This window comes from Plectropomus leopardus, chromosome 8, assembly GCF_026936395.1.
Source record: "Plectropomus leopardus strain MGB_pleo_1.0 chromosome 8, ASM2693639v1, whole genome shotgun sequence".
NCBI classification, from domain to species: Eukaryota; Metazoa; Chordata; class Actinopteri; order Perciformes; family Serranidae; genus Plectropomus; species Plectropomus leopardus.
In genome coordinates, this window is record NC_142183.1 from 5,614,232 (window position 1) to 6,190,947 (window position 576,716).

General features: G+C 39.3%; 10 protein-coding genes and 2 long non-coding RNA genes across 20 annotated transcripts; 6 read left to right on the plus strand and 6 right to left on the minus strand.

The window, feature by feature from the left end:
* The first annotated feature begins 4,236 nt into the window (after positions 1-4,236).
* ankrd50 (ankyrin repeat domain 50) lies at positions 4,237-61,797 on the plus strand. Of its 2 annotated transcripts, XM_042492882.2 has the most exons (5): positions 4,237-4,488; positions 7,769-8,880; positions 31,055-31,287; positions 56,262-59,806; positions 60,048-61,797. In XM_042492882.2, exons 2-4 carry the CDS (start codon positions 8,375-8,377, stop codon positions 59,801-59,803), a joined length of 4,281 nt encoding a protein of 1,426 aa, XP_042348816.2. In that variant the 5' UTR covers positions 4,237-4,488; positions 7,769-8,374; the 3' UTR covers positions 59,804-59,806; positions 60,048-61,797. The 2 variants fall into 2 exon arrangements, with proteins under 2 accessions (XP_042348816.2, XP_042348815.2); XM_042492881.2 differs by having other exon boundaries at positions 56,262-61,797.
* LOC121947767 (uncharacterized) lies at positions 52,187-251,250 on the minus strand. 2 transcript variants are annotated; one of them, XR_006106110.2, is made up of 7 exons: positions 251,007-251,250; positions 250,051-250,255; positions 95,452-95,574; positions 88,776-88,867; positions 62,424-62,573; positions 52,933-53,001; positions 52,187-52,820 (listed from the first exon to the last, which is right to left on the minus strand). It is a non-coding gene; the product is annotated as an uncharacterized LOC121947767 (long non-coding RNA). The 2 variants fall into 2 exon arrangements; XR_015777179.1 differs by lacking the exons at positions 52,187-52,820; positions 52,933-53,001; positions 62,424-62,573; positions 88,776-88,867; positions 95,452-95,574 and adding an exon at positions 179,993-180,935.
* A 19,240-nt stretch (positions 251,251-270,490) lies between these two features.
* Positions 270,491-274,533, minus strand: spry1 (sprouty homolog 1, antagonist of FGF signaling (Drosophila)). The gene is made up of 2 exons (XM_042493747.2): positions 273,866-274,533; positions 270,491-272,545 (listed from the first exon to the last, which is right to left on the minus strand). The coding sequence occupies exon 2, from the start codon at positions 272,488-272,490 to the stop codon at positions 271,402-271,404; it is 1,089 nt and encodes a 362-aa protein (XP_042349681.1). The 5' UTR covers positions 272,491-272,545; positions 273,866-274,533; the 3' UTR covers positions 270,491-271,401.
* Positions 274,534-279,405: 4,872 nt separating this feature from the next.
* afg2a (AAA ATPase AFG2A) lies at positions 279,406-420,632 on the minus strand. Of its 2 annotated transcripts, none has more exons than XM_042492953.2 (18): positions 420,495-420,632; positions 419,450-419,648; positions 417,226-417,347; positions 416,928-417,085; positions 415,329-415,387; positions 414,436-415,095; positions 414,227-414,356; positions 413,570-413,626; positions 412,978-413,101; positions 410,847-410,948; positions 409,618-409,771; positions 396,184-396,338; positions 386,231-386,440; positions 381,367-381,420; positions 381,035-381,114; positions 375,568-375,694; positions 304,281-304,445; positions 279,406-279,826 (listed from the first exon to the last, which is right to left on the minus strand). In XM_042492953.2, exons 2-18 carry the CDS (start codon positions 419,616-419,618, stop codon positions 279,647-279,649), a joined length of 2,706 nt encoding a protein of 901 aa, XP_042348887.2. In that variant the 5' UTR covers positions 419,619-419,648; positions 420,495-420,632; the 3' UTR covers positions 279,406-279,646. The 2 variants fall into 2 exon arrangements, with proteins under 2 accessions (XP_042348887.2, XP_087936901.1); XM_088080775.1 differs by lacking the exon at positions 420,495-420,632 and adding an exon at positions 420,078-420,230.
* On the plus strand, positions 420,367-432,404 carry nudt6 (nudix (nucleoside diphosphate linked moiety X)-type motif 6). The gene is made up of 5 exons (XM_042492962.2): positions 420,367-420,771; positions 422,342-422,545; positions 426,277-426,332; positions 431,117-431,171; positions 431,923-432,404. The coding sequence occupies exons 1-5, from the start codon at positions 420,519-420,521 to the stop codon at positions 432,303-432,305; spliced, it is 951 nt and encodes a 316-aa protein (XP_042348896.2). The 5' UTR covers positions 420,367-420,518; the 3' UTR covers positions 432,306-432,404.
* On the minus strand, positions 430,111-448,107 carry fgf2 (fibroblast growth factor 2). Its single transcript, XM_042492960.2, has 3 exons — positions 447,930-448,107; positions 441,747-441,850; positions 430,111-435,574 (listed from the first exon to the last, which is right to left on the minus strand). The coding sequence occupies exons 1-3, from the start codon at positions 448,105-448,107 to the stop codon at positions 435,389-435,391; spliced, it is 468 nt and encodes a 155-aa protein (XP_042348894.1). The 3' UTR covers positions 430,111-435,388.
* Positions 448,108-453,724: 5,617 nt separating this feature from the next.
* Positions 453,725-456,622, minus strand: bbs12 (Bardet-Biedl syndrome 12). Its single transcript, XM_042492955.2, has one exon. It carries the CDS (start codon positions 456,620-456,622, stop codon positions 454,703-454,705), a length of 1,920 nt encoding a protein of 639 aa, XP_042348889.2. The 3' UTR covers positions 453,725-454,702.
* Positions 456,623-458,190: 1,568 nt separating this feature from the next.
* cetn4 (centrin 4) lies at positions 458,191-462,228 on the plus strand. 3 transcript variants are annotated; one of them, XM_088080780.1, is made up of 5 exons: positions 458,191-458,313; positions 458,594-458,641; positions 460,200-460,328; positions 460,655-460,792; positions 461,959-462,228. In XM_088080780.1, exons 1-5 carry the CDS (start codon positions 458,311-458,313, stop codon positions 462,046-462,048), a joined length of 408 nt encoding a protein of 135 aa, XP_087936906.1. In that variant the 5' UTR covers positions 458,191-458,310; the 3' UTR covers positions 462,049-462,228. The 3 variants fall into 3 exon arrangements, with proteins under 3 accessions (XP_087936906.1, XP_042348893.1, XP_087936905.1); XM_042492959.2 differs by having other exon boundaries at positions 458,195-458,313; positions 458,594-458,749; XM_088080779.1 differs by lacking the exon at positions 461,959-462,228 and adding an exon at positions 461,084-461,938 and having other exon boundaries at positions 458,195-458,313; positions 458,594-458,749.
* A 3,879-nt stretch (positions 462,229-466,107) lies between these two features.
* adad1 (adenosine deaminase domain containing 1 (testis-specific)) lies at positions 466,108-514,984 on the minus strand. 4 transcript variants are annotated; one of them, XM_088080778.1, is made up of 14 exons: positions 514,622-514,820; positions 513,428-513,616; positions 512,713-512,853; positions 511,661-511,831; positions 510,221-510,292; positions 509,529-509,654; positions 507,919-508,042; positions 505,929-506,099; positions 505,576-505,651; positions 505,253-505,409; positions 503,127-503,361; positions 501,811-501,943; positions 468,745-468,775; positions 466,108-466,446 (listed from the first exon to the last, which is right to left on the minus strand). In XM_088080778.1, the coding sequence occupies exons 1-13, from the start codon at positions 514,692-514,694 to the stop codon at positions 468,761-468,763; spliced, it is 1,683 nt and encodes a 560-aa protein (XP_087936904.1). In that variant the 5' UTR covers positions 514,695-514,820; the 3' UTR covers positions 466,108-466,446; positions 468,745-468,760. The 4 variants fall into 4 exon arrangements, with proteins under 4 accessions (XP_087936904.1, XP_087936903.1, XP_087936902.1 ...); XM_088080777.1 differs by lacking the exon at positions 466,108-466,446 and adding an exon at positions 466,996-468,634; XM_088080776.1 differs by lacking the exons at positions 466,108-466,446; positions 468,745-468,775 and adding an exon at positions 500,905-501,507 and having other exon boundaries at positions 514,622-514,821.
* On the plus strand, positions 474,365-480,020 carry LOC148188835 (uncharacterized). Its single transcript, XM_088080774.1, has 6 exons — positions 474,365-474,576; positions 474,662-474,703; positions 476,868-476,972; positions 477,074-477,106; positions 477,228-477,308; positions 477,972-480,020. Exons 1-6 carry the CDS (start codon positions 474,436-474,438, stop codon positions 477,996-477,998), a joined length of 429 nt encoding a protein of 142 aa, XP_087936900.1. The 5' UTR covers positions 474,365-474,435; the 3' UTR covers positions 477,999-480,020.
* Positions 491,065-492,998, plus strand: LOC148188836 (uncharacterized). The gene is made up of 3 exons (XR_015777180.1): positions 491,065-491,425; positions 492,043-492,174; positions 492,699-492,998. It is a non-coding gene; the product is annotated as an uncharacterized LOC148188836 (long non-coding RNA).
* LOC148188837 (uncharacterized) lies at positions 496,193-497,732 on the plus strand. Its single transcript, XM_088080781.1, has 4 exons — positions 496,193-496,344; positions 496,439-496,477; positions 496,859-497,005; positions 497,122-497,732. The coding sequence occupies exons 1-4, from the start codon at positions 496,228-496,230 to the stop codon at positions 497,236-497,238; spliced, it is 420 nt and encodes a 139-aa protein (XP_087936907.1). The 5' UTR covers positions 496,193-496,227; the 3' UTR covers positions 497,239-497,732.
* Positions 514,985-576,716: the final 61,732 nt, after the last annotated feature.

A 576,716-nucleotide genomic window follows, 5' to 3' on the forward strand; every position in this document is an offset into this window, starting at 1 on the left:
TAACTGGGAGTGCAGAGAAGGCTTAAAGTAATCACAAAAGTGCACCAGTGCTGCAGTTACAAGTTCTGCATCAGATTATTGGTTTTGTCCTTTGTCAGGTGTTGTGTCACGGTCCCGTCCACATTGATTATATTAACCTGAACCAAACCGTTGACCTAAACCCAATCAATCATCTCTGTGCAGCCTAAACTTTATTGATAACCTGAATTAAAGCCCAGCTACAAACACTGAGGGGAGCAATATCGCAAACACGATTTGAAGCGGGAACTGGCTCCGACACAACAGTGGGTTATCTCCGTGAGAGCGCAGACAGACTGTCAGTTATCAGAACCGACTGCAGCTACACCTCAAAGAAAAAGTCCCCGAAGTCCGACCGCGGGGAGCGATAAATAAGTTGTAAGATCAGCAGCCTCCAGTTCAATCAAAACACATCCTCATGTGAATCCCTGCCAGAGGGAAGAAAAAGAAATCTCACATTTCTGCTACAACTTGCCCACTTGTACTATTCAATTTTCCAAAGGGGCTTATGTAACAAATTTAATTTTGTTCTGCAGCCGAGGCGAAACACCCAGTAAACTGCAGGTCAAAGTTTTCACATCTCACTGAGTTTCACTTGAGTTCACAAAACAACAAAGCAGTTTTGTTTGAGTGCGGGCTGTGATGAAACACAACCGGAAAAAATGGACGTGGCATGACACGGATGGACTTCTCTTTGGATTTTATATCTTATTTTAGAATAAATCAGCATCAATCAGTCCAGTCACCAAAGAAAATGTGAGATTGTACATTTCTGCAAATCACAGATACGTTTTAATGTTTAATTTGTGTCACATCAACGTTTCTAGAGTGATACAGCTCTGAAACGTCAGTGAGCAGTGGTCCCCAGCTGAAGACCCTGCAGCTCAACCTGTTCCTTGGTATGCGGTCAGGTTTAGGCCTGGCTCAGGGAAGCGGACGCCCCTGCCATGCACAAGTCCTCCTTTGGCACCGTTGGAGGTGCGCCAGGCTTAAGGCCAAGCGGATATACCATCACCCTGTATGTAATAATCCAATTTCATGTATATGAGCTGACAAACAACATGTTTTAGTCGAGTGTTTTTAGTGAGATATCAGCATTTCCAGCGTTACTGTGGCTGTGGATGAATGGATGGACAAGGCCGGCATTTATTCGGGTGATTGGGTTTACTCAGTGATAAAATATGAATAAAAATCCAGATCATCAACCTTCTTATTCAGGCTGCAAAACGGAGGAAGGCGTCTTCAAATTACTGTCGAAAATAAAACCTAATTCCAAAACACACACCTGCCTGCTGCTCACCAACAATGGCAACATCTGGTGCATCAGCTGTGAGCTGTGCGAAGAACAACGAGGGAATGTTTTTATTTCCGATTAATCCTTCATTAATTATCTTCCAGCAGATCCATAAACATACATAACAAAGTATGAATAATAAAATTGTAATGGAGCCAGAATACTCAACTTACTTCACCTGGGGGCCACTTTTGCAAAATGACAGGAGGCCAGGGGCCAGTCTCAGCAGCAGGGGATTGTAGGACGTTTCTAACATTTCAGGACATTTCTCAAATTAAAGGACATCTCTAGGATTTTAGGACATTTCTCAGATTTAAGGAAATGTCTCAGATTTAAGGACATTTCTAGGATTTTGGGAAATGTCTCAGATTTAAGGAAATTTCTAAGATTTTAGGAAATTTCTAGGATTTAAGGACATTTCAAGGATTTTATGAAATGTCTCAGATTTAAGGAACATTTCTAAGATTTTAGGACATTTCTCAGATTTAGGGACATTTCTAGGATTTCAGGACATTAGTGGCTTAGCTAGGACCTCTGTCTGATGGTGCGGGGGATTCTCCAAAAGAAATTCTTCTTAGAAACAAGCTATATTTTGATGCTGTTTTATGCACTCTGGCACCTTGTGTGTACTAAAAGTACAAAAACAATTCCCAGTGTAATTCACTTTATCTTAATTGTGAATTAGAAAATGGTTGTTGGGGGCCACCCGGCAACCTATGGGGGGCAAGATTTTGGCCGTAATTTAAGTTTCATTGCAAAAGTGGATAAAAGCTGCGTCTATATGCAGCCCATACCACCTGTGGCATTGCTTAAATGTTAACTTTCCATAACCCTCCTACATTTCTGTAAGGTTCAACATATCATTGATTAAGAGCAAACTCTTGCTCGCCTGTCCTGCGTTGTTTCAATCTCCGCTCCTGTCTGAACCCATTCGTCAACAGCCAGGGGCCGAATGTTACAAATACACAGAATCTCCTCCCAAAAAACGAAAAGCCTTGGGCAGAGTGGAAACAGGGAGCCAACAACTTTTACATCATGTTTGTAGAGACGAAACTATTGCATTTCATGTCAACTTCAAAAGACATATTGGACTGTATCATCAAAGAAACATCGACAACATTCAACCCAGGACTGTTTTTATGTTCTCACAGTTGGAGAAGCATTTGAAAAAAGTTTTTAAAATGTAATCTTATCATTTGCATCGACTGTGTTAATGCCACCATGACACATGAGCACATTTTAAAAAATCAGGGTTTGGATTTTGTCCTTCCTTTGTCCTCCAGGTCTCTGGCTTTCTTGAAAGTCTGCAGCAGTTGTTTTGATTCTGCTTTCTCTGCTTTCAATAAATTATTTTTATGGCTGGATTTTATATGTTCTTTGAGACTGAGGAGGGACAGGACGGAGAGAAAAAAAGCAGTGTTTGGACTGTTATGAGACTCATAACACATTTCAGTCAGGTCAATCAATTTACTTCATTTCACCAGGACAATCTGCTCGGTATCAGTACTGCTCTTCAGGAGGCCGTGACTTCAATAAACAAACAAACAAACAAACAATAAAAAGTACTAAAACACGTCAGTCAGTGCAGTGTTTCTAAAAGAAGTGTGTATCCTTCGTTTGTCTTTGAAAAAGGAAAATAATTTTCATCTATTGTACACCTCGTGTTAAAAAAAAGCTGGCTCAACAGAAGTAAAAGATTTTAAGCTGCATTTGTTTTACTGAAGCAGCGACCTCGAGGGTTAAAAAATGAAGCCAACACAAAAGTGCCTAAACTGCAGTTCCTCTAATGTCCACAAGAGCTTGACTCAAAAATGTTTACAGCCTGGTACAAAAATGTTTTTGGTCTCTTTAGCTAAATTAAACATTCATGACAACTGTGCGGGGGGTTAATTTAACTCACCTGTTTACATTTCATAAAGGCTTAAATTTACTCATATTTAGGGATGGGGCCACATCTTTTTTTGGAAAATAAAAAATATTTTGAAAATGAAAAACAAAAATATTTTGAAAATGAAAAACAAAAATATTTTGAAAATGAAAAACAAAAATATTTTGAAAATCTCAAGGCAAAATCAAACAGAACTAAATTAAAGATTTCATATAACAATGTACCCAGTGTTGGGTAGTAATTAACTACATTTAATTAAAGTAGTGTTTATATTACCTCTTGCAGTTGCATATTGGTAGTTCAACTGCATTCACATTTCTATAGTGATTAAAGTTGTTCAGTTATTATTATGATAATGCTAATACTAATACTAATGTTACTGCTGCTACTACTACTACTAATGATGATAATAATAATAATAACTATTATTATTATTAATTTCTCACATATTGCAAGAAATTAGTAAACTTAAATTTATTTCTTTAAATCTAAGGAAGAATGTCGAGAAAAGCAAAACGTTAGGGGAAAAACTGTATAATTATTATTAATCTATTCTTAGCATCTGTCTTTGTAATTTTGTTTAGTTAAAAAATGATCTTCAGGCAATTTTCTTACTTTTTGCAAATTTGGGGTCCTTTCCTCTTCCCCAAATCCTGTTTGGCTTATTAACTTTTTTCCACACTTTTTTGTTTTTATATGATGTTGTAATTTGTGTAAATGTGTAATTTTCTTGTAGCCTACTTTTTTTTTTTTTTTTTTGTACTAATTTTTTTAACTAATTTCTGGCAAATTTTTGGGTAATTTCCTTTTTCGTTGAATACAGCGGTAAATAGCATATACTACTCATAGCAAGGAAGAAATCTATGGTTGTAATTTTGGTTCTTCTTCTTTTTCTTTTTTAAAGTTTTTATTAAGCCAAATATTAAATCTCTCGATTACGTCTAACTAATGGCGACAGGAGGCAAAAACTCCAACTCCCAGCAGACCTTGCGCGGCTCATTAGCGTGTGCTCTGCATGCAGGGGAGAGAAATGTAGAGTGTTTGGAGGCGGAGAGTCAGTCGGCTCGCTGTGGAGCTGTGTCGGGCAGCAGGAGGAGCCGCCGACAGAAAACACGGATTCAAAGAAAAGACCCGAATGCAGAAATTTGGCTTTTTGAATTTTACCGGAAGAAACGACCGAGCGGTTTTCACCTGAAGCGTTTTGATTTGGACAGAAAGGGTGTTGACTACGGAAGCAGCAACCCCCCTCCCCAAAAAAAAAACCCACCGGGAGGGAATCGGCAAAGAGGTGAGAGCAAAACCGTTTGAGAGATTTGAAACTGTAGCGAAAACAGTGAAACGCTCCACGATGGGATTAAATGAAGTTTAAACAGTTTTAGGAAGCTGCGGCGACACAACAGGCTACATGTATGTTTGGAGGTTTCTCCTGAAAGCACAGTCCAGTCGGCTTTTCTTTTCTAAAAAACAGAGAGGAGCCCCCATAGGTGTAAATCGTATCCCAAGCTGAAATGGGTGAGGTTTGTCTGCTCATACAAAAGACTTGTGCTGCCTTTTTGAATTCATTTCGTGATTTTTTTGGCTGAAAACACAAGTGGCGGTTGATTTATTTCATATGCGTGTGTTCATCTTTGTGCTGGAGGCAGGGAGCGCCTTAGAAAAACAGAAAGGTGGGATGGCAGCTCCTGTTAAACCTTGTTATTTGGCAGCGTTACAAAGTAACCAGCAAGACTGTGACTGTGTGTGTGTGTGTGTGTGTGTGTGTGTGTGTGTGTGTGTTTTCTTGGCTGTAGAGGCTGGGTAATATTTGCATTTGCTCCAGTACAGAGATGAGGGGCTGAATGAGAGGGTGGTTAACCCCCCCAAAAACCTCCAGAAATCGAGAGAGAAGGTTAAATTTTATGCATTTTTCCTTCTAAAAATCCATCTTTATGTCACACATTATCACATATTCTGCAATGAAGATTCCTGCCACCTTTAAAAGCCATTAACCCCCTTTTTTGAGGTGGCGTTACCTTCCGCTTCCACCCATGCAAACGACCCCTGTAAGTGCAGGAAAAAGGGGGTCCTCTGCTCTCCTCTCTTTGGACTTTCCCCCTCCTCTACAGTCCAGGACGGATGTGGACTGTTTGGGATTTAAAGCCACATAGGAAGGAAGGGGGGGATCAGTGGATAGACTAGAGAAACTGGACGAACCCCTGCCAAGAATTTAGTTGCAGGGCAGGCAGGCAGTGATGTGGGTTGTGGAGGATGAAAGCACCGAAACTTGCACCTTTTTGTAGCTGCAGGAATAGAGTTAACCCTTTTTGTGCAGCCTGGAAAATAAATATAACAATGTGCATCGTGTAATACATAAGGGCAAACTGTTACAGCGTCTATGGGAAATGTTGTACTGCAAGAATAGTTAGCCATTTATTTGTAAGTTGGAAAACATCTATTACAAAAATGTGTATCGTCATACATATTGACAAACTGTTGCAGCTTATATGGGATATGTTTTGTTGCAAGAATAGAGTTATAGAGTATCTATAGGTCCACTAAAATGTCAAATGTTCGGTCTTAAAGTAATTAAATAGTCATGAACTTAGGTTTTGAGGTCATAATTTGCTTCATTTATCCATCTGGTCATAATTTTTTTGTCAAAATGAGTTTTACATGTTGGTTAATCCTTTTTTGTATACTGGAAAATATCTATACTAATAATATGCATCATTGGCAAGCTGTTGCAGCTTATATGGGATATGTTTTACTGCATGAAACGAGTTTTTCAGGGTGTCTGCAGGTCCTGATAAAGTATTACAATGTTAAATATTAGCTCCTGAAAGTCACCAAATAGTCTAAGAATTTAGGATTTGAGGTCTTTTTTTTTTTTTTATCAGAATGAGTCTTACATTTGGTTAAAAATGATCTTGAAAAAGTCTTTAAAGGCATTGAATTTCAATGTCTGATAACTGTAGACATGCTGTTAACCCTTTTTTTGTAGATTAGAAGATATCTGAAACAATTATGTGCATCACAATACATATTGGCAAACTGTTGCAGACTTTATGTGATAATTTATGCTGCAACAATAGAGATAACCAGGTTGTCTGCAGGTCCTTAAAAGTCTTAAAATATCAAATATTAAGTCATTAAATAGTCTTTATTTTTATATATAGATAATACATAAATTAACATAAAAAAGAGACACTGCACGTACACAAGAAATACAATATGGAAAATATCTTAAACAATAATGTGCAACATAACCGGCACCTTCTGGATTAAAAAACGAGTTTATGGAAGCACATCTGACGTGAGTCTTATGCTCACACCAAAACACAGAGACAACAGAAGCGTTGAACAATTACGTAATTAACTGAGTGAATTTGACTCCAGAAAACAGCTGAGTGTTCGGCGTTTTTATGATCGCGGATCAATCAGCTGATCTGTTAGCTCGGTTAGAGAGAGACAAACAGAGCAAACATCCAAATATTCAGAGGTGGAAAGTGATTTCTTTAGACTTCTACAGATTACTTTGTGTTAGTTTCGGGTTTAGTCAGACTTTGAATTATTTAGAAGCAGCTTGCTGAGCTCTTATTATTGTCACCAGGGGCAGATGTAGTGATTTGGGGGCCTGGGGCCACAAGTATGTTCCCCTTTTTCACCCTTTCTTTAACTTGATAAAATAAACAAATACAATAATATAAAAACAATAATGAATCAAAATCAGAAATAAAATCTGTTTAAATATATGGTGGAAAAAGCAAATAGTCAGATTCAGATTCAGACAACTTGATTTATCTTTATTTATTTATAATTTCATGTACTAATGATTAAATTGAAGAATTACAGTAAAATCAAAATACTAACATGCATCAAATAAAAACGTCTGTATAAAATGAAATTGGGTTTTGTCAAGTTTTTAGTGAAGCAGTTTGAGCACAAAAAATGTCAGCTGTGCAGTTACAACACCTGTTAAAGAGTTAATAAATAATAATGCATCATATGTTTATTACACTCCAACACCACAATGAAATAACGTCAGTAAACTACAAGGGCAAATAACAAACCGCAGGCAAAATAACCGTTCATTAATAGTAATCGAGGCAAATGTTCAGTTAATCGTGATATTGATTTTAGGCATAATCGCCCAGCGCTAATCTGTAAAGAAACATATAGAATGTATTAAAAAAATATGCATAAAAAAATAATTGAATAAAATGGTTGATTACAAAAAAATGCATCAGTGCATTGCAGTTATGAAGATGCATCGATGATCGTTTTATCATCACATCGTAGCCCTCTGAATCGTAAACTAATCGTGAGGTTGTAGGTTGTCTTTCTTTGTAGGTTGGAAAACAGCTCTAACAGTGATGCGCATCATAATTCATCATGGCAAAGAGTTGCAGCTTATGTGGGATATGTTTTTAAAGCCAATAACTGCACTGATTTACCACGTCCTCCCCTTCAAGACTGTAAATTATGTCAACAAACTCCTCTTCAGTCTCCTTTCGTGCATCAGCGTAAAGCATAAAGTTGCATTTGAATTGTGTCCTAATCTCGCCTTTATTTCTGTCTCTGTTTTCCAGGGAAAGAGCCAGGCCTCGTATGTTATTGGAGAAACTGACTCCGTGCTGGCAGCCTCCTCCATGTTAATGTAATGGAAACGCGTTTTGGTCACCCCCGGTAGCATCTGAAATGCATCAGCGGAAATATATCAGCAACTCCCATGGCTAATTGTATCAAGCGGCGGTGGCTCGAGTTTGCCAGTGGATGCACTCTAGAGCCGGGTGCCTTGCCATGCCCAGCGCCATGCTAAAGCAACACACTCATAATAACAAGGAGCACTCGGTTCATCCAGTGGGGAAGCTGTGGAAAAAGTTGGTGGAAAATCTATGGTTTGAGCCTCAATTTTGATTTCCTTTTTTATTTTTTTATTTTGACCTAGATATTCTGTAACGCACCGAAGCTCGGCTGCTTTTCCTGCCATCTGCAGCAGCTCTCTGCTTTCACTCACTCACTCTGGCTTTTTCTCAACATCAAGGACGGTGAGACCTGCTTTTTTTCTGAGAGGCACAATTTCAGCCGGAGAAATGGATGTTCAAATTTACAGCCGACCTTTGTTGGAGTTGAGAATGTGAGGGGCAGAATGACGGGACCCCTATGAAGAGAAGGAACAGCAGCAGTAGATCAAAATGGCCCAAACCAGTTTGCTGCAGGGGAAACGCTTTTACTGCCGGGAGTGGGTCTTCCATAAGATCCAGCATTGCCTCCAGGAGAAAACCAACAACCTCAGCGGAGTGACCAGCACTCCCAGCAAGCAGCCCCCGCTGACGCCCGGCGGGGGTGCGTCCAACCCCGGCACCCTGACAGCAGGATCCACAAAGTCAGGTAGCTCCTGGGGGGTGTTGCTGGTGGGGGGTCCAGGAAGCGGGAAAACGGCTTTATGCACTGAGCTGTTGTGGCCCACATCGGCTCAGGGAACACACCGCGGCCTGCAGCAGCAGAGCCTGGCCTTCCACTTCTGCCGGGCGGACGACTCGGACACGCTGTGCGTCGGCGGGTTCATCCGAGGTCTGGTGGCTCAGATCTGCCGCAGCGGGCTGGTGCCGGGATACGAGGAGAAGGTGCGCGACCCAACTGTGCAGAGCACTTTGCAGCCTGGAGAGTGTGAGAGGAACCCCACAGAGGCATTTAAGAGGTAAGAACCAACAAAAGAGCACACACACACACACACACACACACACACACACACAAATACATACTGTCTTTATGCTACTTACTGTCAATCACAGCCACATGATTTAAAAGATAAGCACAACTTCAGGCGATATATTGGTCTTATGCTGGTATTAGGGCTGGGTGATATGGCTTTAAAATAATATCACTATATTTTTAGGCTACATCGCGATACATTATATATAGCTTGATATTTTGAAATCTCCAATAAACTACTGTAAACTACTAAAATACAGAATTATTAAATGAACTACTGTTACAAATAAAGTATCTACTGCCCTAAAATAAAGTTACATAAACTACTGTTTTAATAAAGTTTCATAAAACACTGTTTTCATGTTGAATAAAGTATAAAGTTAAATAAAATACTGTTAGATGGTAGATTTAAGCATTTCTTAAATTCATGTTATCTAACAAAAAGTTTCGCCTTAATCCACATTTGATGGCGTTGAGACTTTCAGACTCTTTGAACTTGTATTATTTTTTTCACATACTTCACATACTTTGATATTGTTGAAACACAAAATTGTTGCACTGACCATTTGTGTTATGTTTAAGCCATATTGGTGTTTATTGTTGTTTGCTTTATGTGTATGGCATATTGGCCTTTGTGTGTTATGGCTGGTTTGCCACACTGCACAGAGAGGGGCGGCAAAATTGCAACACAAGTGTGACATTTTGATGACGTTATGTGTGCGACCCACTGTGGGAGATTTTAAAAGGAGCTAAAATCAGTTTGCAGCTAAGTTAAGTTAGCTGCTAACAGAATGGAAAAACGTTAAGGTCATGGAGTTCCTTACATAGCAGGAGACGACATCAGCCGCATACAACAGAGATGGTAAATGATTGTCATTGCCATGTTATGCCATTGTTATTGTTTATAAAGCTCTGGTTACACACATTCGTCACACTAGAGGCTGACACCATTGTGTTAAATGTTGCATCATTTGCAAATGTTTTGCTTCTGTGATGCCGGCATGCTGTCTAAAATCACACACTGGAGCAGCATGATGCAATCATTGTTTGCATCTTGATTGTTAAGTCGTTTGAGTTTTGCAGGAAACAAACATTTTGCAGATGGCCAATTTCCACAATTCATTCTAAAAAACAAACAAAAAAACCCTCTAAAAAACTGGTTAATTTCTAATAAACAACAAATTGTTGCAGCCCTGCCTGAAATCACCTGCACTGTAGTTCAATAAAAATGAAAATGCACATATTATCTGCTCTTTTTGAAACATGCATGTTGTAGGGGGTTATAAGCACAGGGTTCCCACAGTCCTGGAAAACCTAGAAAAGTCATTGAATTTCACAGTCACATTTTTCCAGGCCTGGAAAAGTCATTTAATTGTTAAAACATATTGAACTTTTTTGCAAAGCCATGGAGTCTTGTTCTGTAGTGAAACGTTTAGTTTTTCATGGATAAGCTTTGGAGACATGTAACATTACTGCAAATTTATTTTCTGTAGCTGTCAGTGTAACGTTGATGTGCGTTTTCTTCATTTTCTCCCTGCGTTACATCTTTCTCATCATATATGCCAGAGAGCTGGAATTATACTAAAATAGAATCTGATACAAGCGCCATTTGGGGAAACAAAACAATATATGTATCATGGATCCTTGGAAAATCATGGAAAAGTTTTGAATTTCATCTTTAAAAATGTGTGGGAACCCTGTAGGTAATTAAATTTGACCGCCTCTCTGGTGGTCCCAGGTAGTGTTTGAAATCTAGGAATCTGCTTTGTGTAGAAATGTAAAATGCAGCCCCTCCCCCTCCACTCCTCTCCACCTCCTGACCCTGATGCACCCCTCCCCCCTCGTTTTTTTTGACTGCTCACACTCACCGCATAGCTCCGCCTCTGCAGCCTCTCCACTTTATTTGATGTCATGGTTTTGTTGGTTTTCCCCCCTGGTGTGGCATGCTGGGTGGGACTGTCCCCGCTTGGCTTCTGATTCAAGAAAGGTCAGATATTTTTAAGTTGCAGCCGAAGCTCAGGTGGCAGGAGACTCATGAGGAAGGAGCTTTGAACTGCGACTGACTGACTCACTGACTGACTGACCCCAGTGACTGCAGAAAGACAGAGTGCACATGCGAAGTACAGTAGGCCTGTGGACTTCCAGCGCCCTGCCCGGGCATGTAACGCGATCAAGATGGACTGTTATTGTAGGCTTCGAAAGGAGCTGCACGTGTGTGTATGTGGGCTCCGTGCACGACTCGTCTGCACAGTATAGGTCAGGCGGTCTATGTAACACAGGCTGGAATGCAGCATTGAACACACACATACACACTTCTTGTCTGGCCATCTGGTGACGCTTATTGCACCATCTCAACATCACACACACACACGGGGGAAAAGTAGGTCAAACGTTCAGCAAGGTAAATAATTTTTCTAATCGCTCACCAGAGTCAACAGCTCAACCCACGCTTTTTTACCCCAGTACGGAGATACTTCATGTCTCTGCTTAGGGGCCACTTTTACAGAATGGCATGAGGCCAGGGGCCGTTCGCAGCAGCCCCAAACATGTTTCCAAGATTTTTGGACTTTTCCAGGATTTCAAGATGTTTCAGGATTTTCTGAGGTTTCTAGGGATTTAGGATGTTTTTTAGGATTTAAGGATATTTCTGGGTCTTATGGTTGTTTTAGGACATATTTAGGATTTTTGGGCAAATGTTTGGGATTTAGAACATTTTAAGATTTCTAGGACATTTTAGGATGTTTCTAGGATTTAATGACGTTTCTTGGATTGCAGGACTTTTCTTGGATTTGCAGATGTTTCTTAGATTTCAGGACATTTCAAAGAATTTTGGACATTTTTAGGATTTTCGGATGATTCTTCGATTTTAGGACATTTCAAGTATTCATGGAAATTTCTAAGATTTTTGGATATTTTGAGGATTATAGGAAGTTTCTAGGATTTTCAGACATTTCTTGGATTTTAGGACATTTCTAACATCTTTGGACATTTGTAGGATTTTAGGATGTTTCTTGGATTAAGGACGTTTCAAGGACTTTAGGACGTTTCTTAGATTTTAGGATGTTTCTAGGATTTTCAGACATTTCAGGATAATTCTACAATCTTTTGACATTTGTAGTATTTTAAGACGTTTCAAGGATTGTAGGGCATTAGGAGCTCAGCTAGGACCTCTGTGGGGGGTGAGGGGGATCTTCCACTGACACTTTTTGGATAAACAAGCTCTATTTTGATGCTGTTTTATGCACTCTGGCACCTTACGTATACAAAAATACAGAAACAGTCCCCAGTGTGAATCACTTTATTTTTTATAGTGAGTAAGAAAATGATTTGGGGGCCCTGTCAGGGGCCAGTTTTGGCCAGCGGGCTGTAAGTTGAGTATTACTGCCCTAGGAAGTGAGGGCTCCTCTTGTCATCTGCTTGTAATCACGCTGCGTCTACCAATGACTCCAGTTTGACCCTCTCAGATAAAAAGCAGGTTATCGTGGGGACACAAACGGAGACTGAACCCAGCTGCGTCCGACTTCTCACTTCAGCTCTGCTCTGTGTCACGCTGTATGTCGCGGACACTTTTTTTACAGTCACGTTTGCTCATCTTTCCTTCATGAAGCCAAGTATTCTGCTTTCAGCCTCAGGCTCTAAATCTGCGCGCTACAAAGACACCATGCTTATCGCCGCAGCCTGTTTTGTTTGCGGGCCAAATAAGCACTTCGCTGAATGCCTTATCACCATCTCAGGTGTAAAAGCGTTCCAGGCAGCGTTGTACACAAATAATCTGAGCGGCTCGCCTGCTGTTCGAGATCCTATCTGGTTTCAGGAAGCCAAGATTGTCGGCTGAATCTGGCAGTGACGTTTAAAAAAAAAAATAAAAACAAGAACCAGAAATGGAGGAGTGTAAAACTTTATTATTATTCCAACATTATGACCAGTAATTTACGTCAGGGATAAAAGCTCGCAGGCCTCGCTTTGATTGCACAGATTTAGGCCTGTACTTTACATTTATGAAGGTTCTCGTTTAACGCAGAGTTTTTGGGGAGTTTTTGACCTCCTTTCAGCCGTGATTTAAATGTTAGTTTGTGAGTGAATGCAAGAGGCCCTGTCAAATTCTTCAGCCCGGTCAGAGACAAACAAGTCTGTTTATTGTTAGTAATCACCAGTCTTGTGTTAAAACATTGAAACTGGTTCAAACAAGGGTTTACGTCCAAACTCGGCGCAACTCGATCACTGCCTTTCCCATCTGTACATCTGCAGCCACAGCCAACCACAATTTGAATTTCAGAATAAAGTTTTGTCATTTCCTTTCAATAAACCCCCTTCATGTCTGAAATATACTGACACACTTTTCACACAATAAAAATGACTGGTTCCAGCTTTTCAGATGTGACTTTATTTTGGATTTCTTAGTCATCTGAAAATTGTTGGAATTTGGGATTGCTGTTTTGATAAAACAACATTTGAAGATTTCAGCATGACTTATAGGAACCTGTAACAGACGTTTTTAGGAAGGGATCATGCATTTGGTCGTATGTGCGAGTTTGTGTATCTGTATGTTTAATATGCTGCTGGTTACTTAAATTTCCCTCGGGATCAATAAAGTACCTATCTATCTATCTATCTATCTATCTATCTATCTATCTGTCTGTCTGTCTGCAGCTTCTGGCAAACTACAAGACCAATCAGCCTAAAATTTAGTGTCCACACTTATGACTGTTTGCTCATTTATCTGTTGTGGTCGCAGTGATTCACAATTGTTGAAAAACCTGTTTTATTGACTGTTTTATATCGTCATTGACTCCTCACTTCTCTGAACTGTCTGCCAGGGGCAGAAAGTTTACCGGAAACTGGTTCAAAAGTAAAACATCTGCTCAAAAATTGACATCTATATACAAGTTTGGTCTCATTTTGAACCAGAGCATCTGCAGCTTCACTCTGCAGCTGAAACGTTGTGGTCCACTTAAGGTCCAGTTTTGCGACACAGTTGTATTACATCCTCGGCATAGCATCAAACCACACTGTGAGCATTTTGGAATCAGCATATTTTGCCTTTTTTTGGTAGAATTGTAGATTTTGTTGATTTGGCCATTTTTCCTTGCAGTTTGTGCTTCTGGCACATGTAAGCAAGGCACCTGCATAGTTAATGGTTTCTTTTTGTCTCTTTTAGTTGTGTTGATTGTTGTTATTTCCTGCTTTGTTGTGCTGTAGCCTGCAGACACAGTTAATACCTTTTTTAAAAAATTCCAGCTATGAACGACGTGGATCCAAGATTTCCGGCTGTGTTTTAGTTATTAAAAATGCATTCATCCTCATAATTATATCTGTACAATGCTTGTTAACAGGAGAACTCAATCGGTTCTGTGCAACGTGCTGCAATAGATTAGGCACATTTTTATTATTAGAGTCCGGGATACTTTTGAAACGTACAACACCGTGTCTGCTGTAATTATCCAGAACGGCAGCGATCAGCCGCGGCGTCTGCTGGTTCACCTGGTGGAGATCTGCGCTCTGCTGAGGGCACATTTATAGTTGTTACTACTTGTGACTATTTGTTGATTCTTTAATAAATTTCTAGAAAAAAAATAATTAACTCTTAAAAATGGACCTCCTGCAGCTTGTTTGCATGACTGTATAAAAAGAGCTTCTTTAATCATGTCATGACCTTACGTTACCTTACCTGACGTGCTGTGCAGATTTAGTATTTTGAGTATTTCCTCTAATGGCTGCTGTTTATATAATCCTGTATATATCGATCTAAAATAAAAAACTGTGATAGCTAAAACATTCGCTGTTTTTTCTGTTAGCAGAAAGCTAAGACTTCAGCCTTCTGTTTCTTCACATCGTAGGCTCGTAATGACATCATTGCGCTGCGTTACCTGTTGTGCAAAAACACGCCAGAGAAACGAATGATAAAATCATCACAACGCGTTAGCACTCTGATCATTACAATGAGCGTATCTCAAAAATGAAATAATGTAGGTTGGTCAAATAACTTATGACGTGTTAAGAATATTAAAGAATAAAGAATAGAAAATGGAATATAAAGAATGTTTTGTGTATATTTCTACATTTAAAAATCTTTTGAATCAATATGTAAGGGTTTTTATTTTATTAAAATCTGATGAAAAATTTCAGAATTTTTAATTAATTTTTTAATGAAAGAAGTTACATAATGTGCAAAGGGCAACTAAAAATGACTCAAGAATAATTGAAAATTAGAAAAAAAAAGCAAAAAAAGATATTTTTTTCTGGAACATAATTTTAAATATATAATTTTAAAAATTTCTAATAGTTTTTGGAAATTTTCCTGTTAAAAAAATCCTATATTCTCTCTCTCTCTCTCTGTTGTCCTAATTTTTTGGGTTAATTTCTTGCTGCCTCCTTCTCCTAACTTGTAATTTGTGGGCACTCTTTACCAAGTTGGTCTTTGCTTTTATCCTCGTGTTTTCAAATGAAATGAAACCGATTTGCTCAGATTTAAGCGGTTTAGATGCTTGTGAAAGGCGCCTCAGTGCAGCACAAGAAAACTGATGTCTATCCAGGTTGCAAAGGGTTAATATGATTTATTGACTGACATAATGTTTTTGCTTAGGTTGTGCAGATTTTTGGGATAGAAAACAGTAAGTGAAAATACCAATGTAGGCACTGGCGGACCTTTTCAGTCGCACAGTTCAAAGGGTTGATTATCGTAAGTTTCACCCTTAATAGAAGCTTTCTGGAAAAAAATCCTCACTACTGACTGTTATTGTTTTCAGCTGCATCACACAGCTTAACTAGAGTGCTTTTTTTATTTCGTGCATTACTAAAAGTAATGTGATGCATTAGCGGGGCAGCTGCCTGTCAGCAAAGGTCATGATGAGCCAGAGTCTCCAGATAAAAGGCAGTTTCACCTTTCACTTTGCCTTTTTTTCTGCTTCAGGTCTTCCAGTACAAACGATATCTCGTCCAGACATGAACTTGATACCTGTGACTGCACTGCGCTGATTTATCTGAAGAGTTTGACACTTTGGGCTGCAGCGTATCATCAAGGACTTTATTTCTAGACAAAGCCAAAGCACATTTCTTTGTATCTTTAGTCTCTTGTTTTAAGCTTTATCAAAGGCCACCGCTGTGTTTTGACTCTAGTTTGGATGAATTTAAACAACCAGTCAGCCTCCTGCGTCCAACATGTCTCACTATTTCTCCCTCCTGGACAAAAGAGCAGGCTTCAAATAGGTGGATTTAACCCAGCCATGTGGGTCACACTAAAGGCAACAGGTTTTTTTTTTTTTTTTTTTTCTGATGGGACAAAGCTGGCTTTTAGTTTAGGTGTGACCTTACGCGGATCTGTCGTCGGGCTGTTCTCCCCTGAACACAGAGTTAGGTTTGAACTGCGGCTGGACAAGTTTTTTATTTCTTTGTAAAGGGCACAGGCTTCAGAATTGATGAATGACTGAGGCTTAAATTTGTGAACAGGATTTTAGGTTTCTTGGCTGTGTTTTATTCCCTCAGCGTGTCCGAGGAGGAAATTGATGCAGCAGTTCAGATTTTTTTCATGTAAGACGATATAAAAATGTTGATTTTCTGGCAGCTACATCAAACATTTCTCTGTACAACTTTGCCTGTTGCTTTGTTCCAGATAACTGTTGATATTTCAGATAAATAGTGATGTTAAAGGGACAGTTCAGATGTTTTGAAGGGGTGTTGTTTGGGGTGTTTATCCATAGACAGTAAATTACAAACAGTGGATGTCAGTCAGCTTGTCCCAGTTTGGAGAAGCAGGCTGAAGTCCGACATTAGCGTGGACGGATCAGCACCAAACATACTTTAGCCACCTAAAAAATCTATCTCAGTTTAAGTGTTTGCTATATTAAGAATATTTCCACTGCTTTGCCTTAACCCTTTGAAACCAAATTGGTTTGATTTCCTCACAAAAAATGGAAGCATGGCAACGAACAACAAGACATGAGCAAAAAAATAAGTTAAAAAGTCACAAGAAAAAAAAAACAACAACAAAAATAAAACATAAAAAATCAGTGACAATGATAAAATAGGTGGTGGGGAAAATATATGTAATTATTTGGATTTTTAACATTTATAATCTATAATCACTATACTATTATTATTACTATCATTTTAAATATATTTTTCTGGACTTTTTCCCGAGGAAAAGTACGTTTGTTGGTGCTATTCTGTGACTCAGACGTTTGAAAGAGTTCCTTTGAATTCACCAGCTGAATTTAACAGCAGTAGTAGACCAGCAGCTCTGGGTGTTCACTGAGCTAAAATTAATTTTTGTCAATGGAGTCTGGTGGCTTTGACCAAAGACTTTAACGGCTTTCCCCGTCTGAACGGGCTTTCTGACAGAAAGGTAAAGCGGTGAAAATACACTCAATATAGCATACACTTAAATAGATATTGATTTTTTGGGTGGTGGAGGTGGCTGAAATAGATTTTGTTGCTGACCCCCATCCACAGCATTTCTTAGCTTTTGTATCAATACTCCAGCTACACGACCCCACATCAGAAAATCCCAACAGTCCTTTAAAATAAAACAGGGGTGTGATTGGGTCTAGTCTGGTCGCCTCCAGTTAGTGTGAATATTCTTAGGTGGAATTACGGGTTTACAGCAAACTTTATTTTAGTACATTTTGAGAAGTTAATTCCAGTTATTGAATCGTGGAAATGTCGAAAATTGTGAGTTGCAACGCCAGAGATATAAATAAATATGTAGCTGTCTGCAGTGACATCTTGACCTCTTGTGATCCAACAGTTACCTAAATGAGAGAAACCCTTAAATGATGTGTGATTAGTGGGAAACAGTAAAGTGTCTGTTGGCTCTCTTTGTCTGATTTTTAACACAGTTCAAATTGGGGCACATTTAAGCTTCAGGCAAAACCAACTCAGACATTTTTATAGAGTTTTCGAGGGAGCTTTGTGGGTTATTTTTCCTTTGTGTTGACTTTTTGACTGTTGCACATGGGCGGCCCTGCTTATTGGGGTTAAGGGACGCTAAATGAAAGCGGCCTTGTGCCTTTCATGTGGTGCACGGCTGTGGAAAACTCGCTGCAGATTAGGGCCACGTTTTAGGAACAAAAAAAGAAAAAAAAAGCTCCCAGTGTGACGCATCAACTCCAGTTGAGCAGATGAGGAGAAACGGCAGTACTGGTGCGGCTGCAACGATGACTCAGCAATCTGAGGGCAGCCTCTGTCTCCACACCACCGGCGGATGGTGTGTGTGTTTATGTGAGGGTTTGTTTGTGTGTGTGGATGTGCCTACACGCCTGTGTGGGCATACATAACTCATTCATATTATTGTTATCCCACTCAATAAATAAATATGTGATGGTGCCTGAACTCCTGTAATAGCTCACAGAGAGTTGATGCGAGTTTAGAGCCAGTCATAAAGGCAAAGGACGGCTGTAAACATTTGGTCTGCGAAATATAAGACAATGGTAAAAAAAAAAAAAAAAGTAATCTTTGTTAAATATGTAACAGTTAACCCCTTGAGATCAGGGTTGTTTTCTTTAAAAAAAAAAACATGGGTTGAGGCAATGAGGAAGAAAAGAAGACATGACTCAAAAAATAGGAGGAGCAAGAAATAAGTAAAAAGCACAAGAAAATTACCTGAAAATTTGTTAACAATAACAAAACAAAGAAACAAACAAAAAAATACCAATAAAGGCAAATAAAACTATGAAAAAAACATTTTAAAGTTACCATATTTTAAATGTATAATTATAATAATTTAAAATATTTTTTCCCTAGTAAAACTGTAACTTTTTTTAATGAATTTTCTAAATCTACTTATTTCTTGCTATTTGTAAAACATTCGTACTAAGTTGGTCATTTTCTTTTTTTCCCATCTTTCTGAAAGAAATCGCACCAATTTGCCTTGAGCTCAAAGGTTAAAATACTTGTGAAAAGTGTCTGAAAGCAGCTCATAAAAGTGACGTCGCTCCAGGTTTCAAAGGGTTAAAGCTCAAGTTTTAAAAAGCATCCTCTGGTATCATTTATGAAGAGTGAAACACTAAAAGCTCAGCAGATCTGCTTCATAAGGCCTGTGTGTGCGTGTTTTGATCACATTTGATTGACAGTGGTTTTGGCATCAAAAGCAAACAACCCCACAACTGTCATCACATTTTCATTCAAACACGGCTAAACTCTGATTTATGGAAATAAACCTTTTCTAGCCGAGTCCTCCCACTTCAAAGCAGTGAAGAAAAAACAGAAGAAATATCAGAACGGTTCTAAGTTTGGCAAAATTTATGTTTTGTGAATTTTGGATCCCGTCGCTCGTAGTAAGAAGCTGATTGAGGAATTTTATTTTCAGGGCTTAAAGGAACTTCAGAGATTAGATCTGCACTGATCCATTGACTTTTGACTGGAATTGGCTGATTTTCAGCCTGATGTTTCAGAGTTTACATGCATGCGCCTCACGATGTTTCAAGTCACCAACAGCAGTACCTAACCTAATCACCAATCACTCAATTAAATGCACAGTTGCAGGATAACAATTAAAATGTATTAATCTAATGAAACCTTTAAAGTTGTCAACATAATTTTGATAAATAATGTTGACATAATAATGTTAATAATAACATCAAGTTAATATTATGGGGAAATTTAAATTCAAATGTTCGTGTCAGTTGGTTTAAAACTAAATTGAAGTGATAGTAAAGGTAATGAACATGGCTTGATAATTTAACCCCTTCACCACCAGACCACTTTAAATGCCTGGACAAATTCAGTTAAGACAGTTAAGACTGTTTTAGGGACCTGCAGGCCAAACAACTGTGACACAGAGGACATTTCATACTTTATTACTTAAAAACTTGTGTTTCATTATCAGTCATAAAGTAAACGCAACTTAAAAATGCCTTTGATGATAGAAGAGAAGCTAATTCCCCTATAGTGCACACGTTGCACTTGATTTCTTTAAGTTGTTATTACTCAAAAAGATCATTGCAAACCATAGTATTAATGTTAATTTTTTTGTTGAGCCAAATAATTTGTTTTTGAGTGCAGATAGCAGCTGATTATTGTTACAGCAGCTGCACCCGTTCTCAAAAGTTGTAATTCAATCATAAACTTGATGCACATAGTTTGAAAGCTAATGTAGCCCTTTTTTACACGGAGATCGTGTAATAAAGTGCCTCAGGGATGACGTTTTTTATGTAGGCCAGCTCTGAAGTTGGTGTCAGCTTGGTTCCCTCTTCAAAAAGCATATGGGATTTTTCCATTTGGATTTTGGATCATTGCAGAAAATAAGCTCTGTGGCAAACGTTTCAGCAAGATAATCATATCATAATCATAAATGAGCTCCACTTTGAGGATTTTTTAAACCTAAACGTAACCGCCAAAAGTAAAAATATAACTTTAGGCTATAAACAAACTACGCTACAGTTGCATGACTCAGCGTCGCCGCCACAATGAAGCTGTGAAGCCGTATTCAGTGTGAAGACCTTCTGTAGTCTCATTTAGCCACTTCAGCCTTTTTTAAGTCACATTTAATCTTTAAATCTCGTCGGCTTTGTTATTATTAATTCCATGGCAGCGAATTGTTTGTAACACTAGTGATTGAGAGGGAAAAAAAATGTTACCTGAGCTTAAAGGTAGCTGTCAATCCAGATTGACCTGATCCCGCCCCCACCATCATGAGAAATAGTTTGAGCAGCTAAAAGAGCTTTTTTTTTTCACTCAGATCTTTGCTGATGCCTAATGAGACAAGTGTCTTTGATATTATTTATGCACTTTCAAGCCATGTTTCCAGTGGTTTTAAAGAAAAGTTTAAAAAATGTTTGTGTATGCTCTCAAAGGCTCGAAAAAGAAAGACTTGAGAACTTATGAATGACTGAGGCTTAAATTTGTCAACAGGATTTATTTTTAGAAAGAATATCTGAATCAGCAGATCCGACTTTTAAAACATTGGAAATCGAAATTTGCCAAGAAAACTGTAATCGATGCAGCTATGTAAAATAGTGTTTTGATGATGGACTAGTTGTTTCAGCACTCTGTTATTAGCCAGAGAGCTCACACTGCCGCCTTCTGTCACCAGAAATCTGTTCAGCTGTGGTACACCCGTCTACCAAATCCTGTCTTGGCTGGAGCTGGACACCTTGCAGGTTTACCTGTCCGCGTGAAGTCCACGTGAACTGTGTGTATTCGTGTGTCGAGGGTTTTTGCACACAATGACGGTTGTGTGAGGAGAGAGGAGAGCGGCAGCAGAGTCGGCGGGGAGAGGAGGGAGGGGGTTGAAGAGGATGAAATTTCAGATTCCTTTGACAGTATTGGATGGCTGGCCAGGAATGCACACCTCGTCTGGGCTGGGAAGAGCTCGGGGGTTTGGAATAGTTATCCCAGGTATGTGTGCTGGCCGGAGGAGAGGTGTGCACTGTGTTTACATTTCGGCAAATCATTAATAGGCTGCATCTGAGGGATAGGAAGCTTGCCGTTGATTGAGGAGCCTGGAGTTGAATGTTTTTGGTCAGAATTTGGTCTGTTTGAAGGTTCGGATTTTTGACAGTAGCCTGGGGGTCTGCAGGGGGGTCCGGGGACATCCTCCTGTTTGATGGACAAGCTTTATTGTAATGCTTTTTATGTACTCTGGCACCTTATATACCCTGAAAAACCTTTTTTTTTTTAAACTACAGATCCCTGTTTTGTTTATATTTTTAAATCATTATCAGGGACTGGCGAGTGGCTGGTCCAGAAAGGGGAGGCATTTCAAATAATTCTTGAGTTTTTTTATTTATAACTTAGAAGAGGGCCATGCAACAGTTCTGTATTTATTTTTATTGAAGAAACATGCCAAAAATAAATAAAAATTTATTTTTTTTCTGTTTTAAAAAAAAAAGCTTATTTGTTTTGTTTTTTTTTCTTTAAACATTTCTGGTTTTGTTTTTTTTTTTTCTTTAAAAATGTTTGGTGATTTTATGAAGAAAAAAAGGCGATTCTTTTACTCCAAGTTTTGGGAGATTTTTTTTTTTCTTTTTAAAATTTGGGGAATTTTTACTTTTTAAAAAGAAAGCATGTCCTCCAGACCCCCCCGGCTTGTCAAAATTAAAATGACCAAAATAACAACATTTATCAAAGCCAGAAACTGTTCAAGCAGAAAATACTGCTGCCGTTTTAAATTTGTAAGTTTGGGGAGGCTAGAAAAAACCCCAAAACAGCCAGCCAACACCCTCCTCCTCTGACCCCTCAGGCCAAACAAAATGACTTAAAATGGCAGGTCAGAAAAGAATCATACTTTCAACAGCATCAGTGTGGTGTGACGCAGTCGAAGGGTGGGCGATGTGTTCGATTTTAGGATGGGCTCCCAGATGCAGCCCTCGCCCTCAAAAAACAATGTGATCACTGTGTGTGACCGGTCCCATGACAGCGTGTTTATAATCCAAAACATCATAAGACTTCATCTCAAGATTCAGCCAAAGTTCAAATTTGAGGAACTCTGGTCCATTTTTGGGCTTGTTTGTCAAAAGGAGGCTGTTGTTTTTGGTTTGAGTTGCCCTGATTTGGCTCTCACATGCACCTCGGCCCCCCCCCCGAGCAAGCAGTCTCCAAGACTTTCTCAGACGGCTGGAGGCATTCGTCTCGGGATCCAGCACAGAATTGATTGTGCAAATCCATTAAGCCGAGATCAGATTCTCGCATCGTCCGGCGTGTTTAAAGAACGGCAGGAACAAGCACTTTTTAAATACTTACAGGACCATTCAGAGCTGATTGTGAGGAGTTTTTCGCTGATGTGTTATGTCAGTGTATGAGGTAATGTGCCGCTGAGAGATCGTGGAAAACACCTCACTGATAGAGGCGTGGCCTGAAGTGGAGCATGGCCCAGAGTTTTACCTTTGAGAGAGTGAAACTGGGAAGCTTTAGAAATGACTATTATGATGTCATCATTTGTATGTCAGTGTTGGGTGTATTTTATTTTTGTATCTTTTTTGTCCTTGGTTTTATAATTTATTTATAATATGCATTAACATGCTTTTTAGTTTTCTTTGTAGTATCTTCAATATGCACATTTTTTGCCTTTTTTATTGTGTGCTTTGGAGTTGCATATCTTGATTTTTTTTTCTTTCATGTTGTCTGTCTGTAACTTGTTGCTGCCGGTCTCGACAAGGACACTTTTGATAAAGAGATTTTTTAATCTGAACATTTTTCAAGGTAAAAAAAGGGTTTGATGAGAATAAAATTAAATCTTTTTTTTTTATACCATCCTAACATTTCACTGTATGGTGATTATGCTACATTCCACACAAACTAACTGTTTTAGCTTAAATACTCTGGTATACCATCATACTGTGATAGCGCTCAAGCCAGGTGCCAATATGACACTTTTTTTTAAACAAAATAAAACGTTTTTTTATTTGTTTTTTAGGTTTCCTTTACACCAACAGCCATACAAGAACTTGCTAGATAAATAAAACTGCCTGAAATGAACAAAGGAAATATGCTTTTTTTTTAAATTGGAACAAATCCATGAATCTAAGATAGTGCCAAAATTTCAGTCTGTGATGTGATACTTCTGACGTTTTTCTGTTTGGGATTCCATAAATTTAAAAAAATAAAATTTTCATAGTAATCCATTCAGTAGTTGTTCGGATATTCAAGCCTGGACCAAACTGGTGGACTGAGAGACAGACTGACTGACAGACCGGGAGACTGACATCATCAGCTCGTGGGGCTAAAAACAGAGGAGATAAAATATTCAGTGAGGAATTCATCAGAATTGGAGCTTCACAAATTGCACAAATTGCAAACTGCAGCTGGCTCTCAAAACTCATCCCTCTGCGTGTGGCAGAAAACGTGCTGAGACATGAGATGTGGTCAGAGTAGCTTCATGTCAGCGAACACGTTGGTTAATTGTGCCCTTAATCATAGAAATAAGCGCGCTTTGAAACTGTCTTCTGTCTAAAACGTGCTGAGCTGTTAATAAGTAAAGAAGACTCAACTTGCTTTGTTTGGACGCCACTTTTGCAAAATGACACGAGGCCAGGGGCCAGTCGAAGCAGCCCAATACATGTTTCTACGATATTAGGACGTTTCTTGGATTTGGGGATGTTTCTCACATTTAAGGACAATTCTAGGATTTTAGGACATTTCTCAGGTTTGAGGACATTTCTCAGGTTTGAGGACAGTTCTCGGATTTCAGGACATTTTAAGAATTTTAGGCCGTTTCTCAGATTTTGGGATGTTTCTTAGATAATATGATGTTTCTAAGATTTTAGGACATTTCTTGGATTGAAAAAAAACATTTCTAAGATTTAAGGACTTTTGTAGGGTTTTAAAATGTTTATAGGATTTTAGGACTTTTGTAGGATTTTAGGACATTAGGACTTAGTTAGGACCTCTGTCAGGGGGTGCAGCAGATCCTCCACTGTCACCTTTTTTGATGAAGCAGCTCTATTTTGAAGCTGTTTTATACACGCTTGCATCTAATGTATAATGAAAGTACAAAAAAGTGAATTACTTTATTTTTATGATAAATCAAAAATGGCTGGGGGGGCCACTGTGCACCATCCCAGGGGCCAGATTTGGCCCGTGGGCCGTAAGTTGAGTATCGCTGCTTTAAAACGTTGCCCACTTCTTCACTCAGTCATGATGAACAAATGAATATAATGACCATTTCTGTAATTTTTTGAAAAATAAGTCATTTACTGCTGCGAGGCTGACATCCTCAGAGGGGTTATCCGTCTAATGAAAGGCTCTCAGCTCAAATGAATGTAAATACGTCTGTCTGCAGCTTACATAACCGCCGTGCAACCGCTCTGCAACAAACCCTGATTTATTAAAAAAAGCTTTGAAAAACAAGCTTTATTCAATTTGTAGCCATCTTGCAAAAACTGTAATGAAGCTTTAGATTTGGAGTTTATGTCCAATCAGATGAAACTGGAGTGAGATGATAACAGATTGAGGAGGAAACGAGAGCATATGGCCGATGTAACGGAGAGAATACAGTTTAAGTGTCTGAGCCGGGCTGTTCAGAACATTTGCTCTCAGCACCGCTCGCATCGCTCCCATTGTCCTCATCAGTGTGATTACTCTGAACAAGATGATTGCAGTAACGTTATGCATAATGTAAGAACTGCATGTGGAAGTACGAGGGGAGAATCTGCAAGATAGTCGTCTCTCTCTTTGGATGAGCCGGAGCATGAGTCAGCTGTTGTCGTTCTACTCTGAGGCGCTAAGCTCTCTGACTTTGCAAAGACGCTGAGCAGGCTTCCTCTAAATTGACTCGATACTAAATGAAGAGTTGGGGGTTCTTCTAATGAAACGGCGCCTCTGGTTTTCTATCACGGTGGAAAGCTTTGTGAGCATCAGTCTGCGTGGTGGTGACAGCTCGACACGCCAGTCGGCTCTTTTGCCATTAAGGGACAGTTCAGATTTTCTGAAAAGGGGCTGTGTGAGGTAATTATCCATGGACGGTGCATTACGTACAGTAGATTTTGGTTGACATGACCCCTATTTGGAGAAGCAGGCGTGAGTTCCATCATGTAAGCTGTTAATGTGCTGCTGTGGAGAGGGGCAGCAACAAAAAATATTTTTATCATATAAAAATGAAAAATTAAATCTGGATTGGCATATGTTTCCTTTTGCTGCGTTCCAGCGCCTTTTACAAACCTTTGAAACCTGAACAAATTTGTAAGATTTCTTTGTAAAAAATGGGAAAAGGCAATGAAAATTAGAAAAAATTAGAAAAGTCAAAAAACTTGATTTGTCAAGGTCTAATTATAATTCAAATTATTCTACAGAGAATGAATACATTTATTGTTCAATTTAATTTTCAACAACCTTTCTTCCAGGTAATTTTCTTTTCTTTTCTTTTCTTTTTTTTTTTTGCTTAGTTGTTTAATTTTCTTGGCTTAATTTTGGGTAATTACTATAGTTACTTAGTTAATTATAGTTAGAGGTTTCAAAGAGTGTACGTTATTAAGAATATTTTCAAAGCTGTACCTGTTTCGTCACATAGCCTGCTCCAAAAAGGAAGCTCTCATCAAAGCCGCCACGCTCCTTTGACCAAAACAACAATATTTTGACTCGATGAACATGTTAGCCGCTCCTCAACTACTGACTCTAGCTAGTTTGTGTGTGTTATTGTTTACGGATGCACTGATTTGGAAATTCTGGGGCAATAACAATGGATGTCTGATAACCGATACCATTGTTTCCATATTGTTGTTTATTTTGTTGTTATTATATATTCTCCTTTAAGAGCCATTGAAACAAAGACATCATCAATATGATATAATATAATATCAATAAATCTAGTAAAGTAGGTGAACTGTTAAAGTCATTCAGCCCTTCATTACATTACCTCAAATGAGCACAAATTCACGAAACAACGTGTGATTTAACCTGTCACATAAAAACATACTTACTAAGACTGATGCAGATTTTTTTGGCTTTGTTGTCCACAGCATTACATTGCTCAGCTTTCGTGTTGGCACTATTGCCACTTTGCCAAACTGTGGGCGTGCTGACTTACATCTACTGTATGTAATACCTGACTATGGCCAAATACCGCATACAATTCTACTTCAAAATGTTTGAACCACCCCTGTAATAAAGCCGTGTCAGGGCCAGCCATGAGCTGCATATTTCACCTCCTGTTTTCTTGTCTTCTGCTGTATCCTGGTCAGTGTTTATGTGTGCGAGTGTGGCGGTGTTTGGGTATGTGGCATGGATTTCAGGCTCTGTGCCCGCTCCTATAAAATGAGCAGTGTAAATTTGCAAGGCGCTGGCTCGGTGCCCGGTGCTGCCCTGTCGGCCCCAGACATCTTCACTAAACGTCACACTGAAAGCTTCACTTTGCACATTGCGGTGGGAGCAACGGCCGCTGCAGTTGCGAAGGCAACACGACAGATGGTGAGTGCATTAGATGCATTTCACATCCCCCTTCTTCCCCTTTTTCTCTCGTCTTAAGTAGCAATTGGCGTCGGCTTCGGCATATGTTGAAGACCTGAGCAAGAACCAGTTGGTGCAAATGTCCGCGGTGTGTGGCTGAGTCACTTTTAATTTTCTGGCTCAGGTATGCTGCAGGTTTGTCTGGCAAACTAAATCAGCTTTTCCTGAGCTCATTTTCTCTCCAACTCCAGCATCCCATGGAGTTTTCTTTGTCTGCACTCTGTGTCTTTTGACTCCTTGACAGCCCGAAAGAAGCTGAATTGTAAGAGAAGAATGCGTCTTTGTTTTGCCCACTTGCTGTCACTGTGGATTTGATTGTCTCAGGAGGCAACATGGCCTCGGACACGGCCATTCACACGCACTCACACACAGTCACCCCTGTGGATGGACATTCCTTTTGGCGAAGCTCCCAGATGGCACTGCAGGTTCTCTGTGGGCTGCAGCCATCAGAAAGAGTGATTGACTGTGTTTCTGAAAAGCTGAGCAACATGACGACAGAGTGTGAAGGTTGGAGACACTTTGCACTGATTTCTCTCCCGCTGAGGGTTCAAACTGCTCGAGAAAAAAAGTTTGAATACAAGCTGAAGTTTGTAGAAGCTTTGCAAAACAGATCCAGTGTCCACTCGAAGGGAAGCTACATTTTGAGGGATTTCATCTGGTGCTGAAAGGACCAGTTGAATAAAAGAGGAGCTGTTTTAATTTAATTCCAGCTTCTAAATTGTGAGATTTTGTTACTTTTCTCAGTACAAAAAGGATATTTTCAGTGCTTTCGCAGAACAAAACAAACTAATTAAAAGACTTTGCCTGGGCTACAGGGTTGTAATTAAAATTTATCAACAATATGTTCATTATTGTAGACCGTTTTATACACTAAAATAATCAGTTAATATAACAAATAATTAACAGCTTAATTAATAAGAATAATCTTTTGGTTGCAGATTTAATTTCCACCCAATGGCAGACATTTCGGAAAATGTGTTCCAAATAGTTGCTGTGTTTTTTTTTTATATAGTAGATATTATATCTTATTCTAAACTTTATTTCTGTGCACAAACTTCCATAAAAATAAAAAAATATCTTGTGCGTGTTTGTATCCTTATACAGTATTAGAAGTGCTGATGGAAAGATTGTATTTTTTTTGTAAATGCATATTGGTTACACATATTGGTTATTGGTCTCAATAACCAATAAATATTGCTTTCAGCCCTGAAAAACCAATACCAGACGACCCCTGGTCCATGAATATTAAACAATATGTGGCAGCAGATGTTTTAATCTAACAGGCCGCCACAAACAAATGATGGGAAAACCCTGCTGACACTGCTGCAATGAGGTAAAAAATATATCGCATCTAATACACGGCAATAAAAGTTATCAGAGTTCAAATCAGGAAATTTAGTCCAGCAAGACAACTGAGTCTGTACTCACACTTTTCTGTAGTAATCAAAGGGAAGCCACTTTAAAAATGGCCTCCTCTGTGTGTCCCAGTACTTTGGACTGAAAGCACACAGACCTTCACCCCAGCCGGTCCTGCTCCCGGTGCTGGAGGATAATGAGCTGTGGGTAAAGCGGTAGATGCTTGCAGCGAATGGCTTTGGAGCCACAGGCTTAGTGACAGGCTGTTGAGCATCCAGAGGAAGTCTCATTAAAACAGTATTTTAGTGTTTTATGACGAAGCTTTACAACCAATGTCAGTTCCATTAAAGAGGAGTGGTAGTTGAAGAGTCCCATCATCTGGAAGGTGACCGATTTTTATCAGCACAACAGCTTCCCGTGAAAAAGCCTCAGATGCCCCGAAGCCGCTCTTGAATCAAGTTTTTTTTTTTTAATGTCGATTAATTGATTTGCTCAGCCTCTTTTTAAATGTTTAATTAACCCAGACCCAAATTAAAATGTCACTAATATGAAATCTTTAGATCTTTTATCACGGACAGTTGAACTGGAAGTAATTTTATGAGTCTTGGGAAATGACATTTTCCTGACATTTCCCTCTTACGGCTGGCTTTAAACTGTTGGTGGAAGTCACAGTGGAACTTTCTTTCCAGCGTGGAACAAAAAATGCATCAGTTGGCTCTCAGTGAGTGTTTATGTGTGAAGTTGCACATTAGCGCTGGAGCAAGAAGATTCCACATCTAGTTTGCAGTTTGGCGTTGCTAAAAGGCTAATGTAGCATTTAAACTGGGATATTTTTTGTGCTTAGCTGAGTATCGATGTGATGCTTGATGCAGAATGTTTTACATCATGTTCACTTTATCGCTGGAGGCCACAGGGCGGCTTTTAATGGGTCTACATATTCAAACATCAATATTTATTTTGCACAGAGGCTTTTTGAGGCTTGATGTGGACAAAATCTTGCATGTTAAGTTGCCATGAACACATTTCTCTCTATGATATAGTGTCATGACTGAACGTTTAGCTCGCTCACTCACAAAAAAAAAAACGCCCGCTGAATTATAAATGACTGTGTCTGCTCTGAATGTTTCTGTGAGCTCAAATCATCCGCAGTGGGCCCGTTAATGGATGCAATTTGGGATAGATGGAGACATATTTAAACGCCTACACTACCAATTGAGACTGATGAGCTGAGAAAGGTACGCATCAAGAAAATCACTTTTTTGCTCGGCAGGACTGTGTGTGTCGTTTTAGCGGCGGTGTTGCACCTCAGAGAGCAAAATATGATCCATAGGGAAAAATTGTGATGCAGGAGTATTGATTCTGCATCGAGACTTGACCTTAAAACCAAATTAAAAGAGCTCACAGTCTCAGATGTTAAATGAACATCACATAATTTTAAAGTTTTAGTAAGTTTACCGTGACAAGAGCCAACGGCGGGATTAAAAGGAGTTTGTATCTGTTGTTGGGGTTAAAATGAGGAGAAATGCAGATATAAATTTAAAAATGTATAACTCATTTTTGGTTTTTAAAAGGTGGGTTTACAACATTACTTTTGGGGGTTACAAGTCTGATTTTTTATTTTTTTGTTCTTGAGACTAGGGCTGGGCGATATAGCTTTAAAAAATTATGATATTTTTAGGCTATATTGTGATACATGATATACAGTGATATTTTGAAATCTCCTATAAACTGCGGTACACTACCAAAATAAAAAAATTATAAAATGAACCACAGTTACAGATAAAGTAGCTACTGCCATAATGTAAATTTACTGAAATGAATGATCTACTTACTAAATGATCTACTGTTAGAATAAATTTACATAAAATAATGTTAATCTTACGTAAAGTATAAAGTTAAATTAAGTACTGTGATAGTATAGTTAAATTTAAATATTGTCATAATTGAAGAAATCAAAGTGGGACCCACGGTGCTTTTATTCTGAAGGATTCGGCTGGTCTCGGGCCGGAAGTGTTGATGTTTTTGTTGTGGACTCGAAGCTTCCTGTCAACAGTTGGATGTTAGCATTAGCAGCTGAAAACACACTAACAGCTCAACAGTTCATATATTGCAAAGATTTCCACGTCGCATTGGTGATCTGTGGTCGCGAAATGTCACTAAATCGTCGTGTTTGGAGTTCTGCAGATAAAAAAAACCACATCTCACCTGCTCACACTACAGCCACTAACACTCATTTAGTGAGACTGTCCTTTTCCCTGGTGCTGTGCGTCGTGTAGACGCCCCCTCGGCCAAGTGAACAGACGCAACCCCTTATCTTATGACTTAAAGTAAAGAAATGATAAAGCGTAATATGAAATGATGGGCACATTTTTTATCATCAGATGATATATTTCATCATATTGCACAGCTCTACTTGAAAGTGTAGTTTAAACTGATAATAGCAGGATAGACATAAATAAGTTTTTGCATCTGCTGGGCTTTTTCAGTCACTACTTAATACATATAGTGTTGATTTTTGTTTATACAGTTTGTACTTATTGTATTAATAGTGACAACTGAATTAAAAACACTGCAACAAATGCAACAAATAATTAGAACCATAAAACATCACATAAGAGCTCCTCAAACAAACACACATTTTATTAGGGACCCACTCAAGTGACCACCTGTGGGTCCCGGGACTCACTACACTGAAAACACATCAACTTCACTGCTGTGTTTTAACGGCGAGCAGTAAACTGCAGCCATTTGTACTCAGAAAAAAAACGTGTTTACTGTCCATATGGGAATCATCTTCACCGGTGTGATTATATTCTGCCTTCAGACAGAAATGTTTTCCAAAAACTGAAATCTTGTTATCTTTTTAGTCAAACACAACAATGAATGAATAATAAAAACTCTTTCTTTCTCTTCTTCTCTCCGCTCAGATGTGTCCTGCTGCCTCTCCTGAGCGTTAAGCCTCCTCAGCAGTCTCTCTTCCTGCTGGTGGACTCCATCGACGAGGGCTGTCAGCTGGGCGAGGGGGAGCAGAGGTCCTCCCTCGGCTCCCCCAGGACCATCGCGGAGCTCCTGGCCAGTCATCATGAGTTCCTGCCTCCTTGGCTGCTCCTCATCTGCTCCGCGCGCAGACAGAATAAGGCCATCACGAAACTCTTCACAGGTAAACAGTCCGGCTTTTCTCCGTCTCTAATCACACTGTTGGTCAGTTAAGGTCATTATTCAGTAAGTGATCTCCCAATAATTGATTCAAGGTGTCATGTGGCGTCAATATATCACTGTCAGAATAATTGCGGTGCCATTAATCACGACTCAATTGAGCTGATGTGAAGAGACTGTTTGATAGATGAGACAATATTTGCACCTGTCAGTACCGCTCCACGCTTGTTTCCGCTCAACGGCAGCTGTTTCTTCTGTGTAAATGTGATACATTTCACTTTAAAATGCGGCTGCAAACAAAGCCGGCGGCGTTGTTCCTTTTCTGTCCCGGCTGTTTGAAAAGCACGGATGCAAAAGGCTTTCTAACATCACGACATGCCTAAAGAGATTAGGGTCAGCGTTGCAGACCTCTGTTGGAGCCGCAGCGCTTCCTTGATGTCCTGTGACACTGTACCGAACCAGCTGCTATTATCTCTTTGTCAGGCCAGCAGCCTCTTCTGTGGTGATGAGCTGGCATAACATTAATCAAGAACCTGAGTGTGTGGGAGGAAGTCTCCTCCGCAGACTCTCACTGCTCTGTGTACCCTCTCTACCTTTCCAAAACCACTGAGTGTGGGAGCTTCTCGTGCCCTCGGCTTGCTTCTTAAACCATTACGTAATAATCCCAGCAGTCGTTTCTGCGCTGCTCCTCACTCAGGAGATGCATGAAGTCATGTTCAAGGCTGATCGAGCTATATGTTTATTTTCCTTCTTTTACTGCCTTAATGGTGTTGTAGACTGTCTCAATAGTGATATTTTATTGAATTCTGGACTGTAATTTGACATTTTTAATGTATAAATTGGGGGCTGTGAGAATGTAGCATAGAGACAGAGGGAGGTTTGACTTGTCTCCTCCTGTATACATTTGCGCTGGTTATAGCTCAGGCTGGGTTGTTTTCGGTTTGTACGTCGGTCTGTACGTCTGAACACCTTGAGGTAATTTCTTCAAATTTGGCACAAATGTCCATTTAGGCTTAAGTACTTGGTAGATTTTGGCAGCCATATGTCAAAGTTTGAGGTCATTGTGTGTCTCAATGTCATGAATGCGATATCTTAAGAACCCCTTGAGAGAATTTTTCTTTCAATTTTGGCACAAACACAAGGCTGAGGGAGCTCTTATTGCCTTAATGGTGTCATAGTGTCTCAATTTTACTAGTACATTACAATTCTGTACCTTTATTTGTCATTTGCATAAGTTTTCAGTGTTTATTAGATTTTGACATATTTGATAAAGGTTGAGGTTATTGTGACCTCGTCTGTCTCACTCTCATGAATGTGAAATCTCAAGAATGCTTTGAGGGATTTATTTGTATTTTTTCATATTTGGCACAAATGTCCAAGTGGACTGAAGGATGAAGTGATGGACTTTGTCAGTCATAAGTCAAAGGACGAGGTCAACGTGACCGCGTCTGTCTCATTCTTGTGAATGAGATATCTCAAGAACATCTTGAAGGAAGAGGGAGCTACATATTGATTTTCTGTCTTTTATTGCCTGAGTGTTGTCATAGAGTGTCCCAAATTTAATATTATATCACAATTCTGGACTGTTTTGACATGTGCACCTTTGTCAGTGTTATTTAATGTATACATTGAGGGACTGTGAGAATTAAGAATCAACACAGAAAGAGATTTTGAGTCTCCATTTGGACTCAAAGATGTTCTGGTTAGATTTTGATGGTCAGAGGTGAAGGTCATTGTGACCTCGTCTGTCTCATTTTACATGAAGATGATACCTCAAGAACACCTTGAGGGTTTTTTTTTAATCTGACAAACATCCACTTGGATTCAACAAAAAACTCATTAGATTTTTGTGCTCAAAGGTCACTGTGACCTCACAAAACATATTTTTGGCCGTTACACAGGAATATTTGCACTAATTATGAGAAAATTTCACACAGAGGATATCATGATGAAGTGTTGACATTTCATATCCAAAATGTCAAAGGTCAACATCACAATGTTCTGCAAAAACATCTTTCCGGCCATTATTGGACGTCATATCTCAGGAACAGAAGTGGAGACATTCGGTCAGATTCTGAATTGGTGACATTAATCACGAAACCGTGCTGACTGTAGAGATCGTCTGTGTGCAAGTGCAACTTGACAGGTTTGCGGAGACATAAAACCATGAAGCGGTAATTGTAGTTTCTTCGTGTGTCACAGTGTGGGAATGATGCAGAATTTGTGTTGTGCAGAGCAGCACAACGCGCAGCCAATCAGGACCCTGTATGACACAGGTGTGATCTTGTTTTGATTTGTCTCTGTCAGAAAAGTCGTGATGATATAAAGATGAAATGTTAACAAATCATCCTAACACGTTGATGGACTTGGTGACGGGTAAACCCTGCTGATACTTCGCACATCCAGCGAGTCTGACCGGCATTTAGCCGTCAGTGGGCGAGGATTCAGCCTCTGGCATATGTTCAGATGAACGCTGTGGTGTTTCGCAGGTACGCTGGAAGTCAGATGCTGCGTAGGCTTGTTTGAGACTAGCTGGCTTTCAAATGTTTCTTTGTTTAATGGAAAACAATACAGATAATGTACTAGTGCATACTCAAAATATGACCGCTTTCAATGCAGCAAAGTAGCAGTTTACTGTTAAAACATGTCACGTGTGTTGTTAACTCTCTGAAGGTTGTCTGTGAGGTCTTTCATAAACCATATGCAGAATATTCATCATTACAGCTTACAGTTTTCTATCAGTGTAAGCTAAATGTGCTTTAGACTGCTGGTTGGACAAAAAAAGAATTTAAGAGTGGATTCCTGAAAATTATTTTTACTTTTTTATTGACAAAATAATTGACGCCAAGGCGCTAGTCTTCCTGCGGCCCAAGACAACATAATTTCACATCACAACAAAACACATGTTATAAAAATGGTAATCAATTAAATAAAAAGGAAAAAAAATAGAAAGAAATTATAATAATGGTAATATAGAAATACAGCTACACCGAAAATAGTAATAGTAAACAATACATAGTTACCAACCAACATGCTACAGCTACACATAGACGACCATACATCTTCCCAGAAACACCCTCGGTCCAGACTACCAGACCTACTTTATTACGTGAATTCTGCTGTCACAATAAAAGTCCCGCTGAGCCCCGTTTGAACTTTAAAACTTTGCATAAAAAAAAAAAACAATTGTTGGATGCTTGTATTTAGAAGCCAAATCGGATTTGACTGACATCATTTGAAGTCGGTTACAGCTGTAGCTGTTATATATTGGCATATTGGATATCTGCAAAAAATCCTAAAATGTGCTTTCCGATCTCCAAGAGAGTGAGTGCAGACGTAAGAAAGGTCACGTCAGTCTCTTCAAACTGCTTCTGTCGAGTTGAGTTAAGAGCCACATAGATATAAGATCAGAGCTTTTCGGACTTAAGTTCGTCTTTAAAGTGGGTATTATTTGTGTATTGATTGGGTGTAATAACGTGATGCGTTACAGTGTTACATTATCGGAGCACCTGTCTCTCATTAGAGGGATTGCTGTGTGTTTACACCGCAACTCAACAATGTAGTTTTAAAGTAGGTTGCAAATGATCGGGTGCATTGTTTGGGATTAAGTGAAATCTTAAGTGTAGGCGTCAGACTGGTGGAAGTGTAGCTTAGATCCGAATAGTGTCGACGGTGGCAGCGGTAGAGGGGTGGTGGTGGGGTTTAGGACACCAGAACTGTTTTTGAGTCCTTTGTGGGTGTCACGCATCTAATTCAACAAACCAACTGTGATGCAAGCTGCCCACTTGATAATTGCAGAGACATGCCCGCCCACGCTTTCCTCTCACATCAAAGCCTCCGTGTAGGTGCCCGTGGTAGATTAGATTCTGGATCGGTATCAGAGTGTAGTATAAAGCATTCTCACAGCATTTCCCAAAACTTTGAGCCCACAGACAACACAGATGGAGGAGAAGTTTTATATTTGATTTCCTTTCAGCAGCAATTTGCATTAAATCGTATTTTCTGCTTCACCCTGTGCGTGTGTGGGTGTGTGTGTGCTGTCTGCTGCCCGAACCGCAGATTTAAATCGTCAGATTTTATTTGCAGTTGCACATAAAGTTGACGTTGGAGTCACCAGGGGAATATATGGCCGTATATGCCACAGATGTAAATGCTAATGGGAAATTTTTTATCTGTAACTTGCTGCAGAGTGTCTCAGGGAGTTCTGTGATTGCCTCGTCTCCTCTTATGTTGCTGGCTGATGAGCTGTCTGTTCTTTTTGTTTTTGATATGGTTTGAAGGGAATTTCATCTTGGAACAATCTGATAAACAGCAGCTATCTTCTTTCTTTTTCCTTCTTTCTTTTTTGGACTGGCTCTCATCTCGTTCCCTTTTTACTGCCTCTTTGATGATGGCCAAGCTTTTGTAGAGCTCTTATTCCAAACGCTTTCTTTTTTTTTAAAGAGATTGTTTTTGAACAGAAGAACAAACTCACACATCAGATGTGATGCTCCCGACTGAAAGGAGTGAAGGACGTATGTGATGTCGCCGTGTTTATGTCCGGGTTTATACACATTTTTGCCAATACATTTCCATGACTTCTCCATGACTTTGAGGCAAATTTTAAAATCCATACATTCTCTGAAAAGGCCACCGATACTTCTTATTGGTTCTTTTTTATTACTAGAAAAATAGTATAAAAATATATAAAATTATTTTGAACAGGATTAGAACTAAATCTTGAAATATAACTTAGGGACTGTTTGTTATTCATGACAGGAGAGGGGTGGTGCAAAAAGGGGGAGGCATGTCAAATCATTCTTTAAGCTCGGGGGAGGGACTTTTTTTCTTTTTTGGCTTACAGGAGGCCTACATAAAATGCCTACATTTTGTATTATTTTACTAACGATTATTTTTTTTTTTTTAGGAAGCTAAAGTATGTATATAGTATATAAATAATATTTTTTTTGATGATATTCAAAGAAAAAAGACTTAATGATGATTTTTATTGAAATATACCCTCCAAACCTGGAGGTTATTTAAAAAAATGTTTGGCAATTTTTTAAGTAAAAAATTTTGGTGTTATTCTTCTTAGAACGTTTTAGGTGATTCTTTAAAAAAAGAAATGTCCCTTTTATTTGTTATGGCTATTTTCAAAGAAAAAAATGCATTTAATTTTTTTTCATGGAAAAATTACACCACTTATCACAGCTAGAAACTTTAAAAACAGAAATTATCATAGGATTTTAAATTTCTGGCAGTCAATGAACACATCATGTTTTGTTATTATACAAGTTTGTCACAGTTTTCCAGTACTTTTCCAGGCCTTGAAATTGCTATTAAATTCAGCGCAGCGACTTTTCAGATTCATCATGACCGTACAAACCCTTTTGTGTGAACATGCTGTTCTAGATTTAATGCTTTTATTGGATCCTGTTGAGTTTGTGCATCAAGACGCTCCTACAGGTCGACTCGAGCTTTGTCCTTTGTCCTTGGCAGATGCTTTTAGCTGCGTTTTTGTTTTGTCTACATTCAGTCTTCCGCTTTTAGTTCAACACTGGAAATTCTTCTGCTAGACTTGAGTTTTTTTCCCCTCACACATAGACGGATGTAGACATGCACATTTACCCATTAACCGTGTCCTCCATTAGCTTGTGCGCTTTATTATGAATACAGTAGTGCTCCTTATTCATGCAGCACTGAACCTAAAATAGACCAAAGGACTTCGGAGTATGAAATTGAGGCCAAGTGTCCCCTAAAAATACCCTCCATATTGTTTACAAGTCAGAGATGGCAGTGACCTGCCAAAAGACTCCACTTTCATGCTCAGTGCAAAGCCAACTCCGTTTTTATGTGAGCGGCCTATTTTGTCTGGGGTGGAGGTTGTGTGGGTTTCCCAGTATACTCTGGTCTGCGGCGATGAGAACTTTGTGGCTGTGTGAATATAGTGTCGATAAAGCTTGAGGAATGACCTTTAACCAGAAGGTCGCTGTGCAGAAACATTGCAGGACCAGAGGTCTGCACCAGTGCTTTTAAAGGGATAGTTTGGATTTTTTAAAGTGGGGTTGTATGGGTTTCTTAGTCATTGTATTACATGCTGTACCTCCTTTTTATTTAAATCACATGTCCCTTTTTTTAAAAAAAAAAAAAAAAAATCATTCGAAGTCCTCTCTCTAAATTCAGACATTTTTTGCAGGTCCTTGAATGAGTGTTTTTTATTCCTGCTGCTTCGATCAGCTTCTTAGTTTGTGGTATCGTGTGACTTAGTGTAACCCATTTAAATGCCAAAGTCAAACAGTAACATAAGCAAAATAACTGTTAAAGGCAATTTTAGACCCGCAGCTCCTGTTTTCAATTATGTTACATTCTGCTTTTTTCATTTACAGCCATCAAACATTATAATATGCTTCCAACTGAGCTAAAAACAGGCACAGACCATCAGACTTTCTCCCGTGGTGTCAAAAAATGGATATTGAGTAACCATGAGCCAGGTTTTATGAATGTGTTGGTATGTTGATGTGTTTGTATCTGTTTGCATTGTCTATTGTAATGCAGTGTTTTTTATTAAATGTTTTTTACTGTGAGGTATTTGTCTTGTTTGTACCTGCAGATGTAAACTAGCTAATAGCTAAATCTCTCATGAATCCTCTCTTTTCTTTTTGAGATTAATGTTTTGTTATGCATGGTCTTTGTTTAAATAAAGACATGTAAATTACTTTTTTCTCAAAGGAGTCTAAGAGTGATATAACGGCTTCAGTTTCCTGTTGGAAATCTCTGTCTGACATTAAGGTAAAGCAGAGTAATTATTCCAAATGTAACATTTGCTGAAACTGATATTGAATTTGATTTCATTAGCAGGACATTGTTTAGCTTATATGTCAGGCTTCTACTTGGGGTGTGCCAACTGATATGTGCTGTATAACACAGTGACCACTTCAGAAGATCCTAATACTCCCTTTAAACTGATATGGAGTTAATATATTAAGGGGATGTAGTGCACAGCAAGTACCACCAGAGGTCAGCCTGTGCTGTTGGAAAAGGAAGCTGAGCTAAGAAAAATAGTAACTTCATGTGGTGGGGATAACGTTACAGGAGTAGTCACATGCTGGCCGATGGCAGAGAGAGGAAAAACAGCATATTTTCACATGCAACTCAGTGAATTAAGGCTTCAGTTTGATCATACCATAAGTCGTTATTGTTGGAGAAGTGGCTAACAAAGATGATTTTGGTGAGATTTATTTTGTTCAAAGAAACTGTCTTTTAAGATGGCAAGTCAGGGAAGATTGTCTTGGTTTGGTGAGAGCAACTTGATCTCATATAAGGAAGGAAAGTAATGAAAATAGTTGTAGTAATATATTCATTCTTGACATTTTGAGTTTATTAGACTAAAAAAAAAAGCTAAGAGAGCTTATGGAAGACAGCAAACTCGCTGCTCTGTGAAATGTCAGGATGGAAAAACAGATATTATTTTATTTTTATTTTACCCTTATTTAACCAGAAAAATATCTTGTAATAAAAAAATATCTATTTTTTTTAAGAGTGTCCTGGCCAAGACAGGCAGCAACTAGGTCTGGACTTCAAAATAATATTGCAGTATTTTTTTCAATATATCCAGATACACAGTTGAAAACACACTAGGAATAAGTACCTCATACAACCCCACATCAAAAAAAAAAAAAAAAAAAAAATCAGAACCATCCTTTTAATAGTTCTGTAAGAATTTGGGATCCTTTTGAAGAGAGAATCTGAAGCGTTTCAGCTGATTTGTGTGTAATTCGCTCGAGTCGGACACAAACTATCTGCATCAGTTGAAAGAGATGCCTTTTTCCCCAGGAGCAAAGCTCTGAATTCTTCTCTCCTTGCTCAACTGTTATTCCTTGTGTCTCAGAGTGGAATGTGCTCTGGGAAGTTTTCAACACCTCTGAGACCGAGCAGGAAGAAGGAGGCATTCTGACTTTCTGCAGCAGAAAGCCTCGCTCGCATCCGCTCGGCTACAGCCCCACAAACAAAGACCGTTCTGTTTGTGAGGAGGAGTACAAGAATTTTACAGAGTACGCTGCTGGCTGACTCACATTATGTGATCACACAGTTTTGATTACGCCTCAGTCTTTGTGTAGTGCCTTTTGAAATGGACTTAAGATTCAGTCTTGAGATGGAAACAAAAACGACGTCGTGCTTTAAACCGAAGTCGCTGTTTCTTTATGTCCTGAGTGACAGCAGACCTATGGAGAAAAGCTTTTCCTGTGCATACTCCCTCTGTGCGCTGTGCTACTGTAAGGCCATGATAGGGGTAGCGGAGTGGAAACACTTAGGCAGCGATTTTGGTTTGGAGCTCGGGTAGAATCTGTGCCAATTTAACAAGGCCTCCGGCAGAAGGGAGAGCGAGGGAAAGGGGAAAGAGAGGGCGGGGTGGAGGTGGGAGACGGGGGGGGGTTGGGCATTTAAATAGAAACAGCCTCTCAGACATGTATTTTTTTTCAACAGTTCTCATCATTTTCTTACTGCAAAAGGTGATGATATCTCAAAATTAGACTGCAGACTCAGAAATGCTTTTTAAATTCAACCCTAAAAAGGCCCCTTTTCAATATATATTAGAAAGACGACATTTTATTTGGGGTTTTTGAGGACGTTTTTTTTTTTGGCATTGTTTTTCACAAACTTTGCTCATGGTCTCATTAAAATAATTACAGACTAATTTTAATCATAATCCCCTCATGGCATTTGATCCAGCCTAGTGTGTGATCTTTTTATCGTGTGGAGGCATCACTGAACTGTAATGGCTACCATCTGCCCAATATTGTTGATGGTGCACGCTTGTCAAAGTCACTATTTCTCAAGTTGTTAAGTGTGTGTGGGCGCTGTCCTGAGGGAAGTGAGGACTACATGGGGAACATAAGAGTTTGTCTAAAAAGCGCTGCGAGTTTTAGCATAAATTAAAAAAAAAAAATGACTTTAATTGATGCGTTGACTGTAGCCCATCACTGCTTAGTCAGTCCTCAACCTCAACTTTTATATTTTGATATTTCTTGTTAGCAAAAGTAAACCTCTCTCTTCATTGTGCTTCAGTATGTCCATTTACATTTCTGTTTATATTTTAGTCCCAGATGCAGAAATAAACTGCTTTCCCATATTGTCAATGTGAAATCCCACGAATAAGTCATGTAAGGTCACAGCCATCACTCAGACAGAAGTGCTAGAAATATTTTTAGAAATAGGTTAAAGGGATAGTTTGGATTCTTTTAAATTGGGATTGTAAGAGGTACTTATTGATTTGGGTGGGCAATATATATAATATATTTTAGGTATCGCGGTTTGTTGCGATGTATAACATAACTATATTGCAAGCATCAAGTATAAGTTGTCATGTTGTTATTTTAAGCAACCAGAATTTTGGTTCTTTCGCTTTCTTCTCAGGCTCTCTGCCTCTTACAAACACACACAAAAAGCAGAGCTTTTGCAGAGCTCCAGACCCTGACTATTTAGTCACATTTTGCAACCATACAGCAACACTGCAATTTGCAAAAACTATTAATATATGAACTGCTGTTAGTTTGTTTCCAGTGAATTAATCAAGTTTAACAGCCCTGCAGTAACAGCCTGATGTAATGAGCAGTAGTGGTGTTAGTGTGAGCCGGTGAAGAATGTGTTTGCATTTGCAGAGCTCTGAGCGTGATTTTCGAGGTTGATAATTGATCTGGTGATCTGTTCACAGCTGATCAGATCACATCAATGGATGAGAGCAGCTGTTTGCAGATGTATGTCAGTGAAAGCAAAGTTTTAGAGCCAGCAGAATGAACGGTTTGTTTGACTTTCAGTGCGCCTAAAGTTTCGTTGTGCCGTTTCTACCCTGAGTGCGCTATAAATTACCAAACATATATGTAGTCCAATAACACTCCTAATAAACAGCCCAGTTCCAAAAATGAATTTGTGGCAATGGATAATTTAGTTGTGGCAGCCCGCCACAAATAAATGATTGTGTGGAAAACCCTGCTTTTAAATGCCGAAGTCACTGAGTACCATAAACAAAATACCTGATTGAGGCAGCTGTAGACAGGAAGCTCCTGTTTTTAGAGATCTAGAATTACTGTTTTTCTTAATGGAGTCTGGCCTTGAAGAGAGCAACATAATGACTTCAGTTCCCTGTCGGAAATCGCTGTCACTTAAAGTTATACTTACCATTTAGGGTTGGTTTTTTTTGTCTGTTTTTAAGTGGCTACAATACGTTTTCTTGCTGCTCCATCCACAGCAGTACAGTGTTTAGCCTCTGTGGCGGCCCTCCTGCTTGCTTCTCTAAACACCACTTCTAAAGATCTGAACCATCCCTTTAAATAAAGGGATGGGGTTTTGGGATTGCAGCTTTTGATTGAATCTAAATTCCGTATTAAATCGGCCTATCAAATCAGAATCCTTTGGACTCCTTTGTGAACTGATTAGCTTATAATTAAGTTGCAAAAGTTACAAATAACTTTTATATTTAAGAACTAAACCTCAAAAGACATTGAAAGAACTGAAATTCTGGCAGAGGATGTCGTTCTCCATCTCTCTCCTCTTATTTCCTGTCCCTGCTTTTCTGTTGGATATCAAATAAAGGCATACAATGCCTCTAAAAAATAATTATATATATGTACATAGAAAACCTAAAGAGGAGTTAAAAGACTTGATCAGACTCTTTATCTCTTATCCAACCTGGCCATTTGACAAACTATCTGAGCGCCGTCCTATAGAGGTAAAAGGCATGTGTTAAGATCTGAGATAATCAGCCCGAGCCGAATATTGCCACTCAAATCTCTCCTCCTGCGTGGAAGCATGTCGTGACTAATCCGCGAGTATGTGAGGAGGTAGATGACAATGATACAGCCCAGTTTAAAGGAAACACAAAGCAAAACCCTGAGCAAGCTGTACTTAGGATTCTGACTGAAAAGCCAACATGAGCGAGGGATGAGGAAGGATGGAGAAGGCATGGATCTGACAACTGCAGTGCCAGGAGTTATAATAATATAGTATCAGTGTGTGGAGCCGTGAAAGATAATAGCTCCCCTTAAACAGCCACATTCCTGCTTTGCAGTGTTATAGCAGCTTCAATTAGAATGATTTCCGCTATCATAAAATACGTTATTGTTTTTCATTCTTTTTCAATTTGATGCAAAGGCTCCTCCAGTTGGTCACAGGGCACTTGGCATGCGTTTGGGGGGAGGGGGGTATACCAGCAAGAAACCTGGAAAAAGGCCACAGATATACACACACAGAAACACACATAAAAGCCCCTCTTAGTTATGAATCACAGCTGTAATTAAGACGGTTTATTCCTGGCTCCGTCTGAGGAATGTTGCAGGAGCGTGTGGCCGCTCTAAGAAGACACTCATCCTGTGAGGCATTTTGATGCGGCCTTTACTCATTTCCTTCCTAAGATGACACATAAGTGTTTTTTTAACCCAAAAGTAATCAGCAGGTCTCATTCCATACACTAGAACCATAAAGTGTCCTTCAGCCTAATCCCATTGGAGAACACTTTTGAGTTACAGTTAAGATCTTTTATGAAGTTCCCATCTGGAACCCTTTCAGAGGTTTCTATGTTGAACCCAACATAAACGGTTATACACAGCGCTAGAGAACCCCTCTATGGTGAAACGGTTTCACCCAAAACCCTCTCTTACCTCCTCTGTGCCGACATTGTATGAGTTTCATTGTGGTCTAATTTTGAACCATTTGGAGCATTTTAGCCAAAAATAAACTGATTACGCAGACTTTTTACTTCCGTCTTTACTCCCGTCAGCAAATTGGTCATGTGAACGCAGCCTTCTTTATGACGTGGGTTTTTACGCAAATTCAGTGTTTTTTATAGGTATATACACGAACAGCGCTTGAGAACAGCCTGCTACTGGAGGTCCTTTACCATTCAACAGTCCAGTAGCACCAAAGACAAAAAGGCCATGAAATGTAAAAGTAAAGTTAACTGATTAAGGGGATACACATATACATTTGTAAATACCATTGAAACATTTATTAACCTTTGAATATTTGAGGCTGAGGATATTTTAATACCTGTGCATTCAACAAGAACCCTTCCAAAAAGGGTTCTCAGTTAAACCCTTAATATTCCACAGAACCCTTGAATAACCCTTTCTTATGAAACATCATTTCAGCTCTTCAGAGAGAACCCTTCAGGGACCCTTATTTCTAAGAGAGTATATAGATAAGTCAATACAAATTCCAGGTCTATTGTACAATCAAAGCTACACTTTCAGGAAATTCTGAGACTGTGGGGTGGGTCTGTGTTTTTGTTTCCTGTATTTGCGACTCTTTTTGAGGGAGGGTAGCCCACCCTGCCACTTGAACCACATCTTCCACCTCCACTCTGCCCGCCGTGAATGGAGCTTTCTTTACGCAGCCCAAGAGACAGAGCTGATTTACCACCAATGATCACAAATGAAAAGAGCAGCCCTGTTTAAAGCATGCGCCCTCCTCCTCCACCTCTCTGAGCGGCCCCTTTGTCCCGAGGCCCGCGGGTGAATCCGACACAGGGCACGGTCCTTCCTCCGCAAAAAGGTCAACAAAACTCTTAACATCTCCCTGGATGTGTATACTTTCTTTTTGGTCAAATGTGAGACCTCGCCAGAGGGACCACGAGATCATCTGGCCGACTGACAACACAAACACAGTCGTAAAGCAGCGAGGACGGTTTATTTCTTCTGGCCTGAGGAATGCTCCCCGAAGAGAGACGAAGATGGCTCTGCTTTCTGACTCCCCAGTAAATGACATTTTGCAGCATCATGTAAACGGTTGAATGTTTAGTTGTAAGAACGCAGATGACTTTAACTTAACTATGAAATAAAACTGAAAGTTTTACGAGAGAAAGATGCCAAGAACAGTTTTTTGATCAGGAAGGGGAAAGAGCTCTGAGGCATTCTTTGAGCCACGAAATTAAAAATCTTTATTTACTGCTTTAAAACCAATTCCAGCATGTTTTGGCCAAAGAGACTAAATTCAGGGTTCATACACATTTTTCCGAATACATTTCCATGACCTTGAGGCAAATTTTCAAGACCGTACATTCTCTGTATCTACCATCGATACTCCTCGTTTGTTCTTTTTTATTACTATGCAATAGCTCTTTAAAATATATATAATTAAAAAAAACCCTGAATATTTATGTATAATATAGGGACTGTTTGTTATTTATGAGTGGGGAGGGGTGCTGCAAAAATGGAGGAGGTTGTCAAATTATTTCTTAAGCACTGGTGAGGGACTTAAATTTTTTTAAATTTCCAAAATCCTCAGGCCTGCCGGTCTGGAAGGCATAAAGCAGCTTGTCTGTGTTAATCAATTTCAGGAAAGGGGAGAGAAAGAGAAAGTTTCTTTAAACAAAAAAAAGATTAAAAATACACCTTTTTACTTAAAAAACATCTGATGATTTTTAGGGGGAAAAAAATCATTTTTTTAAATTACAAAAAAAAATTAAATTCTGGACATTATGATTTTATTTTTTTTATTTTTTTTGTCTTTCCAAAGCATTTTTTCTTTTGAAAATTTGGGCATTTGACACCATACATCACAGTCAGAAACTGACAGAAATAATTGTTGGATATTTGTGATGGTCCTTGAACACATTATGTGTTATCATACAGTCATTCCATGGCTTTTCCAAAACTTTCAGGGTATATTTAGTTTTCTAAAACTTTTCCAGACCTGGAAATAGCTATTTGCAATTCTATGAGTTTTCTAATATTTTTATGAGCACATGAACCCTGTAAGCTGCTCCACACTAAACCAGAAAGAGCAATTCTGCTACAAAGCATAATAAAAAGTCCTCTCTGTCTTCTCTTTTTAGTATTGATTGTCTCCGTGCCTCGATGCCTGAGTAACGAGAGCAAGGACAACATATTTAATTAGCTTAACTCCCCCTTTCTTGAAATTGGCTTACACAGACAAGCTGATTTATGTCCATATTCGTGTACGAGTTGTCGTCTGTGAGGCTGCATGTCGAGCCTCACTTTGGATGAGCTGAAGACCATAATCCTCGCTGAATACTGTAATTTACCACCGTGCAGCCTGACAGCCGGGCAAATTACAGGTCTACCGTGTCTGTATCTGTAACACCTTGGGTGCTCCACTGCGGTAACGCGACTCTGAGCATGGCGGACGAACTGGCTGGCCTCTCTCCTCCTGAGGTGATGCCCTTTGGTATGTGGCATGCCCCTGCCACATTTTTATAGGCTTTTTTTAAAAATTCTTTTTTGGCTGTAGTACAGAGCACCACCTGCCATTTTTTTGCTTTAATTGAAGGGTATTTTAATTATGTCTTAATTTAACTGTAGCTGGCATGAATGCAGTGGAATTCCTGTCTGGTTCTGCTGAAGCAGTAAAGGCTTTAAAGGGTTTTTTTATACCCCACTACCTTTTGACCTGCATGCCAAGGATGACTTTACCTGATTTCACAGCATGTTGCCACACCTCTCCTCGTGCTGAAACTCTTGTCTGGACATTTCAGAGAAATCCTTCTAAAATGGTTCCAGACCTTCCTGGCTCTGTACGTTGGTAGCAGATAATGGCTTGTTTGACTGACATGCTTGACTTAGTAGTTCCTTGTGCAGGTGAATGGAAACATGTGCTGGTTGGGCTAAATAAGGTCGCCGGGAGGTCAGCCAGTGTAATGATGAACAAAAACACGGGCAGGGTCTGAGGAAATGTGATCCTGTGAGGGGCAGGAAACTCCCAGCACTGAGAGCAGACTGCATACGTACTGACCCAAGAGATGTATCTTCAGAAACAAATTGTTTTTTTACTTTACAAGCAGGCATTTTTTAGGTAACAGGTTTTTTTTTTAAAAAAAATAAAAAAATCATGGTATTTAGGATCATGGTACATATTTCTCTCTCTGTCTCTCTCTCTCTCTCTCTCTCTCTCCATACATATATATATATATATATATATATATATAGTGCTGCAAGGATGATGTCTTTTGTCAGCCGACACATATCTTACACCTTTTATGTTTTTCTAAATGCAATCGTCAGGAGTATAATGATAGGTTATAAAGAAAATACAGTGTGTTGGGACTGGTTAAGGAGTCGGTTCTGGATGTTAGCTCATGATAACTGGAAAGATGAACTGACGGGAAGTTGAGTGGATCAGTCTAACCTATGTAACGGCAGCAACAGAAAGCTTGCAGATTTTTCTAATGTTAACTTTGAATTAATGGTTTCATAGACTAAATAAAGCTTGGTTGTTCAATAAAAGAATTTGTTTTCTATTGTTGGCCAATTTACAATCCGATTCTTACTTTATTATGCGAGTACTCTAAAATAATTTAATGCAAGTATTTGAATATGGAAGTTACTTAATATGCCCATTCCTAGTCCGTGCTATTTATGAACCGATGGTCCTGTCTGATCTGTGTATTACCGGCTTAACAATCTGTTATTTCAGTTCTCTTTTGGAATTTCTTCACATAGATGAAATTTCCAGTCATCTGTGCAGCTGCAAGAAGCTCCATGATATACAGTTACAACTCTCTTAGAGAGGCATCCATTATGGGATACAGTGAGTGAAGGCACACACATGTGACCAGGTGCGCAGCATGATGACTCAAGTCTCTTGTCACAACTTAATGAGCTCCTGTCACTCAAACTCATATAGACAGAGACTTTTTTTGTTTGGTAGTTTAAAAAAACCCACACAATTTCAGGTGTGTCTTGCATGGACGATCATGGTATTGATGTTTTATTTTATGTGCAGGCGGTTTGATGGATTTATCAGAGTGCAGCGCTAAAGGTGAGCCGTGCTGTAAGAGACTTTCCTGCAGAGGAAGAGAGAGAGAGATTAAATTCATGATGAAGACATCATCTCGTATGCACAAAATCAGCACAGTTGGCATTGAGAAGACCAATGTTCTCATACCTCAGATCAGTCATTAAAAAAATGCTTCCCATCCCGGTGTGACTAGGGAAAAGAGGTTAAAAAAAAACTTAACAATATTATGACCCCCATGCATTTCTAAAGTTCATTCATGCCAACTGCACGAATGAATAAATTATCTGGAAAACTTATCATCCTGTCATTCAATGCTTGTGCACTGTGCTGTACAAAAATGATGCAGAATTTGTGGTGGTGGGTTGATTTCTGGTTTTGACTGTCTAGCGTAGAAGCTTTAACTGCTTTGCAAACCAGCTGAAGTGACATTTGTCTTTATGACAAGTTCTGAAAAATTTAGTCCACATCAGCAACCTGTGCTGACAGCATCCCAACACTAAATCCAGCTTGTATTGCTTTAGTAATAAGCAATATGGCAACCTGATTAACATATAATCTGGAGCAACTTAATGTCTGATGAGCTGTTAGCCAAGCACAGGCAACGTGATGATTTTAGATTTCTGTAGAGGTCAGAGGGGGAAGAGCAGCGCATGTTGTGTTTGTTTACTGTGAAGTTCATGTGTTTTTTGGGGTGACAAGCAGAGTTGGGTTTATTTCCAGTCACATGTACAAAGTTTAAGCAGTTTGATGTCACAGTGGCTGAATTGGCATTTGTCATTAAGATATGATCTGGCTAAATTAAAAAGTAGCCTTCACTAGTAACCCGTGGCAACAGTGTTAAGGCGCTAAATCCAGCTTGTTTGTTTTCTAGAAAGTATGTTTTTTGGGGGGGTGACGAGAGTGCAGCTAGTCTCAAAGAAACATTTGGGATTTTTGCGTGATGCCCTGTTTCTTTTTTTCCTGTCGCTTGCTTTGAAAGTGCTGCAATGGACAAGGAACAGCTGATTGGTGAGGTTATAATGAGGGAGTGTCTGTACATTACCTGAAGGGATGCACAATAATATTGGCACATTGGCATCGGTCAACATGCTGATTTCTGCCAACATGACAAACCGATACATTGATCTGTTTTTGTTTTATAATTGACAAAGAGAGCATGTACAAAACATCAACCTTAAGTTGAAGTATTTTTCTTATTTTGCACAATGAATGAATATTAAATGCATTAGAAAGCATTATATTTCATGTCTCCGTCTGCTGGTGGGTTATCACAATAAGAGTATTCATAATATGATGTTAATTATGCTACGGAAGAAAAATGATAAAATTACTAAAATTAAGTGGGAAAAAAAGAGGATATATCGATATCAGCATTGGTTTTCGAGTTGTTATATACTAAAATATCGGGTATTGGCAAAAAATCCAATATTAAATTATTAAAATTAAGGTGGCAGCTGACTTGAGAGAGATCCTAAAAATGTTTAAATAAGGTTTCAAATCCCGCAGTGATGCAGAGTGAAAGAAAACAGAAAAAAACTCTTCTTCTGAGCTATCATAACTCTCCGCTCTCCCTCCCTCTCATTCAGTAGGTGACAAATATTGCACGAGCATGCAGCTCATTCTGTTAATGTCCTGTCACGTCTGAAATGAGTAACACCAGCGTAAAAGTCACCTACATCTGAATGACAAAATGCTGTCACTTTAACAGATAGATGCTGCGTTGTATTCAATATTTGAAAAAGGCTTTAATGTGTCACATGTATTCCTGTCTGCCCCACCCTGCAGCCCGTCAGCTCTGTTCAGTCGCACCACAACAGGTTTAACTGGAAACCTTTTTCACATCCTGTTTGAAATCCAGCGAGAGGCGTGTTTGGGCAGGAGTGTTTTTCATGTGCTCTGCCTCCAGCCTCACATAAATTAATTGTTAAAGTGTAATCATTTCAGTGTCTCGCCTGGTGGTCGTTTAGTAACGGCAGGAAATACACACTGCACATAAAATGTAGCTGCTAATCTCAAATGATTTTCTCCTGCATCGGTTATCTTTGCACAGTTGAATCAGTGCCCCATTAGAGTCAAAGCTTTGTCTTTTCTCACTTGTGAATAAGCCACATTTATCCAAGATAAAATAGAAAGTGTTATCTGCATTCGTCTGTAGGAGTAGAAATTAGAGAGTAATCAAACGAGGAGCCGTATTTTTCAAAGATTAACTAGCAGCACTCTTTTCAAAGGCCTGTTGTTTGCGGACCGTTGGAGCCGACTCTCATCCACATACTTGTGTTTAGGAGGTTGGCGCGCTCATGTTTTTTGGAGCCGGGAACACTGCAGCTGTCGAACAGACGTTTGTCGAGCGCGGGTTTACTTGAGAGCCTGAGAGGGCAGCGAGGGCTTGGGTTTCTGTTTTCTTTATGGATCAGATGACCTGAGATGGTGTCTCGCAAAGAACGTGCCGAATCAGAGCCGCTGCCACTCCGAAAATCCCGGCTGATGAGCTCGGACCTCTAATTTCTGAACACGCATGCACACACGCTGCCTCGTTTGTCATCTGAAAAATTAATCTAGAAGGCAAACAGTCCCTCTTTTGTACGCGGGGCTCTGTCTCCTGTGGCTGGTTTCCAGTTCTGTAACGAGCAGCAGCTGGCTCAGAGGCCTGTACTCGGGAGCTGCATCCCTCACCCCGATGAATGTGTCATTTGTTGCTTGTTTAGCAGTCGCTTTTGTTCAGACCATCCTCTCTCTCTCGCTCTCACACACACACATAAATAGCCCGAACGCACACAATACTCAGCTACAGTTTGCCACTTATAATGGTGCAAAACCGAGACCCTCATGACTGGGTTTGGAAAGAAAGAAAATGGTTCTTGGACGGCGTTTGAACGTTTGTAGCCAATGCAAGTTCTTGCATTCTTGTGTAGTTCTTAATAGTAGTTCCTGTTACACCACAGTCATCAAATGCAGGTTGGACATCTTTCCCTCTGTGGTTGTTTTAGTGCTTTATCTGCAGGAGTGGGGCAGTAATAATGCCATGACTTCACAGTTGACATCCAAGCCGTATGAAGTGATGTCTGCTGATGACTAAAGTGGAAATTATAGGTCATCTTCCACCATGTGTGCAACTGAAAGAAGAGGTCTTTGTGTGTCTGTGCTGACAGGAGGCCCCTTCTTGTTCTGGTCTTTATTTCTTGCCTGTAGAGTCGGGCTGCAGCTAATGATTATTTTCACTGTGAATTGATGAGGAGACTTTTTTTTAATTAATTCGTTTGTTTGGTTTAAAAATGTCAGAAAATGTCGGTTTTCAAAATAGTCCGTAATAAATTCACGTCTTGTCTTGTCCATAACCCAAAGATATTCAGTTTACTGAATATCATTGTGATGGTGATTAATAATTGACAACTAATCAATTAATGGAGAAATTGTTGAAGCTCGACTATAGAATATGCATGAGCAAGTTAGTTTGGCCTATGACCCATTCACGAACATGGAGGGGCGGGCTTTATGACCTATACTGCAGACAGACACTAGGGGGCGATCCAGACCGAACAGATACACTAACTGTCATGTTGTCCATCTTTATATACAGTCCATGGTTGGGACGGCAGCCGGTATTAGTGGTAATTGCCAAATTAGCGGCACCGCTAGCTAACTAGCTCCCATTAAACTGAAGAGTAGTAACCCATTTCCCTAAATGTGTTACGAGTCAGAAATATTTCTGCGGTTAACCGGTCAATAGTTGAGATTCCTACTGACTGTACATTGTGGCCATTATTGGGTATTGCAACGTGTGTGTCTCTAGCCCATAAATATTAGTATCTTTGTGCATCTCTCTTCTGCTTTTTTTGGGGGGGGGGTGACTTTATTGTTACTCTCAAAGTAGCATTGTCAGTCGGAAAATGTTATTATTGCCAAACCCCAGTGTAGAAATTCATTATTTTATTTTATTTCATTTATCAAAACAAGTGCTTTTTTCATAGCGGCTGCAGTGAAACGTCTGTCTGCTGCTCCCTCCTCCAGCGCTCCCAGTCACTGTATCTTTATAATTGGTGTGTCAGCGACCGTGGAATGTTAGAGAAACTGTTTATCATAAACTACAGCACAGAAGCCTTTTTTTCTTTTGTTCCCCAGAGAAAATATTCATGATAGAGCAACATCTCCAGATTTGGGCTGTAATGCACACGCTATGTTTTCCTTAGTCCCTCTGCGAATGGAACAAATCAACATCCAGACAAAATACTAAATGTCACACTTTATTGAAGTTACTGGCTGGGTTTAAAGTAGTTTCTTTTCTTTTATGTAGTTGTTTTTTCCCTGTTTGCAGCCTCTTCCACACTCTTAGCCAGTGGGTTTCCTGTCCCAACTGGAACAAACCCAGAATGCCCAAAGAAGGATTTGGTCCAGAAGGAGTAGGAGGACCAGTCAGTGACGGAGTCACACACAGGCGACCTGGGAACCCTTAAAAACCATTTGCACGATTCTTTTTAAACAGATCTATAATATAAATCATAGAAGCTAGAGCATTTATTCTTTTGCAGCAGAAACTTCCGGCATCTGTCTTTCCTGTGATCATGTTCAGGGCTGGGGCGACGCATTGGCGTAATCGATTAATACGTCAATTTATGTAATATACGTCGATGCGTCGCAAGGAGGATGTAAAGCCCGTTTCACACAGCGCGAGTCGGGACCGCGTGAGCAGTTCCAAGCGTTTCGTTTTCAATTTCGGCGCTCATGTTATCAAACTAGGGCATGCACACTGCTCACTGAGCATGTTTTAAAAACCAAATAATGTCCATAGTTCAAACGACTCGACAAACAAACTTTGTATGATGCAATTTTAGTGCTTTTATCAGTCGTTATTGTTTCTTGACCCACATACCCTATTAGCTTCGATTGTAAAGATTTTAGGGACATAAACAAGGTTTCCATGGCCATGAACTTTTTCGAACATGCAATTTGAAATACTGTTTTCCAGGCCTGGAAATGCTTTGGCATTAACAGAAAGTTTTGGATATGCATTGTTGGGGCCAAATTGTGTCCATAAAACCCCCAAAACATGTTGAATGTCACACAAAATACATTGTATTTAAAACCTACTGCTAAGCTGTGTGACTGATGATTGGATCGGTGGTTTTTTATCCCCTAAAAAGGGGATATTCAGGAGGAAAGTAGTCTGGTCTCTTTGCACATGCACCTAGTTGGCGCCAGAAACGTGCAAGTAATGATTGCAAGTGGTCACAGTTTGCTTTTCCTGGGAAGTGCGTGATTACAGGCATATTTACTTTTATCTCTGTAATTGTGGTCGTCAAAATGGGGTAAAATGTTATAGAAAACTTCTGGTAAAGTTTTGAAAATTCATTGGTAAAAATGTGTTGAAGCGCCTGTGTGAAGCATTCGAAGATCCTCCGTGAAATAACATCACAACTAACAAACTACCAATGTAGGAACTGGTGGACCATTTTTATTGCAGAGTTCAAAGGGTTAAACGTAAATTGTAAATGCAAATTTGATGCCTGTGTCGACTGAGGCACTTGTGATCGAGCTTGAAAAGCAGGGGAAGAAAGCGAGTTTGGCCTTTAAGCTAAACAAAAGAGCATCAAGAACCTGACATGAAACAAAAGGCTTTGGACAATAAGAGTGAGAAATCCTTTTGATGGTTGCATGATAGGCTGAAATTTGATCTTTAGTGCTTCAAGTTTGAGCCAGAGGAGTTCGCTGAGAAAACAGGAATGCACATTAGGAACATGTGGTGCCTTCAAGTGTTTTCTGTATCTTTTGATGCAAACCTGAAATAATCCAGCACCAGCTCTTCCCGTGGCCCTGTCAAAATGAAGAATCAGTCAGCTTTTTGGAGCAAAGGTTTTGAATATACACAACGCTGTTAATGGTTTTCAGTTCTGAAAGGTAGAAGAGCTTGAGTGTTTTTACTTACCTTTAGCTACTAAACATGCTCACTGTTGATCTGTCTGGGATAGCGGATCGTGGAGCCGCTGAAAGGGGGCTGAAGGGAGAGTGGAAAATGTGCACAGTCATTGAAAACAAAGACGGACTGAAAGTGGGTTAGGGCCATTGAGTTTTAGTAATGAGTGGGCAATTATATGGTATAATGCAGGAGAATGATACTTTATAGCTTTATTAATTTAAAATGTTTGCACAGCTGTCCCCTTGTCCTGCATTTAACTACCTTTATAGATGTGAATATTCCTGAGAGGAAGAATATTTTTTTAATAGGGAGATTTTGTTTTTACATTTATCTTAGGTTTTTCACAGTTTAGATTCTAAGGGAACACAAATTTAAAAGTCACAACTCTTTTTTTGGCACAAATTATCCTTATAAAATACTTTAGGATTTAACTAAGGGACAGTTCACGTGTAGTGCTGTTTATCATTCAAGATTGTTTTAATGCGAGTTGTCGAGTGTTGGAGATATCAGCTGTAGAGATGTCTTTCTTCTCTCCATTATAATGAAACTACATGGCCACAGCAAGTCAAACCAAAAAAAATCTACTCTGATAAAAAGGAAAAATATGCAGGGTTTTTTTGTTGTTTTTTTTTTAACTTTGGGATGAACAGTCATTTTAAGTCCAACCTAATTGTGTGTTTTATTAGAATTAAAATCAGTTCTTTCCTGATTTTTATTTTCTGCCATGTATCGCAGGATGTATTTACACAGCCAGTGTCTGAGGTGTGAACTTTTATCACCGTGTGAAATATAACGGACGCCTTAAGGACGAAGTAAAAGAAGATTATTGTGAGGCACAGTTAGTGGAGGCGTGCTTATCTTAAACAAACTCAGAAGCAGATGATAAAGAAAACCCATCGCTGCTTGTGTTCACCAGGGTCTGTTGTCCGAAGTGTCAGTACCTGTTTGGGAACTCTCGTTAAGCTCATCAGCTCTGTTATCTGGCTTCCAGGTGCAGTTAGCACCGGGCCTGTGTGGAGTAAGATTTCACAACCTTTCCTGCCCACACAATAGCACTCAGATGAACAGAGCGCTGCCTCGGGCTTGCTGACAGAGTCTGATTCATATTATGTACAGGGAAAAGTTGTGTTATATAATCAAAGCAATCACAGTTAACTGTTAAAGATAAAAGTGCTGGATTTTATAGTTTCTTTTCACAAAATCTCTTAGAGTGGTTTCCTGTCAGTGCATGAAATGTTCAGTCAGTAATAAGATGCAGTAATAAGGTTTAATTACCTCACTTTGAAAAGGTTAATGAGTCTGTGTTCTGCCTGGCACCCAAGTGCAGCTTTGTTAGGGAGAAAAATGCAACTGCTTTTCCCATAGTAGGAGGCCTGTTAGTCTTTAGTATGTCAGTAACACACAGAGAGCCTCTGGTGACATTTTATTCCTGTCCCAGTAACCCCGAGAACCATGGGAACTGTAAATATAAGTATGCAAAATGCTCTCGTTGCCCTCTGGCTACACAAACCACGACCAGATTGTTTTAACATGGAGGGAAGTTCACTTTATACCCATTAGCCAAGGCCATTACAGAGCCATTTTTCCACGTCTCAGAGAGGAATTCCCATTAAAGATCATTCATTAAGACCCACTGTGATAATTTCTTTTTCTCTTTTTGTCAAGATTTCTGAAGGTCCGTGCTGGGAGCATGTAGTAAGATAATAAGTGAGGCACTGGAGAGATATTTTCCAGCACTGATGTGCTACAGGCATGGAAATGATGTCTCTCTTGCTCTTCTCGATTTTACTTAAACAACCTAATTCCCCTGCCACAGATTTGCTCCTGCTGATTAAGCACTAACAACGTATACAGTCAGTGGATCCGTTGAATGACCAATCAACCAAGTGTTGAAAGTAATTATATCATTTCTCATGGTATCTTTTTTAAGGACATAGTTACCATTTCATATGCTATTTCTTCAAGGCTTTTTTCCTATGACTCGTGCTTTTCCTCTTGCACACGTATAGATGCTGTGATACATGGATAGGCAACAGCACAGGTATATATAATATAATTATTATTTCAGTCATGTTTTTACTGAAATCATTGCTGTTTTTATCCTCACACAGGCCCACTCTAAATTATTAATGCTGAAATCGCTTCTGCTTCAGACACGATGTGGTTCACTAATTGCCAAGATTTTGTTTTTCTTAGTTCTTTATGGGCTACACTGATCCCGAACTCCTGCTGATCATGTGTGCTTCCAGCGGCCAGAGGGGTTATGCACTCAATTCCTTTGAAAGGTTTTCCCTTCAACAACATGGCTTTACTTTTAATTATCCTATGCCTTAGGAAATTAAAGGTTGCCTTAACCTAATTATCCAAAGGTTCAAGATCAGCGGATAAATACAGGGTGTGATCTCAAGGTCAGACAGAAGTTAATGACTCAAGGGGTACTACTTGAGGTAGCACTACTCATCATCAGCTGTGATTTCTACAACCATTGCTACTACATCTTTTCATATTTTTACGGCTCTGTGCCAGCGACAGCTTTGGACAAAGACATTATGTTTTCAGGCTGTCCGTCCCTCTGTCTGTCCATCTCATTCTGGTGAATGTCATATCTCAAGAAAGACTTGAAGGGATTTCCCAACTCTGACACAGCTGATTAAATTTTAGCGGTATATAGTCAAGATCACTGTCCCCACTCGTCCGTCTCATCCTGGTGATATTTTATGAAGGTCTTGAGGGAATTTCTTCAAATTTGGCACAAAAGTCTTCTTGGACTCAAGGACAAACTGATTAAGAATTTAGTGGTCAGAGGTCACGGTGACCTCACAAATATGTTTTGGCCATAACTTAAGAATTCAAGCAAAAATGAATAGAATGATGAAGTGACGACATTTTATATCCAAAGGGTCAAATCATAATGTTCATCATAATGTTCTCCACAAACATTTTCTGGCCATTATTCAATGCCATAATATATTTGGACTGATATTGAATTGGCAACACTAATTTTGGGTGTCCATGTTGAAACTGTGCTGATTGTATAGATCTTCTGTGCTGCTGGGTTGTGATGTGAGCGAAGCATAAAGCTTTTAGAATTTGTAGCTTCTTTACAGCAGCATCTATATTTGAAGCATTGTCAACTGTCCTGGCTTCATATGAGTCCGGACAAATATGGACATAAACTAAAACTGTAACTTGACTGGTTCATGGAGGCATACAACCATGAGGCAGTAATTCCAGTTTATACTCTAAACAAGTTATTTTTGAGTCTTTAGATGTCCTCTACATTACTATTATCAACGTGTAATCAGACTCCACTAATGTCCATTTTTTTTCTCTTACAGGATTCCGCAAAATCAGCCTTGATGATCTGCGCAAAGCCTACATCGTCAAGGATGTGCAGCAGTACATCCTCCACAGGCTTGACCAGGAGGAAGCCCTGAGGCAACACCTGACCAAGGAGACTGCCGAGATGCTCAACCAACTCCACATCAAAAGCAGCGGCTGCTTCCTCTACTTGGAGCGAGTGTTAGATGGCGTGGTGGAGAACTTTATCATGCTTCGCGAGATCCGTGACATCCCCGGCACACTCAATGGCCTCTACCTTTGGCTATGCCAGAGACTATTTGTGAGAAAACAGTTTGCCAAAGTCCAGCCCATCCTTAATGTAATCCTGGCAACGTGCAGGCCACTGACGGTCAAGGAACTGTACCATGCAGTCTGGACCAAAAACATGACTCTGACAATGGAAGAGTTTCAGAAAAAGATGGACATTCTCTCCAAGTTGTTGGTCGACGGCCTTGGGAATACTAAAATCCTTTTTCACTACAGTTTTGCAGAGTGGCTACTAGATGTCAAACATTGCACCCAGAAGTACTTGTGCAATGCAGCAGAGGGACACAGGATGTTGGCGATGAGTTATACTTGCCGGGCAAAGCATCTTAAGCCACTCGAAGTGCAGGAATTTGCATTACACCTGGTCAACTCCAATCTGCAGATTGAGCCATTTAATCTGGCTCTTTGGATGGTTTGGAATGGAACTCCTGCTAAAGACTCTCTGACCACCTCCATACCAAAAGAACAGGAGGTCCTACAACTTCTGGTCAAAGCTGGAGCTCATGTAAGCAACGAGGATGACCATGCATCATGTATTGTACAACAGGCCCTGGAAAGAGAGGACTCAATACGGACTTTACTTGACAACGGGGCATCTGTGAACCAGTGTGACTCCAGTGGAAGAACTCTGCTGGCCAACGCTGCATACAGTGGAAACCTTGATGTGGTTAACTTGCTCATATCTAGAGGGGCGAACATGGAGCTGGAAGACAACCATGGACAAACGGCACTTACTCTTGCTGCGAGGCAGGGCCATACCAAAGTGGTCAACTGCTTAATTGGCTGTGAGGCCAACATAAACCACACAGATCATGATGGATGGACAGCCCTGCGCTCAGCAGCCTGGGGTGGACATTCAGAGGTTGTATCTGCTTTGCTTTATGCTGGTGCCAAAGTGGACTGTGCCGATGCTGATGGCAGAACTGCGTTAAGAGCTGCTGCTTGGGGAGGTCATGAAGACATAGTGTTGAATCTTCTTCAGCATGGGGCTGAGGTCAACAAGGCAGACAATGAAGGGCGAACAGCTCTCATTGCTGCAGCATACATGGGACACAGAGAGATCGTTGAGCACCTCTTGGACCATGGGGCCGAAGTTAACCATGAAGATGTGGATGGAAGGACTGCCCTCTCAGTCGCTGCTCTCTGCGTTCCTGCGAGTAAAGGCCATGCTTCTGTCGTGAGCCTTCTGATTGAAAGGGGGGCAGAGGTTGACCACTGTGATAAAGACTGCATGACTCCTCTCCTCGTGGCTGGCTATGAAGGACATGTCGATGTAGTTGATCTGCTCTTGGAAGGTGGGGCTGATGTGGATCACACAGACAACAATGGTCGCACGCCTCTTCTTGCTGCTGCATCAATGGGCCATGCCTCTGTTGTCAACACATTACTCTTCTGGGGTGCTGCCGTTGATAGCATCGACAGTGAGGGAAGGACTGTGCTGAGCATCGCATCTGCTCAGGGTAACGTGGAGGTGGTCAGAACTCTGCTGGACAGAGGTCTGGACGAGAATCACAGGGATGACGCAGGCTGGACCCCGCTACACATGGCTTCATTTGAGGGCCACCGCCAAGTGTGTGATGCCCTCATTGAGCAAGGTGCTCGTTGCACAGAGGTTGATAATGATGGTAGAATACCGCTGATATTAGCTGCACAAGAGGGACATTACGACTGTGTGCAAATTCTTCTGGAAAACAAGTCATGCATTGATGAGAGGGGATATGATGGGAGGAATGCTCTCAGGGTGGCTGCACTGGAAGGCCACAGGGACATTGTTGAACTGCTGCTGAGCCACGGTGCTGATATAGATTACAAAGACGCAGACGGACGCCCAACTCTCTACATATTGGCACTTGAAAATCAGCTGGCCATGACAGAGTATTTCCTTGAAAATGGAGCAAACGTGGAAGCTTGTGACACTGAGGGTAGAACGGCCCTCCACGTGTCCTGCTGGCAAGGGCATGTCGAAATGGTGAGGCTGCTGATTAACTATCATGCTGATGTGAACGCCTGTGACAATGAGAAGCGATCTGCCCTCCAGTCTGCTGCATGGCAAGGACACACAAAAGTTGTGCAATTTTTGATAGAGAATAGCACACATGTGGATCATACATGCAACCAGGGAGCTACAGCACTAGGCATAGCTGCACAAGAGGGCCACATCGATGTTGTGCAAATACTTCTCGAAAACGGTGCTGACCCCAACCACGCCGATCAGTTTGGACGCACAGCAATGAGAGTGGCAGCAAAAGGTGGCCATTCAATGATAATAAAACTTTTGGAAAAGTATGGAGGTACAACTCTAAATGGCTGCAATCCCTCCCCAGTCCACACCATGGAAGAAAAAACACCATTGTCTGTGACTGGTAAAATGCAGTCTCTCACCATTAAATCAAGCAGCTCTGGCAGCACCGGGGCAGGAGATATGCAGTCATCAGGACGTGGTCTACCCAACGGACCTGTCCATGCTTTCAGTTCCCCGTCAGAATCTCCTGATTCCACAGTAGATAGACAGAAGTCCTCTCTCTCCAATAATTCTCTCAAGAGCTCAAAGAACTCATCCTTGAGAACCACATCATCCACGGCCACAGCACAGACAGTGCCGATCGACAGTTTTCACGGACTGACGTTCACAGAACAAATCCAACAACATTCACTGCCTCGCAGCCGGAGCAGACAGTCTATTGTGTCCCCTTCTTCGACCACTAAGTCCATTAGTCAGCAGCCGTCATCTCCATCCAATGACTTTGACTGGTCTCAGTTAAAATCTGGTCTCAAGTCAACAAAGGGAAGTAAGAACGGAAACGGGACTTCAAACAGTAAAGGAGCACTGGGAGACAAGAAAAAGGTCAAGAACAGCGGATCAACCCAAGGTCAGGTTCTGGAGTACGAGATGACGCAGTTCGACAAGAGGATTGCTCTGAACAAATCGGTCGCTAACATTTCAGTGAAGGATCCACATTGCAAGATCATGATTGGTGGTTCAATGCGGCAGGAAAGGGGGCAAAGCCAAGATCAGTTCTTTATCCAGCAGCAGAGCTGCTCTGAGAAGAAGAGGAATGGCATCATGACCAACCCCAACTATCATCTACAGGGTAATCAGGTTTTCCTGAGTAGGGTATCAGTTCCTCGGACTGTACAGAACAGAGGCCACCAGGATGTTCTAGAGAACTACCCCATAGGGGAAACCGAGCTAAGCCTTAAACAAGCCCTGAAACTGCAGATTGAAGGATCAGACCCTGGTTTTAACTACAAAAAGGAGACTCCATTATAGCTGGTAAGAGATGCTTTTCACAATAGTTCTCCAGTATGTGCTCTTGACTTTGGCTTGTCTCTTCATTTACAGTGGCTAACAATGAGGCTGATAACTGACTGTTAGTTGATACTGGATTGCACTCAACAAAACCATCATTATTTGGATTCTATCAAACTTGCATGAAGAATGCCTCAATCTGGTAAGCAGACCTTCTTTCCTCCTAAACAAAACAGTAACCCAAATCATTCCTGTACTATTTCAGATGTCTTGAATGCCATTCGTCATGCAGACATTGGAGGGAATGTGCCAAAGCAACTGTTTTCATCTGCATAAAAAAATACTAGATTTCTTTTTGCCATTAGTGGGAGACCTCAATATAAAACCTAGGGATGATTGTTGATTGCTGCCTAAGGCTTATGTGAACTGATACATCAATGTGCCTACATCTGTTACAGCCTTCTTCACGTATTCATGCAAACTATCATTTTAATTTAATGTAATGCTATTTAATAAGCAGTGTATGCACTTTTAAAAGAGTAAAATGACAGACATGCATTTGTTCTATTCACTTTGTATCCCATCCATGTTTTATCAAAGTAATTGTTTGAGAGAAACATACCAATGCTTTTTTATTATTATTTTATATTATGTTTGTTCTATTTTTTTCCACAATGACAGCAATGTACCGCTTAGTACATTGTCACAAGACCAGAGGACATAACAGTAACTGATGCCATGGTATGAATTCAAGCGCATTGATAGTCTGCCTTTCTAGAGACCCCAGATAATCTGTGTTAACCTTGATCAGTGTGCTAAACCTATGTTGTGTGTAATATGTTAATAGCTATGGCAGTTTACTTCACGAGTATATACAAGCATATTTATTTTTGGAAAAAAGCCACTTTTGCTGCATTTTGTGTTGCATTACGCTCTACCATGGTGCTGTGTTCAGAAGTTGCCTGCAGTTATTTTGGACTCCCGATTTTGTTGGTTTTGTGCGCTTGTGTGTTATTACTAAGAAAGAGGGAGGTGAAAATGTTTAAAAAAAATGTTCATTTTGTCCCTATGGGATTTCTCAATTGCTTGTGTGTTTATTATTTTTTGTGTGCAAAACTATTTAAATAACCCATTGTGTACCGTCAGCAACAGTTTGGTGCTAAATGCAGCGATTTCAAGTGAAAGCAGTGATTTAAAAAAAAATGCATCTGTCCGCAGAGTTACATGTATAACCTACCGCAATGCAAGAAACAAAATCCAAGCTTTGTTTCATTCTTGTCATGTGGTTAATTTCCAGTAATTCCTGCTGGATTTTTCAGGGGCATGGCTCAAAAGGGTTCAGCCATTAAGACAACTCATAGCTGTGAATGATATTGTTTGAAATGCAGAGTTGGTAAAGCCAAAGTAGAAATAACATACTGTAACTCTGTCCCACCTCCTCCCTGTGAGAAGCTTAATATCAGTTCAACAAAACTTAACCCCCTGCGGGAGATGGAGGGGAGGAGGTGCTCGACTGTGACACTGAAGGAACTGAAACATCTGTTTCTCATGAACTGTGCAGAGCTGCGTTAGCGTTTACAGGCTGTGTCATATTTTTGCAGGCTTTTCATATTGTCAACAGTGAGCTATTTTTTGCCAAGAACTAGGATCAGGGTGAGTAGAAACCTATCGCATGCACAAACACTTATAAGCCCTAGTGAAAGCTCTCAGCTCTTCAGTACTACAGTAGCTCAAACGTATGCCATGAAGGGTCAATAGAAGGATTCAAGGCAGGATCGGGTCTAGAAACAGTGTTGGAAAACATACTGTATAGTCTTATTAAGCAGTTATCTCGTTTGTCTTGACTGTGTTTTGTCTGTCATCTTTGATTTGACTGTCAGTGATTGGATTGTAAATAGCTTAACATGTACATTCAACTTTCATTTAAAAAGAATTCCTGTATTATATGAAGTGGAATTTTCTGATGTATATTAAAGTGCTTAATAAACATATTTGCTTTACTGCTGAAAAAGAAATATTTTGCTAAGTGTTCAATTTTGTTAATTCATCCTATTTGTTCTCCCTTTTCGTTCTAAAATAGATAGATTCATTCAAAAGTAAATGAAACTTGCCTCGTACTTCCATGTATTTTTTAATGTTGGCATAGATACAGCCAGTAAAGGGCGCTGACAACAACAAAAGAGGCGACGCTGCAGAGTTCGCAATAATATACGGAGCCTTTGTGGGGGCAGTGTAGCGCAGGCCAAGCGAGTTACAAATGCAGGAAAGTTGTTTTTTTTTAAATTACACAACTTTTAACTCTGCTCTGTAGTGCTATCCAGTGGTGACAGTCAAAACAATGCAAATGTATGGATCTATTTTCTATGTAAAGGGAGTATAAATGAGCCCTGAGGCTTGTGTCAGCACTGATGCTCTATTAACTTTTAAGTTTTCATTTTTTTGAGGATGGATTATCCATTAGCAAAAATCAAATTTAGAGCAGATTTATAACCAAAATAATTGACTAGGAATTAGTCACTGCAGGGACTAATTCTTAAGTTACTTTGAATTCTTTAAATCCCAAGGCCCTTTTTGTATCCACTGAAGTGTTTTCCTCCTGTATCTGCGCTGCAAAACCACAGGCTATGCTTTTAATACTCACCTCACTGTTGGTCTTTTGGTGGTGGAGGGTCAAACCAGGACACTGCAGGCATCACAACACATGGATCACGGCGAAATGGAACAGACAAGCGCGCCAAGTGCTATCACCCCCTCCTTCCTGCAAGTTCACTCAGTTCAGCTCAAACAGGAACTGCAAGAGAGATCAAGAGATGGTGGATGTGTTTAATGTAAATACAAGTTTCCTGAAATCTTGAAAACTACAATTAGTTAGTACTGTAATGCAATGCTTATTTACTGTTTATTGAGTTTTATATACGTCATTTAAGGGGAGACAGTACAGGTGGAGAGTGTAAAAGGTTACCACTTTGAGACTTCCCCAGTTTATTATTTACATCGAGACATTTGTTTTTGCCTTGCATGCTTTCTGAAAATTCATTTAAGTATGCAATAATGCATTATCTAATGCACTTCCTGCATACTTTTCCTGTGCAGAAATTTGAACAAAAACACATCTAATGTGTATTTTGGAAGTTACCTTTTAACATGTCTGAGAGAAAACATGTTAAAGAAGCAAAATTGCCTGAAATCTAAAAAATTTATCCGTGCATGAAAAAACTGTTTTGTTTTTTTTTTTTGGCCTGTATTGTCTCCCCTTTAATTCAAAATAAATTATTAGTCTGTAAGAAACTGACCTCAGCTCTGTATCAAATACATTTAACTGAATGAGCAGCATTTTGGGCAAAACTGTTACAAAAATGTCCCGCAGAGCAGCTAAAGTGATATTTAGGGATTTAGACTTGCAGCAAAGCCTTTTCCTTCATGTTTTTAAGGGTGGATGTTAATGAGGAAACCATCTGGTGCTGATGTCATGTAGTATGTACTGTCCAAGCTTGGAGGATCTCCTCGTGAACCATCTGCCAATGGCCACATCTGGTTCTTCTCCACCCATGCCCTTGTTTTGGATACAGTGCTAACAAGCTCCCACGCAATATACACAACATGGCGACAGTTGTGGCCGACCTGTTCCAGACAACTTTAAACCCAGCTGCCTTCATCTGCTCGTGTGCGTGCAGGTTTCCATTCCAGAAAAACACTCTAACTGAAGATTTCTCTGATTAGCAGTTTTAGCTGTGGCTAGCAGGAACATCTGAGTGAAAACAGCTGCTTTGTCGTTTCGCTGTACTGAAAATGGACACATACATGGGGTAAGTTTTGAATGAAAATAGAAACGTTGTTGATTGTTGTGTCCTTGTAAGGATTACTTCCCAGCTCTCCTCTAGAAAAATGACCTTCTTGTGAGGCTTTGTGCCTCCCGTGTTGCTTCGACGTCTCTGTAATCACATACTGTGTTTCTGTGACACTCATCGCTGAGAAACGTATTATTAATACAATGATATGACGTATGGTGCTAAAACATTTTTGTTATTTTGAGTGACGTAATACGCAATAACGTTTTTGTCATATTTTGAAGGACTGTTGTTTTATGGGTTTTGGGTCCATTTTTTTGAATGTTTTTTCAATGCTGTATGCTATAACATACCTTTATACACTAAACTCAGTGATTTTCAGCTGTTTTTTGGACATGTCAAATTTTGACATTTTCGCCATAGTATAGCCTTGGTGTTTTGGTCATTTTTTCACCATGCAGTTTTATGGGTTTTTTGGCCGTTTTTGCATGTTTTTTCAACACTGTATACTACAACATGCTCCTATAAACAATCCTAAGTGGTTTTAAACAGTTTTTTGGACATATCAATTTTTGACATTTTCGCCATAGTATAGCCTTGGTGTTTTTTTCGTCATTTTTTCACCATGCAGTTTTATGGGTTTTTTGGCTGTTATTGGATATTTTTTCAACACTGTATACTATAACATGCTTCTATGAACAATCCTAAGTGGTTTTAAGCACTTTTTTGGACATGTCAATTTTTGACATTTTCGCCATAGTATAGCCTTGGTGTTTTTTCACATTTTTCACCATGCAGTTTTATGGGTTTTTTGGCTGTTATTGGATATTTTTTCAACACTGTATACTATAAAATGCTTCCATAAACAATCCTAAGTGGTTTTAAGCACTTTTTTGGACATGTCAATTTTTGACATTTTCGCCATAGTATAGCCTTGGTGTTTTTTTCGTCATTTTTTCACCATGCAGTTTTATGGGTTTTTTGGCTGTTATTGGATATTTTTTCAACACTGTATACTATAACATGCTTCTATGAACAATCCTAAGTGGTTTTAAGCACTTTTTTGGACATGTCAATTTTTGACATTTTCGCCATAGTATAGCCTTGGTGTTTTTTTCGTCATTTTTTCACCATGCAGTTTTATGGGTTTTTTGGCTGTTATTGGATATTTTTTCAACACTGTATACTATAACATGCTCCTATAAACAATCCTAAGTGGTTTTAAGCACTTTTTTGGACATGTCAATTTTTGACATTTTCGCCATAGTATAGCCTTGGTGTTTTTTTCGTCATTTTTTCACCATGCAGTTTTATGGGTTTTTTGGCTGTTATTGGATATTTTTTCAACACTGTATAATATAACATGCTCCTATAAACAATCCTAAGTGGTTTTAAGCAGTTTTTTGGACATGTCAATTTTTGACATTTTCGCCATAGTATAGCATTGGTGTTTTTTTTCATCATTTTTTCACCATGCAGTTTTATGGGTTTTTTGGCTGTTATTGGATATTTTTTCAACACTGTATACTATAACATGCTCCTATAAACAATCCTAAGTGGTTTTAAGCACTTTTTTGGACATGTCAATTTTTGACATTTTCGCCATAGTATAGCCTTGGTGTTTTTTTTGTCATTTTTTCACCATGCAGTTTTATGGGTTTTTTTGGCTGTTATTGGATATTTTTTCAACACTGTATACTATAAAATGCTTCTATAAACAATCCTAAGTGGTTTTAAGCACTTTTTTGGACATGTCAATTTTTGACATTTTCGCCATAGTATAGCCTTGGTGTTTTTTAGTCATTTTTTCACCATGCAGTTTTATGGGTTTTTTGGCTGTTATTGGATATTTTTTCAACACTGTATACTATAAAATGCTTCCATAAACAATCCTAAGTGGTTTTAAGCACTTTTTTGGACATGTCAATTTTTGACATTTTCGCCATAGTATAGCCTTGGTGTTTTTTTCGTCATTTTTTCACCATGCAGTTTTATGGGTTTTTGGCTGTTATTGGATATTTTTTCAACACTGTATACTATAACATGCTTCTATAAACAATCCTAAGTGGTTTTAAGCACTTTTTGGACATGTCAATTTTTGACATTTTCGCCATAGTATAGCCTTGGTGTTTTTTTCGTCATTTTTTCACCATGCAGTTTTATGGGTTTTTTGGCTGTTATTGGATATTTTTTCAACACTGTATACTATAACATGCTTCTATAAACAATCCTAAGTGGTTTTAAGCACTTTTTTGGACATGTCAATTTTTGACATTTTCGCCATAGTATAGCCTTGGTGTTTTTTAGTCATTTTTTCACCATGCAGTTTTATGGGTTTTTTGGCTGTTATTGGATATTTTTTCAACACTGTATACTATAACATGCTTCTATGAACAATCCTAAGTGGTTTTAAGCACTTTTTTGGACATGTCAATTTTTGACATTTTCGCCATAGTATAGCCTTGGTGTTTTTTTCACATTTTTTCACCATGCAGTTTTATGGGTTTTTGGCTGTTATTGGATATTTTTTCAACACTGTATACTATAACATGCTTCTATAAACAATCCTACGTGGTTTTAAGCACTTTTTGGACATGTCAATTTTTGACATTTTCGCCATAGTATAGCCTTGGTGTTTTTTCGTCATTTTTCACCATGCAGTTTTATGGGTTTTTTGGCTGTTATTGGATATTTTTTCAACACTGTATACTATAACATGCTCCTATAAACAATCCTACGTGGTTTTAAGCACTTTTTTGGACATGTCAATTTTTGACATTTTCGCCATAGTATAGCCTTGGTGTTTTTTTAGTCATTTTTTCACCATGCAGTTTTATGGGTTTTTTGGCCGTTTTTGCATGTTTTTTCAACACTGTATACTACAACATGCTCCTATAAACAATCCTAAGTGGTTTTAAGCAGTTTTTTGGACATGTCCATTTTTGACATTTTCGCCATAGTATTGCCTTTGTGTTTTTTTTGTCATTTTTTCACCATGCAGTTTTAGTGGTTTTTTTGGCTGTTATTGGATATTTTTTCAACACTGTATACTATAACATGCTTCTATAAACAATCCTAAGTGGTTTTAAGCACTTTTTGGACATGTCAATTTTTGACATTTTCGCCATAGTATAGCCTTTGGTGTTTTTTTTCGTCATTTTTCACCATGCAGTTTTATGGGTTTTTGGCTGTTATTGGATATTTTTTCAACACTGTATACTATAACATGCTTCTATAAACAATCCTAAGTGGTTTTAAGCACTTTTTGGACATGTCAATTTTTGACATTTTCGCCATAGTATAGCCTTGGTGTTTTTTTAGTCATTTTTTCACCATGCAGTTTTATGGGTTTTTTGGCCGTTTTTGCATGTTTTTTCAACACTGTATACTACAACATGCTCCTATAAACAATCCTAAGTGGTTTTAAGCACTTTTTTGGACATGTCAATTTTTGACATTTTCGCCATAGTATAGCCTTGGTGTTTTTTTAGTCATTTTTTCACCATGCAGTTTTAGGGGGTTTTTTGGCTGTTATTGGATATTTTTTCAACACTGTATACTATAACATGCTTCTATAAACAATCCTAAGTGGTTTTAAGCACTTTTTGGACATGTCAATTTTTGACATTTTCGCCATAGTATAGCCTTGGTGTTTTTTCGTCATTTTTTCACCATGCAGTTTTATGGGTTTTTGGCTGTTATTGGATATTTTTTCAACACTGTATAATATAACATGCTTCTATAAACAATCCTAAGTGGTTTTAAGCAGTTTTTGGACATGTCAATTTTTGACATTTTCGCCATAGTATAGCCTTGGTGTTTTTTCAGTCATTTTTCACCATGCAGTTTTATGGGTTTTTGGCTGTTATTGGATATTTTTCAACACTGTATACTATGACCTGCTTCTTGAAACGATCCTCCGTGGTTTTAAGCACTTTTTTGGACATGTCAATTTTTGACATTTTCGCCATAGTATAGCCTTGGTGTTTTTTTCGTCATTTTTTCACCATGCAGTTTTATGGGTTTTTTGGCTGTTATTGGATATTTTTTCAACACTGTATACTATAACATGCTTCTATAAACAATCCTAAGTGGTTTTAAGCACTTTTTTGGACATGTCAATTTTTGACATTTTCGCCATAGTATAGCCTTGGTGTTTTTTAGTCATTTTTTCACCATGCAGTTTTATGGGATTTTTGGCGGTTATTGGATATTTTTTCAACACTGTATACTATAACATGCTTCTATAAACAATCCTAAGTGGTTTTAAGCACTTTTTGGACATGTCAATTTTTGACATTTTCGCCATAGTATAGCCTTGGTGTTTTTAGTCATTTTTCACCATGCAGTTTTATGGGTTTTTTGGCTGTTATTGGATATTTTTCAACACTGTATACTATAACATGCTTCTATGAACAATCCTAAGTGGTTTTAAGCACTTTTTGGACATGTCAATTTTGACATTTTCGCCATAGTATAGCCTTGGTGTTTTTTCGTCATTTTTTCACCATGCAGTTTTATGGGTTTTTGGCTGTTATTGGATATTTTTTCAACACTGTATACTATAACATGCTTCTATAAACAATCCTAAGTGGTTTTAAGCACTTTTTGGACATGTCAATTTTTGACATTTTCGCCATAGTATAGCCTTTGGTGTTTTTTAGTCATTTTTTCACCATGCAGTTTTATGGGTTTTTTGGCTGTTATTGGATATTTTTTCAACACTGTATACTATAACATGCTTCTATGAACAATCCTAAGTGGTTTTAAGCACTTTTTTGGACATGTCAATTTTTGACATTTTCGCCATAGTATAGCCTTGGTGTTTTTTTCGTCATTTTTTCACCATGCAGTTTTATGGGTTTTTGGCTGTTATTGGATATTTTTCAACACTGTATACTATAACATGCTCCTATAAACAATCCTACGTGGTTTTAAGCACTTTTTGGACATGTCAATTTTGACATTTTCGCCATAGTATAGCCTTGGTGTTTTTTTCGTCATTTTTTCACCATGCAGTTTTATGGGTTTTTTGGCTGTTATTGGATATTTTTTCAACACTGTATCCTATAAAATGCTTCTATAAACAATCCTACGTGGTTTTAAGCACTTTTTTGGACATGTCAATTTTTGACATTTTCGCCATAGTATAGCCTTGGTGTTTTTAGTCATTTTTTCACCATGCAGTTTTATGGGTTTTTGGCTGTTATTGCATGTTTTTCAACACTGTATACTATAAAATGCTTTCATAAACAATCCTAAGTGGTTTTAAGCACTTTTTTGGACATGTCAATTTTTGACATTTTCGCCATAGTATAGCCTTGGTGTTTTTTAGTCATTTTTTCACCATGCAGTTTTATGGGTTTTTTGGCTGTTATTGGATATTTTTTCAACACTGTATACTATAACATGCTTCTATAAACAATCCTAAGTGGTTTTAAGCACTTTTTTGGACATGTCAATTTTTGACATTTTCGCCATAGTATAGCCTTGGTGTTTTTTCATCATTTTTTCACCATGCAGTTTTATGGGTTTTTGGCTGTTATTGGATATTTTTTCAACACTGTATAATATAACATGCTCCTATAAACAATCCTAAGTGGTTTTAAGCACTTTTTTGGACATGTCAATTTTTGACATTTTCGCCATAGTATAGCCTTGGTGTTTTTTTCGTCATTTTTTCACCATGCAGTTTTATGGGTTTTTTGGCTGTTATTGGATATTTTTTCAACACTGTATACTATAACATGCTCCTATAAACAATCCTAAGTGGTTTTAAGCAGTTTTTTGGACATGTCAATTTTTGACATTTTCACATAGTATAGCCTTGGTGTTTTTTAGTCATTTTTTCACCATGCAGTTTTATGGGTTTTTGGCTGTTATTGGATATTTTTTCAACACTGTATACTATAAAATGCTTTCATAAACAATCCTAAGTGGTTTTAAGCACTTTTTTGGACATGTCAGTTTTTGACATTTTCGCCATAGTATAGCCTTGGTGTTTTTTTCGTCATTTTTTCACCATGCAGTTTTATGGGTTTTTTGGCTGTTATTGGATATTTTTTCAACACTGTATACTATAACATGCTTCTATAAACAATCCTAAGTGGTTTTAAGCACTTTTTTGGACATGTCAATTTTTGACATTTTCGCCATAGTATAGCCTTGGTGTTTTTTAGTCATTTTTTCACCATGCAGTTTTATGGGTTTTTTGGCTGTTATTGGATATTTTTTCAACACTGTATACTATAACATGCTTCTATAAACAATCCTAAGTGGTTTTAAGCACTTTTTTGGACATGTCAATTTTTGACATTTTCGCCATAGTATAGCCTTGGTGTTTTTTAGTCATTTTTTCACCATGCAGTTTTATGGGTTTTTTGGCTGTTATTGGATATTTTTTCAACACTGTATACTATAACATGCTCCTATAAACAATCCTACGTGGTTTTAAACACTGTTTTGGACATGTCAATTTTTGACATTTTCGCCATAGTATAGCCTTGGTGTTTTTTCGTCATTTTTCACCATGCAGTTTTATGGGTTTTTTGGCTGTTATTGGATATTTTTCAACACTGTATACTATAAACATGCTTCTATAAACAATCCTAAGTGGTTTTAAGCACTGTTTTGGACATGTCAATTTTTGACATTTTCGTCATAGTATAGCCTTGGTGTTTTTTTCGTCATTTTTTCACCATGCAGTTTTATGGGTTTTTTGGCCGTTTTTGCATGTTTTTTCAACACTGTATACTACAACATGCTCCTATAAACAATCCTAAGTGGTTTTAAGCAGTTTTTTGGACATGTCAATTTTTGACATTTTCGCCATAGTATAGCCTTGGTGTTTTTTTAGTCATTTTTTCACCATGCAGTTTTAGGGGTTTTTTTGGCTGTTATTGGATATTTTTTCAACACTGCATACTATAACATGCTTCTATAAACAATCCTAAGTGGTTTTAAGCACTTTTTTGGACATGTCAATTTTGACATTTTCGCCATAGTATAGCCTTGGTGTTTTTTTCGTCATTTTTTCACCATGCAGTTTTATGGGTTTTTTGGCTGTTATTGGATATTTTTTCAACACTGTATACTATAACATGCTCCTATAAACAATCCTACGTGGTTTTAAGCAGTTTTTGGACATGTCAATTTTTGACATTTTCGCCATAGTATAGCCTTGGTGTTTTTTAGTCATTTTTTCACCATGCAGTTTTATGGGTTTTTGGCTGTTATTGGATATTTTTTCAACACTGTATACTATAACATGCTTCTATGAACAATCCTAAGTGGTTTTAAGCACTTTTTTGGACATGTCAATTTTTGACATTTTCGCCATAGTATAGCCTTGGTGTTTTTTTCGTCATTTTTTCACCATGCAGTTTTATGGGTTTTTTGGCTGTTATTGGATATTTTTTCAACACTGTATACTATAAAATGCTTCTATAAACAATCCTAAGTGGTTTTAAGCACTTTTTTGGACATGTCAATTTTTGACATTTTCGCCATAGTATAGCCTTGGTGTTTTTTTCGTCATTTTTTCACCATGCAGTTTTATGGGTTTTTTGGCTGTTATTGGATATTTTTTCAACACTGTATACTATAACATGCTTCTATGAACAATCCTAAGTGGTTTTAAGCAGTTTTTGGACATGTCAATTTTTGACATTTTCGCCATAGTATAGCCTTGGTGTTTTTTTCGTCATTTTTCACCATGCAGTTTTATGGGTTTTTTTAGGCTGTTATTGGATATTTTTTCAACACTGTATACTATAACATGCTTCTATAAACAATCCTAAGTGGTTTTAAGCACTTTTTTGGACATGTCAATTTTTGACATTTTCGCCATAGTATAGCCTTGGTGTTTTTTAGTCATTTTTTCACCATGCAGTTTTATGGGTTTTTTGGCTGTTATTGGATATTTTTTCAACACTGTATACTATAACATGCTTCTATGAACAATCCTAAGTGGTTTTAAGCACTTTTTTGGACATGTCAATTTTGACATTTTCGCCATAGTATAGCCTTGGTGTTTTTTTAGTCATTTTTTCACCATGCAGTTTTAGGGGTTTTTTGGCCGTTTTTGCATGTTTTTTCAACACTGTATACTATAACATGCTTCTATAAACAATCCTAAGTGGTTTTAAGCACTTTTTTGGACATGTCAATTTTTGACATTTTCGCCATAGTATAGCCTTTGGTGTTTTTTTCGTCATTTTTCACCATGCAGTTTTATGGGTTTTTGGCTGTTATTGGATATTTTTCAACACTGTATACTATAACATGCTCCTATAAACAATCCTAAGTGGTTTTAAGCAGTTTTTTGACATGTCAATTTTGACATTTTCGCCATAGTATAGCCTTGGTGTTTTTTTCGTCATTTTTTCACCATGCAGTTTTATGGGTTTTTTGGCTGTTATTGGATATTTTTTCAACACTGTATACTATAACATGCTCCTATAAACAATCCTACGTGGTTTTAAGCACTTTTTTGGACATGTCAATTTTTGACATTTTCGCCATAGTATAGCCTTGGTGTTTTTTTTGTCATTTTTTCACCATGCAGTTTTATGGGTTTTTTGGCTGTTATTGGATATTTTTTCAACACTGTATACTATAAAATGCTTCTATAAACAATCCTAAGTGGTTTTAAGCACTTTTTTGGACATGTCAATTTTTGACATTTTCGCCATAGTATAGCCTTGGTGTTTTTTCGTCATTTTTTCACCATGCAGTTTTATGGGTTTTTTGGCTGTTATTGGATATTTTTTCAACACTGTATACTATAAAATGCTTCCATAAACAATCCTAAGTGGTTTTAAGCACTTTTTTGGACATGTCAATTTTTGACATTTTCGCCATAGTATAGCCTTTGGTGTTTTTTTCACATTTTTCACCATGCAGTTTTATGGGTTTTTTGCCTGTTATTGGATATTTTTTCAACACTGTGTACTATAACATGCTTCTATATACAATCCTAAGTGGTTTTAAGCACTTTTTGGACATGTCAATTTTTGACATTTTCGCCATAGTATAGCCTTGGTGTTTTTTTTTCATTTTTTCACCATGCAGTTTTATGGGTTTTTTGGCTGTTATTGGATATTTTTTCAACACTGTATACTATAAAATGCTTCTATAAACAATCCTAAGTGGTTTTAAGCAGTTTTTTGGACATGTCAATTTTTGACATTTTCGCCATAGTATAGCCTTGGTGTTTTTTTTCATCATTTTTCACCATGCAGTTTTATGGGTTTTTTGGCTGTTATTGGATATTTTTTCAACACTGTATACTATAACATGCTTCTATAAACAATCCTAAGTGGTTTTAAGCACTTTTTTGGACATGTCAATTTTTGACATTTTCGCCATAGTATAGCCTTGGTGTTTTTTTCGTCATTTTTTCACCATGCAGTTTTATGGGTTTTTTGGCTGTTATTGGATATTTTTTCAACACTGTATACTATAACATGCTCCTATAAACAATCCTACGTGGTTTTAAGCACTTTTTTGGACATGTCAATTTTTGACATTTTCGCCATAGTATAGCCTTGGTGTTTTTGTCGTCATTTTTTCACCTTGCAGTTTTATGGGTTTTTTGGCTGTTATTGGATATTTTTCAACACTGTATACTATAACATGCTCCTATAAACAATCCTAAGTGGTTTTAAGCACTTTTTTGGACATGTCAATTTTTGACATTTTCGCCATAGTATAGCCTTGGTGTTTTTTTAGTCATTTTTCACCATGCAGTTTTATGGGTTTTTGGCTGTTATTGGATATTTTTTCAACACTGTATACTATAACATGCTCCTATAAACAATCCTAAGTGGTTTTAAGCACTTTTTTGACATGTCAATTTTTGACATTTTCGCCATAGTATAGCCTTGGTGTTTTTTTTCGTCATTTTTTCACCATGCAGTTTTATGGGTTTTTGGCTGTTATTGGATATTTTTTCAACACTGTATACTATAACATGCTCCTATAAACAATCCTAAGTGGTTTTAAGCACTTTTTTGGACATGTCAATTTTTGACATTTTCGCCATAGTATAGCCTTGGTGTTTTTTTCGTCATTTTTTCACCATGCAGTTTTATGGGTTTTTTGGCTGTTATTGGATATTTTTTCAACACTGTATACTATAACATGCTTCTATAAACAATCCTAAGTGGTTTTAAGCACTTTTTGGACATGTCAATTTTGACATTTTCGCCATAGTATAGCCTTGGTGTTTTTTTTTCATTTTTTCACCATGCAGTTTTATGGGTTTTTGGCTGTTATTGGATATTTTTTCAACACTGTATACTATAACATGCTTCTATAAACAATCCTAAGTGGTTTTAAGCACTTTTTGGACATGTCAATTTTGACATTTTCGCCATAGTATAGCCTTGGTGTTTTTTTTAGTCATTTTTTCACCATGCAGTTTTATGGGTTTTTGGCTGTTATTGATATTTTTTCAACACTGTATACTATAACATGCTTCTATAAACAATCCTAAGTGGTTTTAAGCACTTTTTGGACATGTCAATTTTTGACATTTTCGCCATAGTATAGCCTTGGTGTTTTTTAGTCATTTTTCACCATGCAGTTTTATGGGTTTTTTTGGCTGTTATTGGATATTTTTCAACACTGTATCCTATAAAATGCTTCTATAAACAATCCTACGTGGTTTTAAGCACTTTTTTGGACATGTCAATTTTTGACATTTTCGTCATAGTATAGCCTTGGTGTTTTTTTAGTCATTTTTTCACCATGCAGTTTTATGGGTTTTTTGGCTGTTATTGGATATTTTTTCAACACTGTATACTATAAAATGCTTTCATAAACAATCCTAAGTGGTTTTAAGCACTTTTTTGGACATGTCAATTTTTGACATTTTCGCCATAGTATAGCCTTGGTGTTTTTTAGTCATTTTTTCACCATGCAGTTTTATGGGTTTTTTGGCTGTTATTGGATATTTTTTCAACACTGTATAATATAACATGCTCCTATAAACAATCCTAAGTGGTTTTAAGCAGTTTTTTGGACATGTCAATTTTTGACATTTTCGCCATAGTATAGCCTTGGTGTTTTTTTCGTCATTTTTCACCATGCAGTTTTATGGGTTTTTGGCTGTTATTGGATATTTTTCAACACTGTATACTATAACATGCTTCTATAAACAATCCTAAGTGGTTTTAAGCACTTTTTGGACATGTCAATTTATGACATTTTCGCCATAGTATAGCCTTGGTGTTTTTTCGTCATTTTTCACCATGCAGTTTTATGGGTTTTTGGCTGTTATTGGATATTTTTTCCACACTGTTTACTATAACATGCTTCTATAAACAATCCTAAGTGGTTTTAAGCACTTTTTTGGACATGTCAATTTTTGACATTTTCGCCATAGTATAGCCTTTGGTGTTTTTTTTCACATTTTTTCACCATGCAGTTTTATGGGTTTTTGGCTGTTATTGGATATTTTTTCAACACTGTATACTATAACATGCTTCTATAAACAATCCTAAGTGGTTTTAAGCACTTTTTTGGACATGTCAATTTTTGACATTTTCGCCATAGTATAGCCTTGGTGTTTTTTTCGTCATTTTTTCACCATGCAGTTTTATGGGTTTTTTGGCTGTTATTGGATATTTTTTCAACACTGTATACTATAACATGCTTCTATAAACAATCCTAAGTGGTTTTAAGCACTTTTTTGGACATGTCAATTTTTGACATTTTCGTCATAGTATAGCCTTGGTGTTTTTTAGTCATTTTTCACCATGCAGTTTTATGGGTTTTTGGCTGTTATTGGATATTTTTTCAACACTGTATACTATAACATGCTTCTATAAACAATCCTACGTGGTTTTAAGCACTTTTTTGGACATGTCAATTTTTGACATTTTCGCCATAGTATAGCCTTGGTGTTTTTTTTGTCATTTTTTCACCATGCAGTTTTATGGGTTTTTTGGCTGTTATTGGATATTTTTTCAACACTGTATACTATAACATGCTTCTATAAACAATCCTAAGTGGTTTTAAGCACTTTTTTGACATGTCAATTTTGACATTTTCGCCATAGTATAGCCTTGGTGTTTTTTCGTCATTTTTCACCATGCATTTTTTTGGTTTTTTGGCTGTTATTGGATATTTTTTCAACACTGTATACTATAACATGCTTCTATAAACAATCCTAAGTGGTTTTAAGCACTTTTTTGGACATGTCAATTTTTGACATTTTCGCCATAGTATAGCCTTGGTGTTTTTTTCGTCATTTTTTCACCATGCAGTTTTATGGGTTTTTTGGCTGTTATTGGATATTTTTTCAACACTGTATACTATAACATGCTCCTATAAACAATCCTACGTGGTTTTAAGCACTTTTTGGACATGTCAATTTTGACATTTTCGCCATAGTATAGCCTTGGTGTTTTTTCGTCATTTTTTCACCATGCAGTTTTATGGGTTTTTTGGCTGTTATTGGATATTTTTCAACACTGTATACTATAACATGCTTCTATAAACAATCCTAAGTGGTTTTAAGCACTTTTTGGACATGTCAATTTTTGACATTTTCGCCATAGTATAGCCTTGGTGTTTTTTTTTCATTTTTCACCATGCAGTTTTATGGGTTTTTTGGCTGTTATTGGATATTTTTTCAACACTGTATACTATAACATGCTTCTATAAACAATCCTAAGTGGTTTTAAGCACTTTTTTGGACATGTCAATTTTTGACATTTTCGCCATAGTATAGCCTTGGTGTTTTTTAGTCCATTTTTCACCATGCAGTTTTATGGGTTTTTTGGCTGTTATTGGATATTTTTTCAACACTGTATACTATAACATGCTTCTATAAACAATCCTAAGTGGTTTTAAGCACTTTTTTGGACATGTCAATTTTTGACATTTTCGCCATAGTATAGCCTTGGTGTTTTTTTCGTCATTTTTTCACCATGCAGTTTTATGGGTTTTTTGGCTGTTATTGGATATTTTTTAAAACTGTATTCTATTACATGCTTCTATAAACAATCCTAAGTGGTTTTAAGCACTTTTTGGACATGTCAATTTTTGACATTTTCGCCATAGTATAGCCTTGGTGTTTTTTTAGTCATTTTTCACCATGCAGTTTTATGGGTTTTTGGCTGTTATTGGATATTTTTCAACACTGTATACTATAACATGCTTCTATAAACAATCCTAAGTGGTTTTAAGCACTTTTTTGGACATGTCAATTTTTGACATTTTCGCCATAGTATAGCCTTGGTGTTTTTTAGTCATTTTTTCACCATGCAGTTTTATGGGTTTTTTGGCTGTTATTGGATATTTTTTCAACACTGTATACTATAACATGCTTCTATAAACAATCCTAAGTGGTTTTAAGCACTTTTTTGGACATGTCAATTTTTGACATTTTCGCCATAATATAGCCTTGGTGTTTTTTCGTCATTTTTTCACCATGCAGTTTTATGGGTGTTTTGGCTGTTATTGGATATTTTTTCAACACTGTATACTATAACATGCTTCTATAAACAATCCTAAGTGGTTTTAAGCACTTTTTTGGACATGTCAATTTTTGACATTTTCGCCATAGTATAGCCTTGGTGTTTTTTTCGTCATTTTTTCACCATGCAGTTTTATGGGTTTTTTGGCTGTTATTGGATATTTTTTCAACACTGTATACTATAACATGCTCCTATAAACAATCCTACGTGGTTTTAAGCACTTTTTTGGACATGTCAATTTTTGACATTTTCGCCATAGTATAGCCTTGGTGTTTTTTTCGTCATTTTTCACCATGCAGTTTTATGGGTTTTTTGGCTGTTATTGGATATTTTTTCAACACTGTATACTATAACATGCTTCTATAAACAATCCTAAGTGTTTTTAAGCACTTTTTGGACATGTCAATTTTTGACATTTTCGCCATAGTATAGCCTTGGTGTTTTTTAGTCATTTTTTCACCATGCAGTTTTATGGGTTTTTTGGCTGTTATTGGATATTTTTTCAACACTGTATACTATAACATGCTCCTATAAACAATCCTAAGTGGTTTTAAGCACTTTTTTGGACATGTCAATTTTTGACATTTTCGCCATAGTATAGCCTTGGTGTTTTTTCATCATTTTTTCACCATGCAGTTTTATGGGTTTTTTGGCTGTTATTGGATATTTTTTCAACACTGTATACTATAACATGCTCCTATAAACAATCCTAAGTGGTTTTAAGCACTTTTTTGGACATGTCAATTTTTGACATTTTCGCCATAGTATAGCCTTGGTGTTTTTTTCGTCATTTTTTCACCATGCAGTTTTATGGGTTTTTTGGCTGTTATTGGATATTTTTTCAACACTGTATACTATAACATGCTTCTATAAACAATCCTAAGTGGTTTTAAGCACTTTTTTGGACATGTCAATTTTTGACATTTTCGCCATAGTATAGCCTTTGGTGTTTTTTTTTTAGTCATTTTTCACCATGCAGTTTTATGGGTTTTTGGCTGTTATTGGATATTTTTTCAACACTGTATACTATAACATGCTCCTATAAACAATCCTAAGTGGTTTTAAGCACTTTTTTGGACATGTCAGTTTTTGACATTTTCGCCATAATATAGCCTTGGTGTTTTTTCGTCATTTTTTCACCATGCAGTTTTATGGGTTTTTTGGCTGTTATTGGATATTTTTTCAACACTGTATACTATAACATGCTTCTATAAACAATCCTAAGTGGTTTTAAGCACTTTTTGACATGTCAATTTTTGACATTTTCGCCATAGTATAGCCTTGGTGTTTTTTTTCATCATTTTTCACCATGCAGTTTTATGGGTTTTTGGCTGTTATTGGATATTTTTCAACACTGTATACTATAACATGCTTCTATAAACAATCCTAAGTGGTTTTAAGCACTTTTTTGGACATGTCAATTTTTGACATTTTCGCCATAGTATAGCCTTGGTGTTTTTTTCGTCATTTTTTCACCATGCAGTTTTATGGGTTTTTTGGCTGTTATTGGATATTTTTTCAACACTGTATACTATAACATGCTCCTATAAACAATCCTAAGTGGTTTTAAGCACTTTTTTGGACATGTCAATTTTTGACATTTTCGCCATAGTATAGCCTTGGTGTTTTTTTTCACATTTTTTCACCATGCAGTTTTATGGGTTTTTGGCTGTTATTGGATATTTTTTCAACACTGTATACTATAACATGCTTCTATAAACAATCCTAAGTGGTTTTAAGCACTTTTTGGACATGTCAATTTTGACATTTTCGCCATAGTATAGCCTTGGTGTTTTTTTCGTCATTTTTCACCATGCAGTTTTATGGGTTTTTTGGCTGTTATTGGATATTTTTCAACACTGTATACTATAACATGCTCCTATAAACAATCCTAAGTGGTTTTAAGCACTTTTTGGACATGTCAATTTTTGACATTTTCGCCATAGTATAGCCTTGGTGTTTTTTTCATCATTTTTTCACCATGCAGTTTTATGGGTTTTTTGGCTGTTATTGGATATTTTTTCAACACTGTATACTATAACATGCTTCTATAAACAATCCTAAGTGGTTTTAAGCACTTTTTTGGACATGTCAATTTTTGACATTTTCGCCATAGTATAGCCTTGGTTTTTTGGTCATTTTTTCACCATGCAGTTTTATGGGGTTTTTTTGGCCGTTTTTGCATGTTTTTTCAACACTGTATACTATAACATGCTCCTATAAACAATCCTAAGTGGTTTTAAGCACTTTTTTGGACATGTCGATTTTTGACATTTTCGCCATAGTATAGCCTTGGTGTTTTTTCGTCATTTTTCACCATGCAGTTTTATGGGTTTTTGGCTGTTATTGGATATTTTTCAACACTGTATACGATAACATGCTTCTATAAACAATCCTAAGTGGTTTTAAGCACTTTTTTGGACATGTCAATTTTTGACATTTTCGCCATAGTATAGCCTTGGTGTTTTGGTCATTTTTTCACCATGCAGTTTTATGGGGTTTTTTGGCTGTTATTGGATGTTTTTCAACACTGTATACTATAACATGCTCCTATAAACAATCCTACGTGGTTTTAAGCACTTTTTTGGACATGTCAATTTTTGACATTTTCGCCATAGTATAGCCTTGGTGTTTTTTTCGTCATTTTTTCACCATGCAGTTTTATGGGTTTTTTGGCTGTTATTGGATATTTTTTCAACACTGTATACTATAACATGCTTCTATAAACAATCCTAAGTGGTTTTAAGCCCTTTTTTGGACATGTCAATTTTTGACATTTTCGCCATAGTATAGCCTTGGTGTTTTTTCGTCATTTTTCACCATGCAGTTTTATGGGTTTTTGGCTGTTATTGGATATTTTTTCAACACTGTATACTATAACATGCTCCTATAAACAATCCTAAGTGGTTTTAAGCACTTTTTTGGACATGTCAATTTTGACATTTTCGCCATAGTATAGCCTTGGTGTTTTTTCGTCATTTTTTCACCATGCAGTTTTATGGGTTTTTTGGCTGTTATTGGATATTTTTTCAACACTGTATACTATAACATGCTTCTATAAACAATCCTAAGTGGTTTTAAGCACTTTTTTGGACATGTCAATTTTTGACATTTTCGCCATAGTATAGCCTTGGTGTTTTGGTCATTTTTTCACCATGCAGTTTTATGGGTTTTTTGGCTGTTATTGGATATTTTTTCAACACTGTATACGATAACATGCTTCTATAAACAATCCTAAGTGGTTTTAAGCACTTTTTGGACATGTCAATTTTTGACATTTTCGCCATAGTATAGCCTTGGTGTTTTTTTCGTCATTTTTTCACCATGCAGTTTTATGGGTTTTTTGGCCGTTTTTGCATGTTTTTTCAACACTGTATACTATAACATGCTCCTATAAACAATCCTACGTGGTTTTAAGCACTTTTTTGGACATGTCAATTTTTGACATTTTCGTCATAGTATAGCCTTGGTGTTTTTTTCGTCATTTTTCACCATGCAGTTTTATGGGTTTTTTGGCTGTTATTGGATATTTTTTCAACACTGTATACTATAACATGCTTCTATAAACAATCCTAAGTGGTTTTAAGCACTTTTTTGGACATGTCAATTTTTGACATTTTCGCCATAGTATAGCCTTGGTGTTTTTTTCGTCATTTTTTCACCATGCAGTTTTATGGGTTTTTTGGCTGTTATTGGATATTTTTTCAACACTGTATACTATAACATGCTTCTATAAACAATCCTAAGTGGTTTTAAGCACTTTTTTGGACATGTCAATTTTTGACATTTTCGCCATAGTATAGCCTTGGTGTTTTTTTCGTCATTTTTTCACCATGCAGTTTTATGGGTTTTTTGGCTGTTATTGGATATTTTTTCAACACTGTATACTATAACATGCTCCTATAAACAATCCTAAGTGGTTTTAAGCACTTTTTGGACATGTCAATTTTGACATTTTCGCCATAGTATAGCCTTGGTGTTTTTTTCGTCATTTTTTCACCATGCAGTTTATGGGTTTTTTGGCTGTTATTGGATATTTTTTCAACACTGTATACTATAACATGCTCCTATAAACAATCCTACGTGGTTTTAAACACTGTTTTGGACATGTCAATTTTTGACATTTTCGTCATAGTATAGCCTTGGTGTTTTTTTAGTCATTTTTTCACCATGCAGTTTTATGGGTTTTTTGGCTGTTATTGGATATTTTTTCAACACTGTATACTATAACATGCTCCTATAAACAATCCTACGTGGTTTTAAGCACTTTTTTGGACATATCAATTTTTGACATTTTCGCCATAGTATAGCCTTGGTGTTTTTTTCGTCATTTTTTCACCATGCAGTTTTAGGGGTTTTTTTGGCTGTTATTGGATATTTTTTCAACACTGTATACTATAACATGCTTCTATAAACAATCCTAAGTGGTTTTAAGCACTTTTTTGGACATGTCAATTTTTGACATTTTCGCCATAGTATAGCCTTGGTGTTTTGGTCATTTTTTCACCATGCAGTTTTATGGGGTTTTTTTGGCCGTTTTTGCATGTTTTTTCAACACTGTATACTATAACATGCTCCTATAAACAATCCTACGTGGTTTTAAGCACTTTTTTGGACATGTCAATTTTTGACATTTTCGCCATAGTATAGCCTTGGTGTTTTTTTCGTCATTTTTTCACCATGCAGTTTTATGGGTTTTTTGGCTGTTATTGGATATTTTTTCAACACTGTATACTATAACATGCTCCTATAAACAATCCTACGTGGTTTTAAGCACTTTTTTGGACATGTCAATTTTTGACATTTTCGCCATAGTATAGCCTTGGTGTTTTTTAGTCATTTTTTCACCATGCAGTTTTATGGGTTTTTGGCTGTTATTGGATATTTTTTCAACACTGTATAATATAACATGCTCCTATAAACAATCCTAAGTGGTTTTAAGCAGTTTTTTGGACATGTCAATTTTTGACATTTTCGCCATAGTATAGCCTTGGTGTTTTTTTCGTCATTTTTCACCATGCAGTTTTATGGGTTTTTTGGCTGTTATTGGATATTTTTTCAACACTGTATACGATAACATGCTTCTATAAACAATCCTAAGTGGTTTTAAGCCCTTTTTTTGACATTTCAATTTTTGACATTTTCGCCATAGTATAGCCTTGGTGTTTTTTTCGTCATTTTTTCACCATGCAGTTTTATGGGTTTTTTGGCTGTTATTGGATATTTTTTCAACACTGTATACTATAACATGCTCCTATAAACAATCCTAAGTGGTTTTAAGCACTTTTTTGGACATGTCAATTTTTGACATTTTCGCCATAGTATAGCCTTGGTGTTTTGGTCATTTTTTCACCATGCAGTTTTATGGGGGTTTTTTGGCCGTTATTGGATATTTTTTCAACACTGTATACTATAAACATGCTTCTATAAACAATCCTAAGTGGTTTTAAGCAGTTTTTTGACATGTCAATTTTTGACATTTTCGCCATAGTATAGCCTTGGTGTTTTTTCGTCATTTTTCACCATGCAGTTTTATGGGTTTTTGGCTGTTATTGGATATTTTTCAACACTGTATACTATAACATGCTCCTATAAACAATCCTAAGTGGTTTTAAGCACTTTTTTGGACATGTCAATTTTTGACATTTTCGCCATAGTATAGCCTTGGTGTTTTTTTCGTCATTTTTTCACCATGCAGTTTTATGGGTTTTTTGGCTGTTATTGGATATTTTTTCAACACTGTATACTATAACATGCTTCTATAAACAATCCTAAGTGGTTTTAAGCACTTTTTTGGACATGTCAATTTTTGACATTTTCGCCATAGTATAGCCTTGGTGTTTTGGTCATTTTTTCACCATGCAATTTTATGTTTTTTTTGGCCGTTTTTGCATGTTTTTTCAACACTGTATACTATAAAATGCTTCTATAAACAATCCTAAGTGGTTTTAAGCAGTTTTTTGGACATGTCAATTTTTGACATTTTCGCCATAGTATAGCCTTGGTGTTTTTTCGTCTTTTTTTACCATGCAGTTTTATGGGTTTTTTGGCTGTTTTTGGATATTTTTCAACACTGTATACTATAACATGCTTCTATAAACAATCCTAAGTGGTTTTAAGCACTTTTTGGACATGTCAATTTTTGACATTTTCGCCATAGTATAGCCTTGGTGTTTTTTCGTCATTTTTCACCATGCAGTTTTATGGGTTTTTGGCTGTTATTGGATATTTTTTCAACACTGTATACTATAACATGCTTCTATAAACAATCCTAAGTGGTTTTAAGCACTTTTTTGGACATGTCAATTTTTGACATTTTCGCCATAGTATAGCCTTGGTGTTTTGGTCATTTTTTCACCATGCAGTTTTATGGGTTTTTTGGCCGTTTTTGCATGTTTTTTCAACACTGTATACTATAACATGCTCCTATAAACAATCCTAAGTGGTTTTAAGCACTTTTTTGGACATGTCAATTTTTGACATTTTCGCCATAGTATAGCCTTGGTGTTTTTTTCGTCATTTTTTCACCATGCAGTTTTATGGGTTTTTTGGCTGTTATTGGATATTTTTTCAACACTGTATACTATAACATGCTCCTATAAACAATCCTAAGTGGTTTTAAGCACTTTTTTGGACATGTCAATTTTTGACATTTTCGCCATAGTATAGCCTTGGTGTTTTGGTCATTTTTTCACCATGCAGTTTTATGGGGTTTTTTTGGCCGTTTTTGCATGTTTTTTCAACACTGTATACTACAACATGCTCCTATAAACAATCCTAAGTGGTTTTAAGCACTTTTTTGGACATGTCAATTTTTGACATTTTCGCCATAGTATAGCCTTGGTGTTTTTTTCGTCATTTTTTCACCATGCAGTTTTAGGGGGTTTTTTGGCTGTTATTGGATATTTTTTCAACACTGTATACTATAACATGCTTCTATAAACAATCCTAAGTGGTTTTAAGCACTTTTTTGGACATGTCAATTTTTGACATTTTCGCCATAGTATAGCCTTGGTGTTTTTTTCGTCATTTTTTCACCATGCAGTTTTATGGGTTTTTTGGCCATTTTTGCATGTTTTTTCAACACTGTATACTACAACATGCTCCTATAAACAATCCTACGTGGTTTTAAGCACTTTTTTGGACATGTCAATTTTTGACATTTTCGCCATAGTATAGCCTTGGTGTTTTTTTCGTCATTTTTTCACCATGCAGTTTTATGGGTTTTTTGGCTGTTATTGGATATTTTTTCAACACTGTATACTATAACATGCTCCTATAAACAATCCTACGTGGTTTTAAGCACTTTTTTGGACATGTCAATTTTTGACATTTTCGCCATAGTATAGCCTTGGTGTTTTTTTCGTCATTTTTTCACCATGCAGTTTTATGGGTTTTTTGGCTGTTATTGGATATTTTTTCAACACTGTATACTATAACATGCTCCTATAAACAATCCTACGTGGTTTTAAGCACTTTTTTGGACATGTCAATTTTTGACATTTTCGCCATAGTATAGCCTTGGTGTTTTTTTCGTCATTTTTTCACCATGCAGTTTTATGGGTTTTTTGGCTGTTATTGGATATTTTTTCAACACTGTATACTATAACATGCTCCTATAAACAATCCTACGTGGTTTTAAGCACTTTTTTGGACATGTCAATTTTTGACATTTTCGCCATAGTATAGCCTTGGTGTTTTTTTCGTCATTTTTTCACCATGCAGTTTTATGGGTTTTTTGGCCATTTTTGCATGTTTTTTCAATACTCTATACTATAACACACTTCAATAAACAATCCTAAGTGGTCTTAAGCACTTTTTTGGACATGTCAATTTTTGACATAAAATGACCAAAACACCAAGGCTATACTATGGCGAAAATGTGAAAAATTGACATATCCAAAAAACAGCTCAAAACCACTGAGGATAGTTTATAGAGGCGTTTTATAGTATACATTGTAAAAAAAAACAACAAAAACGGAAAAAAAACCCCCACAAAATTTCATGATGAAAAAATTTCCAAAAAAGCAAGAGTATACAATGTCGAAAATTTCAAACTTTGACATATCCAAAAAACAGCTTAAAACCACTTAGGATTGTTTATAGAAGCATATTTTAGTATACAGTGTTGAAAAAACATCCCCAAAAGGCCCCAAAACTCATAAAATAGCATCTTGGAAAAATGACCAAAAAAGCAAGGCTATAGGATAGTGAAAATGTAAAAAATTGTCAAGTCTAAAAAACAGATGAAACCCACTAAGTGTAGCAATTAAAGGCATGTTATAAAATACAGTGTTAAAAAAACATCCTCAAAAGGCCCCAAAACCCATAAAATAGCATGTTGTAAAAATGAGCCAAAAAGCAAGGCTATAGTATGGCGAAAATGCCGAAATTTGACATGTTCAAAAAAAGGGTTCAGTGCTATGTCTCCTCCTTTTCAGCATCTACCTTCTTCCCCTCGACAGCATCATCCGTCTTCACTGTCTTTATTTCCACTGCTATGCTGATGACATCCAGCTCTCTCCACCAACTCTATCACCACAGACGCCCACTCCAAACTCACCAACTGGCCTCACTGAAATAACACATAATGACATGTCGAAAAAATGTCTGAAAATTACATATTATGGGTTGTAGAAACATATCATAAAAATGCCAAAAACGTCATAATTGAGTATGTCAAAATATGACATGTCCAAAAAAATGCTGAAAACCACTGACAACCACATAAAATAGCATGCTGAGACACATTACGGCATAGAATTTGGCAAGAATGGCTTGCAGAGACACTTCATAGTATACAGCATTGAATAAAAGGCACATAAACACCATGGTATAGCATGTCGAAAAATGTCAACCTTGACATGTGAAAAAAAGGGCTGAAAACATCAAAGTATAGTTTCCGAAAAACCTCAAATTTTGACATGTCAAAAAAAGTCTGAAAATGACATATTCTAACTTTTCAAGACACATCATAATATAAAAAAAATGGCCAAAAACGACACAGTATAGTATGTTGAAAAATGTCAAATTTTGACATGTTGAAAAAATGATTGAAAATGACATGGAAAAGTATCTCAAAAAACATCAAATTTTGACATGTCGAAAAAATGTCTGAAAATGACATATTATGGGTTGTAGAAACATATTATGTTATCGCATGTCAAAAAAAGGCCACAAACTTCATAATTTAACATGTCAAAAAAAATTACGAAAACGCCATAGCATATGCTGAAAAATGTCAAATTTTGACATGGCGAAAAAAATGGCTGAAAATCACATATTATAGGTTATAGAGACAGGTCATAATATAGCATGCTAAAAAAACAACAACAACAACAACAACATAGTATACTATGTTGAAAACCTTTAAATTTTGATAATTTGAAAAAATGTCCGAAAACGACATGTTATAGCTTGGAGAGACACGTCACACTTTGTAATATAGCTTGTCGAAAAATGTCTGAAAACAACATGTCGCTTAATGTCAAACTTTGACATGTTGAGCAAATGTCTTAAAATGACATATTACAGCTTGAAGAAACACGTCATACTATACCATGTCAAAAAAAGACCAAAAACCTCATAATGTAGCCTGCCAAAAAAGTGGCTAAAAACCACATATTATAGCTTTTAGAGACATGTCATAGTATACAATGTCGAAAAAAAAGGCCAAAAAATGTCCAAATATATCATGTCGAAAAAATGTCTGAAAATGAAACATACTATGTTCTATACTATTCTGTGACATTTTTGTCACGTTTTTGGTCATTTTTGACAGCACACTATACTATGAAGTCTTGGGGTCCTTCTAGGCGATATACTATATTGTGACATTGTCACATTTTGGGTAATTTTTGATGACATCCTATACAATGACATTTTTGTCATATTTTCAGCCAAATACTATCCTTCGATGTTTTTGTCATATTTTGAGCAACATACTTTACTATGTACTTTTTGTCATATTTTCTTACACACAATACTTTCATATTTCTTTTGGACTACATACTTTACCATGCTATTTTTAGATATTTTGAGTTCTATTATGTTGTTATGATCTTCTGAACGACATAATTTACTGTGATGTTTTTATAATATGTTGAGCAACTTGCCATATGATGCAATGACATTTTTATGATTTTTTTGGAAGACATAATATACTATGACTTTTTCTGTTTTTTTGACATATTTTCAGAGACATGCTATAGAATGACTTCTTGTGATATTTTCAGTTACATAGTATACTTTAACTGTAATAATTTAATGGCTTAGTACACTTTTTACATTCAAAGCATCATACTATATTGTTTTTTCTGATTTTTTTTAATCAAATATGATATTGATAATTTTTTTGCAACAATCTTCATGACATACTATGCAATGAGATTTTTTTCCCATTTCTGACAAAATACTTTACAATGATTTAATTTTTTTTTTTTGCCAATTCTATTGTATAACTTTTTTGTGATATATTTGACAACATACTGTACTATACAATTTTTGTCACATTGACATACTATACTATTACTTTATTGTCGTATTCAAAATGTCAAAGAATACCATGAATTTTTTTGTGTTTTTTTAATTACTTTTTTTCATGACTTTTCTTTTTTTGTGATGACATACTATAACTTTTTGGTCATATTTATGACAACCTACTTTTCTATGACTTTGTCATGTTTGTAATGATATATTCCACCATAACCATTTAATGATATCTTTAACCACATACTATACTGTAATTATTTTTTTGTCATTTAGAACATCATACCATACTATGACTCTGTTGTTACATTTTTTTAACAATATACTGTAAAAATGTTGAAAATATAATTAGAAGTCATAGCATTGTATCAAATCAAACGTAGTATAGTGTGACATTAAAGATATCATCAATCAAAAGTTATAACACCCATTATGGCAAAACAACTGTCATAACCAGTATAATATATCCTAAAATGTAATAAAAATTGGTCACAGTGTATAAAAAGGATCTCATTCATAAAATAGCGGAAACAACACATCTGCAATTGCAGAAGGTAAGTCGACCGTCAACTGCAAAATGACACCTTTTTAACCTTTTTTCAGTTCAATTTTTTTTTTAACAATTCTGGTACACAAGCAATGGCAGTCAATCTAATTAGAAATATGATGCAGAGCTCTGCATGGTAGTAGACTAGTGTCATTATGAAAATGGATGGACAGATTTAAATACCCCTTTGTAGAAATCCTCCATGAGTCTGCCACTTGGCTGCCTCCTCACCAAATCACTGCTGGCATTGATCCGCCGAGGTTGAGTATTTATGCGTGCACGGATGCCAGTTTCCCAGAACAGCAATTAACTTTTGGAGAATAAAATTAGTCTGACAAGATGTACTCTTAAACAGTTTCACTCAGGCACTTACTTTGTACTGTGGGAGTTGTATTGCAATAGGTCAGTTTTGCAACATATATTCTCACATTTTATCCACAGTCAATAGATATGTCATAAAAGCACATATGTCAAAAACCTTCCAGATCTGTTCATTTAAGTCAGCTGTTCCTGATTCTCACAAGGTGCCACTTGTTGCGATGCAACCACAGTGTAGTATGTTGAATGAGAGCTATTGAAAGTGACAGTATGAAATGGAAAGCAAATGATTAAAACACAATGCATGCATTTCATGTTATTGCCATTGGTTTGCTGGCCGCACATTCACATACATAAACATTTACCTTGAGGACAGGATGTGATAAGAACGCAGGGCATGGAGAGTTCTTTCCAAATAACTCTAATGATGTCTTGAAATGGGTACGTGTGCCTTGTTCTACAGTAGGCAGAAGAAAAAAAATACAATATTGGTCTTTAATACTTAAATAATAATTCTGGTTAATAAAGTAAAGAAACTGGAGTATAATGGCATGTTTATATAATCACATACTATGACTTTTTATAACAATTTTGTGCAATAGTATATTAGGACTTTTTTCTAGCATGCTATACTATGACAGTTACATGTGATAGTTATGGACTTGTTTGGACTTCTCCCTGTTTGCCCCTGCAGAGAAATCAAGGGAGATATAGGCACAGGTGAGATTGAGGACAGTGAACCATAACTGATTTATACATACAACCCATATTCTACCCATAGCTGGTTGGAAAATTGTATATCGTATATATAAATAAGTATCGTATTGTATCATATGGTATCTTATAGTATCTGTGTCATATCTGCATCATATCTGTATGGTATGGTATTGTATCGTATCTTATAGTTTTGCATTGCATCGTATCGTATCATAGCCTTATAACCTCCCTAAACAGGGAGATGTAGGCACTGGTGAGATGGAGGGAAGTTTATATTGTTATACAAAGTATCATATCGTATCGTATCGTATCGTATCGTATCGTATCGTATCATATTGTATCGCATGGTATCATAGCCTTACAACCTCTCCAGGCTTTATTACTATTATTATTTTTTTGTATCAGCTTGCTTTCAGCCCCTTCCTCCTAAACAATCAATGATGACCTTGGCATCTGCAATAGTTCATAGAGCCACATTTACATTTATAGTGACAAAATGCGGAACTTCAGCCTGTAGTTAGCGCAACAGCCCAAAAGCCAGTGAAACTCTACAGAGTTTCTCTGGAAGGGGGACAAACGGGGATATCTAGACACTTGTGAGATAGGGAGACCACAGGTGATATACATACTACCCATATAGTTATGATATGAAGCTGGTTGAAAATCTGCAAAGTATCATGTCATTTCATATCGTATCGTATAGTGTTGATCGTATTGTATCGTATCACATTCCATTGTATTGCATCATAGCCTTATAACTACTCAGGGCTTTCTTCTTTTTTGCATCAGCCTGCTTTCAACCTCTTCCTTTTCAACAATCAACAAAGCCCTTGGCATAAGCCATAGTCTTCAAACCACGGTTACATTCATAACCTTTGCTCCGGTTCCAACAACCTCCAAAATCCAAAGTTTAAAAGCCAGATACCTCTGAACCCCCTGAAGTAGTTACTGATGCATTTGTATTGATCAGAAATCCCATCATCTCCCTGCAGATAAATTATGATCACTTTGTGCTGAGGGGTAATATAAATCGTAGTTATAGCTCCTATAACTATAACATTTTAGACTCCCACAATGCCAACAAGCAGTAATCACAAAGTTGGTTTCAGGTTGTTGTGATAGCCAGACTGCTGAGTTTTATACTCTTAACTGGCAACGGTTCAAACACAGAGCGTTTGAGTTGAACAAGGCTATTCTCTTCTGGATTTGTGTCTGTGTAGTGGAGCAGGTGGGTATTCATGAGCCCTTCAGGAACCAAGCATTTAAAATACGGCTTAACTGACCTGCTGGTGCTCATCTGTTTTCATTAACAGCTCTTAGATCCATCAAAAGGAAGAAATACACTTTTATGAAAGCACATTTCTGACAAAAGGGAGTTTTTAAAAGAAACTTCCCTCTCCTGTCTGTTGCAGTTCAGCTTCAACTCAAAAGTTTATTCAAAATTTGCTTTAAAAACAGACAGCTATGAAAGCAGTCTCCACTTGACAACAATGCAGGAGAATGAGAGATTAAACATACTGTACTCCTCTTTGTTGCCTGTTTACATAATCCCCACAGTCTCTCATCAAGGAGCGTGGATGAAAAGCTTTCATCGACTCTCTGTGGATAACCCGTTTTCTTCTTTGAAGCTCGACACAGTGCTGCAACATGCACACAGGTGTTCCACTTTCACTAAACACTGAACAGGATAAGTAAAACACCTGACGGTAAAATCAAAATGTCTGAGAGACCAAACACTGAAAAAACTGGTCTTTTGAGCGTGGGTGACTTGGCTAAAGTGCACCGTCATACTCTGCATCATTAATCATTACGGCTGGAGCCAAGGACAATAAATGGACCAGAGCTCTGCACAATGAAACGGCTGTAGCTCCACAGACAGAGATATTCTGGTGTCAAACAAAGACAGCTGCCTGTAAACCAGAGATCTCCATGCTTTCTCTCCATCACAGTCACTTTCAGATGCAGATGTTGTATCTCCAAAATATTTGCTTTCGAGAAATGCAGGAAAACAGCTTGAAGACAATCCAGTTTTGAAGCCACTCAGTGTTTTTCTAAAGGTTTTATAATCCCAAGAATTTTCCCAACCCATGGAGCATATAATCCTCTCATTCACCCCGACTAGAGTTACGAGGTTGGCTGTGAGAAGCAGCTGGGAATTGCAAGCTTTAAATATATACCAGGAATCAAGCTCTCTTTTTAAGGAGTGTCCTGTTTACTATGTAGTACAAAAGAGTACTCATCATAAAATACAATGCAGCATCAAAATAAACAGAAACACTGCACACTAAATATTGTACAAAAGGGATACAAAACTTTCTTTTCTTGGGGGCCACTTTTGCAAAATGACAGGAGGGCAGGGGCCAGTCGCAGCAGCTCCATCCATGTTTCTAAGGTTTTAGGACCTTTGCCTGATCTTTGGACAGTTCTAGGATTTAAGGACATTTCTAGTATTTTAGGACTCTTTGTAGGTTCTTAGAAATGTTTTTTGATTCCAGAACGTTTCTAGGATTTTAAGATGCTTTTTAGGATTTCAGAACATTTTTAGGATCTAAGTATGTTGCTAGGATTTTAGAATGTTTTTTTTTTTAGTATTTTATAAGATCTGTAGGATCTTAAAACATTTTTAGGACTGAAGGACCTTTCTAGGATCTTAGAAAATTTAGTAAAATTTTAGAACCTTTCTTGAATTTTAGGATGTTTCTAGGATTTCAGGACGTTTTGGATGTTTCTAGGATTTCAGGACGTTTTGGATGTTTCTAGGATTTCAGGACATTTGTAGGATTTTAGGACATTAGGGGCTTAGCTGGGACCTCTGTCGGTGGGTGTGGGGGATCCTCCATTGGCATTTTTTTATGAACAAGCTCTAATTTCATGCTGTTTTATTTGCACTCTGGCACCTTATGCATAGTACAAAAACAATTCAAGTTTGAATAACTTTATTTTTACTGTGAATTACAAAATGGTTGAGGGGTCTCTTGGTACCCTATTGGGACCCAGTTTGGCCAGCGGGCTGTAGAGTTGAGTATCACTGGTCTATCAGAATTTCTGAACAGGTAAACAGGTAAAAAAGCCAGTTTCTGTGAAGCATTGCAACAATTTGCAGAGTCCTAGAGTGTCAAACACTCAGACAGATCACTAAACACAGCACTACAATGTTAATTTTTATCTAAGCGGGAATGATCATCGACACCCTGCGGACCCCCCTACAGCTCCCTCCTTCCTCCCTCGCTGAGTGTTACGAGTGCAGCCCTAACAGAACAATGCGAAGCAGATTCACTTGAAACACAGCGTTTGTTCATCAAGCTGAGAAAAGTGAGCACCACCTGGGTGTTTTATTGGTACTGAGCTGCGAAATCGGCTCATTATGCAGAGCTATTATCGCCGGGAGTTGAGGAAATTTCACAGTGTTGGCAAAGGTTTGCTCTGGCTCTCAGTCCCTCTCCACTGCTACCTGGCTCCGTCTCTCGTCTTGGCTTTGTCTCCTTTATTTTTCTTCTTTCACATACTTGCTCTCAGCCTATTTGCGTTTCTTCCTGTCACTTTCTTTTCGCTCTTTGTTTTTCACTCTATATCTGTTTTTTTCCCTCATCCTCCATGTCGTTTTTTTCCTGTCTCTGGTATTCCCCCCTTTTCCCTTTCCCATACCCCTGTCCTCTGTGATTGTTCATTTTTTCCCATCTCCAGCTTTTCCTGTCCCCATTTATTTTCTTGGCTTTGTTGTCGTCCTCCCTTTGACCCCCTTTTTTCATATTTTGCTCATCTTCCTGTCTTTCTCTTTGTCTCTTTTCCTGTTGCTCTGCTTCTCTCTTTTTCATGCCGCTCACTCATGTGCTGTTTACTGTTATTGTGGAATTTCTCTCTCTGGCTTTTCATTTTTCTCTCTCTTGTCTCTTTCAGACTTTTCCTTTTACTCTTATTTGTCATGTCCGCCTTCTCTGTCGCCCTTTTTTCTCTTTGTCTGTTCTCGCCCTCCCCTCGCTCCCCCTGCTTCTTCCCTCTGTCAGCAGCGCGCAGCCCTCACCACGGCTGTTAGTTCATCTCAGGACAAAACCCCGCTCTGCCGCCACTGCTGCACACACACCGTTTGTCGAATCTAAGTCTTGGGTGTAACGGGGCCCGGGGACAGATGGAGAACTGTGGAGACGAAACAAAGACGTTCTCCGAGTTCCACTGACGCACAGAGCAAGGGGAGAAATATGAAAATGACACGGCAGGCTAAAACTGGGATGCCACATGATATCACAAATGCATGCTGTTCAACATTGTTTTGCACATGAAAAAAAAAAAAAAACTGGCACAGGCTCTGCCCTCTTGGCTTCAATTTTGGGATCTCTTCTCTCCGTGTTTCCTCTGCCAGTATTTAAATTTGTTTTGTCAAGAGTGCTTAACAGATTTGACCTGGTTTGACTTTTGCAGCAGATGTTAATCAGCAGTCTCAAGACCTGACAGGATATTAGCTGTCAAAAAGTATACACCACAACAGAGTTTGGAAATGGAGGGATCAGTTTCTAGGTGGCAGCTTTGGGATAAATATATCAATTTTGTTTATCTGACACTATAATGGTGCAGTAAGATGAAAGCATATCAAACTGTGAGCGAAAATCTGCGGCTCTGGGTTGCCAGAAAGACTGTTGTTCTTTGGCTCCGAATGTTGAAGTTGAACTCAACCAGTGAGATTAGCCACGCTAGCAGAGTTTCTCCGGGGATGGTAATGCTGGCCGATCCATCATCTTTCCAACCATTTCGTGTGAAATTTCTCAACACATATTGAATATATGTACATGAAAGATGATACAGATATTATGGCACCCAGAGGATGATTCCCAGTGTTCCCTGTAGGATGACATGAGAACCGATATTTTGATATTAAGCTAAGGCCAAAATTCTTTAAATGTGACGCGCTAATTTTCTGAAACACAAAACGTTCTGGCGATGCGATTCTTCCAGACGTGACGGGGCAGCATATATGCCTACAATGTGTTCTAGTGCGCTATTAAACGCCAAAGAAAGTAGTAAAACACAGACCAGCATGGCAGAACAACAAAACATGGAAGACAGCAATGAGCGCAGCTGCAGTGACAGCTCCACCTCGACTCACAGAAACGACAAGCACGTTTTCCTGAGGTCAGAATATTTTAATTCTCAGCTGAATATTTACAGTCTGCCACAAACGCAAACCGTGGGACAAGGTGCTAAGCATCTATTCTACACATCACATTTATTTTTTATTTTTTTTTCCTGGTTGCTGAGAGTCTAAAGATGTGGGGGAAAACACTGCACAAAGCAGCAACATCCGAGGCTGTAAAATATGCAGAAATGCTAAAAACTACAGTTCCTGTAATGGCCACTTGAAGCAGGCTCCAAACCACACCCATATCTTCAATATGTAGTGGGAGCATACATTAAGCTGCCATGGAAAGCAATACAGTACGATTCAATTTTATGTGACACGGTATAACACGATACATTGTATTTTCTGTATTTTCTATTGTGCATTGTAGTTTCTGCAACCAGCTGCAGACAACTTGCTTTCTGTCTACATCAGCACAGGCATGCTCACTGTTTATGAATAGTCAAGTAAAATGCATTTTCAGGCATGTAAATATGGACGGAGATTATTTCTGAAATAATGCTAAAATGCTTCTATGCAGAGATTGTAAGTTATTGGATGTGGCTTTAGTCTTGTGTTTACCACAGAGACACATTTGCATAACCGAAGCTCCGAGTTGCTACACAGTTGCTACAGTATTAGTAATGGCTGCTGGCTGGGGTGCCTCTTCTTGCTGCAGACATTCACTCTCCCCCATTCAAATCACCAGCTGAGCTTTTATGTGTGACACTAGACCCTGAAAGTGGCTGCTATTCAGCACAACCAGTGCATGACTTTTTAAATCTGGACTCCCCGAAATGTGAATTAGGCCTGACCTGGCAACCCTGCACCTCCCATCACATCTCCCGGTCACCCTCTCGCCCTCTGCTCATTAAGCACTAACCCTATTCCAGGTCAATACCTATGGCACACACACACACACACACACACACACACACACACACACACACACACACACACACACACACACACACACACACACACACACACACACACACACACACACACATTCTCATACAGACTTTCTTTATCCCCTTCTTTCTCTCCCTCAGAGGCACACACACTCATTCTGTCTCTCTGCAGGTCTCTCTTTGTCTTGCTTGCTTTACCCCTGTCTCTCCCACTCACTCACTCACACACACACACACACACACACACACACACAATGACACACATATTGCTGATCAGGGCGGCCGAGCAGGCAGGAGTCTGACCTCATTAGGAGCCATGGCAGGCAGCCAGAGGAGGGTCTGTCGATGAATGTCCAAGAAGAAGTGTTGAGGGAGCCGGACGAGCTGATCTGCGGAGCGACAGGAGGAGGACTGAGCCTTCTTTTCCTGTTGGATGATGATTTCATAAATAGCACTTAATACATGCGGGTGAACTGTGTGGATTAATTGATTAATTTAATCAACTAAAGGCATTTAATTTCCTTTTAGTCATGCCAGTGGTCTGGCTCTGCAATGTTAGTCCATCAGTCAGTCGTCTACTTAGGTCAAGACATGAATATCTCAACAAATATAGGATGGATTGTGATTAACCCTTTGAAAACTGAGAAAAATGGTTTGATTTCCTTTGAAAACACAAAAGGTGCTGTAAGTTAAAATTAAGCGTTAGAAGAAAATTACCTGAAATGTATCCAAAAAAAGGAAAACAAAAAAGGCAAAAAAACAACAAAATAAAAGAAGAAAAAACCCAACACAGACAATCATATATATATATATATATATATATAAATATATAGATAAACAATAATTACAATATTGGTATTATAAAAAGCTGTTTTCTGGACATTTTCCATATTTTTTTCCCCATATCATTAACTTACATTTTTTTTCTCTCTCTCTTTCTCCCGCTGTCTTTTAAAACTAATTTTCACGTTATATTCCTCTAAATTAAGTTTTTTTTTTTTTTACAAAAAAAAGAGTATAGACCTGCTGTGTCATGCACCATATAAAAAATGTCTTTACTTGACATTTTAGTGTTAAGTGCAAGGTTATTTTACTGTACATATATAATAAATAGGTGGATATGTATTTGGTTTAAAAAAAGTCTCTGTTTTTGTTTAGCCCTAAACCTTTGTAGAATATGCTGCATTTTAAAAGCAGCACAATCCAAAGCATTATTTGTTCTTTTAGCTTTCATCCATCATACCACTCTCTCCATGGCTTTCAGCAGGCTTTTGCATTAGTGGCCTGTGAAAAATCTCTTGTTTCCTCCTTTCTCTCCCACATTTGCCATTTACAATTTGCAAGTCACTGGATGGAACCAGAGCACAGTCAATCATACGCAGGCGAATTCCTACTTTGTCTTCTGGATTTATGGCAAAAGTTAACCTCAACTGCGCAGCTGCTCTATATTCACCAGATATTTTACAGGTAGTCTTCTATATAAATGGAACAGTTATGGAGTCTGGAGGGCCGACATGCTGCCAGACCTAGCAAATGATAGATTGCTTCCACGTTACAAGGATGTATAGGCTTTCCACTGCCGTCAGAATATGTCCAGCTGAATGCATTACCAAACCGTATGCTGGAATCGCTCAAATCCTAACCAAGGACCACAGACAGATTAACATATAAATGAAACTACAGGCAAGATCCTGCCCTTCATTTCCTATCTGTTTATGCCAATGATGTGCAGTCAGAGAGGTTTGGAGGAGGAGACTGCGAGGTGTCTCGTGGAATGCATGTCAAACCTTGGTATCCCTAAAACTGAAGGATGCTCCAAATGAACAGCCTGAGAATGTTTCTGAATGCAGAAGTAGCCACTCATGAAGCTTTTTAAACTGCAAATCAGTTACAGAAATGAATGTGCTTCTTACTTTTTTTCCCAAGTTGAGAGTATATTTAATTGCTATTACCGTTACTAAAAATACCTCTGAGCTTATCGTGAGAGAAAAACAAACCTGTAATTAATACGCTGCATAGCTTTATCAAATAGCTTGAGGATTCATTCCTCAATAAACTTTGCAAACTGAAGTTGTCGGCGGTGTTCATTTTATTAAACTGAGTTTTGGCATTCAAGATATTATGCGAGTGAGGGAGATGAATGCACACTGTCTCCAAAAAAGTCTCCTGTGTATAAAGTATAAAGTAATTTAATCAGCTGTTAAATATTAAAATCTATATCTCTTCTTTATGGGAAAAACTGTCTACTCTCCGAATGGATTTTTTTGGGCAAAGAGAAATGACTTCACTTTAGCTGTGCATATTACTTAATATAACACTTATTTTAACTAGTATTACTACCTCATGGTCGTATGCCTCTGCGCACCAGTCAAGTTGCACTTTTTAGTTTACACAGTTTACATCCATGTCTGTGAAAACATGGATGCTTACAACACACATCTTTTCCCCCAATCAACACAGATTCGATATATTTTTTGCATATTAAATGTTGTCACTTGTCATCATCATTTTATACTATTAGACATTTGTGTAACATTTTGTCATAATTAATATATGAATTCTTGAGTTATGGCCAAAAACATGTTTTCTGGGGTCTCATTGACCTTAACTTTAGATTTTTGACCAACCATTTCTAATCAGTTTATTCTTAAGTCCAAGTGGATGTTTGTGTCAAATTTGAGGAAACTTCCTTCAAGGCCTTCTTAAGACACTGAGTTCACAACAATGTGACAACAACAGTGACCTTTGACATTTGACCACCAAATTCGAAGTAGTTCACCTTTAAGTTTAAGTGGATTTTTGTGCCAAAATTGAAAAAAAAATCCCATATGGTGTTCTTGAAATAATGCAAAAAAATGTGATGGGCAGGGCCACAGTGACCTTTGACCACCAAATTCCAATCAGTGACTCAAACTGTCCGTTTATGCCAAATTTAAAGAAATTCCCTCAAGGTGTTCTTGAGAAAACACATCAACAAGAATGACAAAGATACAAGGACAAAGCAATCTTGACCTTTGACCATGAAAATCTGATCACTTCTTCAGTGACACAACGTGGACATTTGTGCCAAATTTGAAAGAAAAAAAAACTCCCCTCAAGCTGTTCTTGAGATATTGTGATCACAGGAATGAGACAGATGCAAGGGAACAGCAGTCTTGACCTTTAAACACTGAAATCTAATCTAAAATGATCATTGACTCAAAGTTGACGTTTATGACAGATTTGAAAAAAAATTCCTCAAGGCATTCTTGAGATTTCACGTTCACAACAATGGGACAGACCGATGCATGGACAACCCGAAAACATGTCTGGCCTCGGCCATCACCAGCACAGAGGCATAAAAACAGGCTTTATGGCTTCATACTCTGGTTGAGATGGACACCTTTAAAAGTGCAAATTAACTCTAATTAGTTTGCCTCAACAGCAGTTTCTAAACACACAAACTTATATCCGTCAACCAAAGCTGACTCCTTAACTGGTGCTCTGTAAAGCCTCTTTAAACCCTGTGTTTGTTGTAGCCTTCAAACATGCAGTGCAGTAAACAATCAGCATATCCAACAAAATCGCTGTATAATTGCATGTTGCGCTAAAAGAGCTGCTGCTATTTTCATCAGTGTACTTATGTAGGTAAACAATGTTTATTTAAAACAACAGTTGTGTTATGTGTTTAGTGAAATAGGGGGTATTTGAATGACTGTAACTTAATTCAAGGGCACATTATTTGCCAACTATTAGAAACATAAATACACATCTGTCTGTCTTGGTTGCTGTGCTGCAGACACAGGCCAGTATGTTACGTTAAAACACAATAAGCACAATAAAGAAAATTGAAGTGCACTCGACTATGCCGAAAATTGCAGATATGAAGGCTGTAAATGGGTTAAAGTGTTAGAGGTTTGCAAAAGAGATGTTGCATTGGAGCTGCAGTTTAAGCACCTAAAGCACCTGGAAGTGTCAGCTGATGCAGAAGCACTAAAAGAACTGATCAATAAATCAATTTCGCTTTCTCTTGCTTGCTGAGAAGACTGCGTATGTGCACATGTGGGAAGCTTGTGTTGCGGTTGGTGAGTTCTTGTGCTTGAGTTCATTGGAGATATACTCCCCTACATAGGAGATAACATCCCATACACAGGAGATAAATTTTATATTTAAATTCGCCTTGCCTCTCAGGGCTTCAGTAGATCTTGCAGGGTCACTATTTCCAAGACTACATCTATATTCCTTTTGAGATTATTTCCCATCCTGCTCCTGTTGGAAAATATTACGGTAAACTCCCTTTATAAAGTATGGCACTTCAACAATTTTCTTACGTGTTTGCAAAAACACATAACTCTAGAAACACAAGATAAAAGGCATCATATGTAGATGTGTTCTTGACATATTAGCATCAGTACAACCCATAAAGATAAAATGTGTTTTAAAACAACTTTAGTCACAGAGAAAAAGACTTGGATGAAGTGTGAGTGAACTGATTTGTCTTCCTCTTGCTCTCTGAGTAGACTGTCACACAGGCACACATCAGCCTGCTGTCATTCTGATGACATCAAAAACCGTTGCTTGGTTTTTTCCCCAAAAGTCATCAGTTCTAAAACTTTTTTCAAAAATATTTTACAAGTCTCTGTATAAGTCATGATATCAACTAAAAGGCAATACTTTAAATAGTGTGAAAATTGTTGAAATAACTGATAGTGAGACTGGTATGATACATTGACGGGCAGCGTCACTTTATAACTCAGACAGATGGAACCATTGGGGGCAGTATGATATGCTGCCGGTCAGCTGGACGACACCTGTTCCAGCTTTGAGACACGCCTGCAGTGGCACCTTTATAGGTTGTATGACATGCCGCTGGACAGCGTTAGATTGAAACGCTGCCAGTGATGACATAATGGTTTGCGTAAAAAAAAAGATCCACAAAAACAACTGAAAATGCTGTAGTATGCATGCCAGGCCAGTAGTTGTAAGCCAGGCTTTGTAATGACACACCATAGAAGAACAGAATCCACCTGGAGATAATAGGAGATAATGTCTCTGATGTATAAGATAAACTTCAAAACTTTAAACTTTAAGCTTAGGTTTTGGCCAACATTGCACACAAAAACATTTTGCACCTCACCTCTCAGGGGCTTCAGTAGCTCTGTTATAGTCAACACAGGAGTAAACCAAACAGCATCTAGGCAGGACTACAACCACGTAGGTCAAAGGACCGGTTGGAAACGGCATGAAATAACTCAGGACATGACCAGAGAAGACGAAAAGTCCCATGGCCCCCTCAGAGAATAGGATCTCTGGTTTCAGACTACACTAGCTTGTAGATTAAAGGCCAGTGACCATAATAAAATTAATTTCTGTCTTCTCCAAAAATCAGGTGTAATTTTACCAAAAGGCTACAAGACCATCTCTAGTCATCAGTAATCTTCCATGCTGATAGTTACTGACTTTTCAGCTCATGATCAAAGGCATTGAGCAGAGACTGAAAGCCCATTTTGCCAATTTCGCAACATGTTTCAACACCATGCAAAACCCAGCAAAAAGCATGGTGACTAAGCTGAACTGAATGAGTCATTACAGAAAGGTAAAGGGCTGCAGAAGGCCCTCAGAGAGCAGACCACCCACTCATGTCCCCCATTAAGACGGCCGGCTCTTCTTGCACATCAACGCCCCTGCAGCAATTTACTGCTCAGCCTGCATGGAGGGCGAATGAATGGTGAAAGACGAGGAATTCTTAATGAGACATGGGTCAATGAAATGTCAAAACTAGACAATGAATACAGGAAAAATGCCCTACATTTCAGTTTCAGTTCCAGTTTTTACACCTTTATTGGGAACAATGTTCTAGAAATGTCCTGGTGTCCTAGAAAAAAAAAAAAAAAAAATCCTACAACGTTATGAAAATCAAAAAATGTTATCAAAATGGGAACACATCCTAAAATCCTAGAAATGTCCTAAAATCCTAGTAATGTTATAAAATCCTAGAAACGCACTAAAATGCGAAATATGTCCTAAAACGAAAAAACATGTCCTAAAATCTGAGAAATGTCTTAAAGTATTATAATTGTCCTTAAATCCTAGAAATGTCCTAAAATCATAAAATTGCTCTATTATCCTATTCATGCCCTTAAATCCTAGAAAAGTCCTAAAACCCTATGGATGTCCTAAAATTCTAAATGTCCTTACAGCCGAGAAAGGTCATAAAATCCGAGACAAGTCTTATAATTCTAGGAAAGTCATAAAATCCTGGAAACATCCTAAATTCCTAGAAATGTCCAAAAATCCTAGAAACATGTATTGGGCTGCTGCAACAGGCAGCTGTCCTCCTGTTGTAAAAGTGTCCCTGTGAGTCTCCCTGACCTACATATTCTCTGTTGTGTTCAGCTGTTGATCGAAACTGAAATAATTTGTGGCTCTTAAGTAATGTGTTTAATAATGTTTGTTTAATGTGTTTAGTAATGTATTTTTAAGGACATTTTGATTAAGATTAAATCTGTTTTTCTGTAAAAAATGTCCACTCAATTTGAGATTTTTTTCACAACTTGCAGATAGAAGAAGCCACTCACTTGCTCACTCACTTTTATCCATGTCTGTAGTGTCTGTTAGGAGTCACTGTGCTGTGCACAGAAAACCCACTGGACCACAGTCACTCACTAACCTCATTTATTCAACTCAATGACCTGTGCAGGAGCTTCATGTCTGTCGCTCAATGTGTCCTTGTTTGATTCATTGCACCTTTGCCATTGTGCTTCCTGGCATGAGGGAACTTGGCAGTGGCGGGTACATGAGAATGTAGGTCACACAGTACGATGAGATGAGTAGGTTTTGCTGCATCCTTTCAAACAACAATGACATCCAACTGGCCTTGTACTACCACAGGAAGTCATTTAAGGACACAGCTGTCTATTAACAATGCTGCGGCTGCATCCTCTTCCTGTTGTGTGATAACACTGAATACAGTGAAAGGTGTATTTGACAGTTTCCAGGAGTTAGGTTTCTCTGTGAAGAAAGGCTGGACTTTTACTGGTCTGTGGGCAGAGGTGAAAGAAATACTCAGATCTTACAGGTCCAGTGTGTAGGATTTAGGGGTATAAATTGGCAGAAATGGAATATAATATTTATAATGTTGATTTTTTATTAGTACAATCACCTGAAAATAAGAATCATTGTGTTTTTGTGTGTTTTTTTTACATGGGAATGAGCCCTTTAACTACATGGAGCAGAGGTTTTTGTGTCAGCCACTGTAGCAGAAGCCTATCTGCAATAAGCTGAAACTACTTTAAACTTTAGACTTGTTAGTATTGTCAGACAACACAAAACACAACAGCACAATACCCATGTAGGCAACAACACATTTAATCAGTGTTTCTAGCAGTTTAAATCACCAGATCCGTTCGTTTTAGAGAGGAAGAGGAAGAGACCTCTGTAGATAATTCTACTTCAGGTAAAAACCCCTCGACTGGATCTCAAGTTACCATGGATAACAGGGCGAGCACACTTTAGCGTGTGTTGGACATGCCAAACAGAGTCGGAAATACATGATTTGTGACGTGAAACTGCTATATTTGGTATTTTTTTATTGGTTTAAAACACCAGGTCTGTCTTTGTTTGTTTGTTTGTTTGGGCTTTTTTGTTAAAGAGAGGATAACTCAGCTTCCGGTGAAAACCTCCTGAATGTCTGGATCAGAAAAAGGGTAGTACACATTAAGTTTTTTAGAGAAATTAAGAGAGCACACATTAGCAGGTGCAAGCAGGCCATCTGAAATGTACCAAACAGAGCAGAGAAACAAAGAAACACTGATTTGTTACATGAAACTGCTCTATTCAGTGTTTTTACCACTTTGAGGATGAAGAGACCTCTGCTAATAATTGTGTCTCATGGTGAAAAACCTCCTGAGCGATGAACACTGAAGGACTTCTGACTGGAGGAAGCTTCAGCTGGTAACAGTCTGCAATCCTCACTACTAGATGTCACAAAATCCCCCTTAACCGTACATATTTGACCTTTAGGTACAGTGTTCATTGAGTGAATGTACTTAGCTGCTTTCCATCACTAAGACTTAAATAAAAACAAAGAGGACTTCACTAACCACATTCTGCCTCCAGCAGTAAACTGACGTTTCAAGTTGTGTTGCTATGAGCAGCTCCTTCTGGCACAGATCCAAAACACTGTTACATCCACCATCTCAGAGGGAGTCTGAGACAAATACAAGGAAATACAAGCAAATATAGACAAGCATCTTTGACCCTCTATGTCTGAGCCTCTCTGTGTCAAACTACAGCACATGCTCATAATCCATTTCAACAGTGCATTTGGTCCACCTCGTCTGTGTTTACTACATCTCTGTCTGCTTTCAAACCACAGACAGCTTTGACTTGGGACTTGACTTGCCTCAGAAGGTTAAAAATAGCTGTGTCACTTACCAACAATCCACTCTGCTGCTGTATGTCATGTGTCACAGCTGTATTATGCCTCTAATCCCGAGTTAAACCACAATCTGCCTCCAGCAGTTACTTCCAGTTTCATGTTCTGTTGCTACTTGCAACCCCAACAGTGTAAGATGCACCATCTCGTCAGAATAAGACTGAGAAAATAGACGCCAACATCTCTTATCCAGGCTCTTGTAGCATTAGGTACCTTGTGTACATAATAATGGATAACATATTTTGTTCGTACATAATTTTTGTGCAGAACTGAAATGTTAAATAAGCCCCTTTTAAGACCAATTCATGAAGCTGTTAGTAGCTAATGCAACACTGTCGGTCACTTCATGCTGTTTTTATTTTGTGGTAGTGTTTTACTTTGCGTGTTTTATTTCTCAAGGGGATGGTGTGTCACCAACAGACAAGAGACTGTGCAAGACCAACAAACAACACAGACGTTTCTTTAGCACCACCATTTTTAGCATACATGGGCTTTTTTTTTTTTTAGAAACCTGTAACTGTGTTTTCACCGCTGATACTGTCACAAAAAGCGTCAGCATTTCTTGCTGGTATACGGTCACAAAAAGCAGTTGATTTTTCCACAGAGACATTGCTATACCACTGATAGTGCCACCAACTCACAATTCACTTTTACTGTGACATTGCAGTTTTTCCGCCTAAAGTACTGCCTCAAAAAGTGGTTATGTCTTACCAAGACATCGCTGCTTTTCCACCAGGGAAAGTGCCACAAAAGTGGCTGTTTTTGACTGAGACACTGTTGTGTTTCCACTGGTGATAGTGTCATAAAAAGTACTTGTTTTTTGCCAAGACAATACTGCATTTCTTGCAGGAATATTGCTACAAAAAGTTGTCTTTTTTTTAACAAAACATTGCCGCATTTCCACCAAAGATTGTGTCATGAAAGACACTTGTTGTGCTGTGTTTTACGACGAAGATTGTGCCAGGAGACCAGTTGCAATTTTTCCAAGACATCACTGCATTTCTAGTGGGGACTGCGGCACCCAAACTGGGAAGTTTAAGTCAAAAAATGACATTTGTTGTGGTTTTTATGCTTAAATTTGTTGAAACATGAAGTTTCATTGTATGATCCACATAATAATGTCTAAATGTAACATATTCAGGGTTTGAAGAAATGTCCAATATCAACATTTATTCTGTCGATTGAGTTGTGTATACGGTAATAAACTAATAATATATATGTTTTTCTAATAAGAATTTTTTCTTTGTTGCTTAATCTACCATTACAGACGAGCACCACCTGTGAGTTAGTATCCAGCTATTTGTTAGCCTGTTGTACTTTTAGTTTGTGTTAAACTGATTTTAACCACTATTACTGAGCTTACTGTTGTTTATTCAATACTGTTGTCATCCTGCTAATGCTCAGGTCAACTCCTGCCTTAAACCATTATTGGAAATGCATTTAAGTTGCTGTATAGCTGTGCAGCTACACACATAATGAAGACAAAAGAGGCATCTTTAAAAACACAGAATGTTAAAATGTATTGTCATTAAACCCATGGATATAATGTCCCAAATTAATATTATGTTACATATACCTGTGGGTGATATTTTCTTGCGGTGAAGTGATCTTTAATGACTTCACAACGTTTGTCACGAAGCAATCACAATTTGTATGCAAGCATCATACTTTTAATACGTTTTTATTTCACGGCTGAGGAATTGAAGTGAGAGGAGCGGATGCACTCAGCGATGGCCTTTAATCTCCAGAATACTAATAAACAAAAAAGAGAGCAATCTGAAGCCTGCAATCAGTCTGCAATCAGACGGGACAACTACGAAGTCTGCAACAAAATCCAAAAAGCTTCACTCAGAAAATCAGAGGATCACTTTGCTCACCACACGACCAGCTGCTACAGCGTCACACAACAGACGGTTCAATGTGGAGCCAGAGTTAGAACTGAGACTAATATATCGATTAATGCTGTAATTGATTCATCAGGTAGGAAATCTGCAGCTGAGTGACAAATCTTTTGACAACCACACCTGGCCCTTTCATCTGAGAGCACTATGGAGCCCAGCAGGCATCTGGGGTAACTTGTATGCACAATTAGATTTTTGTACCCCTGCTAGTTAATTAATAAGTTCACTTTAATTAACAATGCCTGCACACAATTCAGCAGAAACAAATATTTTCATGTGAAATTAACTTACGGACGGCAAAGATAACAACACAATGTTTAACCGCCAAAAATAACATTTCCAAACTCAAATTCAAAAAGTAATTAAATTATAAAACATGTAAAATATATACATAAAAAAATAAAAAAACAAGCTTTTTTTTAGATTGCCCATGACAACTTTAACTTTGCATTTTGCATTGTGTTACTTTGCACAGCATGTATACACTTTAAGGGTTAGACTGAAGTAACATAACTGAAGTAACATGAGTAACATAGCAACGTGATGCCTGCATGTAAGTTACATTAAGACAATGTTGACTTTTGGTTTTACATGAGTCCCGGACAGCTGTCTCCTGGGTAAAAGTCCTGTGTTTGTTTGTAATATAAACCCATCCATGGAAATCCTTGACACTGAGAGCAACTGACATAGTCCTAATAGCAAGAAAGTCTGCATAGGATGGGCGGGCAGGAAGGAGAGTTGGTTTATAAGCCAAACAGTTGAAAGCCTGGTGCATCTATTAAAGATGCTAACAGATGCCTTCAGCATCGGTTTCACATGCTGAGGGGTGTGACAAACAAGCCCCGAGGAACAGCACCAGGATTTTAAATGAATTTTACACAGTGGCCAAACTGTGGAATTACAACTTCTGTGTCCGTCATGTGATGCCAAGAAGCCCAAAAATGCCTTTTCACGTAGACTTAAATTGACAGAGCAGCGCCTGCAAGTCAGCTAATACATCTTTTGTGTGTGACAAACCGTTGGAAATGACAATTTAACTGTCAGAATTTGATCAACTCTGTACGATTATCATTTGGAAAGTCTACATGAGCCATGAAATTCAATCATTTCATTCCTGAATATTGGCCACTCAGCCAGCAGAGGTCTTTAGTGCACTTGCATTATGGGCCATATCCAGTTACTTTTGTACTCAGGAAGTCAAGATCTTTTTGCTGTATGCACCAACATTCACAAGGAATGAATTGGGCCCCACCACCGATGCTGCATCCACTTCTCTTTACACATTCATGGTGACAAAGCATCAGTCTTTGACCCCCTGGAAATGAGAATGGACTAACACTTAACACTCATAAATATGATCGATTACAAGGTAGAAATAACTTACTGAGTTGACTTAGGCAGGTTTAAAGTGGAAAAATTGTGACAAGCAAGGTTGAGATCAACGAAAAGTCAATATAAGTCAACGTTAGGGAAATATCAACCTTTAACAGTATTTTTGCTCCGCTTCCTAATATATAAAAACAGGTACATTGGTGACCTTGCCTCAATTTTTTTGAACAATCACAACAAAGAATTTGTATTAATTATTTTTCCTTGATGTAATTTTTAATAATTGTAACACACCTGTTTGTTTTGACTACGTTGGTTATGAATGACTTGAAGGTTTAAAATTGAGTCCTGCAGCACAGAAACAGCCTCTTTGGACTCCTGGGGGTTTAATAATTTCCGAGCCAATCAATAACCTCTCAGCAGCTGTCCAAACGCGTTGCACAGGTTTCCTTAGTTACCATCCCCCACTACTTCTGCGCACACATACACACACACACACAGACAGAGCTGAGTTGACAGGCTTTGGACAGATGACACACGACAGACACAAGGAATCACTACATCAGAGTGAATGAAGGATAATTCATCCCGTGTTCAGTGTTCAGTGCAGATCTGAAACTGTTTCTATTGTTGACTCGCTAAATGCTGTCTTAAAGGACAGTTTCAACATATTTCCTATATTCCCACTTTAAAACTGAACTCAAATACCCTGACATCTGACTGCACACAGCACCCGTGTTTTTCAGTTGATACCTAACAGCTGAACAGTGGTGCAGTGGACGGGATACGCAGGTGCGCAGCATATGCACACCTCTCTTCCTGACTATTTGCAGTATACCCACCAATCAGCTAAAAAGCACTGGAATATACAAAAAAGTATACAAATTTCCTCCCAGTGGTGCAATGTAACAAAATAATAAAATTTTAACAGTATTCAAATATTTTTAGGGAGCATGTGGCCTACAACTTTCACTTTTACTCCACTAAATAACCTAAATAAAATGCATATTTTTATTCTAATACACTTCCCTAAGCATATTTGTTACTGACTACAAAATAGAGAAGGAAGGGAAGAAAGACGGAGGGGACGGGCACACAAATGAAGGAATGGGAGGGAAGGCGAAATTGGATTTTGTTCTTAACCCTGAGCAAATTACTTGATTTCTTTCAAAGATATGGCAAGATGCCAATGAAAAACAAAAGAAGAAATGACCCAAAAATGAGCAAGGAATTAATAAAAAGTACAAGAAAATTCCTTGAAAATTAGTTGTTTTTTTAAAAAGGCAAAACAAAAGAAATTAACAAACATACAAGGAAATGACCTGAAATGTCCATTTAAAAAAATGCTAAAACATAATTTCCAATATAATTATAATTTTTTTTTTTTAAAAAAAGCTTCTAAATTATTTGTGTTTTTGTAACTTTTTTTTAAAAGACTGACATCCTCAGTAATGAATACATTTGGGCTGAGTGCCGAAGCCTGGATATGTAAGTTTTGGGATATGAGAAATAAATATCAGAAATAAAAACAGAATTAAATCCCCCTCTACTTTAGAGGAATGACATCGAATTTCTGTCTTTGTGGATCAGAGTCAAATCACTTTGAGAAATTAAATGTCTATATATAAGCAGCACTGTTTAACTATTGAGCTCCAAATTATATCAGGAACTTGGAGTAAAACACACTCACGCATCAGGTTAGTGCAGCGTCGTTCGGGCTGATTAAGATACTGTACATCGATTGCAATGCAGTGACAGCAGTAATACTTCAACCCTGACCACTGTTAATGGGGAAGTGTATTTGTTGTCCAGTGCAGTCCACCGGTGCTTGATGGGAGACATTTTGTCCACTGGCCTTGCAAATTGAATTTCCCCCAGGACAATAGCTGGTATTGCATCTTACATCTGATGAGCTGAAGGAGGAACTGATGTGTGTGCTCTGCTGATCATTGATTTCTATTTTGCTGAGTCTTTCCTGAGAAGAGCAGGGCTTTTTGTGTTTTTTGCTGGGAGACTGTCGCCGGTGAAACAATCTATAACTTAACACTGAAATATCAATACTATATGTCATTATGTCAAATCATAGGTGAATCACTTCCAGAGCCACCTTTAGAGCCTTTTTATTGGTCTTAATAGCTTTTATTGCTTTTAACTGCTTTATCTGAAGCCTATTTTTATATTGTTGCAAAGATGTACTGTTTTTTAAAATAAATGTCTGTTTTAGGGATGTCAGTTTTGATTAATTTTGCTTTTGACAGCCCGACACCCATTAATCAGCAACTAACTGGTCACGGAAAAAATTGTATGTAATTACCCACGTATCCCTAACAGCAGGAAAAATGTGGGCTCTCATTAGCAAAAAGAAGCAACAATTGGGTAATTCTTTAGTGATACATCAACTGCAAAAGGAACTTTAATGAAGTGATTTGCCAAAAATAAAAAAAAGAAACAAGCAAGGCAGGACTAAGAATGGTAACACAAAAATCAAAAGAAACAAAACTCCCACCACTGTGAACAATCAGCTTCACAAAGGCAAGACAAAACAATAACATGACAGTCAACAGTTAAATAAATTATTGAATAAAAGTAGCCTCACCAGTTGATTCACATGATTTATTGGTCTCAGTGTGCCTATGTGTCAAATAGGAATGTCAGTTTTGGTAAATTTTGTTTTCGATAGTCCTGCACCCAACCAAAATGCCAAATGACATGAATCACAAGAGGTCTTTTCTATCTCCTCTTCTTTTTTTTTTTTTTTTACTTTGTCTCGAAACATCCATCTAGCTTCACAACAGCCAACATGACCTGATAAAGTGGCCCTTTCCAAAAAAACACTGAAGCACCACCATGTCTCTGTTTGTACAGTAAATCGCTCTGAGGTGAAAAATGTCAGCTAATCACCTGGATGTAAATAAAATGAAACTGTTCCACATGGCTCTTTCTCAGTCTCGTTTCCTCTCAGAGTGTGACTGAGGTTACTGATCACAGGTCAGCTGAGACGGCGCCCAAACTGCAATCCATCCAGAGAGGAAAGCGCGGCTGCAGAGCCAGACTGACAGTTTCATTTGTGCAATATTGATTGTGTTGTCATAAACATGATAGTGTACTTAATATTTACTCTCCTGCAAATATTTGCTGAAGTCGAGCTCGGCTGCGTGAAAGCAGTCCAACAATATGCAAAAGACAGAATGCTAACGTTGACAGAAAATGATTGCTTTGGCTGTGACTGAGCTTCTGGGCGTGCCTCGTTCATTAATCTCCCTCTTTCCCTCTCTGTCTGTCTGATCGTCAGAGCTGGTTAAAGACGGGGGTGGGGACGGCGGCGCAGGATGGGGGTGGGGTTCACAGGTGCAGCCAAACGGGTCTGCGCCATGGTTAATGGCGTCGTCTGATCAATTATGTCCCAGCTGAGGCACAATGTCTATACATATTTCATGACAGGCAGCGGATGCGAGACCAGCTCTCTAAACCTCTCACCTTCCACCCATACACACACGCCCTCTCCCCCAAATCTACCAGCACTCAGCCCCCCCGAGGGCCAGATGAAAGGGAGGCTTGACTTGTTAGTCAGCTCCGGACAGGAAGGTGGGGTGCCACAGCGGGGGAGCGTGGCCAGCTTCACCCCGAGCTGTGGGAAGCTCCTGGTTCCTATTTGTCTTTGTCTGCCGGCACATGCCCTGTCTGCAGTGGGCGTCCATACGTTACAGGCACAAGGCAGAGGTTACATTCGCCAGATACTACTTTTAAAGGCAGGTGATATGATAGAACAGCAATAAAGATTATTCATTCATTCATTCATTTTCTGTAACCGCTTGTCCTCGTAAGGCTCGCGGGGGGGCTGGAGCCAATCCCAGCTGTCATCGGTACACCCTGGACAGGTCGCCAGGCTATCACAGGGCCAACACATATAGACAGACACATATACACGCTCACAGTCACACCTACGGGCAATTTAGAGTCACCAATCAACCTGAGCTGCATGTCTCTGGACTGTGGGAGGAAGCCTGAGACCCACGCAGACACGGGGAGAACATGCAAACTCTGCACAGAAGGGCCCCCGCCCACGGACCAAACCCCGTTCCAACCAGGTTTTGAACCAGGGACCCTCTTGCTGTGAGGCAACAGTGCTAACCACGACACCACCATGCCATCCGCAACAAAGATTATTAAACATTTATTTTGGAAATTTTCTCTATATATAGTTTTTATCATCCATCCATACAACACGTTCTCATCCCAAGTCATCACATATTGCCGCTTTGCCAGTGGACGTCTGTATCTTCATATTATTCTCTGGGCATCTTTCTGTGTCTGCTGTTGACGTTCTGGGATGCAGCTACTGTGACATCCACACAAGCATGGAGGGATGACTCTTCACGTGGTTACTTTTAGGCAACAATTTCACACAGCAACCAACACTGGGATGTCAGCAAACACACATGCTGCCATGGATGGCTAAGATTTAGTAACAGAGACACATGTGGGAAACAAACAGCAGTCTCCTGGGTGAAAGTCAGGAGTCTGATTGATCCAGCCACCTCCCCTTTAACCCATGTTAGTATGACACAATCTTTCTCGCTCTTTATACCATGGCAGTTGCTTGGATCGTCAAATAATGTCGATGACCAATTCACTTCATACCCCCATTTAATCTAAAACATTTTTCAGTCTTCAATGATACAGCTGATAACTACTCCCATACACTCTGGCTCTGCCCACCAGTACAACACTTCTGTGTAGAAATAACTACTAAACTATTTTTGTAATTTAGTCGCAGCATCCCCTCTATCTTCATCACTTGAGCATACCAGGAACATCAAAACTCAAATCAAAACACCCGTACTTTTAACTCTAACTCTTGTAAACTATTCCACTAAACTGGAAAAACAACTCACAAAAACATCTCACGGTGGTCAAAGCCTTTACCAAAACAGAAAAAAACAAAACTAAATTCCAAAAGACAAAACAAAACAAAACCAATCTGAACAAAATAATGAAAAATATTACAAACATTTTAAATGCCCTGAACCTTTGTTCTTTCTACAGACAGCCTTTATCTTAGTTTCTTTGATTACTGCAAAACAAGTACCATAAGTGACTCAAAAACTTAAAGCCTAAACTAACTCCACACAGCTGCTTCCCTACAAAATCATCACTTTTTATTTTCTGCAAACACATCGACAATAAATCCCTCTATTTTAATTTTTTAATATTCCGTCATTTACCTGAAACCAATCCAACCTCACAAAAGAAAACAACTCCCCACACATGCGATTTCAGGCATGTAATGGAGGCATTGGTAATAATCGGGGTCATAGTAGATAATTACGGCAGGTCATGAAAAAATGGGATGGGGGAGGGAGGGGCACATACATATTTAGTGGAGGCTCTGGTTGCCCTCTCTTGGGAATTTTTCAGTGTAAAACATTTCATTTCTGGCTTTCTGATAATTTTTATGCACCAATTTATGGTGGAAATGTCTGTTTATGCAAAGACAAATCTAATTAAAAATGGAAAAATATGATATAATGGAACATAATGCAGGAAGGCTCTCAGGCATTCTGAATTTATTTAAAATACTTATTCTCCCGCAGATCAACTTTTCCATTTCATATTATCGCTGCTGAGTGGCATGACATGATTTACCACTCAGTCCTTTGTCTTTTGTTTGGGAAGTGAAGTCTCTAAATGTGCATGTGGCACCTATTTACGCCATTTAAGACATTGTATATCTGAATTTATTTATAAATCTGTCGACTTAATATCAGTAGGCTAAGGGTTTTTTTGTTGTTGTTGTTTTGCTTTTTTGTTTTCTTTTTAAAAATATTTTTAAATCTATTTTTAAAGCTTTTGTTTAACTTTTTACAAGCCTTTATCTTTCTTTTTTTTTTTTTTTTAATGTTTTTTAATGCTTATATTACCTTTTATTGTGTGTTTTCTTATTCTGCAAATAAATCTTTGTCAAATTGCCTTCATTTGTTGGTGAGTATTTCCTAGTGCAAGCTATTTTCAGAATATTTTTAACTATATTAGCGATGGAGACAAAATCAATCATTTAAAAAAGTGGTCGGGACATACCCTCAGCATCACCAGTCAAAATGACACCTGCGACCATCATTTTTAAATTCATCCAACCACCCAACCATTCATTTTTATATCCATCAATTGATGTGTTTTTCCATCCAGCCACCCATGCATCATTTTTATATCCACCCATCCCTCCATTCATCTATTTTTCTGTTATTTAATCACCCATTCATCCATCCATGTATCCATTTTTTAATGTGTTTATCCTACCTTTTTTTAGATATCAGATTCTTCATGTATTCTAATCCATCTCACGTTTAAAGGGGAATGTGGTGGTGATACCATTTTCCCTTTTTCTTGCTCTTGTTCCTGATTACTCCTATGATTACACAACTGAACCCTTTCATGTAATCAAACTGCATCACTGTGGATGGAAGCCATTTTGGTTGAAGGGTGCAAGGGCCCTGCAATTATGGCGGTGGGGGCTGGGAGAGAGAAGTGGGTGCTGGAGGCTGTTGGCCAGTAGCCGGTTGGTAATGCTTTGTAGTCTTTTTCCACAAAATAACCCACTGCTGATGCTCTCGAGAAAAAGACAGACACTGCAGAAAAAGTCCCATGTAAAATAAACCATTTTAGGTTGCTCCGATTTAAAAATCCAAAATGAATTTAGACTGTTTCCCACGCAGATTTGACTGTTCCCAGAAATTTCTTGACATTCCCAAGATGACAGCAGTAATCTACACCATTCCTAAAGCTTCGTTTTACTAATGGAAATTTGTGAAACAGTTTGGGTTGCATTATCAAACCTGAAGGCCAGATGTGTTTTTCCGATTTAGCAGTACCACACAGAAAAATGAAATAAAATCCCATATGGCAGTGGTAGACAAAAGCAGCACCCACTGGAGTTGTCATAATCATAGGAAAAGACCGGTGCTGATGTTATTTGAAGAGACTTGAAGCATGCATTCGCAGCGCTGCTCTTTATCTTGTAGCAGATTTTAAATTGGTGCGCTCACAAAAGACTCTCTCGCCTTAATATGTTCGGCTGGGAGTGTGTCCTGATCAAACAGATCAAAGTCTCTCCTCACTCTGTTAGGAGGCTGTGTTTGAGCCCTCCCTAAACCCTCTTTCTGTTCTCGATAAGAAAGTTTGATGCAAGAATTCATTAGTTCTTAAACTTGAAATGTCATGCTTTGAGGGGTAGAGAGGACGGAGTGATGACTGGTTTCGTTTTCAGCTACATTAAAACCCTTTAATGGCTTCTGTATCCTGGGAGATACAGTCATTTGACAGGCTGTGATGGACGGGCATTAAGTGGTTGCCTTTTATATCATGAGAGGTGGGTCAACCAAGGTCATGCGACTTCATGCCAACGTTCAAAAATATACTCATCACTGGTATCAAAATTCAAAATGCAGTCCTACGCAAACAAAGTCGATGGCCGTGGCCTATTTGTCATTTTATTTCATGTTTATTATGTATTTTTTTTTAATATCGTTTTTCTAAGGATGGTTTTGTATGTTCTTGTTGAAAAATAATGATTTGCATTATCACAACTTTGATAATAGGCATTCAGTGTCTGTATGATACATTGCATAGATAAGGATTTAACATTTATATATTTTTTAAACTAAATTTCCATAAATAGATAAATGGATATTCAAAATTATTAGTTACAGAATAATAATTATGTTTTTAGGAGTTTTTTTTCCAATTAATTTCCTCTAATTTTTTACTATTTTCTAGCTAATTTTCTTGTATTTTATTTTATTAATTATTATTTTTGTTGGGTGATTTCTTTGCTCACTTTCTCATTGAATTCTTACCACGTTTTCGAAAGAAGCCAAGCCGGTTTGCCCAGGTTTCAAAGGGTTAACAAGCAGATTCACTTCTCCTTCTCTAATGTATATATTTAATGAATTTTCTCAGTTTGTAAGAAAAACAAACTGTTATATTTCTGCCAAATTAGATGCTTCACAGGGGGCAGAACGACTTTGTACTAGTAAAATTAATTTATACTCTCATTCAGTGCTTTTGGGTATGTAAACATCTTATATCATTTTTTTTATGAATGATTTCAATCAAGTTAAAGAAAGTTGCTTTAACAGCTCTGCAGAGCAGAAAAGAACTGCAGAGTTTAAAGATGTGTCCGTGTTTGTCATCACAACAACTTTTACCTTTCACATAGTCATTTGATCCATTGCTAATATGACAATATGGATTAGTGCAGCTTTATCCAGGCTTTACATGAGCCAAAGAAATGTCAGATTAAAAACCTTCTAGAGATTTTCAGATGCACAAACAACCTATTTTGCCTTTAAGATGTGAGGACTTTTTGGTTTCTGGCTGCAGAGGTGGTCAAAAAAGCCTATTTCACCCCTTGTTAATTTGCATGATAATTAACTTTTTTAATTAGCATTTTGAAAAGCTATTAATTTCATACGCCGTGATGCACATTTAAGACAGCAGACAGAGTGTTTTGGGTCCAGTCATGAAGCATCCCTCTATGTTCAAACAACAGATCCGTCGCGGCCTGTTTACAGGGTGTTTCCTGGCAGTTAAGAGGGAGAGAGCAACATGTCCGAGGAATTTCAACAGAGAGATCGACATTATCAGCTACGCTTTAAAAAAAAAGCTTCCCTATTTTGTTGTAACTTCTCCAAAATGGCGTCATGTCCCTTGTAACCTTTAATAACTGCCCCTCGGTTAGTGAGAGCTCTGATCGCTGCTCTGGGATCGATTCGCCCCTTTGCATGGACTCAGTGTGTCTGACGCTTCGTTGTCGATATTGTGCTGCAAAACAACTGATTACTACGGCATTAGTCACTGCAAAACACTGACCACAACATTCCATATCGGAAATGTCAGACATTTTTCAAATAGCTTTCTTTTGAGCCGTCGATATGAAATTGAACAGCAGAATAAATTACACAGTGCTCCCTTCAAAACTTGTAAATGGCAGTAACTGTGCAGATTTAACACACTATTAACCAGGTGAAAACCAGAAGGTGAGCGCTACGCCTGAGTGATGATGCCGTCCCGAATTCAGTAGTAATCATCGTATGAGCATAATTCAATGCGGCAACGATGACCCAAGCACTGGAATACACAAATTCACTAACACGCTCAGCCGGACCATCTATGATGAAAAACAACAGAAAAGCTCAGATAACAACACACACTCACGGGAGCTGTGACTTCAATTTCTGCTGAGGACACCATATAAATCTTTACATAGCAAATAGCTGATGCTGCTATAATAACTTTATTTATATATCACCTTTCAAAACAGAGTTTATAGAAACATAGACGGTGTTACAACAACAGTCCTACTGAACACAAGCGAGATGAAACCAGAGGAGAGTTAAAACCAGATGACAAATAGTGCAAGATGCAGGACGTATAATGTCAATATGAGATAATACAAATAGACTAAAAACAACAACAGAAGCAATAACAGCAATAAAACTGCAATTAAAAGGACACCAAAATAAATAAAACAAAAACTGAAAAGGTAAAATAAATCAAAGGAAATAAAAAGAAGACATCACATAAAAGAAAATCTATAAAAATGGGTTTTAAGAGGTGATTTAAAAGAAGTCACTGATTCTGCCAGCCTCATCTCCTCAAGCAGGACGTTTCAAAGCCGAGGGGCCCCGATGGCAAAAGAACGGTCACCTTTAGATTTAAACCTCGATTTGGGACCCACCTGAGGAGCTAAGGCTGAAAACTGGCTGATATGGGGTCAACATTTGTTTTGTAGCTTGGGGCCAGACCCAAACGAGCTTTAAAAGTGATCAGTAAAATCTTAAAATCAATTCTAAAACAAATAGGGAGCCACAAATGTTGCAAACAGAACCTTTAACATGTAGTTAAAAATGACAAATCACATGTAAATGCCATCCACACCCTGAGATTTACTTTGCAATCCAACACTTCATCTAAAACATTCCACACCCACATGTCAGATGTGACGCCTGTGTCATATTTCGAATGCCGCGACTAACAGAGAGCATTACTCCTCAGTGATGTCCGTCTGTGCTCAGCCCAAAGCTCACCGAGGTCAGAAGTTCAGTCTGTCAGATACAAACCATTTCACAAAGATACTTCACAGACATTTCTGGTTTGATCTTTGTTTATGCCACAAAAGAAAGGCTTTCTGCAGAGCTGTTTCTTTCATGGTGGAGGATTGCAAAATTCCTCTTTATACAGTTTTTGTCTTATGAAAGAAAGAGCTACATTTGCAGCTTAACAGGGCTAAGACAGAGCAAATAAATAAAGGAAAAAAAGTCCGGTTGTGTAAAGTAATGAGATGAAAGAAGGACATGTGACATTTGGCGCTCTGTGCTTTTCAGCTTGAGTGGCTCCGGGTGTCTCTGTGCATTATTTTCCTCCCGGGGAATTAAACCTAACGACATATCCAATCTAAAGATAACTGCTGAGCGAGAACGTATGTGGACATATGTACAGCTGTTGACATACCACTCGTGTCTGTGTGTGTGAGAACGAAGAGTGATATGCGTGGGGGTGCGGCTGTGTGCTGGCAAGGCTGAGAAAATGCTTCATGGGAAAAGACGGTGTTTATCTTGATTTGGACAAAAAATAAACGTGCCAACAGCTGTCACACTGGGCATTCTCCACGGACGGGCTAGCACAGATGTAGTGTACAGCAGAGTGTGTGTGTGTTTGTGTGTGTGTGCATACATTTCAAAACTAACTTCTGTCACAGCGGTTTGCAGTTAGGCTTCAACAGAGCCCAATGATAAATCCACCAAATTGCATTTGACTAATCAAATTACTGAGAAGGTAAATGAAGAAACATTCAGTGACAGTGCATGGAGACCTGTTAACTCGCAGAGAACAAAAAGCAATTTAGATCGGTTGCAGCAAATCCTGTTAGCATTGATTCACGGGGAGAAGAAACCCATAAGACAATTCTTTAAATCTCTCCATCTTCACCCCATTAGCATCGCTCTCACATCTCTCAGAATCTAACTCCTTAACCGTATGAACTCACCAGGTATATCTGAAAAACAAATCTCATCGTATTATTATCAGGAGCTGAAGAGTCACACGCTGCCACTGAGATGACAGAGTTTTAAATCAGGGTGCCAGCGGGAGGAGCAGAGCACGATGTAAAAAGGGAAATATTATCACCATACCTTATGAGGCGAAAGCTCCATTAGCAGTCGTAACAATCCTGTGTGTGAAAGGAAAGAGGGTTTAACCCTTTGAAACCTAGATCATCGTCAGTTTTCTTGTGCCTCTCCCAAGCATTTTAATCTCTGAAACATTGAGCAAATTTAAGTGATTTCTTTCAAAGACATAGGAAATAAGGTAATAAGCAACTTTTCAAACTGAAAAAAAAAAATAATAATAATTATTAAAAGTGGCAAGAAAATGACCTTAAAAATCAGCTAAAAATCATTGGAAATGTTCAAATAACAAGGGAAATATACCAAAAAAACTAAATGTATAATTTTTATAATTATAAGAAATTATAATTTTATTTTAGGACCTTTTCAGGTCATTTCCTTTTTTATTGTTTGGCTAATTTTTTAATTTTCTGTAATTTTTTTATTTTTATTTATTTTTTTTTTTACAAATTTCTTGCAAATTTTTTGGTCATTTTTTGAGTTGCTCATTGCTTGCTTTCCATGTTTCTGAAACAAATCAAGCCAATTTCAGGTTTCAAGGGGTTAAAAATAAAAACGTGTATGTGCATGGACAAAGAAGTTGCAAAGAATTGAGCAACTTCACAAGAAATATTGCAGAAATTCCCCCCAAATTAGTACATATTTATGTTTCTTTTTTTTTTTTAAGGCTAGGGAAAAATGTACAGAGGGATATGATTTTTGTTAACATAATTACATATTCTAAAATATGTTACAGACCTAGTGTAATTTGTTATTTTTCGTCATTTATTTTTTAGTTGCTCATTGCCTTCTTCCCATGTTTTTGAAAGAAATCAAGCCAATTTGTTCCAAGGTTTTAAAGGACTAATAACAGACTGTTCATGTCACAGTATTATTCTTGACATCTGCAAACTGTAAGAAGCCGTCCGAATCTTATACCACAGCAAAGTTTATAAAAAAAACAAACAAAACTGGTTACTGTTAACAGGCATCTTTTTTTGACATTGTAAAAAGCTTGGAGGACTAAGAGAAAACAAAAGGATGTTAAAACTCTTTTTAACATCTGCAGTTTAACTGAAGTATACAGTCTTCCTCAAGAATTAATTTAGGGAAATACGCTCTGAGGCTTGGTGGCCACAAAGTTATTGTCAAAAAACCCAAAAACCTTATTTAGCCAGAGCAAAACATGCACTGGCTAAATTAGAAGGCTTTTATTTTTTATTGTTTTGTTTCCTGAAGAATTTTGTTTCTAAATGAAAGATTGGACTGGGAGTTTCCAAACACTTAAAAATAATCAGGTTAAATCTGTAAGGGGACCAGGAGTGATTCCTCACCCATTTAAACTTCAATTTATCCTCCACAAACCTACCAGTGATTTTAGGAAAAGAAAATTCCTCTTTGTATCAGCTGCGTTCTGATCTATAAAATGTTACAGGTAATGAGTTGATAATGACGAGGTTTTAGGAAGGTTGCAGGGTCTCCTGGGTGGCAGAATATAGTGTTTCCATTAAGCCTGCTCTCTTGCCCTCTTCTCTTTGTTTCCTCACTCTCCGTCTCTCCAGGGAGCCACTCCATAAGTTCCCAAGTGGCTTATTTACTTGTAAGGCAGTGCCATGTCCCCCTCAGCAGCCCTCCAGCCAGAGCTGACAGTGGATTGGCTTGTGGCGTTGCATTCAAGAGCTCTTATCGTGCTAAAGTGGAGCTGCTCTCTAAGACCTAAGATTCACTGCCGGTGAGGCAGCGTCAGAAGTGGAGGTGAGAGGAGGGGAGAGACTGAAAAATTAAATTGTCTGAAGTGAGATGAAGACAGTGGAGAAGGTGAAATGGTAAAAAAAAATGAAACAGGGAAATGGATGGAGAGAGACAAAAGAGAGCGAGGCGCCTGTTTACTAGAGGTGAAAATAATGTGTTTGTGCATGCTAGAGATGACCTTTGCTTTTTAAAGAGTATACCTGACATGAAATACAGTAAGTCTTTCTATTAAATCCAGTGCTCCATTGACTCGTCGAGCTTCAGCCAACAGCACTCTCATCTCAAGTCGTCACATTTTGTCGCTTTGCAGTGGACTTCTGCATCTACATATTACGCTCTAAGTATCCTTCTGGGAAGATAACACCAGACTCCCGCATCAAAGTCCAGGGTTAATTGGACCCATCCACCGCCCCTCTGGTGCCCTTGCACTCAGTATATCACATCGTTACCTTTTCAACTTGATGCAGAATCAGTATTCACAGAATGAGTGGCGCCACAAGCTAAGTAGCTCCCACCAGACCCAGGTGGTGCGCAATGAACTGAGTCAGATTTAGAAAAATTAACCTGTTGACTGATATTTGTAACCGGTCAAAAATATTCTCTGCAGTTACCCAATTAATGGTTGACCACTGACATTCCTAATCTGAAATTTTTTGGAACCTGTCTTTACCAACGGAGATGTAGTTTGCAAAATACATACGTACATAAGTATACATACATAAGTATTTGACCTTTAGAAAACTGAGAAAATTGGTTCAGTTACTTTAGAAAACATGGGGAAAATAGAAATGAAAAACTTTGCAAGAAATGTATCACAAATTTCAGGAAATTAGTAAGAGGTGACAAGAAAATTATGTAAAATATTTTTTTTAGAAGAGGGGAGGATTATTAGAAAATTATATATAAAAAAGCACATAACATTGATATTATGTTACAACAATGATATACAATAAATACATATTTATTTTGTCAGCACTTTTTTAGGTAATTTCTGTGGGGTTTTTTTGCTTATTTTTTAGGTAGTTTTCTTTTAACATTTTTCTAATTACTTTGCACTTTTTAGGGTGATGGTTTGTTAAGTTCTCTCCATGTTTTCAAGAGAATTCAAATCAATTTGCCCAGGTTTGAAAGGGTTAAATGAATTTGCTAATTTTAAAGTTTCTTGGTGTTTTCCATTGAAAAATCAGAAAAAAAACCCCAAATCAAAGAGCCTTGAATATGTTTGTCTATTTGTCTTTACACTGTCTGTCTTTTGTGAGACGCATTTTGTATTTTCTGCAGCCTCCCTCCAGAAGATGATTTACAGGCTGCCGTCAGAGACGTGTCATAGAGGGAGATTAGAGTCCTCTCCGGCCCCACCATCAATACTGTGAATGGGGACCGAAGTGCCCTGCCTGCAGATAAATAGGGGGACACCAGCCTGGAATTGATTGCCAAAGTGCCACATCTGTCATAAAGCTAACCAGAAGGTGATTGTACAGGACGCTGGGGGAGGATGAGATTTTGTTTTGTCTCGGCCGAGAGTCAAAACATCCATGCAGATCTTAATCCGGAGATCGATTCATGCATCCTTTCGGTGCCCACATGCTGGTTTAAGCGGCGCCCTGCTTCTCATTCAGTCAGTTGCATATATTCACACCCCGGAGCTTTGCAGTACAATTAGTTTGTCTTCTGGTGGCTACTGAGCAGCTGCACTACAGCAGGTGGTGGCTAAGTGCTTCTCTAAAGCACACTCACAGGGTCTTTTTTTTCCAGCGAAGTGATGACTATTTTCTCTCACTATCCTGATTTTTCCCACCACCTCTGGATCCAAATTTGTAACTTTATTTAACAATACAAAGTAAGCAGTTCACTATTTCAGAAATTAACTGAAAATGTAAAAATAGGTTTCTTTGCAGATTGGTGATGAATTGTCTGCAGTACCATAAGGCACCATTTGCAAAGATATTCATAAATTATCACCAATATGTTACAGATCAGTTTAGATTATCATTAAGAAGAATTTTGGGGTTGCCAGGTTGTGAGAAATCTATGGCTGCAGTTAATTACCCTCCAGCTTCACAATTGCTTTTTCTTGGGTTGAATGAGATTAGTTAAAAGGCTGCAAAGAGAAATTGTTGATGAGATATATAAACATGCTGCTGTTACCGCCCTGAAGCCCTGTATATCGCTCTGCTGTAAGCAGGTGGCATGTATTAACTGAATGAATGGTTCTTTACATTCTCAGGTGACGATGTCCAGCAGCACAACAGGATGTTACGCCAAAGCAAAAGTGACAGGCTGCATTATTATACCAGCCTTTCAAAACCAACTATTAGTCGGCCTCTATGAGAAAGCAAGAAACTTTTAACCCTTCATAAATAATGATTCAAGGTTTGTTTGTTTTCTTGGTTTTTTTTACAAGATGGCAACCCAAAAATGGTTCTACAAAATGCTATAAAGCATTAGTCACTGATATAATAAGAATGAATATAAACCATTAGCTGTATAAGCCCTTTGTAAAGGCTGACTTTTAAGAAAGTAGCACCCTGTGTATGACTTTCTGGCAGGCTCTTGCCTCTTTGCTTCTATGTAAGAATACAAGAATCTATCAACAAGACAGCAAATCTGTCAGCCACTGCTACCTGTACGTTTTTGCATCTGTATGGCCTTATGTATCCTAACAATCCAATCTTTAAAAATCACATAATTTTCTACAAAATGACTGTAACAACACCATTTCTGTTGTTTTGACTGATCGATTAGACTTCCAACTTAATGGCCGACTGTTCAACCAAGTAACTTCACAAAATTAACTCCAGCCGCTGACAGCGTGATTCATGCCTTTCATACTAGTTAAGTACTATACCTGCGAGGAAATATCGACTAAAAAGTAAAAACGTAACAACCGGACAACCCACTCTGAATTCTGAAACAAACGACATGAGTAAAGAACGCCAATATAGGTGACGGATGGTGCCATTGTGCTGCTTTCCCTGGGCTCTACAATGGCACTTTATTGTAAAGATTTTCTAACAGTGTAAGCTCAGACAGGAGCACAGCAAGCATCAATAAAACTAAAGTCAGTGTGAGCGAGAAACAATAACACCCCTAAGACGCTGATCGTATAGAGAGGAGCTTACGATAACCGAACAGGTAAGAGTTTGATGTCTTGCTCCTTGACTCTGGATATTTGGGATTTAAACTGCTAAACTTTTCACCCTGTTTTCAAGCAGTACTTTAGGTTTATTTCCCAGGAGTCACTGGATTGACATTCATATCAGACATCCACCATGTAGTCAGTGATGTCAGCAGCCCTCAAATGGCAGCCAGTATGCCGGATGAAAAACAAAAGTGCACTTTGTGCTTTTCAATATCTTTTTATATTTCACCACTTTAAAAAATGCCTTTGTGAAGACGAAATACTGTGAGTGCTACATTTAGGGACCTCCACAAAAAGAAAATGTAGGCTTGTTGACTGACTTATGCTGTTAGCGTCATTTAAGACAAAGGTTTTCAGTATTTTGTGTTTTCCAGTCGATTTGCTTCGTCATTGATGACAGATAATTAAGAACGTTTGTTTGTGTGGGTAATTGCTGTACCACGAGCACTTTGTGACAAATTATAAAGGACAAACCATAAATGGACTGTGGATTCAGGTAAAAAACTGAATATTGATTTTACAGAACAAAAAAAAAATACAACTTTCTCTCTTGTGACACGGAGAAAAAGGTGAGAAGCCAAATTTAAGTCTTTCACGGGGTTCAAACTGGACATGGAAGTGATGCGGAGCAGCGAAATTTTCAGTGGAGCGTTGCCCACTTTTTTTGGTGTCCTTCTTGTTCCTGGCTCATTTATACTCCCCTTATGTACCAAAATAGCTCATACTTCCAAGTGTGCTTTATGTTGGCGTTAATACAGATATTAGATGGTGAAAGAGGGCAAAGTCAAAAGTTTAAACAATGAAAAAAAGGAGACAGTGGAGGAGTCATAATAATGCACCTGTAAACAGAGGCAGTGTCGTAGACGGCAGAAGTCTATGCGGCCATTATATACATGTGAATGGAGAATTATTTTCACTAATTCCACCGTATATTACTATATATTATTATTTCTTACTGGTTTTTTCCGTTTTGCCACTATTAAAATTTCTTCGTTGTCTCCTACAGTCATATCTCTCTTGAACTATGGTGAACTGAATCTTCTTCACGTTCTACCACACAGCTTAATTCAAAGGAGTGAGGTTAAGCGAACAGGATTATTTGAGAACCTATCTTGGTCATCACACATCACCCCCCAGGTTAAAAAAGCACAGAAAACGCTCTTCTTCCTACAGAAACTTAAGAAGGCTAAATTACAGAGCAAGCTCCTGGTTAACTTCTACAGAGCAGCAATAGAAAGCATGCTGACTGGAAACATCACAAACTGGCATGGTTCGTGTGCGGCCCAGGACAGGAAGGCTCTACAGCGGGTGATTAAAACTACCCAGAACATCACTGGTTCCCATCTACAGAGCATCAATAAAATCGGAAAAGTGAGATATTTGCACAGAGCCCACAGGATAGTAAAAGACAGATGTTTCCCCTCTGAGGAGCTGCAATAGTGTCCAGACTTTTTTGGGAGTTTTCTCACAATCTTGCAACAGAAAGTACAAACAGAATCAATAGAAACCCTACAACTTAACAGTGTTCACTCCCATTGCTCTGTCTCTTGTGTTGCATTTTTACAGTTTAGAGATCAATACTGCTGAATCCCCAGAGACAGATCTTTATGTTTCTCTATTCCAGAGTTTACACCAGTCCACTCACTGAAGGTTTAAAAGCAAGATTTCTCCTTAATAGAACGTTCTGACTTTAACAAGCACACCTCTCACACAGAAGTTCAGAAGTCACATTAACCTCCATCAGTTACCACGTTTTGGATTTGCAGTCCACTGAGGCATTCAGTTTTTTTTCATGCTCTCAGTGTTTTTGACTGCAAAACAGAACCAGCCCAAAAAAAGTCAGGGCTACAACACAAACTGAAAAAACCCAACAACAACAGGAAACTACCATGTAAGGCATCAACCTGACTAACAACAAAAAACCTGATTTTGCCAAATAGGGCATATTTATGGATCCACATGCCACATTGTGATCCTGGACCAACATCGCAGCCAACAAATCACAGCTGTGTTCATGGTCCTGACATTCCATGTTCTCATGTTAGCAGATCATCTAGGTGTTAGAAATAAAAAGAAAACACAGCAAAGTTTTCTGTTAATTTGATATTCATGCAACATTGTGGACTATAGCAAAAAAAAACAAACAAGGCTAGCTTGTTCTACCTTTATGCTTTGTGATTCTGCTGATTACTCCTCACAATAATGATTTAACCTAAAGTAAGCTCCAAATATGTTTTACAGCAGGTGTTGGGGGGTACACAGCAGGTGATCTCAGTTATTGCCACCAGGAGCTTTAGCAGCAGTTCCCATCAATAAATGAAAGATTACGGTGCATTTTCTGGTTTACAGATTATCCTTAATGCATCTTAGCAACAAATAATTCCTTGGCAATTGTAAATAAATTCCCAATTCCCAAGAAATTAGTAAATTTAGTTTGTTTTTTTTAAAGCTTGGGAAAAAATTCCAAAGGACTAATCTCAATAATGATCATAATTATAAATTTTAATGTATTTTACAGAATCATTTTAACTAACTTTATTTTTTTTTCATTTTTTTCTTTGTTGATAATTTTGATGCACTTTTCTTGTACTTACTAATTTCTCGCTTACTTTTGGGACATTTCTGCTTGAGCTGCTCAATATCTTCTCCCCCCGTTTTTGAAAGAACACAAACCATTTTGCTGCTCCTGTTTTAAAGGGTTAACTGTACTACAAGATCGTTTGTTGCTAGCTGGCCGCCACTGTGTCAAACGGTTGAGGTCACATTACATTACCCACCAGGAGCAGTTAATGGTCTGGTGCAATGCAGTGAGTACTGGTAGTTGTAGGTTTGAACAAAAGCCAAAGCCACAGCCCTATTTCACAGTTTTTTTTTCCAGTCATATAGCACCAATTTCAAAAATATTTGCGTCTTTCTACTGCAGAGATGGACAATTTTATGCGAAGACCCTCTTTATATCAGTGAGATACTTAGATACAAAGAGAAACACCACAGCGCTTATTGTTGAAAAACATAGAGAAAATGCCTTATTTCAAAATGAAAGCAGAAGAGAAGAGAAAAATTCCAGCATCAGAAAACTTGGAAAGGTCAACCTCTACACTTCATCCCCATTTACAATGCAATCATCGACCATTAGAGATTCTCATGTTACCGCTGCGGCAAGAGACAGAACAGCATTAGGTACAGTGCAGAGGAATGCTTGTGCAACATATTTGGCTCAGCCAGAGAGCAGCAATGAAGTCATGATCACAGTTCAAGGTTGTGCTGAAACACCACAGCTGGATTGTATTTCATATTTCTTGCAAAGACATCGGGGATGTGATGTCTGATGTCATTCGAGAGGAGAAAGGGAGGTGGGGGAGAATGTGAGAGACGAGTGAGCCGAGCCATGAGTGTGTAGTAGCTGATGTACCCACATGGGGAGTGCAAAGACTGGATAATAGCACGATGGGATGTGAAAAAAACTTCCTGACATGGGAAAAAGGGAGAGCAGTGCAAGAGTGCATATGGAAAATAGATTAGTGTTATACGAGAAGCTTCCTCTTCAACTTTCATCATTAACTTCAGATTCATCCTTTTGAACTTGAAGAAGTTAGACAAAGTCGAACAGGAACCACAGGCGTAGATTTATTCAATGATCCACATTAACATTTGACTTTTAACGTTTAATAAAGTTCCCGCTAAAGTCTTGGGGAGTTCCATTTTTAAATTTAAATGAAGGTTTAAGAGATTCCTCATTTTTGTGGCTGAGAAAATTCAACCCAACCTTTGATCTTTTGAAGCTCTTTTAAGTCCAAATCAATAATGTTTAAACTACACAACGCCAACGCTCAAAGCATGGTGGTTTTCAGCTGTTCTTGAAAAGATTGATGATTTTAAATGATGGATTTTAACTTGAGGATATGATATTCCCAAACAAACTAACATGTAGCTGTATATTTGGTGTTTTTATTTTTCCAAACCAAAGTTAAAGGTTTACACTCAGAAATGTCTTTCGAAACACATTGTACATGCTGAAGATATTTCTTGAAAATGAGAAAAGTCCAAGCTATACAGTACTGCACTGTGGAGTTTGTTAAATTGTTTTTTTGTTTTTTTTTTACTATTTCTATGTCCAGGACAGTCCATGAATCATGGCTTGGTGATGCACTGAGGCGATATTTATCCTAACTCCTCCACCACCATATAAAAGCTAAAGTGTGAGTGGCAGGTTTGCTATGTTCAGCAAGCTATACTGCTCTTGCGATGCTTTTAAGATCCTGACGTCAAAAGCCACCTTTTGCATCCACATGATACAGTGCTGGATGATATCAGCTGAGGACTTGGCTGGACAGAACCATTCGCGGCGTTATTATCCTCCACCAGGCCATTGGACGGTACCTGCCATAGCAACATGATACACAGAAGGTGGCGTCAATTGTGAATGACAGACAGAATCTGTTGCATCTACATGAGTCACCGCTGGACGGCGTCAGATTTTAACGCTGCCCTAACAATGTAATGTAAGGAGCATGACAGTCTCCCTATAGGGCTGGTGGGTGGGAGGATGAATCCAAAAAACCCCGGATTTTCGTGCAGGAGTCTGGTGTTTGCTTCCTGTCTGAATGTGATGTTTTTCTACACCTTACCATGTACCTCTTTTGACCAATGCTAACCACCCATGCCAGAATGTGTGTGACTTTATGTCCCGGTGTTGGTTGCCATGTGCTTGTGTTTCCTTAACACAACAATGTGCAGCGTAATCCCACCATGTGCTTGTGTTGACATCTTGGTAGTGGCATTCCAGAACGTAAATAGCAGATGCAGAAGGATACCTAGAGTTAAGTAATATGTAGACGCTCGAGTCTACAGTAAAGCACCAATGCATGATGATTTGGAGCAGGAACGAGTGTGCTTCAGCTGCTAACAAGAGGGTGTTGCTGCACAGTATGTCTTTTTATCTTCAGATGATTTTGTGTTAATGAGTTAGCTGCTAAGGAGAGTCTGTTGCTTCACAGTGGCTTGCTCTTTGTGTTAGCTGTTTCAGCAGACATGCCCACACCCTTTCAGCGCAGGTAACTTTGCTTACGTTTTCACAACTTTTAAACCTAACTCTGTATACTTAATGACCTTTCTAATTATTCAATTTTGGCTGGATGGTTAGAGAAGCATTTTCTGTGGTGTGATGAACTCACAGGCCTAAAGTAAGGCCTCGTAGGCCTATTACTTTTTGCTCTACCTTCACTTTAATGTAACCGATGGGTTAAGAGGTATCTCCTCTTTGGGCTGAGAAAATGACCCGACCTTTCATTGCTTCAAGCCCTTTCAAGTCCAAATCGATAAAGGTTAACACAAAGCTCAAAACATGGTTGTTTTTTCAGTTGTTCTTAAAAAGCTGACATTTTAAAGATAGGATTTTTACCCAAGGATGTGTTGTTCCCATAGAAACTAACACGTAGCTGTAATTTCTTTTTTCTTTTTTTTGCAAACTTGAGTCAAAGGTTTACACTGACAGCTTATTGTGTTTGATGACCGCTTGAAGCCATTAAAAACCACATCAGGGCATCATAATTTTTTCTGAAAAGCACTCATTTTGATTCTTTTTTCACCTGGCATGTTGTGTCTTTGCCCGGCTGCTTTAATCACTCTTAGTCAGTTCTCACCCTTCCAAGGCTTCTCCATGTCCTTGTGATGTGATGAAAAGCCTACGGGGGGCGGGGGACCAGACAAAGTCGAGTGAGCCATGCTTTGATCAAACCGAGGCTTGATACACTCATAAAATGGCCGATGATTCCTCGTTTGGACCAGCGTTTAGCCGATGGCAGTTCCAGATGTTCACTGGGTGTCCCACAGAGCGACAGAGGGAGTTAACACCAGCAGCGTGACCCCGGGGGAACCCGTAAATCCAGGCGAGCAGTGATTACATGTATCGTAGACTGTGAAACAGCCTTGTAAGTTGTTGCCCTCCTGACACAAAGTTCCACTCATTTGGAAAATATCAAAGCGAGGCAGGAGTGGAGCTGGATGATCGGGTTGTTGCACGTGCTGACTGATTGCAACACTATATCGTGTGGAAAGATCGCTCTATCACATCTGTGTGCAGCGGCCAGGAGCCTCTCCCCTCCCCGACTGTCTGACCTGACAAGGAAAGACTAACACGCGTTGCCAGGCCTTTTCAAGCCGCTCAGCAGAGCACGGACGCTGCAATGATAATAAATCAGAGTAGAATTAAATGTGATGACATGCTGAGACATCTCCAGCAGCAAAAGGTTTCACTGTGTGCATGCTGCTCAGGTAGGCAGTGTGGCCAGTTTGTTGAAATTTTTTTGAGCACTATCATGGATGGATTACTGAACTACAGGGCACAGGACCCAGGGGCCCCCCTGGCCTTCACCTGCAAAATGTCACTCAAATTGACATGTACTGGCCAGAAATGCACGGAAGAAGACCACACAAGACGTGACACAACTACAAAAATAGTCAAAATCATCAGCTAGAGATTTAAAATCATCAGAAAAGACACTAAATTAACTCAAAAAGGCATAAAAGGTACTCAATAAGACACAACATTACCCCAAAAAGACAAAATTACCCCAATTAGACACAGGAATCCTCAGGAAGAGCTGCTCGATGTAGCCATGGAGACGTATAAGATACCTTTCTTAGCCTGCAGCCACCGTGACATGGATCCCCGAATAGCGGCCAAAAATGGACATTAGGAGGAAAGTAAAGTAGAAAGACAAGTAAAGAGAGTGCCTGGTTCTGGTCAGCCGTGTTCTCACCTGACACCATCCACTGGTGTCCCATGCGCATGGGAAAGGTGTCTTTTGGCATCGAGCACTTACTCCAAAAGCACTGACAGAGCGGAGTATTTGACAAGTTCATAATTAGAACGGGCTGCTCCTACATAGGTGATAACTTCCCAAATGTAGGAGACAATATTTCCTACATAGGAGATAAATTTAGGTTTTGGCCAACATTAGATGAAGCTTTTTTTTCTATTTGCCTCTCAGGGCTTTTGTGGCTTGGTCATAATCAACATGTGAGTACACCAAACAGCATCTGGACAGTTTTACTGTAAAAATTTGTGGTTAGTTAACGGAGAATGTGAAACCTTTTGTTATTGCATTTGGCTGAACTTTGAATGCTCTTTGTATCGTTCACTAAATACTTCATTGTGCACGTCTTTCTCACTCTCAGCCTAATGAAGCCTAAAAGTTTATCTCCTAGGTGGGAGATATTATCTTATAACTTGGATATAATGACATAAAATCATGGACAACTGCCTGCAACTATTTTTTGTCACATTACCTTACCTTCAGTACTTTTTTATTAACAGTGTAGTAAGGACTCTTTATTCAAAGGTAAAACAAACATCGTCACAGTTCTAATCTGTAAAAATGAGGCGATGTTTACATTTGGAAATGTTTTGTCTCCGTATAAAAGAGCCAATAACAAGAAGCGAGTGTTGTGAAGGAGGTCCCATTAGCCCCGCTGTCATCGCCGAACCTTCTCATTCATCACCATGACATTTGTGTCAAACTCATCTGAGTGGCAGTTGCTCATTATCCCAGCATGCAACATGCCATTTAGAGATAAGAGACAATTATACGGCGCATACAACGGGTTATTGAGGATCTCTCTGTGACCCTGACGGAGCCATTTTTGTCTAATCTGTATCCCTTCTGAGCAGCTATTAATACCTCACCACCTGCCAGATGACATGTTTACATTAATTAAAGGAGCTATTAACACCAGGAATGAACCGCATCACGTGAGGAAGACTCAACTTCAGCGTCGTCCTAATCTTGTCTACTTGGCGCGACAGGCCCAGATGGCGAGGCCTGTTAAAGATAGCACAGCTTTTTCGCTATTTATCTCGCCCTTGCCGAGCCCGGGGAGCACTGCCGTCTCGCTCACAACATCACAGCACAGCTTCACTTCACACCTTTTGTGAAACAAGCCACCCTTGGTGCCTTTGGCTTCGGCAACTGTTCATTACAGAGGAGCGAGACTGCGTGGCGAGAGAGCTCGCAACCTGTTTGACACATTTCTCTGTGGGTGTAATTGCATTTCCTGTTTCCCCCGTTGTTTCATTTCGGAAAAATGCCAAGCTCTCCCAATTAAACCCAGGTCGCCGCTATTTTGCAGCACATTTTCCCTCTGTCCGTCTCTCTTTTTAGCCTCCCCCCTCCCTCCCTCCACCTCGCCCAGTTGGCTCAAGTTGACCAGTAATGCGTGGACAAGAGGGATCCAGACAAATTCCGTCACAGCTCACAGCCTCATGCATCCAAAAGCCTCTCTGCGCTCAAGATGTTTTCCAAGACACTGTTGTCAGTTAGTAAAATATTTGTCTCCTGGGTGCATAAAACCTGCAAATCTTGACCTACAAAAGGAAAAGTGCCTTTTTGTTATTTTTCTCAGCCCTTTTCCCAGATTAGTGTGATTGCAGCACCTTGCAGGAACCCACATCAGAGGAATCCCAGTGTATAAAGATGCGCAATTAATTGTTATTCTGTCGGCTCTTTGATAACAATATGTTCCTTCAGGCTCTGGGAACTGAGTGAATGCACACTACATTAAGTTTTAATGAGTTGATTAAGATTTAATACATGAATGCATTACAAAAACTTCCTGTAAAAGTATTCATACAAGTTATACCATATGGAAAGATACAGATTACAGTACTGCAGTTCATAGATGCATCTACAAGCAAAGGCAATGACAAAATTGACACTATTACTAATAATTAAGTCTGCTGCGTATATAGCAAGACCATGGCAACTATTCACCAGCAACACCCCCTGTAATCTAATGTGCGTCACAGGTCAATGACAGTTATTCACACTGTTTAAAGCTTACCGCTGCACCAAATGATGAGTTTGGCAGCAGATAAGATCACTTACTTCTTCTTGCTCAAAATGCATTTGCATCATATTACACAGACCTTGATTACAAGCAGCCAAGTGGCAAAAAAGCATTCAAATTACCCCCCTAGTTGTAATTCCAAGTCGGAGACATTATATCAGAAATTCTGAAAGCACCGATACCTTGCATTTGGGGAAATACATATCGACAAACCAGTGGCAAAAAATGGTGAATTTTAAGTTGATTTATCTAATTATTAGACTGTTTGTATTTTGTTTAACTTTTAAATGCTCAGTTACAGACATGCAACATGATGAAAAAAGTTTGAATGTCATCTATCTGGTTGGTTTACAAGATCGTAGTGGGATTTATCATCTCAGAGGGACACATAAATGCTCCCAACTCTGAATACCAAGAGGTTTCCCCATTGTTCCCATCTGACCGACATGGCATGAACACATGTTCAACCTCACCAAATTTTGGGGGGTCTTCTGTATATATATATATTGTATGTATGTATGTATGTATGTATGTATGTATGGGGGGGGGGGGATAACGACTGAATTTTGATTTTAGATTTAACTATCATTTAATACATCCATGATCCAGACTGAAGGTCAACTAAGGTCACTGGTTACTTATCGTGACAACAGTAGAATTTTTTTGCAACCCATCACTGTTTTTCAAGCAGGATTGTGCCCAAAACAACATTTTTAAGCCAAAACATGATCTTTTCCTTTATTTTTCTTATATATTCAAGAAGTTCATTATCCCAAGTGCCATCAATATTCGTAACTCAGCAAAGTGACTGATTAGTTTTAAACAACAGACAGAAAGTGATATGAACTGATTTAATATGTTAAGTGTTCCTAAAGACCTGTTTATGTGTTTGTTTTACTAACCACTTTTCTTGTTTTTATTGTCTTGTCTTCTGTGTTTGGTGGGCCGAAGACACATTTCCACCCTGGTGGACATAAAGACATATTCTATTTTATTCTTGTCTAATCATAACCTAATATGTTTTATGCCTAAACCTAAACACACGTCAACAACAGCTTTGTTAAAAGGTGAAGTTTCACCATGACAGATACAGTTAGGTCCAAATGTAATGTATCAGTGACACGTGACTGGGTGCATTTATCCAAAAGATTTCATATCGTTCACAAAACAGCTGAGATGGTTGTTTTGGGGGTAAAAAAAAAGTTGCCGGCCTATCATTGTAGACAGAGCCAACATCACCTGCATGCCCAGTGAGATAATTACAGTATGAATATCCTGAAAAGCTTGCTTGACAAATTTGGCTCTCAGCTAACAGTTTGCTGCCAGACCTGTGATTTTTTTTACAGCGTTGTGTGCCATGAGGGGGGGGGTGGGAAGAGGTTATTCTGCGAGGATCCGCTGTGCACACAGGCATGCTGGACCAAGCTGCTTCTAATTAGCGAGCACAAAGACACCCGCCACCCGAACACGTCCAGTCCAAGGGAAGCTTGGCATGCACAGATCTCGCCGAAAAGCATTCCATCGCTAACAGTGTGGCGCTCTGGAAAAGACCCCAGACTGGAAAACACCGGGCGGAGGAGGACAAGGATGAGACTGCAGTGCTGGTGTGTTTGTGTCTGTCAGGTGTGTCTGTATGCGTGTATGAGGACAGAGGGTGTAATGTGCAGGATGTTTAAGTGTTCCCTCGGGCCGCAGCGTGGTCCTACAGCTGCTGTACCTTAAAACAAAGCACTCTAAAGATGGCCACCCCGTAACTGGCAGGAACTGGATGTAAGACGGAATAAATGAATAATTTAACTCCGTGGGGGGAGGAGGGCTGTCGCATGGCTGCCATCACTGATTGACAAGTTAATAACTTTTGTCAGCACAAAGGGAAACATAAAGAAAGAATAATGCATTCAGCTAAGAAAAATGCCTTTGTTTCTTTGAATTAACAAGATCTTTATCTCAGAGCTATGAGAAAAGTTTTCATGGGGGAAAAAAGCCCAGCCTCTCTGAATTAACAAGATTATAATGTTTTTTATTCAGAAAAATGTAAATTTACAAGGTTTATTATCTCCTTAATTCAAAAAAAAAAAAAAAAAAGACAGCAGATTTCTTCTTCCATCCAAACTTTTCTCATCATTATGAAAATTTTGTGATAATAATTTGATTCATTCAGAAAAACAAGAGCAGAACCTTTTTGCCATGAAAACTTTTCTCATAATTTGGAGATAATTATCTCATAATTCAGAAAAATAAAAGTATATTTATTCAATAAAAAATACCATTATTCTGAGATTATATGCTGGTTAATTCAGGAAAAAAAGCAGATTTTTAGAGTAGATAAAGTAGAAAATATTTTTTATGTGAACACTTCTCTGAATGCTAGATATAAATCTCATTCATTCAGAAAAATGGAGCATGAACCCTGCTCATAATTATTAGATGATTATCATATTATTTCAGGAAATCAGTGCCAAAACTTTTCTCCTAATTCTGAGATAATAATCTAATTAATTTAGAAAAACAAAGCAGAATGATTTAAATTGAAACATCTCAAAATTCTGAGATGATAATCTTGTTAACTAAAAAAGACTGTTTTCCTCAGGGGAATTCTTTGGTGTTATTTTTTTTTTTTTATTTTGAAGAGTGAGTTAAATAAGATCCAAATGAAAATTGAATTCTGAAAATAGCTTTGCAACACAAAAACACTTGTCTTTTACCAATTTCCTGCATCTGTCTCTTATCCCTGTTTCCATAGCTGCATTGAACACATTCCAGTTTTGTGATTGCACTTTGTATTTCTTCTTTTTAAAGCACTCTCTAAACTTGTTTTGAAAAGTGCTTTATGAATAAAAGCCTATTATTGTGTATTTAAGTTACTTAGAGCAGGGCTCAGGGCCATCCAAAGGGTCTTGAGATAAGTCCTCCTCCTGGTAACAATATCACTCTGCGAGGTCGGCTTGTACCACTCCGCTGAGAGCCCATGTGACAGACACCGAACTACAAAAGAAGAAAAAAAAATCTCATCTTCATTCGAAGTGAACTGCCACAATGTCATGCCCTTGAGAGACAGAAATGATTACTCCATGTGGCCCCCGCATCATCGGCAGGCATTTGCTGACAATAGCAGGAACAAAGACCTTGCAGACGGCAGGAGTGGTCTTTGACTCTCCTGTTTCCATTACCGCATGGCACCGCTCCAATCCCACAACGCAGCGCAGGGCCGTCCACAAAGGCAGGGCTCTGTTTACAGTGCAGGCATATGCAGCACAGCAGGATGTGTGCAGTAGTTGTGGGAGACAATTATGGGCGATAGTTTGTGTGTGATTACATCTTTATGTTTTGTAAAAGCGCAGAAAAGTGTAGGAGGGTATCATGTTGCTCCGTTAGGCGCAATCATATGAGGAGAAGGACCTTCCACACAACAAAGAGCAGGGGCCCGCAATGGCTGACGCTGAGTAGCTACACTGGATTATGGGTAATATGTGGCATAAGATGTGGTAGGTGACATTTCAGAGTTGCAGTTATGCCAATATGGCTTCACAGTACTGTCTGTACATTTTTCACTGAGGCAATGCAGCATGGTTTTAAGGAAAAATAACTTTTCTGTCATCCTGGCAAAAATTCAGCAATGTTGTGTTGAAAAAAACAACAAAAAACATATGTGGGACTATCACAGCAAAACGCAGCAATGTTTTATATAAAAATTATAAAATGGCACTTTCCCCATAGGAAATGCAGCAATGTCTTGGTGAGAAACAACTGCTTTTCATTCCACCATTGTGGCAAAAACTGCAGCAATGTCTCTGTAAAAACTAGAAATATCATCATGCCAGTGCATGCCTCCACGCACCAGTCAAGTTGACCTTACAGTTTACATACATTACATAGGTGCTTAACACATAGAAGATCTACACAGTCAGCACAGTTTCAAGGACACTGGATGTTAGTGTCATCAACTCAATATCTGACCAAATGTCTCCACTTCTGTTACTTAGATATGACATTAAGTAATGGCCAATGGAATTTCAGCTCCTGAGTCATGGCCAAAACATGTTTTATGAGGTTACCGTGACCTTGACCTTTGACCTTAGATCACCAGATTCTAATCAGTTCATTCTGAAGTCCAAGTGGATGTTTGTTCCAAATTTGAGGAATCTCCCTCAAGACCATCTTCAGATATCTTGTTCACGAGAATTAGATGAATGCAAGGCCACGATGGCCTTGACCTTTAAACACCAAATTCTAATTATTTCTATTCAAACGTTTTGGCCAACTGAATAGTTTTCCTCAAGGTGATCTTGAAATATCGCTTCCATAAGAATGAGACAAATCAAAATCAGTTTTCCCTTTAGTCCACTCAAACATTTGTGCCAAATTTGAAAAGAAAAAAAAAATCCCTCAAGGTGTTCTGGAGATATCACTTTCACAGTAATGAGATAGACAAGGTCACAGTGACCTTCACCTTTGACCTTTGACCATTAAAATCTATTCAGATCATCCTTGAGTCCAAGTAGACGTTTGTGCCGAATTTGAAGAAATTCCCTCAAGGCGTTTCTCAAATATCACATTCACAAAGAATGAGGTGGATGTATGGACAGACAGACGGACGGACAGCCCAAAAACATAATGCCCCTGACCTCGTCCATTGCCGGCACAGAGCAACCCTAACCCTAACCACAGAGCAACCCTAACCCTAACCCTAACCCTAACCCTAACCCCCAAGGCGTTTCTCAAATATCACATTCACAAAGAATGAGGTGGATTTATGGACAGACAGACGGAGGGACAGCCCAAAAACATAATGCCCCTGACCTCGTCCATTGCCGGCACAGAGCCATAAAAACAACTATTTTATGTTTCACAATCCCAGCAAGATGCAGCACTATTTTGGTAAAAAAATTAACTGCATTTCATGGCACTTTTCCACAGGGAATTGCAACACAGTCTCATGACCAAACAATGACTTCACAGTATGGATGAGATCCAATATTTTCTAAATACTGATAGAAGACAGAAACAGCAAATGAATTGCTCTGACGGGGTGGCCTGGGTTGAGAAACTACACTTCGTCTCCAAAGTTTGAAAGACACTGAACTTCTCTTGGCTCACTGTTAATGTGTTGAAAATTTAAGACACCTCACTTGGAAAAATCCCCACTTTTCACTTTTTTTTTTCGATTTAAACCCCAGGCAGTCTGCCTGACTACATTTTCTCTCTTTTAATTGACTGTGCGAGACACCCTTTATCCTGAGCGCTCGGGTCCGGTTCAGGAAATATTCATTGTATTACAAAGTGATATAAAACATTCATAAACAATCCCCGGCTGAACTCGGTGTCTTCGCCAGGGAAGGCTGCTGAGCGGTAGTTCATAATGCATACTGATGGACTGGGGTTCTTTGTCTTTGAACTCTTCCAGCAAATCCGACTGAGCATACTAATATAACTCATTAACATATTTGGTTACAGGGAGCGCATAAAGCATTGCAGGACAGAGTTAGCCGTTAGTACTCTGTAAGTCTGGAAGATTTAGTGTTTCAAAGTGTTTTTATAACAGTATAAGAGCAGGTATTACCTTCCGGTTAGAAATAGAGAGCCATCAGTTTTTGTCACCTCATGACTGCAGGTTAAACCAGAGCAACTGATCGCCATGAGATCATTAACTCAGTGTTAACATCACTTATGAAAACAGCCTCTTAGCCACTTTTCTTCAGCGTCTGGAATCCTAAAGGGGCTGTGAGGGATATTTAGGCGTTTTGTGTGTTCTTGCTAACTTCTCATGCCCTCTCTGTCAACACAGAACACTCTGTGGTGTCGGGCTCAGCAACTTCAACCCAATCACAGGAATAGATGTCAGCATTTTACGTTTCTGTAAACCACACATACTGTATGTAACATTTGTGAGTATGTTTCTTTTCATTTCAACAACCATTTGGTAACTGTGTGATTAGGTTAAGGCTTTAACTGCTTTCTTATGGTTTGAAAAAGTCATGTTTTGGTTTAAAATACCTACTTTTGGTGGAAAAATTCTGGCTGGAAACTGTTTTTCATAGCAGCTGTTGTTCGTAACATTATCCCAGCAACATTATCCCTGCAAAAAACAACAACTGTTTTTCATTGCACTATCCTGGTAAAAATGCAGCAATGTCTTGATGAACAAATAACCTTTTTTTTTTTTTAATCTCTATCCCAGCAACAATCACAGCAATGTTTTGGTGAACAAACAATCACTTTTTGTAGCACTACTCCAGCAGGAAACACAGCAATGTCTTGGTAAAAGAAGCAACCTCATTTTGTGGCAGTACCCTAGAAGGAAATGCAGGGGGAGATGGAGCCTATCCCATCTGACATTTGGGTGAGAGGCAGGGTTCACCCTGAACAAGTCATCAGGCTATCAGAGTGTTGGTGCATTGAGAAAGACAACCATTCATGCATACATTCTCACCTACAGCCAGTTTAGAGTTACCAGTTTACCTGCGTGACTTTGGACTGTGCGAGGAAGCTGGAGAACCTGGAGAAAACCCACACTGACACGAGGAGAACATGCAAACTCCGCATAGAAGGCTACCACACACAATGCAGCAATGTCTCAGAAAAAAAAAACAATCGCTTTTTGTGGCACTAACCTGGCAGGAAATGAAGCAATGCTTTTTTTTTTAAAAAACAGCAACTTTAATTGGCCCTATCCTCCAGTGGAAACACAGTGACCAGTCGCTGAAAGAACAGCCTCATTTAGTGGCTAAATATCTGCTGGAAACACAGCGATGCCTCATTAAAGAAAATGATATTGTTGTTTGCTGGTCTTGAACAGTGCAGTCTGCAGTGGTCTGTGGCTTAGCAGGTGTCTTGCTGCCGTCCACCATCCCATCCACCAAAGTCAGCTCGTATACTATGTCATTTTGGAAACACTGATATGAAACATAGACATGGTTTGCAGAGATGTGCAACGCCAGCATATTTGTCTGGATACTGTGCTGAAACACTAAAAACAAACACTGGCAACCTGGGTGAGAGTTTGTAAAAGGATGTTTTAAAATAGCTTTGCAGTTGAAAGTGGACCCCTTTTATCTCAGTTCAACAAGAACTGTTTAGAGTCTTTGTTTGCCAAAGGCATGCAAGAAAAATAGTTTTCTTCACAAATTCAATGTAACACAGGCTAAGTTATTGATATACAAACAGTCATTTACAGAGTAAAGTATTCTTTTAAATTAGCATCTTTTACTTATTCCACCTGAGACTCAATGCAAGACAATAAAAATGTGTAGTGGAACCTAAATTCTTGTGTCTGAAAGGTGTCTGATGTTGCAGCAGTAAACAAGGCTGTGCAGACGCTGCAGCAGAACAAGCCTGAGCAGAGTGTGATAAAGCACGCGGAGCAGAAGTTGCAGCACTCTGTTAAACACAGACTGCAGCACCTTGTGTATCCCCAGAGAAGCAGAGGACAGGCCCTCTGCTCCTTTCTGAAGACCCAGCTAACTCGGGCAGACAGCGACACTACAGCAGCCAGAGGGCCCTCACTTCAGCGGCTGACACAAGCTGGAGAGCAGCCATAATGCCTCGGGGGGGAAAATCCTCCCCCACCGAGGGAGAGCGGCCTCAGCGAGGACGGCGGGAACATTAGCAAGTGTCAAGATGAGGAGCTGATCCAAGCACAGCGGCAAATGGAGTGAGAGGAAAGCGATTCGGGCCGACATGCAATGATGTGCCCGGCAAAGTGTCACTTTCTGTGCAACTGATATAAAGACTGGTGTCAAAGTCGCTCATGTCACTCTCTCTGGTCCAGGACTGTAACATGCGGTGGAAATTAAAGAACTTCACGTCTTACACAACCAGTGAGTTTGCGAATTTGTGTTGTAAACCTTTAAAAATGATTTATTGTAAACTACTAGGGCTGCAACAAAGGGTGTCAGTTTAGGTTAATTCAACTTAAAATATCCCAACACACAAACATGCACACACACACACACACACACACACACACACAAAATTAAGCATAATACCAACATGTTGTCATCCCAAGTCATCACATATTTCAGCTTTGCAGTGGACATCTGCGTCTCCATATTATGCTCTCTGTTGCTGACATTCTGGGAGGCCACTACCAATGCCGGCATGTCAACAAAGGCACATGGTGGGATTATGCTGCATTAAATTAGGCAACAAAAGCACATGGCAACTAACCACAGCATGTCAATAAACGCACATGGTAATTAATGCCGGGACGAAAACAAAAGCACATGGCAAGCACCACTGGGACATCAATAAAAGCACATGCTGGCACGGATAGTTAAGTTTTTATGCTAAAGAGGCACATGATTAGGTGTAGAAAATAAATGTCACATTCAGATGAGAAGCAAACACTGGACTCCTGCATAACAGTCCACGGTTTGTTGGGTTGATCCACTGCCCCTCACACTCCTTCTATTACATTGTTACTGGCAGCGTGTCTACCTGACGCCAGTGTATCGTGCAGACATGGCAAGTTCTGTCCACCGCGTTCTCAACTGACACCGCCCATCCATATGTCACGCAGGTGTCGTCTGGCTGTCCTATGGCGTATGATAACACGATTCTGTCTGGCCACGTTCTCAGCTGACATCTTCCAGTGGTGTATCATGCGGATGCAAAAGGTGGCTTTTTATGTCTGGATCTTACGCCAAAATCATTGCAAAAGCTGCAGTATTTGATCAGTTTGGAATAAGAACAGGCTGAACATGCTGATATTTAAAGGGTGATGACACTTTAAAATATGAATAGACATTCAAAGTTTATTCAAAAACCTCATGTCCTAGATGCTTTCAATGTCAAAAATGTAAAACATTCCATACAACGCAAATATTAGACGTGTTAAGCAAGCTGGATGTATCTAACGCCAACTGTACACATACTGAACCACTGGGAGTGCTCTGATATACTGCTGAGCACCAGTCGAACCATCACTGCTGGACAAGTTTATATTTATAACGATGTGTTCCTCCTCCTGCTCAGAAACACACCAGGAGAGACTGCACAGTCAAGGCTTTGTCTCCCGTTGGATGTGCATTACGGTAATTAAAAAAACTCGAGGACTGAGCTCACCAGACGGATCGTTTCCTGAGTCAGGAAGCGGCCTTCAGTCTTAACAATGGGATTCTCTGGGATATTGAAAGAAATCTATTCCTTGTCTGATAAATGATCTTAAATAAAAGTGTGTTTCATGGGAAATATCTGTGATTCAGCAGTTAGAAGAAGAATAGAAATACCTGCAATTAGGTTTTTGCCCACTTTGCCTTCAGCAGTGACATTAGGAGAGAGCAACAGACTGATCAGTTTCACTTAGCGTTTAAAATATTAGTGACTTGTAATTATGCACTCAGCATGCAGTTAGTGAAAACTGCAGTTAATACCCAAGCCTTTTCATTATACAGTAGAACTATAAAGAAGTAAATAATCATAATGAGGACATTTTTATAGACAATTATTTATATAATGGAATCCTTTTCAGTACAGATGGCAGAAAATTAAAGTCTAATAAAACGGTTTTTGGCTGAGTTTTAGCAAATAAATGTGAACTGTGAAATTCAGATCACATATTTTGGAACAAATGATGTGAAGATAATGTTTCTCTAAAGATTGAATTTTCACCACATGAAAACATCAGTAAATGGTGGGTATTTTGGTGAGGTTCAGTTCAGGCAACAAGCAGCCGTTTGGTTTAATTCAGCATCAAAGGACTGATCTTAAAGTTGGTCAGAAGTATGTGGACATGACAACATTACGCACATATATGACTGTCGAACATGTCATTTCAAAACCATGGACATTAATGTGGAGTAGACATGTTTTTTTTTGTTTTATATTTGCATAATAAACTGGACCTCTGCACCTCCTCTTGGCTCTGTTCTCAGGCTTTAAAAAAATTTAGCCTATGACAGGAGACTTTGCCCAATCACAGGTCATTTAGGAGAGAGGACGTTCCTATTGGCTTTTTTGTAAATGCAGAAATGTGTGCTCCCCCCTAAGTATAAAACCAACAACAATGTAACGACAAGCATTAGCTAGAGTCACAAATCACAGTGTTACCGCTACACACCACCTTGCCAGGCTGCAGCCTCCGGGGCTCAGAGTTAAAACCGAGTGCCAAAAACTGCAGTTCCTCTCATTGCCACTTAAGGCTAAAACAGAGTCAATCCCAATAGACAGCCATGTTGAAATGCCCAAATTTACAGCAGAAATAAATAATGCCAAACATAGCTTTTAGCTCTGCAATCAGATGTTGCTTAACAAATTCATCATTTGGAGTTATTTCACTTTCTGTATTTATACTAGTTTTTTCAGTTTTTATCTGCAGACGTGTACATTTTACTTTTTTTAAACTGAAGAACCAGATATTACAGCACAGTAGCTCATTTTTTTGTACTGATAATTTAACTGGGAGAATTTCATATTCAGTAAAAAGTGCACAACGTTTGCCTCTGGACCCCTGTGCACCTCAAATAATCCCCTCTACTTTGCTACTGTATTATCTTTGCCGGTAGGAAAAAGTGCTTCTCTCACTTGGCATGCTCAGAGCATATATTGTATGATTTGTATTTTAAGACATTGTGCTCATTTCAGTACCTTTCATTAGACTGGGCAAGCTCAAACTCCTCATATTGCTGAGTTGTGATCAGCTCACATCAAACACTCATACCGCAGCGAGCTTTATTCAATATTCCACTGCCCTTGAAAATTCTATTATAGAAATCCATTTGGTAGACTGAAATGACTTATTCCCCGAAGCCTTTGAACCACTGCAGAGCTGGTCAGACCAGCAGACGCGCCGCACTTTCCCACTCAGACATAATGACAGGCGCATGGCGCAAAGTGACAGGTCGACACCTCGCCTCCCCGTAGAGAGGTCACAAGGAAGGTGGTGACACCTCTTGTCTCTTCAGGCGTCATTGGATGCTGGTTGTGGACAGACATATAATCGATATGGCTTGACAAACGATGGAGGTGTCGGGGCTGCCTCAAAGACGCGTCGGCTTGACGATAAAAGTAATTTCTTAAGAAAGGGAGATGGCTTGTTTCATTAAGCTTCGACACTACCCATTAAGTACAGAAATATGGCTTGTAATTTCACACATTGGATCTGTTACAACTGTTTCGTGGGCTTCGTTAAAGAGACTGCGGATTTAAAAGTCCCGGAGCTGGGCGGCTCAAATTGCTGCTGTTAAATTTACAGGGTCATAGTCTCATCTGAGCTGTTTTTTTTTCCCAGCAAAACCACTTCAAGGAAATTACAAAGAAGATAGTGACCATCACTCAGAGTGCCCACAAATATTTCAGTAACTTCTATTTACTCAACCTTTAACTCAAAAGGAAGATTAGAAACATCACATATAATTATTTTAGTACATTTAAAATGTAACAAGGCTATTCACCTATATAATGTCGTTACCGGTAGCGTTTTAACCTGGCGTATCACATGCACACGACACCACTGTCCAGTCACATTTTTAAATGATGCATCTGCGTATCAGACTGATGCATCAGGTAGCATCCAGCAGAGCGTAACAACAAAGCGACCAGTTCTGTCCGGCTGCGTTCTCAACTGATGACATCCAGCAGTGCATCATGTGTGCATGAAAGGTGCCTCTTGGCATTGGGATCATACATCAAAAGCACTATCAAAGCAGCTGTACTTAACGAGTTTGAGATGACATCGGGCTGCAGACACAGATGCCAAAAGCCAATTTTAGCCGCTGGGTGGCATCAGTTTGTAATGCAGCCTCACAGAACCTGTCCTGGCAGTACGATATGTCCTGGCGTTGGTTATCATGTCGTTTTGTTGCCTTAACATACCCGTGCCTTTGTAGCCTCGTCCTAACCATGTACTTTGTTAATATCTCCCTGTTGGCAGCCATGTGCTTTGTAGCGTAATATAACCATGTGCTTTCGTTGACACCTCGGTGTGGTAGCGGCATCTGGGAACATCAACAGCAGACGCAGAAGGATACCGAGAGCATAACATGGAGACGCAGAAGTCCAGTGACAAAGCAGCAATAAGTGACGATTTGGGGTGAGAACATGTTTGTTATGCAGTTGTCTTTGCAGTACAGGACGTCTGATGAGTTGAGCATATGTAAAATTTCGCTGTTCTGAATTTGTTTCCAAAAAGCCTTTTCTTTTTCCTATAATCACAAATTCTTCCCTCACTTGCAATTCAAGTCCAAAATTGCCCACTGGAATCAGTCCATCATTATGCATCATTATCAACCACCACACATGGACAGCGCTTCACTAAAGCAGACCACATACTGCTTTAAAAAGTCAGCAGCCAACAAGTGGTCTCTGGTGGAGGAAACTGCTTCTCAGAGTCAATTTACTACTTGAAAACCAGATAAAAGGAGCAGCCTCGAAGTGGAAGTGGCATTAAATGACCAGCCGGGTGACATATCAATCACACGATAAAACGACCTATATACAGTACATTAAGCTACAGTGATGGTTGGGGTTTCTAGAGAACATTTTATACAGAAAATGCAATCCAACGTGCATTAAAAATAAAATGAAGTCAGTCATAAAATAAAGAACCAAGCAGGTGAAAAACAATAAATGATGAAAACAGAGCAGGAAAAACAAAAACAAAGCTCAATAGTAGATTCTTTCCCCGCCTGTCAGGGTGAGCTCAGCAAATACTTTCCATCCTTAAAAACAGTTATGGCAAGAATACACTGTATGATTAGAAACAGATACCCAGATCTACTGCTGCCCTTGATTAATTTCAGCGTGTCAGGCCGTATATTAATCTGCAGCCTTCGTGGCTCTTTACAGGCCAGCATCTGTACAGCTGCACGGGGAGAGAAGCCCAGATTCTTCTCCCTTCCTCCAGTGCGGTGCTCTAAATCAGAGATACTCGACTTGCTTTGCTCAGGGGCCACTTTTGCAAAATCACAGGAGGCCAGGGGCCATACCTATTTCTTGGATTTTGGGACGTTTCTAGTATTTAGGATATTTCTAAGATCTTAGGACATTTCTTAGATTTAAGGACATTTCTAGGATTAAGGACATTAGGGGCTTAGCTAGGACCTCTGTCGGGGGGGTAGGGGTTTTCCAATGGCACTTTTTTTTTGATTAACAAGCTCTATTTTGATGTTGTTTTATGCACTCTGGCCCCTTATTTATTCTAAAAACACAAAAGCAATTCCCAGTGTGATTGTTTTAGATTTTTATTGGGAATTAGAAAATGGTTGGGGGGCCACCAGATTTGACTTACGGGCTGTAAGTTGAGCATCAGTGCTCTAAATAACTGATCCTCTATAACGACAGACACATCACATTAGCAACAGTTTAACATTAAAGACCTACATTGCTGTGTATGTGTGAGTCTCTGAGTGAACTATCAGCCATGACTCATTGTTTCCTCTGCCATTTTCTCTCCGACTAACATCTCAGTGACATTCGGAAGTTGGTATCAAAATTGCTTCCTGCGAGCAAATTGGTACCATCAAAGAGCAATGGTCTGTTTACGCAGGGACCATATTGTATGGGATGATCTGAATGACATCTCATATTACTGTGTAAATACAGAGCTGGAGTTTCAGGTTTACATACTGAGAACGAGCTCCCTTGATCCCTGAACAGCTGTCGTGCACAACAGTGAAATATACATCGAAATCAGAGACAGGATAGACATTTGAAGTAGTTTTGCTGATATTGGCTTAACACTTCAGTGTCTAAATCATCAATGTATCATATGTTTTTATCTAATTTGTTTTATATTAACTGATAAAGGGTGTTGATATCCTCACTCCTAATATTAATTTGGTATTGACTTTTGACCTCCCTTTATTATTTTGACTTGTACTCCTTCACCTCAGCCTGGACCCTGGACAGCAGGAAACCCATTATTTGTCCACGCTGTTTGATTATTCTGGAGGTTTACTCTTCATTTCTAAGTCTTTTCTCTGTTGTCATTCTCCTCAGTAAGTGCAGGACCTCATGCAGGCTTCATACACATTTTCACCAATACATTTCAATGACTTCTCCATAACTTTGACGCAAATTTTCAAGACCATACATTCTCTGAAAAAAACATCGAAACTCTGTGCCATTTTTTAAATTGCAAATTTTTGAAAAAAAAAAAAAATTACAATTTTTACTTCTAAATTTTTGGTGATTTTTTTTAAGAATTAAATTTGATGATTTTTTTTTCAATACTTTTTAAATTTTTAAAGGAAAATGTTGGTGGGTTTATTTCTCTTTCAATATTTTTTAGCAATATCTTTTCTTTTTTGGGGGGGCAATTTTAAGGAAAAAATGAATTTTTTTTTGTAAAAAGAAAGAAAGAAAGAAACCTTTTTTTTCTGTAAAAAACTACCAAAAATGACAACATTCATCATAGCCAGAAACAGTAAAAATGCACATCATGTTATTATACATGTTTGTGAAACAAAATTCCATGACATTTTCAAAAACTCTGAGTCAATTTAGTTTTCCAAAACTTTTCCAAGCTTAGAAAACTCAGTATGCAAATTCCAATATTTTGTCGGGTTTTTCATGACTGAATGAACCCTGCTCATGTTAAAGCCTTTGCACCAGTACTGCAAAATGACATCAGCAGAGCTGTGAAACATTTGCATTAGACGAACCAAAGTAAACTATGGTTGAACAAGATGATTAACAAAACTGAGTGGCAGAGAAGCTTTTTGCAGAATCAATATGATCACTGCCAACAGGTCCCTGCACAAAGCAGCCATGACCTTGTATTAATGAATTTCAGCCAGCCTGTGATTATCATCTTTTTAAGAAGCCATATTCAAAAGCTGATTGTAATGAGGCACTAAGTAAAGATTTAGAGGAGCCCGCTCTTACTCAGGCTCGCAGAACACTTAATTCTTTGACTGTGCGAGCAGCAGCACTGTGAGTCAGCCTTATTTCCCTCCTCTGCCTGTGTAATGGAATCAAACTGGGGTGAGATAATGCCTGAGTTGGCAGTCAGGCACTGCGCCCACATCCTCCAGTACAGGAAGTGGGCTGCACTCGGAGCAGTGCGCTCCTGCCATCTGCTGGTTGGACGTGAACGTGCAGCTCAGCGGGCAGACACACGGCAGAGTGACAGCTCTGACCACTTGGCTCTACGCAAATGTTAGAAAAGGTCAGGACATCCTCTTGGCTCAGCAAGCAGATTTGCTGTTGTTGCTCTCCGAGGCATTTCTCTCTCGCACAAACACACACTGAAATCCACCTGCTCTGTTCAACAGCAGCTCGGTGCTGCCAAAGGTTAAGTGGCGCACTCAAGGGGACGTTGGCAGTATTTCTTGTTTACCGTGACTGATTCTGCAGCAGTTTAGGGGATTTAAACAGACTCAATATTCCAGTGTTACAGCGTCCTACAGCAGCTACACTAAATATGTTTAATTATGTAGAAAGACCTTTTCTTTAGGATTGATTTACTGCGTTTTCTGTCAGTGTATTTCATTATTTAACCCTCTAACACCTGCTTCCACATCAGTTCTCTTGTGCTGCATTCACATGCCTTTCAGTCGCATTTAAACCTCTGAAACCTGAAAACGTTGGTTAGATTTCTTCCAAACCTGCAGAAACATCATGAGCAAGTTGCCAAGAAATATCCCACACACTGCAAAAAAAATTAATATAAGGTGCCGAGGAAATTATCTCAAAATGATCTGGGTTGGATTAATAGATAGATACATTTAATATATATATATATATATATATATATATATATATGGAAAATGTCCAGAAAACTATATTTATATTTCTCGTAATTATATATTTTAAGTATTTATTTATTTAAGTATCTTGCAGTATTTTTTTTTAAATTTCATTTTATTTTTATTTTATTTGTTTTTTAAACACTTTATTTTCTTTTTATTTATTTTTCTATTTTTTTTATATATATATATTTTTGCTTAATTCTAGGTGATTTTCTTTTAATTTTTTTTTTTTTCGCATTTTTGGGCCTTTCTTGTCTCCTTCTTCCCATTTGCTCAGGTTTTAAAGGGTCAAACTAATTTCTTGATAAGTTAGTACTGGCCATTCAGCAAAAAAGAACTAGAGACAGTGACGTTTATGGTTGGCGGGCACCTTAACCTCTGGGATAACCTCCTCCTATAGCCGAAAAATCTGTAGTTCATATCTGAAATTGACACAGAGATATAATCCTTTGAAATTCTGACTTTGTTCGTGAAGTCTGATAACAGTAATTTCCCAGAGGCTTCAGACTGAGCTCTTCATCGACTTTCTGCGGTTCCTTTTATTCAGCCACACAGGTGAGACCGGAGTCTTTCCTTTTCCAGGAAAAATGTGTGAATGAGGGGAAAAACACTCCGTATGGATTTTCAGTTAATCACAGTGGATATGTACTCCACCTAACTGGTGGTGTTTGGACTGAGGCTGAGCCATAACATCCTGGATTTAAAACTATAAACTGACAAATATTGATGCATTTTTAAATCCAGACAATTTATTGTAAAATGCTCATTTATGGCAATTAGAGAATGTCCTTTAAGCCTAAAAAATTATTTGTATCACAGTCGAAAAAAATGTATTTCTTGCTCTGATCCCACCAGCACATGTGTTTGGTGGAGATGATCTGTTGGAATCAGTGCTTTAACCCTTTAAAACCTTCAGGAACATGGAAAGAAGGCAGCAATTTAAGAAGAAATGAACCAAAAAATAAGCAAGAAATTAGTGAAATAAATAAATAAAAATAAATTACTTTAAAATAGTAAAAATAAATAAATAAATAAAAAGAATGCCAAAGCTAAATAAACATGAAAGTGACCTAGAAAAAGTGCTGAAAATGATTAGAATTTTGTACTATAATTTTAAATATTAACAACTATACATATAGTTTTCTGGGACATTTCCCCTCGCTTTTTAAATTTTTTACAGGAAGGCAGAGCAGTTTGCTTTGGGTCTAAAAGTTTAAATCCTTGAGAGGCACAGGAACAAGGAACAAGAAAAATGATGTTGATCCAGGTTTCAAAGGGATAAAGCTTCCACTAAAAAGGGACAAAACCTGTCCAACAGTGCCCTCTGGCTCCTTCTTACAAAATCTTTCAGATCCCTGCAGTCATGTTTTCTTCACATTTTTCATTTCTTTTTTTTTAAACTTTGGCCAACATGCTGCAAATTAGTTTGAAGCATTGTATTTAAGGATTAATCTGAGAATTAAAGTGGAATAGAAAGTGATTCAAATTTAAAACGCAGCCTGTTAAGACTTTGATTACAAACAAACCTTTTGCAGTAACAAAAAAAACATCAGTAACTCAGATTTAATTGTTGGTCTGTCAGTCACTTCGGGAGAGCAGACACCATTCACGTGTTTTAAATGTTAGTTTTGGGGTAAAAGGGCCCCACTAGAATTTGTGGGCCCCATGATGACAACAACTCAACAGCTCAGACACAACATATAATCCCTGCCATGTTCCTCTGAAATCATTCAACGTCCCCTCAGGTGTGTTTAGATTGTGCTTTAAGGCACAGTTTGTGTTAGCACTTAAATATTTCAAATTTTTTAATGATGTTGTTTCCTACAGCTACATGTTATATTTAAATGCAGGATATTTTTTCACTGTCGTGTTGCTACTGTAGTTGAGTCAAAGATACAACCCTGACCTTTAAAAACAGTAAAACTTTTCACTACATTCATTTTAAGAAAGTATTCGTACCACAACATAAAGCTGCTGCAAGAGTTATAATAAGAAGGCAGGATCATCTATAAGCCTGACAACATTCAGCTGCTGCACTCATCAGAATAAAATAAGATCCTGGAGGGAATCAGAGGATGACAGAAAACCAATTAGTAACAGATACTGAGATCTGTCAGTAAATGTCCAAAATGTCCCGCTCTAACCTGAGATGAACAATGAATCCCTCTGAATGTATATGAAGCAGATACTGTTAAATCCTGTCAACAGAAGCTTTGCCTGTCTCTCCCGCCTCTCGGTGTTACTTTAATAGATAAAAGTCAGTATCTGCTGCTGTCTGTATCTTCTTAACTTTAAAAAAAAACAATTAAAATAACTGAACTAAATATTAACATACTGTTGTTTCTGTAAAATCATGTAGAGCTGATTTATTGGTACAACTTGTATATATATATATATACATATATATATATGTGTGTGTGTGTGTGTATGTATGTATATGTATGGTTGTTGGTCGGTCGGTTCGTTAGTTAGTTAGTTAGCTAAGATAAGAGCACAAAAATAAAATAGAAGCATGAAAAAAAAAACACACTTGTGGATTGTGGTAAATGTGGTCTTAATGATAAGAAACATGAGCATAATTTCTTGTGGATACTGGATGGATTTACTTCTTGAGGCATCCAGTTAAAAAAATCATGAGGAGAAATCAGTTCTGGTTGAACTGCATGCAGTCTGTCATAATGGGTTGCTTTGCATTGAAGCAGTGGTGCCTCCAATGGGTGGCCCAGGGGGCCACGGCCACCCTGACAAGACCACCAACCTCCAGAAACAACTAACTTTTCCATGACAACACACCAATAGCCACTTCTACACCGAGATAGCTCAAAAGTTAGGCAAAATAGTCCCCCCTCTATACCGCCCCTGCAGCTTCACACAGAGCCAAACGATGGCAGCATCATTCTGCTCCAGTGTGTGATTATAAACTGCATCTCAGATCAAAAAGGAACGACGGGCGTGACTTTTAACATACAAGCCTCTAGCGTGACAAATAATACATACATCAGCAGCGCTTTCTGAACAATAACAAAGGCATAACACTTCAACGTTTGAATGAAGTACAAAATACATCATTTGTGACAACAAATCTTAGAGTCGAATTGAATGGAAATACTTTAACTAGCAAAGGGAGTCTTCATGTTTTAGCTCTACTGTTCTCAGTGCAAAGCAACCTTTTTTAAGAGTTTTACTAAACTGAGTGTCTAAAATAAAACTTGATTTTAGCAAATGCTTAAAAACTGACAGAATTTTTTTGAGCAAGGATGAAAGAATCTTTTATCCCCATTATATAAAACAAAGCTTCAAGGACTCAGATACGGACAAAAATGATTTAACTGGAAGATCTTTTGCCCTGCAATAAAATTAAATCACACCATTCAGCACATCACCGACTGCAAAGAAGCTTAGATGAATCTCTCTCTCAGTCCATCTCTCCCTCTCTCTCTTTCTGTCCAAACAGCGGAGAGGTCACACATGGGAGTCTGGTCGCATTCTGCAGCTGAGACAGTTATTTCCTCCTGTCATTCTCCGGGGAGCAGCGGGCTCTAAAGCCCTGTGGGAGTGCTCTGCGGCGCTGGGGGCATGTCAGCGGGGTTTGAGGCTGGCTCCAGCAGCCCCCCAGGGGAACCGCTTGATTAATTGAGCTGGCAGATTTATGACGGGGCTGGCAGCTCCTTCGGCATGTGTGTGTGTGTGTGTGTGTGTGTGTGTACTTAGGAGTGTGCCTCCTTCTCTTCATCTAAGTCTGTGTGTGTCCCTGCATGTTTGTTTGTCTGTGCATCTGTGTCAAGGTGTGCAGATATGTCTGTTCACGCTGTGCATATTTTTTTGTGTCTTTGTCTACGTGTGCATGTAAGTGTGTGTGGTTGTATTTCTGCCTCCAAATCTCTGAATTATACATGAGTGTGTGTTTCTATTTCTGCATTTGTCTCTGTCCATTTATGTCAGTTTCTGTGTGCGTCTGTGTATGTGTACGTGTTTGGAAAGAGGCTCTCTCTCTTTCTCTGCCTTTCCATAATTGCAGCTTCCAGGCCTCGGAGCGGCATGGGGTAACCTGGATGTCAGGGCCGGCCAGACCCTCAGCATTCCCACAGGGGTGAGTCTGGGGTCTGCTGTCCAGTCAAAACTCAGCAGAGCTGCGCGCAGGATTGATGTGCAGTAAGTTGGATAGTCTGCAGCCAAAACATCATCAGGACCTCTCTTTGACTTCACATTCTTCACCCGGCAGACAGTAGGCGGGTTCTTTTCAAACCAGCTTGGATTAAAAACCTCACAGAGCAGGATACACTCATCTGTGTGATTGGCATTATATTTAGAGAATAACTTCTGGTTTATCTGTGTGTGTTCTCAATGTATAATGTTTACCTGGGTTATCGAGTGTCATCTTGTTAATGACATTGTGAGATTTTTATGGCCTTTTCCCTTTTAAAAACTACTTTAATACAGAACAAAAACATATTGCAGTGCTGCTCTCAGCTTTTATTGTAAAAAGTATCTGAGAGGAGCTGAAAATATTGATATTTTAAAACATAAACTATAAATATGTCTGTGAAGTCTAGCTTTTATGTCGCGTTTTTTTAATATATTTTATGATTTTAGATTATTACATTTTTTACACGTTTACATGTTTTTATAAAAACTTATACATACACAAATAAAGTATTGATTGATACTTACACAAAGTTTTAATTTAATCATTTAAAGCACCAGAAACTAAAGAAAAAAAGTGACCACAGAGTTAAACCCCACGACAACACATCACCTCCCTTACTTATCAAAAACCCTACGAGTAAGACATCATCTAAAAGACGGTTTATTACTTATTGTGTGCACATTTCTGCAAACCTGATCAGTTTGATGCGTGATCTGAGGATTCTTATCAGCTTTCTCCAGTTTCAGACGCTGTTCAATAATAACACTACATTTAAATCACGGTGGCATTTTATTGAGTGAACAAACCTCCAGTTGCTGAACAAGTCAGACCAATTTTGGACGAATGTTGGCACATTCTGCTGTATTCTGGCCCTGGAGGGCCAAATATGAGTCGACTCTGGGCCAAATGTGGCTGCCAGATTTGGGAAGCTGTTGTGGAATCGCACTCGGCCTTCAGTTAGTAGCACTCTGGCCAGTTTGGGTCAGAGTTGGCTGCTGGAATCAGCCCAAGTACATGGTGCATGACTTATCCGGATGCAAAACTCATCACTCGCACAGTTTGTGATGAGAAGCCAGCGGTGCCAAACTTAGGCCACACTAAGGCAAAAAAACAAAAAGCCAATATTTATTTTAGCTGGCACAAATTTGTGATAGATCTGAAAACTTAAGTACTGGGTATCGTTTCAAAAACTTATGACACCAGTCACTTTAAAGTGATACCGACAGCGAGTACTTCTTTTGATGTGAATAGACTAGAATATGGTACAGCCATACTTTTGGATTTTTTAGTCACCATACCAAAGACTGTATGGGTTAACACATAAGCTGCTGCTGTGGGAGCGGAGGACAGGGAGTCCGCCTGGCTGCACACACGCAGTGACAGGGCTAACTGTTGTTATCACACAGCTAACATTACCTAATGGTTATTGACGGCCAGCCACCCTGCTTATGTTTGCTGGGACCTTTTAACGGATCGTCAGTGGATGTCAGCTGCTGCTGTTAGCTCGTGCTAATCACGCAGACACGGAGCTGACCTTTTACCTGAGGGACAGCGGCCCCAGAGTCGGCAGCAATAAAGTTTGTTGATCTGGCGGGGAGTCTGGCATCAAACCCCCAGAGCACAATGGATCAAATCCAAGTATCACTTGACTGGAGACATTTTGATACTACTTGGTATTGAGTTGCCTTTTAGTGATAAACCACTCCAACTGCCACACACACTTTACACCAACTGGCATGAACACAAACATACACTTGACCTCCATGCCTAATTTATTAATTAATCAATTAATTCTCATTCCCAGCTTGTCAAATACTAAGGCTAAACCTAGGTTACTGTTGTGAAACAGACACAAGTTGGGTTTCCATTAACCCTCAAATTGCGCAAATTGTGAATATACAAATCACATTATGTGTTAAAGTAGAGATGTCTTCTTTATTCTTTTATCTTTATTCTACAAGTATAACAACCTCAAGTCAAAGCTTCAGCTGAACAGGAAAAAGGAGGTTGGGGCACCGCGGTATGGGGTTAGGAGGTGACTGAGCACACACACACACACACACACACACACACACACACACACACACACACACACACACACACACACACACCGAGAGCCCCTGGAGAAATTCCTCAGATTTTTGTTGGGATTTTTGAGAGTGATAACTACTACTAGAGAGCATAGCTGAACAGTGCGGTGCGCTGAAGAATGCTAAACTCTGCAGCTCAAATGCTAACAGAATTACAGCACCTGAGATTTGAGACTTTTTTTTGGCAGAGTCTTATGATTCATAAAAAAACATAAGTTGTCTCAGCTATGTCTGCTATGATGAAAACAGGAAGCGGGTGGCTCTATTCCAACACACCACATGGCCTTTTTGGGAAAATATTCTCCATTAAATTCATCAGTCAAACATGAGTAGCAGCTATTTTATGATCATTTTTAAGAAGACTCATAACTTTAATACTCTGCAGTGTCCTGAACGCCAGATAGCATCATGTAAGAGTAAGTGAATGAGTTTAAAAATTAAATCCCCTACATGGAAATTTACTCCATCTCACCGGTAAAATAATGTGAGCCTTTAACACCACACTCTGTACAAATTCCACATCATAAATTTTAACTGCAGTATGTAAAACATTTCATTTCCTGTCCTGCGTCTCTGGAATCAGAGCTTCGAGGCAACACTCCCCAAACCTCCTCTAATCCGTCTGAGCAAATTGAAATTATCTTTCACTTGAGGTTAGCAGGAGGGATATTTCAAATCTTGTACCGATTACTGCAGCGGTCTATCCTGAGTTCAGTTGATTCAGTAGTCAGATGAGTAAAACCTTCACTGGACTTTATCTTTTTCAATCTTTGCATGGCCAGCATGTGTAAAAAAACATTTGTTGAGAACATTTTTTTCCATGAACTTGAGAAGAAAAATAAATATAGAGTAGCCTTGGAAATTGATAGCTGTGAATTTTGTTTATCAATGAATGAAAACTAAACAATACAGTTAAAAAATGATGGTCTGTTTGAGCTTAATTATCCTCAGTCTCACTGAGAGTTAGACAAGAAGTGGCAACAAAAAATCTGAGACAAAACATGCACATAGCACGCCGAAATCCATAAAAGTTAAACGGATGTAACATTATCGAGAGCTGTGGATGTGATGTTACTTGCTTTCTAATTCAAATTACGTTCACAGGCAACAGTTTTCAAATGGATTACATCTGCGTAATGCACAGCAGTGATAAGGAGATGGAGGAGGCTGCAGGACTTTGACTCTGAGGGCCAGCCTTTACATCCTGACAGTACGTGTCCACAGGGTTAATTTTGGACGTTGTGGGCCGCTCTGCTCCGCAGCCCCAGACGCTTGATGCCACTCACAGACACCTCTCTCACCAGTGGGCTGCCTGCGTCTGGATTTCAAACCTAACATGTCAGTTCCTTTGCAAAACCTTTCTGTAATATAAACTTTAATATTTAATATAATATAAACTTTCTGTAATATTACAAAAACAGTTAGTCGAGAGTTGAAATGTATCTCTGAAAACATATGATACAAAAAATAAGCCATGCAACTGCTGAATCTGTTATTTTAGATCGCTAAAGGTTTTTGGGGAGCTTCCAGAGGCTGGTGAGTCTCGCCCTTGAAATTGAATAAAAAAGATGAACTCAGCTTCATGTAAATAATCAACAGATAGCAGGTCTCTCGAAGTGCAACGTAGTACTACCAGAATGAATTACGTCTGCTTGCATTGATGTTTCATGTGTTCAGTTCATGTTTTGATTTGAATTGACTGAACTGCGTCCAGAGTCCGGAGGGGTTAAGCCAACAAAAGCACTAGTTGCTGCACGTAGAGAAGTTTTATTACAGACACTTACTCACAATTTATTTTTGGCATAAAGACCTCCATTGAATTCAAATGTTACAATAAGGAGGTATTTCATTAGTCTGGGTTAAATACAGTGTCACTGCCCCATGATGGTCTAAATAAACAGTTTCAAAGGATTTCCCAAACTAAAGAAAATAATACTCCAGGGGAAATAGTGAATCTTACATTTTTGTCATCAGTTATGATCATGTTCAATTTGAACCTTTTAAAATGAGTGTTAAATTAGTCCCAAAATAAGAGCATTCACAGACTTCACTGAACTTCTCTTTGCTGTGGATGCAAACTCAGCGGCCTCCAGCAGAGGTCAGTATGGTGAAGGTAAAAGCAAACGCAGGGAAACCTCACATGTGCTCATTGATACACGTGATCAACATTTGTATCACACAGAAAGTCAACAATCCTCCAAGTTTGTAGAAAATAATGGCACTTTTTGGAAGAATAAGTTACTAAGCAGTTCAATTTAATTAACCTGAACCAGTTAATAAGGTTAGTTATAAGTATATTTGGTTTGTGAATGGATTAAGTAAAACAACACATGAAATAAACTTTTTGATCGTTTAAGAATCAGTTTTGAATGCAAACACACACTTAATATAAGTGTGCTTTTGGATAAATTTTGAAACATAAAGATTTACAGCACCTCTCGTTTATCATAATGAAATAAATTTGCATCATCAGCTTCTGAGTTAAGTTTGACCTCCTCTTGGCAAAGTTTCACCGTTCTGTCCAACACATGAGAGAAATCTGGGAGTGTAATGCAGAAAAGGCCTCCGTACCTCAGAGCATTGTTCTTTTCAACCTTGACATCAAAGCGCAGAGCTCCGACAGGAGATGCGTTTTCCTTCCTTCAGCTGTGTTATCGTTTATGATCGATATCAAACAGACACGCCACATAAATCAAACACAAGCAGGCCCGAATCTCTTTCAAGTACCAACAATCTCCACCGTTTTAAAACAATACACAAACTGTGGCTGTCTGTCTGTTTGCCAAGAGCAAGGAAGTCAGGAAGTATTGGCCAAACATACCCAGTTCTGTAAATAGATAGGACTTAATGCCCGACACACACACACACACACACACATACACACACACACATAATACAGACACAAAACACAACCAGCTGCACACACACACATGCATACACACAGATGGAGTCACTTGCGTCCACATGCACCGACAGGCAGCTTATTTCCCCCCCAGAGAGATTCACACAAACACAAATGAGCTCGTTCCTGCACGCAAATGTGCGGCGAAACGCTCACATTCACACACAATCTGGGAAAAAAATGAAGCAAACAAACAAGCTGACACTTTATCCCAGCAATTAACATCATTACTGTAAGTCGGCTCACACAGGAAGAATGTCTAAAGTGCCCTCTCATGGTGTTTTCATCAAACTACAGGCAGGAGTGAAGAAGCTCACAGTGGAGCAGGTTTGAGTTTGTGCACTTCAGCAAAATTTTCAGCCATTTTTGTTTTCAGCTTCAACATTTGAACTACACAGTTTAAATTTCTTGAAACAGCCGACACACAAGTTAACCCCTCTGACAGACATCTATACTTTGTTTTTCCATACTCAACGTACCTATTCCCTGTAAATTTACACTTTCTAAGTATTACACTTTAGCTTCCATCTGTTCTAGGAATGTATTTCAGCTCTTAACTTTTTAAAGTAGTGCAGTTAAGCTTCCAATTTGAACTTTGGGGGGCAATGTGTTTTCTGATAAAAGTTTATTGTTTGTGGGACCCCTCCACCACCTCCCCTGCCCGCTCTATAGGCACCCGTGTGCTCATTATAGAGCCAGCGTAACAAGTTCTGTCCGATCGCGTTCTTATCTGACGCCATCCAGTGGTGTTTCATGTGTTTGCAAAAGGCGCCTTTTTGTGTTGTGCGCTTATGCCAAAAGCACTGACAAAGCCGCACTTCTTCACGAGTTTAGAACGAGAACGGGCTGGAGTATCAAAGTATTGACACCAAAGGATCGCCCATCCCTATATACCACAGCACTCTTGGTGGATGGAGTTTCATCAGTTACCATGGAGATGCAGTTTAAAGCTCCAGAAAAACCTAAAAGGTTTATCTTTTTTTTTACTATTGCTGAGATGTTCAATTCAAACAAGTCATCATATTTCATGAGATGTAATGAGCAAATGAGCTGGAAAATAAATGTAATTAACTGCATCGTATGATATTGTTCTTCAAAAGAGGGGTTCTCAAACTTTATATTCAAAGGTATGAATCTAATTTCAATTCAAGGCCAAAGGTCCAGAACAATTGGTGATAGCGTGATAAGTTTTTGCCACTCGGAGACATGCTCTCTCTCGTGTCACAGATCTCACCAATAACTTTTTTGTTGATTGACAGAAAGATTTAACTGTCAAGGTTATGTTGTCCTCATGTCTGTATTCTGTGGATAATGCTGTTTGAAATTTCTGTCATAGTGGCGTTTAACATTTTTCTTCACAGCTCCAACTGTCTCTGCAAATCAAGCACACGGGCATCGTGCTGGTTTGTGGTAAAATGAACGCATATTTCTCTGTCCACTCATCTCTGAAAACTGTTCTCTCGGTCAATTTTTATTTTCTTTGCACATTTGGATACTGACATCCTCAGCGCATTGGCGATGTAATGTACACTGACAGGAGACGTCTCGCTTTCTCGTAATTGTAGGACAGAACGTGAACACTGTTTGCCGTTAGCTGACTTGCTAATTCTGAACGTACCCCTGTTAGCCGACCCTTGAACTCTGACACACGATGACTTAAACGTCAGACACTCAACGGCTGTCAACGTTGCAATGACAACAATGTCAAAGTCTTAATTTCGGGTTAGGATTGCTGCAACAATCTCAAAATGGACAATGTTCTACAAAACTTACAATTTTATGACAAGTACAAAGAATATTTTTTTCAAAGTAGGAAACGTACACTTCATTACGTTGTATTACTGTATTCCTAATAGGCCTACGGGTGTGAGCTGGGTCCAGATTGACTTGCCGTCCGGTCTGGATACAAATCGAGTCAAGATTACGTGAACGTCTGCCCTAAAATGTAGCGGACTAGAGGCATAAAGTAGAAACAGAAATACTCAACATAGTGCAAGTACTTCTACTTGAGTAAATATTCTTCATTTTCTTCCTCCGCCGCTTTTAATTCACTTCAACTTATTTCAAGGCTTTCACTCCAAATGGACGTACTGCAGGTATTAAAGTGACTCTCTCATCCTCTCTGTGTTACGGGATGCGAGGCCACACACTGTGTCCTCCTCTGTACTTCCAGCGTCGTGTGTTCTTTCCTCGTATTGTAAACTCCCACTCGAGCGGCCTGCTGACGGATCGCTCCCAGGGCTGTTCCCAGCCAAAAGGAAATGGCATTTCCCTAGGACATCTCACCGGATCTTTTCAAGGACATGGCGGTGGCGAGGATTGTTTTGTTACATGGAGTTCTCTCAGATAACCGAAAATTGTCTGTTTTGTTTATCTCCACTTCCCAGCACTGTTTGGTCACAACGCTCCTCCACACACCGCCTGGAGCAACCGCCGTCCCCTACCGCCGCGGACTGTTTGTTTTTTGAAGCGCTATCTTTTGTTGGTGGTGGATTTTGTTTTTCATACAGCGCTCAGGAGGGAAATTTGCTCGGTGTGTATCTGCAAAAGTGTTTTTGAGAGAGTCGGCTCTTATCTGTGGCTCTCCTGAGGGCAGGAAGTGACCGGCGGGGAGAAAAAAGCTACTGCTAATGTAATCTAATAGACATCCCAAAAAGGTGCAGGAGGTTGTGAATTCTTCAGAAGAGATGCAATCAGGAGGAAGTGCAGGTTAACCCCGGAAAGCGGCGGGAACAAAATTAGCAACAGGTCAAATCCTGCTTCTTACAGGAAATGAAATAAAAATAAAAATAAAAATCTCTCTTTTAGTCTTACGTCTTTTAGTCTCTTTTTAGTCTCTTCAAACAGCAGAGCGGAAAGTTTGCATACGTTAAAATAATTTTGTTTGTTTTATTTGAATGTTTGGTCGTTCTGTAATTGTGTAGCTTTGTGTTGTGGTGCCTTAACCCTTTGAAACCTGAGGAAATTGGTTTAAATTAATTCAAAAAACATGAGGAAAAGGCAACGAGAAACTTAACAATACATGGCCCAAAACAAAAGCAGGAAATTATTAAAAAGTTGGTATTAATTTTGGCATGACTGCGTATTTTTGTTTAATCTTGGAATTTCCAGCGCAGCTCCTACAATAAGTCTAGAATACGCTAGGTAGACAAAATTGTTAAATTCAGACTGTTAAGTGCAAAAAATGTGTCATAGAAACCCATTCAAACTGCAATTTCTGACCCCACAGCCATCAAAACATAAGAGACAAGCACTGCATTTTTTCTGGGTGTCATTCTGGGCTTTTGCCTTGGAACTAGGGATTTATAATATTTACCACCTGATGTCATTTTTTTAATTCTCATGTAGTATATTGAAAGTAGTTCATGTCTTTGTGTTTTTTTAATCTAAAAACATAATGGCATCATGACAAAAACCTGTCATTTAAAGGGTTAAAATTCTGCTAATTATTATATATTTGGTATTTATGATTAGCACTGATTTTGGTTAAAAAAATCAATGTAAGAAAATCATATTAATGTTTAATATTTTTTATAGTCTAATTTTGAAAAGATACGACGATACGAGGGTGCTTAGTACTAAAGCAGGCCCTAAGGGTTAATATATATATATCCCAATATCCCTCATATTAGTAGCATCTCATGCTTACGGCTTCAGCTTGTTAAAAACTCTAAAGTATGACAGACCTTCTGCGCATGGTAATGGTTGCTGGGTTGGATGCTGTTGGATTGGTTCAAACAAAATGGATCTGGGGAATTACGTGTTGACCGTTAATGTTGGATAATTTAGGAAATTAAGGGAAATTTATCGATTCATGGCACATTTTTTAAAAAACAATAATTGAACTTGGTGGGAAGTAAGTCGTTGGTGTTAAAATTGGGTTACAAGTCTTTTTTTATGTTGTCGAGTCAAATCTAAAGTTTCAAGTCGTGTGACTTAAATCTAAACCTGCAAATGGGAAACTGTTTTTCTTATGTCGTTTTTGTACAGACGAACAAGATAGAAATGCTGATTTGTTGAATGCTGCCAGACAAGCTGCGTCTGAATATTTACAATCTTTATGCAAAGCTAAGCTAACCAGCTGCTGTCACCAGCTGCATATTTACTGCACAGACATAAGAGAGATATCTCACTCTCGGCAAAGGAAGCAAGTAAGCCTATTTCCCAAAATGTCAAACATTTCCTTGAAGACAGTCCCAGTCTAAAACAACCACAGCCGTAAAAGCTCTGGTGGAATTTTTTCAGCTGCACCAAAACCGTTCCATGTACCGCTGGCTGCTTCTGCTAAACAGAGGTGTGTTTGTGCCACCTGAAAAGCCGTCCTTTGGTTGCCTTTGATTGATAGTGACAGCTCTAAGCTAGTGTCAATCCCCACCAGTCTGCTGCTAACCCCACCATCAACCCCTCAACAACACCACCACCGCATCAGCATCCTGCTCTGATTACACCACGGCTCCCCTTCATTTTTTACTTATGAACCGCTCTAGTTTTTCCTCTCAGCCACTTTTTTATTCCGTTTCTCTCTCGTCTGTCATTCTGGATCACCCTCGGCCCCTTGCAGACCCCCATTTGGTTGTGTACATGTTTGTATTCAAAACTGGCAGGAAATGTCTTCGTCTGAAGCTGGAAGTGATTTGTCGAGGGCCCCGTTCACATCCAGAGGGCTGCGGGAGCAAGTTCCCCTGCTGCTATGTTGCTTTTCAAACAATGAAATCAGTTCAAATTAAAGGGATAGTTCAGATTTTTTTTAAGTGGGTTTGAATGGAGTATTCATAGACAGTATATTACATACAGTAGATGTCAATTGGTACACTCCCAGTTTGGAGAAGCAGGCTGAAGTCCAGCATGGAAGCATACATAAAACCTATTGTAGCCTAAAAAAATATTGGTAAAAAGCTAGGAAAGAAATAAAAAAAACAAAAAACACACACACTAATAACAACAAAAAAGAACTATGCTTATAATTCTATATTTAAAATTATTTTACATAATAATAATAATAATAATAACAATAATAATAATAATTATTATTATTATTATTATTATTATTATTATTATTATTATTGTTATTATTATTATTATTATCATCATCATTATTATTATTATTGATCACATTATTGCTAATTTCAACTTTTTTCTTTTTTTCCCCATGCTTTTGAAAGAAATCAAGCCAATTTGCACAGGTTTCAAAGGTTCAACACCTTCCTTGTGGAATGGACTGTCTTGAAAAAGAGGTCAAGCAGTTATATTACTCTAATTTAGGTAACACTGAAACTGATTTTAGGTGGCTAAAATATGTTTTGTTGCCGACCCCCATCCACAGAAGTACATTGCTTAGCTTTGATGTCAGACTCCAGCCTTCTTCTCCAATCTGGGCGCTTCCTGACCTCCATCTTCTGTATGTAATACACTGACTCTAGATAAGTAACCCATGCAACCTCACTTAAAAAATTCTGAACTGTCCCTTTAACTGAAAGGAAATCACACAAAACAACAGTTTCAGTATGTGTTCATTTTTTTGCTTATGCATGTTTGCACATGTAACTATTTCCATGCAGAACATTTCAGGATCTATCATTTAACACTCTTTATATTCAAGTGGCAGAAGGCTAAATAACACATTTCGCATCTTCAGTTAAACATCAGAAATGTACCAAGGGTTAAAAATATTCATTTCTACAACTATACTCCATTTTTATTTTTTGTAAAACGCAACTCACCACAGAGACAAGTGTTTGTTTGAAAGGCAGTATAAGGGCATGGCACTGGCGCAGAGAAAAAAAAAACTTGTTTGCCTAACCACAATTTCTATTCAACCACAATGGCAATTACGCCAATTTGTTACATGACTAGAAGCAGCAACGCAGGGGATTTCCTCCCGCTCTGCGCACAAATAATTACACTATGAGTCACTACAATACAGTATATTTAAACAACACAGAGCAGACTGAGTATTTAGAGCTGCTGGTGTGCAGTTTGTGTGCTTTGTTGTTAAATAGTTTTTTTGTTCTGGCCTCTTTTATTGGCTTCACAATAACTACAGAGCTGATAAAACTTTTGATTAACCTGCTGTACACCAAATTACAGACAAAGTTTGTGACTAGGTAGTGTACATAGTCAAGTACTCAGATACCAAAGAGCCACATATTTTCCATTAAGAGCACCCTAAAAGGAACGACAAAGGAAGTGAATATTGGACTTACAATCACCAAGTGGCCAAAAACACAACTCTCATTAAAACTTATGTTGCTAGATGTGTAAATAGGCCTCATGCATGCCTTATCAACATTATTAGGTGGTTATATGTCCATGTTGTGTTCACAGCTTCTTCTGCTGCCCCCTAGTGGCTCAAAAAATTCTGATATTCTTATGTTTGGCTAATGCCGCACTGCTCTTTGAAGCCCTGTGAAAACTGTGTTATGAATAAATTATTTAAACACAATCACAAAATGACTGCATTTCCATTGACTGATGTTAGGTGCCTTTTCTCATGATAACATTCTAAGAAGCATGGCGATGGATGTTCAAAACAGTAGCAGGTTTATTTCTATTGCAGCCACCAAACTAGCCGTCATTATGTCCAGTCAAAGATGACGTAAGCGTGTTATGGAGCGATAATGGAGAGGCAAGCCCTTTATATGTGGGAGCGGCCACATATGAGGGATTTCCGGGAGGTGATAGTCCACAATTTCACAGAGAAATGTTGGATTCAAAACTTCTACATGATCCGCTCAACTTTTGAAGAGTTATGCGATGCCATAACAGCTCACGTAGCACCTGCTGCATCATGCCTTATCGTGCTGACAAGCACATACGTGGCTATAGCATCATGTGACTTATAAAAGCGAAAGTGTTTCCATGAAAAACCACTTCATGAGAACATTAAAAACTTTTTTCCGATATATGGACGTGTTTCCATTGGCCATAATTCACATTCGCAATTTCAATGTTCATAAATTGAGGGTTAATGGAAACCTACTAGTGTCTCTTATTAGGATGTAACTGAAGCTTTGTTTATCCTAACCTTTATCACAATTAACTGCTACCACCAAGACACCAATAACAACCTAAGCTCTGGGTCTCAAAGATAAAGGGAAAAGCCACACATTCTTTGTGTACCAAAAAAGACAAGACTATCGGTCAACATTGTTCCTGAACTGTCTGATATGTGTTCCCCTGTTCGATCTCTGGGGATCAGTAAAGTACTCACTCTGTGTATCTAGTCTCTCTTTACTGTAGAAAGTTACTTCAAGGTGGTAAAAAGCCTCAAGGCCCAGACACACCAAACTGACATCAAAGAACTAGCGGCAACAAAAGCTGCCTCAAGTCACCATTTCCTGTCCAAAAAGTTGCACATAAACACACCAAACCAACAGCTAACCTGTAGGTATGTTCTGCATCTGCGTGAGAGGAAATATCCCTCTACCCCAGCAGCAGGTGGTCGTCTGTAATAGTCACTCAAAAAGAGGAATCAGACTACCATCTTCACCGGCGGGCTCAACAGTTGCCAATTCAACATGCTGAATTCTTTATTATAGAGAGAAACGTTAGCTTGGATCTTTTCTGTCAAACGATAATTGGTTTCATCATCTGTCCTTTTTCTGAATCTCTTTGACATTATCACAGAAGGAAGTCAACCTTTTTTTCTTGTGTATAGTAATCTTTAGTAATTACAGTTTTTTCTTGACACAATAATATTTAAAGTACTTCTACATTATACATATTACACTAAGAGGTGTGTAGGCTAAACTCTTGTAATTATAAATGTGTAATTAAAATGAACACCAGCAGTGAAAGACGATGTGACTCTGGCCTTGAGACACTGTAGCACCTCGATGTATCTCATCAGAGATTTTCTCAGTTGTCGTGCAAATATGCTAAAGCTGTTATGTTTTGAAAAATTGTTTTGGCAGCTTCCTGCTAACGTATTTGGCCATCGGAAAAGAGCATCTGGGAAATTACAAACCCGTATGAGATCACCGTGCTCTCGCTACATATCTCTGTCTGACATCCAGCAGTCAACATATGGCTTTTGTAAGCACATTTAAAGAACACTTTGCCAAAGTAAAATTGAATTGTGCAGACATTCCCATGTGTAGCAATACATGCTTATTGAGTTTGTTTAATTTAACCTTTGTTTGAACAGGAATGTTGACCACTGACACTTTCTTACAGACTTGGAGCTGTTGCAAAAAAACAGAGGGATGCTTTCAAAAAGAACATCACGTATGTGGGAGCTACTTAAAAAAGCCACTGTTTCTACAAAGGGTCACAGCGCAACATTAGATTAGTTAGTTTAGTCAATTAGCTTGTAAATGTAACAGGTGGGATGATGATGAACTGAGTAAATAATTTGCATTCAGAAAAACGCGAAACACTTTACAAACTCTTGAAAATACTGCGTTATAAAGGAACACATGCTTTTGTGTAAAACACTGACAAAAGTCATGAAATGAAACACATTTCTTTGATTGACGATGTCCTTTAAAACCAGCCCCTCTGAGTCGAGCAGCAGTTCAACTGAATGCCAGGACTTCCTCAGCTTCCTAAACCCGCCAGCAGCGTATCATGCGGACATTACAGGTTCAATCTCGCTATGCTTTCAACTGACACCGACTGTCCAAGTATCATATTGCCACATCAGAAACCATCTTGCAGCATTTAACACTGCAAACGGTTCTGTCCAGCTACGTACATAAGCAAAAGGTGGCTTTTGGTGTTGGGATCTTGCGCCAAAAGCACTGCAAAAGCGGTGGTATTTGAGGACTTCAGAATGAGATGCTGGCACTTCAGACATTGCCATCTTTGTTTTTTTGGAGCCAGAAGTAACCATATTTGGAAAAAAAGGAGGAGATGTGGAGGAGCAAGGGTTGGATCTGGTTCACAGACTGACACCTTGCAGACAGCCTCTCGCTCAGGTGGCGAACTGTGGGCCTTGATAAAAGGTAAATTGGTAATTTAGCCATAGAGCCCAAGAACATTTTTTTGTACCAGGCTGTAAACATGCTCATTTCTGCTGTAAAGTTGGGCATTTTGACATGAGGGACTATGGGGATTGACTCTGTTTTGGAGTCAGCCTCAAGTGGCCATTTGATAAACTGCAGTTATTTGCACTGGCTTCATTTTTCAGCCCTCAAGGTTGCTGCTTAATGCCAACATATGGATGAGAGCTGCTATCAAATATGCAGTCAAATGATGCTGCGCTTGCAGTTAACTTGGCCCTCATACATGCAAAAACTTAGCCACGTTTGCACCTGAGGTCACCATTTTGTTTAATTCCAAGAGCAAGAACTAATAAGGACTTTGCTATCACAAGGCAGGTGTGAGGTCCGTGTACATCTTTGAATGTAGCGGCTGGCTAATCAAGTAGATCTTCATTGTCCGCTGGTCAGCAGAACGAGACTTTGTGCAGCCAAAAGCCTCTTGGCCGTGCGTATCGTGGCCCAAAGGATGAAGGATCCTGGGAGTTCCGCTGTGATCGGGAATCATTGTCGCGGTTCAAAGCGGGTGCCGAAGCCAAACCTTAAACAAGGACTTAAAAGGACAGCAGGGGGTGAGTCTGTTGGGCGGCTGTCATGGTCATTATCCCGATGGCTCTGTAACCCCCCCCACAAAAAAAAAGACACACATGACCCAACCCTCCAAACACATGCACATCTGCAGCGAGCCCACCCAGTCCACTCAGCTTTGTGAAGCCGAATTTGGAAATCTCCCCAACACACACAAACGTGTGTATCATGCCAACTTTGTAGCACAGGGGGATCTATTTGTGGAGGGAGAAATGAAAAAAGTGGCGAGGGATGGCGAGAGCGAGGTGGTGGATTAAAAGGTGAGAGAGAAAAGCGGAGAAGCTCTTTAATTCAAGAAATCCTTGATCCCCTCCCTCCCTCTGCCGAGAGTGATACTTCATGAAACACACAGACAATGGCTCAGTGGAAGAAGTCACCCTTAATTCTCCTTTTGATCACCCAGAAGCCTTTGTGTCCCTCGGCTCTTTACACATTCTTTCCTTTTTGTGCCAATGCTCTAAGTTGGGAATGATTAGTGTCTGTGGATAAATCCCCTTATTTCATTCTGCCTCTTCAGGGACGCTGTTTCTCGGGCAGTCAGCTTACCATAATGCTGCCTCGCAATAAATCCAAGTTACTTTTGATGGTGCATGCCTGCAGCTTCTCCCTTTCATCAATCACTGATCATTTGTCAGAGTGCTTAATCTAATTACTTAACCTTGACGAGATTTTGAGAAACAACGTTTTCAAAATGAGCCATTTATTTTTAGGAGAAAGGGGGGTTATTTGTCGTGTAATTGGCTATATGTCATTGCTAAGTTGATTTTTTTTTTGGAACCATTTTAGTCATGACCAAGAAAACAGAAAACAAATCATTAATGAAGTATTCCACTAATATAAAGATGGTCCTCAAACAAAACTAGGCTGTCTCTGCAGGAGAAAGACGCAATTACCAAAATCCTCCCATACAGGGATTTCTAGGCACTGGTTTGATGGAGACAAATTTACCACAGTTCATCTACACATATTACACACATTATTTTAATAAAATGAGGGAAAAAGAAAATAATCTTACTGAATGCAACACTGGGTGTGTTTCCATTAACCATCAAATCACGCAAAAATGAAACAGTGAATATAAAATACATCTAATGGCAGCATGTCAATTTTGTCAACATTTTCATGCTTGCATGAGGTGGTATTTCAGGTGATTCTAAAAAGTAATATTTTGCAAAAATGCAATGTAAATACTTTTTTTTTTTGGCTTTTCTAGGTCACTCCCACATATAAGGTGCTTGGCTTTACATTATCGCTCCATAACACGCCTATGTCGCCTTCAATTGGAAATAATGACGGCTAGTGCGGTGGCTGCAATAGAAATAAACTTGCTAATGTTTTGAACATCCATCACCATGCTTCTTGGGATGTTATCAGCTGAGGAGAAGTCAAATAACATCACAAGAGAAGTTTCATAACATCACTCAATGGAAATGCAGTCATCTCGCAATTGTGTTTTATTTCAAAAATATCACTTAAGTTTTGCACAAATCTGTAATGGAAAAACTGTGAAAATGAAGCTATATGAATAGTGCTTGTGTCTGTCTGGTACTTGCAGCTCCTGTCTTTAGCCTTTGTTAATTCACTGAATTAGAGATTTTTTATTTGCAAAACATATAGAAACTGTCACCCACGTTTATATGTTCACATCACTCTTGGATGGCTGCACCGTATGACTTATCCAGCCCTCAGCTTTTTCACTATGCTACAATAAGATTCCTGAAAGGATCTAACAGGAGAGTGCATCTCCCTAGATAAATCTATGTTCAGAGAAAATTGTAAAAGCAGAGCAACTGCATACAAAATAAATGGAAAGATGAAATAAGCCTGAGGTGATGTGAAATGAAATGGGTTGAAAATTCCCAGGTATCCCTATGAAGAGGGCTCGTGAATCTATTTCATAAAAGCAGAGAGACAAGAGAAAAGAGGAGACTGGAAGGAAACAACAGAAAGAACTGGAGTTTTCGTGGGTTCAGTCAGAGGTTAAGGTGAACACAAACACACAGATGTGCTCCCACAGACAGAATGGGTTCAACTGCTGACAGTGATCTCATCCCTGTTTGTCATATTTTGACTCTTGGGCAAGCAGTGTTTTTAGTTGTTTTTTGAAGCAGAGGGGACTCCTGAGACTAAGAACGGGGTGTGCGGTTAGGTTTATGCAAAAATGACTTGTTTAGGGTTAGGAAAGCATTGTGGTTGACTCGGGTGTCTAACAAGTATCTAACAAGTCATGCGGCAAATTAAGTCAACATTGACTTTTAGAGTCACAATTCACGATTCAAAATAACAAGAAGAAATAACAGGCTCCAAATTTAATCAAGACAATAAAATAAATAAAATTAAACAAAATAATTACATGAAAAGTCAGCCATGATAAAGATAAAAAAAATATTCACTGTATCTAAATGTTGACCAACTAATTTAAAATATTAGGTTTAATTATGACTTTGGCTTAGTATCTATGATTGACTATGATTATTTATTTATTTATTTATTTATTTTTTAATTCATTCATTCTTGGCATAAATGGGCTTCCATATCTTTCCAAACAGGACTTGTTGAATAAGAAAAGCTAGCTATATTTCTGCCTTAAAATCTCTTAAAAAACATCACCTTGGACTTTTTTGTCATAAGGGATGTTTAAAATTGCTTTCTGCTGCATTCATAAAACTACCCTCTACTCAGTTTAAGTTTATGCTAATGCATGTTTATTGTTCTTTATGACATCTTTTGCACAGTCCTTCTTTCTGAGGTTTCTACCATTTTTGTTTGGTTGTTTGTTTGTTTTTGTTTCTTTTTTTCCAGTTAAAGGGTTTTTTGGGGGGATTTTTTCCTCAGTCAATATGAGGGTCTGAAGACAGAGGGATATCGTCTGCTCTGACGCCAAATTGTAATTTGCAATAATGGGCTTTATAAATAAAATTGAACTGAATCGAATACATTTATTTGGTTTTGTGTTTTCTGGTAAAAGCTGTTTATGAAAGTCATTATTTTTTCCTCTAAAAATTTCCACTTTAAGTTAAGTCAAAATCTTGCAGGTATTATTCTTGTCTGCCCCAAAAGATGATTAACATCCACCGTATCCACACCCTGCAGGTGATGTGGGCGGAAGCAGGTGAGGTGAGCGAAAGGATATCACGCTGCAGATCTCTGAACGCACAAGAAACCGAGCAGCAAATCAGCACATTGTTCACTATCGCTGTGTTGACCCCCATGTGCTAAAGATAGACCATCGGAGAGTGCAGAAAAGGTGTGTGTTTGTTTATGCACATGCATACCAACATACGCGTGCACCTGCGCCCTGCTCTGACTGTGTGCGGTGGATTTCGAGGAGGAACGCCGTCTCCTCCAGACCACTTTAACCACTTCCTCCTTTATCTGCGACGGCTCCTCTGTGAGGTCGAGATAACAGCGTGGCTCTGACGCTTTGATGCTTTTCCCTTTCTGACAGCACCAAACACGAAGGGGGGGAAACCCACATGTTGTGCCCCGAGGCCTTCCGTCTCCAAACTTATCTTCAGCTGTGTGATGTGGGACCATCACTGAGATCAGATCATTAATTAACATCCTTTTGTTCACGGCTGCAGAATTTACACGCTGTGTTTCTCTGCAGAGAGACGCCTCCATAGTGTCGTTAAGAATTTATGCACCAGGGAAACACAGACGCACAAATACCAACCGCGTGATATCACGGCACACATTTGGGTTTTATCAGAAGCTGTAAGTGAAGTGAATACCCTTCACTTTGTTAGGATCTCATCACTTGGCTCTTGCATAATGCACATTGAAAGTTCATGGGACACATATACATGCCGGAGCATGTCCAGGCCTGTGGGGTGTTAACTCTGAGTGCTATCGAGTTCGTGTCCAAAATGCCACCTACAGGAAAACTCTCGGAGAGGTGCTCGCTACACGGCCCCCAGTTTAAAAGATGAAGTAATCCTTTCCTATAATTAAAGGATGAGAAAACATCAAAGCAAAGGTGTCGCAGTCAAGAAAAGGATATCCATTAACTGAAAAACTCAACATTCCCGATCACAAAAAGAGCTGAAAAAAGAATAATGTCAAGTATCAAATGATATGAATGACAAAATGATCATCCTTTTCCATGAATGGTGGACTTCAGGCTCTGTTTTTCTCAGAATTGATATGTGATGATATTTTGGAAACTAACTATTAAACTGTGCACAGTGTAGATCCCTGAGGCTGGCAGTCATTCTGTTTCCTCTGTCTCTTTTAGCCAGGATGATGTTTGATATTCACTACAAAACAAACATGGAGATTGTGCCACCAAAAGCAGGTGTTTATTAGCGAGATGTTGACGGCATTACAAGGGGCAATTATGCCACCAAAAGTGGGTAATTTTTTTAGCATGACAGGGGCATTTCCAGCACCAACTGTGCCAACAAAAATGGGGCAAATTTTAGCAAAAAAGTATTTTCCAGAGAAAATGACAGCTTGTCCAGCCTTGATTGTGCCACCAGAAGTGGCCAATTTTTAATAAGATACTGGCAGCATTTGTAGCTGTGATTGTGTGATCAAAAGTAACTGTTTTTTTCGCGTGACATCAGGTGCATTTCCAGCAGCGAATGTGCCACTATAACGGGAGTTTTCTCGCAAGACATTAGTGGCATTTTCTGCATCAACTATGCCACTAAAGGTGGGTGTTTTTGGCAATACATCGGTGGCATTTCTAGTGACAATAGTGACACTAAAGCGTGTTCTTAAACAACACATTGTTGGCATTTTCAACCATAATTGTGACATCAAAAGTAAGTTTGTCAATTCGTTTTTCAGTGTGACATTAGCAGCATTTCCAGTGGCAATTGTGCCAACAAAAGTGGGCATTTTTAGCAAGATATGAATGGTATCTTGGTATAGTAATACATTGGTGGCCTTTCCAGCGGCGATTGTGCCACCAAAAACTGGTGTTGTAAGCCAAAACAGGGTCTTTTCCTATCCAAAACCAAGTGATTTATGTATCTTAACATTGATCTCATGTTAACCACAGGGTTTTTGAAATCTACAGTTTCAACATACAGGCTGCATTATAACACACAAATGGCATTTATGAAGGTTTGCTGTAAAATGACAACATATATTCCGGTGATTGGGTTGTTAGGGGGAGTCTGAGGAAGCAAACTATTTCTTTTACAAAACATCTCTGCTGCATAAAGTCATTAAAAGTTACAGTCAATTAATTCTATCATTAAACATTTCCTTTCTTTAAAACATTGGCTACTGTAAGTTACACTTTTGCTGCAGTTCTTCATAAACTTGTCAGTCAAATCCTAAGTGGATACAGTAGGACAGTACATGGACAGAAAGACAGACAGAAGCAGTGCGATGTAAAATAAACATTTCCAGAGTGAGAGAGAGAAAGACGGACAGTCAGGAGACAGACGGGGTGCGAGCAGCTGGGAGGCTGGGTGGGACAGCTGTGTTCTTCTGGAATGTTCTGTTATTTCCAGATCAGGAGTTCTCTTTTGACCTAAACCAAACTCTGTACTCTCATGGAGAGCTGCCTGCAGGCCCTTCTACCTCCACAGCAGGCCTTTGTGTGTGCCTGCCGTCCCTTGACCCCTTTATAGTCTTGCAATATTGGTTTAGGAACAAAAGCGGCTGGTTAATTCACTAGAGCACCTTTCCCAATAAACTGGCTGAGCGCTCTTGCTGTGTGTGGTGGGCTGCGCCGCATGGAACCGTTTTCATTGTGTCACCACCGCTGAAGATAAATGAGAAGTTCCCAGATGGAGACTGCAAGTGAATATAGGAAATATTACGCTCAGAGGGAAGCTGTAAGGACTTCACCAACTGGAAGTGTCTTACAAATAGTGTTTACATTGGAATTATAGCTCAACTGGAATATTGTTCAATTTGATTTGAGGCGCAAATGAAAAGCGATGTGTCTACACGGAGAAAGCTACACGTGGAAACACAGAAAACAGTTCAAACTGGTACTCCAAGTCTTTTGTTTTTTTTGCTTCTTTTTTTTGTTTTAGAAATTATTTAATTACACAGTGCATTTGGAGTTAAATCTCTTTTTCTCTTGCTGCATTAGTGAACAATGAAATTCTGCATTTCAGCCATCTTTTTATGAGGAGTAAAACATCAACATGACTTGTCCTCAGCTGTCGTAGCTCTTTTGCTGCCATTTCTCATTAATCAGGTTTATGATGTTTTGATTTACCCACAACATACAACTTTATTTATATGGCACATCTCATGCCAGGAGGCAACCCAAAGTGCTTTACAGATTCGTCAAGTCAAAGTTCACTGTAGCCAAATCACAAAGCAAGCCCCAAAAGGCTGACCAGATAGAAATTACGATTCAATTTGTTCTATAAAATCTAATATTACAAACCATAATAAGCTTTAGTCGACTTTACAACATACAACATCCCTCTGTCCCTGGACCGTCATAGGGGATAAGTAAAAAACTCCCCCCAAAAAACCCTTTAAAGGGGGGAAAATGGTAGAAACCTCAGAGAGAAGATCCCTCCTCCAGGATGCAGAAACGTCAAAATAAGGAATCACAAAAAGAAGTTGACTTGACAGGAAGGGTTTTTTTTAAAAACATTTTTTTGGTGTTCATTTCCCCCATAATCCATCTCTGGCCAAGCACAGATAAGAACGCACTAGCCAGACAAGCGCAGGGTAAAGCAGTGAAAATTTTCTAGATATACTCAAACTCAAACAGATATTGATTTTTCTTATGTTTTGTCCTAACATATGTTCTGTTGGTGACCCCCGTCCACAGCACCTTATTGCTTTACTGTCTTGGCATTACTCCTGTCTGCTTCTCCAAACTGGAGGCACATCAACTGAAATCTATTTCATGTAATACAGTGACTATGGATCAGTCCCTCATACAACCCCACTTTAAAATATCCGAATTAACCCTTTATGCAAGTTAGCAAATTACAGATGGTTATATTTGTCATTTAAAGTAGCATAGGCAGCTATCAGGAACGGCTACAATTTTGAAGCCTGCTTACATTACCTTGCTAATAATAGAGAGGAAAGAGATGAATAAGAAACTTGTCGGCTTTGCAGCCCAAAAATCTGATTATTTTTGCCAAACATGAACAGTCAAACCGGGTTTCGGAGGACAGCCCTCTTGAGAACATCATGCAGTAGTCAGTATATCCAAAAGAGTACCATAATAAACAATTCAGACATGGCTAATGAAATGTGACAGAAGCTTTCCAGCTGTGCACTTAAAATAAATTACAATAAAACTATAACAATGAAAATATCACTATTTACCAATCACTGCTGATAACAGCAGAAGTGATACTGTGTGTGTGTGTGTGTGTGTGTGTGTGTGTATCACTCGGTCACTGAGGTCATTGGCAGTGTGACAGTTTTGGGACACTGACGACAGGCCGGTGAAAGCTCTTCCTCTGTGTCTCTCTCGACTGTCAACAGCAGTTAGTTACTGGAGATGTTGACCTGCTCTTTTCTCTCTCCATCATAAACAAACTGTGCGGATGCTGCAGGATAATCACAGTTTTTCTGCACTTCACTGTCCGAGCGATATGAGTGAGTAAGTTGCTTTGAATCGTAGATGTGACAAACATCTGTCTCTTACTGCGCTGTGCAGATATTAGGCAGCATTTTTTTGGGCACGCACCCCACAGCTCAGCATTATCGTGCTGTATAAAGGGCTTGATAATTCTTACATAATGCTTCACAAAAATAAATTTAAAATAATTTAAAATCTGTGTTTTTCAGTCGTTTTTATTACAGCGGGGCCTCTACGGCTGACGTGAATTGTCCTATTTAGAACCAGTGCTTGATTTGTCCTTTCTGGGCCACCATAGAAACATGACAATCTATGCTGCATTGTCTTGTGACTTTATATCATGTGCTATTTTTTTCCTTTAATTTTTTTCTTTTTCCTGTACAAATTTATATTATTATGTTATTGTGTTGTGTTTCTGTTCTGACCTGCCGAGAGACTCCAGAGGCAAATTAGCTACAAACTATAATCTGGTGCAGTGCATTATATGGTACAATTTATGTTTTAAAATAAAAAATAAAAAATTAAATCTCCATAAATGAGGGCCTGCTCCCTATCCAGCTGATTCACATCAATTCTTAAAGTTCCATTTATATTGTATATATTAGCTAAAATTGTTTAATTAGGCCTGTACATACCTAATTTAAAACTATATTTTTCTGTTTTGGGTTTTTTTTCTGATTTTATTTTTTATTTTCCTTTTTTATTTAATGTTTAATTTCCTGTGCATTGAGAGCAAAGCTGACTGAAGTCAAATTCCTTGTTTGTGTAAGCATACTTGGCCAATAAAGCTGATTCTGACTCTGATTCTGATTTAAGTCAACAAATATTGCAGTCAGTGAACTAACTGCACACACTTAATGCCTGCATACGTGCATATTGTGCACATTCAGTTTGAATGTGTGCCGGGGACACAGGAATCTCCACAGGTATCTCTCTGCAGGTCTCCACTTCCTCTGCTAAACTTGTTACATCGCTTCGAGGTAACACATGTCATCGATGGGAGCCAGTTTGACGGGCCCTGACACTCGCAGTGCTTTGAGGATCAAGATGACAGTTTCCCAACGAGAGCTTTTTACTGGCGTGGGGAATGAAAACATGAAAAAGAAAGAAAAAAAGAGCTGCCGGCTGTCAGAGGCTGTAAATGGTGATTTTGTTTCACTTCCCCGAGTTTTTTTTTCTCTCCTCTCGAATCAAAGCCTAATTGAACCCCGTCCAAAACCAGCATGTTTGGCCCTGCCACGAGGAAAGACAGCCATGTTATTTATTTCTTAGCTAGAGGTTGTACTTAGGGAGGTGTTGATAGTGCTTCACATGCCACATTGTGGCTTCTCTGCAGCGACTGGCTCCGCTGTTGTGTGCTGCCATCAGCCTCTGTTGCGGGCAGGGTTAATTAATGCAGTTGGAATGTAACGAGTGTTGCTCGTCAGCCAAGCGCATGCCCGCTGGCATTTTATCAGCTTGTCACATTAATGAAATACGGTGCATGTCGAGATTGCTCAATTTCCATTTCAACTTTTAAACTTTGTCTGGCTCCAGCTAATGATGTAAGAGTTAAATCGAGCATTAAAGTCATTGAGAGGCTGCAGCGAAAACCACCAACACGCTGCGATACGGTTTTGAATTTTCCTGAACGCATGCACTTATAAGGTTAAGAGCAGCTATTGCTTGCGAGGCAGGGATTAACACAACATTTGTCTCATAAAATGTTGTGATCTGTTGTGAAAGAAGCGCTTTATTTTCTCTGTGGACACTCACTTGTTGTCATGCTTTGGAAACTGTGATGAAGTCATAGTTTATGAGTGATTAAATGACAGGTTTGAGAAAAAAACATAAATCAGGCTCTCATAAAAACTTACAATACAAAACTTTGCAATTGATCATTAAAACCTCCTGTTTAGTTTCATGACATTCACAATAAAGTAGAAGTAAACAGTAGTCTGTAGTCGGTTAAGCTAAGGTTATGGATGTTACACAATTTTTTTTGGAGCAAAAACAGTGTTTCCAGTAACTCAGGAGCCCCATAATAAAGCCTTATGGACCAATCACAGAAGAAAAGTCTGTTCTTATTCACCATTTCAATAGTTTCAAAGAACTGTGCAGCCCAGTCATCATCAGAAAGTGATGGCATTGTGCGTTTCTGCAAACCACAGATATGTGACATTTGTTTGAAGTCATTATGTAGCTGATACAAACTTGACATTTTTGCAACACTGTGGTTAACCCGTGATTAGGTCTAGGCGCAAAAACTAGCCTATTTGATTATGGTGATGAAAATGTATTGGTTTATAACAGTCATATTAATTTGATGGCTAAAAAAAAAACTTTCATTCTTGCAATAAGGTTAAAAAAATTAGACCAATAAATCATTAAGATGTGACAGCTTGGCTTGACATGAAAATATTGCATGTAATGTCTGAACGGATGTTCGAAAGAAATGGAACTGAAGTTCAAAAACACCAGAAGGTTGTCCATCTGCAGGATGGTGACAACCTGTTATTATGTCATTTCCCTGCTTAAGTACATCGAAACACTGCACGAGTAAATAGGTTTGTTTTCTCAGTCACGCTGCCGTTTTATCCCACTTATTTTGTCCACTTAAACGTCAAAACATCACAAAAAATCCCCACCCAATGTCCTGATATTGATACTAGTGAAAACATGTGCCTGCTAATAGTCTGGTGAGATATCACTTTGGGGGTTGTTTTTGAGAACTGAGTCAAATAGTCCCGCTGACTCCACCCTGGTTGGCTCAGGAACCAAAAACTGAAACCAGGTTTCTCTGCTTCAATAGGCATGTAAAATCTCTCAGTTCCTAAAAAGTTTCCTGGGTTCCTAGAAAATTTCTGAAATTGGGAAAAGGCCAAAACTGTCCTACTGTCAGAGCTTCTGAATAATTAATATTTTCCTTTTTTGTAGCCATCAGGGCCTCTTGGCTTTGGAGTGACCCGCCTGGGGAAAGAGAGCTTGCAGAATCAGTGACTTCTGTTAAATCAACTCTTAAAATCCATTTCCATAGAAATGCCTTAATGTGATGTTATATATATATTACTTTAATTAATTTATTTGAATTTGTCTTTTGTTTGTATTTTTTGTTTTGATCCTGCTTAATTTTATTATTCTGTGTTTACTGCTTTTATTTTTTTAACTGTATTTACCTTTTTTAAATTGTTTCTATCTATTTGTCATTATCACCTGCCATCCTTCGAATATGTTTTTGTCTCAGATCTCTTCTTTAATTTTGCTTTAATTTTTGTCTGGCCTTAGTTCTGCATTATTATTATTATTATAATTATTATTGTTTGGTTTTTATAGTTATATTGCCACTTTAAAGGTGCTATATTAATAAAAGCTTTATTATTATTATTATCATTAATAATAATAATAATAATAACAATAATACTTTTTAATTATTTTCTATTATTATTTCAAATGCACAAAACTCAACTGACTTAGGAAGACATTGCATGTACATGCAAGTGCATTTATTTGCTTCCCAAGCAACAAAACTGCTGCGGTACAAGTGATAACTATAATAATAACGATTATACTCGAGCAGCATTTTTCACAGCAGATTACAAAGTGTAACTGCGCACAATCTGCTCCTTTCTTCTCTGATCTCGATGTTTGATCCAAACTAAAGCCTTTAGTTATCTGCCTGCCCCCCCTCTCTCTTTCTCTCTCTGCTCTCAACATGTACAAGTCACGTCATGCCACTCATCCCCTTATTACTCCTAAATAAAGAAGACTATCGCGGATTGCCTCCGTGGAGCTGCTCGGTGCTCTGTTTCTTCCTCGGGGCTCTGCAGTTGTCAGAAGCATTTCCTACTGTGCACAGACAAACTCATTTTATGGAGCAAACACACGAGAAATGCACTCCTCTCCATAACAACAACAAAGATTCTCCCCGACATGTCTCATCAGATTCATCCGCTCCCATCGCCATGGAAATACAGAGCTGAATACACCCTTAAGCACACACAAAACACTAAAAGAATTAAAGGACAGGCGCACGAATGTGTACTGTATGCTTGCACTTTCTCGTGATGATTAACCTTCATAATGGGGTCATCAGATACACAGACTTATTTACACTGTATTATTAATGACTTACTGCCAAGTAGCTTGGACACAATGCACACACACAAGCAACAGAAGCCACACCCACGTCTATTAATCAGAATCTGCATTAATGGCCAAGTATGTGAACACATTTGAGGAATCTGATGCAATACTGTCCAGACACACAACCGAAGCACAGCACAGAACAGAGGTAGTATTTTGTACCTGCAATATCTAGAATTATCTAAAAAAAAAACAAAAAAGAATTGTTGGGATTGTCCGTTCCTGCTAACCACAGGTCATCATTTCCAAAGTGACATAATTCTGATTATATGTGAGCTGTAGGCCACTGTTCGAAATCGTGCCACCGGAACAGAGGTTTTTTTTTAGCAGGACATAAGTGGTATTTCCAGCAGTGATTGCGTCAACAAAAGCAGTATTTTTTGGTGGTATTTTCAGTCGCCAAACCTTGCTGTGGAGAGTAAGATATCGGTGGCAATCCAGCTGTGATTGTGCCACCAAAACCAGCTGTTTTTTGGTGGGACATCCCTGCATTTCAAGCTGCAGCTGTGCCAACTAAAGTGGGTGTTTTTTAGCGAGACATCTGCAGCATTTCTAATGTTGGCTGTTCCACCAAAATTAAGTGTTTTATAGTGAAACATTGGCACATTTATAGCGCCAACTACAGCATCTAAAGAAGTGCTTTTTAGTTTAATATCATTAGCATTTCCAACAGCAATTGTGCCACCAAACCTCTGTTTTTATGCCAAAACATGAGCTTTTCTTAACCATACCCAAGTGATTTTTTTGCCTAAACATAACCAGATGTTAATCACAACATTGTAGACATTAAAGTTTTAACATTTACGCTACATAAAAATGTACAAATGTTGCATGTCTATGGTTTCCACATGCCAACATTTATGCTGATGATTGGGTTTAAGAAACTGCACAAAAAAATGAAATAGGTGTCGTTGTTTTTTTCATTTGACTTAATTCCTTCATTGCTTTGACATCTGTCTGATAATATTTGATGGTAACTACCCTTTTTATATTTTTTTTTCCTGTTTTAGGGAGACTCTAATCATGCTAGGTCCCTAGTGACAAGCACAGCTCAGAAAAATGTTCTGGTAACAAGCGAGGTTAAAAATTAGCTGGAAGTCTTTATCACAAGATGTTTTGGAAAGCCAACGGTGTTAAAATGACGACTGGGTCTGAGCCAGCTGTAGAAAGTCACAAGCTGAAACAATGAAAACATGACAGCCTCTTTCTGACTCAGCAGGGGACAAATATAATTCATCACAGTGAATTGTTTGGATGCCACTGAGGAACACCTGAATGAAAAGACACCCGTGGAAAAATATTTCTGTGTAAACTACTACACACTGCCAACAATGGTTGCTATGTAAACCACGTTCAGTATGTTTCCAAAGCGTGAGGCTGTTTTCAGTCAACCGTCAGTCCAACTTTGAACAGCAAAGAAAAAAAAAATGTTGATGTACAGATATACAGTTGAATATATGAAAAACTGGTTGTGCTTCAGCTTTTATTTTAATTCTTATGCACTCTGCTCTTTGCATTTCTTTTTCCAAGAGGAAAATGTTTGCAAAATATTTTTTTTCAACTGTCAGATGCATGAAGTTGTCCAGCGACTTGATGGTTGAGAGACTCTAATTTGGAGCAGACATCTAATTTGAGTGTTTTATAACATACCAGAAGTGACTGAACCAATGCAGGATGATACTGAACACGCCAAGAGCAATACTCTTATAAAAATATGGGACACCAAGCTACACTTTAATTGTCATGTTCACACATCTTAAAAATTGGCACCAAATTTCACAACGAAAATGAGAGTACATTCACTGACCTTCACATAGAGGCTTCACTAGAGCATCTTTGGAAGTAGGACTTCATGTAAGGGCATCTAGATAATTATTGTGGAGAGTAAGTGCTAGTAGATATACTTTAAACAACTCCCAGCTGAAAAATCCCACATATTTTCTTTTAACTATAGACTCTTAGTGTAAACCCAATCCTGGCAATACTCGAAGATGAGAGCAACTGGAACAGTATAAAGAGCGACTAAGCATGGCAGGTTTGGGCGTGAACTGGTCAAACACAATCGGACTTTCATCCAGGAGATATTAACTTTTATAACATGAGCTGCCAACTTAACATCATAAATGCATAAGCACAGCGAGCAAAAGTCAATGTCCAGCCAATGGTAAGAAACTTTTTTATTTAGCACATATTAAATATCATTTTTTTAATTACAATTTTTTAAAATAATTTTTTTAATGATAATATCCCCCCTCACATCGCCCACTGCTTTTAATAGGCAGAGATTTTCATGAATAAAATACATAACTCTGACACCATGGCTCACTTCATCTGTTTTGTTTGCTCTTAATTGTCATGAATAAACAGGAAACAGCTATCAATCTCTTGTTTTAACACTCTCAGCATCCCAGTACAAACCATCCTCTTTATAGCTTCCATGTTGTTCCCATTTTACGACCTCAAAGCACATGAACACAACAAATTCGGAAGAATGACTTCCCAACCCTAAACTACAACCGCCCAACATCACATGAACACAGCACAAAGAATGGTAGAAACTTCTGCAACAATGCCATTACAGTCATTCCTCGGCTGCAATGGCGGTGCAGAGACACCGACAGCGCAGATGTGGAAAACACAGAAATACTGACCAATCAAAGCAGATTGGGCTTTTTGGGAGGGGGGCTTAAAGACAAAAGCTCTAAAACGGAGCATTTCACAGCAAGCATAAATACAGGTATATTCCAGGAAACACTAGGTGAAAAAAAACGTGTTTTTTTTTAACATTAATACATAATCTAATAGTTCTAGTACTAATATACCCCAAATAAACATGCATAATATGGGGCCTTTACTTGGTTTTTTTCTTTTAACCCTTGGCCTATGTAAATTTGCTCCTATCTTAATGTATTTTCAGAATAAATATATCATTTTCTCTCTCCCCTAAAAGCTGAAGTTTAGTTTTTATTCTTCAGCAGTGATTTATTCTCTTTGCCAGAGTTTTGTCAATCACAACCGGTGCCACAAGTGCACTCGCAGCTCCCATGATGCCTCTGGCTTTTCTCTGGCTCCCGTCAACAGCTGAGAGTCAATGGCTGGGCGAAGGCTGGGAGGTTGAGGGCTGAGGACACAATGGGGCTCTGACAGGCTCCTTTTCTGATGGCCTCATGTGCCTTGTCGGTTGTGATAAGTTGCTTGAATAAAGAAAAACAGAGGCACAGCTGAGCATGCTAATAGAGTAATTGTGGCGGGATTTCAGACGGGGGCCGGAAGCCCGCCAGCTCTTTCGGAAAAGTCTTTGCACCCCCACCCCCACCCCCCCAGCCTCACAGCGTACCCACCTCTTCATCCCCTCTTGCCATCCAACCTCCCCCTCCACCAAAGAGCCTTCCCTTTAGCTTCGCCAAGGACTTGCACTGTTATTTTAACCAGTTGATTTCCCAACACAACGACAACACACCCCCTCCAGCTCCTCGTTGCTTAATAACCCCACACCAATATGAAGAAAAAAAGCTTTTGTATTAACAAGTCCAAAAGTGCAGACAAAACACGTCTGTGAACACAGCGCAGCTTTCACACATTAAGAAATCTGTCCTCGGTCCGGAGGCATTTGATAGTTTCATTTCGGCATGGATCCCAGAGGGGCCCGAGTGCAGCTGCGTCCATTCTGCTCGTCTATTTTGGAGAGAGAAAGGCAGGCAGGCCGGCCTGTCACGGCAGCCATATGAAGTCTGTTGCTCAAAAACAAGCAGGGGTCTAAAGGTTACGTCTCCAGAACAATGACCGTAACCACTTTCTGTTAACCTCCGCATTTCACCTCGAGTCCAACATGAAGACAACGCGGTTTAATCTCGCATTTTATCCAGAATATGTCACACTGTCTCTGTGCACATATATTTAAACTTGTACAATATGTACAGTCACTGTCTGTATGCTGCTGTCTCATATCACAGGTTGTAATACTTTCTAGACATACGTTTCTTTTCTATGTGTGCAAATATCAGATAAATGTCAGTGCAGGTTAAAGAATATCCCAAATTTAAATAGTCATACCACTCATACCTTAAATCCATACTTACATGGTGATTACAAACCAATAGGACTATACAATGATAATGAAGATGCCTGCTGTGAATGTATTTTTATACTGTATGTAGTACATGTTGAAACATTTTCTGAATAAAACGTTTTCCTGGAAACAAATCCACTCACAAACAAGTTGATACTGTGCAGATTTTTTCTTTTGTTTGTTGGCAAGACAACTTCTAATGAGGTTTCAAATTCATTAGAGACAATAAAAATCAATTCTTCATTCTGTAGTTATGATGAAAACTTTCTGGGTCACAGGGTGTCACATGATACAAGTCCAACTGTGTCTGTGCCAGAACAAAACAAACAAAAAGAAAATGCTGTAAAACCCAGTCACTGTAACTGGGGGTTGGATGTAGGAACACCAAAGCAATATAACATTATCGAGGACAACACCAAAGCCAAATTGCATAAATTTCCTTTTTAAAACGTATGTCTTCTCAGCTAGAATTAGAGGTCTTTACAGGTTTACTCAACATGCTCTCACCCCACGTCGTCACGTCACCATTTTTCAGTGGATTTCTGCGTCTACATATTACAGTCGAGGTATCCCTCTGCACATGCTGAGATTACGCTGCATGTGGTTATGTTTCGGCAACAACAGCACTTGACAGCCAACCCTGGAACTCCAACAAAAGCACACGCTGGCACGGCTGGTTAGGATTAAACTACAAATGCATGTGTAAGGTTTAGAAAAAAAACATCACATTCAAATGGGAAGTAAACACCAGACTCCTGCATGAAAGTCCAGTTTGTTGGATTCATCCACCGTCCCTCTAACCTGCCCTACAGGGATCTTCATGCTCTGTATATTATGTCATTACTGTTAGCGTTTCAACCTGACAACATCTAGCTGTGAATCATACAGCCGCGACAGGGTCCTTCCGACTGCGTTCTCAACTGACATCAACCGTTTGCATATCATGCTGCCAAAACAGGCGCCATCCGGCCATCCAATGGCAATAATAACACCGCGAATGCTTTTGTCGGGCCTAGTTCTCCGCTGAAGCTGTCCAGCAGCATATCATGCAGATGCAAAAGGTGACTTATGCCAAAAGCACTGCAAAACTGACGGTTTTTGATGACTTCTGAATGAGAACATGGTAGAAGACATCTCGCAAGAAAAAAATAACTTGTCAAGTTATTTGCTCCAGCTACAAACCACAAGCAAATAAGAGTTCAGAAACAAACATCCACTGTAGGTTTGACTTTCTGCTCCACCCTGCACTCATTGAGCTGAGCTGTATTTTCATGTTTGTCTTTACACTTGATAACGCCAATAGTGTCATCAAGAGTTAGCAGGGTATTTTAGGAAATACTTGCTTTTCAGTTTACCTTGAGGGCCCAGACAGTTGGCAGACCTGATTGAAGGGTTTGATTAATAAAGGGCAAAAGTTTATAATGTGTTGCAGTGATGTATATCTATATACTGGTGTTGGGGTTGTCAATAAGAGCCCATAGCTCGTTTTTTTTTTTTGTTTTTTTTTTTTGCCCCAGGGAAATTTCTATTTGCCAGAATACAAAGATAAATGGATAGACAAGACAAATATGATTTAGTGTCAACTACCTCTAAGGTAATACAGGTGGAAGAACAGAACAAACTTTACACTGCACTACTGCTAGTTCAGGAATACACAACTTGCTTTGCTTGGGGGCCACTTTGCAAAATGACAGAAGGTCAGGGGCCAGTCGCAGCAGCCCATACATTTTGTACGATTTTAGGACATTTCGAGAAATGTCAGATGTTTCTTGAATTTTAGGGCATTTCTAGAATTTGATAACATTTCTATGATTATAGATTGTTTCTAGGATTATAGGAAGTTTCTCAGATTTTAGAAAGTTTCTAGGATTTTAGGATGTCTCTAGGATTTTAGGACATTAGGGACTAGGATGCCTTTCCGTGGGTGTGGGGGATCCTCTACTTTTTTTTTAAAATATGAAAACGCTCTATTTTGATGCTGTTTTATGCACTCTGGCACTTTATGTATACTAAATGTACATAACAATTCCCAGTGTGAATCACTTTTTTTTATTGTGAATTAGAAAATGGTTGGGGGGCACGTGGCACCCTACTGAGGACCAGATTTGGCCCGTGGGCCACAAGCTGAGTATCACTGTATCTAGTTCCTTGTTGTTGTTGTTGTTGTTGTTGTTGGATGTGAAGTTCTGCATAAATGCAGGAACTTTGTTGGGTTTGCTGTTTTCAGCATGTTTCCCCGTGTTGTGAGAGTAACCCGAGCCTGACATTTCTTTACGTCTGCAAACAAATATCTCTTAAATTCAGATGGTGGGGGGAGATGGGAAGTCACGTGTGCAGCCTCGGTCCCAAACTGTTGACACAATCTGCGCTCTGTGCCACCTAATTCCCGGATGCCGGATCATCCTGTCCTCCAAATCTCCCCAAATCCCACGGACAGTGGTCCCTGAGAGGCCCTGTTTACCCTGGGCCCGCCGGCCATGGCAGCCTCAGACCCCCTCCCCGTTTTCTCCCGCACGACACAGTCACGCACTCATCAGTTAATGCTGAACATCTGGAGGGATTAGCAATGTCAGGCCAATCAGAGTTGAGCTGACAGATCCCAATGAAATGCCATTCTGCAGCTGCGCTCGGCATTCAAGTGCTTTTGGATTCCCATTTCTCCTCTTCTCTTTCCTGTCCTTCCTCTTTCCACTCCTCTCCTTACCTCCTCATCTACTTTTCCCCCAAAGCTCTTCTCCACTATCCGTCTTCTGTTCTGTCCTGATGATCAAATCAACTAGCATGTAGTGGAAAATGAAGTTTAAAGTTTAAAATTAGAGTTGCACACCCTCCCCTAAGCCAAATTAGAAAACACAAATCCCCTCCAGTGCTTAAATATTATTTTATTATTATTATTTAATTATTATTTCACCAATTTTTCTTTAAAAAATTAACCAATTAGTTACCAGGTAATGTGTGCTGGGCCACCAAAAGCAAAATTAACTGAAACTGTGATCTCAAATTTATACATAATCTGCAATTGCTACATTTTGCCTGGCTGAACGAGATGGAGGTTTCAGAGATTATTAGATGGAAGAACAAGTGAAAAAAAGGAGACACAGAAAAAGAAAGAAGTGAAGTGGGGTCGAGGCACCACCTGCTCCAAATGTTTGCAGCTATAAATCATCTGTGCTCTAGTTGCACCATGCATGCTGCTACAAAGATGGATTAAACTCTCAGTCAAAGGTGCAAAAACAACTTGTGGTTGGAACCTTAGCAAAGTGTGCAAGATCTACAAATACTTAGATGTTTTGATTGTTATTGAGCTAACAATTTCACCAACTTGCCAAGAAATAACTCACATATAATAATAGTCCTCCCTTAAGGTTTTATTAAGAGATAGGTCTGTTAATTTCCAAAATGCAAAAGTTCTTGGGATCGGTCCATAAAATATAATTTTATTACAAGAGGAGTTCAGTTACCTTCTCTAATAAAAGTTATCTAATTTATTCTAAATCAATGCTGAGAGTCGTTTTACTTTGTATATGTCTCCTGCTTGTTATTACATTACCTAATGCAGCACAAGGAGCTCTTTAAGGGCCTGTTCAGGTCTGTCCATTACATCTGCAATTGGAAAAGCCACTTTCAATAGCACATTATATAAGCTCAAATGTTAAGGCAAATGCTGAGGTGGATAAACAATTATATTTTTCCAGATGAGACCCCTCTGACGTCCATCTACCCCCACTGGTGATGAAATCGCATGAGATCAAGTTGCTGGAATGCACCGGCGGTCTCGGTTCTACTGGGACTAATCGCCGGGGCTTGCTGAGCCTCGCATGGACACACGGGGCTCGCATCTGATCCCAAACAGCTGCTTAGCAGACACGGCCTGCAACTGAGAATGCCCAAGCCCTCGCTCCAGAGCGGGCAGGCACATTTGAAAAGCATTGCTCTGACCCCTCAGAGGGTCGTGACCTACAGTTAATGTATTTGGGCGTATTTGGTTGGGAAAAGCACCTGTCTGCTCGCTGAGTGTTTTCGGGGTGAGTTATTTTCAGCAAACAGGCATTCGTTTGTGTTTACAGTAGTCCTATGCTGAAACTTGGGATAAATGTTAAAGGAAAATATTTATATTCTCTGATTTTTACACACCTTTAACACCTTTAAAAGATGCATGTGCGCTGTTCTTTAGAAAAGTTTGGCAAGTTTGAGGTTACATTTGTTGGCATGTTGTAACTGTTTTTCCAGCAAATTATTATTCATTAATAACATGGGTGTTTTGTAGCAGCCTGTTGCTGTGTTTCCAGATACTTTTAGGCACCAAATGCCTTTTTTGGTAGCAACCCATCACTGCTTTTCCAGCTGCTTTTAGGCACCAAACGTAAGTCTTATGTAATGACCTGTCACTGCTTTCAGAGCCAATTTTTAGGTGTGTTTTGTTACGACATGCCACTGTTTTTTAAGCACCAAATGTGGCTGTTCTGCAGAGACTTGTCACTGCCATTGCTGTTTTTCCAGCGGGATTGAGCCACAGAAAGTGGTCATTTTTTACTGAGCTTTCACTGTTTCTCCAGCGAGGATGTTGCTTCCAAAACCGGGTATTTTAAGTCAGAACATGAATCTTTTCCTATTCATAACCACATTGTTTTTGTGCCTAATAAGCTACATAATTATGCCAACATTTTTTTTCTGGTGATTGCGTTGTGCATTTGCGTCATGCACCATAACCATACAGCATGAATTTTCTTTCTTTCTAATCTACAGACCTGATGTAGCAGCACTTAGTAGATCATATGAAGACACAGTTAATGGAGTTATGTTTCAGTTCTGATCTCAGCCGGTTACTTCAGAGGTTGTGAAACTGTATACGTTGAAGTGATAATGCTGTCGTGTGAGTGTTGATTTCCTGTTGTTGTCATCTGGCAGCCATTTCACATGAAGATAATTAGAGAAATTAGCCACCATGTGGAATGTTTTCTCTTGACAGAGTGAGAGGGAAGCCTTCCAGGAGTGCTCTCAGTTCCTGATTCATAGTCCCTGACCGGGCCCTCAACACACACACACACACACACACACACAAACTCTTTAAACTTTTTACAGCCACTATCTTCCCCTCTTTGCGTCTCTTTTTTCTCTTCCAGATCACACACCATGTACGCACACGCACGCTAACAAACACACACAAACCAGATCTCCGTCCGAACTGAACCAGATGTTTTGCATTAAAAAGCAGCAGAGCTCTCTTCTGAAAGCCTCCACTGAGGAGTACAGTCAGTCTCATTACTCTTCTCTATTTACTCACTATCTCGCTCGCTTTTGTGCTTCTGTATTGAACTGAAATTCACTTGCCTCACTTTATGCAACACACACAAAATCAACAAATTTAATATTTTTTTTCTTTTAAGGATTTTCTTTGCAGCTTTTCGGTGCACTGCGCAGCCCTGTCCTCCTAGTCTCAGCCCATGACACCTGCCACCAGCACTGTCTTCTTCAAATTACACTTATATACACTTATACATCTCATATATAACTAATCTGAAACAGAAGCTGAAGTCAAAATAATGTCTGAAATGGATATTTATTGTCTGTTTAGCAAAGTATTTGCTGTTGTTTCGATGTTTCAAGCAACAGATAAAAAAAAACTCTCCGCCATAGTCCACTTCTGTTTGGAAGAAACATACGTCAGCACATCCCCTTACGAGAGGACAGAGCATGCGCAGAAAAAACGCAGCCAGAGCTGAATCAACATCATCGTTTACAAAAACTTTCTTTTGATCGGTTTACCGAACGTTCACTCAACATCGGCTAATGTTTCCTATAAGTTGTAATAACGTTTGAAAGATAATATTTTAATCTAATGTTAAAAGAACGTTTTAAGGATGTTAATCATTTCAAAGAATGTTCCTATAAGGTTAAATACTAACTAAGACGTAACGTTTAAACTGCAACTGAGGATGTTTCGTTGATGTTGAGGTGACAGATCATAGATTTTTATAACAATGTTCTCACAATGTTATATAAGAACAAAGGAAGAACGTTTTCAAAGCTACAACCAGAACATGTCATTGAGGACTGAGATTTTTTTAAATTATTATTGAAAATGCAATTAATGTGATATGTTAACAAAAAAAATAACATTTTTTTATGTTTATAGACAATGTTACACAAACTTTAGTAAGTATATTCTGGTAATTAAAAAAAAAAAACTAAAACATTGTACCATTGTCAGAACGTTTTCAGAGCCAAAAATTGCTAGCTGGGCATGAAAAGTGTAAACTACCCCTGTGCAATCGATTTAAATTTGAACCAGTTTGGGCCATTTTAAGATGATTGAGGTGTTTATATGAATCATGTTTAATCTCTTCGGGTTTTTAATCCTATTCTAATCAGATTAGTAAACTCTTCGTAAACGTGTCCACTGTTCACTCTGCATATTAGAACTTGAAGTCTTGTAACATTTGAGCTCCCCCTCCCTCAGAGTTGGTGCTGTCAGTCCTGAGCTCTGGGTGGTAAATCTGATACAGGAAGTGTTTTTAAATTAGTGCCATCTCTTCTCAACCCCCCCTGCACCTCCTCCCTCCTGCTGCTCTCCCCACAACCCCTTACTCCCACTTCCTGACGATGACAGCCAGGTTCCTCTCCTGACATTCCAGCTACTCACCACCACCAACCACTTCCCATATCCCATCTCATCTCACTCCTCCCAGCATACCTTTCATTTCTGTATTTTGACAGAGCTTTATTTCAAATGCTAATAGGACTCCTCCTCGCACGAATCCTGCGGCTGATGTTTGGGGGAGGGCTGGAGGAGCGAGCACCGCGGGGATCCGAGGTGAAGCGCAGTGGAGGGATCCACATTTCTTTTTTCTTTTACTTTGAGTTTGGAAGTTAAAAGGATAACAGTTAAACGGTATGGCTTTTGATGAGAGCAAAATTTTGGAAAATAATCTATTAACGAAGAATATGGCTCAGTCTGACGGCAGTGATTGTCCAAAAAGCATTCCAGATTAAACACTGAAACCTAAAACGGTTAGTGGTGCGCAACCTGTTAGGAATATTTTAAGCAGTCAGACTTTGTACTTAAGGCTTTATAGTCAATGCAAAGGGTTAACAGGAGTCGTAGGTTTTGATTTACAGATAAGCGTTCACCGTTTGTTAATATCATAACACGACTGGGGTTCCATCAAAGTAACTTATGATGTCATTTTGCCATTTTGATCACCACCACCGACCAAGTCAGCACATCGTAAGCAAGCTACTGTGAGCTTAAAAACTTTTGGGGACACCAAGGTGGACTCTCAGCAGGACGAGCAGCGCTGCAACCAAATACTGGCCCACAACAACAAGGTCAGGCAAAACCAAGAATTTTTTTTTAAATAGACATAAACGGCGCAAATGGCATTTATCTAGTGTTACGTACAAGTTTAACTAGTCTCATACATTTCGACTGTAATCAGGGAATTGAGTCCCCCTTAATTATAGTCCAAACTGAAAGTCTTGTCTTCTCTTTTTATGAAATTTCGTAATTAGTTAGTAAGTTAAATCTTGAACATGCCAAATAAAATAGGAGAAAAAAATAAAATATAAGCAAGAAAAACAACACCAGAATTCTGTGAAAAAAGAGTGTTTGGACTCAGAGGTGGAGGTTAATGGGAATCAGGACATGGTTATGGTTAGAAATAGAAGGAGAGCGCTTTATGAGGCTTTCAGCCTCTGAATGGAATGACAACGTCACTTTTGCTCTAAAGACAAATTGCAGTGGAAATATATGGCCCATAAAGTCTGTCAGACCTCGGTGCATGTGTGGCAAAGCATGAAAACGTGTCATAAAAGGGAACCTGAAAGAAAAAAAGAGCTGAAAATTTGGTTGATGTCCGGTTGTGCGCGCCACGTGTCAGAGAGGAGATGGAGGGGGGGTTAACAGGTATCACAGTAACAGTGGCAGCAACAGCTCATAGCAAGTAAAACTTAGTCAAAACCCCTAAAACCATTTCTTCTTATATTAATTTAGCCTCTGCTTCATCTTCTTGTGATGTTTTATGACCCGTGGCCACAGACTGAAACTTCTAACAAGGCTAATTTTTTTCAGCATAATGTGTCTGCTACCAAGAAAAATAAGCCCTTCACGAAAAATGTAATTTCGTGGACACACTTGGTAATGCTCTGTAGCCTTTTAATAACATTGAAGCCATGGCCATAGGAGGGACGTTCCCATGCAATATTGCAGGTGTTCTCTTTCCCTTAGTCACTGCAGAGTGCAAATGTGAAGCCAACCATGCTGTGACCTCCCCACAGTGTCCCATTAAAACACTGCTGTCCTGCAGGTGTAACTGTGGCTCCATGCTGGATTCTAATCGTCCATAAAATCTGATTTGGTTTTCTGAATTTGGAATTTATTGTGACAAATTGTGCTAAATATTTGGATTATCATTATGCATGTAAAGTATAATCAAACCACTTATTATTAGGTATTTTAATCGACTCTCTAATTGCTTTAAAACCGGCGCCTATCTGAGTTCACATGTGTCGTCAGGATGCAGACATACTTCACATTCTCTTTGTTTATGTTGCGTCTTAAGGAAGTGACCTGGAACAATTGGCTTACAATCAACAAGACTTAACACAGATACTTGGAGGTGCTTTGCAAAGAGGCCCCTGGGGAGAAAATGCTTTAAGGCATTATTTCTGTCCAGACGCTGAGACCCTATTTAAGACGACACACAAATCACTGAAATTTGATTTAGTGGCATCTAGTGACGAGGATTGCAGATTGCAACCCGAAACTTCTCTCATGCGCCAAGCATGAACTCAGAGATCTCTTTCTCGCCAAAACAAAGAGATGATGATTTAAACCGGTAAAAACAATGAATTAAGCTATTTGATGTTATCACTTTAACACCTTGATCAACATCCGTTTTCCTCACTAGCATTTACGCCTCTAAAACTTGGTTTGGTTTGATTTCTTTCAAAACCACGCAAAAAACCATAATTACCAATTTGGCAGAAAATGTTACGCATACTGCAAATAGTTAAAAGTCACAAGGGAATTATCTGAAAACTAACTAGGGGGATTGTTAGATATAAAAAAAACTGGAAAAAAACAGATTTATAATTCTGTTAATAATATATTTAAAATTGTGATACAGGAGAAAAAAAACTTTTTTTTGGACTTTCTCAAGGCTGTTTTCCTTTTTTCATTTGTAGTCTTACTCTGCAAATCAGTGTTTCTCTGATGCCGTCACAGAGAGGCCGCTAACCCAGCACCCGCTAATGTGTGCTCATCTTTTTTCTGACAGCTTTACAAAAGTTCAGATTTTACCGGGAGCCGATTTATCTGTAGAGGTCTCTTCCTCTACAAAACAGATAGACCAGGTAATCAAAACCAGGAAAAAACACTGAATAAAGCAGCTTAACATTAAAAATCAATGTTTTTCAGCACGTCTAAGATGGCCAGCGAACTACTGTTGCCGACACAAAGCCTTCTCTAGAGCCTGTGATTGGTTTGTCCATTCTGGGCTACCGTAGAAACATGGCCCCACTCCCTATGTGGATATAAACGTCTCATTCTAACAAACAAAAACAAAAACACAATAATTCTTATTTCCAGGTAATAATACGCCGAGGACAACATGATTATGATATTCCATGCCTGTAAATGTATCCCCCTTAATCACACACACTGGACCTTTAAGGAAAGTGCACACATTTTGACCAAAGTGTAATTGTTTATATAATCAAGAAAAGATAAAAATACTACAGTGGCTGTAAAATTATAAAATAAATGTGTAAAATACTGCAGGTGCTGCATCCCATCACATTTAGCTGATACTTTTTTTGTCATTCAAACCAGTATACAGAGATTGCAGCGACTCGTCTGAACTTTTAACTTTGGGTATTTTTTGTGGGTGAGGGGGGTTATGAAAGGGACGTGAATGCAAAGCTTGAAAATTGTATCGGATGGATGCTGGTGTTGGGTTTCCCATCACCCGAGACAGCTCGTGTAAGCCTCTCCCTTTCCAGTTCAGGGGTCAGAGTTCATGTAACAGGCCCGGGGCCTCTGAAATGAGCTGGCTGGAGAGAGGTGAGGGGGACGGCCTCGGCATAAAGTGCATGAAAAGGTCACAGAGGAAGTAGATTGCCAAAACTACTCTCTTGCTTTCTAGAGAGAGGGTTTGTGCACATTTTTTACCAATACATTTCTTTGATGTTTGCATGAATATGAGGCAAATTTTAAAGACCATACATTCTCTGAAAAGACCATTGGTACTCATTAAAATACAATAGATTTTTTAAATATATGTTAGTCAAAAAAATAAATACATAAATATCAGAACATTAAAGAAATAGAATATTTAAATATGACTTAGGGACTGTTCATTATTTATGAAAAGGGAGAGGGTGCTGCAAATACAGCATGTCAAATAGTTTTTTAAGCACTGGGGAGGGACTTCTGTTTTTTATTTTGGCTTTAGGTAGGGCTGGGTGCGCGGACATGTCCCACAGCCCGCTCCAGTGCGCGGACATGTCCCACAGCCCGCTCCAGTGCGCGGACATGTCCCACAGCCCGCTCCATCCAATTTGGATTTCCAAATTTCCAACAGTCCTTGTACACATCAGATGTTGTTATAAAGGTTTGTGAAACAAAACTCCATGACCTTTTCAGAGTTTCTTAAGTTTTCCCAAATTTCCCCCAGCATGGAAATTGCTATTTGCAAATTCCATGACTTTTTCAGGGTTTTCATGACTGTACGAATCCTGTAGAGAGGTTAATGTGGATGGTTAGTTAAAAACTTCAAACTATTTCAGGATCTTGTGACATTGGCATAAATTAAGTTCTAAATTTACTGTTCAAACATCAGTCTGGATTCTCTACATTTTGGTCTAAATTGTTTTATAATCATACTTCACAGATATGACTATGCACTTTCTGGAGTAGTATGATGTTAGATAATATTCAGGAGAGACGGAGTACTGACAAAGCAGAAACTAGGAAGCAACTGCTCTCCTGGTTCAAAACCGTTTGGATGACTTAAGGCCAACGTCACAGGGGTATGTAACCTCTGATGAAGGGGTTAACAAGGCATTATGGTCATTACTGGTGGGGAGAAAGCAGCAGCCCCCCTTCCTGAAAACTTCCTTTAAATTATAGAGGTGATGCATATCAATTTTCAGGGCTGCGCTAAGTACCACCTGAAGGCTAATCTGTAGTGCTGGGAGACTGAATGTGGGCTTATAGGGTTCTGGGCGTGTTCGCTCTGAGATTAGAGGAGACACTTTCTGTTTGTGATCATGTGACAAGAACAGGGGTCAAAAGTTTTCACTAAAGACAATGGAAGATTTGTTTGTTACACAGAAAATATTGTATGTAGGTAAAATCAGCTTTTCCTAGCAAAGAATCTGACAGGCTAAGGGAGGAATAAGGAAAATAAATAAACCAAAAGTGTTCAAAAGCTTTAATTTTGCAACTATGCATCACATGAAAGCAAAGGGCACTGAATAATTTTGAAATTCAACAACCAAAAGTCATTTTGAACATAACTCGTGATGCTTCATCTCCAAGCGACAAACCTCCAGGGCTGAAAAATGAAGCCAATGCAGACATGCCTTTACAAAGTTCGGACCAAGCAAGGTCTGACCAAGCAGCAAGCACCCAGGTCAAAAAATGAGCTGAAGGTACCCAAAAACTGCAGTTCCTCTAATGGCCACTTGAGGCTGGCTCCAGAAACAGTGTTAAGCTGCCAAACTTTGCAACAGAAATAAACATGTTTACAGACTGGTACAAAAACTGTTTTGGTCCCGATTGCTAACTCCCCCATTCAACTGTATACGCTTTGAGTGACAGGTGAGTGCCGTCCATTGCCAACTTGCTACCACATGGGTGGAGTCATAGCTGTAACTGTTTCAGTGTTTTTTCAGTTCATGAAAGTCAATTGCTATGTTCTGGTTGGCTAAAAAAGTCTTATTCAGCATTTGGTTGCGCTAAATGATCCTTTAAGAACTTGGAGTTCAGTTTTTCCAATAACTACTTTTTGTTTTTATGGTTTTAAGTCTGTTTTTTGCTAGCAAAAATTCTAACTTTTCATCACTTCTTGCAACATTTTTACAAGTTGGCAACAATCAAAATGCCAAAATGCTTCAAAACGGCAGCCTACAATTCAATAAGTGATGTCACAATGGTTACATCCCTTTATTATGACAGTTGATAGCCTTTACTAGTTTCATCTAACTTTTGTTTAGAGCAGTGGTTACTTTTTTATCTGCTTTTAAAGCTTGTGACTGCATTATAAAAACAATATATTCTTTCAACATTAGAATGAAGATGTTTGAATTGTAGCAAGTTCTGCAAAATCAAAGAGTGAGTTTCCCTGCGTAAGATTTTTTTTAAAGACCTGAAGAGGCAAAATTTCACAATATCTCACAAGCTAAAAGGAAAATATTTCAGTAAAGTGTTAACGAATGAATGTTTAGATATTTTAGAGTAAATGTCATGTTTCTAAACAAAAATCAGTTCTAGTGCACGCTAAAATAAGATCTAGACTTTAAAAATAGTATGAAAATTGTGTTTTTGCTTTTCTTTCCTTGTCTTTTTGTTGAATTTTTTTTTTTTTTTTTTGCATAATTTGTATCACTGTTGTACAAAGATGTTTCCAGATGCTTTTATAAATCAGATTTACAGGCTTGCAAGATTGTGATTCTACTTACACGCTTTATCCCTATCCCTAAAAATCTATGGTTTGTTCCAGTTTATGGTGTTTGATGTTTCCAAACTGTCCCAAACATCCACAGCAGCTGGCAGGGAGTCACTCTCCTCTCCGTCTTACACTGTACAAATGTTCATCTTAACTTGTTCTTTGATCTTTTATTTACTCCTAAAATCTTTTTTTCTTCTTAATCTTATTAAAGCCTTTCAAGAAGCCGCATTTGGGATGAATTACTTTCATTTGTTTTAAATGAGTCAGATCTTTCCACTTATCTCAGAATAATGACGTCAACAGTTTTTGCTGCAGTCCTGCCAGTTTAATGGAGGGGCCTTCCTGTCAAGCAGATTACAACAGTATGTATTAGGATTCAAACAGTCATTTTAATCAACATATATCTAATATTCCACACTTTGAATATTCTTAACCAATTGAAACCTACAGTGTTACAGATTTCTTAATATTTCAAGCTCTTTTTCTTTTTTAGTCTTGATTTTTTTACTCTCTTTTTTCTTTTTTTAGACTAATTTTCAAGTAATTTTCTTGTACTTTTCAATTATTTCTTGTTATTTTTGTGGTAATTTCCTTTCGTTACACTTTTCCAATGTTTTTTAAAATAAAACAAGCCAAATTGCTCAGGTCTCAAAGGTTTAAGATGTCAACTCAAGAAACAGTCCTCTAATTAAACCTTGAGAAAGTATAAGTTTTACGCTAAAGTTGCCTGAATGTCTCCCAAATTTCATCCCAAACACCTCTCACGCACTCAGTGAGTGCGCTGCTCTTCCTCTGTCCACACTCTCCATCCATCCCCTCTCATTCACAACACCCCCGGCTCCTATCAACAAACCCCCCTGAGCAATGGGGAATGGGTCATATAAAGGAAACTGGGAGTCTTTTTATATCCGTTTACTGTTAGTGTTAGCAGCAATTTATGACTCCACTGGCTCCAGTGACGTGGGATTCGGGGCAAAGGGAGAGCAGGCCGTCTCCTCCAAAGCTATTCAGCGTCTCGTAACCTTGAAGCCTTTTCCTTTTTCTGCCATTAAACTGCGCCTGGGAGTCACCCCCCCGTGTGGGCCCTGGCGGTAATGAGGCTCCCTCTCCTCCACTTCAAATGATCCAGGGTGTCAGAGAGTGCGCTTTTTGGGGAAAAAAAAGTTCTAACACACTTCCTGGCTGCCTCATTTAACTGATGGTGAAGCTCTGTGATGACTGTATCGGTAATTACGCCACTTGAAAGTGAATTGTTTATACTGTATTGCAGCGCAAATTAACTGTCTGATAGTCCGTCAAATTAGCCACCCGCCACATGAGAGGATTCACAAAATACACACAATTTGGTGAAGACAGTATTTGTTTGGGTGTTTTGTTTTTTTTAAGTAGTTGGTGTGGATAAAATATTCGACAGTATACGTCATGCACATCATGATAGCAAAATACATTCCAGTCCTTTTTCTGGAAAATCGGCTGTGAAACAGCTTAAAATAACACACCAGATGGGAATTCGCACTGAGCTGATATTGACAAACTCAAAATTGTATTTAGGAATGTCATTTTTATTAATTTTGCTTTTAATAGACCAACACTCATGAATACGCAAAAGAGGGGAAAAAGACACAAGATGACAAAACGCAGCTCTGGCAGGCTGCCGCGCAGTCAAAATCAACTTTACTGTCAATTCTGCCATATGTAAAGGACAAGACTGAAATACTATTTCTACTAGACCCCCAGCATAAACATGCAAGTACACAAACAAAAGAGCAGAAAAAGTAAAAAGTAGGTAAGTACTAAACAAATAAAAGCAATAAAATTCAATAAAAGGAATAAAGTTGAATGAAAGCAATAAAACTGAATAAAAGTAATAAAACTAAATAAAAGTAATAAAATTCAAAAGTGGTAATAAAGTTGAATGAAAGTAATAAAATTCAATAAAAGTAATAAAGTTGAATGAAAGTAATAAAATTAAATAAAAGTTTTTTAAAAAATAGATTATGTTCTTGTCCATTTCCCTACCATGACTTATCCTATAAAGACAAAGCACCATAAAAAAATTAAAAATAAAAACAAGTCTACAATATAACTGCACTGCACTTCTGTTTGAATCTAAGGCTAACTGCATGGTCCTTTATGGGCTAATAATCAACAAACAGCCTCCACACCTCAGCGTCTCTTACACATTCAGACATGAATTAATGACGTTTTCACACGTTCAGGATGATAATTCACTTTTCTGGTGTGTCAACTTTCATACGTGCTGTCCTACATGTGCATCAATCACTTATGTCCGACATGTCCTGTCAACAGCCCCAAGACAAAATTAAGATGTTGCTTTAAATCAAAGTCATGTGGATGTATGGGTGAGGTATCACCGAAATTTTATCAATGTTACTTCAGCTTTTGTATTTTGTTTGTAACCCGTCTGACAAAATCTGAAAAACAACACAACTGCCACTAAAATTGTTGGAATTGTACATTTCTTCAAACCACAAATCAGATTTTTTACGTTAGCAGATATGGTTCTTTATGATTTAACCAAGCTGGTTAACGTGGTTTGGTTTAGGCACAAAAACACTTGGTTAGGGCTAAGTTAAGATCATGTTTTGGCTTAAAATACCCACTAGTCAAAGGGAGCCCCTGAGAGACGGGGCATCTTCACTAAATATATCATCAATAGAGTATCCACTATTTCCATAATGCAAACACACCTCAAGATATTGCGATTTTCCACATTTACTGCTCACCCTTTGGTATCAATAAATATATAGAGGACAGCAGTTTTAGTGAAAAGGCACATATAGGAACCAAAACTAGAAACTAAAATTATTGTTTAGCCTCCAGCACAAAACAGAGGAAACACTCCAGTCTGACACTGTGTACTTTGGAGAACTTGTAAATCCAAAATCTGTCCCAGAAAGTGGGGTTAAATTATAGAAACAGACAGCTTGAGTGCACTCTTAATACATAAGCAAGCAATAAAATACAACATCCACCTCCAGGTTTGTCAGACTCTTGATCACTGTGGCACAAACTTTTCCGTAATGCATCTTTTAAATGCTCCCTAATTCAGCTGTTGTCTAATTCGGGCCTCGTCGCTCTGACTGGAGAGTGTGAAGTGTGTTTCTGTTCAGCAAACAAATGAACCAAAGTGCAATTAGCTTTTTTTAAAGTACTTTTAGCAAAGACAGAAAGTTCAGCCGTTAAATTTATTGAGTTCAGCATCCTCGCTGGGTCACGTTTGCTTTTACTTCATCCTGGCTGAACTCGCGGTCTTCAACCTGAGTTCACAGCACAAACACTACGAGTGCTGAGTTCCTGTGTGCTGACTCGCCCGGCTGCTCACCTTAAAACTGTACTGTCCCGAGCTAATGTTTAACCAGCGTGTGGCAATTTTGCACTGACAAAGAGGCCAGATAGGGAGTTGTTCATTAAAAGCACCAAATTGATTATTTCCTTCCTGTTGTTTGCCCGCCATACAGGGCTTTCAGGTTTACTTCCGAACCTTGGCTCACACAATGACCATATCTAGCGAGGGAGCTGATTGTGTAACCGCTGCCCTCCGGTTATCGCTGTAGCATGGCCAAAGTTAATAGCCGCTTCCCCTTTTTTCTTTCTTTCTTTCCCCTGGAATCGGTACAAGCTGCAGGGCGTTTGTCAGAAAGCACTAGAAGCAGCGGCGTGTTTGTGAAACGAGATATCGATTCAAAGGTGTACCTCTGAGAAAGCCACGGCAGAAGTAACTCTGAATGACTTGTTTGGACACGATTGTAAGCTGAGCGTGCTAGGTGCTAAAACTAATTCAACATTTGGACGGAGGAGACGGAGAAAATGTGGGAATTCTGTGGTGAAGACTGAACAAACTGAACAAAATTTTTGCTGACTTTTTTTTAATTTACCCGTCTTTTATATTTCCCATGAAGGAGGCCTTTGTAGTAGTGGGGACAGGTGCATTGTGCAGCTCTCCATACACTGCTGCTGAGAGTATCAAAGCAAACATACACACCTTTTGTGCCGCTCATTTAGCTGCGTTAATCATACACGGAGCACACTCACAAGTAACTGTTCACCTGTCTTGCTGCTCTGCTGATTTGTGTGTGTTAAATGTGTGTGTGTGTGTGTGTGTGTGTGTGTGTGTGTGTGTGTGTGTGTGTGTGTGTGATATGCCCTTCCTCTGTCTGAATAATGCAGATTAAAGGCTAGTGTGTCATATCTGGCAGGTCCTCAGAGTGCTGTGCAGGTTAAAGTGCTGAAGCATTCAGAGGAGGTGAAATCACCCGTGGCTGGTGCTTCGTAGTGTTTCGTATGCCAAAGGGTGATTAATACCCGTCACATTCTAGGGTTTCAGGGGTAGCCTTGTGCAAGTGTGTGTGTGCATACGTGTTTGTGTTAGAGAGGAATTTCATGCTGCAGAAACTATACAATGTTAAAATGCATGTGCAGAAACTAACAATATCTATTTGTAAGGACAATATCTATAACTATTATGTAACGTTCTCCTTTCATAATACAGTACATAATACAGTTAATCAAAATTCTGTAGCACAGTCTGACTAAAACCAGGAGAGCACATATTAAGCCTGTTTTAAAAACTTTACCCTGGCTGCCTGTTAGTTTTTGCATTTTAAATTTATTTCATTAGTTCATAACGTTCTGCATGGCCTTGCACCAGACTGCATCTAAGAAATGCTTTTGGTTTATGAATCAGGAGGACACTTTTCTTTGCTGTCTTTATTTTTACACTTTTTAGCTTCTTTTTAGATCCTCTGAATCCTTTCCATTAGCACAGAGTAGAACTAAAACATTTAAACATTTAGTAATTCTGCTTTTACACTCCAAAACGCTGGAACAGCCTGCTGGAAGATCTGACAGGAGCTGGAAATATTGATACTTTACTTTTATACTTTTAGTCTGGCTTTTATGTAGTGTCTTACTATCACAATTTTATGGTTTATACGTATTTTATTTACTAAGATCCATTTTTGCTTATCTCCTGTGTTTGTTTTTGTTTCTTCAATCAAACTGCATAGTGCTTTGAACTGCATTCGATTTGTTTAAAAGGTGCTATATAAATAAAATTTGATAGACTGGTTGATTGAATACAAAAAAAGAAAGACGAAAAGTAAAAGGTGGACATTGGAAGGTAAAGGTGTGTTACTAACAATAGTTTTATCAATAGCCCTGAAGGAGTCTAGACTGTACACAAAGTAAATTGTGTACAAAGACATGGATACAAACTGATGCAGGCTATGTGCAAGGCAGCGTTAATTAAAATTAATATTTTTTTTTACGTATTCTCATAGAACCGGTTGTACGATATACTACGAAAATGCATATTTGTATGATATTATAAAAGTTGTTGTTTGTTGGCCTATTTCAAAAGAGGTCCTGACTGGAAATTTTGAAGCTTATGTGCACAAAAATCAAAGAAATGTTTTCTTCCTGATGTAGAGTTTGAGAATGTTTAGATATTTTCTATTTATTTAACTGACTAATACTAAGTTGCTGCCTTGTGCAATGTGCCAGGTCACTTCAAACTGGCACAGCAAGTTATGACTTTATGAAGCAGTAACACTAACCACATTCACATTGTATTTTTTTTGGCAAACATTCTGTTTCATATCTGCGATCTGGCCCAGTTACACACGCGGAGCTGTCAGAGGGGCGAGTGTTTGTGTTACTCACACAACCAAAGTGTTCTGTGGCATTTAGTTCATGACTCATCTGATTCAGTTGACCGTGGGATGAGAGAAAAAAATCTGTTAAAAAAAGAAAATATTGAAACGCACATTTTCAACACTTATTTCCAAGAGTGCTGGTGAGTAACACTGGTGCCAAGCAATGCTGAGTCAACTTCCTTGGAAACATACGCGAAATGAGCTTGTGTAAAAGCACAGCATTGTTTACATGACTCGGTTCTTTTACTCATGAGAAATCCTGACCTCAAGTTACATTTAATGCAAATATTTTGTGAGCGACTCAGGCCGGAAATGTGCTGAGTTGTTTTATTTGATCATCAAAAATACTGAAATCGTTTCCATGAATCATAATTTTTTATTTCAGAATAAGATTGCTTTAGATCAATGACAGTCAACTTATAGCCTGTGGGACAAATCTGTCCCCAAATAGGAGTTGCCCCCAACTATTTTCTAACTCACAATAAAAATAAAGTGATTCACAAAGGTCCTGAAATCCAAGAAACATCCTAAAATCCTGAAAACGTCCTAAAATCCTGGAAACATCCTGAAATCCAAGAAATGTCCTAAAATCCTACAAATGTTCTGAAATACAAGAAACATCCTAAAATTCTAGAAAGGTAATAAATGAAGCTGCTAGCCTAATGATAACTAATAAGTTGAGTATTCCTGTTTAAGATTATTTGATTTTGACCATTAAAATGACTCATACAGTTGATTACTAATAAAACTTGTAACATGGTAACTGTAGTTTATCTCTTTGCTCATGTTGAAAGTGCTCACTGCCTGTGATGTAAACATAAAGAGAATTTATATGAACATGTGCACCATCTGCAGCATGCACAAGATTATCAGGGCTGCTGTCGTGCAGTGAGATTTTGTTTTTGTGCCACATCATGACTGATTTCGAGCGTCATGCATTAGCAGCAAATGAGCGCCTCATTGATATGTGTCACATGTGTCTCAGAGAAATTGTGTCAGCACATCTTGAGTGCAAATGCAAGACTGCTTGTAAATCTCGTGCCTTTAGAGACTAATATTAACAAATTTATCTCTGGGGAAAGCGTTTCATGGCTCTGTGTGATGTAAACCACACCAAAAGCTGTCATTAATGCGATTTTTCGCGGCAGATACAGAGCCGAGGACTTGAAAGCGGCTCATTATTCAATATTTACACATGGCGCTTTGTAGTGCACTCCACAGAAGCTTTCCATTTAAACTTGAAATTCATCAGAAAGTTCCCCCGCGTCTCTCATCTTGTGGGAACTGCTGTAATAATGAATCTCGCACCGTCTGTAATGGCTCAGTGATTGGTAGTTTCTTTTGAAACTCCGGGCGGGATGGAAGCATTCTTGGTCATTAACACATTTCAAGGTCCACATACCAAATCTACAAACATGTTTTCACTCTGGTTGATGTTGGAAATTATGCCGAATTTGGGCAATGTATTGCAGATTAGGACCTCCAGCAGCTTTGACAATGTGGAATTACTCATTACAGTAACTCAGTATGTGGCTTTTTTGGTCACACTAGTGGTGTAGCTCAGTGTCAGGCTGTGGGTCTATCAGTTCAACACTTCTGCCTGAAATATCTTCACAACTATTTGATGGACTGCCAATGAAGTCTACTGACTTTGCAGACTTTTCCTCAAATGCCAGATATGGTTGACATTTTTGGGGTAAAATCTTTTGACAGCTTTTGGATGGTTTGAGATGAACTAAACATCTTCATGTTCCCCTCAGGATTTATTGTATCATTGGTCGTCCTTTTACTTTTTACATAATGCATTGTTGCTCAAAGTGCGGTCTGTGTGCCAATGGCAGTACGAAGAAAACATTTCTGTGGACCCCAAACATGACATGAAATGCATGCTTAGTATGTCAATCATCCGCAATCAATTTCAATACTTTCACTTTCAAAAGCTTACAGTTAATGCACTGCAAGGCGACTGCACTGAGCTGCATGAGAAAGCAGTGAGCATGTTAAACACACCAAACTTGCACTTAAGTATTAGTGGCACCAAAGCAAACTGTAGCATTGGGCAGAGGTAGTTAATGAGCCAAATCAATGTGTGTTACATAACTGTGAGCCAGCAGGACGCGATGAGTGTGATGTTTGGACGACGTGTTATTTGTGCAGCCCACCACTGAGAGATTTAAAAAGCAGCTAGCGGCAGTTAGCTGCTAACTCGGAGAAGATGTGCAGCAACTGAAAATGTCCTCAAATTCAGAAAACATGAGTTCCAGGAGCTCCTTACCATCCGAGCAGAGCACGAGATCAGCCAACATGTAGCAGAGATGAAAAATGATTGCTATTGCCACGTAATGCCATTGTTATCGTTTAGAAGCGCTGCCTGACACGTCGACTATATGTCACACTAGAGGACAACAGTGTTATGTTACACGCCTTTTTTACCTTCAGAACACCAGCATGCTATCTAAAATCACACATGGGGGTGACATTATGTTTGTTTCTGAAAAAGTATTTCAGGATCTCTCTTAAACAACGGTTTCAGTTTAGTTAGGCTAATAATTTCGCCTCATTGCAGACTCGCCTCTTTATGTTTGAACACGAGAGGAAAGGTCAAAGGCCACGCTCAAGCTACCATGTACAGAAGATTAAATTCATTTACCGAACACCCCGACACTGACAACACCTAATAGTTGTTTTCCTGCCCATAAAACCGCTTTCAGCCCAGTCTGTCGCAAATGTTAAAAAATAATGAGCGCTTTCAATCCCATAAATGCACTCAAGATATTTTGCATGCTGAGTGCACGTCCTGTGAAAAAGAATATTATGTCTGGTGCTAAATTTTCATTAGCACAATAGTAACTGGCAGCACAGCACCAATATAATAACACAGTAAGGGGGCAACATAAACCTGTCACACCAGCTAGAATGGATGGGCCCTGGTCAGAGGGGGCTAAACGGGACCTAAATCAATTTGAGTGAGGAGGCTGGAGGAGTGGAGGAGGGCTCGCGAGGGGGGTGTACTTGTGAGTACCCTCGGACTTGAGCAGGGAGGGGAGGAAGGAGTGTTTGTGTCTGTCTGTTGAGGTTCCCTATGTGAGGGTGTCAGTGAGGCCCGGGGAAGGCTCCAGGCTCCCTCCCGCCCCCCAACGGATCCTCTTCTGGCTCCAGTCGGGCTCTGGCTCTGATTAATAGCCACCGGAGGTGTCCAACGACGGCTGATAAGGGACCCCTACCCGCCCCCCTCCCTCCTCTGGAACAGAAGGGCTCGTAACAAGCTAGCTCTCTCCCTTTCCCCTCCTCGGGCACTCAGGGAAGCCAATTAAGCACGTCTTAAAACTCAGGAGTGGTGACAACTGGTCTGGGCCTCTGGCTGAGGGCCACGATGTGACAGTGGTGTTCACTCAGAGGACACTGCAGCACATTTAACCTTGAATCTAAAGCCTCGGGTCAAAGGTCGAGACTGCTTATGTGTCTCTCTCAGGGACACAGCGCTGCATTTCTAAGCTAATTAGTTAATCAATTTGTTTACCGGGAGGACCTCGTTAATGCAGCCAAAGCAGAATCATTTCCCAAACAATTCAACAACCGCAACTGCGCCCCCCACCCCCACCCCCCTTTCCTCGCCTCGCTGAGATTTTGTTCCCAGGCTCATCGAGAGAGCAGAGACAAGAAAAAAGGAATTGCTGAAAAGAAGAGGGGGGGGTTCCTCTGTTCCAGACAAGAACACAAGCTTATCCCAGCAGCCCGTTTCTCTATTTTTTAACTTGATGGCCAACGTTACAGGTGATCAAAGGACCGAACCCTAGGAAGGGGCTTAGGGCACAGCAGTGCGGCCAAAGGGATTGCTTCCCGGTGATTTGTAAGCAGGAAAAGACTTTTGACATGAAAGACAGCTTAAACAGCAGAGGAATAACAATAAACCAGCTGTAAAATGCTTCTTGTTGCAGCTGAATTGATGCAGAGGGTGGCTCCCAAAACTATTTTTCTCTTGCTTTTTTTGTGGGTGTCTGGCATTTCCTACCGAGCCATTTCTACAGTCACATGCACACAACAAAAGGCTACATCTGAGGGGTGGGGTGCCTGGGGTCTTAGGGGTAAAGAGATGCTTTGTGCCGGGGATATTGTGAAATCAGACGACTCCCATTTCTTTTCACTCGAGCTATGTTCGAAATTTGGTCGTATTCTTTGCTGTGACAAAAGTGCGGTTTTCCCATTGAAGGATTAGTCCCGAAATGCAATTTTAATGGATCAGTTGATTAGAAGTGAAAAAAAAGAGATGCCTTACATGTAACAGATGTTGTCCATGTGGGCCGGGTCTTTTATCAAGCATGGAAATATCAAGGACCGGAGTTATTTCATGTAACTTAAAACGACAGGAACATATGGAGGCACAATGAAACAAAGTAAAGCAAATCTTTTCCTGTTATGCTGCATTTTGTGCAGTTTAGTGCATGCAGGCAACAAATTAATCAGTATTGTTGTATCACCACTGCATCTGTTTAGGTTTATCTATATGGATTTCTGCACTAATGTCACAAAGTCCAGAGCTAGAAGGGCACTCAGAGACTACAGATATCCAACAAGGCCAACAGTCTTCTATGACACATATATATATATATATATATATATATATATATATATATATATATATATATATATATATATATATATATATATATATATATATATATATATATATATATATATATTAGACAGAGGGTGAAAACAAATACATTCAGGCATACGGTATGAAGAAAATGTGTTTTCTGTACATTGAAGCATGTAAACATGCTCTAGTGAAAACCCAAAATCCAAGTATGAACCTGAAAATGAGCACAAAAGTACTTAGTTTCTCACCAAATATCCACATTTTGTTTAGCTGTGGCCCATCACCAATTCTGTTCAATATATCCTCAGAAAGTATAAAGATAGTTAAAAGCACTAAATGAGTCCTCCAAAAATACTTAAATTACATGATTTCTCCCTTTATTTTCACTACCCAGTTACTCTTTTGTTTTTTTCTTGTTGCCGTTGCCAAAACAAAAACATAAAATGCATCACTTTCTATACACTTACTGATTATTTCCAGTAAATTTTAACCCGTCTGTCCGATTATAGTGCAGAAAATCTGTTTATTAGCTGAAGCAAAGGAAGAAAATGTTGCATACTATCAGTCTAGAGAAAATAAAGTAATCAGATGGATCTGATACGAGGTGGACAGAGCTGGAAAGATTTCACTTTGACAGCCGTTGAAAATACCCTGTTAGCGCTGGGAAACCTCACGGCCCGGCTGCGGTGACTTATGTGACATGTTAGTGTATTTCATGACAGAGATTTAGGCTGATGCCGAAGCCACTGGCCATGTTCAAAAGCACTGTCAGGACAGGGAGGAGGTCAAGAAAAAAAGAGAAAACGAGTAAGGATAAACTTCCTGTGGGAGGAATGTGGCTGCTACCCATCACAGCTGGAATCTGCGGGGTCACATACCAGGGGAATGGTAAATATTTAACATTTAATTTCCTTGCTGTAAGGTAGAGCGGACACAGAGCACAGCCAGCGACTCCATATTATAGAGGGCCTGAAACACGTAGGTGAGGACTCGTGGGGGAAAAGAGGTATAAATTGAAGAGAGGTTGTTAAAATATTTAGGCAAAATTCCCAGCCTCTCTAGACTATAAGCCTACAGTGTCAATATTGATGGTATTTTTAATAACGCATAGCGAGAAAAGGCTGCGGAAAGCATGCATTTTTTTTTAATGTGGTGTAAACGCATAAAAACTCAGTTTTTCTTGTAACTTCTTGTAAATTCCTAATTTTACTCATTTGGGTCATTTCTTTGAAGTTGACAACAAAATGAACTGAAAATTAGTTTTTAAAAATGAGAGAAAAAATATGAGAACATAATTTTTAATTTTTTTTTTTTTGCTTTTTTTCAAGCCATTTCCTTGTTTTTTTTTTGTTGTGCATTTTGTTTGGGTTTTTTTGTTAATTTATCTTTTCTTTTTTATGTGCTTTTTTGTGCACTAATTTTGGCTAAATTTTGTTATTCGTTACCTTGTATATTTTTTTGTCTACGATCAAACCAATTTGCTCAGGTTTCAAAGGGTTAAATTGGATTTATTGCTTCACTTTGTGATGGATCTTACTGTAAAAGGGATTTTTTAAATGACAGAGCAAAGAGCAAAACAAACTGTGCCCTTGTCCCCTGTTTCCTCTTGAATTCTAAGATGGCCGCCGCGCATATGTTCTCCCTTGCTTTACTACCTGGCCTTGCCTTACTTTATGAAGAGCCTATTGTGCTCTAACCTAGTTTCCTAACAGATGATTCATAGTCTGTCAGGGCTGGATCTGAAGTGTACACAGCACAGGGAGACGGTCAAATGACAGACTTGTCCGTGTCTTCGTTCAGACAAAAGGAAAACTAAGAACCATGCCCCGAAGGCACAGCAGAGCGAGAGCGACTTGACAAGTTTTTTTTGTTTTTTTTTCTTTTTCTGTCATCTGGCAGGGATCCCTTTAATATCAAGTACAGCAGTGATGGGATATCGATATCAGCGAGGCTGGCTTCAAAGCTTGTGTTTGGCTTTGTGCATATTTACATTAACCCGTTCTGTTGAGGAATGTCTGTGTTTAGTCTGCGGAGGAATACACAGGTGGATGGGATCGTCTTGGCTTCATGTAAAATGTTTAATGGTTAGATTCCAATTATAGTTAGCATTGAAGTGCGAATGGGAATTTCCCAAATAATGTGAAAAAAAGAATTTGTCTTTTATAAAAATGAATATGTTTTGAAATATCTATATCAGATTGCTAATAGCTATCGGTTATTCCAACCACCCCTGAAACCCCTTTCAGATATGAAATATGTGACATTTCTGGAATGATACTCTGTGCTTTGATCACTTCTGGTAGACTTTCACTGGCAAAATGAAACTGCACTACAGTTACAATGTGAAAATACAGGTGTCACTGGACAAATAAGCAAAACTAGACTGAGGCTATGTTCACACTGCAGGAAAATCAGAATTGTTGGCAAAATCAGACCTGCAGTCTTTTATTTGCAAGTGATCGGATCATTTTTTGTGTGTCCAAACATCACCAGCGATCAAGTTGTCGTGCTGTGCATCACTGTGTTGTCCTTTGCCCCTTTTAGGCCCAATATACAACGTGCAATTTTGGGCTGCTCAGTTGAGAGATAACAACCGTGACAAAAACGTGGCAATATATTTGGTCGTGGCTCTAAAGCGACGGTCGTACGTGAGAGAGGTTCAAGGATGGCTATTGTCACAATTGTGCGTATCAAAGACAATCTGGGATAAAATTCTGACAGTGTCAGAAATTTGGGATGACCACACTGTGTGACTGCTGTTATGACCTACTAACCAATCAACAGTAATGCAGCATGAAATGACACACTGATCAGCACAACTCTGCTAGTGCATGCTAAATACTAATAGTCTTTTTGTGCAGTAAAGCTGACCTTTGACCTTTGTATATGAAATGCAATTACTTGATCATTTTTAGCCTATATAATGTTTATGTGAAATTTTGTCTGAATTAGAGTATAAATTCTTGAATTATGGCCAAAAAGGTGTGGTCAAAGGTCATATTGACCTTTGACCACCAAAATCTCGTCAGGTCAATGTTGAGCTCAAGTGGATGTTCGTGCCAAATTTGAAGAAATCCCCTCAAGGCGCTCTTGAGACGATGTGTTAATAAGAATGGGTCGGGCGCAAGGTGGACATTTGTGCCAAATTTGAGGGCATTTTCTGAAAATGTTCTTGAGATATCATGTTCTCGAATATAGGACAGAAGTAAGGTCACAGTGACCTTTAACCAACCAATTTTCAGCAGTTCATCCTTAAGTACAAGGGGATGTTTGTACCAAATTTGAGGAAATTCCCTTACGGCGTTCAAGAAATATTGCATTCACAAAAATGAGACGGACACAAGGTCAAAGTGACCCTTGACCAACACAATCATTTCATCCTTGAGTCCAAGAGGGTGTTTGTGCCAAATATGAGGAAACTACACTCCCTTCTTAAAATATTGTATTCACAAGAATGGGATGGACGGACAGATGCAAGTAAGGACCACCAAAATACATAATGCCTCGAGCCATCGCTGGAGCCGAGGCATAAAAACAAGTGACTGCCAAAATTACTTTTCTTCAAGAAGATAACATATATTTGTACCAAATTTGAAGGCAATCATTAAACACTTAACAGGACATTTCATGCAAAATCACAAATGTCAGCCTCTCGTTGGTGCCTGAGGGAAAGTCAGAGAATAACTAAAATCATGAGGCTTCATCCTCTGGGGAACAAAAATGCCGTCAAAATCTTTTCAATGAGAATAGGTGGATCAAAAGAATTCAACCTTGTTGTCGAGGTCTTCTTGGTAAAAGATGGTTTTGACCTCAAAGGAAGTGACTTGGAAACATGAGCATGATATGAATCAGTTCCTGTCATATTCTGCTGTTCTACTGCAGATCCTGGGAATGTTCTTTTCATCTGACAAATACAGCAACAAGAGGATGTTCTGCCCATGTGACAAATCCAGTGACGTGCAAAAAAAGAGCTCTGATATGTAGAGTAAATGCTTTTGGACCGAGTGTACCGCCAGTGAGGAAATTGAACAGTCATGAAAGTGAGAGGAAGGAGGAATGACTGTGTCTGGACTCTCTCACAGATATCCCTCCAGACTGTTTAGTTGACTCACTGGATGACGCAGGCTCCGGCATAGTTTCGCTTTACTTCCTGGAAGTGCAGCGCTGGGGTTGCCTTGAAATTACTAAGACGGCCATCATCGGACTCCCAGTCATGGAAACGGTGAAAACACACGCTGACTCCTCAGTCCTCTGCATCGTGCACCAGGAACGTGAAACATCTGGACCTTATTTTCAAATAAGGCTTATTTAGAAAATGTGGTGGGTTACTTTGGCACCGTGACTTTCTATAAATATTTAGCTGTTATGAGCGTTCAGAAAAAGATGTTTTAAGAGGGAAGGGTTTTTGAACATGCCAGCGTTGCAGGTGCTTTGAAACAGGATCCAAATTTTAAAACTAACCAATGACAGACCATAAGAGGTCACTGAATATAGCTAAAACGACTCAAATAGCTGCAGAAAATTTATAGAATGCACTCTAAAAACCATCTTAAAGCCTCTGGGAACCCAAAACTCTCTTAATATGTAATTTAAGGTCTTGCATGCATAATAAAAAGCATCAAAAATGATCAGACATTAGCTTAAAACCAAATCTGAAATACTGCCATTTTTGTTTTTTCAGTTTCCTGAAGCTGGGTTGATTTTGGCGTGGTTAACTCCGATCCATATCACGTAATATAGATGAAGCCAATCAAAAATTCAGAGTCAGGTGTCAGTTTAACATGCCAAATTGAAATCCCTCAACGGTCCTTTCAGTAGGGTGTGTGCGGAAACCCTCACTCTGAGTGCCGGAGCGCATTTTGGCACAAACTGGACCATTGGTAAATTGGGAGCGTTATTGGAATGTACCATTCGGTTATCCAGAGTACAGCACTCTGGGAGTGTCAGAACGCACCTTGGGCACTCTGTCTGAGGAGAACGAGCAGCAAAGCGCCCAATGGCGTGAATGTGAACTTAACTGTTTGTTATTTCATGGAGAAAAAAAATAACGCTCCTCATTTTAGTGAAGAGCGTCAGATTGGATTTATGAACGGAGCCAGAGTCTGAGGGCTGGAACAGATAGAGCTGTACCACACTGACTCTGCTTTGCTCCATGGCTGTCGTCTTGAGACAAGAGACAGTTGACAAAGGTGGGATCCAAAGAGGTGTCAATCAAAATTAGATCTGCCATGCCCACACAGTCTGGAGAAATGCTGATATCCTCACAATTTTGTTTTTAACTCGGTTTTCAAATAGTTGGGAAAATTTATTTCCACTCAGATTTTGTAGATATTTAATGAGACACTCAACGTTGATAAAATAGGTGCATCTGTACTATTTTAAGCCAAATTTCCAGAGGCTTTAAACAAATATTATACATTAAATGCTCTTGAGATGTTTGGAAATTGTACTAGATTTCATTTCTTGTCTTTACTTTAACAGTAGATGTTTGCATGTGAGCTCACCCTCACAGAATATCTGTAAAATTGCTTGAGTGATTTTTGTTATAGTGTTGCCCTTCCACTTAGCACATAATGAGATGCAGCTTTCTTTGCATCTCGTCTGTTTGACTCCTCGTGCCAAACAGTGTCAACAAGTTTGTCAAAAGCACTGAGAAGTCGACTGAATGCTGCATGAGGGCCTGTTATCCACGGCAGGACTCCAAGGATGGCGGTGAAATATCTCAACAACTATCAGATTACTTGCCATGAAATTGCGTACAGACATTCACGGTTCACAGGCGATGACACCTACTTTCTTAGTGATCCCCTAAATTTTCCTATAGCGCCACCATGAAGTTGACATATGTGGTTTGTGGTCTCCACAGCTATGAGATGGTTTATCATGACATTCGGTACAAACATGTGCATCTCAGGGTAAACTGGTGCAACTTTGTGGAGCCGTTGATTTTTAATGACGCGATCAACTAGTCAAAGTTTAATTTGCCTAGTACTTTAGTTTATGAGCAAATATCTTAAAAACTAATGACATCTGCCTTTAGCTGTACTCAGCTCAGTGCTAATTAGCAAATGTTAGCATGCAAACATACAAACAGTAATATGGTAAACATGGTAAACATAGCACCCTTAAAACCAATACGTTCCAACTCCAAACTCTTTTGGCACGCCTTTGGCCTGAATTTGGCAGCTCGGTCAGTTGCCCTGCACTTCAAACTATGACACTCCAGGTTCCTCTCCAGCATCAGTTTGTGTGTCAGTGTCAGTCTCTGCTCATTATATGCTAGAGTATCTTTCAAAGTAAACTACCATCTTCACAGCAAAAACATTGGTTTTGACACCACAACTGCTGTACTTTAGGTTTAGGTAGGGCCTTGGTTAGATTTAGAAAAAAAGATCACTGTTAAAATAGCTATGCTTGTTACAATGACTTAAAAAATATATCATTTGACAACTATGTCGCATAACATACACAGGTAACTATGGTATGTGGTTCAACAAACTCAAGTTGACTTCACACAGGACACGGACACCAGTCTCCTGGGTGAAAGTACTGGGTGTGTCTCATCCACTACCACTTTCACCTCCTCCTAGACTTTCTGAATTGGTTTGAATGGATCAAATCCTAATAGTGAAAGGAGTCATTTTGCAGGGGATTGTGAAGCTTAAAAAAAGGAAAAAATAAACATGCTTTTGAGCCCAATGACATCATGAGATTGACTTAGGAGCTGTAATTTTCATTGTCCGGCTACTATGAAAATTGGCTTCAAAACCTGACACACTTCCTGGGGGCCCGACAGTAAGCTTCATAACACTCATGCCATTAAAATGTTTTTTGTTTTTTTTAAAGTATTTTTCTATTGAATCCCATTCATCGAAAATATAATGCTTCCGTCATCGCCTGTTGATGTCCCCAATATGTGAATCAGCGCATGACATCATCTGGCAACTTTTGGAGCTAGTGCTAGCTACTTTCATTGGAATAAGTTGGCAGCACTGACAGCAGTAATCATGCGGTGGGAGAGCTTGGTTGTAGCTTTCACTGTAGAGTGACAAATCGAAAAACCTGCAAAGTATGGAAATGTTTTTGGTCTGCACAAACTAAGTAGTAAGAAATCAAAACAAGAACTGGGATGAGATGCTTCTGACGGACATGAAACCTAACTCTCCTTTGCGATAAATAAAGAAGACTGGAGTTGAACGGAGATTTGTCTCCCACACTTGTGCAATTGTACATCGGAGGCATCCTGTTTATGTGGCCGTGGTTGCTCCGGGGGGATTGGCTCAGGCCACATCACGGTGCTGCAGCCCAACAGCTGGGAATGGCCTCTCAGTCTGACAAGACATGCCGTTCCTATGACAAATACCCGTAGAGCAACAGTAACATGTGTCTCCCACCCGAGTCAACCCCCCCACCATCCCATCACATCCCAACCCCCCCACACAAAGCTGCACAGTGTACTTAATGAATAGCACACTTGGGGCTGCAGGGGTTTTTGCCGGAACAGTGAGGGGGAAAAAAACAGCCCCCTGTGACCTCTGAGGGCCATCTGAGATAATAAATCCATGACCCTGAGTTCCGGAGTGCTTTGGGCAAGGTCAGGGTGGCAAATTTCCCACTTCCACAATATCAGATGTTAACGGTAATTCCTTTTAGCCAATGTGTAATGGCGCAGGAATGTCTTCTCCCCAGCCTCATCTAGGGCTGGTGGAATCTGTTGAAAATGTGTGACAGCTGTGAAAGTTGGCCAGCCCCGGCCTGCGAATGTATAAGATTTGGACACGATTCAGAACCGAAGGGTGAGGTGCAGTGAGGGATGGGGGTGAGGGCGGGTTGGGGACTTGTGTTGTTGTGGTGAAGTTCGCTCGCTTGCTCCTCGTCTCTCAGTGGTCTGCTCCTCCTCTCTCTCTGCTGCCCTCTGCTCTGGAGTAACCCTGCTCTCAAAGTTTTCTCCTCTTCTTTTTCTTTTTCTTTTTTTTTTGACAAATTAGACAGAGGAGTGGCTAAGCAGAACTTTCCCATCCAGAGTGGAGGGGTTATTGAATGAAAGCAATCAGTTTGGGAGTATTTCGTGAACTAGAATTAGTGGATCTTCATATTAGTATGTCCTCAATAGTTTTTAGAACTCCTTAAATTATCTATTTTTACTTATATGCCTTACCTGTCATACTATTAGATTTTTTTGTTGATGACGAAAAGGCAAATTGATGCGTAAAAATTCACCAGAACGCAGGAATTTAAGTGTCTGCTCCCCAATATTTCCCCAGGAAAGCCTGAATTACAATGACGTGGATTCAAATGTAGCAGATCTGTCGGATGAACATTTGTTTTGAGCGCTGTAGTGCGTCATAGTGTAAAAAAAACACTTTCAAGATTAGTAACCAGGAACAGCTCTGAGCTGAGACGCAATTTTTGCCCAGTGGCCACACTCTGTAGTGCAGTTTAAAGTAACGCACACTGAGCCAAAATACATTTTATCCATAATCAATAATAAAAAAAACAGCTGTGACTGAAAAACACAGAATTATAATTTTTTTCTGAGTGAGAAAAACACCCCAAAATGACTCTATTTGACCCATAAGGTCCAATAATATTTGTAAAGTCTAGAGGATCTGAATAAGTTAATTATTTCATCTGACTGATGTGTGCTGGGAGTCAAGAGGAAGTCAGCTCAGCCAGAGTAAGTCTCTAGGGCGCAAAAACACGGAAACCTGCAGAAGCTTTTTTGGCGTGTAAAGTCATGGTTATGGTGTTGAAGTGGGCAGCGTTACTGAATGGAATTTCTCCAGAATCATCACTCTGAAGTAAAGGCTTAATTTGAAACCTATGTTAAAATGACTATAATAATAGGCCTGGAATATATGTTTGTGGGCTTGTGTGTCCTAAAATGAGATCTGTTCTCCCATAAACTGACTGCATTAAGAGGCCCTAGACAACACGTCAGACGTCACCTTACATAGCAGAAATTAAAATGCTTTTCCAGTTGTTGCAATATCTCAAGCTCCTCAGCAGACAGCTGTTGCCATCTGCACGTTAGGAAAGAGGAAAAGCTTGTGCAGAGGAAAGAGGGGGAGGAGATGTTTTGCTGGATCTTCGCAGATTCCACGGCGATTAGGAGCACCTTCTCTTCTCTTCACGTTATGCCTTTGAAAGCTAGGTAGAGGATTACTAATTGGATTAAATGGAGCCAGTGACATATATTGCACTTCTCACCAGTACAGAGCGTGTAATCTGGCCATTTACAGACCTTTTTTTTTTTACCCTGAGGATGTCTGGAAAGAACTTCAGAGTCGACAGCAATAAATTCAACGTCTAACACTGATCTTCCCACAGATCACCTATTGGTCAAACAATGGCGTGATTTTTTTTATATTTCTTTCTTTGTGAAGTTTAAGGTGGCTTCGTCTTTTTTCGTGTGTGGCTACCTCTCACAGTTCTCATAGTTAATACAAACTCTTTTTCTGGGTCCTATAAAAAGCTCTGAATGGCAGGTAGGCAGGAGGTGCTGTACATCAGAGGTGTAAGTCAGTGCCTCAATTGGACCAAAAAAGGTGCCAGAACTCTAATTCAGCAGTTGCATAAGATAATCAAGATAATAAATATTTATATTACTGTGCATATCTTGACAATATATTCCACTTAAAATGAATTTTTGTATCCATTTCATTCAACTACAAAGGCCTACGTTACATACAGAATAAACAACAAATCTAATTATGTATGTATGCTACATTAAAACCAATTGTGTACTCTCAAAGATTTAACTTCTCTGCAATTTCAGCATCCGAGCTCCTCATCTTTCACGGTGAGCCAATCATCTGCCTTAAAGAAGCAACCAACTTGGTGAATGAACTTGCACTTACGTGTTCAGAGCCTTTCTATGGTCTTCCAACCATTCAAAGTGCTTTTACACTAAACATTTTTTAAAAATCACATTGCCACCAGCGGCACAGCCATTGTGAGCAATTTGGGGTTTCCATATCTTGCCCAGGTGGCAAGACATGTGGACTAGATGACCAATCTTTCAATTAGCAGACAACCTGTTCTACCTCCTGAGCCACAGCTGCCCCTCCATCCTTTGTCCAGGTGCACTGTGACCATAGTGTGAAGTGTCACTGCCCCATTCTCAGAGTCATTTGACCTGCTCTAGCTACAAAAGGTGCAGTTACGACAGCAGCAGCACCATTCATAACGGAATACTTGCCAGCTGCTTAAGTTTCTTCCTGGTCCTCTTTTGCTTTTTCTTTTGGTGTTTTTTGTCCATTTTTTTTCTCATTGTCAAATTAGCTACGTGTTTCCACAGGGAGGCCATTTCATATCTAATCCAGACTCACAAACCAGCCCATTTCAGGCACTGGTGTTAGTTAATATCTAATCATAAAAAATGAAAATATAGATCAGTTCCATTGAATACATTTAAAGGAGCAGTGATTTGGGCAGATTTCGGGGCATGTAGCAGTGAGGATTTCATATTGCAACCAGTAGAAACTTCTCCCGGTTAGAATTCCTTCAGTGTTCATTTTTCAGGAGTTTTTTTTACCGGGAGCTGAATTATCCGCAGAGGTCTCTTCCTCTTCAAAACAAATCGACCAGGTGATTTAAACCAGCCAAAAACACACAAAATAAAGCAGTTGCATGTTAAAAAGTGTTTTATCAATGCTGCTCTGCACGGTGGGGCTGCTAACTATTGTGGCAACAAATGGCCGTATTTGGAGCCAGAGTTTGGGTTGTCCATTCAAGGCTACCGTAGAAACGTGGCAGTGAGCATAGGGATTGCTGCAGACGAGGACCAGTCCAACCAAAACTGGTCATTGTCAAGACACTTTGAATGAAACCATCCACACAGTAGCCACTAAACAAATGAGTACACACAATCAGTTGCAATTGAGCTTTTTTTCTCCCTTTACATACATAAGAATATTAGAAACACCTCTGAATGCAGGTTTTTCAAAACTGATCAAGCTTTATGGCAGAAGTATACCTAAAAAGTGGCTACTAAGTGCATTTAGCTTTTTTTATTCTATATATATTCACTCAGAATATTTTGTCCTAATTACTTGACAAGTCAAAGATAAATTTCTATCACCTTTTGGTCAATAAAGTATTTTTTTCTTTTTCTGATCCTTGAAATGCTGCAGAATATAACGAACACTGGCCGAGACACAGTAAGCAGTCAAAGGTTTGTGGTGCAGGAACAAAGATTTGTATAACAGCTAGTTTTGTTCCTTCTCGTCCTCCGCATGTAAATGGAAGAAGCCAACCGCAACAATTGTCAATGGAGCTGTGAGACGTGGCAGTGGCGCGGCACTCTGCCCACCCTGCCCCGCTGTCGTAATCAGCCCAAGAGGCAGGATGGGGGGGCCGTGGCAGCAGATAGTATTTCTCCTTGGCCAAAAGGCGCTGCCCAGACAGAGAGCTCTTTGTTGCCCCCCTCTAAGAACGGCTTTCACTTTGCAATTGTGGAGGTAATTCCAGAGCTGTGCCCCATGAGTCTGCCCCCCCCCCGCCAAAATCGTGACCTGCAATCGGAAAGACCTTTCAGCCATGGTCGCCTGGTCGTCAGCTCTCAGTGAGCGTGGAGGGCACTGATAGCATTACATTACTGAACACACTGAATGAAATCTCAATGCAAGGGGACCTGGGTGGAAAAACTTGTTAAATTCAAGTTCAGATGCCAGATTTAAAACCAGACACCTGTTTGATTACTCAAGTGGAGATTAGCTTAAAAAAACAACAAAACTGACTCACAAATCAAATGTGTGCAGTCTGAGCAAATTATCACAAACATGTCCAGGCCGCGCGGCAGAAAGACGGGAACATCAAAATGTCAATTCTCTAGCACTGAAATAATCAACACATCGCTATTTCCTGTGATATGGGTACAACAAGCCCTCAGGTGATCAGTCGGGTTTCATATAAAGCTGCACTTAAATAAAAATAAGAAGGAATGTCTCGACCTCACAGCCACATGTGCTGTTTACACAAATGCTGATTTATGCTTACTCAGCTCGAACCACACACCCGTATCACTCTGCGCACAAAATGCACTTTTTAAAATCAAGCTTTAAAAAATATTATACCTTATTATATTATTTTCTGCTTTCATTTAGTCAATTTTTTAACCACTCAATCCTAATCATAAATATGAAATATTAATGTTTAGAATTGAATCCCTGTAAATGCCAGGGTTTTGTCATGATGCCACTATGTTTTTAGATGAAAAAAAAAATATTTTCAATATGCTACACATTAAGTAGGTCAATATTTTTTTGATGATCACAGCCTAGATTAGGTCAATCATAAACAGCAACACTGATTTTTATACATTTTTATACATTTTGTGCTGTGTCAAATACTCACACTCATAGTGCTCTGCACACAAAATACGCTGTTCAAAATGAGCCTATAAAAAATACTATACATGAATATGATTTTCTACTTTCATTGAGTTTATTTTTTTAAGCAACACCAGTCCTAATCATAAATATCACATATTCATTCTTTTTTTAGAATTTTAACCCTTTAAATGCCAGGGTTTTATCATGATGCCACTGCCAATTAATTATTTTAAATATACAACATGCAGAGCAGATTGTTTTTATTATCACAGCCTATATATGTCAATGATTAGCGGCAACATTGACACTGTGATTGGCCAAAATCTCCTAACACAGACTAGATTTTCTAAAGCCTGAAAACAGTGCACTTTTACACTAAAAATTAACATGCCCCAACTTTAACATTATCTTTTCAAACAATGCCTAAGGTTATAAATTAATACTCACACTGTAAGAATATCTTTTCAAAAGAACATGAGTCAAAAATTGTTGCATAGCATTACTGAGTATTTAAAACTGAGACAGACAACAGATTTATAGAACCACACTGTGCAAAACCGTTAAAAATGTAGATACACTTGAGGGTGCGATAAGAAGCTTATCGAGCAACATTTTCCTCTTAATAGAGAGTGGAGGTGTAAAACCGCATAGGACAATGGGAATCAAAGCACAGAAGAGGGGAGATGAGACAAGCTACTGGACTGGGAAGAAAGGTGACCCGCCAAAACTCCCACTGTTACCCCCTCCCCACCTGCCACTCCCTTGCACTTCACCTCAGTGTGTCCCTCTCCTTCCTATTGAGGATGCATTCCTGGCACACCACACCCAAGATCATTGTAATGAAAATTCCTGTGCCTTTGCCAAAAGGATCCAGTTGCTGCTAATCCTTTTGCGGAGCATCACCTGATCCCGAGGCCGGCGGAGGTTAGGACTGCGGCCTTGCCAATGGTTGGAGGTAGTTGAAACATGGACACAGTGTGTGTATGTGGGTGTTTAGTGACAGCCAGTAGTGGCTCAAAACCCATCTGTTGAGCAAATATTTCATGATACTCTCATCCCCTTGATTCCACCTCTGCTTCCTCTAATACGCTCTTCAAGCTCCCATTACCTCCGCTGGAATTTCTGCCGTACGCGATCATGGTAGCATCACAGGAATATTTGGTTACTGTTGGCAAGGTGTGGTAGCTATGAGCCTCACACTGTGTCCCATCAGACTGTTTGTAATGTTAGAGCAGGATTACTCGACTTGCTCTGCTCGGGGGCCACTTTTGCAAAATGACAGGAGGCCAGGGGCCAGTCGCAGCAGCCCCATACATGTTTCTAGGTTATTTTAGGATGTTTCTAGGAATGTAGGACATTTCTTGGACTTTGGGTCCTTTATAGAATTTTAGTTGGTTTCTGTGGTTTTGGGATATTTCTAGGATTTGAGGATGCTTCTAGTTATTTGAGACATTTCTCAGATTTTTGGACATTTCAAGGATTTTAGAACATTTCTTGTACTTTGGACATTTCTTGGATTTTAGACTGTTTTTTGGGGTTTTGGGAAATTTCTTGGATTTTAGGACAATTCTAGGATTTTAGGATATATCTGGGCTTTTAGGATTTTTCTAGGACTTGAGGATGTTTCTAGAACTTTCTGGCATTTCTTGGATTTTAGGACATTTCTAGAATTAAGGACATTTATACAACATTTATAGAATTTTAGGGAATTTCTAGACTTTTAGGTCATTTCAAGGGTTTGAGGCCATTTCTTGGATTATATTATTATGTATACCAAATGTACAAAAACAATTCCCTGTGTGAATCACTTTATTTTTATTGTGAATTAGAAAAATGGCTGGGGGGCAATCCAGCTCCCTCCTGGGGGCCAGATTTCACCCATGGGCCGTAAGTTTAGTATCACTGTTTCAGATTTTATTCCACTGTCAGTATCATAGTTAGCCTCTCTGAATAAAAGCATCAGCTGGATTCATAAAATATAAAATCTCAGAATGTCAACAACTCTTCAGACACACACTTGAGACTTGAGAAACACATCTCGTTGTTTTCCAGAAAGACTAATGAGTCAAATGGCCAAAACTAAAACAAACACACCACAAAATACAGCTTAATCATTTCCTCTGGCGAAGCCTGCATTGTCTTGGAGCATTATCATCAAACCACTAGAGAAAGATATGTTCCATATGATTTCAGCTCCAACCCACTAAGAGAGAAGAAAAACTTGTGTATTTTTGTATCTGCAACACTAAGCTGCTCCGATTACAGGAGTCTTTTTGAGCGGTAACTTGGAACCTGATCTGACTGTGCAGACCCAACACTGAACGACTGATACGGGGATCAGTGTGGGAGTGAAAAGAAAAGGCAAAGATGACACTGCTGTTTTTTTCCCCTGTTTCTTCATATATCTGCTCTTTTGCTGCAAATATGCTTCGCTTTCATCCCTGGGAACTTCCCACAGCCGTGACAGGTTTACTTCTGACCATTAGAACAATCAGGGGGTTTAATGCCTTGCTCACAGGCATGTGAGTGTTAGTGGTTAAGAGAATGGAGAGTCTTACTCATCCAGTGCTTCTATTTTCCGATTGATAATGGAGGCTGGAACAGACAACATAAATATGCTGAAGGAACCTTTGTCTCCGAGTTAGCTCCTAGGTTAAGTTTTGGAGATTTGATCATTTGCTGGTGTGCAAGATGATAATAGCACCATGCTCATCACATTTGACCTTTAAGTCCGTGATATAGGTCTACTACAAGAAAAATGTGGAGGTTTAGGCAGATACATTTGCAGAAATGTTATATAATGACTATGTTTGTTTTTTGTTTGGTTTGGGTTTTTTTGGGGGGGGTGCGGTGTACAATAATTTGGAAATCAGATTTTATTACCTTAGAACCCGGCCAACATTTGTATTTGGGGCCTATGTGGGTCGTAAAGTTGTAGTTTTTCCATATTGGCGCCATGCTTATTGGCCACACAGGTGGGTTTATTTAAGTGGGCCTCAGATATGGTATCCAATTTGCATCCATACCCACTTCGTACCATCCAGCCCTACCATTACCCATGTGGCACAGCTGGATAAACCCACCAATGATAACTGGCATAGGGAGCAAGTCCTCATCTATTGAGTCCGCCATGTTGCAACCAAGCACCCAGGAAGTGTGCCAGGGTTTGAAGCAAGTGGCCAAAAGTGGAATTACACCATTGCCATGAGGCTCAGAAAGACTTCAAATGGGAAAGAGACATCTGTTAATCAGTGGATACATTATTTGTGAGTGTCAAATTCTGTGAAATGATTCATTTCACTATCAAGATTTAATCAATTTATTTCAATAACATTTGTCTAGTCTAAAAGAGCCGCAGGATTAAAATATTCTATCCCCATTCACGCTAGTGGGATGCTAAACCGGAAGTAAGGCTGTCCATGAAGTTACCTGCTTGGGCACAGCACGCATGCTTTATGGGTCCAGTAATGCGGGCTCCACACTCCAGATATCCCTCTGCGCCTGCTGTTGACGTGCTGCCACCGCAATGTCAACACAAGCCCATGGTGAGATTACACTACAAGTGGTTATACTTAAGCAACAAAAGCAGATGGCAACCAAAGCCAGGATGTCAATAAAAGCACTTGCTGGCACGGATGGTTAGGATTCGGCAAAAGGTGTACATGTTAAGGTGTAGAAAAAAATGTCACATTCTGACGGCAAGTGAACACCGGACTCCTTCATAAAAGTCCTGAGTTTGTTTGATCAATACTGGCCCTACTGCCTGCCCTACAGGGGTCTTTGTGATCTGAATAGTAACAGCAGTGTTTCAATGGCGGCATTTGACAACTTTGGAATAAGAACAGCCTGAGATTTAAGGCTTGGCACAAAGTTGAAGTTTCAGCCGGTTGCAATCTGCAATCCTCACCGCTAGATTACACTAAATCCTAAAAACTGCCAGCTAACAGTAAGGCAGACTCACTCTGCAGAGGTGAGTTTAGTGGCAGTGGGAATACATACACATATTTAGCAGATTTACCTGTGTTTAAAAAACCTGCATGCACACTCTAATTTTGGTGGTAAAGGGGTATGATAAACATCAGCTTCGACAGTGACGAAAGATCAGAAACAAGATGCTGCAGCCTACAGTGGTCATAGAACGAGATAAGAGACTGAGACACGAACTCGTCCATCCACAGTAGCCTCAACAGACCAGAATGCACTGCAGCCACAACACCGGTTGCGGTTAAGCTGTGAGTAACTTTTATAACCCACAGCTGGATACAACAAGCTCAGGCCTGTTCTCTGGGAGATGTCAGAGCCTTGTAGAAACTGTAGGAGTAGATTCGATCAGTATATACAGTATAAGGTAAGAGTCGGGGGGCAGACTGTAACTGCTACAGATATTAGTTAAATAAACACACAACCTTTAAGTTTCTTTTACTCAAGGTCTCTTTCCCAGTTTGTCCTAACACACATTTTTCTCATCTCCTCTCTTCCTCTTGTCTGAGAGGGCTCACTTAATGATACTTTCATCGTAGTATGGCAGTGAATGTTCTTGCCTGGAAATACAGCATATCTGATTTCTGCTTACAGATCCTGATGAGCCAAAACGCGTGTTCCAAATCTTGATTTAAAACAAGCGCGCTGCTAAAAGCATGGAGGAAATCACTAATGAAAACTTGGCAGAGGCTAACCACCTATATATCACCCTCGCATGAATGTTACATGAGCTTTTAATTTACAGCATTAAAACATGCTACGGCTGCATTACTATTTACCTTTCCATATCCGATAGCCCCGGCCGGTTGCCATGGGGTTTCAGTCATATCCAATCCCGGCCCCTTTGGCACACACTCTTATCTCTGTTTAAATATCCGGTTACTTCCCCCTCTGGTCCAGGCACACAGAGACATGTCATTAAGAGCAGTATCTCTCCCCAGTCCAGGCTTCCTTCCTGTGCGCGTGGTGACGGATTGATTTTCTCCGGTAGGGATCCACTGCAAGAAATATTCATCTAAACAGGTTATTTAATCTGGTGTCGACTTTTAAAATTGCATTTTTTTTCGCCTTGGAGGAAGAAAAACAGCTAACAGGAAAAAGAGATGATTTCACTTTTCTACGATGGTTTCCAGAAAGGCCTTTGGCCAAGTGACATCACCTTGAAATAAGTGAATTGATTGACCTTATTATCACTTTTTCCAAAAATTTAGTATTTCTTTAATAAGTTGAAAAAGAAATGAGATTATGTCACGCAACTAAACTTCTTCATTTAATGAAATGATTTAGAAGTTGAATTAAGTCGTCTCTTGCTTCTAAATCAAATGACAACCATGAAATTGCAAAACTAATTTAAAGTTGAATTCAGTATTTTACTGTACTGTTGTCTTTTTGCTTAATTATGTTATCACAACCATCTGGAGTGCAATGAACCACTAATAAAGGGCACATTTGCTTTCCATAATCTGCTTTTAAGAATAGTTGATCAGATTTGTTGGGTTGCAGCTATCTGGTTACTGACACCAAAGCTATCAAAATGCATTATAAATGACAGATTTTTAATCGTATTTTTATATAATTTCAATGAAATAAAATTAGGAAACAACTTAACAAACCCAACATTGGATGCTGATCTGCAGATGTTTTAAAAGCGTCAGAGGAGATAATAAAGAACTTTAACTGGTTGTTTTTTTATTTGGTTTTTTTTTGGGTTGTTTTGGTGAGAGGTCTCTCAAGCACTCGGATGTAAATAATTGCTCATCACTATCACAGACCAGGTGAGATAGTGGCAGCACAAAATGTGTGACTCTGCAGAGACAACGTCAATCAGTGTCAGTTTGGATCCTTTTTGTGTGATGGACACAAGAATTCCCTGGTTCATAAACATCAAGCAGTGGGTGGTGGTTAATGTTACGCACAAATGTGTAGTATAAAGAACAGGAAAGTCTGCACTGGGAGGAGGTCAGCGTGGTAGATGCATCAAACAAACACCAGATTTCAAACCAGGAGACCGTTGTTTGTGTCCCATGCGAAACCAAAGTCAGTTCAGTGTTAACTGACTTTTTTTTTTTTTTTTTTAAATGTTTATGTATTCACATCTTACCTTTTTGATACCTAAACTCAACCGTGCTCAAAGTGTCTGTGGTCATTTCATGCATTCAGTGGTGTAATTTAACAAAGTAATAATACTTTGTTACAGTACTTCAGCTTTCACTTTTACTCTACTACATTTCCTAAATTAAAGTTATACTATTACTCTTCTGCATTTAAACTAAGCATTTTAGTAACTTACTACTAAAAAGGAAAGAAACAGAGGAAGGAACGGACAGATGTATTAAGAAATGGGAAGGAAAACTGGACTTTTTTTTAAGGTGGTGTATATTACGAAAAAATGAACCTGGCTGCTTGTTATTTTATTAACAGCATTTACTTTACTTTGAATACTTAAGTATTTGTAATTGTGAGCAGTATTTGATATTGTTTAATTACTTTTACTACTTCAGTACAATAAATATCAGAATTTTACTCAAGTAATATTCAAATAGGTGACTTCTACCAAAGTCATTTACTGGCAAGATATCTGTAGTTTTACTGAAGTATGTCTTTCAGGTACTTCATCCAGCTCTGTGCATGTTTCTGAGATTACGACAGTTTATGAAGGACTCGTCTCCTGCTAAACTAAACCAAACAGAACCACTAAGACCCTGGACTTACTGAAGACAGAAGCACCATGTTAACTTTGCACCAAGAGTGTCGATGTAGCAACAGCTGATGATGCAATCATCATCACAGTGTCCACCAATCCTTATGCTTAACTATACGATCTGAATCAGAGAAATGATTCGTGATTTCGACAGTACTCAGTTGCATTTTAGTCAGTAAAGTGAGTAAAGCTAAATAAAGCGGCTTGTTTAAATGGACATTTTTTACAGTGGAGTCTTGGGTCTGTGGCTTGGCGTCTGCTCTCCGGAGCAGCCCTTGGTACCCACAGGGGTCAAATCTCCCTCCTCTGTTTCTGGAAGAACAGAGGCTGTTAAGAGAGGCCTACACTCCAGTATCTTTACAAATCAATGGAAGCACTTCCTCTCTCCTTGTCCTCCGCATTCACCGAGGACGTATCGATTACAGCAATATACGTAACACATTCCCCTGTTTCTTCGCTGCTTGTAAATACGCAGCCTGATGAGAGATTTCTGGGCTGGTGTTAAGAGGCGAGGTCGTGTCTGTGGGGGTCATTTTAACAGAGTTCATTTTTCATGCTTTACCAAAAGCCCTGGTCATGGTTGTGGAGCAATCTAAGCTCTATAAATGCACAAGGGTTGCCCTTAAAGCCATCCACTGTACAGCTGTGGGGAGTGAACACCCCAAAAGGACATATTTGTCTTGAGGTATAAAATTTTCTTTCAGCACCCCTGCTCTCCCACAGGTTTCGTCATGATCGTGTTACACGTCCCGGCCATAAGAGCTCAGGGAGGGGGCAACTTTTTGCACGTCTTTATCGTAAAAATGTTTGTCCATTGTACATGTGCCCTGGAGTTGAACTCTTTGGGAGAGTAAACAGAGGGGGGGGACGGCTACGCAGGCCTTTCCTTCTCTTTCAGCTGCACTAATGATGTTGTGTCGGACCACAGCTGTTTCTTCGTGGCAGGTGTGCAAGTGGGAGCCACAGCAGACTGCACTCGGCCCCGGATCGGAGGAATGCCAAAAACAAGACGGAAGGAGAGGAGACGGGGCGCATAGCGAGGCGGAGGAACGAATATCCACACAAGATACAGCTCCCCGAGCTCCCAGAAAGCTGGATACAATATTCAATTGAGAATTTCCCCTCAACACCTGGCCACCGGCATGAGGAGGATATTGATGTGGGTCCCGCGCCAGAGCCCCACAGCTTGACTCATTTGAAATCCTCTGGCGATTTCATGCGGTATTTAGCCGAAATGCTTGGACAAGAACTCGTCTGGAGTTCTTTCCTGAGACGGGGGACATAGCCAGTATGTCTTGAATATGCACTCTGCTGGTCCGGGCCATGAGGATAGAAACGGCCCCGGGATCATTTCCTGTTTGGAATTGGGATCAGGAGCAGAGAGGGGAAAATATGCACAGAATATTTGCAGGGTGGATTGGAGGAGATCACTGCGGAGATTACTACAAGGCTATTGTAAGGCTGTACTGTACAAAAGACGGGGAATGTGAGTTTTTCTTTCTGGTTAAGCTGCCACAAAAAGCTCAGATGTGTCATCAAGAACTAAAAATAAGATATTATGTAATTGTAGAAATTCAGTCTGTTAGAGATCCCAGTAATTTGCCTGTAATGCAGATACACTCTAAAAAATGATTGGGCTCATCAAAATAAATTAACGCAAAAGTTTGCATCAGCTATCTTTGAGCTACGAGTGCACTACATTTAATTAGTGGAATTAACTTGTCTTCACAAGGTATTTTTAAATAGTGCTTGCTTAATGATTGATGGAAAAACATACGTTTTTGAGTAACTATATGAATGTTAATGGAAGGGGACTTGAAATCCTGAACGGAAGGTGAAGAAAAGTTAAATTATTAAGGCAATTTCATTACATTACTACAATTTGCATTTTGTTTTAAATCAATTAGCACAGACATTTTTGTTAAAATTGCGCACAAAATTAAGTTGACGTTATGTTGTCAACATTATTATGTCAACACAACTAATCAAAAACAGACTTGCAACCTAAAAGGTTTATCTAAATCAGTAAATTTGAATTTTTATCCTGCAACCACACATTTAATTAAGTAGATACGTCCCCTGTATACGTTTTTAGAGTATACTTTGATCACCAACTTGTGATGGAGTAAAGGGGACCTGTTATGCTTTTTTCCATTTTTTGTCTCATATATATATATATATATATATATATATATATATATATATATTAAATGCTACTATGATGCTACTCTGGGTACAGTATGAAGTCAAAGATGAAGATTTTTTTTTATTTTATCTGGTCATCTGCTTCAGGTAAACTGCTGCAAGTGCAGGTTACATTAAGAAGCCTGAAGATGAAGCTACATGCTGATGTTCAGATCACAACAACTTCAGATCAGATTCATGTTGAAACATGGTTGTCTGGTTGTGTTTACAAACTTCTATTGGTGATTTTTCAGGGTAGGAAGTGCTTCTATTCTTCGTCACAGTCATTCCTCGACTGCTTTAAGAGACCTGCTGGACACAACTTTGGAGTCAGGACCCCCTTCGTGCTGACGCAAAATTACTCAGCAAAGCGCACAAAGCCAAAATGGCTCCACTGTCACATATAAAATTACCCGAATGAGAGAGCGGGCGCACTAGATACTTAGCATTGGCCTGACGCTGCTGAGTGCAGCTAACATCTGCCGGCAGAACGGATAACCTCCAGTTTGGTGCTCTGCTGCTCTCCAAATGGATCAAATCTGATGGTGAAACGTAAAAGTATGCACTGATTCACAGTTGCCTCTTTCCCAATGTAAGTCAATGGGAAAATGTCTTTTTGGGCCAAATGGCATCACGTGATGGACCCGAAAGTTGTAATTCCATTGTTTGGCCACTACGAAAATTGGCTTCAAAGCCTGGCGCACTTCCTGGGAGCCTCGCAGAGATGCTAAGAAGACCCAGAAATGCTAACCAGTCAGAGCAGACTGGGCTTTTTTGGGGATGGGGGCTTGAAGAAACAGGTGCGGACATCAAGTGTCTCAGACGGAGGTTGAACAGAGTCGTTCCAGCGCAGTAAAATGAAGTCTTCTTTGAACATCAACACATGTAAACATGTTCTAGCAGAAACCTTAAAGTATAACTGTAAACCTAAAAATGAGCATAAAATGTTCCCTTTAAGAATTTCACACTAATAACTCGACTTTTCCTCTCTGAAATGTGAGCTAATGGAAAGTAAGTAAATGAGAAGTTTACAAACAATAATAAAATAATTCAGGACAAAAAAAACTTGGCTGATCTGTGCAGCGTTGTTGGTCTGATTCTGACTCTTGAAATTTGTTACCCCTCCTTACTAATTACTACTCATTTTTCAATCTGATACTCCCCCTCTATGTTATCTAATAAAGCAGTAAAGGCTTACACAACTAATTTTTGGATATTACTTTCAGGTAGGAAGTGAGACCAGAGTGAGACGTCTGTTCTCCCTCGACTAGCGCCTCTAGCTAATATTAAAGCCGAGGCCATACGTGGTAAATATTAGCTTTTCTCTCCCATGTTGACAGTGTGTGCTTTTCCACACACACACGGAACAAAGGTCTGCCATATTGTACACCCACCTGGGAACTCAGATGGGACAGAGTGGAGGTAGGTGTTCATTGCTTAACACTGGTGGCTTTTCATTGTGTGACTTATGATTATGCAGTTGAAAGGCCCCTTCAGACCGGATGTGTGATGTTGATAATGGGAACAGGAGGCTCATTCTGCTGCTGCTGCTGCTGTGGATACAACAGCCAGATAAATGCAAGGTCCATTTTTTAAAATTTTCTCTCCATGTTTGATAGTCAGAGTTCAGCGGTGTGGTGATTTTGCACTGCATAAACAGGGTATCACCACTGTAATGTGTTTTTAATTATTTATAGTATTTTTTTTATTATTTATTCATTTTTATTTTATTTTATTGTATTTGTTATTCGTCCTAATTATACTTTTGTGGTATATTTCTCTGGGTTTTTTTTTTAGTACTCAATTACATTTGTTTTTGCTTTTTGTCTCTTGCCTCTGACTCGTGAGCCGCCAAAATGTGTAAATTTCCAAAATTATCCAAAATGTTGGATTAATAAAGTCTTCTTTTTACTGCATCCTTTTGTCCAAAATCCATCCTGGGACACAGCTCAGTTTGTCCTAAGCACAGTTTTTATTGTACCTTTGGACACCGTAAGTCTCAAAGTCTGTTTTTTGCCTGCACAAAATTGGTGTGACACAACAGAAAAACATCAGACATATCGGCCCATACTAATGTTTGGACGATAAATAGGTGCATCCGTAAATTACTTCCTGTTGGGAATCAAACTACAGGTGTTGTTCCTGTTTGCTCCTTTTCCACTATTTGTCAGAGGTAAGACAGCGATGTTGCCATGAAACTAGATCTCAGCATTTAATTTGGACACTAACAGCTCATTGCTCCAATTGCAGCATTTCAAGCACCTTATTTGCAGTTTTCTGTGGCTGTTTTGTTAGAAACACATTTGCACTTTTCCAGTGGCTTTTGTGCCACCAAACTTGGGTTTTCTGGTGATCCATTGCAGTATTTCTAGCCACCAAACATGGCTGTTTTTTGCAATAGTTGCAGCTTTACCAGCAGCTTTTTTGCAACTCAATGTGGCTCATTTTTAGCAACCTCTCGGTGCTTATCCAGCAGGTTTTATGCCATCAAACTTAACTCAGCATGCTTTTTTTTCTGGTAACTCGTCTGTGGCTTTAAGGCACTAGTTGAGGGCAAACAAAGGTCTGACTTTGATCTCATTTCCTACCTGAAAGCAACTGATCATATCCAACATGAATGATGACAAAACTAACATAGAAAACATAAATTCTCCTTTAAAGTAAAAAAGTTGGACTATACCTGCTCACACATCAGTAAATTTAGAGTCTGGCCAACATTAGCTACTCACATCCATCTCTTGCCACACGTGCACATGCGATGCACAAACACATAAAACAGCATTCCCTGCCTGCTCAGGTGTTTTACTTACCTACCTGAAACACTTTGGCTTTCAAAACAAGGGGAGCTCAGTGAGAACACTTTTTTTTCAGCTGAAAACTCAAATCTCAAAGAGAGAGAGACACTTTCCTTAAACAAAGATTTTTTTTAAATGAAGCAAAACGCACCCAGAATATGCAGGGCGAGCATTCATCGCTCAGGTGTTAGCAAACAAACTCTCCCAGCATGCTTCTTGGCTCGGAGCGCGCGGAAGGTCACAAGTCAGTTCCTAAAAAGAGCCAAATACCAGCAGCGGAGGCCCTATCACACTGGCAGTGCCTCCCCCTTTTCTCCACCTCCCCTCAACCACCTTCCCTTCCTCCCCCCCACTTCCTCCACACCTCCTTCTCTTCCCTCTTTGGCCTGCCAGTGTGGTTTGCCTTGGCTGACTGATAATAAGAGACACAAAAATCCTCTTATCCCCCCCCTCTCCTTTTCTCTCCGCTGAAATGAGTCACTTCCTTGCCAGGGCCTCGGTTGCTGGACCGCCGCCAGGAGATACCCTGCTATTTATTGCCCGTTTCCACCCCAGAAGAGGGGAGTCTGGGAAGGCGTTTTCAGAGGAGTCTACACACACACACTCATTGAAACTCTCAGTGCGCATCCACTCATACAAATCCACACACACACGGAGAGAAAAGCCAAGCATGCTCAGGCACACACACACACTTCCTGGCCTGGTCTTAAGCATCCGACAGGACCCAGAACACGTTCTCCTTGGATTCCACGATTGATGTTTGCGTTCCTCCCCCGAGCTGCTAGCCTGCCTGCCTTTAAGGTCTCCGTTTTCCGTGACGTCTCACCGGGAGCCGGGGAGATTTATGTCCCTTTCCCAGCATTTTTCAGAAGGAAACGGCCTCGCTTTTTTCTGACCACACATGCAACGCACAAACACAAGCTTGTGAGGAGGCACACAAACAGGCTCTCATGATAAAAACAGATACGGCTGGAGCTGCAGCACGGCTGAAAGCATGCATAATTTTTTACACAGATGTTTGGGACACAAAGGCCATCTTTCATGACTATATCAGACATGCATAAAGTCAATGACAACCGTTTGCAGCTGTGCAGAAGCTCAAATTTAGATTTTCGGACTGAAATAATTTTGCAAAGAATCTCTGCATATAGGTGAAACATGCTAACCTGGGGTCAATTCATCTATTCATGCAGAGCTTTACAGCGCACTCATGCACTCACACACACATGCACTTAAACCTCATAGTCACACACACAAAGTCTCACACACAGGATCCTTGTGAATCCAAAACATTCCTTTCAGCTCAAGTTCAGGCACATCCCCTAATAGAGGGGTTTGCACTTTTATTCATGGGCCCTTCTTTGGAATATGGCTGCTTTATAACTATCAGCCTAGTACTTGTTGGGCCTTTTTTTTCACTACACTACATTGTCCTTCCAGCATTGCTTTGGAACACGGAGGATTGTGATTTAAATGGCTTTTGAGTACTCCTAATCCACCGGAGGCACATAAGTCACACAAAGGTAGCTCCGAAAGGCCGGGCGAATTCCACCAAGCAAAGAGGAAGTCTTAAATCCCAAGCTTCGCTTAAATACCACGGAGGTGACTTATTAATGGAATCATTTTGACTTGTGTGTATAGATGGCCCTTGATCGAGTGTGATGGGCTCAGGTGGCTGGAAATAACACTAATACTGCGTGACAAAGGACGTGGACAAATAGAAAGTCTGTGGTTCTCTTTGCTATTGTCCAGGGTGAAAGAGGAGGAAAGGTGTTTCCACTCACTTTGGAAGGACAAAGACAGACAGACAGCGTGTGTGCACACATCCAGGTCTGATGTAAAGATACGCAAGGAAATATTAATCAAACGGTGTGTGTCCCTTTAGAGAGACTGATTATTGAAATGTTATAATTTCAAATAAAATAAATCCAACTTCTACATATATTTTTAACTTCGTTTTGAAATCACCTTTGTCTTTATTAGTCAGCTGCTTCATTATTTTTATTCTAAAGGCTTAGGTTGTTGTCAAATTTAGCACAAATAACAGTTTAGTTACCAGAAGAAAATGTTGGCATTGCACATTTCTGCAAAGTATGGTAACGTTACATATGTAAGTTTCATAACCATCATAACCTTTTTTTAAGTAATATAGTGTATGTGGCATACTTATTCATGAAGAGGTGGAGGGGACGATGCTTTTGTGCTGCCAAACTTGTTTTTGTGACCTGGCTTTTGTGCAATTCAATGTGGCTGTTTTTTGCAACCCACATGTGCTTTTCTAGTGGCTTTGTGCCACTGAACTTTGGTGTTGTTTTAGCCAACCATCGCTGTTTTTCCAGCGTCTTTTATGCCACCAAACAGGGGAATTTTTAGCGACCCATGGCTGCTTCTCCACCAGCTTTTGTGACACCTTACGTTGGCATTGTTTAGCCAACTATCGCTGGTTTCCACCTCATTTATGCCATCAAGAATTGGCATTTTTCTAGCAACCCATTGTTACTTTTCCAGCTGCTTTTGTGGCACTCAACATGGGCATTTTTTAGTGAGCTATCACTGCATTTTTAGTGTCTTTTGTGGCACAGAATGTGGGTATTTTTTAGCCAAAATGATCTTTTCCTAACCATAACCACGTGGCGTTTGTGCATACACAAAACCACATGTTAACCACAGCGTTGCCAAGTCAATGTATCTACTGCATTGTAATGTGCAAATGTAATGTATCCATAGATTGCAGAGACACATAATGCAAACACATTTCTGCTTATTACGTTGAACATAAACATCTATATAGCCATAACATGCAGGAAAACTTATCTCCGAGCACAGCTACACTAAAACAGCTTCAAAAACTTTGTTCATCTGATCGAATGTGGCTCACTCTTTTTGTATAACAGCATTGAGTTGCTGTCTAAAATCCAAAAATGACTCCCAAATGAAAGCCAAAATGAAAAAAATATATAAATGCATTCATTGTTAAAGCTTCATAATTTTGCAACGCTCATGCAGGTCAGGAGGAAACAAAGCATAACACGTTTTGTTTTAATAAAAGTAAAGAGGAGATTTCTGATGAAATGCAGCACAGACCTTGCATGGGGATTGAGTAAATGAGCGACTGGCCACGCTTTTTTTTAGAAAATGTGATCTTGCTTCCAACCACTTGTCAGCGAGCTCTTTTGAGCTGCACTGCACAGGCCTGTTTCATTTTTATACGGCTTGTGTCAGCCTCCTCAGGTGCCGGATGGGTGGGGTTTGCCACAAACAGCAGGACAATGCACCAACTGTCAGGGAGTTTTCACAATACAACGAAAGCATTTCAAATTTGATGACTAATTTGCATGACTGACAGTTTAGCCAAAAATATCGTAGATACTTATAGTATAGACCACACCCAAGAAATGGTCGGGTGCTGCACTGTAAACAAGCATCTAAATTTAGCTCCATTCCGAATCACTGCTCCTCTCCTCTCTGCCCTGCTGGAGGCGAAACATCTCAACAGAGGTAAAACTTTGGTGCGTATCTTTACAGGAAAAAAGCTCTTGCAGCTTCCAAATCCATCATCAGAAGGGAGGTGCTGCTATGCTTCACTCAGTTTTACATGATTCAATAGAGAAGTTTGTACCTGCTCGGTGGCTGCAGGCTGCTTCACTGATCAGAGAGATCACTCTGCATCTGGAAAGCCAGGATTTGTTTACCAGCCGCGCTGCTGAGGTGGCTCTTCCCGCACTGGGGAAACAGCCACATTGCTAAAACGGTTTGGTGGCTAAAAGTCACAGTGAAAAGTCAGTTAAAAACACAGCAACTACTTTCTAAATAAAAAAACAGTTTTCTTGTTTATTGATCTCAAATAATGGTCTGCAGTGATCTGCAACTTGGCAGGTGTCTCACATATGCGACACCATCCCCTCCACATCCTGATGATAAAATCAGAGCATATGAAAACATATAATGAACGTATTCTAGGATTGACTAAACACCAACATTTTCTTGGGCTGTGCTAGTTCATATATAAAATCTGTTTATCACGTCATCATGCATCCATTTGCTCTGCACAACAAAGAGCAGAAATTCGGGGATGAAAGGTAAAACACCGCAGATTATGGACTGGTGGGAAAAAAATGAGAGAGTCAGAGGAGGAGGAGTGTTGAGGAAGAGAAGGGCAGCAGGGATGGTGGAGGTGGAGGTTGGGGTTAACCCTTTGAAACCTGAATTGACATCAGTTTTCTCATGCTGCATTCAGACACCTGTCACAAGCTGTTTGACCCAAATAGGTTTGGTTTTTATGAAAAACATGGAGGGAAAAAGGCAATGACCAACTTGGCAAGAAATGCCCCAAAAATTGCAAGAAATTAGTAAAAGGTGACAAGGAAAATACTTAAAATTTAGTTTTTAAAAAAAGAAGTGAGGATTGTTAATAAATTACCCCATAAATAGGGAAAATGTCCAGAAAACTATATTTATAAAAGTTATAAAATATGTAAATAAATACAATCATTCCCCTGCACTTTCTAGGTCATTTGCTTTTGGCTTTTGTTTTGGTTAGGGTTTTTTCAGGTAATTTACTTGTTACTTTTACTAATTTTGGCTAATGTTTAAGCCACGTCTTGTTAAGTTAGTCATTGCCTTTGAGAAATCTAACCAATTTGCTCAGGTTTCAAAGGGTTAAAGAGAAAGAACATGACATTTATTTTGCGCTTTCTCTCAGTTATGAAAGTCATCAAAGCCAATTTCCTTTAGTGGTGAGATAAGATCAGTCAAATGAAGGCTTCTCTGGGGGGTGGAGGGGGTTAATATGTTAGCTGGACTGAGAGGAACACTAACGGCAGCGTGTTTTTTTTTCTTTACCTTGTCCTGAGGCCCGGGGTGATCCGCGGCTGAAAGGAGCACAGAGCAGCTCCATGGAAACTGAGGGGGCGTCAGTGTAACTGAGGCGACTGAGGACTAGTTTAGTAATGCATCACTGAATTACATGATGGTCAACTGCATCTGTGCCTCCACTCAAAGCCAAAAAAGTCATGTTTAGATGCTGCTTGCACGCGTCTTGGTACAATATTTCCCCGACTACTTCCTACTGAGTTCTTTAATTAGCTGAATACATCCTGCAGCTGTCACTTGTTGTAATGTGCAACATCACGGGGTGCAGTACCTTCAGAGGGAGTCCGTCCCCCTGCAGGGACCTCAGAGACGGAACGGAAAGCATAAACACTCCCTGAGCCTCTGTGATGTTTTTCAAGTGCTTAACAGCTCAATCTCTCTTAAAATAATTACACCTGAAAGGCAGAGATCCATCACAACTGCCCCGGTCTGGAAATTGCCCTCAGATGGGCACACACACACACACACACATACAGAGAGAGAGGGGCAACATTTGTAAGCTATTATGACTTGCCTTTCGTTTTCTTCTCCTTCCTGCTCTGCTCTTTTTCTTTATAAACTTTTGCTCTGTGGATGATGATGATGACGCAGAAAGCAGCTGATAGATGTAAGAATTAATATTGTGAGCGTTGGGAGTATGTTTGCATTTATTTTGCACTTATTTGCACTTTTCACTGTGTCAATGCAAAAATGGAATGTGTGCACCAGTGTTAGTTTTGTTGATGACAACTTTGGCAAGAATTATTCATCAACGACCTTTCTTTATTTTTCCATCACCAAAATGAGACAATGTCGAGCTTAAAATAGATCTTGGTAATAAAAACTATGACGGAATCGATGTTTCATTTTCCTTGACAAGACGAGACGAGACAAAAATGTCAGTGGCGGACTGTCACACATTCAAAATGAGAGGAGAGGCGAACAGAGCAGCCAACAACAGCCGGGCCTGCAATTATTTTCTAATGAAGTTTGAGCAACAGTATGAGATTGGAGCGCCAATTGGCTGTAAAGTCCAGTAAATAGTCGGCACCAGGATTTTTCGCAAGCCTGCAAAATAATGGAGCCGCTGTTACGATGAGTCATGAGCTGTAGTTCAAATAAGCAGCAGTGTGTGCCTAAATCTAAAATCACTGCCAAAATGAACACTGATGTGCACAGCCTGGTCGCCAGAAGCGATTTTTTTCTTATCTTGGAGGAAAATGGACGAACTTTCGACACGTGTGGGTGAAGTAGATGGCCTCTTGTATTGTATTGGTGAGACTTACTTACATTTCCAGAAGAAAAAATGGAGAATGAGTATGGTAAGTATGGAAACCTTTATTGGATTATCAAGGTCATCAAGGTGCAAAGTCCCTTTTCTGCCTGTCTCTGAGCAGAGGTTAGTTGGAGGGAAGTTTACCACAGTTTATCTAAACATACTACCATCATAGGTTTGATACAAAGTTGGTTGAAAATCAGCAAAATATCCATTTAAGTCTGCACTTTATATTCTGTATCGATGTTCGATAAATTCAGATACTGTGGTTCCGTGTTTACTGCAGTAAACAAGAGGTCTGAATACATGACTGCTGATTCATACATCTAACTGGTGTCTTCACCATAGCAACAGCTGCTGTGCTCAGTGGTTACAGTGTATTTTAGGAGACAGTCAGCACAAAACTGATAGAAAACACTGACATCTCAAAAATTAAGTTGGAATATCTGGAACCATTTTTTAACAATGTAAAGCTTTAGTATCATTAAATTATAAAGACTAACAAACGTTAAAAGAAGTCCTTTAAATGCTAACTGACAGCTTATTTCTGGAGTATTTTAATACTGTCCTTTAATTCCACAAGGTTTTCATTGGACTCTACCAGCGTTAGATTAATAGTTTGCAAAAAATAAAGCCGTCTATTGTGCTCAGCCCCTTTCGTGGCAACTGCTCTAGTAAAAGTGAACCATTCAAGTACACATTCAAGCATGTTACAGTCGGGGCTGCTGTTGTTGTGAAGGCCTGCGATTCAGAGCTAGTTAATGTTTACCCAGAAAATATGTAATTGCAGACTTCCCCCTAATAAACTGTTCCAGAATGCAGACCACAATCCTCCTCCTGTAACATTATTATTATCTACAGGCCTCTGGGACTGACTCCCTCTTTCTCCCTCTCTGCAGCACGCATGCACGCATGCACACACACACACACACACGTATGCACACACACACACACACGCACACACATACACAGGCCTTTAAATATAGAGATGATACAACCAAACTTAAAACATGTTTAACCAAAGTTCGAGAGCCCGTCCAGCTTGATGCAGAAATGAAAAATCTTTCGACCAACTGCTGCTCACAAAACTTCCACTTCACTTCCAGATTCAGACATTTCATTTTTTAAGCTCCACAACTCTGATATGAAGGCAAAAAAAAAAAAATAGACTCTGGCAAAACACTGAGTAAAGTGTTGTACAATAAAAGGCTGCCAAGTAAGAAATAAATTCAATCTAATGAGTAAAAGATACAGAACATAATATGGTTTCTGAACTCTGAATAAAGAAGATTACAGCAGCAGAGCGTGTCCTGTTGCAGGAGTGCAAACTGCTGCCAAAAGATATTTCCTTGCATTGCTTCCTTTACACAAAAAGAAGCAATATAAAATACATTTCCTCATGTTTTTATTGCTTTAGGGATCATGCTGCATCATCAATCATGCTGATAAGGAAAGAAGAAGTCCAAAACCCAATCGTTGCCACAAAAAGGGGCCAATATATAAGGAAATAACACTGAAATAAAAAGAAATCTTTGCCTGTACCTTCACCATATGTAATTAAATCTTAATCATTGGAATCAGTTGATATCAATGCATGTTTTGTCGGGATGTTTTTGTGTTCTTTGAGCATGTTTCCTCAACTACAATAATCCATCTCACCCTTTGATCATAAACTTTCCCTTACAGAAATAGTTCAACATTTGGGGTAATAAACTCATTTGATTTCCTTGAATGAAGATGAAAGATTGAGACCATCCTGTCAGTGCAAGCATGAAACTGGAGTTGGTACTTTTGAATTTTGGACGTTTCCTTCAGTGTTTAGGCTAATCACCTCCAATGTCTAGCTCTTAACTTAAAGGGACAGTTCACCCCAAAATCAAAAATAGATATTTTCCCTCTTACCTGCAGCACTATTTATCATTCTAGATTGTTTTGGTGTGAGTCGCAGTGTTGGAAATATCTGTCACAGATGTCTCCCTTCTCTCCAACATAATGGAACTAAGGGCGGAGCAGTGACCCCCTACTATATATATGGTATAAAGTTTAGTTGCACTTAAAGGTATCTTTCAGAAAAAGTAATAATATTATACACTTTGTCTCACAAGAATGTCCATACACTGAGAAAAGCAATATAGCTGACTTAAGGTTTTTTTAGTTAGTTTTATTTATGTTATTGTGTAACTCTCCATGTTGTGTTCCATTTCATTTAATCTTGGTTTCTCAATTTATTTTAAGTATACTTTTATCACCGTTGGAGTATTTTAAATTTAATTTTAATTGTATTATTATCATTACTGTTATTGTTATTGTTATTAGTAGTAGTATTATTTCATTTAGTTTTGTTTCTTGACTTTGGATATCTGAAACAAAACTAACTGGACTAAGACGTCAGATTTGATAGGCTTTGGGGTAGATAACGGGTGATCTAGAGTGTGCTGAGAGAGTATGTGGGTTTTTGGGTTTTGGATTAAGGTAATGTTAATGTGTTTATGTATATTAGGTATGTATTTTCATGTGCGGACCCTATGAAGAATAGCTACCCTCGCAGCAACTAATGGGGATCCAATTTTACAAATAAATACATAAATAGTTTCATACAAACATGAGCCAAACCACAACAAGTAAGTAAGGTCGCCAAAGTCAACTGGCAAGCATCTCGTGCGCAGAGGGATAAATTAGGCCTCTCAAGCTTTTAAACGTCAAAATCACCAGGTTGAAGTGTGTTGTAAACGCTGGAGAAGGTTCATAACTTTTGTGCTGCCTGGATAAAATCCCATTGTGTAATGGGGGAAAATACAATAATAAGCATTCTTTTCTTCATTCCTGTAAAAACACACTTTGCAGATAAATGGCTTTTCCATGACAGCAGTGATATTTCTTAAACACAGGCTTATGGTTTCACCCGGCAGCTCCGGAAGAATGTTAATATTCAGGTCAGATAAAAAAGTAACTCCCCGTTTCCGGCCACGGCTGTAATTTTTACGCCGCAGAGTAACGCTGGATGTCCCGAGTGGGGCTGAGGTTGGCTGACGTCGCTTACATTCATGATTACCGTCTGTAACATGTCTTTAAAAGACCATTTGGGATGGAATTATTTTATGCTGGATTATTTTTACATTCTGCTTGGGCTTTTTGTCATGTTGGAGCGCTAACTGTAGCTGGCTCCTTCATTTTCCTCTTTTCACAAAGACGTATTGGTTTCTGCTCTGCTTTCACTGTAATAAGAGTGGGCATCTGCCTCCGAGTCTGCCCACTTTAATATAAAGAGACAAATTGCATTACCTCAGAACTGAGAACCGTGTAAACAGCCAAGATGGCCACCATGTCATTACTGGGACTTTCCTTTGTAAAGGTAATGCACTGAATGCAACTTGTAGTGCAATCCTAAGATGTTAAAGTCTTTGGAACAAGGAAAGTATGAATGCTACTTCCCCTTTCAGAGATCAAATCAATAAATCACTTAATTTTCTCTTCCCACACAAACATTTGTTTCTATTTTAATGTTAAGAATATGTGAAATCACACATGATGTTAATCAACAACACATCCAGCAACTATGAATGTAAAACAGTCCACAGACTTCTGGCTTAAAGAAATAATCTGACTTTTATCTAAAAATAAAAGCCAGTTTTATTGCCAAGTGTTACTGATTCCATGATTGTCGCGTTAATGAAGGCTTTCACATTTCCTGGGGTCACATGAGTACACACAAAAACCATAACTCCACCATCTTTACACAAAGAAACTGGTATCTTCTTAAAATCCTGCAGCTGCAAGAGAAAGTGACTTTATGTTCCTGGTTTCTGGTAAAAAGAAGAATAAAACACTGCTGCTGCTACTCAGTTATACACACAGAAACAGAAACTTCACCACTTAAAGAAATCCAAAGACTGTACTTCCCATACAGATTATCTGGCTTTTTGAAAACGATGAGCAACCGTAGGTGGGTTTCCATTAACCCTCAAATTACTCAAACTGAAATTGCGAATGTAAATACGCCAAATGGAAACGCCTCAGTTTCTAAAAAAAACCTCTCTTTTCTTGCAAAAAGGTTTTAAAGCTTGCATGAGGTGATATTTCAGGTGATCTGAAAAAGCAATATTTCACGAAACTGCCGTGGAAACATTTTTTTAGCTTTTCTAGCTCACATGATGCTGTGGCTATGTGCTTGTCGGTAGGAACTGGCTCCCTCATGATGCAGCAGGAGCTACAAGAGCTGTTACTGCATCACATAACCCTTCAAAAGTTGAGCAGATCATGTGAAAGTTTTGATTCCACAATTCCTCTGTGAAATCGTGGACTATCACCTCCCAAAAATCCCTTACTCATGGCTGCTCCCACGAAGACAGAAGCCTTCATTCGCATGCTCTAGCTATTATGGTTTTTATTTTAGATCGATTGATCGATATTCTGGAGTATGCAAACAACAAACTCTCTTAAGGATCTTTTTCAAAGGTTAAACAAGATGATCTAAACAACCTCATTACGAAGGTTAAACCAGCGCAGGTGAAAACAATATCATTAATCCAACTCGAATAACAGCCAAAACTGCGGATATAAAACTCAAGTCGAAATAGACTGAAATCATCCTTCATATCCACAAGGAAATGACACAATTGAGCGACCGCACAGGCCTCTGCACCCTTCTGTCTGAAGCAGTGGAGCGGAGCAGGTGAGGATAATAATAAATCACAACAAGTCCAACCAAATGGCTCCTGATGCCAAAGTCAAATTCAGTCATTGAAGCAGGGAGAAGGGAGGAGGGGTCTATGAAGAGGAGTGTTTTTCTTCTTCCCTCCCTGTGGGAAAAAAAGGGGGCTCAGGACATGCTGGCATCCCACGGCACACTGAAAGGGGGCGGATGGTGGTGGAGGTGGTGGGGTTCGTTTTCTTTCTGTTTTCCCCCCCGTCCTCTAACTCCACACTGCCTCGCTGCCCTCAGCTCCGCCCCTTCCGTGAGCTGGGAGGTGGTCGAGGAGTGTGTGTGTGCGTGTGTGTGTGTTTGTGTGTGTGTGGAAAGTGTCGAGGGGGGGGGCTCTTATTGAAGCCGAACGGAGTGGAACCTCTCGCATTGTCTCCCCTCCTGCACCCCACCCCCTTACTGCCTCACCCCCCGTCTCCCTCCTCCTTTCTCCAGGGACAAAGAATGCCCTGAATGCCTGGCGTCTCCTGCAGTGTCAAATAACTAAAGGATAGGTGGAATGGTGGCAAGGGCCCAGGAAGAAGAGGAGGAGGAGGAGGAGGAAGAAAAACACAAATCTGAGGAACTTATCGCTAACTTGATTATTTGTATGCTTGTCTTTCTGTATATTTATCCACCTGTCCTTACGATGTCAACATGTCCCCATACTAAAACATCATTGCCTTCCAAAATTACCATTCTTTTTATTTAAAAAAACAAAAAAAAAACAACTATCACCTAGTAGTAGAGTAGTTTAGGTATCTAAAATACTTAGTAAAGTTAAGGGTAATGATTACAGGGTTCATACACATTTTTACTAATTAATTTCCATGACTCCATGAAACAACCATTTATACTCCTTACTGGGTCTTCTTCATTACTAAAACATATCTTTAATATTAGTCTTAAAATAATAATGAATTCAGAACAGGATTCAAACTGAATATTTAAATGTAGCTTAGGGACTGTTCGTTATTTATGAGAGGGATGGGAGTGGTGCAAAAAGGGAGAAGTGTGTCAAATATTTTTTTATGCACTTGGGAGGGAGAAGTCATGGTTTTTGTGTTTTTTTTGTTTTGGCTTTGAGGCGGGGCATACAACTTTAAATGGCTTTATTTTGTATTTATTTATTGCATTAAATTTGGGCCTTTTTTTCTTTAAAAAATGTTGGGGATTTTGAAAGACGATTGGTATTTAGGTTTTTTTTTCTTCATAAATGTTTGGCAGTTTCTTTACTTTTTTGTCATTATTTATTTATTCATGTATTTATTATTTGGAGGGTACATTTTCTTTAAAAATAACCAATAATAATACCATTCATCACAGATACAAACTGTAAAAACAGAAATTATTGTTGGATTTTTAAATTTGTAATAGTTTTTGAACACATTATGTGTTATTAGACAGGTTTGTAAAAAATAAAATAAAATTTTTAAAAAATCCATGACTTTTATAAAGCTTTCAAGATATCAGAAATTGATATTTGCAAATTCCATGACTTGCCCAGGTTTTTCATGACCATACAAACCCTGTGATTAAAAGCGACCATTGTGACAGTTACTAGACACAAAAAGCGATGTCAAACGATGTCAAAGTCAGACACCTTTTATCAGGTGTCTGACGTTGACATCCAGGAGGTTTGGCAACGCTACAACAACACCTCTGTGAGGAAACAGACATTATTTGTGCAAATGCAAAGAACGATTGTAGTCAAAGCCATTGGAGGTACATTTTCAGCTTCTGTTTCAGAGTAGGTACTCTCTCAGCTCAAGATGAACCTTTAGTGACGTAAGTGTACGTTGACTGGCAAAAAACATGATCCTCTGCAGCACTGGCAACTGTTTTTTTAAAAAGCAGTTAGCTGTGTAAACAAGGGACAACACAAAACACAAACAGCTCCTATCGTAAAAAAAATGGAAGTAAACAGACAAATGGACTGACAGGGATGTCCAGCATTTCCTACCAACCGCCAGCCAGCATACTTCACGTCAGCTCAGTGCAAATACAAACAGAAAAGCAGCCCTTGAAGGTCTGTATTTCTCTAAGGAGCTCGCCAGTGAGCAGTTCCTCTCAGGGACTTTCTAAATGAAAAACTCCTCACAGACTTGGATTTATGAACCAAATTTTTATGGCAAACCATTCAATAGTTATTAAAACATTTTACTCAAAACCAATAATGACAGCCCTCAAGCTGGCTCTAGAAAAAAAGTTCTCCAAAGTCATTAGGACTCATCATCAGGAAACCATGAATGTCTGTACAAAATTTCCTACTCGTAGATGTTGAGATATTTCCAGCTCGTTCCCGTTCAAATAGCCCTACTTTGACAGTGCTTTCGATGTGAAATCCCGATGCCAAAAGCTGCCTCTCACGTCTGCATAAAACACCACTGGATGCCATCAGCTAAGAACCAAGTCTGACAGAACCATTCGCGGTGTTAGTATACGCCGTCAGCAGCGGCAGCAGGATATGCCTTTAGGGCAGGTGGGTCCAACGACCCCGAACTTTCATGCGGGAGTCCAGTGCTTCCTGTCTGAATGTAATGTTTTTTTCCACACCGTACCATGTGCTTCTTTCCTTTAATCTTCACCATCCATGCCAGCATGTGCGTTTGTTGACATCCTGCTGTTGGTTACCATTTGCTTATGCAGCCTAAACATAACCACGTGCAGCGTAATCCCACCATGTGCTTGTGCTGACATCACAGTAGCGGCATCCCAGAACATAAATAGCAGACACATAAGGATATCTAGAACATAATATGTAGACGCAGACGTCTACTGCAAAGCGGCAACATGTGACGGCTCGGGATGAGAACGCGCTGGATATTTCACAGGATAAATGAAAGTCAGATAATTGCCAAAGTCAGCAGGCTAAAGGCTTTACCATCAGGGCATGAATAATATCTGTAGAAAACTTAAAAGCAATCCATCTAATAGTTGTTGACACAGCCAACAGATGCACATACGTTCCTGTTTATCCAGTGCTAGGTGTCTGCTCACACATTTGTTTTTCATGCATTTTGGGCGACATGTGGACAGTCCATGTGAACCCGAACATCAGCGGAGACCAAATATACATCAGTGTTTATGTCATGCACTATTTCTGCCATCCATCCCCCTGACTGAACACTTCATTATGGCATTAAAACTTCACTTTACTTTGCGACTGACTCAGTAGTCTGAAGCTGTTTGAACAACCTCTGCTGGTTCATTAAAGCGGTCAGTCATTTTGGTTTTTAGGAAGTTCGTACATATACACATTAAAGATTGGTGTTGTTTGTGCTTAATAACGATCACATAATTAAACATTTCTCTCTCTCCCACATTTTAGATTTGAATTAGACGCACTGCAGAAATCCTTTTCAACTTTGATTGATTATGGGAGCGGACAGTTCCATTTCTTAATTTCATACAGCTAAATGAAATCCAATAACTCATGGGACGCTCGTTTGTTTCGTGCACTCGAACAGCTCCGAATTGTTTACTGGCGAAGCTTAAACGCGTATTTCACTCATCACTGCAAACATTTGCCAAAGTAGTCTTATGAAACTACAAGCGTGGTTTTAAAATTACGTCCCGAGAGGTTCACATCTACAATCACACACAAACTGCAGCTCTCTATTTCCCATGTACACACACCCACTCAGACACACTGCAGCCCTATCATACAGTGGATGTAATGGGTGACTGCGCTAATTGCTGCAGCGCTCCAAAGCAACAAGAACAGGGCGGCCTCACAACCACATGAAATCATGTTGTTCCACAAGCATCGTGTACGAAAAAGACCATCCATCAAGCTGTCATACTAAACTCATGCTCTTCCAAAGGTAGGAAGTGAAACTCTCAAACACACACTGTGACTCCATCCTCACAACACACCATCCATTAAAGGCCACAGTTCAACAAGACACAAAGTCAGGCTTGAATCACATCATTTGGTTTGTTTTAATCCGGTCGGTGCACAGGACGGGCGGTTCTTATTGCATCAGGATAACTTGAATTGTTCCAAATACGCTGTCAGCAGCAGGAAAGAACAATGATTTGATGTTCAGACGTTGCTGGTACTCTTTGTGCTTGCCAATATGGAAATACTCTCCGCTCTCTCTACATCTGGTGCCGAACATAAATCAAAACAAAAGGCAAAGACTTATTTGGACGCAACATCTGACCCAGCGCTGACTCAAATTCTTTTTTTCGTACGTGTAATCACATATATCAGAGGCTATCCGTGACATGTTCGCTGTTCTGACTGTATCTGTATAATAACTCGGAAAATATCAAATCAAAATACTACATGAGAAGCAAACCATATCTGTATGAAAAAAATGCATCTGTAAGAAATGAAGAAAACAACACCAAAGTAAGTGTGTTAAAGCGTTTTTTTGGTTACACTCACAATAATAATAATAATAATAACCACAATAATATAATAACTAGCAATAAGTAATACTCTAACAATGGATAAGTGTAATACCACTTCAAAAAATCCAAACTATCCCTTTAAGTGTTCTAATTAAAACTTTCTTTAATAAAAGACAAGTCTCTTTAATGGGATCCTCATTTGATTTTATGTGGTGTTTTATGCTCATGCTCAAGAACAATACACATTTCTCCAAAAACAATTTGGGATTTAAAAAAAAGTTGAGACTTTTATTGAACTTCCTAAAGAAGTTTTTTTTTTCTTTATAAAGACTCCAGCTTTAACCACATTAACTGATTTTTTTCTGCACATTTAAAATTCCAGATTCAAAATTTTCATTTGTCCCTAGGAATATTTGTCTGAGAAAAGTGCATTTAAATACATGCAACATCACCCCTCATTTCACATGCTCCTTATATACTGAGTTTGGAAGAGTCAATGATAGACGGATGGAGGAGTTTTTGTTCCTACTTAGGTATCTCCTCCTGTATTTAAAAATAGGAGCTAATAGGTAGCATGTTCCTAATCAGAGCTACTCTTGTCCTGACTACAGGACCTGGAAGTGCATTGGCACAGTCGTGTGTTCATAATGTCCAGTTTTATTCATGTTTTGAAATAAAGATGAATCAAATTTAATTTATCGTGCAAAACTTACTGAGAAAAAGAGGCGGAGTATCAAATAGATACTTTTGATCTTGAGACATTTCGGTCTGCTACAATGCAGAGATCTGAAATATATCCATGCAATCAATAATTATCTAGTGTGGTGCATGTATAAAAGTATTCAGATTCTAATACAATAACCAAAATTAGCTATAAAACCAGTCAGTTTGTGGTTTTATCTTCTGAGAATCACTACAGCTTTTCCGTGCAGCAAAAAAGAATAAAGATATATTCAAAACAAATAAGCAAGACAAATCAAGTTGTTTTTTTTTTTATATTTTAGGAAGTGCCATCAATGTCTTTTTCCTCAACAGACACCTATTTGGAGAAAAAACTAATTGCCATACGTTTTGAATGATGGTCACTTCATTTGAGATCTTTCAGAGCTTTAAACCAGTTCTGGACCACCAGGTGGCGTCATGCAGATCCCCCCCTGCTTTTGGTGCCATTTGGCAGAACACCATCCTGCAGTGGCTTACCAGCAGAGATAGGATGAAAGTTTGGCTTAGTGCTGATCGCTGGCAAGATATGTAACTGCTTTGCAAATGGTCCATTCTGCAGAGGAAAACTACAGTAACTATGCCACAGCGTGAAGCAGTAACTTTTTTCTTTTTAAGTCAACCAAATTTCTTTCATCTGTTGATCAAAACCACGGTGGGCTGGTGATATGAGAAGGCTGAAAAAACTTGGTTTGGTTTCAGAGGGGATTTTGTGGATAAAGTTGGACTTCTGTGCAAAGTCATGCTCTAACCAAGGAGGTGAAATTGCTGAGTGGGTAGACAAACTGCAGATATCAGAGTTCACAACCCACACAAAATGACATGTCTTTTAAAGAATGAACTTGTGTAAAATAATCAGATTGCTGAAACTAATAACATATGATATGGATTTTTTTTCATAAAAAACTGCCAAAAAAGCTGCAGTGAGAGACACGGTGACAGACGTATGGATGCAGTAGACACATGGTGTTTGTATTGAGAAATAATCAGGCTTTTTTCTGCTCTCACTGACATGAGATATGATCTGCAGGATGGAGAGGAAAAGCAGAGGGACGGCTTGAGAGCCAGAAATTAAATGCTTGTGTGTGTGCATACAAGGAGACAGAGTCCCACAGTTTTACGAGATTTTGTCCCCTCAGACTGGACTCTTAAAAAAAAAAAGACTGAAAATCAGGGAATATTACTTCAGGTCCTGTGCTTCACTGCCGCCCTATCAAATACACAAAGTAGTTAAATCAAATGACTGGAAAGTGCACTTTGAACTCAGCCCCTGGCAGAGCTCCCATTCAAGCAGAAATGTAAAAGTTCCTGTCCTCCGTGGGGCCCCCTGTTCGGGGTGTCCCCATAAAAAGACTTATAGCTGGTTACAGCAGCTTGGAAAGGAGCCCATAGATGGCCCAACAAGCCTCAACCAGCATTATTTCCTACTGGCCTCTTTGTTTGGTGAAGCCTTTTTCTGGCAGGGTTCCTATTGCAGCGCTCGACTTCCCATTGAGAAAACAAGCAGCCCCCCCCACACCGCCCCACAACCACCATCGAGCATGGCACTCGCAATTCAGCTCTGTAGCTGCAAACCCCAGGCTTCTGGCCTCCTTGTTTTCTTTCGTGAATTAGTTTATTTATCCACATTGTTTTATTTTTTTATTATTAATATTTCACTGCTGGAAAGATAGCCTTTTAATAGGATGTCTGTGCAGTGGAAAGATGCAAACACTTACTCGTGGTGCTACATGACCAGAGAAAAATGACAAAGAGGATGCGTTTGCTCAAGAGAGAGAAAAACTACAACTACCAGAATGCACTGTGCTGCAACAGACCAATAACCGCATCGCTAGTGGGTGACATAATGCATGCTTGTCTGTATGAAACAATAGCAGCTGACTGGCAAGAAACAATCTCTCATTACAGCTTAACAGTAAATGGTTAATAAACCTGCACTTGTACAGCACTTTTCCAGTCATTCAACCACTCAAAGAGTTTTCACACTACGAGTCACATTCACACACACATCCACACACGGGTGACCGAGGACACTGTGCCAGGTGCCGCCTGCTAGTCAGTTTTTAAACATGCACTCACACACTGATGGAACAGCCGTCAGTTTGTGCCAAAGGACACTCAGACATGTTGATTGGAGGAGGTGCTTAAGCACTATATGTCAACTTAAGCACATGAGGTCACAATAGCAGCATCCCTAAACGTCAACAACAGACAGAAGGATACCTAGAGCATAATATGTAGATGCAGAAGTCCACTACAAAGCGGGAATGAGAACGTGTTGGTATATTCTTTGTGTCTGTGGTGGTGGCACGGGAGACGGGCAAATTCGGAAGTACCGCCTGTAGCAACACTCAAGGAGAGCCAGTGGATGTGGCGCAGTTTCGCTGTGGGAGGTCGGGATATCCAGGCACTGGTTAGATGGCAGGAAGTTTACCACAGTTCAGTATCACTTTAAAACCATCACATGAAACCTCACTGCATATTTATCATTGCTTATTTTACTACAGGGCTCACCCCCCCTCCAGGAGTCGTCGGTGTAAATGAAGTAGCACCTCCTGCTTATTGTTTTCACCGCTTTTTATGAATGAGCCATGCAATCAAAGTTCACTATTGTTTTATTATGGGGGTAATTTATCAGTGTTCCAAGAGTTAATGGTTTCCTTGCCTCGTCTCAGCAGCTTGTAAAGAACCGGAGCTCTTAATGAAGTTTGAGCACAACTGATAATATAAAGTTACACTCTATTAACATACAAATTACCATTAAAAGGTTCTGTAAACAATTATATTCAATCAGCTTTATTCATCCCTCAAGAACGTTTCAGAGCAGAAAACGGCTCTTGGACGTCGGGGCCGAGTCATTTAGAGTAAATGAGCCACGGGGTTAAAGCAGGTTGGCATGGCTTGGCATGTCAGTCACAGTCCACAAGCAGAGCACAGTAGCACCTTTCCATGTTGCCCGGCTGACTGTCAGCAGCTACATTAAGCCATTACACAAGTGTGGAAACCGCCCCCGTGGCTGGCCCACACCGGCACACATCCGCTCGGGGATACATACCATAATTATCCCCCCACTTCATACTCATCTCCCTTGGCAACTGCAATCATACAGCCCAAATAGCTCAGGCTAATTCATTACTTTGGTGGAGGGAAGTTGGCTGCCTGTAATGACACCAATTGCCCTGACCTAAACGCTGTAATAGGACCTCTCAGTACACTGGCGAGGAAATGGCTGCAATTGAGGCTCTTCCACTTCCTAGCAACCGAGGCTAGGGCCTACAATTTGAAGGGGGAAATGCTTTGCATTACCTGTGCCCTGCAGCTTGAAATGCAGCTAATGAAGGCGAAATTGTATGAATTAAGCAGCCTTCAGGAGAAGGGAGGGGGCAACAAACAGAAAAGTGGAAGCATGTGTGTCAAATGGGTTTTCTCGTTAATTCGGTGGCTGTCTAACGGCTAGATTAGAGGCCGACCGGAATTAGCCTGGCCGTGCAATCAGGAAAGACCAGAGGGGAAACAAACACAGGCCGTCTGTTTGGGTCACGACTGGACACAGCGAAGAGGAGGAGGAGGAGGAGGAAGAGAAGGAGGAGGGCTCTCACTACAGTTCCAAAGAGTAGAGTCCAATATTTAACAGCAAACTGCAAGGGTTAGTGTTTCGCAAGGCTGACCTGGGTCAAGTAATATTAGCAAATACTTTTTATGATGTGTTATATACTGCTCAGGTGCCAGATGGAGAGGGCGCACCGGGCTGGACAATAAAAGGAGTGAAAGAAAGTTCAGACAAGCACAGAAAAGGGAATGCTTCTAAATTTGGAGAGATAAAACTGCTCCCATCGGACACTGAAAAGGCTCAAACAACATGTTTCACTCATTCTTGAGAACTGGGACAAAGCGTGTCCTGCCAAAACAAAAACAAAAAAATTATAACTTCTCAACACACTAATTTCATTTCCGGAGTGAAATATTATTCTGAAAGGATTTATGTGAATGAAATAAATTGGAATTATAAAATATTTTGATGTGCTTTCTTTCTTTTTTACTTTTAAACCTACACTGAGCCTGAAAACAACCTCATCTCAGACACAAATTCACAACTTTGAAAAAATGTATCAAAAGCCTACAAAATCTAAACTAACAGTACATACTGATGACATCGGTGTAAAAGTATTCTTCTATAAGCATCTTTGTTTTAAAATATATTTTTTGCGAGAATGCTGGCCTTTTAAAGATGTGTCCGAGATTTTTGTCAACTCCATCAGATTTCTACAAAATCATTTAATCAGGCATTATAGGAACTAGCTTTATACCAACGACTCCTGACTCAATTTCCAATTCCCAAAAAGTCAGAATTACCTCTTAAGTCATGAAAGCCTTCTATTTTAAGAGTAATTTATTATATAATATAGCTATGGTGTGTCTAAACCATAACATGCCAATTCTGTAGTCCTCCTTAATCAAAACCAAGTAAGAAGTATAATTTAAATGTGAGTATTTTTATTTGTATTACTGACTGTGAAAAAAGCAATGGCTCCTCACTACGACTGCACTGGAATTATTAAATATTTAACTTTTTGTCAAGTCAGATCTTACCCACTGAAATCCATCATGTATGCTATTTAATGACAGGGGGGGGACTTGTTGGTGTTCTTTTAAATATATTTTTCCAGTCTAATAGAAGAGTAAAAAAAAAGTATGGTTTAATCCCAGTTTTCAAAAATTAGTGATTTGCAAATGTAAGGTCAACTGTAAGAAGAGTGAAATGTGTCTTTAGTGAAATATCAGCATGTTTCAAAGGTTTTCAAAAAACATATTTTTCAGGTTTATAATCCACAAACAATGTTTTCAGCAGTTTTGTTTGCATCTGCTTTCTAATACTGAGAATCACAATCAGAAATACTTAAAAAAATAGAACAAGTACTATAAAATAAAATAGCTAAAAGTAAGAATAAGTAAGAAAATGAGCAGGAGCCCCTACAAAAGGCTGCATGCACGTTATCGCATGTGCACAATATAAAATGATTTTTGTTCAAGTGAACAGACCCTCTAAACCTCAAATCCAATCAGAGTCCCTAACTTCAGATTTTTCAACACAGTGGGAGAGGTTTAATAATACTATTGCACACTACATTCACTTTTACCAGCTTCAACAGCACCAACTACTTTTAAATAAGCAGATAAAACCGAACCAGCTTCTTACACAAAACATGAACTGTCTGAAGAAACAGCCACAGTCAGAGAACTCAGCGCTCCCAACACTGACATGCTATCCTCGCTCAACATGACCTCCACAAACACCACAAAACACAGGTGGCCACATTTACCGCTGGATCCCATCTCTACGCTCCTATTGGTTGGCTCTCTATAAAAGCCTGTTCTCACAGCTCGTCTGTTGGAAGGCCTACCTGTGGGATGAGGTATGGATCCGGGCGTCCGATTGGTCGGGAGGTAATGTTATCTGGCTGATCATCAGTCGGGAAGGACGAGGCCAAGAGCTCGACGGGACCAGAAGAGCATTCCAAAGGTGGACTGGTGAGCAGATGGAGACCAGTAGAGTTCATCTTTCTCCCTGTAGTCCAGGTGGAGGTCCAGGTGAACCGTCTCACCCTCCTGCGAAGGACAGAAAGAATGGACAAACAATGGATTTTCTTATTCCTGTTGTGAAGTTATTGTTTCTTCATTTTGTTAGTTTTTAGTGTAATTATTATTAGTATTACATAGTTTGAAGCCTGCTAATGCATCGTTGCAGTGAGTAAATATGAAGCCAAGCGTAGCAATAATCCACTTTATAAATCATTATAGACGAAGACGTGATTCACCAAGTACTGATACGCGACCTTAGCCTGTTTATTTAAAGTGTCATTTTAACATTGCTTGATTTTTCTTCATTGTGCCAAGCTAACAGTGAAAGGCTCCACCACATCTCCTACATAGGACACACAGACTTTGTGGTTTTGCATCTTTGCCGTTGTTTTGTGTCTCTTTGTAGACGTTATGTGTCTTTTACAGGTAAATTTGTGTCTTTTTTGATTGTTTTATGTCTCATTCCAGTTTCTTTGTGGTCACTTTGAGTGTCTTTCTGATTAGCAGGTGATAAGCATGCAGCATGGGGGGGGGCACACATACATACAAACATGTACACATACACACACACACACACACACACACACACACACACACACACATATATATGCTTTTTGCTGTTATATGAATGTGCTGAAGCACCTTTAAAGTGCTTAAAATGGCAGTGTAGATTCATGCACTCTGTCCCACAAAAGCACAAACTCAGTAGCAAGTACTTCAAAAACAAACTAAAACAAAACCATCACACATCTCTCATGAAGTGATTAAAATGACTTACATTCAGTTCCACAGGTGAAATCACTCCCCAAACTGACTCTCAGATGTTGAAAGTTGTAAAAGTCTGGAATCAATTTTTTGTCCATTTTTAAATCATCAGCAGGTGCAACTTGTGATTCATGAAACTAAAAACACATTACTGGGGAAAACAAACCCCAAAATCAGTCTGAGGAGCTTGTTGAGGTCAAATGTGGCCTAGAAATGTTTGGTGGCACTTCAGTTTCCAGGGAGCTGCATGGTCACAAACTCATTTCCTGAATGTGATGCGTTTCCTGATGAAACAGGATGTTGGGAGGTGGGACAAAACACAAGGAAGAATCCATGTGAGCCAATGAAATATCACTTTGGGAAAAAAAGAGGCTGATTGATTTGTCAGAGGATTCAAAGGGACGGGACCAAAACAAATTTGATGCTTTATTGGTTGTTTAGGCCTACAAACTGACAGGAGGACATTTAATTGTAATGACCACAGAGCTGTATTTATCCTTCCCCCCGTCTGGTCATGTTTGCATAGAACTACTTCACATTTCATAGTAAGCTTGATGTTGCAAGATATTTTGTTTAATATCAATAAAATGATTTTTAAAAAAGTGTCATAAATATATCTGCAAAACATTTTCAGTATTTGCTTTTCCCCACTTCAGTATCTCACCCTGGCAGCTACAAGTAGATAGAATAATTAATTAATTAATTAATTAAGTAATTTTTTTATATTTCATCTTACTTTATTTTATTTATTTGGTTATATTCAGGCAACTCAAAGCACTTGGTTAAGGTTGGAAATCATTAATGGTTAATACATATTGTCAGGATATCCAGGGTGTGTAAGGCAAAGCATTAAAAGGGATGAACTACACCTAAAAATGGGCACAAGTTACAGTAAAAACTCCTCCAAACTAAAAAGCCAATTAAGATTTGCACCTATAGTGTGGTTAAAGACAGCAAACTTAAAATATTAAAAATCAACTTGTCATTTAGAGCATTAATGTAGAAGCTACTTATTTGCTATGTAAAGATATAGTAACAGTGTCTGTGTGTGTTATAATGCATTTGTGTTTTGTTGTCGCTGTCACTCACATCAGCCACACACTTAATTATATTACATATAATATACACATATACAGTACATATACAGCATAACTTTATGCATGAATGCAATACAAACAGAGTAGTTATATAAACATGTACTCCCTGTACAGTTGTTGTGAATGTTTGAATTAGCTATAGAGAATAAAATTGTTTATTTTATTTATTTATTTTTGTACCAGGCCGTAAACATGTTTATTTCGGCTGTAAAGTTGGACACTTTTACATGGCAGTTTATGGGGGAATGCCTCAAGTGGCCATTTGCAGAACTGCAGTTTTTGGCACTTCTATGTTGGCTTTTTTTTTAACCATAATTTGACCATTGTGACACCTACAATAAGCACTTACTTTACTTTAAACGTCTCATTTTAATTAATTTCCTGGATTCCTAGACCTGTGTTAAAAGTGAAGGGTTTTTTGGTTACATTCACTGCCCCTCCTGTCCAACCTGAAGGGACCTTCATGCTCCTTATATCACGTCATTGCCAGCAGGGTTTCAACCTGACGCAGTCTAGCGTCGTATCATGCGGACGCGACAGGTTCCATCTGACCGTGTTCTCACCTAACGCCAACCATCATGCTGCCACAGCAGGTGCTGTCCAACTGTACGGCGGTGTATCATGCAGATGCAAAAGGCTTTTGGGGACGGGTTCTTGCTCCAAAAGCACTGCAAAAGCAGCAATATGTGACATCTTTGGAATGAGAACGGGCTGTCATGTTGAGATACATGTGCAGGCAATCCTGGCTCAGATAAGAGGCAGACACTCTGAATATCCCATGTCCTGTAAATAAATGTTTCAGTAGCCTGCATAACACCAGTTTGGACAGAAGACAAAAGGAAGGATTAATCTGATATTTCAGTCACGAATGCAGTTTGTATGTGTTGTATATTGTATTTTTAGAAAAGCATATTTTGTCTTTTGTTCATTTTTAACATTTTTTTCTTATAAGACTTACACACAATTCTCATAAGTTTGAAAAAACATACTTTAACAAATAACAGCTCCATAAAGATACATATTGTAAATACATATGGCCCTGAAAAGTTAGAAACAATTTCAATACTCCTCTCAGGGCTTACCAAGATTATTATGATTAAACTTAAGTTTGTATTGCACTATTTAAAAAAAAAAAAAAAAGGTGGGGGTGGGTGGACTGTTCCTCCTTTGTATTTTCCATCTGTGAGTGTTTTGTGCCACTCTGAGAAGTGGGTCAGAGCAGCCGAGGAGCCCACCACCAGTCACTTTTGGCTGCTTCAAGTCACGTCACATAAACAATGGCACTTCATGGGGAGAGGCTCGTCTTCCTTCCTGCCTGGCTTCCTGTCGATCGTTCTGCCTGACTTGGCAAACTCAATGTGTCTTACCCCCCTCCTCCTCCTTCACCCCTCCACCCCCTGTCACCCATTCCCCCTACCAGCAGACTTCCCTCCCTCCTGGATCAGACAGCCAAGTTAGTCAAAACTGAGGAAAGGAAGGAAAAAGTGGGATGACAAAGAAGAAATGATAAATGACAGCGAGGCTACAATAGGCTCCTGTGGAAGTGGAACATACCAAGTCAACAAGCAGGATCCATTGACATGTAGATAGAGGTGGTGGCAGGGTGTGAAGGTATTGAATGTACTGTTTGGCACCTACAGTGCACTAAACTTTTAACCCCGCCCACGACCTCCAGCTCCTTTCTCATGCAGACCCTTCTGACCAGATTGATGATAGTGGTGCACTTCCTCTGCAGGGAGCACGACCTTTGCTTGAATAATAGCTGACCGTTGATTAGCCTGTCTCATTAACATTCAAGGCTAGTTTTGTTTCCTCTTTCACTGTGCTTCCAGTCTGGGAAATGATGGATTGCAGAATTATTGAAAGGGAGTGGGAAATCATCCCCTTTTAAAGGGAGAAGGTGCAGGGGATTTATGTTAAATGATCTGTCTCTAAAGGGAATCACATTTTAATTTGTAATTTACTTTGTCTATTCTCTATATATTTTCCTTCACTTTATTTTTGCGTGATTTCATTGTTGGTCTTGGTGTTTTTGAGTCTTTTTTTGAAGCCGAAATAGAGACAGGGAAAAGCTTCACTCTTAAACATGTCGACATATTAGTCAGTCCATGCAATGGAAATAAAATTATCTGAAAATTATCAAGATATGAGGTGATTTTTTACATTAATTCTAGCTATTTTCATTTTTTTTAAAATAAAAGGATAGGATATCCAAAAAGGACGCAAAATGACCTAAAAGAGACACAAAACAATCAAAAGGACACAAAATTAAGTTAAAAAAACACAAAACAGCCAAAACAAGACACAAGATGAACTCACAGAGACATAAAACAACCAAAAATAGATACAAAATTACCCCCAAAAAACACAAAACAACCAAAAAAGACACAAGATGTTCTCAAAAGGACACAAAACAGGCAAAAATAGACAGAAATTGACCCCAAAGAGACACAAAACAGGCAAAAATAGATACAAAATGACCTCACCAAAATACAAAACAGGCAAAAAGATACAAAATGACTTCAAGGAGGGAAAAATATGTCCTCTTATCCATAATGGCATAAAAATGTGACTCCAGGCACTCAACTGGATGGTTAAATTTAAAATGTGTTCAAGAACATTATAAAAATGCACAAGCACATATTGGCACACTCAGCTTCCTCAGGAAGTCATCCTGTCAGACAAAACACACATTCACAGATGTGAAAGCCAAACTCAACAATAAAGTTCTATCCTCGACCTCTGCAAGTTTGTTATTCACTTTTAGGGTCTGTAAACTCTTAGAGTGTTTATGGGGTGTACTTCCTCAGGATGCAAGATACCCTTATCTGCTTTATAGACCTATTTAGGTCAATGCTAGATCAACTTGTCTGGTACAGTCGGAAAAGAGCAGCAACCTTTAGCATGATGAGTTACAATTTCACCTAATCAGGGGGATTTACAGCCGTCTCCTGACAACTTTGTTATCCACGACGTGGATCGTAGATAGCAGACGGAAAGTCACAAAGTCCAAAGAATACCTAAGAGCAGCATGACTGACATCATCGGCCTGCACGTCTGCATGCACAAAAGGAGGCTATGAAGGATCTGCAGGGGAAGACAGGTGGTAATTTGTGTCTCTGATTAGTGTTCTCAGAGTCTTCGTCTGTAGTTGAAGTTCATTCATGAAAAGCACTTTGATAAGCATGTTATCTGTCTCTGTCAACGTCCAGCGGCGTATCACGCAGACAGGACAGGTTCTGCCTGGCCATGTGCAACGAATAACATCACTACGAGAGGTTCTTTCTGGCCACACTTTAAGCTGACGCTGTCAAGGGGCATATCATGCAGAAGCAAAAGGTGGCTTTTGGCATCGGTATTACGCCAAAATCACTGCAAAAGCAGTGGTACTTGACAATTCTGGAATGATAACAGGCTTGTTATCTCCATCCTCTTGTCCAAATATGGCCACTTTTGTGAGACTACTTTTTGTTTTGATGGTTTGAAGCCTGTTTTTCTCTGGCAAAAATTAGCTTAAGCATTATTAGAGTTTACTGTAAACTGTAATGCAAACCAAGCTAGAAGCTAATGCACCGACTATACTCACTTTGTGATCCAAAAAATCCAAGATGGTGATTGCCAAAATAGCAAAAAAACAAGGCTTCAGAACCACAAAGAAAATTTGGTGAGGTCATGGTGGCTCCATCCAACATTTTTATTCAGATTTTCTTCCAGAGTCATGATTTGATTGACGTCTATTGCTGCATGTCTAAAATAATTTCCTATTGGAATAAAGCTGTATACTTTGATCAATCATCTTTCTTCAGATTCAACCTGCTTTCTATGATTTAAAGAAAATCCTCTAGAAGTGCATAAAGAAAGCTTCATCCCTCAATCAACATCATCATGCAACAGATACTGCAAAGTGCAAAAGTCAGATTCCTGGAACCTTGGCAACAGATGCAACAAAAAACTTCCTTGACCTTAAAATAATCACATGAAAAAAACAGAGTGCGGGGGAAAGACGTGGAAAGAAACATGAGGGCAGAGACATATAAGGTTTTTTTTTTTTTAACTGCAGGCGTCCAGCCCGCCTTGAACGAAAGCTCTTTTAAAGTTGCACCTGTATAGCATGGTGGGGGTACGTCTGGAGGCTTGATGTGGGCGCAGTGTGTGCTCTAACCCCTCAGGAAAGGAAAGAATTAGAGGAGGCCTTTGTTGTCTGCACTAGCTACACCTCATATATATTTTAAAGGCACAAATACAAGAGGGCAGCCTAACTCGGCCCCCCGTCCTTGGAAAAAAAATGGACCTTGGCGGAACATCTCTGATATTCCTGTAAAGGCAAATTGAGCGTTTGATTGTGGCCAAACTTGAACACGGCTATGAGCATGTGCCGCCGCACCGTTGTAAAGACGAGGCACTTCCAGACAGCTGGTTTCACTTTTTCATGCACTCTCTCTTCCTCTCTCGCTTTTCCTTTTGTTCGACCGAAGTGTTCCTCTTTTGATTCATCCTGAGTAATGGTGTGAGATTCGCAGGGCAGCTGAAGTTTCCTTTCAACTTCTCACACGGCCTCCACAGCTGGCCGTCTCCTGAGCAGCACCCTGGAACAGATGCAGACAAAAAGCTATAGGCCTCTGCGTGACAGCTATTTTTTCCATCTGCTCTGCAGCGCTGTCGGGCCTGTTGGAGCTGAAACTACGGACGGGAATCAACGTTTTTGTAAATTCTGGTATCAACAGCAGTTTAAGCAAATTAGTGGCAATCTAGACTGAATTTCATATCATCACTGCCTCCTTTTGTGGCATAATGGTCTGTTATCGCCACCCAGCAAGAACCAAATGCTGCTAGAGTGTCTTGCAAATAAACTCATCAGTTGCCGCACTGACTGAAAGTACAATAAAACTCAGTTGTCTATGGCTTTGGCCTCAAAGTTTGTCCCTGCAGACCACCATATCACTGGTGTCAGAAAAACCACAGTCATGACCTGACTGACCTGACCATGATCTTGCGCTGCACCAGCACTTAAGAAAAGCCTGACTGAACCCATCATGATTCTGCACTGAGGGCAAAAATATACTCTGGATTATTTGTATTTCTTTCAACCAATCACAGTCATCTTGGGTGACTCTAAGCCTAGAATGCCAAAACAGTGCCCTCGTGAAACAGTATTGAATGGGAATTTGTTTTGGTGAAAAGGCAATCATTGGCAATAAAATGGCTAAATTCCCAAAAAGAAAATGCCACATAAAACATTTGCTAAAAGCATTTTAGCATGTAGGGTGCCACTATCCAAGACAAGTTTCACTTAGCGAAAGAGATTTTGAAGACATGTGTTACTGTCAGACAGGTGGCCAATAACAGACAGGTTTTATAGTTCTTCTTCTCTACAGCTAGCACAAGAATCCAATTCTCTGCTACCTGGACACTTGACAGAACAGACTCAGTATATATATTGAAAAAATATGGTGAAAAATACAAAGTGAATCATTAAATATACAAATAAACATATCTATGGCACCACCAATATTTCCAAAATGGACATAAGAGCTTAAATTTAGCACAAATTCTGAATCATATCCAACATCCAAAATCTTTTCAGATGGAGGCCCCTGAAGCAGATTATTGGGGGTCGGAGACCTAATGTGGATCAGTTTAGGGGTCCTACACAAGACAAAGGTTGAGAACCACTGTCCTATAGCACCCTGATGAAGGCAAGATAGCCAAATATGTTTTGGGGGGGGAAGTTTGCCACAGTTCAAAAGTCTTGGCATCCTTTTAGTCCTAAGTGTGGGCGAGGTCCTAAAGAAATGTGCAATACTCTGAATTAAAAGTTAAATATCAAAAGCTTAAATTCTTTTTTGCCGCTAACTTTTACTTTTCTGTCAGGAAAGCCAAGTGAAACATTTTGATCTGCTGCTAATTTCTCCTCTAAAACCTGGAAAGATTAGACCGGCCTGCACAGTAGTCTACAACAACAATTTTGGGTTGCAAGGAAAATTACTTTGGAAATTTGGGTCCACTGAGAGAGTTTGAAAACCACTGAGGCGTTGTATCTGTTCCACAGGATGCTGTGCAGGATTGCGTATCTGCATTCTACGACTCTGGAAGTATAATGGTGAACATCCAGCCTCACTTCTCTTCACTGGAACAGCTTTGTGTGGCAAATAGCGGCCTTCAGACCTAGCAACTTAACACATGCACACACAACACTCTGGCTGAGCAGCGATGTGGAAAAGAATTTCTTCCAGTGCTACTCCAGCATTTCTGTATACTCCCTCAGAGCCTGCACACGTCGCTACGAGGTGCCAATCATGCCATAGTTGACCATGACCGAGCCGTACCAGGAGCTCTGAGTGACAGGTCCGTTTCTATGAAGGGGTGTGGTCTCAGAGAGTCAAGCTGGGCTGTATTATAGGGGGTCGTACTTAATAAGATCTACAGCGGGGAAAGTGCCTGCCCTTAAGGTCCAATTTCCCCTTTGGCATAATACTGCTATTGAAAGAGATGGAGATAGAATCGTACCTCTCGCAGAGTCTGAAATTGAAGTGTTAAAGACCAAGCAGAGAGGGAAGAGAAATTAATGAAATCTGGGTTTTTTGAAAAAGCACAGAAGCAAACGTGTGAAATGCCACCAGGGAGACGACAGTCCTGGTTGCCAGTTTGGAAACTATTTGTCCTCTGTCACATTTTTTTTTTCATCTGTGTTACTTTCACTTTCAAAGCACCCCTCAAAACTGTACAAGGACACCTCCAGTTTCAAAGACCTGGAAGAGCAAACACATAAAAAAAGGATGAAAAGGGGGAGATTCAATGAGCCATCCCTGTAATTCCTTGACACATTTCTAGAACCCTGTGCTTGAGCGTAAGCCTAAAATCAACAACAGATAAGCCTTTTCTGTGTCCTTTCTCTTTGATCTAGAGTCCCCCCCCCCCCTTCCAGCATGGGGAGGTGGGATAAAGGCAGGGGGGTGGTACTCCTAAGCTTCCTGTTCAGGACCCCCCTGCTTTGGATTTGTGGCTCTAGACCCTGAAGGAAGGGGAGGGAGTGCAGGGCTCTGCTATGCAGATGCCTTCGAATTTTCCACTGATTCGTTCCCTGTAAAAAGCTAGTTAAGGTGATTATTAAAAAACATTTTAAAAGATGCAGAAGTGCTGTCATCTGCTCTAAACTGCATTCATTTATTTTAAGGTCCAGATAAAACTTGCTTTTGTATGATCATCCTCAAGCAGGTTTTTTTTTTTATTACAAGTCTCGTACATGCAGGTAAAACATATAGGCATACAGGCTTTGCCAAAGGTGGTACCAAGTTATTGTTTTGCAAGTCCCAATCAAGTCTCAAGACTTTGCACTCAAGTCCCATATCATGTCCATAGTCAAGACTGCGAAGTCCAAAGTCAAGTCCCAAGTCTTTAACATTGAGTTTCTAGCTAAAAACAAGTTGTACTCTTCATCAAATGTTATTCTAATATTACATTTACAAAAACCATGAATGTTTTTAAAAAAAATGCATTTATTTGTTGTTGGAAAGCATTAGTTCACAAACTATGTTAATCTTAGTCTGAAATACTGTTCTTTGTGTCACATCAAATGTAAAACCAAGTAAGACGCTATTGCGTCTCTGCCTGTAAATTTTTACCTGCAATGTTTACTGCAGTTCCTTTTTTTCCCTCTTTTTTGACAACAACATAGTTTTTGCATGTGAATGAAATTATTTTTGGTATAATTTTTTCCAACATCTCAAGTTTCCAGTCATTGCACTCAAGTCCCAAGTCAAGACAGCCAAATTCCAAGTCAGGTTTCAAGTCCTAAACTTTGAGTTTGGAGCCCTAGACAAGTCATTATGCACTCATCAACATAACGCCAATATTACATTTTGAATGTATTTAAAACTTTGAATTTATTTGTTGTTGAAAAGTTACTTATATGTTAACCTAACCTTAGGTGAGCATTAGCCTGCCAGCTATGTTAATATTAGCATCACTGTACTACTCTTTGTGTTTTTTCAAATGTCACACAAAGTTTAAAGTTGTTGCGTCTCTATCTGTAATTTTTGACGTGTGTACTGCAATTCATACTACATTTGTACATGAACAAAATTGTATAGTTTTTTTTTCATATGGCACTCAGTAATGTAACGTTAGTTCTTCAAGGTTCTTCAGTGGATGCTGTTGTACTGGTTCATACAAAGTGGGGAATCAAGTGTCAACTTGCTGGGAAAAGTCATTTTAAAGTAATTCAGGAAGTGAGGGGAAAGAAACTGATTGGTGGCACATTTTTTAAATAATAAATAATCTCTGATCTTGGGGGAAGGTATCATGAATGTTTTAAGTCAAATAAAGCTCAAGTCCAAGTAAAGTCACATGTCATTGGTGTTAACGTCCAAGATGGGTTGCAAGTATGTTTTGACTTTGTTAAGTCGCGTCTAAAGTCATCAGATTTGTTACTTGGGTCTGACTCTGTCCACGCCTCTGATTACAGCTAAGTCAGACACTTGTAGCCATGAACTAGCTTATCTTACAGCTAACAGCTAAAACATTACCTCCAACAACTTGCATGAAAGAAGGACACATAAAAAAAGGTGATATAAATTTGATAAATTCAACTACAAAGCATGAGATGCTACAAAATAAATGAAATTTAAAAAAACACACATTTCATAAAATTATTTATTTTGAGGTAAGAATGTGGTTTTCATCATTACCACAGTGAATAAGAACTAAACTGAGCATGTGCAGAGTGAATCAGGTGATTTGTAACTTGTTCCTGATTGGAGAAAAGTGTTACAACAATCCCATGTTACAACCACTCACGGTCCCTCTTACAAACTGGATTTCCAGTGTGACTGATAAGGATGTTGTATTTGAAATATGTGTTGAATAAAATTTTGGGGGACGCTGTCATCTTTTATATTTTCTATGACATCCTGAAAGGAAGTCACAATTCTATGAAACTTATGATTTTTACTAAGAAATCATACAAATCTATGTAATCCTTAAGATGGTAAACATGTTATATATTATTTTCTTCTTGAAGAAATGTGCTCAAATGGCTCAAATGTAAAACGCAAATACTGCTTTACAAAAGGTAGAAAAGCAGAAGCAGAAGAGGGAGCGACATGAGGTCAGCTCCTTTATGGAGGTAATCAGAGTTGTCTTCCTGTCTATTCTACCCCTATTCACACAGCCTGGCCTTCATTCCCAAAGTGAAACTGGACACCGAGGGTTTTGTTATGGGTTTACAGCTCCAGAGGACAAGGAGACAAACAAGACGGTGCAGAAAAAAGGTTGCTTTTCCCCCCGGAGTTGCAGCTCTGTTGTAAAACTGACACTAAAGTTAGAAAAACAGTTTACATAAAAAACTAAGACATGACTCTGTGTTGTTTCTTTGATCGAGATAGTGGTTTGATTGCTGAGTCTTGTGTTAAAACTAATTAAACTAGTTTGTGAGGTTTGAGATTGACAAGCCCAACCACAATGGAAAAAGAGCCAAAGTTGTGGGTAGATGTCATGTCTCCAGTTGGGAAACTACTGAATTTGTAGCCGGGGGGATTGTAATGTTTGAAACGGTCTGCTCATTTTTACAACATGTCAGTTAAATATCACCAAAATGATATGAAGCAGAAGAAAGAATTTAATACGTTATTCTGATTGATGCCTTAATTATAAATATTATGAATGAGAGCAGCAGAAAGGCATAAAAGGCATGGTATATCACATAGAAATGTTTTTGAATTGACCTATTTTTAAGACTAAAACACCCATTTAAAACTCCCAGTTTGATCCCTATTGTTGCTATTTATAGTGAGACAGTATCCACCAATTCACAGACATCTCTTTCCCAACGTAAGTCAATAGGAAAAGTATTTTTTGGCCCCATTGCATCACATGATGAACTCATGTACATCCTCTGTTAGGCCACAATGAAAATCGGTTTCAAAGCTGGACGCACTTTCAGAGGGCCTGGGACTCGTGCACTAACATGCGTGCATGCATGGCTACCACAACCAGTTTTGTTGTTTATTGCTCTCAAAGATTGGTTTGCAGCCTAGGTGACATGCCATCCGCCATCCCCTCCACCTCCCGATGATGACGTCAGCTCATGTGTCTGAAAAACGTTGATATGTTGAACTTGAGAAATGTTAAAATGATATGTATGAAACCTGCAAATGTAATTTATTCATGGTTTGCAGGAATATACAATGGCAAAATTCATTTTTAGGTAACATGGCACCCTTTCTGAAAATATTTTAGGAGAGTTGAGAGTGCAAAAAAGTGAATTTAAGCACTCTGGTTACATAAGAGGTGACCTCATGCACTTCAAAATAAAGTCAGCACCAAAACTCTCATAATCTGATCATATACTTGCCGGTTTAATTCATGTTTTTCCTAAAATGAGTACCCTAATGTTGGCCCCCAAACTGATTCCAAACCAGGTTGAAAACCAAACATACAAAAAGGGAAAAAGTTGGAATGTGCACCTCTCTCAGATCAGACCTGGATATTTGAGGGGAACGTGGGTCTTTAACGGGATCAAAATGAGCCTGATCTTAAACTCCACAAAGTCCAAATATCTCAGCAAGCCCACCTGTCGGCCGACCACACAGCAAACTCAAAGGTCCTGATAGTGTTGGAGACTAAAGCCTATCTATCTGTGGAGGCTCTGGGGGGGTCACCAGAAAAGGAAGGAGGAGGAGGGTTCAGGGGGTCGAAGGGCGAGCAAACCAGCAACTGGCAGGTTAACCATCATACTGGGGATGGGACGGAGGCTTTGGGGGGATGGAGGGAGGGAGGGTTGCAACTTCCACTCGGTGACTGGCTGACTGATGGAAAAAAAAAGAAAGTCCCTCATGACCCCCACCCAGTTGCCCCCCAGCCGAGAAGAGCCGGACGGGACTAAAGCCCCCCATTGTTGTCCCCTCACACAGGATCACCAAGGCCCCGGCAGCGAGAGAGGGACGGGGGTTGGAAAAAGGATGGGGCTGATGTGGGAGGGGGTGAATATGGTGTGTGTGTGTGTGTGTGCGTGGGGGGGGGGGTTCAGCCCGCCAGCTCAAACACAATCGTGTGATAGGACTTGGCCCTATCTAATCAAGGGCAGGAGGTCACTTCCGAACAACTGGGCAATAAAAGATTATTTCTGGCCACATAACAGAGGAGCCGTTGGAGAGGGGGAGGGGGAAGAAAGAGACGAGAGAACGAGGGAGAGGAGTGGGAGGGGGGGAGGGAGACAGCAGAGGGGGGAAGGGTGGCTGTCTGTGAGGAGAGGAAGTGAATTGAAAAAAGCCAGCAGACGGGAACCATCTGTCTGGATGCAAAGTCTAATCTCAAAAAAAAAAAGAGGGAATGAAGGGGGAGGATAAAGAAAGAGTAAGCTTCCTCCTCTTCGCAAACACAAATCTATTTATCAACTGATCAATCTATCATTCTTCTATCTATCTAATGTGCATATGTGATGCTTTTGTCGTCCTTGGTTGAGATATCAAAGGGGAAAACAGAACAAAAGTGGTTGTAGGGGGGCTGGAATGCAGCAGCAAACACACAAAACTGCCCCCCGAGGCCGTTACAAGAGGAACAAGGACGTGATCTTGTCAGAGTTAGGGCTCTGTGAGAAAAACTTAAAGCAGCTCTTAAGTATAGCTGGGCAATATTAAAATAGTATCGCAATAGTTATAGGCTATATTGCGATACATGATATATACCTCAATATTTTGGAATCTCCCAAAATACAAAATTAAATTAAACTACAGTTACAATAATGTTCAATAAAGTAGCTATTGCAAAATAATGACATTAAATGAAGTACTGATATAATAAAGTCTAATGAAGTTATGTTGTAATGAAGTATTGTTAGGATTTATTAAATGAAATTGCAACCCACAGTGCTTTTATTTTGATGGACTCGCCTTGCATTGGGACAGATTGTTGATGTTTTTATTGTGGAAACTGTTACCGCGGCGCCTTTAAGCATGAGGATTTATTCACTGTGAGCGGCAAACAAACTATCAGCGGTCCAATTCATATATTACAATGATTTGCAAGTCACGCTGGTGCTCCAGCCCGTTCTCATCCTGAAGAGGTCAAATACCACCACTTTTACAGTGATTTTGGCAAAGGATCCTGGTGCAAAAAGCCACCTTTTGCAGCTATATGATACACCACCGGATACACCACATTGGCTGACAATGCAGCCAGACAGAACTGTGTTATGATACAACACGTGACAGCCAGACGTACCGACCACAGCAGCATGACACGCAGACTGGTGGCATCAGTTGATAACATGGCCAGACAAAACCTGTCATGTCTGCATGATACACCACTGGATGACGTTAGGTTAAAATGCTGCTTGTAATGATGTAATATAAGGAGCACGAAGGCCCCTGTAGGGTGGGCGGGAGGGGTGGTAGATGGGTCCAACAAACCCTGGACTTTCAACCTGGGGATCGGTGTTTGTCATCCTGGTGTTGGTTGCGGCATCCTGGAACATCTAATATGTAAACCTTAAAGCCCACTGACAAAGCAGCAATAAGTGATAATTTGGGATCTGAACATGTATTTGTGTGCATGTGTGTGCGTGTGTGTGTGTGTGTGTGTCTTTGAGAGGCAGAGAGAGGGAGAACCAAAACACTGAAGCGAGTCTCATGCCTGTAGCTTAAAAAAACGACAATTTATCCTTTATGTTCGCAGTATTGTCATTCTACATATCTCACTTGGAACAAGCTGAAATACATCGAGTGTGTTCGATATATTGCCCACTAGACAAAATATTTAAATTTGAGGAGGTGATTTTTATGTAAGTCAGGTTCTGGTTTTGTGTTGTCATGGTGAAAAATCCCCTACTATAAACTGTGGTATCTCTTCGGAGCATATTTGGGGATCAAATCTAACGCCTCTTAACAACTGGTTTCCAGAAACAGTCTCCAGTAAGAGCAACACTGAGACAAACACCCCGCTGATTTAATTAGCAAGCAGAATACAAATCTTCTATGGGGCCTGGGAGAGCCGGCCAAGGCCTTTTGCGCTAACTTTGCAGGAAGGAAGTGACACTTTGAATACTGATGAGTCAATCGTGCTGATGAAATAGGAGCCATTGATCAAGAGCAAATCTCATTTAAATAACGCACAGCCATTAATTACAAAAGGAGCTGGCTGAATGATTGCCAAGGATCGTGTGTTGTATTGATCCTCCTTCTCATCATCATCATCCCCTTCAACTGGCCTTTGTCCATAAAACGGCAGACAAAGACAAGAGACAGGAAGGGGCTCAGGAGAAGAATGTAGTATCAGATAGCTGGTAACACTGCATAGAGACAGCAGCAGGTTAGGAGGAGGGGGTGTGAAAGTTTTACACTACAGTTCCTGTGGGTGGGCGCGTGTACCCAGGAGCAAATGCTTAAGAGGCTCAAACCCCAATGAAACACCTCCATCTTGAATGGCCCTCGACACCTGATAAAACACTGAGTCGTCCCTGCAGGCCCTTTATGGCTCCTGAGGAGGAAAGAGGCCGCCAAATGACTGTCTGACAAACAGGAAGCGGCCAGCAGCATCTAAATGTAGTTTCACTCCAACAGACATTTAACCAAAGTACATAAAGTCCCAGTTTCCTCAGTGCATTGGGTTGGTGAGTTGATCCGACTCTCAAATTAAGACTGTCAGTATTTGACAACCTGGGAATGAGAACTATCTCCAGAATTGCATCCTGAACCAACGCATTCTCATCCCAAATATCACTGCTTGATCAGTGCCATTCATGTCTACATACATGCATATACATAGAATTTCTGCAGCAAATAAACTGCTGCCGTCAAGTTAATTTGTAAGGAATTATCCCTTCTTTCAAGACTTCCCTCCGTGACATTTTCTAGATCTTCTTTCTGCACATCAGTCCTGCAGAAGTCAATCAGGGACCGCAGTTACAATCACATGCTCTTCCACTGATGGCTACTTGGAAATCTCTCAGGGCAGCAGAATCTGTTGGCCTTTTCTGCCACTGAGCCAAAAGCAGTCTTTATAATATCATCTCTGTTGGGTGAAAATATTACATCTCCAAGTTGGGGGATTTTCACGTTTTAAGTTAAATTGAAGGATTACATGTTCCTCTGTGGGTTGAGAAAATTCTCCAAACCAAACCCTTTCGAAACCTGTTATATAAACTCTGAAACGCATGGTGGTCGAGGCAAACACAGGGCTGCTTTTCTTATTTACTCAGCTGTTTACATTTTGGATATACAAGGTTTTTAGTATACTGTATTTTTCTGGTATTTTGGACATTATCAGGAGCTGTGCTCAAATGTTTTGTAGGTTTTGGGTTTTTTGTGTCATTTTAATCCTGCAGAGGCCAAGTGTGGATGTTGGCGCGCTTTCTAAACACATCCACTCTCACATGTCGCTCCAGCGCGCCGAGATCATCCAAAACCAAATATCTGAAGAGATAACTTCCATAAACTTTGGTCATCACGCTGAAGTCCAAAAAAGCCGCCTTTCCTCTCCAAAATCCACCACCCCCACGTTTCCCCTGATTGCTAATTTCTATTTATATGCCATGAGGGGAAATAATGAAAACCAGATGAGGAGGCGGAGGAAAGCTGAAGCAGGCCTTTTGGTGATGAATGCTGTGGAGGAGGATGACTGTTTATAGAGTATCCTGCTCCATCGCGGCCGGGCCGGCAGCGGTGCCCTGGCTAAGAAAAGGACTGCCCCGGTAGGATGTGTGGGTTGGAGGTTCCACCATGACTCACTTGGTAGTCATGCGTGTTTGCACTTGTATGGCCCCGAAAAACCCAAAGCTGCAGCGAGGGACCCGCCAAGCCTGACAACTCTAAATAGCATTACGTGGGTGTGTGGAGCAGCTAAATTTACACTGAAACAAGTGCAAAGAGAAAGAGGAGGAGGAGGGAGGTTATGACCATTTATACCATTTAATTACTTAATACTGACTCAGATTTCATGGAGTAGTCCCATGATGAGTAACATGTGACGCAGTTATAGTGCAGTTCACGTGGCATTGTGGCCAAAAAGTTACAATTCACAGGCTTTAACCCTTTGAAACCTTTCTTTAAAAATAAAAAAAATATATGGGAAGAGGGCGAAGAAGAAGTAGAAGATAGGATGCCAAAAATCATCAAGAAATTAGTAAAACATAAACAAGGAAATAATCTAAAAATCAGTTAAAAAAGTAAAATAAACAGATAAATAATATTAATAATAATGAAATCCATTAAAAATTCTAATGATTCTGTAACATAACTTTAAATATGTAATTATGAAAATTAGAAATATACTTTTCACTAGCTTCTTTTCTTTTTCCCTTGACTTTTTTCTCTAGAAAGTTTTCCCTAGCTTTTTTAAAAAATAATTTTTCTAAATCCACTAATTTCTTATAATTTGTAGAACATTTCTTATCAAGTTGCTTATTGACTTTTTTAAAATATATTATTGAAAGCAATCGCACCAATTTGCTCACAGTGCAAAGGTTTACATACTTATGACAGAAGCCCAAGTAAAGTGATGTCGCACTTGGTTTCAAAGGGTTAAAATGTTATTTTAGACACCTCCGCCGATTAGACCAGAGATTTAAGAGACATGTTTAAGGACTTAGCAGAGCCAAGTTCTGGAAATGGTGGGAGTCGGATCTGTTTCCTTATTTGGCTTAGGCTGGAAAATATCAAGTAAACACTGTCTTCCTGTTCAGCACCTCCTAAATACAGTTTAGATCTCTTCCAACCCCCTCCTCATCTGTACTATAGTGAAACCTGAAAAAAGGCCTCCTATTGTTTGCAATCGTCCAGAAGCCAGGAGCAAATGGGGCTCGGATTGCAGCTCTGAAAGGTAACAGGAAATTGACAAATCGCTAATCCACTCTTAACTATTCAGGGCAACAAAAGGTACATTCCACCAAATAGGGAAAGAAAAGCACATTAAGTACAGAAGGCCCATTTGGAGGGACGGTTCATTTAATGCAAACTGCTGCCAAACTGGAATAAGACGCCATGCTGGTCAGTCTTAGTGAATGCCTGGTCAGCTAAGGCAATAGGATACTTCCTGTGTGCCTATGTTTACTGTTAGCTTCTTATCTGTGAACTACTTAAAGGTCCCATATTGTACAAAACTATATGTCTTATTTTGGTTCAGGTGCTACAAATGTACTGTGAAAGGCTGAAAATGTTAAGCCGCAGAAAAAGGCACAATCCAAATTCAGAAACTGTGCCTTTAAATGAGCCGTGAGGACTTCCTTGAAGTTGTTATGTCAAACTATACCATATAAAGGTAGAAACTGCCACTACAGAGCAGCTATATTAATTCCTTGGCTGCAATGATGGTGTAGAGACTCACAGAGCGCAGACGACCTGGAAATGCTGACTAATCACAGTGGACTGGGCTCTTTTGGGAGTGTGGGTCAGAGACAGGCGCTAAAACGGAGTGTTTCAGACAGACAGTGAATACAAGTATATTCAAGCAGGCTGTATCAGAGAATTTAAGTGGTTTTTTTTTAACATTAAAGCATGTAAACATACTCTAGTATAAACTCCAAATACAAGTATGAACCTGAAAATGAGTGAAATACGAGACCTTTAAAGCTTAGATAATATAAAAAAATTTGATTTCTATGTCATTTGAAATTATAGAACAAGTATAAGTGCTATGTAAATAAAGTGAAAGTATCAAAACGCTCAATCCATACAGAAAAGTGCCTTTAAATGAGCCACCAGGGCTTTTGAGAAGTTGCGATGCCAAAACTACAGTATATAAAGATATAAACTGCTGCTACAGTGCCATTATGGTCATTTAACAACTGCAACAAAGTTGCAAAGAGAAGACTTGGAAATGCTGACATATCATATCAGACTGGGATATTCAGGAAGGGGGTTTTAAAGAGACAGATGCTAAAACGGAGTGTTTCAGACAGCAGGTGACTATAGGTACATTCAAGCAGACAGTAGGGGGAAAACAAAGTGTTTTTAGAAAAACAAAGCATGTAAACATGTTTTAGAAGAAGCCCCAAAACAAGTATGAACCAGAAATTGAGCAGAATATGGGACCTTTAAAGCACTCACAAATAGTATTTTTAGTAGTCATTCCCAGGTTGCAATGATGTTGAAACGATGCCAAGAGTGCAAATGTGGAAGGCTCGGAAATGCTTAACAATCAGGGCAGACTGTGCTTGTTAGAGGACTGGAGTTTAAAGAGACAGGCGCTAAAACAGAGCGTTTTAGACAGAGTGAACGTGTATGTTAAAACAGACACCAGGAGAAAAATGCAGTGTTTTTTTGAACATTAAAGCATGCAGACATGTTCTAGTAAAGACCCAAAACACAAGGATTAACTTAAAAATGAGCATAATATGGGGCCTTTAAACCGAACCTTTAACTCCTCAAAGCTGCTGCAGGTTTTACTTTGACATTCAAGCCTATATAAAAGCAAGAGGTTTCTTCTCCTCACAACTCTGAATCCAAAGATCCCGGGCCTGTTGCACACAGCACCTGAGGGCACCACCGTCACATGTAGCTGATTACAGACACGGTGGTGTTGTTTTCTTGCCAGCGCTGCAGTTTTCCAAACCTAAGCCACAGTATATTTTTTTCCTTTGTCCCGTAGAAATTCCTGGTCACAGTTTGTGTTTCCCCAACTGTTGGCATTTCTGGCTGACCAACCAACTTTCAAAGTGATGATCTCATCCCCTGGGGGCCCGGAGGTGGAAGGGGAGCAGGGGGTGGGGGGTCAGCGGACTTCCCAAGTGATAAATTCACTGACAAAAAGAGGCGGCCAAATGGGGGAGTGTGGGTTGGGGCGGGGGCTGGATTTGCCCCTGTCGTTGCCTTTAGTGCAGGAACCACGCCATAAAAGCCCAGCATTGATAGCCCCGGTTTATTATCTTTGAACAGGTGGCCCGGCTACTCGTAATGGTCGCTCTCATTTCTCAAGGCACACACTGTCGGGCTCCACAATATGGAGACCATTTGGGAGTTTGGGAACATCCCGATCTAGCCGCATTAAAGCCCAGGGAGTAAACTACAGTGCATAGTTTTGTGGTGACTTGTTGGCTGCTGAGCGGAGTTGGGGGGGGATTTGAGAAGGAGAGTTACTTCCTGTGAGCATAACTCATGGAAACGTGGAGGCTCTGTTGATGCTAGCAGCTTCAGGGCTAATCGTGTCAATGACCTGTATTGTTTAGCTTTCAAGGTTACCGAGGAGAATCGCAGCGAAGAAGCCCTCCAAGAATGTAAACAGTCACATTTTGAGCTACAAGCTGTCTCTACTCACTGCTGATTTTTTTTTTTTTTTTTTACCAGGAATTCCACACCCAGCGTGAACACACATGCACACACACAGAAAACACTGATTTGCTGTTCACCAATCAACTCAAACTCTTCAAAATCTTTCAAGCCGCTTTCTCAATCAAGACACCAGACAGCGCTGTTTTTCATTAATTAATATATTTTCTGCATTAAAGTTAACATAGTTTTCTTTTGTGCCACCCTTTAATTTTTCAGTAAGTATTTGATATTTTGTTATATTCAGACATGAGTAAATTTAAGACTGTCTCTTGCAATAAATATCATAAAATAATAGAGCTTCACATAATAAATATTTTTTACAACAAAAAAAATGTTTTAACAGACATTTTTTTCTTTTTTAAAAAATAGCCAGAATTCCTCTTATGGATTTTGAGCATACAATTTACACAAACAAAACAAAAAAAAAAGAAAAAAATGGGAGAATGCCACAGAATGTGTATGAAGAGTTCAGGCGGGTGGAAGGAGAGAAACATATCCAAGTGGAGAAAAAAAATACTATGAGATGGATGTGCTTTCGTTAATGCAACATGAGCATAGGAACCACGGTTTAAGTGTGGCAGCAACCAATAAATTCAAACATACCTGCTTGCTATGAATACCAGGTAACAGCTACATAATTGCCCTATAGTAGATCGTCCTTCACAGATTTGGTGAGAGGCAGCTCCCGCTGGGCGCACACACACCCAGAGGAAACTGCCTACCTAAAAACGGAAGAAAAACTTTTTTTTCATATATATAAAAAAATAGTGTTAATGAGGAGCTGAGGATAGACATAGAAACAGTTAAGGCAAACACTGGTCTGTAAAAACATGGTCCTGATCCAGAGAAAATAAAAATAATTGAGTGGTTTTCGTTACTCCTTTGCTTAGCTCCTTAGGTTTCCGCAGCGAGGAAGGGAGGCTGGTGGGAGGTGCTTAAAATGTTTGATAAACATTAATTTGTGACTATCATCATTATCATTGTCATCATAAGATCCACATCAAGAGTCTCCCGCCACGCACACGCAAATCACAAACACACACAGGGGCGATCAGGAGGGTTTCTCCTGGCTCTGTGGGGCCCAGCTCTCCAGTTTGCAATAGACAGTGTTGGAGTTCTTGCAGCGACAGCCGGGCCTGTTAACCCGGTCGTAGCAGCCCTGGCACGCCTTCAGACACCCCTTGACAGGTGGGTAGCATAGCAGACAGGGGAAGAGTACCGACATTAATCCCATGCACAGGAAACGAGAGCAGCAGTGGGAGCGTGACAGCGAGCAGGGGTGGTCTGCGCACGAGTCCCCCTCATCGTCATTGGAGCAGTGGTAGAAGATGCCCTTAACCAGGCACATGCACGTGCCGTGCTCCAGCGCGCTCTCGGCCGAGCACAGGCACTGGCCATTGCACGCCAGACATGAAGGCAGGCTCCTGGGAGCTGTACAGTCACTGCACTTGCACTTCCCGCAGCGCTCACAGATGAACTGGTGCCCAGCAGCAGCCACCACCCCATTGCCAGAGCCAGAAAAGTCTGATTTCCCTTTGCCCTGGGGCTTGAGTGGAGCCTCTAGTGGAGGCTGGTGGAAGTGAGGTCCCTGCTGGGGCTGTAAAAGGGCCTTGGGCTTGGGCTGAGTCCGAACAGGCCGCTCCGCTCTGTGGTGGTGCTGTAAGCTCATGCCGGGCCTGGTGGGGGGCGAGCGTGCCAAGAGTCCCTGTTCAGAGGAGGCGCTGCTGTTACTCCCTGAACTGGCGGCACTTCCTGTGCTAGTGGAGCGGCTGAGCCCGGGCGCCCGGGACCCACCGTACTGCTGTCCCCCTGCCACAACCACCATGCCGCCCCCGACGTGATGGTGGTGACCTGATGGCCGGTGCTCATAATTGTTGTTCACATTGACGAGGATGACCTCGTGAGTCCTCTCCTGCTTGTCCTGGGGCCTAGGGGCCATGCGGGGCGCAGGGGGCCTCCGTACCACCGAGGGCCCCTCGGTATACTCGTTGTTGGAGCGGATGGCCTTGATTTGGTCCAGGGAGAGAATGGCAGCATGCTGGAGCTCCCGCTCGTAATCCGACCTCTGCCGGCTCTCTAGGGAAGGCTGCTGGATCACCACTAATGAACCGCCGGGGCCATGTTGACTTTGGAGCTCCATCTGGGGGGATCACCACTTCCGACAGTCACCGTGGACTTGGCATGCATCGGAAAACCTGCCAGAGGGGGGAAGAGAGGCCGGGGAGAGACAAAGGAGAGGCAGGGAGGGAGGGGACATCATCAGATGGAGCCAAAACATGGCATAACTGGCAAACACACTGTCCTCATGGAGGAGGGTTAAAACTTATTCAGTATTATGCAGCACAGTTACATTAATCACTGCCTACTATGAAATAAACAAAATGTGAGTATTTGAGGGAGTATTTAAAGTGAACCCTGAATGTTTTCATCCTGTCAACATGACAATATGTCACTTTTGATCCCCTTAAGTGAGGCAACCCGGGAGGGGTGGAAAAAGTTGACTATTAACAAGACTTTTTGTACCTTCCTCCCCAATACGCACACATCTAAACTTCAGTAGGCCCTACAAATACTTCCCCTCCTCATTTACATTTGTATGACTAGTTAACATTTAAATGCACCGCGGCGACGAAATGAGGACGCGATCCAAGGGAACTAAATGAGCTGCCTCACTTAGTATTCTATTACTACACCAAAAAGGATTTCAGGGAAATGGGGACAAAAGTAGAGCAAAAAAAGAAAAAAAAAGGTCAGACCAAGTTCCGACAAAATACAGACTTTGGTTGGAAAACGTAGAGCGCTTGAAAGTTGCAGAAAGACACGATTTTTTTGACGCAGATAATTTGTCAAAAGTGCGTATTTGTGTCATAAACAACATCAGGAATTTGTTTTAGAGCTTTAGTGGATGTTATGAAGCAACGCCGACGTGCACGAGGCCAAAACTTCCTCACTTTGCTCCGCGAAACACACACCAAACTTCACTCTGCAGGCAAACACATTTATTTATTTATTTTTTTTTTTAACATTTTGCGCTTTGCAAATCATTGATTTTTTAAAAAAATAATCTTTGCGTCAAAGGGCGCACTATAGACAGGATTATCCGCACAGACCGAGCGCGTTCAAAGACGTGCGCGGTAATAAAAGCAGGATCCTATAAAACACACACACACACACACACACAAATCAAGAGACATTAGAGGACGCATCCAAACAGACGGGGAAAAACTTATGAATGAAAACAACCGCCGTGGGGGGAAGGGTGTTTGTTACAGCAGAGCCATGGAAGGACACAGGCATGGAAATCCATCAACTTTAACAACTAATCGCGATTAATTTAACTCGCAGCGGGTGTTTTTTTCTGTGCCAAATGTATAGAAAGCGCAGGGTAAGTGTTTGGATTCGTGCACCAGCGGACAGAAACATTTTATATCGTTCCAGCGTCGCAGATCGGGTCGCTCCGTGCGCTACTATCGCGTCATAAATACCGTAAAAACAAGTGTAAAGGAGAGACGTACCTATATGCAACCATCCATAACGTCGAATCCATCAACCAAGTACCAAAACTCCATCCAGAAGGAAGGGGCAATGTCCAAATTAAGAGGTCTGATGCATAACATTCACAGCCTGTTAATCCAAGTGCGAGTGTATCCCTATATTTTGCGTTATTCCCTTTTTCTTGAAGTCCAGCGCGGGTTATGCATGCATACGTCCCACAGTCAAAAAGTAAATCCACGGTGGAGCTCTGATGGAGGGAGGGAGGGAACCCGGAGGACTGCTGCGCACTTGGGGAGGCCGATCTTTAGGGCAACGCAGAAGAAGAAGTCCCGCAGGAGTTGTTGTAGAAATAACAATAATACAACAAAATTAATGCGTAACGAAGAAAAAAACGGAGAAATCAAGCAGCATATATCCAAGACTTTCTCCTCTTCGCGTGCAGAGTTTGAGATGCGTGACTTGTTGTTGCGGTTGGAAGTCTGCGCTCGCGAAAAAGCGTCGTCGGGCTCGCGGACAGCAGCCGTGCGCTCTCTCCAGCTCTGCGGGCCTGTTCAGCACTGAATGAATGGGAGCGCAGGGCTCAGTGTTTGCTCGACAAGCCAACTCCCATTGGCCATTCACTCCACTGAAAAAGGATACATCGCATCCGCTCCTGATTCATTGGGCAGATGTGGAAGGCCGGGCGATAGAGATGTGTGCACTAGTTAAGGTGGAACGGGGGGTTTTATTTTGCGTTGGCTCCATGAGGGGGCTCAGGGGAAGAAAAAAAACTGATAGTTTCCGTTCTTGTGGGTTATGAATAATGATGTGAATAAGGTTAATGTGAGTAATAGTGATGCAATAAAGGCGGCAGTTATTTATATTCTTGCTGATTTGTCATTTTTTTGTACTCACGCCTTTCATACAAAGAATAAAAAGTCCCTTTTGAATCATTTACATGTATTTGAATCACTTTTTGATCAGCTTCTAAATGGTGGTCCCTTAAAATATAAGCTTTTATAAGTATTAAAAGCACAAAACTACCACTATTATACTAATATTATAAACGCATGTTGTAATAAATAATAAAATATAAGCTTTTATAAGCAGTAAAAGCACAACACTACCACTATTACACTGATAATATAAAGGTACGTTGTAATAGATAATAAAATATTAGCTTTTATAAGTATCAAAAACACTTAACTACCACTGTTACACAAGCAACATTAGGGCATTTTGATGTCAAACAAATTATAAGTTTAAGATATAACCACAGATCTATATTTCATGGTGGGTTCACGTACCCCTTAATATTTAGAGCATGTACATTTGTCCCCTCCCATTAAAACATAGAAGTAGCAGAGGACTTTTATTTTGATAAAATTAAATATATTTCCACCATGAACTGGTGCATAAAAGTTCACCACAATGTGGAAAATTTAGCGTTTGAAGTTCCTGTGACCCTCACTCCCCTCAAAACCTATGCCCTGGGATATAACCAAATAAAATGATAATATATTTCATGAACTTATAAACTTACAGAAAATATTCTAACTGAGGCACTGGGATTAGTAAAAAAAACGTACAAATTTGCACATGCCATCATCGTCCATTGTTTGTTATTTATTTCTTGTATATCTTGTTCATTAGCCAGGGGTGCAAATCTAGAAAGTATAGACAGTTAGGGCACTGGGGCCCGCAGAGAGTGCAACAGTATGTGGGACAGATAATGGGCCCTTGTGTGTTATGAAGATTACCACCTATAGAAATACGCCTGTATTAAAATATAATGATAACAATCTAATATCAAACTCACAATTGCACCATTTGTTATTAATAACTTTGAAGTCAAACCCAATGCTATCATTATTTTTTTTTTAAATAGTCAATAGCAATCTATAACAAAATATGTCAGAAAATACATGCTTTTTATACATAAACTAAAATAATTCCTTATTTTCTTTGGTATTTTTATGTGTTCAGTGATAATCTCTAGCTACATGGGAGCTAGTTTGGGTGCAGAAATAGTAGCTAGTGTGCCTAGGGGCCCATCACGACGGTGTGCACAGGGAACCATTGTAACTATCTTACGCCACTGCTTGTTAATATGTGTTGAGTCACCATTAGCTTTTGCTCTTGTTAGCAATAACTACAATAAATATGATGGGGGTCCTTGCCCAGGGCACTGAATATGTTCAGTCCGGCACTGTAAGTTTAATTAAAATGGTTTATAATACATTAGTTCTAAGGACTTTCAAGGGTTCTTGGCAAGTTTAGGCATTTTAAGTTAAAGTTAATAACCTCTGTAGTATTTAGCGCTGCATAATTGCCACCCATAAATATGGACGTGTTGTTAAAATGTTAAACAGTTAATCGAAGTTAACCTGGACTCCATTAAAAGACCCCCGCTGGTGCAGGAACCACAGCATCTGCACAGACAACTGTGGGGTTTTTATAGACAATTCAAGGAGGAAACATCAACAGGATGTCTTCTCAGCTCGCCTGAATGTTCCCATTACGCATTTACGCATGTCATGAGAGGAAATAAAGTGTGTCACGATGAGCCCTCAGCTTGCATAACTCCCTGATATGGACATTTTCCCATCATTTCAAGACCTTCATGGGTCGTTTTTTGGTTCGGGGGGAGGTGGACACGGTGGTGGTCGGGGGTTTAGTCCGGGACCACCTTAAGAGAAAAGCAGCCCTGCAGCCAGGGGAAAGACTCCCCCCTCACTGCTGCCTCCCCCCTCCTCTCTGTTCCTGACTGTCTGGTTTGATTGGTGTCGCGGATGCGCTACATCCGGATCCATGAGAAAAGGAAGTTCAATACAAAGTCAATTTATCCTATTCAAATGGAAAAATCAATAGATGAATGACCTCCTGTGCCATTTCGGGTCAGCAAATGCTTAAAAAAGAACAGGGGGAAAGCCCTACAAGAGTTAACGGACTGTTAAAGCGACTGTGTGGCGCAGAAACGACTCACATGTGTTTTTTTTTCTTTAGGCTGGATGTTAAAATTCAGCTCCTCGGTGATAAAGCAAATCCTGGTAGACCGACAGATGGCCGCCTGGATCCCTGCTCTTAGTGGTCGGAAGTGCGGACGGAAATCTCACGATTACAGCAATTAGCTGATTTTCCATGGATGGATGTGATGAATATACCAGCCGTGGCTGTTTTTCTCCCCGTGGATATACAGCAGCGGTTCTACAAACTAGGGGTTTAGGAGCCATCAGGGGTCCTTGAAGGGGGTCCAAGAGGTCCCCAGATAAAGTTTAATCCCACTATTTAATACCATATATGTTAGTGCGAGAGGAACATATGTAATATACTGAGTAAAGGGATCATGATCTCCAGGATTAACCACTTATAAAATGTTTTTTCCAAACTAGGAATTTTTGCAATCTTGCCAAACATGGGCCTTCAGGCTTTTATTTCTGTTCTGTGCAAATTTGCAAAATCCAGAAGTTGGATTTTTCCCCCGAAAGAGCCAAAAATAATTCATCTTACATTACAAACAACAAAGCAGGGGCAGAACAGGGGGGTGGTTTCAGGGGGTCCAGCCCCAAATGTTTTTTTTATGCAAAAACTCTGGCAGGGTTTTTAGAAAATACCTTCCACTTAGGCCACGTTTAGACTATAAGGGCCCTACTAAAAAGCAACAAGTCTTTTTTTTTTTTTTGCCTGAAAAAAATCTGTGTTCATATATAATTTTTAGAATGATCCTTGTGTACACAGATCTGCAATAAGAACCAAAAACGCTGTAGTCTTTATGCCAGGCCAGTACTTGGCGGTGTAACCTTGTAATGACACACCATAGAAGAACACCACGGGCATGCGCAAAGCGCGGCCGTAGCATTACCGTTCTCACAGGATCCGTACATTGCCAGTTAACACAGCGGCAGAAGTGAAAAAATTACAATCTTCAAAAGTTTGCATTTTCAGACCCCCAAAACACTGTTGCCATGTGAACGAAAGGCCAAACCGCAACAAAGATTCAATGTTTCATGCATGAATCGTTGCCATGTAAATGGCCCCTTAGTGTTATTCAGGTAATAATGTTATGCTGTTTATCCTACTATCATGGATACTTAACAGGCCTACTGGGTACAGGCCCAGGGAACCAAAACACACCTAAAATCAATGTGCGCCATCTAAAAGGAGATCTGAAATGACCACAAAGAGACAACTGAGACCACAAAGAGATGCAAAGGTGCTGCAAAGAGAAGCAACTTAATGATAAAGAGGGGCAGAACGACCACAAAGAAATAAAACACAACTACAATGAGACACAAAGCAACTATGAACAGATGCAAAAATAACAAAAGGAGGCACAAAATTACCACAGAAACATCAGCCCCCCCAAAAGATATATGTAATGACTACAGAGGTGCAAAAAATAAAGGTAAAAAGCACCATTAAGTCTTTGTATCTTGCTTGTAGAGTCTCTGTGGAGGAGGCCTTTAGGATATCTCTGCCAAAGGGCCATTTTTTCACAATCCACTTGTGCCTACTTTGCTATTCCCCATCATTCCCTTTCAGAGTGATGTATTACAATTAAGCCCCTTTTCCACTGCACAAAAAAACAACCCAAAAAATAACACATTTAGAATTTGTTTTTCATGGGAAAGGTTACAATCGGCATTCACTCACGGGGCAAATTACTGCAGTTATCACAGGCATTTATCAGTTCAAGCTCTGATCAGCTTTAATCAGCAGTCCTGGAAATTCGCCAGCCAGGCTGAATAACTATTTTTAGTCGCTTTGCGGTGCAATGTAATGAGAGGCTGACACAAAATACCACCCGTCTCCGTCCAAGCAGTACAGAGTTCATAATCTAGTTTCTGCATTCTACCAGTGCTGTTCCTTCTGTGACGTTAAAAGCGTCACACCAATAAATAAATTAAAATACAGCAAGGCGTACAAGTCTGCTGCAGAGCCGTGTACACAGCCGTGGTCCACTGGCAATGGGAAAGCAGTCTATTGCCTATTTATAATAGGTTTTCCTGCATTTAAAAACCTGCATACTTGCACTTATTGTGGTAGAGGAAGCATATTACATACTAAATAGGATACAGGCTTTACAGGATGATTTTTTTCCTTGGCAACTATCATGTATTTCCCATCTAATGTACAGATTTTTAGTACTTTTATTTTCTCAAATGGCTTGAAAAATAGTGCATATAGCTGCTGTATATGGGGAATAAAATCTCTCTGGGGAGCATGCTCCTCAACCCCCCACGCTTTGGGCTGAGCCCCGAATGTTTACAAAGGCTGGCTCCGCTCTTGCTGCTAAGTGGGACTGAAAACATGTAGAAAGGACAGATTCTCTTTGGACATACGATAAGAAAAGCAGCATTAAAAACAGACAAATGCATAAGAAGTCTAAAAATGCAGTCAAAACCTGCTCCCAGTTAAATATCGCACTGAAAAAGAAAGCATTTGACATCATGTTAGGCGAGAAGGACATGGCTTTGTCTAGAATTTGTGTATATTGCAGACTTTTCTAAGCCCTTTGATTCTGCTTTCTCCTATACATTTTTTTTTTGTTTTTAAAAGACGAGGCAACCAAGGAAATGGATACATAAATAATGCATTTAATACATTATCAATATTTTATATGAGCAATCATAGCACTTCAGCTCATTTTTTAAAAAAACAACAAACAAAAAATGATAAAACAATATTGTCGTGCTGAGCCACCAACATACAGGCGGACTGTTGTTTTGGAACCTACAGAAAAAAAAGAAACTACAAATTAGAAATATTTCTTTTATTAGAATTACAAGGGGAAAAGTTCCTTAGTTGTGACGGCAGCGCGGTCAGAAGAAGCACAGGCCGCTGTGTCGCTGCTGATAGTTGATATACGACTGGATGAGAGAGTCGGGGATCCGGGGCTTCACAGTGTTCAGGGCGCTTTCAAAGTGTCTGGCCTCGATGTGCAGAGCTTTGATGTCCTCTTGTAGGGCCAGGAGGGCAGCCTCTCTGCATACTGCTGTTATCTGGGACAGGAAACAGACACAGATATTCAGCTGTCAGCCAGAGCGCTCCACGAGCACACCGAGAGGCCGATCGGCTTTGGCTGCAGACTGTTGAAGGTGGACATGTTACGGTGGTGGAGAAGAACTTTATCTTTCTCAGAGAGATGCCTTCATCTCATAAACATCAAAAACAGTTCAGTGCTGAGCGACAAACACAAGCAGGACAAATCAAACTCTGTACAATCTCTGCATCTAAACATCTGTGATCGTCAGACCTGGGAGACAAAAATCTATAATGAACATCCTGCAGTGGGAACGAGTCCAAATTTGATCCTGTCTGCAAAGTTCAATCTTTTTAAACTGAGGTAGTTTCTGTATTCCACATAAGTGACATATTATGAGTGAAAGAGACGACTCATATTCAATTCCTTGTGCCCAGGAGACAATGGGCCCCTGGGCACAGATATGCTAGGGGCCCCAACACCCCCAAAACACACTCAGCCATTGTGGTGGTTTTGCATCTGTTTGTAGTCTTTCGTGTCTCGCTGTGGTTGTTTGTGTTTTGTTGTCATCCTTTGGGTCTCTTTGTGGTTATTTTTTTGTGTTACTGAAGTCATTTGTGTCTCCTTGTGGTTGTTTTGTGTCTTTTTGTAGTCGTTTGGGTCTCTGTGATAATTTTGTATCTTATTTAGGTAAATTTGCATATTTTTTGGTCTTTTTGTGTTTCCTTGTAGTTGTTTTGTGTCTTTTGTGGTTGTTTTGTACATTTTTGTTGTAATTTTGCGTCTGTAATTTCTTTGAATCTCTTTTTGGTAGTTTTTGGAGTTGTCATTTAGTGTCTAATTGAGGTAATCATGCGTCTTCTGTGGTCATTTTGGTTGCTTTGTAGTCATTTAATGTCTTCTATGGTTGTCATGTGTCCTTTTATTCGTTTGGGTCTCTGTCATAATTTAATGTATTGTTAAGATCATTTTGTGTCTTCTCTGGTTGTTTTGTGTCACTTTGTGGTTGTTTGGGGCTCTTTGTTATTTTTTTGTGTCTCTGCAGTTTTCTTTTTACATCTCTTTGTGGTCTTTTTGAAGTCATTTTGAGTCTCTTCCTGGTCAGTACATTGTATTTGAGTGACATTTTGTAGGCGAAGGCCAGGCAAGAGAATTTCAAAATTGTTTGAAGGAGGAATAAGAGCTAAAACAGCTGCATGCTGTAGAAAAGACATCATCATTAGTGGAATTTTACAGTATTTTGGCGCATCAGAGCGTGTGTGTCTTCAATATGAGCATCATCATAAAACCCTAAAACAGTTAAGTTTACAGGTTGGAAGGAGCTGACAGTCGAAGAAACAAACTGAACTCTCATCAAAAATATTCTAATAATCTTGTTAGTCATCTGATTTAGCCAAAAAGACACATAATGTTGGAACATGACAGAAATCACAAACTAGCAAGGAACTCTAAATAACAGCTGAGGACTTAATCAGCTCAGCTGCAATATTTGAGGAAGTCTTAGGTTTTTACTGAGTGCCCTCTCCTCTTTTACCATTTTCTTTTAAAACTGTAAATTAATCTGCATGTAACAATATAAACTGTAAGTAATTAAACTGCAGTTTCCTGGTTCTGCCCTTTAAGATTTAATGCAATTAAAAGGATTATTTCTGCATCCAGAGCAACTCTTTCAAAGTAAACTACTCGTCCTGCAGTCTCTTTACTACAGCACTGATGGAATTATGCAATGGCTGACATGGAGGAGTGCTGCAGGCAGTGCGGTTGACCTTTGGGAGAGATTCTGCACACAGCAGAGGAGTGACTCACTCCGAGTCGGTGGCGATGGCTGATGAAGGCCAGGCACCTTTCCCAGCAGTGCCACCCTCCTCCCTTTCTAGAAGCACAGCTTTGTTCTCAGCCGGGTGCAGCTTACACAACTCCCTCCAACAAGAGCCGCGCAGGAAACTATTCGCCTGTACAACCACTGATAACGTCTGGCGGGAGGTTAGTGGGACAAGCAGTCATGTGACACAGAAGCAGAGCTGTGGAATATTGAACAGTGAGAGCAGGCATGTAGAGAAATGTGGGTCCACTGAAATTGTTCACTGGAGCGAAGCACTGCTGGTCACTGCTCTTCACTCTGCAGCCGCACTCTGCAACATGCTGATACTGAATATTAACATTTACAGTGAGCAGTAGAGCAGTTCACAACTTTGATGCATGTTGCACTGTCCCCTTACATTGGATGTGAGGTCCTGCATCACGTGCATCCATAAATAAATACTGTGAGACTTAGTCATTAGTACCTGCCAAAAAAAGGGTCAACAGACGGAGATACTATGTATTATCTATTTTTTTCCAGCTCTCTAATTGTAGCTATTTATGAAAAACAAACAAACAAACAAACAAGCAAAAAACCCCAAACAAAAACAAGCCAATGAAAACAAACAAAAAACAAACAGACAATATCCTTAGCTTTGAACTAAAATAGACAAAAGACTGCTTTCCATTGCCAGTATACAATTTCTGTTGTTTGTTTTCTAAAATTGTTGTGATACATTCGATGCCACAAATGTGCTTGAAAAAAGGATGAGTAAACAGTAGAAAGCAGCATGGATGTCAGTGAAAAACCTGGTCTTCACAAATTTGGGATGATGATAAAGCACTGCTTGAAAGGAGACAGATGGACATTTTGGCTGAAATGATATAGAGTTGCTTAAATCGCCAATGCCTGCGCTGGGTAAAAATGAGCGAGTCCAACTGGATGTCAAGTCTCCATCACCTCCAAATGGAGCTGAAGCCGATGTGACTAATGCAAAGTCATTTGTCCTGGAAATGAATGCTGATTGTAACCTTTCCCACCACAGAGAAAAGCCAGAGGTTACTGGATGTTAGCAGATTTTTCCATCAGGTGGAAAAGAGGCAGTGGTTGTTTACCCAATGCAGCTAGCTAAAGGGCAAAAAAATCCATAAATATTAGCAAGAAAGCATAGCCAGGCTGTCTGCTAATCCTGAACAATGAACTCACCCCTCTTTAAGAGACAGCATGAATAAACATGAAAAGGTTTCAAGATTAATCTGTGTTTGGATTGATTACGTTCAGCGATAAGTAGGTTGTAGTTATGCTGTGAGAGTGTTAGCCCCTTGTAACAGTGGCGACTACAAAACTATACAAAAGTGCAAAGGACCTGCAACCCAACTTTTCGAAACCACCGGCCTATAGTAGCAGTATTCAAATATTCTTCACCAACAACAATAAAATGCAGAAGTTAAGAATTTAAATCAACTCATTTGAATGAATATTTCAACACAATGTAACATCATCTGAAACTCATCCACAGACAGGAAAAAACACGGCAGAGGCTGTCAACTGTTGAAGCACACGACGGTCATGGCGTTTTTCAAGACGAGGGAGCAAAATGAGCGGAGATAGCTGCTCGAATGTGCTCTGGTGCAGCTAGCATGCACAGCTCAGGACAGGTGCTTTGCAGATGTCAGGATGTGAGGCCTACACCCCCCCGACTTCTTCTCCTTCTTCTTCTGTTTCAAGCCAATGAGCAACATGATTTAGGTCGGGTAAACACACAGGGCCGGGTTAATTTTGTATGAGGGTTTCCCATCATTCAAGTCATTTAGGCCTGTCAGTAATAATGATGCAAAACAATGAGGCCATGCATCCCGCTTCCCTGTTTACAAACGGAGCGAGGGGCGAGCGAGCAAGGCGAGGAGTTAGTGGGAGAGAGAGTGAGAGAGATGCCACATGTTGAACAATGTGATTTAGTGTTGTTTCCAAGCAACATCCCATAAACAGGAACAGACAAACGCTGCAGCACAATCAAACAGTAATTTCTTATTTACGTTAAAACTCGACTTACAGGATATGTTAGCCTCCTTGTGCCTCAATCTCATGATTCAACGGTTAATAATTATTTGGTTGTTTACTTCCACAACACCCCTTGGGTTTATTAAAAAAAAGGAGGGGGGGGCAGAAAAATGTCCGGAGCTGCTCTGAAGTACACACACACACACACACACACACACACACACACACACACACACACACACACACACACACACACACACACACACACACACACACAGGCCCCCACATTCATGCGCGCCGGGTTTATGAGCTGGTCTGTGAAGGCGATCAACAAGCCAGTGTTTCCTGCTGTGTGTTTGCCCGTACAGGCCTTGAAAAAAAATAAAGCCACAAAGGCAAACAGGGCGAGCGAAAGAGCCAGTTTGTTTGTAAACGTGAAGGCATTCCGAGACCGGAGCCAAGAGTCCAGCACCGACCCCCCTCCAGCACCTTGATACCCCATAACTCCCCCCAAAAAACAACCCGCCACCCCCTAAAGATGGGCCCCCCGCGCTCCTGAGAGGGAAAAAGAGGAGGAAGGAGAAAACTGCAAATGCACAGAAATGGGATGTGAGTGTGTGTGTGTGTGTGTGTGTGTGTGTGTTTGGGGGGGGGGGGTCGGTGGCCAAGAGTGCTGACTTGTGGCAGGCCAAATAAATTATAGATCTCCCTCCTTTTTGAAAATTTTATTGCAATGCAGACTATATTTTTCATTCCCGTCATAAATTATGTCAACAATCACTTAAATATATGGAGAGGGGTGAAGCTGATGCATTGCAGTGGCTGCTCTCTGGTGATGTGGGCGAGTTCCTGGAGGTGGCACGCAGCCAGTCGTAAAGGCAAAGCAAACGAGAAAAAAAAAAGAAGCAGTAATCATCAAGAGCCTTTCAGTTTGGAGACGGGCGAAAAACTTGCTGACTCAAGCTGACCCGAAAGTCGGCCTGATAGTGAGTCAAAGAGAGAGGGTTTTGATGACGAAGCAGAAGCCGTTTAAAGTCACAGTTTAAGCTCTTTCAGTGCGAGCGGCTCAGGTTAAACAGTAATGCCTCTGACTGGCTCCTAAATATTCAATGACTCGTCTATTCAATCTATTTATTCAGCAGATGTTTGCTGTTGACACAGAGATTTTCTGTGACACTCAGATCCTCTGGAGATCTCCACAGATCCATTAGCCATAATAAGGTAAGTTGGTAAAGCGGGGTTTACTGTTGTGCGTCGCATCGATGCCGAATCGATGCCGTATCATGTAGACTCTGAATAGATGCAAATGCTACACTGTAGCACGTCCCTAAGGATGCAGCCACGTCACTGCGATGTAGACCTTCTGTTTATTCGTGTAAGCTGAAAAAACATCTTCCTCAGTTGAAACAAAGCTTTTATTTCACAGATAAGAAACAATAAATTGTGTCCCTACACACAAGCTAAAATTAATGTTAGTTTGCCTTCTAATTTATCTATTCTGTCTTGATGGTGTTTAATTCTATTATTATTAGTACTATTATTTCTGCCTTCACTGCTAATATTCTTTTAATTGTATTTACTCTCATTGGTATGGGCTGTTATTGTTATTTTTGTTCTGTAATTGTTTCTCTCTTGTTTAATTCTACTTTAAATTTTGTCTGGCTTTAGTTCGGCTTTGTTGGGCTCTTATCGTTGCCTTGTTTGTCAGAGAATTTTATAAACTCTGTTTTTATAGGTGCTTAATAAATAAAGTTATTATTGTTATGACATTTTAAGTCTTGTTTGGCTTAATATGAGTAAAGAAAAACTCTGCTAGCCACTCGGTTAATTTGTGCAATGTAAAATGCCATAGGCTTATGCTAATAATGTTAGCATGTTGTATTGTTGGAAAAACTTTGTTGGATCTTTTTCAAATCCTGACCATGGTTTTTGTGCTTAAAACGTGACCACACTTTTACTGTTGCAGAACTATTGTGACCAGCCCAGTCTGCAGAGGAAAATGCTGGCATGGTATGCTTTCATCACGGGGACGGCATGAGACTTAGGTGAGACGCCTGCCAACCTGCAGACCACTGTTTAAAACCAACAAACAACAACAACAGTTTTCATTTGGCGTTCGTGGCATCGAACTTGAATATTTTGTTACAAACACATTGCAGTGCTTCCCTGTGGCGCTTGTGGCACCATATCTGGGTGTTTTTAACCAACCCGACCCTGCTTTTCTAGTGGTCTTTGTTCCACTAAACATGGGTATTTAAAGCACAGCTTCTCCTAACTGTAACCAAGTCGTCGTTGTGCCAAACGTAATCACACCTTCACCACAGCATAATCGAGAAATGGAAATTTTTCAACTTGTCTGCTGCAAAATCATAGACCAATGTAACCGTAGTTTGCAAAACATTTAATGCAAACACTGTTTGATGCTGGTGACTAGGTCGCAGTTTTAATCATATAGCTTAAAATCACATGGTGTCAGAGAGTTCTACAATTTGTGCAACATCCCAAATTTGAATGACAAAGGAACACACATTTAATATGTTATGTTCAAACATTCAATATTACGTAAATATAAAGTATAATTTAAGATATTAAAGTGTAATATTTATTTCACCACCTCTCGTCCTGACCAGAAGCACAAAGCTATAATCTCCTTCCTGCACCACGGTCGCCACCAGCAGAAAGGTCCGGAATCCTTGTGTCAGTCATTCCTCCTTAATAAAATGTCAGCATGGCCTTTTTAACCGCAGGGCTTTTAAATGGGTCGCTGGAAAAGTGATAGATACTCTATTGGAGCGCCCACCACATCCTTGTTTCCACATATTCCTCTAATGACAACTTTCCCCTGGTGGTTCTCAAAACCCCTCTGAAAACCAAGCCTCACATGCACGAACGTACAAACACTCACAACACTTTAACACTAAAATGCATGCAAGGACATGTAAAAATATTTTTTTCCATTACTCTTCAGAACTGCTGTCAGACTACCATAATGACAAACATGTTTTCTGGAGGCTGGCGGTCACATTTACGTCCACTGTCTGTTGGTCATTTCGTACAGACAGGAAAAGTCATTTAGATCCCTTTGATCTTCAAGTGGACTAAAGGTTCATCTCTCCAAAATAAAAAGGGAGCGAGACAGACCCATGTAGAAGTCATTAAGAAACTGAATTCAATATGGTACTTCAAAAAGGTTAAAAAACACTATTTCAGGTGAGCTGAAATTCATTTCAAATGTCACCCTCAGGGGGCAAAGTTTGGAAAAGTTTTAAGTAGTAGGAGAAGAAGGTCGCAGTCTGGAGCAGATAAAGGGTTAGTGGAGCTCCTGACACCAGTAGGCGGGTTTTCATTAACCCTAAAATTGCATAAAAAAATTTGAAATATATAAAATACACATAATGGAAACATGTCAATGCAGGAGCAGGAGCTACAAGAGCTGTTATTGCATCTCATAACTCTTCAAAAGTTGAACTGATCATCCAGAAGTTTTGAATCCACAATTCCTCTGTGAAATCTTGGACTATCAGCTCCCAGAAATCTCGTATATGAGGCCGATCCCACGTATATAGGGCTTGCCTTTCCATTATCACTTGCATAATAAATGTTTCTTTGGCTTTAATTTTCTGCTCTGGAAGTTGTCGCTTGGTGTAGACCTGGATCCTGGTTCAACTCAAACGTTCAATACAATGGAGAGAAATATGGAACTATTTAACTTGCAAAGCCATAACTATTGATAAATTTAAAGACATTTGAAGCTACAGAATTAATGAGTTATTATTTATAACTGTGAGCTTTATTTCTGATGAAAAAGTGAGGAACCAATGGGTAATCATTAGTGAATTATTAACTGCAGACTTGATGTTTCACTTTCTAAATTAAGCTATGACGTCTACTGTTAGTAAATAATTAATAAAGGGTAATGGGTTTAGCTTTCTGGTGAGCCATCAGCTGCAGATGTCATTTAAAAAGATTTCGCACAATGAAGTTATTATTGTAAAATGGCTTATTTTTGCTTCATTAGACGGTGGTACCAGGTTTTGAATTAGTACTGTGACAGGAGAAGTTGGATGATTTTGGTCAGTGAAGCCGTTTTTATGGGGCTGTGACATTAGGACACGTGCAGGCCTCCTCTGGCTCAGCGCTGCAGGCCCTCGCTCGCCTCCTGTGCTCCCAGCCATTAGGGTGCCACAACACCAAACCCTGGATACAACAGCGGCCTTTATGCTCTATTGGTCACCGCGTAGCACTTCCCCTTTGCAGCCACAACTACACCCTATATCACGCTACTGGAACGCACACCATGTTGGATGTACATTCTGCATGTAGAGTGATTTACTACAGCACGTCCGGCGCTATATGTGAGGTCCTGTTGTCCTTGTAAGCGAAGACAACACGAAATTTTAATGACCCCGGAGAGGAAATTAGTGCCGTTGTAGCAGCAAATGGTAACAAGATACGGCAAAGAATAACAGAATATAAATAAGAACATAGCAAAATGGGGGTTACATAAACACACCTGACACTTTTTAGCACTCGTACATGGCAAGCAGAAATATACGAGTGGGATAAAAAGCTAGGAGTATCAACATTTAGATGGGAGTTACAGTAATGACCTGAAGCCCTTCTGAGGTTATGAAAAAATATATGAGAATATACCAAAAAAGAATTATACATGTGCAGCTGGAAAAAGGGAGGGAAAAAAAGGGAAAAACTTGCAAGTTTGTGTTAGCGACATGGGAGGTTGATTACAAAAAATATAGATCTCTAAGATCTATATTGTACTATATTGATGCGACAATCACACTGTACGTGTACACACGTGCACACTGATGGGAAAACCCAGATGCATGCAGTGACACTCTAAAAATGCATCCATGCATCCAACACGTCCGCAGCAAAATAACTATGTAAATCTAGATTTTTCCTCGCAGTATTTCCCCAGAGGAGGTGAGAAGTGGCGCGTGCCATGAGACAACCTGTTCAGCACGACGAAAATAAATCCCTCTCGAGAGGTGGAGGGGCTGAAAAAAAAATGCTTGCGACTGCTGGCAGTGCATACCAACGTTCTCAGGTCAAATCTGTCTGGTGTACTTTTTGCTTCCTACTTCAACAAAGGCGCTCAGTGAGTGTATCAGACGGCCTTAATGAAGGGCTTGTTAGCTGGGCTACCAGCAGCAGATCCACTAGACCCGGAGTGTGTGTTTACTATCAATCCGCCCTTGTGTCTACAGCAGGCTACATCCAGCGCTCCCCTCCTCCCCCCTGCCTCACCCCCTCCCTCACACACAAACGGCCACATTTACAGGAGCACCCCTCCCCTCCAACACCCCGTCCCCGCCTTCCACAAAACCTCTCCTCCATCACTCCACAAGTCCTGCACACATACCCACTGCACACACTGCACTTGCTCACATACAGTTCATGATGCACTGAACACGCGTTTGCACGTGTGTGCACACGCATGTATGTAACACACTCACAGGCGCACACAGATAAGGTGCACTTATGCAGGCTGTGAACCCCAAAAAACACATGATACACAGCAGTCACACATTCATGCACAGGTGAAAATGCATGTGCCCAACACTGCACACATATGTGCAGTAATATGCATCAACATACATGCAAACATGTACAGTCTTTCATGAGGGAGTCACAGCTGGAAGCAACGGCTTATTCTCTTATTTTTTATTATTTACTTATAAGTAATAAGGGGACACAACTTGTGTAGCCAGCTCGTCCAATCTATATAACATTTTACTGTATGGAGGTTGATAAGTGGTATTCATTTATAATTTCTGATGGATATAACATCAAAAAGTGTTAAATGTCCATCATAATGTCCCAGATTGTTTTAAACCCACAGTGACATCTTAAATGGCTTCTTTTGCCCGACTAACAGTCCAAAACTTAAAGATATAAATAAATGCAGTTTTTTTGTGTTAAATGTCTGTTAACCTATTGTTTCAGCTCCACAATGTAGAAGAAAAAATATTTTCAAATAATTAATAACATATTTTATATATATTATACTTTGCATATGTAGAGATTACATAGCATAAATAAATGACATTCACCAATGGTGAGCAAATGCCGAACCCAAAGTAAAGCACAACAACGAAAACACCACTTAACACTCCAGAACTTAAACTGAATGGAGGTGTATGACACAAAATCCCAAACATCAATAATTAGATATCTGACATCCAGTGCCAGAGATAATATTGGCTCTAAGATCTGCTCTTATGCAATTACCAAAATAATAACCCCCTCCCCAAAAACTGTCCCAACCACACCACAGTATCACCACCGTCCCCACAACCGCTTCACTGGAAAAAAAAAAAAAAAAAGAAGCAGAAAAAAAGAAGGCACGCTGCATCCAATTTTCAGAGAGGAAATGAAATAATATATAAATCAAACGACGTCGGGGGTGCAGAGCCCAAACTCTTAACCAGAAATAAAATGTTCCATCCTCCAAAGAAGCAAAGAGGAAGTGTCTGCAGTGACATGCCTCTGCCATGAGAAACAAGGCCTGACCACAGCTCCATGTGAAACCCATTTAAGATTACAAGGCGAGAGAGAGAGAGAGAGAGAAAGAGGGTTAAAGAGAGGGAGGTGAGGTTAAGCATGGAGGGAGGGGAGTCACGTGGGGGAGAAAGGGGGAGAACGGAAACATGGCACATGATCATAAATAGCAGAGTGGAGTGTGTGTGTGTGTGGATGAACGTGCACATGCTTGTGCTCTCAGCAGAGGAATTTGGATTCCATAGAAACTGTGATGATGAAAGTGCGGGCTTTTCCTCGCCATATGTTACAGCTGAGACAATAAAGACGACGGAGAGATATTATACACAAGTATTCCAGCAGACAGAAACCTTTGTATGCTCGAAAAAAAAGCGTGCAGGCCTGAGATATTAGAGCTATAACATTAAAGGGATAGTTCAGATTTTTTGAAGTGGGGTTGTATGGGGAACTTGTCTATAGTCAGTGTACTCCATTGATGCTCAACTTGCAGCCTGTGGGCTAAATCTGGCCCCTGATAGGGTGCCGGGTGGCCCCCCAGCCCGTTTCTAATTCACAATAAAATATAAAATTATTCACTCTGGGAATTGTTTGTGCACTTTTGGTATAAATAAGATGCCAGAGTGCATGAAACAGCATCAAAATAGAGCTTGTTTATCAAAAAAGTGCCTGAACCCCCTGACAGACAACCTAACTAACTCTCTGATGTCCTGAAACCATAGAAAGATTTAAAAATGCTAGGAACGTCCTAAAATTCTGGAAACAATCTAAAATCAGAGAAATGTCTTAAAATGCTAGAAACATCCTAAAATCTGAGAAATGTCCTTAAATCTTATACATGTCCTAAAATCTGAACTATTCCTTTAAATAAAACCTAAAGTGAACAAGCCTCACAGTAAAATGTTTTTCTGAATGTGTGTCATCTTCATATGATGCATGTTTTCTTTCCACATAGGAAAGTTTGTCATGAAAGCGGAGGACACTGCAGTCAGTTTCAGATGGAAACCTCCAACAAAAGCCACCAAATAACCTCCATGTCGGGTGGCTGAGTGTTATCATCTCAGGCCCCTACCCACCTTCTGTTTTGGAAAGACCCATGTGGGATAGCACCTGTGTTGGGGCTACACAGTGTTAAGGTTGTGTGTGTGTGTGTGTGTGTGTGTGTGTGTGTGTGTATGGGGTGGGGGTATAGCTGGGCCTCGCCTTTAAGGGCATATTTGTCCTCGCCCCTTAATCAGACGAATGAAAGCTCCACATTCTCCCTGGACTCGGGAAGGCAGGGATGGCATATTTACCAAACACACCCACACTGAAGTGACCTGGAGACTCGGCTCTGTGTGTGTGTGTGTGTGTGTCTCTGTGTGTGTGTGTTTAATGTCAAGGTAGGTAAAACCCCACCTGCATGATGTGCTCCACTAAAATTTTCTTTTTCCTGTTTGCTCCATCTTTCATACACACAGAGATACAGAGTACCTGCATACACACATGTATGAATGGTCACATGTTTTGGTGACACTTTGGTTTAGTGTCACAACTAGACTTGTTTTTTGGGTTTTTTGCATTCTTTCCCAATACTTTTCCACTTCCATTCTTTCTCAACCACGTCTTTTTCCCGCTCATCTGCTCAACGCCACGCCATGGATCAGCTCATGAAATGTTACTTTGAACTGGGCATTAAGTATGCTGATATATAACCAACCAGTCTAATGTGTGTAGAGGTCTGTGTGATTATACTGTCGCAGCCCGGTGTCGTTTCCAGACGATTTAGTGAAGGTAAACACAGTAAACGGCTGTGCATAACTGCACTCTGGTGCGGCACTTCTCAGAGGCTGCAGATTTATCAACAAATCAATCCTGCCGCCTTCAGAAGAAAGGGAGGAAGAAAAGTCTTGCAACAGAATGCTAAACATTGTGAGGTAACACAAAACATCTTTCGAAGGAACCATGAGTGTATTACTGAACAGGCAGACTAGGCCCCTGCCCAGGGGCCAAAGGGCTCAGGGGGCCCCTTTTAAGTATTTCTTGTCAAGGCATTAGTCATAATGTCAATAACAGAGGCCTAAAAGAAGAAAAAGCCTAAACATTTATTTTCAAGATGTCACAAGAAACCATCATAATCCATTTTTAGAGAATATTTCTATTCCCTCAGTTTATCTGCAGGACTTGTCATTCCCTGAGTACTCTATGGTTTGCATGATATCATGAGTTAATGCAAAAGTCACATAATCTCACTTTAAATACCAATCCTAACTTTTGAGTTGCCATTTCAAAAGTGACACATCACATTTTTTTTAATAGAAAATGACCTCATTTGTAGTTAACAAGTTAACGGTTATTATCTCTGTGTATTTCCCTCTACTATAGGCTCCACTGCCCTTTTCTGGATTTATTAGCTACTTCCCGGTTGTCTTATACCTTTATATCTCTCTCCCTCCACATTTTGGCATCCACCTTCCCTCTCACTTCCTCTATCCTCTCCTACCTTTCTACTCTTCCTTTCTTGCTCCATTTGTCTACTTTTTGGCTTCTGCTGGCCACATTCTGTCTTCCTGCCCGGCCAAAGGAAACAGAACCACTAGTACGCTCGAGAGCTCATATTACCCAGGAAAAATTCAATTTGTGCTCACCATGTACTCGCACATAAACCACAGTGAAGGCTTTATATATAAAATGTAAAATTAGGGCCGATTGGAGCCATTTCCCTCTCAGCGATTGCTGGCCTTTGGAGAGCCACAGCAGCAGCAGCTTGCTGGCTGAAGCGTCAAGGTTTTCTTTTTTAACCTTTATTTAACCTGCAGCGTTGCCTAAGAACAACATATTCACAATGACAAGAGGCAAAAGGCTTGTTGGAGAGGAAGTGAGGCGAGGTGTTTCACAGTCACACACAGTTACGGAGGTGTGAAAGGCTTTTTCCTCGCAGCCTTTGTCGAGCTGTTGACTGTGTTTTCCGTGCCGACTGTTTTTTTGAGTGGCAGCGTGACCGCTTTGGTGGTCAGCCGCATTAACAGTAACACACACACATGCACACACACTAGACTAGAGGTTAAACCATATTTTGGAAAACTGCTGCCAACTCCAGACCTCGTCCGACACGCATTCCACCAAAGCTGACATGTTTATTTGCTGATGATTACAGATCGCTTTGTTTTTTTGTTACACAGTCTGGATTGATGGCGTTTATCAGCGCCACACGTTGTGTAATTTCACTGTTATTCAAACAGCAACACACTTTGTTGATGCATTTTTTTGCGCTTGTGTCCTTGGTGATAAAAATCTTTGCAACAACAAATACCAGGTCATAAATCAGACAAACGACACACAGAGCCAGAGGAGGAACAGCCACAACCACAACAGGTGTTAAGAGGAAACCATTTGTCTTCCTGTGAGGGTGGTTTTAACGCTGTGTGTGTCGTCGCTGTGTGTGTGTGTCATTATACAGGCCTTATTTGTGATCAGGCTTTTAATCGTTGCAAACAAGCTCCTGCAAATCCGGCGCGACTGCTCAGGCGTCTATTTTAAAACGTGGTGTTTCACAACAACCATCACACTGAAGTACTTTTGTGTCCTTTAACTTCATCAAGTCACAGCTTAAAGAAACATTTCACATAAAGAAGGCCCTCACATAAAGCTATGTATATATGTGTGTATATATTTTTGAAATTGGTGCAACATGACCAGAGAAAATAGAAAAAGGTCGTTTTTGCTCAAGAGGTTAAAAACCTACAACTACCAGAATGCACTGTGCCAGATCAGACCAATACAGGCCCCCGCTGTGGGTGACTAAAAACCTTGCTAAAGCTAAAATATCTTAAATCTGCTTTGTTTCAGTGTTTGATCTCTTGTTTTTTGGCCTCTGATTTCACTGCGCAGGAAGCAGCATGGCACCCACTTCCTGTTCACAAACTATCGCTATTACAACCAAACAGGCCGTTAACCCCTTTGAAACCAGAGCAATTCTTTGAAAAACACAGAAAGAAGGCAGTGAGCAACTTCAGAATATATTACCCCTAAATTAGCAGGAAATAAAAAAGACCTAAATAATGAAAAGTTTTTAAAAAGTAAAGTAAAAATAAATAAATAAAAAAAATTAAAAATAAAACTAATAATAATGACATGAACTAAAAAAGTGCTCAAAAATATAATAAATATAATAAAATATAATAAATATAATAATCACACTCCAAACCCTCATTACCACTGCACAAAAAACCACTATCACCCGCTAACATCTGGCTTTTTAATGCAATGAGAATGCATACAATCAGCAATCACACCTGGGTCAAATGACTCTGCAGCAGATGTGGGTTTTTATCACCTCGGGCTCCGATTGGCATTGATGGGAACACAACACCTGGATGAATGCGGTAATTTCAGCTCCTGCAAGATGCAATGATGCGTCATCACTAATTACCATCCATTTCCTCCTAATCAGTGCCCAAACACCAATCCAAATACATCTGTACCGAGTTTAAAAGAAAAACTCAATAAGTAAGATATATATAAAGAGAAGAAGCCACTGAAAGTTTTCAAAGACCTCTGTTCCCTCTGCCGTCTACTGTTTACCTGTTCTCCTGCCTGTCCGTGACGTCACACGGACACACCAACAAAACAACCCACACACACATAAATGCTGACAGAAAGTCAGGCTTGTGCGGTGTGTTCAGTGGCAGTGGGAATGGAGTCAACTATATTTAGCGTGTATAATCGAGTTTGAAAAACCCGCATGCATGTGCTAGTTTTGGTGGAAAAAGGGGTACAGGTTTGAGCGAGACAGAGGAGCGGGTCTGTGTCTTGATCAAGCTCTATACTCTTTGTGTCCACGGTGGCAGGCTACACGAAAATGCGAAAGTACCGTCTGTAGTTTGAGCAACAGCTCGAGAGCCAGCAAAACAAAGCCAAACTATGTAAAATTACTTCAAAATTATGGCACTGTTTTGCCAGGGTGGAGGACGATCTAGTCACTGGTTGGATGGGGAAGTTTAAGCCAGTTTATCTACACATACTACCGACATTATTTTTGATATAAAGCTGGTTAAAAATCAGCAAAGTATCATTTTATTGCATTGACTTGGCTGACAGGGAGCTGCAGAAGAGCTCAGTAATCTAGCAACAGGGAATATCAAGCATCACAGGCGGCACATTGACGTCAAGCCAGACTTGATCTGCCTGATTTGTACGTCCTGCATTGGAACAGACTTGCTCCTGCCGGTGTGAAAAAGAAAAAAAAAGTTAAGAAAACAATTGCGCCAGTGAGTTTGAATGGCTGTCAGCCAAGTGTCTCAGACACCTGGGCTCGGACCAAACAGCTCTCCCCCTGTTGGAGGGAAAAGACCCACCGCTATGGAGGTCGCAGTCGGTCAAAGTCATCTGTGACTGAACACAAAGATATTCTGATACGGCTGAATGCTGCAGCTTGAGGTTTTATTAAAACGCCTCAACAACCAACTCCCCCCTCCTCCTCCACTTCAAGGGAGATGGATGTTACGACACTGTAGGATCTCGGGGGAGCTCGGGCAGCAGGGGTTGGCACTGCCTGTCAGTCGGACGTCACCCCGACGTGCTCGGCATCTAAACAGCAGCTTCCAGCTCTGTTCTTACTGGGTTCATGTGGGGAAATCCTGATTTCTTTTGTCAACAACTTGTCAGCATCTGCTAAGTGCTCATTGCTGTGGTGTTTTTGCACTTCACCTCCTGGAGGTCAGCTGTCAATCACACGGCGCAGGGAGGTCTGTGGCACACTCTGTTAATGAAGTCTCTGGAAGTTGTGCACTCAGTGACTCAGCTCCTTTTCCTGTTTATGCCAAACAAACTGCATTGAAGAAAACACATCAATCCTCTGTGTGTGAGGATTTTTCCAGAGAACGACGACCTAACATCTTTGCGTGCAGAAAGCACCAAAACAATATTAGTTTTCGATGAAAATGTTTAATAGTTGAGTGTTGTTTACTGATATAATAATTGTGACACATATGCATCCCTACAGGGAAGTCGCAGAAGCTGTGGCTGAGCTTTTTTTTCATGCAATTTCAAAAAATATGCAGATTTAAGAGCTGCTGATCTATAACAACTGGTGCTGCTGCGTCAGTCTCATCCAGGCTTACTGCCATTATAGTGGCAAGTCTTCTGTCACCATTGCTCTGGCACAGGAAGAAGATGTCTCTATTTCCCGAGGTATTGATCAACAAAAACGTCTCTGATTGTATTAAATCGGCATGCACTATTTGATTTATGCAAGTCTTTTAATTAGGGCTGAGTACTAAACTTTCGCTTAAACTGCCAATGCGTGGATCCTGTGAGAACAGTGACATTCTCTTTGCGCAAGAGCACGTTGTTCCTCAACGGTGTGTTATTACAAAGGTTCACAGCCAACTACTGGCCTGGCATGCATACTAGTGTTTTTGGTTGTTTTTGTGGATCCGTGTACATGAGGGTCATTTTCACAGCATTATCATATTAACACAGATTTCTTTAAAAACACAAAGGATAGATTTCTCTGTTTTTTGTAGTTCTGTTTTTATAGTGAATTTTTAACCTGACGAAGGTCTGACGACTGAAACGTGGTTCAGTGAATAAAGTTTTCTTGCAAATAATTGGACAGTGTGCAGGTTTTGTCTCTTTTTCGCCTTCTATAGATGCCTTCCTCCTATGCACCTGTTCACAAGTTCTTTAAAGGTGTGCATGAGCCTCCACATTCAAGTTTATGGTGAAATTTTAAAAAGCAGTGTATTGAAACCTGAGAGGGTTTCAGCTTTCCAGTAAAGCTACAAACAAGGCTTGGAACTGACTCAGTGCATGTGACAGGCTGCCATAAATCCTCCCAGTCTTTTCCTGTCAGGGCTTGATCATAAATCGAAAAAAAGAGAGGAAGAAGTAGAGTAGCATCACACCTTCCTCCAGGAGCAAGTTAAGCCCTTCTTCTCCTTCGTCTTCTTCTTCGAGACAACACTGCGATTACAGTATCAAATGTTGCTTCTGTTTAGGAAAGTGATGTTAGAGGTGAGGGAGGAGAGCCGGCAGCAATTTTCTGGGCTGTGTGTGAGTTAAAGGTGCGTGCTGGGAAACCAGATGTCACTGCGGGCAGGTAGGAAGACAGGTGATTTTAACAAGCTTCTAGCTCCGAGCTGACAACAACTGTGTCCTCCTGCGTGACCCCCCCACCCCCACCTCCTCTCGACCCTGCCTCCTTTTCCTTTCAAACAAGTCTGAAATCCCAGGAATGTAATTAAAGGCAAAGTTTCGGGTAGTCAGACTGCCAAGACGGAAGACTGAAAGGTGCTCAATGGGCCCAGTCGTGCATCACCTCTACGACACAATGTGTGCGCCATCCGCAAATGCAGTAATCAACCCCCTCATTGAGTTTTCATAGAGCGAGATATTAAACTTTACTGTGGCAGAGTGGCGGGTCTGCGGCCAAAAGGAAGCACTTGGCTTCAATCTTAATACTGTTTGAAGGCTGTCCAACCAAACAAGCTGAAATTTTCCCCCTGCCATGTTCACTGCCACCAATACAGCCTCGCAATGAGGTTAACACAAGAAGACTAGCCAAAAAGCCATGGTTACAACAAGTACTGATAGAAGAAAACAAAGAAAGCTTTAAAGTTTGGGTTAACATTAGCAGACAGTTCGACAGATACCGTGGCGCCTTTAACACATGTTCTCCAGTTCATTTATTATTAATATTTACAAGTCGCACTGGTGCTCCGTGCTTACAAAATGTGACTAAATAGCCACAATCGGAGCTCTGCAAACACAAACACACGCCTCACCTGCTCATACTAATGCCACTACCACTCGTTAAGGTAGACTGTTACTGCAGCGCCGGTAAAGGTCATAGTTAATTTTATAAATGATCAATGGTGCATGCAAAATTTGAAGAGAGAAAGTGAGGCTGCAGCAGAGAAGATCTCAATTAAATCACTGATAAAGCTCAAAGATGACACCGACTGCAGCTGACAGAAGATTTGTCACACGATCGCAAAGCCTCCATACGACCAGTCGACAGATGGAGAGAGATGAGAACGCAAAGCAAGCAAGTGAGAACAAGATCGAGAGACATGGAGTGACAGCCAGGGTGGATGATATGAAAACTGACACTGGACTCTTTAGTGGCCTCCAGCTTCAATAAGCATCCTGCTGTTGATTTACGACCTCCCCCTCTTCATCCAGCTCGCTCCCTGGCAGCGCTGTTCGTCGGCTGCGGCTCAGCTGCCTACTGCATTAGCGGTTAGCACGCCAAGTCAAATATAATGGCTCAGTGCTCTGTCACACTGAGATGGAGAGGTCCAGCTACTCTCAGTGTCCATACCGAGGCAATACCACACATTCCTCCCAGTTACATAAGATTCAAACTCTGACGGAGGATGTTTGGTGCAGTCATGAAACTGACTGAGAAAATGTACAAAAGAACGGTATATGTTTCTACTAATATATCGATGTCTATCACATAATATCTGCTGCCTATAGGCTTCATCTGTTATTTGGCTGAGAGAGCAGTATCTATAGGATGGAAAGATGAGAACAAATCAAGTATAAAGCAAATGGATTTATCAACGTGTGTTGATTTGGAAAAACTAACATCTATCACAAATGGAAAGCTGACAGTTTTTGAAAATACATGGGTGAGTTTTTTGGACTTTATGAAACAAAATGTTGATAAAGACCAATAAAACCAAAGACAGGAGTGGGCTCAGGGCAGTCGGAGTGCTGTAGCCCATGTCATCTTTAATATATATGAACACTGTAACTACTGTAACAAAATCTGTTTTTCACCTCTGATTTCATTTTTTTTAAATTGTTGCTGTTTTGTTGTGTTTGTCTTTGTTTTGTTTGGCTTTTGGTTTGCCTTTTCATTTTATGGTAATCCATTTTTGCTGCTCAGACTATTTTAATTACATATAGTATCTGTTATGATTGAAAACCCCAATAAAGACATTAAAACATTAAAAAGAGTTTGAAATGGAAAGCTGTGTTGTCTCCTACAGCTAGAAAATTGTTTTTTGATCCTTCAGCTGAGCTAAGCTACTGATTGAAAATCTAATGGTCAAAAGTCAAAAACACAATGAGGTCAGCAAGTTGGGGGAAAGATGACTAAAAACCTGGGTGAAACCTTGATTTTAAAAATGCAGTTTAACTTTTCACTTTTTTAGTCAGAGGAACTCCTAATCAGCAGCTGATCTGTCTGATTTCCTTTTAATCTCTATTATCGTAAACATTTTCTAAGTGGTCAACATTTACTGTATCTATCGCAGTCTCATTTACTGTAAAGCGACTGGTGTCTTCCTGCAGCAGGAAACACAAACACTTTTGGATTTGTGTGTGTGTGTGTGTGTGTGTGTGTGGGGGGGTGAGGCGTAGGTAAAAAAGCAATCTGCTGCCTTTAAAAATGCAGTTTTTTTAATGTAAAAACTGTTACCAAAAGGTAAATGATGAGACTTTAAACGGTATCTCTCGGTAGTGTCTTTAAGCATAAAAGTGATGTAAAACGTGTAAGAGTGTATAAGACCAGCCAGTCAAGATGTGACCAGTCAACAGTCACGGTTGGTGTGTTTGGACATTTTACTTGTTTATTTACTTGGTGATTTGCTGTATTTGTCCCTTGCTGCTCTTTTCTTGTAAACACGGCATTATCTTCAGCACTGAGTCCGTTATCTGTATCCTGTTTTCCCTCAAACTTCCCCTCAGTGATCACGGGAGTTTAAAGTTTCCTCTCATCTAATCTGATCTATAGTGTCGGTATGTAAAATACAATCCGTGCACAGGTGAGACACGGCTTCTTTTCCACCCGTGAACTCTTATCGGCTTCACTGTGGCATTTCTTTGAATTTTTGTGGGGTTTCGAGAACTCGGTGGCAAGTGACTGCAAACCTCCATTCCACAGATGAGACGGTACTCCAGAAACCCCGATGTCAAACACAACACCTGATAGCGGGGGATTGGTTTCTCACTGCATACCTGCTCCAGGTGTATGCCTGCTTTAGGCTGCGTTTTTTGGGTGGGGGCTGCAGAGTCAGGAATCAGGGAGAGAGCGTGTACTCTCAGGATATGAGGAGGCCCTATAGATAACCTCCGACTGCCCTCGAGAGGATCATGATGTCAAGAGAAGAGACGGAAACACCTCAACACCTCGCTGTCCTGATCAGACTTGATTATACAAGTGATAAACTGTTTTCTGAGCTCGCTGAAAGAAAGGTGTGTGTGTGTGTATGTGTTAAGTGCAAGTGTTAAAGGGTAAGTTTGTCATTTTTCAACCATGGCTCTATTTTCCAATCTTTTTATTACTAAGAGACTAATGGGGGAGTAGAAAACAAATAGATGTGCACTCCAAACAGAACTCAATGAAAACACTCGAGGCATGTGCACACTGTCAACTTATGTCCTCTATAAGTGCTTGTTTCTGACAATGGATAAAATCCGATTATTACTTCAAATGTCGGACAACATTATAGAAAGAGACAGGCCTTTTCGTTAAAGAGTAATATCCATTTTGTTTGACCAGAAACAGTCCCAAATTTGTCATCACAAAACCCACTAGACTCCATTTGAATAATAAACAGTAAACTTATTATTTAGGTGTAATTCTTTGTTACAGTACTTAATTATCTTTTGGGGCTCATCCACCACTGCAAAAAACACACTTTATTTTATTTTACTTTACTTTATTTTTAACAGTAACAAAATAAATCCACAAAAAGTCGGTTAGATGTGAAAATATGCTGGCTCTAATCATACTGAAATTACTTTTTATTTGACTGGAGTCTGGTGGGTTTGGCGATGCCGATTTCGGGGCTGTTTCTGGTTAAACAAAAAGGATCTTACTCTTTAACCAAAAAGGTCTGTTTTTGTAGGGATCACTTTCATAACACTGTCAGACACTTCGAATGATAATCTGAACATGTCAGTGACAAAAACAAATAGTTTTAGTGGACATAAACTGATGGCATCAACATGCCCATAGTGGTTACAATGCAGCATTTTTTTGCCAGCTGCAGCACTGTGGATCAAAATTTGACCAGTTTCAAAAATGGCTTTTCCTATTAGTCATTTAGACACAAAAACATGGAAATTGGATTGGAAAATATCCTTTAAAAGCACTTGAAAACCTGACATCATATACTGAGTGATTCTGCATGAGGGTAAATATTTGTGATTAAATGTCAAAAAAATCTATGTTAATTTAGAAAAAAAAATACAGAAAGATTCTATTTGTGACTCATTTTGAAGTTTAATTTATGCATGTAAGGTTCAGGTAGAATTAACATGGGTCTGTTGTGGAACAGGTAAAATCAAGAAGCAAAAAATCACAGAAATAAGCAACATGGTTCTAACTTTAGTGGATAATGTGTTCATGTTGGAGGCCCTCATTGCTAATAAAGAAAAGCTGATTAAAAAAATGGTTTCAAGATCCAAACACTTGCCTCCTGCACAACCTCAGGCAGCGAAATGAAAGACTCATCACAGGCTCTTGTGTGTACGACAGCACTCACAAACATGCCACATAGAAAACATGACAAGGACACAATGAAATCTGTGTTTTCAAAGCCTGCCAAGGCACGCTAGCGTTTGAATCGTTTAAAGACGGTTGTTTTCTGAGCCTGTCAGAAGACCAGCATGACATTTCTATCATGTCCATGACCCTTGAAGTTTAAATATAAAGCTGGGATTTACATTCTGGGGAAAAGATATACTGTACATCTTATGGGAATGTTTTTTTTTTTTTTAAATGGTGTATGAAGGATGAGTCATGCTGAAGGCCAAAGACAAACATGATTTCTCTGACAAAGACCAAGACAGAGATAGAGAGAACCAGAGCCACTACAGGAAACTCCCAAAAGCTGAATATTCTGAAGTAAATAACACACACAAGCTAAAACTTAAAAAAACTTAAATTTGGCCAAAAACTGCACCCTTTTCTCACAGTGTGTTAGTTATTTGTGTCCTGGAGGTCGGTAGCAGTTTCTCTGCGTGAGACAATGTGAATCACGCGGCAGACAAATGCAGAGAGACAAATCTGTCACACAAAGGAGTGTTTGTACGATTACTCCCAGTCTGCTGTGAGATCACGCGGGCGCTCTGTAAAACAGTACAGACACGACACAGACATCATGGAAAAGCACAGTCACATCTTGCCGCCGTGCAGTTTCTCATTCAGGGGTCAGAAGTAGTCAGAAGGTAATGATGTGGGCTTGTGAATGCACGGTCGCCAGTTTGGGCCGAGCTCCATTTGCATTGAAATGACTAAACTTGAAATATAGTGGGGGTGTAATGATCCTTTAATCTTGGTCGATGTATTGACTCAATGATATCTGCAATGCTATCATTTATGCAAAGTGAAAACATCCATCTTTAGCATCACGGCACGTCTGTTACCAGCCAACAGCACCAGGCAGATAACGGCAAGCAGCCAATAAAAAGACAACAATTATATTTGCTCTCTTCCCCTTAATAAATCAGAAGTGTGGAAATATTTTGGATTTCACAGTAAAGACGAGTAACAAAGCTCATGCCATACGCAAATAATGCCGTCACCGGATAAAATACTCAGACAACACAATAAAACCTGCCGGGCATCTCACAATGTCAGACTGAAAAAACATAAATGCAGCTAAAATTCAACCCTGCCTTAAAGGGACAGTTTATCCCAAAATCAAAAATACATATTTTTCCTCTTACCTGTGGTGCTATTTATCAGTTCAGATTGTTTTGGTGTGAGTTGATGAGTGTTGGAGATATCGACCGTAGAGATGTCTGCCTTCTCTCAAATACAATGCAACTAAATGGCACTCGCCTTATGGTGCTCAAAGCCCCCAAAAAATACATTTGAAAAATTTAACAGCACTGTCTCTTTCCAGAAATCATGACCTGGTTACTCAAGATAATCTATAGACCTAATTGTGATAGGTTTCATGTCTGAACTATTTCCCTTCTACCAAACTATTATTACGAATTAAGAAAAGTTCATTGCTCACAAATGTGAAAATTCGCCTTCAGTTTCACCATAAAATACATAACAGACATGCCCTAAAAACATAAAATAAAAAACAACAATATATTCCACGTTAAAAGTATAAAAAAATGTTTCAGTGATACACATTCAAGCAAATATATTTAACAATAAATTAATATTCATTCACGCAACTGCACCCACCAACCGGCTAAAATAATTATTTTTTCAGCTTCTACCATAACTGATTGTTTTAAATGATGATATGATATCATCTCATATTGACCCCACACCCCTGAATTAGATCAAATCAAAATAGTGTCATGGCAGACTTTGTGAAATCGCCAGATATCGTACCATGGTCCAAATAATCTGTGTAATATCATAGATAAGATATGAAGATATGAAGCCTTTTTTCATCTTGAGCTGACAAGAAATAAGTGGATTACATGGTTGTCAAACTAACATCTTAAAATCTGGTGGGACAAAACTATGGCTTTAAGTATTTCAACAATCAGACCACATCTTCAAACATAAAAAAAACCCAAAAAACTCAACAGTGCGATCCTTACGACTAATTTCCCTGATGCGTAAATGTCGACTAAGCTAAAAGTAGGAAAAAGATAAAAAACAGTCAAAACTGAGCTAAATTTAATATGTATGTTTAAACAGTCCAAAAAATATTATGTAAACTATAGGAGCCATCTGAAATTTTTAATCACATTTTTCAATAACCAAATCATATTTTAAGTACCGCTGAAATGTGAGACACTTTGCACATTATCCTCCATAACAGGAAAACAACTCAGTAAATAAAAGTTTCTACCATTTATTTGAAATGATATTATTTAGAAAAAGTACCTGAATATTACAACATTTTTTTGGGTGATCGTGACTGCATAAAATAACAATTTTATAAAGTCTAACTGACTGAATTTTTGGTGCTGACTATTGTGGATAGCAATTTCATTAAGTAGTCAACTACTTGTGCACTTCCCTAAACAACACTGCAAATATCTTTTTTATCACAGCACAGATTAGAGTCCAAATTGGGGCAGAAGTATAAAAAAAAGTGACACTAATTTAAATATTATTTATGTTTATTGTAGCGGCCTGATTTTTTTGCGAGTTTAAAAAATCTTTTGCTCATCCCAATGATGGATCTTTTCCCGTTGCATTCATTATAAATCAATCAAAGGAAAAGTAACTCACCTCAGCTCCAGAATATTTGCTGGTTCGAGTCACCAGGTCTTCAACAGACACATTTTGGGCTACGGGCATTTTGAGGAATTGGAGAGAAAATATCTCCCGTCGGGTTGGAGCGTCTGGAAGAGGCACATAGACGATTCGGTCAAGGCGACCTGGACGCATCAGAGCCTGTGGGAAGGAAAGAAAGACCGTGAGCCTCTGGTTTACCATCATATTTTACAAACTGTCACACAAGCCAAACAATTTAAAGCTTTAATATCAGCGCTGAGCATCAGTGGAATCGTCTTTGGCCTGCTGTGGGCTGATTTCAACTGAAATATAAACTGCAGGGTTCATACACATTTTTACCAATAAATTTCCATTTTAAAGACCCTACATTCTTTGAAATGACCATTAATCTTATTGGTTCTTTTTTCATTAATATAAAACAGCTTTTTAAAATATAGATTTTAAAAATGAATTCAGAATAGGATTAAATCTGAATATCTGACAATAATTTAGGGACTGTTCGTTATTTATGAGACAGCAGCGGGTGGTACAAAAAGGGGGAGTCAATTTTTTTTTAAGCACTGGGGGGGAGGGGAGGGACTTATGTTTTATTTTGGCTTTAAGGAAGGGGTGTACAACTTTAAATAACTGCATTTTGTATTTATTTCACTGTGACTCTTAAGAAAACATTTTTTCTTTAAAAAGAATGTTAATATATATGTATAAATAAATAAACAAAAATAAAGAAATTAGAAAATAATTACAAGCATGGCTGTTCTGGGCCTCCTAGTTAAAAAATGATCAAATACATGTAATTAAAATGAACAGTAATTCTCTTCTCCTCTCAGCTATATTCAAGTACTTTTTTAAAGACCGATTTGAAAAATGTCCTACTTTTAAGGTATTCCAGTGCTTAAATTTCTGATTGTCAAATTCAAGTACTTTAGGCACCTCAAGCACCTTGTACAACCCCTGAAAAATGTTTGGCTTTTTTTTTTCTTGATTTTTAAAGGAAACATGTCTTCAGTGTTTTCTTTAAAAATCACCCAAAAAATTACACCATTTTTCACAGCCAGAAAAAACCCCCAGAAATTATCAGTGGATTTTCACATTTCCAACAGTCCTTGAACACCTCATGTGTTATTATACAGGTTTGTAAAACAAAATTTCAGAATTTTTCCAAAACTTTTCAGGGCCTAGAAATTGCTTTTGCTATGACTTTTCCAGTTTTTTTATGTCAGTACGAACCCTGAAATTATTTCAGCTCATCTTTTGTACATGATCATCTGGAGTCACAGAAATACAGTCAGGACACTATGGCTCTGACCTTTGACCTCCTTTCTACTACTTGTTATGATGTAGATCTATTAACTGAAGCTTCCTCCGCTCCTGCACTGATAGTGCGCCTCTTCAGACAGCCCCATTCACCAAATGCCTAAAATTCAAACTGTGAAATGTAAGTTCTCCACTTCTAGCAGTCAACGTGGAGACAAAGTTGACGTTATCTGATAAACCCTCCACTTCCTACAGATCACATCTCCGTGACCCCAAAACAGTCCTTGAGTACCCAAAGCCGCCGCTGTCTCGCTTGTCAGACGTCATTAAGTGGCAGGCGCCTCTCAAACACAGACAGGCAGACGGACGGACAAATATGCCGTGTCTCCATTCGCTCTCGTCAGCCAGGCAGTGACAAGCTGTGGTACGGTGTGGTATTGTTTGGTTTGGGTTGTGTATCCATTTGACCAGCGAGCTAACCAAAGAACAGCGGGATTTGATAATAGCAAAATGCATTTGACTCACCGTGAATTAGCATTTAATTTCAGCGCTGGAATGGAGAATCAACAGAAAAACAAACATCAACTGGAACTGACAGTTTCATTGTTGTTCTTCCCCCAAGACTCAGTGAGGCCGGGTTGTAAAGACAGTGGAGCCGCTGGCGTCCAGCCAGACAGGCCACAGCGGGGCTAAACCCCGGCCAGCGGAGACGAGGCAGGAGACACACGCAGACGCAAGCCATGCAGGAGGTCACGTCAGGAGTGATCAGTGAAGGTTGGAGGGACCGGACCAGCAGCCTTTGAACTCTTGTTTACATAGACATCACACTGCTATTCCTGCTTCTCTGCATGTACCATGCATCTCCCCGGCCTGACAGCCGCGTTTCTTTTATACGCACAGACTATGAACATTTATAGTTTTTCAGTGTACAAAGCAGGACAATCTGCATAGGTCAAAACGGAATAATAGGTACAAAAAATAGGTTTCAGTAAAGGGTGGTATCAACCCAAATATCCAAATAATACTGAAATAACAATATAGACAACTTTTTTTGTAATTGATCATTAGTAATTTTTCAAGCAAGAATGTCTTTTGCTAATTTAAGCTTCTCTAAAGATTGCTACTTTCCTCTGTTTTATTCTTTGAATCTCATCTGAAACTTTGAATCTCAACTTAAAGCCAACATGGACAGGAAGTTCTTGAAGTGCATCGACAAAACGGAAATCTGAACATTCACAGAGGAGCTTGAGGTGTGATTGTTTTGTCACCTGCTGCTTCCACGGTTGAAAATCAACCTCCGACGATAAAGAAAAACATTGTGAGTTTCAGCCCAACACCCAAGGTACCATGACAGAAACCAGTAAATGGTCTTTAACATGTTACATTTTAAGTCCATCTGCCTGCAAAGTGTGGCAGATGCAATTTTAAGACTCTTGTTTTATGGTTTTCTTTATTTCCCCTCTGGATAACTAATTCCTGTCTACTGGGGCGATGGACAGTTTTCCTGCCTTTTATCTGTTGCTTTTTTGTGTTCCTGTGTATGCGTATGGAACATGAGAGGATGGAAACTGGAGACAAACATTAGTAGCTACCCTTAGGTAACCACAACAGAGCCACGTCTGACAAAGGAGCAATGGATCATGAGAGGAAATGTTCTTGTTTTTCAGGTCTCTGGATTCTTCCACTCGTTTGAGGAGAGGGTCTGGCCGTGGGTGATGAACTACGGGCATAAAACGGATAGAGAGGAATAACGTCACTGTGATTCAAAGCGGGGAAAGGATGGCTGTTGGGGAGACCTGCTGGGAGATGGATGGATTGCAGGTTTGAGCGCTGCGGCATTAAATTAAAGTCATAAGAGTCGGGAACTTGATAAGATGCGTCTGGCAAAACAACTATAAAACAACACATGTGAGAGTCAGTTTGATGTTGAGCTTCTTGCCTAAGGTTAGAGGAGGGATACTCGACTTGCTTTGCTATGGACATGAATTTTAGGGCGTTTCTGGTATTTTAGGACATTTCTAGGATTTTAGTCCATTTGTCAGAATTTAGTACATTTTAAGATTTTTGCATGTTTTTAGGACATTTTTAATTTTTTCTCAGATTTTATTATTATTTAGATTACATTTCTAGAATTTTAGGATGTTTATTAGATTTTACAACATTTCTAGGACTGTAAGATCATTTCCACAACATTTCTAGGATTTTAGGATGTTTCTAGGAATTTAGGACATTTATTGGACTACAGGACATTTATAGGATTTTAGGACATTAGGGGCTTAGTTCGGACCTCTTTCCCGGGATGCAGGGGATCCTCAAACAAGCTCTATTTTGATGCTCTTTTATGCACTCTGGCATCTTATGTATACTAAAAGTACAAACACTATTCCGAGTGTGAATCACTTTATTTGTATTTGGATTTAGAAAACCCGGCACACTATCTGGGACCAGATTTGTCCCGCAGGCCATAGGTTGAATTTCAACGGGTTAGAGGGTATTGTAGGTTCATGTGTGTGCAGGAGATGAGACGGGTGCACTGGGGATTGCAGTCTGTGGTTGTTTGTCACAGCAGGTCGAGCCAGTCGCGGCAGTGCTTATTGCACTATGCAGAGGACGTGCCAGGGACACTTCCTGAGTTGCTCTCCCTGGAAGAATCTGTCGGCTGCATGCCAACGCAAACCTGCTGACCCCCGGCTAAATAACTCACACAGACAGACACTCCCATGCACACAAACACAAACAAATGCACAAGCATGCACGAGCATGCCCGTTAATGCACGATTCCGGTCAACGCTCTTTTGTCTTTTTAATTTCTGATCCATTTATCTGGTGCAAAGACGCCGCCTGCTACTTTATCAGCCGTTAATTCTCTCCACACGCATAATGGATAAGTGCCCGTGGCTTCCAGGCGCTCGGGCTCCAAGGGTTCCAAGGCGCTCCCAAAAAGCAGAGCCGACCCTCAGCTTTGAGACTGCTAAACTCATCTGACTGCCCTGGAGGGAAAGAAAGGTTTTTTTTTCTTTCCTCTCAGCAAGAGCAGGGGGCCCATCCATCACTTAACAAGATACACTTCCTGTTCTCAAGGATCCGGGGGTGGGGGTATGGGAGGAGGAGGAGGAGGGTAGGAGAGTGAAGAGGAGGAGGAGGCGGTAAGGGGGGGACCCCGAGAGACAAATACTTGGCTTGGCATGTCGGGCAAGCGTTGACGGGCTCTTTTCGTAACGGCATCATTCCACCTGAAGTCTTGGCTCGACTGGCAGAGGGCAAGAGGGGAAGGAGGGAGGGAAGGAGAAAGGAGAGGAGAGGACAGAAACAGCCAGACCAAGGGACCCAGACAATCCACTTGAAAGGACTATAGAACCAAAACTCTGCAAACAAACAGAGATAAGTGGCGTGGGAGACAGAAAACCACCAACATCGATTAATTTTTCTTACATGAGTCTGCATGATGGATCGCATCCACCTTGTTGCACCACTGACATGATAGGCATCATTACACATGAGCCATTAGTAATTAGAAATGCCCCTAGGTAAGAAATACCAACTCGCTTTAAGTCAACATTGACGCATTTATACAACACTAAATCGGGGCGAGTGTGCGCTACCTTACCGAGCAAAATCAGGCAATCAATTGGTACGAAAAGTTGTAAAAAACAAATAGGGCCTTTGCTAGATAAGTCAAGCTGATCAAAACACATAAACAGAAAAAAACAGAGAGAGAGAAAAGAGAGGAAAAAAACCCTAATCCGCTCTCTCTGCAGTAAGTTTCACTGCCGATAACAACAGTAATCATTCCAGGCATTGCAATCCTCCTCAAGAAGTGATTACCCCCTAATGACAGACGACTTCCTATCTGCGAAGGCCGGTACCTCTCCCTAACCAGTGAGGAATGCTGGGAATCTTCTCCTTGGAGCGTTGTTACCGAGCACATTCTTGGCCAGCGTCAATCTGACCTGCTCTGAGCTATGTCTACAAACTGTTTACAAACGGACGCCCCCGCAATTCAGGTGTCTTATTCTTAGACAGTAGACACGGCTGAATCAAGATCAGATCCGCCTCATTGCTCACACTCAGATCAAAATGAAAGGAAACACTGGGTCCATGATACTGAACATGATGACTAAGTTCTTCCCTGCACATCTGGTGAAGTCTGTTTTTTCTTTAAAAAACTTTTTTTCTTTTGTTGTTGGTGCTTTTCTTTCCAGCGTGCAGGAGGATAGAGCAGGCTGTCTGGCTGAATAAGTGGCTTGCCTGGGGAGACATGAGTTGACTTTGTTCCCTGCCTGAAGGCATTTGCTGTATGTGGTTTCCTAACCTGTCAGTCCGCAATCCTCAGAGGCCTCGGTGAGTCATACTGACTCGGAGATGGGCCACCCTGGATTTATGCAGAACACACACCAAACAAAAAATGCAGAGAGCGCGATGGGAACCAAACGCTCAAAGAAAGGTCAGGGAGGTCGACTTCTGGAGTTCAGATTTAGGAGATTAACTGAGGGTGCTGACTAAATTCTGGCAAATATTGGCTATAATCAGGTTGAAAATAATATTTAAGGTAGTACTCTGTCTACTTCATCAGCAGTCTACTTTGCTGTTAAATCAGCAATTTCAAATTTGGCAGCCAATGGAGGAAAAAAGTATATCTTGATGGATTCCAATTTTTTTTAAGGGCAAGCTTGATTTCAAAAACATAATTCATTGCCAGACTTGATCCACACACTTAAATCTACTAAATGGAAGGTATACTTTTACAACATACTCATCCATCAGCCAAAAAAGCCATTGGAATATGTGGAAGAGTATACCCACTTCCACTTCGGTCGCCTACCCGTCTACCTAGTAGTACATTCTCCTCATCAACTTCCGCTACACCTGAATCCAGTACAAGGTTTGTTTTTGTGTGTGGTTTGGGAGGGAGTTTGTTTTCATAGATCCTTCTGAACCTTACGTCAATTGAGCAACAAGCATGTGTGGCAAGACTGTATGGTATCTGTGGCACTTGAGATGTGCTATTTTTGCATCTACCGTAACATTAAAGATACCTAACATGACGTAAGTTGATGTACTTTTGACCTGCTACCTCACAAAAAGCCATACCTGGGTGTGTGGCCTGTAATAATGCCTCAGAACCTTGAAATGCACCTTTTTAGAGATCACAAACAATGACAAATTTAATCAGACAAGTATTATGTACCTTGATGTCAACTTCACACCATCACAGGTGGATTATGACACACAGGGCCCCCTGGCACAGATATAAAAAAGGTTTCATTACCTCCTCTAAACAAGAAACACAGACTTTGTGGTGGTTATGCACCTTGTTTTTGCTGCTTTGTCTCTCTCTGTAGTCATTTTGTGTTTCTTTGTAGGCATTATGCATCTTCTTCATGGTTTTATGTCTCTTCATTGCTGTTTTGTGATTCTCTGTAGTCATTTTTTTTATATTTTGTGTGTCTTTGTAGTTGTTTTGTGTCTCATTGAGGTAATTTTGTGACTTTCTGAAGTCACTTGGTGTATGTTTTCAGGTGATTTGCATCTTTTTGTGATTATTCTGAGTCTCTCTCTGTTTAGTACATGTCTCTTAGAGTGACATTTTGCAGGTGAAGGTGAAGGGATCCCATGACATCTTGGGTCCCTGGGCCTGTGCCTGGTAGGCCGGTTCAGTAATGAATCCATGCACACTATCAAAATCAGGCACGAATGACCCAAAGTTATTGCAATGGTAAGTACAATATGAGTGTTTTTGATTTTGCTGATAAATACTGCTCTTCAGCTTCTGGTAAATGAAGCTTTTGGCTTTTGGTGTGACCTCCAAGAGCTTTTTGGAGGCAAACCCTTTAACCACATTTTGAGGTGAACCAAATTGGATTTTGGTTTTTTCAGTTCCTTCAAATTCCACATACATTGACTGCAAGCTGAAGCGTATTAATACACATCTTTCTAAAAAGATGACATAACCTTGGACGAGGCCACGCTGTGTTCAGAGGGACACTCGACCTGCTTTATGTCAGTCCTGATTTTGATGTGGGAGAGGATCAGAGGAGGAACAGAGTGGGAAGAAAGAGAGAGTAAATCAGAGAGCGAGGGGAGGGGATGGCAGAGCAGAGAGAGAGAGAGAGAAAGAGAGAGGGATGAGAATGACAAGGGGAGAGAGTGAGCGAGAGAGCAACAGAAAGAGAGAGAAGCAGAGTTGGCAACCAGTCAAAAACATGAGAGGCTTTCACTCTGGATTTTGCCCTTGAGTCAAACTTGCATCCGGCAGGCGAGGCCACCGTGTCCAAGAACCAAATAACTCTGCCGCTGTTAACCCCATGCTGTCCCCCCTGCTCTGCACAGCCAGGAGGAAGTCAAGATTTGTAGTTTTAAAATGAGGTATAAACCATCTAAACAGGTGATATTTGTTTGTAGAAAAGTAACACTTTGGCACTATAGAGCAGGGGAACACAGAAAGGACTGCAACATAATCAGTATTTTGCTACAAAATGCAGTGCACAAGACTTGCACAGTGCAGGTTTCTTCTGAAACAATCACGTCGTTATAGAGGAACATCCTCAAACTGATTTCAATCTATTTTTTAACTTTTAATTCAAACTTTTACTTTAAAACACATTTAACTGAAGGGCTTTACTGCCTCATGAATACATACATTTTCAGAAAGCTGGAAAATTCCATAGGATCTTTCTGGTTTATATCAACTTGATTTTTTTTAAACTGATGATTACATTTTATCACCAAAGTAAGTTCTGAAAACAGTACGATTGCACAACAACAAAGCCCGACAAGGCAAAGCCAAGAGGCAAGGCGCTTGCCAAGCTGCAGACCACTGTTCAAGACAAACACACAATAACTGTGGTTGTTTTTAGTGGCCCTTTGCAGTGTTTTCACCTGTGTTTTTGGCACTAAATCTGGGTGTTTTTTCACACGACCTGGGTGATTTTAGTGGCACATCTAAGTGTTTCCCAGTTGCATTTGTGGCACCTTGCAACATTTTTTCAGCATTTTTTGTGGTACCTAACCTGGGTGTTTTTAATGCAGCATATTGCATTTTTCCAGCAGCGTTCATGGCACAGAATCTGGATGTTTTAGTTGCACATCACAGCATTGCTCAGCAGGATTTGTGGCAACCAAACTTGGGTGTTTGTAGCAGCACACCAAGGTGTTTTTTTCAAGAGTTTTGTGGCACTGAACCCAAGTGTTTTTTTTCCAGACACATCGTGGCATTTCCCAATGGCATTTGTGGCACCAGACCAGTTTTAAAATGAATAAATAAATATATAAATAAATAAAATTCCAGCAGTTTTTGTGCCAGAGAACATAGATGTTTGAAGTCAAAACATGATCTTTTTTTAATCATAACCAAGAGCTTTTGTGCCTCAACCTAACCGCACATTCACTTCAGCTTTGCTGTGAAACGTAAAGTTTTAATGTGTACCCTACAAAATAATGTGCAAATGTAAAATATCCGTAACATTTCCTTAGTTTGCAGATTCGTACAGTGGAAACCTTTTTTCTGGTGATTGGGTTGGGGTAGTGATCTCACATGGCTCAAACAAGTGAGTAAACTGTGTAAAATGGTGTTAGATGTTTTAAAAAGAGGTTGAGTATAAACATGTTCATTCATTTTATTTTCCATATAAATTCAGCTGATCTGGGGGCTTCAAAACTCTTTTGACTGCTATTTTCAGTAATGTCGCAACGATACTGATAGGAATGATGAAGAAAATAAGATCTCAGCCGTAATGAATCTTTCTTAAACACATATCCAGTTTGGTGTTTGCTTTCGTCCTACAGTGTCGTGAATTAACACATTTTCATTTTTAGTATGTGTGGCCCCAGCAGGTGTCAGACTCTAATCCTGGCAGGAACACAGAAGTGTGTGTGCATGTGTGTGTGTACATGTGTGTGTTTGTGTGTCAGAGGGTGGGTGTTTTGCTGAGCATAGGGTCATTACAGAATTAGATGTCACACCTCTTTTACCTTTTACGGTGTGTGTGTGTGTGTGTGTGTGTGTGTGTGTGTGCGCGTGTGTGAGGGTCACAATCATATGGAGACCAGGTGAAGAGGCTGAGATGAGGGGAGGGAGGGGGAGAAGAAGTAGCAGCAGCTGTGTTGCTCTCCTTTTGGGCCTGGGGTGGTGGAGGGGCACTCACACCCCTACAGCTGCCCTGGGGGCAGCAATAAAGTCCCTGAATCTGTCAAAACAACCCCGACTGGCTGGCCCTCACACCTCCACAAAAATAAAAATGGCCACTGCCAAAAAAGCAGCCTTATTTTGATAGGAGTGAGGTGGGCACAGTGTGTGTATGTGTGGGGAGGGGTCACCCACCAAAAAAAAAAAAAAAAAAAAAAAAAAAAGGTGAAGAAAAGCAGAGGAAATTAGACGGAGGCCATGTTGAAATGTCAACTCATTGGAGCCCAAAATAAAAAAGCAGTAAAGCGGCTGCCATAAAATACATGTATGTTTGCTTTACAAAGAGGCGTTTCCTGTGAGCTGTCCGCAGTTCGCAGTTTAATTCTACGGGGCCTTGCGTTCGGTGTAAACTCGCCACGTCTGGTTTCTATAATCTGCCCCAGAGTCTGTGGGCAACCTCCAAACGCCCCGGTCGAGACAAATGGGAAGAAACGACCAGTGACCGTTGTTATTTCTTCAACGGTTATTGTGATTCTTTTTTTCATTTTGTTCAACACATCAGTCTGAGCTTTCAGTGCCACCGTCACCCTCATCACCGTCTCTTCCCCCTGTGACAATACCTTTAATCTCGTGTACGTGTTTGTATGCACAAGTGTTTATGTAGAAGGGTGTGAGATGGGGATGAGGGAGTGTAAAAGGGTCTCTGAAATTCCATACAGCACAGGCCGATGAAAATAAGCAAACGTGTTTGTGTCTAAGAAATATGACTTCACAGCTGGTGTCTTTGGTGACACCCAACCCAATCACCAGAATAAATGTTGGCACTGTACGCTTCTGTAAAACCCAGATACGTAGCGTTTGTACGTTATTATGTAGCGGATACATTAAAACGTAATGTTTCAATACCACTGTGTTTAATGTGTGTTTAGGTTTTGGCACTCATACACTCATTTGGTTGTGCAATCCCAGCAGGAAACACAGTGATGTCTCATTAAAAAACTTTTTGTGGTACAACCATGACAGAGAACGCAACGATGTCTCTGAAAAAACAACCACTTTTGGGGTGCCTAGTAAATTATATGGTCACCCCATATACAAGGCTGCGTGCTCGCCACAGGGGTCGCAGGTACTATTCCAACCTGCAGCTGCATGTCATTCCTCGTCTTTTCCCCTTTCATGCTGAAAAACTGTCCATCTAAACTGCAAAAAACAAAAAAACAACCACATAGTGTGGCACAATCATGGCAAGAAATGCAACAATGTCTTGGTAAAAAACACAGCCTTTTTTTTTTGTAGTGCTATCCCAGCTGAAAATGCAGCCATGCGTCTTGGAAAAAAACAAAAAACAAACTATTTTTCATTACACTATCCAGGGAGGAAACACAGCAAGGTCTCGGTAGAAAAAAGCTACTTTTCATGGCACGATCTCAGTTGGAAATGCAGTAACGTTTGGGTAAAAAAACACAACCACTTTTCATGGCACAGCTGTGGCAGGAAACACAGTCATGTCTTGGTAAAGAAAACCATTAAGCTTAAGGCATCAACAGTGATGTCTTGGTAAAAAAAACACCCTGCTTTTTGTGTCACCATCCTCAGTGGAAAACCAGTATGGAGTAACTAAAAAAATAACCAAGTTTAGTGGTTAAAAAGCAAACGGAAACACAGTAATGACTCCCGAAAAGCAACCGGTTTTGCTTGCCAATCCTCACTTTTGAGAGGTTATTTTTGTTGGTTGACTGATCGATTAATTGTTGCAGGTCTGGTTAAAATTCCAGTTAATTCTGTTAAACATAAAATTCTATCTTGGTTTTCGCTTTGAGATTGAGCTGAAAATATGACAGAGAGGGAAGGAAGATCAATAAATCTGAGGCACTACCACTAACTGGGGTGTATATACAGAGAAATACTGAAGTCCAACGGCAAAATACTACTTTAAATTTGCTCAAGCATACTGTGAAATCAAGATTGGCATTTTACACACACCTCCCATCCCCTCCCTACACACACCCACACACACAGAGCCCCCACCTCCCCCCAGAGACAGACTGCAGGTGCCAGGCCCACCTCGGGGTCCCTGCCGGGCTCTAGTTAGGCCTGGTGCCATTCAGGCGGCTCCTAACACGCAACCCTGAGTGCTTTGTGTTTCTCTGACAGCCCTTGTCGTCCTCTTCATGTAGTGGTGGAAAAAAAAGAAAGAAAAGAGGAGGACTTCAGGGATTATTGCTTTGAAGGATTTGACAGCTGAGATTCACCTTGCACCTATGGCAATTTTAAAGGAGTATACCCAAGTTTGTGCACTTTTTGGACCATTTTACCAAGGCTTATACCGCTACTTTATTTAGTTTTTTTTTGTTATTATTTTAAAGACAATTATGTGTATGAATTAGGGTTATTTACAAAAATACAAAAAGAGCTTTTTTTCCTTCAATGAAAGCTTACAGCCAAATATCGCATATTCTTTAAAAGCTCTGCATAGCCTAACAACTGATCGATTAAATTTCACATGTTCTATTAAATTCTTAACGATGGATTAATCCATTGTCGATTAATTGTTATCATCCCTAAAGTATAGTCATTATAAGTATATATTTAATGGCCAGTAGCAAGCGAACGGCACAAAGTCAGTTACTCAATGGAACTGGTTTTCTCGTCGCGAGTGGTGGCGGTAGCTGCAGGGGGTTTTAATATTGTTAACGTTACATCATTCAGCTCTTCGCTGAAAGGAGCTGCACTATCATTAGCTTACTGCGTCTGGCCTGCATTTAATAATTTTGACATGACCATTAAAGCTCTGTTGTGTCATCAGGGAATAGGGGAGTGTCATGTTTTGCCCTCTTGGGTAATGCAGTATATTAAGGAACATGGAGAGGGTAGAAAAGAACACGGCAACCTCTGTGAAGGGCAGATGGGCAAGAAAAAGTCACGGGAGACCAACGAGTAAAATGCAGAAGTACCCGAACTGGGTACCAGTGAGTACCAGCCCACTATGAGCACTGGTGTGGCGAAAGAAAATAGTCTAAACTCTTCAGCGTCTTTCAGTATTTGTTTTCTTTTTGCATTTCATGTCAGGCATCTTTGAGTACATAGAAAAGCGCTAAGTCCTATCTATCATTATTATAATAATAATAATTATTATTAAATAATGAGTTCAAGTACAGATTTCTCGATTACAGAGGGCCACTCCCGCCTTGGCACTGCAACTTGAAATTAAATTTGGATTATTTTCACTTTATTTCAATATATTCATCATGTAACATTCACAATGCAAACTGTATGTGTCTTTTTTCTTTTTACCCAGAACCAAACCCAAAAAAAACATTAGGACAAAATCCCATGCCTGAATCGCCTTTTTTGTGGGTCACTCGCAACTACCCGACTCAGTGAAGGACTCGGCAGCAGAGTACCACTGCAGGACTATCGAACCAAAAAACAAAATCAGTACCAGAATTTCCAGCCTCACCATCATCTCCAGTATCACCTGTACGGTTCTCATCACTTCCATCATTTCTATGGCAACCATCATTACAAGACCCTCCTAAATGCCACCAATAACTCTTGCTGTCCGTACACACAAAGTCTTCATATTTAGGAATGTCTGCAACACACACACACATACACACACTAACAAAAACAACACACACAGGCTTGAATGCGCACATATGCTGCCACTCACAGATACTTACCAAAGAGACAAACATAAACAGGCACGTTGCTGAGTGACAGAGCCGACTCGACCGGATCAGTTTCCACTTCCGTGAAATCTAAACATTAGCTTGTTTACCCTCATCCTGAGCCGAGACTGAGCCGGGAGTGTGCGTCTCTACATGTAGGTGTGTGTGTGTGTCCAGACAGAAAAATAGAGGACACTTTAATAGAGACAATACACTGAGCTGGAGGAGGACAAAAAGCGGAAAAGACAGGACAGATGCTGTCTGTCTCACCTGCCTAATTCTTCCATCATGACGTCAGCATTGACACCTTTCACACAGCTGTCTGCAGAGATCAAACTGTAGAGCGAGATCTTTAGAAATAAACTGAGCACGGGACGATATGAAAAACATCAGATCACGATAATCATTGCCAAAAAAACTGTGATTCTCAAACGTGCTTAAAAATATGCTTAACTAGTAATTTCAAGTTAAAAAAAGGAGAACAGAGGATTGACAAATTGGTTTGTTCGCTGTCACTGACGCTGCTCGCGATTGGTAGGATGGGTGCTTGGGTGGGAACTCAATCCCGGCGAAGACCAGACTCTGGCTCCAAATGCTTTCACCAGAACAAGATCGCACCGTTGGAATCCAGGTTATTTTGGCTTCAGTTTTGTACAGTGGGGATAAGTGGAGATGTGCTGTCCATTACTTAATACAATCTATGATTAATGCAGCTAGCTGTCTGTCTGCCAGCAAAGCGAAACCGAAAATAAAATAAAATAGACATTTACATCACGAAACATTTCATAACCCCAAAAAGAACAGCGCTTTGTAACACAATGCTAAAACTCACTGAGTCAATGGGGCATGTGTCGGGCTTTCGGAAGAAAAGTTGACCAAAATGGACATCTCTAAAATAAACTAAGAAATAAACTGTGGTTTACACCTGTACAGGGAGACATTTGCAAAAATCAAATTAAAATTCACCAACTGACTCACTGACAGCTGAAAACATTCAATTTTTACACTGCCCACTACACTCTGTATTGACTGCAAACTTATTTTTAAACTTCAAGTTATTTGAAATAATCTTGTCTTTGCACGTCTTGGGCGCACTTTACTATTTTAATGTAATTTTTTTTTTAAAAAGCTGCTTTGCCTGGACTTTCACTTTGTGAAACAAACAAACAAACAAACAAATAAATAAAACAAATAATAAATGAATAAATAAAAAATGCGAGATGATTCCAGTTTAAATAGAAATTAATTCTGGTATATTCCTGCTAAGTTAAGCAATTGTACTGTAAACTGTAAACTGTAAAAAATTGCGGTTAACCTGTATCTGCTATTACATCTTACTGCACTGCGCAAACAATAAGAGCCACACGCTAAATGTAATCTACAACATTAGATCAATTAGCCACCAACTGCAGGAGATAACAAGACAGAGAAAGAGAGAGGGCGGGAGGAAGAAGGGGGAAAAATCCCCCACCCAGCATGTGAAAACCTGTGTCAGATTTCGCCACAGACAAGGTCACCCTCTCTTGGTCTCGCCTCAATGCCCCGGCTTGGTAACCGGATCCGGTGCAGGACGGCGACAAACCTGTTTTTGTCACAGCGGAGGTGCTCGCTTGGTTTACATGCCCATTGTGTTTACGACACCTCTACGTTTTTATTTTTTCCCTCGTTGTCTTTCACCGACAGCCTTTAATTTACCTGTGAAGGGATTGTGTGTAACTCTGCACAGCTGCACACACACACACGAGCATGCAAACACCCCCCAAAAAAATAAAAAAAGGTTTGTCCCAATTCCAGAGCCAAAGCATCATCATTGGTGTTATGCTGCACAGCCAAGTTAACACTTGGTATGTTTGTAATTGTGCTGCCTATGAAACTGCACAGTAATCCCTTCCAGCTGCCTCCCTCACTCACCCCTCCACCCTCCTCTTCCTCCTCTGCCTCTCTCCCCTTTCAGAGAAACTGTAGCTGCAGCTCTGAGTATGTTTTCCATGGGCCCTGGTGGATTCATCCTGTTGACAGCGCCAAGCCTTTTATGCATCGAAAACACAGTATTCCCTTTCAGGTGGAGAGACGATGGAAGGGAGAAGGGGAGCTGGGTTGTGGGTGGCGGTGGTGGGGGGGAGCCAAGGACGGTCCCCGCAACAGACTTCAAACTTCAAAATCTTGGTCCTCATCTCTTCACAAAAAGAGAGTGAGAGACAGACAGTGAGAAGGGAGGGGATGAGGGATCAAGAGAAGTAGAAGGGGAGGTGGAGGGAAGGAAGAAAAAAAACAACAACGGCACAAAGGAGTGCGTAATTAAGACAGGAAATGGGAGAAGAGAGGAGGGCTCTGGGGGCTTTCAGAAAGAGGCTGGCCGGGGTCGCTTTTCCAGAGAGCGGAGGAGTGGGGCCGATACCCGAGCCGTCTGAATGGAAATCAGATAATCTGTTAACACAAGGCATGGCCCAGATCCTGCCTGCAGACTGACATGGATAGGCCAGTTCCTGTTCCAATCCGCTGCGGTGGCACAAAGTGTTGCCAAGGCAACCAGCTGTTCCAGCCAAACTTTGCCTCTCTCTCCGAGCCGGCGGCAAAAACGACAGGTGGGGCTGTGAGGCGGGTAGAAGCAGCGCTGAGGCGCTTGTGAAAACACAAAGCTAGCTCAATGCTGGGACGACACAGGGGCAGGAACTTAACACCGGCCGCCATGCAAACAAAATGCTGCTGAACTCTGGCGGCGGCCAGTAAGGTGGTCTCTTCAAAAAAAAAAAAAAAAAAAAACCTTTCTTGGAAAGGTGAAGCAGAGACTGACAACATAAGATAACATAAGCTGTATATTGGTTTTTATTTGTAATTTTTTCTTTCCAGGTATTTTTTTTCTATCATGACACAAATTTAAGAAATAAAACTTAGTATAGGATGCAAATAATTACATAATGCATTTTCAGAGCTGAGATTGGCGCAAAATATAACACATACATATGTTGTATATTTGATATACAAATGATCATTTTATGGGTGTATTTGTTTAACCCTTTAAAACCTAGATCAACATCAGTTCACTCAGTTAAAATCAGTAAATATATTTTGGCCTTTTCAGTCCTTTTTTTTGTTTTGGGCTTTTTTTTCACACATTTTTAGGTAATTTTTTGTAACTTTTTAACTTTTTTTAGTTGTTAATTTTCAGCCCATGTCTTCTTAAGTTGCTCGTTGCCTTCTCCCCATGTTTTTGGAAGAAATCGAACCAATTTCTCAGGGTTAGGTCTGAAAACCCGGAAATGAGTTCGCATTTCAGCTCTTTCGGTTTTCTCGTCTCCAAGTCAATAGGTTTTTTAAATAAATTTTTGGAGGCTTGAAATATATTATGTGGTTAGCACAAGTTTATGAGCCTTTAACATTTTGTTCTACAACATAAAATATGTCAGTAAATATCACAAACTTTGATGATTTTATCCGTCTTAAAAAAGGCGGTTGCTAACAAATGGTTAAATAAGACGACAGAGTGTCATCACTCTGAACCGCGTTAAACACGGCTTTAGCCATAAAGCCTCTTTATGGTGGTGACGTTAAGTCATGCGACTGTAGTGCAGTTTGTTTATGGCCTAACGTTAGCGTTTTACTTTTGGCGATTGCATTTAGGTTTTAAAAATCCCAAAAGTGGTGACCATTTGTGGATTTTATCTTGCTGGAAAAAACTTGTAACTATCATAAACATTCATTTGCCACAGAGCTTATTTTCTGCTGTTATCCAAAATCCTATGAAAAAAATCCCATCAGCTTTTTGGAAAAGAGCGATGCTACCTTCTGCATTTAAAATGTTTAGAGCTCCATAAATAAAAATAAAAATTCAATTTAGCCCCACTGTACTGGGGTAGTATTCACATTTGTTTTGTAATTTGGCTGAACTGACTCTAAGTAGTAATTCAGAATTGGTGCCAATGTTGAGCTTATTAAGTGGATCTGGCCATAATGTGACTGAACCACATAAATACAATATGTACATTATAAAGATGTATTGTTTCTGCCTCTAGTTGCACTTATTTAGTCACAGCATGCTGCCAACTTAGTTTTAGTGCTGCAGCAGTACTTGGCCGCATATTATCTTACATAAAATTAATTTCAGTGAGTAATGGTGTAGCATAAAGATTTGAAATGTGGAAAAAAAAAAAGCACTGGCATCAGGTTGGTCATTGATACTCAACTTACAGCCCATGGGCCAAATCCGGCCCCCAATAGCCCAAACATTTTTTTAACTCAAAATAAAAATAAAGTGATTCACACTGGGAACTGTTTTTGTACTTATAGTATACATAAGGTGCCAGAGTGCATAACACAGCATCAAAAAGACCTTGTTTATCAAAAAAAGTGCCTGTGAAGGGTCCCCCATATCCCCCGACAGAGGTCCTAACTCAGCCCCTAATGTCCTAAAGTCCTAGAAATGTCCTGAAATCCTAAAATCTTAAAAAATTACTACAATCCTAGAAATGTTTTAAAATCCTAAAGACGACCCAAAATTCTAGACAAGTCTTAAAATCCAAGAAATGTCCTAAAATCCTGAAAATGGGTTAAAACTCTAGAAACATTCTAAAATGTCCTAAAATCTGAGAAACGTCCTAAAATCACGAAAATGTCCTAAAATCCTAGTAATGTGCTGAAATCCTAGAAATGAGAAAAAGTCCTAGAAATGTCCTAAAATTCTGTAAATGTCCTAAAATCCTAGAAATGTACTGAAATCTTAAAATCCTAAAAACCTTACTAAAATCCTAGAAATGTCTTAAAATCCTCAAAGTGTCTTAAAATCTTAAAAAGTCCTAAAATCTGAGAAATATCCTAAAATTCTATAAATGTCCTAAAATCCTATAAATGGGCTAAAATCCTAGAAACATGTAGGTGGCTGTTGTAACTGGCTCCTGGCCTGCTGTCATTTTACAAAAGTGGCCCCTGAGCAAATCAATATGAGTATTCCTGATGGTACTCAGTATCTGTAAATGTAAGTTTATTGGATTCGGTGTCTTGACAGAAAAAGTTGGATCGGTGCATTTCTATCTTTGACCAGTCCAACCGATGGAAAACAAGTTAGCTTCCTGCATCGCAACATGATAAACTGCTGCTCTGATCAATGCAGGCGGCTACTGCTGCTAACCGGCTGCATTATCACATCTGGCCAAGCGATCACGCTTTTAGCACGTCTTCTATGATCTAAGTCAAACACGTTCTACATTTACACAGCCTGGAACACTAAATACAGCTCCCTCGGCCAAATTCAACAGTTTCCCTTTTCCATGCTTCCCCAAATAGTAGATTTTACAACTTTATGCTCATTTACATTTTTGTGTGCTTTGTCAGAGTATCATTTGCCGCTGCTCGAAAAAGGGGCCAAAACCGACTGATCTACCTGACAGTGTTGGTCCCGATGAGGTGTTGGGATCAAACTTTCCCCACAGTGCCATAAAAGCGTTATTTACAATGGCCCGAACAACTTTATAGATTCCCCCGGAGGTGAACAGGAGGCCACGGCTCTAAATCAAGCCTGGTTAAAGGTTGCTATTTCACCCTTTTTCAATTTAGGCCGCGTTCATATTTTAAAAGTGGCGACTTAACAACAAGAAGGAACAAATCTCCGGCAATAAAATCCCACCACTTGACCCACGTCGTTTTCCCAGCCTGCTCTTTGATTATCAAATATCTGAGCAGGAGGAGATGAGGGGAAAAAAACAAAAAAAAAAAAACACCTCCTACAGGACCTCCACCTCTGCTCCCACTTCAAGAGCAAGGCGGTGCGACATGCAGCGGCGTACCGCAGCTCAAACTTCCCCTTCCTCTTGAGGGGAAGCCATTTTATTGTGTTCCACTGAGATAATTGCCAATCCTTTAAATGAAAGGGTTTTCTCAGTGCTCTGGTAATTACTAGATACGCAGCAAGGGTCTGGTGAAGGAGGGGGGAGGTAGAGAGAGAAAAAAAGAGAAGAAAACATGACAGGCAGGTATTAAAATTCAATGGGTGGGGCAGGAAGGAAGTCGAGAGAGGGATGTGTTGAAACAGAGAGAATGAGGGAGGGCTGCAGGGAGGGAGGGAGGCACGCTGAGCTGCTGTAACCTCCGTTTGGGGTTGAGGAAGGACATGTTTATGGTCTAAGGGTTGGGCTTTTTTTTTTTTGATCCGGTACAGCAATCCTGTGCCAAGTGCCAAAGACACATCTGCTCCTGGGCAACCCTTTGCCGTGGTAAGGTGATTTATGTGGTGATCGCTGACCTCTTTTCCTAAATCACTGGTCTTTTTTTAGGAACTTCCCATCAGATTTGGAGCAGCTGAGCCGAGCTGAATAATTCTTTCAGACAGCGAAAATTACATACTGCGCTTCCTCCTTAGTGCGTTGAGGAATGTCTCTCAGTGATGATGGAGAGATTGAAAACCAAAGCAAACCGTACGTGCGCATGCAGCTACACACCTCAAAGGTCTCTGGATACACTGGCACAGTTTCACAGTAAAGCACTGTGAATCACCTCAGGTAAACACACACACAGGCCAAAGGAATAATTGTGGGTTTCTGCTGTTTGGATTACACACTTATTAACTATTGCTGTTTCACCGTTTGTTGAAAATGCCAAACTTTAGCGTCTAAAATGACACAAGTTTGCAACAAAGATTCAAAAACTTGCTGCAGTAAAAAAAAAAAAAAGGACTGGGCATCTAAAAGGTGCTGAACGGGTGCATCCATTAGCATGGTTTTTCCTGTCAAGGCCTGTTTTTCAGTGTGACGTACTGCATGTTCTGCAAATGCATGACATGCGCCTTTCCCTCCAGAACAAATCAGCTGCATTTTCAACAAACACTTTCATGCTTTGAACTGGTACATAACCCATATGGACATGTATCTGAACCACAGACTGCATGTAGCTGTCGTGACGACGATTGGTTTGTGGACTGCTGTTTTAAAGCCTTCAGTTTGGCATTTCAGCCATCGCGTTCTATAGCTCAACCTCTGAAACGGGGATCAGCATCGCTTTTCTTGTGCTGCGTTCAGACACCTCTGACAAGCATTCGAACCTTTAAAAAAACATAAGCAAGTTGGTTTGATATCTTTCAATAACACTGGACAAAAGGCTGTCAGCTAACTGGCATCAAATGTTCCACAAACTGCAAAAAAATTGTGAAAGGTGAGAAGAAAATGCCCTGAAAATTAGAATTGTAGGAAAATTATCAGATAACTACGGAAAAACACCAAGAAAATATTTTTTATATTCATGATAATTATCAGAAATTGTTACCATGGTCAACATACAACAACAAGACTTAAGACAAGTACAGTACAACATACAACAATTAATACAGCACCAGGCGTAGTCACTGAGGGAGCACAATGACCTTTTTACGATACTCTAATGTTTTTCATGATTTTTGACGCATACTATACCAACACTTTTTCATGATTTTTGACAACATACCAGAGTCCAGCACACCAGTAATAGTAAAATGCCAAAACGTCTTCCTCCCAAAATGAAAGAAAAAGGAAAATGTGAAATAAATTAAAATAAAGAAATAAACAAAAGTATAAATAAATACTATTAAGGAAGTGCAATTATGCAATGTGCAAAACTGGCCATGCCCCCCCATGGCAACGCACCATATTGCTACAGCATTGCTACCATAACAGTGACAGTAAAATCAGCACCGACTGCCAGTCAGAAACAGTACATCAGTGTCCAAGTTACTTCACTACAGTGCAGTTGTCCTCCAGTGTTGACAGGTAAGTCTCTTAATGTGGACCTATCGAATGATCTTTTTACATGCCATCAGGTATCATTTACACACTTTCCCCTGTGGTCCCTGACCCGGGAGAATGGCCCTTCAGATGCCCAGAGAGGCCCCGAGCTTGTCAAAGGATTGCCTGTTGAGGGCCCGCTGGCCTGGTGGAAAAAGGTGTGCTCTTAGCTTGTTACGTGACACGGAGGGGAGACAGGCCAGAGGAAGGTGAGGGGAGGAGCGTGGGGTGGAGGGTCAAGGCGCGCAACAATGGCCCCTCTCAAGTCGGGAGGGCCCATCAGTTAGTGTGTTTTCCTGCAATTTGAGAAAGTGGAATCTGGTCAAATTGGTGTCCTCTTGAGCTCCGATCGCATGAGTTATGTGACTGAGGGAGAGGGGGTCTATAAGGGGGCCGGTGCTGCCTTAATTGATACTTTCAGCTCTTCCGAAAGAGGAGTGAAACCCTCAGTAGTGCTGAACAGCAGCATTCCAGGTCAGACTGGCTGTCTCCATGGCGACGGCCAGGGGGAGAGGGCGAGCTTCGGCGTTTGTGGATGAGATTGGATGCTGGAAATGGATACGGAGTGACAGGTCAGCGCCACGGGCCACATAACACGCTGCAGCCACAAGGCTTAGGCATCCTTCACTCGGGCAAAGAGATTCGATAGGGGGGTTTATCCTGAGGGTCAGGGGCCGTCACAGCATCACAGCCGTGGATACACTACATATACTGAAAGCCAACACGGAGGACAGTTATGGTTAATCAATGCTGCAGAGTTTGCAGTTGGCTGAGACAACCAATAGCCCAACTCAATTAAAGACTTCTTAAAATAATTTGTGAAAAACAAAGTCTCCTAAATCAGTGATATTTCAGTATTTGGTATTGTTACAGATGGGGTGAAACATGAGTGGATCCAGGATTAATTAGAGCTAGGTGATATGTTTTTAAAATAATACACATAATATTAAAAACACAATACTTTTAGGCCATATTGTGATACACAATGTATATCTCAATATTTTAAAATCTACTGTCAACTTTTAAAATACAAAATTATTAAATTAAATAAATGAATACAGTTAAAAATAAAGTAGCTACTACCATGTAAATTATAATTACGTAAACTACTGTTATAATACAGTTTAATAAAATACTGTTATAATGTTTAATAAAGTATGAAATTAAATAAAGTATTGGTATAATTAAATGAATCAAAGCAGAACCCATGCTGCTTTTATTTTGAAGGACCCATCCACTGCAAGCTGGAAACAAACTAACAGCTCTCCAGTTCATATATTGCAAAGATTTCCAAGTCGCATTGGTGCTCTGTGGTCACCAAAACGTGACCAAGTAGACGCGATCCGAGCTCTGCAACTAGAAAAACACACCCATCAGCCACTCACATTACCGCCACTACCACTCATTAAGCGAGACTGTTACCACAGCGCCATTTAACGTGGTGATTTACTCTCTATAAGCTGGAAACAAACCAACGGCGCTCCATTTCATATATATTAATAGTACTTTCAAGTCATAGTGGTGCTGTGTCTGACTATTCATACCCAAACCACGTCCAAATGACAGATGTAGCGAGCTTCTCCTTATTTTGAAAAGGCCGGTTGGTGTAAGTGTCTTGTGCTGAATCCCGACATTCAATATCGTTTTCCAGCTCTTCCATGTTTGTTTTGCTGCACTGTGTTGTGTAGACGGCCCCTCGGCCACAGGGACGGATGCAAAGCTTTATCAGATTATGTAAATAAAATAAATGATATAGCATAATATGAAACCATGGAATTTTTTTCAACTACCCACCACAGTTTTTGCAGCAGCTATTTAGGCACAAAATAAGGTTGTATTTTAGCAACCTGCTGCTGTTTTCCAGCGACCTGTTTCTTTCTTTCCAGCAGCTTTTAGGTAACTTTATGAATGTTATTTTAGCAACCCATGACGGTTTTTCCAGCAACATTTTAAGCACTAAACATGGGTGTTTTTTAGCTACCTGTTGCTGTCTCTCCAGCAGTTTTTTAGGCTCCGGCGTGAATGCTTTTTAGCAACCCGTAGCTGTCTTTACAGAAACTCTTTTGTCATCAAATATGTTTTAGTGACCTGCCATTTTTTTCCCACCAGGGTTTGTTTTGGTTTTTACCAAGATAGTGCTGGGTTTCCTGCCATTTTAGCACCACGAAAAGCAGTATTTTAAGCCAAAACTTAATCTTTTCCTAACCGTAACCAAGTGGTTTTTGTGGCTAAACCTCACCTGATGTTTGCAACAGCATTGTTGAAATGTTAAATTTTGATGTATCTGCTACATAATGTAACATATCAGTGGTTTGCAGAAACATTTTTCTCTAGGGATTGAGATGGTATTTTATGTGATCAAAATGTTTGTTGTGTGTGTTTAGACAGTTGAGAGGCTTCTTTTGTATATATTCCTAAAAGTAAGTCACAATACATGGTACCAAAACCCAGCTACAGTATCATGACTAGAATTTTTAAAAGAAGTTATGAACAAAGCCTTTGTACTGAGTAATACGGCCAATATTTCATGTCCTATAGACTGCAGTGGAACAAGATAACACTTGTTGTATCTGTGCAGCTGAGGAACAGTCTAGTGCCAGAGAGCGCTCAGGATATTACAACATGATGTAGAGATGCTTTGTACGCTCATGTGGGCTGGGCAGCCTGAGCACATGATGCCGACATAAAAATCAATTAATCAAACCGAGCTGACCCTTTGACAGGAGGTATGTAGAGACTTCAGAGTAATAATTGCATTATACGCACTCCTATCTATTCAGTCAACTCAGCAACGCCCTGTTTGCAGAGACATATATCCTTCCTTTTACAAGGGGATATTATTTTACAGTCTCCTGACCTTGGGTACGCTGAGTGAAACACAACACCGCCCACCAGTCTATTTCTGTATTTGTCTTACAGTAAGCTGCCAGTAATTGAATCATGCTCTCCAGGACTACTAGACATGAATGGTGCTGCGGACGCATTCAGACTTAGTCACAGTGGTTAAGAACAAGGCATAATCTTGCGGCTACTGTGTTTTGGTCGTGTGACTCCAATTATGTTTGTTTTTCCTTTGCTTTGTTTTTATTACTTGAACTGCGAGGCTTTACATGCAGAGTTAGATGCTCCTGTGCTAAAATGAGGTGATCTGTGTTAAAACTTTGAGATACTTTTGCACCTCATTCATAAATAAGCTCTGTGAATTTAGCTCTTTATGCTCATAATCCAAAAAGATCTTGAATGGCAACAGCAGTGAGTTGCACCTTTAAGAATGCCACAGCAATAATACGGAGAAAGTTCATGTAAGCAAGCGTTTTTGGCACCGAGGTTAATTTTTCATGACTCACATCTTCAGTACGCAGTGTCTTTTGACAGATTACACCGGAGAGGTGTGATGTAAACAGTGGAAGTGGAGACATAAACAAAAAGTAGGCTATCAAATGCCAAGAGCAAAAGTTTTCAGTTCATTTGCGCATTGAGCTGGCGCAAAAGGAGCCGGAGAATAAAGACAAGCTTCGACTTCTGTCACGTCTGCTCTGTAAGAAATCCACAACCTAACCGCACCTCTGGTTGTGTAACAGCTCCGGATCTAGGTGATTCCCTTTGGCAAGAAAACAACAACCCTCAGTTTCTAAAGATAGATAAACTGGTCTTTTCGCATGCTGTCAACTGCTTAATCTCAAAACTAACAAACCACAAACTGAAAGTCACTGGCTTCCCAACAACAAGCCTGTGCTTCTTCACCTAAGGTCAGGTTTGGAGCTGCTAATTCATCTAAGTGTGTATAAATAACTTAATGAACGGACGTGGGCAGGAAAAATGAAAGTGTTCATTCAGTAGGAACAATAATAGCTTACTGGAAATGAAATTAGACTTTATCATTACTTGAGGAAGTTATTTTATTAGTTTTTCTGCTTGCCCAAACAAACACTTCCCTGAAATTTGTTGGGGAAAAGTAACTAGTTTTAAAGGTCCAGTGTGAAGGATTTAGGGGGAAATATTATTATATTTAGGCAGGTCAGAAAGGGAATATAAATAATAAGTATGTTTTCTTTCTTAATAATCACCTGAAAATCATAATCATGGTGCTTTTGTTGCTTTAGGATGAGCCCTTTATATCTACATAGGGAGTGGGCCCAACTGGCTCCTGATAAGGTCATTTGTGTTTCAGAAAAACACTTATTTTTAAGGCAAACTGCCTTATTCAGTGTCTTTACTGGTTCAAATCAACTGGTCTATTTGCGTTGGAGAAGAAGTGACCTCTGCAGATAATTTGTCTCCTGGCAAAATCTTCCTGAGTGTCTGAATCTTCCCAAATGGCACCAGACCTCAGTATGACGGGAAACGGGAAAGATGTTGGACTCTAACATCAGATAAATGATACATTTTGGTTGATATGGAAATTGGGTGGATGGTATTTTTAATCTCTAATAATGTTAGAATTTTATGTGTGGATGGTAAGTTTGTGATATTTCGCAGATGGTTTTTGGTCTCCATACCTCACGACTTTATTTTATTTTAATAAAACTAATAATATGGTACTTGATGCACGATGTTCATTTTCAGTCCAGAGTCCCACATTTTGCAGTATATTAATTCTGTGTAATAAATTCTCAATAATGTAATAAGGTTTTACATTATGGTATTACATTGTCAGTAATAAAATATTTAGAATTTTTTTTTTACATTATTGGGGAAAAAATTACAATATCAGCTAGGACATTTTATTACATTATTGGTCAAGTCATTACATTTGGGGTTTTATTATGTTTTCGATAAAGTTAGGTGCACATTTAATTATATCTTTAGGCATTTTCAGTGAATTATTACATTATTGGATGCTTCAAACCTCTTGATTAATGAACACTTGAGGGAATTCTAACTGGGATATCACGCTTAGCACATGATAAAAGTTTCAACTGGTTGCCAAATGCACCGCTAGATGCCAGTAAATCCTACACACTGCTCCTTTAACTTCTGTTGTGGAAAATCAGGTTGCGCAATCAAGGTGGATATCAAAATGTGGTCAGCAAATGGCAGAACCCTCCCCAGTCAAGAGAGCTTCAGGCGCCGTTCTGGAGGCCCATGAGAACCCCCAATTTGGACATTACAGTCCCCCTATTACTGCAACTACCCAGCATTACTGCTGCAAGATTACACAAACAAGTCCTCCTAAGGCTGGTGAGAACAGAGCTGCATCAATCACAAAAAAAAAGAGTAAAACTTCTTTGCTGGCTGCCATCTGCTTGCAATTTTGTGTAAAATCCATTCTAAGAGCAAAAGTCTTCTGAGATAAGCATCTTTTGGGGGCAAAACTTTCTCAGATGAGGGTCTAATTTGCGTCCATTATCTATATTTATGTCCTCTGCAGTGTAGTTAAGAAGTTTGTGAGAAGCCTGTTTGGTAATAGCACTTACAGTAATACATAAGTTGACTTGGGGGGTCCTCAGGATGTGAAGGGGGCTGGAGAGCGGCGCTATCACGTAGTCGGCGTGCGTTCAGGTTTAGCAGGCTGTTGCAGTCTCGTTTGTGATTAGGGCTTTGATAAGGCATTGTTGATGGGCTGTGGAAAAGCGTTTTATCACTGGAGCATAATAGCGTGCATAAAAGCCGTGAACCTGCGCTGAATAAATATGAGGCAGCACACACCCACAGAAAGACAAATGTGCGTGCACGCGTCGCACATGCACAGCTTGTGCTCGCAGCACCTTTGCAGCAGATTATCTCTGTGAAAGAATGGCGGGATCTAGGGGCTTTTTTTTCTACCCCTCCCTGCCTCTTTTGCTCTGCATGTGTGTGTCTCCATGCCTCCTCGCACACACTCTTTCACTCTCTCTCCACCTTTCTCTTGGTGTATTCCTTCCTCTCTGTTTCGCCCTCCATGCCTGAGTGCAAGGTGAGGATCACAAAAGGAACACCTGGCAAACACGGATGTGGTCCTCCTCGTCTCATTGTCACCCCCTCCCCGCCCCTCCACCCCATCCCCCCGTTCCTCCCTCTGTTGACTCCCTTTTCAGAGAGGTGCTCGCAAGAATGGCAAACAAGGCTTTCAGCGGTAGGAGGAAGGAGGAAGAGGAGGAGGTGCACCCCTCACACCTCTACCTCTCACTCCCCTCATCCCTCCCCTCCCTCCTCAGCTCGCCTTTCACACGCCAGGAAGTGCTATTCAGACCAGGAGCTGCATGTACATGTCCCTCTCAACCAATAACACCTAACTTTTTTCTCTCTCCGAGCACACATATACAGGTGTGTGTGTCTAATAATAAGACAATAGAGAGGCAGTAAGAAAAAAAAGTTTGTTTTGTAGTTTATCATGTTCCGACTGTCCCGATAAAACTTCAAAATCCACGTGACTCATGAAAAACTCTCCTAAAATTCAACTTTTTTTTTATGATAACACACTTCACGTCTTCTAGGTTCACAGTTTGCTTTACACAAGCAGAGGCAGGAACACTTTCCATTGAGATATATTCGCTTTAAAAACAACACAACATATTGAATTATGAGGCTTTCTATCGCTTCTATCTTTGTTCCAGCCGCTGACAGTTTAACGGCTTCACAAACACAGAAACCTTCACCTTGAATTCACTGTGTACAGCCACCAGACTGGCTGAGCGTCTATATATCTCATTATGACGGTCGTATATCTGTTACAAAAAAACACACACAAGGCTCCTGAGAATTAACTTCACACTTTACATACTTAAAGGGACAGTTTGGAATTTTTAAATTGGGTTGCTGCGTTTAAAAAGGTTAGTTTGGATTCACCAAAGTCACACCAAAACATTTTAAGGACCAAGTGCATTTTCTTTTTGATTTATTATTTATTATATTATATTTATTATACTTTTTTCTTTTTTTTTCTATTTTCCATTCTTATTTGATTTATTTCATTTCATTATCAGAAAAAATCTGAAGTTTGTAATGCTCAACTGCTTCACATAAAACAACAAAAAAATACAAATCTCCATCAATTTATTATGTAAATGTCTTTAAATTTGTCAAAACAAAAGTTTTTCGCTACTTTTATGTTTTTATTGATGGTGACAAATGCACATGTTGTAAATATTGAGGGAGACATGTCCCCTGGCTCCCTCCCTCAATCTACATCTATGTTAATCCCTTAAAAAATGCATAATCTAAGTTTTTGATTGCTGTATTAATTATCAAAAAATAAGAATTAATGAAAGTTAAATGCTTTTAAATGTCTTGTCATTATATATATATATATATATATATATATATACAAAAGAACAAGGTTTATTAAAATAATCGGTACTTAATCAATAAGTTCATCAGAAGAAAGTTAATTAGCAAAAGTTTGATAATCGATCAATCATTTCATATTACTGTGTAAACTCATAATTTAGGAGATTTGTTCATTTGGTCCGACAACAAGCAATTTCCATGACGTCAACATGATCTGAGAGATAGTAATTCATTTATTCATTTCTCAATTTTTAGACATTTTATAGTCAGAATAATAATAGAGTCATCAATAAAGAATGTCTGATAATCATTGGTCAGGTCCACTACACTTACTGTACAAGGTCTTTTCAAATACCTTAGAAAGTTTTTGAGTCAAATTGTCTGTTTTGGGTCTCCACATTTTCAACAAAAACGATGACGAGCTACAGAAACAAACAAACTGAGCTTCCTGTCAGTCCCCTTTCATGGAAACCTGACAGAGCCAAAGTCAGCGAGGACGGCCCCTCGTCTCCTGTCCGGCCACTTTTTAAAAAATCATAATAATAATAAAAAAGAAGAGAGCCTGTGAAGAAACACTCAGCAGTGAAGGGCCCTTGTTCCTGAACTTTCAAAGAGAAAGAAATCAGGGCCTGAACATCAGCGGCACAGTGAGCAGCGCTCGACACGATGAAGCGCCTTTCACACCTTGATGCAGGTACTGCTATGTTCCAGGTTTGATAAAAGGCCTTTTCTTTCCTCAGAGTCTTTGTTAAGGTCAGGATGTTGTTAGTCCAGCTCCTCTCCACACAAACAGATATTAAAGCTATCACTGTGAGGCATCAGCAGCAGCCAACCTGCATGTGCACATGGGCCATGCAGGTGTGTGAGTGTGTCAGGTAAGAGGAGTGGTGTGTGTTTTATGATGGATTGTGTGTGAGTGTGGGTGAGAGGTTTAACTGTGGATTTTCTGTCTCACACTCAGAATGGAGACTTTAGGCGGGTTTCCGTTAACCCTCAAATTGCATAAACTGAAATTGTGAATATAAAATACGGCTTTTTTTTTCGCTGACATGAGGTGGTACATCAGGTGATTGGAAAAAGCCATAACTCCTTTAACTTCAATTCATCAAGAATTTTTCTATTTTTTGGCTCCTCATCGACCGGAAGCATTCGAGAAACATAATATTTTCACTGTGAAGTCAACGTAACATGTTATGTATTCCAGCATATTCTTAAGTTGTCACAAATCGCTGCTTTGTCAGTGGACATCCACGTCTATATATCACACTACGTATCCTCCTGCATTTACTGATAACGTTCCAGGACACTGCAGCCAACGCCACACGGAAACAAAAACACGCGGTTTAGAAAAAAAACAAACAAAAGGAAAACACCATGGTTTGGCTCTACTTTCATACGAAAAATCACCCACTACGCCTTCTGTCCTCCCACAGAGACCTTCCAACTCCTTATGTTACATCGTTCCCAGCAGCATTTCATCCTGACGCCGTCCAGCGGCGCTTCATCCAGCTGTGACAGTCATCGTCCTGCAGCATAATGAACTGACACCGCCCACCTGCATATCATACTGCCATGCCAGGTGCCGCCTGTCCAACCGGCGTTGTACCATGACATCACAAAAAGTTTCGTCTGGCCACATTACAGAAAACTGATGCTGCTCTGTAGCTATTAATGGCGTTGGGAAAGGTGTTTTTTGGCGTCGGTGTCTGACGCCAAAATCTCTGACAAAGCTTTGGTCATTTGGGATGTACAGTACGCCTTAAAAACAATTTTATTTCACATTGAATATTTAGAGAGCTTTATGAGGCTCACCCTGCCTCTGCGACATCAGCCTCCGAAGGCCACAATTTTGGAAATAATACAGAAAAATACAGAAAATAATGTAGAAATACACCAGAAATCTTCCTTTAATCTTTAAGCCAATTCTTTTCTTTCCAACAGAGACTTTTAAAAGTCAACAGCAACTAAATGGCATTTTAACTGCTAATATCTGATTCCACTGTAAAATTAATGTCATTAATTTGCAGCGCAACACAATAAAGCCGAGAGCCACCCAGACGTCCGCCCTGCCATCCAACTTCCTGTTTATACAGGAAGTAAAGCACTGCTTGGAAAATAGGTAAATAGCGGGGGAAACAAAGAGGCGGAGACTTGGCCCAAGGATGGGTTGTGTGTGTTTATGTGTGTGTGTTCATATGAGCGCATGCTTGCTTCAGGAAGAGTGTGACAGCTTTACTGCGCTGTCAAGTATTTATAACCTACAACCTTTTTAGAGCCCCTAACCCAGGACCAAGCCTGCCTCTCTCTCCGTCTGAGGCCCTCGCCACGGCGGGCCGGGCCCCCACTGCACTCCAGGCCCCGTAAATCTCTCGGTGAGGGGACTACAATGTGTGTGTATGAGGTTCCAACTCCTGCTATGACAACAGACGAGCCATCACAGTCTTAAGAGCGGCTATTTGCCTGTCAAACTTAATCTTGGCTCGCAGTTCGACTGGAGGTGGCTTTTACTGTCTGTCAAGAAATAGAGAAAGAGAGAAAAAAAAGGAGCGGATATTTCAGGGGTGGAAAGCGGTGCATACCATAAATAGCTCGACTTTCACAGCTAGGAATCCCATTTTCAGTGGGAGGCTTTTTTTTTGGTCTGTGTGCGGAAATGACTATTTATGTACCAAACACTGTGATGTGTAATTTGGGAGATCTTGTTTCAAGCCTCGCGTTCTCGCAATTTAGATCATATAATTCTTACTGTCTTATATCCTGTGGGTTGTTTAGTTTCACCGACACCCTCAAACACACCATCTCCCGCTTTTTAACCCTCCCTCCTTCTGTCCCCGAAGGCCACAAGGTGCCATAAGTGCCTCAGATATCTTCATCCAACAAATCAGCGGCGCTCATGAAAGCATTTCCGCTCTGTCGCGTCAGCATAGCGAACATATTTCACGCGATACTCAGTCACCTTTAAAGTGCCTGTTCAGTTTTAATATCTCCATTTACACAGACTTTGCACTTTCTAAGGCTCCTTTCAGGGTTCATACACATTTTTACTAATAAATTTCCATGATGTTTCCAAGACCATCTCTTTAATGACCATCAATCCTCCTTATGGGTTCTTTCTCATTACTATATTATAGCTTTCTAAAATATATATCATTTAAAAAATACTGAAAGCAGGGCAGAATTAGAAATTAATATTTAAATATAACTAAGGGACAGCTTGTTATTCATACAATACATTTATTCTTTTTTCATTTTTAAATTTTTTTTTTCTTTTTATTGTTGGCCAGTTTTTAACAAAAGATTTCTGTGAGCTTTTTTTTTCCTTTAAGGCACATTTTCTTTAAAAATCACTACAAATCACACCATTTATTACAGCCACAAGATGTAAAGAGAGAATTTATAGTTGGATTTAAAATTATTTTTTTTTAGTAATTGTGGGGATTTTTAAAGAAAACATGCCTTCCAAACAAAATCACCAAAAATTACACTATTTATCACAGCCAGAAACCTTTCCAGGCTGGGACATTTCTCTTTGCAAATTCCATGACTTTTCCATGTTTTTCATAACCGTATGATCCCTGTCCCTTGCTCATGAAAGAAGCTGTATTTCTGCAACAGAGTAAGAGTATTTCATTAAAATGACTGCTGGTTAAGACATCTTCTCCCGTATCTATTTACCAGATTTGAAGTTGACTTTTTGTTTCGTCCAAACACAGGTCCCAGAGCAAAATAACATTACTTTTTTTGTCATTCTACAGCAAAAAAAGTCCTCAGTCAAAGGTGTGCGCTGTGCAAAGAGGAGCATGCAAACTGCTTTTCCAGCTATCTTCCGCATCTCAGTGCTTCTCTGTGGGACTGCTCGCAGTAATTCATCCACACTGACAGCCATATGGTATACTGCTCTGCTCCACAAACACTCTTAAAAGCCACCAACCAGGGAAGAAAAGGAGAAAAAAAAGAAAACATATCCTAACAGGGCCTCTTTCCTGCTATCTCAATAAGAATGCAAACATTTTCAGACACAACGACAAACATCAGTATTAAATCCCTGATTGAAATGAGCCCTCACAAACGCCCCCCTTAAAAAAAAACTGAAAGTAGTCCATGCATCTATAATTTGACCATACGTGTATAATTTGTACCTATCGGGTAACATTTGTTTATCTAACCATCGGTTCCAACTGTGTTTGGGCATATAGGGATGGTAATTGCACCATTGGTTAAGTGACTGTTTCAGGGAAATGGAGCGGCATGTGTGGAGGTGGAATGCAGAGTACATATTTGCCAGTTGAAATAACTGTAATATGGCCAAAGGAGGGGGGCAGCTCAGTCAATCAAATTACTGAGTTTAGTCAGAGAGGAGAGACAGGAGAAGTACTGCTTTAATTCAATTTGGATGGCATGCCCACTCAGTAGATTCTACAGCAAAAAAAATTATACTGTATGATCCTGGACGGATTGAGTTGAGATGACCCCATTTTACAGAGGAACTATCAAATGTACAGAGCTTCAGCCTTTACTGAAATCTTCCAACCAGTGAGGGACTTGCCAACAATCCATCCGCACTAAGGCTGATTTTGTTCCCCCGAATGAAAATTTCTTTAGCGTGAACTGCAAAAAACTCTTATCAAGGTATTATTCTCTAAAAACCCTTGTTTATTTAACACAGCACGGTCTGAATACTTCATCCTATTCTCACTAGAAATCAGCTTATTTGAAGAATTTTCTATAAGTAAATGCAGAGAATGCAAAGATTTTAGTTATAGTTTTTGAATTAGTTTTTGAATTACTTCTAATATTACTTTCTGCTTTGGCTACAAGATCACATCAGATTATGACAAATTTCTTTCTACAGTCTGCTCCAGGCACGCTACTGCAAGTGTTTAAATTATGTAGCCTACACTGCTACATATAGCTACATGCTAACATCAGGGAAACACCAAAACACTGTTGAATGTTAACAAGAAAAAGTGCTGCTTTACATAGTTATTCCCCAGCTGCAAGTACACTGCTACATGTAGCTACATGCTAATGTCAAGGAGACATATAAACTCGTAAAATGTTGTTAATTTCTTCCTGATTTCCGATTATATTGCTGCTGGAACATTGTGTTTGACAGCTTTTGTGCATGTCTTTTAATGGGATACAATGTGTTTTTTTTTACCGTTGAAGCATGTACACATGTTCTAGTTGAAACCTCAAATACAAGTGTAAACCTGAAAATTAGCATAATAGGTCCTGTTTAACTCATATCTTGTTTTCTGATACTTAAATTTACAAAAACGTTTTAAACGAGTTGATTTTCTGGAAAACAGCAGGAGTTTTTTTTCACATGCTAAGCAGACTCAGCGTTTTTACCTCGGGTCATGGGAGTGTCATATGTCAAACTAAGTGCTTCCTGAGGTTAGCCATGTGCACACACCAAGTCAGCGTCACCTGTAAATCACACTTTACTAAATGCCGAAAAGCATTCCTTTGCAATTCAAGGGGGGAGGAGGGAATTTAAACCTGAGGACATTATATTACTGTACATTTAAGTCTCTTACCCTGCAGCGTACTCTACTCTGAAACTATACAATCACAAACATCAGAAACAACCAGGAGATTTGGTCCCACAGAAATGAGACAAAAGCACAAACTACTTTTTTGCATCTCCATGGTGATCACATATGACACAGAGGTGCGAGAGAGCAAATGTTTGAAAAAAATGTTTAAACCAAAAACTCAGCAAACCCCTTGCAAAAACTACTACAACAAAACCTGACAGGAAAACAACTATAAAAAAATGTGGTTTGAGTTCATCATAAACATGCCTAATTAAGAGCGCTATTTGTGGATCAAGATTTCCTGTCCCGAGGCTACGATGTCGGCAGTCTGCATTAGTCAATCTGCGGATACTTTGAACCACAAATACGCGCACCATGTCACTTGAGGCAAACCCAACCAATAATGGCGTAATCAAAACGGAAAGGCAAATTCCAGCGTGGTAATCCACTTTGACAAAAAAAGTGTTATTTTCAGCTATTTTTCATGTCATACTCCAGCAGATCAAAATTTTGGCAGCAACATGTGGTGACACAATACAAGAAGTGCTTCCTGTCACCCAAAAGGAACTTTAAAATGCAGAACATGTCAGATGTTTTTGATTAGTGTCTCTCATATTTTGAGTTCTTACACTTACAGAACTGAAAGTACTGTAAGGTCTTAACATAGTTTTTTAATTTTTTTATTTACCATAAATGGCCTGGCAATGACACCCTGGAGTCTTAACATTAAAGGAATAGTTTGGATATTTTGAAGTGGGGTTGTTTAAGGTATTTATGCATAATCAGTGCTTTACATGCAGTAGATTTCACTCGGCACGCTCCCAGTTTTGAGAAGCAGGCAGGAGTCCGACACAGAAGCTAAGCAAAGCACCGCTGTGGATGGGGGCCGCAACATATTTTAGCTGCCTAGAAAAATGATTATCAGTATAAGTGAACGCTAAATTGAGGATATTTTCGCTGTCAGACAGGCATTTATGAAGAACTGAAGCCATTATATCGCTATCTTCAAAGCCAAACTCCATTGAGTAAAAAAGTGATAACGTGGTAACGTTGCAGCTAGTCTACCGCTGCCTCGATCAGTTATTTTTGTTATGTTATTCTGTGACTTTGGTCTTTTAAAGGGCTGTTCGGATTCACAAGGTGACACACAAGTGACGAAACACAAATGACCAGCAGCTCCAGTGATCAGCAAGTCAAGATTACCTTTTCACTTATTGGAGATGAGAAACTGAAGTGTTTATCAGCCTCCCAGTCAAATTGGGCTGTTTGACGGAGATGTTAAGTGCTTAAAATACTCTAAATATAGCTTACAGTTCAACTGTTATAGATTATTTTGGGTAGGATTTGTAGGAGGGGCTAAAAATCATTTCATTGTTGACCCCTCCACAGCAGTACATTGCCTTGCTTTCATGTCAAACTCCAGCCTGCCTCTCCAAACTGGAGGCGTAACGTAATACACTGACTATGGATAACTATCCCTTTAATGCTAACATGGATTACTAGTCTATAAATATTTGCATAAAATATAATAAAAAATATTGCTGCAAGAATAAAAAAAAGGAAAAAACAAACACTATCAAATGCATTTTGATACAACTTACAAAAGGTTTTGTTATCGCTGTAGTTATAAAAATGTTTGCTTTAAATAAACCCAAACAACGGGATGTAAATAAATGCAACTGCTCAGTGCACAAGTTTGCCTTAGTAATCTAAAGGAAAAAGACTTAAAAAGTTAAATATTCTTATTTTATGTCATTTTGTAAAAGTCTGAACAAATGCCATGGCTGTCCAATTAATGCAAAATAGAAATTAATATGATTTTTTTAAACTGAATGAGTTAAAAAAGCAGATCATATTAATTTTCTTGAATCAAATAAGAAGTCAAATAGTACAGTGACACTCATGGAAAATTTGACTTATATAATATTGGCAAAAATTAATAGACACTGACATGTTTTAGCTGAAGAGCAGCTTCTTTGTTTTCTGATTTTTGTCACAACCTTTTGTACATTGTCTAAGATTTTTTTAAGTTGTGCGCACTGCTTTTTTCAACTTGTATCAAATTAAGCACACAGTTTTCAATTCGTCCTGACCGACTTGTTTGTTAAAACAAATCAGAGTGACTTTGACAGAGACGAGCGTTGTGTGCATCATCATTTTCAATGTGCCTGGGAATTTCAATCAGTTGTTTATTTATTGAGTCTTCTTTCTGTGACCTCTAACCACCTCTCCCCCCATCACAGATCCCCAACTCCTCTCCATCTCCATCTCCATCCCCATCTTTTTGCCGACAGAGTGGTGGCATAGACACGGCGGGCGGGAGTTGCCCAGCCCCTCCTCCCCATCTCCTCCATGGTGTTTATCCACTAATTGGGCCACTTCCTGAGACAGAGGCCAAACAGGGAAGGGAGGAATGCATGGCAAAAGGCCACTCAGACAAGCTAGCGTCAGGGTTAGAGGGGGGGTGCTGATGGGAAAGGGGAGGGGGTGGGAGGGATGTGCGGAGATATGAGGGGGCAAAAGACAGAGAATGAAACAGTGAGATGTTTTCTTTATCTTTTTTGGGGGGTGAGAGGGTAAGCCACTGGTCATGACATAACATTTCATATTCCACATGAGCACATCCCGGCGCGGCGGATCAGAAGCTCATGCAGCCTACGACGTGTGCCAGCGGCGTTCGCTATGTAATGCACGCAAGCCTTGACCGCCACCCCTGCACTCCCTCGATAAAACGCCGTTTTTTAATGGGGAGAAATTGCGTCTAAGTCACTGGGCTGACAAATGGGAGGGTTCGTGCTCGTTTTTATCCCAGCTGACCATCTATGCGCTCCGATTCGTTTGATGTGCTGGCCCTTTGAAGTTGGCCTACAGGGTCTATTGGTGTTTTCCTGGGGTTAGAAGTTGAGCCCCCTCAGCATTTAGGACTTTTCAGGCGAGTTAAGGGATGCCAGATGAGTAACCTACAGTCCCATGACACCACTGCGCTGGCTTGCGTACTATGTGACAGAGTGTCTGTGAAAACCACCAGAGTGTTCTTCATTTTCCAAATAATAAAAGAACAAAACACATAAAAGTATAACTGGGGGAGCCTTTGGGTTGGTTGTGAAGTACAAATTCATCTAAACAAGCAAGAATATTACAAATAATGAGATTTTGAAGGAAAAAAAAATGCTCCAAGCTCAAGACCTACACTTTAGTCTTTTAACTGAACTTTATCCATTGACTTTTTAGTTAGACATTTTTGTCTGTTTCACATTTTTGCTACTTCCAATATAATTTTATTACTTTAAACAAATTAGTTTATTATTTATTTATTATTTTACTTTGTGCTGTTATCCTGTCATATCCAATTGAGTACTTCACGTATCTTTTATCATACTATTATCATTATCTAGGTATTTATTTGTTTATTATTACCTTTCTGTTTATAGGTTTTTTTCCTGTCTCTGGTGTTTCCCTAACTTATGGTAGCATTTCTTCAGTTCCTGGTTTTATAGGTACTCCTATTTTTTAGTGCCTTACTTAATCACAAAGTCTTTTTATTTTATTCATTTTTTATTTGTGTGTGTGTGTGTGTGTGTGTGTGTGTGTGTGTGTTGGGGTAAGGTGGGGATTCTGGTTTTACTATATGAGGCACTTTGTGTTGCAGTTTGTTTTTACGAAAAGTGCTATACAAATAAAGTCTGATTGATTGATTGATAATACAATCTTGATTAATACATCTCCTAACATTAACTCAAGTGCAGTGAGAACCCTGGTGCTGTATTCACAAAGCTTCCTTGTACAAAGAGTGGCTACTAATTCTAAAAAGATCTAAAAACATCTTAGAATTATGGCGTTTTCCAAAAATTTCCCCTTAAAGTTATGATGAGAACCTTGTAAAGATTTAAGTTATTCCCAGATCAACTTAAGCCTTTAGAGAGCTCTTAAGGTGAAAAACAGTTAGGAGAAGAGAGGAGAACTTCTGAGAGGTCTCTGAGTTTCTGAAGCAGAGGGGAAAATGGCAGAAATACAAAGAGCACGGAGAAATATTCTGCGAACACTGGATGACAGGGAGTAAATTAAACGCTACAGATTAGATGATGTAAGGATAATGTTTGTGGTCGATCTTGTTAGAGATGCGTTCACATCTCCTACCCAACACAAAAACAATATAATGCCAGGAAAATGATCACAACGGTAATATATTTGGCAAACGGAAAAACGTTACAGTGCAGCAGAAAAAAAGTACAAGTGCGAGTACAAACGCACAAAGAAGTGCTTTCACTGTCTCACACTGTGATACAGTTCATTTCACTTCCACTGAGTGTCCACACCTTGCAGACTCACACAGGCACCTGTCTGTGACAACCTATCACATCTGTTAATGAATGTGTCATACCAAGCAACAGGGCCAACCAAATGTCCTCACTAAGACAGTTTTTGTTTAAGACTAAGTTTTTGTTCTTTCCTTGATCAGAGTTACTCTAAGACCTTATCTAAATCACTCCTACATTAAAACTCAATCTAGAAATTTTAAGGCTACGTAAAGAGCTCTCTGAAAATATTCAATGCTGCAATAAAAATGAAGTGGAAAATCGTATTCGTTTTTATTTATTAGATAAAAATAAAAGGCAAAATGTCTGCCAACATATTGCAAAAAGTTTAAATTTGCAATATTATTATATTTTGACCTAATTATCATGATAATATTGTAACAAAGGGTCTGATTCCCATCCCCTGGAATACTGTAACAATTTTATTACACATAAGAAAATTCCATTACTTTTCCAGGCCTGGAAAAATAAGACTGGGAATTTCCATGATTTTTCCATGAACATAGGAAACCTGGAAATCCGAAGTTGCTCCACAGACAATGAATTTGCTAAAGATGGTATAGATGTATAGTTGAATTTTTTGTTTCTTTTCTTTTTCCCCCAACTTTTCTGTCTTTATTTCTCTTGTCTGTTACCTTTTAAAGGACTACAGGTGTAAATTAGCAGTCCTGCTTTCTCCAGCATATTTACATTTGTATTTTATACTGATGTTCATTAATATGCTGTGTCTCATTTAAATAAACATTAAACAAATACATACATAAATAAATAAAATGACACTGAGAACAGCCAGGGGAATGTTCAGTGTATTCAGACACATGTTCTGTTTCAGAACTGAGAATATGCAACAGAGTAAAGCTCATTTGGGTGTGAAAAACAAAATTAATATATAGGTCCACAAAAGCAGTCTCCCATTCGTTTTCTGTGGAGCAGCTCCGGACTTTATATTCTATGACTCCTCAAGTTTGAGACTTACTTCTCTGATTGAGAGAAGCTCATGCTCACAAATATTGATTAAACTTTTCAATGCCATGGAAATAAAAAAAAAAAAAAACATGAACTGATATCATTTCTGTAGGGTGAGGGAACATTTTACTCAAAATGTTTATTGTAATATAAAACATGATTTTTTCGTAGCTTGGCGGAGACAAGCGTAGAACAGAACTGGCAAGTACTGCCGCTTGTTGGCCAGTTTTCTTGGCAATTTTGTGTTTCTGACTCTGCATGTGGGAATCTGCTGCCTTGATTCTGATTGTGAGGTTGAAACACTTTTTGCATAAAGTACACCAAGACTCACATGCATTGCATTGCACCAGTTTCAAAATTTTGGTTAAATAGCCAATTCTTGTTTTATTCCCACTTTCCAGTGTTGTTCAGGGTACAGTGACAGCTAGCTAGCAGATGGTGGATCCTCTGGCCTGAGCATCACAGCCAAACAAAGTGTTGAGTGTTGTTGGTTTTGCTTTCTTGATCTTATCAATTGCACATGCACTTTAACACATGCATAACTGCACCTGAACTACTTGAAACTGCACTTACTTGATAACTGTAATTTTATTCTGTTTTCCTGTAAAAATGTATGACTATATGTGTTTTTTAGGTCTTGATATGTATTTTAGCATACAGCTATTCTTTTTATTTGTAGGTGCTCAAAGAGATGCTTCAGTGTTTCTAGTTTTGAAAATCTATTAGAGTCACCAGAGTTGAGAAAAAGCTGTGCTGATAGCACATAAGCTGGATAAAAAAGGCCACATGGTAGACTTAAATGCAGCTGGACTGGTGAGAATGACTCTGAATAAACAGATGAAGCCAATCAAGGAAGAGGAGGGGGGGTTTGGTCGAGACAGACACAAACCCTTTCCTGTTGTCCTAAATAGCAACAACCAAGGGAGCGCTATCTCCACCAAACTTCCTGCCCTATCAGCTCCTGGGGACTCTGAGAACGGGGACAGCCGGGCCGGTCAGAGAGCGAACACTGTGTCGCAGCACAGGAGGTCACAGACAAAACTCTGAAAAGTGATGGAAGGATGCTACTTAGGGACTTTTTTGGCATACTATCTGTATAAATCCCAAGGAAAAAATGTTTGATTCTTGGAAAAGTGGCCCTTTTTTTTTAAACAAACAATGCAATACAAGACAGATCAACAGGGTTTTAAATTTTTGGCGATATTTTTTCCTTTCTAAATTTTTGGGTTTGGGAGGCATATTTTCTTCAATCTTTCATGACTTTTTCAAAACTTTCAGGGTATACTTAGTTTCCTAAAAGTTCTCCAGGCCTGGGAATAGCTATTTTCAAATCCCATAAATTTTCCAGGTTTATCACGACCGTACGAACCCTAGATAAAGGCTTATTTACTAATCAGTGACTGCACAAAAACATATTGTGAGCTGCAGTATATTTTGGTCAAAGAAGAGCAGAGTAGGAGTTTGTGTTTCACTTAAACTCGAGGAGCGATCACATGCAGTCAATTTCTCACAGTACAAAACATGTCATGGCAGATATTTCAGCTCCTCACTTCCTCGCATGCTATTTTTAAGGACTGATTCCTCGACAGATTTCAAAGACACATTCCTTTAAAATGATATAATGTTCTTCTAAGAAAAATGGAAAGCAAGTCCAACACTGGAGAAATAAGTTCAAGTGGTGAAAAAATGGGCACATTGAGAAAAAAGTAACGGGAATAAGAATTTAGAATTTAATTTTTCAGTTGTTTTAATCTGTTTACGTTATTTAAATAAAGGGGTTGCATGTTTGGAAAGGAGGTGGTAAATACTGAGACAAAGAGGAGCTATTATGAGCCAAAATGTGGGAGGTTTGTGACGTTGGGCTGCTGTCCCCGGTCTAATGGCAGATGTGATCCTACAGTCTGCAGGTGGCGTGCAACAGCCCCGGTCCTCGCCAATGGCACTCCAAAACAGGATGTCTGAAACTCCCCAGGCTTGGGACTTCCTCTCCCGGAGCGCCACGGCCCAGAGTTCAGCCAGCTCCCAGCCCGGAGGAACGCATTACAGATCTGGCACGTGAAACAGTCTGTTGCTCACAACTGAACACCAGCCCCCCTCCCTCTCTCTGGCCCAATCCCCTCTTTAACAATTTTAAACTACAGAAATAGTCCCCCTGGTGCTTTTCCAGAGGAAAAGAGCTCTCTTTCTACTTGCTCGGTTTTGCGTCAGCGAGGGCATTGAGAGTGCACCCTCCGCGCTGTTAATGAAACTGGGCCTGGGCAGCCAACATGCCAAATTAAATCCAATGTGCCTTTCCAAAATAGAAAAAAAAATGCAACCTTGACATGAACCGCAAACGACTGCAAAGTTCACAAAGAGGATGTGCGTATTCTTTATGGCAGGACAGAATACACAGAGCTCCCCAAACACAAAGCCGCTGACGATTTATCTGCATGACAAAGTGTTCTGTGGCACAAAAAAGATACACCGAAGCAAAGAGTTTTACGATCTCACCATGCGGTCAAAACTTCCTGTTTGTTAAAAGATAACCCGTAGCTTGCAATATCGCTGGGCTTGTAAACTGAAATATTTGGCATAGGTTTGAAAGACATAAATACCCCTGCCTGTTCCTACACACACACAGTTCTGCTAGCACTTCTTCTTCTCTGAAGCTGTTTAAGGCCTTGCAGCTGTGGAGGCTGTGTTCACAAGCATGAGCTGCGTTAATACCATTAGCAAAGATAGATGAAAGATAAATGTGCCTTTGAAGGAGGGGATGAAGCAGGGAGGAGGGGATTCACAAATAAAAGTGGCCACATTAGAGAGAACCGGCAGTCTGCTGGGGGCTAAAGGCCAGGCTGGGAGGGTTCGCAGTATCCTCTGGCCCTTTACGGGCAGGCACAGCTTCGCCAATTATCCCCCTCCGTACCACCCACCCACCCATTTGGATCACAGTGACTTCATTAAGATGGCACGCTGTTTTGCCAATGTGGTTCCAATCGGGCCCAAACTGTACATAAACCCCGCAGGAAATGCAGCTGGGTGACAGACTGTCCAAAAATAAAGAGAGCGAGAGGCAGAGGGTGTGTATGTGGGGGAAAATAAAACACATGTGAGGCGACGCAGAAGGGGTGGGGGCATGATTAACGATGCCGACACTTTGAAGACAGGAAGACACCTGGCGACCATCTTGTCTCCGTGGGCCCTGGACAGACGGTAATGCTTTAGTGTGTAGGAATTAGGCCCTACGCATCTCCCAGCTTTAGCACGGAACCGCTGGCCAGATGGGGACTAAGCCAGGGGGATTGCAGAAGACTCAAGGAATGAGACACGACCGCCGGCTCGACCAACTGCGGCGGAGTCTCCGTTGACTTGGCAGCATGCTTAGAGGATGATGGATAGTAACGCCAGTCTGAGAGCTAGTTCACTTCCCTTATTGACTATGATTGTGTTAAATCCCTCCCATACGGCCGCGCTTGGGAAGACTAATGAAGTGACTGGGCTATGTGTATTTTCCAGAGAGGATACTGTACACTTCCTGCCTTTGCCGATCCACAAACAGCCATTGTTGCACGGCGCTTTGCAAACAAACAACAGGCACCTAAAAAGTCTGCACGACCTTAAATATGCTGGTGCATGACACACTGAAAGCAACACGCACTGTAAAATCTGACAAGCTGATCTTACTGAAAATAATCTTGGACACCAATTGCCTTGAGAAAGCAAAGTAAATATAGCTATTATTCTTAATTTATGTTTACTTTGTATCTAATTTAGTTTAGTTAAAATCTGTCTTTAATGACTTACTTCTGTGAAGTTGTTGCAACTTAAAAATGACAAGTGAAATTCCCTTGTTCTCTCTAAGTGTGAGCAACTTCATTATATCAAGTCAGTGTGACTTAACTTGATCATGACAAAGAAGATTTTGCCAATGATGAAGTTAGGTCTGTTTTATTAACATTTTTAGGAAAATACAAATATGATTGACTTGTATGCAACCAGCAGAATACATATGCTGCTGAAACTTAGAGAGATTGATTTAACTAAACTTGTCATTTTTAATTTGCAACAACTTCACAAAATTAAGCACATAACTAAATATTAAGTTAACTCAGATATAAAGTAAATATAAATTAAGACTAATGATTTATTCACGTTTACTTTATATCTTGTTGATAGTTCAAGGTATGATATGTATGATGTGATTTTCAAGGTAATCGGTTTCCAGGATGTTTTGAAGTAAAATAAACTTCTGATTTTACAGTGTTTTGTCGTGATAAACATCCTTGTGTAACAGCCTCAGCATTTCAGGAAAACATAATAGGATGTTTAAGTATCAAAAACGGAACAAATCCACATCTGTGCCTTCCCTTGAGCTTTTGAGTTCAAACTTTACAGGATACATGCAATGATTTCCTCCCATTTTTTCCCATGAAACAGAAAAAAAGACCCTGAAAACTGTATTTGTCAAATCCCCCCCACCAATAAACACATTGTAAAATCTCAGCTTCCCAAGCCAAAGATGGCAATAACAAAGTCTTGACAGGAAAAGTGGCGACACAGAGCTAGATGTGAAGCTGAAGGTGGCCCCAGGGCTTCAGCAAACACTGGATCGGGCTTTAGGTTGGAGCTATTAGACCAAACGGGCGGTTGGGATTGTTCCAGTGGCAGCAGCATCGAGTGTCTCTTCCTAAGGTCGTCTTTGTAAGTAATTGGTCGGTAGTTAGCCACAGTTAAGCATCTCCACAGCGGACCCCGAGGGCTGAACTGCTAGCAACATTGTCATTAACAGGGTCCCTTTGAAGACGCCTAAGACTGAATCTGACCATTCGTTACGCTTTTTATGCTGTTTCTGGAGAAGCCCAGTACTGCTGCCGGTGACAAATATCTAACAATGAATACGCTGGCATGTCTGATGGATGCCTGGGGTGTTGGACTTTGATGTGCAGCGGTTCTGGACACAATCATGTTTTGTTTCTTTGGTGGGATGGAGAAACATTTATCTCATATATGTTGGAGCACCCCTTCAACAGAAAGTACCAATACTGTGATTAGATGATTTGACCTGCTCTAAAATCTTTAGTCACACGTAGATTCAGACTGAAGAGATTCTGAGCTTTCTGTTGATATCAGTATGTTTTTGTACTCCAAATATTGAGCAAAATCCATCTCTTTATGCAATGGCACTTAGCCACATGTTTCAGAAAAACGCATCAAAGTTTGTAACAAGGTGGCCACAAAGATACTATGACAGATTCCATTGGTCTTCCAAACTGGGACAGCATGCTGTCCTCCAGGTTGGTCCCAGGGACTAAAAAAAATACACAGAAAACCTTGGAAACACTTTTTTATGTGGCCAACAAGGTAACAAAATCAAGCATACCCAACACCACAGTGCAGGAAGAGAAACATGTATGGGGCTGCTGCCACTGGCCCCTGACATTTTGCAAAAGTGGCCCCCAAGCAAAGCAAGTTGAGTATCTCTACTTAACAAGCTTCCAAAAATTGTATTAATCATCTGAATTTGGCAATAAGAGCTTCATATTCTCAAAGCCAAGTCTTTGCTTATTCAAAATCAAATAAAACCTAAAAATGACCAAAAATTAAGATGTTGACATGAATCCATATTTATCTAGAAAAGAGCATATTTTGATAGAGCATGCCATATATGATCTAATCAGCATGCATTCATAACGTTCGTATTAATCCATACAAACAGCAGCTCCACATAATGGTAAAAGAATAGACATGAGACAAAGAGACAGATTTCTGGGGAAAAAAGGCCTGGAAAATATAAAGAATTTCAGCTGCAGATGGTGTAAATAGTGATATACCTGCATTAAATGTCAAGCATAAATAGTTAAAGGTGTAGATTTGGGTATGTGATTGGAGTAGGATTTGCTTTTAGGTTTGTTTGAGTCAATCTGCCCATGGTAGCCCGTTGCCAAATCCGTGACAAAGAATCTGTTCTCATTTACCTTGTACAAACAGGATTTTTGTACAGGGTTCCTGACAAATTAAATTGCAAAGAAAAAAAAAGTTCAACATCCTGAAGTTGAATTATGCTGCAATAAAATGTCCACACTCACACTTACAAAAACAGCAAGCATTGGAAAGTGACTGCCTCATGTCCTTAAGAGAGAACAAGTAGTCCGTGTACATGTGTCATGACCCGGTCTCTATAAATATACACATGGTGGGCCAATACCCACAAAACATGCCACAAGAAAGAATGGTCCTTTGCAGCGGGTGCAGCGGGGAAGGCAACAGCCCTGCAGCTCCGCTTCGAGCAGGTCTCAAATCAGCGCTTGGGGAGAGCAAAACATATGTTAGCTATGTTATGGTTAGAATTAGCATCCCTGGTTTTCAACGGATGTGGGTTTGATCCCTTTGGCCTCCAGGCTCAATCAAGTCAATCTAAAATTAGTGGGCTGCCTCTTTTTATTCCGGAAGACCGATAATTCCCTCTTGATTGTGGAGAGGGAGAAATATTGGGAAAAGCAAACATGGTAAGGAACGTGGAGAATGGGCGAGTCCAGGGTATGGACGCAACGCAGTTATGGTGTCACCGAAAACAGTGACAGGTGCACTGACCAGCAGTTGCCAATAAACACATTCATACTAAAAATACACAGAGGGCAGGAGTGGGAAGGCTTTGTGTCAGCTTTTAAAGCTGTAAGTGTTTATCGCTATGGGCGTATGTTTTGTAATGTCCGAGAACTGAAGGCTAAAACTAGATTATATGACTAAGTCACTTTGTACTTCAAAGTATCTATAACTCAAAGTTGAGCTAATAAAAACATTTGGGGAGGGATGGCTTTTTGTACCCAGAGCAAATTCTAATTGAAGAACCTGGTAGGATTGGAGTAGAGATGGTCTGATTTATGCAAACTGGCTGAACCGCCTTTATGTCATGTTCTGGAAATTTAGTAATAAACAATGTGACAGCGTGACTAATATATTATTTTGTAAACTTACTAATGGAGCCACTTGTGTCCAACTGGTTGTGTTTTAATTTACTGTTGAGCCAAGGCTGCTGGTGTTGGCAATGTGACAGAAATCAAATTTCAGCAGAGGGGGGATGGGAGAAAGTGGTGTATGCTGAGTTTGTTTACTTTTTGGGGTGATAAGAGGAGCAAATTTGTTCTCTTAAAAAGACTAACTTTTTGGATTAAAAGAGTTGATGAGATGATTGAGAGTAATTGAAAGAGTTGTCCTTACTGATTGCAGGTGCTGTTTTGAGAAAAACTTTTACTGGACGTGGTGTTTCTATTTATATCTGATACTTGCTTTGAAAGCGCTGCAGTGGGTGAGAAACAACTAATTCATGAGGTTGAAATAAGGAATTATCTATATGAAATCTTCTTATCTCATTACAAAAAGCTAAACACAACGTCAGCTGGCTGGAGGGAGATCACTGGGAAGCTGATAGTTTCTGTTATGGTAAATGACCATAACTAAAAATAAACTAGGCTAACGTTACTTGCTCTTGGCTATTTTCTATTTAATTTCCAATAATATCACAACATAAAACATATTTTCTGATTTCCAAGTAAAGGAAATGTAGGAACATAGCAAGTAGGTTACGCACCAATCTTTTAAGTGCTTACGTCTTTGGTCTGATCTTGAGCGCATTGCTGATAGCTTCGTGGTTCATTTACATTAAGTGACAGAGGTGCATATTTAATAGATTCAGTGTGGACACAGAGAACCGATGTTACATGATGCTAAGTAATAGTCAGCCAGTAGTGACTGCTGATACCTAGTAAAATTTGGTCAACCAGTCTGGTCCCTGATGTTTGGCTTAATATGAAAACGGTTTGAAACTTTTTCGCATCTGCCCAACTCTAGACCGGAGGCGTCCTCATCCAAACACATACGAGAGTATGCAGAGCAAAGCTGGTGCAGTTATTATGAGGCTGGGTGCTGCAGGGTGGACACTGCCAAAAATTGATCTTGAAGTGGGCAACTCATCAATGGACTACTGTGACTATGACCAAGGGAAAAGGACACAGTCACCTCTGTGTGTGGAGCTTTCAACAGCGTTCCTGCCACGAACAATGTGGCAGAGCCCGAACTGTCCTGAAAGGCAAATAAGGCCTTCTGCCCACTAATTACAGAGGGGCTCAGGCACCGTTATCCCTGACTGTTTCAACATGCAAATCACATCCGACTTGGAGACAGTTGGCTCGCTTGGACGCAAATGTAATACGAGGCCTGTTTGCTCGCTTTAGATCTGTTTGTCCGTCGCTTTTCTGACATTTGCACTCAACAATTATCGTAAACAAACCAAACAAATAAATTCAAACCATGAACTTGCACTGAATTGAATATACTATATTTAAAACACTAAAATTGTATGATTTTTTTCTTTGTTTGACTTCTATCTCCAGGCCAAAATCAACCCAAAATTGAAATGCACATTCTTTTACACAAGCTGCAAACACAACATTGTTGTACATGTCTATATTTTAACATGTAGTTGGGACCTGCTTAAAATTAAATTGGAAGCAGTCAGCGTGTAACATTTTGGTTGTGCTGAACAATCACATTATGAAGAGCCAGACTTAGATCTGAATACCATGCAGACAAGGCTACTGTACAGAGGAAACAAAAAGGAAAAACACTGCAGCCTTGGCTGCTGATGTCACTAGATTCTCAAGTGTTTTTGTCCCTCAAAAAAAAGGAAAACTGACACAAGAAATATGTTGTGCTCTGCTATCCTGTTTTGTACATTTCCTGAAATCCAAGGTGTAGGGTACAGGAAAAATCCAGTTCGAGAGGGAAGGTCAGCCTTCAGCGTTTGAGGTCTGGAAAAACCATTAGGTGGAATGGAAGGGAAGAGACAAGGTCTAAGTTATTTCCTTTCTTTTTTCTTTTCTCTCCATCATTTGAGAAAAGGGATGGGGCGTGGGGGACTTTATCCTCCTTGGAGTGTCGCAGCGGTCACTGCTTGGAAGGAAGCAATGACAGGAGGACGCACTTGTGTACTGCGACATAATGGGGCAACTGCTCATGCATCTGGTGCCACAGGGTCACAGGGTCATGCAAAAAAGTATCTGACTGTGCTGGTGACTGTGTACAGGGTTCATACGCACTTCTACCAATATATTTCCATGACTTTTCCACAACTTTGAGACACATTTTCAAGGCCATACATTCTCTGAAACGACCATTCATACTACTATCGTTTTTTTTTTTGTTCAAATACAACAGCTTTTTTAAAATAAATATCATTTTAAAAAATAATGAATTCAGAACAGACATGAACATTTAAACATAACATAGGGAGTGTTTATTATTCATGAGAAGGAAGGGGGCTACGCAAAAAGAGGGAAGCATGTCAAATTATTTTTCAAGCAAAATATTGATAATTTATTTTTTCTTTACGATTTTGAAAATATTTTGGCTATTGTTTATTTCTTTAAAAAGTCTTGGTGATTTATTTTTTCTTTGAAATTTTTTGGAAGGTGGTATGCTTTCCAAACCAGAGGGAGTGTGGGTTTGAAAGGCATGTTTTCTTCTAAAAATGACCAAAAATCACACCATTTATCACAGCCAGGATCTATAAAAAGAAAACATTTAATTAGATTTTTAAATTTTAAGTTTTTTTTGGCCTAGGGCATATGACTTTAAATGGCCCTACGGACCCTGTGCGTATTTTCTTTCTGTGTATTACAAAAATTACATTTTTCAAACACATTCAATTAATTCCCAAAATAGATCTTATGGTGCTTGTGTAGCTATGATGAGGGTTCATGTACACTGGTTACACAACAGCCTGAGGAGAAAAGTTGCCAAGAGGTGTTAGGTAATCACCTGTGAAACAATGAGCAAGAAATAGAATCAGGAAGTTGAGCTTTATATAAATCAAGAAGCACCCCCTCCCCCGCTTTTTGTCTTTTTTTTTTTTTTTCTCAAAGTCTAGGCTGATAAGATTTCATGTCACACTGACTTTATTTTTTGTTCTCCATGTTGTAAAGAATGTCCACAGAGTTGCTTTAATCACACAGCAACATTGCCAGGGAAATATCTGAATACTTTTGTGATTCTTTGGCTCACTTTGTTACCTATTTCTGGGAGTGCTGCCCGTCCGCTTTGACCACGAAAAAACAGAACATGCCTTGTGTATCCTCATTTTACAATAAGAGCACAAAGACAAGTGCTCTGGGTCACTCTGCCAAATGAACACCATTACTCTGGAAGCGTTTCGCGAACACAGGCCCCGGTCTTTTGTGAGCCCAGTGTTCACCCTGTGGCTTTCCTCAGGTGCTCAACGTTTCCCTGCAGCTTTCCAAAGCAAGCGTATTGGTTAACCACCCAAACCACTCGAGCATAATGCAATCTCCGATTCACAACACACAAAATGTATTGGCAGCAATCCACTGAACCTAATCCAGGAAGGAGAAACATTTCTGCAAACAGACTCTTGCTGAAAACGTCTAATGAATGGTTTCTCGTCTTTTCTGAATGATGTGGAGTCTCTGAGATTTTTTTTTTCCAAATTTCCCCCAGTTTGTGCTTTTTTGTTTTCCTCATTCCAAAATACCAACAAGAGAGAGCAGTAGACAGACAGTGCTGCCTCTGTGCACAAGGACTTTCCAAACACAGAAGGCAGCTGTCCTGGAATGTGCACTGGCGTACAAGCGAGCTCTGAAATTATGGCCCTGGCCATTGCTAAAGAAAATAAAATTGATGCAATCTGTAGAGCATGCAGCTTTTAATTAGTGGCTTCCGTCTCCTAATTGGTTTCTCTCTGTTTCCCTCCGCCTTAATTCGGGATTGGACCAATTGGCCGTGCTGCATTTAGTGTGCTTTGTTTGTCTTGAGAGAAACCGTACACCGTAATCAAGGCACAAAATTAACGTTTTCAAGGGCAGCACAGGAAAATCTGTGCAGAGAACACTCAACCTCATTCTTTTTTTAGTTTTCCACGTTTCTTTTAAGGGAGTCAATCTGCACAAGTTGCTGAGTCCAACCAGAAGAGAAGCCTCGTGTCGTGCTTTGAACATAAGTTGTTCAGAGAATGCAGGAATGAGGAAATAATATGGGTTCAAGCTGTACGCAGTGTACTTACACTCTTGGTATTTAGCATATCATTTTTCAAAGAAGGTGACAGTAGGACAAGTTTACATTCCTTGCTTAACAACAATACTGGTGACCAGTGTAGTGAGGTCAAAGGTCAGACACAGTTATACAGTGATCATGCAGTGGCAACATTCAGGGTTGAAAAATGAAGCGCTTTACTTATATATATATATATATATATATATATATAAATAAGTAAAGCGCACAAATATTCAAATCTAGAGTTTGGTTGACTTCTCATACATTTGTTTATTATTATTTGCAAAACAAAGTATACTTTAATCAGAGAGTTTATCCAGAGTTTGATTAACTTTCTTTTCTTTACTGGAGATGTCGTTTCCTTTCTTTGTGTTTTTGTTTTACTGAAATTTATTTTAGCTAATTCATTATGGTGCAGTGGTGGTTTTCTTTTTGCTGCTGTGACACACTACTTGCAATATGGCCACCTCACACATGTACAGTGAAAATCCCCTCAGTTGAAGACAGTACCCACTGATTGACAGACGTGTCTTTTGCCATGTAAGTCTTATGAAAAAGTCTTAGGCCGCAGAACATCATGTGACTGTGTAATCTGTCTCCAAAAATCCAAGATGGCAACAGCCTAAACACCACACTTGAGGCTTCAAAACCGGAGTCCAAAAGCCAATGGGTCATGGTAGCTATGTCTATTATTTTTTACAGTCCATGAGAAAAATGCATGGAATACTGCTTCTTAAAAAGAAAAGCAGAAACAACTCATTACTTCAGTACTTCCTCCTGATACTTTAATGTTGTCCTTAGACAACTTTGTACATGTGCAGAACATGTATTTAACTCCACTGAGAGAATTATAATTCCCCACTCATGTTGAAACTGAGTTTTTTTTTGCAATAGGCCCTCTCCATAATGGCTTGTGGAAAGTGCATTATCTGAACGCAAATGTTTACCCATGACCTAACAACTGAGTCATGTTTATTGCACGCAACAAAAGCTAACAGTGAGTGAAAACACACAGGAGATCACAAAGCTAAAGCTTACTGTGGTATGTTTATAGCCGGGTATGTGGTCTTTTAGTGGTTTTGTGTCAGAGCGCAGATGAGTAAACACTCCCTGCGTTGCTTTCCATTCAAGGTGTGCGAGGACGGCATGGGACACAGGTAAGCCCCTGATGGACATCTTTCAGTTGTTATCCATGTTGACTTGGTTTTGAGTCAGGAAAAGCTGTTACAGAACAGCTGGAAAGCAGCGAAAATTGTTGAAGCAGACAAGAGGGGATGCACTGGTGGTGGCAAAACATGCTTGGTTTGATAACACCAATGAAATATTTTCCCAAACAACTACTGCTGGACTTTGTTGAAGAGATAAGTGTGGGAAAGGAAAGGAAAAAAAAGACAGAATCAGAAAACGAGGACAGGAGGAAAAGGAGATAAAAGCAGGGAAAAGAGAGCAGCAGGCGACTGGCTGGCTGCTGACGGCTCACAGGACGGGCGTTAAGGAGCAATCATTTGAGGTCAGGGACAGGTCTGGTTGCCCGGCACTACTGGATTCTCACTCACACACACTCCCTGTGTCATCCTCTCTCGTGTTTACTGTTTCCACCAGCCAACAAACGCATTTCCTTGTTACCGGGGCAACTTGAAGAAATTTACTCCTGCATCGAAATCACATTTTCCACACAGCGGTGAAGAGGCCAGGCCTGAGCCACAAGTAGTGTTAAAAACTTACCATACATAACATTAAATTACTAAAATTACATAAAGCAGAACTTTACAGAACAACTCCATGCACTGGAATATTTTTACTTTTCATGTTAAGAGTTCTGTGACTTTATTCTGTACCCTTTATTACCAGTCAATTCAAGTTATTTTATCTATAAAGCCCATTATCATCATCATTATTATTATTATTAATAATTTTATTGATTGATTTATTCGCCTTCTTGTTTTAATCTGAGATGTATTTGGAGAGCACTGTGCTGTTGAGTTATAAAATCAATAAAATCTATTTATAAAGCCGATTATCACAATTTACCTCAGAGGGCTAAAGAGCACACGACATCATTCTGTCCTTGGACACACACAGCGGATACAATCCTCACCTCAAATCCCCTTTAACAGAAAAAAATGGTATCAACTAGGGATGAAAAAAATTAATCTACAATCAGTTAATTTGTTGTTGAGAATTCAATCGAACATGTAAAATTGAATCAATAGGCTATGCAATGCTTTCAAAGAATATGAAACATGTTGCTGTGAGAGATTGAGTAAAAAACGCATTTGGTATTCTTTGAAATAAGTACAATAAAGTTTATTTATATCTTTACTTAGGGACCGGTTGCCTATAATTAAGATAAAAGTCTTATAAGTTTTGCTAAAAAAACTGTTTTGACAAGATTCAGAGCCCATTTATTTGTCCAAAAACAGCACCTAAAATCAGTGTCAGTGAGTTGCAGTGTTGGCTGAGGAAATCTGTGTGTTTCATTGTGTGATTGTGTGCATGTTTCTCTCTCTGGAGCTGGAATAAATGCAAAATGCAAAAAACACGTGACTCCATTTCTGGAAAGCAAAACAATATGGCAAGCATGTAGCTGGGCTCTATTAAGCACTCGAGGCGGGGGGGGCAACATAATCCCAAGCAACATTTAGCGGTGAAACAAGACACAGATCGCCCATGGATACAAGCAGTGCCTAAATTATGAGGGGCTGAAAATATGGAAGGCGGAGAAGATTTTTTGAAGGGGCAACCAGATGAGCAATAAAGATGATGGTGATATGGAAGAGAGTGAAAAATATGAGTCCAGGGTGCCCAGTAGCTATGCTGGTAGAGCAGGTGCTTAATGTACAGAGGATACGTCCTCACCGTAGCGGCTGCAGGTTCATTACAGCCTTGGCCCTTTGTTCCCCCTTTCACACTTAAGCTGACCTATCAAATAAAGGCACCCCCCCCCCAAAAAAAATCTTAAAAACAAAAAACAAAACAAGGAGACTAAGAAAGAGATAGAGTCAAGAGTTCCTACATTCTGCTTTTCTGATTTCTGTCTGCGACCAGTAACGCACGAACGTCCCTCGCTCGCTCTGTCTGTTTACAATTACCGTGCCGCGAATGAATCTTCCACGAATGACCGCTCAACTGGCAGCCCTGACTAGTCAGGAACAAGGGAGCTATTAGTGGAGGAACTGAGGAAGGAAGGAAGCGGGGAAAGCCAAAGGGAAGGCAGTCCAGCTCTGAGGCCCAGGGAGGGAGAGGAGGGAGAGAGGGGGGAGGTTTAGAGGAGGGAGGGAGGCAGCGTGGAGGGATCAGCGGAGTTACACAGCAAAGAGGGAAGGGTGATAGAAGAGGAGGGCTCAGCCACATCTCCCTGAGGCGACCTGCTAGACAGAAGCCGAGGAGGAAGAGGAGGAGGAGGAAGAGACCGTAGCATCCCAACCCGCCCATCTGCCCCCCCCCCGCCGCCAGCAAGAAGAGGAGATGAAAGAGATTAGTTCTGGGGTCTGGCCCGGAGGACAGTGGACCAGGCAGCCTCTGAAATTCTTTCATTTCTCAGGCAACAGGATTTAGGATGGGACCTCCCCGTGGCCCTTTGACACAAGAAATACATGAGAGCATTTTGTGGGTGTGACACCCTCTCAACCTCCTCCAACCCCCATCCGACCCGAGTCAAGGTTTTTTCGGGCATGAGAGCGCTTCTGGGGACTTCCTGACAGCCATAAATTACTCTGACTTCAGAGATGACATGCAGGGGGTGAAAAAAAAGAAAAAGTGCCCTTTTGCTGCAACACACAGAGGTGCAATCCCGAACCTACGAAACAGCCGCCTTTCACACGGTCATTCATCAAGCGGAGCCTGTGAAAGAGGAAATGAAGTGACACTGCCCCGTCATCCTCTTTCCGATGCATCTGCCAAGTCCTTGCAGCAGAGCCTCTAAGACCTCAGACGTGTCTGTCGCTCTTTATTGCTGCGTCTCTACCTGACCTCTGTCTTTTTAGTCCAGACATTAACATTATCACAGAGAGATTATTGTTCAGTTATTTGAGAACAGAAACTAATTTCAATAGACTGCAAATAGCACAGAACAAAGCAGCTTGGGTCGTTCTTCGCTACCCATAAAGAAGGACAGTAAATTTAATCAATGATTGCTTGACTTGATTAAGTGTGAAACGGAGGTCGCATTATTCATTAGTGAGTTTTATTAGAACTATCATCACAATTAAAACTCCACAAATACTTTATAGTCAACTGCCTTTTTTTATAGGGGTTGACAGACTATCAGCCTGGACGATTATTGTGGCAGATATTTGGCATTTTGGAAATGATCTGTATCGGTATTTTATTTTAGTAATTGTCGATAAAATTAATTAATCAAACAGCACAGAGAAAGTTTTACTTTGTAAAACCTCAGGGACCTATTTTTATGTATTCATTCTTTATTTAAACACCTGACTTTATAAAAATAAAAGCTGCAGGGAACTTGCTGTATATAATGTTGAATGTTTAAGTTCTGATAAAACATTTGGTAAAGACATTTAAACAAAATTTTGTGTTTGAGTTTGTCATATTCCAAATTCTAAATATTGACAGAAAGATTCTAATTTTTTTTGTAAATGCATATCGCTTCCAAATATTGGTTATGGGTTTCATTAACTACTAATAATTGGTATCTGTATCGACCCTGAAAAACCAGTATTGGTCGAACCCGAATAAAGAGGACAGTTGAAAATTATACGTTTTCACAAAAAGTTAGGATTGTATTTATTCACACAAGGAATACTGTAAAACACTATATATGACATATACTTTTGATGCTCTTGAAGATATGAAATGGATTTTGAGCTATCTATTCAAATTTTGTCTTGTGTTTAGTTTCCAGATAATTTATTTTGTCAACCACTATTTATGTAATATATATAATATATATGTATTGTATTTATATAATTTATGTAATGGAGATCCCAGGGAGAGTGGTTCCTGTTTAATACAGAAGCTAATGGGGATCTTAATAAACAAACAAACAAGCAAACCACAGAAGTCTGCTGTTACTTCAGAATTTTGGCCTTTAAAATCATCAACTAAATCATTTTCTGTTTTCAAAGGCCGGCGCACTCATCTTTTAATGCTGTGTTTTGGAAGGACGGAAGCAAAGACGACGGGGTAGTAAAAGACACAAGCCAGAGGGATTTAAGAGGATTGAATCCTGTGCCAGCAAGTGTTAGCATGCATCTCCAGATTCCAGTTTATAGGCCTAAATCAAAGTAAAGAAGCGCCTGACTGACATTATTTAGTCAGATCTGGTCACTGGTGCTGCCCTCATAAAATGAAGTAGTCCCAGTTTCCCAAAACAACATTGGCTTAACATCTTTGCAGTCATCAGGTAGCCAGTTAGCAGAGGGCGAGACATCAGTTATACTGGATGCATCATGGCTTGATCCACATTGATGTATAGAATGAAAATATTGTGAACATCGCCTATAAATTCTCACATCATGTTTTTTTGTAATGCCACAAGCACAAACATCATATATCACACACACTCTCCAGGTGCTTCAGAATAAAAGCACCAGTGGTTCGGCTTTGATTTTTTTTTTAATAATAATACTTCATAACTTTATTTTAACAATACTGATTATTATTACTGATATTTAACAATACTGACATATAATATAATATCTGACTTTTAAAACACTTTATTTAACTTTATCATAACAGTATTTTATTTGACTTTATGATAACTTCATTTAACATTATTATAACAGTACTTTATTTTACTTAATTATAATAATACTCAATTTAACAATAAGTTCACTGTAAAATAATAATACCTAATTCAACTTTATTTTAATAGTTTTTAACAGTGATTTAATTAGTAGTTTAGTGGTATACATTAGTTTAGAGGACATACAGTATTGCATCATTATTCATATTTGGGACGACTAAGGTGCAAAGCCTCAAAGTTAAGATCATATACTTTTTACTGTTTTATTACACTGTTAATTGAATATCTTTGGGTTTTGGAATTCTGGTCGAACAAAAAAAAAAGCAATTTAAAGATACGTCTTTGGATTATTATCATTATGACTATTTTTATTACACTGTTATAATATATACTATTATACTATTATACCATTATAGAATGAATTGCAAAATAAACTTTAAAAAAATCTGAAAATTGGTCAATAATCATCAGCTGCAGGCCTTATACTAATGTTAATTATTCTTCTTCAACACAAAGAAGCAGCTGAATGCCTCACAGAAATCTACTTAACCACATGCTTAACCAGCACTGATGTATACATTCAGCTCGGCGGAAACACAACTCCTACTCTGACAGCCAAATGGTCCTCCTCACAGAAGGGCCTGGTGGGATTGATTTCATTTCAGCTACAATGGGTAACTTAAATCTCGATGAAGACGGCTGAAGCCGGCAGAGGATATACATTGGGATACCGTTACTCCCCCGGCCTGTCCAGTGCGCCTCTGAAATTACTGCGGCAAATAATAGCTCATTTGTTTAGCCTCTCTCCAAACATGGCACTGGACGAAAAGAAAGAAAAAAGAGCACAAACCTGCTTTTTGTCAACAAAAGAGAAAAAAAAAGGAGACACACAGTAGATCCCTCTACGACATTACCGTACCCCCTCCTCCTCCAACTCCCATTTCAAATCCCCCCAAAACTCCCAAACTTACACCTTATCCACTTGTAAGCAGCTCTTAATGTGGTGTTGGGATCCCCGGAGCAGAGAGCCGGGCTCTGGGAGCTTCAGCAGGGGATATTTGGAACATACAAAGGGGGTATTATTTGTTGCACCCCCTCCAGTTGGCCCCCTACCAGCTTCTATTCTGTATGTGGGTCTGACTGTATCCTTATGGTGGCGAATGATGACTCCTTCCTTTCTCTAGTCTGGTTTTTACACAGAGGGAGGCCAAGCAGGATGTCCAGTGTCCCCCTCAGGTGGGACATACAGTATTGCTTCAAAAGATTAAATCATTTTGATGTCAGCATATTCTAAACCAACATTAAAGCATTTTATTCCAACATTATTTCCATAAACTTCCCTGCACCGTCTCTGTTCTGTATTTTGTGCATGTGTTTAGGTGGGGGCATGTTGTTTCAGGTACCGGTGAGACTTGAAATACAATCCAGGGAGGCCAGTTTGAGTAATAGATCCATGAGTTTGAAGGCTTATCAGATGCCAAAACACTGCACAGAGGTTTGTAATAAACGGAGACAGGATTTTACAACTCTGGAAAGTTTTTACAGCAGCAATTATTTCTTTTTTTTTTCTTCTGTGTACATATTACTGTTTTGACAGCGTAATGGATAGCTAAGCATGAATCTAACAATCACTGCAAACTAACACACAAGGTAACTGATCTATCAGAAGCAAGAATTTTTATTGGCACATACCAGCCCGTTCTCACTCCAAACTCGTCAAATATGTCTGCTCTGTCAGTGCTTTCGGCGTGCGAACTTATGCCAAAAGCCACCTTTCGGCATACAACCAGAACTTTGCTGGATGGCGTCAGATGAGAACGCACTCGGACAGAACCGGTGGCATCGTTATTATGCACTAGCAGACGGCCAGATGCACCGGGCGCATACACATGCAAGGCGGTGTCACATGCGCATGAAACACTGAAAGACAGTGTCAGTTAATAACGCTCCCAGTAACCACGTGATATAAGGAGCACAAGTGCACCTCTAAGGCGGGCGGGTGGGAAAGTGGATGGGTTTTGCCTGAACCTCACCATCCATGACTTTGTCGCCTAATCCTAACTATCACGACAGTCCGCGCTGTTGAGTAAACATAAGGACCATGCTGCGTCATCCCACCATGTGCATTTGTTGAGGTCAACGTAACGGCCCTCTGGAACGTAAACAGCTGACACAAAAGGATACCTAAAACATCATAAGTAGACGCAGAAGGTCACTGACAGAGCGGCACCACGTGATGAGTTGGGATGAGAACGTGTTGCACATACCGTTGTTTTGCTAAATTTCTCTGCTAGTGTGGGTGTAATGCTTTTACTTTTTTTAAATTTTCATTATTTCTTTGGCCCTTGTTTTTAGTGGATATAGGATAGGATATAGGAGAGGGGCGAGACACTATGCATGCTCTACCAGGTAAACTACTGGGGTGCCCCAAAATTCATAGATTTCTGTGTATGTCATACAAGAGAGCCAATTAATACAAAGAGAGTGGTCAATGTTGTCCTATTGACATTTAAGGTGTGTTGATTTGTTCACAACATCAACTCATGCATTCAGTAATGTGCACGAAAACAGTCCATTAGCTGTCAGCAGTTACCTCTGAGCAGCAAAGTGAATACAGGTGGTTAACTGTATGAAATATGCATCACTCCTCTGATGGTTTTCTTAATTTGTGATGCATTTGCAAAGACACATTACAAATTCAGCCTGTAAAACTTGGCCAGCTTGTGTTGCATCCACAATGCCTGCAGGAAATTAAAGCTTGCTTAGCTACATTTTTGCAATTCAGGCTATAAAATCAGCTCGACTTCCACTTGCACTGCAACTTTTCCTCAGAATGGATATTATGAATGCGGCTTCATTTGCTCAGCATGAGTAAATACATTTAATTATTCACAACACAAACTACATGTGTTCATTTGACTGAACTGCTAAACCCTTAGGGACTGTTTTGTGGCTTTTACACAGCAGCTACCGTTCATAATGTGTGAGAAACGTCTGTGCACTTATTGTGCCCATTAGGGGTGATAAAATCTGCCACCATGGCGAATTCAATTTTAGTTTTCAATGGTTATGCTCATTGATTAATAACACGAAGCACGTTTCCATTTCAGAATTGCGCAAAACATAGGTGATATTTTGAAATATCGATTAAACACAATTGCAAGATGACTGCGTTTCCACTGAGTGATGTTGTGCGACTTCTCCTTTTGCGATAACATTCCAGTAACCATGGCGATGGATGTTTAAAACATCAGCAGCTTTATTTCTATTGCAGCCACCACACTAGCCGTCATTATTTTGCAGGCGTGTTATGCGAGCAATAATGGAAAGGTGAGCCCCTTATTTGTGGGAGCAGCCACGTATGAGGGATTACTGAGAGGTGATAGTCGATTTCACAGAGAAATTTTGGATTCAAACCTTCGGGATGATCTGCTCAACTTCTGAAGATTTATGCAATGCAGTAACACCTCTTGTAGCACCCTGCATCATGCCCGAAGGAGCCAAACACCACAAAAAGTGTTTTTTTTTGACATGGCTTTTTCGAATCACCCAAAAATACCACCTCATGTGAGCGTAATAACATTTTTTCAAAACTGACGTTTCCATTAGGTGTGTTTTATATTCGCAGTTTCCATTTGTGCAGTTTAAGGGTTAATGGAAACCTGCCTACTGACCACAATCATTTAATCTGACTATTCCATCATGTAAATGGTAAAGCAGGTATACAGAGTAAAGAAGAATCTTTGTCATTTTACAAAAAGACTCAGAAACAGGACAAAGGAAATTAAGATTAATAAAGACAGACACAGTGAGACGTAAAAAGAGGAAAACACACTGACTCTGCAGCAGCGGTGCAGGAGGGGGGTTAGGAGTAGCATTTGTGAGAATAAACGAGATTTCCTGAACTGAGAGCATTCCAAGGGCGCCGGTGGTCTCGGCTTGCCAAGAGGCAAGACGACACATGCTGGAGATGTCTGCCAGGTAGCAGAGCACAAAGAGCCCTCATTTCCTCCCTATCCCTCCCTCCCCGCCACCCTCACACACACACTCACACACACACTAACACACACACACTCACACTAACACACACACCTCCCTCCACCATCCTCATGTCTTTCTCTCTCTAGCTCACCAAAACAGAGGAGTAGCTGACAGAAATGCAGAGTGTCTTTCGATTTAGAAACGGCAAGTCTTACACCTCTTCAACATGGGGAGCATTTTGTTAAGAAACACAAAAAAAGGGGATATAAAACACGCATCACCAGCTAAAACACTTCTTTCTGTATCTTAAAATGGTCTTTTACGTTACTGAGTTCATCGTTTTGTGGCTATAACCAGAGCTGATCTGGTCTTGCGTCTGGTCGGATTGGAAGCTTTTTGTGGTGGTATTCTTGGATGCACACATGTGTAAGCTGATACTAATACAGCCCTTGAAGTTTGATACTTGCCTGGGGATCCTGCTGCTCCCCTTGTGCTCACAAACACACACACACGCACACACAAAGCTTCCCAGAGCTCATCCATCCCTAGGTGGTATCCCATTACTTGCTTGCAAAGATACACTCACACACACGCACACTTTTTGTTTTCTTTTGCCACTGTAGCTTCACTAAGCCACAAGCCAAAACTCTCACTCTGCCTTCTCATTACGGCATTTTAGAAAACACAACCAGCGGCAGGAAATACTTTAAATACTCTCAAAACAGGACGGTGAGAGAACAGTGTTTAAGCAAAGAGAATAATACCCAAACTGCAGCTGGTGGTTGATATTGAGAAGTTTGGATGAAAACAGCTAAAAAAAGAACACAGAGTTTAAGCAGAGAGACTCTAATAGCTACAGCGTGGATAATATCAACAGCGCGGCTCAGCTTCAGCGGGACACCCTGTACTGTGGCAGCGGGGCCCTATTCAGAACTGTGCAGTCAGGAAAAAACAGTGAATAAGCTCTAATCCTTTAAGACAGCACCAATAGAGATTCCATCATGCTTGGCTCGTCACGAGAAGAGAGCAAAGCTTGGGAGATGATAACGTCAGTCCGACACAAAATAAAATATGGCCTGTTTTGACTGGCTGGCTTATAGCCGCTCTTTTAGCTAAGGGTTGTTTCCTGTTGAGAGGAGGCATGGCTCAGGTGGAGGTTTGTGCCAAAAGAAAAGCAGAACAAAAGGTATTCACAGGGAGAAACTGTGAGGATCCTCCGGTGCCCTCGTGTGAGGCCAGATAACAAAGACTGAAATGTTTTCAGTGTTCACGGGAGGGTTTCTTCACTTAAGTCTTAATGTAAAGTCTTTACGGAGGAAGGAATTAAGAGGTATTCATATGAGAAAACACACACAAACAAAAGCACAACGCTCATTAGATACACATATCTCTGAGGTTACTTTATTTTCACAGTCAGATTATCACTGTGCTCGGCTTTGAATTTTGCACTGTTGCTCAAATTAAGAAAAAAAAAGTAATCTGAAGGCGGCAATTTGAGTTGTGGAAGGTTATTTTAGGGATTTGTCATATATTTTTTTATTTAACGAACAAAGGATAACTCTATACTAGTGATCAAAAGTAAGGATGCGCGATATTGGATTTTTTCTGCTGATATCCGATATGCTGATATATAACTCATTTGGCTGATAACCGTTACCGATATTGATTTACTTTTTTCCCTACCTACTTTAAGTGATCATCAGGTCTCTTTTGTGGTGGAATTAACATTGCTCATACTCTTATCGTGATGGCCCGCCAGCAGATGGAGACATAAAATGCAATGATTTTCATTTTATATAATGAATATTCATTGTGCAAAAAAAAGAATCTAAGAATATCAGTTTGTCAGAAGAAATCAGCATGTTGGCCACTTCAGATATTTCATTTTAAAGCTAATCATGCATCCTTACTTTATGAGTGTAATTGAGAGGACAATATGATGAGATCCATGTTTTCAAGAGGGAATAGTGCCACAAAAAGCTTATTTTTCTCCCCTGAGATGTTGCTGCTTTTCATGCTGTGAATGAGCCCCCAAAGCTGGGTATTTTAAGCCAAAACATGATCTGCTCTTAACCAACTAAGTGTTCTTTGTAGCTAAACATAAGCACATGTTAACCACAGTGTTGATGAAACGTCAACATATGTGCAAATGTAATGTCTCCATTTGCAGAAATGTATGATGCAAACATCGCCTGACTCTACCTTGGATCATGAGTTACAACCCCAGTTTACACATCACACACAATGATGACTCCCATTCAGTGATGTCATCAATTAACCATAAATCGGTTAACCGCAGAGGTTGTTTGTGACCGGTTACGCACGTAGGTTATTACTTACTGCACTGTGCACTAACCAGGTTATAACGGCTTCTCAACCAAACAGCGTCGCTATGGAAACATTGTACTGTATCCTCCCAGGTTGCCAACACCAGAGGGTGGCCACCATGTTTCCGCACTACAAGTGCATTGCCAGTTGTAATTGCGAATGAGCGGCGCCGCTAGCTAGCTCCAAACCAACCCACTGAGCACTTTGTCTCTGCATGTTAACCAGCTAGCTGTCTGTCTGTTAGAAAAGTCAAATAAAATAAAATAAAAATGCATGACATTTACATCACAAAACATTAAAATTTCATCACTGTTAAATACATGGCGCTTTAAAATGCAGCACTAAAGCTCACTGAGTCAATATGAAGCAGGCTAAAAGGAAAAACCTCTTCTTTGCATTTTTGTTTTAAAAATTAACTGGCTAGTTACAAGTTTATGAGCTAGTTAAAGCAAAATTAAGTAAAACTGACTTCCCTTCAATCACAACACAACGTCACAGAGTTAATGTAATTTTCCTTTATATGATTTATAACTTATTTGCCAATATTGCATGAGTCAATGAGGAGGGAAACCCCACCATTCTGGTTCAGCAGGCAGGTGATAAAAGCGTAAATCGTTTGCAAAACACAACTGATTAAGATCTGGGACACCAGCATGCCAGCATACATGAAGGGGAAAGCCACACACACAGACACACACACTGATGTGAGCTCTAAATGCATGAGAGAGAGGGGAGAAAATCAAAGCTTCACTTAGCTAATGCCTGAATATTTACCAAGTGGCCCACTAATTACAGTCTGGCGGAATTTGACTGTGATTACAATTAGCAGCGTCCAGACTGGCTAGAAAAACACTGGCAGATGTTCAGGCTGCTCATACTGGCCTGATGTCGGGTATTTACTTTGTGCGACTCCTGCTAAAACCCAGTGGGCCACAGAGAGAGTTGATAAATTTATGCAACGTTATCAACGCGGACCTGCTTGTCAGGAGGACGACACAGAGCCAGATGCACTGCAGTCATGTGCGTGACTTTGTAAATGACAGTGGGAGGGGTCCAGTTAACAGATATAAATTTTGTGGGTCTTTTAAAATTAAAATTGAAAAAGGACCACTAACTCTGTGAAAGCAAGCATGACTTACGATTATAAAAAGTGACCATGAAATAGTCACATGTTGCACAATTACAATGCTAGCGTGTGTTACTGGAAGCATGTGGACTGGACACAAGACCACAAGACCGTGAAGGCTCATAAAATATCTCACAAGGCCTCATGTTTCAGTGCCGTGCATCATGCTGCAGAGCTACATTTCAGGGAATGACCAAAAAAAGGATAAAACGAACAAATAGCTGCTAAAATACATAGATGCAAGATAAAAAATGTGGAAAAGCTACTGCCAAGCATGAGAATCCAGTGCTGCAGAATATTAAATACTACAGCAATGTTCCTTAAGAGTTCCTTAGGACATAAGTAGGCATCCAGGCTGTTTTATGTGGTAAAAATCACTTCAGTCAAGTTTAATTCTGTTGTCAGCCACAAATGCCAGGGTTTTTACCAATAAATTTTCATGACTTTCGTGAATTTTCCATGACTTTGAGGCAAACATTTAAGGCCACCCATTCTTTGAAAAGACCATCAACACTCTTCATCGGTTCTTTTTCATTACAATACCTATTTTAAAATATATACATTTTTTTTAAAAAAAAAAGTAAGGGTAGGAGACTGCTTGTTATTTATGAGAGGGGAGGGGTGGTGCATAAAAGGAGAGGCATGTCAAATATCTTTTTATCTTTAGTTTTCTTTAAAAAGAAATTCTCAATTTATGAAGAAAAAACCAAATTCCATGACTTTCAGGGTGTATTTAGTTATCCATTTTAGTTGTATTAAAACTTTCCCAGGCCTAGAAATTGCTATTTGCATATTCCATGCCTTTTCCAGGTGTTTCATGACCTTGCAAAAACTCTGAGAAACAGCTGGTTACATCTGACATTTAGTCATTTCTTTTATCTTAATTCCTATAATGTTTGACCTCAGTGGGGATTGAACCCCTAACTGCAGAGTGTCCTCACGGTATCCACTTCGAACTGTTGTTTTCTAAGCATTTGCATTTTTCATGCAAGCTTTTAATTTGTAGGAAATGTCAGCATTGATCACAATTGTCAAGACAACTGACCCATGTCAAGTTTGGCACCATCTCCTGTTCAGAAGCCTCACTACAGTGTAAGGGGCTGGTTTTCAGAGGGAGGAGCATGCCAACATGAAGAGGGGAGAGAGCCTGATACAGAACATGAGTGGATAGAAAAGACAAGATATTATTTGGAGGTGAACAAGCTACAATGTTGAAGGATGAGATAACAAAAATTAAAAAAAAAACAACTGTAATATGTTTTCTATGAAAAATTTGCTTTTCCTTAAAAAACTTTAGCAACATGACAAGAAATGGCCCAAAAAAATAGCAAGAAATTAGAAAAAAGTTACAAGAAAATTACCCAAAAAATAAGCATAAATAAATAAAAAGCGTCAAAGTGCCAATTATTTTTTTTTCCTTCTTTTGTAACAGAATTTCAAATACATAATTAAGTGAATTTAAACTATTTCTTAATGGATAATAACTGATTATATTTAATAATGCCCCAAAATATATTTAAGATACCATTTTTTTGCAGTTTGTAGGACATTGCCTGCTAAGTTGCTTTTTATGTTTTCCCATGTTTTTGAAAGAAATCAAGCCATTTCTTTCAAGATCTCAGCGATATAAAAAAATATGAAAGGCATTTGAACACAGCACAAGAAAACTGATGCTGATCCACGTGTTAAAAGGTTAAACCATGATTAGACGCATTTTAGTCCAGCGAATAAACGGCTTGATTTTGTTGTGTCACTCATCATTTGCAGTCATAAATAATCGTTACTTAAACTGTCACTTGTTTTACACCCATTTTTGAAACTTCAACATCATATAATTACCGTTCGAATGTGTTTTATTTGGCGAACGGCGTTAACAGGAAGGAAGGAAGGCGCTGCAACCGTTCATTTGTTGTCATTGTTCCAACATGGTAACACACCTGGGGAGCTGTTAGGTGACTCAAACAGCATCCTGGCACACACTCACAGCATGGTGAGTGAAATGTGCTGGTTGATGACAACAGGGAAAAGGAAATTCATATGAAGTTGTTCATACCAGTCGAGACATGAATTGTCAGTATAATTATAGCTTGCTAATATCTATATTTATGAAATATATACTGTGAGCACTATATTAATAGCTGAGAAGGATGTGATCTTATTGTGCATCCCAACTGAATGAATTTACCTGGTGGATGAGAAAGAGCCACAGTTAAAACAGCTGCTGCCACAAACAAATTTTCTGTTTCTGGAGCTGGATCATTTTTTTCGAGCGCTGTTCTACGGTTTGGTTAGTTCATTCTGCTGGGTCTAAAAGTTTGCTTTCCCTTGTAGCAGCTGCCCCTCTCATCCATCGATCTGCTCCGATTAGCTCTGAACAGATCGGCGGATCAATTATCTACCATGAGAGTCAAATTCATGGAGATTTCTGCCTGTGCTGTGTTTATGGACCAACAAAAACCTCAAAATTTAGAGAGGGAACTCAGAATGATGCAAAGGTACAATGATAATCAGTAGATTAACCCTTTAAAACCTCAGCGAAACTGCAGGATTTCTTAAAAAACATAGGAAGAAGATAATTAGTTACTTATGAGAAAATTACTCAAAAAATTTCCAGGGAATTTATTCAAAAAAGATTCAAGAAAATGACCTAAAAATTATCACAAAAAAACAAAAAAAGCTGTACTTTGGCACATGACAAGGCTAGCCTACTGATGTTAATTGTCCCTATTGAGTATCAGGACAGACATACTGGCCTTTCAACTCTGACTCTATTGCCTCTGTTTTGGTTTCGCCCCTTGATCTGATAAGAGCCCAGTTGGGAACTTCTGGTCCCAAACAAAGACCCATCTGCTAGTAATCTCCTTCACTGTAAGCCTCCTGCCTCCTGATAGCGCGAATGAAACCCGGCGCACATTAGAGTAAACAAATAGGTCATTCAGTGAAACAACAAACCAACACTTTCTTTCCTGTAGAATAAAAACCAACAAACAACAAAAAAGGTCAAAATCTGGTTTTAGACAAACTACAAATAGTAAAAGGAACATCTAACTTGAGTGTGTGTGTTTGTATGAGTGTGTTTGTGCGTACAATCAACAAGATGGACAGCTGCTCGACAAACAGAGTGACAGGAGCTTCTTCCTACTCAACAGGCTGGATAAATATTCCTGCTGGTGCTAATCAATCACCACAGCCTAGTCGCGGCGGGTCAGAGGTAGTCTTGGATGATTGGCGCAATACAAAGGAAAGAGGAAGTGTACAAAGTTTTTTTAAGGTGCAGGGGGGCAGCAGGAGGTGTGAGGGGGGTTGTTTGGTAACATGTCATCATGTAGACGCTACATGTAGAGAAACAGAGTAACTGGATCACATTTACCACGACACCTTCTGCTGTAATATTACTTTATGCAATTAGATTTGTGATACTCAACTTGTTTTGCATTGGGGTCCACTTTTGCAAAATGACAGGAGGCCAGGGGCCAAATTTATATAATAAATCAATTGCCTGCTTTCAACCTTTGGACATTTTCTGTCCTTACTTATCTTTGCCAAGAGGCAAATCTAGTCAAGCAGTCCTGCACAGCTCAGGTGTATGCAGGTCTAGTTGATTAGATTGATTCGTCACTGCCTCTTCAAGGTGGGAGTGTCATGGTTATGCTGCCTCGCTGCTCTCTATAAAAGCTACAATATAGCAATATGGGAAGAAGAGTTGTCTCATCTTTAAGCTGCCATCAGAGATGGTTATAGTGCAGAAACAGTGTCTGCATAAACGTGACAGCTGGCAGACAAATTCAATTTTGATGTTCTCTACACACTCTGGCACCTTCAGCGTCAATAAAATTCCCAGTTACCCCGTTTCAACCAACATGGAACCAGTTCTGATCTGGTTCCCACACCTAGTTTTAAAGAGTATTTTGACAAAAAAAAATGGGCTCAGATCCCAAAGTGTTTGTATCCAGCTGGAACCAAAAACTAGGTTTTCTTTCTTTTTTCTTCTACAGTTTGTGAAGAGAGGATAAATCCTCAGGGAAAGAAAGGAGCATGAAGAGGTCTCGTTAATTGTCGGTTCATGCTTGTTTTTTGGGTAAAAATAAATATCTGTACTAACAAAACATTGATATACACATGGTCATTTTGCCAGTGAAGTATTCTTTTAAAACTCAAGTTACAAGTCATTCAAAGTTTTTCATAATCATCTGACATCAGACTTTGTTTTAATACTTTGAAAAACTTGTTTGGCTCGTCATCAGTGATGTAAGAGTCAGTGCCGTTCACAATTAATCAGTAATCCATGTTTTTGCCACCAATGTTTACTTCTTTTGTCCAACCCCCTCTGCTGATGACACACACATCCTTCATTACGATGGATCCACACAAAACTAGCAGCAACACTAGCTGGTTCTCTGGAAAGCACCACGTTTCTAAGATCCCTTATGGAAACATTCAAGAACCAGAGATAATGTGATGGAAACGGGCTACGAGTGGTAAAGTTATTTTAATACTGAGAATCAGGAAATTGGCAGCCTGCCACTCGTCACCTTATAATGAGCCAGAGTTGACCTGGAAGATGAGTAAGATGAGTGTCATTGCTGAAGATTTAAAAGAGGGCAATATGTGTGAGCAAAAGAACAGATTACTCTGGTTAGTCTGCAGTTGTGAACAATGTGCATCACATTTATCACTGTTGTGATACAAAGCGAGAGGAACTTGTGGGACTTTGTGTGCTTATGTGAAGAATATCCATTTGTTATCTTTTGTTATCCTTTTGTTAGGATGTGATTCAGCTGCATTAGTCACATAATGTCTGTATGTTGTTGCATACCTGGCCATGTTTGTCACTGAGGTAATATAAAGGCCGGAGGAGGTTGGAGGACTTTGTGAAAAAGGACAGGAAGTTTTAGTAATAAACTTAAGCTTTAGGTATTAATAAAACCTCAAGCCACTTTAGTTTATATTTAAAAAGTGCTGCAGACTGTGAATCAGGTGAGGTAATAGTTTCCCAACTCAAAACAACCTTGTTTAACCCTTTAAAACCAGAATAAATTGGCTTGAGTCGTTTCAAAAACACGGGAAGAAGTTACAATTGACAAGTTACAAGCAAGTTTCCTGAAATTTAGCAAATAAATAAATAATAATAATAACAATAACAACAGCTATCATTATTATTATTACTATTGATACTATTATTATTATTATTATTATTAGTAGTAGTAGTAGTATTATAGTTTTCTGGGCATTGTGACCTATTTTTCATTATCATTGACTTCTTATATTTTTTCTCACAATTTCTCTTTTTTTAGAAATTAATTTTCAGGTCATTTTCTTGTCATCTTTTCTTACTTTTCATAGCAATTTGTGGGACGATTCTTGCCAAATTGTGCATTGCCTTTTGAAAAGAGGTCAGATAAATCTGCTCAGGTTTCAAATGTTTAAATGCATGTGAAAGGCGTCTGAACACATCATAAGAAAGCTGATGTCGTTCCAGGTTTCCAAGGGTTAACTTAGTAAAAATCCTCTCTGTCCTGCAGCAGTGGTTAAAAGATGGACATCAGGTTTGCTCCTTTCAAACTAAATGCCACTTTCTCCCCCTCGCCTCCTCTCACCATCCCTCCCACTCTGTCCATCAAACAGCTGAGGCCCCCAGGAGCCTCTTCTGCTACACTAAGAGTCGACAATGACTTCATTGACACCCCGGCGTCCCATTAATCTTCATTTGTCCCATCATATCCTGCCATTGGTATGGAAATACCCGCCCATCTCCGGTGTGAGCTGACAGTCGGTGGTGGCAAAGGGGGGCGGTACAGGCGGGTAGGGTGCTCAAACCGTAGGGGGGTGAACGTGGGGTGCCTATCTGTCCATTTGGCAGCTTCCGTTCCCAATGTATGTCATACATTCCTCATTCAAATGACTTGAACCTTGCTAAACAACCAAACACACACACAGACACACACAACAGTAGGGGGTCGAGCAGGAGGAGGTAATCTGATTTCTCAGCTGCCCGGGAGACCACTTCCTGAGAGGGAGGCTTGTGGAAGGACGCCTGGGGTTTCCCATCTGTCCACCCAGGGGCTTGACCCCCCTTCTTACTGTTAAGAAAGTTTCTCTCTCTCTCTCTTTTCCTCTTTGTGCATCTTTTTCTTTCTCAGTTATGCAAACACACTCTCGGGCTGTTTCTCAGCCGCCACGCCGCTAATAGAGTTTGAAATGAGATGGCAACCAGTTGCAGAGGTGGAGGAAGTTGCTGTCATTCCCCCACCACAGCAATGGATCAGTTCTCCACAAGTGGGCCAGGAATGAGGTGGGGGGGGGCGGAGTGTTTAGGGAGGCAGGGTTACCCAAAATTTGTATTTGGAGGATCTCTCCAAGTGCTGATACATTTGCAGGGAGCACATTTCTTGTGTGATTATTGAGAACATAGAAAAATGGTGAAATAGGTCAAAAGTGAAATTTTGCAATAAAAAATTGTTGATCAACAGCTAAAAATATGTGATTATTCTATCTCCAAAGTGGGTAAGGTCTGCAAATGTACGGTCAGTTTATTTAGATGAATTTAACACGATTTCAGTTGGTTTGGCACGTTTAAAGTGGCCAGCTGGCCATGAAAAGCAACCGTCTCATCGCTTTCAATGTTAAAAAAAGTGGCTAATGTTAGGAATTATTATGAAAAGTCAATTGTAAAGTATTAAACATTTAATTGATATGTGACCATTAAACTAATAGCTGATGAGGCCTTAAAGATGTCACTTTGGGGCAAAATAATCTTTAGCTGCAGCCCTACCTAAAAACTTTGACTTTAAATCTTTTCGGCTTACTGCTGAATGCTTTCTCAAAAACTGTAGTGTTACAGAAATCATCCCAAACACCTGCTAGTTAGTGACAGTCATCTCATAAAAACACAAGCTCATCTCATAGTAGCTTGTGTCTCTCAAATTTCGATGATAGAGGGTTTGAGTAAAATGTTTTTATGACCAACAAAATTATCACCAAGAGAATTCCAAGAATTGCTCTTTAGGTAAAACAACATAAAAATGCAAAAGCAGTCATTCCATTACTTTACGTGCTGCTATTATTATTGTTTAGCATCAGAGATGCAAAAGTATATTTGAAGGAAGTTGAGGAGGCGACCAAAAGACAAAAACTGGAAGAAAGACAGAGACAGCCTGAGCAGGAGCTTAAGAAGCGGCGCGACATTCTCCTTTCCTGTGTCCTTTTTGACAAGGCACAGACTCCGTCTTTGATCAGCACTCAGGAAATTTCATTAGGACGGAGATGGGTGGATAAGAGACCAAAGAAAGCTTTTGTGAATGGGAAGAGGAAGAGAAGGAGATAAAAGGGTTGAAAAATAGAAAATGGAGGGAGGGGGGCAAATTGTCATGGAGGAAAAGAAGAAAGAAAGACGAAAAATGTTTTACTCGCACCTGTTGTGCGTTTTAAACTGACTATCAGAAGCAAAATTTCTACTTTACTGTGGCTGATCATTTGATTCAGGCTTATCAAAGCTTAAACTTCGCTGCAACCTAAAAAACTGGATATGAAATGTCCAGTGAATGAAATGAATGATGAAATGTCCGCTCGCAACGACGTCCTGATGCCAAACTGGTGTTCACCATCTTAGCTTGGCATAACAGTCATGAGTTTTAAAGGTATTTGCGTGTCTTGAACGTCTGTTCCAAATTTCATGGCAATCCCACCCGGTCGTCAGAGTAGATGTTGGCATTGTATTCCCATAAAAACACCCACAGAAAACAAGATTTCTCTTCATTAACATCTTTCATCCCCAAACTGAATGTATGAGTGTACCACAAGAAATGTCCAGATAAATAATTAAAAGGCACTAAAACAGTACTAAGGACCTGAACTCAACTAACTAACTACCATCTTTGTTCAATATTTTTTTGTATGTACAATTTAGTGTTTTCCCTGCAGTTGTAGTCCAGAGTCCCGGTCGGGAATGAGGTCAAGATTGAGACCATGAAAAATAAGTTGAGACCCATCTCGAGGCCAAGGCCAGTCTCTGGTACTACAACACTGAAAAGCACTCTAGCATCCAGCACAACCGCAGTAAAACAACACCCTGACAGCATCCAAAGAGTCGAGGAAGGAAGACCAGAGCAGGCGACCTTTAACCTTATCAATCATGCACAACAGAAGAAGGGAGGGAAAGGAGGAGACAACAGAGACAAACACACAACATCTCCTCAACCTTATCAATCAGGGACCAGAGAGGAGGAAGAAGAGATGAAGACGGAGAGCCGGCGTCTGTTTACCTTATCGATCATGTCGGGCCGGTTGGTGGCGGCCAGCACGGTGACGTCTCGGAGCTGCTCGATGCCGTCCATCTCTGTCAGGAGCTGAGCCAGGACCCGGTCGCCTACACCACCAGAGCCCGAGGAGCTGAAGGGGTGCATGAGAACAGAAGACAGATGAGTGGACAGGGATCGAAAGAGAGGGAAACAAGGACGAGACTGATGCGTGGACGGACGACTGAATAGCAGGATGGATGATGGAGAGGGAAAGGAACTTATGTAAATTGGTCAGAAGGTGGAAAAAGGGAAGTTATTGATGGTGTAAAGTGATGAATTACAGATGGATGATGGATGAATTGGTGGGATGATGGAGAGCATGCTGTAGAGAAATAAAGGGAACAAGGGTGGAAAGAGGAAATGTACAGAAATGGGACAAATGGAGGGAAAGCCGGAGGGTAGAAATCAATTTGTGATTGATGAATGAGTGCATGGATGATAAAATTATGTAGCAACACGCAACGCGCCGCCCTCGGGAGTCCAATGCCTCAAACTTTACCCATTTGTCATTAATATTTGCTGTATTACGTAATGATGAAAATTACCCAGTTCCTGACTACTTGCAGAGAACTTCTGAATAGTTTCACTGACACTCTGATGGCAGGTTCTTTCATTAGCACAATTCTTCTTCAGGAAAGAAAAGGCTTTGGCAGCAGAAGTGAGCTTTCCTGCCAATGACGTCCTACTGAACTGCAACTGAAACACGTCATCCCTCACAAATAAAGCAGCCCTCCTTTAGACAAAGTTCACAAATATGTCACCTTGTTTGGACTTGTAAATGTTGGGCCTCTGTTCTGCCAATTTAACAAAGTCTGGAAATGCTGGAGTTTATCCCACCCAGGTGTCCGTACTCTAAGCTCAGCATGAGGATGTTGTTGGTGCAACAGTATGATGTTTGACAGTGTTTGCAGACATGAAAAGAAAAAAAAATCAGAAAAGAGGCCAGAAGCAGATCTACTCTCTTTATCTTATTGGGTACATTTACATGCACAAAATACTCCAGTTTTTCGTGCTTATTCCATAAACAACAACATTCCCAATAAGCTGTTTACATGGCCAATGAAAATTAATATTCCACTAATATAACCGTTTACATGCAGTTGTGCATGCTCCGATTAACATGCCCCCCAAAAAATTTTCCACCAGTGGTAGATTTGTTCGACTGTGCAAACAAATCTACCTTTAACCACCTTCTTGAAAAAGGTTGGCAAATGACTTAAATTTAAATTAAATTTGAAGTACTGTCACAATTAAAAAAAATAGTAGAATATTAGTTCGCATGTAAATGTAATCACCAAAAATTGCGCCGCTTGCTAGCGTTTGCATCAGAGGAAAGATGGCGGAGTTTTTATATTTTTTATTCCTATTTTAATGTTGCACCGAGCTGCTGCAACAAGTTAATTTCTTTGTTGTGTAGATCAGTAAAGGTTATCTTATTATATTTACGATACAAAAAAAACCCCACCCCAAGTATTACTTCAATTGATCAGGAAGATCCACATTTCCAATAAAAACACTTACGGAACTTATACGTCGGTTACCGCTGATACCGGATGCAGTCGTCTCAAAAACGTTGCGCCCAACCTACAGTTCCCCCACGCATAAAAGCGCTTGCTCTTTTAGCACCGCTGTTGTTGTTTTGCATCCATTATGGATCGAGCAGCCCCCTCCATGTTGCGAACCATGTGCAGACAACTCACATGCTCTGAATTTTGCATAGAGCTCCTTCAAAAAAAAATAATAATAAATTCACTGTTTTTTAAAAAAAGCTAAATATTTTCCTAAATTGGCTGGGCACTGTGGTTTTGATTGGAACTATTTTCAGATTAATATTCATTTAATGCTCTTGTGAGTATTTGGGGCAGCAGGACGGTGTACTCTGCATTAATAACAGTGTGTGTGTTCACGGTAATGAGAGAACATGTCACTTAGTGCAACAGTGTGGCTCATTGATGTGTTATTTTAAAGCAGCGGAGTTCAGAGGAATAACATTTATCAGGCGTTCAGGAGATTTGTTGACAGTAAATAAAATATTTGATAGAATATCACCAGCTTTTATCCTTCAAGAAACTCATCAGTGTGTTAGTCACTGCGTTACAAGGTGGTTATTTTCCATAACGCCGCGCAGACAGCCACCCCTCTCAGCTCAAACACACACAGCCTCTGTTGACAGGGCCAGCGGAAGTGCCAGACGTCATTAGCAGAGACAAGGCCGCAGAGGAGCACAAAGGAGCTCTGTCACTGAGATATGAAGAGGGAGAGAGGGAGAGAGGGAGAGAGGGGAGAGGGGAGAGGGAGAAAGGAAGGAGGGAGGAGGATTAGGGAAAGGAGGGCAGAGAGATGAATTGGAGAGAGAAGAGATATTAGAGAGAATATGAGTTGAAAAGTATGAGAGAAAGAATAAAAGTGGCGAGAGAAAGTGAGCAGCAGAGGGAGAGAAAGAAGGACAGAAGATGTCAGAAAAGGAGAGAAGGTGAAAGATGAGGGTGACAGAAAAGAAAAGAAAGGACAAAGACAATAAAGAAGGGAAGGGAAAGAAAAAGAGAGAAAACGCTTCAGACTTTCACAGAAACATCTGACTTTAGGAATGTCAGTTCCTGTTTATTTTGCTGTCAACAAGCAACTATTAACCTGTTCATTTTTAAGAAAAAAAAAGAGCAAAGTATTAACACATTCTTATCCCAGCTCGTCAAATATCGTAGCTTGGTCAGTGCAGTTCACGTCTACATATGACGCCATCCGTATCCATCTGCATCTGTTGCTGGCGATCCAGGACGGCGTGTTAATTTACCCCATTTAATGCATTGTGTGTTTTCAAAATATACTTCCGTTTTCATGGGATATGTAAAGTTTCCGCTCGTCAGACACATAGTCTCTTTAAGAATAAACCTACAGCATAAGTAAAAAAAAAACAAAAACTACCCTGAATCTCAAAATATTTGTATTAAACAGCCAAATCTGATTTGAGTGACATAATTCTGTGTCGGGCACAGCCCTATTCAACAATATTAAAGCATTTTTACAGCGCAAAATTGAGTCTCTGTTTTCACAGCAACGTTGGGTCTGGATGACGTGAGTGGCAGTAATCACTGAATGAGCAGCTTTGCTTGTTAGTTAGCAGCTACCACACCTAAGAGGTGTGCAGTGAAATAAACTGAAGAGTAGCTGCTTTAACCTCTGCACTCATGTGTCCAAAATATTCGCTTAACACATTAATAGTTAACTTTTGACACCCCGATTTGACTCTTTTATTTACTGTTCTTCGCAAATCCAACTATCAGTCATTTTTCATACTTCTAATTTCTTTTCTAGTTTTTTTGTGTCAGTTAATTTTTAATTTAGTCAATCATGAACTTTTTTCATCTGTCAGTCTCTAACATTCACCGTCTGTTTTTGTCTCCCCTACTTTGCCTCTCTTCCTGTCTTCTTCCTGTCTTCTTCATATCATTCCACTAGTTTGGACTCGTGGCAGGTAGGCTGACAGATTTACAGGTGCTTCTCATCTCCTGCCTCGAGAGAAACAAAAAAAACACACACTATACATCGGAGGCTGTCTGGTTGTGTCAACAGTTTTGAATTCTTGCTGGCGTGTGTGAGCCACTTCATTGATTAAACATGGCAGGAAGTGAAGACCAATAAATAACCTTTATAGATCAGTGCTAAGTGCTTTTTTTTAAGTGCGAGCGGCCACGAGGCGCCGGTCCAGCCGCACGTCCACCGCAGCCAGCTGACACACTCTCACGCTGCACTGCGTTATTGGCGAAAGCCGGTTGCAGCTGGGTGGAGGATCAGAGCGCAGTCACAGAAGTGAACATCAAGATAAGGGGAAGTCAGAACAGACAGAACACGTCAGGCCCACTGGCAAAAGAAAAAACAGAAACACCGACTGATGAGGACAAGTTGCAATAGAGTCGTATCCTGTACACTGGAAATGAGTCAAGACTGAACTGAACATCAAAGTATAAAAACTGCGTTACAGGTTTCCTCAGAAAATACATTCTCTAAAGCGCTGTCTTCCAAAAAGCCCTGTGTGTTAGTTTGGAAAGTAAAGTTTGGATCATTTGAAGTGGGGTTGTATGAGGCACTCAGTGTATTACATGCGGTCGAGCCTAAATCCATCGCTTATTTTCATTTTATTTGAGCACTGTTTGCCCATCAGAACATTTCAAGAGGTAGTTGTTGAAATCTTTGACAAACATCAACAGATGCAACTGGTGCAATAATTTCTTATCACAATAACATTCGCTGTTTATCTGATGGAGACAGCACAGATAGAAGTTTTGCGGTATCGATCAATCACACTAGTCATTAAATAAAAGTGAACACTGCTACATTAACAAGCAACTAGCAGTGCAACCCGTGCTCCACCCTGCACCAGCCTGCAATGATGTTAGAGACAAGCGAGTTCAGCTAATTCTCTTTGACTTTGACACGGGAGTCCGTGTTTTTATGAGTTTTTTCTACGCCTAATTTCCCTAGTTTGTTTGTTTTTTATTTTTTTATAATATCTAATAATATCTATCCTCCCGGCTAATTTTTAGGGCATTTTCCTGTCACCTTTTTATTACAGAATTTCTTTTTCTCAGGTATTTAAGGTCATTTCCTTTTTTTAAAATTTCTTTTTTTTTAGGTAATTTTCTTTTTGATCTGATTTCTTTTTGAAAGAAAAGGTTTCAAAGGGTTACCCATGATATTTCTACATTTCATGATTGGAGGCATTTAAACGAAAACAGAATATGTTATGTCTCCGATGCTGTACAGCTTTTAAAGCATCTGACCGAGAGCTCACATGAGGAAATTACAGAGACGGCCTGTTGGCCTCTCTGTGCTCTCTCCTACAACATTTAGTTTCATCGACTGGTTTACCAGGAAGCACGCTGCATATTTAGCCTTCCCCATCTGCCGCGGACGGGCACAATGAAGTGTTTGTGCGCCTCCGGTCTGTGTCCTCTGTCCGCCCCCCGTCCTCTTTCCTTTAAGCCACAGATGTTCCCAGTGCCATCCCACTAAAGCGCCTCCGGACAAGACTGTGTTCTGTGTTCGCCGGTAGCGAAAAGCCGCAAAAGTCTAAGAGGACACCATGGGAACCGAGTGGTTGGCTTTGATAGTGCAGTCATACAGACTTTTTGGGATGTTTGCGCCGTTCATTCATAAGTGAATCTTTGTGAGACAAGCAGGGACAGAGGCGAGGGATGGTAAATGAAAGCAGGCCGCGGTGATGACTGTGCATTTGTCATCGCTGGACAATGAATGACCACAGAGCTGAAAATAGCAAACAGTGGATGGTAGCCGTGGTCAGCTTTCAGAGAGGAAGTGAACATTCATCAAGTGTGCAGGAACTGTGTTTTTTGCCATTAATTTTGCAGTCTTTTGGCATCTTTTCTTCTAATCCTGGACCTCTTTATACGGTGTTAAAAGTAACGCACTGTACCTTCCTCTTTCGCTGGCGAGAGCGTCAATCTCATCAAAGAAGACGATGGAGGGAGCGACGGCCCTCGCCTTCCGAAACACCTGCGAGTTAGCAACAATAGAGGAGAAGAAAACAGGACAAATCTTAAACAGGACAAATGAATCATTCTGAGCGCAAACATACACAGGAAATACTGCACTTGTTAATGTCATAAATTGCACCTCAGGTCATCCGTTCAATACATCAGAAACTAAAAATAGTCTGAAAAGAATGTCAGCTTGCATAACTTCAACATAACAATAGTCATAACAAACCACTGTAATGTGATCAGGTTAAAAGTCAAAAGTACTCACCTCTCTCACAGCTCTTTCAGACTCTCCAACATACTTGCTCAGTAATTCCGGACCCTAAAAAGGTAAAGTTTAAAAATTAGTTAAGATTTGGTTTATATTTTGCAGCCCAATAAGAAAAAAAGAAAATGCTGACCATGGACATGTTATATTTGTATGTTTCATTCATATCATATCAATGTTTCTAAACTGACGTTGTATATGAGCTGAGGTTGAGGGGACGGTAGGATGTGTGACACCTTGAATCCGATTGTTCATTTGCACAGTTAGGTTTGGTCCACCAAACCCAAAAGTTTTGTTTTTTAGTAACACATCATGGCATTTTTAGCTGTGTTTTAGCCACTAAACGTGGTTGTTTTGGGCTTCGAATTGCAACGTTTTTTTTTTTTTTCTGCAGTGTTTGGGTCACCGAACTTGAGTGTGCCATTTCCAGTGGCGTGTGAACAGATAACCCTGGGTATTTTTTTTTGCAACCCATCGCACTGCTTCCGTCAGCCTTTGAAATACTGAGCCTGGATGTTTAGTTGCAACAAATTGCAGCACATCCAGCTGAATTTCAAGCTGCATTTTCAGTGACATTTCCCACAGCATTTGAGCCTCAAAACCTTTTTTTAACAACATACTGCAGCATTTCTAGCTGCATTTGAGCCACCATCCCAGTTGTTTTTGGCGACATATCACTGAGATTCCTGAATTGTTTGAGCTAAATAACCTGGTTGTTTTTTAAGTGACATATTGCAGCATTTGCGGCACAGATTGTGTGGGTATTTTAAGCAAAAGTTAAAGTTTCAAGTTTCAACAAGTCCACTTCACAATAAGGTAGATGTGTGACTTATTCTAGGTTTACAGAAACATACCATGTCTGAATTTATTCTGGTGTTCGGGTTGAAAATTTAATGTACTGAAAACTAGAAATGTTCTAGTATTGCACTACATAAATTATAATAAGCTAGAGTGCTGTATTGTTTCATTTCATGATGTAAAGACAAAAGGAAGCTAAGCTAATAAATCCATAGCGACAATTGACTGAGTTAAACATCTCTGAAATTAAGGAGTGGTAAATAACTGCCCATCATCTTCACTCATGATCATGGTTATATTTTGTGACGTATCCCCTGGTGGCACCATGTTTATCGATGGTTAAAAAACTGAGCTAACATTCTGAAAGTGCAGAGAAGCAGCTGCTGCTCTGTGGCGTCTTTCGGAGATTAAAAAGAGGAACACAGTGAAACAGTGATAACGCAGCGTGAGAATGTCATGAAGGACAGCAGGGTGTGTGTGGTGTATTTCCACAGAGCTGTTTCTACGTTCACTGTGCACTGGTTTATGTTCAGCTGGCAAATAAAGACAATCCCACAGTGTGAACTCTACAGCGCCATGTTTGATAGTACATAGCACTACTTGATCTGCTACTACCATTAGTTCCATTTTTACACATTAAATCAAATCTGATCTTTGGCATGTTCTCACAGGAAATCAAAACAAAGCACAACATTTAATTTAGATCAACAGTGTGCAACATAGACAGCTAAATTTGTTAGAACATGCAACCTTCTGTTGAATATTACTGCCACTCCGTCAATATTACTGGTTATTTGATTGCTGCAGCTCATTCTGTGAATTAAAACCACTGCTACTAGGATAACATCTACTCTGAAATATGACAGCACAATTTTTTTCCTCCATTTCGGTCTTTTGTATAAACTATAAGGATGCTTTCTCCAGGAATTTCATTGCTGTGGGAGCCCTGATTGATTAGCCTCATGTGTTTAGTTACCTGTCAACATAAATGGAAAAATTTGTCAGTGGCAATAGTGAATTCAGGTGTAATGAAACAAAACAGTAATTAGAGATGACGGAGTCTGCATAATAACTCGTTTGTCTATCCTACCAAACGATGGCTCTAAAGCATGATTTTGTTATTTTCTAACAAAGAGAAAAGAAAAGATAAAAAAGATGAAGTGATTTACCAAATTGTTACGCCATTTCAGTGTTAGCGAAACCTCTCTGCAGCATCACCGTGACGCTTACGCTGCATGCCGTTTTCATACAATAACTGCATATTTCAGATTTAGCTGGGCAAGTGTGAACACTACAAATTCTGCAAGAAAACCTGTTTCTATGACTCCACGTAAAACTAGTTGCACTACAACTAATTTTACTGTTATTACCACTACTAACTGAGCCTCCTCCTCCTCTGCTTCAGTCCATTTCTCCCTCTTCTCTCCTTCACTCTGTAGCAGATAAACATCCACTCAGCCCTCAGAAGAACTTCCTCCCCAGCGATCTACCCTTTCAACACCTCTAGGCTGACGGAGGAGACGACACTTAACTCCCAGCCCTTTTGTCTCCTGCAGTAAGTGTGGAGGTTGACTCATTAATCCCAGGTTCCTCTCTCTGAGGCAGAGCCAAGGGCTGGACATGGTGAGTTTAAAACCATTGACAGTGCAGAGATCCGAGCTGTGTGTGTGCGTGTGTGTGTGTGTGTGTGTGTGTGTGTGTGTGTGTGTGTCTTGGATGTGAGCGTGTTTGAGTGGCTGCACTGAGAGGAAACTGAAATTGACAAGATGATAATAGGGCTTTTTCACACAGAGGAAACAGGCTGAGCCTTAAAGTATCCACATTTAAATCTGGATATCGTATCTATGTCAAAGAAACCGCCGCACTGGAAAAACCTGATACTGTTATTGCAGATGCTGGAGAGCAGCTTTTAGCGGGAGGGACAGGATGTTTTTTAACCTTTTAGTGAAGCCAATACTGCTGCCCAAAGATTATAGTACACCTCTTTTTTTTTAATCACCTTTGGATCAAAAACAAAACATAATTCAAAAAATGATCATGTCTCCAACCACAGAGTAAAAGTGAAAATATTCTAAACTTAAGCTACTGTGTATTTGTGTTGTAAGGGCCTATTTGTACAGAGGCGTAGACCTGCTAGGCCAGAAAAAAACAAAACTGATCAGTATCAGGTAATACACATGAACGTTTCTTGTTATGACATGATGTTTTTCACTTTTTTTACAGGATATTTTCATGTAGTTTTCCTGTTAAAACAGGAAAAGTTTCTTGCTATAATAATATATCTATTTATCTTGTTATAACATGGATTGCTTCACGTTATTGTGTGTTACAGGATCACATTATAACATGCAATGTTTCATGATATGACGAGATAAATAAGTATAATGTCATGACAAGAAAGTCTTCTTGTTATAACAAAAAAGTTTCTTGTTATAAAAACAGTGTCTTTCTTTTTATAACATGACAACATCTTGTTATAACGAGAAATATTACGTAATAACAATAAACTCTTCCTGGTATAATAAGAAAAGTTTCTTGTTATATAATGAAAACATATTTTGTCATCTTGTCATAACAAAAATATTATAACAAGAACCTTTAGTATAACTTTTATAAACCTTTAAGAACATTTTCTTAACACAATATAAAAACATGTTACAACATAAACATCTTGTTATAACATGAAAAATATTTTGTTATCACAAGAAACGTTTTTGTTATGAGAAAAGTTTCTTGTTAGGATCAGAAGAAACTTTTCTGGTTATGATGAGATTTTTTTTTTCTTGCTGTAACATGACATTTTTTCATAAAATAAAAATATCTTGTAGAGACATGAAGATCTTGTTCTTGTTCATTACTTGTTTTTATTTATTCATTTATTTATTTTCTGTTTTTTTTGTTGTTCCTGGCCTGACGGTTTCATGATTGAAAATGAGATTCAAGTTAAATTTGTTTATGCGATTGATGACCTCTGACATGCAAATGTTAATGCATTTACCAACAAAAACCTCCTCTGTTTATTCTTCACAATATTAAAATCGTATTGTCACTTTGATCTGGATAAGAGTAATGTTCAGAGTACGAACGATGAAACAGAATTATATTTGTTGCGCTTCAGGAAAACACGAACTCTTTGTCCCTGTTTATACCACACTATCATAATTGAAAAAAATCCAAACAAACGAAAACAAGCCTTAAAATCCCACCGGCACTCAGACGGCTCAATGACCCCGGCTGACAGATTCGTGTCGAAGCTTTCCGTCTCGCATGGCAACAGCTTTGGAAATGTTTACTGATCAAAAATTCAACAAGCTGATCAATCAATCTCTGTCAACCGGCCTGAATGGGCAGAAGTGCGGGGGGCAGAGGGGGTGGCGGAGAGGATGGGGTGATGAATGAGAGGGGACAAACACGGGGTCAAAGGTCAGACAGGGAAGCTTTCTGCACAGGAAGTTGGGCAGTCAGACCGCCTCAGGGTCATCAGGGAAACATCTCCATGACTGCTTTGGCACTTTCGATGCTCTGTGTGTATGAGTTAATTTTTAATCTGTGCTAATCCCTTTGACTCTGGTCGGCCACTCATCACATAACCCACATAACTTTATTCTAAAGTATGGAGAGATACTAAATAATATCTCGCCGGGCGCGAGATGAGAAGCAGGGCAATAACAGATCAGATATTCAGATCATCAAGTTAATATCATCTCCTCTGAAAACTTGCTCACAGAAAGTTGGCTATCACTACACTGCCTTTATAACTGAGCTGAAGTCCTTTTTCTTTTCTTTTTTTGTCAGTCAGATTTTGGATTTGCACTATTCTTTTTTTCAATATTTCATATTCAGTTGTTTGGCAGATCAACCACCCAACACCTGTAATACATTATTTGTTCATATTTATGTAAAAAAATTGGGAAACACAAAAACCTTTTGCCCAACACCTCCTCAGTTTGAACCCATCATGCACTGCACCACAGTCAGCCAGCAATTATTTTTTAATATTGGCTAGACAAAGAAAATAAAACATATTGAAAAAAGTATAATTATTACCGTAATAATGAAAACTCACTTTAATAGCCAGGAAGTTGAGCCCACTTTCATTGGCCAGAGCCTTGGCTATCATGGTCTTGGAGCAGCCTGGAGGCCCGTACAGGAGGACTCCTTTAGGCGGCTGGATCCCCATGCGGGTGAAGGCCTCGGGGTGCCTCAGGGGCCACTCCACGGCCTGCTTCAGTTTCAGCTTCACCTCCTCCATCCCTCCTACATCTGACCAGCGTATCTGGAAGAAGGAGAAGAGGTAAAATCAGGGCTTAGAACAAGAGTAGAAATGCTGCCATACTCATATTATACATGTAGATGAAGTGCCCAATAAAGCCCCTTGCATCTATATTTTTACTAAATGCACAAACAAATCAATACCCTGTATCACTGCATATCATGTCACATCAAGGTTCCATAAATGCAACATATGAGTTTGGCATCCAGTGATTAAGGACTTAAACAAAATCTGTTTGACGTCCAATTTATTACCAGTATCTTTATTTAAAGCTACTACATTACTTTTTTTTTTTTTTTACTTTTAAAAATAGCATTTTTGTTTGTTGACCATGAATAATATAAAAAGGTAAAAAATAATGTGGATGACAGAGAAGTAATAAAAGAATACTCGGAAGATGAAGGAATAGAAGACAATGAAGACAACAACAACAATATAGAAAGATAAGAAGACAAAGACAACAAAGTAGCACAATAAGCATATGATGAAGCAGGAGTAGCAGAAGAAAAAGATGTGTCAGTAGAAAATAGAAAGAAAATAAAAAAAGATTTGTAATAGCAAAGAAGAACTAGTGGAAGAACAACTAGTCTTAAAAAAGAGGTATAATGATGGATAAAGGAGAAGAAGATTAATGCAAGAGGAAAAAACACTGGAAGAAGAAAAAGAACAAGAAGAGGCAGTAAGTGGAAGAAGTAGAAGAAAATGGAAAAGTAGTAGAAGTAGTAGAGGAAGATGAAGTAGAAGAAGTACAAGATGGATAGGAAGAGGTAGTAAAGATGAAGATGACATTGAAGTATAACTTCCAGTAGAATAAGAGGAAGAAGTCAAACAAGTAAAAAGAATAAGGTAAAGCATTACTACAAAAAGAAGAGAGAAGAAGAGGATTATAAGTGGAGAAGGTAATAGCAGACATAAAAGAAGTCCAAGTGAAAATAGAAGTGGTAGAAGTCCAACACCTAGAGAAAAGGAGGACGAAAAAGCAGAGGATGTAGAGGGAGAACTGGTAGTATTAGAAGATGTAAAACAAGAAGAAGAAAAAGAAAAAGATGAGGTTGTACAAGTAGCACAAGAAGTAGTAGTACAAAAAGGAGAGGTAGAAGAAGAAGATGTAGTAGAATTAGATGATGGCGAAGTAGTAGTAGCAGATGTAGATGAAAAAGAAGTAGTAGAAGAAGTACTAAGAAAAAAGAGTATTATTACAGGACGTAGAACAGACAAGACAGAGGTAGACAAAGTAGTAGAAGTCCTAGTTGAAGAAGAGGTAGAAGATGAAGAGGAAAGAGTAGAAGGAGTTGAACAAGAAGTAAAAGAAGAACAAGAAGAACAACAATCTAATCAAAACGCAATTGCATCTCAGTGGTATTAATCACACAAAGGCATGTAATCAAACCAAATGGATCGTATGTATTGAGCTGGAAGTGGACAACAATGAGAGGCCAAGAACTAATAAATGATCAACACTGGTCTAATATACGGCTCGAGCTCACTCTGGGTCTTCTGAAGGATCATACAGTTCTAATCTGTGGCAGCTCAAACACAAACACCTCGCCAACAATAAATGCAACGGACCAAACAAACTCTGATTGCGCGCTGATGTCACTGATGTTCTCATGTAACCCACACGGAGGACCTTTTTAACTTTCTGACCGCCCAAGAAAATTGCAGAGAGTTCTTCCAGGCGGATGACGGGGTCAGAGGGGGAAGTGAAATATAAAAGCATATTTGGAAGGCGATGGAGGAACGGAGGGCTCGGGTTGAGTCAGGGAGACTCTGGACGGAGTGAACAACAACAGACGGAGTCGGCCAGCAGCTGTCTGTCTGACAGATGGAAGGAGGGAAGAAGGGAGGGAGAGTCCGGCAGTGAACAACCGGAGGAGATAAAGCAGATAAGAAGAAAAGCCGACGTCCAAAAAACCCTCTCAGACCTCTTTCTCGTCCTTCCTGTTTCTTTCTTCATTACAATCCATTATTCCCTCACTGTTCAACTCTACCCCACCTCCTCTACAATCTCCGTCTTTTTTCTCTCCATCTTCTAATCCACCTTTATGTCCTCTCTTTCTCTCCATGTTTCTTATCTGCTCTCTTTTTCTTCCCTCAGCTCCCTGTGCTTCCCATGCACAGACAAAAACAGGTTACAAGGAGAAATCATGTTGCGCAGGAAGTCGTACACTGTGTTCACGTGAACTATAAAAGCCTGGTCGTCAGTAATCAGATTTCTCCCCTATCGCCAACCTTATTTTGATCAATGACTTATTCTTTAAAGGGGCACTAATCTAATATCACACACTAAAGAAGAGATACTCAACTTGCTTTGTTTGGAGACCACTTTTGCAAAATGATGTTTTTAGGATATTAGGACATTTCTAAGATTTTAGGATGTTCTTAGGATTTAAGGAAATTTCTAGGATTTAGGGACATTTCTAGGATTTCGGGATATTTCTCAGATTTTAGGACGCTTCTATGATTTTAGGAGGTTTCTAGGTTATTAGGACATTTCTAAGATTTTAGGATGTTCCTAAGATTTTAGGGCATTTCTATGATTTTATGACATTTCTAGGATTTTAGGACGTTTCTGAGATTTTTGTATATTTCCAGGATATTCTGACATTTCCAGAATATTCTGACATTTCCGGGATTTAAGGAAATTTTCTAGGATTTTAGGATGTTTCTAAGATTTTAGGACATTTCTAGGATTTTAGCATGTTTTTTGGATTTTAGGACATTAGGGGCTTAGCTGGGACCTCTGTTGGGTGGGTGCAGGGGATCCTCCACTGGCAAACAAGCTCTATTTTGATGCTGTTTTATGCACTCTGGCACCTTATGTTTATTAAAAGTACAAAAAAAATCCCAGTGTGAATTAATTTATTTTTGATTGTGAATTAGAAAATGGTTGGGGGGCCAGATTTGGCCCGCAGGCTGTATGTTGAGTATCACTTCACTCAGGTCTGTTTACTTGTCATAGAGAGTAACACTAAGCATGTAAAAGCAGCTGCATGATATCTTCTGTGGTCCTGGAGGGAGCTTCTGAGAAAATAAACCCAATGATGTCACTGGGATCATCTCAGGATGGGCCTGAGACTTGAAAGGTTTTTTTTTTGAGTTTTAAAGTTTGGGGGTTTAACAGGCAGAGAAGGTTTAAAGCTATAGTACCTTTTTTTAAGAAGAAAGAAAATATTTTATCCATATTTGAGGAAACTGCCTATATCCTGACAGTAATAATAATGTGAAAAAAAATCATGTTCCTTTGCCTCCTCTTAGTGCTCCTGATGTCACTTGTAAGAATCACAACTCCTAAATTCAATTATGAATCAAGATTTGTCATTGCCTTTTCATCTCAAATCCTTCAGAAACATATTTTAATGTACTGGTTTGCTGTAAAATGAGAACGTTTGTGACCGGTCTGCCATGTTACAAACAGGCAATCCAAAATGAAGCATCACCCACCAGCAAAATTTTTAATACACTAAAATATGTTTCTGAAAACATCTGAGGTGAGAAATAAGTAATGCAGTGACAGCTTAAGTGCTGAAATATACAGAAGTTTGATTTTTTTGGAGGGGTCATTTTTCTGGATCCATTTTTTAGAGTATGAATAGTTGCTTGTTTTCTCTATTTTATTTGATTTTGAATTGTATATCTTTTGGTTTTGGTTTGTAAAAATCTGTCATTTTGGGCTCTGGGTACACAAATGAGCATTTTTTTCCTCATTTTTTTCTGACATCAATCAAAATAAACCTTGGCTGCAGCCCTAATCAGATAAGTGCAGAAAGCCAACAGTGCATGTAAATGCAGTGTTCCTCTACCTTCCTGTCCTCTCTTTCCCCCCAGCTTTCTATTTCTTATCTGTCTTATCTCTACTGCACTCGTATCTTTCTTCCTTCTCTCACTTGACCCTCACTATCACGCCATCTCTCCCTCTCTTCCCTGAAATACTGCTGCTTACCACTCTGCCTTCCTCTCTTTTTCACTTCTTCCTCTCTCCCTGATTCTCCCCCTCACCCTCCTCCTGCTCTCCATCCAGAGGTAACACATCCCAGGCCACCGGCGCCGTCTCCGGGGAACGAAGCACCTAATGGAAACCTGGCGTCTGGCCACATACTGTAAATACCGAGCAATTTATGGACAGCGCCGAGCGAGAGAGAGGAGAGGACGGATGGAAGGGAGGGGAGGGAGAAGAGGAAGGGAGAAAGAGAGAGAGACAGGAGTGCTGCAGAGATGAGGAGATAGGCCGGAAGCAGGCGAGCGAAGCAGAAGGCTCATTTGAAGGCCCAGAGAGGAATGAAATGAAATAAAAAGTGGAGTGAGATGAGAGAGACAGTAAAAGAGGCTTGTGGAGAGAGAAATGGAGGAAACAGGTGAGCAGAAGGAAGACGGATAAAGAGACATATGAAGAATAAAGAAAAGCAAAGACAGAAGAGACATGCTCCAAAAGTTGTGCTGTGGCTGTTGTGCAGTTATGTGCAAGTATAAAGTAGACTTAACCCCTTAAAACCTGGGTGAACTGGCTTGATTTCTTTCAAAAACATGGGAAAGAGGCAATGAGTAAAAAAGAGGAGGTGACAGAAAACAGACTAAGAAATCTATATATACTTTATATATTTTACTGTTGTTAACCCTGTGTGACTTCAGAATCTTTTCCATATTTGTATTCTTTGTTCGCCTGAGTAATGTGGGAAAAAATGTGTTTTCTTTGTTAATTCAAAGACAGGGTGAATAATGATATCAAATGGTCATCTAGGGGGTAAAGTAAAGGAAACACGGACAAAAACATGAGGATTTAAGTCCAGCGGTGTCTTTGTATGAAGAGGTGGCTGTTCAGGGAGCATCATCAAGAAACTATATGCATTACTAGTACTCAACATAACATGATAGACAAAAAATAAAGCAAACTAAATAATTACTAAGTCTCTTCTATTAATCTCCATAGATTGGTCTGTTTTATACTAAAGCAAGACAAGTGATAATATAATTCCTTAAAGTTGTCAAATGTCACTCTTTAGTGAACATCTCTATTATTTGTGACATGGCAGCTAATGGCACTCAAAACTATATGATTTATCTTTATGTGGTGAAGAGGGAAGCACAATGTTGAAGACAACTTCCACAAATTCTTAAAGCACAAATTCAAAGACTTTTCAAGAATTTTCCAGGCCTAATTCCTGCTCGAAGAAACTCTAGGACCAAACATGGTATTAACTTCAGTCACTTCAATCATGCACACACTTGACCGTTGCACTTTCTAGAGGCAGGTGGCTGCACGAAAAAGTGACGCAACTGCGGGATGTACGATGAAATGTAGACTATTTGGGAACGTTAAGTTAAAAAAAATATAAATTCAATAACTTTCAAGGATTTCAATGACTTGTGGAAGCTGAAATTCCTGTTATTAGAATCAGATTTAGTGGTTTTGGAGCTTTAAAGGCCTCTTTCCTCTGACGTTACCGAAAACATCCTCAGACCTGCCAATCATCCCCTCGTTCCCTGAAGGAAGCAGATGTGCAACACAACACTGTAAAGTCTCATCTCCCCCTATTTGTTGCATTTTTTTTGGCTGAGTCTCGGCAGACTTAATGGAGTCATTGTGAGAAATAACAATATAAAGTAACATTAATTGCAAGGTGCTTTTTCGTCACGAGTGAAGCGTCTGTGGAATTAGAAGGCGATGTTTTGACTCACACCTCGCCGCACTGCGTTTTTCCCCCCGTCTTCCCTCCCTTCCTTTTTTGTGCGAGACCCAGTTATTATCTTTTACTGTTGTTTTCTGAACTTTACAAGGGGCCTCTCAGGCTCTGGCCCTTTGATGGGGTTGAAAGGAGGGTGCGGGGGACTTCTCAGACAAGAAAAAACTCAAGGGAGACGAGGAGTAAGTTTAAAAGGAGGAATAAATGGGCTTGTTATGCAGCTGCCAAATGAAAATATTAAAGCCAGACTGCACGGTGGAAGATGACTATGTAAAAAGAAATAAAAGGGTAAACAAGAAAGATGTCAAAAAAAGAGGAAGAACATCCTGTCGCAAAGCAAACAAAGGATTAAGAATCAATTTATTTACATGTAAATATAACATAAATCGAGAGGTGTAATCTGCAAAATCTCTAGATACGTGATCTGAGAAGGTTTCCGAGGAACTTGAGGCATGTATTCATCCGGCACCACTGGAAGTTTCTTATATAAAATGGATTAGAAACAAATGTTTGCACTCATGTGGATATAATCAAGTCCGGGGCTCTGCGGCTGGCCTTTCAGCTGAGCTGCGCTAGGGGGATAGAGAGAAAAAAAAATTCCAAACTCACTCCACTCTCTTGTTTCCAGGAACCAGCCGCAAGGACTGAACGTCTCTGGGTGAGCTCAGTGCAGAGTGCTGCACAGAGAAGAGGGGGAGGCGGGTGGGGGTGAAGGGATAGGAAGGACGTTTCTTCTTCTTCTCCTCTTTCTCTTTTTTTGGTTGCTGGCAGGAACCGTCAGCGACCCGATCTGCTTTCAATTACCGGTGGAGGATGATGTTAGCCCTCTTCCTGTCCGTTATGTCTTGCACATGCAAACTCCAAAACATCCTGGAGTCTCACCACTGTCCTCTCATCCCTCCTTCCCCTCCCGCTCGCTCTCTCCGTCCGCTGAGAGCAAAGTGATTCATCTTCATTGCAGTGGAGGGTAAAATAGCCACGGGGTCATTTCCACTCTTCCTCGGCCTGACCTCGTCTTTTAAGTGCTGGTGATTCAGTGGTCAGCGGTCCAAAGAGTAGTTAAGGGATTTTCTGAATGTGCATTAGAAGAAAAAGGGAGCTGCTGTTGATGAGGTTTTTTTTTCTTGTGGCAGTAAGTGGTGACGCTGTTTGGGTTCGAAATTTGTTTGGTGCTTTAAATGAAGCAAAGAGTGAGTGATGTAAACCAGTCTGCTTCCTCGCAGGGCCACTGCAAGGTTGAACGCAGCTGAGACACAACTGATGCTGATTACAAATAAAAGGATCCGATGCAGATTGTGTCAGTGAGGATGAAGTCATAAACCAGGCCGGGATCTTGATGATTATTTTTTCCTCTTTAGTGCGTGAAATAGCACTCAGCCTCAGTTGAATTTAAAGGTATACCATGCAGGAGTTCACGGTTTCGGTCTGTAAACAGTATAACCGGCCAAAGTGAAAATAAAAGCCAACTCCAGATTTACTTCACTCGGCATTTCGCCTCACCATATTTGCATGTTTTCAGTGCTATGCCCGTGATTTTCGTAACTTCTGAAATAGAAATAAAGTTCCAGCTCCAACTTTTCTGATCCAATGAAATCATATGCATCCGAGCTTATTAATTCCTTTTATCGATGCTGCCGTGTTTTTCTGATAGTAGCGCATTTACGAGATATCAAACTCATGTATTTTCACTGCTGGACACTGAGTCATGGCGAAGAGGAAGAAACGGTCCAGATTGTGGCTTTGTTCCACGAGGAAAAATTAAACAGTGCTGCTTGTAATGTCTGCAAACAGACAATTTCAAGTAACGACGGAAACACAGCAACATGCTGACACCAGCTGAGCAGCTTGTCCATTACCGAGGGTAAATATCTTACGTTATGATAACAGGCAGGCTGAGCAGATTTTTTTAAGAAAACCTGAATGACAACAAATGCTGTGTTTATATATATATTTTTAATCTATTTTGGATGGCTAGACCAAAACAGAAAACAGTTGTGTTCATGCTGAAAATCTGTTTGCATCCATTTTTCCACACAATTGATTAGGAATCAATAAGACAATTAATAAAAAAATTGATGGATAAAAAGAATAAATAATGACATTATTCTAATAATGTCATCCCCATTTCCTGTCATCTCTCCAGGTTCCCTATCTAATAAAGGCCATAAAAAGTCCCAAAAAATTTTCTTAGAAAAAAAAAATTGTACAGATTCATAAATAAAAGTGTGTGTGTACACACAAAGACAGAAATGTGCATACGCATTATTTTGGTTAAATGTATGAAATTGCAGGTATGCCTGATTCTCTCTCATTATTATTTTTAATGCATTGCAGAGCTGTGCTCATGTGAACGGGTCTCATTTCCCCCACCCTCAGCTCGCCATAAATGGATGTAAAAATGCCCCCAACATTCATTTGCATATCAATATTTGTGCCTACTCTACCACTCATAAGAGTCAATGAAAAATGAAAAACTTTTTGTGATATTTCTAGTATTTCTAGGAGTTTACACTCAGACTTTTTTTTCTTTTATGAAAAATATGCATAAAAAGCAATAAATAGAAACATATCTTGTGCCGTGTTGGTGAGGTGCCTGAGGAGCTGTTATTAAGCACAGCTGTGGATATTTGTAACGTCTGTATTGCTTCATATACATGCACTTAATTCATTAAATGTTTATGCAAACCATCGTCACGCTAAAATCTTAATTATTATTATTAATAAACCTCAGAAGGATGATCAATCAAGGATGATTCATTCATAGCCCCCATGCTTAAACTAACTTTACGAAGTGCTTCATACTTCAAGATAAAATCACAGACAAGGAAAAGACGGCTCATTTGTAACTAAAAAGCATAACAATATCAACAATAACAATAATCACTTATAAATCATTTTTGATTCATTTTATAAACGCACCTCTGACTGACATTTTTCAGAATGCTGTTCAGCCTAACCTACAAAAATAATTACACAATCAGTGAAATCGTCAAAAATCTTAAAATTATATTTAATCTCCTTGTCATTATGACTATCACATTTGTCTCAGCTGACATCGTGTGTACGCCCGGTCTGAAGGATGTATGAGGCACACACTTGCGCACCACTAATTATTCCAGTTTATGTGTGGGAAAAGGCGTATGCATGGTTTTTGTGCACACATATCGTTTATACATCTGCCCGGTCCTTAATGCAGCAAAATAAGAAGAAAAAATAGAAAATACAGGCCGAGGACAAAGTCTCTTAAGATAAATACACCAGTACACCATTCTATTGGGTCATAAGTGACGACTGAGAGGGATTACTCTTCTGAGTCTAAACCTTGGAACTGACTCTCTTTGGACGTAAGATCTGTGTGCATCTTTATAAAGCAGCTCACCTGTTTATACTTGAGTCAATTATACTATATAAACAGTCATATTGTGTCTGTATTTCATGTCTGTTCACTTTGTGATGTCTGCTCTTAAAACGTGCTAATAAAGTTTAATTACTTCTTTTGACCAGCTGCATTTCTTGGCTAATTTAACACAAACCACAGACACATTTTGGCAAGACCTAGGTACTGCGTTTATCTGTCATGCCTGGAAAGCACCCATTTTTTCAATTTTATTTTATCCCCTTTTTGCTATAACTGCAGACAGCCCTTCATGTATGCCTAGAGTCTGTTTAGGAACTTTTCCAGAGGATCAGGAAACATTTCAGAACTTTTACTGTGTTTCGACTAGTGGAACCAGGGAATAATTGGCTCCTCTGCCATAGCTCCTCATGCAAAAATGTACCTGTTCCAGAGGTAGTATTTTCTGATGACTCAGGAAATATTGGGGCAGTTTGCAGCATGCAAAGCTGCTGATTGGCGAGATGAACCAGATAAGGAACAACTTGCGTACAGCTTAACACAAGACTTGTTTTTTATGCAAGACATTTTTTTTTTTACGTTTATTGAGTTTAAAAACAAAGTTATGGTTTTGGATTTTTGACAAGTATAAAAACAGCAAGCGATGGTGAGTTTATGAGCGAATGAGGGATGCAGAGACAGACCAAAGTAATAGGGAGAGGCTACGTTACCTTGGGAACATCGATAGCAACCTCCCTCATGGCGCTCGGCTTTACAACAGACATGGCCCACTGGAGGTCCTGCAGCGTGACCGTCACCGTCCCTGTCAGCTGCTGGTCTGATGGTTGGTGGGAACCTCCCAGTGCTCGCCTCAGTGCATGCAAACCTGTAGAAATTAAGTTTACACGTTTTGAATTTAGTGTTTCCCGTCTAGGGCCACAGAATTAATTGAGTTATTACCGAAATCGAAATATGACCAAGTGCAATATCCCAATCAAAGAAGCAGTTTTTTTTTTTGATAAAAGGTAAAATGTGTCACAAGGTTCTATATAAATAAAGCATTGCAGTGCTAAAGAGAAGTCCACATCCGCCACACCAGAGCAGTCAACTTAGGGGCAACACTGAAATCTCTCATTAGATCAGCAAAAGAAACAAAATATTCTGAGCTTTTCTCAAAAAAGTCATGCTGTACAAAGACCAAAAAATAAATCAATGAACCCAAAAGATATGGAATTTAGCTAAAGCCCAAAAAACCAAGATAATGCTGTGGCTTAAAGAGATGGAAAGAGTCTTTGGGTTCATTTACAACAACAGAAATGGTGAATCATTTACAAAATAAAAGCCTGTGATTTGAGGCATAAAACGGGATATGAAACTGCTGTTTGTTTGCCTAAAGAAGCAATGCGAGTGTCGTTGTGGCTTTAGGGTTTTCAGTCCAAACCCACACGCACTCAGTCCAACTTTTTACTCAAAACATTCAGGCTCGTACATGCTGTGATGATACACGCCTAGCGAATGCAAATCTCAAAATGAACACTAATTCCCCTTTTGACCGCGGAAATAATTGGGCCCGCATTACTGGGGAGAGAAGAGAGTAGGCCGAAGGGAAGGGAAGTGTAATTGTAGCGCTTAAGGTTTTGAATGCCGTCAGTTCCCAAGACTTCAGCATCAGAACAAAAAGAAGATGGCAAAACAAACATGGATGTGTCAATATCAAGAATGGGCTTTTGTTTGGCATTGCAAAAGAGGTCAGAGCCGATTGATCTGGAGGAGAAAAATCTGGGCACAGACAGTTTTGCAAAACACAAAGGTGATGAGTGAATACAGACAGACTGCATTTATTCACAGGAAGAGTTATTAAACATGCATGCTCTTCCTGTATCGTGCTAATCAAATTGTGTAAGGCACTCAAGGGTCCAAAAGTTAAAGACCTATTCATGCTCTGCATGTGAAGTAACTGGCAGTTGGAGCACTTTCAAGGCTTTGACTGACATGAAACTCTCCTGGTTGAATCATCTGTACAAAAGATGAGCAGCTGTGTCAGGATACGTAGTTATTTAATTAAAAACAAGTCAACAGTAAAGCCTGTGTATGTAAAAAAAACTCACCCACTACCAAGCTTAAAATTGGGTTGCGTGCAAAGCTAAAACTTAAGATTAGGCTTCGTGGAAGCACTTGGCTGTCGGAATAGATTCCCTTTCGGATTCCGGGTAAATTTCTGTTGTATTCAGCGAGTGTTGCAATGACCCATGTTTTTGTTCCCAAGAACATAGCATTTTGCATTTGCTGCATCTCTGATTTGCTATTTTTGTTATGTTAGGTTGAGTTTACAAGCAGGGCACAGTTTTTTTTAGAAACCAAGTTGAAACATTAGGCAGGTTTCCATTACAGATTTATGTCTAAAACTTAAGTGATATTTTCGAAATGTTGATAACACACAATTGCGCGATGACTGCGATACTGTTGAGTGATGTTCAACATTCCAAGAAGCATGGCGATGGATGTTCAAAACATAAGCAGGTTTATTTCTATTGCAGCCACCACACTAGCCGTGATTACTGCCAATTGAATGTAACAAAGCGGTGTCACGTGAGGACACTATGTAAGCATTGCTGTAAGGACTTCCTTTTTCCATAAAGTCTTTTTCACAGTCAGAGGATTTAAATCCATGACCTTCCTGTCTTTGGACTTCTGTTCTAACAACCACTTGACTCTTAATCTCTGTTAGACAGGAAATAAAAATTGATGAAGGACCTGCGGCTTGTCATCAGCAGAGGATGTTGTTTCATGTTTCAGCTTTGTTTGAGGAGAATTTATCCAATAGAGTTTCCAAAATGATTGCAAATGCTCGCTTTTACACTGGCTTAACGTCTCTCCTCTGTAATATCTGAGACTGCAATGGCTCTCACTTTTAGTATCAATATTTTTAGCAACCACAGAATATTCTTCAAGGCTGCAACTTTAATAGGACTGACCAAAGGCCTCTTTTATTTATCCCAAACAGCACACATCTTAAATAAAATGCAATAAAGCTTATTTGAGGAAGCAATTAGGAAGATACAAAGCAATGTATAAAGACCTTGCAGATATTATGAAAATTTGTGGCTGTGCAAACAACAGCTTTATCTAATTATATCTATATATGCTTGAAAACCTAGTCATGAATAAATAATTTGCAAACATTTGCAACTTTGCTTAGAGAATCAGTTTAGTGCACGGGGAATCTTTTTAGTGATTTTCTGCTTGCGATATCCTCCAAGTGACATTATAGAAAAACAGGTCGGTCTGGTTGCAATGTTGCATGCAATCATAACTAAACATGCAGAGAAGAACGTGTGAGAGAACTACGACAATGCAGCAAACGCCATGTGTGCATCAACTTGCATCCAGCTGTGCAGATTTAACCCCTACAGGTGGGAGGACAGGTCTTCTCCGAGTGAATTACAAGCTAAATGTGGACAGTGATTAGTAGTTACAAAACCATCTCACAACCACGTTTCCAATCCCAGAGTTTGGTAACAGCATAGTAGAGACTCAAGTGTTCCCGATGTGCACACATCACAAAGACGCACACACACAAACTATTGGCTTCCTCTTCTGAGCTAATGCGGGAGGGTGGGGGGTGAAAAGGACAGGAGTTGGGGTGGCGAGGGCTGGAGGGGAACGGACGTGGTCCAGGGCCGGGGGCCAAGGAGCAGACGAGAGGGGATTTACGATCAGACAAGACTGCATCCTGTTTATATTTTCCAGGACCCGTTCGACTAGGCGAGGGACAGACAGCGAAGAAGAAGAGAAACACAACTAATGCAAGCAGGTTTGTCTTCCGCGAGCACGCCAAGTTGAGGTCAATGTGTTCCCCAGTCCCGGCCCCCCTGGTGTATGATGTCTTTTTCTCGCTCTCTCACTCTCGCTCCCCGTCCGCCAACCCTCCTTCTCACTCTCAGTCCCTAGAGTCCTAAACATCCCATCATTCCACCTGGCTGCAGCCTCAGCTCTTCATCTGCGTTAAAGCTTCAGACAGCGCTGCTCAGACTGCACAAAAACATCTGTTGCGAGTGGAAGGGGACAGGGCAAGACAAGACAGGATGTGGAAGGAAGCTGGGGTGAGGTGGGAGACGAGGAGCACCAGCCACAACACCATATGCACTAACCCCAAATCCTCAGCTGCCTGCCCTGCGAGGGTGGAGGGCCCCGGCCTCCGTCAGGCTGAGAGGATGATGGAACGGGGAGAAACTTGAGAGACGCCTGCGCTCTGATCATGTTGTCAGAGAAGAATTCTTTGTGGACAGCTGAAGAAGACCCAAAAGGGAGAAACCTTTTTGTCCTCTTCCACACATCCATATTGATTATTTTGCTTTTGTACAGACTTATTTTACATTGAAAGTAGGGATGGACCGATATTGGTTTTTCAGGGCCGATACAGATTTTTAGTAGTTAAGGAGACCAATAACTGATATTTGGAACCAAGAATTTACAATAACAATGAAAATCTTTCTGTCAATACATAGAATTAGGAATATAACAAACTAACACAAAACTTTGTTTAAACGCCTTTAGCAAATGCTTACTCAGAACTGAAACTTTCAGGATCATGTAAAGTTCACAGCAATGTTTTTATTAAGTCAAGTGAATATTTAAATTAAAAAATGAATAAATAAAATTAGCTTCCTGAGGTTTTAAAAAGTAAAAGTTCCTCCCATGCTGACACTTTGTTTGCACTTTTTAATGACTTAATTTTATCGGCGATCATTAAAATATAATGCCAACACAGATAATTGGCAAAATGCCAAATATCAGTCCCAATAATCGGCCAGGTCAATAATCTGTCGACCCCTAATTGAGACACCTAAACAAAAATACACATGCAGGGAACAGCAATGTAAAGAGTCTTTTAACAGGATTAAAGATGTTACATAGACAGACAAAATTTTATGCACAATTACACTCAAAAATAAAATATTATTATGAATCAAATTTAGGAGGAAATCCCAAAATTTGCAAGAAAAAAATTCTTGTCTTCTTGTTAATTCTTGTCTCTGTCGCAGACATTTACGGCCATAGATAGATAGATAGATAGATAGATAGATAGATAGATAGATAGATAGATAGATAGATAGATAGATAGATAGATAATATTCCAATCATTTAGTTGCCTTTTGCTTTTTGTTTTTTTCCAATTTGCAGGACATTTCTTGCTTTTTCTGTTGACACAATGAGCCAAGTTGCTCATTGTTATTTTGTTTTGTTTTGTTTTCCATGATTTTGAAAGAACTCTGATTTTAGATGTTTACATGCGTATAAAAAAAGTGTCTGAATCCAGCAAAAGAAAACTTGTGTCTATCCAAGTGTTAAGGGTTAAAAGTTTGAGTCAGTAGGGTTAAAAAGGCCAGCCATCCTCTAACTTTTAAATAGTGTGGTTGCACACAACCCTGGGGACTGAAAAATGCAGCTGACAAATGTTTCATAAATGTTTCACTGAGAATCATCTGAAACGGTCTTGAGTGAATGTAGCACTCTTCCAGCAGTAACGAGAAGCCTCGCAGAGAAGCAGCCCAACCAGAGGGGAAATGGGCTTCATAAGCCGCAGAGCTCGGAGTCCGGCCTGGACGCCCGGAGGGCAGCGGAAACTTGATTCAGCGATGTGACTTTAACATTTTGCTTGAGGGATTCTCTCTCTCCTGACTGCTCTTGGCTGACTCCGAGCACACATTTGGTTTAGTTATGAAAACATCCGAGGGGAAGGGAGGAGGAAAGAAAAGAGGCAACACAACACAATTTAATCTGAACCTTATGTGGACTCATTTTCTTCTTCTTCTACTCCTCCTTTTGCAGAATGCTTCAAATTCGCCTGAGATCTAGTGGGATTTGAGAGAAAAAGGGGCCCCCTAAATGTACAAGAATGCACATTTGCAAAACATCACACCAGGGTCTAAACTAGGTATGGAAGAGAGGGAGGAACTCATTTCACAGAGCCGAAGCCAGCCAAGGAGAAGAGAGGAGAACGCTTATTTGTGGTTTTTCAGCAGGGATGGTCTTAATTATGTGGGTCCCAAACAGACCTTCCCTGAAATCAAGGCCTTCTCTTTGGGGGTCACCTCCACTGACCCTCGCACCAAATTGGCCCCCTCTACTAAAGAATCAAGACTACATAACAGTATAAACAGAGATACTTTAACTTGTGATGACACCAAAAGTTCTTTCAACACAAGACGCGAATCCTCGTATTCTTATGGATGCAGCAAACGTTCAGATTAAATCAATCAAAATCAACCTCTAACAGTGACCAGGACCAGAAGAATGACTGGGAAGCTGTGGGCTGGTACGGTTGTGATTCTGCACAACAGAAATTTGAGCACCTGCCCCAGTAATTGATATTTATTAATAACATTTCTGGTCCATTCGGATACATGTGGCCCCATCAGCACAACAGAGGGAGCGCATATTGTACACAACAATCCAGTACAACTCTTCTGCACGCCCGGGATGTCCCAAGCGGATTCTCAGGATGGGGAACAAGGTCAAGGTCAAAAAGGAAAAGAATAAGTCACAACAGACAGCATTTTCAGTAAATGATGTCAGCATGCACCAGCAATGCAAAAGCATCCTTTGCTGGATTCTGGATGGGATTTAAAAAAAAAAAAAAAAAGAAAGAAAAAAAAGCAATTTTTAAAAATTATTATTTTTGGCATTTTTTTAAGAAAAGATTTCAGCTTTTTCCTTTTTTTGGAAGTTAAATTAATTTTATTTTATTTTATTTTATTTTCATTTTTATTTTTTATTTTGGCATTTTTTGAAGAGAGCATTTTGGCAATTAAACAAGGTCAGGAGGTTTGTTTGACAAGTTTTCTGAAAAAAAAAAAAAATCACCAAATTGACACCATTTGTAATAGCCACAAACTGTAACAACAGAAATTATCGTTGGATTCTCAAATTTCAAACAGCCCTTGAACACATCATATTGTACTGTGCATGTTTGTAAATATATTTCCATGACTTTTCCCAAAACTTAAAAGGGTATATTTAGTTTTCTAAAACTTTCCCATGCCTGGAAATTCCATGACTATTTCTTGTTTTCATGACAGTACGAGCCCTGACTGTGTATGTTTACTGTGCAGCTGTATCATGTAGTTTCACTCATGCGATTGCAGGTAAACTTGCACCATCTGAGACTTGCCCTAAGCTTCTAGGGAGGAAGAAAAAAAATGAGGTAGGAATCATGCAGTGGTTAAGAAGACTTCAAACAAGAAAGCGTCACAGAGCTCCTTTGTCAGAGACAGCAGCTCATCACCCACAGAGTCCAGGGAGGTGTGTCAAAAAGTCCATCTGCACCTCAGCAGAGCATTCCACTTTTCAACAGGGACGAATCAGGTCTGTGTAGCGTTACGCTGCACTGTGCAGCGCTGCATCCAACACCCACGAGCTGGAGCCGCCAGCTCTCCTGCGACGCTGTCCTCAGATGAATTGTGAAATACTTTGGGCATTACACCATTACGAAACCGCAGGAACGTTTTCATTACTCGCCGGGGCTTCCGGAACACTCTTTGCACCTGTATTTACAATACCAAACATCTGTTCCCGGAGCTGAAACACCGCAATAATATGTGCTCTTAAAGTGCGTACACACACACACACACACACACACACACACACAAACACACAGAGATGACAAAGACAAATACATGTGCTGACACACTCCAAACATGCGGAGAACGTGTGCAGGCGTACACACACATGCACACCAGTACAGAACACACACACATGCGCACACACACATCTGTCACTGGGTGAAGGTAAGTGCCGGGGTTAAGGAGTACAAGCAGCACATTTCCGGATTTTATAAACAGAGGCCTCAAATAAACTTCACATGCTGATCCGACTGATATTTATGTGACCTGTCCTGAAATTCCTGAAGTGTCTTTAAAAGGACAAACGAGTCGGGAAAACACTTTATAAGGCAAGGCTGCCGCTGTAAACATCAGCGAGCATTCAGCAGTGTTTGGACCCATTTGGACCTTTACCGCAGAATTTATGTCAAACACACAAAACTCTGCACATTTTCGCCGCCATTTTTCTTCTTCGCTTCGACTCAGTGACGTTAGTATTTAGCTTTAGAGGATTCGAGCGTGTTAGCCGGATCGCTTTGCACGGTTACCGAGTAAATCATTTAGACCGTTTAGTCTAACTCTGAGATGTTATATATTGAGCCTGATCTTCGGCGTCAAATAAGACGACAAACCGAAAAGCTTTCAGCTGACAGAGTGCAGAGTTGTGTGTTTATTATTCCACATAATCAATTTTACTGGCCCCTTTTTGTTCCAGTGGGCTTCCCCTGTTTAGAGAGGCTTGTAAACAGTGTGTCCGGATGTGGCACAAACCAAACAAGCACGCACACGCATACAACACTCGAAACAAACGTGCGCCCTCACACACACAATTTGCACTGTTTAGACTGTGGAAATGAGTCATCTGCTCGCACCGGGATCAGTTGAACGCCAACAGGACGACAGAGAGACGCCCGAAGTCTGGGAGGCACCACCAAACCGTGTGATAGCTTCCAATACCACACAAAACACCTTGAGGGATTCATCATGAGGAGCTGTTTAGTATAATCTGTGCTGAGTTGGGAACATGGTCGATATAACGTTTGGGGGATGTAAGATCAGCAGAAATCAGTGCCTATGTGGTTTAATCAGAGGAAATCTGCAAAAAAAGCAACACTTACTGTTGGTTGTCTCTTGACTGCTTGAATCAGCTACCCAGCTTTGATTTTATCTTTCTAAAATTTTCTTAACTGATCTGAATCTGCATTTTCGAGTCTGTCTGTCTGTGACCACTTGTCACAGGCCAGCATTCCCTCAGATACTGCATTGTACAGATATGGAACAATAAACATCTGCTTTTGGAGGCATAATTGCAGTTGGAAATACCACAAGTTCTTGCAAAAAAAAAAAAAATCACTGCTGTTTCTATGAAGACATGAAGCACAGGTTCAGTGTGACAGTGGCTCCAAGCCAAGTACGGCTCTTGTGCCGATCATGTTTGATTAAATTCTATAATAAAACAATAAAGTCAGTTTACTATAGGCAGCTCAGAGTCACAAATCTCTGCAATTTGCAGTGCTTTAAATCCTTTCTTGTATCAGCAGATTATCAGTTTGAATCGGGAAACATCACAAAAAACAATACTATTTGCGATTAGCCAAGTGTCAAACTTCCTTTGCACCTCATAATAGCTGAAAAGCAACATAGTTTCCTCCGTGTGAATCAGACGTGGAGCCGCTGTGCAGCAGCTCTGCAGCTAACAAACAATAAAACATGACTTCAACAATGACTCTATCTGCGTCGGGCCGTCCAGTAACTGTGTGCGTGCTGACACACGTCTGACATAAAGCCCAGTCAGAATGACGTGACGAGGAGCTACATCAGATACAGCAGGAACGCTGTCAGAAAGGTTTATAAATAGAGTTACTGGCGTGCAGGCTGTACATTTTTGGGCTGTGACTAACACAGTCCAGCAGATCATCTTAATGTGTACGTAAATCTGTCAACCTGCGAGAAACCATGATGAAAGCCATGTCCACCTTAGACACAGTAACTGAGACAGATGAAGTTCAGAGCAGTGAGTCTGATAGAGGGTGAGCGCCCACAGACAAAAAAATGTTTACAAAGATTTGTGGTTTAATTTCCTACGATTACGAGTGGTTAACATGTAAAATCTTCAGAGTTTATAACATTAGAAAGTTGAAAATAAAGAAATTTTGCCGCTCAAACACTAAATCTCTCTACAGTACAGCTGAAGAGGCCATGGCTGTGAGTAGAAATGACTGGCTGGTTACAGCTTTTTCATTTAGATTTTGTTGTATTTTTCTGTAAAATGTTCTTCACTTCTGTTGTTTTTTGTTTTCATGTTGTTGAGGGAGTCCATTTGAATAAACCTCTGGCTTCTTGACCTCTCTTTTTTGTTTTTTAAAAATTCATCTGGATTTTTTGCAGTTTTTTTTGTGTGCAAATAAACTAAACTAAATTTGTTGCAAGTTAGCGCCTCAGTGTGTACATACGCTATTTGTGATTTTTTTTCCCTCACTGCTTATCTTACTTTAAGTGAAAAAAAGGCATGAATAAAAAAACATACATGAAATAAAAAGTTTTCATCACTCATATCCCTTTAATAATATCAAATGTATTTTAGTAATGCCAGTTCAACCCAATTGCTACAATAAATGTTGTTATTGTACGTTTTTGCAAACTGCCAGTATGTAAAATTAGTACGTTGATATGTAGCAGATATGTTGAAACTTTATGTTTCTTTGACAGAAGGTCAACATCCACAACTGAAAAGACGTTTACAAAAGCAGGTGCTTTAATTGAGTGTGGGTGGTTAACTTGTAGAATCTTGACAGTTAATGAAGTTAGAAAGTTAAAATAACGACACTTAAACACGAACTCTCTCTTCAGCTAAAGAGGCCAGGAGTGTGAGCAGAATTCAGAGGAGTGTGTCTGAATGGAGGTCAGACCATCTGCCCTCCAGGCTGACATTACATTCACTGCATGCAGCCCTGCTTGGCTGTTTAGCTCCCCACAACATCACATTTGTCCACTAGAGGTCCTCATGAAAGGTTATTACAGTTCATCATTAGTGTGTCTGACCTCTCTTCCTGCAGCAGTGAAGCAGTGATGCAGTTTACTTTTACTGTAACTTAACTTTGTTGTTGCACTGCAGATATTATATTCTTTTGCAAATAAACCTTGATCAAAAATGATCAGATCACCAAAATGTAAGAAAAAACATATCTGCTACTCAAATGCATTTAATTGTTTTAGGACTTCCTCCTAAATCTTGTCATATACAGGAGAGAATTACCTATTCTGAACACTATAAATCTCAAAAAATTAAACAATAATAGAGAGAGAGAGAGAATAGTTTCTTTGGTTGCTGACAATCAGAAGCCTTTTAAGGCATCATCGTCTTCTTCTTCTGACTTCAGTGTATATCTGCGTTTTCATTTGAACGTTTTTTTTCTTTAAATGCTTGTGTGGATATATATATTTTTTTTTTTTTTTGAGAAAGAAAGAGAAAAAAGCCTGTTTTGAAAAATACACAAATACATGTGGACTAGGACACAGATGCTGGCATTATCTTTAAATTGTCACCCCTCTTTATGTCTTTTAGGAAAACAATAATCATTTAATCAGTGAACAATGACCTAATTTTATTTTTTTTTATTTAAATCAGATTTGATTAAATTCGTAATTTTAGTTTTCCAGCAAACAAACAAATGTATTTTGACAGAAAAAGTACACCCACTCATGATTATGCCCTAAAACTGAGACTCACTCCTGTTTTTTTTCTCCAGGTTTAAAAATCCTACCTTTCATTAAAGGATCATGGTGTTCAACCTGGATTCCCTCGGTCAGTGCACATGATGTAAAGCGCAGATTTTCTTAATAATTTGTGTGCTCAGTGGAAGCTTAAAGGGGATTTGAGGTGACCCCGATGAAACAGACTTTACTAGATCTGGTATGAGCGTGCATTACATTACATTCGAAACTGGCCGATCCGTGATCAAGTGTAATTACGTGCTGATTATATAACACATCTGTCGTCAAGAAGTTGTTTCTGGGGCTCGGTGCAACTCGGACTGGACAAACAAAAACTTCCCGAATGACATCAAGATTTCCATCTATTCTTATACACATGCAAACGGGCTCACAAAGAAAAAAAATACACACACAGAGAAAATTCAGCCACTCGGCCTTGTCATCCTTCCCTCTGCCTTTCTCCTGAGATGAAAAATGACTTTAAATACTCTCTGATCTATAAGCAGGTTGGTATTGTACTGAAGGCAGGATGTGAAACCCCCACCACAATGCTTGTGTGTGCGTGCATCTAAAATCGAATCGTGTATGTGTGCATGCCTCTCTGCAGCTGTGCAAGGTGGGGATCTTGTGCGTGACCCAAGCAGCCGTCGCTATATCGTCCCCCCATTTTTATTTTTCAGGAAGCAGTGCGTCGGAGTGTACGTTCCCCCAGCAGCTCATTGTTACCTGCAGCAGCAGAAGGAAACAACTGCAGTTCCTACTTGATGTGTTTTTGTGCCTCTTTGGCTTTTGTTCCTTTCAATGAAAGCAAAGAAGGAAAAAACAGATATCAACTGGGTATGTGTGTGTGTGTGTGTGTCTGTTTTTGTGGATGTCAGCAATATGTGGCAGCACAATGTGTGAATTCTTATAAATAAGTAAAACTCACTTAGGCGCACACAAATTCGCTGTCAAACCCATAAAAAATGTCATCTTTGCTGTACACCAGTGATACTCAATTTACATCCCTTGGGCCAAATCTGGCCCTCAAAAGGGTGCCAGGTGGCCCCCCAACCATTATCTAATTCACAATTAAAATAAAGTGATTCACTGGGAAATGTTTTTATATATTTTGTATACAGAAGGTGCCAGAGTGCATGAAAAAAATCATCAAAATGGAGCTTGTTTTTTTTTTAAAAAGTGCCAATAGAGGATCCCCTGCACCCCCGACAGAGGTCCTACCTTTAATGAAAGGTAGGACCTCTGTCCAGTCCGAAATCCCAGAAACGTCCTCAAAACAGAGAAATGTCCAAAAATCCCTAGAAACACGTAAATATCCTAGAAATCCTAAAATCCTTGACATGTCCCAAATATGTGCTGATCTATCTATCTATCTATCTATCTATCTATCTATCTGTATGTATCAAACCCAATGATCCCACTATGGATGGCCCCTAAGGTCAGAGCGTTTGCTTATTTGTCAAATTGAACTTATCAATTGTATAAAATCAGACTTCCAGTGAGCCTTTAATGTCATTGCATGTAGATTTCAGGAGATTTTAAAACACACTGCCGACACTTTTAGAGCTTCATTTGTATTCTATTTCACCTCAGTTTGTATTTTATTTGCACTTTATTTCTAGAATCAATGAGCCGACAGAAAGAAGTAAAGCATTAAAGCATTAAATGCATTTTGAAGCTGTTAGTTCTGCTGCGGCGTACTTGCGAGAGCCTCTGTTTGTTTAGTGATTTTGGGTTTGGAGACTTTTGGGGGAAGCGAGCAGAGTCAAACGGGGTTGGGGAGGTTGTTGTCTCCCTCCGGGGCGCGAGGAGGTTTCTCAGAAAACACTGCCAGTCACGTCTGGCCCTTTGCGGACAGTAAATCACGCTCTTCGCCGGAGTGCTTCCGCACAGCAGCCCCAGCTCCCTCCTCAGCTGGAAATGCAATATGCCACGTACCCCAGGCGCCGGGACCACCCAGGAGGCATACGGGGTCACACACAGAAAAACAAATGTGCATGTGCTCGTACAATCCCACACACCCCCACAATCAAGCACATTTAGATACACACATACTGTATAGAAGCCAATATGCATGTCCTCAGGATGTGAGGTGGATTGGTTTGTGGCATCAGGGGTGAGGGGGCAAAGGAATTTCACAACAAGTGGTGGTTTCAGTGGTTTCTCTCGCTGGGATCTTAATACCACAGAAGCTCACAACTTCCTCTTTGGCAAATATCAAAGCATGTTTGACCCTCAGTGTTCAAAGCGGCTGCAGCAGTGTCAGACACTCCGAGAAAACATCTCAAAAAACTGTTAAAAACTAATTTAGGAAGGAATAAGTCACCAGGAATTGTGGTTTTGGGCAAAGCAGAGGTGGAGTCAAATGTACCTAAAGCTCAACAACAAACTGTTGTTCGTACGCTGTTTGTTCGTTGGTCGGGTGCCTGAGTCCACGAGGCAAACCAGACTGCTAAAAGATGGTGAGCATGTTTGGGCCAACTGGCATGCGCGACTTTGTTTTGGTTTCCTAAATTATGTTGGTTTCGGGAAGTGGAAATCGATGCAAAAGACAGCACAACTGGTTTGAGAGTAGCTGTGGATGTTCTTGGTTTCGGTGGCAGTTTTATGATACAGATTTATGACTGTCACAATCTATAGTTGCATTTCTGGGAACAATATTTTGCTGCCTTACCGGGACATTTTGTACATGATGTGGTCCAAAAAAGAGGGAAGAGAAAAACACTGCAGACCACAGTCAGACTGTCATGTGCACGATTTTGGATGCCATCAGGTGCCTGCCACTAGGAAACATGTTTTTTTAACCATTTTGACTTTCTACATAACAGTAGGACAGTGTTCACTTGCCTGCTTCTTTGCAAACAGCTGCAAGGTCTGCTCCTACGTATCCGTGAGCGGCGTCGGCCAGCTGCGTCACCTCCTCCGTAGTGGCGCTGCACGGTACAAAACTCAGCTGCCTCTGCAAAATATCTGCACGCTCTGCAGCACCAGGAACACCCACCTGCCGCCAGGAAGTAAAAAAATAAAATAAAAGAATCAATAAATTGCAGAAGAGATGGTTTTGTTTACAGGGTTCATACATTTTTACCAATACATTTCCATGACTTGTCCATAAATTTGAAGCAAATTTTCAAGACCATAAATTCTCTGAAATGACTATCAATACTCCTTAATGGTGCTTTATCATTACTATATATTAGCTTTTTAAAAATATTTATTATTTAAAAAAAACAGGGTAAGAAGTAAATATTTAAATATATCTTAGGGACTTGTGTTTTTTTATTTTGACTTAGGGGGAGGGCATTAAACTTCAAATGGCTGTATTTTGGCTTTTTTCTTTTTAATGTAAGCCTTTTTTCTTAAACTTTTCGCGTTTTTTTAATAGATTTTTCTTTTTCTTTAAAATTTTTTTGTAGATTTTTAAAGAAAAAAAAATGCCATTTTTTTTCTTTAAAATTTTTGTGATTTAAAAAAAATGGCGGTTATTTTCCCTTCAAAATTTATCTTATCTTTCTTTAAAAACTGATTTTTTAGATCATCCAAAAAAAACACCAACACATGTAGCTATTGCTGGATTTTCAAATTTCTAAGGTCTTTGAACACATCATGTGTTATTATGAAGGTTTGTTCAAAAACATCCCATCACTTTTCCAAAACTTAAGAGTATATTTAGTTTTCCAAAACTTTTCTCGGCCTGGAAATTGCCATTTACAAATTCTATGACCTTTCCAGGTTTTGCATGACCGTACCAACCCTGTATTTACACTCAAAGTAATTGTGGGGGAGCCCCAGAAGGAACTCCAAACCATAAGCGGATAAAGTACTTCAAGGCACATGGCAGAGATATTTCTAGCAGTGTGATTGATATCAATGATCTTGCAACCCAGCAGCAAATATCTTTAAACTTTAACACTTAAGTGCACTAGATTAATACCTTTTACCAAACGGATTCACAACAAGCAAACAAGGGGGTGCTGATAAACACACATAGCCGCTGGTGGTTTGAAACAGAGGAATAAGCTGAAAAATATCTGATACAGGACAGTCTTTTCACCGTAGCGTATGTTGGTACGCACCTCCAGCTCCTTGTCAAAGCGTCCTGGTCGACGCAGGGCGGGGTCAAGGGCATGGGGCCGGTTTGTGGCCCCCAGGACTAACAGCTGACCTGAGTGTCCCTCCTGGAAGGACAGGAAAAAGAGTCAGTTTTGGTCTCCCATTAACCATGGAAGTTGTGAGGCCTAAAAATGACTTTATCCAAGATGTTAAGCTGAATCATTTTCCCCGTCCGTGGTATGAAGTTGTGTGAGGTTTGCAATCCCCCCTTTTCTCTTGCTGATGTGTTTAAAACCATGTTTTAAATTGTATACCCTATTTCTTTGTTCTTTTGCTTTGTCCTTTTAAGGAAGCCTTGTATAACACTTTGGCCAAGGGACTACAGATGAAATATAGCCTCCTGGTTTATACCGTTTGTATTAATTAATTTATACTGTCCATTCTGAATAATCTACACCTATATTGCCTTCCTCAGACAGTGACAGAGGACATGCTGACGGAAAAGATCATGATCGGGACATTGCCTACTGTGTTGGCAAATATATGCACCAGGAATCTGATGCGAACTGTTGCTTTGAGTCATCAATATCAACTTTCTAGGAGCAAAATAAATCAGCCCAGTGTTCAGCTTCATCATCAAGCATTTATGACTCCGTTCGGTCATTTTTCATACACGAAACGTCAGAGAGTATTTGATTCTGGTCTGATGTTAAACTTGTGTCAGACCTTTGTTTCTCAGGGCGGTCTGCGAGCAAGATGAGATTTTTTTTCTCCACCTTTCATTACTGCAGGGAGAATTGAAACACAAATAAATTACAGTGCAAGCAAGAATGTCGAGGAGCAGGAAGTGCTCTCTCCACATTCCACAAACCAATCAGCGCTGATGGCCTCGGATCATCTGGTCTGGAAAACAGACAGGAGCGGGGAGCCGGCAGGGTGTAGGTGTATCTGTGTAATATCACCGATCCAAATGTCGGCTCTGTTCTGCCTGGCCTCATGGAGATGTACTTTACTGATAAACTTATGCCAAATTGGCAGGCTATGGCAACCTCAGGTGATCGGTTTCCCAGGCTCCTATTGGGTGTGTGTGTGTGTCTGTCTGTCTGTGTGTGTGTGTCTGTGTGTGTGGGGGGGTAATCTTTTTTCTCATCAGGCACTGACAGAACGCTCCGAGGACAAACAACACCCCGGAGACACAGCCCACAGTGTCTGAAGGGCGTCCAGCATGCAGAGATGGTTTCTGCATGATAATCTGTATTTCCAATGAGGACATTTCTGGACAGAGCCACGTTCTGCTGCAGAGAGCCTAAAGTCACGTGTGTGTTTGAAAACAAGCGCTGGTCAATGTAAAGCAGACCTCCTAGTAATAAAGATCCTGATGAGTGGCACAGAAAATAACGGCTGTCACCAGGTGTATAACTTTTAAGTAGAGCTAAAACAAGTGGTTGATTTTTGATTAGTCGGCTGCCGGAATATTAATCAGTGACTATTTTCATAATCCATTCATCATTTTGGACATTTGAAAGAAAAACTGGCAAAAGAAAAACAATCAGCAGCTCCAGTGTCCCAAATGTAAAAAAATTCAAGTCCTCTTTTTCTTTTTCTAATAGTAAACTGAATATTTGGATCTTGGCACCGTTATTATTTCATATTTGTACTATTAGAAGAATGTGTGTATTATGTGGGGAAAATGGGTTACTATGTGAGTGATATGTGGGTTATTTTAACTGCACTGATAAGAAGTAGCACTCCAAATTTCATTGAATCATGCACCAAGACAATAAGGCTTTCTTGGACAAAACAAGACATTTAAAGAGTTTTTCGTGAGCTTTTGATGGAGATTTGTGCTGACATTTTAGAGACCAATGGAATTTGTGTGCATCTACTGACCGCCAACAATATTTAAAATTACTGTAAATATAATATATTCAATAATTATGTTTTTTTATGTACATTCTTATTATTTTATTTAACTAATATTCGGGTTTTTTTTGGTCTTGCCAATTTTAGGGTAATTTCCTCGTAAGTTATTCATTGCCTGCTTCCCATGTTTTTGAAAGAAATCAGGCCAGTCTGCTCATGATTTAACAGGGTCACCCAAGAATCATGAGCTGTCAGGGTGTATTATGATTGAAGGGTAAGAAGTACACTTACTGATCCAATCCCGTCCATCAGAGTCAGGAGAGAAGCAACGACTCGTTTCTCCACCTCATTCTGTGCTCCTTCTCGCTTTGGGCACAAAGCATCCAGCTCATCAATAAAGATTATCGCAGGTTGTCTGGAAATCAAGTGAAAATGTGAGAACTGTTAAACACACTTGCACTCTTTACAATGCTTATAAATGACAGACAAGACTGCAAGATTCAAAAATCACAAAAAATATCAATCAAATTTTTATTAGTTCTGTTTAATTTAGAGTGCTTGATGTTTAATTTTAAACTGTACGGACATTAATCTTGTACTTTTACTTATTGTTGTACTGCACTGTTTGTACTCTCAGTATGGTGCCTTCATGTGTAAGATCAGAAGATCAGTGCTTTTAATATGAACAAGAAAAATAAAGGCAATTTTACAAATAACATTTAGTACAAATTAATAAATTACAAAAACGCCAAGAAAAAAACATGTTAAAAGACAGAGGTCCAACAAATAGATGTAAATTTGGTGTTTTGCATAAACAGAATACACACTAGGATAGTGACCCTGATGGTAATCTAAGGGCTAGACTACAAACCACAAAGTTTACCTCTGAGATGCTTCAGTGAATATTTGCCTCAGCCTCGCTTCTGTCTCACCATAAAATCTGCAACAACACAAATGAAACAGATCTCATGAATAACAATGAAACAGTATGAAAAATCTCATTTTGATTACAGTGACCAAAATTATCATGGTTATGAGTATCATTAAAAAGTGCAGAAAAAGTACAGATGCACACACCCAAATACTTTATAATGAAAACCACAAATTAGCAGCACTATGCTGTTTTATTGCATGTACTTCATGTAAACATAAGAAACGTCAGTTTTCTTATAAAATACAATGAGATCATAGTAAAAATAATAGGGGAAAATGTACTGAAAACCGCATTTAAAAGTATTATTTTCTTGTTAACTTTTTATTTATATATTAATTTCTTGTATTTTTTTAACCTTTTTTTATTAACTGTTTTTCTTTTCTTTTTAGCTAAATTTAAGGAAATTTTCTTGTAACTCATAACATGTAACTTCTTCTTGTGTTGTTTGAAGGAAATCAAGTCCATTTGCTCAGGTTTCAAAGGTTTAAACTGCAACTATTTAATTATGACTTCAGATCACAAATCAGAGTTATAATACTGTTGCCCACATTTAATACAATCCCCATTACACATTAAAAGTGACCTTTTTTAGAACTTTGACCGTACTTGCTCATGATCTCTGGGCCATTGATGACTGTCATGTGAGCTCCGACCTCATTGGCTATGGCTCGTCCAATCATGGTCTTCCCTGTGCCCGGGGGACCGTACAGAAGCACTCCTCGGGGAGGTGGGATCCCTGCAAAGAAAACAGCTTGCAATTAGAGATTTAAATTTTAAAGACGAATGTGGGACAAAAAATGTGCTGTCTGACTGACCATAGTTGGAGAACAACTCAGGGTGTTTCAGAGGAAGCTCAATGGTCTCTCTGATGACATCCAACTGACTGCTGAGTCCGCCAATCATGCTGTATGTGACCTTTGACCTTTTAGCTTCTGTGTCTGGATCCTGCAGCCCTGCTCGGTCTCTGAAACTGACTTTAGTGGAGGATGAGATGCAGTAGAAGGTGTCAGTACTCAGGAAACCATCAGGGGGAGCTGTGGGGATTTGCTCTGTCTGATCTGAGCTCAGCGAGCTCTCCACACAGACAGCGTGCTCTGCCGACCGCGCAGGAGGATTCTGGGAGTTGTAGGAAGGGGTGCAAGGAGCAGAGGGTGAGGAGGGAGAAGAGAGGTGGGCTGGTCGGCGCGGGGTGCTGGCTGCAGGCCCCGATGTGTCCCCCGGCGTGCTTGGTGCCCCGTCAGCGCTGTTGTCATCCACAGTGAGCAGGCTGAGCTGCAGAGAGAGGTCAGCTGACGTGGAGTCCAGCACAGAGTTCATCACGGAGGACTCCTCCGGGTCAGGGCTCAGTCCTGGGGGAGGAAGCGGTCTGTGGATGGTAAGGCCGTCCTCCCTTCTTATGGCATCAACGCGAAGGCTGCATGACCGGCCAAAGTAGGTCAGAGGGATGACGTTTCCCGGCAAAATGATGTTCCCAACTGGCACAAGACAGACAAACCAAAAGAGTTATTCCAGTCTGGACTACAGCTGAAAATAAACAGCTATTTAAAACCTGGAAAGAAGTATTGCTTTTTTTCCAAATGGGTTAAACATTCATGTCCTGGAATCTAAGGTGCATGGTTGATGGTACACAACCCATCATGGTATAAACTAGAAATTCCAGTATTGTGAAAACACTGCATACAAAAGTGTAACGAAGTGAGTGACTTACCGAGAGACCTCAGGAAGAAATTCTTGAACTCATCTGTCTCTAGCGTTTCATCTTTTGACCTAAATGAAAGTTAGATGCATGTGAGATCAACTATAATAAACTTTACACTTTTGATAATGTTTTTAATCTATTATATAGTATACAGATATATTACACACATCATATGCAATAAATTAACCAGGAAAGCACCCCACTGACATTAAAATCTCTTTTACAAGAGCAGCATCGCAGAGATCACAACATGTTACAATATGAAAAAGATCATCTAAACAGATAAAATCAAAATATGTCATAATATGTTATATAAAAACAGAAGTATGTAGAATATTGAACATGTGCATGATGTGTAATAATAAATAAAAAATAATAAAATCTAGACAACATAAGTATTGATGACACAGTTTAGCATTCGCACTGCAGTTGAGACATAACAACACTAGATGGCAGCCTTTACCTGAGATACACAACATAAAGGCTTTTTCAGAGGTTTAAATTACTTTTCATACTTTAGTACATTTTACATCGACTTTATCACATATGACTCCATCTGCTATTAATGTTGGGATTTAAATTTCTGGCTGCCTATATTCATAGATAAAATAATCTGTGTAGTTTTATGATACTTCTAAGCAAAGTGACAGTGAAAAGTTTGTGATATATGCATATTTAGTCCAGATCATTAACCCTGAGGACCCGCTTTAACACACTCGTATTGCTCTGCGCACAAAATGCACTTTTCAAAATCAAGGTTTAAAAAATATCATTGGTTAATATGATTTTCTACTTTCACTGAGTGCATTTTAACCAACATTGAACTTTATCAGAAATATCAAAGTCATTATTTTCAGAATTTTAACTCTTTAAATGCCACTTTTTTGTCATGATGCCACTATGCTTATAGATTAAAAAGATAAAAGAAACAAACAAAAAAATTATTTATTTTCAATAAAACACATGTAATGTAGATTTTTTTTTCTTCGATGACCACAGCCTGGGACACGTCAGTGATTTTCAGGAACATTGATTATGACGGTGCATGCAGTGGAAATAGCATGTATTTTCTTCATATGCCAAATATGCTAAAAATTACATCATAAGGTGGAAAATAGTAAAACTTTTCTAAGGCAAAGGCCCAAAATGACACCAAAGAATGATACAATGCGTGTTTTTTGTGTGTGTTTTAATTTCTGTGAATGAGTTTCAATGGCACATTTTTTTGCTGTTATCAAATTATCAAAAAAGAGAAACACACATGAAAAAAAAGAAATCGCCACAAGGTCCTTAATGGTTAATGAAAAGGGGCAGACCAATATTTGTAGCACCTCTTTGTATACTGTAACACACTTTCACAGCACCATTACCTACATCTGCCAAAATAAAGCTGAACCAACGCCTCTGTGAAACAGTTTGAACACAAACGGAAAATTACAACCTTCATGATTTCTTACAGCGTTGTTGCGATCTACATTATTTGTCTAAGCTAGGTGTGCCTTATAAATAAGAAACTTTGATAACAAAAAATAGGCATAACAAGAAGCATAGTGTGAATATGACATTTCAATAAATTATTTGCACTCTTAAGAGAGACATAAATGTTACCTGTTGGAGAGAATCACCTCCTCGGCCTGCAGCACGGGGCCTGTCAGTGGGTGCAGCGTCACCTCGTCCCCTGACTTCACTCTGAGGTTATTCTGAGCACATTTCTGAAGACCAACTTTTCCACCAGGAAATGTGGCAACTGGCCAGCCTAAACACACCTTTGAGACAGAATACATGCATGACAACCCAAAACAATATTAGTCACTAAGTATTTTAGTCAGTGGAGCTTTAAAATAACAATACAACTGTTTACAAAATAGCGGAGACACAGAAACTGATGAAGAAGAGAAGACGACACCTCTTGTCCTGCTGGACTTGACAGAAGAACCGGTCTCCCGATGCAAACGCCGGCAGACTTCATTGAATTGAGGCTCATTTGGACTAAAGTGGATCTGCAGCTTTTGGGTGTTTTGTCATCAGCTGTGAGGAAAATAAACAACAATATGAAGTACAAGTCCCACATTCAGACTTCACCTAACCCTTTGAATCTTGAGCTAATTGGCTTGATTTCTTTCAAAAATACAGGAAAAATGCAATGAGCAACTTTAAAAATCTTTATCCTGGACAATTATTGGGGCCGGGGGCCCTTCTGTGCGGAGTTTGCATGTCCTCCCCATGTCTGCGTGGGTTCTCTCCGGGGTCTCCGGCTTCCTCCCACAGTCCAAAGACATGCAGCTCAGGTTGATTGGTGACTCTAAATTGCCCTTAGGTGTGACTGTGAGCGTCTGTCTATATGCGTCGGCCCTGCGATAGTCTGGCGACCTGTCCAGGGTGTACCCCGCCTTCTGCCCCATGACAGCTGGGATTGGCTCCAGCCCCCCCGCGACCCTTACGAGGACAAGCGGTTACAGAAAATGACTGACTGAATTATTGGGGCCGATATTCGGCATTCTGCTGCTTATTTGTATTTCCTTTTTATTTTAATGATTGCAGATAAAATGAATTCAGCATTGGAGGAACTTTTACTTTGTAAAACCTCTGGGGGCTACTTTTCTTTATTCAATTTTTATATAGATTTTCACTTGACTTTATTAAAAAAAAAAACAAATGGGAACTTGCTATATACAATGCTGAAAGTCTCTGTTGTGATTAAACACTTGCTAAAGGCATGTAAAAAAAGTTTTATGTTGGAGTTAATTATATTCCTAATTCTAAATTTTGACGGGAAGATTTTCATTTTTATTGTATAACTGAACATCGGTTCCAAATATGAGTTATTGGTAAGGCTGGGCGATAAAACAAAAACAACATCAATCACAATATAACTTTTCCTCGACTGAAACGTAGTCAATAGATGCATTACAGCCATGTCCGCTCAGTGCTCATTCACCGCCGTTGTCTCCGAGTGTCCGCTCGCTCTCATTCTCTGTCTGTGTTTCTGCCAGTGTCCACTCCGCTCTCATTCTATGCCAGTGTCTCCCCCGATGTCTCCGCTGGTGTCCGCTCTGCTCTTATTCTACGTCAGTGTCTCGACCCGGCCCTGATACTGTCATTTATCAGCATGTTTGCTGCTTACAGTAACAGCTGAACACCGGTGTAAGCAGCCGCTGTCTCCCCTCCCTCCCTCTGCTCCGTGTGTGATGGGGACATGATGAGAGGACATGATGAGAGGACACGCTGGATGCGGTTTGAGTTCAGGTGTAGTGAGTTTCCAGCTCGGTTATGCTAAAGAATAAACTGATATCTGAAGTTTGATTCCTTCCAACAACAAGCAGAACAACATGCAAATATGCAGAGATCACAGCAGAGCCGTTACTTAGGGACTGTTCTGTAGCTGCTGCTTCCTGACGTTTTGGGGAATGTTCCTCTCTATAGTTCCACTAGAACTCAAACACAAAATCATTTTCAGCATTTTTTTTTGTACAATTCAAGTTGACAAGAAGATAAGAGGGGAAAAAAACAAAAATATAAAAATGAAATTGATTTTGCTCTTGAAAATGATTTTCTTATAAAATATTTTTTTTTTGATGAAAACGCACAAATTAAATAAATCTGTACTCATCACATCTCAGCCTTTCATACCCTCAGGTAATAAAAAACACTAAAGGAAATTATCCGTTATCGGTATCTTATCGGCCACGAGAAGCTGGAAATTATCAGTTTATCGGTATCGGTTGAAATAATCATTATCATGCATCACAAGTTATTATATCTTCATATCTCACTTAGGAGTCAGAGGGAACCTTTAAGCTTGACAAAAATAGTGATTCTATGTATATGGTGATAAATATTGATATTAACTGATATGGGGAAAAAAACGTGATAAGACTTTTTCCAATAATTATTCCATTAATTACTAATAATCGGTATCATTATCTACTTGAGTGCAGACACAAAACTATGACACTTTATTTTGTTTAGTTGCCTACAGAGTGCAGCATCTCAGCATCCAGCAGCATCTCTGAGTGCAACAGCGACAATGAATGATCTTCAGTATCATACTGGTTCATTTGCTGAGCGCCTTTACATAACATAACTGTGTCAAAGCATGTTAAACTTGTGTTTATGTTCCAAAGTCTGACCTTTTTCAATGAAATCGATGACAGTGAATGAGTTCAAACTTTTGCAGCTTCCTCCTTCTTGGCCAGATGTCTGCAGGTTGGAGGAGTCAGCTGAGCCCTCCTTCAGTAACAGCGAACTGTCTCCTTCACCTCCTTTCTTCGACTTGCCTTTGTTTTTCTTTGAAGACATTTTAATAGCGTAAATCTCCTCCACGTGAACCTGCAAACATGTGTAAACACGGAGCCGCGTTATAAACTTCCTGGTTAAAGTTTAGTCCCGCCTAATTTTACCGTAAAACCTCGCATATTACTCAATTAAATTTACGGCAGGCGGTGTCGTTTTTGTGTTGATTGCATTGTTGAGCATGTGTAGTGAGAAATGTGGTAACGAAAATACAGCTGACAATTTGAAAATGATTGATTTTAAGTGGGAAAATTAACTACAAGAGCCTGGGACTTACACACCGAAAAACACTTGTGCAAAATCCAATAGAAAAATCCTATAACTTTAGGTTTTCTTTGTTCTACGCAAGCAAAAACAAACAATTCAATACATAAAGTAAATGGCAAACATTGTTACGATTCAGTCTTTAATTCGGCATTCATCTTATATACCACACGGCTTGTCTTTACATTTTTTAACACTTACTTCGGATTTGTTAGCTTCTTTGCTCCAGATGTCATCTTTGAGAAAGCGAGCCAATTAGCCACGGCAAACTGTAGCAATTCATAGTCAGCGTTGTTATTTAACTGGTTTCAAATGATTATTTGAAGAATATTGATAGCCGGATTTTACATAAACCCATGTAAATTATGTCACCGGTTGAGTTAGTACAGTAATTTGCCGTTTACGTGGTGTCTCGCTAAATTGTCAGATATGTGAATGGAGTTTGGCTCAGTACCACACCAGCCCATCGTGTTCTGTTGCTAGCTAGCCCATATATGTCCATGGCTAGCCCTCGCGCATTTTCACCGGTGCATTACGGTATTTATGCAACTTTCAGGGCGGACGTTTACGTAACCGTACTGTACGGAACAGCACATGCCGGTTGGACATTGAACAAACCTTGTTTATGTTTATCGTAGTACCATGGCTCCTTGTGCTTTTGCCTTAAAACTCCTGCCGTTGGTGAGAGGACGGATGTGCAGCAGAGCGTCTTGTCCCGCGCGCTCAGCTGTCCGTGCGGTCTCGTGCGCTGCAGCTCGTTCTCAGCTGCACAAGGTGGAGGCGACCGGTGCTCTGACAGGTAAAGTGGACCGATTCGGTGGAGTGACAGTCAACCTGGCTGAGGTCGGTTTACCGGAGGACATCAGCGAAAGCTCGTTTAGCAGATTGCTGCAAGGTGAGTTTTTTAAAAGTGAGCTTTAGAGGAGAAACAATGCACAGGTCATGTTTTTAAGAAATGCACAGATTTCCTGTTTAATGCATTGGCCACAAATTGAGCTATTAAGTGTCTGCATGAAGGACGACCTGTTTAGGTTGTTACATGATGGAGGTCTTGCATATGCAGGCGCTTGAAGCTAGGGGTCAACCAATATTGGTTTTTTCAGGTTCGATACTGATTATTAGTAGTTAATGAGATCGATAACAGATATTTGGAACCAAAATGCATTTAAAATAAAAATGATTTTTTTACGTCAAAATTTAGACACAGGAATGCACTAACGTCCAACACAAAACGTTGTTTAAAAGCATCATGCAAATGTTTAATCAAAACTAAAACTTTAAGCGTTGTATACAGCAAGTTCATTTAAAAATGAATAAATGAAAATAGCTCCCTGAGATTTTACAAAGAAAAAGTTCCTGCCATGCAGACACTTTAACTGTTTAAAACATGGGGACAAAGGCAATGATCAAGGTAGCAACAAATGTTCCACCAATTTCAAGAAATTTTACCAAAAAATTTGTTTTCTAATAATAATTGGGAAAAATACCCAGAAAGCTATATTTATAATTACACTGATTTTATATTTAATACTACTTTACAGTAAATAATAATAATAAAATATACAAAATATATACATATATTTTTCAGCACTTTATCTTGGTAATTTTCTTGTTTGTTGGGTTAGGGTTAGGGTTAGGGTTTTTAAAAAAAACTTTTTTATTTGCTTATTGTTAGGTAATTTCCTGGTAACATTTTTACTACTTATTTTCTAATTTTTGGGCTACATTTTGTTTGCTTGTTGCCTTGCTCCTATGGTTTTGATCAAACCAATTAGCTCAGGTTTCAAGAGGTCAATGTATGAGTAAATAAAATAAAAATGTTCTTTTATTCATTAAATATTCTTTTGATATTTTTTAAGTAACTGATTAAGTGTTGAGTAATAAAAATTAGAAAATGAATACTGAATAATAATAAAAAACAAATAACAATAAAAAATAGTGAAAATGCCAGTTCTAAGTTTCCAGTCAGTTTAGGTCTTTAAATTGCTTGTTTTTTGTTTGTTTTTTGCTGTTGTTGTTGTTGTTTAGATTAACAGCCAAAAGCCTAAAGATATTTTTATTAGAATTATTATAAAACTGAACAGTGATATTTGGGTATCTATTCATTACTTAAATGATTCTCAAATCATAAAAAAAGTGTTACACATTGCTTTTCTATTTATATGCTTATCAATAAATTGGCCAATTGTTTCAGCGCTACATTATTCCTGTGTTTGGGATTCAAACCATCAACCCACATTTAAAGATCTGCTTCCTCAACTTTCAGGCTGTTTCCACCAAATTGTCTCTGTTGTCATCTTCCCTCTTCTTTACATTTCCCATTTGCCTCCAAAACCAGATTAAGTATCAGAAACAGTCTCATATTTCCTGCCTGTTTCTGCAGTTTATCATAAAAATCATTAATAATCCATTTTTAAAGTTTCTGTGTCCTTTTGAACTTTTAACTTACTTTATGTTCTCCACAGCCTCTTTGGCCCGGTGGAAAGCAGAGGGCAAAGTGGCAGTGTGGCTCCGGGTGCCCATCTCACTGAGCCGATGTGCCGCCGCCGCCTCCACTCACGGCTTCAGCTTCCATCACACCAAACCTGACCACGCTGTGCTGGCGCTGTGGTTGGGAGAGGGTGAGAGCAGACTGCCGGGGTTTGCAACCCACCAAATTGGAGTGGCAGGTAGAGATTTTTTTAGCCTTAAAGTTCATTCTTAAGTTTGAAAATAGTTGTTTGACACAAAATCTTACCTTACGGTCAACTCACTCGTTTTTCAATGAGCTTTCATTAACATGTTAAAGTGTTCATAAGCAGAGTCTGCTCAGTTGTCATGGATGTGATGGAGATTGGAAAAAAGGTGTTGAAAGGTCTAAAAACAAGATATGAATTTTACCTTTAGTTAAGATTTTGTTGCCATATATGTGTCTGCACATTTATGGTTGCTAGACAAGATTTGAGCAAAACTCAGCTACTATACTAAATAAATTAAGATAAGAATATAACAAAATCTTCACACTTACAATAAAGTATCTTGCAGCAATAATCTGCACCTGTTAGTACAATACCACTGTTACATAAAATCCTGCATCATTAAATTTACGATCACAAACAATCAAAATAAAACAAGACAAAAAAATATAATAAAGAGCTGAGTATTTGGGGATTTTTGACAGCTGGTGGGACAAATCAAGAAATCTGAAGGTGTCACTCTGCCTCCGACTCTGTGAAACATTTATAGGCATTTTCCACTCATTTTAATTTAATTGAGAAAATAATCATCACAGTGTTTCCTACAGATTTAGAGACAGATTTGCGCATCAGTGAATAATAAATCCATCTGTTGCTACTTTAAAATAATGTCGATAAAATGAAATAACAGCTGAAGTCAGCGATGATGTACATCAGGTAATCACACACACAAGAGACAAAGAGGTTGTTTGTGTGTTGGCCTGTTACGCATTTTTCAACTTTGGACCATTTCACTTGCGCACATGGAAATTCACGCCTCAGGACTGAATGTGGGGAGCAGAGCAGCGAAGGGAGGAGCTGCAGTGTGAGGTGTGCTGGGTTACCGTCCAGCAGAGGGCAGAGCGTCGTTCAGACGCCCTCAGAGGAGATGCACTTGAAGCATGTCAGAACATGTCCACAGCATCCTTCAGTGAGGAAACAGGTCCAGAAATTCCCTTTTTTTGTTGCCAGAATATCTAAGAGAAAACAATGATGAAATTGAGGTTAGGAATGTGAAATACACAGCTGTTTACAGCATCTGATACTTGTTTGCTCGGGTGCTTGCAGCTTATTATTTTGATAAAGACAAGAAACTCACACAATGTACAGTCTATGAAGGCTCTACAGTTCATTTATTTTTTTTTTCTATTTTCTCTGGTCATGAAAACACAACAATCAGATTAAGATTAAAACTCTAATACATATGCCACGACAAAAAAGAAGCAGGGAGAAGAAGATATTCTTATTTTACCTGCCCCTTTCATAAAACATCCATCAAAGAAATAGTTGGTCTGGCAATTACAGTTACTCAACAAACACTGTTTATGGTAGACGCAGAGAGAAAAAACAAATACAAAGAAAAATCTAAAGCCATACACCACATTTCCCCTTTATCAAGAGGGCAGATTTTACCTAATAGCTTCATATAGTCTGATTATTTTGTCTTTATTCATCCTCCTAAACTGGAAAAATGTTTTACAACACTCTGTAATCTTAAATCACTTTATATGGATATGCGTAGGCATGTTTATACATGTATATGTAAAAAAAAAAAATGAATAAAGGGTCAGTTTTTAAATTTAACAAACTGATGGCGGAGGGAGGGACATTATTTTCTGCCGGTCACTCAGCAGGGCTCTAGTAAAGCTTTGGAAAGGGTAAAAAATAAATAAAGAAAGAAAGTCTCACCAGCCCCCCCGATAAATGAAGAACAGTCCCTAAGCTGCCCTGCAAAGAGTTCGAACAAGAAGTGAAACAAAGGCAATGCATTCTGGCTGATATTTACCAAAAAAGCATTAATATTGTGAATCATCAACAGTGTTTCATAGCTGCATCGCCTAGTGACACACTGAGCATTTTTAATAATTGTATTTTTTGATAACATTCACAGTTTTCAATGCTGTCTCCTCCACATTAAAGAACAGTTTGTGTACAAACTAAATCAGAAGTTGCGTGCCGGACTTAATCCGTAACAAATACGATTTTGCACAGAAACGAAGAAAATAAAGGCCATCACTTTACTAATCTAATTAGTAATCTATAATAAAATCCAGCGTGAGTGTTGAGTCTGTGCTGTGATCTGGAGGGACTCTCAATCAGAGCAGATCATATTTCTACTTCTGACCTCATCGTGACCTCATGCAATACAGCAGATTTTACTGTGAACCTATAATTACTGTAAAAACTGAAAAGCAGCGGGAGGAGCCAACGTGATATATAAATTAAGCGGAGACATCAAATGTTTTTGTGGCTCAGCCCATGACCTCAAGCGATGAACCGTTGTTTTTTACCTCACAGCCCACAGTTCCCCTGTGATGACTGCCCCTGGGCTTTTTGTCTCTTAATTCCTATTCTTTTTTTTTCTCTCCTGCTCCTTGTGAGCATTTTGTTTCCTCGACTGAAGGCTACATAATGATAGCCTCCCCCAGCAGCAGCCAGGCCTCCTCCTGTGCAGCGCCATATGGCACAGGGATCGGGGGATGACATCAGTTTCCACTTGGAAGTCCAAGTCAGGCCTTTAAGAGGACCCATCCCTCTTTACACATCTGTGACATTCATTTAAGGAGGCCCGTCCCGGTCGGTCGGATGGAGCAACCGGAAAAGAGAGTGGCCCGTTTTCCCTCCTCCTCTGAATCTGTCAGCTGTGGCACATAGCTGCCCCTCTTAGTCACTACCTGAAACGCTGCTCGAACAGCAGAGAAAAATGTTGATGGAGAAGCGGGATGTCCACAGCATTTACAAGTACAGCTGAGTCACTCGGATTCTGTGTAGACTCAATGAATTTTATTTTATGTTGGGCCCCTTTTTTCAGTCAACTCAGTGGATGTTTCCGTCACTATTCCGCAACATTTTTTCAAGAACATTTTCCTTATGTACTCCACATTTTTTTTGGGAAAGTAACACATTTTTACCATACCTCAATACACCCCCTGTCCCTACCACTTAACTCTTACAAATTATAATTATATTCCAAATTCTAAATTTTGACAAACATTTTTATCTTTATTTTAAATGTATATGGGTTCCAAAAATTGGTTTTTGCCCTCATCAATTATCAGTCGACCCCTGCTTAGAACAAGTGATAATCTGTTCTGTAATCTTGTTCGGAGATAACGATTGCATGCGCTCGCGGTGACGGTGAAGTGTTCGGGCTACTTCAAACATTATTTTGGGGCAAGAGTGAGCATTGTACATCTACCTTTTCTCTTGTTAATGCATATTTTATCTTGTTGATGTTCAATAAAAATATGTTAAGAAAAAAAAAAGAATTGACACTCAAATCTGCAGTCATTATCAGCCATAAGTAGCATTTCAGCAGCTTCCAGCTCATTGTTGTTTCCTGGCCCATACCTTTACTGCTCTGGTTCACTCTCACCGCTCTCATCAGCACCGTTTCCAGCTCTGACAAACCCACTGCACGCCATCAGCCCTGCACAAACAACACACACAGAAAGTTAGTGACTAGCTGCTGAACATACTGGAGCATTTGGTAGAAAATATCAGAGGCAGCTGTTGTGTCGTCTGAGGCCTGACAGAGGCTCAGCTCCAAGCTTTATCCTCCACATGGTGCAGATTTTTCGAGTGAGACTGCCATCAGGTCTCGTTTTTAAATTGTCTGTGCAGAATGTGAATCAGCTGATAAGTGCTTGCAAACATATTTAAAATGAGTTTGTTTTGTTTTCCAGGTGCAGCTGTTGATGAATCCAATGGAAAGGTTCTTGTGGTCCAAGACAAAAACAAGGTATACGTCATTTTGAACACACTCTACATCATAACAAGGCCTGAACAATATCTTGTTTTTTTCCTAAATTGTCAATGATATATCAACTTGTGGGATACACACACCGCAGAGCATTGTGACATTATACTCAGGGATTTTTAAGTAGAAAACTAGACTTTAAAATGCAATATTATTCTTTTCTATGGGTGTACATTCTGTTTACTTCAGTATATTCAGTAAAATAATGTTATCCATATTTTCCTTTCATTTTTTTTAAGTAAAACAAGAAATTTGTTGTATTTTAGCAGTATACTGAAAGCACTAGAAAGACAGAACTGAATACACTTCAAACATTTAAAATGTAATTTTTTTGCCACTTGGAGTCTCTCAACTGAACCACTAAGGTCTCCTCCTCTCCAAAACTATTGAACCAGGGGATTTAATCCATTAAAAACACAAAATAAAGCAGTTTCACATTAAAAATCAGCACAGCAGGGGCTGGAGCCGAGCTGGCACTAACATTTACTCTGCTTGTTTTTCTGATAACTTAAGATCCAGACGTCCTATGTGTAAAATCCTACATCTGGTTAAAAGATACAACCAAATACCATCAAGATCTTGAAAGTGAGTCATAACAACTGTGGCTTAAAATTGGACAAAAAGCTAATGTATGAAAGCTTCTGGCAGACAACCACAACCCTGACACATGTGCAAAGGGGATACGACACTGCTGACAGGTGACAGCGACCGAATGACACAGACCGCGTCCTTGATTAAAGTTACAGTTTTCTTTGGGATACTGGAATATTAAGTACATACTTCAACAAAATTTTCAACATCGGTCCAATCATTAGTTATATTATAACTAAATATCTGTTTACATGCTGTAAGCACAGAACGGTAATTATATATACTTGGAGCGGTTTGTAAGTTGGTAGAATGACATATTCTTCTGACATATTATGGCTGGTTAAAAATTATTTTTGGCAGCTGCAGCTGTGTCTTGCTTCCACAGTGAGAAAATCTGAAGCAGCAGATATCTTAGAGCTGCTATAAACGTCTGTGATTAGTTTTGTTTATTTAGCGAGTTGTATGTTGCTTCTGTTGATCCAAACGTGGGTGAAAATCCTCTCGGACCCTCAGCTCCTCTGACACTTAACATAGCTCCACACAACATTAGCTGACCTCAAGCAAACACGGTGTTTACAAGAGCTGAATGCACTCAAACAACTCAGTGAGTGCGCTCCTCTGTCAGCTCGCACAGAGCTCCGCTGTAGTGCTCGAGTTGTTATGAGCTTGACTTACAACAGGCCTCTTTTAAAAGCTTTTCTACACAGATTTGTTTGCAGTCTCAAAACAAGATTGCACCACGATGCTGTAATTTGGAAACCAGTTATGTTTTAGGATAAACCAGCAAACTCGACTCGACATAAATGAGGCAACAAGCAAAGAACTTTTCACACAAACTGCATTTGTAACCTAAAAATGGCCCAAACTGTTCTGGTAAGGGCAGCAGCAGCAGCTCCAGTTCTTAATACAAACATAATGTTTTGTAATGTGACCACACATCTCCACCACACTGCTGCAGCTGCCAGGAATTCAGAGCATCAAACATCAGAAAGTCCTGGCGTTGTGCGAACCCATGTAACATAAGCTAGTATACAGTAGATCTTCTGCACAGTGGAAATACTGTAACTGTAGCTCCCCTCACACATGAGCCCTTCACAAGTTAAGGAGTAAAATGAAAAGCATGTTAACATTTTAACTGACCCATAGCTCAAAAGGTCGGCACATGGTTACAGCGGTTTCAAACGTCAGAGCACCTCACAGCCAAACCAAAAGTTAATATCGTCTCGGTTCCCTGGAGAAAAAGCAAAAGGGATTTCTCCATTTGATTTTTGGATTACGGCACAAAATAAGCTCTGTGGCTGACAAAAGTTTACTTACACAGTTTGTTTAGCTAGATAATTTTCACAAATTTACCCTTAGGGCCTGTTTGGATATTACACACACTTATATTACTCTGCACACAAAAATTGCTTTTCAAAATCAAGATTTAAAAGGTACCACCTACTTTTTGCACACATTCACACATCCATGGAACAGCCATCAGGAGCAATTTGGGGTTCAGTATCTTGCCCAAGGATACGTTGACATGTTGACGAGAGGAGCCAGGGATCAAACTGCAAACCCTCCAATTACAGGATGAACTACTTCATCACCTGAGCCACAGTCGCCCTGAAAGGAAAGGAAAGTTATGAAGGTTAGGTTTTGGGGAAAAAAGAAACATGGCACCAATGCATTACTTTTTGTAAGTGTACTTATGAACAGTGCGTGAGAACAGCCTGAGATTTCTTGAGTTAGAAATTAGGCTTAGGCAGTATCACAGTATCACAGTATTACAGTACACCAGGGTAGTTTAGAAATCCAGAAGTTCTGTTTTTCAATACTGTAGTATGTACAGACACTTCTCTTTCTATTTAACTCATTGTATATAGTGCACAGCACGCACCACCAGAGCCCATTCTCTGGTCTCTACCGGTGGAACAGGAAACCGAGCTGAAAAACACCCCGACAACTTGTGGTGGAGGGAGAAGTCACAGGACCGTAAACAGCTGGCAGCCAGAAACGGCATGTTCTTTAGATCTAACTTTGTGAATTAAGGATTTAATTCAACCAAACCGGAGCTAGCAATTAAGCCTCATTTGTCTTCCGTCACTGAGAGAAAGCTGAATTCAAAAGGTGTGCAGTCGTATTTCTCCGTTTAAAAAAGAAAATGGGTGTGGGAATATTACTTTTTGTTAATATTTTGTGTTTCTATTGTGTATTTTTGGGGGCATGGCGGTTGGGGTGTGTACCTCAGCGACTTTTCAGTAAGGTATGAAATATTACATACTACCCAAACCTATTAGAATCTCAAAAATAAGCATTTTAAAACCAAATCTAAATGCAGACATCTGAGGATATTTAATTATCAGTTTTTGGGTTAAGAAATGATTTAAAAGTAACATTTCCCCCCCCAAAATATATAAACACAATATATCATTTCACAAATGTGAATCATTTAAATCTCTGTAGCATAAAATTTGTAGGATAATGTGTAACAAACGTCCTCATTAGCAGTTTTTATGTTCATCTCTCTTCAGTCTCTCAGGAGTTCCAGTAAGAATATTCTGAGAAAGGACACACATTTACTGTAAAAGCTGCATTATATGACAAATATAGTTCAAATTATAATTGACAGGATTTAAGTGGGCCTGTTTGCTGACAACATGCAACATATGTCCCAGCCGGGAACCTTAAGAGCACATAATGCATCATAATGGCTTTTGTCCAGAAGCAGAGGGAAACGGTTAGTGGCCTGGAAGTGAGGAAAGTGTTTTATCTCTTCCTCTGCTCCTCCTCCTCCTCCTCCTCCTCCTCCTCCTCCTCGAGCTGTTTACTGGAAATGGGCTCTATAACAGTCTGGCCTTTGGCAGCAGAGAGTCTCTGGCAGAGCGAGTCAGTTCAGAGCTCGCAAAGGGTTACGAACTTCCTGAAAAGAAAGCAGGACATTATCACTCTCACATCAGTACGAAAAACAATTGACAGATCCCCAGTTGACTGAACGTGATTTCATCCATCGGGGAGCTGAATGATGTAATGACCATTTAATTTAACCATCATCCAATCATTTCCCAACAGATTACGCGGGAACAGTTTGTTTGGTACCTAAGTGCTTTCGGTATTATTATTTTCACATTTCGCACTAACAGCTCCGGTGGGGACGAGGCCTTAAACTCTGCAAAAAACACACTGATTGGAGTTACACAAAATCTCTTTATTCCTTCTTCACCAGCACATTTTACAAACAGCTCCAAAAATATAGCATTCTGTTGACAATACATGAAAATAGATGCTGTAGTGCATTTGTGTTCCGCAAAAAGAGGGGATTGGTAACACAAGGATAAGATGAAATAGCATTTCTGGGGAAAAAAAGGCACTGCATACAAAATTCTTTAAGGAACTACAAAAATATATATACAACACTGACATCATAATTTAACCAGCAGCATAAATATTAAGGATAAGTGGTGAGACAGTTTTGGAAGACACATTTCACCGATTAAAACGTAAAAGTCTTCAGAGTTCAATAAAAATATAAAAGGAAAGGATGCTCAGATCAGAGCATCAAATACCTCTCTGCCTGTATAATTATTATTTCAGATGCATAAAATGATCACTTGAACACATTATCTATTTAACTACTGCCACACTGTACGATGGCATCTCTGAATTAACCCTTTGAAATTTGGATAAACATCACTTTTCTTTTGCTGGATTCAGGAACCTTCATTAGTATTTAAACCTTCAAAATCTGATCAAATTGGTTTGATTTATTTTTAAAAAAAAATGTGACAAAAGGCTATGAGCAACTTGGCAAGAACTGTTCTAAAATTGTGAGAAATTAGTAGCAAATAGGGGAAAATGTCCAAAAGACTATATTCTTAATCATCATAATTACATAATTGCATCATTTCCCTTTTTTTTAAATTTTCAGGTAATTTTCTTGTTATTTTTGCAAATTTTTGGGTAATTTCTTCTGAAGTTCCTAATCACCCTTTAACTGCGTAACAGACATCAAGCCAGTTTGCTCAGGTCTCAAAGGGTTAAAGAACTTGCAAGAAACAAGTGACTTAAAACGAATGGAAGATTTTATGATTCAAAACAAAACAAACATTTTTGGAAGTATACGTGTTAGTATGATACATTTACAGCAGTGCCATCTATCACGACTGATGTTAATTCTGAACTTTGTATTTCAGACAAAGAATGCTTGGAAATTCCCCGGCGGTTTGTCCGACCCAGGAGAAAATATCGGTGAGTGTTACGCTCAACAGAGCCTAATACAGTACATCTAGCTAAATCCTTCGATTTTAGTATTATGCTTAAAAGGGATAATTTACCCCAAACTCAAAAATACTCATTTTTTCTCTTACGTGTAGTGCTGTTTATCAGGCTAGATTGTTTTGAGGTGAGTTGGGTAGAAATACAATAGTTCCTAAATAAAACTGCTCACAACAAAGTCTGTGGAATATCTTGAGTAACCAGGTCATGATTTCTGGAAAGAGACATTGCTGCTGATATCTTTTTAATTATTATTATTTTTGGGCACTTTGATCAGCGCAAGCCGAGTGCCATCTAGTTCCATTATTTTGCAGAGAAAGCAGACATCTCTACGACCGATATCTCCAACACTAGACTGATGAACAGCACTCTAGGTCAGAGGAAAAACAATATATATATTCGATTTTGGGGTGAACTTTCTCTTAATATACGATACATATACATTCATTTGAACTGTACAAAAAACAGGCACGTGATATATACGCAAAGAATTATATGTCTCTCCGAATTCACCTTTCTTTTTAAAAGCAGCTTTAATATTATATACATGAACCAACCCAAAAAGCAGCGTTTGTCTTTACAAAAAAATATATGTATTTTTCCTTTTCCCCACATCTAAACATCGAGGCGACTCTGACAGGGGAACGTAAATATATTCCTTTTTGTCAGGATCTTTTAAATGCCTCCACTTACATTTATTTTTACTCTACTTAATTTTTCTCAGGTGTCACTGCCGTTCGAGAGGTCTTCGAGGAAACTGGCGTTCACTCTGAGTTCAGATCTCTGCTCAGCATTCGGCAGCAGCACAACCACCCGGGCGCCTTCGGCATGTCGGACATGTACATCATCTGCCGACTCAGCCCTCTCACCTACGACATCAACTTCTGCACTCAGGAGTGTCTGCGCTGCGAGTGGCTGGACCTCGCCGAGCTGGCAAAGACCAGCCACACTACGCCCATCACCTCTCGTGTAGCCCGGCTCCTCCTTCACGGCCTGGAGCAAGGCTTCGACAAGATCGACCTCACTATGGAGGAGCTGCCTGCGGTCTACTCTGGGCTGTTTTACCAGCTGTACCACAGGCAGCTTCCTCCGACACTGAAGTCCTAGCAGGCCATCATCGACCTGATGGGGTTAGCATGTCATAGGTTGCCGTGGTGACACACGGTCATCAGTATTTCTCATATTTAAAGTGTATTTATGACTGGATTTGTGTTTGCAGTGTGTTTTTTAACACCAACTGTGACTGTTGAAGAAATATGGTGCAATAGGTCTAAACAGGGTTCCCACACTCTCATTGACAAAATTTCAAAACTTTTCAATCACTTTTCAAGGACACATAATGAAAACAATTTCTTGCACTACTTGCCCAGCAAATATATCAGATTCATACTAAAAAATGTGATGGTAAACAAAACTTTATAACACGCTGACACGTATTAAAACTACAGTACGCTGACAGCTTCAGAAAATGAATTTGCCGTTATTTTACATAAAATAAAAACTTATCCCCTGAAAATTACTTTAACAATTTCATTACATGCAACAAAATTTTGCAATTTTCCGCAGCCCTTTTAATAATTTTTGCTAATTCCATGACTTTTCCAGATTTTTCATGACCGTGGGAACCCTGTCTGAAAGAACATCACTTTATGGTTTTTAAGGAAACATGCCACTGAGGTGCCTACAAGTTGTATATTATGTTTAAACTACCGGTGACAAAGCAACAAGCTAAAAGTCATTTTCAATGCAAGTCAGTTACATGAAGCCAAAAACTGACGCCTGACATTTGCCACTGCTGAGATGAGCTCAGCGTTTCCCAAACTTTTTTTTTTTTTTTTTCAATTCATCACAGGTCACTATGATCAAAACATCTGCCGCCACAAAATTATTTTATATTTATGAAGCTGGACTGTTAATTAGGAGTGCTATTGGAATATATATACCATTTGGTTGTGCACACACTTGCGGAGCACAGAGCGTACTCTGGGCACAGATGGAGCAGCAGAACACCAGGCGCAGTGGAAGTAAAACTTATTTGTTAATTACAATGGGTCTTAAAGTTTGCATTCATGGCCTCTGTAGCCACACAGATTCTAATTCTGTGGGAGACGCAGCATGCTACAAATGATAGTTGAGCTGGTCTCAGTTTTTGACGCGGCAAATTGTTAACCATATCATATGTTCGCAGACACACACAAACACATGGCTACATAATTATGTCAACAAACGCTTGAGCTACACTTCAGCGACAACTCAATGATAATGTCGCAGGCTATGCTGTAGATTTGTCACCTGTAGTGTGAAACAGGCCCCCAGAAAGTGCGCCGGATATGAGAGCCATAACCATAAAAGGATTGGATCCATTCCATCTGATAACATTTCAAAAGTCTCGAGGAGCCACACAATCAAATCTTCATCCAGGTTAGCAGAGTGCTGAACCGGAAGTTAGCTACTCAGCCGGCGAAGGCTCGACTGTGTTTGTTTTACGCGCCTAATGATACAGAAAATCTGGGTAACTTAACATCTGGAGGTCAAACTTTTTAGCATTGTGTGCCAATGAGCAACTTTTAAAGGAACGAACATTGCCAATGCTGTATCCAGTTCTCTTTAGACATTCATGCTGGTCCCGCTGTAGTGTTGTCACTCATAGTGTGAAAAGATGGTTTATTTAACAATTTTGGTGGCCATGTTGGAAGTCCATATCTGTCAGGCAATCATGGTTGCCAATATTTGAAGGTACTGTTGCAAAATTTTACTGTATTTTTAACTGGGAATAGTTCTTACCAAGCTAACCCCCAGTGTCAGGCCATATATTAGCAGAAGCTAACATTAATTTTGGCTGCATTGCTGAATTGGACTGATGAAGTAAAACTTATCTTTTTCTTTCAAGTTAACTGCCTCTCTGTCATTGGACGTGACATCACTCAACAATTATCTTGTATTGGTGAATGTATGAGTTATGCTCCAGTGCCATGCAACGTTTGGACTTCTTTGCACAAATCTTTATTTTTCGATTATTCGATTATAAAGTCGTGCAGGGATTACGTTTTCTGTAGGCTGACAGGGAAGTTAGCATCGCCCTGGTTCCCTGATCAAAAGGTCTGTGGAATTTTTCATTGGATTTTGGATTATTGCAGATAAAAAGCTCTGTGATTAACATTTATGATACTTGCTCAGCAAGATAATTTTCACGAATAAACACTTTTATGATTTTTGAAGCCGAAAAGCAATTGCCAGAAGTAAAAAGCTAACGTTAGGCTATAAATGAACTGCATCACAGCCACATAACAACATCTCTACGGCTGTAAAGGCTGTAAAGCTGTGTTTGGCGACAACTTCTGTAGTCTCATTTAGCCTCTTGTTGGCAACTGACTTTTTAAGACGCATAAAAGTTTCAAAACTAACGAGTGGGGTTTTTACTGATGCATTTTATGTCACAGAGCAAAACCTAAAAGTCTCTTAAGCTTGTGTTAAGCACAGACCTTAAAAAAGAAATAAAAACCCATTCAAAAAAACCACTGACGTCAAGAAGGGAACTGGGGGAGCTAAAATGCTAAGTTTTAGGTCTCATTTCTGAACACTTGCAAATGTGAAACGCCGAACAAAGACAAGCTCAGCAAACCTGTTCTGTAACCGTTAAGTGTGTCAAGATAATGACTCGTGAAAAATTATTAGAAAAAACTGTAAGCAATGTGTGGATTTTAATTTTTGTGTGTTTTTAGTCTTGTTTTTGTTGAATAATTTTGTGTCATAACATTTAAAAATGAGTTATTTAATTCAACCTCTTCTTTGTTGTAAAGTTATAATAATGTAGGATTTTAGTGCATTTCTTAACCCTTTGTATTGAGGAGAAATATTCCTCTATACAGAGGTTCTGAATCTGTAAAATGAACACTGCTGTACTTCAGGGGTGCACTTGAGCAAGGCACCTGGCTCCAGTTGCACTCGTGTAGAAGTCTGCTACACTAGTGTAGAAGTAAAAAACCTAGTTTTACTGAGAAGCAGCCAGTACTCAAAGTGTGCAGCTGTTTAAAAGTAAAAGCTGAATAAAAGCAGACGTGCTCAGGATACAACAGTCAGAAAGCGTCACAGCTATATTTGGGCAATGTTGAGGGAACACTTTGTCTTCATTGCCGTCACATCTTCTTCTTTGTTGCTTCCACTTAATATTTCTCAATCGGATCCCCGGATTAGCACTTGGCAGACATCGGAAGAAAAAGAATGGCCTTTTGACCCGGTCCAGTTTTGCTTCCAGACTTGTACTGGCCAGTCCGCTTCAGTGCCACGTACATGTTTGGGTACTTCCTGGAGCGGTAGGTGTTGTAGTTATTGCTCTCGAGTCGCTCTAAGAAGTAGCATTCGTCTGTCGCTCGTCTCTGGAGAGAAAGAAAGAATAACAACAAGTTTCATTTGATGTTTGGTGAGCCGTTTATGAGGAACAGTAGAGGGTTTGGGGATTTAAACAGGATGAATCCTTTAAGACCTGAGAACATTTACCAGAAAAGAAAAGAGGTAAAAAAACAAAATAGTCAAGAAAAATTACTACATTATTAATTACAAATACAGTTTTCTGGACTTTTTCCTGTCATTTTTAATCTCTCGGCCTCTTTCTTGTTTTTTGACTGATATTGACTTTATTACATTTTCAATGATTAGGGCAAAATGCAATAAATGTTATGAACACCAACTAGAATTTACTCCCAACTTCCCACCCACCCTCTTCCTCTGACACAGAGGAAACACACTAGTGATAATAAGAAGTAAATAAATAAATAAAGGGGAGCATAACAGTAATAAAAAAAATATTAAGATCTCTCTCTCTCTTTCTAAACTTATTTTTAGGTCATTTTCCTAATTTCTTGCAGTTTGTGAGACATCATTCACTCATTCTTTTCCTTCTTAGCAGTGTTTTTAATATTCACAAGAATAGAAAAGAATTCAAACTAATTTGCTCAGGTTTCAAAGGGTTAAGTCTGCAGCCTTCTGCTTACAGGACAAATAAATACTGTTAATACACTTAAATGTGCTTACAAACTGAGGAAATGTAGGAAAACTGCGAAAGTACTCTAAAATTTCAACAAACGGAAACTAGTTCGGTTATTCCATTTGAACGTTCAATTTAAATGTTACTGTGTGTTTTCAAACTGCTAGTCATCCTCTCATTTCTGTCGTGGCACTTCATCAAACATGTTATTTTGTTTTGGATGACATTTGACTGAATTTGTTTCATATATATTGTTGGAAAGGGAGAACATTTGTAATACTGACATTGTATGACATTAAATTACCACATAAAACACCCAGAGCTAAATGCCACCTTTTTTTAAGGAGACTGTTGGTTACGAATAATTGTCAGTGTTTCACATTTATCAAATAAAGACATTTTTAAAGGGAGCCATGCCTGACGAGGGACATTCTTACAGCGCTAGTCAGTGTTTGTCTTAGTCCAGCTTCCCCTGAATCATCATTAAACATTAAACATTGATGTGAATAGGTGAAAAACTTAACAAATGTGAAAACAAACAGGAAGGACAGATCCAAAAAAGTTGCACATAAACACAACAAACCACTGGCCAACCACAACTCTCCAATACAAGTTTGTCTCAACCTAACTCCCTCTTGGCTTTAGCATTTTGTTGACATTCCTCACATCCCGTTTCTCGTCTTGTGTGCTGAGCTGAACTGCATATCAGATTGAATCCACTCACACAACAGGCTCAGACGCCAGTTCAACCTGCTGAATCAGCTGAAAAAAAGCCGTCAAGGGCCAGAGAGGGCAAACAGAGCGGGACACTCTGCCGCTACTAGCTCGATGGACGTTGACCAATGGCTGACTATTGGCTTGGTGTGTCAGGGCCCTTAGAAAGCACTGAATTCAATTAGCTAAAAACAAGACCTTAATCGGTATTAAAATGTTTTAAAGCAGTTTTGAAGTCAGATTTTATAATCAGATTTCTTCTCAAAATAATTTGTTTACATCTAATTTTGTTCAAAATTATTTACCAAATGCTTCCTGCACTTGTGTCATACAGATCACGATAGTGGAACCAACAACACTCATATTTTGTTTCTGGCCGGGATGCCTAAAAATGTCAAGATTTCGTGGCATGGATGAAACTGGTACAATGCTCCTTGTATACAAGGACCATACAACGCTCAATGCACTTGATGCGCACAAAAATCACCAAGAAACCTGCTAACAAATGCCAGCTATAATTCTGTTATACTTGCGTCTCCACCACAAGACAAAAAAAGGTAGGTGTTATGTTACATTTTGGCAATACTGTCCCTTACCCTTAGTAATTTCTGTTGGTTCGTGATTTGTATTTTTGTTTGTCCTCATTTTAAGCCTTATATTTAATTCTGTTGGCATTAAAAAGTGTCTAAGTCTTAAATCTTTCTTTCTTTCTGGCTGTAGGAACCATGTCCAAACTCTGCCTTTATTTTGATCCCAACTACATAGCGGTAATGTTTTGTGACATTAACACCTGGCAAAGCACTTGAGACATCACGGCTGGTAATGATTTGGATCTTGCGCCGACATGTTAATGACTGTATCTATTTTTAGGTGCTAACAATATCCCCTCTTTTACCCCCTCCTCTGTCCTTTGTAGAAAACCTGAAGAAATTATTAATTACTGAACGTCTGGCCAAAATCTTGCAGTCTCGCTGGGCGTTAACTGCCTTACACCCTGTCCAACAAGAGGCTTTTGTTTTAGTTTCTGTTTTTACTTGACCGTGACTGCATGGAGCCGAGGGGCTATTAGTGAGAAGACATTTTCTTTCAAGTGCAACAACCACCCCGGGCTGATATGTACAAATCGTTAGCAAAAGCAGCAGCTTCCAACAAACAGTAATCTTATGTGTGGTGTTTTCTGGGGGGAGTGTTTTGTAAATGTGAGACCGCTGAACTACTGATAACTGAATCCAGAGCAAGCCTTAATATAGCCAGGACATACAGAAGATATACATGAGAGAAGTTCAATTAAGTGTTGCATCTCGACAGTGATTTTTTTTAACTTTAACATCTGCATTTTTCAAACCGCACCCCATGTTTTTTGTATCTTAGTAACTAATAGGAACAACTAGTCTTGAAACGTGTCGAGTATTGAGGCAGACCTCTGCAAAATAGCGGGAAAATTGGCTGCAATGTAAAGTTACCAGGTAATTATGTACGATCAAATTAAATCCACAGTAAGTGTTTGTTTTGCCACTGACAGATTGTTGTTGTTAGTATTCCTACAGAGATTCACCTTTCTGTTCAAATAATATCTTTTTATTATTTTTTATGACTAATTTATTGTATTTCAATACTTTTTATTTTCATTAATTTGTTTAAACATAGGTGAGTTTTTGCTTATACTGGTTTATTGGTTTATCTTTTTTTGTTCACTTCTTTTACTCATGTGTTATTATTTCATTAAATGTATTCTTGTATTATTTATTTTATTTATTTTAATTCTTCTGTATTATCCTCTTTTAATGGTCTACTTTTTATTAATTATTTTTTAATTTAAAAAATGTCATTTATCTTTTATCGGTTCATTCTTCATCTTAATTATTATTTTTTGAGTTTTTAGTTTTAGTTTAAAGGACGTGATTCACTTTAATGGTCAGTTGATGGCTTTGTTTCATGCCGGCAACTTATACCTCCCACTTTGTGCTCCCACCTGGAATGAAATGTGCTATATAAATAAAGCTTTGCTTGCTTGCTTTTGTTTAACAGCCCCAAAATTGCTGACACACCAGACTCCGATTAAATAAACAGTAATTTTATCTTTGTAAAAACACACTTAATTCAAAGTCAACAGAAACTTAATTAAAAATTTTTAAAAAATCTTGTTTTTTCTTTCCCATGCTACAACAATCACCAACTCTAGTTTAGTTGAAAAAAAAAACAAAACTCTGTGTGTTTTCTGTTTTGCTGTCCGCAGGCGTTTCACTCAATAAATCTCAGAAATTGTGGTTTCCATCGTCAATTTGACAGAACATGTGACAATAGGTCCAGGCTGTCCATGTAAATTACCCTTATTCATGATTGTTGTTTTGTTAAAAGGTATAGGACAAAATAAATACTTAAAATTATTCCAATCTTTTTTTAGATCTTATCAGAAGAACAAATTTCTGTATTGACTAATGTGTACGTTGTTGGTATCCATTATTTACATTAGTAAAAATCTATTACTTAGCAAATGACTTCTAATCCTACATAAAATATGTGTAAGAGCATCGCTGTCAAGGTGATGAATTAGAGAGAAAACATTGTATTTTCTTTGGTAACAAATGTTAATCTCCATGTCAGTCAATACACTAAATTTCTTTTGTTCACACCACAAATGTTTATAAGTAGAAAGCTAATATCTTGTGGGTTTTTTAATGAGGGCAGAGCAAAGAACAACGCCTTGGGTGGCAGCTGCTGTAGCTTCTCATTAGGGAGGAAATGCTCCTTGCCAATTTCATGGACTGTGGACAAGCCTTCACAACCACCAAACCACATCAGTCACCAACACTTCACACTTCAACTGCCACTGTGAGCAACAACTTTGCGGCAACAGACCAGCAGCGGTGCCAAATTGGTGTTGGCTACTTCTGATGCGCATTCACAAAGTCCTGCACAACAGTTTAATTTGGCAGTATGTCATGTAATGAGACAATACACAACTGTTTTTCTTTTGCTCATGTGAAACATCTGATCAGTTAATGACAAGAAAAGCCAAATGGTAAAAAGTCAGTTTGTCTGCTGGTCAGTCAGGCAACTTCCTAAAAGCTTTTCAATAAAAAAAAAGGGAAACAGACATCAGATGTTCTGCTGCAGGATAGTAGGAAACAATACATAATACCAGTACGATCTTCCAGAAAACACCACAGTGCATCTGCTCACTCACAGTGGACTGCATGGGTCAAATACTGAAACTTTCGCAAAAGTTCAGTAAGTAGCATCCTCTCTCTAACCGTTATTCTTTTACAAATTCATTTATATCTCCTCCTACTTAAATTATAGTTCAGAAATATTAAGCCTCTTCATCATTTCTGTTTTCTCACGCTCTCAAAATTCCTCTCATTCACAAATTTCCACGTCCCGACAACAAACAGTCTTTTATGAACCAGTCAGTTGTTGGATTTAGCTCCTTTAAATGTCTTTTGTCTCCCAGACAGTGTACTGCTCAAATATCCACCATCCCATCACCCGTGACTGTCAGGTTGCCCGTGGAGATCCCAAAGAATTTACAATAAAAGCCTGCAAATACTACAGCTCACATCATTCACCTTTTTACTTTTTCCCAACCTGCTGTTTTAAGCGAGCACAAAGGTGGTGGTACCTTGTGAAACCAGACAACCTAACACATCCACTGATACCAAACGTGTCAGCATGGCTTGTTCAGAAGGAGGCAAAATGTCATTTCAAATTTACATTAAACTTGGCAAGGGAACAACCAGCATGGCCATTTTTAAGGGGTCCCCTGAACTCTCACATCAAGATATCTGAATGAAAATTGATTCTATGGAGGCCCAAGAGTCCCAAAAATGTTTTATTCTTTACAGTCAATGTACTACAATTTAAATCTAATTCTCCTTTTACAGAAAGGAACAACCAGCCTATTTGAAGAATAAAGAAGGATATGTAAAAAGACTGATATACTTTGGTTTCTTATTTTTCAGTTAAAATGACTAATTATCTGTTGTGCATAGACTAATACCAGCACAGTTAACATTTTAAATACCACAACAGTACTGTCTGAATGTCTTTTGTATCTCCATGTGTCGGGGATATGTATGAATTACTGAAATTCAGTAATGTCTTTTGGTGTGAGAGATCTTTTGTGGCCCCATCCGTGGCCCCAGTGAAAAAATTCTCGGGGCACCACTGTCTCTCCTTAACTTAAGTGGTAATGGGAATACGGGTGATTGTATTTGTTTTTTTTTGCAGAGCCAAATAACGTCTTGCACACCATGCATTTATTTCTTTGCCGTTCTGAACTGTATCGGTACAAAGTCAACCCTCAAGTCACGTCACATAATGTGATCTGGATCTGATGAGTGTTATGATTTTGTTGGCCAAGGCAGTGTGAACGCCGAGGATGAGACTGGAGAATGGAAAGAAAGACAAAAGCTGATTTGGGAGAGACGCCTCAGCTGGACCCAAATTCTGTTCAAAACAAACAGTAGATGCATAGAAACAAAACCATTCGCATAAATCTACAACATCATTTTGTCCTGGGCCTATTTCATCTAGTGTCAAACCTTTTTTGTAATACTATGTGCTGACTATGACAAACATGTGTCAAACTAATTATTTCCCTGTGAGGGAGGACTTCTTGTTGGGTGGCTAATAAATGTTTGGTTTCCAAAACAGCAGTCTAAATGCTGCTTGAGACCGAGGCAGAGGACATTTACTGGAGGTGTTTAACACAGAAAAGCACTGTTGGTTAAAAAAAAAAAAAAAAAAAGGAGCCTTTAAGGAAATGCTTCTTGATGATTACCCGGCATTTACAGAGTAAAATCAGTTGAACTCTCGTTAACAGAAAGAAGTCGGGCCATCTTACTCACCGCTCCAAACAGTCGTCCATCTCTGTTCATCGCCAGATAGCGATTTGCGCAGACTCCTTTGATGACCACCTCCCCCACCGAGGTCGCCTGGAGTTGAAGCTTTACTGAGGAAAAACACAAATGTGTATTTCAACAAAATGAGCAAACACAGACGTCATTAGAGGTGTGCTCATAGGATGTATAGTGCTGTTTTTAATACACCTATTTTATAAGATAAAAACATCCAAGGCACCAGATTTCTGCATCAAATTCCAGTGAAAAACTTTTTCTCTAGCCAGCAATGTGAGGATCAAGTCACTGTTGAGATGCTATGTGAGGCATTCAATATAAAATCTTTTCTCCAGCTGTAAACACAACTAACATGTGAGACAGTCTTGGCCTTACAGTCAGCCTGCACTATCTACTCGCTATATACAGGTCATTTAACATTGGGTGCACACCAATTTAACTTTGGAGGGAAGATTAGTGATTAGCTTTGTAGCACAAAACAGAGAGAGGAAACTGTTTTTCCAGAGCAAACATCTTTAGAGAAAATCATGTAAACATTTGAAGCTGAATTAGTTAATTTAAGGGGGCATTTGCAAAAAAAGAAGCCGACAGGAACACCGCAGCACCATAACACTTAAAAACTGCCAAGGCTAATGTGTAAAGAAATTGCCTGGTTATACATCCTGCAGACATAAGACTTTTTAGTCATGTCTGTGTCCACCTGATAAATATAATCATAGCCCCTTTTTGTTCTCCAGTAACTCCTGAGTACAATGTCTAGCTCTTAAGCTGGTAAGTGCTTGAACTTGAACTTGTTATAAGTTGCTAGCTGCTGACTTTTTCTGCTGTTTGTTGGGCAGGTAGTGTGCAGTGTGTTAATCAGAGCTTGATCAGTGGATATGGCTGCCTGCTGCAGCTTTAAACAACACTGATAAGAGCGGTTAGGGTGAATCAACAGCCCAGACCCAGAAGAAAATGTTGGCATTTTATGCGACTATGGTGGATTTCATGTGTATAATATCAGTGTTTCTAAAGTGATGCAGTATACTGTATATGCTGAATTTTGTCATTGGGAGGTGATGTTGGTTGGCCAAGCTACAGACCACAGTTGGACACAAAAAAGAACAAAACCAGTTGCTTTTTGAGATAGTGACTGTTGCATTTCCAGCAGCTTTGTAGACGCCAAACATGGGTGTTTTTAGTGATCTTTTACTGTATTTTCACCAGGGATAGTGCCACTCAAAGCGCCGTTTTCTTACTGAAACATTGCCACATTTTGAGCAGAGATTGTGCCATCAAGACCGGGTACTTAAAGCCAAAACATGATCTTTTCCTAACCATAACCAGATGGTTTTTGTTCCTCAACAATAGTCATGTTTGCACAGGGTTATTAAAATATATATATTTTTTAAATGAATACGTTTCCATGTGTACACTATATAATAAAGTACAAAAGTAATGTCTCCATGGTTTACTGAAAAACACAGAGCCAAAATTTATCCTGGCAATTGGGTTGGAATCAAACAGTAAATGTGCTGTAAAACTAACACTATTGAATGGATGGATGGACGGATGGATTTTATTAATCCCGAAGTGGGGGATCAAATTAGAGGAATGAGCTAAAAGAGCCTTAAAAGCTTCATAAAGCTGCAGAGTTAGTGAGAAATGTTGATTAATGTGGCTTTAAATGTTCTTACAGATCATTAATTTTGGTTTTTAGTTTTTAAAAATTCTAGGGATTCATCAGTTTCTGTTGGAGAAACCACCTCATTTATAATTTCTTCTAAGTTTCCTCTTCATTTTATGCAACCCACGAAGCAGTAGCATTACAGTGTGGCTGACAGCAGTCTGAGATCGCAGTACCTGCTGGCTGTGTGACAGCTTCCTCACAGAGACTGTATCAATATCCTCTCCACATTTTTTTTCTTTTTTCTGAAGAGGCGACACCGCTTGCCAACAAAGCATACTCTGCATAAGGCCAAACCACCAAAAAGGAAGCAGGGGCCCCATAAGGTAAATTAAGGGATCTGTACAGAATTAATCCACATTAAGACTTCAGACAGACACGCATCTGTCTGCAGTTAAGCTCGCTGTCTCAGTGATTCGTGTCACAGATCAAAGAGGTGTTCTTCCCTGAAAAGAAATTATAATTGCTCCGAGTGTGCTGTCGTGTGTTCGGTGTTTACTGGGAATATCATGTCCCACAGCTATTGTGAATACAGAGGAAAGTTTTCTTCAGCTTGGCTTGTCTCGGTGCAGTGTGGTCCTATCTGTATTGTCATCTGTCATGGGGTTGGTGAGGTAAGGGTAATATTGTGCACAAAAAGTTTTGGCATGGGGCATTACGAAGAACAAAAATGTGATGGAGTAGAGTCCCATCTACATTAATATCCCACTTGAGGATCTTGGGTTATATTGGGTAACATTTCCAATTCTAACTGGCAGGTATGTTATGTTGTCCAAATAGTTGGCAGGTCAATCAGAGCCTCAACAAAAGGGCCATTGATGAAGCACAGCTCAGGTCACTTTAACTGTAAGAAAACATTTTGCTAAAAAGCTTAATGATTAATACCGATTCCTGTTTTGTGACTCACTTTGGATATAGCCCTTTCTGAATCCGTGATACTGACTCTTTGTCTTTTATTGCTGACTAAAGCTGGCGAATATATAGAAAACCAAATATCACAACATGGTTGACCAAATACCTTGATAGAGCTGGGCGATACAGAAAAAAGCATTATCACAATAATTTTTTTCTCATATCAGTCAATATCAATATATATCACAATATACATCAAATCACTATTTCTGTCAAGTTTAAAGGTTCCCTTCACTACTATGTGAGATATGAAGATATCAAAAGGTTAATTTTGGTTTAAATATTTATTTTCTGTCAGACACTGAACATGACAAACATACTGTAGAACAGGCATCACCCACTGGAGGACCTATGCTATTAAAATTCAAAGAGGTCCAGTTACTAAAATTTCTGAACCTCATACTTTAAATCAATATCATGATTATTTCAACATTTTACTTCGGTTACGATTAATGAACAATTATTTTGCTTTTTGCTCGTTTTTTGCCCTCATAGTTCTCTGATACAGTTTCATGTGACCATGGTTTGTTGGAGTGTTAAAACATACGATTTATTATTATTTATTAAACTTTCCAGCATTATATAAAATTAAAAGCTCCATCTTAAACAAACTTCAGCTAAATTTAAGAACATTGTGCTGATAATAGGCCAACCTCTGATGACTGTAGGACTCTGACTTCAACTTCTGTGATTTTCTGTGATATTAATCATTTTACTGAGGAAAAAAACAACTTTTGAGTAGGCCCACTTCTCCTATAACTGCCAACAGCCTGCCAACATTCCCAGTTAGAGAAAGGCTGAAAATAAGGTCTGACATCTGCCCCTGGTAATAATAACGAGAGCTCAGCGCGAGCGGCTGAATGAGACATGGAGCGATGCATCCTGGTGTTTCTAAATGATTCGTCTAAAGTCTGATTTAACCTGAAACTAACACAAAGTAGTCAGTAGAAGTCTAAAGAAGTCACTTTCCACCTCTGCAAATTTGGCTGTTTCAGACACTTTGGTGCTTTGAGGAGAAGCTGCGCTCTGTTTGTCTGTCTCACTGCGCTGCTGTCGGACCGTCAGCTGTTTGATCTGCGATAATGAAACGCTGTGGAAGCTCACGGGACTCGGTTGTCAAACACTCAGCTGTATTCTAGAGTCAAAGCCGTTCACTGCATTTGGTTCACCGCAGCTCTATTCTTATTATCATTGACTGTTCGTGTTGTCTGTCAAAACACGTCTGGAATGCGTTCGATCGCGATTCTAGTGACTACGTCTCATATTTCAATCTAGGAAAAGTTATAACACGATTGATATCGTTATCGTTTCATCGCCCAGCCCTATACCTTGGTGACGATATTGTAGGTCTGACTATAAGTGCTGTCACAAAATATTTAATCAACAAGATTTTTGATAAATCTTATCATCAGTATAACGACTAAAGGCTCTGTCATACTTTCTTCACTGAACGTGTGCGAATGGCTGCAATCTTTCAGACTCCAATCAAGGGTCCGAATCAGCCTGCAGCGCTTAAACGTCAGGGCTCTGAGTTAGGCTTTGGATGTATCCATTTTTTTAATGGGTTTAACATATATTTATAGCCCACAGAATAATGAATAGATAGGAAATAAGCACCTGTCTTTCCAGAGGACCCAATTATGTTGCAGTGGAGGACACCAACACATCCATGGACTGTACGGAGACCATGCATTGAATAAATTCATCCCAACGATATGATTTTCCATACGGTCAAAAATACAGGCCATGTTTCTACTAACTTCATACTGGAGAGGTTGTAATGAGTATGTTTTGCATGCAGACTTAGAGCTTATTTTCACATCTAACTTGGTGAATCAAAGGTTTATTTTGACCAAACCAGAGCTGCTGATTGCTGGAACTGTGGAACAACTAACTAAAGGACTAATAAGACTGACCAAGACAGTTTTGTTGAGTTTTATTTTGTTTCTGTCCAGTTTCTCACAGACATGCAGTCACGAAAATTATGACACTGGCGGAAATGGAAAAAGACACAAGCCAAGACAGTCGGCTGTCAGTCAATGTAGGGTCTGTCACCCTAGTCACTGTGGTGTGGCTCGCACTGTTGGCCCTCAATGGCCCTCGTCTGCCCTCATCAGCTTTTTTAAAAAAATTTTTATCCGGACTGTTGAATCGGCGTCAGAGACAGCGGAGCCCATCAATGAATGAAATCACTCTGACTTCAGCTTAGCGCACAAGAGGGAAACGGAAGAGAGGAAGATAAACAAAGAGCTTAAGTCAAGAGGGAGTGAGAGCGAAACAAACTTGTTCTATAATGTGCACAGTAAATATTTATTCTGGCAATACTGAATTGTGTTGTTGTGTTTATTTTCTTCCAGTTTCCCTTTTTGAATGATGATTACAGACGACCGCCGTCTGCTAGTGTGGAGAATATGAGCTAGTTGGCCATTGGCTGTAGTCTTTGTTGCGGTGTCCAACATTTTGGCTGGGACACGGGCAACCTGAGGCGACGCAACAGTCAGCTTTTGTTGTAGCTAGTTCTTGTTGTTGGCTTGGTGTGTCTGGGCCTTAAAGGTAAATACTCGAATGGCTAGATCAGTGTCATAAGTTCAGAAAATGACATCGATTTACTGTAATTCCACCTTTGAAACCAGGAAAAGACGACACTTACCATGTCCGAAATCTAAGACGATATCTAGTCTCATATAAACTAAACATGCAACTTGCTCACATCATCTCAACAAGGTCATTTTCCCACTTTATGTCACAGAGACGTCTGAATGAATGTAATTGAATTATTCTAAAAATAGCTCATCTCTCCTTGAAGTGGTTCCATATCAAGCATTTGTTTGGAAACACCTACTGAAAACAACGAATCTTTGGAAATACACTTCCAAACATTCCTCGGAAAAGCCCCATGTTTTTCCTCCCCTCCCACTTATACCAATGCAACTTAGGACACACACTTAGAAGTAATCAGTGGTACAGACCCACTGAGGGTTATCACAGCTGTCCAAGACAAACAAGAACATTAATGTTTCCACTTTAGTAGTTGTTAACTTCAAGAAGAACAGTAAAAAAGCCTAATAATTCTTTCACTTTCTAAATGAATACTGATTACCTGGTGGTACATAGTATATTTTATTATATTTTATAGTAAAAGTATAATTTTTAGAAATTTTAGTGACATAAGTTGACAGACTTTAAACACTGACAGGGACGTCAGGGACGTATATCAGTAATTCACTCCTTCTGACTTTTAACGTCATGTTGTGCTGTGTTGTGTGATGTAAACCACACAGTAAGCTGCGTGGATGGCTGTGACTCAGCATGGGGATCCACATTTACTAAAAACATCACGCATATTCCATCAAAGTCCCCAATGATTAAGAAAATTTGAGTCCCTTGAACTAGAGTTATTATACTTTCCAGAAGTTAGGCCTACACACATTTTGGTGTTTACAAGTGGAGAATAAACCTCAGTAAGCTGGAAAATTCACATCGTTCCTCCATGATGTTTTCAGCTTCACTCTTACTTCCCTGTTGCATATTAAAAAAGAACATAAAGAAGCTTTGTGTGCTTTGCAAAGCAAAGAAGAAGAAGTGGGAGTACTTACTGTGGGGGTCGTTCTTCTCCCGGATTCCATCCACTCCCCCGTCAGACCTTATCCTCAAGAAGAAGCCCCCGTTTTTACAGTACAGCCGTTTGGGTTCCTTGAAGCTCCCGGGAGGAAAGCCGCCGCTGCCGCCGTCTTCAGGTGTGGAGGGAAGTGTTGTGATCTCTCCCGTGGCCATATCCTCCTCTTTCCCTCGCTTCCCGGCGAATGCTTCGTCTCCTTCTTGAGCGGCGCAGGAGCCCCACTGTGGCCTCCCACCTCCCACTAACTGTTCCCTCCTCCCCTCCTCAACAGAGATCCACACAAACTGATTCTGCTTAACCCCAGAGGTCAGTTTGCTTGAACGCCCCCCCCTCCTCTCAGGGCAGCGAGTGCCCTTTGAGTCCTGAGAGTCGGCCTAAATGCCTCTACCTAACAGCAAACGTGTAATTTGTAGCGTCTGTTGTTTGTAGAGCTGGCAGCTGCTTTGCCAGTGTACTCTGAGCACACCGGTAGGGGGGATGCATGCGGATTCCCCCTCTCTTCTTGCAATGAAGTGTTTAAATCAGGGCAGCTGGCTTAGATCTGCGAGCAAGGCTTTCCCCTTTGGGCCTCAGTTCGCATGCGCCCTAGGAGCACCAACACACACATGCTCACGCCCACTAATGCTCACTAAATTAACCAACCAACCCAGCAGAAGTTGAGAAAGAGGAGGAGGGCAAGGAGGGGGGACGTGCAACTTGGAGTGTGTCTCTGAGACCTTTCAGAGCGCCAAGAGTGGCGGCAGGCATGTGAACAGAACCAGTGTGTTCATTCATCCAGTCTGTTTAAGAACGGGGAAAGAGAGACGTAAAAAGAGAGCCGGCTTCTTCGTGAATCACTCGGTGCTATTCATAGGTGAAAAATAACAATGTGACTTAAAAGCCTGCAACACGAATGAGTGATTTTAATTGCTATCCTCGACTTACTCAGTAGGAGCTGAGCGTAGGATCAGTTATTCCTGCAGGATTTCTTTTTTGATTTCAGGAGCAACAGTTGCCAAAACAGGCACTCGCTGGTCTAAGCTTATGGGTGAAGGTGACCACATCTGAAACTCGTGCTGGATCAGTAGAGAGTCAGCTGTGCTCTTGGCTTACGTCATGTTGGTGACCCCCTCCGAAACTGGTCAGTGAAACATGACATCCAGCCAGGTTGTTGGAGTGACTAAGGCCAGAGACTTGCATAGTTGTAGGACTTGTGGTCAGAATAGGAGTCCAACCGCAGGAAGGGCTAAGATGGTTTTAGACATCTGCATTTCCTGCGACTATATCAATAGAGAACTCCATAAAAATACAACAATTTCTGCAAAGTAGGTCTGGTAACCACACACTTTCTTTTTAGGAAAAGCCCTGTTTTTCATCACAAAGAAAGTGTGCCAAATATACCATCACTCAGTACGTTTACGTGCCCAGTCAAGTCAAACTTTGGTTACAGCTCGATTAGAGTCTTTATTTGGACAATTGTCTTCTTCCCAGGATTGAAGCACCGGGGTAGAATCGATTTATTGACAGAAGTATGTTCGACTCTGCCACAGTAGGTGGCGACATGCCCCCTTTCAGCGGGTTGACCCATTACATCACATATCAAACAGGTTGGCAAACAGGTTTCATGTGGAACACTGACATGCAACCCTTTTGCAACCCCAACATGGACAACTTTGTCGCTGTACATTTCGTACGCACTCTACGCTTTACTTGGCACCTTCATCTTGTTTTGTTTTCTTCCCTTTTCTCCAGCTTTCTTTCACGAATTTATGCTGCTTGACTTCCGGGTCAAATCCCAGCGGGGGGCTAAGGAGCATGTGCAGAATTATTAGGCCAGTTCAGGTCTGAGTCTGACGTATACACGAAAGAGTACATCAATCAACCCGACTGCATTATCTAGGTGTGTTCGTGTGACTCAAAAAAAATTGACTCAGTACGATTCCAGTTGGGCTTACGAAGGCCGAAGATAAAGAGGCTGTGTTTTCCCGAGGTAACCACATAATTAATATGAGATCTTGAGATGAATAACAATACCATAATAGTAGGCTATTTATCAAAATAATTTATTTACATCAAACACTGTTGCAATATCATAGAAGCAGGAGAATATCCAATATCATCAAATATGGGAGGCGACGTGGTGGCTATTTGAGTCCAGTTTTGACAAACTGAGTGGAAGGAGCAGGTGCATCATGATGTCTGAAGCCATCAAGTTGGCTCAACAGACAGCTGTTTTAACGTTAACATTTTTAACGTTCACTCATTCATTCGTTTAAAAATACTTTAGAACAGAATCAGTCAACATGGGACGACATGTCACGTGTGACTGAAATCTCGCCCATCACATTTAATTTGTTATCTTGAGATCACAAAGTAACTGTGACGTTATCAAGGGAAAACACAGTTTTGTTATCTCAAGATCTTAAAGGAAAATGATCCTGTTATCTCGGGAAAACAGAAGAAAAAAAATGTATGAATGAATGAATCTTTCCATACGGGCTATAATGTTTACATAAGTCCAGTTTTGGTTGGACTAAAACAATAATTCAACTTTTTATAACATCACGTCAACCCACTGACACTCTCCTTATGAGAGAGCTTTGCAACAAAAAAAATTGCTTTCTGATAAACCATCCACAACCAGGCTTTTTCTCAAACTCGGGACTTTTTCAATAACGGACCTTATCTTTAGACGTTGTGTTGTATACTTCCAACTTCTTTGGAACATTTTGTTTGTATCATTTACTAATTACTCATCATTTGTAATGTTCATAGATCATCATTATTCGGAGGCTGTAGCCAGTAACTTATGATTAGATATAAAATATGTGGGACAAAAGAGGCATCGCTTACCTGTTACTTGTAGTCAACCACATGTAATGCTTCAGGTGTTGCATGACGCAGTGCAGCGCCACTGCTGCTCCGAGTATAGAGGAATCTGAAACAGAGAATCAAACAAAATCATCATAAACTTTGATCACTGCCTTTAAATGTCATAAAAAGGGACAAAAACAATGCCAGAAAAGGATATCCCAGACAGACAGTTAACCCAAAAATAAAAGGTTTATATGTTTGTGGTTCAATTTATCAGTCTAGATTTTTTGGGTGCAGGTTTTGCAGTGTTGGAGATATCAGCAGCAGAAATGTCTGCCTTATCTCCAATATAATGGAACTAAATGAATGAGAGGAAAAATATGTATTTTGGATTTTTCTTCAATCAATTCAATTGACACGTTCTAGTAACGCTGTAAAACCTGTTCACAAACTGATGGCTTTATTCTAAAACCTGACAGAAGCTACGTTTGAGTTAAACCAATTTTCTGGTGCAGTATTATCATGCTTTTTTTCTCCCCATTAACAAAACCCCAAACTGCCAACACATTTTAGCATCACATTTAAATGTAGTCAACAAAAACTTCAAAAGACTGCAGTTACTTTTCTCCCTTGTAATTTTAGAATTAGAAACACTGGTTTTAGTTATCGAGACCTTATAATACAGAAACATTACCAAAAATGAACTGTCCATGCTGTCAGCTTGCAATATTTAAATGAAACCCAGCTCTCTGGCTTTTACATTTTTAAGGTAATCTACAAATTTGCGCATGCATTGGTCGTCTCTGTGCAGACGAAGCATGGGGCGGACAATAAAACGTGGACTCAGCCTGAACTCTCAGATGTGTCACCAACTCTGCAGTTCCAATTTCCTCTTCAATGTTGTGTTTACATTATGTGACACCCCACCCTCTCACGGCCACAACACCGCTGAGTGACGCCTCAGTCAAGGTTGTTATGGCCCCACCGTAAAGCCTTTGTAACGTTTTTATTTCGCCGGGGCTATTTTTAGAACGCAACAAGACGCTCTCGCTCTGATCTCAGAGGAAATGGAAGGTCTCACGTGTCGTTTCAACTGACACTTCTGAAACACGACGCTCAGAAAAGGAAAAAGTCTAAAGATAACCAAAAGTGTGCTTGCTTTCATGCCAACCATCAATGTTTTCAGGTTGGTTTTGATTTTTTCCAATTAGACATTTCTCTTCGGAATAACTGTTTCTCAAACTGAAATGATGGTTTTCAAATGACATTTTTAATTTAAAACGTATTGTAAAACAATCATTTTCCTATATTAACCCAGATCTACTAATACAGAGTGCAAGGGTCAGAGCATTGTAGCCTGGTAATATTCCTGTGACCTTTCAATGATCTTGTAGGTGGGGAAATATTAAACGGTTTCTAGAAGTCAAACAACTAAAATAACCTCCGGAAGCCATAAAATCACCTTCAATTCACTTTTTAAGAAGGACAAGGCCTAATAAGACTTCACCAAAAACATTTACTCTGTCTGGAGGCGTACCTTCTCTGTCAAACATTCACACAGAGCGGGTCATAAAACCACCAGAGTTTGCAGGGAAGAAGTGTTGTCCAATGTGCACATCATGAAGCGTGGGCAAATATCATGAAATGAAGTGTACCAAGACTGAAAAACATACTGGCACAACAAAAATTCCACCCATGCTCCCTAAGAGGGAAATTTAATTGTGGTTTTGGGAAAGCACTATTTGTTTTCACTGGCTTAACTGAGCACAAAGACAAGGTGTGGACAAGGTCACGTACAAGTCGTGTCAGTTAAATCAGGGTTGGTTAATAATACACATAAATAGAATTGTATGGGATTCGAGTCACAAACTTGACTTTAGACTCGACATGGATTTTTTTTTTTTTTAACTTGCAACTCAAGCTTCGACTTTAACACCAATGACTGGTGATTTAACTTGGACTTGGATTGACTTGTAAATACTTGATCCATTACCCCGATCCCAAAGATTAAAAAGCATATTATTTAAGGCTATCAAAGGTGCATCAACAGCACTTCTCCTGTGCTGCCTTCAGATGCCCGCACAAGTATTTAAGCCTTCGAATCTGGAACAAATTGGTCAGATTTTGTCTGAAAACATGCGAAAATGTCAGTGAGCAACTTGGCAGGAAGTGTTGTGCAAATTGCAGGAAATTAGTAAATTTAGACTATTTTTAAAGCTTTTTTTTTCTAAAAGGGAAAAATGTCCCAAAACTATATACATAATTAACATAATTATATATTTGTATTATTTTTAAGCACCTTTTTTCCAATCATTTAATCATTTTCTTGTTTTTTGTTTTTTTTTTTTTACTTTTTTTCTTTGTTTTTTGTTGTGTTGGGGTTTTTTTGTTTGTTTTGTTTTTTTTAGGTATTTTTCTTGTACTTCCTTTCAAAAAACTGCTAATTTGGGGGTCATTTTTTGCGAGCTGCTCACAGCAGTTTCCCCATGTTCTAAAGAGTAGTCAAACCAATTTAGTCAGGTATCAAAGGGTTAAAAAGTGTGCAACAATCAATTAATTCACCTCCATTTCCAGAGTAAACTAATGTTAATGGTGCAGGAGAAAACGTTACTTTACAGAGTGCCAGGTGGAAAAAAAAATCATGCCAAAGATAATATCAGTCGCATATGAAAACTATGCAGTGGTCAACAAAAAATCAAATTGCAGTCTGCAAAATTAAATTGCATCCATCTTTAAATTGTATGTAAATTTGATTCAACTGACTTGCAAATAGGAATATTTGCAAGTCTTACCATCCACAGTATAGGCCAGGTCTTGTCATGTCATATTTACCTGCATGGTCTGGGATGACAGTCAGATTGACTGCGGTGTTGTGTAATCATGTGTCTCCCCCTCGTGGACGCATAAAGGTAGCATTGCTTCATTAAAAATAGATTACAGAATGTTGTCCTTTGACTTATTTATTGATCACACGGGAAAGAAAGAATATAAAAACACTTTATTCTGTTTTCAAGTCAAGTCAAGTCAAAAGTCTGTTTTCCAATTAAAGATCCAGAGAGTTGTGTATGATCATTTCAAACCCCAAGATGTTGCATGAAGGTCTTAACTAGGGCTGCAATCCTAATTACTGGATGTGTTGATTAACCTCTCAGTTATATTCTTGATAAATCGATTAGTTGTTTGGTCTTTGAAATGTCAGAAGCTGCTCCCTGAGATGATGCTCCCAAATGTCTTATTTTGTCCACAACCCAAAGATGTTCAGTTTTTTGTCATAAAGGAGTAAAGAAATCAGAACTGATTCACTTTTAAGAAACTGGAATTAGAGAATTTTGACTTAAAAAAAATTACTCAAACCGATAATCAAATAATTTGGCATTTAATTTAACCTATTGAAACACGGAGCCATGTCACTTTTCTTTCGCTGCTTTCAGACACCTTTAACAAGTATTTAAAGCTTTGACCCTGAGAAAGTTGTTGTGATTTCTTAAAAAAACGTGGTTGGAAAAAGGAAGTTAGTAACTCAGTAAGAAATGTTCCACAGATTGCAAGAAATTTATAGATTTATTTAAAAAAAACCTAGGAATATCCGTCAAGGGAAAAAACTATATTTGTAATTACATGCAATAATTTACACATTTTAAGTGATTTTGCAGAATTTATAATTTTTTGAGAAACTTTTTCCAAGTGTTATTTACCTTGTTTGTTGTTGTTTTGTACATTTTTTAAATTTGTTTTGTCTAATTTTTTATGATTATTATTATTTTTTTACACTAAATTTCAAGTATTATTCTTGTTTGTTTTCTTTTTGTCAATTTCTTGCTCATTTTGGGTCATTTCGTTTTTTCATTGCTCATTGCCCTTTTGTTTTGTTTTTTTATAGAAAGAAATCAATTCAATTTGCTCAGGTTCCAAAGGGTTAATAGTTGTCAACTAATTGATAAATCATTACAGCTTTAGTTATAACAGCATCAGATTTTCCTGTGCATCATCACTATTTGGCTCAATGCCTGTGATGACCTCTGCATCAGTCTGTGCCACCAGGAAAAGCAGGTCTAAGGCTTTCCTCCATGCTTCCTGCTTCACACTCAGATTATCGTAGATCTTTACTGCCGGTGCTTCACTGGAGGTCATAGTTGAGGAAACTCCAGCATCCTCTTGTTCACGGTCCAATAAAAGTTGTGAGAACTTTGCAGCAATGCCTCCATTTCTGTTCCAGTCCTGCAGTTGTTGGCTCACTGCGGTCCTGACTGTGACTTTTGAAAACGCCCCGGTGTTAACCATTACAGTGGATATGTAATCTATTAAACCATCTGCCATGAGCTGCAGCACGACACCCCTGTGAGGGTTAGCTGCTGCTCCTGCTTTGGTGTGTTGGACATTTCTCTCTCTGTGATGCTTGACGTGGTGCTCCGCTTGCTTCTGAAGGTGATGAACACAAAGTGTTTCTGTCACTCCGGCACCAGGCAGGACGGCTTTGTCTTTCAGCATGTGGTGCACACGATAAGCACATGCCCAAAACTGATCCTCCAGGTCCTGCAGCTTGCCATGCACACAGCTTGTGAGGATTACTGTGACCAACTCGCTTTTCTCACCAGAGGAAATATTCACAGTTATCGAGGGCTTCCTCTCACGGCAGCTAAAGTCCCGCCATATGGTAACCTTCACACCGGTGCCGACACAGTGGTCACTCAGCTGTGTGGCGTAAGTCACAGGAACAGCTCCTGTTGCATTAGCGAATTCCCTCAAAACAGACACCTTCGTCTTTTCCACCACAAGTATATGATGTCTACAACAGCGCTGAATCACTGTCTCACTGACAAGCCCACTGACTAGTATCAGGTTCACTTCCAGGTTCACTAGAAGTGTTACAATCGTTTTCATCCACTTTTCTTCTTTGCTTGAGTTTGAAATATCAGGCTGGTCGCTCACACGCTGTACACCTGTTAGCCTTTTAAAGCCAAGATGGCGATAGGTATGTGATAAATCTCCATTAATTAGAGCTACCTTCAAGCTTTTTTCTTTTAAATGATGTGCAACTGCAGCCTGTTCAGCAGATAAGAGAACAACGCAGCCCGGTAAAACACACGCGTGCTGCTCTGGTAAACCAGGCAGCACACATGTCACCACTTTAGAAACATCAAACATGGTGCTGATATCTTGATTATTCTTTGACTGTATTCGACTGGCTTCAAGTACTAAATTCATCGCATCGGGATAACCGTGACTCAATCCCTCGGCAATGTCAGAAAGCTTGGGCTGATGAGGTTGCGACACTGTGGAGAGATTTTCAGACTCAGTGTCATAAAAATGTCTGCTGAGCTTTATTTTCCTTTGTCCACTGCTGTTAAGAGTCTTGTGACCAACTTTTGTGGTCCCTTGAGGGCGGCACGATGCCTGTGAAGCCTCCACAATGGCCTTCTTTGACAGCTGAAGTCCTAAAACCCGAGATGTGACGGTGCAGCTCTCTGATTGAACCTCAGTTGAGATGCTGCATTTCCTGCAGACATCCAAGCATATATCCATCCCTTCAGACATAGCCGAGATGATATGCGCTACTGAAATTCCTCTCTGGAGGCACTCCAGAGCAGCACGGCTCCACGCTCCAGCGAGAAATAACAGGCATCCCGAACCTGAATGATAGACCTTCTGGTGGGCTTGGATTGTCTCGTAAACCAGCTGACCCACAGCGCAGGTCAGCTCCAGGTTCTCAAAGATGCGGAAACACGAGCACACGAGGGCTGACTCCCCACTCGTGTCATCTTGGATAAACTTGTACTTTTTATTGGGGCCCAAAGAGGAATGTGTGATACCTGCCAGCGCTGAGAGCTTCTGCAGTCCAACATGTTGACGACGGTTTGTAATGGAACTTCCCAGCATTACTTGAGGTGTCTGAATAAAGAAAGGAGAAGAAATGTTTGGTTAGCTATTACCAGGATTTAAAAGAAGATCATTTTTATTTAGGAATACAGCTGAGGTAACAACAAATTTGAAATACTTGTACTTGACCTTATGGTACTTTATACTTTTACTTAATTACATTTCAAAGAGAAATAATGTACTCTAAATGTACCCACGTTTATACCATAGTAACAAGTTACCATAAAAAGCCTGATATTACACACTTAACATGTGATTGCTTCTAAAATATAGTCACTGTTAGCTATAGCCTATATCAAATGATGCAAGAGTAATTAAAGTGAGGCAGCCACACTCTGACCAGAACATTTTAAAGTTGCTCACACATTAAAGCATTAATAATGTAACTATAAACTACATATAAAACACATTGTGCATTATTTTTGGTACCTTTTGTATACTTAGTAGGTAAGACTTCATGTGCTTTAATTAAGTAAAATTTTGGACTTGTAATTAAGTGTGCAGTGTAGAAACATTTTGCTACTTTTTGATTTATTATATATACATATATTTTAATTTAGCAAAATTAAAATCCCTTACAGCAGTTGGGCAACTTCTCATAGACAGAAACAGAAGTGTCAATCTTTAAAATATTTACTGCATGTCCCTCCCACCCACCCCAACCTATGATCCCAACATCTCAAATGACAATAAATAAATAATAAGAAATTCATAATAACAATAATAATAATAATAATAATAATAATATAGAGGGTTATAAAAGTAAGTAATGAAGAATTTTAAAAAATGACTAAAAAATATTAAAAATGATGAAGATGTTTAAAAGTACTCTGGGTTAAAAAAAAAAGGCTGTATGTATGAGTTGGTTTGGTTCAGGGGACATAAGAATATGTATTTCTTTCTGCTCTTTCTCTTCTTTCAGTTCATTTCTTCCCTCTCCCCTGTTTCCCCCTAAGCATTTTTAGTTTTGTATAATGCCTGTTTTCTCTGCTCTTTACCACCTTGCATTAAATAGTTTAGCTAGATTCCTAAAACTTTTACTTTACTATTTTAACTGCAGGATGTGGGTAATTATTCCACCACTGGTTATTAGTTTGATACAGTCGCAGCTACAACAATTATTAAATGAACATTATACATCACAAAACACAACAACATCTAAAGAAGCAAGTGACACTGACAGCTTCACCTCAACAGACCCGCAGAGCATCCAGACATGCAGCAGCTAGCTAAGCTAGCAAGCTAATACCTTAAGATACTATTTCCAAATACAGTCTGTCCGAAATGAAACAAACGTAAACTGAAAACAGAGGTTTGTCTTAATTGAATCCTCCCGCTAAAACAAAAGTTTATCCATCTTTAAAGAGTGTAATTTTACCTTAATTTAATAGTGTATAATAGCTGTTACCTCTCTCCACTTCCCAGCTGCTCCAGCTAAAACAATTAAGCAATGCGCATGCGTGGTGTTTTATGGTTGCCAGGCGACAAGAAACGATCTCAACCATTGGCGGGCGGTGTTAGAACCCGCCTATGGCTTTCTGCAATTGGCTATCACACACGCGTCACGGTGCTTTCTTGGTTTCTATTGGCTATTTCGCGTGTCAGTCAACAGAAAGCCGTTGCTGCCTGTTTTGTTGACATCCGTTTATCAAACACACCACTGAAGCTTTCCTGACTGAATAATAATAATGGTAAACCTTTATATAATTATTGATTATGAAACTTACGCTAGTTTAACGTTTTAGGATTTAGCGTAGAAAGTTTACACGATTGTCTAACTATCACGCAGCTAGTTAGACGAAGCTGCGTGAACGTTTCTGTTTGGTCTGGTGGAGCAGCGTGGAAGCTAAAGTTAGCTAGCGTGATAGTTGACCAAACTGTGAAAAACATCTCCATGCGTGTTTCTGCAGCAGTTACTACTTGATTAGTTTGTGTAAAGTACCAACTACCTCTTAATTTTTGCTTTTACAGGCTTCAGGTTACCGGAAACCAGCTTCTTCGGGAAGCCAAAGGAAAAAGGCAGGTCCCAAAATCGAGCTGACTGAGGAGCAAAAGCAAGAAATTAAGGAGGCTTTTGATCTGTTTGACACAGACGGCACTGGGACAATAGACGTGAAGGAGCTAAAGGTTAGGTCTTGGTTTAGTTTACCTCGGATCATGGGGTTCAGGTTAAAGTTAAAATGTGGCTTGGTAACTTGGTCAGTACTCCTGAGATCAGTGTTGGATGAAGCACCTGAAAGTCACACTTCAGTAAAAGTGTTGTTTTTTGTGTTTTATAAAACAGAAAATGACTTACATAGAAGTAAAAGTCACTTAATAACCTATAAAATTAAATAATTTATGATAATTAACAATTAATTATTATTAACCTATTATACTACTTGAGTAGAAGTAAAAGTAAAGTATCTTAAATTTACTGTACTTACATATTAAATGTAATTTGATATCAAATCTACTTAGCCCTTTGAAACCTTACCAAGTTGGCATGATTTCTCACAAAAATATGGAAAAAAGACATGTCACTGAAAAAATAGCAAGGACTTTGTAAAAAAAAAAAAGATTACAAAAAATACCTTATATTAGCACAAGAAATGTAAAACAACAAACACAGAAATAACCTGAAAAAGTGATAAAATAAAAATAATTAATATGAATAATAATGTTTTTCTCTATTACCTAATTAAAAAACAAAGCACTGTAATAATATCAGTGAATATAGTTTTCTTTATTCTGCCTTATATTTTTCTTTTTAAAGCTAGTTTTCAGGTCATTTTCTCACCACCTTTCACTTTTTTGGCACATTTGTAGGACATTTCATGCCAAGTTGTTGATTGCTTTTTTTCCCAATGTGTTTTGAAAATACACAAATAAATCAAATCCAACTAATTTGCTCAGGATTCAAAGGTTTAAATACTTCAAATACTAATATGAATGCGGCACAGAACAACAGATGTCATTTCAGGTGTCAAAGGGTTAATAACAGTACTAAAATTACAAGTTAATGCTGGTAACCATAAAGCAAGTGGTTCATTTTTTGACAGTTATTGAGTTTCTTTCTTTGCACCATGTACACCACTTTAAAAATGGAGCCCAAATTACACTTGAAGAAAAACAAGGTCTTCAACACGTTAAAGGATTTAAAGAACAAAAAAATACATTTTTCCTTTTCTCTCACTCCTTTGTTTGTCTGTCCCTTCTTTACGCCCCTCCTTCATTGATTTGTAGTTATTAAGATGCTTAGGGGAAATATATTGAAGTATACATTTTATTTAGGAAATGTAATGGAGAATAAAAGTGAAAGTTGACAGAAATATAAAAACTTTTCGTTTTTCATCTCTTTTCTTGTTTCTTTTCTATAAATCCTAAAAAAGAGAATGGTTTTTGAATTAGTTTTGGAAATGCACCAATAATATTCATATTGCATTTGTACATTTACCGAACATTTCCCTATTTGTACGTAATCACTAATGATTTGTGCATATTGACTCCATTCTCAATAAAAAGCTTTAAATGAATGTGCTTATGTGTAGGTGAACACATCCTTGTTAAACGGACTTGCTGTGTATCTGTGTCACAGGTTGCCATGCGGGCGCTCGGGTTTGAGCCAAAGAAAGAAGAGATCAAGAAGATGATTGCAGACATTGATAAAGAAGGCTCTGGAACAATCGACTTCAGTGACTTTCTCAGTATGATGACACTGAAAATGGTGAGTGAGTACAGCTGTTTAACAAAACATGGAAACTTTGAAGAAATTAAAATTTGTCCCTTCAGGTCTTGGAAAGACTATGCGTAATAACTCATAAAGGTACAAAATCTGTGTCTTTCATCTCATCACCTTTTGGTCGCTGGTTGTTCTTAAAATAACAGTATCTCAGAGTCAACTTCCCCCTATTAATAATAAAATCCAATGTTTGGTATAGTTTAAGAGAAATAGCATTCATGCAAATCACACTTGCTGCAAAATGTAAATAGAGAAAGTGTGCAGTAAGGCTGTTACGCATCAATCATAATGTGTTCGTCTTTTTTGAATAGAGTGAAAAGGACTCTAAAGAAGAAATACTGAAGGCTTTTCGGCTGTTCGATGATGACAGCACAGGAAAAATCTCATTTAAAAATCTCAAGAGAGTTGCCAAGGAGCTGGGTGAAAACCTCACCGATGAGGAATTACAGGTGCTGTATTTTCTGATGTTTCCCATGAACAATATGTTTCCATTTTGTTTTTGGTGCTCGGTGGTGCCTACCTAAAATATTTATTTGTATTTTTATAAATATCAGATCCTACTTTTTAATAAGTACGTGTAGATCACGATCTGGTAACGTGTTCAGTAAACCTCTATTAAAGCTGCAGTTGGTAAATTTTTAAAATACACTTTTGTTATATTTGCTGAAACTCTCACTACATCCACACAGTAGTGCTTAAAACAGACGGAAAAACTTTTTTGTTTCTCCTCCTACTCGCAGTGCCTCTAACTGCATTTGCCAGAATCTACTGGGCTACGGCATCACCCAGAGGTTAATGGCACGAAGCAGCAATCAGCACCCAAACAAACAAGATGACAAACAAACTGCAGCATTTACTGCTGCGTCGACCAGCTGCTGTGGAGGGTAAAGAAGATAAAATATTTTAGTGCACACTTAAACTGACAGAATTTTTTAGGTGGTTAAAATTCGTTTTGCTGCGGTTTGTCCACAGCAGCACATCGCTTAGCCTAGTGTCTGTACCTTTTTTATCAGAGGAGGGAGGTGGCTGGGGTGTGACTTTTTTTTAAATTTAAAATAAATATAAAATACTACCTTTTCAAGGTGTTTGTCCCTCACTCAAGCCAAAATTAAACACACAAGTCTCTCCTCAGCTTTTAAAAAAGCCTGACCTGTTTTGCAGCACCACTTCCCCCTTCATAAGTAATGAACAGTCCCTATCCTAATCACCAAGGGAGGCCGACACGGTGACGAGGAGCACATGAACGCAGAGTCCCGTTAAAGTCCGACTGAGGTGTGCACAAGACAGAATAACTCGACTTCCAATCGCATTATCTGGGTGTTTTCGTCTGATTTAGAGAAATTTGATTTAGTCTAATTTCAGACTGACTAACATGTTTACATTATTAAGTCCAGCTTTAGTCGGTCTAACACAATAATCTGATTTTTTCTAACAGCATGCAAACGTACCGAGTGCTGCTCCAGGTTGTTTTTTTCTGCAGAACTTCTGAGACACGTTGTCAGTGTTTTCGAGCGTTAGTTTCTCCAGTCTGTCACATGCGATATACCACGTGTCGCTTTCAGTGCTGAATTCACTTGTATATTTCTATTTGAATATTTGTTTCTCATCTTTTTAGGAAATGATCGACGAGGCAGACCAAGACGGAGATGGTGAGGTCAGCGAGCAGGACTTCTTGAGGATAATGAAGAAGACCAATCTTTACTGAACCTGTTGAGTGTTACAGTCTCCATCTGGCATCATTTTAAGATTTGTAGTTCTATGAGAACAGTTTATACGGTAGCTTTTTTAAGTCCCTCTTTTGGGGCTGATTTGTGAGTAGATGTTTTTAACATACTGTATGTTTGCACAGATTTTTCTACAAGACAAATAAATATATTTCATCATAGTTTGTGTTGTGACTCTCACATATACTTTAATTTCTCAGTGCCTGTGATGGCACTTGCAGTTGCAAATTGCAAGAGTTTCATGTTTCAGTAATTCTCCTGAGATTCACGATGTCTCTTTCGCTGCGGCACACTCTGCAGTGCATGCCAATCATGTTCAGATGTCGGAGGACAGACAGTGAAAGTCATATGACTAAGTCGATACCGACTAACCCGAAATATGTTACTGTAGATAGAAATGACAAGCGTGAACTTCAGATGAGTAACTCAGTAAAAGTCACTCTCACTTCATGTTCTGAGTTACTGAACCAACTCATGGCCTGTCGAAGATACAGTACAACTTTCTCTTACCTACATGTTGTGATCATGTTACAGGAAAGATGCTCCTGCTGATTAACTGCAATAGACAGACAGCGGAGGACTGGTTTTGACCAAAATACCATACCTTCTAAAAATAAACAGGATATTGCAGTGACGTGTTTTTCCGAGCCGTCAGACGGGTGTCTATTATTTTGAGGATGCTTGCCACTGATTATGAAAGTTCTGATAACCTGTTCTAGGCGGCGGAGGAACATCGGGTGGAAAATATGAAAAGCTTTGTCCCAAGATGAGATATCCATTTTTTCGAAAATATTCCGAACATGAAATGTTTGATGGTATAAAAAAAAATGTGGGCACGCTGAAAAAGTTACAGATTTGCAAAATTGCAACTTTAAGACTGGGCTAATGGCACTCAATAGATTTTTCTTTCTGAGCATTTATGACTCTTAAAGTAATTCATTTTTTTAAATCCTGCACTGTAAAGAGAAACTTGAGATCTAAAAAAGTTATAATCCAGGCTGTGTTGAATTTTCAGTTGGCTGAATTTGAGAAGACAAGCTGCATCATGACAAAATTACCTTTGTCTCCCCAAATTCAGTCAACTTGAAATTTTAAGGCAGACTGGACACTTTATTTTTACCACGTGAGATAAATATATATGCATGGCTGCCACCTGTTTTATACAAACTTAATTTTTTACCAAATCAAAAGTGCCAGTTCCTGGATTTTATGTGTTCGTGTGTGGATGTTGTTAATCTGCCGAGCTGAAACTTGCAATTTATATAGCTGAGCCAGATCAAAAGGCCAGTATTTCAATGGTTCATTTTATGTTACCCCCTTATGACTCAAATCCATCCACCTTCTCGGAGTTCAAAGTACACCACATGCCAGGTGAGAGCTGACAAACACTGCTGAAACTCAACAGCTGCCCCCCTCACGAAAGTAACTGAAATAATCAAGGTCTCTTGCATTGTGTTTTTAAACTTTAGTTGGCTTATCCTGTTCCTTATATTAGGCGTGGTTCAAATTAAAGATGTATTTTTGTCTTTTTCAGAAAAAAGACAACTAAAAACTAAACCCTGTAACACACGTATGTATATACAATTACGTAACAGTAAAACATGAATGCTGTGGAACTCAAAATGTTAACTGTACTGGTATTAGTCTACCCACATTAGATGATTCGTAAAATTAACCATAAAATCAGAAATTATTCACTATTCAATACCTTAAAGGTCCGCTGTGTAGAAATTAGGGGATATATTGGCAGGAGTTAGTGTATAATCAACTGAAAATAAGAATAGTGGTGTTTTTGGATATGGATATGGATAAGGAGCAGGTTCTCGCCTAAAGAGCCGCTATGTTGCACCGCCGTTTTTCCTACGGTGGCCCAGACCGGACAAGATAGGGCCAATTGTGTTTTTGCATTGCCTACCATAGTTTGAAACCCCTAAGCAATGATATTCTTGAAAAAAAAATAGTGTCAAACTGCTTTAGTCATGTTCCTTTTGTTTTGGAGAGGAAGAGACCTTTGTGGATAGTTGAGCTCCCTGTTAAAATCTCTCCAACGTCTAGATCATATGTTTAAAAAAAAAGGGTGAGACCATATTAGCATGCGTGTTTAAAATGCCAAACAGCATTGGAGAAACACAGATTTGTAACATGAAACTGCTTTATTTTGTGTTTTTACTGGTTTTAGTCATCTAGTCTGTTTGTTTTGGAGAGGAAAAGACCTCTGTGGATAATTCGGCTCCCATAACAACCTCCTGAACAACGAAGGAATCCTAATTGGGAGCAGTTTTAGCTGGCTGCACTCTGCATTCCTGCATTCTCACTGCTTGGTTCCACTAAATCCCCCTTAGTTTTATACCGAAAATAAGAAATTCTACATTAAAAAGAAAATTAGTATTATCGAAAGCTGCTCATTGCAGTACAGTATTGCAAGTACAGTGGCCAACATGAAATCCCCTAATGGCCGGAAGCAGCGTTTGGTTAGTCCAGTATTAAAAAAATACTTCACCTGCAAAACGACCATTTTTATATCCTTACTCACCATGTGTTAGCTCGAATTTGTGAAGAAAAAGTTTGTCACGCATGCCTCAACAGTGAACGAAGAATCCAAAACTAGGCAAATATTCCTTATGAATTCCCATTATTGGGTGCCACTTCTTTTTCCGTCATGAATTTAATGTAACGTGACGAGTAACTGATATACAGTCATTTTGTGTTATGTTTATGTCAATGACTTCCATCTAATTTTAACATTTTAAATTGCAATGCAGCATGAAAACCACTAGAACTGAAATCCTTCATTCAAAGTCACAAATATTAGATTCTGCTAATACCTCAAAAGACTTTACAATCACTTTAACATGAAAAACAGGACAGGGTGCTTTAGCTGCATGCAGCAGTCATTTTGGAAGAGTAGGTGTCGTGCAAACAGTGGATGTTTGATTTTAGAAAAAAACTTTCCAATTGGAGTTTGATGTTTTTGTACAGTGGCGGTTTCGTGGCCTTTAATATCTCCACAGCCCCTCAGCTGCGTGTTATTCCCCTTCTGTTGTGGTTAAACAGCAGTCTGTTCAATACTCCCACTGCTCTGCCGCCGCTGCCTCTCTTTTCCCATAAAATGATCAATTTCCAAAACAACAAAGCGCCACAAGTCTGGCCGTTGGTGGTAAAAGATGATTTTATTATTAACTCTTAAATGTCAGGAGTGTGTCATCGTTTTGCAGGCAACCTATTTTCACAAGCCCCCTTTGAGTAACACAAGTTGAAGACAAACTAATAAGCGTCACTGTGCCAAGAAGAAGCAAAGAGGGACTGCATCAGTGGTACGTTTGCTCTTTAAACTCAGTATTACTTGTGAAATAGCTTTTATTTATAATTCTGGATTATTAGACATTCACAGATAACTGAATGTTAACATTTGAGCAATGTTCTATCTTTTATACTTTTACAGTATGATGATGAAGTCAGTGTTTGTTTACATTGCCTTTTTTCAATTATAAATCTTTGTAACCATAGTGCTAAAAAGTCATTGTGACTTTAAAGATGACACCATGTGAAGAAGTGACACTGTTGTGCCGCGTCATATCTTTTCGAATCCTTATCCTCCTCTTCATCAGTTGCTGTTGCACACCTGACTCATTTACGGGTCTCACATTTTAATGCTCGACCTGCTTCCACCCCCTTAACCAATCATCTTTGAACATTTAAGCAGATCAGGTGTGCACGACTACGGAAAAGAGCGAGGTTGTCAGGTTATAGCGCTACAAGTTAAACTACAAAAAAAAAAGGAAGTTTGGGGGGAACACCCAATATAAAAGCTCATAGTCTTCTTAGTTTGCCAACAAACATTTGTACTTAATTGGACTGCTCTTATGCATCTTACTTTGACTTATAGTATTATGAGTCTGTATTTTTCAGTATTTATATGTATGTTGTCTGAAGGACATCGCAGACACTCAGCAAGACCAGCTGCTATTTCAAGCTTTTTCTTCAATGTTGTTGAATAAACTCTGCAGATGCTCCAAAGCTAATGAAAAAAACACTGATTTTGTGGACTTGGTTTAATAATATTTCAGTGAAGGTTCTCAGTCATCAAGGTCACGGTAATTCTAGGTGCTATATCAAAGACAGCAGGACTTGTTGAGTGTCTTGAGGACATTTAGCCTCTCATCCGAGCTGGAGACAGCCTACTGGGCTTCTCACTGGTGTTAACAGACATCACGTCACTCCAATCCTGGTTTCTCCACCGGCTCCCTCTGCGTTTTAGAATTGATTTTAAGATTTTACTGATGACTTTTAAAGCTTGTCTGGGTCTGGTCCATTGATACATTACAGAAATGTTGATCCCTCATGAGCCGGTTCACAGCCTTAGATCCTCAGGTGGGGCCCTGTGGATGTTTGAAAGTCAAGGCTTGAATCTTAGGGTGCTTTTGCCATCAGGGCTCCGGCTTTGGAACGACCTCCATGAGGAAAAAGGGCTGGCAGAATCAGAAACTTCTTGTAAATCACTTCTTCTAATCCATTTTTGTAGACTTTTATGTGACGTCGTCTTTTATCTTTTAATTTATCTTTAATCTTTTTATTCTGTCTAGATCCTGCTTATTACCAGTATTATTATTATTATTATTATTATTATTATTATTATTATTATTATTATTATTATTATTAATGTTTCTGCCTCCAATCTCCTGTTTAATTCTGCCTTAACTTATCTGGCCTTTGTTCTGCAATATTGACTAACTTCTATTGTTTTAGTGCCTCTGCTTTCCTTTGTTTGCCAAAGCACTTAAAAAGTAAAATGTGTTTTTAAAGATGCTATATGAATAAAAGTTATTTTATTATTATTATTTACCAAACTTGAATTAATCAACAGAATAACATCAATGACAGTTGGAAAGAAGCTCCAGCAGGATATTAATGTGTCTGTCTGGTGCAGTCCGGTAGAGTTTAATCGCACAGTGATATCAGCCTGTTTCCAACTGTTGCTCAGAGCAACATGAGTTTCATATTTTAAAAATGCTGATGTTTTGATCCCAACAAGCATGCAGGTCCAAGTTCTTGAGAACCGAAGAAGCAGCTCGGATGAAAGATATAATAATACATTCATATATAAAAACGCTAAAAAAAAATAATAATCTGCAAAGTAAAATCAGGCAGCTCTGTGTTTTTTGGTTTTCTGATTCAGCTGCCACAAGATGAATCATGTTGATCTGCCCTTTAATTCAGTTCAGTTGAGCAGGAGAGACATTAGATGACTGTGTCTCAGTGCTCTTCTCAGTAAATTAGTGTGGTTTAACAAGACTGAGATCAGTCAGCAGCTGCAGATGACAGGTTGTTTTCCCCAATATAATTCTTAATTATCAATAATATCTTATTAATCTATCTATATTAATTATTTGGTGTTTAGAATAAAAAAACTCTATCTTGAGATTTCTTGATGAACCAAATAAAAGAAAAAAGTCTTTAAACATGAAATAAAAAACCTCAAAATTGAGTCCTTTTTAAAAAAGGCCTGATTTTGACATCTGATTACAAGCAGCATTTAATTCTATCAATCCTCATTATCGCTTCCTTTTGTCTGTTTTTAAGTTGTTTTTGCTTTTAAAGCAAGAACAACATTTTTTTTTTTTAAATGAACATGAATTTTCACGTGACACTCTCTCCTACCACCAAAACCTAATCTCAAATGTCACGGGTTTAAGATAATTTAGCCGAGCACAAGTTCAAGGTGCTTTTTGCATGTAATCAGACCAAATGAATCAGTGAATTTTTTTTTAAAAAAACCTCTAATTTGTTTAGATAAATCGTGGGTGTGATCGCACTTTCAGATAAGAAATATAACATTATTTTTCTGAGTGGTTTTATCAGATAACTTAACTGATAAGTCTCTGAATTCTAAAGGCCATCAATCCAGAACCTTTTGTTGTGTTCGCATGACGGATAAAAGTGTGTAAAATGGACAAATTTTATTGTAAATACTGCAAGAAAAAATCAAATTGCACACTGAAAGGGATGCTCATTGAAATCAAAATATCAGCACTTTTGAGATATGGAACTTGTCTTTGTGATACGGAGCAACTAATTTGACTGTATTGCACCAGAAAAAAAGCACATTTCCATCCTGCATTCTGTAAATTCAAATAAATTTGGTCAATAATTTGCCCATTAACAACATCAACTAGAGCTGAATCCCACATTTTGATTGAGACTGTGAAAAATGAATCAATCATTATAAACAAGCTGTGTCATTCCTGCTGCGGTGTCGGCGAAGAGGACCATGAGAGGCGATCCCCCACCCACGTCCTCTTTGTACTCTTCCTGTACATTTACGGTAATATCAGGCACGCACACCTTTCCCAATCAGAGAAAATCACCTTCATTTGTCCTTGTTTCGGCACTTTAAACGTCTTTTAAAGTAAAAGGATTTTACATTTATGTTTAATTGTTTTCAAACAAACAATATTCTGCAGTATGACAGCATGTGTACGAGTTGCATGCAAACTTTCAACCTCGCACCCACTCGCCCCGGAAATGCAAACTGTTCTCGAAGGGAAGACCGCAGCGTCGGAAGTCATACTACAGCAAGTGGGAGTAGGAAGTAAACTGCATTACTGAGATGGGCTAAATAAACATGTAACAGTTTGAAATACAAATGTTTAGATTACTACAAAATGATTCGTTTTTACCTCGTGTTGTCAGCTTTCACTGAAGTCTCATCTGCAAAGAAAAGAAAGATGAGTAATATTTCTGTTAAGTCACCCACACACACACACATGCGTACACACACACACACACCATAGTTGGGCAAATTAAAGAGCAACAATGCACTTATCATGTCTTAATTCTTCTCTTAATTTTATTTGGCTGAATAGGTGCGAATGCATGGTAAACATACCTCAAATAAAACAAGGTAAACAAAGCCAAAATGACATCATCACAGTATGACCAAGAGACAACATCGAGTCAAAACAAAAACAAAAACAAAATCTGCACTGACAGCAGAGGCTACGTAATAGTGAGATACAGTGCAGTACAGAAACACATTAAATGATAAATGGACTGAACCTGAATGTCTGATCCTTCCCAGGTGTTCAAAATGAAAGATAGATATAAGAAACTAAAGTGTTTCAGTATTAGATAACTCATGTCAACACTGACCTTTTCTTTAAATGCTAATAGCAAGTCTATGATATTTGTCCTCAACATGATGGAGACCTGTTCCTAATTGTAACAACAGAAAAGTCGATAAAACCCGGAGCTTGTTCTTTGTTTTTCAGTTTTTAGTGGCAGTAATGGAAGCCCATTCCTTCAGATTGTCTTTATTTAATTGAATGTGATTTGTAAATTTAAACTGTAATATGTTGTAGTAAAAACAAAAGCTTGATTATCCTGGTTGCAGTTTGAGCGTCATTGTTCTAGAGCAGTGCTGCCCAAAATGAGGTCCGCAAGATGTCTCTAGCAAAATTTGTTTTTCAAAATTATTTCAAAATGATCATTTAAATCTCTATTATGCTGTATCAGCTTCATTGAGATAAAAAACGGTCTGTAAATATGTAGAATTCCTATTTTTAATTTAATTTTTTCATAATCTGAGCATGGTGGGCAGAGCGACACTTGTAGCAGGAAGTCAGTTTGAGTGAGATGAGAAAAGAGCGGAGAGGCACAGACAATGGCACACAGACAAAAGGCTTTTCTATTAAGTGAATTTTGGGTCCTTGTACCATTTTGCATCGTCTTCATACAATACAATACTGTATAAGAGATGTTTGAGCCTATGGCCGACCATAAAGTTTAGGTTTTGGCCACCCCTGTTTTAGATACAGTACATCCTTCTTTAAAGCTACGGCTTTAAACACAAAGTTTATTTAAAAGTGGTCATAACTAGGCAGCAATTGCTCCCGGTTGCTCAGCAGCCCTGGGTATGTGCAATCAATGTCATATGTATTAAAAAGTGGAAAACTAGAATGTATTGTGAGTGTTATGCAGGCTACACCACAGTAAACTGTTTTAGTTTTTGTTAAGTGTTGTGTAAGTAAATGCCAGAGAAAAATCAGTAAAAAGTCATCATATATTTTATCAAGTATAGTATCATAGATCATAAAAAGACCTTGTATGTGCGCGTCACGGTGCAGCCTTCGATCAAATGCTCCATACACACTTAGCCATTATAAGTTTAATAACTCCTAGTCCAAGATTTTTGTTTCAAATACTCTAAAGTGGTCAATTTAGCTGGTGAGTTTCAAAAATGTGTCCTCCCTCCCAGACTTCCCTGAGGGTCAGATGCAGGTCAGGTTGCAGAAGGTGCAGATTTCAAAAGTTGGCTTGTTCACAGTGTTGCAATCTTTCACAAAAACATTTCTTCACTCTCCCTGAGTGAGCCCTGTCTGCGGCCTCACTTCAAGTCACACTTTTTGCACTGCGTTTAACACTCTGGCTGACCACAAAGAGCAACTCTCAATGTGCGACATGTCTTCGCTCTTGACCGAGAGCTTTAGTCATCAGCCAGAAACATGCCTCTGCACAGCAACGCTTCACCAAATTTAGTGGAAAAAAACACTTTCAGATGCATATGAGGCATGTGTGACGATCACATTTCTCCACTGTGAAAAGATTTGCTTTTTTTTAGCATGTGGAGAGATAACTGAAATACCTGAGAAGAAAAAGACCTTGGTCGTGACTGCATAAGACAAAAAGAAAAAGTGAAAAATCACTGAGCACTGCTGGTTCTTCTCTTTTTGGGTCTTTTTAGTTTAGTTCTTAAGAAATTCCCAATTCCCAATATTAAGTTCTTCAGCTGAAATGTTTGACCTATTTTCCAATTACAGAAGCAATTCCTACTAATGACATACTAACTGCAGTGAGCAATCCTACCTTATCTAAAGAAATCCTAACTATAACTGTGCATCCAACTCCCCTCTTAACCACCCTATGCAGATTTTCCCGCTTTTCATACAACATCAGCTGCTATTAGCGTCAGCTATTGCCGCAGATGGTTTCAACTGGAGTTAGATGACAACCTTCAGTGTCTCATAAAGACACCGAAGGCCGCCCTCAGTGTCTTTATTACATACTAAGAGGATTCAGATTCAGACAACTTTATTAGTCCCGCCAAGGCGGCAAATTGTTTGAACAGTTCGCTTTGCACACATACTGTAGCATGTAGGTGCATAAATAGATGAGTAGTAAATAAATATAGAATTAAAAGTATGTCAAGAAGCTCAGTGGAATAAAGGAATCTATATAGAAACGTTTGTTTTTTCATCAATAAAATACATAAATACAACAGACTAAATTAAAAGTGAATTTGAAAGACAAATCGCAGAGGGAATAAAAGATTTTGAATGGCGGTCCATCTTACAAACAGGTCAAAAGTAACAATTCCCTGACGGCAACTCAGAAAATTTGCCTGCAAGAACATATCCAGAAACATATCCACAAATCCAGAGAAAGCTGAACAGACATTTATAACCAAAAAAATTTGATCTTACATGTTCAAAAAGGAGAAGGAGGAAGTATACATTTATTATTTTCTACCCTTCCTCAGCCACTTATAAATTAAATTATTAACTTCATCTCTGACATGTAAAATATACGTCACTTTTTTGGAGGATTTATTGATTGGTAAAGTCCCTACGGGTCACTCCTGTGATCTCAGAGCGGGCTAGACAAAAGCAGCGGTATCTGACATCGTGGAATCCTAATTTAGGATTTTTAACTTGGGGAATCTATAATTTAGGATGGTTCTAAATTTCCATAAAATAAGATTCTTTCTAAATGCAGTTTGGAAACATGCTTCTGAAACACCGAAAATTCTTAATGTCATCCCAAACTGAGATTTAAAAAAAGGACTTTACACTTCGAAAGTTTCTTTACTGAGTGATTACTGAGGGCAATCAGGTACGTTTTTCACAACTTGGCAACCCAAAATGTTCAGTTGTTAATGGCTTATAACTCTTCTATAAAGCAGCAGTGAGTTATAGTTTACTCATTAAAAAAGACTTTTAGAACAATTCACCTTTTCTAAAATACAGTAATACTGCAGTATTTCAATTTGACGAAGTTTTCATTTTGAGAAGGCTGCTTAGTCAGGCTTTAGGGACACACACAACCCTTTTTTGGGGTTATGAGGGGTTCCCTGATGGCAGCCAGAGGAGGAAAATTCTTCAGAATTTTAAATCTACCTGAGGACACATTTTCCCTTCTGTATGTGCATCACAGAAGGGACTCCTGATAAGACGGGCGTCTGAGGGTGATGCACCTCTCAGGCCAGTCGAAGCCCCCACCCACCTTTTCCCTTACGCTGACAGAGAGAGAACAGACGAGAGGGGTTTTCTCTCTCAGTCTCACTCTCACTTCCTTCCTTCTGTCAAAAAGATAGTGAAGATTGAGTGTAGCGAGAACGTGTGCACGAACACTGTCGGGGCAGACGGGCTGCACAGTGTATGAGCCACTTCTGAACATGGACACACTGACTAACATATGATGCCTCCTGAATTTCCAAAATGTGTAATGCATACAGGAGGAGATGACCTTCACTTGGGAAATATTCTGTCAGATTTTCATACAAACGTTGACAGTTTCTTTAACATGAAAACACCTCTCTATGATCTTGTGGGCACATGTATGGAAATATGTGAAACTTTAACACATGTTGACTTTATTTTTCTACTATGAATTGTTCAGTTTCCCCTAGTTTGTAAAATTCACCCCACGCACATCTGCAATGCACTGCCAGCTGACACTTTTGACCACACTCTAACTAGCTGCTCGCTATCCACGTTAGCGGTTGTGTCGGTAAAACTGGAGATGTCACTGTCAGCAGAATTCAATACGTCTCCAGGACCATTATTAAAAATTCATCCAACTAGTAAAATGGGCAAGTTTTAAAGTGTAAGTGTGCTGTTACCAAAGCAACCACCATGTCCTGTATTGATGACGTAGTCAAAAGAGAGGTGGTCAAATGTGTCCCACACCGTGCAGCAAGTGTTTTGGTGGTAGTTTACATCATTTAGCCCTGAGAGGTCCCAGTGGGATAGTGCAGCTTTTTTGGGGTGGGGTGTTTTTGGAAGCTTTAATTGGTGATTTCTCATCGTAAAAAAGTGCCACTATTTTCGGTAACATGGCTGTAATGACAGTGCAGAAATGCCAAAATGTAGACAACCCACCCTGAGGGTGAATAATTAAAAAGTAACATTTGACATTTAAACATGTTCTACTCTCTAAACTCAAAATACAAGTATAAACCTGAAAATGGGCATGGCACCAGGGATGACGTTTTTTGGTGCAAAAGTTAGCCCTGTTCTGATTCAAAAAGCCAATGGGATTTTTCCATTGGATTTTGATACTTAGTTTTGTTAAGTTTACTTAGTTTACTTCGTTTTTTTGAAGCCTATATGCAATGTAAAAGCTAACATTAGACTATAAACAAACTATACTACAACTGAGCTGGGTATTTAAGGGGAAAATGTGAAAGTCTCCTGAGCATGTGAGCAGGCTTCTGACCAAAAACATATTTAAAAAGTCCACTGACTTTGAGACAAGGGAAACAGGAGTACAAAACTCTTCACTCATATCTGAGTTTTAGGACTCATTCCCGGGGAACTCTAAAGGTCCTCTTTTTAACAGCACTGTCCTTCATGTGACCTCCGTCCAAAGCATGTCCTAAACAGACTTGCATGAGACTTGACAAAACATTTTTCCTTTTCTTTGCAAAATGACAGAACGACCCTCTATGGTTGATGAGTAACTGTAAGATAAAAAATAAATAAATAAATTTTAAAAAAAAGGAAAGTCAGCCTGAAAGTCCATTCAAAATGACATTAGGTAATACTCCTAAATATGGCTAAAGTTTCTCCGCTCTCATGAGGTCATGGACTCTCTCCACAAAGAAAACATCTCCTCACTTCTCCTTTTGGTTCAACATGCATACTTAAAAGGATTTCCTGTTGTTGCAGCATGCTCTTTGTGTTGTGTAGGTGGTCATTATGCAGTGTATACATTCAGGTTGTCAGTACCACACCTACGAACTACCTATGACACGGTACAACTGCGGCTCCACTGATTCAAAATGAAAATGGGAAGTGCCGTCGTCCTGTAGTTTCCTGTCGGGTGCTCTCAAACAACTTTACGTTCACACACGCATCAATAGGCCCCACGCAGGCGTGGCTTGACGACATTCTGGTATCGCGTAGTGGCGACTGCCAGTGGAAAAGAAAATTTCATTACTCACACAACAGTTTCTGCAGCTTTCCAGATCTCTAAAAGTGGTTTTCCTGTGTCCTCAGGGATAAGTATAAAAAGGTAAGCAACACAACTGTCTGCATTTCCAGTAAATCTTTTGAAAAGCCTCTTTTGGTGACCTGGTGCTCACTGAGAATATGAAGTTGGTTGTTTTTTGCCTTTTTGCAGTCTGCTGCACCTCTTTGGCCAACACATCGACAAACGAACGAACGACGGACCAATTAAACAAATTAAAAGAAGTCCTGATAGAGTTGGAGGTTGTGAAAAAAACGCTGCAGGTAGGTTCATCTACTTTTTCACAACTTTTCCCATGTGTGCTCACACTCATTATTAAATACAACGTTCATGGTTTGTGTCTTGCAGCACGATGCACAGATGCTGCCGATTCCACCACAGAATACTGAGGTAAGCCAAACTAACATTTATTCAAGATAATGTTTACACTATGGTCACTGCAGCATTTAATAGTTGTGGTTGCTTACTCATAGTTGTTATTCTCCCACTTACTGTAGTTACTAATTGTCATGTGCCGACTACTGTAGGAGGACATCAAATGATGTGTGAAATCTGTGTCGTGCAATGAGCGTATATAATCAGCTGTAAAACAATTTTTTAAAATCATTTTTTGAAATGTATTTTAATTTTTGTTTTGTTTTTACATTTCACATCTTCTGCTAGTTAGTTTTGAATATATGGAAGTTTAAATTAAATTAAATTAATGTGAAGTCTTTATTTGTAGGGAACACTGAAATGTGAGCATTATTTTTAAATGTTATTTTTTATTTGATAGAGAAAACAAAATTACTAAAAAAGAATTAAGCTTTGGAAATTGTTTATAACTGCAAATGTAATGTTCCCCTGATTAATATATTTAACTTAAACTGAGTTTCAGAAAGCAAACTAACGTTCTAAAAGTGTTGCATGAACTAGCCACCATGCATTTAGTTTCTGTAAATAATGAGTGGTACTAATGGAAGAACTCCCAATCCATCAAATTTATTGCAAAATGTTTTTCTCAATTATCCCGTAATTTGAACATATGTACTTGACTGAATAAATGCCTATTAAGATCAAGTGCATTACTTGTAAATTCAGATCAGCCCTCTTTCTTGTCAGGCTGTTGAGTGAGTCAGGTCGAGAGCTTGCTCAGTGTATTTTCTCACAGCTTCCGTTGCGCTCTGAAGTGAAATGTGATGAGTAATCAGGCAGTGAGCAGACAAAACCATGACACTTCCTCACCGACTCAAAACGATCACTGGTGTGCTAGAAAACTATTGACTCAATCTTTTATTTAAAAAGCGGCACATTTTGGCTCATCTTAAACCACAATGATAAGGGTGCCTGAGTAGGTGTGAAGCCACACTTTTGCTTAACAAAGCTTGCTATTGAGAAAGAAATGGATACACTACAGAGCAAAAAAATGTGAATTTGTGACTTAAAAAAATTAAAATTCCAATTGATAGAAATTTTCCAAATTAATAAGTACAGTGGTATTAACCATTTAACTCTTTTGAGAAAAAAGGTGAGCAACTTGGCAAAAAATGTCGCACAAATTGCAAAAAAAAAGTACAAGGGTAACAAGAAAATGACCTACCTCAAAATTAGCTAGAGGGAGTATTACTTTTTTATTTATTTTTTTTTTAAAAAGGGGGGAAACTACACCTATAATTCTCATGAATATTTTTTTTAAATTCTCCATTTTGTTTGATTATTTTCAGGCAATTTTCTTGTAATTTTGTCTTACTAAATTCCTGCTAATTTTGAGATGATTTCTTGTTAAGTTGCTTATCACCTTACTTGCATACTTTTGAAAGAAATTAAGCCAAACTTTAGGTTTCAAAGGGTTAAGTCAGCTGTTCTTTATTTCTCACACTATTATCTGTTATTTGACCTAAGCTGTTTGGGTTCATGCTCGCCACACACTGCAACACCTGAACAGAAACAAAGTGTTTCATTTGGAAAAAAACACGTCATACCATTGACACTTTTATCAAGATTTTCTGGATGGAAATAAAACTGACAAAAACACATCCAAAAGCACTGTTGGGAACAGAAACCTTTATTTAAAATAGTGGAAAGTTTATTTGGTTTAGTTTCAGTTGAGAGCGTTATGAATGTCTCTGATTGGAAAGTAAACTGCATTGAAGAAGTCATGACATGAAACCAGCAATAACAGCTTTCTTGGAAATGTTTTTACGGCAGGACTTTTTCCCCAAAATTGACAAATGTGGAGTTTTATAACAGTAAAAGTAATCATCTAAAAATGAACAAATGTAGTAAACTGTTGGAGAACTAGATCTACGCTTAACAAACTAAATTTTTTAAAGCTCTACCTTCTTTTTTTTTAAGGTCAACCTGTCATATGTTTCTGTGACATTTTTCAATTTAACAAACATAAAGATTTTGCTAAATTGTATAATATTTAGTATGGATTATCCCTAATCACTTCAGTTTCATTTAAAGGAAAGCAACTGATTTGTTTTTCAAGGCCAAATTGGAAAAAGCACACTGATGTTGGTGTGTTCTTGATGTTTTATTCACAAACATTGTTTTTTTTATCATAAAACAGGACTGCTGCTGTGTGCAATGCTTCCGGGATAATATGCAGAAGCACTTCAACATTAGAGAAAGACGCCGACACAAACTTTACAGGAGCCTCAATCATACCCTCACTGTAAGTAAATGAGAAAGATTAGGAAGGATTTAATCAACAAAATACCTCCAAGCATCACAGCACCTTTTTAAACACTAACATATTTCTTTGATTCATCTCAGGTGGAAGCTCTGGGCTACTCAGGAAATGCTCAGGTAAGAGAAAATATTTCAGTATTTTCTTGGCCTCATATATATTTCAGTTGTATAAAAACTAAGTGAGGCATCGCTTTCAATGGTCTTTAGTAACTTCATTGCTCCTGCTGTTTACCTTTAGTGCACCTGCCAAGACTGCAGCTTACATCCGAAGGAAAATGTCACGGCATTTTTTGGCAGACTGGAGTCTGTTATTCAAAAGGTGAGAGAATTTTTCAGTTTTTTTCTTTTATATGTCATAGCTCACAAAAACATATGTAAAACACGAAACCTCTTTTTTTGTCGTGGCTTCAGGAAAAGGGGGCTGGAAGTCTGTAGCACTACATGACATTAGATTAGAATTGATTTTAAGATTGAATGATCACTTTTAAAGCTTATCTGGGTCTGGCCCCAAGCTTCAACATAAATGTTGACCCCATATGAGCCAGTTTGCAACCTAAGATCCTCGGTTGGGGCCCTTCAGGCCGTTCCAAAGTCGAGCCTTAGATCTGAAGGTGACCATGCTTTTGCCATCGCGGCCCCTCGGCTTTGGAACGACCTTTCCGAGCAGATAAGGCTGACCGAATCAGTGACTTTCTATAGACTTGCTTTTATGTGACATCATCTATTTTAATTCACCTATTTTTTCTAGTTTGTTTTTTTAAACCTGTCTTTTAATTTCTTTTTATTGTTATTTTATTCTGTCTTGAGAATGTTAAATTCTATTATTAGTACTATTATCTCCATGTTTACTGATTTTTTTCCTTGAATGGTATTAACTCTTATTAGTATGGGTTGTTATTGTTATTTTTATTTTTTTTAGTATTATCATTATTATTAAATGAAATAATGACGGAAAATTCATTATCATTATTTCCCTCTTTAGGGCATAACCAGACTGATGATGAACTGAGAGACGTGAAGATCTTCTTGTAACCAAGGATTGAATGTACAGAAGACACTACAGTGAAAACATGTTAAACATGCCTTCTTAATATTTAACTTATTTAATATTTATTTAGATAGTGGTGGTGAAATCACTCAAGCTAGTCAAACTATTATCTGGGGAAAGCTGCTTTGCCGCCACCCAGTGGCTTCTCCTCTTTTTCACAGAAAGTGAAAGTTAATTTATTTGTTGTAGTTCTCAAAGAATATAAAGTTAAAAATGACATTTCTACTATGTATGACCTTAGTACAGATTTTTTTTATTGCATTATTTGAAAATAAACAGAGTACAACTCAGAGGCGATGGCTTGCTTGTGTTATTTGTGAGACAACACTACTAAAAGTTTTGAAAGGCTGCAGGAAAAGGTAAATGTTTTAAAGTTATTTGTAAGGATACAAATTTTAGTGTTAAATTAAATGATAAGACACTGTGTCATCTACATTTTTTCAGCAGTAGGTGGATTTTACTTTTGTGTCTACATTGGTGTATTTTGCAGATTAAAATCACTTATGGGCTTTGTCAAAAAAAGTACTAGACCAAAGCAATACTCTAAGTATAAAAAGTTATTTTTTCACAGAGGACCTTATGCTTATTTGTACAAGATAATGTTTACATGCTTTAATGTTCAAAAAACAATTTAGTTTCCTCATATTGCCAGTGCTGGAACACCTGTATTAAGCCTCTGTCTGAGACACAGCGTTTTAGCGCCTGTCTCTTTAAGCCCTCTAGTAGGGACACACAATATCAGCCCATCAAAGATATCAGCAGATACTGGCTTTAATATGAAATATCTGAAGTGGCCAAAATGTCGATTTCTGCTGATTCTTTTTATATTATATAAAATATATCTATTTATAGATAATATTTATATTTATATAAATATATTATATAAATCAGTTTATATTTTTTTGGAAAAAGTGAACATGTACATTGTTTATTTTGCATAATGAATGAATATTACATACATTGAAAATCACTGTATTTTGTCTCCATCTGCTGGTGGGCCATCACAAGAGTATGCGTGATATGATGTGAATTCCACAACAAAAGAGTACTTGATCACTAAATCAGGTTAGGAAAAAAAGAGGATAAATCGATATTGGTGTCAGTGAACGGCCAAATTGGCATATCAGATATCGGCAAAAAATCCAATATCATCAATCCGCTGTTTGACCATGGGAACCCTGATTCATTGTTGGGCTTTTTACAATTTTGAAGTGTCACGATACAGAAACAACGTATTTTTCGCTATGTGTCGACACGTGATCGCATAGTATTACTATCACCGCCATGATGATAGAAGTTTTTAGGCCGTATTGACTTGGTCCTGCGCTCAGCGTCTGTCCACAGAAGCAGCCGTCTGTCAGCAGCAGCTCAAGTGGAGCTGGGAGGGCCACAGCCGGCCAAACCTTCACCAGGCTGACTGACAGCACGTTTACTGAACCAAAAATATTTTTCATGTCGGCTTCACCAAAATAAATCAACAGTGTTTGTATTTATCAACTAATTGATTTATTTCCCAGCAAACCATTGCGAGTAAGGGGAATCTGCCACTCAAAGACAGGCTGGGAGCTGATCAATAAATGCAATTATGATGATGATGATGATGATGATTATAATTACTATTATTATTATTTTTTCACTTTGTATTTTTATTGCGTCACATCATTTCATGTTTTTGATGACATTTTCTGTAAATGAAAAATGATGTGAATAGGTGTTTCACCCTGTGATACAGCAGAATAGCAAACAATCTACACTTAATGATTAACAAAGATAAATAATGACAGTAGTTACATTACAGGTTTATATCTTAAAAGTGTTATCGGAATTTTCTATGATCCCATTTTATATTCAAAATTCTACCTGCTATATTTCATGGTTCAATACATTTTTCCTCTATAGAAATTTCAACCTCCCTATGGAGCAACAGACAGCTAAGAAAAAATATATAGAAAAAACAATACATAAATAAATAAATAAAAAACACAAAATACAATAAATGGAGTAGCATGCTATTTCTTATGTACATATATATATATATATATATATATATATATATACACTACCGTTCAAAAGTTTGGGGTCACTTAGAAATTTCCTTATTTTTTAAGAAAAGCACTGTTTTTTTCAATGAAGATAACTTTAAACTAATCAGAAATACACTCTATACATTGCTAATGTGGTAAATGACTATTCTAGCTGCAAATGTCTGGTTTTTGGTGCAATATCTACATGGGTGTATAGAGGCCCATTTCCAGCAACTATCACTCCAGAGTTCTAATGGTACAATGTGTTTGCTCATTGTGTCAGAAGGCTAATGGATGATTAGAAAACCCTTCTGCAATCATCTTAGCACAGCTGAAAACAGTTTAGCTGGTTAGAGAAGCTATAAAACTGACCTTCCTTTGAGCAGGTTGAGTATCTAGAGCATCACATTTGTGGGGTCGATTAAACGCTCAAAATGGCCAGAAAAAGAGAACTTTCATGTGAAACTCGACAGTCTATTCTTGTTCTTTGAAATGAAGGCTATTCCATGCGAGAAATTGCCAAGAAACTGAAGATTTCCTACAACGGTGTGTACTACTCCCTTCAGAGAACAGCACAAACAGGCTCTAACCAGAGTAGAAAGAGAAGTGGGAGGCCCCGCTGCACAACTGAGCAAGAAGATAAGTACATTAGAGTCTCTAGTTTGAGAAATAGACGCCTCACAGGTCCTCAACTGGCAGCTTCATTAAATAGTACCTGCAAAACGCCAGTGTCAACATCTACAGTGAAGAGGTGACTCCGGGATGCTGGCCTTCAGGGCAGAGTGGCAAAGAAAAAGCCATATCTGAGACTGGCCAGTAAAAGAAAAAGATTAATAGGGCAAAAGAACACAGACATTGGACAGAGGAAGATTGGAAAAAAATTTTATGGACGGACGAATTGAAGTTTGAGGTGTTTGGATCACACAGAAGAACATGTGTGAGACGCAGAACAACTGAAAAGATGCTGGAAGAGTGCCTGCCGCCATCTGTCAAGCATGGTGGGGGTAACGTGATGGTCTGGGGTTGCTTTGGTGCTGGTAAGGTGGGAGATTTGTTCAGGGTAAAAGGGATTCTGAGTAAGGAAGGCTATCACTCCATTTTGCAACGCCATGCCATACCCTGTGGACAGTGCTTGATTGGAGCCAATTTCATCCTACAACAGGACAATGACCCAAAGCACACCTCCAAATTGTGCAAGAACTATTTAGAGAAGAAGCAGGCAGCTGCTATTCTATCTGTAATGGAGAGGCCAGCGCAGTCACCAGATCTAAACCCCATTGAGCTGTTGTGGGAGCAGCTTGACCATACGGTACGCAAGAAGTGCCCATCCAGCCAATCCAACTTGTGGGAGGGGCTTCTAGAAGCGTGGGGTGAAATTTCTCCAGATTACCTCAACAAATTAACAGCTAGTATGCCAAAGGTCTGCAATTCTGTAACTGCTGCAAATGGAGGATTCTTTGACGAAAGCAAAGTTTGAAGGAAAAAATTATTATTTCAAATACAAATCATTATTTCTAACCTTGTCAATGTCTTGACTATATCTTCTATTCATTTTACAACTCATGGTGGTAAATAAAAGTGACTTTTCATGGAAAACACAAAATTGTCCGGGTGACCCCAAACTTTTGAACGGTAGTGTATATATATATAAACATGCTAAAAACACATTTAGAGCGGGATGTTCGAGTGACATTAAACAGCTGTCCTTTAAGATTACACTTCAATGAATTAAAAATCACAGCATAATGGTTACCATGGAAATGACTGAAACCTTTCACCGAAGCATAAATTGAAAGCAACACACTTTTTTTTTTAAATACTGTACTGTAGCACTGAATTCAATGGAATATAAATTGGAAAGGCATTTTTAAACCATTGCGTTGATATTATTTTACAGTTTCCACGGCATCCAAACTTTTTTGGAATCAGGGTTGTAACAAAGTCAGTAACCCTTACCAACCACCAGAGGGCCTCAGACAAGTTTTAGCCAGTGCGATGTGTATATGTGACCAACTACAAACTGGATAAAATGTTTCGATCCAGCTGTCAGACTGTTCAGAAATATGTGCTACTGTTGTATTCTAATATTCTCATTGCTGTTTTCTCATGGGGACTTATTTCTTATTCAATGGATAAAACATGAAATCAGGCTTGTATTTGCGCACTTAAAGAGGCACACCAAAACAAAATCCATTCGTCCGTATCCCCCTTCACCACCGTCTTTAATCATTAAAAGCAGGTGAGTTTGCAGCGTGTGCACATATGGTTTAACTCTGTGGTGAGAAAACTACCACAAAAAACCACGATGCGAGTATGCAACAAGGAAATCCAAATACCTCTGACAATTCTCACAATGACAGGTGCAAACATGTTTTGAAGCAGGTGTCCTCACTGCAAACACCACTACTGCGGACTTCCCAGATGACAAGGGGGATTTCAGCAACACAAACAAAGTCATCAAACTTTACCAAGATGTATTTCACACCTGTGAGAAAAGATTCTCTGTGTTGACTTAATCTATAAAAAAAATTACCCTGTGCCACTATCAAAGAGGAAAATATGTGTATAGAAAGGCAAGAATGCCTTGGGATTTCACAAATTTACAACTGGGTGAGAAAAAAACAACCATCTGACTGCTGAGGAATTATTCATTTCTTTGTTTTTATTCAAAAAGAAAAAGATATTAATAACTAAGCTTGACATTTATGGTTGAAATAATGCCCCTTAAAGATACAGTGCTTAATATTTAGGAAGATATGGGCCATGTTTGGACGAGCACATCTCTACTAAAAAAGTTTTTCCTTTTAAAAAAAAATCTGTGTTCATATAACATTGTGAAAAAGATCCTCGTGTACATGGATCCGCAAAACAGCCGAAAGCGCTGTAGTATGCATGCCAGGCCAGAAGTGGCCATTGCAACTTTGTAATGACACACCAAGGAAGAACACCACGCACCTGTGCATAAAGGTGTTCCTCTCCGAAGCGGAAACAACACACACAAGAACCGACAGCTTCATCTGGACAAACGATGACGCGTCAACAGCCCTTTAGTGGCAACCAGCGGTGAGGATTACAGTTTGCAACCAGCTGAAACGTCTCCTGGTTTGAACTGCTTCAGTGTACTTTGTTCAGGAGTTTTTTTTACCGTGATCTGAATTATCCACAGAGATCTCTTTCTCTCCAAAACAAAAACAGACCAGCTGATTTAAAGCAATAAAAACACTAAATAGAGAAGTTTCACATTACAAATCAGTGTTTTTGCAACACTGCTTGTTGCAGATGTGATTCCAACTACGGCAGCTGATGAGAAAACACAAAAGGCCCTATCTAGAGCCAATTTGTCTGTTCTGGGCTACTGTAGAAACATGGTAATGCTACTTGGTCATCTCAGTAAACAAGGACCCTTTCCCCATATAGATATTAACAGCTCTAAAGTAATGAAAACACTATTCCTATTTTTCAGTTGAATATTCACTTAACAAAACACTAAATATATTACCAGACTTTATTTTCCACAGTCACATCAAATCAGTAACTTCATCTGCCTAATATTTAAATTAAACATTGCCAGAGTCAGAGGAATAATGTCAAAGAACGACCTTGAAAGACTCACCCACACTGTTATTTCCAGTAGGTTAGATTATTGCAATGGTCTGTTTGTAGATCTTTCAAAACAAGCTGTTCGGCATTTTAAGCTTATTCAGAACGCTGCTGTGACAGTCCTGACAAAAACTAGGAAAAATGACCACATTACTCCATTTCTAAAATCCTTACAGATAATTGATTTTAAAATCTCGCTGCTTGTCTTTAAATCACTCTATGGCTCTATGGCCCAAATATATCTGACATGCTAGTGACATATGATCCTTCAAGAACCACTCAGAGCATCAGGGGTCGGCCTACTGGGTGTCCCAAGAGTCATGGCTAAACATGGAGAAGCAGCGTTTTGATTTTAAATCATTTTTAATGATCTTTTTATCTTTGCACCTCTTTTCTGCACTTTTGCTATTTATAATAGTGATGTTTTTTAATCATTCAGTAATTGATTTCATCTTTGATATCTTGTCTCTTGTAAAGTAAATCTGTATCTTTTATTATGTTTTTATATTTTATTGCTCTGTAAAGTACTCTGAATTGCCTTGTTGTATGAAATGTGATATACAAATAAAGCTGCCTTGCCTTGCCTAATACTATATTCCATTTCTGTCAATATATCCCCCTAAACTCCACACACCTCTAATCCTTTAATCATTACTAATTATTATCAAGTATGCATCATCTCGTCATATTGATAACAGTAATTTTATTATGTTGGTCTGTTCTGTAAACATGACATCTATTGCACGTCTGTCCATCCTGGAAGGGAAATCCTTCCTCAGCAGCTCTTCCTGAGGTTTCAACCTTTTTTTTCCCCGGTAAAGGGGTATTTGGGGGAGTTTCTCCGTATTCGCTGTGTGGGTCCAAGTACAGTGGGATGTTGTATGCTGAAAAGCCCTCAGAGGCAAATCGTGATTTGTGATGTCAGGCTTTATAAATTAATTAATTACTGATGTTATATATCATCAGTAATGTGGATATAATGACTAAGTGGGTAAAGGCAAATAATAGAGCAGTCTGAGCACTATAAGAATCTCAACATTTCCAGGATTTAAAAATTTAAAACTGCATAAATATGTTAATAAACAATGAGTTAACACTTTGCTTTGCTTTGATTTTGTTGAAAAAAAAGGAGCAAAACACATGTTACAATGCACAAGCAAAATTTCACACAGCAGGTTGGAATTGCCTTTCTTACAGCTGAAACCACACTGTGAAGCCAGCAAACCAAGGACCTGTTGCACACATGACTCAGTGCACAACGAACCAAACAGCTCTTTACCTAGAACACATCTTCATGAAAAGACCATCAAAACCTTAGTGTGTGTGGTTGTGCATAATCAGGGTGGAGTTCTGGGTTTTTCCACATGAGTAAACTCAACTTAAAAAATAGAGTTCTGCAAAAGCAACTCTGCCACGTGCCTCAGCCTGTCAATCAGCAGTGGTGACTGCTGGTTGCTCTTCCCTGCCTCACTGTTTAGCGCTCTTTCCGTACTTGAATCCTTTGCACACATTTCCATCAATGAATCTGTCAAAATGTATTCTTAACTTGTCCATATTTTACCCCATTTCCATGACTTTATGCAAGTTAGACATTCCCGCCACCAACAAGCTGCGTGCACCACTCATGTAATACCACTGACGTTTCAGCTGTCATGGAGCTCAGCACTAGATTTTACATTTTCAAAACTAAATGTTATTATTATTATTATTTTTTAAAGAAAAAAGGGACACACTATTTGTAACATTAAACATGTTGGGGGAAGTTTTCGAGCAATATTTCAAACAATGTATATTCAAAACTTTCCTGAAACAATTTTGTTAATTTAAAACCATTTCTAGGCCTGGAAAACAAGTTTTCTAATTTCCAAACTTCTCCAAGAATTTTATGACCACGCAAACCCCGTCATAATTTATGGGAGACAAAATTTGATTTAAACATATATTCTTAAAAGCATACTATGCAGTTATTATTGGCTTCTGTTTGCAAGCCCTTAACTCTTTTTTGTACTATTATTATTATTATTACTATAGTTTCAAGAAGCTCTCCTGTTTTTGGCTTTCAATCACAAGGATCTAAAAAAACTGGGTACGCCATCAAGTTTCATGTATGCAGACTGTAGGATGGGAATGCCTACGGAATCGCGGGCTGCGACTTATGTCTATTGAAACAAAGAGGCAAGAACAAAACGTCGTCACCGCGCGTCATGCATCTAATAGTACGAGAAAAATAAAAAGCAAACATGAATCTGGCCCTCCCTATAGTGGCATTTATGTGTCGAAAAAGTCTTAAGAAGAAGAAGAGGAGGAGAGTGTGGAGTGTGTACCTGTCATAAATAATTGTGATCAAAATAATAATGTTTATCTTTTGGCCATAGACGTCACCAACGTCATGACAACATAAAGGGTATAATGGAGCCAGTCCATTTCAAGCCTTATTGATAAGAAGATATCGTCACAACCCTACTAAATGGATGGTGACTGGAGACGACACTTGTCATTAGCACCAACAGTAAACTCACACTGACAATCACAAAGAGAATCAGGAAAGATCAGTGTTGCCAGACACTCATTTCTAATATAGTATAAGGACAATTTCTAGTGATCTCAAACTATGTACCACTGATTCCCAGTCGGTTGTTCTGGCCAAACTGCTGCAGACATTAAGTGGAAACATGTAAATTACTTTTTTTAAAAAAAAGCATAATAGATCTACAACTTTTGCACAGTGGAAAAGGCAGACCTTTGTCCCCCTAAAATTCCCTTTGACTAAAACAAAGAACAATACCTCCTCTCCTCTTATGACACAAGCTTGTAGGCACCATGCAGTAAATGTAATGAACAAGTTTGATAGATTAGAACTGTTGATTATCCAGAAATTACATCTGACTCAGTGGCAACAAGGTAATTCAGCAAAGACACCAACTGAGCAAGACACTACTGTGTGTGGCCTGTGGTAAGCAAACCTCCACCGTCTCCAGTGACATCACTACTATCACGGAAACCAAAGATTTTATTTCCTTTTTCGTTCCTTCTGACAGGTGAAGCATAGTGAGAGTACTGACATTTGTGGGGCATGAAGTGTATTTTCTGGTCAGTGTGTAATTCGATATCACACAAAGCGTCATAGGAAGTGAATCAAGCAAAGGCCACAAAATGACTTCATTTTCATGAAGTATTTGATCCACTACATGCGGACAGAAAAAGTACAAAAAAATGCCATACAATCACCACACTTGGGATAATGAAAATATGTGAAAAAATAGTTGTTTTGCAGTTATTTTCAGGTACTGCACAAGGGTTTGATAATTATCTGATGAAAGAGTGAAGCACAATTCAACATGCATCCAAACCTTTTAAATGCTGCTTTTATTGTCTTCAGATACATTGAAGAGACTTTTTCTCCCTTAGCTAACATCTAAAATGTCACAGTATATCACTTTTTGGAAAATCAGAGGATATTTAAAACACGTGGTGAACTGGCATAATGCACAGCTAAATTTGAAGTTTTTCAATCAATAATCTATTCATAGTTTATTTATTTTCATTAACTGATTAACATAACATTTTTTATTCCCCAAATGTATTATTATCATTATTATTATTATTGAACTACCTAAGTATATATATAAGTTATATACTGTATAAGATAAATTCCATGAAGAATAAAGCAAAAATTTAAGTCTGTTAACCTGTAGCTTTTATTGAGATAAATGTATTGAGATAAATACAAAATAACCCACGGAAAAGTGCAGCAGGAAGTTCCCAAGCTTGGAGAACATGATTTACATGCTGGTTCTGCTGTAGGTGTTGCATGTTAGTGGCAAAGATGACTCAATACTTCTTTACACTCCCTTAGCTTATGCCAAGGAAACACACCTGGTTCCCTTCACAAATGGCTTCAGGCAATTTGGGTTCAGCCCTTCTCTCTGCTATCTTACGCCATCGAAATCTACCTCATGGAAGCATTAATATGTGGGAGAGACGTGTTGACGACAGAGCTCTGCAATGACATTTCTCGAGCTAATGCAACAATCAGACGACGAAGTCAGAGAAAGGAGGAACAAGAACAAAAAACGGTGACAGACATTAAAATACTGAATAGAGAAAGTTAAATATTGCAGTTTGAGAGCAAACAAGCTGCATCTTAAGAGTGGCTCTAAACATCAAACAAAACCTGCAGTGCAGAATCTGACTAAACATGAAGGCACACAAAAACAGGAAACATGTACGGTGATAGTATGAGTTTTCTGTGATGACTTCTGAAGGATGGAGACACCTGTTGAAGCTTCAGTAAGCACATGTTTATATATATACAGTTAAAATTACAATTACAACGAACACGAGTACAAAATAAATGAAAATGAGTACAATGACAAACTAAAACGAAGACTACAATTGAGGACAAGTACAACAAAGATGAGCGCTCGGGCCAGCCCAGACAGAGACAGGACTAAACGCAGACTAACTGACAACATAGAGAGCTGGCTGACAGCGATCACATAGAAAAGGAGTAGTATTTATACAATGCTGTGACGTAGATGGTAGGTATCAATTACGAACATGTCAGGTACTAGACTTCTTTTGAGGAATGAGGCATGTATTTGTGTTGCTAAATTGACTGACACTGGTCCAGCTCAGGTATCCATGGTCAAGCTTAACTTACAGGCACTAAGACTTCACCATATATAGGTAGGTCTTCCTTGAGGTAGACATAGAGTCTCAAACTAACTATGCAGGATGCATAATCATAAAAAATACATACCAACATACAGGGTCAAATTTTTGTTGATCTCTGGATTTGAAATATTGCATCTGCAGCAATGCATAACGGGTGACTTTGGGTTTACAATCATCTTGTTTTTACCTTGGAAGATAAGATTTTAACGCATATTGAATGTGACAAGAATGTCAAGGCTTTAAAAATGAAACTTTTCCCTTTTTTAACCAGTTAAGAAAGCAGACACTATCAAACGCTAATATCTAGCGTGGGCGAAAAGCTCACACTAAGACATGGAAACAGCAGGGATCCCCCAGGTAGCGACAAATTCAATGGATAGAAATTTCCCCACCCTCTTCACTCGCGTCAAAATCCTGTCCCATTGACTGCCTTTGATGACTCCTAGAAAAACCTCAAAACTGACACCTAACCAGACGAGCATGTGGCAAAAGAGAATAACTGACGAAAGTGTCCAAAGTAAGGGTGTGATGAAAACAGCATGGTTCCTCTGTTACCTGGGAGAGTCTTGTGGGGAATCCCCAAAAATCGTAGGTGTAAGAGAAACCCTTCATTCCTCTACTGAGTGTGTGATGTAACTCAGGACGCATGTTTACTTGCAGCCTCCAATCTCTTTTTAACCCGCTCTTTTACTTATCGCCATGGTTTTTCGCGTCAAAGTTAAAAAATATTGTAATACAACTAGTAAAATAATGCTCAAACATGCATTACTGACCTTTACACATTAAAATAATAATGTTTGCATACACACAGATCCTCTCAGATTCTGTCTTGTTTTAAATGCTGGTGTTATTTTGTTAATTTAATTGCAGTACCCACTGCTTGCAGTATTGTAAGACGCATACTTGACTGATATTGTAACAATGTCAAAAATAATTTGAAATTCACTGCTGTCTGTGGTCAGTGGGGGCGCTTGCCATCTGCGCTATAGGCAGCCGCCATTTGAAGGGGGGGCACTTAAAGTACACCCAGATAAAAAAAAAGTTAAAGGGGGTCGTTACAGTTTGAACAACATGCAATGCAAATCTTTGATGAATAACATAAAGGTTAAAGTGGAGTCCAGAGGACTTCAGAGCAGAGTATGTGTAGAGAAAGAAAATGAAAAAAAATGAAAAAAAAACTATTAAAATCATCTTACATTTGCTGTGTTTTTTTTTTTTTTTGCACGTTCATTTCTGTTGTTTTTAAGAAAGATGCATGGCAGGTGCACTCATAAGCCACAATGACGCCATGTTGTGCACGCCTTCCAGAGCGCCTATTTTTCGGGATGCAATGGCTGCACCTTGAGATAAATGAGTTCAGCTCTTAGGGGCCGATCACACAGAGACGCATCACTAATGTCGCCAGCAAAACCGCTGTTACCCTGTGGTCCAAAGCGCCTGGTGCATTTTCTTGGCACTTTTTGGGCGCACACTAAAGTTATAATATTTTCAACTGTTTCGTTCAAGGCGCGGAGTCACACCGCTCGTCAATGTCATTTTGGGCCACGAGCAAGCGGCCCTGCTTCTCAGGCACTCCCAGATGTTTTTTTCCAGATGCGCCTCGAAGGCGTTTTTGGAGCAGTCGCGCTTCGATGTGTCACGGTGTAGTCGCCCTTTCAGAAAGCAGCACCACCTGTCACATATCATGTGACAGCCAATCACAGCTGGCAGATATCTTGCCTCCTTTCGTAAATATCGGTCTCTGATAAATGTGGCTAGCACTGACTGCCTTAGTTAACCCTTTGATACATGAGCGCATTGGCTTGATTTTTCTGAATTCTGCGACAGAATTTTAAATATATAATCAAGAAAAATATTACTATAGTTTACTAGACATTTTTTTAAAAAATTATTATTATTTATTTTTGGAAATAATTTTCAGATCATTTCCTTACCAATAGTTGAAAAATAGCTTCCTGGTGAATTCCGGCACTTTTATAACTTACTTATTTTTTAATTTGCACTGTCCTTTTTAAATAAACTAAACCTAAACCTAAGCCACCTTTTACTCATTTATTTATTTTTTTTGCAATTAATGGTACATTTCTTGCCAAAAACAGTATGTTTTTACATGTTATGTCTTTTTGAAAGAAACAAACCAATTTTCTCAGGTTTTAGAGGTTTAAATGCTTGTGAAAGGCATCTGAATGCAGCACAAGAAAAGTGACGCTGATCCGGGCATTACAGGATTAAACACAATGTCTGTAGTCAAAAATGCATGGATGTTACAGATAGATTTGTGGTCGAGCAAGTTGAACAACAACAAAAAAAAAGAGAAAAAAATAATCAGATATATAAGAGAGGAAACCAAACCTTGTGCACCATTGATTAAGCTCATTTTGTTACTGTTAAAACTGTGTCAATACAGTAAAAAGTACTGATTACACAAACAGAAAATGTGATTATTAAGTTACATTAAAGAACAATCATTCAAAAAATATATTATAAGTTGAAATGTGGACAAAGTGCCAAGTTTTCCAGTCATCAGAGAAGGTACTCTGTGCCCACCTGATCATTTCTAACCCTGGGTTTTTTTACCATGCACTTGATAGGGGGAAAATAAAACTTCATGATGAATAGGAAAAAGTTAGAAAACCTACAAGAAAATACCTTTGACCAGCCCACTCAGTTTTTGTCTGCTGTGCCCTATAAATGAGGAGCAGCACCAGAGCTCACCACAAGCCATTGATGAACAGAGCTACTGAGCATCCCCACAAGAAACCGCAGTCAAGCCTTTCAATGAAGTTCAATATGGAGCAGTGTTTCAGGATCGCACTCTGGGTGTTTCTTCTTATAGGCTATCTTCAAGCGGCGTCTATCAAAGTACATCACCTGACGCATCTACATGAAGTCAAGTGTGTAAGTAGTTCTTGAAGAGGGTTCATTTTTCTTCATTTATTTCTTCACTTATTTTAATAACTTAGAGATCCCACTAGAGATATCGAAGTTATTAAAGAAATGCTTCAAGTGAAAAGTGAAAACTAAACTGCCTTTTTCTCCACTTTGTTACAGGGACAAAACAACCTCACCTATCCAACAAATGTGGAGGTAAGAGATCACTGCAGATCACGTTTAGGTGCTCATTCAGGATGTTGACGCCGCTTTTGAAGAATGCAGCTACCAAAGCTGGCCTGAAGGCTTTAGCAACAGTTTAAAACTGTGTTTATGTTGCCACCGTTTTATTTATTCTTTTTTTTTATATAATTGAAACAAAGAAAACTGTCTCTTAAATTATATTTGCATGTGACTACGGGAAAGTGAATGGATTTCCACAAAACCCTGTAAAACATGAGGAAACTGACTTGATTGAAGAAGACAATGAGAAATTTAACAAAAGTGGCCCAAAAATTTAAAAAAGTCTAAAGCCTTTTTCCAATGTTTTCGAAAAAAGTGAAACAAATTGTCTCAGGTTCGATAGATTAAAATGCTTTTAAAAGGCCTTAATGCAGTACAACATGCTGATGTCAATCCAGATTCTAAAGGGTTAAACTAGCACTGGATGCCACTGCTGATGCTCATCTAACAGTTCGTGTAGTCTTAACACCAACATCTGATATTACATTTTATAATAAATTAGACTGTCAACTGATTCAGCTTTTCACTGACTGTTATCACATTCATCACTGGACAAAATGTGACCCAAACGATTGCTGTGTCTTTTTTAGGGACACTGCAGTCAAGCGGCCCTGAAGAGCTACAAGGCGGAGCTGCTGAGGGCCAAAACTGAAATCTGTGAAGATGAAAACAACCGAATTGGCGACATTCTGTTTATGTTGGACACAGCCATTACAACTTCAGTGAGTATTAACAGTGTTGTATTGCCTTATGAGTTATATAAACTTAAGTTCCTCACTCAAAATTTGGGATTTTGATGGTATTGGCACGCCATTCGTATCAGCAGCTATGGGCTATGAAATTATAAAATATAAAAATCATAATCTGTTTTCTCCCGATATTGCAAACATAGATTTTTTTAGTTGACAAAGAGAGCAGATACATACAGATATACAGAACATTAACCCTAAGGTGAAGTATTTTTCTTATTTTGCAAAACAAATAAATATGATATACATTGAAAAGCACTGTATTTCATGTCTCCATCTGCTGAAGAGTATGCATGATATGATGTTAACTTGACTATAGAAGAGACTTGATGATCACTAAAATTAAGTGGGGAAGAAGTATTTATATCGATGCCGGTATTGGTTATTGGCCAAGGAATATATCGGCGAATTGGATATCTGCAAAAACCCCAATATCGTGCATCCCAACCCAAAATTCATGCTCCAATACTAAACCAGCCTCTTCTCCTCATACACAGGCAAAATCTTCAGAGTGCAACATGACAACCACGGAAACCAATTTTGGGGACTTCATGAAAAACTTGACAAATTTGCTTCAACGTCTCAACAATGAAAGAATGGGACACTCCAATACAGGAAACTGACTCTACAGATGTTTCCTCAACTTTTAAATAATTTCATTTTACAAACTGCACTAAAATGTGTTTTTTTTTTCCCTCTCGCTAAATTCATTCAGAAACACTGGAAAAGTTCTCAAATGATTTATATATTTATTTATTTATTTATTAACATACCAAATCTGTGTACACGCCATGTGAAAATTTGCTAATAAAATGTAAACAATTATGACTCTGATTTTTGGTTGTTTTTTTTTAAAGCATTACTAAGGGTTTGTACAGATTGGGACAACTAAAAGTCAAGGGCTTTCAAGTACTTTATTTTCAAGGATGAAACTGTTTTCTCCACACAACCATCAACTGCAAAGGGTTGTGCAAATTTGCTGATGGAGAAAACATGCTAACAGGGCCTAAAACTGACCAATTACTAATTAACGATTATTATTATTCACTGCTGTAAGTGTTTTGGAGGCTAGTGAAACACCCTGGTGACAACTGTCTACTGGAGTTTATTAGTCTGTTGAAAAAATTGCAAGAACGGACGTTCTTGGCTTTCAAACATTTATCTAAAATGTTTTATCAAATAATAAGTAATACCTTATCTTTCCGTTCTCCTCTCAATTATATTTAAGTAATTTTTCAAGGACAAAGTTTTAGAAGTCCAATTTTCAATGTATCCCAGTACTTGAATTTCTGAATGTCACTGTCAAGTACTTTAAGCTTCTCGTATGATCCCTGTTTACTGCATTTGTAAAACTAAAATAATGCCAAAATGTCAGCAAAGTTTAACACCCTTTACTTCGATGGGATAGTCAGTCAGCGCGCCCCCAGTTTGGAGAAGCAGGATAGAGTTTGGTGTGAAAGTTTGAAGGAGTCAGCAGCAAAACATATTTTAACTTAAAAAAATTACACATAAACAGATTTATACCACTTTAAGTATGTTATATTTAGAACATTTTCACTGCTTTACTGTTTTGTCAGAGAATGATTTCCAGTTTTAAAATTAGGCTGTTATATCACTCTCCCCAAAGCCACACTCCATTGAGAAAAAAAATGATTAAACAACACTGAACACAGGAGCTGCTGGTCTACTACCGCCTTAAACAGTTCCTTTTCAGTGTTATTTTGTGACTCTGGTGCCTAAAAGGGTACGTTCAAATTCCCCAAAGTCACACAATAACACAAACTGACTATCTGATCAAAGTCGCGTTAGACCAGCAGCTCCCGTGTTCACCGTGTTCACTTAGCTAAAATGATTGTTTTTGTCAATGGAGTCCGGTGGAGATGGAGAACTGCAGCCGTAAATGGCTTCACTGTCGGAAGAGGCTGTCTGACGGAAAGGTACAGCAGTGAAAACACTTTCAATGTAGCAACCACTTAAACTGAAATTAAGTTTTTTAGGTGGGCACTTTTTTTTAAAAATGGCTAATATACATTTTGTTGCTGACCCCCGTCCACAGCATTACATTGCTTAGCTTCCATGTCGGACTCCAGCCTGCTCCTCCAAACTGGGGGCGCGCCGACTGACATCTATTGTAAGTAACACACTGACTATAAATAAATAACCTACACAATCCCCAAAAATCTGAACAATTCCTTTTACACCATTAAAGTCACTTATTTTTATGGAATCAAGAGTGACGCGTTTCTTGCAATCGTCAAACTCTGCTGAGCATCAAAAAGACAAATAATGCTGATGTTACTGCGCAGAGTATAAAGCCTGGAGCTGCTCCATAGACAATAAATTGGAAAACTGATTTTGTGGACCCACAGAATGTTTTTTTGTTTTTTTTGTATTGTTTAAACGTTTGAATCCTGGTCAATCTTTGCCGTAATTGTTTGGGAGATGAGTGCAAGGCCTTTTCCCCAGTGAAACTCCGGCAGTTTTTTGTGGACAAAAAAACTTCACCTGACTTTCCATCGGCATGAGGGTGAGTAGATAATGACTGAATTTTCATTTTTGAGATGAACTGTCCCTTTAAGCCACCAAAATGTGGCCTGCAACAGACTAGGTAAGGTTTGTTTTTAGCCTTGGCAAAATGCCATGAAAAATGCAACGTGATCACTTGCTGCCCCTGCAAGCCAGTTATGAGGCAGAGAGTGGGAGGAGTTAGCAGCCCGTTCGAGGTTGACATATCACACTGTTAAGGTACGATGGCAGAATGGTGAGGGAGTTATTTCTCCTTTACAATAAATGATACACACAATAATTCGGCATGCACATAGTTTGCGCTGCTTGTGTTTTTGCCCACCAGCAACTTTGTTTCATAACTGAAATACAACACTTTGGTTACTCCAGTTGCCATTCTGGTTGACGTGCGTGTTTGTTTACATAAGAATAGCAACAAAATTTTCACCAACATGATGCCAAGATAAACAGCAGGATTTACCCAACTGTCATCAGATTCGGACACAGCAACGCTCCCTTTTTATTCTCCTGTATACTTGTGTGAGGCCGAAGTAAAAATAAACACTTCACTAACACTAACACTAACACTTCAAAGACGATACAGCACCAGAGGAGATCAGGGGACGGGCATTATGCTTCTGCATATCAACACTGCTAGGTCAGTCAACAAAGCGAACACAAAAAAAAAAAAAAAGGCAAGACATTTGCAATAAAAAATTAACATTTTAGTGCCAGTAAAGCACTTCAGATGCAGCGCCAAAGCATCTTAAGTTAATGAATGGCAGAACTGAAAGGAAAGTGACTCGTACAATTCACATTATTTTGTGTTTTCTTAAAAAAAAGCCAGTAAGTTAGCAGTTAATTATTGTTGGGCTATCGAAAGCAAAAAAATAGAAAATGAATACTCTAGATACTTTTATTTCCACCTTTCTCTCATCTCTTTCTTCCTTTAATTCATATTCTGAAAAGTCTGTGTTGCAGAGCTGATTCATAAAAAAGTTATTGAATAAAATAACAAAAATAAAATAAATTTGAACAGATAAACTTAAGATCACCTAAATGCTGTTATTAGACAAACCTCTTTTTTTTTGTGAAATGTTCCATATTTACTTATGAATCATGGCTGTTTTACATTTAGGTTTAATATGTACAGAAAGTAGAAAGTGTCAGCTCATGACAAACTTTAGCCCAGCAGAGCCAGCAGAGAAAAAAAGAAAAACCCTCTACACCACAAACCAGGGACGGCCAACCTACTTTCACAAGACCTTGAAGTCAAATGCTGTGCTACAACAGGCTGCTTGAGGGATTTTACCATTCTGTAGTAGCACTGTGAAAAAAAAATTCCAAGAGTCATCTAAAGGAAAAACAACGCTGTATGCATTAGGTGATATACAACTAATTCAGCCCACCCTTTCCACCCCACAGCTATATAAATTCAATACAGCACAAGGGCTAAGTAAACCAGTGCCACACCGCCACGAGACAACTTGCTTATCACACTGACAAGCCTTCAAGCTGAATATGGAGCACTTTATTAGGACTGCCTTTTGGATTGTTTGTCTCTCTGGGTGGCTTCAAACAGAATCACAACCCATTAGCGACTTCGGTTATGACTATCTGCAGAAATATGTCAAATGTGTAAGTTATTTCAAGCCAAATATTTTCAACTGATCGGCTCACTATGTTTCTGCCGCTTTCTAATACTGTGCAATGTTTTCCTCTGTCCATGCAGCCAGAAAAATCAACATTTTATACTCCAAAAGATGTTAAGGTAAGAGCTCATTTTATATTTTAACCTGTTAGATTTACAGTCTTTTTACAATAATGTATTTCCAGAAGCTTTATGCGTAAATACTGAATATTTACTGTACCAAACATGATGATTATTATGGATTTGTTCATATTAAGTCAAGAACAAAACAAGTTGGGGGTTGGGTTCTCCCCAGCATCAAAGACGCTCAAGTGTCAGGGTTTAGATGAGCATTTATAAACCACATGTAAAGGTTCTCTAGTACAGGAAACAGGCTTGGCAGGTGTTGATACCTCACACAGCTGTGACAGCTTCTATTTGCTGACAACTCCACGTGTTGCCACAAGTTTGCCTCAGTCAGAGCAGTGAAAGGAAGCTAAAACCTTTTTCTCACACACACAGACAAAATGCTTAAAAACAGCATTGGGCTGCATTCTGAAAGAATTTAAAGGAGCAGTCAAGGACGAATGTGAAGACCCCAACGAATACCTAAACATGACTGTCCATTTCTTGGAGGGTAAGCTCAACCAACGATCGCAAAAAGACAATGTAAGTATTTCTGCAGTGTGTTGCCATATCAGTTGCTAGTGATAAAAAACCATAAATGTGACAACAACATGAAATTTACTGAAATGGACTAAACTTACTCACTGTCTTCTCTATAGGCACCGACAAACTCAACCGAATGTGAGTGTGAGCTGTGGCCGACAACTCAGTTCAGTGAGTTTGTGAAAGGAACGTTGAATTTTCTTCAGATGGAAATTACTGCCACGAGAGGATAATGAAATGCAAAGTATGGACAACAAAACTGCATCAAATATGACATGACCAACCATTGATTCCAAAGCAGACAGACTTTTTAAAGAATATATCTTTGCTGCATTGGTGATTTTATGTAATCAAGCAATAGTCAATGAGTGTGATCTCAGGTATATCTGTTTTTTTGTGATGCTATGATTCTGAACACTGCTCTAAATTTTTTATATTTATAGTATTGTAATTGCAAGATGAGGGTAACTATTTATACTCACTGTTTTTGTACTACATATTAATACTCATATATTATATATTTTTCCTATAATTTATACAAAAATCTTCTGTGAAATGTACTGAAAAGTTCTCAATCGATTTCCAACAATGAGAATGTATTTCATGTAAGCTCCTGTAAAGCTTTGAGTATCTATTTATATATTTATTATTTATTTTTTATGCTGAATGTTGGTGCGCGAAACTTGAATGTATAACATAATAAAATGCTGACTTGAAGATTTTTTTTGTATTGCCATTAAGAACATGAACAAGTTATGGAAAACAAGCAAACAGCGGAAAGCGTCCTCCAGATATAAATATCTTTGTCAAAAAAACTGATAGTTTAGCTCTTTAGTGTTGATGTTATTGTTGTTGATTTACCTACCCATAAAATATATAAGACACTACAAATGCTATCTAGAAGCCAGATTTTCCATTTAAACATTAGTAGTTATGAATTTAATGTGGGAGAGGATTAGGTCTACAGCCTCAGTCTGTGGGAGGCTGAATTTCCTTAACGTTAAGGGCAAATAGACAAGTGAAGCTGTCTACAATAAGTATGGAAAAGTAAAAGTCATAATGATTCTTTCATCATCAAGTCATCTTAGGAAAAAATACAGTTTCTGTACAGTTCCACAGTGCTTTGCCATTTTTGTCAAAAGGTAGGTGCACTTCATTGTTTGCCTATGTTGTTTGCCATTGTTGCCTATACGACAACACACACCCTGGACTGTTGAGCAACTTAAGCTGTATATGAGGCAAGACGGTAAAAGAATATCACTTTCAAAAGTTCTACAATTATAACATTAGCAATGTCAGAAAATTATTTCTGAAAACGTGCAAAAACACGCATTGTGGTGTTAGACCATTTATTTGTTTCCAGGATATTTTTGGGAGGGCCTAAAAGCATGCTCAATGACACACTGGACCCATCATTAACATAGTCCCTCCCCTACTCTAAAGAATAAACAATGAGCCACTGTGAAGCAGCAGACTCTCATCTGCAGCTATCTCCACTAAACAAAAAGGTGCTACTTGCTCTTCAGTTACAAATTCACAAACACTAGTTGTAATATTGTCATACTTAAAGTATCATTCATTTGTGCATGTCTTTTTCAAGTTTAGGCCTGTTGGAAATTATGCTATAATTGTGAAAAAGTATAAAATTTCATCATCAAAATAAAAAAAAAGGTTGCATTTAATTAAAGAGGCCATTTCATGCACTGTTGTGTGATTTTCTCAGAGCCATTGGTAGTCTGATGAATTTTAGTTGAATGCTTAAAACATGATTTCGCTGACGCAATGACAGAAAAAAAGCCAACCTGAAGGCCCCGCTTTTCTTAATCAAGCCACGATTTACAAGAATGCAGTTCATATAAAACCACACATCCTTCTGCACAGCACCTCAGCATGGGTGCTCGAGCTTCTACAAGCTCAGGCCTCAAATGTTTTCACTTTGTAACCACATCAAGAGAGTTGCATATCCTGTTTATCTCTAAACCTACTAGTATCACCTCAGTGACTGATGCCCAAGAAAAAAAAGTGGCTTCAAATCTATCTTGCAAGGTATGAATTTGCATCAGTGTAGCTTAAATCAAATGTAAAAACCCACTACATAATTAAAATACTTATATTAATTATTTTACAACAATATCCACAAGGGCACATCTCCACATTACATTTTAAGTGACGACATGAAAACTTCTGCAAGACACAACAGATGCAACACACACATACAGAAAAAGTCAACCGATATTGTCTGATATTAGACAGAATACTCAACATGGCATTAAGGTCTTAAAAATGGACGAATGGAAGGGAGGATGTTTCGGAGACTTTCCTCTAATTTAATAGGCAGCCAATGGCTCGTCAACATGACTTTGCCAGCCAACTAAAAAACTACCAAGGCATTTACAAGATAAAATTATTTACAACAACGATGGCAGCAGGAAGGAGGGCAATTTACACACAGTGCCTTTACACAAGATAGCCTTTTATTACAACATGTATCATGTGCTGCCATTATGGTTTTCCCCCTGCATCATTATTTAAAGCAGGAAACAAATGCATCAGACATCAGCTCTGGGGATCTGCACATCTGGAGCAGAACCTGACCAATAAAAAGTTAGAAATATTCCAATAAAACTAAGCAGTAATTGCAATAAATCGCCACACAAACTACGTGAACATCTAAAAGGGTTTGATGCACTGCATTACACTTCAAAAGATCACACTTTGCCCTGCAAATGATGGAAAAGCAAGAACATACAAAAGGAGACAAAACCTGGAGCTGTACATACAACAACGGAAAGACTTGATCCTCAAAGTTCCCTGAACGCACTGGTAATTCCCTCCGTCACCCAAACCAGTAGGAAGTGAACACACCACTCCATTCACAAGGCTACTCAACACTTTAAGAGTAAATGATCCACTGCATCGCATACACAGGAAACCAAAGCATTTCCTGTGTGCGTTTATGTAATAACAGAGTGAGGCAAATCAACGGTTTGCATCAACATGGGGGTCAACGGGTTTAAATCTGGTGACAGGCAGACAGATCTTCGGATAACGCAGTCCGCACTATTAAAGTGGAAATCCCTGGATAGGTATGGGCTACTTCACATCAGAATGCCCCCAAAAAGATGTGAAATTCACAAGCCACTTACTCTACAGAGGCAACACCAGGTCATTTAATGTTTGCTGCATCACGGGATAGCATATAAAAACTGATGACTCAGAGGCTGTGATAAGGTGATAAGATACTGATTTTAGTAATTTTAATGCATTAAATGAAGCCTTCTGAACTGTTTTGAGATTAGAATACAATGAGAAAAAAAATCTTGTTTTGCTAAACACATAAGTTTTATTTATTTATTTGTTATCTATTATATTATTGGATTATAATTACTGGTGCATTAACATGGTCATCACTTTATTATAGCAGCTGGTATAGGTGAAGTGTATTTTAACTTATGGCATTTATATACATTTTATAAATTACTTTACATATTGCTGGGTAGCTTGTGAATATTCCCCTAGGGATCAACAAAGCCTTATTGATGTAATAATATCTTTATTTGTTTATTGATTATTTTTTGTATTGCTAATCTAACTTTGCAAAGTCATTTGTCACTAAAGCTGTCAGATAAATGCAGTGGAACGAACATTAATATATTTATCTCTAGTTAGTTTAGCTAACATTACATAGCATGAAGGTGGCTCTAATTTATTAATTAAAGTGAATATATTTTATCACAGCTGACAGTTCCTTAAGTTTTTGGTGGATATTTGGATATAACAAGTTCAACTTTTAAAGTGTTAGGGGTTTTTGCTTCTCTACAAAACAAAAATGTACTGAACACCAGTATCATCACTTAGATTGATTTATTTTATTAATCTATATCCTTGTGCTTGCCAATAACATACTGTTCAGTATCAGGTGTTAAGTCAGATGGCTGAATATGGATCAAAAATGCTATTTTTCCTCAAGAGCAGAAAACACAAACAGTAACTTTAGTGAGACCAAACTCAGGTCTTTTATGTAACAACCATAGCTTACTTAACTAACATTCAAAAGTAGTATGCCAAAGTTATAATCACTCATTATAATGATCATTACCAATACACGCAACAGCATGTAATAATACTTTAAAATAATAAAATTGCTAGATGATACAAATCTATAGAATTTGTATTGTACTTTTGAAAATCAGACATAACCCACAAACACAAAACATCTCTTAAACATAAACAGTGATTGACTTTTATCCCTTAAGAATTCACAACAGAAACATATTACCAACAAGGTAAAGGCCCACAGAAACAAGTGACTCTCTTAAACTAAACTTAGTATTTGGGGTTTTTTTTAATGAACACAATGGCTTCAAGTGATAGAGTGTATTATTTTTTCACATGCTGAAGTTATCACTAACTGAAAGCTTGACCAGCCAGGAACCAAAGCCCTGCTGGAACAGGTACGCCCTCAGCACGTTCTTGGCCTCCTGGTACGGCTTTGCCATCCTCTTCAGTGACAAAATAACAATAGAAATAATACGAGTAACAACGATTCACGGTCTTCACAAAACTGAGTTTAAATATGAAATAATGAAGTGATGTTAGGAGTGAGCTGTATGCCTAAGGCAGACACATTAACTCCTCACGTGTCAAACTGAACACTGGAAGTTATACAATATGTAAGATAAGTGTGTTGATTAATTTAGATAATATAGGGTCTGCTTTTGGTTACACATAAAGTAAATGTCAGTGGACCAGTGTTGCAACCTGTGTAAGTGCTGCGATACAAGTGTTACTTTGGGGTTACTTACCTTGGCTTCTCTGTAGGAGCTCGTGGTCAGCAGGTCCTGCCTCTGGGCCTCTTTGGCCACCAACTTGAAGCGGTGCAGCATCGCTGCTTTGCACAGACGGCTTGCAAGAGCAGAGCCACTCTTAAAGGGAGATCTAAGACAATAGAAGAAGAAGCAGTTTTGATGTAATCACAGACAAAGCTTGATATCAGCAGCAAATTGCAATTAAGTAAATCCCTACAAAGCTGTTGGACAAAGGAACTTGACGAGGGCCACTGTGCTGAAATGTGTCAGTGTTTTTTCCTACTTTTCGACTCTTTCCTCCTTTTTTTTTCTCTCTCAGATACAAGAGTGCCTCTGGCAACTCAAAAAGACCACTCCACCACATCTCAGTAAGCTGGTTCTTTTTGGCTACGTTTTTTTTTTTGTTTTTTGTTTTTTTCAAAAATTCAACCTACCACAAAGCACACATGCTGCTCACACAGGCAATGTGGCCCAGGCGTGACAGCTGAACTTCTCACAGTTAGTATCCTGCCAATTAAAGGCTGCATTGTTTCAACCTCAGAATGAATGTTATCCACATATCCTCAGTTTATCATTTATTATTTCTCATTGATTATGCTTAGACTGAACTCTGTTCAGTACTTTTGTCCAGCCCCGCTCTGACCTACTAAGTAGAACATTAAGGTCTGCATCCAGAGGTGACTGCAATGTCCCAAGAAGAAGGTCTACCTTCTCCCAATCGGCCTTCTCCAACAAAGCCACGAAGGAATGGAATAGACTTCTGGACAATTTTAAAAACATTACAAAACATCACAGCTTCTCATGCGCAGTCAAGGACTGGATACTGAGCAATCAGACATGTCTGCACTGATGTCTCTGATATCAGGGTTGTATGCATTTTGGAGGTCTGACGTATTATTTTATACTTGTACATGTTATTTATTTTTTACTCTGTATATTTATCTATTGTAATAATTTTTAGATTTGTACTATGTTGTCTGTCTTTTATGTGAGGACTACAGATGGAAATTAGCACTACGCTAAATCTGGTGCAGCCATCTTTATATTCTACGAGAATATTCAAAGTCTCTGCACACTGTCCTGCTAAATAAATAAATACAAATACAAATACAAAATACTGCCAGTAAGCTCTAAGATAATTTTTGAATTTTAAAAAATTGTAATCAAATCCAATCTGATAACAGTTTAAGAAAACGAAAAAAACACCATCAAACATAAACTAGGTCACGGCAGATATGACTGACAGAACAGCTTCATGCAAAAGTGGGTGATTACATTAGACACCCTATAGCCAACTACACAGTCATGCTTACTCCTCTGTGGTTTTGCCCTCCAGACCATCCACAACCTCCAGCGAGCTGTCTCCTTCGCTCCAGTTGATACCGTAAGTCATCTGGCATTTGTTGGTGCTGTCAGCAGCCACTGAGGGCACCAGGCTGATGTGGGGCCTCATCATGCAGTAGAACATGGGCAGCTGGGAGGTGATCCCCTCCACACGCTGGCTCACAGACATTTTCATGCCACGGATGTCACTGCAGCCAAGGTCACCTAGAAGATTAAAGATTTTAAAAATAAATGTTTCAGCAGATATCTATGTGCAATTTACACTCACATACTCACAGTCTTGGTATTTTTTTTATCTTTATAGATTACATATAGTTTTTATTGCTCTAACATGTGACATGTAGATGTGTGGGTTCTATGTTTAGATGTTTCCTGTCTTTTTCTTTGTTAATCTGGCTGCCGTATGAAGTAATTTCTGTAAGGATCAATAAAGTATCTATATACTGTATCTATGATTATAATATGGGATACTGAATCTCTTGGTATTGCTTCTGACAAATCTCATGTTTTATTTGTGGAATGTCAGCTTTAGAGCAGGTAGAAAAACTGTTAAAAAAAGACAGGTACTCTTTTTTTTGTCTGTACTTGATGATTGTGACATTTTTAAAAAAAAAGGTTCTCTGAAGGTCAAGGGGATGTTAGCGCAATAAATCAGGAAATGACATGTTGGGTTTCAATGTTTCAAAGAATGACAGGTACCTGTGCTGTATATGTCAAACAGTACATGTTAAACTTTAAAGTAAAACTGTGCTCCAGCAGTCGGTTTGTAATTTAATTTTGCCTCTGGCCTAATAATGTAACCTTGACGATAGTAACAATTTTATTCATCAACCATGTAGCTGCACTTTGGTATCAGAATTCTTAATCCTCACCAGTATATTTAAACTTTTACACATATCCAATACTACTTGTCTCCGAGTTTCCATCTCTTACAGATGTAGGGCAAATGTGGGTCGTATAGCTATTATGATTATGGAGAAGGGGTCACATGGAAAATCATACCCAACTCTGTTTTCTTCTGTTAAAACTGACTTGAAAACTTGAGTAGGACATTTTCACACCTGTTCTAATTATCTTTTGTCAAACAGAGGATTTTAAAGTTGGGGAATTTGTTTGCTAGTTGAGTCATTAGTGCACGAGTGAGCAACTAAAGATCAAATGGCTACAAACATCAGCAGTCTGAATAAACAGACTTGGTGCAGTGTTACCAAAGGGACTATATTTAGTTTGACTGTTTCCTTAAAAAAATGTGGGGCTGTTCTGTGAGCTTGTCTCCATGTTAGCAACTTTCAAGTGCTTGTATGGCAACATTGGTGTTATGCTTCTTTCACAGTCCTGCATTTTTTTTTTTTTTTTTTTTTTAAATCGGAAAGTATTTCTAACATACAGCAGATGCTTTGCCACTGCAAGAGGTCCCATCAATCTATACTAAGCACTAGATGGTCAAAAAACAAATGCTACAAAGTATCATTTCTGCACACTACCCTATTTGTTATGCCAAGTAGATTCTTTTTTTATTAAGATCTTTTCTAAAGTACTAGAGCAGCCCTTTTATTTTTAATGAATTAAAACTCTTTGTGTTTTGACATTAAGATCTGACCCTTGCCCAAGCTGAAAGCAGGTACTGAGCTGAGACCTGCAAAGACAAAACAATTTCCTTTTTCATCTCAACTTCTCCTACTGTGTATATGAAACATATCCTATCAAGTTTCAAAATGATCTTTGATCATTTTAAACATGCTGCCTATATTAACTATTTGAACAGTGCATGGTTATTATATGATTTGCTGTTCAGGGTCATGCCGCAGATCTCAGCTCTATGGGTCAGGTCCGGTTGCGGAAAAAAAATTTCATATATAGGGGTGACAGGTAAGGCCCAGTATTGTGTGTTCCTGTGCCAGGTTGGTAGTGGGTGATGAAAATCAGACCTAGGCAGAACTGACCACAAGTTCTTCTGGCTGTAGGTGGCTATACCACCCGTATAGTGTCCACACAGCTTACAGTAATGGATTTGGGTGGCTGCTTTTAAATGTACTTTATAGAAAAAACCCTGAGAATCCTTGTGTAAGGAGCAAGACTCAACTTGCTGACTTGCCTATGAGGATGCTTTGGACATAGACAGGCTTGATGAAGTGGCTGAGCAAGGCCCCCTGGTATCCAAGCACCTGCCACTGAGTCAGCTTGTCAGTAGCAGACATGCTGACCACCTTGGAGGCCGAGTGATCAAAGGCTGACGAGGACACTGAGAACACCTTTAAAAAAACAAACAAAAATGTAGTTATGCAGTGACAGTGCAGGTAATAGTTGCAGTGCGATTTATATTGTGACTCCATGATGCTTTTAAAAAACATGCAGCTTTACTTTGCATATATCATAAAAGCAACATCAGCTAGATGAGACAACGTAACAGTACAACACCTTGCCTTCCACTGACAGGTGCAGGCTGATCTCATTGTTGACTTGCCATGCCGAAATAGAGAGTGGGTTCAGGCGTCTGAGAATAGAGCACAGAGCTGAAGAAAAGCATTTGAAATCACTGCATTTAAAGAAACACTATTTATGCTATTTTACCATGAATTGCCATTTTTTGTCACTATTATAAAGACCTAACTGTCAACAAACACAGTCGCATAACAGTACACAACAACTCCCGGTGTTTGTCGTTGTGACCTTTCTCTTTCTTGCATCTGTAAAACTATCACGCCACTTGACCTGTGATGCCTCACGACAAAACAGCAGTCAGAACCGCTAAAGGATGAATAAAAACTCACAATGTGGAGGGGATCTGAGCAGCACCCTTGGGCAGCTGGTTCACATAGAGGTGCAGAGTGATGCCGCTCTTCAGGCTGAGGAGGCCGCTGCTGCTGTTGTGCTGGAAGATCGACTTGTCCTTCAGATTGGCCTGTTTGCTATAGAACAGCAGCAAGTGCCGGTACAGAAACCTGACAGCACAGCAAAAGAAAAGGCTCATTATGATGCAACATCTAAAATATAAAATATAATTAAATCTAAAATAAAAGACTTTGAAGCATATTCTATGGGATGCTTCTGTTTTTAGCTTGCCTGGTTGTACAACTGACTCCCAGTATGTTTTCTTTTGACTAATAGATAGTTCTCTTTTAATGCAAACTGGAGTGCTTGTGAATTGCCATCTGTCTCCCTTTGTGTTTCGATCTGAAACTTTGTGTACTCACTGCTGACTGTCTTGGCACAGTCACCTTTGAAAAAGAGATTCTTAATCTCAATGGGAACACCTCTTCAACAAAGAGGTTAAATGAATTAATAAATAAAATTTTACTGGACCTGGCCAAGTGTTCATGTCAAGCTCTATGACAGGGGGAAAAAAACGCTTTGGTGGACCTGTAACGCTTCCCCTATTCACCAGAGTTGGAAGAATTTCAGTCAACCAAGATTTTCTTTGGTTGATTTCATCCCTAAAAATCACTGTGCTAAATCAAATCATATTTGAACCAATACTTTCCCTTTAAACACACACCTGTGACATGACACTAGCACTAAATAAAAGCATGCTTTATTTCAGAGGGAAGACACATGAATCAGTAATGGGACCTGTTTTGTTAAATTCTGACATATTTTGTGTGAATTATATCGGTCATGTTTGAGACTATGTTTTAAAACTGTCTGCATTCAGTTGTTTTGTTGTGTGTATATACAGAGCAACACTGCAGATGACCAAAACTTACTTGACACAATAACAGCAATCACCACTTTAATATTTTTTTCCATCACCTCTTCCTCTACCAGACAAGGCCATGTTAGAATAATGTAAGGTTTGCAGGTCTCTGAAGACATCAAGAATCTCAACAAGAAATACAGAAGCAACCAACTGGCTTTTGTTGGCTAATTGTAACATAAATGTGATCTCAGAGCATCAGGGATCTGCTTAACAGGAAATGCACTCACATTCAGAGTCACTCTCAGAGACATTTATAGACTGCTGTGGTCTGCATGTGTCTATGTACACTTACCTGCCTCACTAGCAGGAAGCAGTCATTCAAATTTAAACACGTCATCTGTGGGACATTTTACAAAGTTCTCAATATCTGAAGGTGTGTAAAATCCTGTTTAATCTTGATGTTTAACCCCCTCAAGGGTTCATGAAACACAGTAGTTTATATTATGTGCAAGATGATTTAGGCCAGGGGTATTCAACTAAAATTCAAAGGGGTCTAGTTGCTAAAATTTCCTCCCAGCAAAAGTACGAACCTCAGAATCACGATTAATTTAACATTTTTACCTTGACTACGATTAATGAATAATTTTGCTTTTGCTTTTTTGTGGTTTGTTTATTATAGTTCATAGTTCACTGACACCGTTTCATTTGACCATGGTTTGTTAAGTGTAATAAACATATGATTTATTATTATTTATTACACTTTCCAGAATTATATTAAAAAAGCTCCATTTTAAACAAACCTCAGGTAAATTTAGGCATATTGTGCTGATAATAGGCCAGCCTTTCTTGACTGCAGGACTCTGATTTCAACTTCAGTGAATCTTCTGTGAAACTTCTGTGCTATTAATCATTTTACTCAGGAATTCAAAACGTTTGAGTCGGCCTACTTCTCCTATAGCTGCATACAGCCTGCCAACATTCCCAGTTAGTTCCCAGTTGCCTGGTTTAGGCAAACTGAAAAACCTTCTAAATAAATATTTAAAAAAATGATTTTTAATCTGTAATTAAAATTATTAAGCAACTTTCCATTACATGGAACACACACGGTCATGTTTGTAACCAACCTCATAAGCGATCTCCGTGCAGTTACCACTGCATGTGAATCATGCACAATCCTTCCACTTGATGAGGTATTCTCTTTGGTATTGAAGTTCCCAGTCCCTAGAGCGACCACCTCACATCCACTGGCTGGAGAGAAAAAGGTGTTTTTACAGAAGTAAAAATAACATACTGAGCTAGTCACCACTTGACTGTTTAAAAGACTGTAACCTGAAGTTTATCTATATGCATAGCTGCTTTCCTTCTGCACTGTAAAGCAGAGGTATGAAACTTTCTGAGCAGCCCTAGTGAAGCTAGAAATAAACCACTGTCTGTTCAATATTATACAGTATGTAGTATTATATATATAGTATATAAACTACGCACAAAAAGTAATTAAATTTGTGTTTGGTAGATTATTTCTTTGTTGTAATGATGCTTCTTTGCAATAAATCTTATACTGTTAGAAAGCCTGTTTATTTCCCTTTTGAAATGGTGCCACATTTGTAAGGAACATGCATTTGTGGGATGAGCAGCAGAGCTGCGTCCATAAAAAATTTGCTAAATCTTCTGCTACAGTAAACTGAATTTCCCTATAGGGGTTAAAGTTCAAGCTGCAAACTTTTCTTCAAAAGTGCGCTAAGTAGTTTCAAGAGAGAGAGAGCAGTTTTTACATTTGCACTGAAGGCTGCAGTAATTTCACAAAACATATTTACATGAATTCATTTATATCATTTCTTAAGCGATATGCAGCGTGACTGCATCAGTAACAGCTCAGCAGCTGGTCGTTTTCCTGTCATACGGGACACATTTGTGAGACACATTTCTCCCACTTGCCTGCATGCTTCTGTTTGAGATGGTGAAATAAATGGTTGTGCTGCTGCCTTTCGTTGCAACAGCTTTTAAACAAACCCTGCAGCAGACTGTGATTTGGTCGAGATCGGACGCCACTAAACTGAACCAGTTCGAAACGACTGACGAGACTGTGCCTTTTTTGGGAACGTACTCTTCACTGTCATTAACGCTTGCTGTCTTGTTGTTGTGTGTGTGTGTATCTCTGGGAGGGAAGTGCGGTGAGAGGGCGCAGCCTACTGTGACTATTAAAGAACTAGACTTGCATTTTAGAAAATTGGCCTAAACCACAAACTCAATTTAATTGAAAAAAATCATTCATTTCAAAATGTTGTATTTTAGTAGTTTGCAGTAGTTTAGAGAAGATTTCAACATAACAAGATAAATATTGTGTATCGCAATACAGCCTAAAAATATTGTGATATTATTTCAAAGCCATATTGCCCAGCCCCACTGCCATCGGGAAATGTCACTGACGTCTTCAGGGTGTACCTGGTCTATAGTGGTGTTTGGGTGGGTCGAATGCTTCAAGTGGCATCCCCACGAAAGCCAGAACCCAAGTCTTCCCAAAAGAACGTTGCATTGTAACAAGATGATCCTTGTATGAGCAATGCATTTGACAAATTACCAGGAACAGCACAAACGCTTCAATAAATGCTACCTTTAAAAAGCAAGTCCAATGTGGGTTTTTTTGCAGTCTGCACATCATCAGATTAAACAATCGTTATCATCTCTAGTAGATGAACCTCCAAGTTGTACCAAGATTTTGTGAGAGCTTACTTACAAGTCTGAATGACGAATGCTGCTGTGGTGCTCGCACAGGCAGAGAACTGCGGGTGGCTGTTCATCAGTTTGGTGAGCTGATCCCTGACAGCTTGTGGGATCTGGAGGTTGACAGAACTTGTCTCGTCTAAAAAAACAACATAGATAATGAAGGGGAAAAAAAATCAACTGGGCATTAACTGATTCCCCCCTCAACAAGAAATGTATTGAGGGAGATATGTTTATATGTTTTACAGTAGCATGTGTTTGTAATGTATTCCCTGCACAGCCCTTTTGGCTTCATACAGTACAGATTTCAACTATTTCAACATTTGGCTACACCTTGGGACATATAATTTGATATTAAAAAACTATGACCTAAGAAGTGTTGACTTCCACTTAAATCCAACACATTCATTCAAGATATAAAACCAGACAAAGAAGTTTTTGAGGACAAACTGTGTAATTCTCTTTACTGCACAAGTCCGTCACCTTAACGCAAATAGGTTACAATTCCTACACTTTTCATCCAATATGGGTGTCAACCCTTCAAATTAAACCTAAATGTCAGCACTTGAACTTCAGTTTTTCACTGTAGAGAGACTGAGTACTGAGTGAATTCAACAAAAAATGTGGCATTGTACTAATACTTGCCATGTCACAAATAGCAAAATTCAAGAGAGTGAGAGTCAGACAGTAGAAATCCAGAATTACCATGAATGGCCCTATGAGGTTGTATGTCAGACACAGAGGGCTCCTCTTTTACTGGCAGTGGTGGAGGAACATCTAGAGAAAAAAAAAAGGCGTATAAACGAATGAAGATGAGAGCTACCTAATAAGATACTACACTTTACGGGTACTTAAATTGCACCTGTATGTTTATAATGCATGAATCTGTTTTGAATGCCTCTCTGTAGCCCCTGGTTACACTTATGTTTTCAATGTGACTTTTGTGATTGGACTGCCAGATTGAAACTCAGCTGTATCCACATATTTGTCCACACTTGAGACTTCAATGTGACCTGCCTGATTAGACAGTGATCGGATATCTTTCAGCACAGATATTTTACCTGAGCTTTGTCTGCAAAAACTTCCCTTTGTTTGCTGCTTCATGATAAAAACTTTTAAATACTACAATACCGGGTGACTTTTATTCTCAATAGCATATTATGCGACATGAGCTACAGAAAATGTATTTGCCGTTATGTTACATGATATAGAAAGTCATCCACAGAAGATTATTGTTACATTTTTAATATATGCAAGAAAATCCCATTACTTTTACAAAGCATTACTTTTCCAGAGTTGGAAAATGTGATTGTGGAATTTTATGACTTTTCCAGGTTTTTCGTGACCGTGGGAACCCTGTAAAGGTTACATAAATTAGTATTGTTTCCTAAAATTCTCTCATTTACTTCTCATCTAATTCCTTTCTTTCATGATTTCACTAGACCTTTTCACACAGAGATCGCGCCACAGGGCCACTACGAGGTCCCCTCTTATGTTTCCTTCACAGTTTTACACAAAAGCAAATGACAGCTGCATCACTCCGCTCACATGTGATTATACACTGCTTTGCAGAATCAAAAGAGGCATGACGGCTGTGACATGTAACACAACAGCGTCAGCCTCTAGTGTGACATCAAACATAAGCCTCAGCAGTGCTTTCTAAACAATAACAATGGCATTAAGGTGTCAATAACAATCATTCACCTTATGTTATATGGCGGCTGATCTCTTCGTCATATCGGAGGGTAAGAAGTTCCCCAATCTCATTGTTTTCCCAGTTTGTGGACATTTATGCGGTTTTGAATTAGCCACTAATTGCTAACAGCTGCTTTTTTTTTTATCTCCAGCACTGTGCTCGCAAACATAACACGCAACATCACATCTCCCCGCCCATGGTACCACATCGGTGTTGTGGCTACTAAAAACAATGTCTTTGTAGCACGGATGATGTTACTCCATGTTCCTGAATTTTTCTTAGTCTGAAAAGAAGGTACAGTGTATTCCCTTTAGACAACTTAGGTGTCATTTTTGCTCACTGCTTTATATGACATGCACTGTAACCTTAACACTAATTGTACAGCCATGCCCTGTAAGAGCCATTAAAGTGTGCTGCAGAATTGCACTGTACTTGCAGTAGATCCTAACCTGATGTCTCCGGGTCGACAGACTTCAAACTTTCCAAGGTGGGCAGCAGGTCACGCAGAGCGAGCTCTGCCGCTTGGAGCCGAGCCTGCTTCTTTGTTATCCCCATGCCAGTCTTGTACTGACGCCCATCGATCACCACACAAAAGGCAAAACAAAGCCCTGGTATGTTGCCTGAGGAAAAAAGAGTCAAGAAATTGACTGGAGACTGGCTGTGGATGAATCTTTGACAATCAGCCACGAGTAAGCAGTCAGATTTTTGAGACCGTGTGACGAGCGGAGCCTGCAGGTTTCATCCTGCAGGTAGGCTGATTTCACTGGTTAGAGCCTTCAAGCAGTAAAAGGCGCCATGATGAGTCAAATCAAAAGATGAAGAATTAGCTCAAATTGAACAGAAAGACTTGTACATTCTGGAATGACACTTGTGGCCACTAACAAATAAAATTATCTCTCTGAGCAAAGGACTATGTGATACATGTTATTTTTCTTCTAAAATTTCTATATTAAAATATTTCATTGGTGTAAAATGTGTCACAATCAAAAAATCTGCTATGCTAATATGTTAAACATTGCCTTGTTCAACCTTCTCAACTGGGAGGATCTGCTGCATATTGTTGCCTTTAAATGATAGTAGGTGAAGTATCTTAGGGTTTTGTGTTGTTTGGGGAAAAAAAAGATGTCTCCCTGTGCTTTAGCAATTAACGAGGAGATTTTCACCATTTTGTGTGTTTTGGACATAAAATAATTAATTACAAGAGATATTTGTCAAATTCATGAATGATGAAAATCATTGTCTGTTGCCTATCCAAAACAACTACATCTGAGTACAGAATTAGGAAATGACTTCCATTATGACAGAAGACATCAGGTGTCACAAGACTTCACAAGATTACACAAGATAACTCAGTCACAAGATTAGAATTTTAACACAGGCAACATATCAATCTTTTGCATAATCTGCCAAGTAAAATCAATCTGGCTTCCATGAACCAATAACAACAGTCGTGCTCTCTAAGGTGAACCTGAATGCACACAGGTATGCTGAAGAGCCTTACCTGTGGTTACCGTTTCCTTCAATTCCAGGTGGAACTGCAAACCTTGGGCAAGCTGATGGAGCAAAGACACAGCGTTCGTCTCGCCTTTCCTGTATTTGTCAATCAGCACATCTGGTGTACATGTCGGCTTGGCACCAAAACCTTAGTTGGCAAAATAAGGAAAGTGTAGAAAATGTTACACCTACATAGATGTGTCAGTTTGGCTGTAACATTAACTGGCCTGCAACATAAATCAGACCTCGCAGGGGAGAAGGCAGCCTGAAAATCGCTGTTGTTGAATTTCAAAATAACTAAATCAGTCACAGTTACTGAGAAAAAAATTGTAATTAATTACAGTTACCGGTGAAAATGTGATTTAAAAGAGGTTACATATGAAAAAAATCTTTCCAGTAAAAAGTTCACATGATGAATAAAACATGCATTCTGTTGCTTTACATCTTTTAGCTAACAGTGTGGGCTGGGCTTTCTGAAGCAGTGGATGGTTAGACAGTTTTTCACTCACATATAAAAAAGTTGTGTCTTATTTGTATGTTATTGATAACCCATATGATATCAGAAGAAGCTGGCTCCCAGGTATTTTCACATTTAATAAACTTGCACCTATTCAAAAAAGGTTTATACATGTCTGGATTTGTTATGAAATGAATTATCACTGTTGTCAGATGTTGCAGATAGAGTTTTGTGGGATTCTAAGAAATCACATTCTGAAACTCACCATGTTTGTACGTATTTTTCCCTTGTTGGTCAAAAGCATCCTTGTTAGGAGGATTCAAGGTAGACAGAGGTTCGTGTGATTTGTGTGATGTTGCAGGCAAATTCTTCATGAGGATTTTTGAAAAACAGGCCCCTCTGGAACCTTGAAATGACCCACTAGCTGAAAACATCCTGAAAGCTTTCAAGGTTTCTGAAAAACAGAAAACCAAACGATACCGCATGAGCTGAAATCACACCTCACAAAAACATGACAGTAATTTCAAAACACACACAGACATGTTAGCTACGGTTCTCAAAGTAACGTTTGAAGTAGGGATGCACAATAATATCAGCACCTCATCTGTATTTGTGGATATCAGCTTTAAAATGAAATATCAGCATCATCAAGACAAGGCAGACAAGATTACGCTTTAATTATGCAACTTTAATTTGTCCATTCTTTTCCTTTATAAATGTTTTATTGATTTATGTATATGTAATGATTATTTATACTATCATTATTGATTACGATTGTTGTAGAATGTCAGTCATCTGTGCTTTCATGTATGTTTGTGTTTACCTGAAGTATTTTTCATCAATTAAAGCAGGTTGGCAAAGTTAACCCTTAGGGTTCACTTTAATATATCACAAGCTCCTATCCTTCTGCATACAAAGTGTGCTTTGCAAAATCAAGCTTAAAAAAAATTAGACATCAATATTATATTTTATATTTTTTAATATCAAATATCTGTCTTAATCATGAATATCAAATATCCCTTAATTTTATATCCTTCAAATGCCAGGTTTCGTCATAATGCTACTATGTTTTAGATGGGAAAAAAATAAATAAACACAAACAAATTAATTATTTTCAATATACTACATGCAAAATAGTAACACAAAAAACACACAGTTTAGCCAAAATGCATGTCATATGCATGAACACAGCCAAACATAAATAAAAATGAAGAATGAAAAGCATGTAAATTGTGCCAAACAGTCCTTTAGGGTTACCCATAGTTTCCTAGCATTGGCTGCTATAGTTAGCTAACGTTAGCATTACCTTAACAACAAAGTTAGCCTACATAACAAAGAATACTAAGTCAGTGTACCTTAAAGTCAACGTAGAGTTCATTTAACTTTAGTTGCGGTTATAAAGTACAGTCATGAGGTAAAGTTTCACGGTTGGGGTTGGGTTTTTTTTCGGAAAACTCACCTATTTTCGGAGGCAAAATAAAAACTTTACAAGCAGACTTCCTACCCATGCAGCAGTAAACTATGCTAAACATGGGATTACGAAACACACCGAACCCAAAATTGTTGCTAAAGTTTTTTAAGCTTTAAATTCAAAAACAAACGGGTTAATGTTATGTTTTTATCTGAAATGTTTTGATATTTCAAACAGTTTCGAAGCCGCCTCTTACCGCTTACAAGGAGCTCATGGAGGTAACAACGCATGGGTCTGATCGGGACGCTGACGGGAGAACGTGAACGTGGCGTGCCCGACGTCAACGCACGTGTGCTTGACTGTTGACGTCTGACGACGTGCAGAGATCGTTTATGAAACACGATGAAGCACACTGTTGGGAAACGGACGATAAGATAAGATAAGATAAGATAAGATAAGATAAGATAAGATAAGATAAGATAAGATAAGATAAGATAAGATAAGACTTTATTCATCCCACAAACTGACACGTTGCAAATGCTAAAAAAAAAAGTTAGAGTGAAATATTTTTTTTTAAAATAACTAAAATACAAATTAGCTAAAATAAAAATTAAATTAAATTAAAAATATTTACACCATATACACTTCTTACTTATACAGATAGTCCTGCTGTAGTCCATGTCTATGAATGATAGTTGTACAGGATAACTTAAATACACACATGGTAGTAAACCTCACACAATTAATTAATAAAGAATATGGGACTCTACTTATGTATATATATACATATATATATATATATATATATACACACACACACACACATCATTTTTAGCACATATTTAGATCATTATCTTGTTTGTTTTCCTTTTTTCCTTGTTCTTTTTTTCTTTTTTGCTTATTTTCAGGTAATTTTCATTGTACTTTTTTCTAACATCTTGGTAATTTCCTTAAGTTGCTCATTACTTTCCTCCTATGCTTTTGGAAAAGAAGGTTTCAAAGGTTTAACAATAGCTTTGATTGAGTGTCAACATTTATTCCTGACATATTAGAGTTATTTAGGCCAACGAATGTTTGCATTATGTTTTGTTCCAGTGAAACTCTGTGTAAGTTATGTAACACAAATGGAGGAATTAATCAAAAGGGCTTCCTCTATCACCTCCCACCCCCCACCCCCGCCCGCTGGCATGGTGACAGTTGTGGTGTAGCGGTACACAGGAGCAGCTTCCTCCTCCTCGCAGACATACGTTCACACTCTCGATGACTGCAAACTTTATGCACCCTCACTAATAAAAAATGTACTCAGCCTGAATACTTTGAGTGGCATCATTTTTTAATTTTAAACCATGACAGTGTGTTATAAGTGACTGGTTTTGCAGAATAGGAATTCCCCTACATCCGGATCACCTAAAATAGCTGTGTGAACCAGTTTGGGTTGTCATCTCATACTGATACTAGTACTGAGGGGTTTTTACACTCTCCAACTTTGATATTTATAGAAATCAGACGTCGATTAAAAGTGACAAGGCAGGTCACGGGACATTTGTGCCTTGTATTTTCACTGCAACAGACACTATAGGTTTTTTTTTTTTTTTAGCAAAATGACATCATAACTTAGATTAAACATCATAATAAGAGCAATATCTGCAGCTACAAAGTGAGGTATTTACATAAGAATGACGTAATTGAGGATGTGTTATGATTTGGGCATTTACCGATTCAAAATACTTTGTATTTCTACAGTAAAGTAACTGAATCAAGCAGATCTTCACCCACACAGAGCCAGGATTGGTTTGAGGTTTCCTGAATTGTTGATTTTTGTTTTGTTTTATCTTTTTATTTTTTTTTATTATTTTGTTATTCATTTCTGTTTGGATGTACAAACCCCCTCAAAAATGATATGATTCATCTCGAGGGGTTTATCCCAATGAATAAACTTGTAACTTTTGTATTTCTATAATAAAATGAGTGACTCAAAGCTGCCAACATGTTGTGTTTGAGGTTTTGGCCTATTAAAAGGAAGTGTTTCCCTGTCATATTATAAAGTTTGATGTTCATGAAAATTCTTGAGATTTTGTTTCGATTTGACATCAAAGAGATAAAACTGACTTGACCTATACCTATATGTTTCATTGGGGCCATTTCTGTGCATTTTAAATTCTTGTCATTCCTGTTGGCATTTAAGAGTTCAGTTGGTTTCATGTTTATGTACTCATTCTCACTGATAAAAATGTGGTGCTGTCTTTGTCATGTTTTCCGCATTTATCTGTCATTTCATTCAGCACTATCTTCTGGTGAGTGCAAATGTGGGGGTGGGACAGAGTTTCTGTTCTCGTTTCTGCATGCAGGGACAATGGAAAATGGTCACTGAGTATCATATATTTTCGTGACATGGGGGCATAAATCGTTTTTCCACTTTTGAAGTTCATGATCCTTAAAGATTTTATTGAACACCACTATTAGAGAAACATTTAAGGTTTTTTCAAAGGAATATCTCAGCACTATTTTAGAAAACAACGTCCTCTATAAGATTATACTTCTTGACATATTAGTCAAAGACTGTTAAATCTCTTCTCCTTTGACATGACTAATGCAAACAATAATATATATGACATGATCCAAATGAGTTGATGTAACCCTGTACATTATTACTCCATTGTAATTTGTACTGTCTGGTTCTTTGTTTGTCAAGGTAAAATTAATAAAATACTATTGAAAAAACAAAACATAAACTCCACTTTTTTTTTTTTTGTTGGACTTTAAACAAACTACCCAATGTCGCCACCATAACAAGGCTGTAAATCTGTGTTCGGCGTAAAGCATCTCATTCATTTAGTCAATCGAATTTGCCTTTTGACACTTAAAAGCTTCAAAATTCATAATTCATAATAAACTTTATGCATAGACTGTAAAAATAATGGATGTAGCTACTGTGATGTCACTTGTTGGTTTGAGGACTTTTGGCCATTGCTATATTGACTTTTCAGAGCCAGAGCGCTCAAAGCAGCGATGCTCTTAGTAATTTATAACTTTAAGCTTTTATAAAATGTGATTGGGTGAGTTATAAAAAAAATTCACACCCCGTCCAGTTGTCATGAAGGGGAAAATTAGTGACAGAGACCAAAAAAGTTTCTTTTACCAGGCTGTAAACACGATTATTTCTGTTGTAAAGTTGGTCATTTTTAAATGGGGGTCTATGAAGATTGACCCTGTTCTTGAGCCAGCCTCAAAGTGGCCATTAGAGGAACTGCAGTTTACACACTGGCTTCATTTTTCAGCCCCAGAGGTTGGTGCTTGATTTTATGTCATAGAACGAAATGTGAAAGTGTCACAGCTTGTATTAACCACAGACCTTATAGCAGGCATCTAACCCAAAAACCCAGTGGGAGTGCTAAAATGCTAAGAAATTTCTGTGGTTTGGGACTTATTCCTGCACCACACTTTTAGAATAGCTTCAGATGGTGTTAGTGGTGCTGAATATTTACTTGTAAATATTTTCCAGCCTAATATTTGTGTACTACTACAGTAGCAGAGCAGGCTCAGTGCATGGGATGTGAGGGGGCGGGTGGCTGTGGTTAGGGGCTTGACGGTCCTTGTGCATAAGTAACTGCCAGAAATGAAACTTTTTATATGTTACAGGGTCTTTGTGGAAAGGCTACTGGTATCAGTGTTTTCAATTCCTCCCTTGAACCATGATATACCTTCACCGAGGGCAATGATTAGCAAATACAAGGGCGTAAAAGTGAAATGGAACAAGCAGCCCACAACCAGCAAGCAGTGAAGGTCACCACAGGAACAAATATGGTTTTTCACCCCCGCAAATTGTAGGGACAAAGTTTGAATTGACTTTACTGATCAGTCACACTTGAAAAGGGAAAGGACACGGTATGAAATGAGTTTGCATGCTCCATCCACTTGTTAATCTTCCCATAAGCAGCTAAGATAAAGGAAAAACTTGAGTCACTCGACTGTGGCCTCAACCATGACCCAGTGTTCCCATTAATGAAGCTGGAGGAGGTGGTGATTGTTTTTTTTCTTCATAGGGGGAAATTTCTGCAGATAGTTCACAGTTTGCATGTTTAAAAAAATGTGTTCGTTGTGCATGGTATAGCTTTTAACATCCATTTTTTAAAGTCCATTCTGGACATTTAAGTGGTATCTCTACCAGATTTATAAGAGTGTGTAAAAAACAGGGACTAGTGTAAAGTATGAAGTTGCTTTAGAAACAAGATAATGATATATATTGGTAACAAGGTTCACGAAAGACAACGCAGATGTTACTATTTCCAGGGCATGATCCTTGTGTGGTAAATGTGCACATAAATGACGAAGGTGTAATTGCTCAAGAGAAAAAGTTGAAAAGTTTATCAATCTATTGCGGGGTTGTTTGTTCAACACGGAAAAATCACAACAGCGTCAATCGGAAATGAAACCCTCAACTCTGGAAATATTTGCTTGTTATTAATAAGTTGCTGCATGTCTGCACCCTCTCACCAATTTGGAAAAGCTAAACGCCAACAGAAAGCGGAATTTCCCCAGTGAGATTTTCAGGACTCCACCATCACTATCAAAGTCAGACAGAAACTTTCTCTTTTTTTTTTAAAAAAAGACAGCATTTTGCAAAAAAAAAGAAAAAGCAAAAAGAATACAGAGGCACCACATTAGAGCATGACACATGCAACAGCATGCAAGATGTCATGACACACAGGATCTGATGTAATTTGGAGATACCCACAAACATTTGTATATGCATGATGTAATAAGTAACAATCCTCCACAGCTGGAGTCTTAGTTTTTGCATCTGCCCATGACAGCAAATATGATCTATAGACTAATAATAGACTTTCCTAACTGACAGTTACCACTGTTTAACTCTTTTATCATTTAATATGCATGTTAAAATGCAGTTTCTATTGATCCATGGGTTTGTATTTTCAAGGCTATTTCCATAGTAGTTCACAGTTCAACTGCCAGTCCTTCACATGTGGTATTTTGATTTTGTAACAGCAGAGGGCAGTGTTAGAATGACGATGAAGATAAAGAAATGGGCTCAAACTGAAGGTTACACACTTCAAAATGCGGAACTCATCCAAAATAGGAGGATGTGTGAGGAATGATAATGACAGACATAAGTGTCAGTCAGGGGTGCAGGTTTGATTTCATCATCAGGATGGACACATAGGCAATGAAACAGGGGGTAAGGGGTCCTAATTTGAGCATCAAACACTTAATTTCCAGTGTTTTTATCCACCACTTTGTAAATTATCTGATGTCTTAAATTTTGTCAAAATAATAGTCCTCTGCTACTTTCATGTTTTTATTGTGGTGCTAAAAATGCACATGTTCTAAATACTGAGGGCGAAATGTCCCCAGCACAGAGGTGTGGACTGGAGTCGCATGACTCAAATCACAAATTTCAGACTTGACTCGACAATAGCAGCTTGGCTTGGACTCAAACATGAGTGACTGATGATGATGTGTAATTGAGCCTTTGGACTTAATATTACTTGATACCAAGGCCTAAAGTTAAAAAAGTAGCAAGAAAATTTCCTGAAAAAAAAAAAGAAAAAAACATGGGATTGACCTGAAAAGGTGCTTTAAAAATAACTTGATAAATTCAAATCTATCATTTTTATGATTAAGTATATAGGATTTGGACATATTTTTAATTTTTAAAAACCGTCAGAATGCAGCACAAGAAAAGTGATGCCAGTCCAGGTTTCCAAGAGTGCCTTCATCACTTGAATAATCTGAGTTTAAACACTATCCATTCCCAACAAGTCAGCACTGAATTCCTCAAATCCACTTTGATTTATAATCTGAGAAAAAAAAAAAAGAAAAAGATAATTTTATTAGCGTATAAAAACTTTGCGGTGGTCAATCAAAAGAAGTGAAGCATGCAAAACATGCTGGTCAATTTACAGATTTGTTCAATATTTGAAGTTGCACAAAGCACGGGGAGTCGAGGCAACATATTAACATAATGAGATGATTTAACCAACATTGCTCTGTTGTTAAAGTGACATTTATTGTGCTAAAGAGCACATTATGACTTGTTTCAGACTTGAAATCTAAAGTTTACCACTTTGGACATGACTGGGGAGTTCTCAGTCTTAGGTTAGGTGACTTTATTTGCACCCGTAGGTAGAGGTCCCAAACCTTGACTTGGGACTAGAGTGCAAAGACATGAGACTTTGACTTGTGAAAAAAGACTTGGTCCCACCTCTGCCCCAGCATCCCCCCTGATATCTGGACCCATGGTGTCGGTGATAAGATAATGAGTCAAAACGGCTGGATAGGTCTGGACTTTAAAAATATCAGCTAGTGTCATTATTATTCACCTCATCCAATACTATGGCAGTTCAAACAACCCCCCCCCCCTCTGTTTTATGCTCACTATCAGTTGCTATCAGATAATTATGTAAAATCCAAAAAGAGTTCTTATCTAGAAATAAAACGGCACAATGAGTTTGCACAGAAACAAACTGCTATTTTTTTGCTTCATAAGATAAATTCCACATTATTTTTTTAAAATCAAAACTGAATCTAAGTCGAAAACATTAACCTACATTTTCTTTTAAATTTAATGCATATTCCATTCACAGTATTTTGTCAGTCCCCAGTGAGTGCAGCCTGGACAGCAAATTTGCTCTAAACATCATAGACTACCAATTTTATGATTTATGTCGAGAAATAAAATATCCCGCTCTCAGGGCTTAACACGCGATACACACAGAGGCACATATCTTTCCAAGTATGATACACACATAATGGGCTGCAGAGAGCTACGCTAACCGCTTTACTGGCCAGAGTGCCCCCAGACCATCAGAAACCAGAGCCTAGCGCCCCATGGCTAACGCATGTTTGCTCTGACAGCACCCCACCATTGATAAATAACAGCAGCTCTTCTTTAGCCTGCTGGTGCAGTCGCGTTCAGCTGCAGCTCTCCAATGCGTCTCCACAGCCAAGATTGAATCTTCCCCATTCATTAGACTAAGTGGATGAGGCTCTCTAATAGGGGCTCCCTTCCCCTCAATAATTGCCGTTGATTGGCGTAAATTAGACACTAGTTGCCAGACGAGTGATTCTCGACGACGATAATCCGATTCCCAACTCAAACTAATAGGATTTTAACTCTGGCTTTGGCCTAATGTCCGTCTGCAAACCCTGGCTGTGGCCTTATGCCCCATCTAGCCAACGTCCTCTGGATCATATCTGGGCCAGGCCAAGCTGGAGCTGCAGTGGTGTATGGATTCAGCAGGGCTGGGAGGTCGTGTCATCTCTGTCCGTTCGCCCCACGCTCTCAGTGACTCATCCCCTGTATGACATTCTTGCCATCAATTGGTCATTCATGTGTGTCACTTACATCATCAAGGGAACATGCGTGTGAATGAGACTGGAGTCTGCTGCAGCGGATGTTGGATGTCTTCGCTTGACACGTAGCTCCAGTTTAGGCCTGGATACTGAATGATGGGAACTTTGAGAGCTCTGATTTTTAGGGGAGACAGTGTGGATATCAGTCAAACATGGCAACAATCACTTCATTCCTAGAAGTCCATGTTTTCATTCTAGAGGCAGAAGAATATGTGGGCATTGTACTTTTCTGCAAACCATTACATTTGTACCTTTATACAAATTATATTAATCTATCATCTACTTCTAAAGTGACGTAAGCTAACTTTGTCTTCAGGAGGTGGAAGGGATGGTGGACACACTGCAGACAACTATTCAAGACCAACAAATGTTCGCTGTCTTTCCAGTAGCTTTTTAGCCACAAAATGTTGGTGTTTTTTAGTAACATGTTGCTGTTTTTCCACCGGGGATGGTGCCACAAAATTTTGCCAAAACATTGCTACATTTCCTGCCGAAATAGCGCTTGTGTTTTTAACATGACATAGCTTCTTTCCTGCCAAGACAGTGCCACAAAAAGTGATTATATTTTACAGAAATATTGCTGCATTTCCTGCAAGGATACTGCCACAAAAAACAATTGCTTTTTACCAAGACAATACTTGTTTACTGTTGGAATGGTGCCACAAAAAGTGGTTGTTGGTTGTTTTTTTTTGCAAGACATCACCTCTTTCCTGCCAGGATAGTGCGTGCCATGAAGAGCAGTTGTTTTTTACTGAGACAGTGCTTCTTTAGTGTTGAGATAGTGCCACAGAAAACAGTTGTCTTTACTGAAAGGTCGCCGTGTTTCCTGCCAGGGTAGTGCTATAAAATGGCTGTTTATTACCAAAGACATCACTTCATTTCCTTAAGGGATATTGCCACAATAAACAGTTGTTTCCAGACAGTGACAGCCCCTCCCACCATGATAATGCTGCCAAAACTAGTTTTTTTTAAGCCCAAATATACTCTTCTCTGAACATTTTTCTGCTAATAAATGTTAACAGCAGCACTGTTGACGCATATAGAAACATATAGTTTCAACATATCAGCAGCACAATAAAGTACAAATGTATTGTATCCGTGGTTTACAGAAACATACAAAGCCAACATTTTTGGGGCTTTTTTGGTTGGATCTCCTGTGGCTGGATATTCAGTTAAAATCACAGATGGTAACTACTTTGGTTTTTCATCGGTTCAGCATAGTAGAAAGATGGCTCACATCACATTACCAATAATATAATCTTACCAAGCAAATATGTAGTTTCCAAATGGTTTGCAGTGTGTTGCACAAGTAAAAAGCAATCAGTATATGACGTTAGTCATTGTAAATGTACCATCCCAGGTATTGCCTAAAAATGTAGGACTACTTTTATTTGGCATTACTTACAGTGAATTCAAGACTTTATTTACAAACTCACAGTTGGCGTCATTGTTTCTTCTCTTTTTCAGTGCTTGGTGGTTTGATGTGATGTGGGGTTGAAAAGATGCAGAAACACCATCCAATTTAGATATCCATCCTCAGTTACCAGTCTGGCACCTTTCTATGTGCCCTCCCGACAACATGAAGTCTATAAGAGGAGCACCCTGAATGTTCTTTTGTCATTCAGTTGATAAGGGAACGGTGCTACTACTAAGGCCCGAGGACTAATGAATCTCCACTCCATTACCGCTGAATCGGACAGATTGCTCTCCCAGAGAAATGAATTGAGTTTTTTGTATTTGTGAGATCATTCTCCCTCCATTAACTGCTCTTTATCCCGTCTCTTCATCACAGGCAAATCAGGTTAGGCAGCTATGATTAGCTGGGGTGGCCTCCCTTTTTAAAAGGTAATTGGGTTTGGCGGCTCAGCTGATAGTGCCATTAGGACCAATAAAGGCTGGGCTTGGCTCATCGAGTGAAACAGATTCTTCAGCAGCAGATGGCAGACGGAGGGAGAGGGCTCTGATGCACTGAGGCCGAAAACAAAGTTTGTGTAACCAAAGTAGTTTGGGGGCATCCTCTTTGTGCCCCCACACCTTCCCCCCTACCGGCTTTATATTTTTGTCTTTTAAGAGCGGTGATGGGGACCTTCTCACAGGGAGATGATGACGGGCGGCTTTTAATATGCTGAGATTACAAAATGATTTGGCCATTAGAATGTGGTATTTTCTAGTGGGATAATTAATCACACAGAAATGTTTTAATGGCGTACTTGGGGGCTATGATGTCACCAATGACTGGAGAGGGGTAATGCTTTCTGGGAAATCAGTTTCCGTCAAACCAATGTTGTGTAACAGTAACACGTTGCTAATAATCATGGGTACAAAGAATCTCTTTGTGAGTATCAGTGGCATCATTGAGCCAGGTCGCCCAAGGCTTCAGCACCAAACATTTTATAAATAGCCCCTGACTTAAAATATATACATATGTATATGTAGCGTCAAAAATGAGAATAGGCCTAAGGGACTGGCCACTGGGGTGGCTGTTTTTTGTTTGTTTTTTTGAGACTTTCCCAAAAGTTCAAAGACCATTGAAAATTTTAAAATCCAACAATAATTTCTTTTTTTATTTTATTTTTTTACAGTTTCTGCCTTTGAGAAATGGTGTAAAAAATGCATTTTTAAAGAAAAAAAAACATGAAATAAAATTGCAAACAAAGTTATTTTTTAAAAAAAATCCCAAAATCTTTTAAAGAATTAGCAAAAATTGAAAGGTTTGGAAGTCATGTTTTCTTTAAAAAATAAACAAAAATTTGAAAAAAAGAAAAAGTGTGTAAGTATGTAAAAAAAAAACAATCAGCGCTTGACGAAGATCGAAGATGACGAACGAAGACGCGCAGTGCGACTAACAATCGATCCCGTACTTGTACTTGACTAAATGTACTTAGTTTAAGCTAGCCACTTCTGACAATAATGCATACCATTTTTACAACTCTATAGTCAACATATTTTTAATGATAGCAGTGGCAAACTAATATTTTTAACATCACAATTCATAATTAAAGTAAAAAAAGGGGGATTCAGGGTAAATAAGGTGCCAGAGTGCATAAAAAGTATCAAAATAGAACTTATTCATCAAAAAGGAGGATCCCCAACCAAACATCCTTACAGAGGTCTGAACTAAGCCCCTAAAGTCCGTAAATCCTACAAATGCCACATTCTAACTTGGTGGTATGTAAAAAAAAAAAACAATCAGCGGTTGACGAAGATCGAAGATGTCGAACGAAGACGCGCAGTGCGACCAACAATCGATCCCACCCAACTGTATCATCTCCTGTCATCTGGACCAAAGGAAAGGTGAACTTGCCAATTCCGAGAAATCCTGCAAAGCCCCAGATAACCTTACTGCATCTGGGGCTTCGTCCTATAGGAAAAGGTGCATTAGTGGTGACAGGAGGGCCGGTGGGGACTGGTGCTGATGGGAGATTTAGACGGCTGGAGGTGGGCTTGTGTATTATGTGGCTGGCCATTGCTGTGACTGTCTCTGTCTTATCTCTTCCACCGAGGGGGTCCGATCCCCAGCGCTCCTCTTATCTGCGGGTTAGACTTAGTTTCTCCACGTTTTCTTTCCCGGAATCTCCCAGTTTAGTGGCAATGGTCACGTGAAAGGTGACTCTGCTGCCTTTTTTTGTTATCATTTCAACCAACTGCAAAGCACATGTAAAGCAGCCATGTTTTTAGTATCATCTTTAAATCATTTAAGGGATTTGATTTCAAGACATGCTTATATGATCAACTGGGTTTCTACTGACCTTATCAACCTTGAGGTTTTATTTGCTGCAAAAGTCAGTGTTTCTTTAAGCTATAACTTGTTATGGTTTCCTGCAATATTTCTCTGAAGAAAATATGTTCAAATAGTTTAGACACTTTGAACCTCATAATGCATCGATCACATGTTTAGGTAAAATGGGATGATCCTGTCTTTTTTTTTTTTAAATGGCTAAATCCTCTTCGCCATTCACGTAACTTGTGTCTATTCATTGTCTGCCAGTGGACATGCATGTGTGTGTAACAAGATGAGGATGTAACAACATGTTATTTAATATTCAATATTGGGTGACAAAAATACAAAAATGTCTGAAATGTGACAGGGCGGCACACAACAGCATAACTCATGTTTTTATGGCACCTGGTAGCCTGAAAACATGCAGGTTTCACTTTAGAAATACGTTCCATTTTAACTGTTTTTTTGTCAAATTTTACCTGAATACTCAAAACTCTTTCAGATACCTTTACTAGGATGTCTAGATGTATAATTACTGTCACTGACCTCCACCTATAGGCACAGACTTATTTAATGGGATATCTGTGAGCCAATCATAGTGTTCCACTTCATCTAAAGTGGCAAGGGCAAACACAAGGCACTTTTCAGTCTATGAATCTTGTTGCTAAAATACACAATTTGTGTTTAAACAGCTTTTAAAGTAAACATCAGGTGTTACATTACTTATACAGGTCAAAAAGTCACATAAAAGATTTACAGCTTTTATTCAGGATTTTATTTTTTAAAAATCCGTCCATTGGAATGGACAGTGGATCTTAATGTCACAGGAATATGAATAAAGAAAATACAGTTTAATGAGGAAAATACTGTTCTAATAATACAATCAGCATTTATTGCATCTTTATTATTATTATTATTATTATTATTATTATTATTATTTTCACAGAATATTCAATTAAGGATATTTTGAGTTTTAAAGTGTTTAAAAGCATCACTTATTCATTGATTTGCGTTCATTATTTATGAAAAATAAAGAATCCCACTTTCTGTCTGTTCAGACCATTTATTGTCATTTTCAATTTAAGGCGATTTCTTCATTAAGACTCTTCATCCATTGGAATGTAAAAGAAAACATGAAAAATATCCAAAGGGGAAAAAAATACTAATGGGTGCATTTAGAGAAGAAATCCATCATTATAATATTTTTGTGCATATGTTTGAAACATGATTGGGTTCTGAGCAGGTTAAAAAGTAAAGAGTGTTGTGAAAATATTCAGATTTTAGGTCAAACAGTTACTAAAAAGCAACACCCTACAACCATTGTTGTTGTCATACCCTTTTTGTTCTTGCTGCAGAACTCTTAAATGAAAAAAAGCAACATGCAACATGGCTTTCCTTGCAAATTCTGGGACTGGTCATTTTTCGACACTTTGCCCAGCCCATAATAATAATAATCTCAAACCACTAAAAATGAGTGTTTCATGTGAAGCACATTTGTAGCAACAACCAAATAACACATCTGGTGACTGGCTGCTAATATTTAAAGAGCCCAAGATGTAAAACCATATTGGTCCCATTTTACCCGATGTCCCACACTACCTGGCTTCACCCTCTATATAATGGAATGATCTATTTGGCTTTGTCTGTTTCTGCGCCTGGACACACACACACAGTGATGTATTGTCGAAGTATAACCAGAGGCTTGCGGTACATTTTCACCTGAGAGCTGCACATTTCCAGCCCTCCTAAATAAAACATGGTGTCGCCAGGCGCCGGTAAGTGTCCCTCAAAGAGCAGAGGGAGGAAGGGCGAGGGTAAAAAGCGTCCAGGTTAAGTTGTTTGAAAGGCCCCGGGTATTAAGAGGCATTTTACACTTAAGAAGTTGGTTTCGCTGGGTTTTCTGTTTCCCCTCTTATTGATTGATGCTCAACTATCAATGCATAATAGAAAAGCACTCAGAGCAAATGCAGGGTTATGGCCTTGGGAGGGAGTCGGCAGACGAGACTGCAGCACCCCCCCACTCCAATGCCATTATTGGCCCATAAAGGATCCCTCGGGAAGGCCACGGTGTTCAGATCAGCACACACCAAATACCCAATTAAAAAAGGCTTTAAATTCCCTCCTCTTTCCTGGGCAAAAATCAATCTGAATTCAATCTATTCGGCTAGGATTCCGACAGAGCAGGTAATTGCCCATAATCGGTCAGCTAGGTGACAACAGCTTAAAGGGGAGACACTAATACAATCAGGTATTTGCTTTCAACGCCCGTCCTGGGCCCTGGCCTCGGCTGTCGAAAAACAGGTAGAGTGCAGTTTATGTAGCCATCAGACAGAGGCGTATATAAAGTTACACACGTCTTCTATTGTGGGGCGCTCGACAGCTGATAAAGAGATTCTGTAAAGTACTGGAGGAATGATACTTCCTAAATGACCCGTCATAAAGCTGCAATAAATGCATTCGGCGATCATCTTCGAAAATAGCTTGTCAAGGAGCTGGAAATGAAATATTCTCCTGTAAAAGGCTGACGTCAATATTATTAGCATAATTTGCACACGGTGCTCGCAATCATGTCAGGATTATTTCGATGAAATTCTACGCTTCGGCTGAAGACATGGCATACTTAATGGTAGCATTAGATAAGTAGGATACTTAATGGGGGTATATTACTGTACATAACCCCACCCCACCTGGCTGGATGTTTTTCCACTGCCTAATGCATGTGTTCTCGTGCCGCCTTAATGTTTTCTGCTCTCAAGCAGCTCTCTGGAAGAGGATTTGTCATCTTTCAGACTGCTGACACCCTCGGTATGTTAATTAAAATAGAAGTGGACACACAAAAGAGCTGCTGTGGCGAACTGACAATGTAATGACGATTGTGGCTATTAAAACTAGCTTCAAAAGTTCACGAGCAGCAAGAATTAAAAAAAAACAAACAAAAAAAAATATTCATTCCCATATTCAGTTTCATTTAACCCTTTAAAACATGGCTCAACATCAGTTTCCTTGTGCTGCATTCAGGCGTTTTTCACAAGCATTTAAACCTCTGAAACCTCAGTTTGGTTTAATTTCTTTCAAAAACACATCAAAAACATAGTTAAGTAAAAGTAACGAAGAAGTTATCTGAAAATTAGCTTGAGGGTATTATTAGGTATGATCAAAATAAAGGAAAAATATCCAGAAAACTATATTACAATTCTCTTTATTATTTATTATTTATAGCACTTTCTTGACATCATTGTCACCTTTTTTAAAAACTTTATTTCCTGTAATTTTCTTGTAACCTTTGAATAATTTCTTGCTAATTTTTGGGGCCATTTTTCTTTCTTCCCAATTTGTTAAAAAATGAAATTAAATAAATTACTCAGGGTTCAAAGGCTTTACTTACATTTTTAATTTAAATGCAACAATCTAACCAGCTTATGCACTGAGAAAACATAAGCAGGACAAATCATGCCCTTATGAGAATTTTTCATCTTCATATAACATTTCAATTTCAATGAACATAACAAAGAACAATACATAAACAACCAACCGTGAAGTGACAAGCATCCCCAAGTGCCATGTTTTTGACTGAACTAACAACCACAGGCCGTAAGAAAGAGAAAAATCTGAACTGCAGCTCTGCCCCAGTACTTTTCAAGGTAATTTTGTAATAACTGAAAGTCCCCTTACCTCAATGCAAAGTGTCTTACTTCTGAAATGACCCTGCATGTGACCTATGACCCCACTCCTAAAAATTTCAGTGCCAGCATTTTTTAACAGTGCCCTCTAGGGAGCAAGATGTAATGAATCTAAAAACACCAACCTGTTCTCCTCTAAGTATTTAGAGCACCAACACAGTAACAACATACACTGTAAATAAATATTTATTCAAGTAAAGACCACCAGACTGTTTTTAGGATTTAAGTTTCCTTGTTTAACCCTTTGAAACCTGGGCAAATTGATTTCTATTAAAAAACAAAACAAAAAAAACAAACATGAGAAGAAGGCAATGAGCAACTTAAAAAGAAATGTACCACATATCAGAAAGAAATTAGTATATAGTACAAGAAAATTACCCAAAAATTGGCTGAAAAAAAAAAGAAAACAAGCAAATAAACAGACAAGGTAACAGTAAAGTAAAAAGAAAAATTGCTTAAAAGTTACAATATTTCTATAAAATGATAATAAATAAATAAAAAATAAATAAATATGAACAAATAATTATTTTAAAAATATTAATCTGATAATATTGAACACAGTTCAAATTTTCCCCTTACTTTTTAAAAATAATTTTCTAAATATACTAATTTCTTGCAATTTGCAGAACATTTCTTGCCAAGGTCCTATTGCTTTTTTTTCTATGTTTTTGAAAGACATCAAACAAATTTGTTTTGGGTTCAAAGGTGCACATACTTGTGAAAGGTGTGTGAACGCAGCACAAGAAAAGTGTTCACCCCACAGATGAACTCCACCCCAAAACTGTATCATTGCGCAGAAGGATCAACTGCTAGCGCACCAGCGCTACTGAACTAGCAAACGTTACAGCACAGCTGAAGAGGATGCTATTAATATTTACATCTTGCTATCACAAGCACAAGCCTCTGATTCACAGGCAGGTGCACGCTTCTTTCTGCATGGTAATACGGTTAGCTCGTAAGAAAGAAAATAGTTCCTACATGAAACTGATTATAACACGGTCTGTGAATTATCTTGAATAACCGGGTCATGATTTCTGGAAAGAGATATTGCTGTTGATTTTTTTAAAAGTATTTTTTCGGTGCGTTGTACACCACAAGCTGGCCAGTTCCATTATATGTAAGAGAGGGTGAACATCTCTACGGCTGATATCTCGAAAACATGGCAACTCACACCAAAACAATCTAGACTGATAAACAGCACTACAGGGAACTGAGGGAAAATATGCATGCTTGATTTTGGGGTGAAATGTCTCACATGTAGTGTCACACATGTTGGACTTTAAAATTGTGTAATTTCAAGCGAACACGAGCATTAATGAAGAAAAACATGAACATTTTCTATATATAGTTTTTTTTAAATGATAAAACCATAACATTACATTCATAAAACACACACAATGCACTTTATTATTAAAACTACATTTATTTACTGCCCTTTTAATGCTTACTGAAGCCTCTTGATGCTTAAAACTTAGAATAGAACACCATTAAAAATACAGTGAAGTATCACAGTAAGTACTTATAAGTATTGCTGGAAAAAGTTGGACAAATGTAAAAACAAAAGAGACAAACCAGTGAGCTAAAATTTTTTTGTTTTTAAGGGAGCTGCGTCCACCCTGCCGGCCTCAACTCTAGTTTACCCGGCTGGTAACATGATGTCCAGAGGTCAGCAGGGGTCAAAGGGTCAGAAGGGGGCAGAAGGCTACGATTAATGGATCTCTCAATAAACCGGGGGCTAATATTACCAACTCTCTCTGCCTCAGCCTGACTTCACCAAAGTGGAGAGGGAATTCCTCGTAGCAGACAGCGCGGGGCAAACAGCTTGGCTCTTGAAATTACTTTCTGTAATGGGCCCGAGCTTCGAAAGTGGAAGCGCACTTTTAATTGACCAATCAAAAGGAAACAAAGCAGCCAATCTTCAGACGTGGAGCGGAAAGCCAATCGAATTTGTTTCATTTCCTGCCAGATCCATCGCCGTTTAAGGCCGTTATACAGTACATCAGTGCAGTTGATTATGAATATATCAAATAGCCAGCTGCTTTGAGAGCTTTTGACTTTGTTGCATTAATAAGCACAGTGAAAATCAATTTCTTCTCTTTTATAGTATAGTATTATCCCTTTGTTAAAGACTAAAAAAAATAGAATTGAATTATTAAAACTTAATTTAGTGATACTACTGCTCTAGGATTTCATTTTCCTTTTCAAAAGAAATCATCTTGCAGCTTTGGCAGAACCAGAGTACACATAATCACAACACTAAATGTTTTGATACTTGTAAAATCACATAATTTTTTTCATTTATTAATGCAAAAGATATATACTTGAATGGGGAAAAAAACCAAGTGACTTAAGCAGGAAAAAAAACACTAAAAGTTTGAGAAAAAAAACAAACATGTATTCTTAAGCAGTCACTGGCTTTGGTCAGTCATCCTGATCCTGCACAGCTCAGTGAACATGAGTAGCATCACTGAATATGCCGAGCATCATTTGTCCATAAGGTGGCGTATCACGCTCTCAGTTGCCAAAGCACACTGACAGTCTGACTTCTAACAAAGATTTCAGCTGTGAGGACGCCAGCCGGCATGAATACCCGTCACAAGAAACACCATTTGGTGGACACAGTCACCCAAAAGGCCAGTGGTGGGAGACGTATTTAGATCATCTCCTAAAGCACTATCACAGTGTAAAAATGCCTCATAAAGAGCCAGCATTCAAACAGTTTCCTGAGTAAAAGTACAGAACCATTATCAGGAAAATACACACAAACATTACAGTAAAAAGTACTTATTAACATATAGGCAAAGTTTTATTAACATCTGAGCTTTCATTAATGAAAAATAGTCTCTAAAAAAATGTTAACTGCTCACATAAAAGTTGATATACTGCAATAAAAAAACTTTGTTACAAGCCAATGTCCTGCATTCAAAATGCCAGCTAAGTCACAGTATATAGGTTTTATTGGCAATATGTACACACAAGTAAAAACACTCTCAATGCAAATAATGCATGATGAAACCTATGCAATTGTTGTGGAGTATAATATTACCAATATACCAAATGGAAACACTTAAGTCAAGTGCAAGTACCTCAAATTTGCAGAGGTGGATGAAGTAGCAGAAATCCACACCTGAGTAAACATAAAGATATCTTACTAGAAAATTACTTTGGTAGCAAATAACATCAGAATAGAACAGAATATTGAGTAAAAATCTTGAGGTATCTGATATTTACTGTACTTCAGTTGATATTAAATGCACTTAAGTATCAAAAGTAAACGTGCACATAAATGCTAGTAAATAATAAAGCAAGTGTGCAAAGAGCAAGCAATGCCAAGTTCATAAATGGAGTGACATTACTCTTGAAGAAAAAAGAGGCCCTTTTTGTTTTTACAACTTAAAGGATATTCCTATTTTGTAGTAAACAACAAAGATACTTTCAGAAATGTATTGTGCTTAAATACGGTATAGTATTTAGTTGCTAGTTGAGTGCTTGGTTACATTACACCACTGTTAAAAAGTAAGTTTTCCTATAAGTGTAAGTGGCTAATAAAGAAATAAAGAATTGAAAAATCTGAATTGAAGTATAGGGCTTAGTTAATGTAAGTTTGTTGTTTTCTACCACAAAAAAAGAGCTTTAGAGTATTTTTAATTCCACACTGGAGGAGAAACCCCATAAGACCATGTCAGTATCATGTTGTACCAGCTCAATACACTCTGAAAGGTAATGGTGGGTTATATACTTGAATTTATATTTTCTTCTAAGTGAATCCAATGGTTTTCCACACACAAACTCTTAGGCAATTTTTCAATGCATCCATGCTAAACACCAATATCTGCATAAAGCCACAAAAGCAAATCAAAGATGCTTTTTACAGTATGAAGCTTTTACAAGAACATTTCCTGCAGAACTTTAAAGCTGTGAGCGACTCAGTCTGTTGCTTTCTCAAGGCCCGAGCGCTGCGAGCAGCTTGTATTTGATTTCACAGAGAGGTGGTAAACATGCCGGTCTTTTCCACATCTCTGTTGTTCTGACACGCTCAGCTGAGACACAGCAGCTCTAAAGTGTCAGCTTGAGGATGTGGGCACTGCAGGTCAGCTTTCACACACACAAACTTACACTTCTCATGTTTCAGCCCACAATATGGGTTCGATGTAACTGCGAGTGTCCCCTTGCCAGCCCCAGATTAAACACTTACGTACTGTATAAAATAAACTTGGTTTTCCTTAGAAAACCTTGAAAAAAATGTTACTAGTATGTGCTATGGCTGCAAATTGGGTTATTTGCCTTTAAAGAGAAGGAATATCCTTTTGTACTTGATTTTATTTAAAAGAAAATAGGATATATGACTTCATGGCAAATAATATAACTTTGTTTGTCATCCAGTAAAGTTCTTAAGTATTTAACTTTCTTGCATAATAGTTTGCAAGTATAAAATCTATTTTACTGCCTTTATATACATTAACCTTTGAAACCTTAGCAAATTGGCTTGACTTCTTTAAAAAACATGGGAAGATGGCAAAGAGCAACTAAGCAAAGAAATTACCCCAAAATTAGCAAGCAACTGATTTTAAAAAATACACAAAAAGTGATGAAAAATAGCAAAAAAAAAAGGAAATAAACGTAAAACAATGAACTTATATATAATTATTATTCTTAACATAACAGCTTTTAAAGATATTTTTTATAATTTTATTTAATTTTTTATATATAATTTCCTACATTTGTTGCCAAGTTACTCGTTGTCTCTGGCTCTGGATCCTAAGGTTTGAATACTTGTGAAGGGCCTTTGAATGCAGCACTAGAAAAGTGATGTCCATCCCAGTTTCAAAGGTTTCACAAACATGCTTTGATACTTTTTTAGTCTTACCATCTTGGATCCGCTATCATCCGAAAACATCATGTGATATCAATATGTAAAGAGGAAGTGATTGGACAATAAGTATACACTCTCTTAGGGCCTATCATTCAAAAAGATGTTTCCTTTGTCTGCTGAAATAATATATGGCTATTAGAGCTGATGAATCCCGCGAGGTGCCTTTTATTAACTCCATCTCATGTTGATAGGTGTGATGGCACCAGTGTTTTCAGAGTGGGACCCTGCAGCTGCTGAGGCACCAAGGGGTTTCATGTCCCCACACTGGGAGCTAAACTGAGGCCCTGAGGACGTGAACGGGACCCGTCCTCCCCCCCTTTTACTCCCAGCCTTTCTTCCATATAGCCCTGTCAAGCCCGAAGGCCACCCTGTTGTCACAAAGTAAATCAATGTTCCCGTCCCGGTCTGACGTCCCCTCACTGCTTGCCCATCAAGAGAAGTTGTCCACACATTGATATTCCCCCTCCTCGTCCTCTCTCGGTCTTTATTATTTTAATTAATCAGGATCGCTGCACCTGTCTGTCAATTCTGCGGGTCGCCATTCCACGCAAAAAAGAAAAGTAATTAAAGTGGCTGGCAAGGCATGCTGGGGGTTTGGTTTGGGGCAGAGATGGTGGTGCAACATTGACAAGATGAATCGGATACAGATGCCAGAGCTTTCATTAAATCCGCTCCTCCTCCTCCTCCTCTTTCTCTCTCTCTCTCTCTCTCTCTCAACACCTGAAGCTCTCTTTGTGCTCGCTCAACAGTGGCCAGGTAAGGAAAGAGTTAATAAAGCAGCGGCTGTGTTGTTTCTAATTGTGCGGATGAATAAATGATTGCTTGAGGACAGCGTGAATACTCATGTGATAAAGGCCCAGATAATTGTAGCCTCGAAAATATCTGATATCTTCCAGATATTTAATACCATCCAGAAACATTCAGGCTGATCAGGTGTTACCTCTCCACACATTTCAGTACTGTGTCACTAATATTACTGTCATGTGAAAACACTGTGATTTGCAAATTTGTTGATTTTCACAGGATTTCAAAAGATTAAGAGGGCCGTGCTTTTGGGAACTTTGGACAAGTGATTCCAAATTTCTGCATACGCAGCCTGTTCTCATTCCAAAGAAGTCAAAACTGCAGTTTTTGCAGTGCTTTTGGCGTAAGATCTTGACGCCAAAAGAACATTTTGCATCTGCATGATATGCCCCTGGGACCAGGTCAGCTGAGAACGTGGCTATACAGAACCGTTCGCTGTGTTATTACATCCTGGCAAGCGTCTGGACCACACCTGCTGCGGCAACATGATACGCAGATGGGCAGCGTCATTTGAGAATGCAGCTGGACAGAACCTGTCACGTTCACATGCGTTCGCATACGCTGCTGGATGGTTTCAGGTTAAAACACTGCTGTGACGATGTAATATAAGGTGCACAAAGGTTGCGATTGGGTGGATTGAACAAACCCTGGACTTTCATGTGGGAGTCTGCTCTACACCTTACCATGTGTCTCTTTTGAGTACTCCTAACCATCCGTGCCAGCATGTGTGTTTGTTGACATCTCAGTATTGGTTGCCATGTGGTTTCGTTGCCTAAACATAACCACTTGCAGCATAATCCCACCATGTGCTTGCACTGACGTCACGGTAACGGCATCCTGGAATGTCAGCAGCAGATGCAGAAGGATACCTAGAGCCTAATATGTAGACGCGGGAATCCACTGCAAAGCGGCAACATGTGACAACTTGTGATGAGAACATGTTGGTAGCTCAAAAGGACTCTACTTGCAACATGGTAAACCATCACTACTATAACAAGAAAAAAGTGCACCGCACAGGCTAATTGTTGCATCTCAGAAGCTAAGAAAAATATACACCATATCTATTTCTGATGGAGCTCCAACATATTGCACAGAGCAGATCGAGCTTTCCTGCTAACAGGCACTGACATATGTATGTTATTCATAACTCGATTTTAACATAAACTGTATAAATAACGTATGGAGCTACTGTGATGTTGGTTTGTGGACCACCGTTTTTAAAGTCTCGCTTTTGGAAATTTGGCCCTCACCATCTTGATTTTTTGGTTTTTCACTTTTGTGGATCATAACACGTCAGGTATAGAATTAATCTGCAGATGCTCTGGTTCAAAATGACACCAATTTTTTTTTGATGGATGTCAGTTTTTGAGCCACAATGAAGGTAAAAATGTTACCTTTAGCTAGCCTGATTTTCTGTAAACTTTTGGCAACTTCAATGAGAAGTCAGTAGTCAATAACTGTATAAAACAGGAAATAAAACAGGTTATTCAACAACTCTGAATCACCGCAACCAAGAGAGGTCCTCAAGCACAGAGTAATAAATGTGGACACAAAATATTGGGCTGATTGGTCTAGTAGTTTGTGAGATTAGCACAACCAAAAGCTTAATACCAGCTGGAGGAAAGTGGAAAAAATCATAAAGGCAAGAAAAAGTCAGTAGCCAAGAAATTTGAGAAATCTGCATCAGTCGGGAGCCTCATAAGGCCTTTGCCTCTCTGCCTGCTTCACAGCTCCTTGTTCTCCTTTTGAAATCATTGCCTATGACTTGATTGCACTCATGCATCGGTCACCTGGTGCAATCACATCTTAAGTCATATCTCTGTTGGCTTTATGGCTCCATGTTTCAATAACCTCCGGCTTGTAAGCACCTTCAGGTTGACACAGAGGAAAAGAAACGTCTTTGTCGTTTCGTATTAACACCGCCTTGTGGGGGCAACTTAGTGTCAATAAACTCTGCTGCTGGCAAGGCGACGGCGGGCAGGAATGGACAATCAGAGCGTCTGCACGGGATCTGCAGGGATACATAACACGGCGGGGGCTCTGGGAGGCTTCGCATCTAAGTGGGGACTTGGGGTCTTCCACAGCATTCTGGGTAATGATCTGCATTATGAAGCATCAGAGCACTTTACGAGGGTCCCTAAGAGGGTGGTGGGGGTCGGGGGGACTGTTCTCCAGCTCAGTCAAAATGAGACGTGACGCCACGTAACCTGCCGAACGAGGCCCCAGCTATAAGCTTTCCATTTGGAACCGTTAGCCAAAGCCTCCTGCAACCCGCCCCCTCCCCGTCCTCACCCCGAGTCAGTGTCATCTTCACTGAAACAGGAGCAAAGTGCTTTAAAAGGGGAGATGGGAATAGACCAGGGGGAGGGTTCGGGGGAAATGTGATTATCATCAGAAAAATGCAATGAGACCAAGAGTGTTTAATGCACAAATGCACAAAAAGTGATATTTTATTACAGCTTGAAGGCTTTCAAAAATTACTGGAAAAGGCAGGAAAATGTGTCTGAGATGGAGACTCTGAAATGCCTGTTTAACAGGGCGTAATCGGTTTAACCCTGATGTGTCCTGTCCTTTTCGCGCGAAGATATGTTTCTCTGACCCTTGATTTGATTAAGTAAAACTTCATTTTGAGGGGAAAAACCACTTTGTTGCTATTACTGGTGCATTTTCAAGATGGATGAATGTGGAAAAAGTGGGCTGCACAAGACGTCATTTTTTTTATGTCACTCTCAGATGGTTTACTTGACTGACGGTCTGTGTGTGTGTGTGTGTGTGTGTGTGTGTGTGTGTGTGTATGTATACGTCTCGTTTTAAAAGAGGAAGGTTTCATGTTCCCATCAAACATAATGCTGCAATACGAGATAAAAGTGTTTAGGATGACCATGAATTACACTGACCATAAGTGAGGAACATTTCCTGATTTCATTTCATCCTTAAATGTAACAGTTAACAACAACCTTTTTAAAATTAGGGTTAAAAAAAGCCTCCTGATGTACATAAATCACTATTAAGTCAAGCCTGTCTTTATCTTTTTTGTCTCTATTTTTATGACTTACAATATATTAGATTATTATTATTATAGGAATCTAAATGAACCCTCTTTGGTTTATTCAGTGAGCTCTGCCCTTGTACATTTTCTAAAATGATGACAATATTCTTGATATGTACTCATGAGGAGTATTTAACTTTTAGTGTATTTAAGTGGGGCTTCTCTTTGGTTTGACTCTTTAACATTACGTTACAGAATAATATATAATTTGAATAATTTAAATGATATTCTGTTTAACTTCCCGGTCAGCCAGTTAGCTTCAGTGTTGCATGCCAAATATAACAAACCAGTTCCAAGTGTGAACGTGCCAACATGAAAGGAAGAGCACCTGTTTGTGGTTAAAATTGCATGCCAGCCATTTTAGTGTGAAATCTGAGAGACTACGCAGTATCTTCCCATTTGAGAAATAGATCACTTTCTTCCTGTCAATTGATGGAAGGCCTGAGTGGAAAAAGAGATTTTTTTAAAAAGGTTTCTTTTCTTGCAATAATGTGAAATTTATTCCAAAACATAACAAGCCCGGAGATCACAACAAAAAAATGACTATTTCTCAAGATCACAGAATTATTGAATTAATGGATAAATGAGAATAAACATTGTTTTGACTATATTTCTGCTTTTTGGTAAGTTGCATATATAATAGAGCATAGCTGTAGATTTTTGGGAGTACGTCCCCTTCAGTATTAAGAATGTGTGCATTGCAACATGAAAGTAGCAGAGGACTTTTATTTTTGACACATTTTAAGACATTGACAACATAAAATGATGCAGAAAATTCCCAGATTGGTGCATTAAAAGTCTTTGATGATATTGATGATCTTGGGTGTAGCATTCAATTATTAAGCAGTTTCAATGGGCCCCTTCTCTTCATCAATGCCTCTCTCACACCTTTATGATGTTTTTTTTTTTTGCAATCACGATTATTCTTTTTGGTGAAAGACAGGACAGTGTACGTTGGTGATTCACTCATTTGGCCTAAACCATTTTGCACCTTAAAGGGGTGAGAGGAGCCTCAGAGATTACACATTTTTTTATTCGAATGTCAGTCTTTCAACTGGATAGTTTCAGTTTTGGTAATAATTACTCTGACATTTAAAAAAAAAACAAAAAAAAAAACAGCACATCTGACAATAGTGAATATTATTTTGCAAATTCAACATGCAACTTTTGGTTTTGTTTGCAGAATGATTTTGAAATGATTTGCAGCTGTACAGAATCTAATATTAGCCATATTCCTGGAACAGTAATGTGTGTGTATACATCGCATAGCAGCTTTTTGGCTTCAAAAGAGGCGTGAAGGGTGTGACGTGAAACACAATAGTGTTGGTCTTTAGTGTGATATAAAACATAAGCTTCAGTGCTTTCAAAAAACAACATATCAATAAAAAGCGGCTAATCTCGTCCTCTGCTCAGAGGGTGAGGAGCTCCTGAATTTAATTGTTTTCCCAGTTTGTGGACATTTATGGCCACTATTCTTCCTCTTTGACATACCCGCAACAGCTACTTTTCAAATCTCCCACCATGGTGAATCACATGCATACTATGTCATCAAATGTCACACTCGCCCCATCCATGGTCACGTCTTTCTGGATTTACATTGTAGACACTCCTCGTTTCTGGGCTGTTACTGCCGCCGATCCTGGCTCAGAGGCAGGACAACTCAGTCCCCCCTTTTGGCGTTTGCATGTTATAAACGGAAAGCTGAGGTGGCATAACAGCGCAATATTCACACCTTAAATAGGCAGTGTAAAAGCTGCTAGTGACTGCTTACGCTGCTGACGCACAAACCAAACAAATTTGGTGTTACAGAATATCAACATTACCTCTGTCTGAATTTACCTCTGTCACTGAAACTACGTGAGCACATCCCACTGACAAAGAAATGACAAACAAATTTTAATCAAACTGAAACACACTGTACAGCGATAGCCTCAAGAAAATGCCACCAAAAGTCAAAACTAGATTCGTCTAAGCAAAAGTTTTGCCATTTCAATAAACAAAGCCAGCCTGAATTGAGACATCTAAGACTTCAAATCATGACAGCTTACAAAATGAATGCTGCTCTCAAACTAAATTCCTCTGTGCATCATCCAAACAGAAGTTAATCACAGAGTTAATAGCGTTTGCTCCGAGGCCTTTCCTTACGAAACAACATGTCAAAGGACGTAATCAAATTGTAATCTGAAAAGCTCCTTGAACCTCAGTGAAAATCACTTTCATCCAAAATGGATCCATGTCATTTTGCTCCGAAACCCTTCACACCCTGATCCATCTGACAAATCTCCATCTCCCCTTTCCCTTTTGTCGCTCTAATAGGTAACATTATCCCATATTAATGGTGCCGGTGGCTACGCGCTGCTACTAGCCAAGCAAACGGGTGACTACAGATCAGCAGGGTGAGGCGGGCAGATCATTAACCATAATTACCTCCAGCTAATCCACTTCCAAGCGGTACAAAATAAACAGCCAGGCCCATTAGAGGAGCTGACTGTCAGCCTGCAAGTGGCCTGTGGCTCCTTTGGCAATGATCTGAACTCACAGGGGGATAAGAGAAGAGGTGGGGGTGGGGGGGGGCTGCATGAGTGATGGCGAGCCCCACTCCTCCACTTCCACCTGACTGGGTGGGTGAGGGTGTTATAACGTTGAAGGTGGCGGTGTTGTGGCGTCTGTGGCTACATGCTGGCAGCGCTGGTGCTTTTGTTTTGTTTCACCCCCCACACCCCCACCCCCACCTCCCTTTCATGTACCCAGATGGTGTTCATTTTGACCTGCTCTGTGTTTGCTCCCCCGCCCTCCCCATTTCCACGTCCTATTCATACTCTGCCTGCAGGCGTTTTCCTTCTCTCTTTCTCTACACACACACACACACACACACACACACACACACACACACACACACACACACACACACACACACACACACACAGTGTTCACCCATATAATTGTGTCATGGCACACGATTAAGCTCATTTCTGCTCTTTCACTTTTGTGCGCACATGATTTATTTGCACTGGCATTATAATCCAGTCTGAATGTCAAAAGTACACGTTGTATGTTCTTGTGGTGAATATTCATTGACGTATTCAACAGTTGTTCAGGCCTCCTAAGCTACCTTCAAGTTTTATTTAACCAGGCTGATGAATTAATTGAAGACAGTTTAGAGGTGTACAATGACAAAAAAAATATTCCTATGAATATAAAATATATTAATCCCTTAATACCAGGCGGTAGTTACTTGAATAAAGTGATGACTGACATGAAAACATCCAACACTGCCTGTTATCCAAGTTTAGATGATGTTTTAGGTTATCCTCATGTGTCAGCTGTTTATGCCTGATGCCGCTACCTTGGTGTCAACAAATGCACACGGTGGGACGACGCAGCATGTTCCATATGTTTACACAATAGCACATGGCAACCAACATGTACCGTCACAATGGCAAGTATAAGGCAACTAAGTCATGGATGGTTAGATTTAGGCAAAAGAGGCACATGGTAAAGTGTAGAAGAAAAAAAAAAAACCCATACATCCATACAGGAGGCAAACTCCAGAGTCTTGCACAGAAGTCAGTTTTTTTTAAATTCTCAAACCTTGAATGAGGTATTTGAAGTATCATCACATTTATTTGATGGGTATTAATGCACCATCTCAATTGTCCTCATGTATCAAATAAGGCCTATTTAAAATCACTCTGGGTTAGCACAGATACCACAGATGGTCTCTAACCAATATTTGATTGTGGATTCCTCAACTTAGTCAACTTCTTTTCTGCTTTGGTCACAAATTCACAGAATCTCTGAAAAAATTCAGATCTCGCTCTCTTCTATCGTCAAGAATTTGTCACATTTTACATTTTGTACTGAGCTGACACTCTTCTCATGTAAATAAATTTGCAGTTAACTTTTCTCTGATTCTGACTGTTTTAACTTAATGAATCAGTCACTGAATATAAAATCAAACATTTGTTGCATCAGGTAGGTCTTTCCTGGGGAAAACCCACACAGGAAATTACATTTAATATTTTGGTTTTTTTTGCACGGCAGCAACCGCTGTTGAATTGTGTCTAAACAGGAAAAAAGTCTTAACATGAACATAATCATGCTGATTACAGGTATAAGTCACATTTATTCTTGGCACATGCCATTAAAAGTTTATATTTTGCTCAACTGGCTCAACTGGATGTGAGCAATATCACTGCGAGCAACAAAGCAGTTGCACTGGAAGAGATCCAAGTCTATGTGCCTCCACTCTTGGCCCTCTTTCAGGTGCTTATTGCAGTTTTCCTCCATGCTCTTGATGTCTGCGCATCTGATGAAATGGGGGCACTCATCCAAGTCGCAGCTTTCAGGCAGAAAGATGAGGGAAGACTCATCTCGGTGTCTCCTTGATGTTTGTGAACCTGCAGCAGCTTTCATCGTCCACCGGCTGACTGGTCATCGGCTGAATAACGCCACATTAATCTCCAGTTTGATACAAGCTGATTGTATTATTCCTGTTGTGGTTTTGGTTAACACAAGTTGATTGGCTTTTAAAAGGATACAAAGCGTCAAAGTGAAACAAACCTCACCACATCATCAGCAGCAGCCGAGTAACTCGGAGAAAGGGAAAGCAATGGAAATTTAATTTCCTCGCAATTAGAACCTCTCCCTCATAATGAAATCTGAAAGGGGATTCTTCGGGCGTTGTTCATTATTTTCTTTGAAATCGCAGGCTTTTGACACAGGAAATTCAATTCATCAGGCGCTGGGTAGACTTCATTTTGAATCAACGGGAAGTGAGAACAGCCCTGCCAAAGGCTTTTTAATTCGCTGGAAGCTTGCGGCTGACAAGCTGGAAAAAAAAAAAAAAAAGCAGATGGAAAAGCTCCAAATGTTAACCAGTTGTACATGGGCTTGTACATATGATAAAAAAATCTTGGCTGGGAACCTTGACACTGTTTGTCCTTTTATGAACTCAACAAATACTGACTGAAAGACGTTTAATCAACACAAAGATCAAATAAGACTGCACAGAAGTCAGTTTGTATTTCAATCCTTATACAATCTATAACACAGTTGATTTGACATGTTTGACGTGTCTCCTCTTGGCACCGCTTCTTGGGTAAGTGATGCCAACAGACCTCAGGCCAAACAGTATTTTCAAGCTGTACTACATGTTTTTTTTGACATATAGTAATTCACATATAGTAATAGGTGGGTGTTGTTTAGCCCATGTACCTGTACAAAATGTAAAATATATTTACATTTACGAGAGAGAGAGCCATGAGAGTTTCTAATGCCAATAGTGGACAGATGGGACAGGACAAGGATGAAAACTGAGGTCAACATTAATTTTGCTAGCATAGAAATTGTGACTCAAACCTCATGCTGAGGGTATGTGACCCCATATGACTTAGCCTACATTTGTGGCCTTTGGGTATATTTACCTTCTCTGCACACGCATGGATAATATAAAATGATGGACCTTAACTGTAATGTCATCCATTGGTTTGCCATCTTGTTTGTTTTTGGAGCCAGAAGCGACCACATTTGGATGAGAGCGTAGAGCTATGGATAAGCAGGGGTCGACCTAACTCATAGATTGTGGTACTGCTCTTAATTAGTTGTAACTTTAAGCCTTAATAAAGAGGCGAGATATATAAAATTCAGCTCCCTGTACATTTGTCTTGAATATATAGAAACCCAAACTGTATTTTTTGCACCAGGCCATAAACATGTTTATTTCGGCTTCAAAGTTGGTTATTTTAACATGGGGGTCTATGGGGACCGACTCACTCTTAGGGCCAGTCTCAAGTGGCCATTTGTGGAACTGCAGGTGATGGCACCTCCACGTTGGCTTCATTTTTTTTAGTCTTGGCGGCTGCCATCTGGACTCTACTTGACAAAATCAAAAAAGACTTGCAACACAACTTGGACTTTTAACACAATAACTCATGACTTCACTTGGATGTGAGCCTTTTGATTTGAAAGTACTTGATGTGTTTCCCAAAGCCCAAGGATTAATGTTATCTAAATAGACTCAATTATTTTCTCACCATTTCCTGAATGAGTTAACATCAACTCTATTCATTCCAAGCAAGTTGACAATGAATTCCCCAGATACACTTTGTTTGAACCAGTCTAACAGCATCAAATCAGCAGGAGAGAAACATGAAGAACTAACATAACATTGTGCCAAAGATTAATTTGTTGATCTTCAAAAAGCATGTCGGCAAAAAATGAATTGCTGTATGCAAAGCATACAGTTTAAAAATTATAGACAAACATGCAGCAACTTCCATCAAACTTGTTTGTGGCCATTAGAGGAACTGCAGTTTTTGGTCTCATTTGTTTTTTGCATCAATGACATAAGACAGAGTTTGACTGAACTACATATGGAGTAAGAGATGGCTGAAATGTTCCAAAAATTCCTGTACAAAAAGTTTTATTAATCGTATGACTTTTGTTTGCCGATTCTTAACTGTCTTTTGAATCAAAGCAAACACTTAATATTATTTGCGAGACTCTTGTACCAAATCAGCTCGCCAGCAAGTTATGTGGAAGCTTAAGAAAAGGGAAGTGAGTCTAGCCAGAGTTAGCTATCAATCCCTGCAAATAAATCACCTGACCGGAGGAGAGACGACAGATGAACTGCAAATCAGTGATCGGGTTCACTCCACTTGAAACACTGCAGAGTTACTGGGTTTCACCAACAGGTGCATTTGACTCAGATTTCCAAAGTGTTTCCTTTTTATTTTGAACAACACCTGCTCGTACTCTTACAAACTTTTTTTTCTTTTTCCAGATCAAGTGATCCTGTTTCCAGCAGCGACCCAGAGCAACACTAAAAGCCACCCAACCCAAGAGCAACCGGGAAACATTAACCGGCCGCTCCGCTACCCACTAATGGATCGGACCCATTTCATCAGCAATCTGACATTTAATGAATATATATTTTATCTTCCCGTGCCAGTTATCGGAATGTCCTCCCCGTTCCGAGAAATGGCCGCCCTGGGACTCTTTTGAACGGACCTTTTTTCCTTCGACTGGCACCTGCACGCCAATCACACTCGCTACAACCGGCCCACAATCCTCCCCTTGTTTTTTCCTCTTCCCTCCCCGTCTTCAATATGGTACGTGGATTAATAATTCATGGCCAGTTATTAGGGCCAGTTCAATAGGAGATCTGCTGATGGAGGGTCGGTGCTCGGCGAGCGTGCCCGGAGGGATGCTGCGTGTTGTTGTGTCAGCCCCCATCTGCCAGAATGCAATAAGGCAAACAATGGAGGCCTTGATTTCCACCAGCAGGCCCATAATCTTTAAATGGCTATTAGCTGAAGAGTGCAACCAGTCAATAACCGACAAAATCCTTTTAAAAGCTTCTCTCTCTCTCCCCTCACTCTTTCTCCCTCCATTCCTCTTAATCTCTCTCTTTCTTTTCTGCCTCTCAGTCTCTTTCTTCTCTCTTGTTTCTGGTCAAATTGGGACACAGCTGCGATGATAAAACTCTTATCGTGAGAGTTTTTAATGCCACCATTGGAAGGAGGCGCAGTGATCAATGGCAGTGGCCAAAATGAGGACAACTGAGGTCAACATCCATTTTCTAATCATCCCAGGAATCACTACACTCCATCAAAACCCATGTTGAGGGTGTGTGTGACCTCACATGGCTTTTATTTGTCGCCTTAAGTTGGTATCGTTGACCTATTTTTTGACTTAAAATTAAAATTGTGATTGCAGAAGGGAAGCTATCTTTTCTAACTCGGTGTCACAGTGTCTTGAAATAAGGCAGCTGTCTCCTGGTGACATCGTATGGATGATATACTTACGCTTTTGCTATCAATCACATGAGATGCAGCTCGAAAGAGATTGAATTACTGTTTACAAGGATGAGATTAAATTGTTTTTAATATACAATGTTATGAAAGCAATAACCTTTTTGATGGCCGCAATCATATCCTAATAAAACTGATATTCATTAGTGTCAGGGAATATTCCCTGCTTCCAATCTCCTCCGACTAATACGCTACCTGAATCACCGCGGCTCATACACAAACAAATCCTGTTGTCCTTCACGGCTGACAAGGTAAACAACACAGCGCTCCGGTCCAATGACAGATCGCTTACTGTACACACTTCGACACAGAAAGAGAGAGGGACTTTATGTATTCGGATTTGGAATGACATGTGGGTCAGTTGCTCACTGATGGAGGATAGTGCTGCATTTCAGCTGCAGCATAAATGGTTTAAAAGCATCATTTGCAAGTAAAAAAAAAAGAAAGAAAAATCCATTTTATGGTACGATTAAAGTGTTTTCCAGTATGATATATTGCTGAATATTTATTGTGGATCTCTGCTTTTATAGCCTGTTTGCTCACATGCATTATAAATTTTGACTTCTAAGCTATGGTTAAGAGAAAAATAAAAGGTGGGCGGACAGTGGCTTATAGGAGGGAGAACATTTTAAATGCTGGTGCAAACAGTTTCCAATAGGAGTCTACAAATGTGAGCATTGGTGCCCCTCCAAAATTAGGGGTCAGATAAGGTCACTGAAAATCTTTGGCTGGCACACCGAAAACAAAAAACATCTCTAAATTTGAGGAATTCTATTATACAGTTGTAGTTTGAGGCTAGTTGAAAATGTCAGTATGAGTTAAGGAGTCGTATAGCGCTGATAAATTGGTGAGAGTGCTTTCTGTTTTTATGTCCCCTAAACTGTAAAATCACTGCGTCTGGATATTAGAATGGCAAGCTCTCTATTCAATTTTATTTACTTGTTTGATTTTTATTCCATAGTCTTTTGGTTATTTTGTTGTTTGTTTTTTTATTGTCTTATTTTTGTAGTTTTGTAGTGTTGCAAACCTTTATGTGTGGTTGTCTGTGTTATCCTTTAAATTGTGTCCGTGTTATTTCAGTTTTGCCATATGAAAGATAGCAGCCTTTTTTGACATTCGGAGCCTCAGTATAAAGAGAAACATAATCTGCATAGAGTGTGTGAATCAAACAGACTCTCGCCTTTCAGCCAGGAGGCTGCTGTTTGTGTCAAACCAAAAGTACAACTTAATGTAGTATGCTAGTATGTTTAGCATACTACGTTAGAGAGGTCATGTGACATATGTTAGTAATAAACATACTCATTTTAAACCAAGCTATGGTGTGTTTTTTTTTCTAAACCTACATTGGAAGTTTATTTTTAAAAGAGACAGTGTGCATTTAACAAGTTGAACCTGTACATTTCTTGTCAAAATGGAACTTTAGTTTAAAAAGACCCTGCATATAACAAGCATAACTTAAAATGCCATCCCTGTGAATCCAAAATGAATGCTGGACGGGTACCTCACCATTTGACGTTCAGGACTATAACACAGGCATCGATATTTAAAGAGTTGGTAATGAGAATGTGTTGCAATCAAAATGTGCTAATTATTTTTAACTAAAATGTGGCTAAATAAACTCCATTTGTCCAAATCCTTCACTGTTGTAAGTTAAGTTAAGTTATTATCAATAATGGACAAAAAAGTGTTTAAAACTCTGTTTGTTTCACACACACAATACACAGCTCCTTCTGAATGATAATTCTAGCAGAAACGGTGTATTTATAAATCATATGTTGTCCAATGCAGCATAAAAATGAACTAGTGCAGAAAACAATAAACACATAAAAAATGCTAACTGACAGTCTCATAAATCACACAACAAAATTATGCATTATAAATACTTCAGAACCATTCAAAATGTTCCATAGTTGCATTATGAATTATAATGTTTCCCATAATCACACAGACAAACCCCCGCTGTGGTGTTACAGCACTCTGCGAACTCTCTCTCTCTCCGTGTTTCTCAGTCTGCCAGAAACACACACTAAGGAGTGTGGAAGGAGTGAGTCAAAAACATCACCTCAAACAGATTGGCACGTAGGTTATCACATTGTCACGCATCAGCACCGCTGTTTTGACAAGCCGGCGTGACCTCTGTGTTGCACAATCACATGATCACAACTGGTCAGGTCAAAGGTCAATGCTAATGGATGGTGCAGCAAGGGAAGCAGCTTCATGTCAGGGTGTGAGTGAATGTAGGTTATATATGTGAGTGTTTTTGCTGCAGTTTAAGGCCAGGCTCTCATAAAGACTGTGGGAGTTTCCTGTTGTATGGCCGTTATTTTGATATACAGCATCATGTAAGAAATGCCACTGTGGACTTCTAAAAGTGGTGTTTTGTAATGTGAATGTGGTTTGATATGAGTTTTAAGACTAACTCAGGGTGGTAAAATAACAACATTGGACAACATTTTCAATCTTGAAATGATATTTTTGGCATATTTCAGTGTCAAGGTCGATTTTTTTTCTATTTTGCACAGAGAAGAAAAGACATGATGAACATTAAAAGTGGTTTCATGTTTTTGGGATTTTGTTTTGGCAACATCTTGCTTGAAAAATCATGGCACTTGCTTTTGCAGAAATTGTATTTTTACATGTGAAATATAATTCATCATATGTCAAGTTTGCCACACACCACAAGCCCTTCTTGCACAAAGATTGCACTATAAGGCTATGAAGTCTCTTCTTTATGCCTCCTTTGCATTTTTACACAGAACCAAAACACTTTGCTTCAGTGTGTGATTTTAGACAGCATGCCAGCATTGTGGAATCAAAAGAAGAAGGAGGGGTATGACATTTAACACAACAGAGGTGGCCTCTAGAGTGAAATATAACATATGTGTCGACAGCACTTTCCAAATAAAAACAATGACACACATAACAAGAACATAACATAACAAGAATTTATCATCTCAGTTACAAGGCTGCTGATCTCTTCCTCTGTTCGGAGGGTAAAGAGCATAATCTCACTGTTTTCTTGATTTGTGGAATTAGCTGCTAGCTGCTACTTTTTAAATCACTCATGGTGGGTGGCAAGCATAACACGATTTAAAAACGTCACATCCATGCCACCAATGATCCTGTATACAGACACTGTTTTGGCACTGTTGCTACCTCCAGTGGGGACTTAAAAGTAAGATAACTCTGCCCCCCATTCTGAAATCGTACCTTATGTACAGAACTGCACGGTGGCATTACGACACGATATTCCCACCCTGAACAGTCAGTGTAAAAGGGCTATAAATTCACACATGCTTTGACATCACTGAAATATAATGTGTAAAAACAAATATATTATCTTTAAATGAAAGTTGCGGGAAGTGTTTTGCTGCCCTGTGTATAGGGAGACTATCAAAATAAAAGTTCCCATTCTTTGGTTTTGGTCCAATGCCAATGCGCCCACACAGGAAACACATCATAAAGAAAGCTCCGTCTGCATAGGAAATGCCTAAATATGTGCCCCAACCTCCTCCATCTTTTTTTTTTTAAATCTCCTATTGCGTCTCCCTACCTCTCACTCTCTCCTCTCTTTTCCGTAAGTCTTTCCTTTCCCCTCTTTCTGTTATCTTTTCCTTTGCTGCCTCTCCGTCACCACCTCTTTTTTTGCATTCTCCCTCCATCTTGCCTCCCCCACCCCTCCCCTCTTATCCCCTCTCCTCCTCTGCATCCCTCTGTATCCACCCGACAGAGAGTCATCCATCTTCATTGGGGAGACACATGTGCTGTTTTGACAGTCCGGGCTCTGACGGAGCGAGAGGAAGGAAAGCAGCAACCCCATGACAGCAAAGACACATTATCGGTGGGAAAACACATCCGACCATCAATTACTGAAGCCGATCCAAATCCACCAACACTTTGGGTATTAGCTATCGTCGCTGCCATCTGACTCAATGATCTGGCATCACTGGAGAAGTGTTAAATCAATCTACTGAGTTAATACTCTATTTGTCAATGATGAGGGTTTGATATGAAAAGTGTAGATCCTAAATAGTTTCTAATTTGCAATTTTCAAATTTTGATTTTGTGGCCTGTTTGTTGCTCACAAGAGTTTGGTGCTTTCCAAAATTGTATTTGCCCTTTGATGATTTTTTTTTCGCTTTAATGAATTTTGTATTTAGGATCCATCCTTTGATCATTCATTCACTGAATCTTTGTTACTTGCACTAACTACCAGTGTTGCGCATGAACATGCTCACTGGCGACCTGTAAACTAAAAGCATAAGTTTGCAATTTGATTGTGAGTCATTACTCTGTCATCATAAGGCAAGTTTCCATTGACCCTTAAATTGCAAAAACTGAAATTGCAAATAGGAAATAAGCCAAATGGAAACACATTAATTTTGCAAAAACCTCCCCTTTATGAGGTGGTTTTTCAGGCGGTTTGAAAAAGCCATATTTTGAAAAGACCCGAAAACTAGAAATAGGGTAAAACAAGAAATCTTTTTTTTTGCTTTTCTAGGTCGCATGATGCTATGGCTGTGTGCTTATCAGTAGGAACTGGCTCCCTCATGATGTAGCAGGAGCTACAAGAGCTGTTATCGCATCGCATAACTTAAAAAGTTGAGCAGACCATCCAGAAGTTTTGAATCTATAATTCCTCCATGAAACTGTGGACTATCACCTCCCAGAAATTTGTCATACGTGGCTGCTACCACATATAAGGGGCTCGCCTTTCCACTATCGCTCACATACCATGCCTATGTCGCCTTTGATTGGAAATAATGACGGCGAAAGTGCGGCGGTTCCAATTGAAATAAATAATGTTTGAATGTTTTGAACATCCATCGCCATGCTTCTTAGAATGTTATCGCGAAAGGAGAAGTCACACAGCACACTCAGTGGAAATGCAGTCATCTCACAACTGTGTTTTATCAGCATTTTGAAAATTTATCTTGGGTTTTTTGCAAATCTGTAATGGAAACCTGCCTTTATTCGTTTAAAGACACTCGGCGTGCTTGACGCAACATGTTTCATCGAGGTTTTTTAATGCTAATGGCACTAAAGACAGCACAGCTAGCCGTGCTGCAGAAGCCAGTTTATATGGTGATTTGAAGGTATTTTTGTAGAAAATAGACAGTTTGTGAGAACGGGCTGTTGTAATGTGGGTGAACTGAACTTTAAGCTAGCTCTTGTGAAGTATGAACATGCACAACACTACTAACTACCCTCTTTTCCCTATTTTGACAAATAAACTGAAGTTTTTGCCAGTGAAAATGAAAATTGCAAAGATTTTTCCAATCTGACATGGAGTGACAACAAATGTAAAAGCAAAGTCTGAGTCACTGTTGTTTTATGTCAGTCAGTAGTCGAGATGAGAATCATTATTTATCCATTTTAAAATGTGAATTATTACTTTGCCTTCTGACCATTCATCATATTAATGTCTTCTTACAAGTGACAGTTTGATTGATATGGGACAATCAATCTGATACGGGAGACATCAGCGATGTAACTGATGTGGAGCTGGATTGGTATGTAATTGCTGTCAGAGGTGATCTTAGTCAGTGTCCTGCCATTTGGAACGGTATTAACTTTGACCTAAAGATGACAGTTCAATTAAATACAGTGTCTTCAGGCTGAGAGGATGTGACAGTCACGTCCATGACAGTTGCCATAAGGGCATTAATGACATCGCTGCCAGTCAAACTGTCACTAGTCTCCCCTCTGTTGCTTTTTGGTGTCAAGGAATTAAGTTGAAAAAAAGAGGGAGAGGGAGAAAAGCTGTGAAAGAGAGTCAATAAATCAATAAAAGTCCCAATTCTGATTTTAAAAAACAAGAGACATGGTAGTCTAACAGGCTCACAAGGGACAGAAATTCCAATTATTTTTTTGTCTCTCTTACCTAAAATATAACATTCCAAGAAAAAAATGGATGGAAAAGCATTTTCTGAAACTGGAAGTTGTCCTGGGTAAAAGAAAGAAAAATCACTGCATCAGTGTCAAACACAAATTAGTTGATTAGCTTTTTTCTTTCTTTCGTCTAAGACAACTTTGATATTTGAAAAATCGATGATTGGTTTTACATCTTTTTTTTCTTTTTGATAAGAGAAAAGAGCATCAAGTGGCATATCTACTCTGTATATTCCATTTCAGACCCCCAAATTAAAAATGACTTATGTTAATTTTTGGTAATCACACACAAGGGAAACTTGACAGGACGTGGGGACCTGAAAGGACATGAGACAGAGATTAACCCTTTGAAACCTGGATCAACACCACTTTTCTTGTACTGCATTCAAACACCTTTCAAAAGTATTTAAACCTTCGAAATCTGGGCAAAATGGTTTAAATTTTGTTTTTCTTTGACAAAGGGAAAATGCATTGAGCAAACTGGCAAGAAATGTCCTGTAATTTGCAAAAAATTAGATATTAGATATTTAGAAAATCATTTTTTCAAAAAAAAACAAAAACTAGGGAACCATTTCTAAAAACAAAACTACATTTTGATTATTACATTTTAAATTATTTCAGAGAATTATAATTTTTCAGCATTTTTTTCAGGTCATTTTCTTATTTATTAACTTTCGCGTTTTCATTTTGTTTCTTTGTTTTTCTGCTGATTTTTGTGAAATTCCTTTCTAAATTTTTACTATTTTTTGAGTAATTTCTCCTTCAGTTGCTCATTGCATTATTACCCTCTTTTTTCTTTCAGTAATCAAGCCTAGTTGTCCAGAAAACAAGTTTACTTTTATGAATTCAGTGTAATATGATATACAAATGGTCATTTGAGGGGCTAAGTTATTCCAAGGAATATATCAGCGCTTATTCAGGATTGAGGCCATTTACAACAAATCATAACCATTTTTTAATCCAAGCTGCTGTGTTTTGGAAATTCGCATGTCTTTTTGCTGTCATCCAAAGCATCCATTGGTTTTCATTCATTTCTCTTTGAAACTATTAAAGTGTGCTTGAGTTGTGTTATCTATCACAGCAAGCATCAAGTCATCTTTAATTTTGGTCAGAGTTACATTATCAGTATGAGGTAATGCAGTGCAGATGTTCCAAATCAAATCATGCAGCTCTTAAACTGCATTATCCACGATGATAATGCAACACTGACAAAATTAATGCAAACTTCATGTTCACTGTGACGGATTATACGGCTGAAGCGTGTTTGAGAAAAGTGTACTGATTTTTGATTTACTGTTTGTGGAGAAATGAATGGAAGCCAATGGCTGTCTAAGGAAATAATGGTAATCACTTCACTGAGGAAAGCTGCGGTCCTTGGTTGGCAAAATATTAACCCTTTCAGCTGTGGAGAATTTGTTTGATTTCTTGCAAAAAGAATGACCTACATAACAAGACATTGCCATAAAATGTCAAAAAAATCAGTAAAACTTTACAAGAACATTATCTGAAAATAAGCAACCAAAAAAAAGAGGAACAAAAAAAGATTCAGTGCTGAAAACTGAAAAAAATATATATGTATACATATTTTTTCTGTAACATAATTCATATACATATATATATATATATATATAATTAACATTCTCTTTGTTGTTTTTCAGGTCTTTTTCTTGTCACAATTTTATTAATTTCTTTAAGTGACATTTCTTGCCAAGTTGCTCAGTTGCCTTTTCCCCTCATGTTTACAAAAGACATCAAACTGATTTGCTCTGGTTTCAAAGTGTTAACAAATTGACATAAAATTCTGAAGTGGAGCAAGCAAGCCTCACTTAAAGGTGCACATCTGCTCGAGGTCACCTGACTGTCACTTCATTCAACATTTTCACTCATATCAGGTTGTAAATGCTGATGCACTTGTTCACATGTTCTGATAATGAATCTACTCGATCTTCATCTCCGTAGCCTCCCTTCATTGCTACGTGTTCCACAGAAAGCTTCCTCGCCATCATGACATAATGTGGATCACAGTAATAAGTCTTTGATTTACTACCAAAATGATCCTGCGTGATTTTATTTGTGCCTAATGTTCTTAAAGTTGTCACATAAATCAAGTCAAATCAAGAGGAGGAAGAGGTGATTCTCTCCTTCTCTCCTTCCCCCTCCTGCATTAGCTCATCCTCGTCTCCCAGACTCTCCCCGCCTGGCGCTCACTTCCCGTCTGTAGGCACTCATACCAGGACGCCGCTCGCTCAGCGCTTCCTCTTGACGACCCTCTGAGGTACATTTGATGTCAGCATGAACAGCTTGTTTTCCTTTTCTCCCTCTCTTGCTCCCTCTCCCTCTCGTGCTTCTTATTTCTTCTTTAGTCTGAAGTGCCGTCGCGTTATTGGACGCAGGTTTGAGAGGCCGTGGCACCAGATTGATGGCCGCTGGGGAGCGTGTCAGTGACATACAGGCCTGAGAAGAAGCATGGAGGAAGAGCTCCTCTCTGCCCCATCTATCATCCCTGAGCCCTAATCACCCAGTGATGGAGAACGTACAGGACTGAGGAGGAGAGAGTTGTGGATGACAGACGCGCGTGTGTTGCACAACAAAAGCAATTCTGTCATCTACCGTGAGCCACTTTCTTCTCAAGCCTTATTTATCCAGGGAAGGTTTGTGGAGCAGAGATGATCTGTCTCTGAATCACCGCTCATAGAGTTAAGCCCTCATCTAACAGGACTAATATCATCTCATCATGTGACTTGATTTGCAGAGATCATCAGTGTTTTTCTCTCGTCTTTTACATAAGCCCTCTGCTTAACAAAACTGCCACACAATCAAATATGAAAAATCACAGTTCTCACAACACATCGTAGTTTCATGAGCAGCTACTTTAGCTCTGGTGATCCTCCCAAAAGTCCAATTCACCCTCCAAAATCTAATCAAAACCCATGTGATCCTCAAATATAAGCTCACTGAAAGCTGGCTCGCCTGCTAAGAAGACTGACCTGTGTACACGGCTCTGCAGCAGACGAGTCTGCCTTTCTCTGTGTGTGATCTCTGTGTGTCACAGACAGGCAGGAGAACGGGTAAACAGTAGGTCTGTGGAAACTAAACTGGTTACTCCTCTTCCTATATCTTTTACTTATTCAGTCTCTCTTTCAAACTCAATGCAGACTAATTTGGATCGATGTTTTAGCGCTGCTTAGGAGGAGACGGACAGTATTTAGTGATAGTGCATCATTCCATCTTGCATTTCTGTGTATTTCTGCACTATTTGCACAAAATTAACAAATCTCAGACCCCTGAACACACAAACAAAAACTGATAACAGCCCTCCCATCCAATGTCTTATGAGACACCAAATAAGACCGCTGAAGTCGTGAATGTATCCTTATACAATGCATTGTATTGCTCCAGAGCACCTCAGCAGCAGGCCTATAATAGATGAAGCATTTTGTGTTATCCACTTTATCGTCACACAGGATGTCAGTCACGTGTCAAGCATCCTCACCAAAATTATCTCCCATGAAAATAATTTTGATCCCATAACTTGTTCTCTGACTGTGTGAAACTGTCTGATAATCTCACATGCTTATTAGTGGTTAAAGTAAAAAATTATTGAGGTCATTAGAAAGTTGATTGGCTGTGGATTCATCCCCGAAACATGGAGAACCTGCTGGGCTTTTGTAAACCACTCAACACCTCATCAATGTCAAAATAAGCTCTTAACATGTCAGAGAGGACAAAATATAGAGAACCACACGATCCACACAAAAGAGTGAGGCTTTAATTGCTACTTTAAATTTCAATAATGGGGTTTAATTTCATGAAAGCAATTACATTGTCAAAGCTGGTGTCACATTTTCCAAATAGCGAATTTGCAAAGAGGATAGAGAACAACACACGTGCACTCACGCACACGCACACACACACGCACACACACGCACATGCATGCCTCGAAAAAGAGGAATGCCTCATCAGCAATTAGGTGACGGTGAACTTTTCCTGCAGAACATAAATCAAATCCAAGCCTCTTCCCACGTCTCGCCTTTATTTTGTTATTTGTCACCAAAATGATTAATAGTCACTTAGTGTATTATTGCACGGCATGCTGCCGCGGCTCCTGCAATTACACAATACTTAGCTTCTCGGCTGTCAGCGATCCATGCAGGGAAGAGGATACCGCAGGTTCACATGGCAGAGGAGCAGAAGCAGAGGTTAATACACTCGCAGAGAGGATGTGTCACTTTCAGCACATCTGTTTTTCTGACAGAGTGTCCGTTTGAGTTACTTGCCCTCGCAGCTTTGAGTTTCGCATTAACAGCAAATATAACCCCCCAAATACTAAAATGCACACTCATAGAATTGCAGATCACTGGCTGTGATAGATGACCTATAATAACAGTGAAACATAATTGTTATTAATGAATTTTCTGTTGAAAAGGAAAACAAATGTCAGCTGTCTGATGAAAAATGGCAAATCCTTTTGAAACATTCATCAAAACCACTGACAGCCTTTCCTCTTTGCTTTGAATATTTAAATATATTGACTACAGTTGCAGATTTATCACGTACAATCTGTTGACCTGCTGATATTTTAATTTAATTTGAAGACCATGGATTTTTAGCTTTATACAAACTGAAACATAAGTACAAAAAAGTTGCCCCTTAATTGTTTTGCATGCTAATACAGCGTTGGAAGAGTAGGAGTGGTGTGATGTGAATATGGAAAAAAAAAAAAAAAACATGACCTCATTCAGTCCAGCCATTAACATTGAAGTAATGCATAAGCTGTTATTCCAGGTAGGACTGTGCCTCGTTTGTCAATGTCAAATGAAAGGTTTTGCAAGACAAAGACCCATTAAGAGCTCAGACTAAGTGTTTCTTCTTTCGGAATATTATATGATAGCCATTTGTTTTCACTGTCTCACGCAGTAAACATATGATTGAGTCTCATCTCGGGAGGCAAAAGGTTTATTTCTGAGGCTGGACTGATCTGCCAGCATCGGTTGTTAATGTAATGACCCATGAAGGCATGCCAATCTCTCTATCACCCAAATCTCAAACACACAATATATCGGTTTTATTAAAAGGGTTTTAATACTATAAAAACTAGACTTTCTTCAAAGTTTCCCAAGACCAAAATTTAGGATAATTATGGTTATATAACTGTCCACAAAACCTTTTTAGATAATCTCAAACTGAATTGAATCATTTAAAAAAATGATGATGGCAGGAACAAATGAATTCTTCAGTCTGTTCAACCTGCATGTTCAGCTTGCATTCGCAAAATGTTCAGTTCCAATTAGCAGTAACTTAATACTGCTCTGACACACCTGTTAGCAAGTGAACATTAAACATTGAGGCTAATATTAGTGACTAGAAAGTACAAACAATAACACTGGATCATATGCATGCATGTGTGAATCTCTTGTGTGAAGGTAGACAATTTGAATTATGTGTGGGGTGGTGGACTCCTCCACTAACAATGACATGAGGAGGTAATTATAGTAAATACTGAATGTTTTTGCTGAATGAAAAGCTGACAATAAAGAATATCAAAAAACCTACATGATCATCTTTACTTGTCATATTTTGACACTTGAGCAGAAATGTGTGGGAACAGCCTTGCGACTCAAGTGACTAAAGACGGATGTGACAAAATAACTCTAAAATGGTATGGGTCAAAGTCCTGTGCTTGTTGAACCAATCCAGTTTCATTTTGTCTGCTTTAAGTTGAGTATATGGCTCTTTATAGCACATCCATTGCTCAGAATATCTAATAATGACGCAGATGGGTTTACATTTGAGTGCAATGTGCTTCTGGACCTGATACCACTGACCAAGTGAGAGAAAACTGCAAACACAGGATTTCATTGCATGACGATCTTCAGGATTATAACTTTAAAGTAACACCTAAATGTGACACACTAAATATTGATTTGCAGCAATATTTCAATAACATTATTGCAATCTGCAAAAATGAAACCTTTTACATATTTTGTCATTTATTATATGTCTCTGTCTTCATGAAATAGCAGAACAGTATGTTCCATTTTTCAGATTTGTTTCCTTGATCTAGCCTAAGACAGATGGCTCCTGTCATTCTTTGTCTTTGTAATAACTTGTGTTTATATCCAAACTGTCAGTAGTCCATCAACAACGTCAACTCAGGCCAACAAACGAAAATGAAATGCTCAAGTATTTGTATTGGCCTCCAGACCTGAGCGCGAACAACATGGAAATCCCCTCTTTAAGATTTCATGTTCCTCAGTCTTTCCGCCCTCTCTGCTGGCGTCGCCCATTAAAGCGCTCATGCTGTTCACTTTATCATTCTTATGACCCCCATCTTCAGCATCGGTACTGAGGCTTTCCTCCCCCTCTGTCTCTAATTCATCATCCTTTATAGAGACTAATAGGCTAGAGGTGACACCAGGGAGAGCCGACGATGACTCCTGGCTGCTCAGATCCACTCAGAGTGAAGGGTTTTCATTTGCCTCCAAGACACGGTGGTATTCATTTGTTGCAATGGCACCCAATTTTCTCCTTGCTTAGAGCACAAAACTTGGTGAATCTTTACGAGGCCCCTTAAACGGAGATGTACAGCCTAAGTTAAGGAGTGCTGTATGATGCGGTTTCCCTCCTGGCCACCTCTTACTGTTAATATTACTTGTTTCATATTAAATGGCATGCATTTTATTTTGCAACTGCATGACGGAGAAGAATATGTGCAAAGATAAGTTTGTAGTTTACCCTTATGCATGCTTTAACAGGAAATGAGCCTGATTGCTAAATTGAGTGCAAACCAGTAAAAAGACAATTTTGGCCATTTGATCAACAGCTTTTTATGACATAAGTTTATTGGTAAGTGGCAAAGACGGAGGCAATGTGAATTTATTAAGGTGTCTTTGTCATAACCATGAAATTCTGGTCTGAATAAATCTTTTAGAGGGGTAAGATTGCATACAAAGTTAATTAAAAGACATGAAAACGCGGATAACTGTATTTACCCAAGTTGATGTCAGTTGATGACGCAACCAGATGTAACCTGTCGCATGTGCATGGAATGTGGAAGGACAACGCCAGGTTTAAACGCTGCCGGTAATGACGTAATATAAGGAGTGTGAGGGCACGTATAGAGCGAGCGGAAGGGGTAGTGGATGGGTCCCACAAATAATGGATTTTCATGTGTTTTTCTACAGCTAACCATGTGCCTCCTTCCCCTAATCCTAACCATTAGTGCCAACTTGTGCTTCGTTGATGTTCCGGCATTGATTGCTACATGCTGTTGTCGCCTGGACATAAGCACGTGCAGCAACATCCCACCATGTTCATTTGTTGACATCACAGTAGAAGCATCCTGGAACTTAAAAATCGGATGCAGAAGGATTCCTAGAGCATAAAATGTAGACGCAAAAGTCCACTGAAAAGTGGCAACGTGTGACAAGTTGGGTTAAAAACATACTGAAATTACCCCCCAGGTTCACTAATGAAGCAGCGTTACTTGATGAGTTGGGTTATTGCCTGAAATCATCATGAAGGGTGTCTTTGTGCATCGTTGTCTGACGCTGAGATCCACTGATAAAACAGCAGTATTAGATGAGTTAAGAGTGAGAACGGGCTACCACAGCTGTCAAATTTGGAGTAAATATGATAAGGCAAATGTTTGCTTTACATTCAGTCAAATATAACAGGAAAAAGTGGACAGATGGGTTAACAAAGTGTGTGACCTTAATACCCCTGATCTCATTTTGCCACTGATACATCTATGATTAGCTCAGTAACTGTAAGAAGCTAGCAGCAGTAGCAGCAAATGAGCATAATTAGCCTGTCGGCTGTTGATTTAATGTTACAATGTCAAACAAAACTTTAAGAGCCCTATCAGTCAAATATACTCTTCTAAAAGTCGTGTCAAAGGGCTTTGAAGTGGAGACAAAGACAGACGGTTGTGTGTCCTCAGGCTGCTGATTATATTGCCAGTACATTTTACTGTTTGTTCAGTGAAGTGAGCATGTGAGCTTTGAGAAGACCCTACGTGTACTGTAGTTTTACACTGAAGATACAGAGCTTCTTCATTTAACCCAGACACAATACTAAGGACAGTCATTTCAGCTGCTTGTATCCACAATCTCATAGGTGCAGATTAGTGAGTGTAAAAAGAAAATAGTTCCATGAAACTGCAACAAGGTCTGTGGGTTATCTTGGGATCTTGGAACTGGGTCATAATTTCTGGAAAGAGACATTGCTTTTGATGTATTTTTTTTAGCACTTTGAGCACCACAAGCAGAGTGCCATCTTGTTCCATTATATTGGGGGAGAGGGCAGAAATCTCTGTGACCGATATCTCCAACACTCGGCAACTCACACCAAAACAATCTGGACTGACTAATATCACTTCAGCTAACAGGAAAAAATAAATAAATAAATATATATATATATATATATATATATATATATATATATATATATATATATATATATATATATATATATATATATATATATATATATATATATATATATATATATATATATATATATATATATATATATATATATATATATATATATATATATATATATATATATATATATAATTTTTGGGTGAACTATCCCTTTAAGTTTGTCATTCATGTTCTGCAGCTGTATTCATATTTTACTGCAAACAAGAGAGGAGTTGCTGTGAGGGCACTGCAGCTGCAGGGCAGTGTGTCTGATCCTTTTGTATATGTGCTTGGGACTTGGGTTTGGTAATGCTGAATACACATAAATCTTTAGCAGCACAGTGTGGGGATTCACCGCAAAACAGCTACGAGGAAAAAGCACATAATTAATATTTAAATTTTTATATATGAATTCGTTTATCATCTCGAGTTGCTGAGAAGACATAAAATATTGCAAGCTACTTAACAAAACATAAAAAAAGGCTCATGGAGTATTGTATTGCCAGACGTGTTATTTGTTTAATCCACAGGTAGACTATTAGCTGGGCGAGCTGAGTTATAGATCTCATCTTCTAAATAAATGAGAAATTATTAGGTGAATTAACAAGGCGATGATAACATCATTTACCCGTCCCAATTTTAGACAACGTGGGAAGAGGATGCTAAATTACTCCACACAGAAACCGCTCCTTCGTTAATAGCATTTCCAATAAAGGGTAATAACGTTTGATTAAGCAGGACGTGCTTCCTCCGGGGAGAAAAATATTAGGTTGAGAAATGTGTTTATTTTTAAACTGAATAAAGAGGGATATTTATCCAAGATGGAGAGCCTGAGAAAAAAATAGCCATCCACCAGTTGTTTTCTCTCATATAAATACTGAGTCACTGCTTGTGAACACGAGCTTTCATGCAGTAAAATATATATCACTTGAAATATGATTAGATGCTTTTAAATGCCAACCATTTGAATTATAAATGTGCAGAGATAAAAACAACCTGTGCAATTGTATCAACTGTGTTTCAGATGTTGTTTGGGCATTCAGCTAAAGTCTTCATAGCGTGGTATTAATATGCATTTTTCTCTGCTTTTTATGAAGTTAAAGTTTGTGATGACATTTCTGAACAGGTTGTTAAATTTGTATAATGACAACTCTCTTTAAAATGGGCCCTTGGTACATCTAGACTCTATTTGGACTTGATTTGCATTTTGACAGCAGCAAATGGAGACATTTTTATGCAGAAATGTACTTATCCAATAAGGCTTAATTAAATTAAGTGAACTTGACATTCTGTGACAGAAAAAAATACAGCTTTATGCACAGGAATTAAGTGCTTCATGCAGTACTACAACAATCCTTACAACTATTGTGTCATATTTATCATTTAATTATTATTTTATTGACTGCACCATGAACTCATGACATGTTGCAGATTTCAATTTAACAAACCACTTAAAGGTTATTATTCCACTTAAGGCTGTCAACAAGCACCAGATTATAATTAAACTGTAAATATAATGGATGTAGCCACTGTGATGTCACCCGTGGTTTAGGGACTTCCAACACTATCTCATCCAAACTAATTACATGGCGCAGTTGACTTCAGCATCTACATCTCACGCTCTAGGTATCCTTTGGTGTCTGCTGTTGACGTTTCGGGATGTTGCCACTATGATGTCAGAACAGGCACATGGTGGGAACATAGATGCTGCATGTGGTTATGTTTAGGCAACAAAAGCACATGTCTATCAATGCTGGGACATCAGCCAAAGCACATGCTGGCATGGATGGCTAAGATTAGGCAAAAGAGGCACATGATGAGGTTTAGAAAAAAAACATCACATTCAAATGGGAAGTGAACACTGGACTCCCACATGAAGGTCCAGGGTTTGTTTGATCAACCCACCACCCCTCACATCGGCCCTACAGGGCCTGCTGTGATCCTTATACTATGTCTTTGCAGCATTTCAACCTGATGCTGTCCAATAGTGCATCATGTGGACGTAACAGGTTCTCAGCTGATGTCGCCTGTCCGCATTTAAGCAGATGTGGCAGGTGCTGTCAGGCCATGAAACGGCGTATGATTACACCGCAAACAGTTCTGTCTGGCCGTATTCTCAGGTGGTGACATCCAGCTGAGTATTATGCAGACACTAAAGGTAGTTTTTCACGTAGGGTTCTTATGCTGAAAGCACTGAAAATATGGCGGTATTTGATGACTTCAGAGGGAGAACAGGCTAGAAGGGCACACTGCATCCTCAAGCATTAAATGTTGGCACTCGATCTAACTCATGAGATGCCGAATAGGCCACTATGGACAAATTTTCTTAGAATCCTGGACTATGGACTGTGAAGTCCTTTAAATCATTAGCTTGTGTATCAAATCCTACAACTACTGTATGTACTACCATGTGTTACAACACAGACTGGCTCACTGTAGAGTCTGCACTTAATTCAATGGATGTGTTGCGGTATGGAGGTCTACTGAAAATGTTTGTTGAGTAAAGTGTAGACTCTTCCAGTGTGTCAGCTAGTGTAACAGTTATTTTTCACATTTAACTTGAGCACCGAGTTGATTAGTGAAGCAGTGACAGTTCACTCTTTGTAAAAACATGCACAATCAGCCTGTTTTTCTTCATCATGACTTTCCTGTCACGGCATCAGTTGATAAACTGCTGGACAACTTTCTCCTTTCCATCAAGAGAGTTTTGATTGCACTCCTAATTTCTGTTCAGTCTGTTTAAGCACTCTCTTGGGACTGCGGGGCAGCATGGCAGAGCAGATGGGAAGTTTTGCTTAAAGATCATCTGCATGAGATTTGAGATCTGACCCCTTTCACAGGGGCCGCAGTTTCTCTTCATGTTTTCATGTCTGAGTTACTGAGTCTGTCTGTGTGAGCTCTGAAATTTCACTAAAACTTAGACAGACACAAAACGGGCACTAGAAGAAGTTTGAAATTTGTTTCAACCTGCTATTAAACCGGATCTGAACAATTAATGAATTTGATCTAATTGATTCATTTATAAAGGCAAGTGATATTTTGAACTTAAATCCAATGGCCATTCAGTGCCATGCATTGCAGGGAGTGGTGGTCCTTTTATTTAGAGAGGAGAAACTGCTGATGGTCATGTTTGTTTGTGTGTGTGTGTGTGTATATATTGTATATTGTACTTGGGCTGTACATAAAAAAGGATATAGCTGTTCATATTGTAATGGTTTGTATATAAAACTGGGATAGTTGTCCATATCGTAGTGACTTGTATTTAAACTTTGGGAAGTCGTTTATGTAAAATGTGAATGTACATATAGAAGTAGGAGGAATAAGTGTGCACTTTTCCCTAATATTTTCAAACATTTGATATTTAAGTTGAAGTGCCTTGAGTATTTGTTATTGAGATTGATGGGTTTTTTTTGTCTTTTTGTTTTTGTTCATGGCGCTTGGGCTTGTTTGTTTGTATTTGTGTGTTTTGTTTTCTTTTTACATGTTTGAAATAAAGATTCATTCATTCAATCAAATAAGGATGTAAGGTTAAGGTGGTGGCGATTCTGATATTTGTGCAAATGTCCACAGTTTGTGTCTCTCTGCAGATCAGTCTTTGTCCAACTGGAATGCAGAGAAGGGACCAGGTGACAAATCAGGACAAGATTGTGTTGTCTCATACCTACTCGTCATTTTGCCACTTGGGCAGAAGCCCTGCAGCAGTGTTCAAAATCCAACACAGAGCTGTTAATCTCGCACTGACACCAAAACAGCTTGACTCTGTTGTTTAACTTGTTGATAACTGCTGGGTAATGTTAGCCGTGTGATGCCAACAGTTAGCTCTGTTACTGTGAGTTTGTGACTCTGGTGGAATTTATGTTAGTTGTTTTGATATATTATATCACAACATGCTCGAGGGATAAGCGGGTTTCAGGACTTGCTTGTGGAAGAAAATCATCTCTGTTTAAATTAGCAGATTAATGCAACCATATAGCAAGTTAAGGAAGATGCAGTCAGATTTTTATGTGTCTGTGCTCCATCTCCTTCCCTCCTGATTTATCTATTTCATTACAAGAAAACTCTAAGACTTTCCAAATTATGCTTTCTGTTCCTAACATCATATCTTCATACGTGCCCTTATAAATCTACCCAGTTCATTATGATACCATATTTCCTGAAATCTACACCTCATCCTAAACTCTACCACCCCCATTTTCAAAGTTCGTGTCATTGATTGGTAACTTTGACGCCTGGACTCTGGCCCCCAGCCAAAAATGATAACTGTTCATATGGGACGATGGAGCTAAGTGCTAAATCAATGGGGCCAGCCTCTCTGATGTGGATATAGCGTTACCGAGAAGGCCAGTGGCACGAGGTGGGGAAGATGTTTCCCTGGGGAAGACTTTTGGAGACACACCACCGCCGCCGCCAGCCGAAACTCAAGTCCGGGGGTTCCTCATTCACATGATCACTTACAGCACTTTAAAAAACAAAGAGCTTGTTTTGGATGAGTCGCAGTTGGTCTTTTAATATCCTTTCAGATGGTTTCAGTGACGTGATGATTATAGTCACCAACAGTACAGGGTGACACTCATATTTGTTTTTGTCATGTGGGACAGATTTGGATTTTTAAGAAGTCCAAGTTTGGACAACGGCAGCAGTGGAGTGTAACCATGTACATTTACTCAAGTACTGTACTTAAGTATCAAATTTTTTTTATGCTACTTTACACTTGAGACAAATATCCAAACACACAGAAAAAAATAAGAAAGCCAGCTTATCAAAATTCTCCGGTATGAGATGTCCGTGAAATCTCCTCACCTCCTCAACACCTACTCCACGACATTTCACAGAGAAATATTGTACTTTTTACTTCACTATATTTATTTGACAGCTTAAGTTATGTAAACATATTTTAATCTTTTACTATTTTTTAAATCAGTACTCTTGATTTATTTATGTAAGTTTGAGTTTTTGAATTAGTGAATTTATTTTTTACTCTTTTTTAAAAAATGATTTTGAGTTGCTTTTTTTCCCAATTTATTTTTAAAAACTTTTTTTTGTCTTTATTTTTTTTAAGAACTTTGAAGTTTTGGGGTGTTTTTTTCTACATTGGGTACTTTTGATTTTCATTTTTTAAGTAGGCCTACGTTATCCTGTTACTACTTACTTAATTTTACTGAGGTACCATTTTCAAAACAGGACGTTTACTTTCTAATCTAAATACTTCCTCCACCACTGGACGAGAGTGTGTGTTGGTAAGCATGTGTCTGTACATGTCTGAAAGAGTCAATGTTTGGGGGACTGAGAGGAAAGAATAGGTAATACTGTATTTGGAAAATAAAGCAGGACCCAGGGAGTTTGATTCACCCCACAGCGAGGTTATAACAGGCCATAAAAGGTCATTTTCCAAACCTCAGCTTTGGTTTCCACCTTTGCAGCCGTGCCTGTGCTGTGACTGGACCACGGTATGATTGTGATAGGGGCCGACTTCGGCGGCTCGGTGATCATTAGGGCTGCACGGTGTTGTTCACGCTAAATTAGCTCGCCCGTCCCAAATGGACATTACGCATGCACACAATGCCAAACTGCGCTGTCGGGGAGGAGTCTGGGCAATGTTGCTGCCACATTAAGTTGTTTCCATCATTAGGCTCACTGTTGCTTATTTCCCTTGTGAGTCGTGTGTTTTTGTTTTGAAGGATGTGTCTATCAAGGTTGGATGTGAGGCTCAACTGTACTGTTGAATGGTTATGTGTCAACGATTATGTGTCCCACTATATGTATTTTCTTTGGTTTTCTTTTGTCTGTTTAAATTAAAAAACAAATCCCATGAAAGGCATCGATGAAAATGAGCATTTAGGTGTCAGACGACATGAGCATTTGCCAAATGAGCAATTTCTTAAATAACACCACAGTATCTGTAATCAGCCCCGCTGCCAGGGTCTCTGTCTCTCACTGTGATAATGGTGGCTGATACGGTGGGTCCAAATTAGCCATTGCATGTATTCCTCCCATTGTCTTGAATGTGATTGTGTCTGGAACTGGATGTCAGGGAAGGACACAATGTGGGAGCTGGTTAAAAGCATTCAGTTCAGAATCTGCAATAAAAGTTTCTTTAGAATTAATAAATTCTAGTTTTGCGTAAGAAAATATGTATTGTTTATCAGAGGAAGATGGTTCAGGAGGTAAGACAAAATAGGCTTTGGATAGAAAAATTGTAAGACAGATGTTGATATGTGGAATTTACCAATAAATGGATGACTGACATATGCAAACAAGTTCAGTTTATCCTCCATACCTTAAAGGGAACACTCAACAATTTTCAACCAGATTTTTATAAAACAACGTGGGTAGTAGCTTTCGGACTATTGCTTGAACTACAGGCTGTACAACCGCACTTGCCAGCCACAAACTACAGACACAAAAAGTATACAAGTGCGTTGAGTAATAGACCTGCACCTCTCTTTCTATCTCTTCCTCAAACTTGGACCAAAACCCGATTAAACTGTAAAACCATGCAGTGGCAGCCCATTCTCACTGCTGCTGCAGTGCTTTCAGTGTAAGATTGCATTTGCATGATACGCCACGTGTGGTGTAATCCCACCATGTGCTTGTGTTGACATCATGGTAGCAGCATCTCAGAATGTCAACAGCAGATGCAGAAGGATACCTAGAGTATAATATGTAGGCGCTGAAATCCACTGGCAACATGTGATGACTTGGGATGAGAACGTGTTGGTACTACCGTATTTTATTATTTCCATCCATGCCACCACCGCTGACACAAAGAGTATACAGCGGGAACAACAGACAGGCCTACCCCTCTCTCTTCTTAAACTTGGGCCAACATCTGAAAAAACGGTATAACTGGGCAGTGCTGATCGAATATAAATAAAGGTTATAATACTGCGCTCATCTTAGAAACGAGTTTGTGAATAAGAAGTGGATGCAAAACGACTTTCTGCACAGTGAAAATGGCGGCCCAAACACTTTGATCAATTGGTAACACTAAGCAGTGCTGATCATATATAAACCAAAATTCTGTTACTGAGTCTCCTATTTCCCACATCAAATGTTTTTAGAAACAGATTTTAACTTACTAAAAAATGAACTGTAGTATGAGATCTTTTCTTGCTGCCATTGTTTCACACATACAAGTTTACATTATGTCACCCACCAGTAGGAGGGTTTATTGGTCTGGTGCGACACAGTGCATTCTGGTAGTTGTAGGTTTTCTCCCTCTTGGCCAAAAACATCTTTTTTCTGTTTTCTGGCATGATTTTTAAAAGTATTTGCATCTTTCTAGTGCTTAGACATCCTAGTTTTATAAAAAGGCCATCTCTCCAGCAGTGAGATACTTCTTAAATGGCATGGCTATTTCCGATTCAACTTTGTGATCTGTGCATCTATCTTTACTCTCTTCAGGGTTAACCTGCTACCCCAGGAGGGAAAAGCTCTGGGAACATAAGGGGGCTGTAAAGACGGGGCAGCCAGCAGGCAGACTGAGCAGTTGTGCCTGGAAACCTGATAGAGCGCCCCTCACCCAAAACTTAAAATACCAGCAGAGATCAATAGCTGCAGCATGTTATCTATTGTCCAGCACAGAGTATTTCAAGTCCAGATAGATACCTCACTCATCTGCGACAGATCTGCAGTGGATCTCTAACTGCAATCAAGCGTACCCATCAGTCGGGATTTAGGGATTTAATAATTCAATTGTGTTACTCTTCTAGACTTTCCAATTTTTATAGGACCTGAGCGATCAATTTCTCATGGTGAAATGGATCATTTTGTGGTGGTTATGGCATTTAAAACAACTTTGTCACGTTTTACAATTACAATATAAGTAGTGGAGGAGGCCACAGCGAACCCCATGACATAGGCACACCTTTAGCTAAACTGGTTGATTGGCCAGTGATCCTGAACGCTATGATGTGCACCTGAATACAGACACACAGAGGGGCCCAGTAAAACATTCTCATTCCAACTCCTCAAATATTGCTGCTTAGTCGGTGTCGTTCACAACTACATATGACGTGCTAGGCATTCTCCTGCGATGGTTGCTAATGTGCCAATTTACGCTTGTGAAATGCATTGTGTCAAAATGTACTAGTGTTTTAACTGTAAATGTGCAGTTTACTCGTTAGATGCATACAGGCTTTTTCAAAATATACTCATAGTGTTAGTAAAACACCTTGCATTTAAGTTTATTTCTTTGTGCAACAAATGCATGTGGTTAGGTTTCGAAAAAAATGGTTTGTCTCAACATTCATACAGAAAGTGCACAGCAGGCTCCCACATGAAAGTTTGGGGTTTGTTGGACCCATCCACCACCTCTTCGGCCTCCTGACATATTTTCACATCTGAAGCAAATGAATTTGAAACTTAGTCTGATTACATGATCAGAATTTTTTGGAGGCTAGACAGAAATTTTTCAGGTGAGGTGAGTTTCCCTGGTGGGCAGATTTGGATACATGGTACCAGTATGACTAAAATCCCGGCAATGGCCCTTTATTTATCCTTACGTTAATTTCATGAGAGACAGAAAGAGGTATCCTCAGTAAAAACATTGTTGAAATTAAAATTGTTTCAAGGTGAATGTATACTTTTCCAACTGATAAAAATATAGAATAACCCACAAATGTCATACACTTCTAATATTTGTTGTCATTAGAAACTTTTACAGAGATTCAAACTTTAGTCAAACTTCATGAGAGCAATCTCAGTAAACAAAGATTTTGTGTGAAATGCATCTTAACCCTCATTTTTCATCAACAGAAGTAATAAAAAGAATCGTATATTAATGTTTAGATGAAACCCGCCGCCCCACATGTACCCCAGAGGAGAAAAAAAATGCAAATATCTATACATTTAATGAGCATCGTGTTATCCTCGCCTTTTCAAAAACAATATAAAAGACACATTGAATTATTTTCCTGCTTTAAATAAAGGAAAATAAAACATTTCCCTGTATAATTAAAAGCTGGTCTGCAGCCCCTGGGCATCTCAGACATTGTCTCAAACTGTGAGAAAAGATGAAAAACAGATCCTGCATAATCAAGTGCGAGTCGGTGCAAGTGCACCTTACTCAGACGCCTGTGTGGAATGCATTCTGGGTAACGTGCTGTCTAGCCCTCATGTCCGTCATCTTAAATAGCAGCAGAGACAGAACACTTGTGGACCTCTCTGGCAGATTTATGGGCTGTTAATGTCTTCCCCCCTTCACCCGCTGTATTCCTGCTGCTTTTGTTTTGATGGTGCTCAATGCAGGTTATGATTCTTCGGGCTGAGACGTGATAAATCATCGACTCTTCACGCCACGTCGAGCTGACACACGTCCAGGTTTCTGTTTTCTTGATGGTCCGGCGAGCAGCAGAGGTCAGCCAACCCCTCAGGGCGGCGGGGTCAAGTTTAGGGAGACTTTTTAGCAGATGGTGTTTGGCGTTCAGTCTGTCACTCAGGAAGAACAGAGAAAGAGGAGAAAAGACACTTTGCGGCATTAATTGACTTGTGTGTGTCTCAATATTGACCCGGCTTCCCCCCAAAACGCTCTCCTCCTCGTCTCCAAAATGAGACACTTAAGGTCAAAACGTCAGCAAAACAGTCCTTAAATACCACTTATTCACCGCTCACTTAAATATTGATGATAATCTGAGTGGCTCAGCCCAGTTCTAATTCAACTGGAAATCAATTCTTTAGCTTCTTTTGGAAAACAACAGAGAAGAAGGTTGCTCATGGAGTTTTTTTGTTGTTGTTTTTTTTAAATTAACTTAAAAGCATTGTCTGTTGAAACTTACCTCATAACAGTCTTAGAATATCTAACCTTAATTTTACCTCACAGAGGTATCCTTCTGCATCAGCTGTTCACACGACATGATGATGATGCTGTGGTGCAGCTACCATAATACTGTTACCGTGATGCCAACAAAAGGTGGGATGATGCAGCACATTGTTATGTTTACACAACATAAGCACATGACAACCAACGCGGACCATCATGATGGTTATGACAATGCAACAACTTCCCGGATGGTTAGGTTTTGGCAAAACAGGCACATGGTAAGGTGTAGAAAAAAAACCTCAGGAATCACAGGAATCAAAAACTGGACTTTTGCATAAAAGTCAATTGTTTGTGGGACCCATCCATCTCCCCACCCGCCCTGTATATTTCATTGTCACTGGCAGCCTTTCTACATAAAGCTGTCCTTCCGTATTTAATGTGCGCAGAGCTGGTTGTGTGCTTGTAACATGTGGACGTGCCTAGTGTCATCCAGCTATCCGCCGGCATATAATAACAGCACCACTGTCCAGCTGCGTTCTCGTCTGACACCATGCAGCCGCACTCCAAGTGTACGCAGACGATGTCTTTTGTCAACATGCTTGTACACCAAAAGCACTGACAGAGCGGACATATTTGACAATTTCAGAATGAGAACTGGTACAACAAGTCAGAAAGTGAATACTCACTGCAGCAATACCACTTTTAGCGAGATTGGCTTTGTTAGTAATACCCTTTGATAATAATGGGTCACGTTTGCTTTTGTGCATACAAACACCTTGCAGGACTGTCCATTGGACAGTACAATATGTACGACTTATTTAATGAGACAAATAAGACGTAAGTGCAAATAAACAGTATATTATTACAGCTTTCACTGCACAGATTTTGAGGTCGGGGTTGGTGAGGTTCCTTCAACTTACATAGTTGGAAATTTGTCTTCGTGGGGCTTTCCGCTAATTATCACCTTTGATTGTTTTTTTCTCCATACCAGGTTCATATCGTAGTTTAGAGCCATGTCAAAATGATACATAAATCATTGTTTCTCAGAAACAAAGTTTGAACATTTCAAATGACTGACTTTACTTGTGCTATAGTTACCATGCCAGACAGCTACATGAGGTCACTCTTCGTGCTAACTTTCGTTAGTAGCAGTAACAGAGCCCCGTCCCCGTCCCGCACATTCCAGTAAACACTGCCACTCGAGTCAGTAAACTAGACACAAAGAAGAGTTCTGCCTCATTCAGAGCTTTCTGCACAGTGATGTCTCTGGATGTAAATTTGGAAACAAAAGAACAACACCAGATAGATGAAATGTAGCAAACACATGAAGTATGTTTTTTTGTTGCTTCACACTAAAGGCATCCAGCCTCTGCTTTGCTTTTTCTTTCAGTCTCCATCAATCACCTGTTTTGTTGGTTGGGGAGCCATCTTTGCATCTTGATGTTAATCAGATAAACAGCACATGTTTTACACGAGTTTACCAACCCATATTCATCACAGCTTGCTTGTATTCTAATGGCGTAATTATTCTAATGTTGATTAAGCCACTTGGGTAATTAGCATTTTTGATTGCAACTGCATCCGCAGGTGAATTGAAGGGAGGGAAAAATAAAAGCACAGAGACAGCCAAAACTACATTTAGACACTATAGAAGCATGTAGCGGCTGCTGAAATGTGTTTTTTTTTAAATAACGAGAGACATTTGTGCAAATTACTAAACTTAATTTCAACTTTCGTCAAAATGGCTTTGTTAATTTACCATTTAAAGTTAAGGGTAAAATCTATAGCAGGAGAGCAGGTTTAAGCAGTGCAGCTGAGAGAAGCCGCAGTCTTTAAGTGAGTGAGATCAGATTCCTCAAGCGAGATAGCTCAGTGAACTGAGCCGTGACTTAAGGCACCCCTCTTAGTGTACTTTTTTCTTGCTTTGGGAAAACATGTCTGTTGAAACAGTCAACAGAGTGCACCGACGCACGGTGGGCTTACCCTGTGTTTACTCGGGTTACCCCATATGGACGCCTCACCACATGGTCCCTTCGGCCCTCCAGCAGCAACCACAGCTCCCTGCCCTTGAGAGGGACAGAGGATATGTTGAGAAGACGTGTGTGTGTTTGCGTTTGTGTGTGCTGTGTGTTTGGATTTGTGCTTTAGTTGGTCTCTCTGCCGCCTCTCAGGCTACGTCTGCATGCAGGCTGTCATGCTAAATTAACCGTTTGAATGACTTTATCTGTTGAAGGATTTAACTTTTAAAATATCAGTATGACAAAATGCATCAAATCTCAAGCACGTGAGTACATTCAGCAGTGGGCACAAAACTTTAAATACTTTATTAATGTGCACTTAAAATTACTGGAAAGTGGTGAATTTTTTTTTCACAGCACAGGTGCCAGAAGAAAAAGTTAACCACAAATACGTTACTTTTGCACATGTATCACATCAATGTCTGTACAGCGACATTTAGGAGCTGACTGACTTTGTCACTGAGAGTTGGAGGGGATGTTGGATGGCGTGTTACCTGGGCAAGATGTCTGCCAAGCTGCAGACCACTGTTGAAGACCAGCAAACAACAAAACTGGTGTGATTTAGCGAGTCATTGCTGTGCTTTCAGTGGCTTTTTAGGCAACACACGAGAGTGTTTTGTAGCAACCTGTCGCTGTTTTTCCGGCCGCTTTCTAGACCGCAAACATGTTTTGTAGCAACCTGTCGCTAAGGTTTCAGCAGCAGACGCTTTTTAGGCACCAAACATGAGCATTTTGTAGCACCTGGTCACTGTTTTTCCAACCACTATTTATTCACCAAACATGGGTATTTCGAAGCAAAACTTCGCTGTGTTTTCAGCAGCTTTTCAGGCACCAAATGTGAGCATTTTCTTAGCAACTGGTTACTGCTTTTTCAGCGGTTTTTAGGTACCAGATGTGGGTGTGTTGTAGCAAACAGTTGCTTTGTCTTCATTGGATAATACCATGAAAAGCAGTTGTATTTTAACAAGACAAAGCTGCATTTCCTGCTGGGATAGTGGTAGTTTTTTGTTGTTGTTTTTAAACAGAATTCTCTTTTTCAGGGCGGGTTACGCCCCTAAACTGTATATTCCAAGACAAAACATGATCTTGTCCTAACCTTAACAAATCGATATTTTCTGGAGACTGGGTTGGATCGTATCCTGCAGAATTAGGAGCAAAGACTAAACTCTAAACAAAAAGGTCTTCACTAATATTTTAGGAAATTGCATAACTCCATTGCCCTTCCTGTCAAATCCATCAATAAACAGCGAGCTCAGTAGCTGCTATCTTGCTGCTCTCACTTACTGTTTCTGGAGATTTCAACTGTTTTTCATCACCAGATGATGTTTGCTTACCTGTCACAGATCTGTTGACAGTAATGATGCTCGGCTCTTTCAAGCACTGATGAAGTGGTTTCACCACTTCCTTTTTTAAATGCAAGCTTGTGTTATTTATCCTCTCTTTTACAAGAAAACCAATTAACATCTTAAACCTTGAATCGAGGCCTTGCAAAGATCAGAGATTTAAAAATGAGTAGTAAAACGTGCAGTTACGTGGTTATCCAGGGACAGCAAAGACAGGGCTGAAGGGTGCTGGGTGCTGCAGGGGGTTGGTGCTGATGGTGGGGGTATGATGAGCAGTAGTGCTCATCCATCAAGACCACTTACACGCCATAGGATCTGCTCTATAGCTGAGGGGGGAAATTAAGTTATAGACCCACATCTGCTGATACCCGCTGGTTCATTAGAGGATCCGCCTGCTTAGGCAGCAACTGTGCGGCAGCAAAGACACTGCAAAAAATTAGGAGCTTGTTTAAAATGTGCAACGTATCCTTTGTGGACGACAGAAGATTACAGATGGGTGTTTGTGAAAATTAAAGAGAGACAATCCAAAAAAGATGTTTCCATGCTTAAAATGTTCACATTTGTTTGCATTTAACATCCAACACGTTTGCTGATTTCAAGGTGTATTTTAATTACACTAATTCAAAATCAAGTCTTTTATTTTCTGAAGGAAATAATCTGCTTTAAAGGTGGAGTAATGTGATTTTTGACACAAATGAATAAATAATTTTATTTATGTAGCAACTGTAAAAACAAACAGTGCGTTGTCAAACAAAGCAAAAGCAGATATTAAGATATGTAGAAAACAGTACAACAAGAAGCCAAACAGTCCTCCTGAACACAAGTGAGACGAAACTAGGGTAAGATTGGGATAAAATAAAAACAAAAGGACAAATAATGCAAGATGCAGGACACAAAATGTCAATATAAAAAAGTACAAACAAACAGATAAAAAACAGACAAAAAAAAAAAAAGCAATAAACTCACAAAAAGGAAATACAACAAATAAAAACATAAATAAAATGGGTAAAATAAATAATAACAAATAAAAACATGTGAAAGTGAAATCAACTGGTGGTTTATTTTAAGATATCATCATAGCTTGAAAACATATCAACACGTTCAATCAATAATAATCTTCTATGAAGGAAGTAAAGATTTGTTGAGCCGTACATTTCTTGCAGTGCATCTCTTCAGCAGCGGAGCTCTTTGGTTTACGGAGGAGGAGGAGTGGAAAAGGAGGAAGGGCAGAGATTCAGAGTTCATTTTAAACAATAGGCTACTATCAGCGTGAGTCCGCCACCACAGCCCAATGCCAATTAAACTGATTGGATGCAATTGGTTTGGCACTCCTGCTGCTGACATTGACAAAAAAGTTAGTTGGTTGATGTTTCAATTAGTGGAGGTGGGGCGCTGAGCGAAGGGAGCGGGGAGGAGGAGACGGCTGCTTTTACTTATCTTGTTATGAGAATTCGGTTGTATTGGAGATAATCATGTATCACACAGTTTTGAGTGTAAGTGTGACTGTTGCTGCTGGGCAAACAAATGTCAAATTAATAGTTGTTTTCCCTTTTTAACAGTTATACATGTTTTTTTAAACAGGCAACAGTTTATTTTCTAATATGTTTTCTAGTATTTTCACCATGTGGATTTGTATGACAAGTACAAGTACTTATTTAGTGTGATCATAAGCTCTGTTTTCCAACTTCTTGAATTAGTGTCAGCACTTTTACTTCATTCAGGATAAATAAACAAAATCACAAGCTGTTAGATGATTGGCAGGCAAGCAAAATTCTTGCACAACAACAATAAAAACTGCCCAGATGCAGGTGACCTAGTGTTAATACGCTCTCTAATATTCCCTCCGCTTAGGTTTCAGAATGCACAAAAATCACCCTCAAACAGCACAAGACAGCAATGTATTCTCAAAAGGGCCAAGATGCCAGAGATTCTGACGGACAAAAAGCCATGAGGTCTGTTTTAAGGCCTCAGAGATCTCCGATCATCCCAGGGACACTGTGACATCCAGCTAGAATGAATTAAAAAAAGAGAAATGACGCCAAGTAAATAATGAGGGACTAGCACAATATAATAACTCTGTTTTCCTTAGTATACAATCACCTGTATTAAAAAACAGTGTTTTTATTAGCTTAGAATCAGCTGTTTGTATCTACATAGAGCACAGGTCCTCATCCACGGAGTCTGCCATGTTTCGAAAAAGACAAACCGAACACTAACGTTTACATCACAGATTTGCACAAAACTTAAGCAATATTTTCAAAATGTCAATAAAACACAATTGTGAGATGAGACAAGTTTGTTTCTATTGCAGCCACCGCACTAACCGTCATTATTTCCAATCGAAGGGGACATATTGTTATGTGAGGAATAATGGAAAGGTGAGCCCTTTATACATGGGAGCGGCCGTATACGAGGGATTTCTGGGAGCTGATTTCACAGAGGAATTGTGGATTCAAAACTTTCAGATGATCTGCTCAACTTTTGAAGAGTTATAACACTTCTTGTATGCATGGTGTCCGAGGGAGCCAGCTGTAGCGTAATGTGACCTATAAAAGTGAAAAAAGAGTTTCCATTGCAGTTATGTGAAATAATTATTTATTTGGTTAGAGATGCTCTGCTGACTGCATTCTTAGTTTAAGCAATACTCTGCTGCTCCTGTGCGCTAGGCAAACAAATAAGAATAATTAGTGCCAAATGGTAAATAAAAACAATGTGATTCTCTGTTTCCTTCTTGTCCAGGAATGAAAATGCTCAAATCTTCCTGCAGATCGTTAATGTCCATCTTCATGTTGCTCCAGACTGTGGAGTTTTTTGTTTTTTCAATTAAGCATTTCATTTCTGACAGTTGAAGCGAAGCTACTGAGGCTTGAAATGTATGAATGATGGCACTTAGTGAGAAACTACCGTCCACACCCCATTAACCACCATCCTTCACGGAGCTGATCGCACGATTAGGACAAGCCATAAGTCAAATGTGCAATTCAACATGCCTTCCTCTGGCCCCTATCTCCTCTCAGTTTTTTAGATGTGCAGTGGTTGGAGATGTGAGAGCGGGAGGATGCTGGCTGCTTTGCGCGCTCGTCCCATAAGGGTACTTCCTTCCTAAGTAGTGCTTTTCCTCTTATCTAGATTCTTCAGATTGGCCAATCTGGGCTATAAACAAGTGATAAGAGGGGAGAGTGTCGGTTAAAACAGTCACAGCAGACTAAACTGATTTACTTTGACTACCTGTTTACAGTGTGCTACTCTTTAGTAAGCATGCCAAAAAAAGTTTATTGACTCATAAAACATAACACACTTAAAATTTCAACATACAATCATTACAATAATACAATAATAATGAATAATTATTAGTTTGAAAATTGCATCCATCTAAAAGATGGGGCCAA

Excerpts from the sequence above, each read along its gene's own strand:
- adad1 (XM_088080776.1), bottom strand. The coding sequence starts at position 514,694 with ATGTTTAGCATAGTTTACTGCTGCATGGGTAGGAAGTCTGCTTGTAAA. Across the intron at positions 512,854-513,427 it reads GAAAAATACGTACAAACATG|GTTTTGGTGCCAAGCCGACA; the intron begins GTGAGTTTCAGA and ends TTGCCAACTAAG. Across the intron at positions 505,410-505,575 it reads ACCTGTCAGTGGAAGGCAAG|GTGTTCTCAGTGTCCTCGTC; the intron begins GTGTTGTACTGT and ends GTTTTTTTAAAG.
- LOC148188835 (XM_088080774.1), top strand. The coding sequence starts at position 474,436 with ATGAAGTTGGTTGTTTTTTGCCTTTTTGCAGTCTGCTGCACCTCTTTG. Across the intron at positions 474,704-476,867 it reads TTCCACCACAGAATACTGAG|GACTGCTGCTGTGTGCAATG; the intron begins GTAAGCCAAACT and ends ATCATAAAACAG. Across the intron at positions 476,973-477,073 it reads GCCTCAATCATACCCTCACT|GTGGAAGCTCTGGGCTACTC; the intron begins GTAAGTAAATGA and ends GATTCATCTCAG.
- spry1 (XM_042493747.2), bottom strand. The coding sequence starts at position 272,490 with ATGGAGCTCCAAAGTCAACATGGCCCCGGCGGTTCATTAGTGGTGATC.
- LOC148188837 (XM_088080781.1), top strand. The coding sequence starts at position 496,228 with ATGGAGCACTTTATTAGGACTGCCTTTTGGATTGTTTGTCTCTCTGGG. Across the intron at positions 496,345-496,438 it reads TGCAGAAATATGTCAAATGT|CCAGAAAAATCAACATTTTA; the intron begins GTAAGTTATTTC and ends CTGTCCATGCAG. Across the intron at positions 496,478-496,858 it reads ATACTCCAAAAGATGTTAAG|ACAAAATGCTTAAAAACAGC; the intron begins GTAAGAGCTCAT and ends TCACACACACAG.
- afg2a (XM_042492953.2), bottom strand. The coding sequence starts at position 419,618 with ATGTCTTCAAAGAAAAACAAAGGCAAGTCGAAGAAAGGAGGTGAAGGA. Across the intron at positions 415,388-416,927 it reads GAGGTGATTCTCTCCAACAG|GTCAAAAGATGAAACGCTAG; the intron begins GTAACATTTATG and ends ACTTTCATTTAG. Across the intron at positions 414,357-414,435 it reads TGAGTTGTTCTCCAACTATG|GGATCCCACCTCCCCGAGGA; the intron begins GTCAGTCAGACA and ends TTTTCTTTGCAG.
- ankrd50 (XM_042492881.2), top strand. The coding sequence starts at position 8,375 with ATGGCCCAAACCAGTTTGCTGCAGGGGAAACGCTTTTACTGCCGGGAG. Across the intron at positions 8,881-31,054 it reads CCCACAGAGGCATTTAAGAG|ATGTGTCCTGCTGCCTCTCC; the intron begins GTAAGAACCAAC and ends CTCTCCGCTCAG. Across the intron at positions 31,288-56,261 it reads CATCACGAAACTCTTCACAG|GATTCCGCAAAATCAGCCTT; the intron begins GTAAACAGTCCG and ends TTTCTCTTACAG.
- bbs12 (XM_042492955.2), bottom strand. The coding sequence starts at position 456,622 with ATGCTGGGAAGTTCCATTACAAACCGTCGTCAACATGTTGGACTGCAG.
- nudt6 (XM_042492962.2), top strand. The coding sequence starts at position 420,519 with ATGGCTCCTTGTGCTTTTGCCTTAAAACTCCTGCCGTTGGTGAGAGGA. Across the intron at positions 422,546-426,276 it reads CCACCAAATTGGAGTGGCAG|GTGCAGCTGTTGATGAATCC; the intron begins GTAGAGATTTTT and ends TTTGTTTTCCAG. Across the intron at positions 431,172-431,922 it reads CGACCCAGGAGAAAATATCG|GTGTCACTGCCGTTCGAGAG; the intron begins GTGAGTGTTACG and ends AATTTTTCTCAG.
- cetn4 (XM_042492959.2), top strand. Across the intron at positions 458,750-460,199 it reads TAGACGTGAAGGAGCTAAAG|GTTGCCATGCGGGCGCTCGG; the intron begins GTTAGGTCTTGG and ends TCTGTGTCACAG. Across the intron at positions 460,329-460,654 it reads GTATGATGACACTGAAAATG|AGTGAAAAGGACTCTAAAGA; the intron begins GTGAGTGAGTAC and ends TTTTTTGAATAG.
- fgf2 (XM_042492960.2), bottom strand. The coding sequence starts at position 448,107 with ATGGCCACGGGAGAGATCACAACACTTCCCTCCACACCTGAAGACGGC. Across the intron at positions 441,851-447,929 it reads GGAGAAGAACGACCCCCACA|TAAAGCTTCAACTCCAGGCG; the intron begins GTAAGTACTCCC and ends GTTTTTCCTCAG. Across the intron at positions 435,575-441,746 it reads ATGGACGACTGTTTGGAGCG|AGACGAGCGACAGACGAATG; the intron begins GTGAGTAAGATG and ends CTTTCTCTCCAG.